Here is a 523,665-nt window from a genome sequence, read left to right as displayed (position 1 = left end):
TGGGATAAATAAAACAGACGAAATAACTCGGTAGGATTGGGGCTTAGGTCTGAATGGCTCCAGGAACGCTGTTTGCTCAGTTGTGAGTAATCCTATGCTTAAATAAACTCACAGTCCAGCAACGCCCTGTGATCCTTGACCGCTAGCCTTCTCCCACATCTGTCCACTGCATCTTAAAATAGCCCTCTTGCCATGACAGGTGCAAAGGGACTTGGCAAAGACCCCCACTGAGACAGCTCAAGTCCACTGAAAGAAATAACGCCGGCACCTCCACGGCCAGCTCAAAGACGGGCTCTGGGGCTCGTGCGGCATGGTGGACAGCTGCCGGGTGACCACGCAGGCCTGCGCCCCCCACACACACCCTTACTCCTCTACTTACCACTCTCCCACCTCATTTGTCCTTCCTGGCACTCCCATGAGCCCAGGCCAGCTCCTTACGTACCTAAGTAGTAGAGAACATCTACTGAACAGTGAAATGAGCAAGAGCCAAAGTTGGCATCAGGAGCACCAGGAGGGCAGACATCATCAGACCTGCAGCACACTCGTCCATGCAGGAGACACACCGCAGCTGTGCGTGCTTGGGACATCAGCTGCCTGCCCTTAAAAATGACTCTAGAGATCGGCAGGACCATACTCGCTGTGCGAGACAAAGGCTGAAGAAAGGCTTCAGGGAGGGATGGGAGGTGAGGTGACTTGCTCGAAGCTTCATCTCTAATCTTGGCAGAATGCAGGACTGGGAAGCGTTTCCCACTACCCGAACATAGCAACTCCTGCTACACCGCACTACAAAGGAGAGGGACAGCTCTCCTGCTGCGTCTCTGCCTCTCTAATGATAATAATAATTAATAATAAATAGGAGAGTAACATCAGTATAATGAAGGCAAGGAAATGTGGGCCACTCTGCAGGATGATGGCTAAGGCCTTGGGTGAACCCCCCCACCCCAAAGGCCCCTTTGGAAAAGGAGACGTCAGAACACCTGGGACCCCCAGGCAGCCAAGGTCACAGTCACCTGCCAGAGCAGCCTTACTCGCGGGCCAGAGAGCAATGCACAGTGCCAGCATGGGCATCCTCTGAGGCAGTCACTTCCCCACACTCCACATGAAATTCATGCCACTTCAGTGTTCTCCGGATCTGGAGCGAGGAGATCCTGCCCCCTGCTCCCAATAATCAAGATAACACCAGCTTCTCCAAGGAAACATCCCCAACTCGAAAAAAAGTAGAGGGGGAAAAATAAGTGACCCAGCTAAGTTCCAGAATCCAGGCCCTTCTGCTTTCTAAATCTGTGAGGGCAGAAGCAAACCCCCAGCAAGGGTGTCCCCCCCACCCCCCAGGGAACGTGCTTGTGACTTCAGGACGGACCCTTGTCATCATCTAGGCCTCACGAATGACAACGGCTACCACGTGACCTGGCCCATATTTCCCAAAACAATTCTGCTGCAAAAGAAGGGAAACCACACTGGGCCATGCTGCCTTCTGGAAGCCCCAGAACAAGGAAGAGAAAAAGAATGAAAACCCAGCAATACACACTGACAGCCCTTACGTAACTGGCCCCCCAGCCCTCTCTCGCTGGTGGCAGCAGCTTTATCAGACGCCATAAATAGCTCTGTCTGCTGCCACGGAGCCCGGGGACGGCCACCCCTCCTCTTCTGTCTGTGATGGAACCTCTGTGCGCCTTCCAGCATCACGTAAGTGAGTGGAAACCAGCTGGAGTATACCCAGTGTGGACACACGCCACCTGAGAGACTCCAACAGCTGGCAGGACACCATGAACTTGGTCATGACCCTCTAAAGAGACAGTACCCCCTACCCAGGCAGTGTCAGAATGAGAACCAAGTTGCCCTACTCTGCAGAGGGCCTCCCCAGAGTCCTAGGCTTATGGAGTGCTCTGCCGGGTGAAGAGTGGCCTTTGGACACTTTGTCCTACGAGCCATGGGGCACAGGGCCAGCCTGATGGGCAGCAGACCGGACACAGGAGGAGCGTCACAGTGGCCTAGCCCTTGCTCCCCAGGAGCCAGGAACTGCAGCTGGGCTTTCTTACATTCCCAGGAAGTAGAGGAGGAATGCTGGAGACAGGCCAAAGCACGAGAGGATGGCGGGAGTGGTAACCTCATCCCAAATCCCTGGTGGGTAGTTCACGGGAAAAATCCCTGGGATTGGAGGCTGGAAAGCTATTGTTTCAAGCAGACAACTTGCCCTGCTGCCCACAGTGCATGTGTGGCAGCTCTGAACGGCCACTGAGGGAGAGCAAAGCTCCACGGGAAAGCCAGCACCCCAGGCAGGCCTCACCTGCCCTCCCCACGGACAGGCCTGAATTAGTAACAAACCTCGCCCAGCCAAGAACAGTGACTGCCGAGCTGTCACGTTCTTGAATAAGGTGAATTTAATAAGTACGGTGAGAAAGAGGCCCAGGAACATGGCCGGAGGGTGGGAGAGGAAGGGAGTATTTCTCTGGTTGAGGCCCCTCCTTGGACTGCACGCCCTAGGAGGAATCTGGCTTTTAAAAACAAGCACAAGGAATCCAACCAGGACTAGGACATGGCCGGCTGTATTCACTGCCCACTGCCCAGCGCCCAACCTGACCTGGGGCCTTATCCCAATCATCACGGTTACTATGGGGTCTACATTGGCACCCTTCTAAAGTCATGAATGGGGAAACCGAGGCTGGAGTTAACCTTCCACAGCCCCAAGTACCAAGAGGCGAGGTCGGTATTGGACACAAGCCTGTTTCACTACACAGCGCAGACGAACACACCGATGGACAGAAAGGCTGAATGTCGGTGCAGCCCCTGCTTTCTTCTGCTGTCATTTCTAGAGATCTGACATTGTTCAGGAAAAAAAAAAAAGCTGAGACGTAAAAAAGAGCAACCTATGCAAAAATCTTTCCCTAATGACCATAAAATGCCAATTTCCAGACTAAATGCAACAATTCTTGCACATCTTTTCACACTGAAGATATTTTGTATTAATGCAAACTAAAAATGTTTTCAGAAAAAAAAAAGCACTAGTAATCAAAGAAATACAAACACACACAAAATATCATCATGTTCCTCCTCAAACTGGCATTTCTTTTCCCTGACTATTCCCTGTGCCGCTCATACGGGTGGAGGCGATGACCTCGCTCGTGTGCAGGAACAGGTATCAAAGGCAATTCCACCTTTCCAGTTATTTTCTAAGAAAATGAACAAAAATTTAACTTTCCTCAAAACATTTGTATAACAGCTCAAAGCTGGAAGGGGAAAGCATTTAATGATGTGGATATTTTTAAAGATTCATTTTTTTTTTCCAATGGAAAGGAGAGAGGAGCAGAGACAGAGAGGAAGATCTTCCACCTGATGATTCACTCCCCAAGCGGCTGCAACAGCCAGAGCTGAGCTGATCTGAAGCCAGGAGAAGGCGTGTGGGGTCCCAAAACTTTGGGCCATCCTGGACTGCTTTCCCAGGACAAACAGGGAGGTGGATGGGAAGTGGAACTACCGGGATTAGAACCAGTGCCTATATGGGATCCCGGCGCATTCAAGGCGAGGACTTAGCCACTGAGCCCTCGCACCAGGTTTGATTTCTTTAGACTTCAATGTAACTGTGTTGTGACTGTGACATGAGGTCCAATGTGCAATTTTCCATTTATGGCATGTGATCAGTTGTGTTCAGACAGTTTTGGATCTTGCAGTATTCGGTATTTTAATTTTTTTTTTTTTTGCTGGGGGGGGCACTCCACTCGCATGTCTAGCTGAATCACAGTGACACACAAATACGTTTACAGTAGGAAGTTCATCATCTTCAATCTGCACCCACAGCTTTCTGAGACCCTTCCTTATTAGGTCTGTGACTGTCCTCTGACACAACTCAGCTCTCACTTCTTGATGACGGAGCAAGTTCTCTGTTACTGCGCAGCCCCGCCCATCCACACCTTTGCAACAGCCTGGAGAGGGGCCACACAGGCCCAAACACACTTCCTAACGCACTTATACTATCAATCCCTTGAGGCTGAGACACAGCATTAGTCACTGTGTGAGGTGCAAGCATGAGTGAGCCAACCCTTACGACCCTGGGCTTCCTCATCCATAAAGTGCAAAGGATAGCCGTACCTAACAGCACGGGGTCGTTACAAGGATTAAGTGAGAAGGTGCACTAGACTGCATTCAAAGCTGTCGAAGCACAGGGTGAGTGCTCAGGCAGCGACAGCTCTGATACTACTGTCCCTCCTGGGGAAACAGAGACTTCAGCTCACCGTGCCCTTGCCTCCAATCAGGCTATGGACAAGCTACAAACCAGCCTGACAGTGCACGGGCAGAAAGTGCTGGAAATGAAGACCGAGTTCTGTGTGTTCGGGTCACTGTTCTGTCCTTAGTGCTTCAAACAGTAAAACTTGGTGCGCAGAACGAATTGCGGGACACGCCTTTTTACGTCTAAACCTGCTCAAGGCAATCCGGCCAGCACCTGTCTTTACAGCTCCATGATATACCAATTACAGTTGGCAGCAACCCATGAGGCGCAGTGGATGTTCACGCAGCCACATGAGGACACGACAAGGAAATGTTTGAGAAGATTCCTGAGTGACAGGAGAGAGTCAAGAACACTCGAGACAGCTTCGCGGTCAAGCTCGGGACTGAGCCTGTGAAACTTGAGAAAGTTCGAAAAAGGAAAAGAATCTTATCAAAGCAGCCTTAGGGGGAGCTGGATGTTTTGGGGTTAAAGCTTGTGTTTTTCAAGAGGCCTTCCTTTCCATTTCCATAACAAGTTTCCCCAAGTCTCCCATCTCCCCTAGCTGTGGAATGACGGTGAAAGCATAGCCCGGTGTTTTTGCAAACAGATTTCTGCAGCTATGGCAACACAAAGCTGTCCCTGAATTCTGACTGCACCACAGGACCAAGCAAGCTCACCCCGGACACAGCCCCTTAGCTACAAATACTGCTCTTCATCATCAACAAATAAACCCTTCAACTTCCTAGTGTTTCAGACCAACTGCACCGCATAAAACTTTCTTCAGTTAGCAATTCATACTTGAGGCATGTTAAGCAGAACAGCATCTTGGTCCTGATTTTATCAATTCTTAATAATCCCTGGAGACGGAAGTGGGCTTCATTCAGCTCACTTTACGACTCCGATCCTGGACTTAAAGCAGCCCGACCGCAAAGAAGGAATTCTCTACAAAGCACCAACTAACTCAAGCATTTGCAAAGAACAAAAAGAGAAGCTGGAAATCACAGCTCAATTCTTATCAGCCACTTTTGGTAAGTGATCCAGGGCAGCCTCTGGATTACTTAAGAAGTAGCACAAAGAATTAAGAATGTGTGGTATTGAAAGCAGGAGCCAAGAACCACCCCCCCCACACACACACACACACAACCCCCAACCTCCACCCTCCCTAAAAACACTCCAGCCAACAGTGAGGTCAGAGCCCCTGAGCCAAGGAGGATCTGATAGAAGCTTTTTTTTCCTGCTCTCAGACAAAAGCACCCAATTAACCTTTCTGGTTGAAATGATCAGGGCAGTTACCGGTCACAACAGCCTCATACACGGGGAGTGATAGTAGACCACTGGGCAGTCAGTCGCAGGGTATTATGGAGGTGAGGACACAGTGGAATGAACCATAACCCGAGGAGCCCACGCATACAGGCAAAGGAAAGGAAATGACAAGAGGAAAAGCGCCCATCGGGACCTGGAGGGAGGGCGGGGAGCAAGACACCCCTGAGCCTAAGAACCCATGCACTCCTCACTGTTCTTTGTCAAGGGCACAGCAGGTTCATGACCTTGCCAGGAGCACCAACAGCCCCACGCCTGGCCATCCCTTCTTCTCTCAACGATCACTGTGGCAGAACATACACCCATCTCCCCGCCTGGCTAACGGGATCATGGCTCCGCAGGCTATGTTTGGCCTGCACCATGCTTTTTCATTTTTAAACTGTCAAGTCTTTCAACAAGTTTTCACATGAAAATTCTGGGTACCCTAGGCCCTGGATAAATTGGGGGAGCTGTTAATAGCGGGGTCACATCCCTGAGAAGCTGCGTGGGAACAGGCAACTGCCCTCCAACTTGCCACAGTTCCCACCACCCCTGCACATCCCCTCTGTTACTCACCTGGCCTCGGTGTATAATGCCAGAAAGAAAACAAGACAAAGCTTAAAGCCTTCCCCAACCCACCCACCCACACAGAATCACTCCTGACTTGGTAGGAGCCTTTTCTTGTATCTGTGGCATTGGTGTAAAACTCCAGTCAAAAAGAACACCTGGGGAGGGAATGGGCTTCAAATAATGACTTTGATAGTTGGTTATCCATACTTAAAATTATGCACATGCAGCCTTACATAGAAATTTTTTAAGAAACCCTCAAAATTCATATGAGATTTTTCTCCATCAGAATTCCACTGGTCAACACTGAATTCTTTTAGACACTCTAAGACTAGGTAGTCCCAAGTACATTTAAACGGCTGCAGAACAAAGGGAATGAAACACATCAAGGGTTCATTCTAGGGGTGTAAAGGTAACTCAGATATTTAAAACCTACTAGTAAGCAGCACTGCTATGGCACAGCAGGTAAAGCCACCGCTTGAGATCCTGGCATCTCCTATTAGTGTTGGTTTGAGTGCCAGCTGCTGTTTCTGATCTAGCTTCCTGCTAATGCTCCTGGGAAAGCAGAGAACAATGGCTTGAGTCCCTGGGCCCTTGTCACCCATGTGGGAGATCAGGATGACAGTCCTTACGTCCTTGCTTTGGACTGGCCCAACTCTGGGTGTTACAGCCAATTGGGGAGGGAACTGGCAGAAAGGGGAGCTCTTCTCTCCCTGCCTCGCTCTTTAACAATCCATTCACATAATCTACCACATTAATAGGTCTAAGAAGAATATTTTAAAAAAAAAACAATGAAATTCAATGACGTATTCCTAACAAAAACATGCCATCCAACAGGAATCAGTGGATACTCCACGAGGATAAATACAGCACAGACTTAACACATTCCCCCCACGGGGAAACACCAGCAGCATCTCAGTAAAGTTAAGAGCTTTACCACTACCTAACAATGTATGGGAATGTCAGGTGACACAAGCTGGACAAAAGAAGAAAACTAGCAGCTCAAGAAAGGCAGCAGCAAAACTAATATATCTGGATATGTAACCATACATCTGGAAACCAAAAAGAAGTAGCAACTAATCCAAAACTTTAGACAAAGGGTCCCTGTAAAGTATCAGGATACGTTAGCACAAAACCAACATGGACAATGATCAGAGACTGGAATGCAACATGAAATCCCATGTACCACGGCAAACACAAAAGCAGATTCAGCAACTAATTCGTCATGGAAGTAAATGCAAGAATAAGATGCTGTCTGCCATTGTCTGTACCCGCAGTGTTAGGACACACTTAAATAGCAGAATGATGGAATTATGAGTACTTTTGAAAGACTCAGGAAAATCCCAGAGCCAGTGGAATTGGATCATAAAATTAAAAATAAAACAGAAAATTAAAAAAAGAATAAGATACCAGAAGTAAATAAGTATATAAACATTGTTGCTTGCTCAACGGACAATGGAATATTTACAAGCAATAGATTCAACAATATGTTAGAAAAGATCTTCCTAAACTGATTCTGGGAAAGTCTTAGAAGCACACCAGTAGGCAGAAAAAAAGGAGCTTGGCATTTAGCAAGGTGATTAAACACTGCTTGGAACACACATATCCGACCTGTATCAGAACATCTGGGTTCAAGTCCCGGTTCTGCTTCAGGTTCACAGCATTTAGCAAGGTGCACCCTGGGGAGCAGCAGGTGGTGGCTCAGGTGGCTGGATTTCCGCCACCCACAAGCACAACCAGGACTGAGTTCCTGGCTCCCTGACGCAGCCTGACACAGCTCTGGCTAGTGTAGGCATCTTAGGAATGAACCAATGGATGATTCCTGCTTCTCTCCCTACCCCCCAACCGTGCCCCTTTCTGTGTCTCTCTGCCTTGCAAGTAAATGTTTAAAAGATTTTCTTTTCTGGCCAAGCAAATAAACAAAACACATAGAAGTATCTGGATTTCTTGTTTGTTTTTGCCAAAAGACACACTGGATCACCCTGCAAGGTGCCAGGCAACAGGTAGAAGGAAATCTAGGTGATGAACCAGCTCTGGGACACGTAGTTCTGTACTCAGGTCTGTGTTAACGTTTTACGTAAGCTAAAATTAAATCAACAGAGAGGAACTCTAACACTTCATAGAAAACAGGAGGAAACGAACATCAACACAAAGCACATTAGTAAAAAAACACACGCTCACAGAGGACATAAAAAAAAAAAAACCTGAAAAGCAAACTGTGAATTTGAAGCTTTGCTGAGGTAGAGGTGAAGAGTACAATCAATTCTAAAATTAATCTGGGCATAATGTGTTAGTTATAGCCCAGAAAGTTTTACTTTTTTTTTTTTCCTTTGGGAGAGTGGGGTTTGTTTTGTAGCTGGAGGGGCAAGGAAGGCAATGTTGGCAGAAACATTAAGAAAAGCCTTAAAACATTCAACATGGGAGGGGTTTAAGACGAAAGCGACAGGGGTGGGCGTGTGGCCTAGTGTCTGAGACATCCAGGTCCCCTTAATAAGTACCTGAGTTCAACACCTGGTTTTGGCTTCCTGTCAACACAGACTCTGGGAAACAGTGTTGATGGCTCAAGTAACACAAGTCCAACTTCCACACTGGAGGTCCGCATTGAGTTCCTGGCTCCTGGCCTTGCCCCCGGTTCTGTGGTTGCAGGCATTCCAGTGTGAACCAGTAGGTCAAAGCCCCCTTGCTCACTCTCTCCCTGCCTCTCAAACAAGCACGGACGTAAGTGAATCAATGCCTTCATGGGTAAAGCCGGACTCTAGGCTTGGGCAGATCTGGGCTTCTGCACCACACAACGCCAAGGGCACTACTCATGCTGCAATTTATGTAATCGGACGCTAAGGTAGCCCTGGCCTGGCACCCCAGGCTTCAAAGAGCTTGCCCTTTCCCAGTGGGCAGACCATGCACCGTAGTGAACACTGTCTCAGCTGCCAGGTCCAGCCTGGGCCATGCAGTGAGCTACAGGAGCCAGGAGCTGACACTGCAAAGTTTCATGGCCAGGCAATTAGGTCTGCTACACACACACACACACACACACACACACACACACACCCCACACTCACTTCCCTGACTGACCAATGATGATGATAATCATATAATATCAAGTTCAACAGCATGTGCCAACATCATTCTGAAAAAATCCATTCGTTCTTCCTGTCTCTCCTCCAGTATGTATATCTGACTTTGCAATAAAAATAAATCAATCTTGAAAAAAAAAAAGGCCCACTGTGGTAGCCCAGTGGCTAAAGTCCTCACCTTACAACCACCAGGATCCCATATGGGCGCTGGTTCATGTCGTGGTGATCCTGCTCCCCATCCAGCTCCCTGTTGGTGGCCTGGGAAAGCAGCTGAGGATGGCCCAAAGCCTTGGGACACTGCACCCATGCATGAGACCCAGTAGAAGCTCCTCCTGGCTTCAGATCGGTTCAGCTTCGGCCATTGCGGCCACTTGGGGAGTGAATCAGCAGACAAAAGAGCTTTCTCTCTGTTTCTCCTGCTCTCTCTATATCTGCCTTTCCAATATAAACAAATAAATCTTTCCAAAAAATCCATTCATTGGGAGAGCATGTGGCACAGCAGGTAAAGTCACTGCCAACATGCATCCCATTCGGTGCTGCTTTGCATCCTGGAAGCTCCACCCGTGGGTCAGCTCCATTGCTAAGGGCAAGGAAAAAAAAATGGAAGATAGTTTCTGCCATTCACGGGGGAGACCTGGATGAAGCTCCTGGCTCCTGGTTGCAATCCGGCCCAGTCTCTGACTGTCGTCACCATCTGGGAAGTGAACCCATGGAGAGAAGGTCTCTCTCTTTCTAACTCTTTCAAATCAATAAACAAACCTTCAAAAACCCATTCATAAATCATATTCAGAAAACCTTTTCATTTCCAGGAAGCATGACGCAAACATTCTTACTTGGATATTTTAGGAAACCTTTGAAAAGCTGCTCAGTGTGCTTACTGTTCCCTTGCTTTCTCGCAATGAAGTCCATGATAAAGCAACGCTCATTCTAGGCTTGTTGGTCTAGACTCACACAGTAGTTTCCTGGAATCCAGTTATGAATGCTCTGTATTTTACAGAGCTCTTCGTTTCTACATCTGGGTAACTCTTACAACAAGTTAGGGAATTTGTCTCACCTCCAACATGGGACTGTGTGTTTCCAGAGAGTCTTAGCTCACCCTGGTCTTAAGGAATTTTTAAAACAGCTGGCTGATGAAGAATAACTGATTCTCTCTCACCATCCTACTGATGGGAAGGGTTCAGCCAGATGGTTCTTCCTCCCAGCCCACTGCGGGGCCCTCGTGAAGGTGCGGTCAGATGAGCACAAGGGCTGATGCATCTCAACTAGATTCACAGTCATGGGTCCAGGACCTAGGCTGGAGCCTCTCACGTGCCTTCTCAGACTTGTAGGAAGCAGGGCTCCCAACCAGACCCACAGATCCATTTAGACTTGATCTGGACAGTAACATGGTGTCGTTCCTGACACAATCTACTGGTTGAAATAAGTCATGCAGTCAGCCCAGCTTCAAGGGAGCAGGACATGGCCTCTGGATCAACAGAGTGACAAGAACATGTGGCCCATCGGGGGTCTGACAGCATTACTCGCCTTCGACTGGGACACCAGCTGCACTGCCCCTGCCTGCTTTCTCTGTTCTACTGTGTGGCTCCCATCTTCTTTCAAATGAGCGGGAACGCAGTCACACAAGCTTTCCCAGGAGAAAACTCTGGTAACACAACGTACCTGAATGTAGTAGCATTGGCTGTGGTCTAGGGCAGCGTTTGGCAAACCTTCTCAAAACCCTCCCCACTTTGAGCACAAGCTGGCCTTTGTAGAGTGGACTCAGCAGTTAGGGCCCGAGGGTCACGGACAGTCCGTGTCTGAGCTCCACCGTGTTCCCACACAACTTGATTCCCAACAAGTGCTGTGGGATGTGACCTCCACTCTGGGAAAATGAGCGCTGCATTTGGGTTGGAAAGAGCACGCCTGGAATGAGGACTTCACGATTCATTCCCTGTTTGACCTTCACTGAATCTCTTTTGAACTTTCTGGAATGTGCAAGACAGGGAATCTCACAGTCCGTGTCCACAAGCGGCCACTGGAAATGAGCCAGTGCAGGTGAGAGACCAACACATCTCACCCCAGCAGCGAAGCCTAAAATCCAAACACTCGGGGAAGTGCAGGGCCGGGTCGGCCAGCCAAGCTACTGCATTCTGTTTTCCCATGAAATGAAAACTTTCCTGATGAGATTTCTCATATTCTCTGTCTCTCTCTCTCTCTCTCTCTCCCTCTCTCTTTCTCTAACTCCCTTGGCAAACTGAGCACTCTTTGTTAAAGATCTGGCACTGTCTGGCTCGTTTCTCAACAGACAAATACCTTGTTTTAAGGCATCCCAGTGGCTCGGACACAACCCATATTTCACAAACAAGCGGGATATGTGGTTACTGAGAAGGCAAAAGAAGCCACCTACATCAACAAAGCTTTCAAGTGTGAGGGCTCAGAGGCACAATAGTATAATCAGTGTGTGAAAGCTGGTTTTGCGGCTTCTGAAAGAATAAACAAGCAAAAAAAAATCATTCCTTGAGACCAGCATCTTTTTTTTTTCTAATGTTGCTGAGAGCACAACTGGAATTTTTTCAACATATGGGCACAAAATCCTATTCTCTGAAATTGGCCCAAGTAGGGGGGAAAAAAAGCCTTGAAGTTAAAAAAAAAAAATCTATCCCTGGCCAAATGCAACGAAAGCACTAAAGAATTCTGTTTGCATTTCCTAGTAGGGGCAGCCCTTTTTTTAAAGCCAAGAGTCCAACAGGAGACAAGAAGAAATGGGCAGTATTCTAGTCCTGCTTTTGGAAAATTCCATGTTTACCCACAGGGAAACAGAAAAGTTGAGTGAGGTGCCCACTGCCGACCAGGAAAGCCTGTCCCAGGATTCACAGTATGCACACAAGCAGGCTCTCTCCACCGTGACTCCTTGCCATCTGAGGGCCCAGACTGCCTTGCACAGCAGCTGTCTCACAGCTTCCATCCACCAGTGACAGCTGTGTTCTTTAGGATGGGGCGTCAGCAACATCCAAGAAGGGTGTGGGTCCTCCCCGAAGCCCTGCAGGCAGTGCCAGTGGCTGTCATCCTTCGAGTTGGAAATCCCTTTCCAAAGCAACCTGGACCATCTCCAAGGCAGAGTAAGACTGAAGAAAGCAAGCCAACATGCAGACGGCTGGATGGAAAGACTGACTCACTGCTCCTGATCAGTTGTGCCTCAACTGGTATACCTCTCGTGGGCCTCCCGATTTCCCAGATCAGACGGGAAAGCAGTGAGATGACTTAGCGCGACATGAGCAAAAGTAAACATTCCTGGTTCTCTTGTCCTTGAACAGAATGGAATTCTCACATGATAGCTGGGATGTCTATATTAAGCCTGTCGGGCCAGTCTTCTACTAAATAAAGTTCAAGTGGCAGTGAGTTCACATGACACTCGGAGCTCTCGGGACAGCTGACTGTTCTCCTGGTGCCTCCTGCTCTGGGACTAGGGCTTCAGGAGTTCCCTGCCTGCTCTGGCCACGGGCAGAGCCTGTTCTTTATACCCGGGAGGTATAAATGTGATGAGCTACCAGGGGGCTGACAGATAACAGAGCTGTCTCCCTTACACTGCGTGTGCATGTCACTCTGTGTGTGTGTACAGTGACACACAACATCACTCTTACAGAACTGGGGCCAGTGCTTATGTAAGATGTTAGTATCACTGGCCCAAGGATATCTGGAAACTCTTCTGCACTCTCCCTCTGCAACTTTTCTGCAAATCAAAATTATTTAATAGGAAAAAGTTTAGTCGAATAAAATAAGCTTTAAGCCAGCATCACAGGTTCCTTCTACAAAAGTCATTTTTAATTTTTTTTATAAAATGTATTCATTTTTAATGGGTACTCAGATACAAAGAGAGGAGGAGAGACAGAGAGGAAGATCTTCCATCTGCTGATTCATTCCCCAAGTGACCACTATGGCCAGTGCTGAGCCAATCCAAAGCCAGGAGGAGCTTCTTCCAGGTCTCCTACGCGGGTGCAGGGTCCAAGTCTCTGGGCCGTCCTGCTTTCCCAGGCCACAAGCAGAGAGCTGATGGGAAGTGGGGCCACAGGACCTCGAATTGGCACCCATAAGGGATCCCCAGCCCATTCTAGGTGAGGACTTTAGCTCCTAGACTACCGTGCCAGGTCCCAAAAGTCATTTTTTTTTCAAAAGCAAAATTTTCCTATTTATTTTGAAAGGTAGAGTTACAGGAAGGAGTAGGAAAGAAGAGAAAGAGAGATCTTCCATCTGTTGGTTCACTCCACACATATGACCACAACAATTAGTGCTGGCCAGGCCAGAGCCAGGAGCTTCATCTGGTATCTCCCAAGTGTGGGTGGCAAGGACCCAAAATCTTGAACCATCCTCTGTTACTTTCCCAAGTACATAAGCAGGGAGCTGGATCAGAAATGGAGTAGCCAGGACACAAACCAAAGTCCGTGTGGGATGCTGGTTCCCAAGCGGCAGCTTTACCAGCTACACCATACATAACACCTACCCCCTCTCTGAGTCATAAAATCCCTGACAGGTCAGCTTCTGTTTAACCAAGGGAACACAGCAAGACACCTGACATACAGGTGTAACATTAATGTGTCTCAAAAGATTGCAACTGTAAATAGAGGAAGACAGCTAAGGGAGGTCACACCTGGGCAGCGAGCACTCCTCTAGGCAGGCTGCACTACCCTGCCCCACAGGTCCATGTCTGCCCTGTGTCCACCCTCCCAAGTGGCAAAATACAACCATGGCTGCAACTGCTGGGGCTGGGCCCAGCAGAAGCTGGGAGCCTGGAACTCCATTTGGGTCTCCCATAGGAGTGCTATTTGGGCCCTTCAGTTGCACCTCACATCATGTGCATTTAGTGTTTATGGAGTTGATCTTAAAGCAAACATTTCCCCAAGAAGTGATTAAACACTGGCCTCCAAACTCGGGTCCTGCACTTGTGTCCCCTCTGCCCGTGGTCTCCTTCTGCCTTCGGGTCTGAGCTGATGCATCGAGCAAGCGCTTTCCCAACCAACCTTTTAAAAACCGTAGGCCTTGCCCATCATGGTCTATGCCCTTCCTCCCTTCCTTTTGCTTCTTAAAAGCCATTCCTTCTATTATACTGCAATTTACTTCCTGTTTGTGGTCAAGCTCTGCCAAACAAAACATAAGCTCCATGCAGAGGTCAGGGGTCAGGGTGGGAGGACTCATATGATTTGTTCACTACTAATGGAATTTCTTCAAATTCCTCCAGGGACTTGTCCCCATCTGCCCTATTGACAATGCTCTCTGGCACGGATGAGTAAAGAATGGCATAGCTTAAATAAAGAAAGGCGGAACAGTACTGTGGCTTAGCAGGTAAAACTGCCCCCTGTAATTTGACATCCCTTATGAATGCCAGTTCAAGTCCTTGCTACTCCACTTCCCATCCAGCTCCCTGATAATACACTTGGCAAGGCAGGAGATGTCCATATACACACAGGTCCAGCCCCAGCTGTTACATATGCATAGCCACACACAATAGGACAGCTTTCAAATTAAGCAAGGGAGCCTGTCGGTATTTTTTTTTTTAAATCATAGCATAATCTCTGGGCATGGACCAGCTGTGGCTGGGCTGTAGCACCCAACAGTAAGAATTGGAATGGGTGTGGGCTGGTTGGGCAAGGCCACTGCTCCTCCCAGGACAGGAGGTAGACTAAGTCAGTCTGGACCAAGGACCAACCGGTACGTGCAAGATCTGCCACTGGGAAGAGACCTGACAGAGCAACTTGGGGAGCTCCTGTGATGGGAAACAGTCACTGCAGGTCAGCACAAGAACCAAGCGCTAGGAGCAGCCCAGACCAGGTCAGGTTACAGTACCTGCTGCATAAGTATGTGTAAGGTCTCCGGGAAGGCCAGGCTGGGCCAATTCATACACCCACTAGCAGATCTGAGAACCAGGACAGGGTGAAGAGAAGGCCAGTTCACACCAGGGCCAGGACTCGGGGCCGGCTGGGCTGGGTTAGGCTACAGCACCCGCCAGAGGATGCTGAGGTGAGGTGAGCCATGTCAGACTGGGACACAGCATCCACCAGCATATGTGGACTCGGGGGGTGGGAGTGACAGCCTGGTAGGTGGAGTACGGTGAGAGAGTGCTCACCTGCTGGGATACTGCTCCCACTGGCAAGCATAAGAACTGAGACTGGGGGCAGACCAGGCCAGGGAGGGTTAAAACACCTGTTGGCCTGCAGGTGAACTGGGTTAGGAGAGACAGGCTGGGCTAACCAACTGTACCCAACGGTGCATACATGAGCCAGAGTAAGTGCGGGCTGGTTGGGCTTTACCATAATATCAGCAGGTAAGTGCTGGGACTGGGGGCAAATCTTGTCAAGCTAGACTGCAGAACCTCCTGGACAGTGCAAGATCTGGGACTGGGAGTGGGCCCAGTGGGGTAACTGTGGGCAACTCTGATGGGTTGAAATTCCCACTGGTGAGCATGAAAACCAGGGCTAGGGTAAGGCCTGGCTAGACAGGTGGTGGCATCCACCGACATGAATGTGGGCTGGACAGCGGGGTTGGTTGGGTTGATCTGAGCTTCAATACCCACTGACATGTATGAGAGCTGAATGTGACATGGGTCAGACTGGACGAGTCTGCCGTACATACTGACGAGCACAGGAACCAGGGCTGGGCTGAGCCTCGTGGGGGTCACTGGGGATCACTGCAACTAGGCGGCGTCTCCCACTGGTGAATATCTGGGCCGAGTGTGTAGTGGGAAGGGTCAGGCCGGGCTGCAGCATTTATAACATAAGAGACAGGGCTAGAGACAGAACTGACGCAGCAACTGCAACTACCAGTGTGTACATAGGCTGATGAAGGGTGGGGGGACAAACAGAGCCAGATCCCGTAGTGGTAAGAATACACAATAATCAGATCTGCAATTACTTCAGACAAGGTTTGTTTAGAGATCCCCCCAAATGAACTGCTCGACTCAGAACCCCAACCATGGAGAGAACCACAGGACCTGTGATCTGACTGGAGTGCTAGTATCAGAACTGAGCCTCCTCAGTGGCTGAGACGGAGCAGTAGACAGCATACTCAGATGCACATGGAGGATATGGCAGTCCATTGGAGCCTGCTGAGGACATCTGGTATTATAACAGAGGAGGAGAGGAGAACAAGTTGGTCAACTACCCCAGCCAAGTGTTGGCAGCAAATATTCGGGTGAATGGAGACTCTAAGGTGGACTATGTCAGCCATCGGACCTTGAAAGAATTTCTTCATCCATGGACCGGCAAGATAAACAGCATTTCAGAACTACTGAACTACCAAAACCACTTGAGCAGAATCCTTGGAGTATGTTCCACATCAGGACCCTGGGATGACATCGGGTGGCCGTTCCCCATCCCTGGGCACTGAGGCGGTTGGGAGGCTGGGTGCAGCTCCTCCCTGTATCTCTCCCTTTCCCCCATCCCATGAGATAAAGGAAGAGAAAAAAAAAAGAAAGAAAATGTGGAAACAGTGGTCTCACCCATACTTCCTCTAACCCTGGACCCTTCCCACCCTAATGAACTATGTAAACATTATCCAAACGAAAAAAAAAAAAAATTCCAGTTAAAAAAAAAAAATCATAGCATAAAGGGCAGATGGTAAATAGCCCACTCCCTATGACACATCTTTTTCACATTTTGATATCTCTGAAATCACAGATTTGTCTTATCACTGACAGTACCCACAACATGCCTACATGTATGTAGCCAGTCATACAACCACAGCTCATGACTTGCGATATCTTAACTTTTGATGGCAATTCGGTCTGAATTCTTTTAAAATAACAGGCAGCATGCTATCCTCATAATGCAGTTCTGTACCTGGTTTTCCTTGTTTAGCACCAATCTTAAATTATGCTTATCATTGCTTTTAGGGATGCCTCTAGGCCCCTATCAATACACAGAAATCCACTGACTAGACAAACCATAACTTGGGCAATTGTCTAGTAGTGGGAACTGAGAGTCTTTTTTTCTTTACAGACAGATGGAGAGAGAGATCTCCTGCTAGTCGGCTTTTATCCCTGCATGTCTGCAACAGCTGGGTCTGGGCCAGGAGTCTGGAACTCTATACAGGTCTTGCATATGGCTGGCAAAAACCCAAATACTCGCACCATCTTCTCCTGCTTTGCTACTAGCACAAAGCTGGATCGAAAGAGGAAGAGGCAGGACTCAAACCGGTGCTCATTATGGGAGGCCAGTGTAGCAGCCGGTGGCTTAATCAATGTGTCCCAACACCAGCCCCTCTTTTAAGTCTCACCACTAAAGTACAAAGAGTATCCCTTGGCAAATGGCTCTGTGTGCTCCTAAAAGCAGAGGCCAGGTTCTCAGATATGGAATGACCAAATCAAAGGGAATCATTTAGCTGCATGGAACTCAGACAAATTCCCTGCAGCAGGCCAGCAAATGGAAGGTCATCCTGGAGGTCAGTGGTGAACCTTGCAGCAGCCAGGAGGCAGGGTAGGTGGCTGGCAAAGGTTCCCTTCAGACCCAGCTAGCATCATAAAGATAGGCATGATGAAACAGAACTTTAAGGGGTCAAAGGACAGTTACAAGCAAGCCTTATCTCGGTTCATTTTCTCTACTTCTGGGCACTGTGGATGCTATCTCCACTTCAAAGAGGAGAGGGGTAATGTAACTCCCCCCAAAAATGTGGAATCAGATCTAATTCTGCAAACCAATGCTCAGCACAAGGCTGCACAGTAAGAGAAACTTAAACTGAGCCAAGACAGCTCCTGATGACCCCATCCAGGGCAGGGGGAAGCTCTGGGCAGGAACAGAGAACAAAGTGAAGTTTGACATCAGCCTTAGTAGAAGCTCGCGGAATGCCACGTTCAGGTTTATGGGCATTTAAGATGAACATGTTTTGGGGTTAGTTGTATTTCCTTGTTTCTTCAAACCCGTACGAGTAAGAACACAAACAGATTAAAAGAATACAGACTGAGTGGCAGGCTAACAGAGGGCGGATTCTCAAGGTTAAGGGACACTTTGTAAGAGGAGAGACACATGGTGTGTCCAAGGCACAAATCAGAAACAGAGCCAACCTCAGAATTCAGGTCCACCCTCCCTTTCTGCTTGGCCACAGGCAGAGGGGGTCAGTATCCACATTCTGGCAAGCTCCCGCGGGTGGCAAGATGAGGGCAGCAGATACAGTGTCGCCTGCAGACGTGACAGAGTGTGTGTGTTGGGGGTGGGGGTGGAGCAGTGTCCTCACATGTCTCCTCTCCACCCTCAGGGAAAACCTCGTCACTGGGGTCACCTCACAATCTTGGGACACCTGCATCCCCCAGTAGAGCCTGGGATGGAGTCCCGCCTGCGTGTCTGAGCCAGCCAAGTCGGCCTGGGGAAGCAACAGGTGCAGGCTTATGTGTTCAGGCTCCTGCCACCCACCTGCAAGACGCAAATGATGCAAAGCGGGTCTCTAGGATGAAGCATCAGGCTCCAGGCTTGAGCCTGGCTGGCCCTGGCTGTTGCAACCATATCATAAAGAGCGAACCAGGGGGTGGAAGATTTCTCTATCTGCATCCCCACCTCCCCTGCAGTTCTTTAAATAAATTTTTAAAAAGGGGGGCAGAGGGATGAGATCCCTCTGGCCTAGATCAAAGACCACCTGTAGCCTCCTCACCCCCACTCTACTTGCAAAACAGTCTGAAATGTGGAACAAAAGCTGGATCCTGGTAAAGAACGAGGAAAACGCAGCACAAGACCCATATGCTTTGACCAACAGCTTCTGCTGGACCCACCACCACGTGCTCATGCACTCAGCCATTCAAGGCAAGAAGCAACCACTCAACCCGCTGCCAATCCCTGGGGGAAACACGTGTGCAAGGCTGGATGGCAGTCCTCCCAGTCCAGCCGGAAACACACCCCACTGCCCTTCACAGCCCCAGGAGGTCTGAACACTCAGAGGACAGTCACAGGACTGTGCTCACCGCACCTTCAAAACGCACCTCCCATCGATGTCCCTGTCCCAGCCCAGAGCGATGGCACAAGGTGCCCTTCACCTGGCCCGGCCCATTCATAGCAGCCGTGCGTGACTCCGGTTACAGGTTGGTTCAAATCCATATAAAACTGGCTCCTCCGACCAAGGCAATTTGAGTCCTGAACTCTGCTACTTCTTTCTTTCTTTTTTTTTTATTTAAAAGCCTAAAACTGGAAATAGAAATATCAAGATGAAAAGTGCGTGAAAAGCCTGCAGAGGAGTCCATTACTACGATTGGGGTCATAGACAAGGATTGAGATTTTTCAAAATTATAAAACAAGTACTTCATATGCTAATGTGGTGATCATTTAAGGCATAAGATATGAAAAAAGACACACTGTAATGTTGCATTTAGCAACAAGGATTTCTTTTTTCCTAAATGTCAGCATAAAAAAAAAAGAACTTTCAAAATTTTGTAATCTTTTTTTTAAGATGTGTTTATTTTTAAAAGGATTCATTTACTTCAGAATGAAATTCAGTTTAAAAATTACTGAGAGTGTGAACCCCCATTCACTGGTTCACTGCCCAGATGGCTGCAACGGCCAGGGCTGTGCCAGCCCCAAGTCAGGAGCCAGGAGCTTCATCCAGGTCTCCCATGTGGTGGTAGGCACCAAACATCCACACCAACAGCTGGAAACTGGGAAGCAAAGCAGACAGGACATGAACCAGGGTCCATATGGAATGCTGGTGCCACAGGCAGCAGCTTTACCTGCCATGCCACAATGTCAGTCCCAATTTTACAATTTCTATTATTCACTCGGGTGAAGTAACTGATTCCCTATCAATGAGTAAGTTTCTTCAACATAATGCTTAATTTAAAAAAAAAAAGTATATCCAATGATGTCAAAATTATGTTATGCGTATGTTAAAGGATACATGTATGTTTATATTAAAATCATTTCAATAGTCATTAAGATGGGGAAAAACTTGGCCCAGGGGCGAAGACACCAGCTGAGATGCCCACCTTCTCTCTCAGAATACCTGGGCTCAACACCTGACTCTGGCTCTGGACTCCAGCTCCCCATTAACGCAGACCCTGGCAGGAAGGCTGGTGGCTCAAGCACTGAGTCCCTTCCATCCAGACAGGAGACCTGGACTGAGTTCCTGGATCCCATACTTAGTCTCCCAGTCACTGCAGGCGATTAGGGAGTAGATCCATGGATAGATAGGATAGGTGCCCTCCTCGCCCTCCCTCTCTCTCCACCTCTTAAAAAAAAAGGAAAAAAGAAAAAAAGCCAACAGGCACAGCAAAAGATGTGCAACATCCTAGCCATCAAGGAAATGTGAATCAAATCAGAATCACAATCAGATACCACTGCACACCACAGGGACTTCCGTCATCCATAACAGACAATGACAGATATTGGTAAGGACATGCCTGAACAAGAACCCGAGACACTGTAGAACGGTTAGTCATTTTACAAAAGCAGTCTGGTTGTTGCCCCAAGAGTTTATACAGAATAGCCACAGGACTGCACAGGCATCATCCAACAGTAATGAAAATGGGGGCCGGCATTTGGTACACAAGACGCCGCCTGGGGCACCTGCATACCGTGTCACAATGTCTGGTTTGAGTCCTGGCTACTCTGCTTCCTGCTCACACGCGCCCTGGGAAGTGGCAGGTGAAGGTTCAAATACTGAGCCTCCTGCCTCCCATATGGGAGACTTAGAGTGCATTCTAAGCTCCAGGCCTTGGCCTGAACCACCTCTGGCGCTGTGGGCATTTGGGGGAGTGAATCAGTGCATGGAAGGTCTCTGTGTCTCTGCCTTTCAAATAAAGTGAAAACAAAAATTCAAAGAAGAAAAGAATAAGAAAAGGGAAACACGTTCATGCAGAAACTTGTTTCTAACTATTCACAGTTGCCTCCTTATTCATCACAACCATAGTGGAAGCAGTCCAGAAGTTCGTCAACTGATGAATGGATGAACGCAGTATTGTATGTGCGGGTAAGGAGATATCACACAGGAGTAAAAACAAGGAAGTGCCGACACCCGAGGATGCAGGAGCCTGGGGGAAGCCAGTCGCAAGGGACCATACACTCCTACTGAGTCCGTTGACAGGAAATGCACAGAAAGGGAAAGGCCATGAAAACAGAAAGCAGACAAGCGGTTGTCTGGAGCTGCAGAGGAAAGGGAAGGGGGAACGGCCGCCCAGGCTAGCGGGAGGAGGAAAGTGTTAAGATTCACAGATCTAGGGCCTGGCACAGTAGTCTAGTGGTTAAAATCTTTGCCTTGCACACGCTGGTATCCCATCCATATAGATGCCGGTTCATATCCTGGCTGCTCCACTTCCCTTCCAGCTCCATGCTTGTGCCTGGGAAAGCAGCGGAGGACGGCCCAAAGCCTTGACACCCTGCACCCACATGGGAGACCCAGAAGCTCATGGCCCCTGGCTTAGTATTGGCTCACCTCCAGCCATTGTAGTCACTTGGGGAGTAAACCAGTTAGACAGAAGATCTTTCTCTCTGTTTCTTGTCTCTGTAAATTTTTGGTCACCAGCTTGAAATGTCTGGGGCTGGGGAAGTTCATCAAGAAAAAGAAGCATAGGGGGCTCACGGTTTGAGGGCCAAAGGTCCAGCATCAGGCAGCCCCCCAGCTCAGCCTGTGATGTCGAGGAGGCCTAAGGGAGACAGCTGTGGTGAAGTTCAAGGGATAAGAAAGGACAGACAGGAAGCCAGAGAGCAAGGTGGAGCCAGACGTGCTCTCACAAAACCCCAGCTCCCTTGAGGACCTCCTCCAAGGCCCACCTCTCCTCACGTCACCACTTTGGAATATAGGCCTCCAATAGAGGGACTTTGGGGATTGGGGAGACAGGGTGCACAGCTCAAATAATATCCAAGCCATCACATAGTCACCATGACCCATAAAGGACTTCTCACCACTGCTGAAATCAAATGCCAACCTCTAATGCCAGACTTGCAAGGCGCTCACTGTGAAGCATGACCATTGTCCTTCCCCGTCTCCCGTCCCCATCTTGCCTTAGGTCTCCAAGCCAGGGCACTGGAAGACCAAGGATGGCACAGGGAGTCAGGAATCCAGCCAGGAGAAGGATGAAGACAAGTGAATGGAGGAAGCCACTCACTCTGCAAGTACTTCCTGGTCACCTTGAGGAAGTACTCAGCACAGTCCTTGGCATAAGCTGTTCCTGCTTGCACCTGCACAGTGTTGAGAAGGCACATGCACCCATTCACGTAGGCATGTCTGCTTGATGAGGTCATGTCTCGGCCTATCCTGTACCCTCGACACCCCAAGGACAACAGCAGCACGTGCTCAGCAAACACACTGATGGTGGGGTCCTGGTCTCAAGGAGCGGGGAAGACAGAGCCAGAGTATTAAGAGGAGGAATTTTCTAGTCAAATCCAAAACACACCTGTGTGCATCCCAATTTCTGTGGCTGCAGCTTAAATGTCAGGGGAGGGGAGACTGCTCACACAGGGATTTGGCTCCCAGCGTGCTGGTTAAGCTCCTCATCTACTGTCATGAGAAAAGCAAAGGAGCCCTCATGGGCTGTGGTTTGCTTTTCACTGGTGAGAGAGGAAGTGCAGTAGGATGGTTAATTTCATGACTTTCATTTCACTGCATTAAGGGAGGCCAAGAAACCTGAACAGCATGAGCCAGAGGTGTCCCCACAGGTGATCAGCATGGGAGCCAGCATGTACTGGGTGGAAGCCTCGGCCTCGATGGCAATGGTCGACAGCTGGTCCTGGATTTTGCTCAGGGAGAGCCAGAACAGGCTCAGGCCCTGGCTCCAATATCAGATGACAGTCCTTGGACTCCAGGACAACACCTTTGCCACACACCCTCACGCCACTTGCTAGCACTAAGGCTTGTCAGCTTCCAGCTGGGACTCACGTCCTCAGGTCCTCTGGCAGTCAACCTTGGACCTGGACTGAGACACGCTAAGGGCACCCTGGGTCTCCAGCCTGCAGGTGGCCTGTCACGAGACTTCTCTCAGCTGCCCCAGTCATATGAGCTAGACCCCTAATAAATGCTCCTCCCCGTACTTGCAGGTGGATCCTATCAATTCTGTATCTCTAGAGAACCCTGACTCACACACACAAGGCAGCCCTCTATGGGCTGTGAACACCTCTGATTGGACTAGTTCAGTCCTGCTCCACCTGACCAGCTGGGCCAAGCAAGGTCAGCATGGACTTGGCTCAGGGAACATCCCCAACACGGGCACCAGGCCAGCCTCTGCCAGCTCCTCTGGGCCTGGGTCCAGAGGTTAAAAAAGGGGAGGTGTGGTTCCCCTTAACAAGAACTCTTTCAGCCTTTACCTGCAATGAGGAGGCCATCCTTTGAGCTGGGTTGATTCAGCTCCCCACCCCCAGAGCAGCCAACTGTCCCCAAGATCCTTATGTATTTATTTATTTGAAAGGGAAAGAGAGAGTTTTTCATCTACTGCTTCCCTCCTGAATAGCCAGGGCTGATCCAAGCTGAAGCCAGGAGCACAGAGCTCCAGCCAGGTCACCCACACAGGTGGTAGGGGCCCAGGTATTTTAGCCGTCTTCCACTGCCTTCCCAAGTGCATTAAGCAGGGTGCTGGATTGGCAGTGCAGTAGCCGGGACTTGAACTGCCAATCCGATAGGGGATGCCAGAACTGCAGGAGGCAGGCTGGCCTGCTGGCCCACAGAGCAGGCTCCCAGGGTTCTCTATCACTGCCCTTTGATATAAATGTGACTCCAGAGTCTACAGTGTTTCTTCTCTCCCACAGTGCTTTTTAATTCCAGGGCTGGGACACAGGAAAGGCTAAGGGGCTGGGAGGAACACACTCTACCTTTCCTTTGTCTTCCCACACAGAAAAGGCAAGCTCAGCTATCCCACTCGGCTGCCCGCAGGCCTTAGATAAAAGTCCTCCAGACTCAGCCCATAAGGTCCACCCCCCGCAACCCCACCAGCTGAAACAAGAGGAAAAGAAAAGCTGGCATTGTGCAGGGGGGACGCTGTCCTGGGAGAAGCGATGACTTATAAAAACAGCCATTGTTCGGTGGGGGAGAGAATCAGACAGCTTGATTCCAGGCAGCACATAAGAAAGCCACATTGAGCTGGCTTGCTGAGTCAGGGAATCCAAATGGCAGTGGAGTGGCCCCAGTCAGTCGGCTCCCCCTGCCTTCCCGCAGTTAACAGAAGTTCAAGATGAGCCAGAAACGCCATGGGAGAGGGGTTCCCCAAGGGTTTACATGCCCAGTCCCCAACTTCCTCGGGGAGGAAATTCCCAGGATGCCAGCTGCTGTTGTCACTCACATCCTCACCCTGGGACCCAACGCCCCACCCTTCTTGCTCTGCCGCACGACGAACAGTAACACCAGCTATTTTTTCCCCCGCCATAAGTGAATGGCTCTTGTGGGTCCTGCTGGATGCTTTCCCAAATCCAGGCTGACTCTACTCTGCAAGGCAGTGGGGGAGGGGAAGAGTCTGCTACCATTTTGCAGGAGGGGCAGGTGCTCCCTCCTTCGAGGACCTCACTCACTCCCGAAGGCCTGCCTTCTCTGCCAGCCTCCAAGATCACCCAGCCCGTTTGGGGAGCATCTGAACCTCCAAGGTAACGCATACAGTCTGAGGTCTGGGGTCAGGCCGAGGAATGTGCATCTCTAACTAGCTCACAGGGGAAGCTGATGATGCCACGGGGACCATCCCGAAGGCCACTGCTCTGAGCCAGCGAGCCATTTTAGGTTAAGTTACCAACACACTCAATCGTCCCTGCCTAGGAAGGGGTTTTTGGTCTGTTTTGAATTCTCTGTGGAGTCTGGGCTTGACTCCCTGGGTCTGATGGAGTCTGCAGACTGAAGGGTCCAGTAGTCAGGCACCCGCCAGGTCTTCCCCTCCCAAGAAGACAAGTGGCAGCCAGCAAGGCCACACTTCTCCTTCGGGCTGATCGTCATTTGGGCACTTGACGGCAGCACCCACATTGAGAATGTTAGCAGTGTGGTACCCTATAGACTGGCTGCTCAACAGTCGTGTCTCGACTGACTCTGTTCTCTACCATCGATGGGTACATGCAGGTCCTGGCTTTCTCTGTGGAAACTGAGTACACCTCTCTTGCTGAAACTGCAAAGGCCTTCTCGGCTGACCCATCTGTATATGTGGTTGCTGTCCCCCACGACTGCTGGGACCCGCCCCGCCCCAGCCAAAATGAAAACCCGAGAAGGAGTTGGAGAAATCAAAGACATAAGACAACATTTCACCAAAATGCAACCCGCTCAGCCAGCTTTATTTACTAAGCCAGGAAATAATGGCTCATTTTTCAAAAAAAAAAAAAAAAATCTTAAGCAGCAACTTAAAACTTTAGTGGTTTCTAAAGCTTCCAGAGATGGTCTCCCCAAGAAACTGTTGAATTTACCTGGACAATAAGATGCTGGACTCTATGCTTGGTATACGCTTGCAATGAAAGAATCTTGACTGAATTTGAAATGTAATATAGCAACAAGGTGGAGGAATCCACCATGGGGGGAGGATACAGGGAGGGGCTGAGGCAATCCCAGAGCCTATGAAACTGTGTCACATAATGCAATGTAATTAATAAAATATATATATATATTACAAAATAAAACTTTAAAAAGCAACAAACAAAAGATGTAAAAATTGGACAGGAACCAGGATGGTAAAGAACTTAAGAGAAACACTCAGTGTTTATTAGAAACGCAGCAAGACAGAAACACACACACACACACACACACACATCTCCCATCCATGGGTTCCCTCCCTAAATGCCCACACTAGCCAGGGGCTGGGTCAGACTGAAGCAAGCAGTTAGAAACGCCATTCAAGTTTTCCACACCAGTGATAGACAGGAACTCAACGATACTTGAGCCATCAGCTCCCAAAACAAGCACTACGAATTCTAGCAGACACTGTGCCTTCCAACCTAAGTCAGGCTTACCAACTAGAAACACATGAATCTGCCCTTCCCAGCTCGCTCTAGCTCTCTCACTATCTTACGCCATCTTTCGAATAAATAAATGCTTAAGCACACACTTCATCGCAGTAACCCTTCTAAATCCTGACTTGGTCTTGATCCTGCAAGCTGAGGAAGGGGTCCACACAGCTTCCAAGTGGCCCAGCTGCCCTTCAACCTGCATAGTCTAGCTCTGGAGCCCTGCTTCTACAGACCCCATTTATTGTCTCTATTCCCTTGAAAAGTTATCCAAAAAGCAGAAGAAATGCCTACAAAATACAATATGCAATCATCTTTTAAGAAAAGAAAAAAGTTGAGGCAAACAAAAGGTGGGAAGCTAGCCTAGACACTGAAGCAAAACTGTGGAATCATTATTTAAAATTCCAATAGTAGTTTTGAGGTTCCAAATCTAAGACAACTCAGGACCCCAGGTCACCCAAAAGATGCATCAGGGCCCAGCAAGTCAAGAAAGTAGCTCCTGGCAGGGGTAGGGGGATAGCAGGTGGCACCCCAGACACCCCAAACCAATCCATTTCCAGAGCCTAGCACAAGAGGTGCACACCGCACCCCTGAGTTTCCATCTCCAGGCATTAAACTTTGACCACAGCAATCGTTGGGTTTTACTTACAATAAACCAAAACAATTCTAAAAGGTAAAAGTTGACCTCTCACCAACTAGAAGGCCTTCTAAAGAGCTGGAAAGAAGATTGTTCATCTAGTCAGGAGCTCCTAAGAGGCCAAAGCAGGAGAAGGCGGTTTGTGCAACTGACTAAGTCATAACTTGGGACACCTGCTTCCAGCGTATGAGTCCCGATTCTCCCACTTCCGATCCAGCTTCCCGTTCATGCACATGCTGGAAAGCAACATGCGGCGGCTCAAGTTCCTTGGAACTCTGCCACCACCATGGCAAACCCAGACGAGAGCTCAGGGTTCCGGGCTTCAGTCTGTCCTACTCCAGGCTACTGTCGGCATTCGGGAATGAACCATTAGATTTTTTTTCCTTCTAAATAAAATGGAAATAAACAAATAATTCCAAAAAAATAAGCTAAAGCATTGTTTCTTTTTAAAAGATTTTTCTATTTATAAGTAAGAGTTGCAGAGAGAGAAATAGATCTTGCATTCACTGGTTCACTTCCCACATGGCTGCAATGGCTGGCACTAGGCTAGGCTGAAGCCAGAAGTTTCTTACGTGTCTCCCATGTGGGTGCAGAGGCCCAAGCACTTGAGCCCTCTTCTTCCACCTTCCCAGGCCATCAGCAGGGAGCTGGATCAGATGTGGTACTGCCAGGATATGAACCAGCATCCATAGGGGATGCCAGCATTACAGCTACTTTATCTGCTACTACAGTGATCACCTTGTCTCCTTTCCAATCTTCCAACCCCACCCAAAACTATGCTCCCTTCCAAGGGGCCCAGTGGCAGAGGAGTTTGTGTAACTCTTAACAAACCACAATGAAAGCCAGTGAGCAATATCGCTCACTGCAGCCAGAGCCTATGAGACCAAGAAAGCTAGATCCCCTGCTCGCCACATCCACGGAAAAACCAAGACATGAGATCCAGAGCTGAAAACCACAGCAGCAGTCGGCCAGCAATGGCAACAGCATGTACAGCTGCAGGGTTTGCTCTCAGGGCTGGGGGCTGGGGGTGCAGGACAAAGCCAGGCAAGACAAAGGAGGGGCCAACTAGGAGGAGAAAAGGAGAAGGGGCCAGGAGAGAAGTGGGAGGATAAGGAACAAGTCAAGAGGGAGTTGGGGGAGGGACAGGAGGCCAGTCGAGGATTGGGGAAAGACAGGAGGAAGGGGAGGAGCACTGGGGAAGGAAGCAGGGCAGTGGGCCAAGGGGCCAACGAACACAGAGCCTGGGGCGGCCCCGTGCCTTGCAGTGGTTGCTAAGCTGCTGCCCTAAGCCCACAAACCACATTCTGCAGATGGTAACAGAGGCACTGACCCTCAACACAAAAGGGGGCGGGATCCAATTCCACAGGGGCCTTCCACCTAAGAACTCTGTATCACAGGAGACGGAAAAGTCCTCCCATAATAAGAAGCTGGAGTGATGCTCCCTAGAAGGCAAGACAAGGAGATGCGTATAATGAGTGATACTGTCTGACCGGGATAGGTGAGGTAGGGTCTCCTTAGACACCAGACCCAGGACTTGCAGCTGTGGCCGCACTAGCCGGTCTGCCCTGGAGAATTCAGGGGCCCGTTCGCCTGCACGCTGTCCACATGAAGAATCACACTGGGCCACGATCGATTTCATGGGCTCCTTTCCCAAAAGAAAATGAACAAAGAACCTCAGTGCAGGGAGAACCATTTGCAAGCAGGAACAACTTCTACTCAGAAGCCTCTGTTCCACTGAAGAAGAAAAAAAGAAAAAAAAATACAAAAACAAAAACTGTTTTCACTTACTGGAAGTCCTGCAAAATAATATAAGCGGGAGCGGGGAAGAGAGAGGATGACGTAATGAATGGTCCACAGAAATCACTAATGCTCCCACATTCATGAAATAAAGATCCAGAAAAACAGTACAACTCTCGCGATAGACGCAGAGGAAAGCATTTGACAAAAATTCAACGCCCTCTCGTGACAAAAACCGTCAACCATGCCGGGAAACAGCAGGCGACATTCTCAACTTAAAACGGGGCATGTCTGCACGCAGCATGGCTAACGGCAATGAACGCAATTCAGCCAAACTGGATGGAGATGTGGTCCCTGTTTCGGGACCATGACAAAGACGTCCACCTTGGCTACTCCTGTCTCGCATCGTATGGGGTGTTCAAGCCAGAGATATGAAGAACCAAAAGCCTTTTAATGCTGGGAAGAAAGAAGTACAGTTATTTCTATTTTGTAGATGCTATTATCCGAAACAGGCCATGGAAAATCCTCAAGAACCCCTGGAACCCTGTGAGATCTAAAATGCAAATGAGGTACAGAAAATGGGCATTAAATGGGCATGACATATGCATCTGTCCTACAAATGAGTGACAACTGAACCTTAGTGCCTTGAATCCCTGTATTCAAATGTGGCTTGGGGACTTGCATTTCACCCCCAACAGAGCTCGTTTCTGCTCCAAGGTGCTGGCTACTGCCCTCAGCCAGGTTAAATTCAAAGTGGATTCAAGTCCCTGGAAGGTGACCGGGCATGTCAATGCACCAAATCGGGCAGGCCTGTTGGGCCTCTGGCTCTCAGGCCTCCAAAGAGGCTCATTTCCCCCAGGAGTGACGATGAGCGGCCAGGGCTAGCTCACCACCCAGGAATTCTGTTAGGCTGTGTCCCACTGATTACAGCTTGATTTCCAAAGGCCCACAGACACGTGCAAAAGTGTTTGCCGAGGTTACACAGTGAGCTGCTGCAGCAGCAGCAGGCCAGCTCCCACCTCCACTCTCCCAGGGACGGGTTGGCAAGGCGATGTGAAACCAAGAAGTGAGCAGAACAAGCAGATAAACCTCAGCAAGCCTACAATGTTCACTTTGGCTCTTGGGTCACCTGAGCCCTACTTGCCAAGCACCTACTGCGCGCTGTCCCCAAAACAAACTTGACGAACGCATCACTTGTCTTGGGGGAATCTGCCTGTCTGTTGGGAGTCATAACCTCAAATGGCCCTGATCCCACGAACTCACAGAGCGAGTGGCCTTTTGGGTTAAGCCAGCTGCCTCTTTCCTCACCTCCCCACACACACACACCTCCTCCCAACCCCCCCGACCACATGAGGCCTCTCTGCCTTCCAGGGACCATAGGCAAAAATAGCAGGGACAAGCCACTGTGAAAGTTGCTGATACAGATGGGTCACCCGAGGCCAGGGAAGGTTTCCCAGGCCAAGCTCAGGTTGGGCCTAAAAGGTGAGCAGGGGTGAGCCAAGCCCAGGGAACAGGCTTGGGGGGCCACTCAAGCAGGTTGTATGGAGAAGAGAAAGCACGTGCGGGCGGTGGGGGAGGAGGGCAGGCTGTATGAGCAGAGGTGTGGAGAGGCAGCAGCCTCTTTGGCCCCATGGGGAACTCCTGAACTGGATGGAAGCAGGGAAATAATGGAACTCAGTGTGTGCTTTTCTATAGGTCACTACCCCGGCAGGGTAGAGAAAATATCACAGCAGGCCAGCTTGACGGGGCCGACAGGGAGACATAAGGCTTGGGGGGGGGGGGGGGGCACTGACCAGAGGGGGTAGGCACTAGGAGAAGATCATCGCTTCTATCTGAGCAGCTGAGGACAGAGGGGTCTTCCACGTGACTGGGCGCGCAGACGGTTTCCTCTGGTGAACAGGGAGTGGTGCATCCTACAGCACAGGGTAACCCAGGCGGGTAGGTGAGTAAACGCATCCAGCACTCCAGAGCCGCCTGGCAGAATACTGGGGTAAGCAGGGCAACTGAGTCCCAGGCCCAGGACGATCAATCGCCCATGGCAGTGTGCCGGGCAAGGTGCCCGGGAATACACCCTGAGGTCATCAACATTTAGAGGCTATGTGGGGGGGCAGAAGAGCCTGCCAGCAAGCAGGGTTAGAAGGGAAGGAACAGGAGAACCAGGAGGGAGCAGCTTCCCAGACCTCAGGGGAAACAAGCACTTTGACTAGTGGCAGAGCCTTGCAGATCAAGTTGACAAAGGTCAAGAGCGGCAGGGCTGAAGGTGTGCCTTGGACTCAGCCCCAGGTCGCTAAGTGCACCACTGGTGCTGTAGCAAGGAGCTCAGGGGTCTGCTGGCAGCAGGGAAAGGAGGCAGAAGATGTGTTGGCAAGACAGGCAGGAAAGAGAGGTTAAGAGCTGAGCTGGGCAAGAGGAGATCAGAGTCTAGAAAGATGGAAGAGGGCCTGGCACGATAGCCTACTGGCTAAATCCTCGCCTTGCATGTGCCAGGATTCAGTATGGGCACCAGTTCATGTCCTGGCTGCTCTACTTCCTAACCAGCTCCCTGCTTGTGGCCTGGGACTCTGCACCTGTGGGAGACCCAAAAGAAGTTCCTGGCTTCGAATCGGCTCAGCTGCAGCCACTGCAGCCACTTGCAGAATGAACCAACAGATCTTTCTGTAAATCTGCCTTTCCAGTAAAAGCAAGTAAATTAAAAACAAAAACAAAAACAAAAAAAAAACAACAAATGTGATGGAAGACAGTGAAGTACAGTTTCACAGTAAACCAGAGGCTGAAGAGACAGGGATTAATGAGACCAATGCGGCTCATGAGGAGTGGGCCAGGCCCAGCACATGGCAGCCCTGCGCAGGAAGAGAGTCCCTCCTTCATTTACAGGAGGCGGACGTGAAGAACGGCACTTGTGTGACCAGATATGAAGGGTAAGGACCACCCTTGTTCAGGCCACCATCACGGCAGATGTTTGAGAACCACGTGGAAGGTCTCCAACGGTCTCTGCGGCTAAAGGCACGGAGAGATAGAGGCCCAAGGACACACTCAAGTGTGCCTGGACACAGCCTGCACCACAGGAGGCTGGCAGGTGACTACGTGACTCCCCTGGCAGGTCTCAGCGATCCGGGGCAGAGTCCAGCCAGGTGCAGAACAGGACAATGGGTGCTCGGTGATGCCAGGAGGAGATGCAGGGCACGACGCCAGCAGCCTTGGATGGGGTGAGGAAGGTGCGTCGAGAGCTGGCAGGACTGGAGTTCAGAGAGCAAGGTGATTATGCTTAGGAGTTCAGAGGTGGGACAGGTGGCTGCAGGTGGCACCGTCCAGGGTGTGACCAGGGCAGTGGCTGAAGTGAGCTGGAGAGCAGATGACCATGGGCGTGTCATCAGCAACCAGAATGATGTAACAACAGGTCACAGAAAGTGACCTTGAGCCACGTGCCCTAGTCTTCAACGAAGGAAACAGAGTCTGGGACAAGGCAAAAGAAGAAGAGGTGCCCTCATGTCAACTGCCCCCAAAGGCCAGAACTCAGAGCTGTGTGCTAACACGAACAGAAACAGATTCCTCCTTGCCCAATCTGGCACTGAGCCAGAGTTCAGCAGGTGCAACACCTAAGGCCCACGGGCAATGCTTTTCCCAGGTCACAGAGCCTAAACACAAAGCAGAGTTCAGGGTCCGGCCTCACGATGCGCACACAGGGACAGAGTAGATTGCATTATTTATGCCCCAGCAATCACTTGGGCCCATCCAAGAGCTCTCTAATTGCGCCTGGTGGCACTTCCAAGGGGGAGGGGTCAGAGGCCACCAGCTGGGCTAGGAGGCTGTGGTAATTACCCAGAGTCCATTAAAAAGCAGCCAGAGTGGGAGGCGCTTACAGCACCAGCATCAAGATACCAGTAGATGGAAGAAACCAACCCTGCCTGCGTGTTTCTCAAAGGGCTGACTTGGTCGTGCAGGAAAAACCCCTTCCTTCCCACATTTCCAAACAAAGCAACCAGTGTCTCAACTCACACAATGTAAGCTTCATCAGAACAGAAACCTGGTACAATTGGTTGGGAGGGTAAGATGCGTCTGATGTCACAGTCTTGGGGTGCAAAAGGAGAACAACTGAGGAAGTAAAGGATACACCAGCCTGTGGCCATGTTCCTAATTGAGTTGGCCATCAGCGTTCTCCTGGATAATTTGATATTTTCTACTGGGCTGTCAGGAAGGCATGAAGGGCAGAGCTGGAGAACTGGGAGTCGGGAGGTTGTTTTTCTCAGGCTCACACACACTGGGTGCTTTGCACCCCATCTCGGAGCTTCAGGCCACACCGAGCAGGGCACAGCCAATGGGCAACCCCTCTGCCCTGCTCACAGGAGACACAGGACCTGTGGCCACTGCCCAGGAAGTCACAGCACATTCTGGAATTCCCAGGCAGACCACGCCTGCCCAGACTCATGGCAGGGCAATGCCAGGACTAACCCCTCACACCCCACCCCATTCTCTTGCCAATGATTCTTCACCGCCGTCCACCAATCTTCAAATACTCCAGATTTCAAGAGAGCTTTACCCAAGACTCTTTACTCCATTGGCCTTTCTTGACACATGAGCACCAAAGGTGCTTCCAAGCTGCAGGTGCAAGAGCTGGCTGCCCCAGCTCCCCTCTCAAAGGAAAAGTCCAGACCTTTGGCAGACCAGCAGCTCTGCAGGGAGGGAATGTAACTCAGATGGCTGAGCTGCACAGGGCCCTGGGTCAGCTGCTGAATGTCTTCAGGACCTCCCTGACCCCGGAAATGCTGATCTTCGCTGGGAGGCTGGGGTGGAAGGAAACCCTAAGCTATCAGCTGTGCTCTACGGAACTCAAAAAGACACCTCATACCTACCTAGATACAGTGAATTCCCCATAGACACTGAGCCCAAAATACAGACTAAGCAAACTCTATTAACACACATGCTGAGCAAGCGTCATGCAGTTACTTTCAGGTGCCATATTTCCATTCTAGAAAATTCTGAGAGTTGAGGTTTGGGGCTGGTGATATGGGCATAGCAAGTAAAATCACCACCTGTGGTGCCAGTGTCCCCACATGGGCACTGGTTCGTGCCCCAGCTGCTCCACTTTCAATCCAGTTCCCTGTTAATGTGTCTGGGGAAGCAGAAGATGGCCCACATGCTCAGGCCCCTGCATCCACATGGGACACACAACTGCAGTTCCCGGCTGTTGGCTTCAGATCTGCCCAGCTCTAACAGTTATGGACATTTGGGGAGTGAATCAAAGGTTGCGAGATTTTTCTTTCTGTGTCTCTGTGTTTGTCAAATAAATAAAATTGCTTCAAGATTAGAACAATGATTTTTAACACCACAACTACCCAAATACATAAATGTTTACAAACTCCTGTAGGGCCTCACCCTGGACTCTGTCACGTCCACCAGCTGCCCCGAGCCTCCACCCCTCCAGGACACGTCACATCCTTCCACTGAGCCATCGCCCTCCACAGCCAGCTCTTCCCAGTACAGCACTCCCCCACTTCCCCTCCAGCTCCACTCCGCCTCCACCCAGACTCTGTACATCACAGCTAGCTGAGCGTCCATTAAAGAGCCGATCAATCCATGTCAACTCTTCCAGCAGCTTCCACTTGCACTCAGGTTAAAACTTCAACTCCTCCCCTGCCCTGACCACCTCCCTGCCTCCCTCAAGCCCTTCTTGCTGAGGCCTCTGCACCTGCCACTGCTCCGCCTAGAAGTCGTACCTCCATACTTTCCCACGTCTCATTCTCCACTCTTATGGCTCTGTTCACCCACCTGTTGCCCTGGGACACCTAGCTGTCATCCTTGCCTCCTCTTCCCCAGTCACCACCTGCCCTCCCAGCCTGTATCCATCACTTGACTGTGTCTTCTTCACCTGCTATAGGCATGACCTGTTTCTCCTGCATTGTCATGTCTCAATGCCTGGTCCTGGAAAGTCTTCCAATTCGTGCTCAGCAGTCACTGACCCCACCCAGAGGGTCCCCAGGGTCCCACTATTTCCAGGAATCCCCCAATTCCAATCTAGGGTGCCTCCCTAGCTGCACACAGCCCAACTCCCAACCATTTCTTTTTTTTTTTTAAAGATTTATTTTTATTATTTTCTTATTGGAAAGGCGGATATACAGAGAGGAGAGACAGAGAGGAAGATCTTCCGTCCGATGATTCACTCCCCAAGTGAGCGCAACGGCCGATACTATGCCGGTCCGAAGCCAGGAGCCTCTTCCGGGTCTCCCACGCAGGTGCAGGTTCCCAAAGCTTTTGGGCCGTCCTCGACTGCCTTCCCGGGCCACAGGCAGGGAGCTGGAAGGGAAGCGGGGCTGCCGGGATTAGAACCGGCGCCCATATGGGATCCCGGGCGTGCAAGGCGAGGACTTAACCACTTGCGCCACCGCGCCGGGCCCCCAACCATTTCTTGAAGCCATCCAGCAGCAGCCTGGCACTGGGGCCCCCAAATCCACAAGGTCCTAAGGTCAGGGGCTCCTGCTGCAGGGAAGGCCTCCCAGTCCGCTCCCTCTTCTTCAGATAAAGTGAGATTATGGAAATGAGACAAGGCTGTTTTGAAGTGGTAGAGAAATGAACTGCTGAATTTAGTCAATACTTCTCACCTCATGCTGATCTCATTGTAATTTAGGATTTTAGATTCCTTTTACCCCAATACTTTCTAAAACTAAATATTTTTAATTGTAAAGTATTTTTCTTTTTTTTTAAAGATGTTTTAAAATTTTATTTGAAAGGTAGATTTACAGAGAGAAAGGAAGAGACAAAGTCACAGAGAATCTTCTATCTGTGGTTCATTCCTCAAACGGCTGCCATGGTCATGGCTGTGTCATGCAGAAGCTAGGAGCCTGGAATTTCTTCCAGGTCTCCCACATACGGGGGCTGAAGCACTTGGGCCATCCTCACACTTTTCCAGGTGCATCAGCAGGGAGCTGGACTGAAAATGGAGTAACCAAGTCTCGAACTGACACCCATATGGGATGTCGGCGTTGCGGGCAGTGGCTTCACTGGCTACGCCACAACGCAGACACCAAAAGTAATTTCCTAAAATGTATGAACTTCCTTTTGAAGAAAAACATTTCAATTTCACAAGCTTTTCTCTAAACACACTTCTGACAGCTGTGACCCTTATTAGAGTTAGAAATGTCACTCAGGTGCACGGGGGCTGTCAGCGTTTAGCCTGGTAGTTTGCACATCATGCGTCCCACATCAGAGTACCAAGGTTCAATACCCCAGTCTGGCTTCTGATTCCAGCCTCTTATCAATGAAGCCCCTGGGAGGCCACAGCAATGGCTCCAGTAATTGGGTTGTTGCCACCTGGTCTGAGTCCTCCTCCCAAGCCCACTTGGGACTTCAGTCCTCTAAGCCATCCTGGGCACCTTGACATAAACCCTTGAAACAAGCAGGAGAAGAGTTCTAGAACAAGGCGTGCATCCCTCTGAGTTTTACAAAGCGCCCACTGACTTTATATCACAGAACAGCCCATTTCCTGTAGAGAGCCAGTTTCCCAGAGCAGAAACTTAAGTGAAAGTGACAGGACCCTGCTCTTGGTGGTTCTCAACTGACACCAGAGTTTCAGTAGAAGGAAGGGACCCAGTGGAAGCTTCCAGATAAAAAAAGTTGAGTCTATAAATTTAGGACAATAGCAACAGGGAAATCGAGCGAACAATACACACACTGGAGAACCTCTCGCTGGGGTGTCAGTCTGCCAGGCCAGTGTCCCTGCACTTCAGAGGTGTATGCAAGATTGTAAGGAGGAGAGCAAGCCAACCACGGACCCCAAACGGGCTCCTGTCAAGACCCGGTACAGCACATGGTCGCCCTGAGACCTCAATGCACCCCTTCTGTTTTCTAATGAGAGGCCAACATTTGCTTTTAATTTAAAAAGGGCTGAATTCCCACCATATCTTTTTTTTTTTTTACACAACACAGAGTTAACTGCAAAGGGCCTCAAAGGAGAAAGGAAGGTCAGGGAGAGTAAGAACTCACAAGAGGGCTTTGAAGAAGAGACAGAAAAAGGGAAAAGAAAAAGAAGGAAAGGTGATGCAAAAGAACAAACAGGAGTGAAAGACAAAGACTCAGAGTAAGCAAGACACGAAGAAAGCACACAGAGAAAGCAGGCAGAGGAATACAAAAGTACCAGGAGAGAGACAGGTGAAAGATACAGAGAAACAAAGAAAGAGAAGGGGAAGTGCATGGAGCACACCAGTGTTGTGCTTCACGGAAACGCTGTCCTCTCCTCCGAGTCTTTTTTTCCAAGCACCCTATTATCCCTTATGGGGGAAGTGAAGGAGGTTGGAACCCTACCTCAGAACATCTGCTGGGGACTTGAAAGCCCTAATAATAGCATAGCTGGTGTCTGCAGCATGATGAGCTCACCACCCATGTGACAGCTCCTTCCTTCCTCCCAGCAGCAGAGCTGGGCCCGCCCCTCGGCCCTCCCCCAGGGCATCATTCTTTCCTCCGCCCTCCACTGCCCCTTCCCAGAAGCCACGCCCACCTCTTTTCCTGAGCTCTGTTCTTACTCCTGGTCCAGCGGCCCCTCTGCACACCCGCTCTCGTTCTCGGCGCAAAAGCCAAATATCGGAAAGAAAAGCTGGGAGCATCACTACAGACCTGATAGATGAGGGTAAAGGCCAATCAAGTCAACACAATGATCTGGACAGAGTCCTTGGAGAAGGACAACTTACCACACCCAACCTCAGGAGGAGAAACCCTGGACAGCCTTGTGTCTATTAATGCAATGGAATTCTTTTATTTTTTTTAATTGCATTGCATTATGTGACACAGTGTTATGGGCACTGGGATTCCCCCCACCCCTCCCCGAACCCTCTCCCCATGGTGGATTTCTCCACCTATGCAATGGAATTCTTAATGCAAGGCCTTCCCGGGAACCTGGCTGGTGGGTCCTGGACTGGGTCCTCCCTGTTGAAGACCTGCTGTCAGCCTGGGGTACCAGGGTAGAGGTGGGGAGAGGTGGGGGGAGAGAGGCAGGGAGAGGAACCCTCCCTGACAGCCTTTGCCACTGACCTGGTTGCTAAGAGGAAACCTGGCAAAGGCCACAGCACAAGGGGGCGGGCTGTGAACAAAGAAGGGAGTCTTTACAAGGTTGGAAAGTTTGTAACCCTCTTTTTGTGAAAAGCATTCCAATCACAGCAGGCTTACTCTGCAAGAGATACTGGGGTGCAGCTAGATGGAAGGAATCCCTTCTAGTGCTTACAGCACAGGATTTAACAGTGGGTAACAGTTCATCACATATGTCTACATGGCTAGTAGACAGGATTTCCAATGCTCCCAGCACAAAGGGATGAGGCATGTCAAAGGTGATGGGCCAATTGCCCCTGCTCTAAGCAGTACACCTTGCACCCCGTGTTGAAATGTTACAATGTGGCCCATATATTTATACAAGTACTATGTGTCCACTAAAAATAAAAGCCCACTCTTATTAAGAAGTCCTCCAGTAACTTGAGACACTGTACCTTGGCTCCAGGGTTTCAGCTTCTAGGGGGAAGCCCAACAGTGAGCGACAGCAAGAGACTCCTCTTTGCCCAGACGCTGTATCCATAGCAACTGGAAAAGGGAGTTGAAAACCCTGGGCTCTCTCATTCTGGGTCCTGACGGCCTGCCAGGAGGAGCCCACATGGATAAGCTCCAAGGGGCTCTCGTTCAACAGAAATACACAAAGGGGCCACATTGCAAAACCCGTGCCTGGTAACAGGCGACAGCACGGACGTGTTTCTGAGCATGCAGGCAACAGGGAGGCTGCCGATCACCAGGCCCTCTCCCTGTCCACCAGGTAATTAGAGACATGATAATCACAGAATGATTAGCTCGAAGCTGAGCAATTATTAACTTTTTCTACTGTTAAACACTGTTATACACACTACAGGATGGCATTTTATATATGTGTTCACAACATAAGCAAGTTACTGGGATCTTATCAACAGTGCCCCTCTTAACAAAAGTGGGAAAAAAATGTTCAAAATTTGTACCAAAAAATTTGAAGGCAACAGGTACAGGATGCTGAAGGACTATTACAAACGCCCAGAAAGATCGTCTCCAAGACACATCACAGCTTTTCCATTCATAAAACACTGAGCGCATTCACAGTATCACTTGCCATTTCAGTCCTCACCCTTCCAACCTGATCCTTTTACTCTCAGGTTACGCACCAGGTCACATCTCTCTTGAGTCTTTTTTGGTTTTCCCCAATTCACTTACGTTTATGGTTATTTCTGTGAACGGTGGACAGATACATAGACACATGGGCTGGTCTCTTCTCCAAATGCCCTCAACAGCCCTAACTGAACCAGGCAGAAGCCAGCAGCCTCAAACTCAAACCACATCTGTCACATAGATGACCATATCACAAGTAGTTGTGCCCTCACCCCACAGACTCCCAGGTGCGCATTAGCAGGAAGCTGGACTGGACGGGCAGAGCTGGGACTTGAACCCAGGCCCTCAGATACAGCAAGCAGGTGTCCCAACTGATGTCTCAGCCACTCTGCCGAATGCCTACCCTCCTTTCCCAAGTCTCAAAGAAGGCTCCTGGTTCCATCTCCAGCTGCACAGAAATACCTACCAAACCATGATGGAGTCTCAGGCAAAACAAGAATCGGGTAATACTAACCTCTTCATCAACTAGAATGTTGGTATTTTTCTTCTCACTTTGTATTTAGATTTTAAAAAAAAAAGATTGTATTATTATATTACTTGCTTTTGATTACTGAATTGTTGGGTATCCTCCCTGAAATTTTGTAGCTTCAGCTTAGCCTTCTCCAGGAGGAACTATAGAGTCAACTTCACAAAAACAGGCAAACTCCAAAGCTCTGCCACTTACCCAGGATCCTACGGCTCTAGGAGTTCCAACCATGAAAACCTGAGATGCATAAGACCTACTGTAGGAAAGAAGAGCCAAGTCTCTCATTTGGCACTCACTGACTCTAGGAACCCGTAAAGAATGGGTCCCCGTAGGACAAGCAGAGAGGACCTTGCCAAGGACACCTGTAGAACACCAAGAACACCATAGGCACTCCTGCAGTCCAGAAGCTGCTGTGTTGACAGGACTCTCACCAACAGGAAAACCAAGTGGTACAGTTACGCTTAAGTGCACGCCTGTTGTGTCCCAACAATCCCAAAGGCCACGTTTCCTTCTTTCACTGGCTGGTGCAAGCACAGGGAGCCCGTAAACTCTTGTCTTTTGCCATAAAACCAGCTCTATGGCCTCTCCCCAATCCCTGGTCGCCTCTCTGGGAACTCTGCTACACTTGATGTCACTCCTGGCTACATGAGGATGATCCTCACCTCAAACTCAGATCTCTCCACCCAGGGTCAGAGGCTCTACTTCTAATCCACCTCCCTATTGTGGTCTGGGAAAGCAGTAGAGAAGGGTTCAGGTCCTTGGGACCCTGAACCCACGTGGGAGACCTGGAAGAAGCTCCTGGCTTTGGATCGGCTCAACTCCAGCCGTTGTGATCATTTGGGGACTGAACCAGCAGACAGAAGATCTTTCTCTCTGTCTCTCCTTCACTCTGTAAATCTGATTTTCCGATAGAAATAAATCTTTTTAAAAAGAGGGCCGGGGGGAGAATACAAGTCAGATTACAAAACAAGCAAGCTCTCAGGAACAGGTGTCTTTGTTATTCCCTTCTAGAAGGCATCACTTCTTTTCCAAAATTAAAAAATGGAGCCCAGCTGGAAGTTTCTCAGGGTAACACCCAATAATAGCTAACATTATTTACTAAAACACCTACTAGACCAGTCAACATTTGGATCTATTTTCCCAATGATTTGCTCACCAGGCCTTTTATCCACTGTTATAATCATAAAAACCTTCTGCTCGTTTGGCCAAATAGAAAGATGTTTTCTCAAATACAGACTCCTAATGAAACTGCTTCCACAAGAGACATTTGGAATGTCTTGATATTTGCGTGTATACAAATATCAAGTCCATGGGGAATTTTTCTAATGCCTGGGGATTGTTGCAAAGTTAACCTTTTCTCTTCAACGTCAAAGCAGGGAGTTTGCATGTCAGGTAAGCAAAAACTGTAGCCCACAGGCCGGGCACAATGGTTCAATTGGCTAAACTTCCCCTCACAAGTGCCAAGGTGCTATATGGGTACTGGTTTGTGTCCCAGCTGCTCCACTTCTGACCCAGCCCTCTGCTTGTAATCTGGGAACGCAGTCAAGGACAGCCCAAAGCCTTGGGACCCTGCACCAGTGTGGGACACCTGGAAGAAGCACCTGGTTTCCAGCTTCAGATTGGCTTAGCTCTAGCCATTGTGGCCACTTGGGGGAGTGAACCAACGGACAGAAGATCTTTCTGTCTCTTCTTCTCTCTGTAGATCCACCGTTCTTATAAAAACAAATAAATCGGGCCCGGCGCGGTGGCGCAAGTGGTTAAGTCCTCGCCTTGCACGCCCGGGATCCCATATGGGCGCCGGTTCTAATCCCGGCAGCCCCGCTTCCCTTCCAGCTCCCTGCTTGTGGCCTGGGAAAGCAGTCGAGGACGGCCCAAAGCTTTGGGAACCTGCACCCGCGTGGGAGACCCGGAAGAGGCTCCTGGCTTCGGATCGGCATAGTATCGGCCCGTTGCGCTCACTTGGGGAGTGAATCATCGGATGGAAGATCTTCCTCTCTGTCTCTCCTCTCTGTATATCCGCCTTTCCAATGAAAAAATAATAAAAATAAATCTTTAAAAAAAAAAAAACAAAAAAAAAACAAATAAATCTTAAAAAAAAAAAATAGCCCACATCAATGCCTTGGACCTTGGGGGCTGTTCCGATCAGTGTCAGGAGATGAAGATGGGCACACATCCTCTGAGCGTGGCAACAGGTTCACGCTCCGCGCTAGGACCTAATGTACAGGAATGAACGGATCCCAGGCACTTCAGTGGCAACAGCTGAGCGTGTGTATTTATTCTCATCATCCTCTTAAAGACTATGTTAAGGTTAATGATTCAGGGCTCAGCCTCCTACACAGGAGTTCTGGGCTCGCTCCAACACAGCTAAGCACCAATTTCACAGGAAGCAAAGAAGTATGGCCAACCTGCAAACATATCTGCAGGGTACTGCACTGCATCCAGACTACCCTGCAATAAAATAAGGGCATTTGGCTTTTTTCTTTTCCTTTTTTTTTTTTTAAAATAACACAGGAAAACAAAGCTACACTCTGTTGAGGTACCTAGAGTATTCAGCTCTTTGGCAATTTGTTAGAAACATAATCCAGATGCAATGGTTGGAATGAAATTCCCACTGCCTTGGTGCCACTCTGTGTCTCTGATGAAAGCCACTAAAATCGACTGCCCCAGAAACACTGTACCCACGGTTAACACTCTCAGACATAGCAACAGCGAGTCATCCACACAACAAATTACTCATCTGCCCCCACCTCCCCCAACTTCCCACTAAATCATTACACTACTATCCCTGAATCACAGGTTTGGGGCTTTCTGTTTGTTTGTTTGGTGTTTTGAATTCCCTGGCACAAAGCTTACCAATTCCAACTCTATGATGTGACAAGAACCTGCCTGCCTCTTGGGTTTAAGTAAACCTCCAATTTTCTTTCCAGGTCTGAATTTCTGCAATACAGGCAGAAATTCGCTACCACGCTGGCCCTGTTCTGTTACTCCCCATGTCCACAACATGCAAGGCCTTTCCCCTTAGCCTTGCCCAACAAACAGTACGAAGGTAGTCGGGTGGGTGGACAAATGGACAGATGGATGGCTGCTCCAACCACTCAGCCAGACATTTGGGAGCACTGTCAATTCACATCCTTGAACCCCTTACTTGATTGAAAAAAAAGTATTCTTGATTTATTACTGCCTTAAGTCTCTGCAGACACCAGGCCACCAAACACCCCCAATTCAAAGTGTGAATGTCTAACCACATTTACTAAGAGGACTCTGTATTTGGACTCACGCACTCTGATTTCCAGTCCCAATTTTAAAAGGTAAGAGAAGAATGGGAAGAGCATAAACGTGCACGGACACACTAGCAGCTTCCACAAACCACATGAATCAGTCCCACCACATTGACCAGGCCAACCACATAAAACGTCCTCAAGGTAAACAATGACCAGGAACAAGGCCTGGACAGACAGATATCAGAATTCCATTTTTCAGAAATTTCCCACACTTCAAAGCAAGACAAAGACCATTGCTGGTATTCAGGAAAAATAACAGAATAGGGAAAACCTACTCAAAAAAAAAATCTACTTACAGCCATTTTTGCTATTTACAAAAACAAATACAAAGAAAAACTCAGAAAATAACAGTGTTTCATGAAGATGTAGAGAAACTGAAGCCCTTGTGCACTGCTGGTGGAAGTAAAAAGAGTGAAGCCACTAAGAAACACGTTACAACGATTTCTCTAAAAATGAAACACAGCATTACCCGATGACGCATCAGTTCCGCTTGGGATGCCCACACTCCGTATTTGAGTGCCCATTGGCGTCTCAGCTCTTCCACTTCCAATCCAGTTTCCTGCTAAGGTGCCTGAGTAGGAAGGAAATAACAGTCCAAGTGCTTGGGCCCCTCCGTCCCATATGGCAGCCCTGGCTTCTGGCTTTGGCATGTGTCAGCCCTGGCTATTGCAGACATTTGGGGAGGGAACTAATAAATGGAAGATCTCCTTGTTTCTTCACTCCAATCATTCAAATAAGTAAATAAATCTTAAAAAAAAAAAATACCCCAAACCAATGACAGCAGAGATTGGAACAAAAAGTTGCACACCCAAGTGCACAGAAGGACTATTCACAATAGGCACAAGGAGGAAACAGCCCAAGTGTCCATCAAAAGACGAAGGGATAAACAGAGCACAGAGAATAACACAGTGCAGGGTTCAATGCTCAGCCTTCAACAGAAGATCTCGACACAGGCAACTTGGGTGAGTCTTATGGCCATCACAACCTAAGAGACCAGACGAGGGCAAAAACTGTGTAATTCCACTTGGACAAGCCTCCTGGAGTAGTCAACTAAAAGTGGTTGCCAGAGCCTGGGGGGCAGGAGAAAGGAAGTCAGTGTTTGATGGACAGAGCTGCAGTTGGGGAAGATGAAAAGGTTCTGATGGATGGCGCGCACACGTGTACAACAACGAGCATGCTTCAAAACAGAAAGATACACTTTACATCACATCTGATTATCAGTATTTTCTTTACCAAGAAATATCAGGAATTTCTTTTTATCTCTCAGACTGGAGGACGAGGGGCCGTCCACACCAACAAAACAGGAATTCAACAGGAACTAATTCTGTGTTCCCATCTCTACATAGGACAGGAACCCGCCAGGCAGCGAGCTCTGCACCTGCCAGGAAAGCAGGCTTGGATGACGGAACGTGGGAGGAAGTGACACGTCCTGGGGTCAGATGCACCTACCTTCTTCCTTGTTACCATGCCAGCCTGTCATGTTACTCCCCATGTCCACAACATGCAAGACCTTTCCCCTTAGCGTTGCCCAACAAACAGTAGGAAGGTGGCTGGGCAGGTAGACAAACAAGCAGATGGATGGATGCTCCAAGCACTCAGCTAGACATTTGGGAGCATTGTCTATTCATGGCTCTGGCACACTTTTGAGAAACATCAAAGTTCTCAGGGGTCTGTTGAGGGAAGGTGGGGGTTAATGACTAGCTGCATTATGGGACCATTTTCCCCCCACTGTTTTCCCCCAGTGCTGATTTAGAGTGACCGTCTGCCCTTTCCCTCCTTGGTCCTCGCATTTTGCAGTTCACTGCACACAATTAAAGGAAAGGGAGAGATGGAACTGGGGAGAGAATGAACTCAGCAGTCTTTTCTAAGAAAGCCTAATCCCTTTCCTTTCAGCAGAGGATGAAATGAGGAATGCAACTTTGAGCACCAATGCTTTCAGGCTGCGAGCGTGTGAGCTGGCCACTTGCTCTCCCACTCTCTGTAACATCTGGCCTCATGCAGGTGCAAGCAACGTTTATCTGTGCAACCACGGGGGAGCATCTGAACAGAGATGCCACCTGGGCGATCGGCTAAAGTGCAGATTTCCACTTGGCAGGTCTGAGGTGCTGCATGTCTAACCAGGTGAAGGTGATGTTGCTGGTGATAAACAACCCTTTGAGAAGCAAGGCCCAGCACTGCTGCAGGCAGCCAGAGCCGAGACCCTGGCCAGGCAGGCACAGCCTCTAGGACCCAGCACAAGCCTGGACTCAGTCCCTTGGCATCAACAGTGAGCTGTCTGCCATAATTGTGCCTGGCCTTCTTCATTACACTGATGAATATGAATGCTCATGGAGACCAAAGGGAATCCCTCCCTTCTCCCCCTCCCCATCTTCAAGAACGCTTTCCCTGATGTTTCTCAGAGGAATGCAAATTCAAGGAGGAGGGTTTTTCTTCCTTCATTGTGCACCTGCTCCTCCAGGTTGTGATTCCTGATCAGGACCAAGGGGTAAGGGCAAGCCACAGCCAACGTTCTGGTCACATCCCAGACAGAGGCTATCTGCTAAGGGCCCATGTCCCCAGAAGGCAAGCCTGCATGAGATCATATCTGTTCCACTTTTTACAGAACTCAGAAACTAGGAAGTTGTGGCATGTCACCATGCTGTGAGAAATCCAGGCCTGCAGTACATGTTGCTGATGTTTGAGAACTGCCTGGAATGACTTCAGATTTCACCAAAAACCATCTGAGGACCAGACGGAGCACCTGGAATGCTCCAGAGCTCTCCAGGAATGCCACACTTTCTCCCTCTAACCCTGGAGAGAGAAAAGAGAAAAAAAAATCGTCCCACATCCCCATTCTTAATCGACATGTTTCACATAGCCGAAATAAACCTGTGTCTATGTGATTGGATATGGGACTTACTAATAGCTAATCTGGGTGAACACAGATCAGTAGACCATGGCGTTTTTTTAAATTATCACAATCTCTTTATGTTGTAGTTAAGTTCAGTCATTAAAGAGGAATGCAACGAGAGTGAAATGCTTGGATGAGATAGAAAAGAAATACTTTTCAGAAAATACCAAACTGCTTAATCCACAGGCTCATGGTTATTTTCAATGAACTCATAAGGGGAAAAGAAAGACTGCACAGTCCCCTAAAAACTCACAGCGAGGTTCTACTTAACATATCCTGATTGTGTATCTGCTAGTGGTGCTTTAATACACTGAGACACCTGTTTCTGCTTGATGTTGGCGCATCTGTACCAGACGTTAACACAGAAATCCATTTCCTCTCAGCAGGTTGCCTGCTGCTTTTTTTTCCCCCCTTCTATTTCCTACGTGTCCATTTAATAACTCGGCCTCAGACAGAGGATATGAAATTGATAAGAACACATCCTGTACTTGATGCTAGCCATGACGGGGTTACCTGTAGTATCTTCTGCTTCCAAATGCCAGGAACTAGAAGTATTACACGTAGCTCTAAGACATCAGACTTACACGACACGCTTGTATTAACTGTCGCTTCCATAAAACTTGGGACTTCAGACATTGAACTGTGGTCCCCATGTAGATACACCTGATAGGAAGGCAAGTCAGCGGCGGGGGAAGCAGTATTTAGTTTTGTGGTTGAAGCCGGAGTCCCTGGGATCACGCTTTGGCTCCTGACTGTGGCTTCCGGTGCACGGAGATTCCGGGAGGCAGAGGTGGTCCCCACGGAACTGGGTTTCTGCCACTCACACAGGACACCTGAACTGGGTACCTGCCTCCTGGCTGCAGGCACCTGGAGAGCATTCTAGCAGACAGGTGCTCTCTGTACCTCAGATAATTAGGTAGATACGGAGGAGAAAGAGGAAATCAGAACAGGGAACAATCATTTGGAGAGAAAGAAAAAGAGAAGAACCAGAAGACCCGACCAACAGCGTATCCCCGCCCAATAGCTACCGTAAGCGAACACACAGGTCTTCCCCTGCTTCTTTGGGAAGCAGCATCCTTTTGCCTTTCCTCAAAATCATTCAGTTTCAGCTGTAATCCTGAGACGTGAAGGCAATCAGGATCCACTCCTAAACCCAAGGACTGCAGAATCACAGCTGAGAAGAGGCTGTCTTCCTATCATTCTCCCCAAGTTCACCTGTTAGCTCACACAAAAGGCTGCAGGAGACCTCTGCGACCCACAGGGAGTTTGGATGAACCCTTCACCCTTCCAAGCATTCCTTTATTTGAGCCCTGGGTAGGAAAGAACCAGCCTCTAGAATGGGCATTTGGCCTAGAGGCTAAGATACCCTGTGGAACTGCTCGGAACTGTGATCTAGCTCAGCTCCCTGCACAGCAGCACCCTGGGAGACGGCAGGTCCTAATTCAACTAGTTGGGCCCTAGCCATGGCTACGTAGCAGGGAGTGGATGAGTTCCTGCATTGAGTTCCTGGCTGCTGGTTTCCACATGCACCCAGCCCTGGCTAGTGCAGTCATTCAGGGAATAAAGCAGCACTCTCCCTAAGTAATCAGTGTATTTATTAAAAAGAACTGTGCCTTGTAGGCAAAGCACCTCCCCACCCCTGCTTTCTCCTCCACCTCCGTCTGTCTGCCTACCTACCCTGTCCAGTTCCCTTAAGGTTCAAGAGAACAGTGACGGCTGGCTGATGGAATCGGGAAGGCAGCCACTCTCCACCCTGGGGACACAAGGTCAAGCCAGAGCGCCCAGATGGCTAATTCAGGAACTGCCTAACAATGACAGAGGCTAAGTCAGAGGTAGGGGCTCACGATGGAGGGTTGGGAACGGAGTCCACAGGGGTAGGCAAACAGTAAGACGAGGTTTGTTTACAAACTGAAAGTTTTAAGAACCCTTCAGATAGGAAGAATGTTCTGTGATTTCCAAAGCCCTTTACCACGACCCAGGTGGCCCTCATAATAACCCTGTAAAACATTACCATTACCATTATAATCCCTGCTTTATTGTCTCTATTGGGGCTCAGAGAGGTTACCAGAGTCACATTGTCAAGTTGGAAGGAGAACAGAAACCTGCCCCCTCCCTTCTTTACTCCTTCATTTTAAACTCTTCTCTTGAATCCTCAGGGCAATGCCATGTTAGGAGTCTGGGAAGGGCAGTGCCATGCTGGGGGTCCAGGGAGGGCAGTGCTAAGCTGGGGGTCCAGGGAGGACAATCCCAGAGAGGGAAGCCCCAGGGCAGACAGGCTAAGGACAAGCCCAGGCTCACAAGGCCAGGAGAAGGGAGCCGAAATTGGAACCAGATTTCCCACTCCCAGGGCACTGTCCTTCTTAGCTCACCCGAGCATCAAGGAGCCAAAGCAACACAGCGGGGGTGGGAGACATCTCAACGGGAGCGCCTGCGATGGGAAACCCAATCCTACAGGTCCCTGAGGGCATCAAACAGGAAACAGCTGTGGCGCAGGGGCCAAGTTGAAATCCAACTCTCACTGAACCTGCTGCACGCAGACTGGGGCTTCTGCAGCACCTTCAGCATCTCCAGGGTAGAACCCTCCAGCTGGCCCAGCACTTAGCAGCAAGCTGGGAGGGGGTGGGGTCGGGGTCAAAGAGCAGAAGGGCACCACCAAAGAGGAAGCTGCCATCTGTCATCCCAGATCCCAGGCTCTGAGCCAACCAGTCAAGCCCCCTGTTGGCCTGCCTGTCACCCTCTACCATACCAGGTGGGAGACCCCAGTGCAGAGCTGCCCAGGGTGACCACTTTGCTCCTTGCTATTCTGGTAGCTGAAAGTTGGAAAGCACCCAGGAACCAGTTTGTTTCCCTCCAATAGGATCTCCCCAGTTCCTCTCCTGAACAGCCCAAAGACCCTCTAGAAAAGAGGAGCCACCCTGAACTTTATCGAAGAAGCTTACACACATTGTTAGTTGCAGAGAAACATGGGGGTGCAGGAGTGGCAGAAGGAAGGCGAGGCTCAGAAGCCTAAACATTTCCATCTTGTTGGCTCCCAAAGCCGACACTGAAGGCAACATCAGAGCAAGTGCGAGGCCAAGGGCACTAACGCAGAGGGTCCCCGGCGGCACCCCCAAAGAGCAGGCTGCCTTCCGACATCCTCCCAGGACCCAACTTCACAATAGAACACGCATCTCACTTTTTCCCTCCAAGAAAGATGACCTTGGGGTCTGGAAAAGGATTTGTTTTTTCCTTAAAACTTGCATCCACAAAAAAAAAAAAAGTGACAAAGTAAAACTTCAACTCTCAGAGCTCCAAGAAAGGCCCGGTGAAAAACCCTGACGCTCCGAAGCCACGACGCGTGGAAAGTTCGGCTACTGAGCTGGAAGGAGGGCTGCTGACCCCGAGCCCAGGCTTGGCTCAGCTCGGGGCTCTTTGAAGGTCGCCTCACTGTCACCTCGGCGTGCAGGAACCCAGAATCCAGGCCACGCGACGGGAGCAGACACAATGCCCCAAGGGCTCTCCCCACCCCATCACCGGGTTCCCTAGGGTCTTCCTGCAGGTGCGGCCCGTGCTGGAGCTGGGCTGTCCCCTCCCCACCTACCCCCCCAGGGTGCGGGCGCTGGCCTCTCCCGCCGCCACTCAATCGCGCGTGACACTCTCGGAACGCCGCGTCCTTCCCCGCCCCCAGGACCGACGCGTCGGAGGCTTACCCCTCAGGAGGCGCACGGATCGCGGCCCCGCAGCAGGCGCGGTCCCGGGGGCTTCCGGTGCGCGGGCCGCCCGGGCGCTCGGCTCTCCCGGCCACCTCCTCTTGGTCGTACTCAGCCCGGCCCTGGCCGCCCGGCCGCTCCGGTTCCTTTCGCCGTAGCCGGCCGGGCGGCACCGGGCACGCACGCCGGGGTTCTGCTTGGCTCTCCTCCTTCTGTTGCCCGCCCGCCCGTCGCCCTGGCGCTCCGGGACTCGTGGGGTGGGAGGGCGGGGGTCCGAGGTGCCGGGACGTGAAGTGGGGGTCGTCGGAGTGCTCGAGACTCTCAGGGACGCTAAGGATGCGCGCGGGCTTCCCCGCGCCACCCTGCTGCGCGCGGCCCCTCTCGGAGGGGGACGCCCGGTTCGCAAGCGCGCGAACGTCACGGACTCGGGGCGCACGGGGGCGGCGGCCTGGCGGGCCCCGGGGCGGCGAGCGGGGGAGCTGCTGCAGACGCGGGGACTGAAGCGGGCGCCGCGGTGCGGCCTCTCGCCATGGCTCCCGCGGGCGGGCGGGCGCTTCGCACCTCCCCTCCGCGCTGCCGTCACCGCCGGACGCGCGCCGAGCCCTCCCCTTCCCCGGCCCCGCCCGCCGCCGGGCGCCGCCACCTGCGGGCAGCCCTCCGGGGATGCCAGCCCGCCACCGGAGGCGCGCCCCTCCTGCCTCTACAGCGGCCACCCTCTGCCCGCCCCTGCGCCTTGACGGGCGAGCCCTGGAGAAGGACTCAGGAGGTCCCGGAGGTCTGTTGGCGGGTCGGCACGGAGAGGGTCTCGGGGAGGGTCTCTCGGGCCGTCTCCGAAACAAGCAACTAATGTGGTGGTCCAAGGTGCGAGACTGAGGGGCACTTGGATTAAGATGCCACCCTGGGGTGACCGGGAGGGAGTCAGGGATCGACCCAGGAAGTGAGCGCTGGCAAGCTGCTCCATTATGCAAATCGCTGGTGGACGGTTTAACGGGGAACAACCCACATCAGCTCCTTTCCACGTGTCCACTTCTGGGGTCAGGTCTCCGCACGGAGATCACAGAGCACGTTGAGAGAACGTGGGAGAAGACTCGGCCCTGAACCTTAATTCTACAAAACCCGGGGTGGGGGAGCAGAAAACTTGAGATCATCAAGTCTAGCTAGGATGACCGTAGTTCCAGCAGGAATCACAGCTGAGTACCGACTCGCCAGGAAGGGTTGGGGGAGGAGGTTGTGGAGGGTGGGTGTGTTGCGTGAGCACGTCCACCCGCAGTTGGTTTAGATTTTAGATTTTTTGGGGGGGAAGGCATCACCTAAGCAGGGCATGTGGCAAACGTCCTGAACAGGTGATGAAAGTTAACTTAGCCAGCGAAAGTGGATGGGGATTCTGGGCTTTAAACCTCCTCACCTCTGGGGGCGCCTAGAGACGAGGGAACTTCAGACAAACACCAAATGAGGAACACCTGCGGAAAAGGGGGCAGGGGATGGGGGATGGTATTTTTAAAAAATGCACTACATGGCCCTAGACTGGGTCCCCGGGGAAGGAAGAGGACAGTGTGCGTCTCCAACAGGTCACCTTGAGGTATTCAGTCATGGTTCAGTTGGTGTTGGGAACTTGCGCTGTTTCTGTGCAAACCCACCTCTATACTTAAGAAGCCACAGTGAAACAAGAAGGACCTGAATAAAGAGTCTTAATGTGCAACTTACCTTCAAGTGAGTCTAGAAGAGGAAAAAAGGCAGCATGATGGAAGAAGAAAAAAAAAAGTGGGATGGGGCGTGGTTTCAGGCAAATGGAGAAAATGCTGCTGGGTCCAGGGGGTACTGGGACACTCTCTAAGTCTAAGTTGGTTTCCAAACAAGATTTTGAGAACACAAGTCCAGGGTGGAACAGGTGCTGGGGAAGCGATTGTGACTATCAAAGGGCAACTTCATCCTCGTGGCCTGGGAAGTATTCAGAATCTTGATTGCAGTGGTACAGGTGATAACAATATGAAGAAACTGACACACACACACACACAAATGGTTGCAAGAAAACTGGGGAAGTCTGAATAAGAGAGATGCCCTGTATCATGTCAGATCCTAGCTTCGATCTCATACTAAACTGTTGCAACATGTTATCCCTAGCAGAGACTAGGCAACCTATTTCTTAGGACTGAATGTGAATCTACACATTGTCTCAATGAACATTTCTCTTCCTGAAACAACCAAGGACATGCCAGGTTTGCACAGGAGGAAGTAAGCTGCCACGGGGAGTGGGCAGGGCTGAAGAGGCTGAAGCTGAGTGGTGGTGGGTTTATCCTCCGTATAACACTATTACCAATTAGACCCTTAGCAGTGTAACTGACAGACCAGCTTCCCTCTAGTTCTGAGAGGATCTTAAAGAATCCTAGAGATAGAGGTTATTAGAGACTCTGTAATCCAAACTTTTCACTTTCAGGAAACGGTAGGCAGAAAAGTGGTACATGACCACGGAAGCATCCAATTAGTGGTAGACCCCTAACCATAGCTGTTGTCTGCCAAGTACGTCTGGGCCGTGTGCACCTTAACCAGCTGCCCGTCCTCCCTCTGTCTTTGAGGTTCACTCAAGACTGGTAGAGAGCTGTGCAGCCATTGACTGCAGTCCCTGACTGTAGCCTTGTGGCCACGGGGACCCAACATCTGGTGTCCAGCACCAGATGACAGACATGCAGAGTCTGTCCTCCCCCGCCCCTAGGGGAGAAGGCGGAGCTGCTTTCCCTCTCCTTGAAGAAAGCAGGTGGCAAGCGGAACCCCCTGGGCCTGCCTCAGCTCCGAGCACGTTGGAGCAGCTGCTGACAGGCTCCAAGAACCTGGGAAAGAAGCAGGGCACAGAAACAAGGAAACCGCAATTGCCCTGGCAGCCCTCGCCTTATCTGATACCAGCCTGAGGCCTTTGTCCCAGAAATGGCTCTGACATCCCAGGAGCCACAGATAACCACGCCTCTTTGGTCAAATCAAATCAGAATCGATGTATGTTTATTGATATTTGATAGGCCCTAAGTTAATAACTGTAAAAAGGGAAAAAAATAATATATATATATATATATATACATAGATATAGATACCTGGTTCCTGCTTTTAGGAACCCAAAACATAGGCAGGGATGGACCCAAATGTGGAGAATGATCAGCAAAAAGAAAGTGATAGCTGTGCTAAGGTGGATCCCTCCCAACCTGTAACTACCCCCCCAAAGCAATGTTGATAAATAACTCATGGACACGGGGCATTTGTTTTGGACTCCATGGGGTAAGGGCAGGGCAAGGAGTAGGGACCAGAAAGAACGAAACAATGAGGAAGACAAAGATTAGTAAAGATGGATAAAAAGAGAGAGAGAGAGAAGAAAAAGGAAAAAAAAAGATGCATATACTGAGTAACTGGGGCCTGGGTTCAGAGTCCCTCGGAGGAACAGCATAAAATGCATAACAGACACACTGTTGGCTTGCCAGCTCCTATCTCCCACTGGCCAAGTAGATACTGAGCCAAAGTGAACGAAGAGGGCAGGCACGTCGGTAAGATTTTGTGTGACGTGCGCTCTTGGGCCAGGTATTAGAGACCCTCCAGGTGGATTGTGGACAACATCGGCAATTCTGGCCTCAGCCAACCTTTGTAGTCCAGGATTGGCATTAGGTAATATGATGCACAAATATGTGTTTGATCAGCTTGTGAGACGTGAAATGAAAAAAGGAAGCAGGAGTTTTAAGTGCAGCACTAGGGGGATTCAAGATTAGTTGGTTGGGAAGACCCATCTAAAGAAGTTATGCTTGAGACCCAGAGAAGTGGGGAGCATGGTGTTAGAGAGGACCCTGAATGGCTGGAGCTGCTGAGGGTGGGGCCCAGAGAAGAGGTGGGCCCTGACACACTGAGTAAGGCTAAGGTGTTTTAGGGAAAACAGTAATATAGTCTAATTCATATGTTGAAGTTTTTAAAATTTTATTAAGTAATTTTTTCTATTGGAAAGTCAGATTTACAGAAAGTAAGAGAGACAGAGCAGAAGATCTTCCATCTGCTGATTCACTTCCCAAATGGCCGCAACAGCCAGAGCTGAGCTGATCTGAAGCCAGGAGCCAGGACTCTCTTCTGGGTCACTCATGTGAGTGCAGGGTCCCAACACTTTGGCCTGTCCTCGACTGATTTCCCAGACCACAGGGAACTGGAAGGGATGTAGAACAGCTGGGACACAAACTGGCACATGAATGGAATCCAGGTGATTGCAAGGCCAGGATAAAGGCACTAGCCTACTGCACCCATCCCCTGATTTTATTTTTTATGATGTTTATATAGTTGATTAGGGTGTGAAGGGTCGAGGATTAGGGGAATGTGCATGAGACCATTGTTTCCACACTTCCTTTATTCTCTCTGTAGCTAGGGGAAAGGGGGAGATACAGAGAGAAGCTGCACCCAGCCTCCCAACAGCCTCAGTGCCCAGGGATGGAGAAAGGCCACCCGATGTCATCCCAGGGTCCTGATGTGGAGCATACTCCAAGGATTCTGCTCAAGCAGTTTCGATAGTTCAATAGCTGAGAAATGCTGTTTATCTTGCCGGTCCATGGATGAAGAAATCCTTCCAAGGCCCATTGGCTGACATAGTCCACCTTAGAGTCTCCTTTCACCCGAATATTTGCTGCCAACACTTGGCTGGTGTAGTTGACCAATTGTTCCTGCTCTCCTCCCTCTGTTACAGTACGAGATGTCCTCAGCAGGCTCCAATGGACTGCCATATCCTCCATGTGCATCTGAGTATGCTGTCTACTGTTCCGTCTCAGCCACTGAGGAGGCTCAGTTCTGATACTAGCACTCCACAGTCAGATCACAGGTCCTGTGGTTCTCTCCATGGTTGGGGTTCTGAGTCGAGCAGTTCAGTTGGGGGGATCTCTAAACAAACCTTGTCTGAAGTAATTGCAGATCTGACTATTGTGTATTCTTACCACTACGGGGTCTGGCTCTGTTTGTCCCTCCCATCAGTCTATGTACACACTGGTAGTTACAATTTTGGGGTCAATTATCTCTCCAGCCCTGTCTCTCATGTAATAGATGCTGCGGCCCAGTCCTACCCTGCCCACCACACACTCAGTCCTCATGTATACTAGCAGGAGCTGCAGCCTAGTCAGAGCAATACACAATAACCCCCACGAGGCTCAGCCCTGATTCCTGTGCTTGCCAGTATGTATAGCAGACTTGTCCAGTCTGTCCCATGTCACATTCAGCTCTCATACATGTCAGTGGGTATTGAAGCTCAGATCAACCCAACCAACCCCGCTGTCCAGCCCACACTCATGTCGGTGGATGCCACCACCTGTCTAGCCAGGCCTTACCCTAGCCCTGGTTTTCATGCCCACCAGTGGGAATTTCAACCCATCAGAGTTGCCCACAGTTACCCCACTGGGCCCACTCCCAGTCCCAGATCTTGCACTGTCCAGGAGGTTCTGCAGTTTAGCTTGACAGGATTTGCCCCCAGTCCCAGCACTTACCCGCTGATGCTGTGGTAAAGCCCAACCAGCCCGCACTTACTCTGGCTCATGTATGCACCATTGGGTACAGTTGGTTAGCCCAGCCTGGTTCTCCCCTAACCGAGTTCACTTGCAGGTCAACAGGTGTTGTAGCCTTGCTGAGTCTGGTTTAACCCCAGTCTCAGTTCTTATGCTTGCCAGTGGGAGCAGTGTCCCAGCAGGTGAGCACCCCCTGTACTGCTCCTACCAGTTTCACACCCCGACCCCGGATCTCATGTGTGGTATGAATGCCATGTCCCAGTCTGACACAGGCTACCTCACCTCAGCATCCGGCAGGCACTGTTGTCTAGCCCTGTCTGGTTTGCCCCCAGTTCCAGGTCATGCTGGTGGCTACTGCAGCCCAGCCCAGCCCAGCCGGCTCCAAGTCCCGTCCCTAATGTGAACTGGCTGGTGTTGCTACCCAATCCAGCCTTCCCTACACTTTGTCCTGGTTCTCAGATCTGCTAGTGGGAGTATGAATTGGCCCAGCTTGGCCTGCCCCCAGACCTGACCAACACTTTTGCTGACAGGCGTTATAACCTCACCTGGTCTGGGCTGCTCCAAGCGCTGGATCATGTGCTCGCCTGCAGGGAATGCATCTTGACAGAGGAGTTTCCCAAGCTGCTGTATCAGGTCAGGGAGGACCCAGTGCCAGCTGTTTCACATGCCAGTGGGTCCTTGGCCCAGACTGACTTAGTCTACCTCCTGTCCTGGGAGGAACAGTGGCCTTGCCCAACCAGCCCACACCCATTCCAGTTCTTACTGTTGGGTGTTACTGCCCAGCCACACCTGGTCCACACCCAGACACAGCTCTCATGTGGTTCAGCAGGGGCAGAGAACTAACCCAACCCATCCTACACCCTCATTGGGATTCTCACATGTACCGATGGATACTAGAGTCTAGCCCAGTCTGGCACACCGTAGAGGCCCAGTCTACACCCATACCAAGGGATACTGCAGTCATGTCCAGCCCAGATCACTGGCCCCATTCCAGCTCTAATGCTCACCAGTTTGAACCATACCTCAGCTGGGATATCCCCTTAGGTTCCCCAACCAGGCCTTTTCCCAGCCACAGATCTTGCATGTTCCAGTGGTTGCTCTGACCCTGCTTGGCATAGCCCATCCTTTATCTTGGCCTTTGCAATTGGATAGTGCAGTTTGGCTTGTTCTGGCCTGCCTCCATTCTCAAATCTCACTGGCACATGCTGCATCCTCACCCTGCCCAGTCTACTCCCATCCCTGGCTCATGCAAACCGGTAGGTGTTATAGCTTAGCCTGGCATGACCCACACTCCAGCCTGGCTCCTGCAAATGTGAATGAGCTAATGTTAACCTGGCCCTGTCTGGTTCACCCCATTCCAGAACAAACTCCTTCACTTGCCAATGGGTGGAGCTACCTTGCCATGCTTGACCAACACCCAAGCATGAAGCAGATGCTCACCAGCAGGAGCTATGGCCTACCCAGGGAGTTTCCCAAGTTCCCCCACCAGGCCCACTCCCATATCTAGATCTCACATATGACAGTGGGTGCTAGGGCCTTACCTGGCGTAGTCTGCCCCCTCCGTCATTGCCTTAGTATGAGCTGATGTTATTGCAGCCCAGCCCAATCCCCATCCTATTCTTGGATTCACTTGTAGGTGCTATAACCTGGACCAGCCTGGCCTTTTCCCCATCCCAGTGACCATGAGTGTCAGAGGATTCTATGGTCATGCCTAACTCTGCTTGTCACCATCCCCAGCTCTTTAGCTAACCAGTAGAAATTGCAGTTCCATAGAGGGGAGCCCATGTATTCCCCACTGAATTGTGTGCTGGTTAGTGTCATGGCCCAGCCTAACTTGACCCATCCTCTGTTCCAATATTCACTGGCTGGTACTGCTATCTATCCTTGTCAAGTGGACCCCCAGCCATAGCTTTAATGTGCACCAGTGGGTGCTGGTCAGTGAAATAAATTTTCCCCTGCTCATTTAGTAGAGATGTAGAGATTTAGAAAGTAGAGCGATTGTTAAAAATAAAATACCCACTTCAAATGAACTGAGAGTACCCCCATGGTCACAGGATACTCACCTATCACCAACCCTCAGGCCTGCACGTCGAAGAAAAATTGAGATCTGCCATCACTCCAAAACAAGAGTCAAGATCTCGTCATGTGATAGCCACCACCACATTTCCATGCAATGTCCTGTCCTAGGCTTGTATTCTGACATGTCCTGAGCATGCAGTATGTACCATGCATTGTGTGAGATGCTTGCACAGGATCAATTTCTCAGCTCCCAGGTGAGCTCACTGGGGCAGCATTTGTTATCCACAGTTAGAGATGAGCAAAGTGGACCTAGAGAGTCTCACTATCCTGCACAAAGTCAGACTTCTGGAACCACATGGCTGATCAGAGTTGCTTTTGTCTGTCTGCAAAGTTGGCTTCAGTCTTGGGAGATGAGAGGAGGCAGAGGTTAAGGGTCAGGGTGGATGAAGAATCCAAGGATGCAGACATGATGCCTTGTGCTTAAAGCCACTAATGATGGATAAATATCAAGGACTTCCTTCTTGAGAATCCATCACCTTCCTTACTGCAGTGCTCTTCCTCTTTGAATCCGTCACCCTTCCTACAAACCCAGCCCCAATGGAATCAGTCTTCTGATGTGAGCTCTTCAGTAACTTCCTAGTGGCCTGGGGGTATAACGCAGGTTCCTTCATTGGGTGTGCAGTGGTCTTTGCTGGCTCCTGTGTGCCTCTTCAGACAGGTCCCCATCATCCTGTGCTCTCTTCTCACTGACACTATGGAGTGCTGTCTGTCCCGCGGGGGTGTGGCAGGAAGAATCATCATGCAGGAAGCAAACAGAGAACAGGACTTTCTGAGGTCACCCTTCTATGTCTATAGGGTGACTATCGTTGACTTCTTGAAATCTTCTGGCTGTAAATTTTGAAACTTAAAAGAAAAAACTATTGGAGTACCTCAAAGGAAGCCAGATGGGGCTCTATGAGTCTGGGAGCTTGGAATTTCACGTGGTCCTCCCGAGCTCACTATGCCTCCTGGTAGCACTGCCTACAGAAATACCTGGTCCTATCCTCCCTGCTTCGCCTCCACCGTCCCACCCTCATTTCTGTCCATTCTTCCTTGTCCTGAGGGATTGCCATTTGGATTTTTCTTCCTCTAAGGAGCCACACACACACTTGGGCCCATAACACTTGTACTTGCTCACTGCTGAGATGTTAGAGTTTCCTGTTGACTTCTCTCTGTTTCTTCATTGTGCCATGAGCTCCTTGTTCACCACTCTTCTCCAGCATCTAACACATAATAGGTCCACCACCTACATGAATTAATGCTTTTCCCTCCGTTAACCACCTGCTTCCACAAGCAAGCCCTAGACAAGGTATGCATATGACTGAAAACTTTCCAGAATCTTAATTCCAAGCACCCACTTTATAAACTCTAACTCCTATCTTTGTAATTTGCTTTTCCTAGGTTCTAGTTCCAGCAATCACTGTCACACTTCGGGGACCTAGAATGCACTAACCTGACCTGTCTTCACAGTCCCTCACCCTCAGTATGTCCTCCTTGGTTTTCTTACTAATCGCAAATTCTGATTAATCATTATAGCTCATTTTCTTGCATACTCCTTCAACTAACATCATACTTGGCAAGACAAGACTGCCTAAATCCAACTTTCTTCCTCATCTACATTGAACCCATGCAGTTGCACACAGTCGAGGTAACACTAGATCATACCAGATAATAACAGAGCTCCAGTTTAAATTTAGGACAACACACTTCCAATTCAGTTTCTTTAATGCATTCGCTCTCCCATCTCCATGAAAGCTGCAACATATTTTCTTTTTACCTGGAAGTTCCAACAACTATTTCCCCTTATTTCTTGTCTGAGGAAACAGAAGTTCTCAAAAGAATCCGTATGAGTTCTGAGCCATCTACCCTCAACTGAGACCAAAACTTAAGCAGATAGCCCACTGTCACTGGTAATGAAATAACTTTGCCCCATTAGAAGCCAGCAAAGCCTCCCACCCACCTCCAGGGAGGGTGATGTGGCACAGTAGGATGCTTGCCTCCCATGTCAGAGTGCTGGGTTGTTCCAGCCTAGCTCCTTTGCCAGATTCCTGCTAATAACACTCCGGGCGGCAGCAAAAGCACTTGGGTTCTTGCCACCCACCAAGGGGATTGGGAGGGAGTTCCTAGCTCCTGGTTTCTGACTAGTCCAGATAGAACTGGGGAGTAAAACAGCAGTTGTATGTTTTTCTCTCCATTGTGCATGCGCTTGTGCACGCGCGCGCACACACACACACACACACACACATTCACAGATCCAAATTGACTTCCTGCCCTAGAATCTAGAATCTGTGGATGTAACCTTATATGGTAAAAGAGATGCTGCAGATGTAATTAAGTTAATAATCTTGAGATGAGATCATCCCAGATTATCTGGGGAATCCCTAAATCCAGTGACAGTGTCCTAATAGAAGAAGGACAGCGAAGCATTTGAGACAGAAGAGGAAGAAAAAACCCCCTAAGAAGAAGGGGTGCACATGCAGAACAGAGGGAGCTGCAGGTACATGTCAAGGAGTTGCAGCTGTTGCCTGAAGCCAACCAGGAATGGACTCTCCACGAGGGGAGTGAGACAGAGGGGCCTGGGGAAAGAGAAAGAATTTCTGCCCCACCTTATGTTAATATTTCTGGTTTCTACACTTGTGAATGAATACATTTATTTATTTTTTAAAGATTTGTCTTTAATAACAGATAAGCATCCCACTGAGTGTAGCTAGATCTGGAACAAGGAAACAGTGCCATAGAATGGAGCAGCTGGGGAACTTCAGGTCACTTTGGGTCGATTTCCTTGTGAGAGCTAAGGCAGAGGAGACCCCTGACCATACCTTGTGAGGCTAAGGGCCGTGAGTTTCTGAAAATGTCCTGTTTCGGGAACAGTGGCTTTGCATGGGGGTGTTTCCTGCTTCCTGAAAAGTTCGAGTGATTCTGCTTGGGCTTTGCCCAGTGGGACATAGTGTAGGAACAAAATACAAAACAATGGCCTCTTAAAAGTCGCATTTCACAGGTAGAAAACATCTTACGGATTCTTTTTGTCCCCTTTCAGCTGCTTTGAAAATTTTACAAACTAGGGTCACTGGGCTGGTTTACTTAGTAAAATCCTTCTCCTGCAAGTACTGGGATCCTATAGGGGCACTAGTTTGCGTCCCAGCTGCTCCACTTTTTTTTTTTCCAAAATTAATTTTTTTTCAAGATTTATTTATTTTTTATTAGAAAGTCAGATATACAGAGAGGAAGATCTTTCGTCTGATGATTCACTCCCCAAGTGGCTGCAACGGCCAAAGCTGAGCTAATCTGAAGCTCAGGAGCCAGGAGCTTCTTCTGGATCTGCCTTGAGGATACAGGATCCCAAGGCTTTGGGCCGTCCTCCACTGCCTTCCCAGGCCACAGGCAGGGAGCTGGATGGGGAGAGGGGCTACTAGGACACTATCTGTTGCCCATATGTGATCCTGGTGGTTGCAAGGTGAGGATTTAGCTACTAGGCTACCACACCAGGCCCCAAAGTTATTTTTTATTAGAAAGTCAGATTTACAGAGAGAAGGAAAAACAGAAAGATCTTCTGTCTGCTGTTTTATTCCTCAAGCAGTTGCAATGATTGGAGCTGAGCTTATTTAAAGCCAGGAGCTTTTTCCTGGTCTCCCATAAAGGGCAGAGTCTCAAAGCGTTGAGCCGTCCTCTACTGCTCTCCCAGGTCACAAGCAGGGGGCTGGATGGTAAGTGGAGCAGCTGGGTACCAACTGGCATCCATATGGGATCCCATTATATTCAAGGTGAGGATTTAACCACTAGGCTTTCATGCCAGGCCACATATAAAGAGGCTAAAAGATCATGATCCACAAAGCATAGTGATAACATACCAGTGAAGCCTGGAACATCTGGTAGTGCCAGAAAGAGAAGAAATGCAACAAACAAACAAAAACCAAAGGGATCTAGAAGTTTATTAAAACACACACACACACACACACACACACACACACACACAGTGGCCAAAGCTAGAAAAATTTGAGCAAAAAAATCAATAAAGTTGCATTGGATTGTATTGTAAAAAATGAATATTCATGAATCCTCATTGACATAAATAAGTCAATAAACAAATACGTGGGGAAGAAGAAAAAGATTGTTCACGCCCAAGAATTGTAAATAAAGTGTCCAGATCTCCACTTCCAAGAGTGGAACAAAATTCCTGACTCTGTAGGCATGAGTCACACACACCGAATTCCTTCCAAGGAGTGCAGTGTGGGAAGAGCCTGAAGAAAAAGAAGAGGAAGTCTGGAGTGGAGAAAGCTGACAAACCCTGCCCGGTGATCAAGGCTAACATCAATAGGGACAAGTCATGTGAATAGGATGTTGCCATCATGTAAATGTGAGGGGGAATGACTGGCACCTTCCAAACCTGTAACTCCAGTCTACTGACAGTAATCACGCCACAGTCATGGGTTCCGCATCTGTAAACTCCTGCAACCGCAACTTGAAAGCACTCAGAAAATGGAGCAGATCTTTTTCTTATCATTGCCTACATAACACAGTATAACAATGAACTACATAGCATTTACACTATTTTAGCTCTTACGTGTAATCCACAGACAATTAAAGATGTCACAGAACATGCCCAACTATTACACACACACACTATGCCATTTTATAGAGAAGTCTGGATTTTGGCATCTATGTGGAGTCCTGGAACCAATCCCCCTACGTATCATGGGATAACTGTCAGAAAAATCCCAAAGGAATACTTCCTAAAAACATCTGACCAAAATTGTCGTTTGACCAAAAGTGATCAAATGCTGGGAAAGTATGTGAAACTGTCACTGTTAAAGAGGGCCTGGCACGACAGCTCAATTGTCTAATCCTCACCTTGCATTCTCCAGGATCCCACATGGGAGCTGGTTTGTGTCCCGGCTGCTCTTCTTCCCATCCAGATCTCTGCTTATGGCCTGGAAAAGTAGTAGAGGATGGCATAGCACCTGCTTGGGAGACCCAAAAGCAGCTCCTAGCTCCTGGTTTCGGATTGGCTGAGCTCTGACCGTTGTAACCATTTGGGGAAAGAGCCAGCGGACAGGAGATATTTTTCTCTCTGTCTTTCCTCTCTGTAAATCTGCCTTTCCAATTAAAATAAATATATATTTAAAAAAAGATGAGCCTAAAGAAACTTAATGACTAGATGTAACGTCATTTCGTTTTTGAAGACTTCTTTATTTTACTTTTGAAAGATTTCTACTTATTATTTATTTGAAAGGCAGAGTTTTAGGAAAAGATAGAGAGATCTTCTACCGCGTGGTTTGCACCCCAAATGGCTGCAGTAGTTGGGGCTGGGCCAGGCTGACGTCGAGAGCCCACGACTGCAAGCTGGTCTCTCATGTGGCTGCCATTTTAGCCATTGCTCTGATTCTTGTCATCTCTTGCTCTTAGCCCTTTAAATGCCTCACTGCCAGTCTGTTGCCTCTGCATCTCTCCCCAGCCTATGTCACCTCCAGGCCCCTCACGTGCTTAGCCAAGCTCTGCTAATAGAAGGCTGTCATGTGCAATTAAGACTAAGATCTAAGAACTGTAATTGCATGTTAACAAGCTAACCAGATGGAAAGACTTGATGTTGTGATATGTCATTTATCCCCAAATTAATTATGTAATCCCAATCAAATGTCAAATAAATTTCATTTTAATGAAATGACGATGTCTTTTGAAATTTCTGCGGGAGAAAAAATACATGCAAATATTCAAGACAATTCAGAAAAAAAGATCAGGCAGTATGAATCACGACAGAAAGCAAAAGGTAACATAGCATAACAGTAATTAAGGGAGGAATCTGTCCTGAGAATTTATGGGTACATTAACTGCATGGAACTGAGAGCTGAAAAAATAGAATAACACATACATTATATAATATATTTTCAAGAGTTCATTTTATAGTTGCTAGGACATTTTTTTCCTCATGTTTTAAAATTTATTTCTTTTTATTGGAAAGACAGATTTACAGAGAGGAGAGAAAGAAGTTCTTCCAATTGTTGGTTCACTCTCCAAATGGCTGCAATGGCCAGAGCTGAGCAGATCTGAAGCCAGTACAGGGGGCCTCCCCTGGGTCTCCCAGGCAGGTGCAGGTTCCCAAGGTTTTGGGCCATTCTCCACTGCTTTCTCAGGCCAAAGTAGGAAGCTGGGTAATAAGTGGAGCAGCTGGGACACAATCTTAAAAATCTCTATGAATCATACAGTAGCCACTGTAATAGGAGTATTAGGCAAAATCCTGGGAAACATCCAAATCAGAGATAAACATCTTCCAGAAAGTGCCTCAGTTCCCCCTTCTTCTCATCACTTCCTAGTTCCACTTCCTCACTGTGAAGAGGTGATCCCGGTGTCATTGCTCCGTGGAACTCGTCTCATCCTTTGGTGTCACCTGAGTAGTGACATCACTGGATAGCCCCAACAGTTTGTTCACAGTGTTCTGTTACGAAAATTTGCAAACACAAAGACTCCTAGATTGAACCAACCTCCCAACACTTGTCATCACTTTCAACAATGTTGAGAACAAAATTGGGGCTTCTAGAACCTCACCAGGTTCTCTCATCCTTTGACTTATCTTGAAGCAAATCCCATTCCCAAGTATCATAGAAGGGACTTCAAAAGTTCATGCAAAATGAATTGAGTGCCTGACATGGTAGCCTAATGGCTAAAATCCTCACCTTGTACACGCCCGCATCCCATATGGGCACCAGTTCTAATCCAGGCAGCCCCACTTCCCTTTCAGCTTCCTGCTTGTGGCCTGGGAAAGCAATCAAGGTCAGCCCAAAACCTTGGAACCCTGCAGCGGGTGTGGGAGACCCAGAACAAGCTCCTGGCTTCAGATCAGTTCAGCTCTGGCTGTTGCAGCTACTTGGGGAGTAAATGATTGGAGTGAAGATCTTCCTCTCTGTCTCTCCTCCTCTCTATATATCTGACTTTGCAATAAAAATAAATAAATCTTTTTAAAAATGAAATTGAAAGATAAGTTTAGGACATGTTACGATGGCTTAGTCAGCTAATCCTCCCCTAGCAAGTGCTGGGATCCTACTTGGGTGCCAGTTCGTGTCTTGGCAGCTCCACTTCCCATCCAGCTCCCTGCTTGTGGCCTAGGAAAGCAGTGGAGGACGGCCCACAGCCTTGGGCCCCTGCATCCATGTGGGAGACCTAGAAGCTCCTGGATCCTGGTTTTGGATTGATTCAGCTACGGTCGTTACAGCCATTTGGGGAGAGAACTGACAGCTGGAAGAACTTTGCTTCTCCTTCTCTCTGCAAATCTGTTTTTCCAGTTAAAATAAATAAATAAACCTGTTTTTTTGAAAGATAAGTTTATAATGGTGCAAACATATAAAATACATAGTCTTTTCCATAATGCGCATTTTCTGTGAACTTTGTGGTATATACTGTCCTATACTCTTGTTCATAAATGTTATCACTTGTAATTCTATAATCGAGGAGGTTAGGATGCCCAAAGCCCACAGTCCAGGGTTGATGTCTGGTTCCAGCTCCTGCTTCTTGCTTGCCAGTGATGTAGACCCTGGGAACGGACGGTGAGAGCCAAGAATTTTATTCCTGCCACCCATTACCACCTCACTGGCCACCTCCGGGATTTGGAGAACGAATCAGAGGATGGGAGCTCTTTTTCTGTGTATCTGTCTTTCTCTAGCTCTGAAATGATTTTTCTTTTTAAGATGGAGAAAGTGAATTGATAGGAAAACTGAGCCATCTGAGAGCTGCGGGTTGTGGATCCGAAGTAGGCCGGCCCCTGTCAGCACTACTGTGTTTCACTCTCCATTCCCCACTCCCTCGTTGGTCTAGAAAGGAGCTGCATTTAACCAAATTGGGGTGTGTGTGTGTGTGTGTGTGTGTGTTTAATGAGTTTAATGAAGAAAGAAATAGGGTAGTTTTGAGATACACAGGGGAATTATTTTAGTAACTGGGTAAGTAAAAACAAGAGAATGGTGGACAAGAAAAAAAAAGCATCTGGTTATGGGGGAAAAATAGCCATGCCTTGACTGGGCTGCAGGACAAGCAGCATGTTCAGACAACGGCCAGGGGATTCGGCTCATCTAGGTGGTGAGTCTAATAGGCTGGTGGGAGGGTTGGGCTGTGAGAGACCCCCGGGTGCAGCCAGAATATGAATGTGGGAGGGGAGTGATGATGTGGGAGGTACCCCCTTCTTGGGCCCATTATGGTCTGCCTGTGAGTCTTGTTGCTCTTCAGGCCTTCTTTCCACACAGGGAACTGGAATTGCTCTTTCTTCCCAAGTTCCCCAGATAAGTTTCCTGCCCTTTTAGTCTTCATTAGCCTTCTCTCTGACTGTCACATCTGTAGTGCCCAAGCTGTCCACTTAGCTGCACAAACGAAACAAAACAAAACAAAACAAAACAAAACAAAACAAAACAAAACACAAGACCTTGCAAAACAAGTTTAAGCCTGACTTGAATTTTTCAAAAGGACTTGCCTTTGAGGACAAAGCTGTGAGTTAGGAAGCAGGCATCAAAAGTATGCATGTTGGTGGGGTGAGCAATCTGCTAATATCTTTAGCACCTGTTGTTAATGACATGCCAACCCTGGGCACACCCAAATGTATGGCTTGGTGGCTCATGCAATTTCATTCACGAAAGAAGTTTATATCCCAAGGGCACGTTGTGTGTAATGGCATGTATCGGAGCCCTCTAAGAAGGCAAGAACTGATTCACAAAGGGAGAGGTTACCTCATTCCACAACCGCGGGGCTCATTCCTGTGAGGTGCTGTCAGGGCCCCCCGCCTTGAGGGTTTGAGGTGAACTCTCACATGCCCACGGCCTCCACGAGGGCATGCACAGCACATGGCACAGCTGTTTGCTCATTCATTTGGAGAAAGGAAAACCCTGTCTCATTCAGAGATCCTCATCCTGTTCACATCCCTTAGTCAAAACAGCATGTCTGAATATACTGTAAGCTGCTTCCGGTATACAACCTGATCAAAGCGATCCACATCTTCTCTGTAGTAAGGTAGCAAGCCATGGCAATTTCTTCCCTCCATGGAAGGTATTAACCCTGTGCCTAGGGACTACTGGGGTGCCAGAAAATCCCACCAGGATGGGGCCCAGCATGGTAGCCTAGCCGCTAAAGTCCTCGCCCTTGCATGTGCTGCGATCCCAGATGAGTGCCGGTTCTAATCCCGGCAGCTCCACTTCCCATCCAGCTCCCTGCTTGTGGCCTGGGAAAGCAGTCGAGGACGGCCCAAGGCCTTGGGACCCTGCACCCGCGTGGGAGACCCAGGAGAAAGCTCTAGGCTTCTGGCTTCAGATCAGCTCAGCTTTGGCTGTTGCAGCTGCTTGGGAAGTGAATCATCGGACAAAAAAATCTTCTTCTCTGTCTCTCCTCTCTGTATATCTGATTTTACAATAAATATATATAAATCTCAAGAAATAATCCCACCTGATGAACGGCTTCTGGCTCCTTGGGGGGTGAATATGCGTGTTACCAAGGCATCCAGGAGATCACTTCCTTCCCCCTTTCCTGCTTCCGTCAGCACGGTGGCCTTGACGGAATGCAACTGCGTGATGATTGGTAGGATAATGAGATGATCAACTGTACTGTGATCTGAACTGTGGCACAGAGCCAGAGAGTGGGTCCTGGGGGCACGATTTTAAAGTGTACCCTTGACCCGTGACACAGTGAGATAAAGAGGAATGCGTTTGTTAAGGAACAAGGTACATCGCAGATGCCAGGAAGGTTGACTGGGGTAAGGGTGTCACATCTGGCAGAGCGACTGTAGGTTAATCAACAGCTGACGAATCCTGTGGTAATCCATTGTCATTTTTCAAGATGTTCTATTCAGCCTTGCTAATTAAGTAGGAATGTGATGGGAATTATTATTCATGACTCTAACCTTTGAAGTGTGTGTGGAAATCGAAGGAGAGTGGAAAATGTTTACTTGGTCCTTTGAACCATAAGCTCTCACGTTTCCCAGGATAAGGAAAATACATTCAGCAATTTCTTATGTGTGCAGGTAGTTTTAGAGTAAAGCTTCTTTTATGAAAGCCACTGAAATTCTCCGGGTTTTAATAAAACAGACAGTTCAGGAATTTAACTCTTTGTAGCCTTTCTCTAGCAGACTGCAGTCTCATTTGGCTATCACTTATTCCTCTAAAGTCTTTTTTTTCCCCCTAATCAATATTCACACTAGATAACTACAGAAAACAATCTAAACAAGTGCTTTTCCACATTCTCCTGAAGACTGTCAAATTCCCATCCCAGGAGATGAGTTAGATTTTACGGCCTTTGACCCCAGATACCTTTTCCAACTTGCCTCCAGGATCCCAGGGCCTTTTGCCAGCTTCAACATTTACTACCAATTCCTGCAGAAGTGAGGGCTCTTCACAGGAAGCAATAAAAGGGAAATTGCTTAATTTAAACAATGCAATGACAGCCTATGGACTTAACTAGAAGGACAAAATTGGGCTCTAAAAAAGAAAGAGAGAGAGAAAGGATAGAGAGAGCCACAGGGCTAGGACTAGGCTGTGCTTAGGACTCCGGTTGAGGTTAGGACTAGGATTAGAGCTATGTCTTGGAAATGACTACATTTAGGGTTATGGGAGTACTCACATTAGGTTTTTTAAATTTTAAGGTGAAGTTTATGATTGCAGAGTAGTTTCAGAGTTGCATATACCCAGGCTGAGGGCTTTCTTAATCTCAAAAGTTTCTAAGGACTGCAGCTGGTGCTCTGTCTAGGCTGTGATATTGTCATGGGGCAGAGTTGTCGTAAGTTCCCATGGTGACGGTATTGCATGCTTTGAGTTAACCTGCAGAGTACACGCTTCTCCTTTTAGCATCTCCTGAAAATTACTCTTATCTGAGTGGTAACAAATCATAGCCCAAGTAGCCTGCAGTTCAAGATGGACCAATTCAGGCATTCAAAAGTGACAACCTTACTTGAGGAGGGGACTAACTCTGGAGTCAGACTAGGGTTCGTAGCTCCCAGTGGTCTCCATTTAGATAACATCCTTGCCTAGCTTTTTCTGTCACCTGACCTGCTTTCCTCACATTCCTCCTCCTCTGAGCGCTTTCATAGTCAATCACAACAATTCCCTTCTCAGGTTCTATTATTATTATTGTTATTATTATTATTATTATTATTTTAATTTGAGAGACAGAGACCAAGACAGAAAAAGAGAGCAAAAGAAAGATCTGAGGCTGGTGTGGTCGCAAAGCAAGCCAATCCTCTGCCTGTGGCACCAGCATCCCATGCGGAACCAGCTGGAGTCCTGCTTGCTCCACTTTACATCCGTTTTGCTGCTAATGACCTGGGAAAGCATTGAAGGCTGGGTCAAGTTCTTGGGCCGCTGCATCCATGTGGAACACCCAGAAGAAGCTCCTGACTCTCAGATTTGGGTCAGCTCAGCTTTTCCTGTTGCGACCATTTGGAAAGTGAAGCAGCAGATGGGATCTTTCTCTTTCTCTCTCTCTCTCTCTCTGTAACCAACTTTGACTCTAAAGTAAGTAAATAAATCTTTAAGGGAGAGAGGTAGAGAGAGACCACTTCCACCCACTGGTTTGTACCCCAAATATACACAAGCTGGACCCCAATGTAGGTGTTCTACGTGAGTCGCAGAGACTCAACTACTTGAACTTTTACCCCTGCCAGCCAGGGTGCACTTTAGTAGTCAGCTGGAATCAGAAGTGGAAGCAAGACTCAAGCCCAGGTGCCTTGATGTAGGCTGTAGGCTATCTCAACGGCCATGTCAAACGCCCCTTAGGCAATGCAACATGACAGTGAGCAATAACCCACATAGAAGGAGTCTCATGTTCTGAGCTGTCCAGATTGGCAGATATCCACAATGCCTATTTTAATACACAAATAAGACACATGATCCCAATGGTGAACACATCCTACTGCAGGGAGTATTTCTCTCTCTCTCTCTCTGATTATAGGATGCTTCAGGAGTTAGAATCCTATCTGTGCTCATTGTTTCAGACTCAGGCTAATACAGACTTCAGAATGGGACACACAGTAGGTCATCAGCACGTATTCGTTGAATGAGGTGGCTATTGCTCCTAGATGGGCGCCTCTGCTTCTATTCCTAGGGAGTTGGGTTTCCAGAGGATTCAGATGCCAGGCTCTCTTCGTTTTCATAACAGTTTGAGGTTTTCCACCCACAGCCAAATCATTTGTGAAGCTCAGTGTCTTAGTTTCCTCTGGTCACACCTGTTTCATTGTCTCTTTCAAATACTTTCCCCAGTTTTTTTTTTTTTTTTTAAGATTTATTTATTTTATTGGAAAGGGAGATATACAGAGAGGAGGAGAGACAGAGAGGAAGATATTCCATCCGATGACTCACTCCCCAAATGACTGCAACAGCCGGTGCTGTGCCAATCTGAAGCCAGGAGCCAGCAACTTCTTTCAGGGTCTCCCACACGGGTACAGGTCCCAAGGCCCTGGGCCGTCCTCAACTGCTCTCCCAGGCCACAAGCAAGGAGCTGGATGGGTAGTGGAGCTGCTGGGATTAAAACCAGCGCCCATATGGGATCCTGGCACATTCAAAGCGAGGACCTTAACCATTACACTATCGCGCTGGGCCCTACCCTGTTGTTTTATGTCTTCATGATCATTTCGGGCTCCTTGTTCTCTGCAGGTCGTTCTTCCTTCCTTTATCATAAAAATTTAAAAAGGAGATTAAGAACTGTCTTCTAACTAGTGCAAAAATAGAGAATTCAATGGAGCAATGGAGTTAGAAATAGACGTTATATTAAAAATTTGACCTATCAGTCCTGGTGCAATAGCTACATTCTCGCCTTGTAATCACCAGGATCTCATGTGGGCACTGGTTTGTGTCCCAGCTGCTCCACATCCCATCCAGCTCCCTGCTTGTGGCCTGGGAAAGCAGTCCTTGGGACCCTGCCCTTGTATGTAGGAGATCCAGTGCAAGCTCCTGGCTCCTGGGTAAGTTCAGCTCTGGCTATTGCAGCCGCTTGGGGAGTAAACCAGTAGATGGCAGATCTTTCTGTCTCTCCTCCTCTCTGTAAATCTGACTTTCCAATAAAAATAAATAAATCTTGAAAAAAAAAATTTGACCCATCATGAGGACAACATCACACATTCCTATATATATATATATATATATATGTATATATATATCTAATTTCCAAATGGTGAATTCATTCCTAAGCTTACAAACATATGGATATGGTGAACCTTTGGTGCCACCATACTGCAAAGAAATTTATCCATAAACATAAAACTAGAAGTGCTTGCCCAGACCGGTGTCTAAGAATGTTCTTTTCACTGTTAGCTGTGTATCGAGAAAGTGAAAGAAAACTTGCTGTAATTCTGGACAATGGTAGCACACCTCTCCCTTCCCTCAGCAGAGACCATTCGGGGAGCTGCCCTGGGTTTCTAGGAGGAAACTCAGATTTCAAAGAATCTTCAGGTTTCATGTGTTACTAGAGGGGGAAGCAAGGGGGCGGGGAGCGAAGCGGGGGAGGAAGATATGTGTCCAGGAAAACTCTGACTACCTTCACACATACTGAAAAATGAGGTCAGCTCCATCTAAATAAACGGAGTGACTATTATTAGAGAGCCCAGGTGCTGCATTAGGAGGAAAAACAGAAAAACTCACAGGAAGAGGCCAAGGGAAGTGGCGAACATGGTTACCGGGCAGGGGATTAGGGAGGGATTCCGCAGGGCTCTGCGGGATGCAAAGATGCTCCTTCCCATTTAAATATTTAGTCTGTGTAATGTGTGTGTGTGGGTGTGTGTAAGATAACTTAGAAAGCTCAAGGAGAAATGGTATTAAATTTTATCTTGGCGCAAAAACTTCTTTTAAATTCACGCATACTGTTTTTCATAAAATTCCTCTTCTACAAACTTTTTGTGGCCTCTTCATGCATGTGTTTGTATGTATATACATACACCTATGATATAAACAGTTTGTGTATACATACACATGTGTGCATGTATAGTCATATATATGTATATATCTGTTTAAACTACATGATATACAGATGGTGTAGGAAATGCAACATGTGGCTCAAAATCCAAGATGCACAAACCGACTCTCTCCTACGCAGTCTCGCCCTCACCCATGTCCCCTTCTAAGCTGGTTGTTCCTTGCACTTTCCTTTTGATGTTGGAGGTTTCCTTTGCAAAAGGAAAGCATGTACCTAGAAACCTGCCTTGTCCCAGCTCCACAAGTGGCAGGATGCATAATGATTACATTAAAAAAAAACAAAAACCATGGAGTTCTTTGGTTATACCGGATACTTAACATCACACAAACAGCATTTCTAACATTTTGTCTCCTGCTGACAGACATTTCAGTTAAAATTTATTTTAAAAATGATAATAATCTAGTGCATACAAGAATCTAACTAGTGGACAAATTGCTAGAAGTAACATTGCTGGGTCAGTGGGATGTGCTTTCTCACAGACACTGCCACTCTCCTCTCCATCAGCCAGGGGCAAGGGGTGGCTGTCTCACCCCACCACCAGAAGCCGAATGCTCGGTGCCAAGCGTCCTTCAGCTGTCACTACACCATTAGTACAGTCTGTCTCACATAGGAACATGGATTTTTAAAATTTTTATTTTAAAGTGAGAGTTACAGAGAAAAGGAGAGAGAGAGAGAATTTTCCATTTGCGGGTTCACTCTCAAAGTGGCCACAATGTTCACAGCTGAGGTGATCTGAAGCCAGAAACTGGAAACCAGGAGCCAGGAGCTTCTTCCAGGTCTCCACGCAGGTGCAGACATCTGAGAACTTGAGCCAGTTTCCACTGCTTCCAGGCCATAAGGAGAGAGGTAGACTGCATGCAAGTGGAGAAGCAAGGACTTGGTGCCAGCATTGCAAAAGAAGGTAAGCGTGTTACACCCCTGTACTGGCCCCTGGGTCCGTTCTGAGTGCAAACAGATGTGTGTCTGGACCCACCTTCAGCATCGGACCTCGGAGACTTCAAGACACATAGCTTTTTAAATTATAAGTATATCTTGATCTTTCCTCGTAATTATCTGTCTGAAATAAAACCAGCTCTTCTCCCTGCCCTGTGACATCTGCGCAGTGCCCTAGGCAGGGACACTTTCAGGATCCCACGGCGAGTCAATAGGATATCTTGGAGACAAGGAAGACCAAGTGTCACGCTTTCAGGAGAGGAGGAAGTTGCCTCAGTAATTTGAGGGAATAAAATGGGAGGAGCTGGCGCTGAGGAAGCAGCTGGCTCAGCCCAGGTATTCCTTGTGGGTGCAGTGTACCCAATGGCGTGAGCTGCATCACTTGCCTCGCAGGGCGTCCACTGCAGGGTGCTGCGATGGTAGCAGGCACTGTGGTGTGGAATGCTGGCACCCAGAACGGTGTCTCAACCCCTGTGCCAAACACCCGTCCCGTGTCACATGCAACGGTCAGAACGGAAGCCTAACCTTGATGAAAGCAGAGATCATTCTTTAAGTGTGTGGGATTTTAAATATATCCAAAACATGTGTCAGCTTCCAGTCCCTCTCCAAGGAACCACGCAACACTCATTTATTTTGTTAGTTGAATGTCTATTGAACTTTCATCTTTGACCAAGTAGGGCCCACGTTTACATAAAATTATCTTTAGCACGAATTCTTCAACTTCCCTTTTTTTTTTTTTTTTTTAAACAAGCACTCCAGGTGATTTTTGATGACAACGTTTGAGAAATCAAGGCGCCAAGTGGAAACGGGTGCTCCTTCTCTCGGAGGTGAGAATCCGAGGGCGCCGGGGGCTTGGACGGCCAGAAGCCTCAAGCTCAGCGTAGCTGGCTCGAGCTCCCAGAAGACACAGAAAGAAGCTAAGGGAACCTAGCAGTGACCACCGGAACCCAGACAGGTCGGTTCTATAGGTCTCACACCCTAGGAGTTACGGGAGGCCCGTTACGTTCGTCCCACTTCCGGGCTCCACCTAGCCAATAGGAACACAAACGCTCAGCCAATCCGCACCCTGCATCTCTTCCGGCGTTCTGCTTGCTGCCATGGAAACGAGACGGGCGAATGCGGAGCGACCGCGCGGCCGTGAGTCCCGCCTCCTTCCCGCAGGTCCCACCCCCTTTTTCCGCGGACGTTGAGCGCTTCCTCTGAGGCGCGAGGCGAGGCCGTTAGGTTTAAAGGAGGCGCCCTGGCGGCCGCTCACATCCGGGCCTCCGCCAATAGAAACAGAAACGAAGCAGCCTATCAGTTCTCCGCGTACCTTCCGGCGTTCTGCGTGCTGCCTTGGCAACGGGATGGCCGACTCCGAAAGCAGAGGGCGGTTCGACGCGTGAGGTGTGTGTGTGTGTGCGGGGGTGAGTTCTGCTTTGGCGCGCCCCTTCTTCTTCGCGGCTTCTCTCTCCCCCCCCGTTGGTGGAACGGCGGGCCTGTCCCGAGGCGGAGGGCCAGACGCGCGCATTCGTGGCAGCTCCCGAGTGGACTGGCGGCCTCGCTCTCCCATTGCCCAGGTGCGTGGCGTTTGGCGGGGGCTACAACTGGCCACGAGTGCGGGGTCCGCATCTCCCTGGGCGTGTGCTCTGGCCAGCCTTTTTCAGAGGCAGGAGGGATGTGGGGCGATCACGTCCCTCGGTTCGGGGGATGCACTTTGGGGTGTCCAGAACGGATCGTGTGTCTTTACGGTCCGGCTGTGTTTTCCTGGGCTCCCAGCCGGCCTCGTTAGCTGATGTCCAGGAAGCCGCTTGGCACGAGGGGCGGATGGTCGCGTGGCACCATCACACCTGGAGTTCATCAAGGACCTAATGGATGCTTCGCAGCAGGAAAGGGATTGGGATGGGCGGTTCGCCGTGTCGGAGGCACCTGGCCATCCGGCGTGGGGCCCGCCCCAGAGGCTGGGATCCCTTGCGTCTGGACCAGGGGGCCGACCGCACCCCTGGTTTAAGCTCGCAGGTGATGCTGCTGCCCCTGGTAGCTTGAGCCTGAGGCCTGGGGGAGGTGGGAGTGCAGGAGCGCAGGGGCTCCTCCCGTTCACCGTACACCGCCTGAATCTTAAATGTTCCCTCTGTTTGCGCGGGCGCGCCTGTGTGTAATTTGCTCTGGCTTCTTAATTGCATCCTGACTTTGTAGATTAGACGCACCCGCACTTTGAGGACCCTAGACTGAACGCCTGGGTGAGAAGGTGACTGCCGAAGCCAGGGGAGTGGGTGGTCGTGTGATGCAGGTGGACCCCCAGGGGAGGAAGCCTGCATGTGCTAGGCAGGGCCTCCTACTGACCTGGCTGGCGTCGGAAGATAATTAAACCGTACAAGTATTTTGTGGTAGTGTATCCTTCATTTTACCACTGAGAGAGTTACACACTTATTTTTAAAAATACTTATTTGAACGAGTTAGAGAGACTGAGGTCTTGCATTCTCCGGTCTGGCAGAGCTTGCACGAAGTCAGGTTTCGGGACCTTCTTACAGGTGTTCCAAATGGGTGCAGGGGCCCAAACGCTTGGACCCTCCTCTGTGCTTCCAGGCTCTTAACTGGGAGCTGGATTTGAAGTGAAGCAGCCAAGTCTCCAGCCGGGGCCCATATGGAATGCCGGCTGAGATTGTAGTTTTGCACAAATGGTAGTTCATTTGAGAGAGAAATCTCTCAGCTAGTTCACTTCCTAAGTGCTGGGCCAGGCTGGGAGTTGGAAGGACAATGCAGGTCCCCCACACGTGTGGTGAGAACCCAAGTGCTTGAAGCATCGCCTGCTGCCTTCCTGGGGTGTGCATTTACAAGGGTTTGGGGACCAGGAACTCGGTCCAGGTCTTCGTGGGGGGTGACAGAGACTCGTAATACAACTGTGGCCTATCACTCTTTGGGGTACACATTAGCAAGTAGGTGGGATCGGGAGCCGAGACGCAAATTGAACACGGCACTAAGTTATAACATGCAGGTGTCTTAACTGACACAAGAAGCACCTGTCCTGCAGGTTGTGGATTTTTAAAACTGTTAGAACATCTTGAATGGGGCGTGTTTTGGAGTCAGAAAAAAAATAAAAGTTTATGTATAAAGTCATATAATGAAAGATTTGAAAGGTGGCTTAGAAAGCCATGGGATGTGGTTGAATTGAGAGGACAGCCCTTGGAAAGGGAGGGGAAGGGGTTGGAAGCACTTGGCCGTCCTCCTCGGAGTGGATTGGGAACTGGTGGGCTCTGTTGATTTCAGGCTGGCTGCCTGCTGCGCACCTGCCGCTGCTCAGCACAGATTGAGGGTTTAACTTGTCCCAAATAGAATCCAAACTTTTAAAGATTTTCCTTAATACATGTTTCTCATAAACCAAAGCCTGTTCTGAAGAAATCAATGAATGAATTTCAGGGAGCAGAGGAAGGTTAAAGGAATTTTGTTGACAAAAAGAATTGGGCCTTTTGTTCCTTTTCATTTGAATTTATAATTCTCCTGCCTCTTTTGCTTGGAGTTTTACAACTGCGACGCCAGTGAACTGCTTTCTTCTTGGGTTGCAGTAGGCTTATAACCCAAATAATTACATGTAGGTAGTGCCCTGTTATTTTTTAAAATTATCCTTAAAGTAGAGGGAGGGGGGCTGATTGACTTCCCACAGGTCTGCAGTGGCCCAGGTGAGCTGGGAGCATGGAATGAATCCGTGTCTCCTGTGTGGGTGCCTTCCCAGGAGCACCAGTCAAGGAGCCTTCAGGACCCTGACATGGAATGCCAGTGCTGTAAGCGCAGCTCAGCATGCTTGGCCATAACACCAGCTCCTCCGTAAACGTGTATGTACGTTTCTTTTTCTACTTTTGCAGTAAGCTTTAATTGCATTGGAAGGTGAGCTCGTAGAACTACCTTCGTTGCTAGATTCCTAGATCACTGGTTCCCGAAACCAGGACATGCCCAGTAAACTACTGGATGTGTTCACATCTGACCCTGGGCTTGTAGCCGAATGGCCTACAATTGAAGAATGGTGTTTAATTTTTGTAAATAATTTCAAACTCCCAAAGAATAGGGCCAAGCATGGTGGCCAGGTGGCTAAATCCTTGTGCTTCATGCTCTGGGATCCCATATGGGTACCGGTTTGTGTCCTGGCTGCTACACTTCCCATCCACCTGTTTGTGGCCTGGGAAAGCAATTAAAGATGGCCCAAAGCCTTGGGACCTTGCACTTGTGTGGCAACCCCAGAAAAAGAATCCTGGCTTTTGATTGGCTCAGCTCAGGCCACTGCAGGTATCTGGGGAGTGAACCAGCAGATGGGAGATCTTTCTTGCTGTCATTCCTTTTCTCTCTAAATATGCCTTTCCAATAAAAATAACTAATACTAGCAAAAACTTCCAAAGAATAGTATTTTGTGGTGTGAATGAGCTGGGCAAGTTAGACTTCAGCTGTCTGTGGTGGAGCACAGCCATGCCCCGTCATTTATTTGTGCCTGGCTGTGCTGTTGCCCTTTTGGCAGGTGTAAGTAGTTGGGACTGGAGCCACTGGATCAGTAAGCCTAAAATGCTTGCTGTCTGAAAGTTTACGGAGAAATAGCTTCCCGCTGTTGATCAGACTAGGATGGTTTCGTCTATAAAATGCACTTCCTTTTCTTCTTAGATTTATTTATTTCGGGCCTAGTGTGGCAGCCTAACGGCTAAAGTCCTCGCCTTGTACACACCAGGATCCCATATGGGCACCGGTTCTAATCCCTGTGGCCCTGCTTCCCATCCGGCTCCCTGCTTGTGGCCTGGAAAGCAATCAAGGATGGCTCAAGGCCTTGGGCCCCTGCACCAGCGTGGGAGACCTGGAAGAGGCTCCTGGCTCCTGGCTTTGAATCGACTCAGCTTCAGCCATTGAGGCTACTTGGGGAGTGAATCATTAGGTGGAAGATCTCCCCCCCCACCAAAAAAAAAAAGGTCCAGAGCTGAGAATGTATTAGCCAGGGGACACAGATGTCTTAACTGGCAGGCTCAACAGCTCTTCCCAAGCACCTTTGTACATTGTCTCATTTACTTCTCATATTTCATGAGGTTATCATGGGACATACATGATCCTGTCAGTGTAGTTTCCATTATAACATTATCCATCGTGACATTACATTATTGATGTGGTTTCCATTGTAACAGACAAATGAAGAAAGATACTAGGATACCGTGGGCAAAATCTTCATTCCCTAATTTTGTTGCTTGTGTTTAAAATGCTTTGCCTTTTTTTTTTTTTTTTTTTTTTTTTACTATTTTTGTGAGGATTTTGTTGATAGGAAGTTGAGTATTGGCTTGTGAATTTTAATTTCTTCCTTTAGCTTTGCTCATTCTATAAAAAGGAATGGTGTTAAAATTCAGCACTTGTAGGTGGATAGTTTTGAACTGCTAGAATTTTTAGTTACCTATGTAGACTGTAATTGTCCTCAGGTGACTGTCCTATGTTAATTAGGCCAAGAGCTTGTGTTGATGCTGTTTTTGTTTCCTCTGCAGGAGCTGGTGATGCTGTTCTGTCATCTGTGAGCAGTCAGCTGACAGATGGAAAACTTCATTCTGTATGAGGAGATCGGCAGAGGAAGCAAGACTATAGTGTATAAAGGCCGACGGAAGGGAACCATCAATTTTGTGGCTGTTCTCTGTACTGAGAAGTGCAAAAGGCCCGAGATAACCAACTGGGTAAGTCAAGTGTGTTTCCAGCTGCCTGGAGGAAGACACAGGTAGAAAAAGGGAGTGCAGAAGCAAACCGCTGAGCTCGTCAAGTGATGCCTCCTCCGTCTAGAATGGTCGGCCTTGGTCCTGAGTGAGTTGTAAATGTAGGCAAATGATCAGCTTTGATTTGTCTTCTCTGTGTTTCTTCCTTTTCTGGTCCAGGGAATCAATATTTTCTTTTGAAATTGAGTGGGTTGAACATTTGATGTGGTGGTTAAGGTGCTTGTTTTGGTAAACATGTAAAAAAAAAATAAATTTTACAGCTGCAGTGGTTTTAGCTGTGTGGTCTAGCGCTTATAACTACATTGGTACTGTCACACATTCATCACCTCTCATAGGTCTCCATAGTTCTTCACTTCTGAAATCTGAAAACTGTAGATGTTCAGAGAGACAACCCATTCTTGGCCTTCTCCACCCCGGCAACAGCCACTCTCCTTTTTGTATCGAGGATTTTGACTGTTGCAGATGCCTTGTTGTAACTGGCATCACTTTGTCTCTTTGTGAGTAATTCATCTCACTTAGCACAGTGTCCTTAAAAGTTTCTCCACAGTGTAGTCATCGTGCCAGTCGGCATCTTCCTTCGTTTTAAGGTTGACTCATCTGCCGTTGGGAGAGTATATTACATTTTGTTCCTCCACTTCTATGCCCAGCAGACACTTGAGTTACTGCTGTGTTTTAACACTGTGGCTAATACAGGTGCCGATTTACATGCACACATAGCTCCTGCTTTCATTTCTCATGGTTATATTTCCATAAGTGCTATTTTTGGATCCTACATGGAAATTTTAGTTTTTAACATTTTGAGGAAGCAACCTGCTTTTTAAAGAGATTTGTGCACTGTTTATTATGCTGATCCCACCGTGTACTCAATGAATTCTGCCAGAACAAAGTAAACTCATAAACCTGTGTAGCATGACTTCACAAACAAGTTTGTCTTGATTTCTCCCCAGAATTCATTGGCCCTAAAGAACCTCACTAACAGAGAAATCGTTTTGAAGATCCAGAATAAAGATCATAAAGAGCTTTCTAAATATGTTTAGTAATATGTTAAGCATCCAAATATTAAAAGGCCGTTAATAGTTTGAGGGATCCATCCCACACTGCATTTGAATCGCAACACATGGTCCTCCACTGAGGCCCTCGGAGACTTTTGCTTGCATTATGTGTATCTCATGTTACATTCTATACTTCGTAATTCCCAGTGCGTGAGGCTGGGTGAGATGTTACATGACGCAGGGATGTTACTTATAAAAGACCAACCTTCGAGTTCTAGTTTGTGCTTGGTGATCATGCTCAGATTGCCTGTGGTGGTCCAAAGTCACTTGCTTCCGTGGGCCTAAACATCACACTTCCATCGAACCAATCACCACATGTAATGGAATCACTAACAACCCTCCTGAGCATGGGCAAAAGGTACAAAAACAAGAGCAAGCATGAGATAGGAGAGGAAAAATCCTGTGTGCAGTACTTAGCAGGCAAAGCCCAAGTTAGGGAGGCTGCAGCTATGCTTGTGGTTTGGTGCGTGGAAGTGTCACGACACCCTACCTACACATCGTCCTGAAATATGCCCATGAGAGGTTTTCTTAGAATAACCCCCCCCCTTTTTTTTTTTACTCGCAGCTCACTTTAAAGGTGAAAAAATCCCAAGATTTCTTTTTTTCATAGAGGCGAGAAATAAAAAAAAAACTTAACATTGTGAAATATGGCTCACCGTGTACAAATGGGACCCTGGTTCTTGCATGTTGGCTTGGCTTAATTCTGTTACGCACCCAAGATTGGCCACAGGGGTTAATTTGAGTAGTCGCTGTTTATTTTCTGAGCGGATGATAAAAAGAGCGTAGAGGGCCCCTTAGTTCACTCTTGTAAGAAGCCTGTTGATCTGGTCTTCCCTGCTAGCAGCTTGCCATCCTCTAGGAAGGACTGGTCTTGACCTTTGTCCTACCCCTACCTCTGGGAGAAAATGCTCTGGAGGGCTGCGAGGAGTTCATTAGCTTCCTTGAAGTGTTTTCCAGCATTGAGAACTCATGAATCCCCCACGCAGATGGGATTGTATTTCCCAAGGGAACGAGGCAGGCAGTGGGATCTGTCAAGGCAGTTGGTTTCTTAATGATTTTGCCTTAGCCGTGCTAGTAATGGCTAATACAGCTCCCTGGCTCGGGGTTCCGGTGCACCCCTGTACAGTATGATGCTCTGCAGTCCTCAGCATGGGAATTGAAACCTTGTGGGGCTTAACGGAGTTGCCAGCAAAGATCTGACAGAAGCAAGGCAGCTGCAACGCCTTTTGGGGCTGGAGGATCACACCGCTGCTGCGTCTGATCTCAACGACAAAGGCCAGTTTTGGGTCCTGCAGGTGCATAGAATGGCAGCTCTGCTTGCCATCAGCATGCCAGTTCTGTATGTCTGCCTGTATTCCTTGTGATCATGTTTGGGTCTTTCATGGATAAGCTTCCCCCTTGTCTTGTGAGGCACCTTTTGGGCCAACTTATTTTTCAGGTGTTTAATTTTCAACTGGGAAAATTTCCTTTGCTTTTTTTTTTGTTTGTTTAAATCATTTTTTTAAAGATTTATTTTTATTGGAAAGGCAGACATACACAGAGGAGGAGAGACAGAGAGGAAAACCTACCGTCCATTGATTCACTCTCTAAGTGGCTGCAGTGGTCGAAGTGTACCAATCTGAAGCCAGGAGCCAGGAGCTTCTTCCAGGTCTCCTACACGGGTGTAGGGTCCCAAGGCTTTGGGCTGTCCTCGACTGCTTTCCCAGGCCACAAGTAGGGAGTTGGGTGGGAAGCAGGGCTGCCGGGATTAGAACCGGTGCTCATATGGGATTCTGGTGCGTTCAAGGCGAGGACTTTAGCTGCTAGGCTACCATGTCAGGCCCCTTTTGCTTTTTTAAGGGTTTCTGGCAGTGTAAGAGCCTTCTTCATGGTTCCGCTGGGAAAACAGGAATTCAGCAAATGTGCAGTTTTTTTTTTTTGAAAGCCAGTTGGATGCTGATGCCCTTCTATAAAGGAGAGTGTTTTTCTTTCTGCATGTTGCTGTTTGAGAGGCAGAGAGCAGGAGAACGATTGGGACAGACCCAGTGTGCTGCCATCTGCTGGCTCACTTCTTGGATGCCTAAGGTGGCTGGGCCGGGTTGTGGCTGGCCTGGGAATTGCTGAAGCTCAGCCCTGGTCTGTGCCTGTGGAGGAAACCCGAGGCCTTGAGCCTTCGCCGCTCCCTCCCAGGGTCTGCATTGTAGGGAAGCATCAGCAGGTGAGAAACAGAGCGAGGCATTCCCTGTGAGCCGTTGGCATCTTAGGCTATCCTCATCCCTCCGTGCAGTCCGCCACAGCATGCCGTCCTTGTCACGTCTCAGCCAGCAGTGCAGGAAGGCTCTGGTTTCTCCACATCCCCGTAGCAGCTGCCGTAGTGATTGTGCAGTGCTGTCTGCTCCTGGTGATACGTTCTCCAATGACTAGTATCGGATGGCGTCTTACTTCCTTGTTGACAACTGGGACGGTTTCTCGGGGCAGTTGTGCATTCAGGTCCTCTGCCCGTTTTCTCACATGATCACTGAGTTCTGTGATTTCTAGATATTCTGAAGCTGATGTCTTATCAGATACTTGATTGTCACATGTCTTTCCTCTTCAAGTAGCCTTTTCATTATGTGGATAGTTTCCTTTGCCATATGAGTTTTCAGTTTTTGTAAGCTCCAATTCATCTGCTTTGGTTGTATATGCCTTTACTGTGACACCCCAAAATCATTACCAAACCCAGTGCTGAAAGACTTGGCCTGTGGTTTCTCCTGGTTTTGTCTTTCATGTTTCTAGATCTTCATCCATTTTGATTTCATTTTTGTGTATTGTTTTAAGCAAGCATCCACCTTTGTATTTTTGTGCGTGTGGATGTATCCAGTTTACATGGCAGCATTTATTAAAGCGTCTACAGTGGAGTGTGTGGCTTTCAGCTAAACCCTGAAACAGTGTAAGCTCTCCAGCTTGCTCCTCTTTAACACTGTTGGGCCAGCTTGGTGTGCTTGGAGAGGACATATCAATTTCTGAATGAATTTTTCTATTTCTGCAGAAAATATTGTTGCTGTTTTGATTTGGAATTGTGTCGACTGGGTAGCTTGCTTTGGGTAGCATTGGCATCCAACAGTGGGAAGTCTTGTAACCCATAAGCATGGGATGTCCCCATCTGTGCTCTTGGCAGCTGTTTTAGCAGTGTGTTGTGATTCTCATCGTACGGTTCTTCTACAGCTTGGTTACGTTACTTCCTCTGTTTTGCTTTATGATATTATTATTGAAGTTGCTTGTTTCTACATTGTTCATTCATGCAACTGATTTTTGTCAATTTTTATTTTTCATGATATAGTTCCATAGGCTCAGAGATTTCCCCTTCTCATCATATCCTCTTGCCCCCATCTGCTGTTTCTCCTTTATTACCGGAATAGTATAGTCCTTCAGCTGCAGTCACAAGTCCATCATTCTGTTATGTAAGTGTATCCTGAAATTGTAGGAGAGAAAATAGTGGAACATAGTGTCCTGTTATCAACATATATCTAAGAGCTTCGTTGGGGGTTCATCTTTTATTCAGGAGAAGCACACTGCAGTGTGTCTTCCCTTCTCAGTAAGCTAGTCCCCCATTATACAGTAACTCTAGATGAATATAAGTACATACATGTTTGTATCTGTTGATTTTGTGTTTTGCATGAAGGCTGTGTTGTATCAGAATATATGCTATTTCTCCTTTTGGGATATTGAGCATAATGGTTTCTAGTTGGGACCATTTTTGTCATGCAGCTGATTAAAAAAAATTTATTTGAAAAGTAGATTTACAGAGAGAAGGAGAAACAGGGAGAGAGGGAGATCTTCCATCTGGTGATTCACTCCCCAAATGGCTGCAATGACCAGGCTAGTCCAGAGCCTCTTCTGGGTTTCCCACGTGGGTGCAGAGGCCCAAGGCCTTGAGCCATCCTGCTCTGCTTTTTCAGGCTATCAGCAGGGAGACGGAACATGGTATAGCATCCTGGCTAAGAAAAGGCTACTCACTGTCTTGACCTTGTCTTTGGGTTCTAGAACCGAGCAAAGCTTTTGATTTTTTTCAAAATGCACGCACTCACTTGAGTTCCAAGGCTGTGATAGGCCGAAATGCTGTGTGAGGGGCAGATCCATGCGTGTGAGTGAGCTGCAGGGGCATGGCAGGTGGTCCCAGTCTGTACCTCACTGCTTGTCCAGATCCCTGCCTTCTAGGTCTCTTGGACCTTGGACCCTCAGAGGTCTCAGATCCTGAAGAAGCATTTCAAGTTCATCTGTGGCCACTCTTTGTGGAGCATTCATTAGGTGTCAGCCACAGTGCTGGCGCCTTCACTCACCTCAGTTGTTTATGTGGTATCATCCTGAGTTATCTTGGGTCAAGGCTGTTGGATGAAACACCCAACCTCCTTGCTAATGGAGGATGCCCACAGAGCTAGACCAGGAAAAAACTGCTTAGGAAGCTTGGTTCCCTTGGCTCCCTTCTCCTTGGTCCTGTCTGGCATTCACAGTCATGCTCCCCGCTGGCTGCTCTCAGCTACCCCCAGGACAGTCCTTCTCAGTTCTTCTCAGTCCTTGGCCTTGTGTAACACATTCCCATAGCCATGCCTGCAGAGGTCTTTTACCTGCACCTTGTCCATCCTGTTCAGGACGCTGCTGTGTTACACACTGAGATACCTCATTTTAATTAATCAGTTAAAATATTTAGGATACATTTTTATTTGAAAGGCACATTTCCAAAGAAATGGAGATCTTGCATCTGATGATTTACTCCACAAGTGACTGCAACATCTAAGCTGAGCCAATAGAGCACAAGGACTTCCTCCTGGTCTCCTGTGGACTTGGGCTCTCTTCCCCCACTGCTTTCCCAGGCACACTGGCAGGGAGCTGGATCAGAAGTGGGGCAGCCAGGACATGAACTGGTGTGCACATTTGTAATGTGGGCGCTTCAGGCAGGAGCTTAGCATACACCATGGTGCCAGTCCCAGTAGGCAGGTTTTTAAAAACAGTTTTTGGAATTATACTTTGTCAGCATTTTTTTTGTGTGTGTCCCACCTTTATAATTTTTAATTTCTTGTAGAATTGTACCAGTTAGATTTCACAAATTTTCTTGTCTGTTTCTCAGTTGTTTTAAGGATTTTTTGGGGGGGGACGGTTCTGAGTAAACGCTGTATTGTTTTCCTAGGTCCGTCTCACCCATGACATTAAACACAAGAATATTGTAGCTTTTCACGAATGGTATGAAACCAGCAACCATCTCTGGCTGGTAGTGGAGCTCTGCACAGGTAAGAGTGTCCCACCTTATGTAGGACTGCAACAACCTATGCTGTGACGTTGTGTGACTTCCCCATTATTGGCTATTTGCAAAACTAAAAAGTGCTGATCTGATTCCACATATTAAGTTATAAATCTATTGCTTGGATGTAGGAAAAAGTGTAAAGAACCACCATGCTCATGTAAAAGGCAGAATGCTGGAAAGTTCCATATGGAGTTGACTTTGTTGTGTTTACTCCATTTCCTACATGAAAATCCAGAAAGGTTTTTAAAGTGGTGGTTGGTGAAGCACATTTTCTCAGTGTATGAAAACATACATTTTTAGCTCAACTAGCCATTCGCTGATAACTTTGAAAAGTGATTATCTTTTCCATTTTCTGGAAGGATACTTAGATTTCATGAAGATGTAAGCACTGGTGGAAAAGCCCAAAGACAGATGCCGTGCGCCAGCCAGAATGAGAGCTCACAGGTCACTGGGTTGCTTCGTTAGAATGTCTGCGTTTGCATACACAGAGAAAGTGTACTAACAGCACAAGAGATTATCTGGGCTTTCAGTTTCAACATCAAGAGTTTAAATAGGGAAACATGTTACAAGTACCAGCATCAGAATGTACTTCTATATAAAAACCGAATAGTAAAGGACTATTGAAATGTAGGGTGTAATTACTAGGTTTGTGAATTTGCTGTGCTAGCACTTGGAACCTATGCAGCTTAATCCTAGAAGAGGTGATTGGGGTTAGTATCTTACTTCTGTCTTTCTAAGTCAGTGGGAGGGCGTCAAGGCTGGGTGTGTGCACTGAGCAGGTGATCAGAGGATACTCGTAAGTATTACTTTTTCCTTCAACTGTTTCAGATCCCTGACTAGGTTGAGTGATGAGTCTTCTAGCTCTGAATTATGCCCATGCTGTGGATGGTCCTTCATTCAGCAAATTAGAAAAAACAAAATCCAATGTGACTCTTAACATCCATGAACAGTAATTCTGATTGGATTTACAGATGACAGCCAGGATTTCGCTTTGTCTGAACCTGCCCCTGGGTGGGATCTTGACCCTTAAAAATGGCTGTCTAAGACACTCAGGTGGTGGAGATGCGATTAGGACCACAGAGCTGGAATTTGCAGCACCGCCTGCCTCTGATCTTCCCTCTCAGTACTGGCGCAGTGCGCAGGGCTGTGGCCATCTCACTGATAGAGACCAGCATGGTCTGTTTGTGGTGCTGTACTCTATAGAATGTGATCAGACTCTGCACATGAGTCAATGAGGCAATGCTTTGCTTAACATGATGTAAAGGCAAGTGTTTGGGTATTTAGCCCTCATTGTTGCAACTGACCTTTTCCTGATGGACGTGGGTTATCCTTTCAGTTCATCTACTGGCTCACACTCGACCCGCCCTCCTGGACAGAAAAGGCGGTGTTCCGTAGCTGGCTCTGGAGCATGGGCAGTGGCACCTACCACAGGGCTGGCTAGACCACCGTGTACCTTCACATGGTGGTTCCCTTGCTGGACTGTCGCACGTGTTGATCCCATTGTGTTGCTCAGTGTCTGCCACCATGGATTCTCTTGGAGGACCTTTCTTAGCCTTGCTTAGCTTGACATGAGCAATTTTAATCTTGCAGGGGGTTCCTTGGAAACGGTGATTGCTCAGGATGAAAACCTTCCGGAAGACGTTGTGAGAGAATTTGGAATTGACTTGATCACTGGACTGCACCATCTTCATCAGCTTGGCATTCTGTTCTGTGACATTTCTCCTGGGAAGGTAATTCATGAACTTTCCTTAACGGCATGGGCCTCACTTTAGAGTAGTTTTCTTTCAACGGTGCTCTTGGTTTTAGATACAAGTTTTGTATAGATAATCTCATAATTTTAAGTTAACTTATTAATATAAACACATACGTATTTTAGCTGCCTGTTTAAGCAGCTTTTAGCACGTAAAGTCGCTCCTCCTACCAGAACTCGCTGGGTAATTGGTTACTGCTGCTGTAACATTGAGAACAGTGTGCTCAGTAGAGTCTGTAAGACAGGACCCTCTTAGGGAGTAAATCATAACACACTTCAGAACAGTTTGTTCAGCTTGATATTGGCACTCTTGGTTAGACTTGGTGTGGTTTCCGCTATTAAGGACTGAATATTTTTCTTTTGGGGAGACTTAGCAGTGACTAAGTGTGCTTCAGCATGGTGGCTGGGAGTCTTGTTTAGTGTCCAAGTTGTGGTTAACGTTGACCCTGAGAAGCTGTGTGGTCCAGAGGCGAGTTACCTTATCCCTTGATTGCCTGGTTTCTGTGTGATACAGAGGTGTAGTCAGGGTGGTTGTGAAGACCATATATTTAAGTTAAGCTTCTGTGTTGGCATTGTGCGCGCAGTCATTATTGTCTTGTAAGTATGTACATTGAGGAATTACATATAGCATTACTACTCTGAGTTTTGTTCTTTGTCCTTTTAATGTGTGTCAACAAAATAAATGATTAGTTTAAAACTTCTGATTTACTGAAGGGGTACAGGGGAGCGTGGGAAGACAGGCACAGAGAGAAAGAATTGTCACTGACTGGTTCACTCCCTAAATGTCTGGGGCTGGGCCAGGTGGAAGCTAGGAGGTGAGAATTCATTCCGGGTCTCCTACAAGGGTGGCAGGATCCCAACCACGAGGGTTGTCACAACTGCCTCCCAGGGGGTCTGTGTTGGGAGTCAGTTACAGCTCCTGTACCAAACCCCAAGACACATTAATAGGAACATGGCTGTTTCAACCACTAGTCTGACTGCCTGTCCCTTAATTATATTTTTGAGGGTCATCTGAGTGCAGATAGTTTAACGTAAAAAAGAAAACTCTGTAAAAACCCTGTATGAAGACTAGAAGTTCATGGTTGAAACATTGGCTGTGCTCAAGTTGGCAATCACTCAGGGGTCTTTGTTGTGCTAACAGCAGCTACAAACAATGTATAAATCATGGATATGACTGTATTTTAAGTTATCTACATGGATGCTGAAATTTGGGTTTCATATAAATAATCAATTTTCATTTTCCCTACAAACATTTAGAAATAGAAAGTCACCTTATTTTCAATTCACAGATGCTTCAGAACAATGAATGGGACTGAATAAGAATGTTGGGTTTCTTTAGCATCTTTAAAAAAGTAGAAAACATTTTTCCAAATTGCAATAAAGCAAGAAAGTTGTTATTCACAAGTTTCTCAGGGGAAGGGGCCGGCACTGCAGTACACTGGGTTTAAGCCACTTCTTGGGATGCCTGCAGTGCTAATTTGAGTCCTGGGTGCTCGGCTTCTGATCCAGCTTCCGGCAAGTGCATCCTGGAAGACAGCAGATGATGGCCCAAGTGCATAGACACTTGGCACTCGTCTGGTCTTCCTGGCTCTTGGCCCAGTGCAGTCCTGGGAGAGATTCAGTGAATAGGAGATGGATGCATCTCTGTCTCTGTTTCTCTCCCCCTCTCCTTATCAAATAGTTGAATGTAAAAAGTACTGATGAATGCTTAAGTTCAGTTTGCTTCTGAAAAGGTTTCTTTTCTGATCGTTCACAGATACTGTTGGAAGGACCTGGCACATTGAAGTTCAGTAATTTTGGCTTGGCCAAAGTAGAAGGCGAAAACTTGGAAGAGTTCTTTGCTCTGCTGGCAGCAGAAGAAGGAGGTGGTGACAGTGGGGACAATGTGCTGAAGAAAAGCATGAGAAGCAGAATCAAAGGTGCATGGACGCGGGTGGCTGGAAGAGCCCAAGGCTGTGGGAAGGCCGTCTGAGTTCTGTGTTGAGGAGAGGATTTCATTTGTTGTTGGGACTCAGATATTGTGTTGGAAATCATAATAACCAGAGGTTGGCATATAAACATGACTGCATCCCTGGCCTGAAGTTCTAATACTGTATCAGGCCCAAGGAACCTCTAAGGAAGCTGCCATCTTATCCCTTGCTTTATGTGTTACCACTTGTTATAAACGTATCAGAGTTTTCAGCACCTAGAACGGTGCCTGGCAGACACTGACAGCTGTTGGTTACACATCGTTGAGGGGCTGCTATTCTGCAGCTGAGGCAGGCTGCTTGGGTACATTGGTGGTTTTGACAGTGAGGTGGAACCAAGGGCGTGAGAGTTGTTGTACCTGAGGGGGGAGTCTGATGTGAACTTTTTCCTTCAGTTCTGCAGAAAAACTGGGCCAGTGAAGCTCTCAGATATGCTTGCTGTGCCTATTGATGGGAGAGGCTCGTATGAGACAGGATGGCACAGGGATGAGGGCAAAGGATGTGGAACAGTAGATGAATCATAGCCCCCCAGAACATGTCTGAAGGACATTTTAGTTTTTAAATGCCAACTTTGTGTGCAGTAAAATGTCATGCCCAAGAAGACTCTCAGGATCCCACTTAGAATTCCCTAGCATGATAGAAATGGCTTGTTGCTATGTCAGTCAAATATTAGGTTCTAAATTATGATTTTATCATAAAAAACATGGTGATATATTTCAGGAACATGTATTTGGAATATGCCCTGTGTCTGAATTAAATAGGTCAGAAGTTCTAACAGTGACACTCAGTTAGGAGTGTCATCCCGGAGTAGACCTCATGATGGGGCAAGTTCTTGCGACCAAGGTGGGAGCAGACCGTAAAAAACCCTGATCTTTGGGGATTATCCATGTCGACATCACAGACCGCTCATCCTCTCCTCCCTGGGAGAGAAGGGTAGCAGTGCAAAGTCACACTGCTTTGGGGAGCCTTTGGGAATTTACAGTTTAAATGTGGCAATGAACAATGAGGTGTCTTGCCTCTTTGGACATGTGAGAGTAGCTGGGTGTTGGGATGGAGCTGACAACTGCTGCATAGTGGGCTGGTGTGCAGAAAGGTAATATTGCAAAGAGCTCACAACCAGGACATGTGGATTTGAATCCCACCTCTGTGAAGCCTTCAGAGTGAGGTCTCAGAGCATCTTGGGAGTCTTAGTTCTCAGTTAATATGAAGGGGGTTAAACTGGATCATGGGCCCCATACCTCAGGAATGGGAAAGTTATTGATGAAGGAGTTAGGCTGTGATGTGCTGGTTGTTTGATGAAGTGGCTTGGTTCTGGCGCAGTATTGTGGGTGAACACTGGACTTCGGGACTGATTTGCAAGATGAATTTGGAGTTAGGAACATCTTACACCTGCATGTTCAGGTTTTTAGATCTGGTCCCTGATGACCTCTGCTTTGCTTTCCTTCAGCCACAGGGAACAAAATTGACCAAGCTCTTCAGCCATTTGAGGAACAAATCCATCCGTGTTTTTGCTCTAAGAACACTGAATCCAGGCACTGTCATATAGGATGTAGTTATGGCTTAACTATAGGTGAAGTGCCTGTATGTAATCTAGTTCAGTCAAAATATTACAATGAAAGTTCTTTTGGCTATTTAAGCTGTTAATTTAAAAAGGGAGTATATCTGAACATACTGTACCTCTCATCTAGGTAGATTTTCAGAATCTGTTTTTTTCATAGACTTTGCAAAAGCAGAAGCTTGCATTGAGAAAACATTTTCAAAAGTAAGTAGCTGTTGAGGCTTTAGTCATGGGTGTGTTTGCCTCCTGTCTTTCTCCATTTCACCTTCTGTTTCACAGATGGGGTTGCATTGGGAACCATATAGACACCTAACAGCACTCTTTCTTGCCTTTTTAGGATCACCGATATACACAGCACCAGAAATTGTGAGGGGTACCGACTTCTCTGTCACCAGTGACCTCTGGTCTTTGGGCTGTCTGCTTTATGAGATGTTTGCAGGTGATTCCTTTCTGGCTCAATAGGCAACCAGAACTAGACTACACCCCAAATTAAAAAGAAAGCAAAAAGACAAGTTAAATCTGTAGTTTGCAAATATTTTACCTATAAGATGTCAAAAAGCAGCTTTGACTAAATTGAAAAAAAAAATATTTGAAAGGTGGAAAGACAGATTTTGTTCCATCCTCAACAGCCAGGACTAGGCCAGGTGAGCTCAGCAGTCCAAGCAGTCCAACAGTGAGGGCGGCAGGGGCCCAGGTACTGTCACCTGCTGCCTCTCAGCGCGTCGGAGCAGGAAAGTGGAGCAGGGACTGCAACCCAGGGCACTGATGAATGGGACACAGACATGCCAAGCCGTGTCCCCACTGCTGCAGCAAATGCCTGCACCTAAATCGTTGTATATGTGAATTTTGAGTAAGCTGCCTGGCATCTAGGCGTGCTGTGCAGTCCTAGGATCTTTTTTGATCATGTAGGTAGGTTTTCATGCTGATAATCTCTAAAAACATACAGTGTGATCGTCTGTTACATACTGTGCTGCTTAGCCAACATCTTTGTAAAGGCGCACTGTGTTTGCACATTATTTGGATGCACTGAGTGGTGCAGGAAACCCCTCACTCAGTAGTGAACTAGTGTATTTGAACCATTTTGAATGAAAGAACTATAAAAATGTCAGTGCATTTGGTATATGTATTCGAGTTTGGGAATTAGTTATTCCTGTGTATTTGTCCCATGATTTGTATAATTCTGCAATATCTCTAGAGCTGTTGGTGATAGCAAATTATTTTTCAGTTGACAGTATTTCATATGATTTCAGGAAAACCTCCATTCTTCTCAGAAAGTGATTCAAAGTTGATTGAAAGGATTCTCTATGAAAATCCTTTGCCACCTATTCCAAAAGGTAAGATTTCTCGTACTAAGGTCAGATAGTTTATAACTTAATCTGGGTAAAGATAGATCTTTATCTGAAGTCTGTTTTTATTGATTCATAATCAAATTACATTTTATAAATAGTCCCATATTAATATTTTTAGAATTTACATTCCCTGTGGCATCTTAGAGAATTTGAAAATAAAGTACTACACTTGGTTTCCCTCATTTAGAAACCAATTGCCTTGTGTTGCTGTAGCATAAGTCTGGTTAAAAGATTTGGAAAATTCAGACTTTCGTGTGGTTTTATTTCTTTCTTTCTTTCTTTTTTTTTTTTACATATATCAAGTGCTTCATTAATACTGTTATCCTGTGTGCTTATATCTATCTGCTGTTTGAATGGAAATAAATCAGGCATTTCCCAGCCCATCTGTTGATTAATCTAAGTGCTATGGCAAATTTTTAGAATCTTTTAATCTTGATACAGTTGTAATATTGTAAAAGTGATAGAATTCTAGTCATAATTATAGTTTAGCTCAATAATTTGCTGTTCACAATTTTTTAAGCTTTATATTTTAGTACTTCAAAAAGAAAAAAACCCAAAGATTTATTTATTTTACTTGAAAGTCAGAATTAGAGAGGAACAGGCAGGCATAGTTCCGTCTGCTGGTTCACTCCCCAAATGGCCTCTTAGGACCAGAGCTATGCTAGTTCAAAGCTGGGAGCCAGCTTCTTTGGGGTTTCTCACATGGGTGCTATAGCCCAAGGATTTGGGTCATTCTGTGCTGCTTTCCCAGGCTATTAGCAGGGAGCTGGACTGGAAGTAGAGTAGCCAGGACTAAAACCGGCAGCTGTATGGATACCGGTGCCACTGTGCTAGCCCACTTGACCAGCCCCTTTGTTAACACAGTTCTCTGCACACCATTAAAGAAGTGAAGACACTTAAACGAAAATAGTGCTTTATAAAAAGTAATGATGTTGGGCTCTCCCGATAGCTCAACTGGCTAATCCTCCACATCCAAGTGCTGGCGTCCCATGTGGGTGCCAGTTTGTGTCCTGGCTGCTCCACTCCCCATCCAGCTCCCTGCTTGTGGCCTGGGAAAGCAGTTGAGGATGGCCCAAAGCCTTGGAACTCTGTACCCATGAGGGAGACCTAGAAGAAGCTCCTGGCTTCAGATCAGCTCAGTCCAGCTACTGTGGCCATTTGGGGAATGAATTAGCAGATGGAAGATCTTTCTGTCACTTCTCTGTAAAATCTGACTTTCCAATACAACTGCATCTTTAAAAAACACAAACAAAATGTGCTTTTAAGGCCCACATGGGTGTACATCACTGTCAATGATATAAATATTATTAAAAATGTATTTTAAAAAATGCCGTTAGCTTTTAAAGATTTATTTTTATTATTTTTTGATTGGAAAGGCGGATATACAGAGAGGAGAGACAGAGAGGAAGATCCTCCGTCCGATGATTCACTCCCCAAGTGAGCGCAACGGGCCGATACTATGCCGATCCAAAGCCAGGAGCCTCTTCCGGGTCTCCCACGCTGGTGCAGGGTCCCAAAGCTTTGGGCCGTCCTCGACTGCTTTCCCAGGCCACAAGCAGGGAGCTGGAAGGGAAGCGGGGCTGCCGGGATTAGAACCGGCGCCCATATGGGATCCCGGGCGTGCTAGGCGAGGACCTTTAACCACTTGCGCCACCGCGCCGGGCCCGCCGTTAGCTTTTTAAAACAATTTTCAGTAATGAAGGAACTGGGAATGTGAATTATTTAAATATTTAAATTCTATGTGAGAAAAGAACCTTTTATTTTGAAAGTCTATTTCTTGAAAGCTGAATTTTTTTCATTAGTTTTGTCCTAACTTTTGTAGAAATGAGTTATTCTTCTTCTTCTGATGGCTAAAAGAAAGGAAAACCAGAAAAATGGTTCTTAGAGTTTGGTCAGGCTGGGTCAGGTGACCCACTTTTTTTTTTCACAAGGGATTTTAGGCTGTGGCTGTCATGCCCACGGTGCCATCATTGTGGTGGCTTTGTCTCCAGGAAAGCCTGACTGTTGCCAATTGTGTGTTTATGGCTACTTCCTTTAACTGTAGGTGGATGAGTTGGCTCAAATGTGCCACTTTGATTTAGACAGACAAAATGTGGCAAGATGAGGGGGTGTTTATTATTTGCCTGGTAAAAATCTCCAAGATGAAAGTCTTGCAAGTGTCCTAACCCTAGGTAGACTGTCAAGTTGGTGACAAGTTCCATCTCAGAGTAAAAGATGCCGTCAGTAGCCGAGGCCCAGGCTGTGGGCTGCTCGGGATGCTGGTCCTCTGGGGGTGGTTCCCTAAAGGTGGTGGTCGTGACTGTTTCTGAGGTTGACATTTTGTAAAATGCATTTTATTTTTGATGAGATCTACATAGTTGATATGGATGCATGGCCATGTGAGGCTGACATTTACAAAAACATTTTATATGATCAGAAAAAAAAGGTTTCTATCTTTGTTTTGCACCCAGCAAATAGAGGCTGTGATTGTTCCTGGATCCTGTTCTGTTAAACCATTGATGAGCATAAAGCACCATTTCACTGTTGATGCAGGATCGTGAGATGAAGTTGATGAATCAGGTGTTCAGCTACTCAACCCTTATGATCTCTCTTTCCGGAAATTTGTTTACAGATGCTTCTTTTCCTAAAGCGTCTTCAGATTTTGTCAATTTGCTCCATGGGCTACTTCAAAAAGATCCCGAGAAAAGGTATGGTTGGTCTTTGAATGAGAATGGATCCTCTTGCCATTTTAAATTGTTGCTTAGTAGGTTGACAAGTTCTTCTGTACTTAAAAAAAAAAAAAAGATTTATTTACTTTATTTGGGAAGGCAGATTTCACAGAGAAGACAGATAGATCTTCATCTGCTGGTTCACTCCCCAAGTGGCCGCAATGGCTGGAGCTTCTTCCCAGTCTCCCTCATGGGTGCAGGGTCCCAAGGCTTTGGGCCGTCCTCGACTGCTTTCCCAGGCCACAAGCAGGGAGCTGGATGGGAAGCAGAGAAGCCAGGATATATTTGCACCAAAATGGGATTCCAGCTCTGGCAGGTGGGGGATTAACCAATTGAGCCATTGTGCCAGCATTACATCTACGTTTCTATCTCTACATTATTTATTTTCTTAAATGAGATCATTTTATAACCTATTTATTATTATAAATATTTTCTCATTAATTTAAATTAATGGAGAATATATATGCAATCATTTATAATAATAAGTGTAGAAGGCTTCTTGTATTATATGCATTGTGATAGTATCATTTTTGGGGAGGTTGTTTTTTCGGGCGAGGTGGGATAGTCCCTCGAGAAGCTGGCCATAGACTGAGTGGACAAGCCTGGTCCATTGATCCCAGTCCAGCAGCATGCGTTGATTTGCCAAATTCCTCCCTTCCTACCTTCCGCTGCCACAGGCTTTGCAGTCTTCTGCATTTTTGCTGCTCTGATGTATGGAAAACAAATTCTGAAGACTGATGGGCCATCTTTGTTTTTCTTCTAATGCATTTATGAGGTCCTTCTATGTTGAAGTCATTTACACGTGTTTCTAAAATTTTTTAACTTAGATTTATTATAGAAATTCTGAAAAATAGTTTTGTGTTTTTAAGTTTTAACCAGGCTTAACTTTCCGAGTCTGGTGAGAAAGCATGCATGCTTAGAGGTAAATTGCAGGAGTAGTGAAAATGAATGCTTTGCAGTGACTCTGGGTTTTAGCTACAGCCCAAGGTCATTGTCAGGCGAGGAAGCTAAGGAGAAAACATTGTGTTTACTCCTAAGCAGAGAAGTGACCTGAGTTCATCCCTAAGGCCGACCAGTCTTGTTTTTTTCTGAATGGAGTTGTAAAAATGAAGTTCCCAAACTGAAATATGCCCACCAGTCGGGGTGACTAAAATATCTGCCTCTCTTAGGCCATAAAGGGTGACAGAATTAGAGATTGTTAATATCCTGTCAGATATTCTTGGGGATGCAAATTCCTCATGTTTTGATCAAGATAATTTCTATTTGGTGTATTTATATGTGTATGTGTGTATATAATCTAACATGTATTTGTGTATGTTAATATCTAACACATGCACACACAAGTGTGTTTATATATAAACAACTGTAAAGCATCATATGAAACATGAAACTTGTATATGTGTGTGTGCGTATATATATACATTTATTTATAGACTCCAACCAATAGGTTGGAGAACCTAAAATATTTTCCTCATGCATTGGACTGTGAAGCCTAGCACTGCCAGTGCTTGGTTGTTGAGACTGTTGTATTTTATGCAGTTTTTAAAAAGATTTAGTTACTTGCAGTTGTTGGAAGGGGATAGACAGAGATCTTCCGTTGGCTGGTTCCCCTCCCCTGTAGCAACAATGGTCAAGGGTGGGCCATGCTAATGTCAGGAGCTTCATCTGAGTCTCCTGCATGGGTGACAGTGGTCCAGACACGTGGGCCGTCTTCTCCTTTTCCCAGACCATCAGCAGGGAGCTGGATTGAAAGTGGTGCAGCCGGGACATGAAACTGGTGCTTGTATACAATGCTGAAGTCAGAATCAGCTTTATCCACTTTGCCACAATGCCAGCCCCTGGGTTGTATAGCACTGAAGACTTATAAAAATTATTTCTTATTTTGATAAGAGGTTAACTGCATGCTGTGGTGAAATTGAAAAATATAACTCCAATATCTCCATCTCCTTTAGTGCAGATGCTTGAGACCATCTTGGACATGTTCAGTGGGCGGTAGTTGTGACACTGTTCTTGTGCGCAGGTTAACCTGGGAAGGTCTGCTGCAGCATCCATTTTGGAACAACGCTTTCACTAAGGAAGAGCAAGAATCAGCCAACAATGATGTCAGCTGCAGGTGGTGTAAACTGACCGTTGTGCCTCGTTGTCCTCCATGCACACCGTGACTATTGCAATAAAGCCGTGTCTGTAACCCGAGATTCCACATCCTCCTCGTAGGAGAAAGCCAGTTTGTATTTGGTGAAGGGTGGCTTAGAGTTGTCATAGTTCTGTATTCTTTAATGTGATCATTTCTTTCTCAGTCAGGTGTGATGTCTATTAGTCCTGTTCAAACACCTATGACTTCCTGCTTCCTGAGTGCATGGCAGGAGCTTACTGCTCCCTTTTAAACCAGATGGGACTGTAGGCCATGCTTTGACTAATGAAATAGGAGCAGATGCGGTGTTATTTCTTGGTAGACACCTAGGTACCACTGTGTCATTTCCTGCATTTCTTCCTCCTGATAATTCCATCAGATTGGGGAGTGCAGCGGTTGGAGAAAAAGCGTCAAAATGCCATTGCTCTCTGCCTGTCTTGAGTGAGGTGGTGCTAATGGCTCTGTGCGTCAGGGAGATGTTCCACTCGGAGGTGAGAAGACACTAGGATTTGGCAGTTGGATGTTACAGTCACCTTGCTTAGCTTACTCTGGCTAGTATGATTTTTTACTGTAAGATCTTAACCCAGAACACTTAGCAAGGTGATGGTGTTTGGATAAGAACAACTGCTGCCGCTGAGTAGTTGATTTGGGATAGAATCTCCATGGTTGATTTCTTCCCTGCAGCCCCAACTCATTCCACGGTCAATAACTGTTTACTCCTTAATGTTAATCTTGGTTCCAGCTGTAGACAACTGCCTGGGTTGCTTTGTGCCTTGGCATGTGTTACACTTCTGAGAGAAAAGCAGCCAATAGCTGATGGGCATTCTGGGCCTGGTTAATGCTAATTCTTTGTTCACTGTAGCAGTGTGCCAGTGTAGTTGTCTTTTTTTTTTTTTTTTCTTAAAGATATATGGGGGAAGATGGAGGGTACTGGGCTGGGATATTCAGCCTGGCCTTAGGCTTGCCACACCACTGTATAGTGCTAGGAGGCTGCAGATTGGCCAGGGAAGGGTGTCTGGGTACATATTAGAGTGGGGACTGCTAAGGGAGGGAGTGTTTTTTGATAAGTGAGGAGTGACTTCTGAGGAGTGACTTCTGGGGGCTTCTGTGGACTGAGCCACTGCATTCTCATCAGGTAGGTTAGGGAGCTGAGATGGAGGGTTTAGAGAGAGGAAAGAGGAGGGCGTGTCTAAGTGAGGCCAAAGCATCTGCCCGTGTGGGAGACCTTGGCTTGGCTGAGTAGCATTGCTAGCTGCCTGCTAGTAATCATGAAAGCTAGGACTGGGAGCATCACCTGGCTGGGCTAGATGGTACCTTCCTGCTGCCTGTGAGTGTAGGGGCAGGGAGTGGACCATGTCAGACTGGGCTGTAGCATCCACTGGAATATGAGAGAACCAGATCCGGGGACAGACTCTGTAGGGGATTTGTGGGCTCATTTTTGAGGGACTACAGCATCCATTGGTTTCTGTGAGAGCTGAGGGTGGTTTTTGGGCTGAGGCAGGCTCAACTGCAGAACTTGTCAACACTCGCAGGAGCTGGGGCTGGGAGGAGGCCAGGTTGTGTCAGGCTGCAGCACCTGCTGGCACATGCAAAGTCTGGGACTGAGGGTAGACCATGCCAAGCAGGGTGATGACACCCACTGGCACGCATGAGATCTGGGGTTGTGGGTGGGCCAGGCAAGGCTACAGCCCTTGTTGGCATGTGTATAGACTGGGTTGGGCCAGACTGCAGCATTTGCTTTCATGTGCAAGAACTGAGGCAGGGGCTAGGCTGCAACATCTGCCAATGAGAGCTGAGACTGGGGGTGTACCATGCAAGGCTGAGCCGAAGCACTTGCCAGCACATACAAGATCCGGGCAATGGGCCTGGTAGAGGTACTTAGGGGACTCCCCTGCTAGACTACAGCTCCCACCTGTGAGCTGGAGCTGGTGGTGAACCAGCTGGCAAGGTTGCAGCACCTATCAGCATGTGTGTGTGGACTGGGTCTGTGGGTGGGCCAGACTGGGCTAGGCTCTAGCACCTGCTGGTGCTTGCAAGAGCCAGAGGGGGGTATGGGAGCTGCTGAGTCACATGAAAATGTGGTTTTGGGGGGTGAGCCAGGATGGATTAGGCTGTCTCACCCACGGGTGAGAGGTGGAATGGCTGTGAGCTAGTTAGGCTGGACTGCAGCACCTTCTGGCACACTCAAGGTCTGGTGCTGGTAGCCGGCCTGATAGGAGAACGTAAGGAACTCCCCTGCTAATCTGCAGTTCCCACTGGTGAGCATGAGAGCCAGAGCAGGGCAGGCCAGGCTGCAGTGCAGCACCCGTCAACTTATGTGTGGGCTGGGTCTGGAGGTGGGCTGGCCTGGGCTAGTCTGCAATACATGCTGCCAAGAATGAGAGCCAGAATGGGGTGCTGGGCAGGCAGAATTTGGGTCAACGCTCACTAGTTAACATGAGGGCCAGGAGTAGATGTGGGTCTGGCTGGGCTAGGCGGCTGTACCTGCCAGTGAGACCTGGGAGTGGGGCAGGGTGGGCTGAGCCAGATGCAGCACTCACTGGCAAATGCAGAAACGGCGGGTAGACCATCTCAGCTTAGGCTACAGCACCTGCTGGCACGTGTGAGACCCAGAGCTGGGAGCCAACCTGGTAGGGGAATTTGGGAGACATCCCTGCTGGGCCACTGTTTCTACTCCTGAGTGGAGAGCTGAGAGGTAGGGCTGTCAGATCCAGGTAGGGCCTTAGCACCTGTCGGCAGGCATGTGGGCTCTGTTGCGGAGTGGGCTAAGCTGAGCTAGGCTGCTGCACTTGCAAGGATCAGAATGGGTACAGGCAGGCTAGGTTAAGCCGCAGCATTTAATCGAAGGCCCACATGGTGTGCATTTCTCTCAACTATGCAAATAATATGAAAAATAAAATTAAAAGCGTTTAATCTTGATAAATTCAATGTGTTAGGTAGAGAAGTCTGAATTCTATTTGAGTTGTTCCATGTGTTTCCATAGCCCAGTGAACTTCAGCCATGCTCTCATTATTGTGTTAGGTGCTGTGAGTGCTCCCACCTTCCAGGGCTGACAACCAAGCCCTGCCAAAGTGGTGCTGGTGGACTGGTCCCTGGTCCTGGATGGTCCGTGCCAACAAGTCACAAAACAATTCCGCCTCTCAGCTGGTCCTCATTGAAATAAGTGGGAGAATTCTTGCTCTGCTGTTTCTCCCACAGGATTCTTGGGGAGCATATGTCAGAAAGTGAAAATACTTTTTAAAAACAGATACTATTTACCATAATACCCCATCTTTTATTCTACAAGATGAATATTTAAATCTTCGCATGTGATTTGAAAGAGTAAATTCTAACAAGTTGTTGTTTCTTGACTATGCGTTTAGATATATAGGAATATCGTCTAATTAGCAAACTGTTTTACATTAACTGTACGTTTCTCCCGTAGACACATCACACCATCTGTGCAGACAGCAGAGTGTAATTTTTTTCTTTTTAAACATTTATTTGTTTTTATTGGAAAGGCTGATTTACAGAGAGAAGGAGAGACAGAGAAAAATTTGCCATCCACTTGTTCAATCCCCAAGGGGCCACGATGGCCTGAGCAGAGCCAGTCCAAAGCCAGGAGCTCCTGCCCCCTCTGACCCTTTTTCCACATCTTATAACAGGACCAGAGGGCTCCTTTCTGCCTGTACTTGTTGTCTTTGGGCCCAGAACAGTATGGAAGGGAAACCCAGTGCTGGTTTCAGTGGCCCTCCCGGTTCTGGTTTACTTCCCCTGTTGGCCTGCTGCCAATTGTTGTTCAGAAATAAGGTTTACAGACTCCTTAGGACAAAGCCTCATGGATAGAAACTGCACCTTTATAACTTCCTGTTGTACACATAAAACCACCAAGTGTCTGCCATAGTCACTTTGGTTGTGTTGACTTTCTCCAGGAATGTGATAGAATGTTCTGGACCACAGGATTCCTTGGAGCTGTTGCAGACCCCTCTGAGTGGACAGGCCCAAGGGCACCGGCTGAATCACTCTTTCCGTCTGGGTGAGCATTTGTTTCAACTCTTTCATGCCACTGAGAATGCTGTTCCTCTGTCTCTGGTTTCAGTGTTACCACTCTTTGTCAGTATCATACCTGGCCTGTGATATTGTGGGTCTTTGGGAGTAATATGCTATTTTCCCACCACAGAAAACCCAACTGAACTGCGGCCTAAGAGCACTCTTGGGGGCCAACCGAATGAGTCCATGTTTCTTCTCAGGTATGTCAAAAGAGAAAACAACAACAGTAAAGGGCCATGATGCAGTGGCTTAGGCTTCCACCTATAATGCTGGCATCCTGCATGGGCCCACTTCGAGTCCCAGCCATTCTGCTTCTGATCCAGCTCCCTGCTCCTGCACCTAGGAAAGCAGTGAAAGATGGCACACATGGAGACCTAGAAGAAGCTCCTGACTCCTGGCTTTGTAGTGCCCACACTCTGTGTAGTGTTGTGACCACTTGTTATTGAACCAATGGGTGGAAGATTCTCTCTCTCGTCTCTCTGTAAATCTGCCTTTCAAACAGAAATAAATGAAACTTAAAACACAAGGAAGTTAGTGGAAGAGAAATGGAAGCTGGCATCTGGATTTTGTTCTATATTTTAAAACATTTTAACAAAACCACTTAGTTTTTCTTTTTGTTCGTTAATGTAAAATACATTTTGTAAGTTCATCTTTTTTTATTTGGATAAGAACTTACAGGAAAAAGAGGTTACATTTTTAAACTTTTTTTGATATGTAAAACTTGAAGAGCTTATAGTCATTGAGGAATTTAAAAATCAGAGTTGCATCTTACTGATACGGACTGCTATATCTTAGTAATTGTAAAAAAAATTTTAATTAGTTTTGTTTCATAAATAGGGTTTGTAGTGACTAACTGTAATCTCATCTGTTTTGCCTATATTTAGATTTTAAGTTTATTAAATTTATCTGTATGCATTTTAGACATTTTGAAATTCAGTTTTGTAGACTCCTCTACAGTTTCTGCTCTATGGGGTAGTTAAAAAATGGAATTCAGATATTTTATTTAGATGACATTGTTGAAATTAGTGTATTTTTTCATAATGTGCAATCTCCAGGAACTTTTTGAAAGCCCCTGGAGTGCATGAGCTTAAATATTTTGTATTAAATTGGATTTAATTTTCAGTTCCATTTTCCATGAACCTTTTGAAATACCCTGATAAATTTTTACTGCCGAGGACATACTGAGTAGACAAAAAGTAACAGATGAGAATTCTTATTTTTGAGAACTTGAAGGAAATAATTTTAGAAGTATAATGACTTGATTAGAAAAATTTTTAAAAATCAGTTATTTACCTAAAAGGCAGAGTTATGGACCAAGGGAGAGATCATCCATCTGCTGCCTTACTCCAAGTGGCCACAGGAGCCAGGGCTGCACCAAGTTGGGCGGGAGGGTGGAACTCCATTCGGGTCTCCATGGGGGTTGCCTTGGTCTAAAGACTTCCACCGCATTCCCAGGCATGTTGGTGGGAGCTGGGTAGTAGATAGAGCAGCTAAGATTTGAATAGGTGACCAGATGGTGACTTAACCCTTTTCACCACAACAAAAGTGCCAGAAAAAATGTTTTAAGATAAGAAAAAGTCGGGCCCGGCGCAAAGGCCTAGTGGCTAAATTCCTCACCTTGAACATGCCAGGGTCCCATATGGGCGCCGATTCTAATCCTAGGGGCCCTGCTTCCCATTCAGCTCCCTGCTTGTGGCCTGGGAAAGCATTATAGGACAGCCCAAACCTTGGGACCATGCACCTGTGTGTGAGACCCAGGAGAACCTCCTATGTTTAGATCAGCTCAGCGCCAGCTGTTGCAGCTGTTTGGGGAGTGAACCAGTGGATGGAAGTTCTTTCTCTTTTTCTATTAAGTTGGATCTGCGTTTTCCACAAAAAACAAATCTTTAGAAATTGTGAGATCATGGAAGAATAATATACTATCATTTTTTTCACAGAGCATTTGGCCTTAGTTGATAGCAAATCAGACTCACAGAACCTGCTTAACGTTCTCTGGCATGTGTCTTTCAGTTCCCGTCCCACTCCAAGAACAAGCACGGCAGTGGGGGTGAGTCCGGGAGAGGTTGTGACTCAGAATTCCCCCCAAAGGACTTCTCCTTCAACCAAGGTGAGCAGAGAAGGAAAAATGGCTTTCTGGGTGGAATAGAGAGGCTCCGAAGAGCCATTGCAGTTTGTCACAGGAAGGACTTTCTTACCTGCAGTATTACGGGAAATCACCTTTTCTGATCCTTACATTTTCTAGTAAGTAACCCAAGGGAGACATCCCATTGAATTGCTTCCTGTTTGTTTTATTAGTTAGCAGCTTTGCTGAGCTGTGATGATTTACTCCTTTACAGCGCACAGTGGGCCTTTAAGCACAGTCACAGAACTGAGCAACCAACCCCATGATCTATTGGGGACCCGCCTCCCCATGGTTTCCTCCCGTTTCTTCCACCACTCACTGTTGTAGGCAACCAGTGAACACGTCATAGAAGTGGAACCATAGGACATGTGGCCCTTCTCCACTGTTCCCACTTCATGTTCAAGATTCGCCCAAGTTGCAGTGTGTGTCAGTGCGAGAGTTCTTTTTGTTGCCAAGTAACATTCTTTTGTATATGCCACATCTTTGTTGGTTTGTTTTGTTACTTGGTGGACTTTGAGGTTGCTTTCTCCTCGGCTGGAGTGAACATGCTGCTCTGAGCATGTTTTTACATAATTCTGTCCAGGCATGTTTTACTTTGTCTTTTTTTCTTTTCTTTTTTTTTTTTTTTTTAATTTGCTATTTATTTGAAAGGCAGAGTTAGAGAGAGCCATCGTTCACTCCCCAGATGATCACAGCAGCCAGGATAGGTTGCCATGATCTTCCTTTGGGGTGCCCACGAGGGTGCAGGGACCCCAAGAGCTGGACCATCCTCTGCTGATTTCCCAGGCACATTAGCAGAGCAACAGGGATAGGAACACTGCCTATATGGGATTTTGAGGTTGTAGGTGGCAGCTTTACCCACTATGCCACAGTGCTGGCCCCTTCATTTCTCTTTGAATTTCTATCTAGGAGTGGAATTGCTGTGACAAATGATACCTCCTTGTCTAACTTTCTGGGGCCACATTGTTTTTTCCAAAGCAGCCGCACCATTTTACATTCCACCAGAAATGTATGAGAGTGTAAGATTTCATACCTCGCCACCCACTCTGTTGTTTGCCTTTTTGTTTTAGTTGCGGAAACATATACATCTCGTCTGATCTAGCCATTTTAACATCTGAGTGGATAGTTGACAGACAGAAAGCACATTCTCATTTGTCCATCATCCATCTCCAGAACTGGTTCATCATCACAAATGTGTCCATCAGTCATTCTCCTTTCCCCCCTCCCCTCACCTCCTGGCAGCCAGGACTGCACTTTCTGGCTTTAACAATGTGTTTATCCTAGGTCCCAGGAATAGGTGGCATTATACAATATGTGTCCTTCTGTGTCTCACTTAGCCTGTTTAGCATAATGCTTTGAAAGTTCTTTCATGTTGTAGCATGTGCCAGGATTTCATTACTTCTTAAGGCTGAATCTTGTGTTGTGAATACTCCATAGTTTGGCTGTTCATCTGTTGATGGACACCTGAATTGCTTCTACTTCTTGGCTACCATGAGTAGTCCCGTGGTGTCTCTCTGCTTGCTTGTAACCATCTGGGTGGGTGTGAAATGCTGCCACTGTGGGTTTGATTTGCATTCACTTGATGACTGTCACGTTAAGCATCGTACGTGCTTATTGGCTATTTGTCTGTCATCTTAGGAGACTTGTGTATCCAAATCTCTTGGTCATGTTTGAGTTATTTAACTTTTAATTTTTGAGTAGGAATTCTTCACACATTAGACATACATGATTTGTAAGTATTTTTCCTATCCTATGGGCTGTCCTTTCACTTTCTTGATGGTGTCCTTTGACACAAGATGTTTTAATGTTTGGACCAAATAGAGCTTTTTTCTACCTTGAAATTTAATATTAATGACTATAATTAAGATATCACTTTTTGGTTAGATGTTTAATAGAAGATCACTGAAAATAAAGTGCATTTGAAAATATGATACATTTTTGTTACTGTGAATAAGGAAGTAAATTACTATAGCCTGCTATTTGTGTTCATGTTGTCCATAGGAATATTTTTATGTACACTGTTCACTTATCTAATTCTTACACTATTTTGAACAACTTTCCAGTTTTTGAATTTTTGGCTTTCTGGATATATCTATCTCTATAATAAAGATAATTTTGCCACTTTTCTCTCAAATCTTTTTTTAAACATTTGAATGACAGGTTTTACGGAGAGAGGAGGAAAGATAGGTTTTCCATCTGCTGGCCCACTTCTCATATGGCCATGATGGCCAGAGCTGAGCTAATCTGAAACAAGAAGCCAAGAGCTTCCTCCAGGTCTTCCATGTGGGTGTAGTGGCCTAAGGGTTTGGATTATCCTCTGCTGCTTTCCCAGGCCATATCCAGGGAGCTAGATGGGAAATGGAGCAGCTGGGGCACAAACGGGAGCCTGTATGAGATACCACTACCACAGGCGTAGGACCAGCTTGCTATGCCACACTAAACCAGCCCCATCTTTTAAATATCGATATCTTTTTCTCCTCTAAGGCCTGATGCCATTTGCTGGCAGTTTTGGCAAGTGTGAAATCAGCAGGGTTTCCAACGTTTTGCTCTATTAATGAATTTTCCCCCTTTCCAAGTGCCCCGACCTCACATGGGGCATCAGCTTCTTGCAGGGGTGGAGGACATCTGTCTGGGACAAAGGTTATGTGAGGCTAGCAAGGTTGTTTGGTGTAGCCCTGCCAAGACAGAGGTGGGACTGAAAAGATTCAATATTTTTTTTTATCACAGACCAATTTTTAGTTGGTAATTTGTATAGCTTGCAAATGGTGTCATCGATTTCCAAAGGGCTCAGAGAAGAATGGACACTCACTGCAGATGGCAACAGTCTTGCTCCTGCGCTCCTCATTTTTCTTTGGTTCCCATCCAAACCAATCTCTACTGAAGCCAGTTTTTTAAAAAAATATTTATTTTTAATTAAAGTCATATACAGAGAGGAGGAGAGACAGAGAGGAAGATCTTTCCAATGATTTACTCCCCAAGTGGCCACAATGGCTGGAACTGAGCCAATCCAAAGCCAGGAGCTAGGAGCTTCCTCTGGGTCGCCCGTGTGGGTGCAGAGTCCCAAGACTTGGCGCCATCCTCGACTGCATTCCCAGGCCACAAGCAGGGATCTGGATGGGAAGTGGGGTGGCCGGGACACAAACTGGCACCCATATAGGATCCTGGCGTGTGCAAGGTGAGGATTTTAGCCACTAGACTACCATGCTGGCCCTCCATAAGTCATTTTTTTTTTCCCTGATGTCAAATAGTGAGGGTGTAGCATTAGAATGAAGATTCTGTTTAAGGAGTATCTCACCTTGTTATTCTTACTAGCTCTAACTAGGCTTAATGAATATGAAGTTTAGGTGTATAATTTCCATAAAAGATCAGTACTACAGACCAAGAGTGTTGTGTTTTGTGTGTTTTGCAGCTGTTTTAACTTCATATTGAATCTGCTGTAAAGCTATTTGAGTCGTGTGCTCTGAGTGACAGGTGTAAGGTGTAGTGGTAACTGTAAGACCAACTAGCCTCTTTGCTGGTCAGAATTTCAACCACCGTGTGGTTTCAGGTTCTAGCCAGGCTTAGCGGCTCACTACTCTGTGAACATTGGTAAGACAGGACAAAGATGTGGACAACGAGAGGACACTGTGGGTTTTGGCAAAGACCCCGTGAGACTGCGAATGTGTTTTTTGAATATCAATGAAGTGGTCTTTTGGACCCTGATGGTTTCCCAGCAAACCACAAGCTCAGTCACTTCAAGTTCTTGCCCTGGTCACATGAACAAAGCCCACACCTCGTGCTCGTTTCAGGTTCCAAGCGGACGCCTCAGTCAGCAGGAGCTGGAGTCCCGGATGAGGGAACTGATCTACACCGACTCGGATCTCGTCGTCACCCCGATTATCGACAACCCCAAGGTATGCAGATGACAGTGGCTTTACCTGTTGTGCCAAGGTACCAGCCCTTCTTTTTTTTCATTAAGATGTATTTGAATGTCAGAGTGAGAGTGAGAAAGAACGAGTGAGTGAGCAGGTAAAAGAGACAGATCTTTCATTCCCAAATGGTCACAGTACCACGGGAGGCTCAGGTCAAAGCCAGGAGCCAGGGACTCCTGGTCTCTCATGGGCAGTGGGGACCCAAGCTATTGGCCATCTCCTGCTGACTCCTAGGTGCGTTATCCAGAAGCTGGATTGGAAGTGTAGCAGCTGGGACTTGAACCAGCACTCTCAGATGAGATGCGTGTGTCACAGGCTGTGGCTTGACCTCCTGTGCTTGCAGCTCCTGGGTGAATCTTTTCTATGATGCTTTATTTTATTGTAGATATCAGTCAAAATTATTTTATTTATTTATTCTTTTTTTTAAAGATTTATTTTTATTATTTTTTCATTGGAAAGGCGGATATACAGAGAGGAGAGACAGAGAGGAAGGTCTTCCGTCCAATGATTCACTCCCCAAGTGAGCGCAACGGGCCGATACTATGCCGATCCGAAGCCAGGAGCCTCTTCCGGGTCTCCCACGCGGGTGCAGGTTCCCAAAGCTTTTGGGCCGTCCTCGACTGCTTTCCCAGGCCACAGGCAGGGAGCTGGAAGGGAAGCGGGGCTGCCGGGACTAGAACCGGCGCCCACATGGGATCCCAGGCGTGCAAGGCGAGGACCTTTAACCACTTGCGCCACCGCGCCGGGCCCAATTTATTCTTTTTTTTAAAGATTTATTTTATTTTTATTGGAAAGGCGGATATACAGAAAGGAGAGACAGAGGAAGATCTTCTGTCCGATGATTCACTCCCCAAGTGAGCGCAACGGCTGATGCTATGCTGATCTGAAGCCAAGAGCCTCTTCTGGGTCTCCCACGCGGGTGCAGGGTCCCAAGGCTTTGGGCCGTCTTCGACTGCTTTTCTGGGCCACAAGCAGGGAGCTGGATGGGAAGCGGGGCTGCCGGGATTAGAACCAGCGCCAATATGGGATCCTGGGCGTGCAAGGCGAGAACCTTAACCACTGCGCCACCACGCTGGGCCCAATCAAAATTATTTTAACACATAGTCTTTATGTTTTAGTCTGAAAGGGCACTATTGTGTTTATTTTTGGTAGCAATTACATCTTAGTTTTTTTTTTTTTTGCCTTTATTGATTTATAATGTGCTATAGGTGACAGTTTTGTCTTCAGACATCTCTATAAAGTTTTAATTTTTTTTTTTTACAGATCATGAAACAACCACCAATTAAATTTGATCCAAAAATACTGCATCTACCAGTGCATTCAGGTAGGGTCATAAAGGCTGTAGAAACTGCTTAATGCTTAAATGCTTAATGCTTAACTGCTTAATGCAGACTGCTTAATGCAGATAATACAAATCTGTTTGCAAATGGAGTATTTATGTATTGATAACTGCGTTCCTATTTTCTTGCCAGCTGGATGGAATTCTTGAGGTAGTGTTGTGTAAGTTAAACAGGTTGTAGTCCTTCCATGCCAGCCTTTGCCATTGCTCAGCGAATCCAGGCCACTGTGCGCTCGTGTGGATAGGAAAGTTGCCATGACCCTGGAATTTTCTGGGTTAGAGAGTGCATGGTCTCGTCTTGCTTGTCCCCTTGAGAACAGTTGTATTTCCATCATTTTTGGACCTCTACTGAATGCACAGAATTGGGGACCCCAGTGAAGAGTTGACTTGTGTTCTACTAGGGGAACCTGCACAGTTGAGAACTGAGCTGGGATACTTTGCGTCTATAGGGATGATGTGGGAATAGAGGTGGTTAGATGATGATGAGATTTCCAGTCAGCTAAAGGAAGTGTGATTCAGGGGAGCAGCAGAAACTTTTATATACCTTAAAATGATTTATGTTGGGGCTGGCATGTTGGCTTAACTGGCTAATCCTCCACCTCCAAGTGCTGGCATCCAATATGGGCACCTATTTGTGTCCTGGCTGTTCCGCTTCCCATCTAGCTCCCTGATTGTGGCCTGGGAAAGAAATGGAGGATGTCTCAAGTCCTTGGGAGCCTGAACCCATGTGGGAGACCCAGAAGAAGCTCCTAGCTCCTGGCTTTGGATTGGCTCTGCTTGGGCCATTATAACCATTTAGGAAATGAACCAGTGGAAGGAAGATCTGTCTCAGCTTCTCTCTGTAAATCTGATTTTCCAATAAAAATAAATCTTAAAAATTACTCTTAATTTTATTTTGTTCACATTCAATTTTTTAAAAAGACTTACTTTTATTGGAAAATCAGAAACAGAGAGGAGAGACAGAGAGGAAACTCTTCCTTCAGATGATTCACTCCCCAAGTGGCCACAACAGCAGGAGCTGAGCCGAGCCGATCCAAAGCCAGGAGCTTTTTCCTGGTCTCTCACGCGGGTGTGGGGTCCCAAGGCTTTGGGCCGTCCTCGACTGCTTTCCCAGGCACAGGCAGGGAGCTGGCTGGGAAGCGGGGCTGCCGGGATTAGAACTGGCACCCAGTGTGTTCAAGGTGAGGAATTTAGGCTACCATGCCAGGCCCCACATTCTATATTAGACAATTTAGTTATATTTGGAGAAGAATTATTTTTTTTAACTATTTTTAGGACAGAATCTGATTTGTTTTAGATTCGAAATAAATAAAACACATTCAAGTTTAAGTGGGCCAAGAAATAGCTTACATGGATCAAGTTAGTCCCTGACAAAAGCATAAAGGAAACCATTTAAAAGAATGTTTTTTTAACTAAAGTGAACTGAAATAGGTGAGTTAGCTCTCAATGCCAAGACCATTCTTTATGAAAACCTAGAGAATGGTTATGTGGAAATAATATTCTTCCACTTTTTCTCTTAATCTTTTAGAAATTTATTTTTGCAATTTGGTATTGTTCAAGATGGAGATTAGCTAAAGAGACAGATGATATTTTAATGACGTTTCCTGGTTTTTGCTTCTTATAGGAATTTGCAGTAGGAATTCCAGACGGTTTCAGTTACTATATTAATCTGGTTAATAATCAATTCAGTGAGACTTCAAAACAAGCACACAATTTCAAGGTTTCCCCTCCCCAGCAATATTTTAGGACTGAATTGACTTATTTATACAAAGTCTGTTTTTTCTCCCAAGTTTCATTGCACTTTACATTTTGTGAGGATCTTTTTAAACATTCACAGAAAATACAAGAAAATTAGGACATAAAAGGTTTTTGAAATTCATGGGTCATTTCCTTTCTTTGAGAGGCAGAGACAAATGCAGAAAGCATGCCTGCCTGTGGGTTCATGCCCCAGGTATCTGCCATGGTTAGGTTTTGGCCAGGCTGAGTGGAGCCAGGAGCTAGGAACTCGGCTGGCATCTCTGCCATACCTGAGAGGAACCCTGCCACTTGAGTCATCGCCTGCTGCCTCCGGGAGTCACATTAGCGGGAAGCTAGAACTGGGAGTCAAAATGGAACCTAAACCCAGGCATTCAAATTTAGGTGCAGGCGTCCTAACCAGGGTCTTAACCCCTGGGCCGTGCCCCTGCCATGCCTAGTAGATTTCAGGATACACATTTCTTTTCCCCCATGAACTTTTTGCAGACTGTGGGTCTGTACAGATCTCCAAGTTTTTAACGAGAGATTTTTAATTGCATCCCTTTCCAACTGTGAAGGACTGTCACATTCTAGACCACCAGGCCACCCTGAGCCCGTCTGCTGCCTTTTGTTAAGTGTGGCTTTTCCATCAAAGTGGTTAAAAACTGCGTGAATAGAAAGAGGTGAGGTCTTTTGAAGGACCCATGAAAGGTAGTGTTTATCTTTGGAAAAATGTCGCTGTTTGCTCTGTTCTCAACTTAGTGATCAAAATTGTGTGTTGAGTTCATCTCTCATGCCATGCTTGCAGCGATCCTTTCCTTTGTGATCCTTTGACTATTTCCTTTCCAGTGGAGAAGTTAATATTCCTGAAAGACCAAGATTGGAGCGATTTTTTGCAGCAGCTGTGCTCACAGATCGATTCCAGCGAGAAGAGCGCCGGGGCCTCCCGGGCCAAACTGAATCTCCTTTGCTATTTGTGTGTGGTGGCCGGGCACAAGGAGGTGGCACCCAGGCTCCTTCATTCCCCACTGGTAGGTGGCTGCGACGTAAAACCTGAGTCCTGTGGCTTGTCTGAAGACCTCTAGCTTTTATGTTCCCCTAGAGATTTGATAAGTGCTCCAATATTAATTTGATTTCATTGCAATGAAAAAAAAAGTAGTTTATCCAGATTATAGATTCATGAAAATGCTACTATTTCATGCCAAGGCCTCAGAGTGGTCGAGGAGATGGTGGTTTTGAGCCTCTGTGACACTCGGGTTTGCATGTCATGTCATGCTGTTTTGTAGTGTTTGTGAAGTGTATTTCATATCAGAAGCCAGAAGGCGGACCTTCTTGCTGGCCAGTGGCGTGACCTACCCACTTAGACTAACGCAGATTTGCTACTGACCCTGATGTTTCTGGCATGCTGTTGAAGGGAGTTGGTCTCCTCTTCCTCCAGAAATGGGACCTCTTGGATTGCCCTGGCACATCGATGGACTGCTAGGAGTCCAGCAGAGCCCTAGGGGTCAGCCTAGGAATGAGAGCGATTTGCATGAGTTGGCTGCAGTGAGCCCTCCTTTGGGACCTGCTTGAACAAAGTCTAAGGTCATCTGCTTCTAGGCTAGTATTAGAGTTCCTTTTGTTGGGTGGGCATGTGGGGGCAGTGTGTGGCTATTTGGGGACTTTTATAACGGAAGCGAAGAAATGAAGTACTGAACTTGGTTTTTATTTCCTCACCTCAGTGCTTCTGCGCATGTGCAGGTAAACTTGGCGCTCGCTCTCCACTGCAGTCCTGCACAGGGTCTGATGCGTTCACGGACCTGTCACTTGTGCTGTGTCTTGGATTACATGTTCCCTTTCGTTTTGTGTTCTAGTTCCAATTGCTCGTCCAGCAGCTGCGAATTGCCCCCAACTGGGATATGTAAGTAACATTTGTATTTGTAAAAAGTTATTCTTGATGGTTTTATGAAGTACGCTACCAAAACGCGTATTTTTCACAAGGGCAGCCGTCTTAATCATGACAGATTATTTTGTTTTATTTTTATTATTATTATTATTATTTTTTATTGGAAAGGCGGATATACAGAGAGGAGAGACAGAGAGGAAGATCTTCCGTCTGATGATTCACTCCCTAAGTGAGCGCAACGGCCGATGCTGTGCCGATCTGAAGCCAGGAGCCTCTTCTGGGTCTCCCACGCGGGTGCAGGGTCCCAAAGTTTTGGGCCATCCTCAGCTGCTTTCCTGGGCCACAGGCAGGGAGCTGGAAGGGAAGCGGGGCTGCCGGGATAGAACCGGCGCCCATGTGGGATCCCAGGCGTGCAAGGCGAGGACCTTTAACCACTTGCGCCACCACGCCGGGCCCGACAGATTATTTTGAAGTGATGATGACTCTGGCTCTAGGCATCCTGATTGCACATTTTGGAAGATTTCAGAATTGTCCCAATATTAGTAAAGTTCTGGGATTTGCCGAGTTACTTTGGAAACCTTCTTAGCTGCTACTTTTAAGGAGTCATGGTCAAGTGCTGCTCTGATGGCCATGCGTGTTTAACTTAAATGTCCTAGGGGGTTTCCCTTGTCTCTAACTTTCCCTCGTGTCGCGCCTCGTTTACCGTGGATGCTGTTCACAACCCGCAAGGATTGTGTTCATGTGCTTGAGTTTTCTGGAAGCAAGGCAGAGTGAGAAGGATATGACTGTTACTTTCTTTCTACCATTTGCAGAAAGGCTGTCCTTTCCCCGATCAAATGATCCTGGCATCCTTGCAGAAAATTGTGTGCCCAGATAGGAGAGAAAGTGCTGCTGGGCTTCGTTTGTTTCCCTTATTACTGGTGTGCTAACCGCCAGTCTTCCGGGAGGTCTGTGCTGACTAGCCCTGGATTTGTTGCTCCTTTGAGTCTCGCTCTGTGTGGTTGTCATCCTCGGACCTGGTCCCGTACTTCGATGTTGGTGTTCCCTCCCTTGTGCTGCTTGTGGCTGGAGGACGTTGGACCAGTGTCACTAGGTCTATCCTGTGGAATTTCACTGGTGCACCACTGAGGTGTTTTTTTTTTTTTTTTTTTTTTACTATTTGGAATTCAGAGTTAGAGACAGAGAGGGACAGAGAGAGAGATATCTTGTATACACTGGTTCGCTTCCCAGATGGTTGCATCACTGGGGCTGGGTCACGTTGAAGCCTCCTGGGCCATCTGCTGCTGCCTTCCCGGAGAGAGGAACAGGGAGCTCTATGAAAGATGCATCAGCCAGGGTTCAGACTGCATTCACATGGGGTGCCAGAGGCACAGTCAGTGGCTTAACTTACTGTCATCCAGCCTGCCTGCCCTTTAGATTTGAATTATTTCTGTGGAAAATCATGCTCTTTCATTTCATCCCTTTTGCTCCTGAAGCTCTCAAGGATGAGTGTGGGATATTGTGTCTCTTGACCCTTAAATTTTACTTCGCTAGCTCTTTCATTGAATTATGATTCCCACTCCATAAAATTCACTTTTTAAAAAATGACTCATTTGAAAGGCAGAGTAACAGAGGGAGAGACAGAACTTCCATCTGCTGGTTCACTCCCCCAATGGCTAAGCCACCTGAGGCTGGACTGGTCTAAAGCCAGGAGCCTGGAGCTTCTCCCATATGGATATGGCACAGGGGTTCAAAGACTTGAGCCAGCCTCTGCTGCTCTCCCAGGCACATTAGCAGGGAGCTGCATTGGAAGTGGAGTAATTGGGTTGCAAATTGGTGTGCCCATATGGGCCATATTGCTGTAGGCAATGTTACTAGAGGTGCCACAATGCCAGTCCTTGCGTTGTTCTGTCAGTGGCTGGAGACATTGCACCGTAGTGGTCACGCCACATTTAATGGATCCATTCTTTATGGACAGTTGGGCTCTTGCCACATTTGACTGTCGTTGAGTAGTGCTGCTGTGGGCATGTTTGTGTTTCTGTAGAGTCCATCTGTGGCAGTGGAGTGGGCTGGCTCACATGCCAGCTCTTAGTTGAGCCTATTGAAGAACTGTCAGATTTGTATTTTTATTGCTGTTCTGTGACTTTATCCCAAGTTTGGCATTTATCCTTGCCGATTTTATTTTTCAGCCCCTCCAGTTAATGATTTTTAATTTGAATAATTGCCTTTGAAAGCTTTTGTTTATTTTCTTGTTCTCATACTTCTTTTTGTCCTGGTTGCCTGGACTTACTCTCTCAACTGTATTTGAATTTAAGGATAAGTATTAGAATTTCAAACATTTTCTGCTTGGGAAAAGATTTAGGGTTATGTATTACAATTATTTAAGGTTAGAAACTAGGATTGTAAAATTGTGGGCTTTTATTTATTTATTTATTTTTTTACTAAAAAAGAGTTTGATTTTTTGGTTTTTTGAAAGGCAGAGAGAGATTGTGTGCATGTATAAGGGCTTGTGTGCCGATTTACACCCCGGATGGCCGCAGCATGTGGGGCTGGTGTAGGTCAAAGCTGGAAGCCTGGAACTCGATGTTGGTCTCCCACGAGGTGGCAAGGATCCATTCTGCTGCTGCTCTCCCAGGTGCATCAGGAGGGAACTGCATACTGGGTCGGAAGTGCAGCCGCTGGGGCTGGGACCAGTGCCCTGGTCAGTGATGCTGGCCTCCCAAGTGGGGTTCCCCATCTGCACCACAGCACGAGCCGTTTGTTTAATGCTTTCAGCCTGGAATTACGTTGGCCATCTCCTGCCTTCTCCCCATTGTTTTGGGACCTTGTGTGTAGTCTTAGATTTTGTCTGCTTCTGTTCATTCTGCCAACATTTGGGAGTGGCGGGGGAAGCGCTCATGACTCCAAGCTAAAGGGGATCACAGAGGGGGCAGGGGCAAGCCTGGCCTCCTGGGATGTCCCAGGTCAGCGACGGGGAGGAGACAAATACTAAGCCAGGAAGCAGATGAATAGCTAACTACAGGATTGCAGACATGCCTGAAGCCCAAGCAATTACTTAAATATAAGTGGAAAATGAATTCAAGTCGAACATTTGCCTAAGGACCGCAGTGAGATTTGGGGTTAAGAGAGCCACACGTGCCCAGTGAATGTCACATTGAACTGTACAGATGTGGAACAGCTGTGTAACGGCACGATGGTCCGTGGGACGGTGCTACCTTAGATGCTGTGCGGCCTTTCAGGCCGGTCCTACCAAACCCAGCTTTCTGCGTGAAGTACATTTTGAAACTGCACGGAAGTGTGACTTAGTGCTTCATCAGCGTTTGATTTCTGCCAGATGACCAAGCAGTATTAAACTAGTGTTGATTAAAATAGCACGACATTGAGAAGACTGTTTCATTGGAAACGTTTCTGTTACAGTGAATGTAGACGTGTATCTTTAACTGTTTGGTATTAATTCTGTACTGCTTACACAGGAGCTCAGGGGGTTGCTAATCATTGGAGCGGAGCCTCTGTGTGGAGAGGTGGACGGCTCCTCACTGTTTTTCTCTGCTCTGTGGGGAAGCCGTTACTGTTAAGCCATGTGAGTCTTGTGCTCACTCCAAACAGGAGTGCAGAGGGCAGTGTTGCTGGCATCTCTCCGTGGACCCACAGGAGTTTGGGTCCTGTTCCCAGATGTGTGTGCCTGTCGTCCCCGGGCATCCCCATGGAGGTGCCTTTGGGGATCGGTCTTCGAGTGCCCTCTCTGAACCTGTTTTCTCTCCATCCGCAGACGGGCCAAGGTGGCTCGGGTGATCGGTTTACTGGCCTCGCACACAACTGAGCTCCAGGAAAACACACCTGTTACAGAGGTAATTTTCTTTTATGATGGATCGGGTCTAAGCAACACAGAAAGATGGTCCTTGAATTTGTAATTCATAATGTGCAGCTCTTCATCTCCTCTTAATTTTGGGGGATTGTGGTCGCTGTTGTAAAGCCACGGCCTCACTGGGCTTCAGGTGGAAGCAGACCGGCTCATTCACAGCACAGGTTGTCATCGAAGGTAGCGTGGCACTGTTACGGGGCTTGTGACCTGCGCTTGTCATTTATTTCTGGGTCAGGCTTATTTACCTGTTTTCTTACGGTTTGCCCTATATTTTATTATAACCAATGCAGCTTCTAGTTCAGACATCACTCATAATTCAAATTGAAGTTCATTTGGTATTTCTTCTTGTTGAGTGCTTTCATTGTCATTGGCTGTGAGTTATTTCTTAACAGCTAATCCCAGTATTAATGATCATGCATGCTTTAAGGATATTTTCTGTTACTTCCTTCAAATACCGGCACCAGGAAGCCCTTCTGATTCCATCAGTGATCCCAGGTCCCATGGAGTGGAATACACAGCCTGTTTGGGTGTCCTTGGATATTAGCATTGCTTCTGACCTGTCCTGTTTGTACCATGCTTCCCTGGCAATAACATTTTCATCATTTGGAGTAGGAGAGGTCCGAGGGCTAACATAAATGAGAAAAACAAAACCCTGAAACTCGGAGGAAGAAGGGAAAGAACCGGTGAAGGCAGGCAGAAAGGAAGGGAGTGAAGAAAAGGGCTCATGGTGCAGGGGAAGCCGGCTGTCCGGCCCCGACAGCTGTCAGAGTCTGTCTAGCAGGTAGTTCCCTGTGTCAAAAGACTTTGTCGCCATGCTGTGTTCTTCCGTGGCTGGTTGCTGGTTTGGTGTCCACTCTGACTTTGGGGTCTCTGGGTAGACATAGATGCAGGATTAATTTCATCTTACTAATTCCGTTGGGTCCAGTTCCATCGCATTTCCTGCAAACTTTTAGCTCTCCGAGCCACTACTAAACATGGCCCCAGGTCTAAGTGGGCTGCTCATGCAATGGACCACCAGATAGCCCTGGTGCTCAGGAGTTCCAGCGCTGGGCAGCAGGCCTGGATGACCCTCAAGACTGGGGATGCTTGTGCTAGATGAGCAGGACTGCCTGGGGCCGGCTGATGGGTGTGTGCAGACATGTCCGGGTGCTGTGGGCTCTTGCCCAGAAGTCAGCTCCTGCTTGGGGCAGATAATGTGGTGGTGAGGTCGGGGATAGGAGGTGATAGAGGTCAAAGCCAGGGCAAGGTCTGAAGTCTGGGAAGGCCAGAGGCCAGGCCTGGGGCCGAGAGGGGTCCACACCCTGGGGTCCTTGAGCTTGGAACTTCCGGTGAGGTCCTGTGTTCTGCTGTTCTCCAGGGACAGGGTGGAGGGGGCTGCATTAGCCTGGGACCTGCCAGTCCCCTGGGCCCACCTAACCCTGACTCCGGCCTGGGGCCTCATCCCACTGGTACTGGTTCCTGCCACTCGGAGCTTTGAGCTGTGCTGCCTTGGGCTGAATCCTTTGGCCAGGGCCGCCATCTTGTCACAGACTGTGGACTGTAAATTCTCAGACTAGTGGCCCCCTTTGATAAACAATGAAGAAGGTAGGGAATGCAGATTTCGAATGTCATTCTTTTATTCTGACATTGTTTCCTTTCTGAATCTTTGCTAATGCTGCAATGCAAGGACTTGGGAAACAAAATCACACTTTTTTTTTTTTTTTAAGAAAAACACCTATGGTATCGCTTAGGTCCTGAGAAAGTACTAGAATTAAGCATATTATGTTCTTTTTTTTAAAGATTTTTTTTTTTTTTTTACTGGAAAGTCAGATATACAGAGAAGAGAGACAAAGAGGAATATCTTCAGTCCTTTGATTCACTCCCCAAGTGGCCACAATGGCCAGAGCCTCGCCGATCCGAAGCCAGGAGTGTCCTCCAGGTCTCCCACACAGGTGCAGGGTCCCAAGGCTTTGGGCCGTCCCTGACTGCCTTCCCAGGCCACAAGCAGGGAGCAGGATGGGAAGTGGAGCAGCCAGGACACAAACCAGCACCCATGTGGGATCCCAACTCATGCAAGGTGAGGACTTTAGCCGCTAGGCTCCCGCATCAGTGCTACATAATTAAGTTCTAAACTACATTCTGTTGGATAATGGGGGAAATCGTGTAATAATTTGAAATTGCGTGGAGTGTCCCTTTAGGATACCATGCTGTGTTACTCATGCTTCCTTAATTTCCAGCTAAGGAGAGTTGACTGTGATAGTTGAAGCAGCCACTAGAGGACGCTCAGACACCACAAAATGCTTTTTTTTTTTTTTCCAACTTGTAAAAAAAAAGCAGGATCTGTAGAGGCTTACAGGTCTATGTCGGGGGAGGGAGGGGACAGTGTCTGGGGCAGCCCAAGCCTCGGTGTCATGGCTCTTTTGGCCAGGCGGAGGAGTTGCAGGTCCCTAGGTGTGAGCCCTGACTGAGGTGAGACTCACCTCTCCCGGCAATTCACTTTGAGTTGAGTTACCTTTGCAGTGTGACTGGGCAACAGCAATCAGAGACTTAGGGTGCCTTTTTTCTTGGATGATCCCTCCACGGCCCCAGCGTCATGAGAGTGTGGACTTCACTTCCGATTGAATCATTCAAAGGATTGTGGGATCCTCTCTGTGCTGGTGATGACCCCAAGCTCCAACCTGCGTCCTTTTTAATCTTCCAAGTTGTTGATCTTGAGGAATACATTCTTGTAGTTCCCTGTGACACCAATTTTTTTTTCCTGTCACTTTGACAGCACAATAAGCAGATTTGCTGCAAATGATACATCGAAGATGGGCCACACTGCTTTTTTACATAGCACGATGTGAAACAGGCCAAGTTTTTTTTTTTTTTCCCCTCGTATTAAGCCATGGTGCGGAAGTACATTTCATTCAGGGGAGATCACTGTATTTCAATCATTTTTGCATGCAAATTAAATCTCTTGCCTCAAAGAATTCTTAAAGCATGCTTCGTATTTTGTATAATGACAGAGTTCATTTAGTTTCTTATCTGACATCTTGTGGAACAACTTTTAGCTTCCGTGTTTTCTGCAGTGACTGAATCTGATGCTTGTTTTATCTGGGCTAGGAACATAGTTTACTGTATTTTCCAAGCAGCCATGATGACGCGTATGTGTTTGAATGCCAGGTAATTTAAGTAAGCCTTGGGAACCCAGCAAGGCATCACATTTCATTTTCTATTAGGTGAATGAGACATGCAAACTGAATTTGTGATGGAAAGAATTGCGCAAAACACAACTCATCAGAGCTGAGCCCTGAAGCAGAAAAGCACAATTTAAAATGGGCCTGCTTTGGTTTTCTGCTATCTGCAGAGTGTTGAAAGATACGACTTTTTGGACTATAGTAACAAGTAAATCATACGAGGCTCAAAATTGCAATGTGAGAATCGGTGTTCTTTTGTGCCTTAACTTTCAAATTAAGACCCAGTTTTAATAACATTCGTAACTCGGCTTAGGAAACACTGAAGAGGTGAGCCTGTGGCACGTTCTGTTCTCAAATAAAAATGTAGCTTTAACCGTTGAGAAACTTGCATCCTCTATGCACTGTGGGTATTTCCATTAGGTACAGTAGGGGGTGTGGCGTGGGACAGCCAGGCGGCACCTGGATCAGTTTGTTCTACCTGGAGTGTTTCTCGACAAAATGCTGTCCCCTCCACAGCCAGAGGGCCCAGAGTAGTCAGCGGGCCACTGGAACTGCAAATTCTTCAATGATTCTGATGTGCATCACAATATGATATCTGCTACTGACCGATGCTATGGAAATTTCAGCATTGTTCAAAAAACATTTGTTTTTATTGGCAAGGGAGAGTTACAGAGAGAAAAACAGATCTTCTATCTGCTGGTTTATTCCCTAATTGATCCCAATGGCCAGGGCTGAGCAGATTGGAAGCTAGAAACCAGGAGCTTCTTCCAGGTCTCCCACGCGGGTGCAGGGTCCCAAGGCTTTGGGCTGTCGTCGATGGCTTTGCAGGCCACAAGCAGGGAGCTGGATGAGAAGCAGGGCTGCCAGGATTAGAACTGGCTCCCGTATGGGATCCCAGCGCGTTCAAGGTGAGGAATGTGGCCGCTAGGTCACCGTGCCAATTTCCAACTGATAGCACTTTGCCCCGGCTCACTTGCTATTAACGCTCTTGCATTTCTTTCCTCCTTACCTCCCTCTCTCCGCTCGCCTCTACCTCACCTCCTCCTCTCTTCCCCCTCCCTCTTCTCATTCCTCCCTTCATTTTTAAAAAAAATTATTATTTTCATTGGAAAAACAGATTTACAGAGAGAAGGAGAGACACAGCTTCCATCCACTGGTTCACTCGCCAGATGGCCACAACTGCCGGAGCGTAGCTGGTGGTCAGGAGTCTGGAGCTTCTTCTGTATCTCTCACATGTTTTCAACAGCCCAATTTTTTTGAGGGGGGCGGGCGTCCTCCACGGCTTTCCAAGACCATAACAGGCAGCTGGATGAGAAGTGGAGCAGCCGGGACATGAGTCAGCACCCATATGCTGGTGCTTGCAGGTGGAGGATTAGCTAATTGAGCTAATTGAGCTGTTGCATTAGCTCCAAGGCTTTTTCTTTCTTGAAACACCACTTTTCGTGTCCCAGGCACAGCTACTACATGTGAAATAGGACCACGGCATGCTTTTCATAATACCCGTTTCCTCCTCTGTTCTATTTTATTTGCATTAAATTTTGAGTCCTTTGGATCTTGTCTGTCTGGTTCAGCTTTGCTAAGTACAAATCACATCTATAGATTTTAAATGTCAACCCTCATTTTCACAAGCATTATTAGTTAAAAACTCCCGGGCAGAAAGATGACAGAACTGTTGGCCAAGAATGCTGTTTGGTATTTCCTAACTCTGAAAATGTCCTTGCAAGGTTGGCTTCTTTGATGCCATCTGGACATTAAAGTTTTAACATTATCTCTACTTCTTTCCATGTTAATTAGGTAGCTGCATTCCAGTCTGTATCCACGAGTGGCATTTAACTCCTAAAACGGAGTACTCAGAAGCAGCCAGGGTTATTAGCTCGTTGCTTCCCTGTTGAGGCAAACAACCTACAGAGGGTGGATTCTCTTCCTTAAAATAATGAACTGTCAGCAAAAGCAAAGAAAACCCAGAAGACGATTGCTTGTGCAGGCTTCCCAGTCATTTAAAGAGTTTGGAAGGACTAGGTACAAAAACTTGGTCAGCTTCCTGGATGTCACTTTAATTAGATGTCAATTGAGAAAGAAACTTGTCATTTTTTGGTTGCCAGGCTTGCAGGCCCTCTGTCTTGCGTCTCTCAACTTCTTTTGGTGGGGGGAAAATGCTAAATAACCCCCCCCCCAAATCCAAACGCAGGACCTCCAATTTTCTTTTAGTTAGGGCTTTCCAAAAACAAAAAAAAAATGAATAGTGGCTCCAAATCTGAATATGTTGCTTCTATGTCTTCTAGGTCAGTGTTACAAGGATTGGAGCACTTTTAGGGACTTTCAGAAAGCATGAAAATAACAAAATACATGTATTGTTGGGATTTTTGAGTTGGAAGGATTATTTCTCCTCTTTTTCTTCTGTTTAATATTAGCATTTTCAAGTGCTGGTGTTATCTAGGTCAGAAAACATTCTGTTTGTGATTCACGTGTTGCAGGTGTTCATTCTTCCTATAGTTTATATAAATACATATTTCTTTAGATTTGTAAGAAAACAGATAGTCGATAAGCGGCTACATTGCAGATGTGGAAGCATTTTCTGTTGAGGACTGTTTCATGACATCCCAAGGTAACTTCTGCAAGAGAGACATAAGCTTGCTTTGGTATTATTGGAATCAATCGTGATGGCTGGCTGTTTACCAGATGCCAAGCTCCAGTACAATTTCTGTGAGGCTGGAGGCAGTCCAGGCTGCTGTGCGGCTTTAAGCCTCTGCAGCATTGAAATATTTTAAATTTCCGGTGATGCTTACTGACACAAGACGGCAGCACGTTACACAGTGGCGAAATGCTACAGCCTGCTACCACTGACTTTGTGAAGCAGAAAGCCAGCTCTACTTTTGCATTTAGTATGAAATTGACTTTTTTAAAAATCAACCTTTTTATTTTGAGAGAATAGCTTCACAGTTTTAGGGAGTAATATGGGAGAGGCTGTGTGACCTGCTTCCCCAGTGCTAACGCCGTACAGTTAGCGAACAGTAGCCCCTGGAGACGGTTAAGGGAAAGAACTGCTATGGTGTGACAGAGACCCCTCAAGCCACTGCTCGTTATAGAACCATATCCATCTGTCCCTACCGTGTGCATCTATGTCCCAAACACATGTCTGCTTTGCGTTTCTACGCTTCTGTCATTTTAGGTATGTTGTGTAGGTGGAGTCACATGGAATGGGCCTTTTGGAATTTTTTTTTTTAATGTAACCTGATTTTTAGGAGAGTATTGAAGTTGTTGAGATTTTTCAATATCTGTTACCTTTTATTGCTAAAGTTGTTTCCATAGTGAACCTCCATTTCTGTAACCATTTTCGTGCTGAAAGATACCTGGGTCATTTCCGGTTTTGACAATTACAAATAGAATTGGTATTGATGCCTATTTTTAAATTTTGATATGGATGAGAATCATCTTTTGCCTAAATTTAGTACTCAAGAGTATCGCTGTTGGGTGTTCAAATATATGTTTAGTTGTTGTAAAATTGCTTTTGAAAAAGGAAAATGCCTTCATTTCCCTGAGGATCTGTACGATGCTCCATTCCCACTGTGTGTGGAATTCTTTCTATCCACCTGCAGCAACTTTGGATGTTGCCACGGTTTTGTTTCCGCCATTGTTCTAGTTGAGTGGCTTGATCTTTGTTTTTAACTTGCCTTTCCCTAACTGTTAGTGTTGTTGAACATTTCTGTGCACATGTACGTGTGTGGTTATTGGCGTGCTGCAGTGACATTTCTGACATTAGTGAGTCTACGGTATCATGTCATCTTTTAGCGTGATTTTGAAGAGTTAATGCTTGATTTTTTTTTTTTCTCCTAGGAGTTCTCTAGTTTTATGTTTGCATCTGTGATCATCTCAAGCGAGTGTGTGTTTGAGTGTGTGAGTGTGTAAGTAAAGTGGCAGTCTTAGGCTCACTTTCTGGTTTCCCTCCAGCTATCCAAGCATCCCAACAGCCTACTTTAGAGGCCAAGCCTTCTCCATTGGGTTGTGGTACGCCTCCATGAGCAGTTGTTGGCTGTGCCTGTGTGGATTCTATATTGTGTTCCAGTGATCTCTCTGTGTGTCTCATCAGTCACCGAGTCTTGATTGTTATAAGTACAAAAATGATAAATCTTGAAATCAGGGAGAATGACCTCAACTATTTTTTTTTTTGTAACATTGTTTTGGAGTGTTCCAATCCTTTAGACTTTTTCATATGCATTTTACAATAATCTTGTTGTTAAATAGCACATGACTAGTATTTTCATAGTATTAGTGGGCTAATACTTACACCCACCTGGATGAATCGGAAATGCAATATGCTAAGTGAAGGAGCCAGACCAAAAATAGTGTAAAGTTCCATTTACATATGTTGTGGAAAAATGCAAAATGAAAACAAGATCAGTTGGCTGTTGAGTGAGCAAGGGAGAGCGACAGGATTCTAAGGGAGCTTGAGGAAGCACTGGAGCGTGGTGAGAGCGAGCTTGACTGTGGTGACGCTTTCTCAAGCCCGTGTGCGTTTCCAGTATATCCAGTTATACGCTGCAAGCCTATGGAGTTGAATGTATATCAGTTACAACTCAGCAGAGCTGTTTGCCCTTGCCTGCAATAGAAATCTAAGATGGGATATCTTAAAAGTGAACTGGAGAAGTGAGGAAGGAATAAGGAGCGAGGTTGCAAGAAAGGGAATCTTATGTTCTCAGAGCTGTGTCTGAACAGTGTTAAACCGGTGAAAACTGAAATAAAGACTGAATAAGCAAGTGTTGCTGGAGTTCATGAATGCTGTGTAGCTGCCCGTGCTGCGCCTTTGGTTTGTCCGTGTTCTTGTTTGCACACTGAGAACAGGCAGTGTGGACGTGGGTGTCGTAGTGTGAAAGCGCTCTATTTTTCAGAGCTTTCTTTTAGTTGGTCAATGAAATGTCTTTGTTAATGATAGATGATCTTGTCTGTGTACCACACTGTTTTGGAGACTTACCATTTGCCTTCTTAGAATGGGCCCATTCCGTAGGCGTCATTCTGAAACTGCAGCACGTCACGGTCATGCTGGGGTCTGCTCAGCCTGTGTTCCGGTGAATGAGTTCTGTACATGTGAACTGCTTCCTTAGCATGACTCCTAGGAAATGAATGAGGTCGGATGAAATATACTGCTGAATTTCAAAGTTGGTTCCTCGGAAGTATTGGTTATAGTTGAGCATTTCTAATCTGAAAATCTGAAATCCCAAACTCAAATTTATGCAGCGCTGACAGGATGCTGCAAGCGGAAAATTCCATGCCTGACTCAATGTCATGGGCTCTAATCAACGCACAGGTGCACTGACAGGACTGTATCCAGTCACTCTGAGCCTGGGCATGAGGGGCGGGCACACCTTACACGCCTTAAATGAATCTGGTGTTTTGACTTGGGTCCCATCTCCAAGAAATTTAATCCTGTGTATGTAAATAACTCAAAATTTGAATAAAGGTTTCATGGTCAACATGTCAGATAAGGAATACTCAACGTGTACCATAAACGCATGAGCATGTTTTGTTTTTTCGTTTTTGAAGAGAGCTGTAAAACCTAATGTGGTATGGAAACTACCCAGGCTATGGTGTGTGCAGCCCACGACCTGAGATCTGGCGTGGTGTAATCTGTGCTCACCCCCTGGCTGTCCACACAAACTGGGTGAACTTGGAACAAGTTACAGGAGCCTCTGTCAGCCTTGTTTGTTCTGTTAGTAGGGTAGCAGCTACCTTATAGGGTGTGTTATATTCTATCCGAGTCACGGTACCAAATATCGGGGGTCCTCCCGTCCCGCGGAAGAAATCACCCGACACTTGAGAGAGTCTCCAAGGCGCTTTTTATTCTGCTCCTCCGTCCCGTCGTGACCGTTGTCCGTTGACCGTTATCACCGTTATATCCGTTACGCTCCAGCCCCTCCCCCGCCAAGCCCCCCGCTTAACTGTCAAACTTGACCAATCAACTTAAAGAGAACCAAGGCACACCAATCAGGGCAAAGGGCCAATCACAGGGCAGGAAATGGTCAGTGCCCCCAACAGCTCCCCCTTCTTGTTTTATTAAGCAAGGGACCGTGCCTGTCTTAGGTGTTCCGAGTTCAGGCTCCCCTTACCCATCATGGGCTAACCACGTGGCTAGGAACGTGGCACCTGTCTTAGGTTGGTGAAGCCATATCGGATACTTACCCGTCTCTGGCTACCGGTCCAGCATGCCTAGCCAGACTTTTAGGGATTATCTGTTGTGAAGGGCAAGCACAGCTTGCATTAGCAGCTGCTGTTACTGCTGCTGACACTGTGCTCAAGGATGAAGCATCCACAGACCCCAAAGAATGATATAAGGCCCAGGGCTACTAAGCACACAAGAGGTCCCCATATGATGGAAATAAGTTCTGGAATGCATACCAGCACCACAATGCCAGAGCCATTCCAACACTGGTTAAGGGCTCACTTAACTACAGAGCAATTCAAAAGGGTAACATTAGCACTCATGGAAACAATAAACATAAATGGAGCTTGTACACATACACAAATAGCATTATAGATAACATAACAACTGCAATTAACTTTAACATTCTTCCCATATTCTAGAACTATTACTATTATAATTACAATTTCTTATCACTACCTTATCAATAAATGCAAAAGCTGATATATCTGAACACCCACCCCTATTAGTGCAAAGTACCCAGACATTCCAAAACTGAGCAGAAACAGATTGAACAAGGTTACCATATGTATAGTTATACCCCACAAAGGCACAATTTGAACAGGTAGGAAATAAATTGGTCACAGCAAGATCAGGTGCTACTCTTTCAGGAGTCACAGTACTTTGACAGCAGTCCATTCTGGGGGCCATTTTCAAGGCCCTAGACAGCGAGTCAATATTTGCTGCACCCCTTTTATGGTGCAGCTTTAGCTGGAGATTCTGGTTGTCTCCTCTCGGTATCTGAATGAACATCAGGCTGGTCAGCATCCACCACGTCCACAGGTTCATCTTGCTCCGGCTTTCTTATCACTTGCGTCAAATGTTCTGGCACCCACACCGGTCCATCAGAATCCTGCGGAAAAACACAAACCGCTCCTCGCGTCCGTCGTAAGACAGGATGCGGGCCCATCCATTGTTTTGTTAAAACATCCTTCCACATCACCCAATCTTTGCAGGGGCCTGCGCCAACAGTGTGGCGTTCGGCAGCAGAATGGCCATCCAAATCCAGAATCAAAAAGTTAAAAATATAAGTAACTAAAGCCAATTGATGTTTAGGACTTTTGGGATATAGGGTGGCTCCTACTCCCCCTTTTTGTTTTATTAATAATGCTTTGAGAGTTGCATGGGCACGCTCTACCACAGCCTGGCCTGTGGGATTATATGGGATGCCAGTAGAGTGTTTAATTGCAAATTCAGAACAAAATTTATCAAATGCTTTGGCTGCATAGGCAGGTCCATTATCAGTCTTATAACACTGGGGGACTCCCCAGGCTGCAAAAGCCTGAAGGCAGTGAGATATAACATCTTGAACCTTTTCCCCTGTATGAGCTGAGGCATAAAGAACTCCAGAGCAGGTATCAATAGAGACATGAACAAAAGAAAGGCAACCAAAACTGGGAACATGGGTAACATCCATCTGCCATATATGATTAGACATAAGACCACGGGGATTAACCCCAAAGCAAGGCTGGGATAAAAATGGGACACAATTTTGGCATTGTCTAATAATACAAAAATATGGATGGATCCAATTAGTATACCCCAATACTTGCTGGAAATCATTAAGGATCTTCAAACCATCCATTCTGATTTTTTTTTTTTTTTTTTTGCGTTTCCATAAGACTTTCTCACCTTCCTGTATACGTCCTCTGAATTTATCAGTGCCATCTGTCAGGCAAGACTTAATCAATGTCCAGAACCTGACCATTCCTGGAGAGAGGGGCTCCTGCCCTTCTGCCCTAGCTAAGTCTCTGCCTAAGTGTTCCCATTGTGGCAGGATCAAAAGACCCTCCTCCAGAAACCATGGAACGATCCTCTGCATAGTTTGCAAAAACAACAGTACCGTCAGCAGTTTCTGCAATAAAGGTTGCATGTGCACTGAAAAAGTTAAATTGGCCATATTTTTAACATCTCTGATTGCCGCTAACCTGCAAACTTGACCGATTGTCAAATCGCGAAATTGATCGTTAACTGCGAACTTGAATGGGTGCTAGATCGCAATCCTGAATGGCGGTAAACCACGATCGTGAATGGCGGTAAACTGCGATCGTGAATGGCGGTAAACCGCGATCCTGAATGAATCTGAATAGTCGCAAAACCCAGCTTTAATGGTCGCTACCCGCGAACTTGACTAACTTGACTCGTCGCTACCTGCGAACTTGACTAACTCAACTCGTCGCTACCCTGCGAACTTGGCTCGTCGCTAATCGGCAAACTTGACGTGCACGTCCCCGCTGCTATCAGCGGCTCCCTGAGGTAACCTGAAACCTCAGCTTAAATGGGCCCCCCCCCCCCGCTGCTGCGGCTTCCTGAGCAAAAAGCTCAGTTGTAAACTAATTCCCTGCTCTAAGGGGCTCCCTGAGCGATCTGCTCAGCTTACCTTCCTGGCGTTCACCAGCTGACTTCTATCTGATTCACAGCGCCAGTTATCTTCTATCTGATTCACGGCACCAAATATATTCTATCCGAGTCACGGTACCAAATATCGGGGGTCCTCCCGTCCCGCGGAAGAAATCACCCGACACTTGAGAGAGTCTCCAAGGCGCTTTTTATTCTGCTCCTCCGTCCCGTCGTGACCGTTGTCCGTTGACCGTTATCACCGTTATATCCGTTACGCTCCAGCCCCTCCCCCGCCAAGCCCCCCGCTTAACTGTCAAACTTGACCAATCAACTTAAAGAGAACCAAGGCACACCAATCAGGGCAAAGGGCCAATCACAGGGCAGGAAATGGTCAGTGCCCCCAACAGTGTGTGACACATAGAGCAGTGCCTTGTGAATGGACAAGTGTCCCGTGTGCACGGTCCATCCCTGTATCGGCAAAATCTGCATCAGCAGGGTCCACTGTCTGTGGGTCAGAAATATTGAAAAAGCGACTGCACCAGATCGAGCATGCGCAGGCCTTTGTCTCAGAAATGTGCCGTAAGTGCTGTGGCGTGACGATGACGTCACACGTGCATGCTATTATGTATTATAGATCATCTTAGAGAACCAGTTCTTGTGGATACCAAGGGGCGATTGTACATTGATTTCACCAGATATATCTTTTTAAAAAATACTTATTTTTATTAGAAAGGCAGATTTTACAGAGAAGAGGAGAGACAGAAAGATCCTTCATCTGCTGGTTCACTCCCTGAGTGGCCAGAGGTGAGCCAATACAAAGCAAGGAGCTAGGAGCTAGGAGCCTGGAGCTTCTTCCAGGTCTCCCACGCAGGTGCAGGATTCCAAGGCTTTGGGCCGTCCTCGACTGCTTTCCCAGGCCACAAGCAGGGAGCTGGATGGGAAGTGGAGCAACTGGGACATAACCTGGAGCCCATATAGGATTATGGCGCTTGCAAGGTGAAGACTTTAGCCACTAGACTACTGCCCCAGACCCTCACCAGCTATCTTTATCTAGATGTGGGAGAATTGTTTATTGTTTTGGGAATAAGGCCTGTGTTTTCAGAAATCACTGGTAAGCAGTTCTTAAAGGCGGAAGGGGAGTTTGCAGGGAGTCTTGCTTCTTCAATAAGTTTGCACGTACTTTTTTTTTTTTAAAATGTTTTCAGGCAATTGCTCTCCTAACTGAATTAATTCGGGAAAACTTCAGGAACAGCAAATTGAAGCAATGCCTCTTGCCGACCCTCGGAGAGCTGATCTACCTGGTAGCTACCCAGGTGAGCCCGCGTGATTCGCTCTGCCGCCGTCTGACATGTCCTGACATATCCTGGCTGACAAGCATTAATATCCTATGAAAGTTTCCTGACATCGTGCCTCAGAGCATGCCTGAGGAACTTTGCAGAAATTCCACCTCGCGGGGAGCGTGTTCTCAGGGTGTTTTGCAGCTGAGAAATGGCTTGGCTGCGAAGCACTCCCCGGGTCGCAGCGACCCGTCTTCGACTGTGGCAGGCAGGCAAGGGGAGGCTGCAGGTCCTCCCAGTAAGGTTTCAGTAGAACACTGCTTTGTACGAATGGGGCTTTCAGTGTGCCTGTGGGAGTTGGGGATGGCAGGGTTTGCCCACTAATTTCTAAGACTACAAGATGGAAGCGCTACTGAATCAAAAAAGGGAAGTCTTAATCTTTCCCCTAATTTTTTTTTAAAAAAGAATTCTGAATACTTCTGGAATCTCGAATATTCTGTCTTAGATGGAATAGTAAATATTGAAGTTTAGTGTTTAGAATATTGAAGATTTTTAGAATGTTGGTAGATGGTGGGTTAGTCCTTTGAGGTGATCCTCTGATGGCTGCAAACAGGCACTGGGAAATTTACAAGTTTTTAATGGAATTGTCTTGTTGAATTCTAAAGATTTTGGTCCTGAAACATGCTCAAATACTAAATAACCAGAATATCTTTCCTGTCTAAACTAATCCAGTTTTCTGGAATATCATCACTTTGTGGTTACCACCGTAGTCATTAAAAAACATCAGTTAAACTATGTATTTCCATCAGTAGTGTTGATGTATAGCAAATCTCTTCTGTTTTTTTAGCCAGTGCACCCAACTCCTGTATGCCTCTGAGCAAATCCCTTTTCATTTTTCTTCCTTTCTATGAGTGTTGTAGTTATTCCTTTTAGGTAAAAAAATTTTTTCAGAATCGTCAAATTATGCAGATCATCTATTTTTTTTCTTAACCAAGACTTGTGCTGAGCATGCAGATAATATCAGAACTAAGATGATTTTGAATTTTATAGTGTATGTTGGGAATTCATATCTCCATGATTCCTCTGGTGCACAAAGTTTTTCCATGTTATGTTTTAAATATAGATAACTGTTTACCTATGAATGTTTCCACTACTGTTGGTTATGTACAGAAAGCTTTTTTTTTTAATATAAGGTTTAATTATTTGAAAGAATCACAGAGGTGAGGGCAGAGAGAACTTTTGTGGGCTGTTTCACTCAGCAAATGGCATGGGAACTCCATCTGGGTCTCCCACGTGGGTGGCAGTGACCCAGGTGGTGGGCCATCCACTGCTTTCCAGGGGGCATTGCCAGGGAGCTGGACTGCAGGTGGTGCTCCAGCACGGCGTGGAAGTGTCACGAGTGCTGGCTTCACCAGCTGTGCCACAGAGACATTTTTTGTATGCCCATCTTAGATTGAGTTTATTCTTAAGGAATTTGTATTGAAGAGATGCCACATTCACAAATACAGAAAGCTAGGAAGGAATGGTTGCGAGTGTTGGGAAAATGCTTTTCCTCTGTCTCCTGCGTCCTGTCGGCCTACTCCTTCAGCAAATCACCGCTAGGATCACTCTTCCATTTACAGAGCTACCTTTGTAGATAGGAGAAAACAGAAATGTGGATTCTTACTGTGGTCATGTGACACTAAAGTAGAAAGTTTTTTTTGTTTTTTTTTTTACCAAAGAATTGTTTACCAGCAAGAAGACTTTATGAAGTTAATACATTAGAAGCTTTTTTTTTTTGGTTTTCAATTTAAATTTTAATCTTATTTTAAATGGCAGAGAAAGAGATCTTCTACAGATTCATTCTTTGAATGCCCACAACAGCCACATCTAGATCAGGCTAAAGCCCAGAGTCTGAAACTCCATCTGGCTCCCTCATGTTGGAGACAGGGAACCAAATACCAAGTCATTCCTGCCGTCCCCCAGTGTGCACACCAGCGGGAAGCTGGACTGGAACTGGACAGTCAGGAAGAGGATGCATTGTCCCAAGTGACAAGTTCGTCACTACGCCAGATGCCCACCCCTGGAGCTACTTCTTGGCAGTTAACAGGGATGTGTTTCTTAATAAGTCCTTGTGCCCGCCTCTGCCCTGTTTTCTTGTAATGGAGCATCCCCTCATGGATGTCAGTTGTGTGCTAAGTTTGGGGAAGGGTCATTTTTTTCCCCTCACCTTTTTTTAAGAGTATGGCTGGAGTTTATTTCTGCTTTACCATTGCTTTGGTCTTGACAGCCAAGACCTTGACATCAAAGCTCAAGTTCACCAACTTTTTGGACTCTCAAGCACATGAGACCTGGATGGAGCTTCTGGCTTTGGCTTCACCCAGGTGTGGCTGCTGTTGCCTCTTGGGGCGTGAACCAGTAGATGGAAGATCTCTTACTGATTTTCTCAAAAACAAGCAAGCAACTAAAAATACATCACAGATTGATTTTTTTCACCTTTCTATGTAATACCTGGTTTATTTAGTTATTTTTTTGTTGTTTTGATTTTCTTTTGTCTGATTGTAGGAGTGTTCTGATCCTATGACTGTGATTGCTTCTCTGTCAGTTACCCCCTCCCCAGTGTCATTCCAATCAGCATACTTGGTAATGACAGTTGCTGTTTTGCATTGAATGCTTTGTCCTACCAGGTGGTAGGTTTGCTTTGATTTGTGTTTATGGATTCTTCTGAGATATTACTCAGAATTTTCAATTATGCCCAATAAGGTAATACTTCTTAGCCGAGGATATCTGTTTTACCAGCTACCATCATTAGTAATTTCTCTCTTAGATGGCATTGTCTTTTCCCAATTTTTAAAATCTGGTTTCTGAGGAGATAATCTTACCAAAGTCGCAGGTAATGCCACATGAACCAGAAGAAATGACTCCCCCGTGCAATGCAAGGGAAGACTCCTGATCTGGTCATGATTGTCAGGTAGTCCGCAGTAATTGAGATACTTGTAGACTAGGAAGAAGTTTTACACAGTTTGTGTATCACAGTTGCAAATAGTGTGATTTTTCTTGAATGGATTAATATTTTTAGCGCTATTCACTTCACTGTCTTTCCTTCCACTTTGTTTTAGGATGAGAAAAGGAAGAACCCGCGAGAATGCTGGGCCGTCCCCTTGGCTGCGTACACAGTGCTAATGAGGTGCCTTCGGGAAGGGGTAAGGTGCCTTTCTTGTCCTCCGTAATAACCCTCCAGGCGCTGTGTGAAGACTGTAGCCTGCAGCAGTGCAGGAGCCTGTCAACCAGGCATTGCTCCTGAATTTAAATAATCCCGACAAGCCAGCAGGAGCCAGTGACCCTCTGCAGAGCAGGTGTAAAAATGAACCTGATCGCTCTCCTTCACAGAAGTCGAGCTCCTTCAAAGACGGTAGCACTTGTAAACAGCACAACTGGCTGATAATGACATATTGCTAATGACACGCCTACCCCTTGCATTTTCCAGGTATTAGGCAATGAGGTGTACCTAGAGAACTCCCTGCCAGCCTCATACAACTCCTGATTATCTTGTCAGGTTGCCTCTTCAGGCTTAACAACAGAGAAGCATCTAGTGGCCCCCACTGATTTTAATATTAAGCAGGATTTATGAGGTGATGTGAATTTTTTTTTGCCTGCTTCCCTCAACCTCCTCCCACCCCCCACTGTTTCACCTGCTGTTGGTAGCAGCTGAAAAGGGACCAGCTGGCCAACCAGCCACAGCACAGGGATATAGCTACAGTGATGTCTCTAGGTAAAAGATGCAGCAAGGAGCCAGAAAGCTTTGCATTTTCTGTTTCCTTTCAACCATTTGACATTGTTTCATCCAAGGCAAAGCCATAGGCTAAAAAGCATTCCTTAAGCAGTGAAAAAAGATAGGTCAGGATAAACATCTTCCTTTTGAGTTCATTTCTTCTCGAATTTTATGGAAACTGGGTTATGTTCCTGGGTAGAAAAAGCTTTCCATGCTTCCTCCCCTGGAGATCCCACTGGGAAATTTTAACTAACTTCCTGGCCTATAGGTTCGAATACTCATTTGTCATTGTGGGATATGAGGAATTGTACTTGGTCAACAATATGAGAATTAAGTCTTTTCTACCTGGAATTCAAGGTTTGAGGCCTTGAGAGAGCCACACATTGGGACGTGAGAACAAGAGCTGGGCTTTCTGTTCACATGTGTGTCTCACTGTTGTGGGAGATGTTGGGCATGTCAACTATATAGATGCAGGAAGAATAGAATGTGGGAGCTCACAGGAGAAAATCTTCTATGAATCCTTCTAACAGTATTAAGAATGCTGGGAACTTTTCATTGAGTGGTTGGTGTTCTGGGATGGCGGATTAGGTGGATCCCTGCAATACCTGCATCCCATGTGAGTGCCAGGTTGAGTCCTGGCTGCCCGCTCCACTCCACTCCAGCTCCCTGCCACTATGCCTAGGAAAGTAGCAGAAGATGGCTCAGGTGCTTGGACCCCTGTCACCACGGGAGAGACCCAGATGGAGTTCCAGGTTCCTGGCTTCGGTCTGGCGCAGGCCTGGCCTTTGAGGTCTTTTAAGGAGTGAACCTGTCTCCATGCCTCCATGTACTGCTGTCTTTCAATGGGAATCTGGCCTGGGGGCGAAGATGCCACATTCTTGGCTCCTGCCTCCAGCTTCCTGTTAGCACAGACCCTGGGAGGCAGTGGCGATGGCTGCTGTAGTGTTGGGTTCCTGACAGCCATGGGGGAGACCTGGGTTGTGTTGCCTCTGCTCCCAGCTTTGAGCTGGCTGTCCCAGATATTTGGGGAGTCATCCAGTGGATGGAGCTCTTGGTCTCTTTCTGTTTCCCCTTCTGTTTCTCAATTAAGTTAAAACAAAAACAAACGCACTGCCAGGTAAAATGTGATAAATTCTAACTTTGACAGTTCTTTTACTTAATATTTATTTCCCACCCATTCTCTGTGAATTTCTTTGTGCATCTAATATAAAGAAAAATGCTTGATAGCCATGTATATTGTTATTAAGTAATAATTGTTCAGTAGTTGCATGGTACATATTTTAGCATCACATTGGGTTTTTCTTGGCATTGATGTGTATGGGAGGTCTGTGTAGTTTCCCTGAAAAGACATTCTAGCACTCTATAATTTATGAAAATTTTACATTGTGTCTTTGAGGGCCTGTTAAGTATTGCATTAATAGTCTGCATGCTAACATTGTCTTTACAAAATAGATAAATTAGGGGTGATTATTCTCCTTAAAAGGATCTCTATCCTTACTGAAATAACTATAACAGTTCTTTTAAATAGCAGATTTGTCTAATGCATTCAGAACATGATACAAATTAAAATTTTAAGCCTTCTGTCTACAACCATCTTCAGCACTGCTGGTATTTCTGGCGGGTCATTCCTTGTGAAACATACCCCATATACAGCGGAGTGTATGGAAATGTGCATGTACAGTTGAACATGTGTGCTTAAACATCTCAGTCTTAAAGAGGCTGATAGCCCAGAGACTACGAGGGACTGCTCCGCAGAGGCTTGCTGCTGACTTAGCCGTGCGTTTGTGGCTCAGCTGCCCCGAGTCCCAGCATTTCTGTCTATTGCTTTGCCCTCGGTGTTTCTGAAAAACAGGGAGAATCAGTGTATTTCAGTAGGATCATTTCTGCCTTGACATCAGGAGTGCTGTCATGTGCTTTGAGTGACTTGTCTTCCAGGGGTCTGTGGCTGGAAGGCTGGAAGGCTGAGAAAGTTTTGTTTTTTAAATGGATGGATAGCATTTAGTTTTGTCTGGGTTGGTAGCTGATTTTTTTTTTTTTTTGCAGTGCACATAAATGCTAAAAAATAGTGGGAGAAATTTCCACATGCTTAGTGAAGATTACGTGTGTGTATCTAACCAGCTGTATGTGTGTGTGTGTGTATGTGTCTTTTTATAAAGTCTACGTAATAGGCTGTATAGTTACGGGTGCTGAGCTGACACCTGGCATGTGTTGTATTTCCAAACAGAAGGTTCAAAAAAATAAGCTACTCACTTCTGAATCATAGCTTATTTAGATAATTTTGGTGTAAAAGAATTCCTTTAAGAGGGAGTTGCACCCTCATTTGTTAATTAGAGCTTTTCTTTATTGGGGAAGGTAATAATATGTATATATTGTTGAATGATCAAATTGGCCTAGTTTACCCTTCCCATGTTAGATTTATAATGTCTAAGAGATCAGATCACTGAAATTCTTGAATCTTGAAATGTATAGTTATATATTGTTAGTTACTGTGGTCACCTTGCCGTGGTACAGGATGCCAGTCCTTTTCTCTGCTATTTAATTGTAACCTGGATGGCTAGTGGACTCCTTCTCCCCAATCAACTCCCCTCTCACCGTCAGCCTCTGACAAACCCTCCTTCCACCTTCTGCTTCTGTGACTCCAACTTCTTAGAATTTCTCATATGAGATTGTATGGTGTTATTTTTTTTCTGTGATCGACCCATTTCACTTAACATAATACCGTCAAGGTGCCTCTGTGTTGTCACCAATGAAAAGGTTTCCTGTTTTGTAAAAGCTGAGCAGTATTCTGTTGGGTATACGGGCCATACTTAAAACATCCATATATCCATCTGCGTGCCGATTGGTGTGAAGTTGTGTTGAAAGCCGTGAATCTACCTTGTCTTTTTGAGAAACCTCCGTTCTGCTCTGCAGGATAGACAGGCCGTTCCGCGCCCCCTCAGCATGTGAGTGTCCTTCTTTCTCTGCGCTCTTGCCTGAACTTACATTTTTTTTTCCCTGAGAGCCACGAGTGTAACAGCTGTGAAGTGACACCTCAGTGCGGTTTCACTTTGCATTATTTCTCTTGCTGAGTAGACATGTTGAACATTTTTCTTTTTCATTCTGTAGTTGGTCATTTTTGTCATCTTTTGAGAAATGTCTATTCAAGTCATTTGCTCATTTTTTTAGTAGGATGCTTTGTTCTCTTGTTGAGTAGTTTGGATTCCTTGTCCACGTTGGGTGTTAGCTCTTATCCAGTGCTTGATTTGCATGTACTTTTTCTCACTCCACTGAGCTTTGCTCTGTTAATTGATGCTGCCTTTGTTGTATAGGAGCTTTTCAATTTGATGCATTTCTGTTGGTTTTTAATTTTGTTGCCTGTGTGTTACAATTCCAATCCAAGAAATCTATGCCCAGAGCAAAGTACTAGAAATTTTCCAAGAGTTTTATAGTTTAAGTTCTTACAGCTAACTTTTTAACACATGTTCAATTGATTATTGTTATTATTCACGTTTATTTTCATGTATTTTCTCACACCATTTCTTGGTTGAGTGATCTTCCACATGCATCACAAATCTATTTACCGTATAGGTGTGGTTTTATTTCTGGGTTCTCCAGCCTATTCCATTGGTCATTTTGTCTGTTTTTACGACAGTGCCATGCCGTTTTAATTACTGTAGTTTTATAATAGATCTTGAAATCTGGGAGGATGATGCCTCCAGCTTTGTTTTACTTGACTGCGATTGCATTGGCTATTAAGAGTTTCTTTGTAGTTCCAAATAAATGTAAAGACTTGTTTTTTCCCATTTCTGTGAAGAATGACATTGGGATTTTGATAGGATTGGCACTGGAGGTTGCTTTGGATACTATGGATCTTTTAACAACAGCGATTCTTCTAATCCAAGAATTTAAGGATGTACCTTTGTATTGATTTTGTCTTCATTGTCTCTAATCATTGTTTATAGTTTCCAGTACTGATCTTTCACTTCCTTGGTTAAATTTACTTTTTCTTTTTAAATGCCATTGTAAATGTGAATGTCAGTTTCTTTTTCAGGCAGTTGTTTGTTGGTATATGGCAGCACCTCTGGTTTTTCTAAGTTGACATTGTATCCTGAGATTTAGCTGAATTATTGTTCACCAGGTCTACTAGTTTTGTTGTAGTCTGTGTGTTTGAACTGTGTTGTTGGTGGGTGTAGACGTGTAGGTTGATAGTTACCTTGAAACATGCTGACCCAGCGCTTTCCTTTCCTTTCCAGGAAGAGCGTACCGTGAATCACATGGCAGCCAAGATCATTGAAAATGTCTGTACTACCTTTTCCGCCCAGGCCCAGGGCTTTATCACGGGAGAAATCGGACCTGTTCTGTGGTACCTTTTCAGACATTCCACTGTGGACTCCCTCAGGATCACGGCAATATCGGTAAGATGGAGCCCCGTTGAGGGGAATCTACCTGGTTTCAACACCATGTTTATGGCAGTGTGCCAAAATGAATTCAGTTGAGTAGGTAGGAAATGGAAACTCAGAGTAGTAGTTGGTGAAAGCATTAGTTATTTTTCTCCTAGCACAGGGTATTAAAAAAATTTTAGTTCCAGAGGTGCAGAAACAAAGTGACATGGAGGGAGGTCCCATCCTCTGGTTCTCTCCCCAGAGTCCTGCAACAGCTGGGGTTGGCTCAGGGAAGAGCCAGCAGGAATTCCATCCAGGTCTCCTATGTGGGTGGCAGGAACCTAACTACCTGGACTGTTGTCACCTGTCACCTCCAGGGTCTGCACGATCAGGAATGAGGCATGGAGCTGAGAGCCAAAGCTGGGCACTTTAATATGCAACTCGATCTGCCAACTGCTACCTTAATTCCTAGGCCAAGTGCTCATCCTCTCAATCAGAATGTTAAAAACTGGGCTGGAACCTTTCAGAAACCCTTTGGAGGTAACAGTGGAAGGCCGTGGTCCTTGATAAGGGTACAGGATTTGGTTTACTAAGTTTATAGAGTGCTCTGACTTTCTGTCTGCACCCGTGTTCCCATTTTGTATTCTTTGGGTTTGTTGTGTAGCTTGGATGAGTTCGTTTTGATGTTCAGGCATCTTGTGTTATGGTTCTTGCGTGTTGCCCGCTTCGTAGCTCACGTGGTTGTAATGACATGGTGTGAAGGTTAACGCATAAAGATGTCATGATGCGATTGTATCAGTTTAATAGTCTGAGCAAATGCAAGCCTTTCCCATATGGCCTATTTCAATATTACTTTAGATAACTTTATTTTTCTAGTCTGCTCTTGTACTTTTCTCCATGAAAAACTTAATACTTCATTTAATACTCCGTGTTTTCCCCTTCAACCTCTAATCCAACGTTTTTACTCTGCATCCTCACTAAATGACGTTCCCCCTACTGCCAGGATGAGTGGACCCTAGCTTCCTTTTGCCACACTGGAAGGCTGAGGCCTCTGGACACCTGTCCTCTCTGTTCTTCCCCTCTGTCCTTTCCCCCAGAGCCAAACCTCGTCATGTGTCTCTAAATCTTCTGGATTCGTTTTTGCGAAGTTTACTCAAAGGGTTATTTTTGCCCTTATCAAAATCTTGACTCATGCTCAAGCAGATCATTCTAATCAGCATTCAGACATTTAAAGAATCTGAAAGAGTTACAGGGAGAGGGGAGGAGGAGGGTAGAGACCGAGATCTTTGACCCGCTGATTCACTCCCCAGCTGGCCACGGTGGCCATGGTTGGGCTAGGCGGAAGCCAGGAGCTTTGTCCAGTCTCCTGTGTGGAGGGCAGGGGCCTGCACGCTTTTACTGTCTTCTGCTGGCTTTTGTTTTTTTCCCAGGCTACTGGCAGAGAGCTGATTTGAAAGTGGAGCAGTTTCTGGAGCTGATGCGGTTTCTTAGTGGGTTAAGCTGCTACCTGCAGTGCCTACACCCTATTTGGTCACCATTCCAAGTCCCAGCTGCTCCACTTCTGATCCAGCTCCCTGATGTGTCTGGGAAGGCACGAAGGATGCCCCTAACCACTTGGGTCCTTGCACCCACCTGGGAGACCTGGATGAAAGGCTTGGTTTATGCCTGACCTAGGGCTGGCTGATGCTAGAAGACTGCCTTCCCATCCTCACCTCTCTCTCTCTCTCTCTCTGTCTCTCTCTCTCTCTCTCTCTCTATATATATATATATATATATACACTCTCTCTATGTATGTATATATAGTCTCTCTATATATAAACCTCTATTTGCATTTCATTGCTCGACACATTCTAAATTCTTACTGCCTCACTTTATATCTTATTATTCCAAATCTTGTCATATTACTATAATTAAATTTTACCAGCATGCTGAAGGTGAAAAAATCACTCATATTCACCATGTTTATAATATTTAAGCATTCTTTATTGATGTGTGTTGCTACTCGTGAGTTTTTCTCCCATTTTCTTGCTAGCATATATATTTACATACGTATATTTTTCTAATTATACGGACTTCTATTAGAATCTCTCACAAGACAGTTCTGGCGCTGGATACATGCTGTCAGCTTTTGTTCGGTCATGTCTTCACTCTTCACAGCTAACGGATAGCTTCGCTGGGTACAGTAGTCTTAGTTGCAAGGCCCCTCGCCCGCCCCTTTCCGTTCTAGGAGTGTTTCATCCTGCTTCATCCTGGCCCCAAAGACTGTTGTCAGCAAGTCTGCAGTCTGGTGAATCGGACCTGCTCGTGTGTTGTTTGTGTTTTTCTCAAAGCTCTGGGAATACCCCCTTTATCCTTGATCTTGGAGAGGCTGGTTATATCATGCCCTGGGTAGACTTGAACTTGTGTGGCAGCCTATGACCAGCCATGTCTGGGTAGTTACAGCTTTTTCTACAAATGGGAAGTTTTCTCTTGTGGCCTGTGTGTGCTTCGTGACCCGTAGCCTTCTGCAGTCTCTTTGAAGCCCAGTAAGTTGGATTTTTTTTTTTCCTCTAAATTCGGTTCTGAAGCTTTTTTTAAAACCGCCTTCTTATTTCTTGATTTTTTTCCCCTCCTGCCACTATGCACTGCTTTATAATTTATTTATTTTAATTGTAACTTAATTTTATTTTAAAGGCAGAGTGAGAGGGGTTGCACGTGCAAGAGCCAGGGGATTCTTCTGTCTGTCAGTCGACTCCCCACACAGCTTTAGTGGCTGTGCTGGGCCAGACCAAAGCCAGGACTCTGCAGCTCCACCTGGGTCTCCTGTGGGGTGGCAGGGTCCCAGGCGCTCTAGCCACCACGTGCTGCTTTTCTAGGAGCACTAGCAAGGAGCTTTACTTTACTCAACCCCCCTGACATTGAGTGTGATAATACTTTCTTCTGTTCGATCTTTGCTGCTATGAGAGTCCTCTGTCACATTTCACATTTTGTTTGTCTTGTTAGATTTCTTAAAATGTAGTTTTCATTTCCTAAGTCTGTCTGTCATACTTGTTTATTAGTGTTTTCTTGAAGCTGATTGAACTTTGCTAACATAGGAATTTCTGAATTCTTCATTTGAGAATTTGCAGATTTCTGTTGCTGTCTTACCAGTGTCTGGCACTTTATTTTGTTCACTGAGCAAATTTACTGTTCCTGAAGTTTTTGACGTGCGCTTGTATGCAGTTTCATCTGCCCACTGAAAGACCAGGTGTTTGTTCCAGTCTTGATAACCTGATTTTGTTAATGTTTGTCCTAAAAATGTTAAGCAGACTTGCCTATTTCTCTAAGGCTGTAAACCTTCCCACTGCTTGAAAAGATCCAGTTTGAGGTTTCTGGGAGTCTTCTGTTAGTGTCTTATCTTTATATTGACAGTAGAGGGCGCCATAAGTTCAGGCTTGGTCCTGGTCTGGCATGGAATGTCATTAGGCGTGATCTGGCCCAGTGTCTGAAAAGCCTGGATGCCTAATGTTATGGCCTCTAATGCCACAACGCTTCCTCATACCCAGAGCCCACTGCACAACATGGGCACAGGATTAGGACTCAAACTACAAAGGACTGCCCGCTGCACTAAGGCACGTGGTCCTTGGCTGCTGCAACAAGCCACAGGTAACACTGGCTGGGATTTAAGTCCCATCTGCTCTGACCTTGAGTCTCTCCTTGGGAGCAGAGCAGGTTCAGGGAGTCCATCCTTAGGCACTGTTCTGGAGATGGGGTTTGTCAGTCTGGCACTGAGTTCCCAGATGCTATCATGTGCTCCTCTCCGGTGCCAGCTCAAACCTGGGGAGGGCTTGTGTAGGTGGTTCCTTGGCCACCAGGCCAACCCTAAACTGGACTGTGTCCGATTCTCACTGTCTCCGTGCCCTGCTCGTCTCACTAACGCGTGTAAGGCTGGGGTGAGGCATGCTGAAGCTGGAGTTGGCCTTATACTAGTGCAGGTCTTCCACCCGACGCTGGACGGCTGCGTTCAGTCTGTCCTTGCTGAAGGAACTTGTCGCTTCTCCCTGCTGCTGGGTCTCACTGCAGCCGGTGCCTGAAGTGAAAATCTTGCTGGTCCACTAACCTGCCCCAGGTTGGAGGTGGTCTGGCGAGGTCAGTCCCTTGTCTGTCCACGGTGGCACTGCTCAGTGTCAGGGCTGAGTGCCAGGTGTGGTGTGAGGCTGCAGGTGGCACGTGCCCAGGAAGGTTCATCTTGCGAAGGTTACGTGGTGCAGGCACAGCTGCCCAAACAGGTGTGTCTGTGCGAAGGAGACTGGTGGCCCGTCTGCCTCAGCCATTGCCTCGCTCCACTCCCCTCTTGGCATTTTCTTTCTGTCTTGTTGTCAAGTATCCTTTAGGAACCGTTCTTTCCTGCTGCTCAGAACTGTTCACAAACAGGCCCGAGGCATTGGTTGGTATTTGGTTTATCCTTCTCTCTCATTTACGTGTCTGTGTCTGTGCGTATCAGGGTGCCCCTCTGGGTGCCTATGGGAGTTAGTGGGTAAATGTGTCCCCGCCCTCAGAACTACTAGTGGTTTAAATGCCCAGGCCACCTTAGCTTTGGCTGCCGGGGTCCCTTCCAGCTCATTGTCTGAGCGCTTTGTCACCTCTGACCCGTGCAGTGCCCTGGGCCCATGCTGCACTTTTGCTATCCCAGCCCAGGGATCCCGGGCCATTTTTCCAGGGACTGCTTCACATTCAGAAATGACCACCTGTGTGCCGCCTCTTAGCGGGTGGCGCTGTTTCCAGGCCCTCTCAGTACTCACAGCTGGTTAAGAAAATCTGTTCCCACAGACACATGTGCATCTGTCCCTCCTCCTCTCTGTGAATGTGCCTTTCCAATAAAAACATAAATGGATCTTCAAACACAGAAAAGTGTAGTTGTCCCGTAGTAGATCTGTGTGAGGAGTTAGGGGCTGGCTGCCTTCTCAGGGCACCTGCTCCGCATCCCTGGCAGGGAGGGACAGTCGCCTCTTCCCCAGGATGCTTGGTCGTGACGGTGCTCCTCAGTCAGTCCTGCTGCATTCTGCTTCCAGGGGTTGTCCTGCAGGATCAGATGTCTGCTGGCTGTTGGAGATGGCGGGGGTTTTAACGCGGCCCACAGCCTCTTGCATGACTCAGCCTCTGCCTGTGCCGTGTGGCCCGTCTCCTCCCTGTGCCCAGCTAAACTCACCTGCTGATGCTCCCTGCAGTGATGGAACATCTGTTTGCCTCCAGACCTTGGCCCGTGCTGTGCCTGGTTGCCTGGAGTGCTCTCTGCGGACTGACTGGGCGGCTCTCGGCTCTCTCATGGCCGACCCTTAGTTAGGATTTCCTTGGCACCGCCTCCTCGGCTGATACTGTTTCTCAAAGCGCTTTCCCTTCCCTTCCCTTCCCTTCCCCTTCCCCTTCCCCATCCCCTTTCCCTTCCCATTCCCTTTCCCTTCCTCTTCCTCTCTTTCTCTCTCTGTTTTTCTTTTGCACAATTTCTCTTTAAATTAATTAACCTCTGTAAAGACCGTTTCTCTGTTACTACTCTGTTCTATGGACAGTTTTTCTTATTAGTGTGTCTGACCATGTGGTAGGGGCCCAGTAGATCTGTGTTGGCTGAATGAGCGAATGAATGAATGAACGAACACACAAGCGCTGGGCACCCAGCCTGCTCCTCATTGCCTTTGTAAGTCCATGCACTTGCTGACTTGGTCGCCTGTTTTGTGACCCGGGTCTCCTAGAGGTCTCTTGGTCCCGATACCCGTCTCCAGCAGGTGCCCCCCGCCCCCAGCAGTGTCACTGTTGCCTAGGGACTCTGTTGGCAAGGTGGTTTCTGGGCCCTAACTCTGACCTGCTGAATCTGAATCTCAGCCCTGGAAGCTGCACTTGGACAAGCAGGCCTCCAGGGAACTCGGCCTGCTGAAATCTGAGAGCCAGTGCCCTTAGCCATGGCACTGCTAGAAAGCTCTGGCAAGGACTGCAGTGTTGAGCTACAATGATTCTTGGAATTCCTGGGATCGCAGAGAGTCTCAGTAGAAAATGGAACCAGGGAAACATGTGGAGTTGGACTGAGTGAAATGGTCCCTGCGAGAGAGTAACCGTGTAGTCAGTCACTCGCCGGAAGGCGAGGCGGCGTGCTGGGCGTGCTCCCTGCTGGCCTGCCAGTGGGCAGCTCTTTCCAGCCACGTGGGCCCCTTGCTCTTCCCTGTCCACCCCGGCCCCTGTTCGGACATACCCTGAGATCTTCCAGGGGCCAGGGGGGTGTGTGTCCTTTGGCAGTGCTCCTGGGGAGTCTCTGTTTTCCATTTAAAAATGTTTTCTCAAACTTTTAATCAGTAAATATTTAAATCCAAATTAAGATAAGACTTGATATGTTACTTTTTTTTTTTACTTTGGGAAATCTAAGCATTGCTGTTACTACTTTCTTTCTTTCTTCTTCTTTTTTTTTTTTTTTTTTTTTAAGATTTATGTGTTTATTTGAAAGTTATCTATAGAGAAAGGGCAAGACAGATCCTCTACCAGCTAGTTTACCTGCTAGGTGGCCACACTGGCCAGAGCTGAGCCAGGCTGAAGCCAGGAGCTTTGTTTAGGTCCCCTGTATGGATAACAGGGACCCAGAACCAGGCCATTACCAGGGAGCTGGTTTGGAAGGGGGGCAGCTGGGGAACCGGTGTTCCATATGGGATGCCAGCTTTGCCTGCTGCACCACTACTGCTGTGTTGTTCAGCCCCATGCTCGCAGCAGAGTTTGCGATCAGAGGTGACTTCTTATGGGCAAGTTTCTGTGGGCGCTTTCCCAGGTGGGAAGTGTCTGAGGCTTTGTCGCCTCTCTCTGAGCATGAGCCCTGCCAGCCGCATACTCCTGTTGCTTTGAGTGCTCCGTAGGAGCCTGGATTAGCCTCGCATCACGCAAGTCCTCATTAAAATTGGGCAGGGACTTGGCATCAACAGTCCATTTGCCTCTGACAGCTCCTCCAAGGATTGTTGCAGTGCTAACGAGACTTTCTGTTTTGCTGTGTTCCAGTCCCTGTTGGCTGAGTTTTAATCTGTTTGAAAAATTCTGAATATGTTGTGATGTGAAGGGGCATCATTTTAAGTGCTGTTTTTCAAAGTACTTGGATTTAAAAGATGAAATGGTTTTGTTTTGATTTCATGAAAAACTGTTTTCTTCCATTGATGACAAATATTCTTTTTTTAAATTGCATTTCATTTTGTGACAAATATTCTTTAAAACCTTCCACCAGTCTTCTATCAGAACCAGGTTTATTATTAGTGGATTAAGTTTTCTTACTCCCAATTAAAGTTATTATTGCTACTTTCCTACCAAAACTTACTCCATCTGCAGTTTGGATTTGAAGCAGTGTGTTTCTGCTGTTTCTAGACCACAGCATTTGACTAAACCATTGTTTATCCCCTTGAAAATGTTCGTATGTTAGTTTACTATGAAAAAGTGTAGAGTAACAGAGAAAAACGAAATGCAGCTGGTATCGCTGAAACTCCATTTTCATAAAGGTTACAAGTAAGGTTTACCAGTAAGTGAAAACATTAGCAGCTTTTTTCATTTTCGTGGGAGACTGAGGCTCATGCCAGTCAACACCAATATTCCTTGTTGTATCAATACGAACCAAGTTTAAAGGAAGTTTTGTCTTGGTGATACAAAAAAAGTTTCCTTCCCTTTTCTGTTTTGATACCATATTCCTTGTGATTTGTCCTATTTAATTTTTTGTTGTTAATAAAGGTCATTCAATGGCTCTACCCTCCTTTAAGAGATGGAGAGACAGATTTTCCATCTGCTGGTTCATTCCGCAAATTTCACAGTGGCCAGAGCTGAGCCAAAAGCTTCTTCCAGGTCTCCCATATGGGTGTAAGAACCCAAGGACTTGAGCCATCCTCCGCTGCCATCCCAGGCCATAAGCAGGGAGCTGGACTGAAAGTGAAGTAGCTGGGTCTTGAACCCACATCCATGCGGGATGCTGGTGTAGCAAGTGCTGCAGAGGGAGGCTTGCACTGCTGTGTGGTAGTACCCGTCTCTCCATACTCCTTTTCTGGGTGGATCCTTGGATTATTCGATCATGTTTATCCCACTCGTTTTTCTCCTGCATCTTAAGTCCACTCCAGTAGTGTTGGACAACTTGCCCCATCCTGAAGCCTCATCTGCATTTTCCATCTCCAAAAGGATGTTCTGTTCTCTGAAGTCTGGATTGTTCTTTTAACTTCCATTTATTTCTTAGCCTTCAAAATATGGCTTAACATCACCACAGCATTGCCCTTCTTATATGTTCTTGGGAAAATTAAATGGAACAGTCTTCATAAAGTCTCAGTGTTTCTAACATGATCAAGTATAAAGGTTAGATTTTGGCTTAGTGGCCAAAATATGGAAATTGACCAAGGTATCCATTGTCAGATCACTGGATCAAGAAAACATCGTGTAGATACACAATGGAATGTTATCCAAGTACAAAAAAGAATGAGAATTTATTATTTGCATCACAGAAAAATGGTTGGAACTGGAGGACAACATATTGACTATAGAAAGCTGGACACAGAAAGACAAATGTCACATTTTTTCCCTTACATGTGTAGGAGCCAAAAAGTTAAAAAATCAAAAACAAAGAAATCTCTGTGAGTATGTCAGTTGTGCTGCAAAATCAGTCTGTTGTCAACTTCAGTTTAAATCTTTGTCCACTTGGAGGCTGGCATTGTGGAACAGGTGGAGAAACTATCACCTGTGATGCCAGCTTGTGTGCAAGTTCGTGTCCCGGCTGCTCCACTTCTGATCCAGCTCCCTGCTGATGGCCTGGCAAAGCAGGAGAAGATGGCCCAAGTGTTTGGGCCTCTGTCACCCATGGGAGACCTGGATGAGCTTCCTGGCTTCACCCCCGTCCTGTCCTGGCTGTTCTGGCCATTAGAGAATGGATCAGTGGGTGGACGCTCTCTTGTCGTTTCTCCTTCTGTATATCTCTGGCTTTCAAATAAGTAAACAAATCTCTAAAAACAGAAATCTTTACCAAATTGTGAAGACTCATATACTATTATGGTTTTAATGACATTCTATTTTAGAATTTATACAAATGAAGTTGAGCATTTTTTCATGTGGTTATTGTTTATAACCCTTGCCTTTTTCCTGCTTTGCTGTGGTTTTTTAAATTTTTATTTGTTAAGCTCTTTATTCATTGGAGCACTACGGCTTTGACTTTAATCCAAATTTAAAAATGTTATTTTAAAAATCAAATATTCTATTTTATGAGCACTTAGTGTCTGCACAAAATTGTTAATGTTTTTTTTTCTTGTTTACAAGGAAAATTTTTATATAAACAGAATTAGCTAATCAATTTGTTACTGTTATAGTAGTTTCTAATGTCTCTTTTGTCTATATTAAATTTGAAGTGCAAGCAGAGACAGACAGTGAGAGGGAGAGATCTTCCATCTGCTGGGTCACTCCCAGCTGCTTGCACCTACCAGGGCTGGGCTTGGTCAGGCTGTAGGGAGAAGCCAGGAGCTCCATCTGGATCGCCCACATGAGTGACAGGGGCCAAGCATGGGGGCAGTCTTCCACTGGTTTCCTAGGCACATTAGCAGGGAGCTGGATTGGAAGTGGAGCAACCAGAACTCAATGGCCACAATGCCAGCTTCAGAGTCTGATGCCTTAAAAAATCATCAGCTTTTATTTGAGAGTTAGGTTATTGTGTTAACTTAAACTTGTTGAAAGCTTCCAAACAAACAAACAAAAATTATTCATTAAGGAGTAAGTTATCTGCTGTTCCTTTCCACAGAAGCAGGTGTTCTGGGGGAGTGGCTCAGGTGCTGTAGTCGTCTGACAGGTGTGCCGTCCTGTCTCTGCAGGCCTTGTGTCGGATCACACGCCATTCTCCCACCGCCTTCCAGAATGTCATCGAGAAGGTGGGGCTCAACTCCGTCATCAGCTGCCTGGCTTCAGCCATCTGCAGAGTCCAGCAGTACATGCTAACCTTGTTCACCGCCATGCTGTCCTGTGGGATCCATCTTCAAAGACTCATCCAGGAAAAGGTTTGGCTTGGAGTGCTACCTGCCACTCCACTTTAAAATTCTCTTGTTTCCTCCTCCAAGTGACGTTGCCTTGGTAGTTCACCCCAAGAGCGGCCCTCTGAACTCTACCCAGTTTTTGTTCCCCACATTTGAAGATGTTTGAAGTCCAGGGATTGGCTTCTGCCTATGTGTCCCATTTCAGTCATAAGCAATTATAAGAGGAGGGTAGACCTTCTTATGCCTCCTCAACCTTGACCCTGCTGCCTGGGTCAGCAGCACTGGTGTCACCTGGGAGTGTGTTGGGAAACCAGACTGCCAGGCCCCCTGCGGACCTCTTGAATTAGAATCTACATTCAAAACAGTTTCTTGAGGCAGAGACATAAAGAGACAGATCTGTTCACTTGTTCGCCCCTCAAATACTTGAACTGACTGGGTGGTGAAGGGCTTGGCCAGGATCCAGGACAAGAGCCAGGCGCTTGACCATGACTTCCACAAGGATGGAAACAACCCACCTGTTTGAGCCATCACCACTGCCTTCCGGGGTCTGTATTGACAGGAAGCTGGAGTCAAGAGACAAGGACAGCTGCTTTGACATGGGGTTCAGGCATCCTAACTGCTACAACCAAATACCCAGAATCTGTTATTTTTTAATTTTAACTTTTTTTTTTTCCACATTTAAAAATGTTTTATTCTATGATACGGTCCCATAGGCTGTGGGGCTACCTGTGCCCTTTCCTATGGTCCGCCCCTCCATTGACTTTTTCCCTCTAGTTTTACAATGGGTGTCCTTCATGAACAGTCATAAGTCCATCACGTGGTCATTGAAGTGTTTCCCGACAGTGTCAGAGTCCAGCATCATACCGTTAGGCTGTATTCTTTCCCTGGGAGTCCATCGCTGGTCTGTATGCACAGACATACAGCACTTTGTCTCCATATCTGAACAGATCAGTCCCCGCTATGCTTCCATTATACATCCCCTGAAATACAGAGCCAGTGAGCACAGTCCACAACAGGGTGGGAATAATACATTTTCATCAACGTGAAGTTAACAAACATGCTATAAGAAATACCAACGCATTGCAAGAGTGATGAAAATGGGAATCAAAAACCTTCTTGTAGGAATAGATGCCAGTGCATGACCCCTGTCGTGCTGCAGGAATTACAATTAAAAACCAGAACTTCATTACTCATGAGATGTAGCAAAACAGTGTTGAAAGGGACATTTACAATCTCAGATGTTTATAAGCAATCAATCTCTTATGGATGACCAATTAATGAATCACAAGAACTTATTGGGAGAGATACAAATAAATAGGAAGTGCAAAAAGATAAGATTTGCGGCAAAAATAATTAGATTTGACACCACAAAACTGCCGGTTGAAACTAAGAGCCGTTCCATAAGAAGGGCAAAACAACCCCTAGCCATATTAGCGTTGAGATTTTTGATGGAAGTTATATTAGAGCAAACATGTGGTATCTGATCTTTTGGGATTGGCTCATTTCCTTTAATATAATGGTCTCCCAAAATTCTGCCCATTTGGCTGTAAATAGTTGTATTTCATTTTTCAAAATAGCTGACTAGTATTCCAAAGAATAGTTTGTTTATCCAGTCCTGTCGATGGGCATCTTAATTTTAATTTTTCAAAGAATTATTTATTTATTAGAAAGGGAGAGTCAGAGATAAAGAGGTCTTCCATCTTCTTTTTTGTACCCCGAATGACTGCAGTGGCTGTGGCACAACCAGAGAGCCTTGAACTTCACCCAGGTCCCCTGTGTAGGTGCTAGGGGCCCAAACACCTGGCTTATGTTCCTCCACCTTCCGGGACGTGGTAGGAGGGAGCTGGATTGGAAGTGGGAGCAGGTTGATCTTGAACCTGTGCTCAGCTTAACATGCTACACCATAATGTAGGCCCTGTGATTTGTCTTATCTATAAATATATAAAATATAATATGTACAATACATACAGATTTAAAATTTTTATTTTACTTGAAAGTCGGTTACAGAGAAAGGTAGAAGGAGAGAGAAGATACTCCATCTGCTGATTCACTCCCAAAATGGCTGCGACAGCCCAAGCTGGGCCGGTCCAAAGCCGGGATCCTGGGTCCTCTTCTGAATGTCCCATGTGGATGCAGAGGTCAAGGAGTTGAACTATCTGCTGCTGCTATCCCAGGCCATTAGCAGGGAGTTGGATCGAAGTGGAGCAGCTGGGACTGACCGGGTGGCCACAGGACACACTGGCGCTGCGGGCACAGGAGTAGTCCGTGCCACCCTGACAGCCATCCTGAGTCTACATGTTAGTGAGATTCTTAGGTGATTCATTTCAACCTTGTGTTTTAAGTAGTCTTACTTGAGAATGTTAGGTTTGTACTCCGTGCATGTGAAATTGCTCAGATATTCTGAATAGATACTTGTAGATGCTTGACTAAAGTTTTTTTTTTTTTTAAGATTTATTTATTTTTTATTGGAAAAGCAGACATACAGAGAAGAGAGACACAGAGGAAGATCTTCTGTCTGATGGTTCACTCCTCAAATGGCCATAATGACTGGGTCTCCCACGTGGGTGCAGGGTCCCAAGGCTTTGGGCCGTCCTTGACTGCTCTCCCAGGCCACAAGCAGGGAGCTGGATGGGAAGTGGGGCTGCTGGAATTAGAATCGGCACCCGTGTGGGATCCTAGAGTGTTCAAGACAAGGACTTTAGCCACTAGGCTGCCATGCTGGACCCTTGACTAAAGTTCCTTAAGGAAAGCCCGATCGAAAAAATTCTACATTTATTCAATACATTAAAAAAAAAAAGTTTCTGTCAGTCTCAAGCAGAAAAATAGTGTTAGTACAGTTATTGACATTTTGATCGGTTTCCCTCGGGACTGTTAGCGACCAGTGTGTCCTCATTGATTCTCAGCTCTGACAATTGATCTATTGCTATTTTTCAGTGACCTGATACTTTGGCCTTGGCTGTTATGTCCTAGAGGGATGCTTTGCCATTTTGCTTGCTTTTGAAAAAGATGGATTTTTTTTTTTTTTAAATAAAGATTTATTTACTTTTACTGGAAAGTCAGATTTATGGAAAGAAGGAGAGAAAGAAAGATCCTCCGACAACATTTACCCCGTAAATGGCCGCAACAGTCAGAGCTGAGTCCAACTGGAGGCAGGAACCAGGAGCCTCCTTTGGGTCTCTCCCATGCAGGTGCAGTGTCCCAAGACTTTGGGCTGTCCTCGCCTGCTTTCCCAGGCCTCAAGCAGGGAGCTGGATGGGAAGTGGAGCAGTTGGGACAAAAACCAGCGCCCGCATGGAATTCCAGTGTATGCAAGGCAAGAACATTAACCACTAGACTATCACACCGGGCCCCAAACATAGATTTTTTTTTTTTTTTGGTTTATAATGGAAGTTCAGGTATTTTGGATAAATTCCTAGTGCACAGTAGGTCATGCCGCAGCATCCTTACGTTCAGCTGGCCATGCCGTTCTGAGAGCGTGGCTGAGCGCCTCTGGCTCCTCGTTGTGAATGTTTGTCACAAATCGGTTGCACTCATTGCGTGTGAGTTGTAGAACTAAATAACACCAGCCCCTCCCCCCGCATGTATTATTTAGGTATGTTGAGCCGTATGACAAGGTGAATTTAAATCAAAGCCGAATACACAGCTGCGTGCAAGCCAAAGTGACCTGAGGTCATCTTTGGTTGTCTAAAGGTAGTTTGATTCGTCATCCTCGGCACTGAGTCTTTGCCTGCAGCCCCTGTCAACTGTTGGGAGATTAATATGGCCGAGGACGTGCTGAACGCTGCTTAAGTATGAGCCCTGAGCCCTGAGCCCTGAGTTGTAGGAAGTAAAAATCATTATTGTTCGTTTTTTTTTCTAAATTGATCTAGTAAGAACTTATTTAGGACATAAGTTGTTTTTAGGCTTAGATCCAAAATTTTCTACATTGTGAGGGACTCAGATTATTGCTTTACAAATAAATCTCAGATGTTCCTTTTTTACTTTTGATTTTTATTAGTTTTTCTAATTTGTTTCACCCACTAGTCACAAGCCTCTGTAATTGTGTAGGATTGTTAGTAACGGCTGAATACCATCACACCATGGAAGAAATATAAAAATAGTCCTCGTCGGGTTTATTGTTGGATATTTCTGTATTTCAAAATTATGTTTGTTGCTGTAGGGAGCTCTCTGCATGGTTGGATGCATTGGCTTTTTGTTCATTCTTTTATACTTACATGATCTTTGTCCATTGCAGCAGTATAAAGGGCCACTCCAAAGTGGAGTGGCTCAGACAAGAACAGTAAAGGTGTTGTGCTCAAACATCTGTAATTTGTGCCAGCCTGTGTTAGAGGCTGGAGGCAAAAACTTTCCAAATGGGTCTTTCATATGCCTGGCAAACTGGTCCTGGCTGTCCACTGGGAGCTCAGCTAGAGATGTGGCCGTGAGCCGTGCTTGCCTTCCCTGTGGCCTCCGCAGGCTGCCGGGACCAGCGCAGAGGAGGGAAGATGGCTAGGTGTCCCAAGGGGACCAACAGAATATGCATGCCGTTTTTTACTTTTTTTTTTTAACAGATTGACTAATTTTTATTCGAAAGGCAGATTGACAGAGAAGGAGCGACAGAGAGAAAGATCTGTCTGCTGGTTGCTCTCCAAGTGGCTGCAACAGCCGGAGCTGAGCCAATCCCAAGCAAGGAGCCTCTTCTGGGTCTCCCATGTGGGTGCAGGGTCCCAAGGCCCTGGGCCATCCTCCACTGCTTTCCAGGCCACAAGCAGGGAGCTGGGTGGGAAGCGCAGCAGCCAGGACATGAACTTGTGCTCCTATGGAATCCCGGTGCTTTTAAGCCAAGGGTTTAGCCACTAGGCCACTGCACCAGGCAAGCCCTAATTTTCCTTTTGTAAAGAAGATGGTAATGCGAGAATGTTCTATTCTTCTATCTTATTTTCTTCTAAGATTTGTTTATTTGCAAGCCAGTCACAGAGAGGGAGACACAGAAAGAAAAACCTCTTTCATTCATTGCTTCACTCCTCCAGTGTCGACAATGGTCAGAACTGCAGTGGGCTAAAGCCATGAGCCAGGAACTCCATTTGGGTCTCCCATATGGGTAGCAGGGTTCCATGTACCTGGGTCATGTGCTGGGGCTTTCCCAGCCTGCTCTCTTTAACTGCCTTGTTAATCCTAGGATTTCATGTTTCTGGGAACATGCACATCTGTGTGTGTGTTGCAGATTTGTGTATCCATTGGGTACCCGAAATGGTGTATAGCTTGACTATTAAGGGAAAATGACCCTATTGTGTGCCAATAGTTATATCTTTATCAAGTAGTATAACTTTAATTAAAAAGCATTATAGGAATATGGACTTTTTAATGAATTGTGTATTAGGTATTATTGCATAATGAAGACTTAAGATATATAGAGCTCTCATTTTCTTTTTCAATTTTTTTAAATTGAGGTAACATATAGATCTCATTTCTTCTATGTCCAAGTTTGCTCCGAGCTTCCCATCTGCATTCAGTTGTGATCGCCAGCTGTTTATTAGGCACTGCTGGGTGCGTGATCGCATGGGCAAGAGACACGGTTGTTTATTTCGCTGAGCTGCGTTTGAATCTAGCTCTGTGAATTTGGGCATATTTCTTAACTTTTAAAGATTAATCTCCCTCATCCTCCCCCTTCAACATAGGGATATCATTGTCAATTTTTTAATGTCTAATTTTCAGGTCCCATTGCGGTAATATTTTTAAAAAAATCTTAGGGGGGATCTGGCCAAATTGAGAAACTTGGTAGAAACTTCACTCTGAGAATTGAGACTGTGTTTTTTCTTAAGTTTTTCTCAAAAATGTGTGTTTCTCCTTTTCTTCTGCAGGATTTTGTCTCCACAGTTATCCATTTGCTCGACAGCCCCTCAACTGCCATCAGGGCCAAAGCCTTCCTGGTGCTTCTGTGTGTTTTGAGTCATAACCGTGAGATGTTACTGCTCAGCTGCCAAGCGAGGTGAGGTTGCCTGTGCTTGCTTCTTCACCACCTTCGGTGTGATGAATGGTGCCTGCGCTGCTTTCCACCTGCCTCCTCCGGGGAGCGTTTCTTGGTCTCCCTTTGCTTGGTACAGGAGTTTCTCCCCACCCCTAAATTTCCCGTGGGTGTAAACCTTCACCTGCACTCTCAGCTGGGAAGCACCGGGGACCCCAAGAGTGCTGTGATGTGAAGGCATGGTGACCAGTGCCTGGTGTGTCCCAGCTGAGAAGACAATCCAAGGCATGGTGTTGGAGTTCGTGCTGGTCTATAGCTTTGGGAGTTGTTTTTGAACTAGTAACTGGCTCAGTGGTTTGAACATTCTGGGACAAGAAGCTGAAGCACTAGAAGAGACGGACTGATGAGGAAAGGAAGAAGAAATGAGGCAGGAGGCGGGTTTATGAGCTGGGCCTAAGCTGGGCATCCCTGTCTTCTTGGAGCGACTTCCACGGGTACGCCACAGTCCCCCTCATACTCCATGTCAGCAGCCTCTTCAACTGTCTGGTCCCTGCTTTTATGATCACATTTCTCCCTTTTTATCCCTAGTATTTTTCCTCCCTCTATAGTTTGGTTTATTGATGTTATTATTAATGCAGCCACTCCATCCTTTATTTTTAAGTTGCTCTTTGTATTTTGTCCCGGTTCCCATCCTTGTTGGATCATTCTAGCATCTGAACCACAGTAGTACTAGCAGCTGTTCATTTTCTTTTCCAATAGGTGGAGTGGTTTTCCTGGTCATTGCTGGTTGAGTGATGCCACCAGGACAGTTTGTCTGTGGTTTCTGGAGCTTGGAGCCCTCCCACTGCTCAGAGTCATTGAGTGGTGTTGCTGAGTCAAGGGTGTTTTGGCTGGTAGGCCTCACTGACTTGAGCGGGATCGGGCTGCTACCTGATTCTGCTGTTTGGCCGTGGGTGATATCCCCCTACTGAAGTACACGGAGCACTGCCTCAGCAGGAGAGCTGGACAGTGGCCTGCTGCTGTTGGGCATTGAATAGGGAATCAGGTACCTGCCCAGTCTCATGGTGTAATTCTTGCTGTCCGCCTCGTGCCAGCAGAGGATGGATGAGAAGCTCTGCTGGGCTTTGCCTCGCACCTTGAAGCTGGAGAATTGGAAGTGCGATGCTTGCTCTGCTTGGGTCGTGTTTGAGGTGGAAGTTTAATGTTCTGCTGACCTGCTAAAACTATGCAGAGGGTTTATGGGTTTTCTCTTGATCTGCTGCCAAAGTAGCGCCAGTATTTCCTCCATTTTTTGTTATTGTTGTTGTTTGTCCAGCTGTATTTTTGTGGGGGTTGGAGAAGAAGGTGGCAGGCTAATCTTCTGCTTGTAGCACTGGCATCCCATGTAGTTACTGGCTGGTGTCCTGGCTGCTCCACTTTTGATCCGGCTTCCTGTTCATGCCCTGGGAAGGCAGTGGAGGATGGCCCAAAGGCCTATACCCACATGAAGGACCTGGGAGAAGCTCCTGAATCCTGACTTCGAATTGGTTCAGCTCTGGCCATTGCAGCCAGCTGGGATGTGAACCAGTGGATGGAAGATTGTCCTGTCTCTCCTCTTTTCAATAAGACTGCTTTTCAAATAAAAACAAATACATTTTTGGAAAAAAATACTTGAGGCTGTAAGGATAAACATGTTTCACTCACATAATTAATTTTATGAGTATTTGTTTTTACTAGGAAGGCAGATTTACAGAGAAAGAGAGAGAGAAAGATCTTCTACCCACTTTTTCACTCCCCAAATGGCTGCAGTGGCTGCAAATGAGCTGATCTGAAGCCGGGAGCCTCCTCTGGGGCTCCTGTGTGGGTGCAGGGTCCTAAGGACTGGACACATCTTTTACTGCTTTTCCAGGTTGTAAGCAGAGAGCTTGATCAGAAGTGGAGAGTGGCTGTGACATGAATCAGTGCCCATATGGGATGCCAGAGGTTGAAGGTGGAGGATGAACTCATTGAGCCAAAGTTGTGGCCTTCATTTAAAAAGTTTAATGAGCAAAGAGAAACTAAAAGAACTGTTAGTAGTAAGCACTAATTGGCCTTACAGAATTAAAGACATTCTTCAGGCAGTGAAATTTAAAATCTCATAGATGTTTCGGCAAATAATGTGAAATACTCTCAGAAACAAAGACACATCCACTATAGACTGTGGAAAATGGTTGGTATCTGTTCTTCTGTGCCTTGTGGTTCATCTGTTGTGTGGAGAGATTTCCAAAGTTCCTGGTAAAATGTCTCTAAAAGGATGGGTTTGTTCAGGTGCAGAATCTTATCTGAAATCTGTTCAGAGTTCTTTGTCGTTGCTTTCATTTTTTCTTTTTTAACAGCACTGTTTTCCTAAGATTTTTGAGGGCTTCCTGTGCTAGTATGCCTACCAAATGTTAAGGTTGGGTATAAAAATATGCAAATAAACAGCAGCCTGCAGACTGGAGAGGAGGGAGTACCAATCCCCCTGATGAGTTTGCACGGAAAAGGGGCCTGTGCCTGGAGCTGTGAGCGAGTCTCAGAGCCGCCCATCTGCCCAAGAACTGGCGTTTCCCATCAGACGCCTGCGATAGCCTTTGCTGCGCTAGGCAGATATTTCCCTTGCCAGCTGCCAGCAGCATCTGCCTTTTATGGATTAGGTCTCAGCACATTCCCTGTGTCAGGGCTCAGATCTGTCTGGCGTGACGCAGGCAGAGCAATTGAGCTGTCAGAATCAGATAAAAATGATATGATGGCCCCCAAATGTCCACCTATTTCTCCTAATGGCCTCATCCTCATATCGAATATGACGGACAATAAAATAGGGCCTTGTGTGTTTCTGGAAGTGATAACCCTTTTAGAAGCAGAATCGCCTTGTAACTTCATTGTACAGGTTCATTGTCAGCTTGATGTCTGTCTCCTGATGGATTTTCTTAGAGTTTTTTTTTCTCCTCCTCATAGCTTTGCTAATATGTTAATCAGTGAAATTAAAAAAAAACTGCTTTGAAAATTGCTTTGATCTTTAAGGAAAGTTTTTTTTTCTTAAAAGAAATATTTACTTTGGATAATTGGTTAACTACGTGGGAAAAAATTCTTTTCCCTGTTTATACCATGCAAAAGTCAATTCCAGATGGATTAAAGAATTATATACCCCAAAGAAATCATAAACAGCTGGAAGAAAATATGTTTAAATATGGGTCAGGAAAGCTTTTCTGAGCAGAAAAGTAGTGAAAGAAACCATAAAAGGAAATCCTGATGGTTTGGCTACATATAAATCAGAAACATTTATATCCTCCTAAAATCGTAAATAGAATTTATATGCTAACACAAACGATATAATTTTGCATCCTGTGTCATAATCTGTATACCCTAAAGAGATTCATAAAGGTCTGAGGAAGGCAGATTTACAGAGACAGGGAGAGACAGAAAGATCTTCTGCCCACTGTTTCACTCCCCAAATGGCTGCAGTGGCTGCAGCTGAGCTGATCTGAAGCCGGGAGCCTTGTTTGTGACCTGGGAAAGCAGTCGGGACAGCCCAAAGCCCGGGACCCTGCTCCTGCATGGGAGACCCAGAAGAAGCTCCTGGCTTTGGATCAGCTCAGCTCTGGCTTTGTGGCTACTTGGGGAATGAACCAACGGATGGAAGATCTTTCTCTCTGTCTCTTCTCTCTCTGTAAATCTGCCTTTCCAATAAGAAAAAAGTCTTCCCAGAGGTTCTGTGTGGCCCGCATGGCCTTGCATGACGAGCAGCCACGTAAGCACACCATTGTCTGGGCTGCTTTGTGCTAGCTTCTGTATTATTGTCTTTTTCTCCAATTCTGGTCTCTGCTTAAATGACAAGTTACGTCTGATGAGTGACTAGTATTCTTTTTAGTTTAACTTTGTGTGGAGAAAATTAAATAATCTTCTACTTCTGAACTATCTTCTACTTACTTACTGACAGTTTCTTGCCGGTTAAATACACATTGCACACACCAGATCCATTTAGACAACAGAAGTGATCGGTGCAAAGCTGACAGTGTAAACATTTAGTGAACTCAGTGCTGCTGGTAGAGCTCATTTGATTACAGACTGTACTGATATAGGTACTAGAGATATAAACAGTCAAGCTTGGTCCCAGGTGCATGGCAACATTAACAGGAGACATTCGAGCAGGCAGATGAGCGAAGCACGAAGGTGGATGTGTGTTGACTGAGCAACAGGATTCCTACAGGGAAGAGGAAAAAAAGAAAATTGTGATTAGACTTGTAGCTGGAGTAACACTGGGAAGTCGGGAGGCAGGGTGGGTAGTTTGGGAAGCAGTCAAGTTCAAGGCCGAACTCGTACTGTTAAAGGCAGTGGGGGCCCAGGGAGAGGACCGGATCTGATTAATAGTGAGTTGTTTGCTGGCATCCTCAAGAGAATTGATCTTTTAACACGACGCACTTGTCGAATGAGAAGAAATACCGTGGCAGCCTTGTCGTAGAACAAGAGTAAAATGTTTATGGAGGCTCCACTCAGATGTTTCCAGCTCTTATTTCCTTCATCAAATGTGGCTTTTTAAATTTTTTAGTCTGCCACGTTCCCCTGTCAGTGAAGGCGTTCTGTTCTTCTGAAGCTTGTGGAAAAAAGGTCTTGTCATGGGGAGTTGCTGGGGAGCACGTGAAGACACGAAGCATCGTTCTAGACTGGGCTTTGTGTTGTGGCGGATGCCATCAGTCTTTTATTTCTCCCAGTGGGGTGTTGGTTGTTTTCCTATCTGTCCACAGGGTGCGCTGGTATTTGAAAACAGTGTGAGTAGTTTGCACCTTAAACAAAACATTCTTCAAGTTGTGGTAAATGAGGAGCACACTGTTCGGTTTTATAATGGAAAGCTTCAATTTTAGGGAAAAACTGATTCCTTAGATGCAAGTGTGGATTTGCAGCTGTGTACTCTGAGATTTTTGTGTGTGGTGGCGGGAGGTTGGAGGCGTGGTTTTTTTCCAATTGTTGCCGTTCTCCGCTCCTATTGGCAGTTAAGGGAGATTTCTTGGAATAGGGAGAAAAACCCCATTTTGGATCATCTCAGACTCTGTTGAAGTTGGGTAGTGCAGACTCACTGGCACCAGAGCAGGGTGGATCTTGGTGGGAGAAGTCTGGTCATATGCTCTACTTCCTGTATGTATGTATGTGTGTGTGTGTGTGTGTGTGAGAGAGAGAGAGAGAGAGAGAGACTTCTCTGTATCTCACATGGAGCATCTAGCACTGAATGGAAAGTAATCAGGCCTAAGAAGAGATAGCGGCAGCAACTGCACACCCCAAGATAAACAAGAGATTGGATCCCAATGCAGATAAAGGAAATGAACAGATGTCGCCTGTAAAATTGTTGTGTCATTAAAAATGAACAAAGTGGAAATTCCAGATCTGGGAAATATACCAACTGAAAATAAGAACACTGGAGTGGGTTTGGAGCAGATTAAACACTACACTGTAGAGAATTAATGCACTTCAGTTATCGGGAGTTACCAAAGGATGGAAAACATGGAGAAGAGCCGAAGAAACAAAGGGGAAACAGTAGGGAAGTGATAGTTTCTTCCCCATTGCCCCGCTAAATGGTCCTGTGTTATTTGGGTATCAGTGTAGAAAAAAAAAAGTAAATCTTTTCCTGGGCCGGTATTGTAGTGCTACAGGTTAAGCCTCAGCTTCCTATTAATGTGCGTGGGAAGGCAGTGGAAGATGACCCAAGCACTTGAACCCTTGCCACTCCTGTAGGCTGACGAGGCTAGAGTTCCTGCCTCCTGGCTCTGGCCAGGCTCTCACCTGGTCGCTGTGGTCATTTCATTAGTGAACGAGCAGATGAAAGATCTCACTCCCTCTCGTTCCCTCCCTCCCTCCGTCTGTCTCTTGTCCTGTCTTCCTTCTTTGCCCTCCCTTCCTTTCAAACAAGTCTTAAAAGTTTCCCTTAAGTTATATAAAAACATGGTTAGGTTGCACATTTAAATGTGAAACGCTAAAACCACAAAGTTCCCATTAGATAGCCAAAGGAGATACGTATGTGACCTTGGAAGTAGATTGAGGTTTTAAACATAGAACATGAAAGCAATGTCATAAAGGAAAATATTGATAATGAATGTCATAAATGAAGATATTGTCCATTCAAGGAGGAAAGGGCAGATAGCCCGGTAGCAAAGTTTACACGAGGCCTAAGCAGACATTTCCCAGAAGTGGTCATCTCCACATGGCCAGTTAACACAAGATACGTGTCATCATCAGAAAGATTGAATTTAATTACGAGAAGATAATGAATTTATCCCCAGACTGTAATAAAACAAAGCCTGGTAATGCAGGGTTTCAGCAAGGATATCGAGCAACTGAACTTCCCACATGTAACAGGTGGAGTATAACCTGACTTACGAACCACTTTGGGCAACCGGTCAGCTTTGTCTACTAAACCAGATCGAGGCATGCATTGAGATTGGTGGTCACTTCCATCCCAGCTGCTCCACTTCCTATCAAGCTCCCTTCTTGTAGCCTAGGAAAAGAGTGCAGGATGGCTCAAAACCTTGGGACCCTGAATACATGTGAGAGACCTAGAAGAAATTCCTGGCCTTGGATCAGCTCAGTTCTGGCCATTGTGGCCATTTGGGGAGTGAACCAATGAATGAAAGGTCTTTATCTTTCTGTAAATCTGATCCGTGTTTCTAGTTAAGATAAAGAAATCTTAAAAAGAGATAAAATCCAAATTGACTGCACAGTAAGTGTTTTAGACTTGTTGGATGGGTGGAAATTAAATCTGATGTCACTGCCTGTTGCTGAGATTGTAATTAGGGAAGCTTGTCCACTGCGTGTGGGCATCAATTGGAATGGGCAGTTTGGTGGTGCTTGCAGGTGGAACCTTTGAGTCCTGTTGCTCTGCACATGCCCTGGCCTCTGTAGGCCATGATGCAGGTGCAGCAACATTCACAGAAAAGCCGGTGTTGCAAAAGGAGAAGCAGAATTCAGTAGGAGAACGGGTTAATCAATGGTGCTGGGTGGGCACTCTGTCTCCAAACTAACTGGCCTGGCAGTTACCACTGTTACTGTTTTCCCAAAAGAAAATTCTTGTGATCTTTCTGCATGAAAGAGTGTCAAATAGTTGTAGTGGGGTGCGTTTCTCTCTAGGGATGCCCAATGCTGTGTTGTTTTAATGAGCTGAAGCAGTGTACCAGCGTGCCCCGGAAGGGAACCTACAGTCTGTGTTTTTGACCATGGTGACATGTGTGCATCAGAGTAGGGTGAACAGGAGAACTGGCAGGCTTGTGTCCTCGGGATCGTGTGGTCCCTAGTGTGGTGGCAGGTGGTAGTGATAGCAGTTACATTATTTTGGCAAGCTTCTCATTTCATCACATGTAGCAGTCCTACCTGGAAGCCCATTTTTACTTAGAGGACCAGCACTTTGAAGAGTTAAAACAGTTTGTGCAAAATGACATTGTTAGTGCTACAGCTCTTGGTTACGTCTAGGTTTGGTTGTTCTATCTCTCCCAGCATTACCAAGTTAGACAGAGCCCGGCAAAAGCATAGAATCAGATAACCACACTTGACAGGGACTGTGACAAAGCTTTGGTTTTTCTTGAAATTTAGCCTCATCCTTGACCCTCTGCTACGCACAGGTCTTACCAAGAGCAGTAGTCTGTTTAACCTGTACTTAGCATTTGGTGTTTCATTAGGTGGCCCATACAGTCAAGTGTTTTTCAACTAAAAAAAAAAAAAAGGACAAAATTGTTTAATTTTTAAAAAATACTTGCATTAAAGCATTAAGTGGATGATATGTACTAGTGGTTCAAGGACCAAAGAAATTTTAAAAAACTCAAACATCGCACCTTCTGCCCCATCGCCCCAGGTTCTGTCACACAAATGAAGTGTCACTAGTAACTGCTTATGTTTCATATGGATTGCTTTTAGTCCAACCAATATTAATCTGGGTTGTTCTCAGTTTAAAGAAAAATGTCGTTGGTCTTCAGATGTTTTAACAGCATGTCATAGTTTTTTGCCTAGCACGTAAAAAGATTTATTTATTTTTATTGGAAAGGCAGATCTTCCATCTGCTGGTTCACTCCCCAAGTTGTGGTCAGCAAGAAACAGAACAAATCTATGAATAAGTCTGTTAGGAGGCCTGTGTAAAAAAGGCTGAGAGGCAAGATTTCTGTGTGTGTGTGTTTCAAATGGAGAGAGATGGTTTTCTATCTCTCTCCATTTGAAAGTGGGAATTGATGGGAAATTCTGAGAAGCAAAAATTGAGTGGAATAAGGAAAGCAGAAATGGAGAGACGGACAGCAATGAACAGGGAAATGACCGTGAAGGGATTCCATGGGACTGTCCGCCCTGCAGACAACCAAGGGGGACAAGAGCTTCAGAGCAGGACTGATGGGATTCCGCAAAGGGAGCCCAAGCTTGGCAGCTGCACCCTAAATATCCAGGGGGGTGGGCCAGAGCTGTCCCTAGTTGTAAGTTGGAGAGGAGTGGTTGATATTTGGTGTGGTTTGAAGAAACAAGAAGTAAGTGTTAGAAAGAAAGACTCCGAAAGCTAGTGGACAAAGAGACATGTCCAGATGTTTTAATTCGCAGCTACTATCTCTATAATTCTTTGCATTTATGTCCACGGTTTACCAAGAGGGTTAGATTTTGCGTGCATTGCCTGGAGGGTCCCTAGCAAGTTTTCAGTATTAATGACTGGTAAAACATGCGGTTAGCGAGCACTTCTGCCTTGACCTGTGGGAGTGCCAGGAGCTCCCTGCAGCCCCCGATACCTCCAGCTCTCATTTTTCAGTGGTTTTCTACCATTGGGTAAAGGAAATCAGCATTGTTTTGTAATAGTCGGCAATCAAAGTTGCCTCATTTTCTTTCTGCAAAAACATTTTGAGATTTCCAATGTAAAAGGAGAGGGGGAGAAAAAAAGACTGCACCTGCCAAGCTGTAGCAATCTAAATGTCAGCATGACGGGGACCGTGCCCTCTGGAAACGCTTGCCTCGGTTGTGGCCCGGCGGGTTTTATCATGAGAGGTAATCTTTGCACTTTGCCTGTGTGTAGACTGGTGATGTACATCGAGCGAGACAGCAGGAAGACCTCTCCAGGCAAGGAGCAGCACAGCGGCAACGAGTACCTGTCCAGGTGCCTGGATCTGCTCATCTGTCACATGGTGCAGGAGCTGCCAGGCATCCTGGGTAAGTTGGCGCCTGGTCCCCGGGCCCGCTGCTGTCCCCTCCCAGCCTGTGCCGTGGGGCATGCAGGCGCTGCGTCTGTGCTCGCAGGCCAGCACAACAACGTGGTTTTTTTTTTCTTGAGTGTGAACTCCCAAATTTGGTTCCGCCCCGCCTTTGTCATTGTTCTGTGCCAGCGTTGTGCCAGCGTTGCGTCTGAAAGGTTACACTCAGGTATTAGCTGAGGAAAACCTGCTATTCAGAAGACATGGGGGGAGCATTGTCATTGCTCTGTCTTGGAGTTACACTGTCTTCTGAGCAACTTTTCTCACAGTTTCCCTTTGAAGTCAGAGTGATTGTTAGTCACAGAAAGAAAAAAGACCTTTAAATTGCATTCATTTTCATTAAAAGGCGAAGATGGCAAAATTTAATGTGAAAGTATTTTGATATTGGTTTAAATTCCAAAGTTTGGAAGTTTCTTTGGTTTCACAAATTGTCTTTTTGATGCAAGCACCTACCAAGAATATGCAAAGGATGTTACAGCTCCTGAAATCCCATACTTAATTGTTATTTGCAGAAGTTAAAATAATCCAACGCATACACACATAATCAATCCCATTCCATGCTTTTCCAGCAGATGTAGCTATAAACCAGAAATATTTAAACTGTTAAATTTGATCTAAGTCATCATAGTAAAGTATACTTGGACTCAGAAATTCAGAACATTAAATCAAAGTTATGGAAACACTTATGTCTCCATGGCTGATTGAAAGTAAGCTTTTATTCCTTTCCAACACATCAGGAAATTATTTTTTTAAATGTTTTAATGATGGACAATAAACTACTCCCCAATTCATTTCTTTAGATGTTATTTATTAGTTATTCTTACTCTGGGGTATGCTGTGATAAGTTGATACATGCATTTGATGTGTGATGAGCAAATCAGATTAATTAGCATTTCATCTCCCTAAGATTAAAAATGATTTGTTGATTAATATACTAATTGTACATGCATATTTATGGGGATGCAACGTATACTGATGGAGTTGGAGTAATTGGCATGTCCCACTTGTTGTCAGTGTGTCCCATTTGGCGCCTTCGAGCTCCTCTCCTGTAGTTGTTCATGGAGAATCGGATGTTCTGGTGTGGTCTTGTCACCCCCTGGTGCCGCAGGACACGGAACCATGCTCTCCCTCTGTCTAAGGCTGCTGTTTGGGCTGCTCTTCTCCCACCTCTCTCTAGGTCTTCCCTGTTTCCTGTGTCAAGGAATCACTTTTCTATATACAGATCTCAAAAGTTAATTCCAAACTACACTGTTCTCAAGAAAAGTCTTCAATCTGAAGCCTATTATTGTCCAATTGGTGGCTGAGCTCATTGCCAAAATCATCATACTTTAGGATAAATTCAAATAAGATCCTCACATCCATACACATGGCAAGTTTTACTTCTTAATGGATTTACCATCCGATATAAACCTTAGGATTTTTTAAAAAACTTTGATCCTGCAGCATGTTTTAAAAGTTGTCATCTCTACTTGATAAACTTTATAGTTTGACATTTTTGTCCTCAGGTTTTTTTTTTTTATATCAAAGTAGTAGGTACTCACTGTTTAAATTTGGAAAATACCAAAACCCAAAATCTAAAAGCACTGCTCAACCATGTATAAGTTGTCTTCTAACTTAGTCGATGAGAAGTTGAGTTCACTGACAGCGCATGTGCCAAGCATGCCATTCTGTCCCCAGACACATGATGGTCTGTTGATAATGTTAGTATTTGTGCCCCAAAGTGACACAGCCTCCCCTAGCGTCTTGCCTTGGTAGGAGAGTAGCTTATAGCAGCAGTGACTCATGGGATCCCGGGATTCGCCATCTAACCTCTGCCATTCTCTGAATTGCGCCTCCCAGGTGACATTCTCACGGCCTTGGCCAACGTTTCCGGCCGCAAGCACCCATCCACGGTTCAGGTGAAGCAGCTGAGGCTCTGCCTGCCCCTGATGCCCGTGGTTCTGCACCTCGTGACCTCACAGGTACTCGTCCCTGCGCTGGGGAGAGCTGACGGCTGCGCTCTGTTTCCTCCTCCCCGTGTTAGGCCTCAGACCACGTGTTTTCGTTTCTCTGTCCAACTGACATCTCTCTCTTCACCCAGGTGTTTCGACCCCAAGTTGTGACCGAAGAGTTCCTTTTCAGTTATGGCACCATTCTGGTGAGTAGCACAGCGTGCTGGTGCTAAAGATGCGGCCATTTCCCGTGTTGCTGGAATTTGGTGTCAGAACGGAGTCATTTAAAAATCCCAGTGGTATTTATTTGTCCCCAGGGAAGTGACCTTTTTACATTTTTTATCTGTTGAATGGTAATAAAATTTGACATTTGGAGTAAAACACATTCTCGCCTGATAATGTATGTTGTTTAGAAGCAGGCTTAAATAGGATAAATAAGCCCACGGAAACTCTTCCAATGACTGTAGACTTACATGCTGTAGATTAAAAAATATATAATAAAACTGGTGAAAGCAAAATACTAAGAATATATATTCTTTCTTATTTACCTGGGCTTGCGTCGTCCAATTCCACCGTGTCTCTGTGTAATAGCATTGTTCTAAGTGAATCCCAGGGTAGGCTTTAATTTTGGTGATGGAAACGAAAAGTCAGTGGGCTATCTTACGCTTCATTCTTTTTCCCCCTCACTGAAAATTGTCATCTTGTTTAGGTTACGTCTTATGAATGATGTTGTTTTTCTCCTTTGCCTGTAATAGTTGCCATTAGACCTGTCAGTGATAAGGTGAGGGGCTGCACAAAGGCCCAGCTGAGACGTTTGTCATGTAGCATCTCTGCTGTTACTGAGATATGATTAAAAAAGAAGAAGTTGGACAGATATTTTTCAAAATGCCACAAGAGATCTAGATGAAATAAAGCAGGCACCTCAATTTTATTGCTCATTTAAAATTAAGAAAAAAAAATTGCCACTCCCATCAGATAATGTGGGTTTTTAGCAAGTTCACCCTTAGATGAAGTATTTTATTTTTTAATGCTGAATAGAAGGCACTATTAGGCCACTGTTGTGTTGGATTTTTAATCCTTATCGTACTAACATTTTCAGCTCTGAATTTTAGAAGATATTTAATTTAGAAAATATATAATGTATAATAGTCATGCATTTGTAAATTTTTAGAATTTCTATTTATGCCCATCTTTAATTGTTCCTCACATTTAGCTACAGCATGGGTATACCATTTTAGCATGGCTGTAATTCTGGGTGTGCAATCCCATTGCACCGGCAGCCATGCCTGAAATCAGTAGTTTTGCTCACCTTGTAGCTCGCTTAGGAAGATTTTGACACAAGTGTGAGTTTGGGATAGGTATAATTGTGTTTTTCCTCTAAACTAATTTATTTTTTCAAGTGTGGTACTCTTCTCTAAAAATGTAACTCAGTGCATTGCAGGTTTCCAATGGATTACCAAATGTCTCCAACATGAAATTGTCAATTTGTCCTTCAGGAATCTTGCAGGTATTTTAGGGAAACTCCTCCCCTCCTTGTAGGACTGAGTGCAGAGGTGATGGGGGAGCTTGGTGATGGATGGCATAGTGGTCTAGCTTGTTCCTCCTGGGGGCGCTCTTCCCAGGGTATCTGGGTCGCAGGTGCTGCGTCTTGGGCCACGGGGTGGTGGGTGATGTGCAGATCTTCTTGTGGCTGTGGACGCCCTTCAGCACCGCCTTCTTGGCCTTCAAAGGCTTCCCTGGGCTTCAGCTCTGGGAGGGGCAGGAGCTTCCTTTTCTGCCTTGGGCGCCATCTTGGAGAAAAAATGCCAGCTTCAGGTTTTAAGCATTTACGTGTTTAGGGAAGTCTCAGGAGGAAAGTCTGGGCCTCCCGAAAGAAGACATTGAGCGGGACCAGACTCGGGAAGAAATGACACTGAGGACATGCGTGAGCGGACTCAGGGCGTATGCCTGCGTTATGTCCACCATGCTTCTTGTGTCCCTTTGACTTGTTCTGGGTTAACGAGCTGAGGAAGAGGACCTTGTTGTGTTTGCCTCTAAGTTCAGGGCTTGTTTATAAATGTATAACAGTTGGTGGTCATGGTTTCCTACAAAAGAACAAGAAAGAGATAGAGCAATACTTCCTGCCCTCAACAGCTTTTTGTTATTGGCGGATACCAGCTTGCTGAAAGATGTTGGCTCTGGCTGTAGATAAAATAGACATGGTGCACTCAAAAAATAGGGTGCCTCAGCCGTATTCATTGGCAAACGAATGTGCTTGTTAGATTCTTTTTTGAAACAGATCGTGAGTTCGTTTTCTAAGCTTGCTGTAGAAATTGGTTTCATCTTGAATGATGGTGAAGAGCCCAGGTGCACCCCTAAGGCGCAGCCGCCCTTCTGCCTATCCACTAGGTGGTGCTCTTGTCTGCCGCAAATTCCTAGACAGCCAGGTGGAGGTTCTTTACTCCCCTGATAACACTGCCAGCCTTGAAGTTGACGCCATCTGGAAGTAGTCTTCATTGTAGTCTCTGTGCATCCAGGGTCATTGGCCCCCCATTCCTCAAGGTCATTTTAGAACCCAGATCACTGTCCATGCTGTGCCTGTTTTGTTGGTGTTGAGTACCGTGCTGTCCCTGAAGGATGCTCCCACGGCTCAGCCCCTCTCGGCTTCTCCCCTGTCCCTCTGCCCTTGAGTTTGTCTTTCCTTCATCTGCCTTGTCCTGATGTCAGACTGCTTGCTGGCTCTATAGTCTCGTTGTCTGACCCTCCGTCCCCTCCCTTCCACCCCCAACCAGTTTCCACTGTCTGTCTTGCTGCCCAGCTCCAGCAGCACTTCAGGCTCTCCCCTCGCCATCCTGCCCTGCTGGGCTCTGCTGCTGCACAGTGCTCGGAGTGCAGACTGATGTGGATTCCCTGGTTCAGCACCCCTCGCTACCTCGCGGGTATCCTTAACGTCCACTCCCCTCTCTCCTTCCCTTGTTGCTTTCCAGAAAAAGCCTCATCTTGGCTAAATGTTCATTCTCTTGACCTCCGCCACCCTACTTCCATCAGTTAAGTATGGCCAGAGAAAAACACTGGAAGAGACTGCTGACCTCCAGGGACTGAGTGTGCATGGTCACATCCAGCTTTCTTTTCGAATTTGTACACTTTCATGCGCACCCACACGTTCTTGGCTCTCAGGAGTTCCTACCCTATCATCACTCTTCCTTCATCACCTCCTCTTACGCGAAGTATCAAGAAGAAATTTATCCAAAGGCATTCAAGTTAGAAAATCAAAGTATGCATTAGGGATTAAAAAAAAAAGTTAAGAGGGGAGGAAGTATAAGGAAGAACGAAAATTAAAAGAAGCTCATAATTTCATCTAGAGAACTCTGTAGACATTGACGAGAAGAGGGTAGTTGGTGGAGGTGGTTTGCAGATCCCAAGGGCAGGGAAGGGCAGAACTACCAGGCGGAAGTGGGTCTCCTGTGCCAGGGTCCCCGGCTGACTTCTGTGCTCACTGCTCTGTGCCTGCCGCTCTGGGTACCTGAGGACTTTGACCTGACATAGAGTTAAGTCTCAAGACAGCTGTTCCTCTGAAATTTTTTGGTTGAATATCAAATTCATCAGAACGTGCATGCCTGTTTTGGAATTTTGTAAGATTTTGATTTCAGTTAAGATTATAAACAGTATGTATGGATTGCAATCCTTGTGTGGGTTTAATTTTTTTTCTCCTCTTTGCTTACTTACCAATGCACTGAAAAAAATTTACAATACCCAGTCATTTTTTGTTTTCCAAGAGCTTGTAATTTCTTTTAAACCTATAGAGAAAATACAAGTCTTTTAAGATTGTTATTTTAAGGTTAATTTAGATTTATTCAACTTGTAATGCACATGCTTATTAAAGAAAATGTGAAAAATTATGTGAAGTTTGAAGTAATGAAGTCATCCATAATTTTACCCACAAACATTGTTTATGTATTGTGTCCCTAGTAATATTTTCTATTCATGTATATTGTTTATGAAAATTATATTTTTATATGACAGAAATACTTATGGTTGAGGCTATACTGTGTATATATGAGTGTATGTGGAGATTTAAATTCTGCCTTTTCAATTTCATGTTGTAGCATAGTAGTTTTTTTTTAAAAAAATTTAAAGGGTATATATTTCAATTGTATCAACTGAATACAGTTTGATATAATTTCAGTTAAAAAAAGCCCATTCAAACAATACACTATTTGGGAGCACACATATATGTGAAAGATGTTGTAATATACTAAGGAATCGATGAGTTTACGAAAGTGATTCCCTCCTGGGGAGAGAAAGGCAGGTGGAATGGGGGTGGTGGGGAGGGCATGCATCTTGATCCACTTTGAATGTATGTAGCCAAGCCTTGACCCTGCTCTGAAACGGCCTCATCTGAGCAGGTGCCATTCTTTCTGACTTCCCAGGTTGTGAGACAAGTGGGTGGGTCATGTTATTGCAAATGGTTCTACATCATTTGGATCACTTGGACTCTTGTAGGGGCTTATGTTTGTATTAAATGTATTCCAGCATGAAAGCACATTAATAGTGCGTTGTACATTTTTAAAGTATCATAATGTTTAACTTATGTACAGTATTTAATGTGTAAGAACAGATTATGGTGTTTAGGTATAAGGTTTTAATGCCCTCTATGAATTATTTTATAAAGAATGATAGCTACACTTTGGGGGTAAAACATTTTGGGTTATTTTTAAAGTTATGCTGACTGAATATTTTCTTTTTTCCCTAGAGTCATATTACATCGGTAGACTCAGGAGAAACGAATATAGATGGAGCCATTGGTAGGTAGACCATGGGGCCGTTTATCATTGCTTGAGGCACTTTGGTACTGTGCTTGATAAACACCTGCAATCTTTATTCCTAGGGCTGACAGCATCAGAAGAATTTATCAAGATCACGTTGTCGGCCTTTGAAGCAATAATACAGTATCCTCTCTTACTGAAAGACTATCGCTCCACGGTCAGTTCTGGCAGCTTTGGAGTAAAGCTTCTTGTTAATTTACTTGGGAATTGTCCATGTAAAAAGATATGACATAGGTGTGTGTGTGTATGTGTCTGTGCCAGGCTTGTATGTGTTCCTGATGTGAAGTGACCGTTCATAATTGCTGCTCCCTCTGGCAGAATGGATGTGGGAAGTCTGTGGTGTTCCTCTTTGTTGACTTTCCCAGGGTTTTTCTGTGCTCATCCTTGTCCCTCCTGGTCCACACGTGTCCCCTGACCCTCCCCAACTGGTTGCCTGGTCATTGCTTGTTTCATCAACAGTACAGAGGCAGAGCTTCTCAGCCTTGACCTTGTAGGCACCTCGAGATGGGCAGTTCTGTTCATAGGGGCATCCTGTGCTCAGCAGGACATTTATCAGACCCACCAGAGGCTGGTGGCACCTGCCCCATCTCTGCTCGGTTGAGGCCCCTGGAAATGTCTCTATGTACCGACATGTGTCCTCTGGGTGGCAAAATCGCACTGTTGAAGAACCTCTACCTTCGAGTAATCCTCAAGTGAGCTGCCGGCTGCCTTGAGAGGAGAGGAAGGAGGCTTCCTCCTCTGCTGTTGACAGAAGGCCCCTTCTGGCCTAGAGGACGGATGGGAAGAGACTAAGGATGCAGTGCAGGGAGCAGGGCCAGGTTCTGCCAGTGTGGCTGTTGTGGGTGCTGTCAGGGCACCCAGACATGGTCCCACCCTTTGCTTGTTAACTCTCCCTGCTCCCCTTCAGCCTCTTCCCTGACCCTTACATGAGGCACTAGTGATTTGGGACTGCTTGGGATGATGCATTATATGTGTATTTTTTTAAAGGATGATTTATTTATTTAGATGACTGAGAAAGAGTGAGCAGAGGTGAATGATGACATGATGTAGAGAAAGGAAGAGAATGAGTTTCCAGGTTGAAGCCAGGAGTCTGGAATGTCACCTGGGTCTCCCATGTGGGAAGCACACTTGGGTCATTCTCTGCTGCTTTCCTGGGAGCAGTGGCAGGGAGCTGGGTTGGAAGTGGAGCTGGCAGGATTTGATCTGGTGTTTCCAGGGGATGCTGGCATTATAGGCGGTAGCTGAATCCATTGGACCACAGCCCCAACCCTCAGGCAAAGGTTTTGAGCTCAAATAAATCAATTTCCAGTGATGAAACCATTAAGCCGACTTTTAGACAGGAGTCACTCCTGAGTTTGGGGAATACCTGTCATAGGAATAAATCAAAATATTGAATTTAGTAACTGTATTGAAATTTGGAGTCAGAGCCGGTGTGATGGCTCCGTCCTCTCTGTTAGGGTCATTTGAGCAGTGAACCTGTAGGTGAAGAATTTCTTTTTCTCCTTTTCCCATTCCCTCTCAGGACTCACACCGATGCTCCTATGGGATGCTGGCACTGCAGATGGCATCTTAACGCCCTGTACTGTAGCGCCGATCCTAGTGACTTTGTTTTTAACCTGCTGAATCGCAGTGCCTGCCCCTAAACTGATGTTGCACTTCGACCTTTCCATTGATTTTTTTTGAAGTACCCTAGATTTCCTTTGGCAATTCAATATGTATAACAAACTTCCTTCCTGTATTTTCTATGTTTATCATCTTTCTTTGTTCTGACTGACCTCATATGTTATGCCAGATATAATTATTGCACATTTGATTGTCATTTTTCTGTTGTGTGAGTTCAACCATCATTGGAAGTTCTGCTTGTCCTCTTAAAGTCTGTGCTGCTTTTTATCATGATTCCTTCCTGGTAGATCCTTTCTAGTTTGCAGTTCATCTATTCACATTTGTAAAATGTGGTTGTGTGCAATATGATAATTGCATTATCAAAAGACTGTAAAAGTTCTTTGTTTCTGGTGGTGTTTATATCTTGTAACCAAGCTATTTTATGTGTGGAGATGTAATTGTTCACTTTTTGCTGCCACTGACCTTGAAGTCCACTGTGGGAAATCCCTCAGACCTGGCGTGGAGGATGTTCCTTCCAGCAGAAAGAGCTTATACTTGCATGTGCCAGGTGGCCAAGGGCTCTGCCAGGTGCAGCAGTGCCCCATCCAAGATCAGCTGCACCCAATGTGCAGGTCACTGGGAATACAGATCTGAGAGTAGAACTCACTAGGACAGGTTTCTTAGTTAGTTTTGACTCATTCATCTACTTATTCAGAAGGCAGAGTGATGGGGAGAGAGGACAAGAGGGATGAAATGAGAGGGACTGAGAAAGATATTTCCATCTGCTGATTTGCTCCTCAAATACCTGCAGCAGCCAGGCTGACCCAGGCACTACCCAGGTCTGTTACACAGATGGCGCAGGCCTTACTGCCTGGGCTCTCTGCTGCTGCTTTCCAGTGTATGTTAGCATGGAGCTGGAGCCCTCTCTTTTCTAAGATTTATTTCTTTGTATTGAAAAGTCAGATTTACGGAGAGGAGTAGAGACAGGAAGATCTTCATTCACTGGCTCACTCCCCAAATGACTGCAGTAGCCGGAGCTGAGCCGATCCAACCAGGAACCTCTTCTGGTCTCCCATGTGGGTGTAGGGTCCCAGGCTACACGTAGGGAGCTAGATGGGAAGTGGAGCAACTGGAACATGAGCCATCACCCGTGTGGGATGCCAGCGCTTGGAAGTAAAGGATCAGCCAGTTGAGCCATCATACTGTTTGTATTGTATGTGGCATTTCTGGATTGTCCAGTAGAACAATAGTAGCCAATCCAGGGAACCCACGGTAGCCAAAAGCCCTGCTCCTCACAGTCCTCTTCATGGCAATGAACTCTAAATCTTCAATTGAGATATTATTTGCTTGGATGTTGCTTATTGGTTTTTTTCCCCCTAATGAACAATAACCTCATGGCTAATTTGTTAAGAATACAATGTTTATAATTATTTGTTGCATTTAAATAGAAAATTAATTAGTTTGCTTTCTCAGCCTGAAATCCAAGTATCCTGATTATTGAAACTACAGCCTCTATTATGATAAGAGAATGCATCCCTGCAGTTTACCAACTTCATAGAACTATTGTTTTCTTTCTACAACTCATGGGAAATCTTCTAATTATCTCTTCTTGAGCATGACTGGAATACATGAAGGTAAAGATTCAACCCCCAGGGTTTGAAATGTAGCACGCTCTGTTCAAGGTTCCCAATCAATACTTTATTATATGGAAGTGGCTAAATGCCTTTAATTCTTGCTAAGCACAGGCACCTTAACTTCAGTTCTTCCCAGAGTTTTTAGACCATGCAATGCTTCAGGGTTGGGAACCGCCAAGCTGGCCTACATAGCAGACAGAAAGCCACAATGATGTTAATTAGAGAGTTTGTTCCCAACTCATGTGGTTTCAAAAAGCGTTATTAATAGCAAAAGGAGACATAGAGGTGAGTTCTTTATTCCTGGCTGTAAAATAGGTGCTTTGCCTAGAATGTATTTCTGCTTCTTTAACTTTAAAAAAGATTAGCCAAACCTTAGCATTCTAAAGTAAAAATCCCTATCCTTAGGTCAGATTTACAACTAAAGCCTTGAGGCTAATACTGAGTTAATTCAGCTATAATTACACCTAATGCCTGTGTTAGTACCGAGTATTGGTGGGGATGGAGAGCACAGTGGACTGTCCAAAATGGCCAGCGAGCATGTGAAGGCAAGAACAGATCCACAAGCTGGCTGGCATGCGTGTGTACACTCACGAGCCCGACACTCACCTGCTGCATTTCTGCACATGCGTTCGATAGAGATGTGGAGGACACACATGTTCAGTGGCTTGTGGCTTCTTCCTTCTTCCGTGTTCCAAGCCAGGAGTGTCGCAGCTTCAGATTCCTCTCTGACACGGCTAGCAGGCCCCACGCTCCCTGTGGAATTGCAGTGTCAGATTTTGTTGGCGTGGTTTCTGCACTGTGACTTGGAAATGATTCAGTTCAGTTGTTAGAGGCTTCTTCCCTCCTTCATCTGTGTTGTCAGACTGTAAGGTTGCTCTGTGGGGTTGTGTGGTTGCTCAAACATGGCATTTTAATGTGACTTCTTAGAAATATGGATTGAGCTTTACTTGGACTCGGGTGATACTCTCCAGTTATTTTCAAATGAAGAAAAATCCTGCAGCATTATTAGTAAGCATAATTATCTTTAAAGGTTTTTACTTATTTCTTTGACAGGCAGCATTAGAGAATGAGTGAATGAGAAAGAATGCTCACCACAGCTTCCTTCTGCGGGCTTATTTCTCAAATGGTTTGCTTTCAAATTAAGTCCAAAGGAAGTTACTCCAGATACTTAAAAATCCAAGTTTTCCTGATGATCTCAGAGCTCCAATTGAGGCATCTAGAACTCAATTAGAGCCTCAGCTGTGTATTACTAGGCTTGAAGCTCTCAGCCCACAGTAACCTGCTCCGAAGCCCCCCACTCCATCTTCTAAGAAGCCCGCACTTGTCTCCATCCCTCTGTTTGATGTGCTCTTATTTGTTGTAGCTTTGTGTTTATTTATAAATGTGCTCATTGTTTTATGGCCTTAGTAGCTATTGAGTTTTTTAAATTATTTGAATGGACCAGTGATAGATATATGGAGAGACACCCGTCCACCCACCCTTCTATCCTTGAGGTCACTCCCCAGTTGGCCAGGGCTGAACCATTACCACTAGGCTGAAACCAGGAGACAGTGGCTTCATTCAAGTCTCCCATGGGGGGGAGGGGGAAGGAGTGGGCAGGATTTAGGATTTTAAAAATGATTCCCCCCCCCCTTGAAAACACTAATTGAATATAACAGGAATAAAATTTTCCTGGTTAGACTCATTGAGTGTACATTTTCAGGAGAATTTTATTTTTCAGTGCATATCCTACTGAGTAACTTTCACTTAGTAATCAACTGTATAGCTCAGGAAAAATATGAGCTAACGACGAATAGCCAAGCTGTCGTCTGGATTTTCTTTGCGTTTGCACGTTACAGGAAGCATTTAATTTTCTCATTGCTATTTTCCACCTGTTACGTCTTCTAGAGGGTCATTTTCACTAGGAACGATTGAAATTTTAACAACTTGAGTTAACTATTAAAATTGCCTTGAAGAATTGGCAGAAAAACTATGTTAATTGAAAAATTAAATGATATTTTTGTGAAATAGAGATCTTCAAGTGTATAAACAGTAAAGTTCTAAGGCAGAAAGACAGTGACGGCAAACAGTTTACATATATGTGTGTGCATACACACACATATTTACATTATATGTAAAGAGATACATATGCTGAGTGTACTCCAGTCTGTTGGTTCACCCTCTGAAGGTCATTCAGAGCCAGGACTAGGCCAGACACGTGCCAGCAGTACAACACAGCGTCCAGGTTTCCCACAGGAATGGCAGGAGCCCAACCATTTGAGTAATTATGCCGACATTCCAAGTCTGCCTAAGCTGGGAGCTGGAGTCAGGCGCTGCAGCTGGGAGCTGGAACTGGACACTCCAAGGTTGGACTTGGGTCTTAAACATTAGGCTGAATGTCCATTTGTGAAATACAGTTTTAATACCAGACTTGATTTGTTTAAGGTGCTATGTATCATTCAGGAGAATAATGCTTATATCCTCTTGCAAGGTTTCATTCTTTTTTTTTTTAAGATTTACTTTATTTTTATTGGCATGGTGGATATACAGAGAGGAGAGACAGAGAGGAAGATCTTCCGTCCGATGATTCACTCCCCAGGCGGCCGCAAGGGCTGGAGCTGAGCCAATCCGAAGCCAGGAGCCTCTTCCGGGCCTCCCATGCGGGTTTGGGGTCCCAAAGCTTTGGGCCGTCCTCTACTGCCTTCCCAGGCCACAGGCAGGGAGCCGGATGGGAAGCGAGGCTGCCAGGATTAGAACCTGCACCCATGTGGGATCCCGGGCGTGCAAGGCGAGGACCTTAACCACTGCACCATTGTGCCAGGCCCGGAAGGTTTCATTCTTAAATATGTTTGTGGGTCAGGTGTTTGTCATGGGGATTAAGGTGCTTGTTGGGACACACCGCCCTGCCTTGGCTCTGCTCCCAGTTCCCATTCCTGCCAGTGAGTTTCCTAGAAGATGGCAAGTGATGGCTCAAGTTATTGGGTTCCTGCCACCCAGAAAAGAGACACGTGTTGAGGTTCCTCATCCCAGCTTTTTTGCAGCTATTTAAGGGCAGACCAGTTGATGGGAGCTCGCTTGCTCTCCAACTCTTCAAGAAAAATGTTCAGTGAATATATAAATGTGTCGTGTAACATATAGATGTAGACATAATCAGTTGAAAGATGTGTTCTCTTAAACTATGGTTGATGTGGCATTGTTTGGCTTTCCAACATGTTATGCTTGATTCATCAGAGAGAATCATTCTCCCCAGAGTCTTGTGGTAAGTTTTAATAACAGGTTATATGCAAGTGGCATCCCAGTATTCTCTTTTGAAAGACTATGAAGTGTAGAGTGACAAGAAGGAGAGCTAGAAAAGAGAGGTTTGCAATCCGTTGGCTCACTTCCAGGCTGGAACCAGGAGCCAGGAGCTCCATCCAGTTCTCCCTCCTGGGCCATTGGACTCTGGACAGCTTCTCCTGCATTGTACTGATGCAGAGAGAACAAGTACATGGATGCCAGGCATTTTGTGTATTGCCACTGAAATTGGCTCTCTAAGGAGCTGTAGATTTCAGGACTAAAGTATGACAGTGATTTGTCCTATCTTATTTGGTATTTTGGAGAAAAAAAATTTTGTGATTTTTTTTTTTTTTTTTGCGGGGGGGAGGGGATGGCCAAGTTTTATGTCATATTTGATTGGGTTCTGTCTCAAGTATCTGGAAAATGAGGCATGGTTTATTAACTGAGAAATGATGGGTGGATTTATGTCATTTGAATCTATTTTAAAATATTAACTTGTCATATTTCTCTGATGCCTTTGATAAAATGTAGATTGTGTGACTTTTTTTTTTGCTCCCAACATTTTGATAGTCATTCTAGCTTAAGCATAAGCAATATTACTATCCTACACATATTAGTTTGTTGTTTTAATTCCAAGCAGGGTTTACACTCTATTCCAAAATTCCTTTCATAAACTCTAAAGATTTTGAGATATTACTTTCTTGAAAATTTTCATAATGTCATTTTGACCTGAAGCCTTTATCAAAGTTAAATGAGCTTGGTGATTTATTAAATGTCACAGAGAATTTATCCAGACTAAATTTAACGTTTGGATTTTCCCACTCCTTTGGTTAGTGGCTGTGTCTATGGACAAAAGCACAGATGATGACTGTTAGCAGTTGCGTGTTTATGGAGACTTGAGCCAAGCCTTTCACGTCCTTTCTTTCAGGTTGTTGATTATATCCTGCCGCCCTTGGTCTCGTTGGTTCAAAGCCAGAATGGTGAGTGGGATCGCACCCAGGAGAACTCTGTCCTCCGTGCAGTTTATTTTTTCACCGTGTCTCTATGGCATCACATTCTCGGCCTTCTCTCCCCTCCCCGTTACAAACAGTGGAGTGGCGGCTCTTCAGCTTGCGGCTGCTCTCAGAAACCACGTCTCTGCTGGTCATCCAGGAGGCTGGGCACGGCGCGGAGGACGCGAGCAGCGACTCTGACAGTAGTCTTCTGGCCCTCATCAGGGATGTCCTGCTTCCGCAGTAAGTGTCACACCGCTGCGCCCACGCAGGGAGGGCCTGTCCAGCCACATCCAGAGCTGGTTTGGGATCTCTGGGCCCTTACGTTTCTGCCCTCAAGATTGTCTCTGCAACATGCACAAGGTCTAGAAATGTGGATGGCTACTCGGCTCTCAAGTTATACATTCTTTAAAAAGATTTATTTTTATTGGATAGTCAGATACACAGAGAGGAGGAGAGACATAGAGGAAGAGCTTCTGCCCAATGATTCAATCCCCATGCTGCCACAATGGCCAGAGCTGTGCCTGTCCAAAGCCAGGAGCCCGGAGCCTCCTATAGGTCTCCCTAGGCTTTGGGCCATCCTCGACTGCCTTCCCAGGCCACAAGCAGGGAGCTGGGTGGGAAGCGGGGCTGCTGGGATTAGAACTGGTGTCCTTATGGGATCCTGGCTCTTGCAAAGCAAGGACCTTAGCTGCTAGTCTACTGCACCGGGTTAGCAAGTTACGCATTTTGAAAGATGTACGTCTTATAAGAAGTGAGGTGTATTAGTCAAGGTCATTAATGCAATACCTAGAAGATGAATTTGAAGCTTTTTCTAACTTTTCAGAATTGATAGAGATGGGAGGAAGTCTTACCCCCCAAATTCCTGGAATGAAAAGTCAGTTATAAACAGGATGATTATTATTATTTTTCAGTGGGGGCAGGCTAGTGGGAGAGGTGGTGGAATTGATCAAGTGTTACCAGGAAAGTTCTTTTTTCTTACAGCAGGGTTTCAAGGATGGCAGCCTTTCCTGTTGCTCCTCTCTCTGCTCCACTCTCTCAAGATTTGTTTTCATGTCCCCCAAAAATATGGATCATAATATAGAAGCCATGCCATCAGAATTCCAACTTTAGTCAGTGTTAAGAATCATAACTGTAAAATCAAGTCACATAAACGACGGCTACAGCTAGCTGCTGAGGTGTGGCCATCAGCCATCCTTTGGGTTGAAGAGGTGGATTTTTTCACGTGGGTCACTCCTGCCTGCCGACCCTTGCTCTGTGTCTGGCCTGATGCAGACTTGATCTGGCTGGGTTTGGAGTACCACGCAACCTCCTGGTCCTTTTTTCCTTCGGAAGCTTCTGGAGTTAATGTCAGGAAGACTTCTGAAAATGAGTCCGTTCAGTATGATACTTCTGATACTTACAGTAAGGAAACGGTTGTTTGTATAAACAGTGTGGAGACTGCTTGGTGATAAATTATCGAACACATTTCTTAGTTCTATTTGTTGTGTATGCGTGTGAATGTGCATGTGTACTGTATTTACATGGATGCAATAAAATATGAGAATCTGATGACATTATGAGGCCTGGTGAGATGAATGAGTGGGCTATCTCGCAGTACTCAAAGTACTCATATATATTCAGATTTCCCCTTTGAATAAGGAAATGCCCTAAAATGTAGCTAAAGCATGATTGAAAAAAAAAAAGCATGTTTTGGACATCTGCTTTCTAAACACTCCCAGAGCACTTTTTAAGGGATGTCCCTTACAATAGGGAGGGCTTGATTCTCCAGGGAATCAGAGTTTAGGCAGCGGCAATTGTCAACAACTCCACAGAACTGAAAGAAAATTTCTCCGTACAGCAGCTTTTGTCCCTTTTTTTCTTTTTGGAACAGGTTATGAAATAGCATTTATCATCTCTAATGCTCGTTGTGTTATTCATTTGAACTAAAATAAATGCATGTTTTCTTTAATATGTGCCTGTTCCAGGGGACGAGGGATTAAAGATGGTTAATTTTGATGTACACAGTGTTTCATGTCCACACATGATTTTTTCATAATATATATATTTGCCAAGTACTTTTGGAGGCATCTTTTTATAAAAGGACTGCTTAAGTGTGATGTTAAAGTTTCTTTAAATGAATTTTAACTAATATGTTCATTTAATGTTCTTTTTTAAAGTTTTTTTTTTTTTTTATTGGAAAGGCAGATTTACAGAAAGAAGGAGAGACAAAGAGAAAATTCTTCAATCTGCTGGTTCACTCCCTAAGTGGCTGTTGGACCGGTCCACGGTCAGGAGCCAGGAGTCTTTCCTGTATCTCTCACGTAGTGGCTTTGTCATTAAGAAATGTTTATTAAAAAAAGCCCTAGTGTTATATTTACCTCACTTTACATTGTTCTGAAGTATAAATATTCTTATTTTAATGTTCTAATGAAGCTGAAAATGTTCACTTCCATTTCTAAATTATTGGAGATACCTTTTCTTAAGGTCTGGTCTGACATGTAGTCTCACTTCCTTTCCGAGACTCTTGGCTGTTTCTTGTGCAATATTAAGTATTACCTTCCTTCCCATGTGATTTACTATTTGAATCTTTATCTCACTCTACACTTAATGGTTGTTTTGATTCTATAATGTAGATTAGCTTTGCAATTTAGCTGCATCTTCCTCCTTGTGTTTCCCTTTAAGATTTCCTAGATATTCCAGAATCACTTCCCACTTCCTAACCCAGCATTCCCAAGCACACTCCTTGGCAATAGGAGTTTGTGGCTTCCCCACTGAGAATGGCGCCCTCCCCGCTTGCACATTGGAGGTGCTTCTTTGTGCTGCGGGAATCCTTTGATTAGTTTCTCAGCCTTGATGGTTGGTTTCAGCATACTCCTGTTCCATCCAAGGGAGTGCTGTCCATGCCAGGCACTTGTTTTAGAATGGAGAAGGAGTGAAGACATAAGGACTGCCCATTCTTGAGCTCTTCTTTCTGGGTCACAAGTAAGTGGTTTGGGGGCGTTTTTGCCTTTTTTCGTGAGAATGTGAATTTAGTGTGGGTGGCCTGCCCTGCCTGAGCTTTTCCAGATGTTTTACCCCATGCTTAGTGAAGATCCTGGGGGCGGAAGGATGGCATCTAGGACAGGGCATTGCCACTCAGTGGTCACACCGAAGGCACCAAAATGCTCCTACCTAACTCCCTGTCCATTGAAATGGGCCAGTTCTTTGCTGGTCGTTTCCTCTGTGACTATTTCAAAAGGCAAGATTTATCCCTGACTTTGTTTTTCTGGTGGGCTGCATTTAGGGAAGTGTGGGACCCAATTACTATGTGCTTCATCTGTGCATCGTAGAAGACAAGCCTAATAAATCAAAGTGTATTTTTGGCTAGATCTTGCTGACCATGGCAAACCTATCTTTATTAAACTAAAATACAGCCACTATTTGTATGCTAAGCATTTTCATTTCATTATGAATTTTGCCTTTTTTTAAATCTCCCAGCTGGAGGTAAATAGAGCTATATACGTTGGAGAATTCTCATGCACGGGCCAAGTACATGTCTCCATTTTCCCTCCGCTTTCGAGGTTAGATAACCCGCAACAGCCTCAACACGCTCTGATGTCAGGTCTTAATGTTTTCACAAGATCTTTTTAAATGTAGAGTCTGTATGTTTCACATTAAATTTTTTGCATTTATTTTTCCTTCCCCATTATATTTATAAATACTTGTTCATATTGGTTTTTGTTGTTGTTTTATTTTGTTTTTTTGCAGGGAGATTTAGTTTCTACATAAGCACGTGAGTTAGGAAGTCACTTGAGAAACTTTAAAAATTCGTGTGGCTCCCCTCAGCGTATGTGCTGGTATGTCTGGGACTTATCCCGGGTCCATGGTTGACTGACCAGAAGTTGCTCACCCTCACTTCATTTTGAGGCAGTTTCCTGACCCTGGTGAGCCCAGAGTAGAACATTCTCTGGTTTGTGACTTAGTTGGCAGTGGCTTAGTTTCCATGTAAGGAGATGAACTGTTAGGATTCAGCCCAGCAGGTGTTCAAATGCTGCACATTCCGATGAGACAGGCCCTTGACCGCCTTTTGGGAGATGACTTCCTAAACTTTGGAATATCTTACCTGTTAACAATGTCTTGTATACCTGGGACCTTGAATGATGCTGATAATTTAGGTTGGCATTGTGAATGGTGGCAGGGGTTTTGAGTTACAGCCTATCATCTTGACCTGTGGACTGGCCGGAGATGGTGGGGATGCTCAGCCACACAGGTGCTCCGTGTTCCTGTGACTGATTCCCTGTGAATACTTCAGACACTGAGCTTCACTGGTGAACAGCCCTTCACTTGGGACACCACACGTTGTCGTTAGGAGAACTAAGCACTAGACAGTTCCACAGGGAGGGGCATCTGGAAGCTTGCACCTGGCTTCTCTTGGATTCGGCCCTGTGCTCCTTTGATCTTTGCTGATGTTCATCTCTGTGCTTTCATGTAATGAACCGTAATTGGTAGCCTGATAGCTTTTCTGAGTTCTCCAAGGCCTTCTAGCAAGTCCCTGAGCTGGAGAGCCTTCTTGAGTGCCCCCAGCTTGGCATATGAGCCTGTTCTCTTGTAAGTATATTTAGAACTAATGATCCTCATTCTGATATGCTAAGACGTTCCCTTTTTGTAACGTAAAACTCAAATTGTATGTTCAGGTTTGTGAAACACAGTTTTAGTCATCCTCTAAAAATTTACTCAGTTTGTCATTTTCCTAAGAGAAAGGATATCAGTTTAAGGTAGTAATGCTAATTTTTCTTTCTTTCTTGGTATCATTCATGCTTGGTTATGGTACTTTTAATTTTAAATACACTACTCTTACTGATTAATATCTGGTTGTAATGCTATGATGAATGCCTAGTATTTTGTCTTTTATCTTTGTCATACATGGGCAAATATTTTAATTACTATACCTTAAAAATGTAGGTGCACGTTCTAGAAATCAGTTATATCCTAGGCTCTGAACAGAATGCAGTACCTAACTAAGTACTTTCTTGACTGTCTTCATTTCAAAAGTTACGGCGTGTGCTGGGGCTTGGGTGTCACCTGATGTGTGAGCCGCTCGCTCTCTCTGCAAAATGCTCCCTGCACTACTGCCCTTCTGAGGGCTTCTCTGGTTAGCTCTCCTTGGTTTCTCCTAGGTTCAGTCAAGTCTCACGGCTTGCAATTCTCAGATTGCCTTCCTGTAATAATACCCTACCCCACTTACTGGTCTCCTCTTTAATGGCCACAGGCTTGGCAGCCACGTAATTAAGCTCGTTCTAGAACAACTTCCAAAATGAGGGTAAATAAGCTGTGAGTGAAAGCCTGGGGCCCTTTTCTGCTGCTGAAAGGCCCGTCTGTTTCACATCATGGGTTTTTTAATATCTGTTTTGGATTTTGAGAGAGCTCTTCCTCCCCAGTTGTTGGCTCTTCCAGAGAATTAAGCCCTGGGAGTCGGTGGGTTGGTGGATGTGCTCATGCCCTCCTTCCTTTGGTGCTCACTGACCACTTGGTGCTGCTCCCTAAGCTGAAGCTGTCTAATAGGAGACATGGTGTGTGAAGCAGGCTCAACCTAACTTGAGTTGGGAGAGCAGTCGAAAGTTTGCCATGTCCTACCCATGATGCTGCGTTTTTATCGCGTGGAAAACAATGAGCGAATGAGGAGACTTCCATGCAGCATCTTCCAGACTGTAGCTCAACTTCTCTTTGCTTGTGATCCAGCTGTGTGTCCTTGTGTGGCTGTGCAGTACCTTGGCTGGGAATTCAACTGTATGTTGGCTCCCGTGAGCCTTTAATGAATCCCTGTGTGTTGGTTTTAATACACCACCTGAGCCTGCTGGATGTTGGTGGACATTTTCTAAAATTTTCATCTTACTTCAAGGGCAAAGAGAAACATGTGCTGGATTACTCCCCAAATGTTTATAGTAGTCAGGGTTGGGCCATGCCCAAAGCCAAAAGTGCCCAGAAATCAATCTAAGCTTGTCCCTTGGGTGGCAAGGACGCAAGTGGTTGAGCTATCACGTGCTCTCTCCCAGGGAGCGCTCTAACTGGAAGCTGGATTCTGATGCTGGAACCCAGGCCCTCTGATGTGCAATGCAAACATCCCAAGTGGTCTTTTTTTTTTTCTTAAGACTTATTTATTTTTTATTGGAAGGTCAGGTTTATAGAGAGAAGGAGAGGCAGAAAGATCTGTCAGCTGGTTCAGTTCCCAAGTGGCCACAACAACCAGAGTTGGCTAATCCAAAGCCAGGAGCCAGGAGCTTCTGCTAGGTCTCTCATGTGAGTGCAGGGTCCTAAGGCTTTGGGATATTCTCTACTGCTTTCCCAGGCCACAAGCAAGGAGTTGGATGGGGAGTGGAGCAGCTGGGACATGACTTGGCACCCAAATGGGATCCTGGTACTTGCAAGTGAGGATTGAGCCTTTGAGCCAGAGCCATTGTGCCAGGTCCCCATGCGGTGTCTTTAAAGCTGTGCCCAACACTGATCCCAGTAGTACTTATCTTTTGTGGTAATGTTCGGCTCAGTACCCGGCTTAAAAATGTTTCACCTAGATTGTTCCTCTGAAAGATCCAAACACCACCACTGCTTAAGTCGATGCCATTATCACCTTCGGTAAATGAACAAGGTTGGTGCCTCACGAGGGTGTGCATCGTGTGCAGGTCCTACAGCTTGGAAGTGTCTATTTTTGCCGATGCTGCGCCATACAGCCTGTGTTTTGTTGTTGTTTAGAGGAGCACTGAAGTGCAGAGAACACCTGAGCATCCCGCGCTGCCCTCTGTCATTGCAGGTACGAACACATTCTCACGGAGCCTGACCCGGTGCCTGCGTACGCCCTGAAGCTGCTGGTTGCCATGACTGAACACAATCCAACGTTTACCAGGTACTGTGAGTTCAGCGCTCTCTGTTTTCTCATCTACAAAATTAATTTTATGTCTCCTGAAAATGTGGTTAGAGATGATGAAATTCTAAAAGAGCAATACTTGCACTGCCAGAGTGGTGCATTTTCAAGTTTCACACCTTGTAGGATCTGTCATTTGTGCTGCTGTGGCTTTCACTCTCATACTGTATCCCTCATTGGAGTTTGTATCCTGTGCCGTACTTGATGCTTTAAAGTGGTGTGTTCTGGGCCTGGCGTGGTAGCCTAGAAGCTAAAGTCTTCGCCTTGAACATGCCGGAATCCCATATGGGCACTGGTTCGTATCCTGGTGGCCATGTTTCCCATCCAGCTCCCTGCTTGTGGCCTGGGAAAGCAATGGAGGACAGCCCAAAGTCTTGGATCCTTGTACCGACATGAGAGACCCGGAAGAGGCTCCCGGCTTCGGGTTGGCCCAGCTTTGGCCATTGCCGTGTTCTTACGCATCACATTCACCATTGTCAGCAGGGGACTGGAAAGGTCGTTGCTATGGCGTTTCTGCTGCGAGAGAAAGGCTGAACAGAGTAACTCGTCAGCAGTATACCTGGCTTGTGGAAGTGCCTTGACTAAGTCATAGGGGTCCAGGGAGCCCTACACACATGACCAGCCTGTATTGGCTGTGCTGTGTTGCAAAAGCCTTTTATCTGGGGAACCCTGAGTTAGCGTGCTTCTTACACGGATCGACTTGAAGTTTCATGTTTCTATAACCTTGTGGAGATAGTCTGACCAATTAACCTTCCAAAGTCATGACTCAGAAAGTGCCTGTTCTCTCTTCTGAAAGAAAAACTTTTATTACAGACACTGAATCTGCTCAGGTTGACCAGGAGTTTTGAGCTTCCTTTCTGGATCTTTGGATGTCAAGTACTAATCCTATATACCATTTTGATCCTTTCAGTAGACTGAGTCAGTTGCATTTCCTTTTCTCCTGTTGACCTGAGTTCATCCATGTCGTACCTCTTGGAGATTGCTCTCCCTTCCTGCTACAGTTCAGGTCCGTGTTCTCAGCTAGAAGGGAAGGAAACAGATGCTGGATGATCTGTGTGGAAACTAAACTGCATTGAGTAGTCGCTTGACTCTAGTATTTGTTTTAAAGAGTTTATATGAATTGAATAGAATAATTTTAATAACCTTTTTGTTTTTTTTTATTGAATTGATAGTGTTTGAATATATTTGCCTTTGCTAGCACTGAAACCAGGAGATCCCCTTACTTGCCTGTCTCCCAGTCCTGATGCCTCCCACATCTCTCTGGCATGGATAATTGTTACTTGTCCACATGCCCTAGTTGTCCTGCCTCTGGCCACTGAAATTCAGTATGCATGAATACACTAAGTAAATAGGTTTGCTTTGGGGTGGGTGGCTTACAAAAGTCAGACATAGTGTTGTTAGTAGCATGCCATACATATTTCCCTGAAAAGTGTTCTTTAGCTTATAGAAATGATTCAGAGGTCTTGTCTTATCAGTACGCCAACATCTTGGGCAAACTAGTGATTGCAGATGAACTCTCATTTTTTTATTCACTTAACTGCAGCTCATATTGCATCTCTTCAACTGTTAATTCACTGTAATTAAAATGTGAAATGCATATAGCCTTCAACGGTTAGTTCTGCTTCTAAGAATTTGCTATAGAAAAAAAATTTCCATTGGAATAAATGATTTTGAATGAAATGTCATGTAACTTACATGATTTTATGCAAATAAAAATTCTACATATCATGTAGAATAGTATGTGACAATTTAAAAGGGCTTGATAAATTTTGAGTGCCCAGATGCAAAGATGACTAAATTGTTAACTAAAATTGTTTTTCATCTCTTTCACCATGTGTCACCTTTGCCTTACATGAAATCCCTTCTAGATCCTGTTCTGTTGGCTTCTTTGCAAGAAGTGAGGTGTTAAAATGAGGGTTAACATATGTCAGTGTTAGCTTAAACTCAAAAGTTTAAGCTTTCCTGCCTCTGTCCCCATTCACTTTTTAAAAGATTTATTCTGTTTTTATTTGAAAGACTGTTACAGAAAGAGGGAGGTAGGGAGAGAGAAGCGGGGGTGAGGATGGGGGGAAGCAGCAGGATGCAGAGAGAGAGTAAAAGGTGTAGATTTACTCCCCGAATGGCTGCCTCGGGCAGAGCTGGCATGGTCTGGAGCCAGAGCCAGGAGCACATTTCTGGTTTTGCACGTAAGTGCAGGGGACCAAGTATTCACACCATCTTCTGCTGCTTTCCTAGGCCATAAGCAAGGAGCTGTAGCAGAAGCAGTGCAGTCCGGACATAAACCTGAGCCTGTGTGGGATGCCTGCACCCCAGGCGCCAGCACCTCCCCACCCCCATATACTTTTTTACAAAGAGGTCCTTAGGTCAACCTGTGTGTGAGTTTGCTAAATGTATTTACCCATTTTGAAGAGGAGGGAAAGGAGTATGAAAAGTAATTAGAAATTGACTTCGGAGTTTTAATTTCCTTCATGGATTTTTCAAATAGTATTTTAAGCACAGCGTGTTAGACTGGATAATTAGTTTTTATGGAAGGGGAAGAACAGTGTAGAAAGGTAGACATGGGAAGTGTATTCCTTCCCTTGTCCACCCTCTCCTGTCTTTGTCTTACTCTCATTTGGTATCGTCAAATACCTTTATTCATTCCATAGCCAAATGCAAGCCGATGTGAATATAGATGCTGCATGTCTTTCTCCCCCTTGCACACAAGTACCACTTTGCAAGCCTATTTTTGCCCTTAGTAGGAGGCTGTAGCTCCAGGAGTTGCTCCTGTATCGGTACACACTGGACTTTCACATTGTGTTTATGGTGATAAGACCTGCCATTGTATGGCTGGACTGTAATTTACCTCGTGGGGGGTGTCTAATGGCTGGACTTGCTTCTAATCTTGTGGTATTGTAAACAGTGAGTGGTCCAATATATGCATCAAATTATTTGTATGTGCCTACATCTTATAGGATTATGCCTAGCAACGGTATTGTTAACTCAAAGGATAACTACACCTGAACATTTAAGAAATGAAATCAAATTGCCCCACCTGGAGGTTGGCCATTCTGCATCTCTCAGGGGTATGTAAAAGCATTCCCAACTCTCTACCATCTTGTTGATAAAATTTGTTGTTATGCTTGCTTGGAAATCTTGCCAGTGTGGCAACTAAAGTAGGTTGTTTCTTTTAATTTACCCTTCTTTAATCAAAAATGAGCTCAGACATGTCTGCATGTGGTCAGAACAATCTGTATATATTTTTTCCTAGTCATGTTCTTTGGTCCTGGCAATGCTGTTCTTCAGGGTAAATCAGCTCCTGCCCGGCTTGCCAGTGTACAAGCACATCATTGCCTGCTGGCCATTTTACCTGTGTCTGGGCTGTGGCAGACTTCTGTGATCATGGATACCGTGGCCCTGAGCACTCCTGTGCACACCCCCATGGGGAGTAAACACTCACTCCCCTACTGGGTATCCAACCAGGAATGGACATGCCAGGCTATCACACGTGTGCCCACCTTGGTCCAGTAGGTTCCACCCAGCACTTCCCTAATTAATTGAAGCAATTTCTATTCCTGTTGACACTGTTCAAGAAGGCTGGGTATTGTGTAATCTGTTTTTTGTTCTATTTTTAACATTAGGTTTATTAGGATATAATTTGCATTGAGTAAAAAGCATTCATTTTAGGTAGTCTGTGAATAGTCGTGTGAGGACTGCCACAATCAAGATAGAGTGTTTTCATTACTCCAGAAGTTCTTGTGTGCCTCTTTAAGTGTTAGCTGGGAAAAATTCATTTTCTCTGTGGAATGAATTAATAGGGTTGATTATATATTTTATTTTAATGTTTGATAATTGTTTTTCAAGGATTAATATGTAACATGTTCCAAACGTCAACCTTTCAAAGAGTAGAGAAAAGTCTTTTTCCAAAGTGATAGCTGCTGTTACCAGTGTGTGTGTGTGTATGTGTGAGTGTATGAGATAGATCACACAGATGGCAGCTTGATGTATGCCTGCACTATTCGGCACCTCTTTTTAAATAGCTTTATTGAAATATAGTACCCTTAGTATCTGTACCTCTTCCTAGCAGACACATAGTATTGCATTTTATGGTTATTCCCTCTTGATTTAACAAGTCCTCCTGTTGGATATTTTTTCTAATCTTCAGTATTTTAGTACATTTATAAAAAGCTACAATTAATGATATAGGTTATGTATCACTTGAGTGAATTGATGAATCGGGTAAGCGGTCCTGACTGGAACTATTTCATGCAAGGGGGTATGAGCCAGTGATTTCCAAGTCTGCCTTTCTGTTACTCTCACTCAGGGATCGTTTAAACACTGTAACCCTAAGGCCTGTGCGAGGAGAATTGAATATTGGTCTCCAGGGCTGGCAAATGCTTCGGTGATTGCTCGAGTTCCCCCCCGCCGATTAATTGTGCTCTACTGGCACTGTTTGTGATTTTGACAGTTGTTGCCAACTTGCCTCTCATCCAAGTTCCAATTTCCTCTTGACCAAGCTTCTTATGAAAATGCCTGTTAGTGCAAAAAGCTTTATCAAAACGCTGTTGCATATGTGGTCTTTGTCATTCTGATTTGAGAGAATGGAATCTTTGATTTAAATTTCTGGTTTTATTACTTCTTAATCATATGCCATTTTATTCTGTGTTCGGTTTTTAGTATTTGCTTTCATTGTGGCCTGACCTGTGAGATTTTGTGGTGCATGTTCTTCCTGTGTTTACTTCCTAGAACTGAAACCAATTAGAATGAAGGTTGATGCATATCAGCATTAATTTTGGCTGGTCTTGAGATTGACAGCTTACCGACCCCAGGGATTTGATAGCAATATTTTTTTAGACTAAATATTTGCCTGTCAATGTATAGAATGACTTTTTTTTTTTAAGCTTTATTTATTTGCGAGATAGAAAGACTGACAGAGATTTTACCCCTGCTGGTTGCCATCCTGAATGGCCCCGGTGGCCAGGGTCGGGCCAGGCCAAGGCCAAAAGTTTGATCTGGGTCTCCTACACATGTGGGAAGGGCCCAAGCACTTAGGCTATCTCTCCCTCTGCTTTCCCAGGCACATTAGTAGACTCCTAGATTGGATGTGGAGCTGGGTGTCAGAGCTGCAAGCAGTGATGTAAGCTGGTGTGCCATACTGGCCCTAGAATGCCTTTGTTGTTTCAACAGGGATTTTCTAGTCCTATAAAAGTAGCCATGAATCATCTTCTATAAATTTAACTTACTAATTGGAGCCATCAGCATCATGTTCTTCGATGGACATGTATCTTAATTTATCTTGTATCTATTAAGACCTGCGAGTACCAAGTAATCACTTTTGCAACATTAAACGTCCTTATGTCAGGCAAGGCATAATTATTTTTATGTATTCTTATTTTATAGGATTCTCAGTCAATAAAGAAGCCATTTAGCATCTTAGTCATAGTACCATTGAGTATTTACCACTCTTCTTTGTAAATTGTTTATTTCTTCTGCTTGTAAGACAGGGATGAAGGGGACAAGAGAGAGAAAGGAGGAGGAGAGGGGGAGAGAGCTTCTGTATGCTGATTCATTCCCCAGATTCCCTCAACAGTCAGGACTGGGTCAGACTGTAGAAGTCTGGAGCCCAGAATTCCATCTGAGTGTCTCCCATGTGGGTTGCAAGAATTTGGACCATCGTATGCCGCCTCCCAGGAATGCATTAGTAGGGAGCTGGGTTAAAAATGGAAATTCTGAGACTCAATTTGATACTGTGATGTGGGGTTCAGGCCTTCAGTCTGCTCCATACCTGGTGGCTTGTTTCCGTGCAGAGCTAATTAGCTTTCAGCGGATCTTCCTCAGTCAACAAAGTAAATTTGAGCTCTTTTGAATTCTTTTGGAGAAAATTTAGCTTTTTTTTTAGAGAATTGGCAGAAGATAAATTACTTTTGATCTGCATTCAAGCAGAACTGTTATCATTTTTGTTTGCTCAAAAATATTGCAATTACTTGTTTCCGGACAGGAGTTAGGGAAATTCTGCCTTTCAGCGGAGTGAAAGTTTCAAATTCTCTTAATTGGACTTGATGCTGAATCAATGGCCTTTAGTGGAAAGCCTTTCTGGCCTGAAGTTACCCATCAGCTCACTTTCCTTATTCACGCTTGATGGGAGATCTTTCTGTCCCTCCCACCGTCTCAGTAACTCTGACTTTCAAATAAGTAAATAAATTCTTAAAGTATTTAAGAGGAATTAGGAAATAAAAGTTGTCTTGATTTTATTTAGGACTTTGCTAGGGTGGTGTTTTTTGGTTTTTGGTTTTTTTGCCAGTTCTTTAATAGTTTCTGTTTTAATATTGATTGTGTAGTTAATGGGATGCATACCTCTGATGGGGATGGGTGGAAGGTGTGGTTCAGGTTTTTGGGGTTTTTTTTCTCCTCTGTCTGTGGAGGTGGTGGGAATGGTGCTTCTTGCTGCCAAACTACACCATCACCCAGGTATGGAAGGAATCATTTGATGTCGCCTTAGAGACGCTAGGTGGAGGAGAATGTTCTGAGGGTGTTGCTTGGATTGTCTTAGTTCTGAGATGTCGGTCTCATCGCACCAGCGTTGACAGAAGCCTTTCGTGAGGTCTGTTGGCTCACAGTGTCTGCTTCGGTGTAGCCACACACACTTGCTACAAAGCCTGGCCAAGCGTTGTTTAAGGTATTTTTACAATCACCCACTGAGATTATTTTAACAGTTCTGAGTGTCAGATTTTTCACTTTGCTCCTGAAAAGTTTAGCCTTTTTTTGTGGGGGGGGGTTGTGGTCTTTTTCTGTGAAAGTTATTTTCCTTGCTTTAATTGCTGGTAGCTATTAACTGCTTTCAAAAGCTGTTGGTAAAATACCACCTCCAATTCAAAAGGAAAAGTTCCTTTGTTTTATCTGGTTCTTGAGAAATGTAGAAGTTTATTTGGAACGGACAACGCATGTTCTTCACACAATGGATTTCCGGTTTTGTGGACCTGTTGAATTTGTGTGTGCTGGCCCCTAGCCAGGGTGCGAATGAGGTGCGAATTCACAGGCACTTGAATACTTAGCAGTTATTTCTGGGTCAGGAGCAGATGGCTCTGTGTGTGTGTGTGTGAAATTTATAAAGAAACCACTTAGAGTTCATTGTACACATTTACAAATAGAGACGCCTCTGTGGTACATTGTGAAGTGGTTTTAAATCTGGGTATGGATCCAATAAAGCTTTTCACGTCTTGCAAGGCGTCGGAGGCTCTACTGATTGCCCTTGTTATCTTCAACAGGGACTGACAAACCGTGACCCGTGGGGGCAGCGGCCGGCAGCCTGCTCTTGTGTGTCTTGTCAGGGATGGGAGTGGTGTTTACCTAAAACTTTTTTTTTCTTTTTATTGCTGTTCATATAGTTGGGAGGGATACACGCCCTTGTGGGCCCCCAGTTAGGGTGGGAAGGGTCAAATACGGGGGAAGGGGCATGGGACAAATGTTTCCTCTTTTTTTTTTTTTTTTTTTTAATTTCCTCCTGTATCCACAGGGAAGGAGGCTGAGAAGGCCGCTCCTTGCTGGAGACCCCTATGCCGGGAAGAGTGTTCCGACAGTGTGACCTGAATGATTTTGATAGTTCTGAGACGTTGGGGGTTCATTGCTCCAGGGTTAAGAAAAATCTTTCCAAGATCTGCTGCTTGACAGAGCCCTCCTCAGTGCAGCCACAGACCCAGGAACATGCTGCGGAGCTTGGCCAGGAGAATTGTCCAGCCTGTTGTGCCTTCCTGCCTCTCTCAAGGCAGTTGATATCTTCTGCTGGCCTAGCTAAGCTGGCTGCCATGTCCCTCATGTGCGTCTGTACATGCTGCCCACTGCACAGGCGTCAGCAACTAGGAAGGCCCAACCATGCACTTCAAGGTTGGACCACAGCCTCAGGTCTTGCACCTGCCAGAGGGGTACTGTGGTCTCGCAAGGCTTGACTTGCACCCCACCTGGCACTTGCCAGCTACTGTTGCAGGCTAGCCCGGCTGACCTGCACCCATGTGGCAGCATTGTCTGCCTGTGTACATCAGACCGGCCTACCCTCAGTCCCACCTCTTGAGTTCTCCAGTGTAAGCAGTGGCCCAGCAATGGCATTTACATTTTTAACAGGTTCTAAATTTTCAAATGAAGAGATACATGGTGAACTCCCTGTGGCATAACTGAAAATAGTTCATGAGACTCTAAAAAAAAATTATTCATGCAAAAAAAATATTTTGGAACGCTATGGAACTTTTGGAGATGATCTTACAGTGTGGAGCATGTTATGAGTTGAGTATGGGGAAAGCAGTAGAAAGCAGGTGAGTTGCCACAGGAATAGATCCCAAGGGCCAGCCTGTGCTTGGCACCGTGGCCCACAGGGAGACGTCCCAGCAGAGGTCAGGAGGTAACTGTGGGAGGACTGGGAAGGAACAGGAGACACAGGGTAGGAATGGAAGGGTTGGGCAGGTAGAGTTGCTTCAGTTGCCTTTGGTGTGTCAGGGATTCTCCAGTCATCTTGAATGTGGCTCTAGCACGATTTAGGAGAGTAGTTTCCTGATGTGTTTAGCTTCAGTAAAGGTGGTAAGGGGGTGCGAACTCTGGATTGGTTTGTTTGCATAGGGACGGCATACTTGGAGTCAAGATCTTCGTACCCGCTAGGAGTTAGCTAGCCTACTTGCTGGTCTGACCCTGCAGGGTTCGTGAGGCCCTCAGGTGTCAGAGCATCAGCAGTACAGAGGAAGAAGAAGTGCCGAGTCCGCTGAGCTGAAGTCCCTGTATGTGCGGAAATGGAGGCCCTGGGGGGATCCGTGTATCCTGAGCCCCCCAAGCATCTTGAAGGCAGGTGAGATGATGTGTCCTGATGACCTGGCTCCTGCGTGCCACACACTAGAGCCACTGTTTAGAAACACAAGTGAATATCACAATGGGATTTAATCTGTTTGAAGTGGTGTATACGTGTGTGAGAGACAGACTTGCGAATAGCAGCGATGTGGTCCTCAGGGTGTGGGTAAAAGCCACGCCACTCCTCCCCACTGTTCGCCTCTCCTGGCCTTGTCTGACTCAGCACCTGTTTCTGCTCGCTGCTTGCTGAGGCGCAGCTCCTGGTGCTGTTTGACTGGTGGTATGAGTTCACGTTCCTCATTTGCCTAAACCTTTCTTTCTCTCATCCTCCTAGATTTGGGATCTTGTTCTGGATTGTGACTTAAAAGTCACTGTCAGGTTGCCATCTGTTGTCCCTATGTTGAATATGATAAAACTCATTTTCAAGTTAGTTTTTTTTTTCTTACTGATTTGTGAGGAAGATCAAGAATAATGTAAACCTGTACCGACATTGCTTTATGTTTTCTAGATAGAACAACCTCTTAGGTGAGTTTGGCGTGCTAGGAACAGTCAATATTACTGCTTGTTTTCTTCCACTATGTGACTCACAGTCACAGGGAGGTCTCCCAAGTTTGTGGTGACTTCGCATTTCATCCCCGTCACATGGCTTCAGTGTCTTGCCGTCAGCTTTGTCATCTTGGTGATACTCCGGGTGTTGAGGGTCTGATGTCAGCTTCCTTCAGGGAACAGCATCCAGAGCCTGAAAGGAACCTTCCATTGCCCATGTCTCTGTTCTGAGGGTGACAAGGCGTGAACCCCTCACTACTGGCTTAGTCCGGAAGCCAGCATTTCATCAGTGTCTTTGTTCCTAGTGGCTGGAGCCTTGCAGGAACTGCAGTCAGTTACCATTCAGTTACAATCTTGCTTGTTTAGACAGCGGTCTAGGGATTATGGGCTTCAAAGAACAGGTGCCTAACCTTTTCCCCTTTGCTGGGAGGAGCCCGGGGATTCTTGGACTTCCTGGTAGAACTGGAAGCTGTTCTACAAACCTGTGGTCCTTGTGGGGAAGGCGTGGAAGTGTGTAAAGTAGCAGTTGCCTCACTGCAGGAGGTCTCTGAGTGCCCTCTGAGTTTCAGGCTGAGTCAGGCTTGGGGCTTAGAGCAGAAGAGAGCAGCCCTACCATGGGGTTTGTGCAGTCAACTTTGTGAGTGCACAGCACTTTGCCAGTGGAGAGCTGGGAGCAGGGAGATCCAAATGGCCTGTAGGCCGTGGAAATGGGACATAGCGCTTGCACTGTACTACGACGAGGATGTCATTGTCATGGGGAGACAATATTGATAAAGCCCAAACCTCCGTAAGTTTTTGTAGGCCATTAGCCATCCAAGCGTTGGTACGCCCCAGAGGGAGCGCTCAGTTTGCCCCGCATGTGCAGAATGGACCCGACACAAACTTACTTTCTTCAACAAAAGGTGTCATGTATCTACAAGATTTAAAAAGGATATTCTTTTTTAAAGAAGCATTTTAAAAATTTTCTTAGTAAGGGAATCTTCTTTATATTACTTGTTTGTGAATGTCAGAATGACATCTTTGATTAGTAGTTTATTGAAGGACGTGAAAGAGGACAGTAGTGCAGGATGCATTTATTTTGACTGATACACTTATTTATCTCTGCCTGATGGGAGTTTGCAGCTGTTCTTTTTTGGGGTCTTTGCTTTTGACTCATCAGTTAATACTCTTTGGTTACTTTGTACTTACAAAACAAATTTATTTTGCTCCCCATAGTGTTAAAATTAAAATGTGCAGCCTATAGTGCCCTTCTGTCTCACGTTTATGTAGTTACGGAGTCTGTAGTTAACCCTGGAACCTTTGTTTCCTTTTCACAGCTTAGGGCATCCGAACTGTAGGAATAATAGTTCAATGAGATTTCTTGAGTCCCTCAGTATGCCTTCTGAAGTCTTAAAGAATCAGTCACTTGGTACAACCTGGCAAGTTTCAGGGTTATATTCGTATGTTACTGTTTATACTTTCCTTTGGTGAATTACTAAGGTAATTTGCCACTTGAGAATTAACAAATTACTCATGCCTGGAAATTCTTTTTGTTATTTCTTTGATCTTAACGAAGACATGCATTGTTGTGAACATAATGCATACACCTGCTGCTGTCAGTCAACTTGGTAGATGAAAGCGAAACTCAAGGGGCTGGAATGTAACCTGAGCCATCACAGACTCTCCCTCCTCTGGTCCTGTCTCCAGCCCAAGTCCTCTTCCATGTCCCATGTCTTCTGATTGTATGTGATGACAGTTACTGGTCAGAATATATTACAGTGTTGCTGTACAGACAGGCTTTTGTCATATAATTAAAGAGCACCAGAGCTGCCAGACTAAACAGTGGTCTGAGTTTCAAATAATATTCCGTGACTTTCTTGGCACATTTTTATTCTGACTTGAGCATATGTTATCACTTAGCGTTCTTTCCCATGGCCTAAAGCCCTGGGTGGTGAGGTGGACTAAGCATGGCTCTTCAGTGGCTTCTCTTGGGCACCCACGCGTACCCTCCCAGTGTAACCACCTTTTGTTCTCATGTGCTTCTCTGCTCTGCTCGAAGTAATCCTGCTTAACACAGCTGTGTGTAAAATGCACCAACAGTCAGCTTTTAGATTTCCTGAGCCCTTTTGAGATTCTTACATGAAGTAAGCTCTGAAGAACAGCCAGGCGAAGGGCACAACCAAGTTGTTTCTAACAATAAACATGCCAAAGCATCAATTTTGCTTAATAATTAAGTAAGATTATATTGGAATAGTAACATAATAATATAATAATAATAATATTGATATTGATAATAATTGTTTTTTAAATCTGGTAGAATTCATTGAAAAGTAGCACTTGAGAATCTAGTGAGATGTATACTTCCCAGACACCACTGCCTGCCTTTCGGATTAGCATATCCTTTGAGTCCCAAAGCACACAGACAGAGCACAGACAGGGTGTTAGTACACAAAACTGCCCTGCACAGCCAAGCGTCAGGATGAAGTGTCAATCTACCAAGTGGGAGAAAGTATTTGTAAATCATACTTCTGAGAAGAAATCAATAACCTGACTTAGACAGGAGGGAGTACCAAAATAGACATTTCTAAAAAGAAAATGCACAAATAGTTGAGTATATGAAAAAATATTCCACATCGTAATTCATCAGAGATGCACATTGGAATCACAATGAGATCTTATCTCACACCTGTTAGTGTGGCTGTTGCCAAAAGGAGAATGAGCCCCAGAGCAGGTGTTTACGTAGTGGAGATGCGCATCCCACCTCATGTTACCTGGGTTTCATTCCCCGTTTCTGGTTCCATCTGCTTGCTAATGTATACCCGGGAGGCAGCGGAGAGTCCTCAGGTAATTCACTTCCTGCCACTTACTTGGAGACCTGGCATGAATTCCGGACTCCTGGCCTTTGGCTTGGTTTAGCCAAGGCCATTTTCATCATTTGTCATGAACCAGTAGGTAGGGTATGTCTCTCTTTTTCCCCCTCTGTCAAATAAATAATAATAAATGTTAAAAAGGAAAAGGAAAATAACAGTTGTTGGAGAAGATATGGAAATAAGAAAGCTAAGTTACGTTGTGAGTATGAATTAGTAAGCCACCATGGGTAACTCAGATTGCGACAAGTAGAATCCACCAGATACCACTGTATAACTCATCACCTCTTACACTGGGAGTTGATACCTGTGTTCCCATGCTCATTGTTCACAATAGCCAAGATATGGAAGCCACCTACATGTCTTACCCGCTGATGGATACAGAAAAGGTGGCACATATCCACTATGGGATATTATTCAACCATGAACACAGGAAGTCCTGTCATTGACACCAATCTGAATGAACCTAGAGGGTATTACATAAGGAGAAATAAGCTAGGCACAAACAAGTGCAAAATGATCTCATATTTGAATATAAAAATATAAAAGAGAGGAGAGAATGATGGTGGTTACATCAAACCTTAAATATCTTTGAATCCACTTTGAGAGCTGCATCCTAAGAAAGGATTAAAACATGTTTCTATACAAAAATGTCCATTAAATCAGTAGACATAGTAGGAAGAGAGCTTTTCCCGCATCAGTCAATGCTGGAAGTTTCGCAGGGACTGCCTTGGTTCCTGATCCCCACTGTGATGTGACATAGGCAGAAATCACCTAAGGTGAAGGGGAAACTCAGAATCTATACTTCACCCAGGCATAAAGCTAAGGAAATTGAGTGAGGGTTGGAACCCATTGATGGTGATTCCTTAACTCCAGCATGTGGGATTTTCCCCTAATGTCTGATGAGGTCCGTCAAGAGAAGACTAGTTAAAAAAATCATACGTTAGAAAGCAATATGGATAAGACAACTCATAATTTTATTTTATTTTTAAGATTTATTTTTATCACAAAGTCAGATATACAGAGAGGAGAGACAGAGAGGAAGAACTTCTGTCCAATGATTCACTCCCCAAATGAGTGCAACGGCTGGTGCTGTGCTGATCTAAAACCGGGATCCAGGAACTTCTCCCAGGTCTCCCACACTGGTGCAGGTTCCCAAGGCTTCGGCCTGTCCTCAACTGCTTTCCCAGGCCACAAGCAGAGAGCTGGATGGGAAGTGGAGCTGCCTGGATTAGAACCGGTGCCCATATGGGATCCTGACACATTCAAGGTGAGGACTTTATCCACTAGGTCATGCTTCCAGGCCCCATAATTTTATTTTTAAAGATGTGTTTTGGGCCCGGCGCGGTGGCGCAAGTGGTTAAGTCCTCGCCTTGCACGCCCGGGATCCCATATGGGCGCCGGTTCTAATCCCGGCAGCCCGGCTTCCCTTCCAGCTCCCTGCCTGTGGCCTGGGAAAGCAGTCGAGGACGGCCCAAAGCTTTAGGGCGGCCCAAAGCTTTGGGACCCTGCACCCGCGTGAGAGACCCGGAAGAGGCTCCTGGCTTCGGATCGGCGTAGTATCGACCCGTTGCGGCTCACTTGGGGAGTGAATCATCGGATGGAAGATCTTCCTCTCTGTATCTCCTCTCTGTATATCCGCCTTTCCAATAAAAAATAATAAAAATAAATCTTTTTTTAAAAAAAAAAAAAGATGTGTTTTATTTGAGACGCAGATACAGACACATACATACAGTATTTTCCATCTGTTGGTTCACTCCTCAAATGACTGCAGTGGCCAGGCTGGGCCAGACTGAAGCTAGCAGCCAGAAACTCCAAGTAGGCCTCCCATGTGGGTGACAGGGACATATTGGCAACTGGAAAGTGGAGCAACTGGGACTTGAAAGAGCGCTCATGTGGTATGTTGGTGCCGCCTGCAATGGCTAAACCCAGTGCTCCATGACATTGGCCCCATGGACTTATATTTTACATAAATATTTAGTAAGAAGGGGAAATATTTTTAATGGTGGACTCGGAAAATAGGGTATGAGCGTTTGGCCCTATACCCTCACCTGGTGTAACGGGTCAACAGGCTATTAAAGGTAGCTGATTCTAGTTTGAGTCCTGGGTCCATGACCAGCTTTGGGAGTGGCTGTGAGAAGATTGCTTTGGCAGTGTGTGCTCCAGGGGTCTTCCTCCATAGAGTGGGCTAAGCATTATCATCATCGGACCCATCCATGGAGGTATGGATGCTAAGAACATGGCATAGAAAACATGCCCAGTAAATAGTGTTACTGTAAAAATGAGGTTGATTCCATGTCCATTATGAATACAAGAAAAATAATTTATGAAAACTTGCTAATGATTTTTTGAGTGGTAGGATTTTCCTTTTTTATACTTTCCTATCCTGCTAATCTCCCCTAATGCAACCTCCAAGTGTGTATGCTCCTGTGTTTGTCTACTTTATATAGGCACATAGTCATGTTGAGTTGTAATTTTTAGATAACTTTATAATCAGGGCAAGATAGTTTGTTGAACATGCACCTGCACACACAGGCTGGTTTTCCTTAGGAAATGCTCTCCGGACTGACAGTACACAAACCATCAACAGGTAATCATAGCACGGCAGCACTCGGTCTGTGCTTTGAAGTTGGCTATCATTATTCTCTAGCTCTGTCTCTTAGTATCATAGGAAATAGCTCCTGAAATGAGCTTGAGGAAACTGTAGATGTGAATATGATGGAAGTGTAATGTGTAGGAGTTGGCACTGAATTTAAAATCTGATTTTTTTTGACACTTTCCTGTTCTACCCCCACCGCCAGTATTCTTCCTACCTGCCACATTTGATGTCACACCCATCAGCCACTAAGTGTTGGGAAGCCTCTGGATTCTAATGCTAGCCGTCGCCTTGTGCTTCTTTCCACATTAAATCCATCTTACTGTCCAAATGTGCTTCTCTCCTCTGTCCCTTGTGTTAGGACAGTAGCTTAGGACCGTGAAGGGTACAGACTCTCATATCTGTGGGCTGGGTCACCGTGGAGGAAAAGTGCTCGTCTTCTCGCTCTGAGCAGTAAGGCTGTGTATTCCTACCTCACGGTAGGGATTAAATAGGAGGCAAAGCCCCAAGCATAGTGCATCAGGAGGACCCAGAGGATTCCAACAGGAAAGGTTGTCAGGCCTGGGCTCTGGCCCGCTTTCACCCCCGCCGCCCCCACCACTTCTCTCCTGCATCTCAGGGACTGTCAGCCGTGTAGATACTTACGAATCTCATCACTTATCCATCTCACCCCCTCTTACCTTGTGAGCAGTCACAGTCGGCTAGTTAATCTTCCAGTTCCCCGTCCCTTTTGCTGCTGCTCTGTTCTCTTTGTAAAGAATCCTTGTGAAACTACCACACTGATAATGCCATCACTTTGCCTGGTCCTCCCCTGGGCTCAGCCAACATTTTTCTTCAGCCAAAGGGCAGATAGGTATTGCAGGCCTAAGGGCCCAGCTACCCTGAGGTCTGCTATTTTAGTGTAAAAGCTGCCAAAGACAATTTATAAATACAAGAGCACGGCTGTCTTCCAATGAAAGTGTATCTATGAAGAGGAATTTTGAATGTGATGCAATTTCCCTACGTGATAAAATAGTCTTTTGCTTTCCTTCAGTCTTTTAAATACCTGGTGACTATTGTCAGCTTCTGGACCATACAGGTGGTAAATGCAGGCAGGTGGCAGGGTGTGGCGTGCAGGCGGTGGTTCGCCAACCCCGACCTGAGGCGTGGTCTTACAGATCTTCAGTGTGGCTGCTAAGAGCTCCGATGTTCGGGCTGGGTATTCCTTAGACTTCTCACTGGGTAACAGGTTGGTTCTCTCTTTCCTCTAATCTGCCCCCATGAGCCATCCTGTTTTTGTCTTTCGTCGTGCAGTTCCTTTTGCCAGGACACCTCTTTTGTTCCTTTTTTTTTTTTTTTAAGATTTACATATTTTTTATTTGAAAAGGCAGAGTTACAGAAAGAGAAGGAGAGACAGAGATAGTAATTTCCCATCTGCTTGTTCACTCCTGAAATGACCACAATGCCTGAAGCTGAACTGATCTCAAGCCAGGAGCCAGAATCTTCTTCTGCATCTCCCAAGTGAGTGTAGGGACCCAAGGCCCTGAGCCTTCCTGTGCTGCTTTCCTAGGACATCAACAGGCAGCTGGATCGGAAGTGGAGCAGCCAGGACATCAAATGGTGCCTGTATGGGATGCCATTGCCGCAGACAGAGGCTTAGCTGATTATACCATGGTGTTGGTCCCACACCAGGACACTTTACAACTGACTAAGTTCCCTTGCTTCCCACTTCCTACTCTGTGTTTTGTCAATAGCCCGGGCTCCTGCTGCACCTCAGGCATCACCTGTGTGGAGGATGCAGCTCTGAACTGCTTCGGTTTATATATCAGTTCCTCTATTTGCTCTTGAACCAGTTTGCTTCTTTGTGCCCGTATTTCTCATCCGAAGTAAAAAGGGATAATGATACTGATGGCTAGCTCACAAAGTTTTGTTCTCTCTCTCTCTCTCTCTCTCTCTTTCTCTTTCTCTTTCTTACATGTGGGGGAGGAATTGTAGCCATGAATTCACTGAGTTAGCACGCAGAATGAATGTGGCCACCACATAGCTTATGCAATCTGAGGTCTGCTACTATGGTCATATGTGCTTGCTATTTGAATCCTTTACTAGGCTCCATCTATGCCCTTTCTAGATCTTTCTGTATTGCTTAGAATACGCAATGCAGTTCTCACTCAACTCTTAGCCTGGCACATAGTAGACATCAAACAAAATTTTATTGAGGAAGTGGGAGAGAAAGAGCATCAAAAACAGCTCTTGCATTTCATTAGTTAACAGGACAAAGAATGAACTACTGGAAAAGAAGCAGATTGGAGGACACTGTGGAAGCTCAGCATGTTAAGCTGCGGAGTTGCAGCCTGCAACACTAGCATCTAATGTAGGAGCACATGCTCAAGTCCCAGGCACTCTACTTCCAGCCCAGCTTCCTGCTTGTTTGTCTTGGGAGGCAGCAGAGGTCTCAGCCGCCGATGTGGGAGAGCAGGTGGGGTTCCTGGTCCTTGGCTTCAGCTTGACCCAGACTGGCTGTTGGAGCCATTTGGAGAGTAGACCAGTGGGAGATCTCTGCCTCTGGTTTCTCTCTCCCTCTCTGTCACTGTGCCTTTCAAATAAATAAATGCATCTTTAAAATGAGAAAATAATTAGTCTCGTAAATTTGGATAGAATTGAAAAACATATCCTAATCTCTGAGCAGTTGCCCTTTTTTACTGTGGGGTTCATACCTGTAGCAGGAAGGAGCTGCTGGCCAGAGGTCCCAGCTGGTGGCCCTCTCAGGGCCATGACTTTGGTCTGTGTCTGCGTCAATCCTTTAGCCTACTGGTACAGCTTCTTTCTGTTCCATTCCTTCCCCCACTCTGGTGCAAGAATGAGCATGGCCGGCACCTGTGTTGAGCGTGTATTGCCACAGCATGGACACAGAAGCACGCCTTGAAGAGAATGCCTAGGTTTGGAGGAATTGTCTGAGAGAGCTGCAGAGCTCCTGGCCTGAGTGAGTGCAGAGCACCTGGGCAGGAGAGAAAGCCCAGGCAGGCTGCTGGAGTGAGGGCTCAAAATCCCTGGTTGGGTTGCAAGTGCACCATTCCCGTATGGGGACAGACACAGAAGGGTCTGAGTGCAACAAGACTTTGAGGGACACTGCGCCGTCTGAGTTGGAAGGAGATGGAGGTGTTGTACAGAGTCCTCGCCACTGCCTGGGGCTCCACTTGACTGCAGCTCTCTCATCTCACTGCCGTGCCTTCAGAAAAGGGAGCTTCCTCCGGCTTTGTTTCATTCAACAGATGTGGGTGATTGATCAGGGCTTGTTGGGGCATCCTTCGAGGCACCAGGTCTAAAAGTGTTTTTGCACAGTTGTTTGTGGAATGGGGAGGTTGTTTGAGGCAAGGGGAGGTTGTATGTTGGAGCCGCGTTCTAGTACAGCTTCAAATTTCAAGTTAATTTTGAGACATCCATAGCAAATGAAGCAGCCAGCAGCTTTCTTACTTACAGTTATTTTATAGTTTACTTCCTCGGGGAACTAGAATGTTTGCCTAATAGGAGAACTCCATAGCTCTTTATAAAAAGATGAGATGTAAAATGCGTCTCTGCCTAAAGCCACCGGATTTTCTATCCTGCCTGTGTGTGTGTGTGTGTGTGTGTGTGTGTGTGTGTGTGTGTGAAAAATAACTCCTCAAATGTGTGTACTGTTTATTGGTGAGACTTCTGCAGTTCTCTGCGAGCAGATTAATAAGCATTACAGGCAAGGACAAGCATCTCAAGGAGAAACACCACAAATATTGCTTCCAGGGTAGGAATAATATCTCATAACAACATTATGAAACCGTCTCTTTTTGAAGCTGATCCACCAACCCCATCAGTTGAAATTCAGTTTGAGGCTTGAGAGTTTGAATTTTAAAAGACTGTCATTGGTCCACTAGAGTGGCAAATTATGTAAACAAAACAGCTTTGTAGTCGAGGTCTCAGTCAACTATGAAACAAATGTGAACTCTGAAATTCCCAATTGATGTCATTGGAAAGCTGAACGGAGTCTGGCTTTCACATAGGGCTTGTGAGTTGATCAGAAGCAGCGTAATTTGGGGAGTCAATGAGGTATTGTTCCTTAAAATGGAGGGTGGGAGAAAAGTGGACTTGAGATGGGCGACAAGTTCAAGCTTGAAGAAGGCAGAGTTTTCAAGATGGTCTTCACGATTGCTGGTCCCGGATGTGTACGTGCCTCCCTCAGTTACTCCATTAAATACCAAGTTAGTGCTGTCTGCGAAGGGATACTGCAGATGGAATTGAGGGCCCACAGCAACTGCGTGAGTCCCTTAGATCTAGAGCTTGGAGACAAGAAAGTACAAGAGATCAGGTGCTTGTGAAGGGCTTGGCAGGGCGGAGCACCTTCCTTGCTGGTTTTGGAGATGGAAGGGACCATGTGGCAAACAAGGAATGTAGTAATCTCTGTGCCTTGAGAAGGACCACAGGTGACAGCTGGCTGGCAGATACTAATTGAGTCCTGCAACTTCAAATAACTGGATTCTGCCTGCAGTGAGGAGGAGCAGTGGGTAGGAAATGGGCTCCCTGGGCCCCCAACACCGGGCTAGACCTTCTCCCATCCAACGGCCAGCTCCTTGCTGGGCTAGATTTCTAACTAAAGATGGAGCTAGTTTATGGGTTTTTCTCTGAGCCATCATATTTGTGGTCCTTTGTTACATAGCGTTAGAAAAGCAAACACAAGCTGTTAGCAGCTCTCTGATGCTCTGGATTGGTGCTGTCTGCGGCAAAGACAAAGAACATTCCCCTTTGTTGCAGACAAGTTCTGTGAAAGAGGTCACGTTTTCCCAAGGCAGCTGTAAAATTGATTGCCACCCCACATCCTTTTCTGTAGTGCAGCTATGCCCCTTGGCCATCAAGAGACGGTCTGTATGCCCCTGACTCTGTGCTGCCTCTGTGACTGGCTTGTACACACTTGGAACACAGTGGACGTGATGCTGTGTAACTGCCAAGGCAAGGCTGGACCAGGCGTATAGCATCCTCCACAGTCTATCGGAATGTTCTTTCTTGGCACCCGGATGTCATGCTGTGAATGGCCAAGCCACAGAGATGTAGGGGAAGGTCAACAGTAGGTGCTCCCCCAGTTCGGGTACCAGGCATGGGCACGAGGACGCCTTTGATCATGAAGTCTCCCCCAGTCATTGTCCCTCCTCTCTACAGGCTTTGCACATCCTGGATCCAACATCACATCATTCCCTCTGGGTCCAGCCCAAGATCATGGTCCACAGAATCCACAAGAGTCCTAAAACTGGCTTATGCCACCAAGATTGGAGGATGGAGGGAAGGGGCTGTAGTTATACAGCCAAAGATAACCAGAATAAATGTGTTGCCAGCAAATAACAGCTTGTGCCCCAGCTAGACCCTGCTGCCTGATTTGGATGAAGAAAGTTTTGTGACAGCGCAGTCCCCGTCTGCTGATGACTTTCATTGGCTGCTTTTCCATAGTGGTGATGGAGATGTGTCGTTGCTATAGAGACCATGTGGTCTGTGAAGCCCAAGTAGATAACATCACTGTCCAGCTGAACCATGGGCAAAAGGACTGATTAAAGTATTCTTCCAAATAATAGAATGATCCAGGTTTTATCACAACTATTTTCTGTTAAACTGCATGAAAAAAAGCCATAATTCTTTAAAAATTTATCACAGTTCATAACCAGATTGGATAAGGGAAAGTGCCTAGAGTCAACTGGGTGATCAGTGTCCAATTTTTTAAATATTAAAGGCCATTAAAATTCATTGTAGTCTAATTCATTAATGCTGGGAAGATAGCTAATGAGGCATGTGTAAAAAATTACAGTATGGGATGCTTATAATTTAACTGTGCACCAAGAGTTGGTTACATTACTTCATCCAGCATTACCTATTTTGATAGTCTTTGTACTAATGTGAATTTTAATTAATATTCACACTTAAAAAAAATCAATCTATTTGAGATTTCACTTGCTACAGATCAATAAGGCTAAGCCAGCAGTTGCTTGCAAAGAAGGCTCATATTTCTTGTGTCTAATAGCTGTGGTTCAGCGTATTAAAGATGAGTGTTTAATCATGCTATTTCTTGGTCCCAGCTTTTTTTTTTTTTAGCCATAAAACATGGGCGCTGCAGTGCTCTGTATCGGGGTAGCAATTTTGATAGGAATTATCTAATGCAAGCTTATCTTTTTTTTTTTTTAACAGACTTATAGAAGAAAGCAAGCTGATCCCACTCATTTTCGAAGTGATTCTGGTAAGAAAGTAAATGTACATTTGGAATCAAGGGGAAAGGACCCACACCTGGCCTCAGCACCCCTATGTGGCAAGGGGTACCCGGGAACCCTGTTTGATGATCCACCCTCCTCTGCCAGACCTCCTCTGGGTTTTCTTTCTTTGCGAATATTTATTCCCTAGCAGAGAGGATAGTTTTTTCAAAATGTGCAAGTATTGCGTGTTAATCCAAAATGTAGGAAGGAAGGAATAAACGCAAGCTTGATTGTGGCAAAAGGGCTGACTGACACTTTCTACGCTGCAGGAGGAATTTTCCAAAGTCTCAGAGAAAGTCCTCTGACCCCTAATCCTAGGGTACCAGATCAGCAGTTTTCAGCTGGCGGTCAGGAAGTTTTCTTTTCTAGAACTTTTCTTTGTTGATCCACAAAATGCAAATTACTTGAAAATCATCCGTTCAATCTTTAATCTGTGGCTTCAATGAGGATAAAATGGGAAGCAGAGTTGACTCTTCCACTCTGATGAATCCTCTCTGCAATGAACGCAGACATGAGGCTGAGATGGAGACTTGACTTGATGCTTAGAAGGATTCTCCCATATTGGCATGTTGTTAGTCTCGTCTGCTGAGGCCTTAATGCGCATAGCTCACTGCTCCCCGCTCTTCTTGACCCTCCCTGCCATCGTCCCCAGTGGAGCTTTAGCCGTGGTATCCTCCTAACCCTCCCGATGCTGCACTTGCCTTAATTGACTCAGAGTATCAGCCTGTAGAGGATCTGCCCTCAGGAGAACTGGTTGGGTTTGCCGAGTTTCTTACTCCATCTGTGCTTTCAAAGGAGAACATCATACACTGGCTAGTTTACAAAGCAAAGAGATTTCTTACAGTTGAAGAGACTGAAAAGTGCAAGATGGGAGCCCGGGTGTCTGGTGTCTGCTGGGAACGTGCTTGCTGTGACCCCGCATGGCAGAAAGCAGGCGGGAGAGCGAGGGAAGTGAATTAACAGTTGGGAGATCCTTCTCCCTCTCGCTTTAGTCTCCCACCCTCCCTTTCAATTAAATGAATGTTTAAAGGAAAGTGCTTCTTATTTTACTCAAGTTAATAAATGCTTAGTTGATTGATGGCAACCTTTAAGCCCTTGTCATGAGTTGTGGATTTGGCGGAAGGTGGTATCTGCTCCCCATTCTGGACACTAGCCCGTCCCGAGGGTCTCAGCTTGCAGGCGTGTCTGGAGTGATAGCTCGTGTCTAATGGGAATAGCTCTGTTCTCAGGTTTCTTCCAGGAGATCATGTTATAGTGGGTTTTGCTGCTAAAACACAAAGAGCATTGGAAGTACCGCTTTAAAGACAGGACTTTACTCTCCTTAGAATCATTATTGACTTCTTATTCTTTTGTTTTTCTTGAGTTGAATAATCTCAACACTTTTTCTCCATATGAATACATTTTAACATTTAACATCATGGTGGTTATCCTGTGAGCTGTTACCTTGTCCGTTTAGGCTTTTTGTCACCAAGCTAGCCGTAATACATTATTTTATTGATTCTGTGATGTGCATTACTTTTTCAGATTTTTACATTTCTGAAACTGAGATGTTTTCCAAATGTATTTTACTCTCAGCCAGTGACCTGGTTGCCATTACTATAACCAATGTATTTTTATCTTTATTTCACTTTTTAAAAAATATTTATTTTTATTGGACAGTCAGATATACAGAGAGGAAGATCGTCCTTCTACTGATTCACTCCCCATGCAGCTACAATGGCCTGAGCTGAGCCAATCCAAAGCCAGGAGCCAGGAGCCTCTTCCAGGTTTCCCACGTGGGTGCAGGGTCCCAAGGCTTTGGGCCGTCCTCGACTGCTTTCCCAGGCCACAAGCAGGGAGCTGGATGGGAAGCGGGGCCGCTGGGATTAGAACCGGCGCCCATATGGGATCCCGTCATGTGTGAGGCAAGGACTTTAGCCGCTAGTCTACTGTGCTGGGTCCTATTTCTCTTTTTAAAAATTGGCTAAGACTGATGGACTATCAAAATCTATCTGAATAAGTCTGTCAGTGAAAGGAAAATGAAAATGTTAATTCATCACAAACTTGAATTGGCCAGTGTTTTTCTTCCTCAGTGCTTGATAAAATGCTGATGAATATTAGAACTGAGGGAGTCCTGGATTCAAGGAAGCGCAACACACACTCCTGCAGATGTGGCTGCAAGTGATGTCTAGCAGCTGTGGACTGCCGTAAGAGTAGAGTGGGAGCCTGCGAGCTTGGTTAACTACTTATGCCTCCTAGCCAGCCATCAAAAAAGAAAGCAGCCTTTGAATCGTTCAGGCAGTGGGCCACCAGGACCTCTTGATGGCTGGCTTGCTTTCTTCTCATCCCAAACCTGTTTTCCAGCACATGTTGCTGTGCTTAGTGCCTGCACAGCAGCCTCTGTCTCTGCTTTGCTGGAGTTCTTCATCTGCTGTGTGTTTACCAGCAGGTGCGTCTTTTCCTGGATGCTGCTTCATTAAGAAAGTAACCCAGTGTCTCTGAAACTGCCAGGGAGTGCTGGCAGCTTGTTTTTTTTTTTTTTTTGCCTCCGTAGGCCCAGAGGCAAGTGACAGTGTGGGGACCAGAGTTCAGAACTCATTTCCTATTTGTATGATATAACTGTGCAGAAATCCTTGGAAGAACAGATGTTTCTGGGGTTACATAGTAGACCGAGAGCTCCAAGTATGAATTCAAGTTGGCTAAATAAATAGCTGACTGAAGACAGTCTTTTCAAAATCATGTTTAAAAGCAATCTCCAGTCCTAAATTTCTGCTCAGGAGACACAGTGCCCCTTCCTGGGTGGCCAGTAATGGGCCCTTCCTTGTAGTTGGCATGGCTGGGAGAGAGTGTTTAGCAAGCAGACAACAGGTTAGCAATACAGTAGGAGCTCTTACAGGTGGAGGTGTAGGAAGCTGTGGCCCCCAAATGCACTCTGCTGGGGCACCGTGAGGCAGGGTGGGGGCAGTTGGTCTTAAGTTGTCGCTCAACTTGGAGGAGGATAAGTCTGGGCCGGCCCAGGGAGTAGTGAATGCATAAGTGAGCCTAAGTACATGAAGCAGAAAACAGGGAGAAATGGTAGGTAGTGAGAGTGAAAAGGGTAGCTTGGAGCAAACTGCTGCAAGGGCTTTACACTATGGCTATTTCATTGTTTGACTGCAGATAACTGACACTTTTTCAGTATCAGAAAGTATCTTCTGGTTAAGAAAACAGTCTTTCAGCAGTGTTGGCTACAGGAGGCACTTGCAGTGTGCAAGGAAGCTGATCACCAGGGGTTTCAGGTTTTGAGTCCCAGGTGTGCACAGTCAGCTGAACAACCCATGCTGCTTCTGTCACCAGTGGACTGAAAAAAGGCTGAAGCTGGATTCTGGGGCATCCCTGAAAGCTTCCATTAACTCTAGAGGCCAGTCACGGGGCAGTGGAGGAAGGATCCTGGAAGAGCAGGGGTCAGGTCTAACCTAAGGTACAGGAGTGCTTTGGCATCGCATACAAGATAGCACCAGAATGTGGCTAACCTTGCAGAGGCGGAAGCTGGGTGGCTGGTTGCTTGTAAGAGGTGGCTGCCCCAGAAGCTTGGTTCTGTCCCCGGTGCAGGGTCTACTCCTCCTCCTTTATTCTCAGTTGGCAGCCTGGGCAACTGTGTTGGGCCAGAGCATCCATGGATGAAGCTTAACTCATGTGGAGGGAACACAGATCCACAGCACTAGGGCATCCTGGGTTTGTTTAGTAAATCCAGGATCCTGAAGGCGTGGGAGGAGTCCAGCTCATGACTGCTGCATTGCTGGCTGCACAGAAGGGAGAACATTTTGTTTGCCACTTAGAACAGAAATGCTTTGAAATAGGTCTTAAAGGCAAACATGGATGTATTGGCCTTTGAACATGGCTGTAACTCTAATCTCTCTTCATTTTATTTTAGTAGTTTATATTTTGGCCTAGTTCAGTACATCATTTTAATGCCAAGTAATACAGGCAAGCTCTGTTTCATTGGGAAAAAAAAAATCTTTATTCATGGCAGATTTTCCAATATGTGCCAAAATATCTCTGTCACGATATTTTATGAGCCTGCTGCAAAACAAACAATTGAAGAGCAATTCCAGTGGCAAATGTTAACAATAAAGAAGGGATTAGCAATACACTAGCTTGACAATTATATTGTTTTAACAAATCTTGAAGATAACAGTTGAAGCAATCTTCAGTAAATCTTTCAAGTTGACTCCAGAAAAGAGTTTTTTTATGGGTCTTTGGAACCACAAGGATTTATTCACTGGAACATCAGGGCAGTATAGACTGGTAGCCACATCTCACAGCAGGAATGTGTTCTATCCTGTGTATCCATCAGGCCTTGAAAGTCGCTTTTCTCCACTTTTGCTGCAACTCAGCTGATGTGAATGGCAAGTTGCTTATGATTGTAGGAATTTTGCCTCCTTGTGTCTAATATGCTGTTAAGATTCTGCTATGCAAAAAAAAAAAAAAACCCAAAAAACAAAAAAACATTCTGCTATGCATGTAGGCACTCATTTCTAAGGTAGAAAGCAATATTTGACTACAATTTCAAACTACTTGATGTAGGAAGTTACTTTGGAATCTACACAAAGAATACCTGTTGGGTGCAGGAGAGAGCTTGTTTACTGCAGAGTGGAGCTGTAAAGCAGTCTTGTGTACACACGTTACACGGTGCTCAGAGGCACCACCATTAAAGTATTGCTGTGAGTTGTTTTGGGAAAATGAAATCGGATTTGCACAGATCTACTTTTGGTAGATTTTTTTTTCTCCCCAAACAATTCCCTGATACTTGAGTGCGATCTGTTGATAACTGGATTGAATGAAATGAAGTTACCGATAGTGTAACTGAGCAAGTGACACTGGCACCAGATTAGCTGAGTGAATGTGCTAAACTGTAAAATCGATGTAGCGGTAAACTTGAGCTGTAGCCAAACTGGTTTCCATGTAATCAGCTGACTTGGTTTGAAAGAAGTTGGAGCTTATTAAGATTAAATGCTCCACACTGTGATCATTGGAAAAAGAGAGGCTGAGATGGAGAGAGGCTCAGTGTACCCTGGGGCCACCACGGGGCACGTGGCGGGAGTGCGTGCCATGTGGCTTCTCTTGGGGGAGTGGAAATCTAGACCTTTATCACCACTGTTCCTGTCTTGAACTGTGCTCTAAATTCTCATCTTGACTTGGAAGGAGAAGTGTGAGTAATTTTTCCTTCTCCCTAGAGCAGGATTTACAGGCACCAGGGAGAGGTAGATAGATGTGGACAGATCCTTTTTTCTGAGATTGTAGGATGGTCTAGGTTTGTTTTTCGGTGTTTACACCTCACTGATCCAAGAATTAGAAGATGCAGCAGTAGGAAGGGCCATTGTTCTTTGATGTGATGTGTTCACAAAAACCAGCTTGGCTGAATACCCGTGGTAGGTGATACCGTTTGACGTCTGGACCATCTGGAACACTCTCGACCATCTGAGAATGCCCACTTGTTGGCCTTGGGGCAACGTTAGTTTAAGGCTTGCGTTAAAAAAGTTTGCTGTGACGAGGCACTGCCCAGTCACAGTGCTCTAAAATCATGCATATTCAGAGTGCTGTGATTCATGGAGCAAAGTAAAATGATTCATGGCAAATGCAAAGATTTACGGGAAGAACCTAGTGCAAAAATCAATGATTACTCATTCTTATAGGTATGTATTGGACACGATATTTCTTTTTTTTTTTTTTCTGGGAATTCTTCAGTAACGGAGAAGCCCGAAAAGTTACTCGGAAACAAAATGACTGAGAACACTTGCATTTTCAGAAAGTAGAAATGTCAGCAGAAAGCTCCCAGCTTTGATTCTGTAAGCCAGCGAACTTCTATTAGCATTTACTTTTGATATTCTTTGCATTGTTTCCTGGATAAGCAAGAAATGGCAGAATTTATACACTTATCTGGAACCACAAAGGATTTTCAGATTGAACCAAGGAATCTGATGCGTTAAATCCGTTTACAGATTCATGGAAAAAACAGGGCTGTTTGAAAAAACTCTAGCAAGTGAAATTGCATTGCGAATTTAATAGAGGGGCCAAAATTGAGAAAAACTGTGATGTGGAACTACTGAGGATTAAGCTATTAATGCAGATTTTTTTTTTAAAGTTTTTTTTTTTTGGTAGCTGAAAGAGCAAATATTTGTTAAACAATACAAAATGTCTAATATACTACATGAAGGTCTTCTTTCATGAGAAAAAACTTGATAATATTCTCAGTGTTTCCCATGTATGTATCACGTCTGCCTCCCCTTAACAGAAAGGGGCCTTGTGCTAATGCCTTCCAGAGACACCCCTTTGTTTTCGTCTAGTAATTTGATGCATCTTATCATAGGTCGATGTCCTTGATCCATCTAAAATAGGAGTCTTGTTTTGTGCTTCTGGATGCATACCTCCTCCAGTCTTCCCAGCACTGTGTGTTAAGGAGATTTCCTTTCTCGGGGGATTGGTTTTACCTCATCTGTCAAACGCTAGTTATTTGTAGATGCGTGGATTAGTTTCTGTTCTGTTCCGTTGGTCTACATGTCTGTTTTTGTGCCACTACCAGGCTGTTCTGACGCTAACTGTCCGACAGTAAGTCTAGAACTCTGGTTCTGTGGTATCTCCAGCGTTGTTTGTGGTTTTTAAGGTTGCTTTAGCTCTTGAGACTTTCTTGTGATTCCTGGTGAATTTTAGCATCTTTTTTCCTCGATCTGTGAAGAATGCTGTTGGTATTTTGATTGGGATCACACTGAATCTGTAAATTCCTTTAGGTAGTTTGGACATTTGATGATAGTAATTTTTCCAATTCATGAACATAGAAGATATTTCCATGTCGTGGGTGGCTTCTGCTTCTTTAATGTTTTGTAATTTTCATCACAGAGATCTTTCATGTTCTTCCTTAGATTCATTCCAAGTTATTTAAATTTGATCTTTCTCAACCATGGCATTGTCTGTGTATGTAAAGGCTACTGATTTTTGTGTGTTGGTTTTTATATTCTGCAACTTTATTCTGAAATGTTGTATAGGCGTTGATTGGAGACATTTGGTCCATGGTGTAGATTAGCTCTGTTTCTTTGTGGATTTTGTTTGTTTATTGATGAAAATGGAAGTTATTGTTGTACTGGAACCTCTAGCCCCCTTTAGATCCATTAACATTTGTTTTAAATATCCAGATTGCTGGCATTAGCTGCTTATACATTTACTTGTAATCACATCTTCCTATTGGATTTTCCCCCTTAATCATTTTATAAGGACCTTCTTTGTCTATTTTAACTGTTTCTGTGGCAGAATCTATTGGATGGCTACTCCTCTTTTTCTTTTCTTATTTTGGCTTTTTGTTAACATGGAGTATGTTTTCTCATCATTTCACTTTTTTTCTGTGTTTTTGTTGGTGAGTTGTGTTTTTTAGTAGCAGTTAGAAGGGTCTTTTTTTTTTTTTTAATGCATTCAGCCAGTCTCTCCCCAGTGAATTCTTCAAATCCTAGGTTATTTATTGTTGGGGACTTTAAAAAAATTAATTATTTAATTTCTTTATTTTTAAATTATATGTACAGATTTTTATTTCCTCATATTTTAGTCTTGGTAGGTTTTACATTTCTAGAAATTTATCAGTTTTTCCAGGTTATCCAATTCATTTGTATATCATTGTTTCATTGTTTTTTGTAGTCTTTGATATTTTGTATTTCTATGCTATCAGTTATAATTTTTTTTTTCACTTACAATCCTATTTGTTTTTCTCTGCTTTTTCTCATTGTGTTTGAAGACTTGCCATTCTGATTGTGTGTTAAAAATATCAGTTCTATTGATTTTTACAATTTCTGTTCTGTATTATTATTTTCTTCTAATTTTGAATCTTAATTTTTCTAGTTCCTTAAGGTATAAACTGAGGTTACTTTACATTTTTAAAAACCATTTTAAAAATTCATTTGAGAGGGAGCAAGAGAGACAAAGAAAGAAGAAAAAAGAGCTTACATCCGTCTGCTCAGTTCCTAAGTTCCTACGGTAGGCACGATTGGGGGCAGAGCCAAAGCCTGGGCGAGGAACTCAGTTCTGGTTTCCCACTTCAGGGATGGGAACCCAGTTTCTTGAGGCCTCAGTGCTGCCTGCTAGGGACTGTCTTGGCAGAGGGCTCAGGTCCAGAACCTGGCCTGAGAATTGAACTCAGATGCTTTGATGTGAGACATGGTCAGTTTAACCACCAGGTTGATTGCCTTGTCTTTCTCCCAGCCCTCAGTGTGGGCATTCACAACTGAAAACTTGCTTACAGTTGAGCTTGCTGCATACTGTATGTTTCTGTATGTTGTATCTGTTTCAGGGACTTCAATTTTTTAGTATTTATTTAACAATTTTTTTAAATGAAAGGTAGAGGCATAGAGATACATTCAGAGATAGAGGTAGGAAGAGAGAGAGAAGGAACACAAATTTGTTGACTGGTTCAGTCCCCAAGTGCTGACATCATCTAGGGCAGGGCCAGGTCACATCCGGGAAGCCTGGGACTCACTGTCCATGTGAGTGGCTGGTACCCAGGACCTTGAACCATGTCCTTTTGCCTCCCACGGTGCCAATACATGGACCCAGGCACCCTTGGGTGGTGTCTTATTCTTTGTGCCAAATATCCATACTTGCAGGGATTTATTATTATCTTTTTAATACATTGGTTGTTCAGGAGTTTATTGCTTAATTCCCACATGTTTTAAATTGATCCATTTTCCTTCTGTTTCTGATTTCTAGTTTTGTACTATTGTGGCTGAAAGGCGTGTTAGATGCGGTTTTAATCCTCTTGAATTAAGGTCCTGTTTGTGGACTAACAGGTCATGTCAGCTAGAGACTGTTTCATGTTTGCTTAAGAAGACTTCATATTCTGTTCATGTTGGGTGCAAGCTTCTAAATATTTTCGTTAGGTATGTTTGATCTACAGTATTTTTCCAGTGCACTGTTTCTTAATTGCGTTTCTGTCTGAATGATTTATCCCTTGTTACACATGAGATATTAAAGTCCCCAGGCATTGTTGCATTGCAGTTTTCCCCTTTACTTTTCTGCTTCTCCACTCAGTATTCCATGTATTTGCTGTGCATGTTTAGGTAGTAGGACCCGGTGCATAGTAATTTATAATTGTTTCAGCCTCTCAATGAGTTGGACCCTTTATCATCGCATGATGACTTTCTTTGTCTCTTGTGACTGTTTTGGACCGAAAGTCTTTTTTTGTGTGATTGTAAGTGTAGCTGCCCTGCTCTATTTTGTTCACAATTTTCTTGAAATGACTTAAAAAAAATCTCTTCCCTTTTAACCTAGGTTTTTTTTTTTTTTACAGTTAAAGTTCCTTAAAGCGAGTCCCTCTTTTAGGCAGCGTATAGATAAACTTTAGTTCTAACTCATGGCATCATTACATGTCTTATACGTATTATCGATGCCACAATGTACAGCTTCGTGTGTGATGTATCGCTCACAAATAAGAGCTGTTGTTAACTTGAATATTTTTATTTTTAAACTTTGTACTAAAGTTAGTCATAATTTATGAACCACTGGTCGTGGAATATTCTGATTTTGATTATGTCTTTCCATTTCCAGTGACTTTTATTCTATTCTTATATCTGTTTTTTTAAAATGTCGTTTTATTTCAACTTGACCCTGGGATTAAAGTCCTTTCTGGTTATGTCTTCTTGTATTTTTTTATATATTATTTGATTTTATTTGTTCAAAACCAAATACACTCGGGGCTGTGATGTATTTGAATTAGTTTGTGTGTTTTGTGAGATGTGATAGTTGTTCCTTCAAGCAATTTTTAATTTATTTGAGTGGCAGAGCGAACATTCCCATGACAGTGTATATTTTTTCTCATGAAGTTTTTCCCAGTACCATCTGATAAAATGATTATCCTTTCTGAGTTGAATTATCTTAACATCTTTGGTGAAAATTTCTTTATGCATGCATCTATTTCCGGGCCTTCTCCTCTTTTCCACTATCTTGTTCATTTTTACATAGGTACCACGCTTTCATGCTTTACTCTAGTTGCATAACGTGCCTTGAAATTGAGTAGTGTAAACGTCCAGATGTGTCCTTGTCTTTCCAAGTTGTTTGAGCTTAGATTCTCTGCAGTTCCTTGTAAGTCATGGAAGGAAGCAGCTCGTTGGTTTCTCTGACATGATTCCTGGGGCCTCTTTACTGGCTCGGTGTAGATTCAGCATCTGAATGACACCTAGTCTTCCGTTCCATGAACTTGGATTATCTTTGTATCTCCTTTAATATCTGTGATTATTTTATAGTTTACAGGGTACAGGTCTTATGCAACATCTTGTCTAAGTGTGTAATTTTTATGATGGTACATGTGGCTTTTTTTTTTGTTTTGCTTCAGTTTCTCTCTCTTCATGGCTGGCGTCAGAACAGCGTTGTATCCTTACACTTGCTAAAGTTATTTTTTATTTTTATTATATATATATATATATTTTCATAATAGGATTCCATAGGCAAAAGGATTTGCCCTTTTAAGTTATTTTTATTTTTAATGTCCTTTATTAATTCTGCAGTGTTCATGCTTACTTCAGCAGCATATATACTAAAATTGGAACAATTCTAGAATCTTATTACAGGCGATCGTAATATTTGTGAACTGAGGAGGGTGTTAGTTTTTACAGTGTGTGTGCCTTGCATTTGCTTTTCACTGCTTTTTGCACTGGCGCGGACCTCCAGCCCAGCATTGTCTGCTGGGAGTGCACCTGGAGCTGTAGGTTCCATGCTGAATCTGTTAGTAAGTCCCAAAGTTCGCTCCGATTTGCATGTTAAGGGAGATGTCACCGTTAATGGATTTCCCTCCCCCCCATGTATTGAAATGATCAAAGTTCTTTTGTATTTTTTTTAAAGATTTATTATTATTATTATTATTTTTGGAAAGTCAGATATATAGAGAGGAGGAGAGACAGAGAGGAAGATCTTCCGTGCAGTGATTCACCCCCCAAGTGACTGCAATGATCAGAGCTGAGCCGATCCGAAGCCAGAAGCCAGAAGTTTCTTCCTGGTCTCCCATGCAAGTGCAGGGTCCCAAGGCTTTGGATTGTTCTAAACTGCTTTTCCAGTCACAGGCAAGGAGCTGGATGGGAAGCGGGGCTGCCGGGACAGCAAGCTCCCGTAAGGGATCCTGGTGCATGCAAAGCAAGGACTTTAGCCTCTAGGCTACTGTGCCAGGATCCTCCATTGTGTTTTATCCCATACAGTTTTTTTTTTCCCCCAGACTTGTGTTTGGCTTAGCATATGGCCTATTTTGGTCAATATTTGGGTGTACTGCATTTTGTTGTTGGCTGGAGAATGGTGTAAATGCCATTTGAATAAAATGGGTTGTTTGGTCAAATCAGCTCTATCTTTGCTAGGTTTCCCTTTCTTTATTGTAGATTTTTTTTTTTTTTGGTCATATACTGAGAGAAGGAAAAATGACCATTTACCCTTATGTTTACATCAATTTTTCTATTTCGAAACCGTTGTCCTAGGGAAAAACTAAATTTCTTTTTCTTTTTTTAAAACTTCTTTTATTATTATTATTATTATTATCATTTTATGATATACTTTCATAAGCCTTGGAATTTCCCTGCTGATCCCCCCAGACTCCCCACACTTACTGAGTTTTCCTGCATTATTACTGTACTATAGTTCTTCATAAACAGTCATATGTCCATCATTGTGGGCATGGACAATGGCAGAGAGCCACATCCTCTTGTCAAGATACAGTTAACAGTAGGGAAACTGCATTTTGACTTCATTTCATCTTAGTGGATGGCCCCTTCCAGTTGCTTGTCCCCGAGAGTGTTCTCTGACCGGAAATCCATCCTCTGTGACGTCAGCATCACCACTGCGGCTGTGTTTGGCTGCTGTGAGCTTGCCAGGAGAGCCACGGATTTGTTTGCGTAGCTAGGGCAAGAACACCTACGCCCCAAATCCGTATCTCTTGTCTGTCTGAATTAAAACTGTATATGTCCTGAATATTTGATGTTTCCTTCGTGCATAGTGGGACATGAATATTCAGGGCCCAGATGTTCCTTGGCTGTTTACTGACTCATGAATAATAGGTATCTTTTGTTCATTGCATCCACTCCTAGTCATATTTAAGATGGATTTGCTCACTGCTTTGGCGGTGCCTGTTACGTGTTTCATACGTTCCATTTTCTCTTTTCTTCCATATTCGAATTGAATACTGTCCGAGTAGTAGAGAGATGTTTACGTCACTCTGTCTCACAGGGGAAGCCTGCAGCCGCGTCCTTGTGGTTTTAGTGACTTACAGTGAAACCCTCATACACTTGTGGGCTGGACTGCTGTGTCATGAACACAGCTCTCTGTCCCGGCTGTGCTTTGATCCCACGGGCCTCCAGGAGACTGAACAGAATAGCAACTGGCCTCTTAGAACCACTTGCAGGCCTCTGTTGTCACTCTGCCCACTCACCTTTTTTTTTTTTTTTTTTTTTCCCTTGGGAAGCCTTACCTGCTTTCCTAATCTGAAATGGTTCTGTGAAAGTCAGGGTTAAGTCTGTCTCCATATCCTTGCCTGGTACCTGGCAGGCCCCAGTCACATATTGGCTGCTTACTGTATATCTGTTCAATGTCTGTGGAAGAGCAAATTGTTATTTCTTTTCTTTTTAAAATATTTATTCATTTATTTTTACTGGAAAGGTAGGTTCACAGAGAGGAAAGAGAAAAATCTGTCAAGTGGTTGTGAATGAACTTGGTTCACTCCCAAGTAGCTGCAACGGCCAGAGCTCAGCCAACCCAAAACCAGGAGCCAGGAGCTCCTTCTGGGTCTTCCTTGTGGGTGCAGGATCCCAAGGCCCCAGGGCATCCTCCACTGCCTTTCCAGGCACAAGCTTGGAGCTGAATGGAAAGTGAAGCAGCTGGGATATGTGAACCATATAGGATCCTGGTGCATGCAAGACAAGGATTTAGCCACTAAGCTATTGCACTGGACCCTGTCAATTAGTATTTCTAATGCCATTATTGATCTATCATGGAAAATATTATTTAGGATTTATAATAAATATTTCCAAGTGAAATTTATCTGAAGTTTTTATATCACCAATTACTTAAGGTTGTTTTGAAGTATATCCAGTTAGAATAGAGATTTCATCAAAATTCTTTCAATGGAGTTTTTATACCCTGTGTTGTAATAGCAAAACAAGAAACTGTACATCGGTGCAATGTGCAATCTTTGTTTACATTTTAGTAAATTTGTTGAGATTTGTCTTACATCCCGGGATGTGGTCTTGTTTACTCTGAATGTTTGAAAGCAGTGTGTATTCTGCTGTTAGTTGTGGCTTGTCAGATTGTTGGTAGGTGCTGTTGTTCGGAATGTTGCGGAGTTGTTCTGTGTCTTGCTGGTTTTCTTTCTATCGGCTCCATGGTAGTTCAAACAAGAGGTGTTGCGGTCTTCACATGCAGTTCCGGGTCTGCCCCTTTCTCCGTTCTTGTCTTCCAGTTTGTGCTTCACCACTGGGATACAAGAAAGTTACTTGGATCATTCATATTTAGGGTTTTTCTGTCTTGTTGGTGAGGGAAATCATTGTGCATTTTTGTTATTATTTTAGCAATCTTCACTCTCGTTTTGTCTGTTCCTGCTGATTCCCCTTCCGCTGAAGTCGGCATTGTCTGCGTATCTCTTGGTTGTCTGTGTCGTAGGCCTGCTTTGGTCCTTTCACTGTTGAGTCACGTTTATCCTTATCCCTTAAAACATTTTTCTTACAGATAGCATGCATCTGAGCAATACCTTATCTTTTTAAAAAGATTTATTTATTTTTATTGGAAAGGCAGATCAGATTTACAGAGAGAAGGAGAGACAGAGAAAGATCTTGGATTTGCCGGTTCATTCCGCAAGTGTCAGCAGCAGCTGGAACTGAGCCTCTGTCAGCCCTCAGAGAGGTGCAGGGTCCCAAGGCTTTGGGCCGTCTTCTACTGCTTTCCCAGGCCATCAGCATGGATGCGAAGTAGAGCAGCTGGGGCACAAAGCAGCGTATGGGATCCCGGTGCGTGCGAGGTGAGGATTTATACATTGAGCTGTCACACCAGGCCTGCAAGACATTTTCTGAATCCATCCTCTGAATCCGTGTTTTCAGTGGTGCTTTTACATCTTTCTTGTTTCACAGACGATTGATGTGTTAGGAGCTAACTGCACTTTTTCTGTTTTCTGTTTTCCTGACAACTGAAGCCATTTTGTAGAATTTGATTTCGATTTGTCAGAAATATCTTTCCATGTATCTCTTTGTTAGTGTTGCGCTCAGTATCATTGTAAGTATGTTACAGTATCATAGTGTCTTTTTAGCAGGTCAGGTAAAGTACACAACCCTAATCTTTCTTCACAAATTTTTTTTTGTTTAAAAAATGGCTCTGAAACTATGTTTGTGGTTCATTTGTAAGAGATTTCAAGTTCCTTTTACTTGAGGGTGGTTTTTGGTTTCGAGGACTGTGCGTTGCTGTGTGCCCTCCCTCGCTGCCCGTGTCTAGGTGCTTGAGTTGCCGTGGTGCACCTGCCGTAAGGAAGGGCACGGCCGTGGGCCACAGCTTCCCGCCGCGTTCCTCTGCAGGGTTCAGTGGTAACAGCTGTCTGCTTCCCTCAGGCCTGTGACCAATCCCGACTTGACTTGCTCCGGATGGTCTTGCAGGTGTTGGGTGGTGCTGTCCTGTAGTCCTTGTGTGTCCATTTTTCTCTTGCTCGTGATGAGGAGAAAGACACAGCAATGAGGGGTTACCGTCGTCACGTGACATGACGGCCACGGTCAGGTGACCTGCCGCTGATGTGAGCCTTGATGACATGCGTGACACCTGGCGGCCTCTCACTTCCTGGCTTGACTCTTTGGAATCGGGTCCCTAAGCGCTGCTGTGCATGGCAGATGAGGACTGAGCCTCCTGCTCTTCGAGGACAAAAGTCCCCCTGTAATTTACTTGCAAGTTTTCTGTATAGATTTGTCATATTTCCTTGATTCACTTACCAATAAGTTTTAAAACCTTTCCTAGTGACTGTCTTTTAAAGTTTTCTTTTTTTGGTTTGTAAATTGTAATGCATGTTTTTCTCGAATATCCTCCATTCCTTTATTGGAGCAGCATTGCATGAATATTTATAGTTGTGTTTCTTATTTACCCCGTCTCTTCCAGACTTGACGTGTTGGCACTTTGCGCATTCTGTCTGTGTTAAGACAACTAGTGTTCTGTTCAATTTAATGGATTTTCTTCCCCTCAAGGACTTAGCTCTTAGACATTTACCAATTCTACTGATTTCATCCTATTACATTTGTACATTCCTCTTTCTTTTGTCATTATGGTTATTTCATTCTCTTCTTTCCCTCATGATTTAGCTGCTTATCTGTTTATTGATTTTTTCCCCTCACGAGACGTCATGAGCATCAGCCACAGCTACCTGTGTTTCCTGCAAGTGTGTCAGGAAGTGCAGCTGTGGCAATTCTGAAGCCGCATTGTAAAAATGGTTCATTCTGCTTGCCATGCTAGATTTTCTTGTGAAATATGTTGCTCATATGCCCTGGGAGCTGGTTCACGTATGTCTCTCTCTGCCTGGCCTCCTGAGATGCTCTCTCTCTGCTGAAGTGCTAGATTTTTCTTTTATTTGACTAGAAGATGCTTTATAGGTTTTCCATAGCACCAGTTGAGCTATTTTTAAACAGTGAATGTTTTGCTGGGTCGAGCCCATGCAGTTAGCTGGTGGAGCGTGCTGAAGCAAGGTGAAGCATTCCTAGCCCTGCCTCCCTCCTGCTAGGGTGGGAGGTGAGAGGGGGCTGGAGGAGGAGCTGGGAGCTGGGCAGCTGGCTGCAGGGGTCTCTGCTTTGGTCAGTTGTCCATGCTGGAGGTTCTTGCTCTGTGGGGTGGCACGCTCTTCTCCCTGTTCTTCAGCGCTGAGCCCCTCACTCTGCCCTCAGATGAAGTGTTGGTGTGCTGACTGCCATCCTACAGGTACTTCTGTCTCTGAACAGCATGTTGATCTTATTTTTAAATCAAACAGTTTTTTTTTTCTTCTTCAAATGAAGTCATGGCAAGTTTATGCACAAGAGCAGTCAGCATTCCATGTATGGGATTCAGCCACCTGTGATGGGACATATTTGAAAACAAAATGTGTCTATATTAAATGTGCAGAGGTGCTCTGTCCTGTCATGATTGCTTCCACTGTATAGCAACTGTTTACATTGTATTTAGATATTGGAAGTAACATAGAGATGGCTTAAAGTATACAGGAGGGTGGGTCTTGGTTCTATGCAAACAGCATATATATATATAACTTGATTGTGGACTTGGGTATCAGCAGGAATCTTGGAACTCATCCCCCATAGATGACCGTTTGGTTTTTGATGCTAAATGTTGAATTCCGTGTATAAGGCAGTAGGCACCGAGTTAACCTCCTGTCCAACCAGGTGATCCATGTGAAATGTGTATCTCCTGCCTTCCCGACCCTGTTAGCGTCTACTCTGGTGGCTCTCTTTTCCATTGCCACCTGCTCCTTTTGTTACCAGCTCTATTGTGGTACTTGTCACGGGTGTCTTTAAACTTGGCCCAAGCAGGGTTTCAATAGCAATCTTTTGAACAAAAGAACTTTTCATTCCATTGTATCCATGGGAGATTCTAGTGAGTGCTCCTAACTTAAACTCGATTTAATGTGATCATTATTTTAATTGTTCTCTTAGCACATATGGACACATTTTGTAAAAGGAATAGGTGGGGATAATTTTTAAATTGTCTTCAGCTTTAAAACTGAAATAGTAAAGTGTTAATAAAAGTTCAGTGGTGCAAGTTAACCAGTATAAAAATAGAATTTAATTTTTAAAATATCTGGTTTTTGAACCGGAAATTTTGGAATGGAATTGTTTTCAGTTGTCAATTCATGCAATAAGCGAGGACTGCCGTTATTCAGGGACTTGGAACACCAAGATGGGTTGGGTTTAGTCTTTGCTTGCTGGTGACTTTGTATAGCAGTAATCAAATTGATACATCCTTTTGGCCAAGGAAGGTTAAATGTTAGTGGCAGACAGAGTTCGAAGATGTTCCCCATCATGTCCATCCCCATTATGTGCCCAAAGGGCTCGGCTGGCTGAACTGTAATCACAAATCTGTTGCCTGTAAGACAACGGGATTCCATGGGTGAGCCTGACTCAGGGACAGGAGCTTTGAAGAGAGGAGTTCTGATTTTGTGTGAGTGTGTGTTTATTTTTCCATTGTTTTCAGTTGGTTACAGGAGAGAGTCAGAGATATTCGAAATAAGAGGCATAATGAATGTCAGAGGACTTAGGAGCAGGACAGTCTGTGGCGAGAGAAGCCAAGAATATCCTCTGGCAAGTGGTTAGCTAGCAGTCAGTAGGCAAATGGGCACTTCATCCTTGAAGAACTAGATTGTTAGTAAAGTGGAGAAGCCCGAGGGGGAGCCCCCCACAGAGCCCCAAGGTAAGAGGGCCTGCCACCCTCTTGGATGCTGATGTTGGGCCACACCCAGGTTCCTCTGTGGAACCTATCACGAACACCAGGATAGTAAATGGGAGGTGGTGCCACGGTTCCTTGCTCTCCAAAATCAGCAGTTCATACATATTAACTAATATTCCAGGCCACGTTTGCTTTTGCAGGTGTGGCGTAAGTGACTTTTTTTGTCATGTATTAGGATATGTTGCCCACATTGATTTTAGTTTTCTCTTAAACCCTTTTAATCTGTAGGTTGTATTTTTTTTATTCATTTTTTTCTGATTTTTTTTTGAGGAATTAAATGTTGTAGTATTTTTTATAGGCTGATTTCTCATAATTTCATTCAACAAGGTCTGCAGCCACTTCCCTCCCCCCCCTTTTTGTTTTGGTTTAAAAAACCCACAACATTAAATTTGTCATCTTAACCATTTTAAAATGTATAGTACACTGCTGTCAAGTATATTGTTATTGGTGTATAAACCAATCACCAGAACTTCCTGCATTGTTAAAATAGAAACTGTGTGCCCATTAAAGGCTAACTTTCTTCTTTTCTTGCCCACTTAGCAACCATGTGTTTCCTCCTTTGCGTTTCTGTGATTTTTGATTACTTAGTTATCTTGAATGGGATCATGCACTATTGGCCCTTTGGTGATTGTTGTATAAGATGTGAGGCTCCTGCATGGTACAAACAGCACAATAGCTAGCAGAACCTCGTTATTATATGTTTGCATGGCAATCAGTGTGTGCTTCTGCCACCTTTTTATTAACCACTCATTCATGGATGGGTTCTTGAGTTGATCTATGCCTTGCTTTTGGTAATAATATTGAGTAGGGATGAATATGGCTCTAAATACTTTGTAATCCACTTTTAATTTTTTTATGTAAATCCAGAAGTGGAATACTTAAATCATGTAATTATTTTCTAAATCTTTTGAGAGACTTCTGACCAGTAAGTTTTTTTTTTTTTCTTTATGATCGTCCTGCTGAGTGTGAAATGGTATTTTACCATGGTTTTGGTTTGCATCCTTCTTACGATGAATGGTGTTGCCCATCTTCCATCTTTCATGTGCTGACTGGCAGTTTGTCTACCTTTTTTGGAGAATAATTTGTCTGTTGTTCTCATTGGGTTGTTTATTTTGTTGTTATTGTTGTGGAGATGTGGGATAGCCTAAAACTCGTACCTTCTGGATATTAATTTCCCTAAAGTTCAGCTTCTTATCAGATGGATGTTTTCTTCCATATGTTGGATTTTCATTCTGTTGATTGTGATTTTGCAATTTTTGGCCTTAGGCTTAGATCTCTACTCCATTGTTGGATTCATTTGTTTGTGTTTGCTGTGTGAAGGGGCCATCATTATCCTTTTCCATCTGCCATTTGTTGAGTTAGTGCCCTTTCCTTTGTGTAGGCTTGGCGACTTGTCACAGATTACTAAACCATATGTGTACAGGTTTGCTTCTGGGATCTTTATTTGGTTCATTAGCTTATGTGCCTACCTTTTGGCTAACACTCTGCCACACTAATATTGCTGCTTTGTGGTAGGTTTTAAAACCAGGAGGTGTGAGGATCATAAGGTTACACTAATTTTTCCAGATTATTTGCTCATGTAAGATCTTCTGGAAAGTCCACGTGAATTTATTTTTTTTGTTTTGTTTCTGTAAAAGAAGATGTCTTTGGAATTGTGGTAAGTTGGATTGTATATTGCTTTGGGTAACATGGACATTTTAGCAATATTAAGTCTTCTAGTACAGGAAAGTTGGGTGTTCTGTTTATTTTTATGGTCTGACTTCTTTTAGCAATGTTTGGTAGATCTAAGTCTTCTACCTTCTTACAGAGATTCGTCTATAGGAATTTCTTGATTCTTGTAAATAGTCATTTTCCTGATTTCCTTTTTGGATTGGTTATTGTTTTACTTACCGTTGTGAATTCTCATGAATTCTCCATGTTCCTGAAGACTGTTCCTGTTTGTTCTCTTATTTATTAGGTTCAGAATTTTACATTCATAAGATACATTTTATAGAGAATGCTGTTCAGATATTGCCCTTTTTGACTAATATCTTCGCTTTCATGTGTCTTAGATTGATACAGGTAAATAAAGTGCCATCTTACCAGTCCACAGGTCTCTCCATATCTCTTGGCTTATGAAAGTTGTTCCTGCAGTATTTGGTGCATACATACAAATTTTTAACTTGTTAAGTTTTATGATACATTGTTGGAGTTTGTTTCATTAATTGATCCTTTGTAATATTTTTCTTTGTAAGGCTTAATACAAAGTCATCAGAAAATCAAATTGGATTGTGTCTGATGATTGTACTATAATCTTCCTATCTCTTCTCCGTGACTATCACTGTTTTCCAAGGAGAGCTTTTCCTCATTAAGTCCTCTGGTTTCCAGTAGTCTTAGTCAAGGCATAAACCAGAGGCCCGTTTCATCAGTGAATGGGGACTGCCATGGGCCCCGGGGTGTTTCCTCATCCTGGTGCCTTTTGGAAGTGAATGTGCTTTGTAGGGAATCTTTGGAACACCACCTGCATGCTTGTGTGTGTGAGGCAGCTGACTCTCCCCTTCACAGAGACCGCAGCTAACAGCTGCTGCTGCCACGCTGCTCAGCTGTATCCTGTGTTTGTGAGCCCCGCAACGGACTATAAGACGGTCCTGATGTACCACACTGTGTCCTGGCATTCCCGTCTAGCTGGCTTTGCGGGAGCATCCTGCTGGAGGGCAAACAATCCCTCAGCTGTGGTCAGTGCGTTCCACCCTCAGTCCTACCTGTGACACACACACAGACACACTGTGTGTGGGGCCAACCTCCCTTCCATGGTGGTGTGGGGGGAGTTGCTTAGGTGAGGGCTGATCATTCCTCTAGCAGGCGATAGAAGATGCTCCTGTGAAATGGAGCTCCAGTCACAGTGTAATGCTTCCTTCACAAACACAAATATAACCACCAAGTACTCATCGCCCTGAATGGTGACTTCCTGATTGCAGAATAGGCACCATTTTAGATGATCCATCTCTGCTTATTAATCCCACAGGGGTTCATAGTAGAAAATAAATGAGCCTTATTTACGCTTGCAAATCAAATTGCCATAAAAGGTTATTTCAATAGACAGAGACAGAATCATAATAAAATAATTTCGTAAAAATGAGAGCTAAGAGTATGCTTAATGGAACATGATTAGATTTAATTTTCTTACTATTTCCATCATTAAAGCTCCATTATCTTTGCAGAGACCACATTTAGGCCTCCTGCCACATGGCAGCTCCGAGGCCTTTCTGGGGAGCACGGACAAGCCTGTGAGTTCCATTAAAAATAATAACAACAAAAAAAATGAAGCAGAAAAAAGCTAGTAACATTCTGTTCTGTCCTTTTTGCTGTTTTGGGATGAGGTGTATTACAACCCAGAATGTCTTATTTTCTCTCCCTCGTCCCATCTCCCAAAAGCCATCAGTATCATTATCAAAAGGCTTTCACACAAAAGAGGGTTCATTCTGGAGTCTCAAACAAAACCCTCTCCCATTGATGATGTCACTGAAGTGCAGTTTCTAAAGAGCCTTAAGGGTCCGTCCAGCTCCTCTCTGCCTTCAGAAGGGTCCAGAGCTAACTCCTACCTGCAGGCAGGCACAGAAGTGGTTATTGGTGGTCACACTAGCCTTTTACCACCTGTGGAACTCATAAGGAATTGTTAAGAATCCATGCGGTTGGAGGCAACCTCCAGAAGATGTTGCCCCTTGGTTGAGAGTAGTGGGGTTGAGGGTGCTGTCTTGCCAACTAGAGAGGAAGAGCCAAGTGGCTTTAGTTTTGTCTGAAATCAGTGTCCAGAGGCTGTGACAGGGCCACATACAAGCAGAAAGGGCTGTGCTGAGGTTGGGAGATGGCAGCATCCTTGGAGATGCCATGGGGACCTCAGGGAAGTGTCAGCACGCCACGTGGGGCTGCGTGTAAGGCTGACTCGGCTCCACATCTGCCCACGGAGCTGATGCCTCTGATTGATCATGACAGTGCATTTCTGTGTTTGATTTTAATTGCATTGAATCAGAAATAAATGAATAACTTAGGTGCAGGTTATCGACCAAGATCTACCATGGATTCCAGAAATCTCAACCTGGCGTTCCAAGCATTTGGCCTCGGTGTGCCTTTGTAACTTCACATTTCTCCCACCTACCAGTTCTTGGGTCTCATCTGGTTGATGGAAGCCATGGTCAGTGCTGCTCTTAACCATTCTCCATGTCTTTGCACCTCCCAGTCTGCCGAGTCTTCCTGCACAGCTCCATGACTGAGTGTTGTCTAAAGCCTTTCAGCTCACGTAGGCCTCATTCCCTGGTGTACTTCGATCTGTGCACTGTACCATGCCTTAGCTTGTCTCATGGACAGGACCTTCCCAAAGGGCTGGCATCTGGGTGCAGGTTTGGAGCACCTCAGGAGGATGTGGTGTGGCCTTGGGATATGTCGACTCTTCCAGTTGTCATAGAAATGACGTTCAGGTATGTACAGAGGTTATCCGGTTTTTGCTTTTTTCCAGTGTAATCTACTCTCTTTCCTATAATATCAAAGGGAACACCATCAAGATGGCGAATGATCAGTAAATTATTTCCATAAAAGAGTTTCTTCTAGGTCTGTATATATGTGTGCTTGTGTCTAAACGTTTCTAACTTCGGAGTGTTTGGCTCATGTAAATTTAAGATTGTACTCGGGAGGCTCATATCTCACATCAGACTGCCTAGGTTCAAGTCCCGATGCTGCTTCTGATTCCAGCTCCCTGCTGTGTGTCCTGTGGCAGGCTACAGGTCATGGCCAAAGTTGTTGGGTCTGTGTCACTCACATGGGCAAACTGGATTGAGTTCCTGGCTCTCGTCCAGTCCTTTCAGGACATCTGTAGAATGAACCAGCCGATGGGAGATTTGTCTGTCAGTCTTTGTGTGGTGAAGTTGGACTTGATGGAAATGTGGGTGGATTTGGGTTCGTGGTATTCTTTAAGGCTGCATGACATCAGGCTTCTGAATATTTCTTTTTCTTGCAAAATATCTCAACTTTCTGTTACTCTTGAGTTGATGTGAGTGCATTCTGGGACCAGGTGGTGCGGGACTTCCAGACTGTACTAAACATGTGAGTGGTCTTGGCTGCAATCCGTAAGAAACCACTGGCATGGCGCACAGTTATTTGCTTGCTTGTTTTTCTTTTTTTGAACTGACAGTCACGAAGCTTAGAAACTGTTAGAGTTTGGTATAGTTTAACCTCATTCATGTATCCTCCCTGTGTGTTCCTTCCTGGGAAGAATTTGAATAGACTCAGGTTTGGGTCATGGGGTCAAACAGCCTGAGAGCATGAAAGGCCCCGTAAGTCCCCTCGAGTCCCCAGAAAATCGCTTCTCCCCGGACTTGTGCATGTGCGTCTCTGAACAGCACTGCTGCCACCCCTCATGGCCTGCTGCTTTCTCAAGGTTGAATGTCCAGCTGTGCACCCAGATGTGGCAGCTGAGTCCTAAACAAAGTAGCAGAGTGCCATGGTCAGGTGCTGTTTCATGTGCACCTGACTTTCAACTTAGGCAAGTCCTGTGTACTTCCAGGGGCCAGTCTGGCGATAGTGTGGTGCCATGAAGGCAGCCCCAATGCGTATACTCAGTGAGCTGGGAAGCAGCCCAAGTGCAAGAAGGTAGAGGAAATCAACGACTTCACCTCCTACCCTGCTCCCTGGCTGAGAGGAGTGGCCTGGGCCACAGTGAGAAAACACCAGGCGGTGACATGAGCTGCCACTGTCTGTGTACCCGTTTCTGACATGAGGGTCAGTGGGTGCAGGAGCCTGTCCACTTGTTGTTAGCAAGATACGCCCATTACAGATTGGGGTGAGCAGCTGTCTTGTGATAGGATGACCTTGTGCCTTGACCCCTGCAGGTTTGAGTGGTACCTCAAGCTCCGCCTTAGCAGGCTCACTTGCCATCTCGGGGGAGTCCATCTCTTCCTCCTCCCTTCCTCCTTCGTTCATTATGTTGCTTTTTCTTTGCCTCCTCCCCAGTCCCTCAGTCCTAACTGCCATCTTTGAATGATTGTTTTGATGTGGAAACAGTGGCCGCTCCTTGGCAAGAGCCCAGATCGCCACAGAGGCAGATTGTGGCCCGAGGAGATCCTGAAGAGCAGACTGTTGTCACCAAGCTATTCAGGGCACACCCCCTGGCTCAACCTAAGTCAGTCATTCACCCGCTCTTTCCTGTGGACTTCAGAAATGTGGAGCAGTCCAAAGCTGAGTGCCTTCTCCCCGTTGATGTCAGTCCGGCTCCTGACCTCAGGAGTGTCCTCATTCCTCCTGTGCCTCCAGAACCTTCTCTGCCTGTGCACGAGGCCCTGGGAATGAATTCATCTCTTCTTGCCACCTTTTCCCAACAGACAAATGGACCCTTCTCAAGGTTGTTCAGGGTACAAACTTAGGGTGTCTTTACCAGCCTGTTAATTGAGGTCTGTTCATATCTAAGGGATCCCCTCGTTCTGAGAAGGAGAGGTGACATTCCTGGGATCGTTTTCTGTCACTACAATCGGTTTACTCTACTTGATGGTGCAGTTCCTCTCATTGAAGAATGATGTCAGTTTGCTAAGCCTTTGCTACTGTTTCTTGGTTCTTGCTCCCACTGTTTGACTTTTGTGACAGTGGCAGGGAAGTTGGAAGGCTGCGACTCACAAACGCATGCGACTTTTCTCTGTTTCTTTCCTGCTCGAGGCTGGGTGCATTGGGAGCCAAATGGGCCTAGCCTTCAACGCTCCCAGCAGGTGTCTGAAAGGGGCACCATCCATTCCCGGGGGATCCTGGTCGTGGCAGCTTCCCCTGGGCTCCTGACTCACTGTGCCAGCCTTGAGACCTGGAGCCCCTTGGGGAGATCAAAGGATAGAAGCTTCCTGCCAGTTGCCGAAATAAAATCACATGAAAGGACAGGGCTGGGGAAGCCAGGTGACAGGATGAACCTGTCACAGAGGCGTCCACTGCACCTTGCTCATCCATGTGGAGCCAGGAGAGGCCTTGTGTGAACAAGTTTCCCTGACTGATGGGGAGACTGGCTAGCTGATCCTGGCCTTCCCTCTATGCCAGCTGGACTGTTGTTAATTATAACTTGTCTGTACAGCTTTCCTGTGGCCTCAGCAGTATCTGTCAGTCACATTTAAATGTGGTCTCCAGTCCTCTTTTGTCTTTAATCAGAAAGGTGGGGTGGGAGCCTGTAGATAGTGATACTTCCTAAGAAAGGCCTGAGTCAGATCCCTCCAAACCCTGAGCATGAGAGCGCCGTGCAGTCAGGTGGGAGCAGAGCGTGCCGTCGGGCCTTCCTTAGCCTCCTCGACCCTGGTCAGAGCCTGAGCAGCCCCTGGAAGCCCCTCCCAGGCTGGCAAAAAGAGCCACTCACCTACTCACTATTGCCAGGGCAGCACTAACCTTGTCACACTCCAAACCATTCCACTTTGGGCTCTGAAAGTCTCATGAATATGTTAATGAAATTAATAGCTGAATTAAAAGGTACTCTTTTTTTTTTTTTTGAGAGACAGAGAATCTCCTCTCACCCCTTTCTAGTGGTTCACACCCTAAATGCCCACAACTGGATCTTGGCAGGGCCTCAGGTACTTGTGCTTCCAGCGTACACTTTACAGGGAAGACAAGTTGCGAGTGGAGCTGGGACTTGAACCCAAGCCCTGCAGTATGGAATGCCTGTTTCCCAAGTAGTATCCTAAGCACTGTGCCAAATGCCCAGCCCATGCCTGAATTCACTCTTAATTACTCTGGTTCTCTTTCTGTTTTATTTACCTTGCCCCCTTCCTGTTGCTCATGAGGGCTAAATATGCTGCTTTTCAAGTCATGAGACTATATCTTAAACCACCAGTTCTTCTATGGAACTGCAAGCCCCAGAACAAACAGCATCCTTGCACAAGCCATCCCTGACTCTGGTCTCTCTTCCTTTCCAGACTTTAAATCCCACCGTGGCACTGGCCACAACCTGGTCTGCAGGATCAGTGACCTCAGACCAGCTGTGACCTCTGATGTCCCTCCCCTTGGCCTGGCATCCCCTGAAAGTTAAGCCCTAGGATTGGAGATGGCATTGCTACCTGAAAAGAAAGTAGAGTGAGTAGCAGGGGAGGTAGTGAGGTTGGCAGCGGAGATGCCTAGCAGGAGAGTGTGGCATCCTGGCTAAGGAAGATCATTGCTGGAGATGAGGCAGTGCCAGTGGGGACAGAGAGCAGGCACTGGATGCACTGGGTCCGGGGGCAGCAGTCGGCAGGGGTTGTGGGAGGGCTGCTTTGTGACTGCCTAGGTAAGGGAAATAACAGAGGAGCAATGATTCCCCTGCGTCTGTGACTTTGTGGCCAAGCCGTTGGCCTTGGCTGCTCGTCCAAGGGGAAGAAGAAGCATGGAGAAGTGTGGAGGCCATGCAGAAAACACAAGCTCAGATTACACTGTGCCTGAGTTGCCAGCAGGACAGCTTATGACAGGCACACATGTCCTCCCATCAGCTGTCTGTGTGTGCTCCCCTTGAGTCCTCTGAAGCCTGACTCCTGAGCCGAGGGTTCCCCTCCAGGAACATGGCCACATTGGGAGAACCTCTGCAAAGGGGATGAGTTTGGGGCCCTGTGACCTCCCAGGGCATTGCTTTCCTGGCCCTTGTGCAGTGTATACACACTAGGCCAGGGGTTCTCCAGAGCAACACTTGTTACTCTTTTGAAATGCACTCTGAATGCTTATTGGCCAGCTGAAACTTAGTTACCTACCAGCGATCTAATACAATATCTAATTTAAGAAGAATTTTCTTGTGCACTGGGTCTCTAGTTTTGTTCATCACCGCTACTTTGTATTCTTTGCCCTACATGTTCCTGTTCCCCATTCCTCCTACACTGCCACCACCGCTGCCACTGCACCCAGTTATATTCTCTATGTGTATTTGACCTTGTTTTTTTAAAATATGCTGCACATAAATATAAAGGAGGTCATGCGATGTTTTTCCTTCTTATCTCGCTTATTTCATTTAGCGTAAAGCCCATCTATGCTGTGGCCAACAGCAGGATCTTGCTTTTTAAAGGCTGAGTCGTAGCCTACCATATGTAGGCAAGTGGACTATGCTTTCTTTATCCATTGGTTTGCCAGCAGGTACTTGGGCTGTACTCATATGGTGGCTGCTGTGAGGTCAAGCTGCGATGTCCTTTCCAAACTCTGCAGTCGGAGCGTCTGAAGTCTGGTGGTGGTGTAGGACAGTAGAGCCTCTCCAGAAAGCCTGAGCCTTTTTCTTTTTTCGCTTGCAGTGCCCTTGGTTTGTCAGAGCTGTCCTCTTTGAGCACTGAAGCAATTAGTTTAGAGAAGGCTGATTCTTCAGGGTCCGGTGCTCCTCCCGCCTTTCATTTGCTGAGGCTGTCCATTTTAATGAAGTCATTTCATCTGCGTTGCCAAACACTAGATTTTTTTTTTCTACCTCAAGTCTAATTATCTCTGCTGGCAAACACTGAGTTTTATTAGAGCTCTCAAGTGTCCTGTTTATTAAATGCCCGCACGCTATGGTGCTCGGCACAGAAATTAGGTCAGCTACGCTTACTGATGGGTTGTGGATGAAAGAGTTAAATATCTCTGTCTCCATGTTGAAGCGTAGTGGGCTTGCCTTTCATTGGGGGCATTGTCGGTGACCTCTTACGTGAGCTTCCTCATGCATCCATCAGCTGACACTAACCCAAGAGTCTGAATAATGGGGCTGTTCACATGGGCTCTGCTTGTACTTGGTCTCACTCCTTTGGGCAATGCAAGCATGCCGAGATTCTCTTGCTTTCTCTAGTTGCCTGGAAGCTACCTCGTGCTTGCTGGGCTGCGCGTCTTACAGCATGGTGACCAGTGGTGGTGGCAGGGAGAGGGACACATTTGGCCTGAGAAGGGTGGGTGCAGGGAGCAGAAATGGCGCCGCAATGGACCCGAGCCTACCATTCTCAGGTTCTTGCCACCCCTTTCTCTGAAGTCCTCTCTGGCCTTGCCAAGGTAACCCTGTGTATCCATGTGTAGTGCGCCATCCCCCCGCCCCTGGCAACACGCGGAGTGACTCGGAGTTACATCCCCGTTGGGGGTCATGGTGAAGGGGTACCAGCTTCACCTCTCTCGAGTGTGACAAGTCCCATTGCAGTCTTCCTCTGTGAAAAGCGCACTGCCGCCTGTGCCCCATACGCTGCCGTGCTGCTGGGCAAGTACCTGGCACAGACTGTTCTCAGGACAGGGTCAGCGCTGCCTCAACGAGGCCCAGGCGGCCGTGTCAGCCTTCCTGCTGCTGGCTTTGAGGCCACCTGACCCTGCTGCGAAGGCCCTGGCACAGATCATTCTTTGCTTGCCCCCTTGTGTTGTGTTAATGAATCAGGGGCTGGAAATGGTACCTAGCCTTCTCCTTCACCCTTTTCCTGACCCACTGAGTCTCAGGTGCAGGCGGGGTGGGTAGGGGTGGGAGAGAAGGGCTGGCCCTGAGGAGCAGCTGATGGTGAGAATCTGATGACACGAGCCCTCCCCCTCCGACTCTGACCCCTTGAACCACGCTTCTGCGTGCCCCTTATCTCTTGGCACCAGCCGTGCAGATGTGCCTGAGAGAACTCTGCCCTTGTATTCACTCCCACGCTCCCTTTCCTGTGTGTAATTGTCTACCTGAGTTGTAAATGCAATGTTTTTCAACACGTCATTTATCCCTTACAGCTAATAGGGTTGTGAACATGAAGAACTTAGATGAAACAGCATGGTTTGCTGAAAAGTTCATAGAACTGTGCTTAATGCGTATTAATACCTTCTCCACTGCTCCACGCGGGCACTTAACATTGCTTCTGGGTGGGGAGGAGAGAGGTGAAGATCTGGTCCGTCTCCATTGAGAAGCAAGCCATCATGCCGAGTAGGACATGGTCGCAGTGTCCAGAGTCTCGCCTCAGTGCTGTATAAGAAGCATCTGTGCCCAGCACAGGCAGAACAAGTCAACATAATTTTACTCTGCAGATTTGCTCAAGTCCTGCACTATCTATTGAACAAAATTTGCCAGCTATGAATGGTTGGAAAAATTAACGAGAAAAATTTTTAAAAGGATTTTTGAACTGTTAAAGTGTTTTAACAATGTCTTGAATAAGAAAAAGTAACCCGATCCCCTGCCCTACCCCCTAGTTTCACTACAGGATCACTTGGTCTTTGTATAGGCATCAACTTTTTTTTTTTTTGCATCTGTTGCACAGATCACGTGTGGTGTTAATGTCAATAGGGGCATATCATGATGAAGGTGAGCCTTAGCTTTGCTCACCGTGGCAGCCAGGGAGTCATGGGGCCGAGGAGGTCTTCCTTCTGCTGTTCCTCTGGCGACTCCAGATCCTGCTGAGCTGGAGTCTGCCCCAGCGATCTCAGTATGCAGGGGGTTAATAGAGATCGGAAGAACTGGCTTTCCTATCAAAGGAAATGCCCATTTCTGTGAGGGATACTCACCCGGAGAACACCCAGGAGACTGGAGTATTAGTGTCAGGGTGGGGAAGATGCTGTCAAGGGCATCATGGAAAAACATGTATTTAGTCAGGAAAAAAAATGTGTCTATCAAAGGAGCAATGCATTTCCCTCTGGGGAGGCTGATCTGTGTTTGCTGGCAGATATATCTTCGAACAAGAAGCAGTGTGTGTCACTTTACCAAATAGGAGGCCCCCCCCCCCGCAAATAAAAGATTTATTAGCTTCACTTTTACCCCCAAGAATAGGTTTCCTCTGTATCGTTAGTTACTTTATCATGAATAACGTGTCGTGTCATCTTGGTGGCTTATGAATCACCACCCTTCCCTCTCAACCAACTGAAGGAATAATTAGATGAGATTGCTGGCAGCCCCTCACGTGCACATCCATCTTCTTAAGCTTGTGTCAGCGAAACTATCCAATGGGAACATCCTCTCCAAAAGCGCAGCTTGTGTGTTTCTGAAGGTAGAAGCTTCCAAGCATGGGCATTTGGAAGGCTTGACCGTTACCTTGGATGAAACCAAGTCCTTCTGAAACCAAGTAGCCTGTCATCACTGGGAGGCAACAGATCTCTGGAAAGGGAACAAGGTCAGAGCCAGGGGACAGCACACATGTTTGCCTAGGCTCTGCAAACCTGGGGACCCTCCGAGGGCTCCTGGCCACTGCTTCCTGTTGTCACCCGGCTCACCAGGCTGAGACTCTGTGTGGTCGGTGGTCACAGTGCTGGAGGGAAAGACGGGCTGATGCCACCTAAGGCTTTCGTCCAAAGGAGCTTAATTGACCAACGCCAGTCTCATGGTCACCTCTAGTTAGGAGTGGGCAGGGAAATGCCATCCTTCTACACCCCGTGGAAAGTACATTTATCATGATTAGGTCAAAGCAAAAAGTGTGTCGATCTATAATTAAAATGGAAAGCTGAGTTTTTGAAAAGCCCAGTAGCATCAGAAAAGGGCTCGGCAGTCTGATCCATAAGGTAGCACAAAAAGTGATAGGACAACTATTCACAGAAGATTGGGAGGGCAGGCAGAGGGATGCCAGGTGTGTGGGTTTTTTTTTTTTTTAACATTTATTTATTTTTATTACAAAGTCAGATATACAGAGAGGAGGAGAGATAGAGAGGAAGATCTTCCGTCCGCTTATTCACTCCCCAAGTGAGTGCAATGGCCGGTGCTGTGCCGATCCAAAGCCAGGAGCCAGGAACTTGGTATCCCACATGGGTGCAGGATCCCAAGGCATTGGGCCACCCTCGGCTGCCCTCCCAGCCACAACCAGGGAGCTGGATGGGAAGTGGAGCAGCCGGGATTAGAACTGGCGCTCGTATGAGATCCCGATGCGCTCAAGGCAAGGACTTTAGCCACTAGGCCACGCCGCCGGGCCCGTGATTTTTGTTGTTGCTGTTGTTTTTACAGTGTGTTTGAAAGCTTGGACATTTTGGGTGATTTGCTAGGAAAATGGAAATGACCAAAGTCAGATCAAGGTGTTGGTACCTGGATAAAAAGGTTCAAAACAAAAACTTTGAAAAAGAGATGTAATGGCAAATACATACCCAATTCAATTGCTTTTATGAGTAACTTCTACCAGTGGGTGGCTAAGAAAGAGAATTAGATGACACAACAGATACCTGTGGAATAAAATATATGGGCAAAGATAGAATGAAATTGATAGTAAAATCAGTCGAGGACATCCTTCATTAATCAGTATGAACTAGGGATATGATTTTAACAGTTCTGAAACAAGTCAGCTACGGAACCCAGCAGGGTACTGAAGGGATACGTGCCTCTCCCCTCTTTCCCATCTTGGCTCCCTGGGCACTTCCGGAAGGAGCTGTGCACCGCCTTGTCGCGCTGTGCGTCCTCCCGCTGCAAGGACCACCTAGTAGATCCTAAGGTTGTTCGTTGTGTTTCTTGTGTTCCTCCCATGCCACAGGGTGAACAGCATAAGAGCAGACGTGTGTGTGTGTGTGTGTGTGTGTGTGTGTGTCCGCCTCTTCATTCTGTTCACTGATCTAAGTCAAGTGCTTAGCACAGTTGGTGCCTTGTAAATATTTGTTGTCGAAATGAATTGTTCCCCAAAGCAGTGTGGGGTCTTTGGATGCGATCCCGGAGGAATCCACTGCAGGTCTGTAGTTGTCTGTGCCGTGCCAGTGCCAGCCTCTTAGGCTGGATATTGAGATCAGGGTCAGGTCAGATGTTAACCTTAGGGAAGCTCTACTTGCTTGTGCAACTAATGTTATTTCGAAATGAAAGTTCATTTGAAAACGGATGAACTGACCCACAGAATTCTAAAATGCTTCACCATTTACAAAGTACAATGAAGTGTGTGTTCCAGGGGCTCGTTCTCCACGAGCCTCGTCCTGCCCACCTGGGGCGATGCGTGGCCCCAACACTGTTTGCTCAATCTCGCTTTTTCTGTCCCTTGCTTTTTTGGATTTTTTTTTTTTTTGCTCCCTTCTAACACATTGCACAATTTACTTACTCATCACACCATTGCTTGCTTGCTGTTTATTTCCATGAAGACAAGGAGCTTTGTTCTTGTTCATCAGTGTGTGTCCTTGTGCACAGAACAATGCCTGACAGAGAAGGGCTATTAATTATTTCCTGAGTTAATAAATGTGATATAATTGTTACAAATACAGAACAAACCATGTCACATCTCCCCTCTCCCAGAACCCCACTCGGTAGGGGCAGGGAGGAGGAGTAGCTTAAGGTCCCTATATGACGTTTTTTCAGGATGGGCGCCAGGTTAGCAAAGTGGTCAAGGGGATGTGGCCAGGACTAGACTGAGCACAACGCCCTTCTAGAAGCACATGTGTTCCCAGGCACTGGCTTGGAGCTGAGAGCAAGGACCACCACCCCTTACGCTTTGCACCCTTTGTATCTTGCTTATTTCAGTCCAGTCCCACTCTCTTAAGACCTTTTCATTTTTTCTGTGCTATGCTACTTTATAATCCCAATGATAAATCCTGTTACGTTTGAAATTTTGAAGTATTCAGGGAGAAGGAAAAAGGGAGCAAAAGGAAAATGAGTTCTCTTTGAGATCCTTTAAAACTTACCGGGAAGTTCTCTTGTCTTCAAAGTAAAAAATAATGGCAAGCATTGATCGTTTCTCATGTTCTCTTGGGAGCCTGCGTTACCCCCTGCTACCTGAGGTCAAGGGCGAGGAAAGCACAAGCCTGTCTGTCTGGTTCCCACTGGAGCTTGTTGCCCTGAATTGGCCCTATGACGACTCATGCCTGCTGTCACTGCCCCCAGCTACAAGACTGAAGTGGGACATCAGTAGCAGGGGAATCCTGAAGCTGTGGGAACACCTCCTTGTTGCATAAGTTTTCTGCTGGCTTCTCAGGCTTCCTTGCCAGTGTAGAAAGTTTCCTAAATGTCATACACTTTTTCTGGTCACGTTGCTTTATCACCCGAGTAAGCCATGGAGGGCCGTAGTGGCCGGCCCTCAGCTCATGAGCAGCAGCCAGATCGCAGCCTCAGAACCCATTTACAGTAAACCCTCCCGGTTTACTGCATTGCCAAGTTCACTTAACTCGCCCGTGGGGAAACGAACACAAAAGAGTTTGCCTGATTCAAGTGCACAAAGACAGTCATTTCACCTTTGGACGGGGAGCGGGAAAGTGAAGGGGCGCACATTATTTGCCCATCTGTCTCTGTGACCTGCTCGTGTGTCTGTGGTGATGGTGGGAATCGTGGTCTGTTGCAGGAACATCAGGAGAGCTTTCTGGGGAACACCATGCAGAGTGTGATTGCCCTACTCAACAACCTGGTCGCCTGCAAAGATTCCAACATGAAGCTGCTTTACGAACAAGGTAAACGCCTCTTAGAGTTGGCCTGTGATTCCGGGGCGTGTGGCCTCTTTATAACTTTCTTCATCTTACACAGCAAGGAAGGCAAACGCCACAATGAGAGTCAGTGACTCGAAACAGATGTTTAAAATCATGCTCTTCAGAATTTGAAAGTGGGGCCTGGTCAAGATCTCTCCCGTCCCGCCCCAGCTTGGCTTTGTTCTCTGACACAGTGCAAAGTCAGGCGCTGCTACAAGATTATTAATCAAGGAATAGAAGTATATAAGCATGTTTAGACCTGCTGCTGCCCATAAAGGTAAAACCAGAAATGTATTCAGAACCACCTTGAAGAATGAAACTGGGTGAGATGGGCCTGGCTTTACTTTCTGGCTTACGCGTATTGCTACACTTTACAGAATCATGTGCATGTTCTGCCGTCGCACTAAAATATTCCATTGACATTCAGAAGACGAAGACATGGACAGAATGTCACTGGGTCGAGTTATGAGGTCACTGTTGTTTCTTAGAGTTCTGATTCTCAGTGGTCGCTGTGCTTAAATATTGGTCTATTTTTCTCTTCCTCTAAGAACACTGCCTTTACTTCCACAACTGTCAGCTGGTAAGTGCTGACAACCACCCTCGGCCTCTGGAACAGGTCTTCACTCTCTGACACGGTTGCCTTGTTTTGTGGCTAGAGCAGCGTGGTGAGGATGACTGAGGGCCGTCCCAGTGTCTGCCGTGGAAACTCTTCTTCCATGCATCCACTTAAGTACAGGAGTGCATACAGGGTGCATTTCTGAGACTGGAATTCGGTATATGAATTTGTAATTTTTGTAGCTCCTGAAAGATTGTTGTTCCAAGTAATGTGTGCATTTATGCCTCCATGGCCACGTCAGGTTGTGTCTGTCTGTGTCTAAGAGCATTCTGTTCTTTCCCTTGTCCTTTCTGGATGTTTCCAGATGCTTCACACTTTAGATCAGCCTTGAGCATTTCTCATTAAGTTTATCTCTTTTCTTCAGTATTTTATCTTTCACTTGTTACAGATAAAGCTTTTCTTTCTTTTTTTGAAGTTTTGGATTCCACTTTTTAAGTATTTTTGATAGTTCTTGACTTCTGAATACTGAATGTGGCCTCTATTTGGGGTCAGAGTGATGGTTGGCGGTTAGAGGAGAGAAAGAGGATGTGCAGGAGGTTGAACTGAGCGGAAGTGGTGGATGATGCAACAGATCCTGCCGGTGCCCAGGAGCTTCCTAAGTCTCCGAGGGAAACGGTGGGAAGCCCGAGTACCTGCAGTGTGGCATCTGGGGAGAAGACATGTGCCGACGGGGAGGGGAAGGAGGACCACGTGGGAATCGTGACGTCCTGGCTTGCGAGCAGAGATGAAGGGTGTGGTGAGTCCCTCTCCTCTGGAGACTGAGGAGATGGGTCAGGCTGCATGTGCGACCGAGACCAGGAAGGATGGGGGATCTTCAGGCATCCAGCTGTCCTGGCCCCTGCTGGGGGATGCTGGAGGGGAGGTCCTCGGGACCTGCAGAACAGACATTCCGGTCACCAGAGCCGAAGACATTGTTCCGACTCATCGTCATACCCTGTGGCTCTCAGAACTCCCCAGTTATCCCACATATGGAGTTAGCTTCCCCGAGTTGGTAAAGACCCTGAGGGTGTAGGGAGATGCAGCAGAGGGGCCACATGGAGGGTCTCAGACACCTGCCGTGGTGCAGCCTTGGAGCCCATGGAGTGGGTGAGACCTCGTCAGTCTTTTCCTTAACTCAGTTGAACCCCAACCACTGGTTTATACATTCAGATAGTTTGATGCAGAATTACGTTTCTGTATTTCAAACATGCATGACTACTTGTAATAACTGATAGTTTACATGTTATACCAACACAAGTAAACTGTGGTATAAAGGTGTGGGAATGTCCTGCTTGGCAGCTTTTATGTCAGCCTTACCCAAGTTGAATGCCATCCTTGGGCTACACAGTGAAATCTAGCTGGAGATTGCCATAAGGGTGAATTCTAGATATGTAATTATTTGTTTGTTTGTGGGGTGATGTATAGAAAAAATTACTTATATAGGGGAAATAAGTGATCCAGAAAACACACCAGAGTGGCTCTTACAATCCCTTGCTTTGAGTATAAGGTGCGGTTCCAGGTGGTTAAGCAGAGCGTGGAGTGTGGCCAGTGTATTTTCTTTCTTTGCGGCATCTCCCATCGTGATGTTTCCCACCAAGGCATCTCAGAGCCGTCGAGGTGTTGCAGGTGACACCCGTGATAAGCTCAGTGAGCTGACTACGACCTAGCGGCCGAGTCCTCATTGGCGGTGTGATCATGGTGCCTCATAGGCGGTGATACTGCCAGCATGCAACTGCAGCTAAGGATTCAGTCTTCCTTTTTAAAAACATTTTCATTTTTAATGAAACCTTTCGGGAGAGAAGTGTGAAACAAAATAGGACTTTATGTTTATATTTGAAACATATCAGAGTTATTAACATTTGAGAGCTGGCTGCCAGCTCTTGCTTGCTCAGTGACCTTTCAATAATGGATATTAATTCCAGTTTGAGTTTTACCAGCCAAGCTGCCAGGATAGTGGATTTACATGACATGTTGCAGTTGTGGGGAAAAAAAAAGTAGCTCCTGCAAAGAAACATTTACAGAAATTATGTATGTCTCTACTGGTTTATGGCATGCCAGAAATCAAAATACTCATGTCCTGTTAGGTTTATTATTAAACTGTCTAAATCGGCGTTTACTCAGGAGACCAGAAAATCATCGTGAGAGTCGTTTGGACTTCAAGAGTTAAAGGCAGGGCATTTCATTACTCACATTAGAACCCTTTGTGTCTGAGCGTAACATTGAGAATAATGCCATACAGCGGGAGCTGAAAAAGCCTTCTGCAGAGGACCAGACAGGAAGGATTTCCAGCTGAGAAGGCAGCTGGTGTTTGTCAGTCACTGGTGCTCAAGTCTGCCAGCTTAGCATCAGCACAAGCCCCAGATAAGCCGTGAACAACTGCGCAAGCCCACATCTTCCTCAGGTTTTTATCTGTAATGTCTGATGGCTGGTCCACAGGCTGTAGCTCACCAACCTGTGTCCAGTAGACAATTCAAAACTTCCTCCAAGTGACTCTCAAATCTTCACAAGTTGTCATCATTATAACTTTTAGATGCTAAATTCTGATTCAACTCAAGAAGTACCTGGCTCTCTGTGTGAGCTAACTTAAGGATGAAGCCCCAGCCCTGATGTCAGAGTAGGGTCGAGATGCGTGAAGAAAAAGCGAGGGCTGGGGGAGAAGTCAGCCTGTAAGGGTTTCAGCTGAAAATCTGGGCTCACTCGCCTCTTCTCTGGCTTTTGACCATGGTGACAGTGTCACCCGTGGAAACCTGTGTGGGTTGAAGGAAGTCACTATGCTGGCTTGGCTCACAGAATAGTGAGAAAGATGCCATATCCAGGTGACAGCAAGAGCAAGGAGTATGTGGCCACATGTACCAGGCAGTTTTGTGTTGCGACAGCCAACCCCTGCGACAAGCACCTTAGGGAGCAAGAGGCTTATTGTTTCTTGGTTCTGGAGGGCCACAGTCCAAGACTGAGTGGGCCCCTTTGGTTGGCCTACCTGGGGATGCAGGGCGGGGTTGGCAGTGGGGGAGCAGCGGGAGGAAGGCGCATATGAGAAGGCGAGCAGAAGGGAGAGTGATGGTTAGGTCCAACTTGACTTTTATAATAAAACCCTCATACTGTAACACCCTTCCCAGGATGCAGCTGTTAATGAACTAGGACCACCTTCCAGACACTCTTCTGCCCTCTTCCAGTAGTGCCTCCTGCCTACCACACGTGTAACACATGGGCCTTGACGGAAACGCTAATATCCCAAGCATGACCCCATCTTTCCTCTATCACAGTTGTCTTAAGAATCTGGAATGAAATGTTTGGAAATTGCTATTCTAATCGATGCATCTAGCTCAGGGGCAGCAGACAGGATGCTATAAAGGAGAAGCTGGCGGATACTAAGTTCTATAGTTATAGCTGTTCAACACTGCTCCTCCAGGGAGCAGAACCAACTCCAAACAACAGGTAAGTGATTGAGACTGTACTCCAATAAAACAGCGGCCACAAAAAGTAAAGTTTGTCACTACCATACTCACTTGATTTAACCTTTGCACAATGTTTGGCTGCTAATTCTTGTGCAATATGCAGAAGATAAGGCAGTAGATAAAACATGCAACAATCTCTGCCTTCTTGCATCTGCGTTCTCATGACATTACTAAGCAAACAAGGAATAGATAAGGAGTTGATGTCAAAGAAAGCTAGATCAGATGATAGCAGCACCTAAGTACTGAGGCCTGATGGAGGGGGAAAATGAAGGTGGGAGTGGCACCGTGGTGTAGCAAGTGAAGCCACCCCCTGTCACAGGCACTCCCTCCTGTTCGGCTGGGCAAAGCTACAGAAGATGGCTTGAGTGTTTGGGCCCGTAGTACCCTCCTGTAGATCCGGATGAAACCCCTGACCGTAGCCTGGCTCCGACTGTTGCAGCCATTTTGGGGAGTGAACCAGAGGACCAGAGGATGGATGATCCATCTCCCTCTCTGGGCCTCTGTTTCTATAACTTTTCCAAATAAATCAATAAATCTCAAGAAGAGGGAGAAAAGGTAGATACGAGTGAAGAAAGAAAATGAATGAAGGAACTGTGAGTGTCCAGGTGTGGGTGGGCTTGAACTCCTCTGCTGGGCAGTCGGAGAGCGGCTGCCTGTAAGGCTGGCGGATTTTTTTTTTTTCCAAGGCAGTTGAAACCACTTAAATCCTTCAGGAATGTGTGTCTAGCCATCTACCTCTCAGTCCTCTCCGGATGAGAGCAGTGATTTGGGGAGCAGTGGAGGCTAATGATGATTCAGGACAGAGAAGCGCTGGCGTCCACTCGGCTCCTGCTGGGGGCTGGGCTCTCCTGAATGCCAGACTCTTGCCAGATGCTCTGAGTGTGTCTGGTTAGACTGGCCTTTTTCCACAGGCAGCACACTGCGCCGTGGAGGAATTCCAGTCATTCCCAAGCCTTCCTTTCTACAGAGCTGACATTGGCTTTCTGTCATTTGAGTCTTGGAACCACTGGGACAGCGTTGGTTCCTGCGGTTTACTTCTGGGCGCAATGAGATGTGCTAAGCGTGCTGGTGGAGTTTAAAGGATGCTGCTCTGACAGATGGCCAGTGAAAGACCCTTCCGTCTTGGGTGCTGGACATGCTTTCTGGGTCCTTTCAGCTAACTCTTGGGGAGGAACACCTTAACGTGGATCTCCTTACTATTCCTGCATGCCAGTTACGAGTATCCCTCGTCATCTCTGCCACAATACCTATGTCTAACCAAATTCGTTTTCTCAATAATGGAACACAATGAAGCTAAAATCAAGGAACTTTGAACATTTTGGCAGATACGTTAATGAAAATAGTCACACTAGTTTTTTCCTGACACAAGGGCCCAGTGCAGCCCCCATGCTGCCTCTGTTTAATTTCCTTGGTGGGCACAAGCATTGCATCTGCTCTCCGAACCCTGATCTTGTGGCTGGCCTGGGGTCCCTCTCAGCTCTTCTCTGTATTTTCCTGCACTAGAGTGGCAGTGTTTTTAAGGACCAATATATATATATATTTAGTTCTTCAGGACAGTGCTAGAAAATATTTCACTCTTCTGGGTTTAGAGAAATTCTGTTTATTTAATGTGTATTTTTTAAAAAAATGTGACATTTCACATATCACATAATGTACCATTTTTAAAGAACACAATTCAGTAGTTTTTCAAGGATGTTTGTAAAATTGTGCACCTGTCTTCAGTATCTAATTCCAGAACACCTCAACAAAGACAGACCAAAAAAAAAAAAATGCCCATGTGCCCTTTAGCAGTGATGTGCCGTTCACTCCTGGCAGCCACCAGTCTGTGTCTGCTGCTGTGTTTCCCCGTGTGCTGGACAGCGCAGGTGGTTTGAGGCACACACCATGTGACTTTTGTGCCTAGTATCATCCACTTGTCATTAACCAATAAATGTTAATAGAAAAGCATAAATAATCCAATTTAGAAATGTCAATATCAAAGTTTTTGGATGTTCACATAATCCACTTTGATCAAGTGTTTGTTCTTCCTGACTGCTCTCACTAAAACTTTGCATTAGCAGATTGCAAAGAAGGTTAAACCTTGCTATATAAAGGTTGCACTGTGAGAAAAAAACAAACAAAAAAACCCAGCTTGACCTTTAATTGAAGGTAGGTAGGCATTGTTTGAATGTGACACAGTTACTCATTAGGGCAGTGTTAGCAAGCACGAAGAACAGTACAAAGTGGATGCACTGGAGAGATCAGAAGTGCTTAGAGAACTCTACTCTAGGAAGCTACAGGTGAACTTGAGTCCAGATAAACTTGACAACAACAAGGATCTCAATTTCAGTCTTGGGTTGTGTCCTCTTTCTTGGGCCAGAGCACAGCAGTCTCCGTTCTCAGAGCTGCAGGTGAGGATGAGACCGAGGGGGTGGCCCTCCTTTGGAGAGTGTTACCCCTCAGGAGACTCGTTAGGTGGGGGGCAGGATTCTTCCTCAGCTGACATAGCTTCCAAGTATGTCCTCGTTTCTGGTTTTTGCATTTGTACTAACCAGCTGTTTACTCTGCTTAGTGAACCCATGGGAAAGCCAGTGTTTTCCCCCATTTGGTGGGTGTTCTGCTTGGACAGTGTCCATGATATTTTACACATGTTAGTAGTAACAGGTGAATAATATTTTTTTGTTAAGTGACTGTGGAAAACCCTCTGGAAAGATGCTGTGTTTAAACAAAACACTGTCAAACAGGTAGAATCTAAATTGAATTGCTTGTGTATAAGTGCCTGTTTCAGCAATCTTTCATTGTTAAATTGAACTATCCGTGGGCTTGGTGTTTAGCTAAGTGGCTAAGATACTGGCACTGATGCCTCCATCCCATATAGCAGAGTCCCTGGGTTCTCCCATGCGGGCGCAGGGTCCCAAGGCTTTGGACCATTCTCTACTCCTTTCCCAGACCAAAAGCAGGGAGCTGGAAGGGAAGTGGAGCAGCTGGGACACAAACCAGTGTCTGCTTGGGATCCTGCACTTACAAAGTAAGGATTTAGCCACAGAGCCATCGTTCAGTGCAGTAAGTACATTTGCACTGCTGTTCAGGCATTACCGCCTCACCCAGTATAGATGTTTTTTCATTTCCGTAACTGAAAACAGGAGCGTGTCTGTCCCTTACAGAGTGAGGTCCTCTGCACAGCATCCGGCTTGTTACAGGTGCTGAGGGAGTGTGCACTGATCTGTGAGTAACTGGCTCTGCACGTGCTCACCAGCTCAAGTCACAGAGTTCCCTCTGCCATATAGTGTTAGATTTGTGGCCGCCTCAGTAGTGGTGTAATTCAGATTTCTTTAGTTCTCTCTCCTTCATGTGTACTTATTGAGAACCTGATGTATGTAAGACATTATCTGCTGATTTGTCTTAAAGATTTATTTTGTTGGTTTGAAAAGCAGAATTGGGGCACTGGGGAGAAATAAGTTGAGGGAAAGAGAGAGAGACAGGCTCCCAGTCGTTGGTTCATTTCACAAATGGCCATAAAGGCTGTGTGGGTTGCAGTGCCTAAGCACTTGGGCCAGCTTCTGTCTTGCCAGGTCCTGTAACAGAAAGCTAGATCGGAACCAGAGAAACCACGATGCAAACTAGTGCCCCTAGGGGAAGTGTCTTAACTTGCTGTGCTAGAAAGCCAACCCAAAGTCTGTTCTCAGCCACCCTCTTTCTGGTTGACCAGATACCTCATTGGAAGGTTTTCCTAAGCAGCTCTGGTGGATAGGTTGTTGACTCGTAGGGAAGGTCCCAGGGCAGCCATGCTGTGCTCAACAGAACGATCCTTACAACAGTAGGTCTACTTTTGGAGTGTTCTGGCCTCTGAATGTCCCAGCAGTCCCGTGGGAGATTGAACAGAGAGAAGGATTCTAGCTGGAGAGGGCCGCTTGGTTAAGTCCCTTTGGCTCCGTGACTCTTAGATTCTGTCTTTGCCGGTGTTTGGGGACATCCCTGCAAGTTTTCAAGAAGAAATTCAAGGGAAAATCTAATGTGAGGAAAGAAAGCTATTAAGATGTAAGTGGCTTTCTCTGCAAGTGCTTTCCCAGTGTGCGGGAACAGACATTCATTTTCATCCCCTCTGTTTAGGCTGCTGACAACATCGGAAGTAAAGATGGAAGAAGTGGAATCCAGCAGGCTGTCCTCCTGGAAAGGGAGGCAGTTAGCATCTGGCTCTTGCTGGTTTTTTGCTTTAAAGGATAAAATCAGTGCCCCATGAAGCCTCGAGGGCTTTCTCTTTAGATCCCTGGTTTCATGGCAAACAGTAATTAGGCAGAGTATTCAGCAAACACTAAGGCATTTAAAGTGAGGACAGTTATTAATGGGATTAAAACAGTCATAAAACTTTATAGCAGCATTTAATAACTCATTTACAGATCATGAAACAAAGTTAATAGTCAACCTTCATGGGTGAAGTGTTCAATCTGTCTTGTGGTCCATGGCTTTGACTTTTAATCAAATGTCAAGGGATCACTTAGATTCCAAATGCCGCTACGTGCATCCTGTTGTTCAGGCCGGCAGACTCCTGCATGCGTAAGATGCGTCCCTCAGGAACAGTGACCCAATGCTAATATTTTTAGTAAAAAGTGAGGTATCAACTCCTTCCATGTCTGGAAGCATAATGAGTGATCAGCAAACAGGAAAATGATTGTCAGTCTGTACAGGTGTACGCAACAAACTCTCGGTTTAATCCAGTCTTCTCTGGGTGCCTCTCTGTTAATATCCGTGGCCAGTGGGACAAATCATGGGACATTTTTCTCCCATTCAGTTAATTAGTTTCATTGCAATTGAGTGTTTCTGCCCCTCTGCTTCAGCAGTATGCTTGTGCGTGCGCGCTTTCTCTCTTTTTGCCCCAAAGATTTGGTTCAATTCAGAAGATTTTTTCCCTTTCTTTCCTTCACTTTTACTCAAGAAACCTTGAATCCTAGAATGTTTAGAATTGCAGTATCCTTGGGAATCATCTCCTCACAGCTCTCATTGTAGCAATGACAGGAGTTAGCCAGGGTCCTCGAGCTGGACAGTAGCCGAGATGGCCCTGAGCTGTGGAGACCCAGCAGGTCCCCTGGACTCGGCGCTCTCTTCAGGACCACGAGTGCTTGGCCAGGGCACCAATAGGCATCGTTTTGTGCCTCAGTCAGTACCAGGATTTTGCTCTTAGGTTTGTGAAATTGATCGGAACACTGCCCTGTCTTTTAGGTCATTATTACTGATGGTTCAAGGCCTATTTGTGTTGCTCAGCCACTTCGTAGTTAATGTATTTGGTGATTGATGGTGTATGCTTTTTTTTTTTGAGACATCTAGCAAGTGATCTCCCCGCCCCCACTCCCACCCTTTATTAATATGCCCAAACCATCCCGGGCTGGGCAAAGCCAGGCTGAAACCAGGAGCCCAGAGCTATCCCCTGTGAGCAGCAGGAACAAGGACATGAGCCACCATGCAGGGCCTTCCAGGATGCACATTAGCATAAAGCTGGATGGGAAGCAACAGAGCCAGGACTTGCGTTCCCCACTCCATTAGGTATAGGAGTGTCCTCAGGGGCCTCTCGACCACTGTGCCAAGTGCCAAGTGTCCACCCCTAACTGATATTTAGCAAAGTCGGTTTTGCATGGAGAATAGAGCATTGCTAATTGGCCCTCGAGGCAATTGTGCCAGGACCCTGCATGTTGGAATCCTGGGCTTCCTCCAGCGATGTTCAGTTGCTGGGGCAGGCATTCACTGCCATGCACTAACACACAGCTGGCAGAGGGGACCCAGTGCCTGTTTGTAAGATTCATCAGTGGCCTCAAAAGAGAAGAGTCATTATGTTTGAAATAAAGAAAGACCAGTAGTTGCAGGGTGAGAATGCAGGTCTGCGACCACCTGGCGCTCAGGCCTCCTCACCCTGACTTCACAGCACCTCATCACAACGGTGTCTGTCACCTTCGGCAGGTTTTGTCACTGGAGAAAGGGATGCTCATAGGAGCTTTTCTAGAAAGCACTGCAGCTGGCATGTCATTTTGGCTCAGTAAATATTAAATGCATCCTGAATGGATATACGGAGTGAGTATAAAAACCGTGTAAATTAAAGATAATTGCCCGCAGTATGTGCAGTTGGCTCCTGTTGTGGGAGGAGCCACAGAGTGCCTGTGTGACACCAGCAGCATTTTCAGGAGCCCTCCTCTCCACAGCAGGGCGAAAACCCGACCCCTAAGGTAAACGTTGCCACTGAGTAGACCTCATGCTTTCCTGGCTCCCAGAAGCCTGATGGCAAATCTGTTCGCCTCAGCTCCAACTCTAGGTATCTTTGAGAACATGCCATGCACGTGTCTGCATATGTGTATTTGTACCAAAAAAAATGTATGGTATGCACATTTGTGAGGGGCTTCAAAGATTCACAGAAAAGTGGAACTTAAGCCAGACGTTCATTTGGGAGCATAAAGGTAAAATGCATATTTTGCAAAAAAGTGCATGAGTTAAAAAATGTTTACACCAAAATAAACTTTTCAATCCCAATTTTCCATGAACTTTTTGAAGCACCTGTTACACACACGTCTGTAATAAAAAGTAGCAATTACCATGAATTTGAAATTACAACTGTTGATTAGAATGAAATGCTCTGTCTACAAATGAAGTGTTACCCCTAAGTATGTTTACAGCTTGTATTTATAGACTTCAGTCTAACTGTCAATCGTGTGGCTATATTCAGATGTAGAGCAAAGTTCACTGACACATTTTTATGGTGAGACTATAGGTACATATTTTTTTTCTCTCCAGCAGCTATTATGTCTAATAAAACGTATGATTAGATACATTTAGGTTGCCACAAATGATAGGTTGGGATCTAATAATGATCTTTCTCCCTTTGCAGCTTGTCAGATTTAATCAGCAGGTAATCAGACATTGATGGAAAATGAAATTCCCAAATTATGCTTGACACTTCCCTATTTGCATACATCAGTCTGCAGGCCTGAGCCATTTCAGAGGCCACGCTCATGGAAGGCGTTTTTCATTGCCAGTCCCTCAGTCACTCACGTTTGTATTGAAGTGTCTGCTGGGAGTGGATCCCCTCCTCTGTTCCGGGCACGGTCCCAGCAGTGGGTAGCAGGTGCTGAGACCTCTGTGTTGGTAGCACTTGTAGTTCAGGGCAGGCGCAGTAAACCATCAGCCAGAACATGACAGGAGCAGGCGAGAGACAGCAGGTGGGAGACCGGGGATGCCGCATTGGAGGGTAACGGGGTTCCCTGTGCTTGATGATATTTGAGGAGAGATAAGGAGTAAAGTAGGAAGGGAATTAACACCAAGCTGCAGAGAACAGGCATTTCTCTACCCAGGCACCTGCATGTGCCAGTCTTAATTAGTAATCAGATAACCCAAACTACCAGTTCAGAACTTGGTGCTCTCCATTTTGTCATTATTTTAACCTAAGTAGTTGATTAGTCAAACACTTAGGTGTCCTGTGATGGCAGGAGCTTTGCTCGGAGATGGGAGAAGAGGGCACTGCCTGGAAGCTCTCTGCGCCAACTCCTGCATGCTGGTGAGGAAAATAGGGCATTACCAGCACTGGAGCTGCTGCTGCAAGCTCCAAGCTGGCGCCCAGCTCTGTGTTCTAGAACCTGTGTGCTGCTGTGATCCTGTGACACACAGGAGAAGCTGGCCTCATGCTTATTTGCTTAAATACTCTATAAGATGTTTTTACACATGTTAGACTTGTTCTTTCTCTGTTACTCATCTCTGTTACTCGTCTCTGCGTTCCTTAAAGCCCTATAACGCTGACATTGGTGACTCTTCAGGCTGCACCGTTACTCGTTTCTTTGAAAGGCAGAGCTACAGAGAGAGGAAGGGATCTTCCATTCTGTGACTCTCTTCCCAGATAGCCCCAGTGGCTGGTCCTGAGCCAGGTTGCAGCCAGGATCCCAAAATTTCACCGGAGTCTCCTATGTGGGTGGCAGGTGACCGAGTCCTTGTGATGTCTGCTGCTGCCTTCTCATGCTCATTGTCATGGAGCTGGATCAGAAATGGGACAGCTGGGACTTGAACTGGCACCCGGATGTATGAAGTGCCAGGACACTAGCTTCCAGCTGCCTTGTTACATCTTATCTGACGTCCAGGGTGGAGTAGTGGCTAGCGGTGCCTTGGCAGCAGGTTGCAGGGGGCACTGGAATGGATGGCTCACAGGGTCGGAGTGCACTTGGATGAGAGGCTTATCTTCTGATGCTGTGAAGCGCACAGCAGGGTAACTATGATTGACAGCAATAAATTGCATATTTCATAATAGTACATAGGATTTTGAAGGTTAGTGGTGCAAAGAAATAATAAGTATTTGAGATGGTGGGTATACCGCTTCAGTACGATCTGATCACCACACACAGTGTATATGTACTGAACTGCCCCACGTCACCCCCCTCAGTACGCAGCTTTTCATTTCCATTAAAGCATGAACAGGATATGATCCAGCTCCTTGAGATAGTTTGGTTGCATTGGCCTGACTTCTTGTGAGACTTTTACAATTTAATTGGGGGGGGGAGGGTTGGTTCTGGATCCAAGCTTCCTTGACTGCCTTGGAATCGACGCGGAAAATAAACCAGCCTGCAAGCCAGACATGCTTTCCTGGGGGCTTATGGCGGAGGGGCAGGAAACGCTCCCTCCGTGGTTCTCCCAGGTTGTTGCCAGCCTGGGGAGGTATGGCCAACCCTCTCAGTTGCTGGCTCCTCCACCTCTGCTTTGAATCCACCTCATGGTTCCCTTTGGGCCAATCACTGCTTTTGCTCAGACTGGCAAAGATGCTTTTCAGTCCCTCTTCAGGAAGGTCCTGTATTGGTGTTCTTGGGTTGTTGGGCCCGTATGTGAATAATGGGGAAGCACAAAAGGGGACGGCATAGGCTCTTCTGTCGAGGGGATCTGCGTGTTTCTTACTCCTGATTGGTTTGGAGCTGGGGCTGGACACTTGTCTGAAGGACTTAGTGCATTCCCTTTCTGCCCTGTCTCAGTTTGATGAGAAAAGCTTTGCTTTGTTGGAAGACCCTGGAATTTGGGTCAGTTGATACCCACCAGTAATTCTGAGTCCTTTGGAGGTGGGGGATGATTTCGCAGATTCCTCTGGAGCTGGTGTCCCCTGTCATCTTCAACAAGCTGATAGGTTGCCATCCAAATGTCATCCTCTGTGAGCTTCTGCAGCTGTGCATGAATCCATTTATTGCACAGGTTCTTTTTTCCCTAAGTTAATTTATCAGTAGTTGTATTGCTCTGTCAAAGGACATTGCATTTTATGGAAATTGATGGGCAAGTGATGTGTGTCTGTTGAAGCAGGTTTATTGGGATAACTGACAGACAATAGAATGTACCAATTAAGTGTGCAGTTTGATGGCCATGCAGCTGTGATCCTGTCATCATAGCATATTGAACGTTACTTCACCCAGTCTCCTCCTCGCAGTGAATTCCCTCACCTACATCTGGCCCCCAACAACCACTCACTTTTCACACTTCTGTAGTTTCGTGGTTTTAAGAATCTTGTGGAATCATGTCGTAGGTATTTGTTGCTGTCTGGCTTCTTTCACGTCAGAAAGTGCTTTTGAGAGTCACTGATATCATGGGAAACTTTCAAGCAATTAAAATGGGTGAATCAAAATGTTGGGTGAAAGCAAAGCAAGTTACAGAGCTGTATGTGTGGCATAATCAAATTTACAAAACACAATAACAAGGTTAAGTAATGAATTTAGGAATACATATAATGGTAAAAAAAAAAAAAAGGTGAAAGCAAGGAAAGAAAACACGCAAAATTCAGAACATTGTCTGTATCCAGGGAGGATTACCCAAGAGGATTAAATGGAGCTTGTGATAGTTTACTTCTTAAGTTGTGTATGATATTTCTGTTTGTTATTATCCATTGTGATTGCACGCTACCAAGATTCTTTTCATTGTATCAAATTATCACAAAACAAACCACAAAAGAGAATCAGAACTGTAGTTAGAGACTATTTAGGAAATAGTGGCTCAGAAAAGAATATATGGTTTACTTTCTATGTTTTCAGTAAAGCCGTTCTCAGATGAAAGTTGATAGGCTTCCGTTCTTTAGTTAACAAATCAAAGTGAGGATAAAGGAACCAGATATCCAACTCAGGAAGTTAGAGTGAGAGCGGGAACAGGAGGGAAGCATTAATGAATGCCTTATCCAGATAGTGGAAAGCTAGAAGCTTGGTTCCACTGCAGAGCTGCGTTCCGAACTTAGCCCTTTCTGCAACAATGCATGGAGCTCCACAGCTAGGTCAGACTGGCTTGTGCAGGCCTCCCCTGAGGCTGCACCCTCTCCCTGCTGCTCCCCCGACCCACTCCCAGTTCAGAATCCCCACGTGGGAACCCATGTGATAACTACAGTTGAGGAATGGTGGGCAGGGCTTGGGTGGTGGGCTTCCAGGGGTGAAGTCTAGCTCTTTACCCCCAGTGTATCATACACGTGTTATTTCTCCTTCCCTTCTGGACAAATCCCCATACTGCATATTATTCATAAAACCTCTAAGCACATCTTAAGTCTTAAATATGAAGAAATAAATTCTCAAGTCAGAAAAATTATCCAAAAGCATAACAAAAAAGGTAGGTCTGGCAGTCAAAAGATTTAGAATGACTTTATGACCAAAGAATCAACACCGTTAAGTCATATTTCCTAGCAGTCATGTCAAATGTGTTAATGTCCCCATAATACAAGGGTCTCTTGCCAATCACCAAAAGGGACAAATATTCCAGCTACCCATGAGCAAAGGCTGAGGGACAAAAACACATGAGCAATAACTGCAGAAAACATTGTCATCTCAACAATTAAAGAAGCTCTAAATTGTCTCAGGTGGTTCTCATTTGGGTGACCTTTGTTTATTTCTGATCATGATTTTTTAAAAAATCTTAATTTTTGAAATTGACTTGAATTACACAGCAGCAGCAGAGAGAGAATGTCTTCCATCTGCTGGTTCATTTCCTAAAAGCTTGGAATAGCCAGGACTGGATCAGGCCCATGATAGGTTCCTAGAACTTCTTCCCTGTCTCCCTGCATGTGTGGCCTGGGCTCAAGCACTTGAACCATCTGCTGCTGCCCTAGGATGCATTCACGGGAAGGCTGCCATCAGAGTCAAGCTGACACCCTGATATGGGACATGAGCATTCTCAATGGTGTTTTAACCAACTGTACCACTGTGCCCACCTCTGTGCACACATGCAAGTATAATGCCATTTCACAGACATTCTAATGATTTGTCATTTACACACCTTCCCTTGATCAGATTGTATTGTCGGATACTAAGCCTGTGATCCAAGGACTGTGAGCCAGGAACTGTTCAAACTTGAGGGGGGCTGCAGGACAGACCCTAGATGTGCCTCGTCCTCTAATGGACCTCATCACCTGGTAGGAAGCTGGACGTTATTGAGTAAGGGCTCACACTTGATCTGGCCACATGAGGGGAAGTTTCCAGCTCAAGGAAACTTGAGAAGTGGCCAAAGAAGAACCCCAAAAGAGTAGGCTCTCCTGCAAGCCAGGATAAGGCGTATCTGCCAAGAGCCACTGGAGGTCAAGTGGAAGCAAGTCAGGAATGAATATGAAGCTGCGTGCTTTTACCATTTCCTTCACTTATTTTCCTCCATGGTTATTTCTTTCTGCCAATTTGATCTCTCATGTTGATATTTAAGCAAGTATTTAGAAGTCCCCTTCTAACTCGAGTTGATTTCCAGTGTGACTTCAATTTTTCAGAAACCATCATGTGAAGGCTGCATATCACATTCCTCCTAATATTTATTTTCTCCCCCAGAAATCTGAAAATGGAAAGTGCTCCCTGCTGATTGTTGTCATCTGCCTGACAAGCACTGAGACTGAATGCCTAAGAGTGCTCTGCACCCTGCAGTGTGAGCTGCAGTGGGCTCGCTCTGAGTGGCACCTGTTAATTAGCCATTGCAGAAGGGTGTCACTTACGGAGAAGCCTCTCATGGGATAATAGACTTAAAGGGTACAAATACTAAAATAACTTTTGCAAAATAATGAAGCACATAGTTTTCAGATAGAATGCCATTGGTGCTCAGGAAATTTCCTATGCCTTATTTTTTGGTTTAAAAAAAAAAAAACCCGAAGGGGCTGATTGATTTGAAGGGCAGAGGGACAGAGAGAAGGGTAGAGACAAAGAGAAAGGAATCTTTCATCCACTGGTTTACTGTCCAGATGGGCACAGTGACCAGTGCCGGGCCAGGTCAAGGTCAGGAGCTTGGAACTCCAAGTCTTGCACATGAGTGGCAGATGCCCAAGGATTTAGGCCATCTGCTGCTGCTTTCCCCGGTGCTTTAGCAAGGAGCCAGGTGAGAAACAGAGCAGCTGGGACTTGAATTGACACTGATGTAGGCTGGTCAGCTTCACAGGCAGCAGCCTGACTCGCTGCATCACAGTGCGAACTGCTATCCCTTATTTTTGTCTAGTTAATTCTCATCCTTTTACAGTCCTGTGGGCAGAGAGATGTGGCCTTCCCTGGAAAGTCGTCCTCATTTCTCCAGCTGTGATTACGCCTTATAAAGCGTATCTGGGTTTTTGTTTGCTCCAGACTTTAGACTTAACAAGATAGTTTCACTTGTCTCTGTTGGATTTTTAGTCATCTTAGTTTAGGAAGATGAATCTTGCATAGTGAGTAAGATGTAGGCCATGGAGCCACATGGCTTCATGAAGATGATCCCTTTTGAACCTCGGTTTCCTCATCTGTGAAGTGGAATTGTCAGAGGGTATTGATTAGATCTGCCAACGCCCTTAGGATGATACTGACACATGGTGCACACCATTGTCATTGCTGTTTCTCTACACTGGGTACATTGAAGTGTCAACTTGATAGCATTAGCATATTGATTTGTAAAGAATAGGTATACATTTTTATCATATATCTTTATGAAAACTGTATATGTGGAGTTTCGACAGGCTTATATAGAAATAATATGATCCTGGCCTGGCGGCGTGGCCTAGCGGCTAAAGTCCTCGCCTTGAACGCCCCAGGATCCCATATGGGCGCCGGTTCTAATCCCGGTGGCTCCACTTCCCATCCAGCTCCCTGCTTGTGGCCAGGGAAAGCAGTCGAGGATGGCCCAAGGCTTTGGGACTCTGCACTCATGTGGGAGACCCAGAAGAAGTTCCTGCCTCCTGGCTTCAGATCAGCATAGCATCAGCCGTTGCAGTCACTTAGGGAGTGAATCATTGGACGAAAGATCTTCCTCTCTGTCCCTCCTCCTCTCTGAATGTCTGACTTTCCGATAAATAAATACATCTTAAAAAATTAAAAAAAAAATAATATGATCCACTTGCCACATTCTGAGTTGCAAAGTATCAGAGCTAGAAGCAAGCCCTCTCCATTTTCAAGGTTAGGGGGTGTCGAGGCTCAGTATTGTGGCCATTCAGCCAGGTCATGGGTAGTGCAGAGGCCATCACTGGTATTGCCAAGCCAGTGGGATTTCCCTGATATAATTTGTACAGTTTCGTTTTCCTCCCACTATTGGCTAACCGAAATTGAGCCAGTTGACATGTTCACCCCCCACAAAGCAAGGTCCTGAATGATGGAATGTCTCCAGTGTCACCCAAGTATGTTCTCTAAGCTGTTGACCCGATAACTCAAAAAGTGCTAACCAGGAACAATGGCCGAGAGCTTCCTGTCAAGATGACAGACTAAGCTAAGGCAGCCACTTTTTCTTCCTCCTTATATTCATTTTCTGTTGCCACAGTAGCAATGTCATAAGCTTAGTGGCTTCAAACAGCACAGTATTTGTTTTCTAACAGTTGTGTTGATCAGAAAGTCTGAGGTTATTGCCAAAACATCATTCCGTCTAGACATTTCTTATGACTTGAAGAATGAAGCTGAAATCATTGACTTACACTTCTGTTCAGTTTTCAGTTCTGGTGCCCATTCTAGATTCATGCTTATGCAGTCCTTGGAAGGCAGCAGATGATAGTGCAGTCAGTCCCTGCCACCCACATGGGAGACTTCAGTGGGGTTTCTGGTTGGTGCATGGCAGGCGTTTGGGAGTGAACCAGCAAGTAGGAGACCTGTCTGTCTCTGTTTGTCTCTCTCTCTCTCTCTCTCTCAAATAATTAAAATAAATGAAATGTAGAACCCCAGAAAGATCCTTAATCATATTTTCAAGATATCTCTTTTACTGTTTAAGGTTACTCAAGGACACTTCAAGAAGTTCTTACTGAACACATTGGGAACTTAGCTGTCAAGTGACAAGAGTAATGTCTTAATGTAGATAGGATCCATTTCTGGGCCCCAGGAGCAACTGGGCCTGGGAACCCCCCTCCCTTTCTCCCTTCCCCTTTGTGCTATTGCCCAGCTTCTGGCCCCTCGCCTCTTGGAATGAGACCTCCTCCCATTCCCAGCATTCCAGTGTCAACAGACATACCTTGGAGAAGTGCTGGCCTCCCATTCCCTGTCCAGGTCTGATGGAAAGTGAACTTCTGGCTATGGACTGGAACCAGCTCCTGTGCATAGGAGGGCCGCTGTGCAGGAGCCAGGCATTGCCTGAATCCCACAGCTTCTCCTGTTAAAGATGGTTAATAGGATTAATATATTTTATCTTTAAAGCAAAATGTGCAGTTATTGAAGAGATTGAGGTAACTATATATCTACAATACATTAAGATCTTTGATATATTGTTCAGTGAAGAAAAGTAAGCTTTAGAATATATTCTGTGCATAATGTGTATGCATATTTACATATATCTCGTACTATATTCTTATCTGCAGTAAGTTTTTGGAATCTGGGGTGTCACTGAGTTTCTTTGTCAGTATCACCCTTTTATTTATAAAGACATGCTTTTGTAGTATTTGAATTTTTGTGAAGGAAGAGAAAGTATAAACAGTGAACTTGTCTGCAATAACTTTAAATGGCTTTTATAATAATAATAAACCAGTGGAGGAAGTGTTTGCCACTTTGTATTGTCTACAGGAAAGATCTAGAATCTTCTGCATTTGGGAGTCTTAGGACTCAGACTTGCACCTGGCCCTGTTCTTTGTCCATCGCCTCTCACTGCTGCCCTTTCTGAGCCTTTTACTCCCGTCTTCCCACAGTGCCTGAGTGAAACACTCTCTCGCACCATTATCTTCCTCACTGATGGACCAAGCCTGGTGAGCCCTGTGCTCCTCCTTCCTGCCAACATGAGTCCAGAGGGTCTGTCCCATTGATGGGTGTGTCTCCTGGCCAATAATAAGACCAAGCGCTTTGCTCTGTGATCTGTTTCCACAGACCCTGAAGGGAAGTTGTTAAATTTTTGTAGCCTGCCCTTCTCGTTGCCCAGCAGGTTGTACATTGTGGCTGCTTAGAGTGTGGCAAATGGGTGTAAGAATGCTTCTCCTGAACATTTCCCATTCATCTCTGGGAGGAAAGGGCTGGGTGAGCATTTGGGGAGATGGAGGGAGACTGTCAGTTCAGGGCCAGCTCATGAAGGCCTCTTCATAAGGTGAATTTGCATCAGAATTGAATTAGAAGGCCAACAGTCAGATAAAAAATGTTCAGGGTCACTGGGCATCAGGGAAATAAAAATAAAAACCACATCAAGCATTCGCCTCACCCCAGTTTAATAGAATGGCTATATCCAGAAATCAAATCTGTGGAGTAAACCCTAATATAATTGTTTGTGGGAATGCCAATTGGCACATCCATATAGAAAACTAAAATTATGACCTAGCTATCTGATTCCTGGGAATATATTCTCAAAAGAATGAAATCAGCGAATGAGATATGTGCATTCCCATGTTTCTAATAGCTTGATTTACAATAGCAGAGAGATGGACTCACTACAGATAGTCATCAGCTGATGACTGAATAAAGAAGACATGGTGTATATGCACAGTGGAATAAAAACCAGCCATTAAAAGGAAATCCTGATTTTGCAACAAATGGATGGACCTGGAGATCAATAAGTGAAATAAGGTATACACAAAAAGAAAAATATCACATCATCCCTTGTTTGTGAAAGAGTATAAATAGGGTGGGAAAATCGTACAAAAGTCATATCATTTGGTATTTAGTTGTAAATGGTATTTGGTTGTATTTTTGGTATTTGGATTCTGCTTCGCAGAATCTTACCTTGTTTGTAAGTGGCAACACATCCTTTCCCCCATGTTATTACTGTTACGAATCCCGCACTTTGTGATATTAACATCTTGCTTGTCCAGAAAAATCATATGTATATGGTGTCTACAGTTTAAATGAATGTGGCATAGAATTTTCAAAATGTAAAGCAAAGAAAGAACTAGAATAAGCAGTTATCTGGATAGTTACCATCCACAGGTCATACAGAATGGTCAACTTAAAAATTAGCCTGCTGTAAGTTAACTGGATTTTGAATCCCGCCTGGGGTTGCCCTGGGAGGGCCAGGTAAAGTGATTGCACGAGCTTTTAGTTACCTGAAGGATGAATACCTCCTCCCCCTGAATTAAAGCTTTCAGGGTGTGAGGCGGTTGTGGCTTTTCCAAAAGGCTTCTCCTCCTTGCCTTTCCATCAACAGCTCTTCCCCTGGTCTTCTGGGCTTGCAATAAGTCATCAATCTTTCATAACTCTTCCACTGAATGGTGGAAATTGGAAAATGCATTTTATGTTCCTTATAGTTAATAGGATTTACTTCTTGAATTAGTTATAAATAAGAAGACACCTTAGGTATGAGGTGTGAATTTGCCGTCCATGTTTGCTTGTTGTGTTGTCAGAGATTGTTGCAGGCATGTTTAGCTACCTCTAAGTAGTCAATGCGTGTATCTTCAGTGTAGACAATCCTTAAATATGGGCCGTTTTGCTTCCAGGGATGTTATAATTGCATTCATTCTGTCCCAAAACCTTTAGACTCTCAAGGATGCAACTTGGGCCTCTTTTGGGCTACATGTCTTTAAGACATGCAGTTGAAGTTGGGGTTCTCTGCTTAAGCCTGAATTAAAAGCATTGCCATCTCCTTGGGCAGGTAACCAGAACAAACTGTGCATGGGTGCTTCAAAAAATTGACAGAAAATCCCAACTTATCTTTCCATTACATTCTCCCACAAGTTTTCTGAAACCCTCTCATACTTGGCATGGTTTAATAGAGTGCGTGCTAATCTAAGCAGGATCCAGGAAGCATCGAGTACTGAGAAGACTGGGCAAGTCTGTTCTCATGCTCCTCTCAGCTATGACATTTTCTTAGGACGTTAATTCCAAGTGAATGTTGCAACGACAGAGTCTCTTCAAGCTTAGGAAGAAAACACAATTAGTTAAAACCGTGAACCTCTGCCATATTTGAGAGGCCCCTGCCTACAATCCATGTTATTCATTCTAATTACAAGTTTAATAGGATCTGGTTTGAGCGGAGCAGATCCTGTGACTTAGCTAACTCAGCTCATTGAGCTATACTTAGTCAATGTCTTGTCTTTAGTGAAGAAGGGCAGAGTCCCACAGGCCCCAGCACTTGGCAGGGTGAATGAGGTGAAGGCTTCAGTTGAGGAAGCCCAAGCTGCATTCCAGAGGACCCGGGAAATGGGAGTGCAAATGCATGGAGCACATCAGAACCAAGGGGAAAGCTTTGGCATAGCTCCAAGTGCAGTGTGGAAGTTCGCTAGCCGTAGCAGATGATTTTGTAAGCCAGGTTGTCATTATGGCAAGTACCTAAGAGGAGCTTCTTGGGACAGATAAGATCTGTCTTGGTTCACAATATGGAGGTTCAGGATTTGGGGGCCCCATTCTCGCTGGAGACTGGTAACGATGGCACCAATTGGGAGGAACAGTTGCATGGTGAGGCAAGAAGCAGAACTCCGCTTAAATAGCCAACCCTCTCTCGACAAGTGCATTCCAGGGGAAGCCCCACGTGACCTCCAGATTTCCTACCAGAGCTGCTTCTCAGATGGCATAATTAGTTGAGTTTGCTACCTTTAATTAGCCATTAACACCAGACTGCAGAGTTAAAGCGACTGCCTGTGTTTGGGGAGCCACTTCCCCCATTGCTAACACTGGTCATTAACTTTTGGCCAAAAGAGGCAGATAGCACTTGGAGTCTTGCTCAGGATCCCGAAGTTCACAGACACCTCCATCCAGATCCCGTCCACTTTACCCTCCAAGTCGCCTCTCCAACTCAGCTCATTTACTGTGACCTCTGTTTTTGGTGATTAAACATCGTTCAGTTTGAGAAATAATTAATTTCCCTCATTGGATATTTCAGATGCTTTTTCACTCCTTGTCTGTCGTAGGTTAACTTTAATGAACCCTTGTGGAAATGACCACATCTCTTTGTGATATAAATGTAAAAATTATCTAGAAGGAAGCCTCTATTTAGAGGTTAGATTTGGACTTAGACTCTTGTATTGAAATCATTAATGACAGCAATATAAAGTGCTTTCAAATGCTCAGAAGTTCAAAGTGTACTCTTATATTAGCTCTCTGTGCCAACAGATTTTGAAGACATAACAATGTAAAAAGGACACAGTGACCGGAGCTGGGAACAGCTCATGCACATTAATATTGCCAGAACATTAAACACTTGGAAATAACTCATGGGGATGATTCCTTTAGGGATTTGCTTATAATTAATACAAAATAATTCTTGTGGCTTTTTTTTTGATGAGTTGGTTATAATTAATGCAAAAATAATTCTTGAGTTCTTTGACTTAATGGATTTTGGTTTATTTCAGAGATGTTGAGAGGGAGTATTAAGAAGTTATTAAGATGGCATCTGACCAGAGAACTGGGACATACAAGAGCATTGTCCCAGGTGTCTGTGCATGCCATCTCCGAGAGAGCTGGCAGTCAAGCAAGGCACAGAAGCCATTTTATTTTGCTGGTTTTCCTAGAAGGCTCCTTGTAGTTCCCCGTTCCTGTACCTCCCAGTCTGGAAAGAAAGTTGACTGCGATTGCCCTTCCTGTTTGCTTCCAGGCTTAAACGTCAGTCTTGGGTCTTAATAATTTTATGCACGAACACCCCCCCCCCCCAAGTAAATATATCAGCTGAAAGTAATGGGAAAGACACAGGAAACATACTAGGGTTTATGCCTTGGCCCAGGGTTCTGAGGTCCAGGGAACTTCATCCACAGGTAGTGGCTGCGCCTCTGCTGGGATCTGGATGAGAGAGAAAAGGAGCGGAAAAGAAAACAAGAAGTTGCTGACCTTCTCTGAGGGTGTGAGCCTCTGGCTGTGTTGTGCGGTTCTAGTGGGAAGCACAGGTAGAACACACAGTACACCCATCTCCATGGACGTTTCCATCCCTTAGAAATGGCCACTCTGCTCCTGGTACCATAACAGAGGACAGAACAAATCAATCAACCACCCAGCTAAGTGCTGGCAGTGAATACCCGGGCAAGTGGAGTCTCTAAGGTGGACTGTGTCAGCCAGTGGAGTCTGGAGACATTTCATCGTGATTGGCGTGGCAAGATTGGCAACGATACAGAATTGTTGAACTATCAAAACCACTTGAGCAGGACCCTCAGAGCCTGCCCCACACTGGGGGCCCTGGGATGGTTGGGAGGCTGGGTGTATTTTCTCCCCTTGTCTCTCCCCTTCCCCCGATACAGGAAGGAAAGAAGAGACTGTGGAAACAATCGTCTCACCCACTTTCCTCTACCCCTTGTTGACCCTTTGCACTCTAATCAAATATATAAAAAAATAAAATTTATACTACAAAAATAAAAAGGAAACGGTCACTTTGGGAAACACAGGCTTGTCAGTATCCCAGAACCTCATTCCACCTCTTTTGGGATGACCAGTCTTGTCTCTTGATCATGGCTTGTCTGTGGAGAATGAAAACAGGGAGATGGAGGCCTTTGAGTCCCCTCCGCCCCCTGCCCGGTGCCAGAGCTTGCTGCCTTGATTCCCTCTGTATCTTTTTCAGATGGGTCATTTGGTTTTAGCAACGTGCATGGTGCATGCACCTGTTCCAAGAGCTTTGCCAGCTTCGGCAGCCTGCTCCTCCTGCTCTGTGAGGCACAGAGAGGGAGTAACAGCAGCACCCCCTGCACTGCCTCAGGGGCGGTGGCTCCCTGGGGATGCCAGCCTCTACAGGGCCACAGATCATTTCTCCCACCCTCGCTGCCCCCTTCCTTCCATGGGCAGGTTGTGAAAGCAACATGGCAGCAAATGTGTTGAGAGCTGGGAAAATGGGAGGAGGAAATCCACCAGCTAGGAGTCTGATTTCAGTGCACAGCACTTCATCACAGTGCCTGTGACAGTCGCCGGTGAGCTGGAACTTGGCTAGTCTGTGAACTTTCCTTGGGTTTTTAACTGTGTGTTAGGCATGCTTTGTAGAGTTTTAATCTTTTATTGATACAGTTTAGTTGGCACTAGGATCTCCCTTCCCCCTCCTCGAGTTCCCTCTGTTCTCCCCGTGAATACAGTCCACCATGGAAAAAAAAAAAGGAAAAAAAAGACGAAAAAGGTTATTGAACCTTAATCACATGAGGTTAACGAACATATAACAAAGGTATCAGTGTGGCACTAGGGTGGTGCCAAAGACAGATTTTAATGTTTTAATGGTACAATGCCAATATACAGCTGTATTTAGTTACGGTATACAAAATGATGTGATTTATTAATCAGATGTGAAATGGTTGAATCAACCAGATTGTTGTTTCCCTAACTTCCAATACTTACCAATTTTTACGTCAAGAACATTTGAAAGTCACTCTCAGTGTTAATGAAATGTACAGTGTATTACTATTGAGTGTGCCCACCACGCTTTGCATCGGGTCTCAAGAGAAGTAACAGCAGTCCTCCTCTTGCCTTGTTGAGGCCTTGTGCCCTTGAACCTTCACCCTTCTCACCATTTTGTGTTCCTCCCTGCCTCTGCTATCCACCCTCCTGCTCTCTGCCCCTTTGACTTTGGTCATTTCAGATTCCACATGCAATGCTGCACGTCCTGTTCTTAGCTGATTTCACTCAGCAAAAGGCTTTCCAATCCTGTCCACGAGATTGCAAATGACAAAATTACTCTCTTTAAGGCTGAATAGGACTTTATTGGGTGCATCCGTGCGAATTTTCTGTTTTTAATCCATCTGATTCCATAATTGGCTTTTGTGAATAATGTTGCAGTGAGCATGGGAGCGATAGTAATTTCATCAACATACTGATTTCAGATTTCAAGTTTTGTGGCTGAATATCCAGAAACAGGACTGCTGGGTCATGTGGTAATTCTGTTTCAGAAACTCCATATGATTCCTATAATGACGTTTTCATTCCCTTTCTCATCCTAACCATCATGTATCCTTGTAACTTCATCTTTCAGGTAGTAGCCATTCTGAGAGCTGAGAGGTGATGTCTGGTTGTGCATTTTAATTTGTGTTTTCTTGATGAATGCTTTTTCCTACATTGACCATTTGTATGTCCTTTTCAAAAATAAAATCTCTTCTTTGGACAAGGATGGTTGATAAGTGCTCACAGATCACGATTACACGATAATAAGATGTTTGAAATATCGTGTGAGTTACTCAAATGTGCTAAATGTACAAAGTGAGCACATGCCATTGGCAAAGCTGCACTGGCAGATTGCTCAGTGTGGGGTTGCCACAAAGCCCGCAAGTGGTAGTACTACACCCGCCAAGCACAATGAAGGGAAACGCGACAAACCGAGAAGTGTCTGCACTTAGAGAGGCTTAGTTCAAACTGATGGCAAGTGAACGTTGATTGCATCTACTGACTTTGATCCCTAACTCTCCCCCATCTTCTGCTTCTGGCGTCAGAATGTACATCATTGTACATATATACATATATATATATACACACACACATACACACCATTTATTAGTGGCAGTTATTATTAATAGTGGACTGCCTTTTCACCTTCTCACTAAGGGCGACATTGCCAATATGGCCCTAGAGTGTTCAGGCTATGGCTGTGTATTACTTATACCATTGGGTTTTAATCTTTTCCCAAGTTTTATGTTGTCTTAGTGACCTTCTGTTTCAGTTTAGAAAGCTGCCCGTAGGACAGCCCAGTGGTGACAGATTTCTGTAGTTTCTGTTTGTCTAGCAGAGTTACTGTTTTACTCTCCTGTTTGGAAAGACAGCTTTGCTGATTCAGATACTCTGGCCTGGGAGGGCTTTCTTCTTTGGCGTTTTGAGCATGTTGTCCTGTTTCTCCTGGACCTCAGGCTCCGCTGAGAGATCTGCAGGCCACTGTGCACTGACTCGCTTGTGTGTGATGTGTTGCTTATATCTCACTGTTATCAGAAATTTCGCTTTGATTTCTGATAGTTCGATTATTAATATGTCTGGATGAACTCTTGCTTTGTTTGAATTGTATTATAGACTAATGCCGTTTCCCACGCTGGAATGATGATCTCTTTCTTCAGATGAGGGAGATTTTCCGTTACTGTGTCTTCAGTATAATTCTTGACTTTTTCTATGTGTCTGCATTCTTGAATTCCTTTTGTGCATACATCTGATGATGTCCTGTTAATTTCCAATAGATTTTGTCATTCCCCCCCCCCCCCTTTTTTTTGATTTTGGTCCTCTGATGAGATGGCTTCAGTGTTCCATCTTGAGTCTCACTGATTCTTCAGCTTGATGAGCTGCCTGCGAAGCTTCCTTTTGCATTCAGCCCTTGCCTTGTTTCACTCTAGGATTTAAAAAATTTTGTCATTGTATAAAGCCACTGCTTGGCATGTCAGCATCGCATGTGTGTGCTGGTTCTTGTCCCAGCTGCTCCATTTCCAATTCCCTGTGAATGACCTGGGAAAGCAGTAGAGACACCTGCTGTCCACATGGGAGACCTGCATGAAGCTCCTGGCTCCTGTCTTCAGCTTGACTCCGCCCTGGCATTACAGCCGTCTGAGGAGTGAACAGAGCATGAATGAGTTTTCTCCCTCTCCTTCCTTTTCCTCCTCCCCTCTCCTGCCCTCCTCCCCCACTCTCCCTGCCACTCTGCATGTCTCTGTTATTTCAAAGTCCGCATCTCTGGAAGCTGAATTCACGAGTCCTCAGAATCTCCGGCCGCTGGGTCTCACACTAAGAGTGAGGCCCCCGGCCGGGCCCCAATGAGCCCAGTGCACACTGCACACACTGCTGCATTTATCTTCCTTCAACACCGTGCTGGTCTTGCCCAACCTGTTTCAGTTTAACCTTTTGACTAATCTACAATGCTGACACATTTTTATGGCGTTCCATATTTTTAAAAAATATTTCTATTTATAGTCTACCAGCTCTTCTTTTGCCATCCTTTTTACAGTATATGGTACACTGTTGGAAACTGTAGCTTCCCTCACTGTACTAAGGTCTTAAAGCTCTTTTTTTTTTTAAATTTAAGCACAAGTTATCTAGCGTGAAATGTTCAAGTCTTACACGCACAGCTCAATCAGGATTGGAAAATTCACACGCATCCATGACCAAAACCTTAACAAAGCAAACCAAATTTCTATCACCCCAAGCGTTTCTGTCCTGCCCCTGACTTATACTCGGCTTCTGTTCTGACCTCAGTCAACAGAGACAAGCTCCCTTCAGAACTTTTTCTTTTGGGGAGGCAGAGAAATAGAGATGGATGAAAAATTCCCATCCATTGATTTTTCTCTCAGAATGTTTGCAGTGGCTAGGACTGGCTCAGACCAAAGCCAGGAGGTGGGACATCCATTCATAGAGACCAGGCTCCCTGTGGCATCACCTTTTAACCTCCCAGGTTCTACCATCGGCACAAAGCTGGAATTAGGAGCCCAATTCAGGAAGCAAATTCGGGCACCCTGATATGGGGTGTAGTTATATTAACTTAGGCTGCACACCCATCACCATAACTTTAAAAGAATGTATTTATCGGGCCCGGCGCGGTGGCGCAAGTGGTTAAAGGTCCTCACCTAGCACGCCCGGGATCCCATATGGGCGCCGGTTCTAATCCCGGCAGCCCCGCTTCCCTTCCAGTTCCCTGCCTGTGGCCTGGGAAAGCAGTCGAGGACGGCCCAAAGCTTTGGGAACCTGCACCCGCGTGGGAGACCCGGAAGAGGCTCCTGGCTTCGGATCGGCATAGTATCGGCCCGTTGCGCTCACTTGGGGAGTGAATCATCGGACGAAAGATCTTCCTCTCTGTCTCTCCTCTCTGTATATCCGCCTTTCCAATAAAAAAAAAATAAAAATAAATAAATCTTTAAAAAGAATGTATTTATCTAAGTGAATGTAGACACTTATTTCGTTTTATTTTTTGGGGGTGGTGTTTGTCTTTTCATAGTTTTTGAGACTTATCCAGGTTGTAGGATTCAGTGGTTCAATACCTTTTATTGCTGAATAGCATTCTATTACAGTTCATGGCATCAAAATTGCAGGTTGATTCTCATCTGTGGCCTCTGCCTACACGGTCATGAGACGCATAAGTATGCATGCACTTAAGTATGAATGCCCAGGCGGGTTCTGGAGATGGGTGCTTGGGGACCCACTGCCAGCGCACTGCCAGCCCACTGCCAGTTTTCTGAAAGCTGTGCCCTCCACTGCTTACGGAGCTGGTCTTCACCCCACCTCCTGCCCCACCCCACCCAGAACTCACCTGTTCCATCTTTGGCCATCCCAGGAGGTGTCTCAAAGTCATTGTGAACCCCACAAGGAAGACACCTTCCCTGGCAACATGTATGGACCAGCTACCACTTCCTACTCACACTGCAGCTCGCGGCTGCCAGGCGCTAATTCACAGCCTGTGAGTGATGCCCGGCCACCCCAGGAGAATGGCGGATGGCCCACAGCACGCCGCGGCGTAATTCCTTTTCTGCACCGCGTGTCAGGGATGATGTGTGCTTTCAGACTTCTGTCATTTGATAAGGAAATTTTGGCAAGGATGCATTTCTGCTTTCTCTTCAAGTATATTATCTTCCACCTTCAGACTCAGTTGGGATGTTTTCTTTCCCCTTTTTTCTCTCCCTCAGCATTTTGGCAGTTGTCTGTGGTTTACCTATGTTTGCCATGAGGAGTGCAGCTTTGAACCCAGCCTCTTTTTAGTGCGTTTCTGCTCCTAGTGAAAAAAAAAATTAGTTAGTTTTGTAGTCTGAAAATGATTTACATTTGCTGTGGAAGCTGGATTGGTTTGCTTAAAGTTAAACCATGTACTGTATGGAAGAGAAATGAATGCTTAGATGACTTTGCTTGGCTGATTTGTCCATCTTGTTGGTGACCTGGGGATATGGACAAATGGATTGGAGGTCCAAAAAAGTGCAAACTTCAAGGGTAGGCATTGCTGCACCAGTTAATATTGCTACAAGGGCGCTCAGCTCCCATAAGGGAGTGCCTAGGTTCAAGTTCCAGCCCCACTTGTTTCCAACTGCCTCCTCCACTCCACTCCTTCTTCCCTTCCCTCCCTTTCCTGTCTCCCCTTCCTCCCCTCCCCTTTTCTGCCTTTTAAATCAATAAGTACAAATTTTACAAATCTGACTTTTAATACTTATCATGTTCCTTAAATGCTTCCCCCCATATGTTTATATAGAATATCGTTTTGAAAGATTTGTTTATTCAAAAGACAGCAACGGAGAGATAGATCTTAAATGGCTGAGACAGACTGAAATTGGCAATCAACCTAGTGTCCCACGTGGTTGACAAGGGCCTAAGCAACTGAGCCATCTTCTGTTGTCTTCCCAGGCGTATCAGCAGGGAGCTGAATTGGAAGCAGAGCAGCCAGGGCTGGAATTGGCTTAACTCTGTGCCACAATGCTGGGTCCAAAATGTGTATTGCTGAAGATTTCCTTTTTTTTAAAAGAAACAAAAAAATCAAATCCGTGTAATCACATTCATTACTTAGATTTATGACATTATTTTATCTGGGTCATTTTTGTGAATTCAAAGGTCACTGCTAATCCCGGTATCAGTGGAAATGCCAGCTTAAGTGTGAGCGGTGCTGCCTCAAAAGTGCAAAAATCCCTTCACTGTGACAGACGCCATCACGTTAAAAGGTGGTGAAGGCCAAGCACTGTTGATGCAGCGTTTGCCGAGACGGGATAATAGAAGCCGGCAGTTTGTCACTTTTGGCTTCCTGAAAATTGTAATTGATCCCCCATTTCTGAAGTGCTTGAGCGAAGCATGGCTAAGCTGCCTTTCCTGTCGAATCCACTTGGTTACTTGTGGACCCTGTGAGAGACCAGACTGCCCCTCAGGTCCCTAGTGGCCGCCTCTGCCCAGGATTGTGGGACATGCATGTGCGTTCACACGCGACACACCTTGCCCTAACACCGGGGAGTCCTCAGACTTGGAGAACCCCACCCACGGGCGAGTGCATTTCCCAGGGTGTGGGGTTGGGGGCCCTTGACTCAGGGTCACCTAGGGAGCGTCCTCCCACAGGTACGTTCCCGTGTCCTGTCCTGTGCCAGGCTCTGACGCAGGACCTAGAGACCTGCAGCTCAGATAGCTTTGCCAAGTGCCTCTGTCCATGGCACAGTCTGAGCACCCAGGAGGTGGTGCAGCAGAGGGTCCTGTGCCCCTCTTCACAGTGCCAGAGATGTCTGGTTTCTGACAATTCTGGTGAATCAGTCTCCTTTTCCATTTTTGCACCCAGGACTTGTCACTCACGTCTGTCACCTGTTCACTGTGACCGCCACACTGTGCTTGGACACGGATGATAAAAGCAACACGGAGCTGGCGGCCGCGCTGCTCTTCTCGCTGCTGGATATTCTGCACAGCATGCTCACCTACACGTCTGGCGTCGTGCGGCTGGCCTTGCAGGTAGTGGATCTCTCCTCCTCCTCCGTCTCAGATGACCGTGCTCCGTCCACTGGGCCCCTTCTGTGTGCTTCTTGCTCTTCCTCCTCTATTGCATTTTGCTTTTGTCTTTGCTTTCGGTAAAAACAAACAAACAAAAAAGCTAACATACCATTCTTTTGGAGAAAGTTCATTGAAAAGCTGTCTCTGGGAGACCCATATCAGAAACAGCCAATCTGATCGAAAGATCTAAAGGGATTATTCAGCCGTCACCAACTGATGGAATCCTGCCACTCACAGCAAAGGGTTGAGTGAAATAGGCCAGTTACAGAAAGACAGGACAAGCACTGCAATCTGTGCTTAGAATATTGGTTACTCAAGGCTGCGGAGAGTCGAGGCGAAGCAGGAGAATGAAGGTGGATAACAAGTAACACAGCACAGGTCATTCAGAAGCGACACGTCTCAGTGTTTTCCAACGCCAGTGGGTGACTCTCAGCCATAACACAGGTGCACTGAGTGAAGACCTGCAGGAGAGGAGCTGGGTTCCAATCCCCAGAGAGAAGGACGGCGGCAGGCTCGTGGCCGGGCTTTGTTCCGTGTCTGTGAGTTGAAATGCTGCGGTGTGCCACACACAGATGTGCCAGTATCCCAGGCTCATCAGACGAGTTCAATAAGGTGGGAAAGCATTTGTCCACACTGCCTTCAGGCCAAGTTCAAGAGGCTGGTGAAGCCAAGACGTGCCAAGCACTCCGTGGGAAACTGCCGCACTCCGTGGGCACAGCACTTTGCTGTAGGTGCACACGAGGGTTGACCTTGGCAGCTGGCACCTTCCCGCCCACCTGCAGCTGGATGCCTGCACTTGCTGGAAACTGTGGACTGAACTCACACACATGTGCACACAGAGCCATGTTTATGTATGCATTGATACATGCAACATACATGCAGCATGTAAACTCACCCTTTTCCTGTATTCTCCCTACTGGAGAACTGAGACCCTTCTGGGGATTAGAGAGATCGAGCAGCTGTGAAAGCAACAAGGCAGTCTTCCCTCAGCTGCAGCCTGGGTTTTCTTAGCATCGTGCTGTTAAGTCAAGGGGAAGAGTCGGGGTATATCTGAATCCTTTCCGTGTTCCGGGCCGTGGCAGCGGATTTCATTTAGTGTTCTCACTAACTGAAGGCCATGATTCTTGCATCACCTGGAAGGCAGGAGTTCATTGCTACGTATTGTGCAGTCCTGGTGAAGTTGCAGGAAATGCATGTCACATCCTAACGTCCTAGCAGACGCTGACATTGAACTTTTTTTTTTTAATTGGGAAGTCAGATGTAGAGAGGAGAGACAGACAGGAAGATCTTCCATCTGCTGACTCACTCCCCAAGTGGCCACATCGGCTGGAGCTGTACCAATCCAAAGCCACGAGCCCAGAACCTCTTCCGGATCTCCCATGTGGGTGCAGAGTCCCAAGGCCTTGGGCCAGCCTCTGCTGCTTTCCCTGGCCACATGCAGGGAACTGGATGAGAAGCAGGGCCATCAGAATTAAAACTGGTGCCCGTTTGGGATCCTTACACATGCAAGGCGAAGACTAGCTGCTAGGCTACTGTGCTGGACCCCAGAAATTGACATTAAAAGCAAACTGTCTTGATACTTTGCCAAGAGCCGAGCCAAGAGTGGGTCCCAGGATTCTGGCATAGTCTCTGCTGTACATCATTATGATAAACAGCAGCTTTCACCCTCAGTTAAGCTGATCAGTACTTAGCTTGTCTAATAGGGTTCTATAAATAATCCCAAGATCCTTCCCACAAATAATAGTAATCGGTCACAGAGTTCTCCAGCACGAAGCCAGTTGCCCCCGAGTCACCGCCTCGTGTCATCTGCTCGCCTGTCTCCATGGGGCGGGCGGAGTGCGGCTGAGCCTTGGGAATCCTCAGGTGTCTGTTCCGACTTCTGCTCGTTGTCCCTGCATGTCTGTCTGCAGAGAACCTTGGCATTTTTTTCTGCTTCCACAAGGGTGGCTGTGTATGATTCCTGCTGCTACGGCCAGCAGTGACTGTCACCAGAGGCCTTGAAGATATTCAATCTGTGTGGTGACATGTCTTTGAAAACAGCGTGTGCCCAGTGTGATAGCCTAGTGGCTAAATATCTTGCCTTGCACACACCAGGGTCCCATATGGGTGCCAGTTTGTACCCAGCTCCCCCACTTCCAATCCAGCTCCTGGCTTGTGGCCTGGGAAAGCAGTGGAGGACAGCCCAAAGCCTTGGGACCCTGCACCCATGTGGAAGGCCCGGAAGAAACTCCTGGCTTAAGATCAGCTCAGCTCTGACTGTTTTGGCTAGTTGGGGGAGTGAACCAGTGGATGGAAGATCTTGCTTGCTGTCTCACCTCTCTATAAAAATCTGACCTTCCAAAAAAAAAAAATAAGTTTTTGAAAAAAAAATTGGAGATTTTCAAAAAGAATGAGAAGTTTCCAAATATCCCATTTCAGTTAGCTACTGAGCCAGTTAATCGTTGAATTTTCTTTATTCTGTTCATATTGTTCAATATTGCTAAATATCTTACTGATAGTCTCTTTTGGAATCCTCTCTCATTTTTAAAAAGGGTTTATTTTTATTGGAAAGAGAGAATAAGAGACAGAGAGAAGGATCTTCTATCCACTGGTTTATACCCCTCATGGCCTCAAAGGCCAAGTCTGAGGCGATCAGAAGCCAGGAGCCAGGAGCTTCTTCTAGATCTCCAGTGTCCCAAGGCTGTGGGCCTTCCTCCATTGCTTTCCCAGATTGTAAGCAGGGAACTGGCTTGGGAGTGGAGCAGGAAGGACATGAACTGGGACCCATATGGGATCCCAGTGCTTGGAAATGGAAGATTAGCCGGTTGAGCCATGGCATAGGTCCTGGATGCTCTCTCATGATATCTGCCATGTTTTGCTTTTGGCCTCAATCTTGCTGCTCCTGGTGTCAATCTAAATGAGAGAGAGAGTCCTCAAGGCTGAATTAAGGGGGAAAGCTGGGCACAGAAATGGGTCTGTGCATCCAAGACACATCTGCCTGCGACACCGAGTGACAAGTCCTCTGATAAACCCAAGGTCACCTCTCGCCTTTGTAAATGCACTGTCCTTGAGCCTTCTGCGTGCAGAAACCTGTGTCTGCTACCAAACTGCAGCCCCTTTAAGAGAGGAGGCTCGAAAGATGTGGGTATTTTTTTAAAGTAGGATACATAGAGAGGATGAGAGACAGGAAAAAGATCCTGCGTCTGCAGAATTGGAGGCTGAGAGGACGTGCAGGCCTGCGCCTCCCCGTTTCTATCAGGGTATCTGTCATTGCTGCTACGTCCCTGCATGGGTTGCTTGGCCACACAGCACTTCCCATACCAAGAGGCAAAGAGTTGGTGTGTCCCTTCCCTCTGCTGACGCACCTAGACCCATCTCCCATAGCCACGCCGCCGCCTCACCACAACCCCATTCACTTGTCTCCCCTCCAGGCCCAGAAGTCTGGCTCCAGAGGGGACACACAGGCTGCAGAAGACCTGTTGCTGCTGAGCAGGCCCCTGACCGACCTCATCAGCCTGCTCATCCCACTGGTAAGCACCGCCCCAGGGAGTATCTCCCAGTGCCCTGTGGAGGCGCCGCTGTTTGGTTTGGATCTCGCCGTCTCGCGCGTGTCTGTTATTTTATTCTCTTCCAAACTAGAACTAAAAGAGCTTTTGGAAGATTGTGTGGCCAGAAAATACCAGGCTTCTACTTTATTTTTTCTTTTCAAATCGGTTACCTCATCCTGTTTCTAAATAGATATTTCAGTAACGTTAAAAAAAATCTCAGATCCAATTACTTGGTTTTTGAAGTTTAAAAAAAAACAACAAATGAATTTTAAGAAGGTGGAAAGAAATAATTTTGAAAAGGAATTTTTCAGTTACTCGGCGTGCAAGTACTCTTAATCTGAACAGCAATGGAATGATATCAATGAAATGAAGTAAAAGCAGGTAAGGGTCCACAGGATCACTGAATACACAGTGTGAATACGCAGCTTTTTCCTTGGTTCAAAGGAAGGAAATGCAGTCTGGTTGGATGGTTCTGGAGAGTTAGCCAGCAAGTGCAGGTTCTGTTCATCTGAGGAGGAAAGAGGGAAGTGATCAGTCAGTACTTGGTTACATTAAGGCAAAGTGGATAAAGGGGAAAGCAATCCCCCAAGTCTGACTGATAGCAGTGCAGGGAGTGAGAGAGCAACCCCAGACTGCATGTCACTCAGGCATGCCTCTGACCGAATGGAAGGCCCTCTGTTGAAAGTTGCACAGGCTAGGGAGGATGGCTTCAGCTTAATTTATGCTAATTTTTGTTTTATTCAGAACATGTAAAGGAACAGACGGGCAGAGATTTTTCATCCACTGGTTCACTCCTCACTTGCCCTCAGTAGCCGGGACTGGGGACCAGCATCGTAGCAGAGCCTGTTGAACATACAGGTGCTGGTTCCCGTCCTGACTTCACCACTTATGGTATGGTCTGGGAAAAGGAGTGGAAGATGGCCATCGTGTTTGGACCCTGGCCACTGAAATCTGCTGGCTACTGTGTCTGACCTGCTCCAGCACTGGTCATTGTGGCCATCGGCAGAGTGAACCAACGGTTAAAAGATCCATCTCTCTTTCTCCCTGATTCTGCCTTTCAATAAATAGATCTTTAAAAAGAAAAAAAGAAACTAACCCAAAGCCAGGTGGGGCTCTGCCAGGTCACAGCCAGGATCCCAGAACTCCATCTGGGTCTCCCATGTGTGACAGGATTCCTAGCCGTGGCGTCATCGCCCACCTCTTCTCAGGATGCACATTAGCAAGAAGCTGGGGACAGAGCAAAGCTGAGATGCAAACCCCACCGTGCCAACCTGAAACGCAGCTGTCTTGTGTGGCCTCCCTTCTGCTACCCAGTGCCAAGTACCCTGGCGAGTCTGGAGTCTAAGGAGCAAATACAAAACTCAGGCTCTTGTGAACAAGAGAAAAAACTAGCACAGGTGACACTGTCTTTCATAATACTTGCAAGATTTTAAAATGGCCCCGTTAAGTTGAAGGAAAGCTGATGCAATGTGTGAAATGGAGGGCAGTATTTAATTTATAGGAAAAGGATTAAACGGAAGGAAAATGAGTTTAAGAAGACACAGAAGGAGCCTGTGTTAGAGAAAGCCATCTGGAGGACGTTGTGTCACATGTCTGTCCTGGTGACAAGGTTTTGATTTTTATGCCACATCTTGAGGTTTGTCTTCCTCGGCCAGGTGGATTTCTTCCAGTTGCACTTCCTGAGCCTGCCGTGACTCGTCACTGTCCTTCCAGATGCTTCCCTGTGGTGGCTCTAAGGTTTTGTGAAAGCCTCCAATGTGCTCATCACCTCCCAAAAACCTTTGGCACAGCCTGATGCTGCAGTGGTAAAGTGGGAAGTCACGGGAGAATGTAACTGCTGTGGACCCTTTTGTGCCAAATATCAGAGCATGTGACACCACGAACCAAGAAAGACCGAAAACAAACAGGAAGCATTCAGAAGCGGCGATGGCATCGCCACATGTAATGCCCCTTCTCATTGCTTACCAGATCAGGAGAACAAACTTAATGACAGAGTAAATGGCAGGCGCTCCTTGGTCTGCAGGCTAAGTCTGGCCACCCTCCTGTTTCTGAAAATCGAGTTGTATTGAAACATAGCGTAAACCTACACAGTTCATTTACTCCCTGTCTCCCCTGCTTGTGCTCTCAGTGGCAGCCTTGAGTAGCAGCAGAGATGGCACAGTCCACACACCTGTGTTATTACTCTGGTGTGTTTTTTTTGTTCCCCAGAAAATGTTTATTGACCCCTGGTATAAGAGATGCAAATATAGTAATAAAATTGATCTCCTAGAGTTGTCTTTCTGTCTGTGCTCTGAAAATAAACTGCACCTTTTCAGTTTTCTATAAATATCTTTTAAGCATTGACCATCCATTATTTTAAACAAAGATCAATAAATTCAATTAAGTATGGATGACATTGGCTGCATTTTTTTTCCAAAAAAAAAAAAGATGTATTTATTTGAAAATCAGAGTTATAAAGAGAGGGAGAGACAGAGAAATCTTCCACCCTCTGATTCACTCCCCAGATGGCTGCTATGATCAGGGCTGGGCCAAACTGAAGGTAGGACCCAGGGGTGTCAGCCGAGTCTCCCGTGTGTGACAGGGGCCCAGATGCTGTCATCGTCTGCTTTTCACAGGCCATTCGCAGGGAGTTGGATTTGGAAATGGAGCAGCTGGAACAGGAGCTGATGCCAGAACTGATGCCAGCATGGATGCCAGCATCGCTGGTGGCCAGTTTTCTGCCACACCACAATGCCAGCCCTTGACTTCTGTCTTTAATTACAATACAAAGAGGGAAAATGAAAATCAAACACTCACTGTTAGCAAATACTGTCCATGAGTATGACGAATATCATAGCGTGTTTATACTAGTCTGGGTCCCCTCAGAAAATGGGGAGCGTAACAAGTTAACCCTGTGCCTGCTGTGTTGGCATCTCATATGGGTGCTGGTTGTGTCCCAGTTGCTGCACTTCCAGTTAGTTCAGCTCCCTGCTTATGACCTGGGAAAACAGCAGAGGATGGCCCAACTTCTTGGAACCCTGCCCCCGCTTGGAAGACCCAGATGAATTCCTGGCTACCAGATTTGGAGCAGCTCAGCTCTGGCCATTGTTGCAATTTGGGGAATGAACCAGTGGATGGAAGATCTCTGTCTCTCCTCTCTGTAAATCTGCCTTTCAAATAAAAATAAAAAGAATCTTTAAAAAACAACAAGAAGGGGCTTGGCATGGTAGCCTAGTAGCTAAAGTCCTCGACTTGCATGCACCAGGATCCAGTATGAGCACTGGTTCTTGTCCTGGTTGTTCCACTTCCCTTCTAGCTCCCTGCTTGTGGCCTGGGAAAGCAGTAGAGGATTGGCCAAGCCTTGGGACCCTGCACCTGTGGGAGACCCAGAAGAATCTTCTAGCTCCTAGCTCCTTGATTTGGATTGGTTCAGCTCTGGCCATTGCAGCTACTTGGGGAGTGAACCAGCCGATGAAGGAGCTTTCTCTCTGTCTCTCCTCTCTGTAAATCTGACTTACCAATGAAAATAACTAAATCTTAAAAAAGGCGGGGGTTGGGGAAGCCACACAATGATTTAAACAGGACAATTTTAGCATGGAGAATTAATAAGTCATGATAAAAGGGTAACTAAGAATTTTAAAGAATTCTGCAAGGCATCTTAAAACTGAGAAAGAACTACCTAAGGAAGGATGAAGTTGTAAGGGGAACTGCTTCCCTAGTACTGCTCAGACCTCCCTGGGGAAGGCAGGGCCGTGCCCATGGAACAGGAAAGAAGCCAGGTCTAGAGCCAGTCTCCCGCGGAGTGGCAGCCAGCAGGCAGGCAAGCAGAGGGGCGGAGTGCCGCGGCTCTGGGGAGCACTAGAGAGCCTGGTGCCTGGAGTGTGATGGGGATGGGGAGAGGGGACACAGGAAGCACACCTGTGCAGGACGTGGGCAAGCAGGAGGAGCTGAGGGACCCAGGCCCATGGCAAGCCCGGAGCACAGAGCGGTTGTGTGGGAAGACGGCAGGAGAGTGGTCCCAGGCCAGGCTAAGGCCGAGAGTTGCTGAGGGTCCACCCAGATTGCTGGTAGCTCGCCAGAGGACCCGGAGCGCCCCCTCCTTATGCTGGTGTAACTAGTACCCCCTCTTCAGGGGAAAAAGACCGAATCAACGCAGGGGCAAGTTTTATAGGAAGGATCCGTCAAGGAATTCTTACTTGGTCCTAGAGCAGGTGTTGAAAGGTAAATTAGGAGTTGACTGGTGACTGGTAACTGGGACAGTGATCAGAATTCCTCCTGGGAGAGTGAAGATGATGCCGTGTAAGAAGTCTCTTATTTTCCAGAGTTTCCTAATTCGTACTTTACGTAGTTTACATTCAGGTGCGTCTTGCTGGCTCCTCCCGACTCCCTGGCAAGGGCTGGGCATTCTAGTTGTTCTAGACATTGCCAATTAAAAAAAATTAATTTGTTTGCCATTCTAAAAGGTGTATGGTGAGGTTTTATGGGTTTGGGTTGTATTTCTATAATGACTGGGCCATCTTTTCATGGGCTCATCTGCCAGTGCTTTTATTTTTTGCTGGATTGTTTTGAAATGCAAATTTCCTGCGTAATCTAGCTACATTAATATAAAAGTAAGTGAGTTGCTTTTAAAAAAGGGTTTGAATGTATAATTTTTAGTGCCTAGCATGTTTCCCAATATTTTAGATAGTTACTGTTGCGTGGGATAATTTTAATTAACTTTAAAGAATGAGTCTTAACTTTATTATTTTTGCCAATTGTAGTTGTAATTTTTTTCTAGTTAAGAACACTCAGCTGCCCTTTTCCAAATGGATTTTTTCCCCATTTTAATCCATGTTCCAGGACAACCTAAGTTGACAGTGACATGGAAGGTGAAGCGCCAGAAGCAGAGAATGGGCATTGGCCTGGCAGTGAGGGTGCTTGTCTGGAGTTTGATTCTCTGTTCCAGCCCTGACTCCAGCCTGCCTGAGTCCTGGCTGCTGCCTCCCTCCTTCCTACATGACATTCCTAGCCGTCATGGGCTGCTGCCCAGGTGCATGTCAAAGCTGGAGTAAGGAGCAGAGTGGGGACCAAGCCCAGATATTTCCGCATAGGATGAGCGCTTTCCAAGCAGTGTCCTAACCACTGTGTTTAAAAGCCGCCAGCTAATGCCCGCAATACACAGAAAGAAGTGACAGGAGAGGAGCATTAAGGGCTTGATAGGGCTTTTCTGGACAATTCAAGGAAATATTCTTTTGAAATACAGTATACAAACCAAGAGATGCATGTTATTGTATAGATAAGTAAGATTTTTTTTTCCAATCTGATCACACAGCCAATACCAAAATTTAGAACAAAACATTACTAGTACCCCAAGACTCCTCAGCTCATTTCCTCCGTTTCTTTTAGTGTGTGAAGTACATTGTTACACGTATGTTATGACTCAGTGGAGTACTGCGTATAGCTGTCTAGCAAATGACGTGGTGTCCACATGGTTTTATGTTTTTCCATGTAAACTACCACAGATAAGGTAAAACATGTAAGTCTTTGAGTATGGCTTATTTCGCTTATCATAATTATCTTCAAATGCGTCCATTTGGTTTGGAATGCCAGAATTTCACTCTTTTTTCATGTGTCTGTTGGCCGTTTATGTTTCATCCTTTGAAAAATGCCTCTGTGCGTCTTTGTTGGGTCTGTTGATCATTATATATTCTGGTTATCATGAAGTCTGCAAGCAGGGATGATTCCTACTTTCCAGGTTGTATCCCTTTGCTTGCTTTTTATTTTCTTATGTGATGGTTCTGATCACAGATATCGAACCTGTACTTAATAGTGTGGTGGGGGTGGGGATCCCAGTCTGGTTTTCAGTCTCAGAGGAAATGCCTTACCCCACTCGATACGATACTGGTTGTGGGTGTGTCGTACGTTGCCTTGATGGGGTTGAGGCATGCTCCTTCTGTAGCTGATTTTAAAATGGTTTTATCGTGGACCAATGTTGTGATTTTATCAAATGCTTTCTCTGCATCTATCGAGATAGTTATATTGCTTTTTAGTCTTTATATTGTTGCAGTGTATCATGTTTGTTGGCTTCTGTATGTTGAACCTGACGTGCAATCTGCAATAAATCCCGGTTGGCCTGGTGGGAGGATGAAATTGATGTGTTAAGTTCAATTTGTTAGTATTTCATTGAGGATTATTGCATCTGCGTTCATCTTTGGTTATGTCTTTGTCTGGCTTTGTAATTAAGGTACTACTGGTACCATAGAATCAGTTTAGAAAAATTGATGGCCTTTCAGTGTTTCGAGTTGTTGAAGAATTGAAGTTCCATATTCCTTAAAAGTGTGGTTGAAGTCGGCAGTGAAGCTATCCAGTCCTGTGCTCTTCTTTGTTGCTGATTCAGTCTCAGCCCTTGGCTGTTGGTCTCCTCTGGTTTTTTTATGTCATTGTGACTCAATTTTTGGTAACTTAAATGTATTCATAAATCTTTTGGTTTCTTGTAGATGATCTAACTTGTTGGTGAATAGCTTTTGTAATGATTCCCGGTTGTTCTTCATATTTCTGTGCTGTCAGTTGTACCATATTCTTTCTCCTCTCTAGTTTTATTACTTTGGGTCTTCTCCTATTTTGTGGTTTGTTGGGCCAAAGGTTTATCACACACCCCCCTCCCCGCAAAAAAAAAAAAAAAAACCCAGCTCTCCATTTCACTGAGATTTTGTGTAGTTAGTTTAGCTTTGTTTGCTCTGTAATTTTCTCATCTGTTTCCTCCTCCTAATTTAGGGTTTGGTTTTGCTCTCCTTTCTCGAGGTCTTTGAGGTGTGTTGTTACAGCTTTTATAGGTTTACAATGTTTAATGTAGGCACACGTTGCTATAAACTTTCCTCTTGTGTTTTCATTTTCATTCAAGAGGGTTCTTTTATTTCTCTTTTGATTTCTGCTATGACACAGTGTTCATTCAAGAGTGTGTGGTTTGGTGTCCGCGTTAGTGGTGAATGTTCTTTTGTTCATTCCACTGTGGGCAGGAAAGGTCTGTGATATGACGTGAGCTTGTTTGAATTTGTCGAGACTTGTTTTATGACCTGCGATCTGATCTCTTCTAGAGAATGTTCTATAGGCCAATGAAAAGAATGTGTGTGCTGCAGCTGCAGAATGAAGTGTTCTGTAAATACCTGTTAGGATCAGTTGTTCAATGATGTACGTTAGTTCTATTGTCTGCGTTTTGAATTTTTGTCTGAGGGTTCTGTCCATTGATGCAAGTGCAGCGTTGAAGTCCCATTATTATTGTCTTAGTGCTTCAGTTTCTGTTTAAATCCATTATCACTTGTGTAATAAAACCTGGTGCTTGGCAATACGAGCATATACATTTACTCTAGTCTTATGTTCACGATGAATTGATTTTATAATCATTACATAATGGCCTGGTCTGTTTTAACAGTTTTGTCTGGTATGAGTGTAATTACTTCTGCTCATTTTTTGGTTTCCATTTGCATGAAATATCCTTTCCCATCCTTTTAGTTCCCTTCTCTGTAATTGGAGAATTTAGTCTGTTTACAATCCAGTTTACTGTTGACAAATGTATGACTTGTTCCTGCCATTTTTCTTTAAATATTCCTATGGTTTGCTTTAAATATCCTTTGTTTCTGTATTTTGAAGATTTTATTTAGTTTTTATTGGAAAGGCAGATTTACAGAGAAGGAGAGACCAAGAGATAGATAGTCCATCTGCTGGTTCACTCTCTAAGTGGTTGCAATGGCCAGAGCTGAACTGATCCAAGGCCAGGAGCCAGAGGCTTCTTCTGGGTCTCCCATGTGGGTGCAGAGTGCCAAGGCTTTGAGCCATCTTCTACTACTTTCTTAGGCCACAAGAAGGGAGCTGGGTGGAAAGTAGAGCAGCCAGGACATGAACTGGTGCCTCTATGGGATCTGGCAGTTGCAAGATGAGGATTTAGCCACTAGGCCACTGCACCAGGCACTTTCTTTTGTTTTTTACTGAGAGGTTTTCTATCTTCACATTTTTTTTTCATGAAGGTGATCTTTGTGTTTAGTGTGTAAGGCTGCATTGGTATTTGGCAAATTGTTTTAATTTTGATTTGCCTTGGAAGGTTTCTATTTCACATTAATTTACGAACAAGAACCTCATTGGGTTAAGGATTCTAGGTTGGCAAGGCTTTTTGTTTTGTTTTGTTTTTTAAGCACTTGAGCTGTATGTCTATTCTCATTGGACCTGTAGGATTTCTTCGGAGAAATTTACCATTGATCCAATGAGAGTCCCTTTAAAAGTGATCTGGCATTTATCTCTTGCAAATTTTAGGACATTTTGTAAGTTTCACTTTATGAAGTTTGACTATAACGTGTCGCGGTGTTCTATGCAATGTGCTCTATGCAATCCCCGGATTTGAATGTTATCTTTCTCCAAATTATGGAAATTTTCTACTGTTGTTTCATTGAGTAGGTTTTCTAAACCATTTTTGCCCATAGCTTCAGGAAGACCATGCGTTTGGTCGGTAGTGGCAGCCCCATAAGCTTGCATAAGGGTTTTTGGCTCACCTAATTTTATCTTCTATTTTTTCTCCTTTTGTCTGAGATTTTCAAAAGCCTTCGCTTGGGTCAGATGTTCCTTCTCCTGCCTTACCAAGACTATTGTTAATGCTTCTACTGTGTTTTTATTTTGTTTTTAAAGAATATGTTTGTTTTAATTCTCCATTTCTGATTTTTCAGATTGGTTTGTTAAAATATCTGTCTCTTGCGGGATTTCTCAACCATGCCATGTACTGATTTCTTTAACTTCTTCTGTGTTTTTGAGCACCCTTACAATCATTCTCCTGGATTATTTCTCAGGTATTTCTCCCACCTCCCCTTCTTTGTATTATGTTCCTTTTAGGGAAATGCATTTTCTTCCTGCTCGTGACTATTTGTTGTATTTCTGTGTTGAGCTGCTCTCTCTCCTGGAGGGTTTTTTTTTTTTTTATCATTAGTGAAGGCTCTACTCTTTGAAATGCCACATGTGGCGTTTGGTGGAGTGTCTAAGGCTTATGGTTGCATTCCAGGGTGAGTGCCGTGTGGGGCAAGGACTCTGTCTAGAGTTCATGGGAGAAGAATCCAGAGCAACAGCCAAGGTGGATGTGGTTGAGCATCTCCGGCTGTAGTCAGCTAGGGTGGAGAGTGTTGGAGGGAGCTGCGTTGTCCACAGTCCCAGCCCTCCTCTCTGCCAAGCTGAAGCAGCAGGCTCAGTGCAGAGTGACATCATGGTAACAGCACATCTCACCCACACGCTGAGGTCTGCGCACCATACAGGGCAGGGTTGCACCTGACGGCGTATCCCCAACTCCTCCGATACATGTCCCCGAGTCGGGGTGCAGGCAACCTGGAGGGTGCACTGGAACCCAGCCACAACTTGTGGCCCTCTGCACTCACAGCCCACACCCTGAGCTGCTACGGTCCCAGGGTACAGGTGTTCTGATCTGCATCCTGCCAGCTGCCCTATTCCAAGCCTTAGCAGCCTTCAGTGGTTGCACTTTCCTGCTGGTCCCCGAGTTGGGGTAGAGCCCACCTGCAGCTCCGGCTCAGTAGGTGAATTCTGGCTCTTCAGTGAGGAGACCCGTGGGAGATAACATGACTCCTTTCATTGAGCAAAGTAGCCAAACCCTAGCAGGTCCCCAGGCTGGACTAGAAGCCAGTGGAGTTGGTGGAATATTCTCTGCATTAGAGCTAACAGTGACATGAGTTGTGGCAGCCTCCTCTCACCTTGCCCTGAGAAGGTGGCACTTGGCAGCCTGGAGTTATCCGTGTAGATGTGGGCATGGCTGCTGGTTTTGTGTCTGTCCTCTCTTCTCGCTGCTCCAGGGAGTCTCCACGTTCTGTTCCATTCTGTCTCCACTGAACATTTCTGTCGGTCAGCCCCCTGCCCCCAGGAATGTGGTCCTTTGCTTTTTCTTTGGCTGAGGTCAACGTGGCTTCTCGCTATTGAACCATCCTGGATCCTCTAGATAATTAACTTTTTAAAAACTGGACTCTGCTATCATCTCTCCCTTTTAAAATAATACAAATGAGAATGGTATTTTTTCTAGAATATACTAAAGTTATTTTCGTTTTGCAAAAGGTATGGAAATAAACCAAGGTCTTGATACCTGCCTCCGCTGAAGTGAAGCCCTGCTAGCCTCCCCTAGCCTCTCCCATCCCTTCCCCATCTCTGAGCCCCAAGTCAGGTTTCCATGTGATTATCCGTAAGCATTCTCGGTTTGGATCAGCCTTAGATGGCCTCTGCTGTGGATGCATTGACACAGCAGGTGCCTGCACATCTGGCTGGCATCCGGGTCATTCCTGTTTTAGAGTGTGGGAGATGACACTGAAATTGATTGTCCATGAGAGGCTTCAGCCCTGGAAACGCATCTGCCCCAGGGTGGCTTGTTTAGGCAAAGGTTGTATCTGCTCAGGGGAGCTGGGCGCAAAGGCGAGGCACGCCTGGCACATGTGGGCACCGTCTGGCACGTGTGGACACCGGGCAGCTTTCCAGCTTCACCCAGGGTACTGTGTTCATGGCACACCCGTGAAGTAGGATGGCCACTCACCACCAGCTCTTCTCTCGGACGTGAGGCTTTCCTCCTCAGACGGACAGAACTACATGGTGATTTTTTTTTTTTTTTTTTGCATCAGCATGGAGCATTTTTCTTAATAAACCTTACCAGCTTTGGCATACAGTTTTCCCGAACTAGAGGACTTGAAATTCCAGACTCCTATCTGCCAGGTAACTTGAAGCTTCCCAGACGACTCAGAAGTGCATGCTTCTCCCATCCCCCCTGCCGGTGGCCGGTGCAGTAGAAAAACTTCATCAATATTCACCAGCCCGACAGCCCCGAGTTGCTCACAGGGGCCGTTATCGACAGAATCCACTCTCATTCCGCCGGCAAATGTCAGCACGCTGCTGTGTCAAGACAGCGGCTTGGTCGGCTTTCCTGTGGTAAGGGATTGGTTCTGCAGTGTGATCATAAACTTCTTTTGCCTCCAAAGTAAACAGCCAGCAGAGCTTAGCAGGGCATAAAACTTGGCATTGAACTTAGGGTGAACTTGACAATATTGCTTTTCCACCTTTAGACTCAGTAAGTCTCTTAGCACCTGGGACAACATCCATTAAATAAGAATCCTAATTTCTTTTAGAAAATAAAAAAAGCAGATGAGGATTTTTTTTATATCTAGAAGAGTATACTGCCATAAGTTTTTTGGGAAATGGAGTTGAAAAATAAGCTTATCTTGGTTAAAAAAAAAGAGAGACCCATGAGATCCATATATGGTTTATTTATTAATGCACAATTTCCGTGAACTTTCTGAAAATCTCCTGTTTGACTTTGACATTTACTAGTCCCAATTAGTTCCTGATGCTCTGGCTGAGGAAGACCGATCACGTCCGTCTGTTGAAAAGAAAAAACAAAAACCACAGGGCTCTGGGCTTCTGGCAGCAGCTCTTGGCTGTGCCTTCTAAAAAACTGTCAAAAACTGGGCTGCCCAGACTGCCTTCCCAAGAGTCAGGCCATTTTGGACAAATTAGTTTGAGCTAGCCAGCGAGCCGCTGCCGCTGATTGACACCGTGCACGAAGGCGCTTTGCCATCCGGGCCATTTGATGATGCATGATGGAGTCACTGTCCCCTGTCCTCAGACCAGTGGTCAGGCTACCAGTGCTCTGCGCGCCCCTTCAAGTGCTGTCATTTTATACTTCACACAAGAGATAATGAAATTGCTGGTAGGAAGGATCCTCAGAATGCTGTTGGAGAATGTCTATTATGAAAAAAAAAATGTATCAGTCATGAGGTGGGTGCAAGGTATGAAGCCAGCCCAGGGGACTCGTGCACCCCTGTATTCGTGTGGCTGGGGTGGGGTTCTGCTTCCTTCCAGCTCCCTCCTGCACCTGGGAAGCAGCAGATGATGGCTGACATGTGGGTCACTGGCACCCAGGTGGGAGACCCAGATGAGCTTCCTGCCTTCCGTGGCTCAACTCCAGCTGCTGATGGGTGGTGTCTCCTCCCTGCCACCCCTTACCCTCTCTGCCATTCTGCCTTTAAAATGAAAAAAGAATAAATTAACAGTAAAAAGTGCAACCAGCGAATGCTGGTTCTCTCACCAAATAGCTGTCACCCATAGGCTTGGGCAAGGCGAAAGCCAGGAGACAGGAACTCCAGCCACCTCTCCCACGAGGATGGCAGGTGCACAGGTACTCGGGACATGCTCCACTGCCTTGCCAGGCATCTTAGCAGGATGCTGGATCGGAAACTGAGCCTCCCCTCTGTGAAGCCATGGTGGTTTGATCTACTGTACACCAAATACTCTTACTATGCAGCAGGCAGACATCCATTTTGCAGAGAAGCAAATTTAAGTATAAATCGTTTGGTTATGCTAATTTTGCATTTCTTTCTGTCAGTGTGACTTGGAGGGAAGATTTTTTTCAATCCATAATTTTTTTATAATTATGATTTAGCTCATAATTAAAGATTCACTTGAGGCAAAAATAGGAAACCCGCTTCTCATGTAAATGAAACCTCAAAGCTATTTAGCCTGTGGAGGCCAAGATAATTACAAAATCCATCATGCAGAAACACTGAAAATGCAGAAAATCCAATGTTTAGCCCAGTGATCAGTTTCCCTTAATTTATCACTAAGAGAAAAATAAATTATCTAAAGAACCAAACCCCCTTTTGCCCATGTGTTGCTGTTGAAAAGTCAGTTCAAACAAAAGCAGTTTAATCATTAACATTGAGCAAATATACCAAAACATAAGCCAGTAATAAAGTAAGTACTCTGATGGTTTGATTTTTTACATGCAGATGTTCTGAAGGATCATTTCATTGTAGTGAGTAACGTAGACGTGTGTGTCGTAATAAAATGGTACAGGTTTTCAAATGTGGTGCCAGGTCCCTTTTGCCATAGTTACTGAGTAAGTGGAAGTGGCACCTGCCTATCTTTTCTTTGGTAATAAACCATCGAGTCTTTAGCTGCATGCAATTTCCTGTTTATCCCTTGTACCATAATGAAATCATTGGGAGCAGCGTGTGTCTAGGAACATAATGGAAACAAAGCTGATCCCATGAAAATGTCATCTCTCTGACCCAGTTTGCTGTCATCCTAATAAAACTGAACAGGACATGAGTTTTACTGAGTCTCTTCTGCCACAGAAGTGAGGGTGAGTAGTGGCTCCAGGAGGGGAGAATTATTCCAGAGGATTCCCTGAGGATGACATGATCAGGCCTTGTCTTTATATGGTGTGGTTCTCCAGACAAAGTAGCATTTTCTGGAAGGACCCCTTTTCTCCTAGGTTCATCAGAAACAGGCTCAGGATGCACCCTGGCTTCTCCTGGGTGTGAAACAGAAAGACGCAGGTCAAGTTGAGGTACTGGTGGGTCCCAGCAGATTGGCCTTGCTTGCACTTTCTTTGCAATTTCTATTTCGTGGGCATCCTAATCGCAGTTTATCTTGTCAGTGCCACACTTTTCCATGCTAAGCTACTGAAGTGTATGTTGAGTGTTTAAACAAGCAAACTCAGTAGCAGCATGATAGCATGGCGCTGTGAATGTACAGGTAACAGTAACAGGAAGCTCCTTGATAAGCCAACGGAATACAATGTGCGGTCTAATTGGCAAGATGTGTGAGGATGCTTGGCAGAAGATGGGGCCGTTTCTGTCATTCAGTTGGATCACCCTGGCTGTGTAACTGTGGTTGAGTTGGCTTCACTGGCTTCCAGACCAATGACTGGGGTTAGTCAGTCAGGTTCTCTTTTCACATCTCTGCCTTATAGGGGTTGATAGCTGGACTAAAGGACTGAAGGAATAATGTGTCAACAGCTCTTAACATTTGTCAGGTGGTACAAGCCCCTTCCAAAGTTTGCTTTTGTCTCTGTTGCATTGTTTTCAATGGTGTGTTATCTTTACTCCTGTTACTCAGTGATACACTAACATGTAGTGTAAAGTCCATTATGGCTGCAGCCAATGAAATACAATTTCCCAGGTGTCTTTTGAAGTGGGCCGCATTTAAGATGAACAGCATACTTGCCCATGAGTTCTATATGAGCTCAGAAAGCATGCCTAGTGCGTCATTTTGTAACAGGAAAATTACATGGATATTTAATAGTGTGGCTATTTACCCATGGCTATGATGAAGTAAAGCTGGCACTTTCGGTAATGATGTTTGGCTTCTTTGAGTCTAATGTCTGCAAAATTATCCCACCTATAGCTCCCAGAGGCCCTTCCCATACCACATGTTCTGTGATCATATTACTGATCTAATAAACATCTATCTCTTACTGCAATAAACTCTCCTTCTGAATAGCCTCATTAATGAGCTAAAATAATGTACCCTGGGGGTATCTCCAACAATTTTATCCCTGCTCTAAAATTGGCTGCCCTAACAGCTCTTCTGATGCAAAAATGGTCACTTGAGCCAAGCTGATGGAGCCTCTTGCAGCACCTTGCAGCTCACCCAGGTCTACAGAGCAGAGGTCACACTAAAGACATGTTGGGGACAGCCAAGTCCATGGGATAAAACTTTAGGACAAGCAATCTTCTTTTAATTTTAATTCTAAGTCAGTCTGTTTAAATAAAAGCTAAGATTTTATCAAATTCATACTAAATGTCTGGCTATTAGAGCTTTAACTATGTTTAACCAATTTTTATCTAGAGATTTTTTTTTTGTAGTAGTAAAAAAAAAATCGCCTGGTTTGGTGAGTCTTTACTGTTAGGATGTGGTTTTGATTTTATTAGCCTTACAACTTTCTTATAAAACATCCATTCTTTTGAGGGAAATAACTCTGTGTAGGAACAAACACAGTATCTCCTCATTTGGTCTGCTTCTGTTTTTCCTTAAGGGTGTATCGACTAGGACAAATCTAACATCTTTAGATATGGGCTCTTCAGAAAGGAACCATGGTAGTAGGAAGATATTTGTCAGTCATCCTGGGTGCAGTAAACATTTAACTCACTTGCAAGCCATGTAATCCTGTAATGCAGTTGCAAATATCGTAGATCTAACAGGAACATTTCCAAAGTTTCTTTGTCCCTTGTCTGATGATTGCAGAAAGCTCTGGTGGTTCTTGTGGTTGCTCAAGGCAGTAGAGTATTTGGTGCGTGATCTTCATGCTTCTCAATGCTTACCATCACAAGCAGCTGGATTAGTGATTGCCTCTGTGTGTGTGTATGTGCGTGTGTGTGTACGCGCGTGTGTGTGGTTTTTGCTTTCACTCCCAAAATGGGTCACAGTATACATATTTTTTAACTTTGGATTCCAAGGTTCTGGACATCTTCCCATACTGATACAAGTCAGAACTGTGTATCGGTCTTACTCTTTTCCTAACTCTAGGGCTATTTCTAGATCTGTAAAACTTTTTGGTAGATAAAAATGTCATCTCATGAACTTTCAGTTTGGATTCTGTGGCTGTATTGCGTTAAGAATTTTAAAAAGTTGCTACTGTGCAAAATATATTTAAAATTTTAAAAATTATTTTTATAATTTCCCATGCTGTATTTTTGTAGGTATGGGGATATTCCCTCTTGCCCCCCTATTCTCCTCTCCACTGTCAGCTCCCACCATTTCCCCCATTTACATTTTGTCTTTGAGAATATATGTATTTACGTGTTTGTGTATATATATATGTTTACCTATGTATCTATTTGTATTTTGCATGAATGATGCCTTGTATCACAGAGATGTGTGAGATTTGTCCTTTGGGGATTGGCTTATTTCACTGAGCATAATGGCCTCTAGTTGGGACCATTTTGTTGCAAATGGTAGGATTTCATTCTTTGTAATGGCTATGGAACATTCCATTTGTAACATGGAATAAACGTAACATGGCTTCTTTATCCATAATCCATTAAGTTTGGAAATATGGAAAAGTGGATGATTTTATTTTAAAAAAAAATCTGCATTACCAAAATTGGCATCAGAATGGATAAAATATAAAGTTTCGAGAGTTGTTAATAATGGTTTATCTAATTATGTAATTCAACCACATTGTTTAAATAAGAAGTTACAGATCTGATTTGATTTTACTGCAGACAAATAGAGGAGAGAGGAGAGGGACCTGGCACAGTAACCTAGTATCAAAAGTCCTCACTTTGCACACACAGCGATCCCATATGGGCGCCAGTTCTAATCCCAGCAGCCCTGCTTCCCATCCAGCTCCCTGCTTGTGGCCTGGGAAAGCAGTAGAGGACAGCCCAAAGCCTTGGCACCCTGCACCCATGTGGGAGACCCGGAAGAAGTTCCTGCCTCATGGCTTCGGATCAGCATAGCATCGGCTGTTGTGCTCACTTGGGGAGTGAATCATTGGACGGAAGATCTTCCTCTCTGTCTCTCCTCCTCTCTGTATATCTGCCTTTCCAATAAAAATAAATAAATCTTAAAAAAAAAAACAGGGAGAGAGATATGCCAATCCAACAAAGAAATCTTTAATCTCAGCCTTAGACATTAAAAAATGTTAATGCAACTCTTATCACTAAAGCAAACATTTAGGTAAAATGACTACTCATTTTTATGTTTTAAAAGTTAAACATTAATTGCACGGGATGTCAGCAACTCTTCTTGCTAATTCTTTTTTTTTCAAAGATTTATTATTTCACGTAACATTGATTGATCATTAGATGTTACATTAATTCTGCGCGGCAGTGCATGAAATCCATCTCATAATGGTTAATAATAACCTCTGATAAGTTGCTGGATGGGTTTTCTAGAACTTTTGAGGGGGCCCGGCGCGGTGGCGCAAGTGGTTAAAGGTCCTCGCCTTGCACGCCCGGGATCCCATATGGGCGCCGGTTCTAATCCCGGCAGCCCCGCTTCCCTTCCAGCTCCCTGCCTGTGGCCCGGGAAAGCAGTCGAGGACAGCCCAAAGCTTTGGGAACCTGCACCCACGTGGGAGACCCGGAAGAGGCTCCTGGCTTCGGATCGGCATAGTATCGGCCCGTTGCGCTCACTTGGGGAGTGAATCATCGGACGGAAGATCTTCCTCTCTGTCTCTCCTCTCTGTATATCCGCCTTTCCAATGAAAAAATAATAAAAATAAATCTTTAAAAAAAAATAAATAAATAAATAAAAAAAAAAAAAAGAACTTTTGAGGACTTTTACACTTACCCATAAACTTTCTTAGTTGACTCGTAGTACTGTTTTCTGCTGATATCTTTCTGGCTTTGGTATCAGGGTGATGCTGGCCTCTTAGGATGAGCTGAGAAGTGTTCTGTTTTCTTCGGCTTTCAGGAAGAGTTTGCATAGAATCCATGTTACTTCTTCCTTAAATGTCTGATAGTTTGCCAGTAAGGGCGCATGAGGCTGGAGTTTTCTCTGTAGGAATGATTCTGGCTATACTCTCATTTTCTCTAGCGGCTTGTGGGCTCGTCAGATTATCTGGTTCTTCTTGAGTGTGAGCTCTGGCCTGCCCTCTTCTTGGCAATTGATGTTCTCAGTCTTGCTGCCTGGGTTTTTGGAGATTTTTTTTTTCTCTGCCTCTTCCACTGAAGGAATCCACTGGGATCTTCCTCTGTCACCGTCCCTTGCTGGGACACTTCTGAAGTTGCCACTGAAGGACAATTCTCAGGCTCACCATTTGTTTCCCTGCTCTCCTGGGCCACTGTCCTTCGTGGTCTGATCTCTGGCTTCTTAGAGAACCATTGTCCCACGTGGTGGCTAGTTTGTTGTTTCCGGAAGTTGAGCCTAACCTTCTCCTGGTTAATTCCAGGGATGATAGGAAAGTTTCATACTTGCACAGCTTTCTTTCTTGTCAAAAGAAAAAAGATCCAGATATTAACATCTTTACAGGAATCTTTTGAAAATATCTTCCTTCAGTTATTTGATCAGCAATGCAGAATTAACTCAAAAATTAAGAAATGTCAGAGGAGACTGAAGAAGCAGCCAGACTGTGTGTGCCTAAAATCTATGAAATCAGACAAGAATTAAATGTGTCTTATAGGTCTGGGAAACTAGAAGGAGAAGCTGTTAATGGTAAAAAAAAAAATGTGCAAATACTAGATTATAGAAAGCAGATGAGGCTGAGTTGAAATAGTTAAGCAACCCATCACCCACAATGCGCATAGGAGAAGACTCACCAGAAGTTGGGGAACAGCTGCAGAGCTATAAACCCAGAGTGAGGTGGAAAGCTGATAGAGGAACCAACTACTTCCCACCTTAATTGAAGATTAGCATTCCGAACAGTAGGGCCTATCAGGCCACTCCACTTGTCCATATTACCCTACTTTGTTCTGCCATCGTCATTCAGAAACTCCCTGTGCAGAGGGTAGGCTCGCCATCTGAGATGGTTTGTGACAGGTGACAGACTAGATGGAAACAGTGGGGCAGGAGGGAGAACAGAAGGAAAACGGGGTGGGCAGACAGGGAAAACGTCTTTAAAAAAATAGGCATTATACAAATGCGGAGGAAATACAGGCCAGCCTCCTGTAATAAACTAAAGATGACTTGAAACATAAATGAAAGAAACCCAATAATAAATGCATATGGCTGGGTACAACAGAAACGATAGTAGGAAGTGTTAAGGATTATGTCATGGCCCTCTTAATAATAATATTAGTAACAATAATAATACAGTGTCGAAGTTGTAAGCTTTACTGTCTTGGAGTGTGACTCTAGTTGGAAGCAGCGTGTTTACACATGCAACTCATTAAAATGACGTCAGCCTTGAGCAGGGTGCACACGTCATCTGTACCGCAACTGCAAGCCAAGAAGTGCTAACGAGTGCCAGTGAAGTACTGCTGTGAATCGGGGCTCTGCTGCTCGTGCACACCTTGGCATGTGGCAGGTGATGGCTCAAGCGCTTGGCTCCTGCACCCCTTGCGAAAGACCCAGATGAAGTTCCAGGCGGCCAGCTGTGGCCTGGCCCAAACCTGCCCATTGAGGGCATTTGAGGAGTGAATCAGCAGACGAAAGGGTTCTCTCGCTCTTGTCTCACTTGCAAATAGAGTGAAAATAAATTTTGAAACAGTATTTTTTAAAAAAATTAGAGTCCAAGAAGGCACAGGGAAGATCCACCTTGATTTCGGACTGTGTCATGGTGCAGTTCTGTTATTCGTGCTCCTCCGTGGCACTTTGATATGGGCACCCCAGGAAACTAACCCAGGGAGAAAATCATCATTAGCAAAATAGAATGGTTGTTCATGTAAGCCGTGGGAAAGCAAAATGAGAACAAGAGGAAACAAACACAAAATACGAAGCTGCACCTTTCACTGAGACACCACTATGTCAATATTTATCTGGAATGTTGATGGTCCAAGTGGGCCCATCCCAAGCCAAGCAATGATCAGAGTCCATTTGTGCTGCTATAACCAAACACTACAGATGAATCATTTATGGAAAACAGAAAATTGCTAGCTCAAAGGAAAATACTTAAATGCATAGACTTGAATTAAAATGAAAATACATCAAAATATGCAAACTACAGCTGGACAGTAGTGGTGAGAGAAACATGCACAGCCCCCAGAAACTTAAATTAGAATAAAAATGAATGAATATCAGTAATCCTAAACTCCTGCCTCTAGGAACTAAGGAGAAAAAAGCCCCATTAGCCCAAAGCAAGTGAAAGAGAAGAAATTAAAAATCAGAAATTCATGAACCTGAACGTAGAAAAACAGGAGAGCAAAATCAGGAAGCATAAAGCTTACTCCTTAAAATTGAGTCAATAAAATGTTTAAAACCTCCAACAGTTTGAGAGAGATGAGAGAGAAGACAGAAACCACCAGTAGAGGGAATGAAATGGGAGATACCAGTTTATGTTAAGAAGAATAACAAAGGAATATTATGAACAGCTTTAAATTCTATCACTTAGAAAAAAGTGGATCAAACGCTAAAAAAAAAAAAAAAAAAACAACCTAAAAAACTACCAAAACTCACCAAGGATAAGTTCCCAAAATAGTCACATGATTGTTTTTTAAAAATGATTTTGTAATTTAAAAACTCCCGAGCAGCAATGTCCGGGCTCAGATAATTTCACTGGAAAATCCCAGCAGCCTCTTTATCAAACAGAGCAGAGAGATTTTGCAAGTTGCTTCAAGAGCACTTGGTATATTCCAGTACTAAACTCAAAAAAGCTTTAAGAAAGCAACAGACCGACATGGCTGAGCAATTAGGTGCCAAAGTGCTTAGCTAAGTATTAGCAAGTCAAAGAGATCTGTGTATAAAGAGAATGAGCACTGTGACCAAACAAGACCCATTCCAGATACTCACCCTCCGCCACTGAAAGAATCAGTCAATGCATTCTGCCACATAAGCAAGCTAAAAATAATATTACATGGAGGTGTATTGATGTAGAAAAATCAGTTGGCATAATCAGCACTCATTCATGATTTAAAACAAAACTTCAAGCTAGAATTAGAGAATCTTCAACTAGATGGAGAACTTCAATGAAAAAACGTGCATCTCATAGCCTGTTTCTTTCACTCTGCCTCTCAAATTTCTATTTTTTAAAAAAGGTTTATTTCTACTGGCAAGTAACATATGCAGAGAGAAGGAGAGACAGAGAAAGATCTTCCATCCACTGGTTCACTCTCCAAGTGTGGCCCCAACAGCCAGAGCTGAGCCAGTCCAAAGCCAGGAGCCAGGAGCTTCTTCCAGCTCTCCCACGTAAGTGCCGGGCCACAAGGCTTTGGGCCGTCCTCCACTGCTTTCCCAGGCCACAAGCAGGAGCTGGATGGGAAGTAGAGAAGTTGGGACACAAACCAGCACCCATATGGAATCCCGGCACATATAAGGCCAGAACTTTAGCCACTAGGCTGCCATGCCATGCCCATCAAATAAACTTCTCTTTACCCTAAAAGAAAGTGCCAGATCAATTTTACTTTCAGTGGTTTAAAGAAAAAAATTTAAAAACGCCATAAACCTCATACTTTGTATAAACATTAATTCAAACTTAAATGAATTTAGCATTAACTATTAAATCATATATATGTACTTACGTGTATGTGTGCACATATGTGTATGTACATATATAAAGAGAAAGAATCTTCAAGACTAAAAGTTTGGCAAAGAGTTTCTGCACTTGACACCAAAAACACAACTCTTAGTATATAAAATCAGTTCACTATACTTTGTAAAAATTTGTTTTTTTGCAGAACGCTTAGTAATGCATTTTTTTTTTAAAAAAAGGCTCAGATTTAGGAGAGAATATCTGCAAACTATACATCTGATTAAGGAATTGTATCTAGCTTCCAGTTAACAGAGCACAAAGCGGGATGAGAATGTATCCGCTATCTGCTGCCATTAGGGAAACAGGAATTAAATCTACAATGAAATACCACCACCTGTCTCAGACTGAAATAAACAGTGATGGTACAGGTGCCCGTGAGGGCGCAGAAAGCCTGGATGCCGTATACATTCACGCTAGGAATGCAGAGTGGTCAGATGGCGCTGGTGCTGTGGAAGGGTTCAACAGTTCCTTGTGAAAATAAACATGAAATTCTCGTACCAGCCAGAAATTGTGCTCTCAGGCATTTGTCCCAAAGAAATAAAAGCTCGTGTTCACACCGAAACCTGTACAAACATTCACAGCAGTTTGATTTGGGATGGCTCCAAATTGGAAACAACTCAAGTCTCTCTTCCTACGCGAATACATTGTGGTCAATTTATAACACAAAATGCTACTCAGTAATGAAAAGAAACAGACTGTTGATACGTAACAACTTTAATGGATCACACAGAAATGCTGGGGGAAGAAAGCTGTGCCCACTCTGTGACTCCTTTATTGAAGTGGACTTGAAATGACAAAGTAGCAAGTGGGTTAGTGGTTGCCAAGATTTGGGGATGGAGAAGAGAAAGTGGCAGCTGCTATAAAAAGGATCCTAAGGGAACAGTTCCATTTCTAATGGTGAGGATTGTGATTAAGCTCAATAAATCTAGTGCGATAAAATTACATACATTTATGCCAAATATACTTTCATAAGCCCAAACAAGTAAACATAAAATTAGTAAAATCAGAGTAGGGCTTTTGGTTATAGCAAGGTTTATCTCCTGGTGATATTCGTTTATTAAAAAGATGTCTCTACTAGGGAAACTGGGCCTGCTTCTACTTTTGTGCCATTAGCCTTATCTGAGCTAACATATGCACTTGGAAGGCACTGCATTAAAAAAAAAAGTTCCAGGTAGGCATTTCTCGCTGTTAGGATCAACGTGGGATGCCCGCCTCCCATATCAGAATGTATAGGTTCATCGTTTAGTTTTCCTCCTGATTCCAGCTCATCAGGAAGGCCTGAACTACTGAGGTCTCCTGAGTCGAGCTTTGCCAGACCCTGGCTTTTGTAGACATTTGGAGAATGAAGTAACAGATTAAATCAGATAAATCAATCTCTTTGACATAAACCGATTAACTAGATACATATTTTTGAACATACTCAGTCGAACTTCAGACTCAAGCTGATATTGCTATCATTCGGTCACATTTTATCCAGTGTCCTGGGATATGTCAACATCATCCTGTTTGTTTGCTTCTAGCTTCCTAGCGAGGATCCAGAGGTTTTTGAGGTCTCGTCCAAGTGCCTGTCCATCCTGGTTCAGCTGTACGGAGGGGAGAACCCGGACAGCCTCTCTCCCGAGAACGCGGAGCGTTTCGCCTTGTTGCTGTCATCCAAAGAGGACCCAAAGGACCAGAAACTTCTGCTGAGGATCCTCAGGAGGCTGGTGAGTGCGCGCCGACCACACTGGGATGTGCTGCCAGCTGCAGTGGCCGCCACAAGGGCCGGGAGCCGACAGTAGCTCCTGGCTGCTGGTTCACGTTGCAGAACAAAATCTCAAGAGCTGTAAACCAGCCCCCAGTTCACACTGCTCAGAGCCCGTTCACCACCACAGAACCACATTTTTGTTCTGAAGCGTTTGAAGGTAAGTTGGAGACACAGTGCCTTCACACCTCTTAGCACACCAACGTGTATTTCCTTCCACACGAACCAAAACAAAACCAACACTGGGAAATCTCACATTGACATAATCCCTTTACCACTCGGTCGTCTCTATTCCAATCCTGGCCAGCTATTCCAGTAATTTTGATGGCTTTTTGTTCTCCATGGTGTGAAATGCAGCCTGGGTTGGTGTGTTTAAATTTGGAATGGTCTTGCAACCTGTCTTTGCCTTTCACAATTGAAAAACACAGGCTGGGGCTTTGTAGCCTGTCGCTCAGCTTGGGTCTGGCGTTTCTTCAGAACTTGATTCGTGAATACCCAAAAAGTCGTATTAGTCCTTCTCAATCCACTGCACATCTGGGATTTTGTGACATCGGTTTTGCCACGTTCGGTTCACGTAAAGCTTAGTCTCTCGGTTTCACGAATGTGTCGTCGTTATTTTAAGCTTTTAACGCTTGCACAGTGAAAATGTCTAGCTTCTGACACTTCACAAACTCCCTGCCTTCTGCTTAAGGCTTACCCTCCGGTCCCACGTATTGGGCTTCATTTTGTTTTAAAACTATGTGCTGCTGACTTCTGTTTAAAAGGGATGTTGAAGAACGGCCTTAAATTCTTCCCGCTAAGTATTCTGTACACTTTGAAAGCCATGAATTATGGAATCTAGTGTCAAAGTCACTTTAGGTTATGGTCCTGTCTGCTCTCTGCTGTCTCCCAGTTGTCCATCTGTGCCAACACATCTGTTGTCTTGTCAAGTGAGGGCTGAGGCGTGTTGTAGAGTTCACGTGGTGAGGACGACTCGTTGTGCTGATGTGTTGGGGAGATGGTTGTAATGAGTGACTCGGCTGAATGCATGTAACAGGTGATGGCTGGGAGGGTGAAAGAGCTTTGCCCTGCCCACTGCTGTCTAACACTGTTGTGCAGCCACATTCCTCAGCCCCTCAAACAAGCCTCACTGTCCCAGCGGAGTCCTTCCCTGAGTGACAGGATAAGGATGACACCATCTAGGCCGAGGATCTGGGGGACAGTGCGCCAGCCTGGTGCCAGACGACAGTGACCTCACAGCGAGGCAGCTGTCTCTGTGTGGTCTGACACCTGCTCTTCAACACCTCCTTTTGTGAAGGGGAGGGCCTCTCAGCTGTTGCAGTAGAGCTGAAGCGTGCACTGACAGGAAGTTAAGTGATCCTGGAGGTAACTGGCAGAATCTCATCATCACAGGTGATGCTCAAGAGGACAGGACGAGCTTGGCAGAAGTGACAGAAACTCAGGTTGACACCGGTCTGGTATCGGATGGGACCAATTTGAAGGAGAGCCTCCGTCTCGTGGAACTCATGGGCCACGGCTCCGGGTGAGCAGCTGGCCGTGGGACGTTACGCTGTCTGCCCCTCTGTGCCCCCGACCACCCTCTCCACCCTGCCCCCACCGCCTCCCCCTGCCCAGGCCGCGACAGTCACTTGTACTCTGTAAACAAAGTCAGCCATTTAACTTCCACATGTAACTAAGAATACAGAATTTGTCTGAGCCTGACTTATTTCACTTAACATAAGGTGCCCCACTGCTTGCCATCTACATTGCTACAAGCGGCAGAATCTCCTCACTTCTGTGACTGCATACTGGTCCAGTGCGTGCGTGTGTGTGTGTGTGTGTGTGTGTGTACATATCTGCACACACAGCTCGTTTTCTTTGTCCGTTCATGCATTGATGAATGCCTAGATGGATTCTGTGTCTTTGCTACTGTGACTGCTGCAGTAATAAAAGTGCGAGGGCGGTGTTTCTCACAGACTGGTTTCAGTTCCAGGGGATGTATTTCTAATAGTGGTACCCCTAGATCCCGCAGTAGTTCTGTTTCTAACTTTTTGAGAAATCGTCATTCTCTTCTCCATCATGGTTGCATGAATTTATATCCCTTCCGGTGATATCTTACATTCTCAGCAACATTTTCTTGTTTTGTATGTTTTTGATAATGTTTTTGATAAAACCGTTCTAGCCATTCTAGATGGGATGAGATGATATCTCCTTGAAACTTTGATTTGCATTTCCCTGACGGTTATGATGCTGCTAATATTTTTCATATTCTCGCTGGGCATTTGTGTACTTTGTTTTAAAAAATATCTATTCAGGTTATTTGCACAGTTTATCATATTTGCTCTTGAATTTGAGTCATTTTAGATTCTAAAAGTTAATTCGTTACTGGGTGAGTAGTCTGCAAATATTTTGTTCTGTCTAGTTTCTAGACAAGGATCTAGTTTCATTCTTCCACACATGATGATCCAGGTTTCTCATCTGTTGAACACTTTCTCCCAGTGTGTGTTCTTGTTTCAGTTATCAAAAACCAGTTGACTAGGCCTGGCACAATAGCTCAGTGGCTAAATCCTTGCCTTGTATGCACTGGAATCCCATGTGGGTGCTGGTGCGCATCCCGGCTGCTCTGCTTCCCATCCAGCTCCCTGCCTGTGACCTGGGAAAGCAGATGAGGATGGCCCAAGGCCTTGAGGTCCTGCACCTACGTGCTAGACCCAAAGGCTCGTGGCTTTGGAGCAGTTCTGACTGTTGCAGCCACTTGGAAAGTGAATCAGTGGGTGGAAGATCTTTCTCTCTGTATCTCATTCTTTCTGAAAATCTTACTTCACAATAAAATAAATAGATATTTTTAAAAAATGAGTTGACCATAAATGTGTGTATTTATTTCTGGGTTGCTGATCTGTGGTGTTTGTGTTCTGGGATACTGTTGTGTTGACCTGTACATCTGTTTTTATGTCAGTGTCATGCTGTTTTGGTTCTTGTAGCTTTGTTATATTTTCAAGTCAGATAGTATAATACATTCAGCTTTGATCTTTCTTAATAGAGATATTTTGGCCATTCCAAGTTTTTGTAGCTTATCTGAATTTCCTGGTTGCTGTAAGCGTGTTATTGATATTTTGATAGTGCATGCCCGGAATCTGTAGATCACTTCAGTTGCTGTAGACTTCAACAGCATGAATTTCTCCAGTTCATGAACATGAGATGGCTTTCTAGTCTCCATGTGTGCGCCCTTCAGTTTCTTTCATCAGTGGATTATAATTTTCACTGCAGAGGTCATTCTCTTCCTTACTTAAATTTTATTCCAAGGTATCTTTTTTTTGAGGGAGACAATAGCTGTTGTGACTTAAATTGACTTTATTGTGGCAGTTTCATTCTTGGAGTATAAGAAGGTACTAGTTTTTAGGTGCCCGATTTGTACATAGATATGTGCATACACACATGTGCAATATACAAGTTATTTTAAATGTGTAGCATTTAAACTGCTAATAAAACTGCAAAATTGCCTTTTTAAAAAAAGAAGCTATTGAATTTTGTATGTTAATTGTATATCCTGTAACTGTTTCCATTTGTTCGTTTTTCACTGTTTGTCTTTATTTAACTCATTCCTTCGGCGGGCAGATCATTCCACTTCCTCTTCTCTTGTTTGCCTGCCCTTTCTTTCTTGATCTTGCCTTTTTACTCTAAAACTAGTATTATCGATCGATCAGTAGATGGAAAGGGACAGCTTTCGGAGGTCCTTATTCTTAGAGGAAATGCCTTCAGCTTTGCCCCCATTTAGCTTGATGTAAGGTGTGGGTTTGTCATAGACCGCCTTTGTCAGGGGGAACATTTCCTTCCATGCCTAGTTTCTTCGGTGTTTTCTTCATGAAGGAGTGTTGAGTTTTGTTTAATTCTTCTCGGGCTTCTGTCAAGGGGGCTGTCAGTGTTTCTCCTTCATTCTGTTGATGCCATGTGTTCTGTGGATGGAGTATTGTATGTTTAACCAGCCTAGCACATCTAGAATAAATACCAATTATTCGTGATGAGTGCTATTTTGTGTGTGTGTGTGTGTTGTTACAATCACTAGCTTAGTGTTTGAGAATTTTTACATTCATATTTATTGTGGGGAGTGGTCTGTAATTTTCCTTCTCTTTCTCTCTCTCTACTTTTAGTGTCAGGGTGACTCTGGTCTTGAACAATATTGCAATGGCTGCCTTCCTGTCATTATCTTGGAATAATTTGTAAAAAAAAAAAAAAACAAAACAAAAAACAAAAAACAAAAAATTTGTGGTAGTTCCTATTTAAAGATTTTGTAAAATTCACCTTAAAAACATCTGGTCTCGGGATTATCTAAGGGAGATTGGTATTACGGACTCAGTTTCAGCAAGTGTGATTGACAGGTTCGGGCTTTCTGTGTCTTTATCATTCCACCTTGCTTTGTTCTGTACGTGCAGTTAGCCGTTCCTTAGGCTTCCAAGTTGTTGGTGCATACCTACCCACAGTGGTCCAGCAGGACCCTTTGTATTTCTTTGGTGTCAGTTTCAATGTCTGCTTTTTCATTCATTTCTGATGTTACTCATTCAATTCTTTTTTTCCCCCCCCAATAGTTGAGATAGCCAGAGCTTTGTCAGCAGTGCTTACCTGGCTCTTCATTTCATGGATCTTCTGTTTTTTTGTAAATCTCTACTTCAATGTTTTCTTTTTTATATATATAAAAAAAGATTGCTTAATTTTATTTGAAAGAGAGAGAGACAAAGCAAGTTGTTCCCTGAAAATAAATGAAGTCAGGAGCTTACGCGGGTGGTAGGTACTCGGGGACTGCTGGTTCCTAGGCTGCACGTCCCAGTGAAACTCAGTCGGCATTGGACTGGTCTGTTGATGTGGGCTGCAGGCGTCTTCACCCTGGCCCAAGCACTTGCCCCTCTCTCATTTATTTATGTCCTTTATCTGTGTTTCTTGCCTTCTACCAATTTTATTTAATTTGTTCCTGCTTTTCTGGTTCCTTGAGTTGTGTCATTTTATTTTTCATTTGAAGTCTTCCTATTTTTTTCTTAAAAAAAAAACAATATGTTTATTTTTATTTGAAAGGCAGAGTTAGAGAAGAAAAAAACAGCAAGGGAGATATTCCATCCATTGCTTCACTCCCCAAATGTGCCACTCTAAAGTCGGGATCCTGGAGCTTTTGTGAGGTTTACCACCTGGGTGCAGGGGCCCAAGGACTTGGGCCATCCTCTGCTGCTTTTCCAGGCCATGAGCAGGGAGTTGGCTCAAAGCAGAGCAATTGGGCCTCGGAACGATGCCCATTTGGGATGCTGACATCATAGTCACAGGCTTAGCCTTTTATACCACTGTGCTGTCCCCAGTCTTGATTCTCCTAACATAGACATTCACTGTGCTAACACTTGCCACTTGGTATTGCTTTTGCGTCCCAGTGATGTATCAGTGGTCCTGTCCACCTGTCTGTGGGGCAGCGGGAGGGTGGGTGGAGCTGTCTGGCTGCTTTCTGGGGCCAGGAGTACATTGGTGTTACCACCTGTTTGCTTTTAAAATGGCAGAACTGTATCTATCTTTTCTCTATGAATTTGAGTATTCTGCGTACCTCAAGTCAGTGGGATCATATGACGTTTGTCCTTTTGTGTCTGGCTTGTTTCATTTAACATGACATCTGCAAGGTTCACCATGTTGTAGCAAGAGTCCAATTTTAGTTTCTTTTCAAGACTGAGCTGTGTCTCATTGCAAACATCTACCAGTGTTTAAAAATCTGTTCATCTCACTGGTGGACATTCAGGCTTTTCCACATTTCTGTTTTTCCTCTTACTTCCCTCTTGGTTATCAGGATCGACTCAGGAGTTGTTCTCCCCAGTGTGTTGTAATCCCCTCATGTCCCAGCCTCAGCCACTGAGAATCCCTACTGGATGTCAGCTGCGGCTTTTGGCATGCTCTTGTCATATTTTAAAAATCGTTTTCATCATAAGATGACATCCCAAACTTATCTTTCACCATTTGCCTGTCTGACTCTGAAATTGGCTACCATTTCTCCAAGGGATTGTGGAACCTTTCTTGTGTTCTATTTAAAAACCAAGATGCAAAGTGGACCCACATTTCACCTTCCTGCTAATGTAGACATTGGGAAGAAGCGAATGATAGCCTGAGCAGTTGGGTCCCTGGCACCCATGTGGCTGCAGCCCGGCCCATCCCTGGCACCCATGTGGCTGCAGCCCGGCCCATCCCTGGCACCCATGTGGCTGCAGCCCGGCCCATCCCTGGCACCCATGTGGCTGCAGCCCGGCCCATCCCTGGCACCCATGTGGCTGCAGCTTGGCCCATCCCTGGCTCGTGCAGACATTTGGTGAATGAAGCAAGTGTGGATGGGAGATGTCTGTGTCTCTTTCTCTATTCTTTTCTCTCTCTGCCTTTCTAATCATCATCATCATCATCTCCACAAGAAACCAAAATATTCTAGGTTGAAATGACACCAACTCTTCATTTGCCTAACAACAAAAGCAGCTAGTCTGAAGAGTCTGAATATGAAGGTATTTCAAAATCTTCATGAAATAAGGATGTAAATTTATTTGGGTGCAGAAAACAATTAAATCCATGCACGAACTTTTAAAAGACCCATCTCCTAGTCACTGTGACCCCCTTGCTGGCTCTGATTTAGCTTGTTGAGGAATGCCTATGATGATTGCAGATCCACCAACCAACATCTTCTGAAAGCTCTCCTAGTTACCCCGGGTCAGTCCAAAGCAGAGATTCCAGAGGCCCCAGTGAGCTCATCTGTGACCTTGAACCTGCCTATTCCAGAAGCTCAGTTCCTCTCAATCCGAGTATTGCATTTAGTATATTTGGAAGGAGACAGCTACAAGTTACCTGGTGAGCAGTATGACACTAGCACACAGCTCCACGCTGATCCGGTCATGCTCTCCATCCTTGACACTGGGGCTCCCATTGTCTTGTCACTGTCAGCTGGTTTTCTGCTTTCACATTTGCAGTAACTGTATTCCAGGGTGGTGATGGGGTCTTGTTTTCCGTCACTTCAGTGTGTTGTTGTGTGACGTTGTGAGAGATGACCATTGAGTGTTGATTACTGCCATATGCTAGTCCTTGGGTTCAGGACTCCTGGTGTATCAGCTGTAGTGGTCAGCCACCATCAAGGCTACAGCCAGACATGGCAGAAGTGGCTGGGGGCAGGCTGGACCTGACTGTCCCTAACCCATCCTCCTTCTAAGGAACTGGCCACCTTGCTGCTGCTCTGCCTGGGACTCATCTGGATTCTGCAGGCAGGTCTCTAGCAGCATTTGACTGAACTTTGATCTAGACAGCCCCTGAGAGAGTCATTCTTTTATTCATGGGGAAAAAAATAAGTAATAGACAGAGTTGCTATTATGTGCGAAGCATTGCACTGGGGCTGCTAAAACAGTGAGGTGTGATCTCCCTGCTGCCTGCTCTCAAGAATCTCTAGCCAGAGAAATGGAAATACCCAGCTTCATTGCCAAGCAGCATGCAGCCAGGGCTCCAGTGTCCAGTGGAGGAGCCGGCCAAATCAGCCAGCAGAAATGCTCCTAATAGGAAGCCGGGGGGGACGTGACATTTCAACCACGTGTCGAGGGATGTGTTGGTATCCCATGCCCTGAGCAGGAAGGAGTCCATCCTGAGTAAAGGCCAAGAAATCCACAGAGCCACACAGGGAAGATACAGAAACAGGCCAGGAAAGGCCAGGGCTTTGCAGCGTTTTGGAGTTTGGGCATAGTTGTTGGGATCAGAGTTTTCCAGCCCCAAAGATAAAAGGGTGATGGCAGGATCTGCCCTGAATTCCACTTCTCCAGGCAATCAGCGCTTTGTGGCTGTCTCCTTATTAGATAAAATATCAGACTGTGTTACTGGAATTTGGTCAGTCTGGTCCCCACATGGTAAAGAAGGGAAGGAGGTCAGACAGGTGGTCCTGGGAGGCAGTCAGCGCATGTCTGAAGCTCCAGCCTTCTTCACAGCCCCACTGCCAAGTTGCCAAGGGACAGCTGAGGTTGGACCTGCAGCTGGATTGAGGACAGGGACGTGAGCCACGTGGGAGATGCTGGGAAGGATGTTCCATGACTTTGAGGAGACTTGCCTTTCTCCCTCTCTGATCCCTGGGCCAGGAGAACCAGATTCCACAGAGGAACAGAGCCAGGCTGGATGTCTGGATGCATTACCTCATACCAGCAGTGGATTGAGAAGGCCTGGTAACTGATGGGATCTCTTTTTTAAAGATAAACACACACACTTACACATACACACACAGGCACACCTTTACTTAATTAAAAGGCTGAGTTATGGAGACAGAGAGAATTTATTTTCCATACACTGATTTACACCCCAAGTGGGTACAACTGTCAGAATTGGGCCAAGCCAAAGCCAGAAGCTTAAAATTGCACTAGGATCTCCCACAAGGTTGGTAGGGTCCCCACATGCTTGAGACCTGTAATGCTGCTTTCCCAGGTGCATTGTCAGGGGAACTGAAGAAGAAGTGGAGTAGCTGGGACTCGAACCGGTGCTTTTATAGAATGCCATTATTGAAAGTGATAGCTTAACGTGCTGCACCACAACATTGCCAGTCCCAAATGGGTTCTCTCTGTTGTAAAAGAAGCTAAGGAGGGAAGGACAAGCCCCTCGAGGGCCCACCTCAGAGGACACTGCCTCCGTGGCCCCCTCCTTACAGGCATGCATGTCAAGCTGGTGGAGCCATACTTTTTCAGCTTTAGTGGAGGAGAGCTCTTTTGTCTCAGATTGCGTGAGTGTGTATGGATTCAGAGAAGTCTAACCCAAGCTGTGCTCAGCCCCACGGTGCGCCAGGTTGTGAGTCTGCCAGTGACTGGTAACCTGTGGTGATTGGAAAGTCGTCATGGAGGGTAGTAAGGTGGTGGGCCCCTCCCTGTCGCTCACCGAGCAAAGGGCCCTGAGTTCATAACAATGTTCTGCCAAGTCTAAGTTTTGGTACCGTGACTTGCTAGGTCCAGAATCTCCGCTGACTGATGAATTGGATTTTTAACTTCTGCCAACAGGGTTAGACTATGTCCTGCTGCTGGGACACTCAAGTCTGTATAAGTATCCGGAGAATGTTGGGGAATCCTAATGATTTAATTATCTGTTGTGATTTACCAGGAAGTTGGGGATACTTTATAATTATACCTTGTGCTTCAGCTCTAAAAATGTAATGGAAATCCTTTAAGTGTCTCCCAAGTTTGCCCAACCCTTAAACCTGTTTTCAAAGGGAGTTTTCCCATTGTGCAGATTGTAGATAAACTCCCTGTCACTCAAAATAGTGCCCAGGCATGGGCCCCTAGCAGCCTGTTCCATGCGTTAAATTGGCTTCCATGGATACCACTGACTGTGTTATGAGAACAGGAAATCAGGCCGTACAGGGGTGATTATAATATACCATCTGGCGGGGTGGGGGTGAGTATGAGTTGGGATAAATCCCAGAAGACGATCAGTATTTAAGGTGTCTTACAATAACAATGACCATTCCTTCGAGACACTTTACCCTATGACCTTGTTGTGAGTGTTTGGAATGTGACTTACCCAATTAAAGGTGTGTGTGTGTGTGTGTGTGTGTGTGTGTGTGTGTGTGTGTGTGTGTGTGTGTGTGTGTGCGTGTGTACATATGTGTGCACATACCTTTCAAATAAACAAAGATACATAAAAAATTTTAGGAGTTCCCAGGCCCAGCATGGTAGGCTAAAAAGCCTTGGGACCCTGTACCCATGTGGGAGACCCGGAAGAAGCTCCTGGCTCCTTGATTTGGATTGAGTCATCTCTGGCCATTGCAGCCACTTGGGGAGCGAGGCAGCAGTTGGAAGATCTCTCTGTAAATATGTATTTCCAATAAAATAAAATAAATAAATCATTAAAACAACAGCAACAAAAAAATAGGGTTCCCGAGAAAGTTGTTTCCTAGCACCAGGCATACCCCACTGGTTGCCACATTGGATGCAGATATGCCCCTGATTGGCACGTATGGTCTGTTGAGTTCATTTGGGAAATTGGCACAAGTTTGGCTGTAGCTTCCCAGCCCACAGAAGCAGAGTTAGTGTCTAGAGTTTGTAAGGAATATTCCCCAAGGAGACACTCCTGAGATTTTTAACAGAACAGATAAGATAAGGAAAGCCCACTGCTTCGCATCCCATTCAGACCCTCTCAAGACTCAGACCCCAGGAAATATGTGCACGTGGGGAGCCTGAGGGCATCAGTGGGTGCTTCATTTGGGGGTCCCAAGTATGTGCCTGGGACAGGGCACATCATCTCAGCCCCCCAACACTCCCGTCAGCTCTGCCTGCCCTCCCCACCTGCAGGTCACTTCCTGTCTGGGCTGGCTGCCTCCTCCCCTCCTCCTCAGCCTGATGTCTGCAAGCCCGCCTCCCTTCTCGGTGCAACCTTCTCGTTCAAGTTCCCATCACCCTTGCTGTTCTACTCACCTCCTTTTTTGTTGTTGTTATAAAAGATGTTAGAATCACAGAAGGTTGCAACAGGAGTACAGTGAACACCTGGGTCATCATGAATGTTGTCAGAATTGGGGTCACTGTATCACATTTCTGCGTGTGTGTGTGTGTGTGTGTGTGTGTGCGCGCGCGCGCGCACACGTGCCTTCCCAGTTGTGTAGAAGAGCGCCTGTCCTGACCCACTGGCCTCAAATACCAGTATCATCATCATATCTCAGAAGATGATCAGTTTTGTAATATTACTGAAATTCAGTTCATATTTGATTCTTCATAGTTGTCAAAAATAATTTCTTTATATTTGAGTCAAAGCTCATGTACTGAATTTAATTAGTTTTTGTGGGTTTTTTTTTTTTGTCAATCTGAAAGAATCTGTCACTTTTTTGCACTATGAAGTTGGCTTTTGGAAAAGGTCTGTTGGTTGTCTTTGAGAATGTTTGACGTTTTGAAGTCGTATGAGTGGCAGGGCCCTTTTGTCATGATGGTTCAGGTCAGAGTACCGCACTGGCAGTGGTTCCTCAGATTGTGCTGCCTTGGGAACCAGGTGATGCCAGCTAGCCCGTGTGGGTGATGCCAGCCTTGGTTTTCAGGTGCAGGGGTGTCTCTCCACTCTGCAGTGGAGCAGTTGCACTTTGCAGACATACGCTGGACATTGTTCCAATGTCGCTATCCCTGACAAAGAATTTAATAGCTATTAAAAAAATGAGATGGTGTTCATGGAGTAAAAGAAATGGTCAATTGTTGAACTTGAAGGGGACAGCATTTGAAATGTGGAAAAGACCAGTCTGCAAAGATTTCATCCCTCAGAAAGAGAAGATGCCAAGATTCAGCTTCCTTCCATAATGTTAACTTGCTGAGTGTCAACACAACTTAAGTTGTTAGAAATTAGGAGTCTCTGGAAGTTGCTTTATGTTCTGTAGCCTCCTCACAGCCCAGAGGGACAAGACAAAGCAAAAACAAAGGGAAAATGCTTACCATGAGGGACCTTCCATTTGTTGAACCTTTGGCTAGCCCCACTTACAGAGAGGTGTTAGCTGGCTTAGCTTACAGCATGTATAATTTACTGTGGTATTTCCTTGCGGGTTGGTAATCATTTTGACTTCTTCCATTTCATTCTGCAGCTTTTACCAAACAGAATCCTATGCATTCTCTTGCTGGCTTGGGGTTTCTTTAATGACATGGTTTTAGAAGAACAGTTCTTAAATTAGTGAGCAATCAAAGCCCGTGGAGTATTAGGATGAACATCTTTGAAAGCTACATGCTGTGGTTGCAAACAGCAGTGCCAGATGTTTCTGGGCTCTTCCCAGGTGACCGCTCAAGCCAACTTTCTAAATTATGTTGTTGAATTTTAAATATTGCTTCTTTATATGTTCTATATTCATTTTGAGAAATAAATTTCATGGGCCTGGCAAGATGGCTCAGTGGCCAAATCCTCCTTTGCCCATGCTGGGATCCCGTATGGGTGCCAATTTGTGTTCTGGCTGACTGCTCCCTGCCTGTAGCCTGGGAAAGCAGCAGAGGATGCCCCAAGCCCTCGGAACCCTGCACCCGCGTGGGAGACCTGGAAGAAGCTCCTGGCTCCTGGCTTCAGATTGGCTCAGCTCTGGTCATTGTAGCCATTTGGGGAGTGAACCTGCAGATGGAAGATCTTTCTCTCTGTCTCTCCTTCTCTCTCTCTCTAAATCTGCCTTTCCAATAAAAATAAAAAGAAGAAAGAAATGGATTTTGTGTAACTGAAAGACACACTAATTTCTGCATTGTATGGATAGATCTGTATTTCTTTCCTTGAAATAGTTGTTTCTGAATAGGCTGTGTGTAAAGCAGAGAATCAGAGCTGGCTTTGGCATTCTAGTCTTAAATAACTATGAAAAGGGCGAACATGTGGTGCAATGTTAAGATGCTGCTGTGGATGGCTGTGTGCCATGTTGGAATGCCTGGATTATAGGCAAAGATTTCAAAACTCTTTTGCACCCAATTGAATTTAACTTTTAATTCCATTTTCCATGTGCTTTTAGAATGATCTTCAGACTTTTTTTAAAAAAATAATATAATCACAAAATAGGTGGGGGAAAAAAGGTAAGAAAGATAGGAAGTAAAGGCAGACATTTCTAATTTGTAGATCATGTGACCAAGTAAAAGAGCATCAGAGCGGAGACCTGAAAAAAGTGACAGATGCAGGTGGGAACTTCAAGGGAACAACAGTTGCCAAGGTCACGAGAAACTGTGTGGCGAGTGCCAGATGTGGAAAAGAGGACCAGCTTGTGGGGGACGGAGAGAGCCAAGGAACTGAGTGTTCCTGGAAGGATCCCTTCTGTGGCTGCCGGATGCTATTACCATAACGATGAGACCAGGCAGAGATCTGGGGGACAGGGTGTGGGTGGCCCAGTGACCCAAAGATGTGAGTATGTGGCAGATGGCATTTCCCCGAGGACAATGGATTTATACCTGAGGGCAGACCGTGTTTCCAGAGGAGGGAAAGAGGCTGAGCAGTAAGGAGCTGTAAGCCCGGAATCTCCCCAGGCCTAGAGCGTCAAAGAGCACAGGAGACACCTGCAGGAGGAAGGGAAGAGCCCAGCCCCTGGCAGAGCAGCAAAGTGAGAGGGGATCCCAGTGATTGCAGTGACTGTCCAGTGGAACTAAAGAAGAGGGCTCCAGAGGAGGCGTGAATGTGGGAGTTGAGAGTCCCATGACGCGGGACACAGAGCGCTAACCACCTGGGCCTGACTGGCCAGGCAAGACAGGGTGGGTGAGGCTGAGCAAGAGAAGCAGGTGCATGCCTGCAGCCTGGCAAGAGTTCCTGGACACAGTGGTGCACGCAGAGTGCTGGTGTGCCTGTCACCCTCTGCCTGTGGGTGGCAGCAGAGGGGCAGGCATGCCCTGAGCCTGTGGGCCCGTCCTGAGCCCTGCCAGCAAGGTCTGACAGAGGCACTTTCCCTGTGTGCCTGGAAACTCTACCACTGGGTTAGGCTCTGGCCAATCATTTCCATGTGATCAAAACTGCAGGATGGCATGTTGTAACATGCTTCGTATTTAACCTTCCCAAGTCCGTGATGAACATGGATCTTTTTTTGTTTTGTTGATTCCCTGTTGTTCCTGCGAGTCACTGTTCTGTTTTTGGGTAGCCTGAGCTGTCCTGAATGTTTCTCTCCATGAGCCGTTAATGATCCTGTTTAGTCTGTCTGTCTGTCTGTCTGTCTGTCAGGCCCTTACCTCCATCATGACTGGTGCTGATTCCATGGAATCCCACATTTTTGCAATATTTTTTGTGTAACCTCATGAGAGCAAGCTAGCTACCCATCAGCTCATCAGCGACCTTCCTTGGTCTCCAAAGGGGGCTCATGCTTCCCAAGTGAGTCCCAACTTCTTGATGATGTGGGTAGGTATCGCAAGGAGAATTAAAGGTGTAATCACTGTCGAGCGTCACCGACCTGTGACCCCATGTGAGCGTAGTTTCTGGTCCAGAATTCATCATTCCCATGAGCATCAGAATATGTGGTCCTGATCTGTGTCCGTAGGCTTTTGCTTTGACTTACAAACAGATGTGTTTGACTTGCTGGTTTGCTGGGTTGGGCTGAGCACGCCATTACGCTCCCCTCCTGCTACCTCTGTGCTAGAATGTCTTGGAGTGCCAGAGACTAGGCGTGCTGCAGTGACACCCAAGCCTGTTGATGCTGTGGACAGTTGAGCCAAAACATTGGGCCACTTCCCCAGTGAGACGCAAGAAAGGGCTGTTGAGATCTACCGCAACTGTTGCCTACTCCGGGGCTTCGCTTTTTCTAATACTGTTTCTAGAGGAAGTGTGTTCAAAGTGTTCCTAAAAATTACTTCCTGTGGTATCTTGCTTTTCAGTCTCAGTCGACAGAATGGCGCTCCTTGAAGCAAATAATGATTGGGTCTCGTATTTCAAATTACCCCCGCTTTCCTTTCTGATTTACACACAGAATATATTTCTTCTTCAGAAACAAGCCTCATGGCCCGCACAGTGTGTGATGGGGAGATGAGAGAGAGAGAGAATGAGAATGAGAAGATGTCCCCTATTCTTCTTCTCTCCCCCAAGAGCCCCCTGCCAAATGCCTACAGTCTGGCTGTGCCAGGCCCGAGGTACGGGCTGAGAACTCAGGCCAGGTCTTCCGTGTGGGTGGCAGGGACCCAAGGACTTGCGCTGTCACCTTGGGATCGGGTGAAGCCAGGACCTGCATCCTGGTACTTCAGTGTGGGGTGCTTCAATATGGGGTTCTGGTGTCCCTAGCTGTAGCGTCACCGTTATCCCAGCCACTCCCTCCTCTACTGTTATTTACTATAAACCGACATTAGATGCTTTCTTTCCCTGAAACTATATAAATTTCATTTGTTAGATCTCTGTACTGTTTAAATAATACGAAAGTTTTGATGCAAAGTCACTTGATTTTTCTTTCTTCAATTCCTTCCGTATTTTGTCAAGAAACTATGGCTGCTTATAAACTCAACATGGACCTTTGTGTAATGGGTTTTAATGAAATTTGAGAGTGTCTCCAGAGATCACAGATATGGGGGTGTTTAACGTTGTGGTGTTGCTTAGCAACCTGAAAGTCATTACATTTCCGGACTCTGTAATAAGGTGATATACTTTGCTTTGCCAGTCCCTGATGAAAATGTAATGGAAATAATCCCTTTCTAAAGGTTGCACTCTATGAGTGGGCACAAAAAATGTATATACATATATATATATGTATATGTATATATATTTTTTTCTTTTCACAGCCTGGGCAGGTTTTAATTCACTTCACAAAGTATTGTTCTCTGAATGTTATCCATGACAGAATGAAATATATTCCTAGACAGTACTCTTAAAAGGAAAGCCAGCTTTTCTAAAATAAGGGTTATAAATACTACAGAAATTGTTAACACACATCAGTGTGCCCTCACGTTGAGAAGAAAATTGGATTTGTTAGTTGACCACAAACAAATGCGAGAAAGTTGGCCTCTTCCCACTTACTTTATCCTAGCTAGGCGCTTGCAGTTATGTGACAAGTTTTACACTTGCAATGAAACCATATTCTTTAGATGAGAAGGAGTCATGCCAGTCTAAATGAATGAAAAGTTTGACATAGGTACTATTTTTGGGAAGATATTCTTATAACCTTTAAAGCATTAATTTTAATTACAGAAGGAATGCACAGTTTGTGTGTAAGTAGCAACCTTGCTCATTATGGAAGTAGAAATAGCCAAAGCTTCCGTCAGTTGGTAAGAGAGTAAGTAAACTCTGATAGATCCATGCAACAGACCATGCCGCCGTGAAAAGGAGTGAGCGGTGCTTCATGCTTCAAGCAAGGGTGGCACTTGAAGTCACGCTCAAAACACTGCACACTGTTCAGTTCATTTCTGAAATACTCAGAGTGGAGGATACAGATTAGTGATACATGGCTCTGACAGAGCTGCCGGAAGGTCATGGCTGCTCTGTCACTAGGGGCTGGAGAGTGGGATGGAGGCAGCCCACCTAGAGGTTGGTGTTTCTAGAATCAGCTGTGATGGGGCTGCCCACGTGTGGGTGTCTGGGAAGCCCCCGGAGGGGCTGGAGAGTGGGATGGAGGCAGCCCACCTAGAGGTTGGTGTTTCTAGAATCAGCTGTGATGGGGTTGCCCACATGGGGGTGTCTGGGAAGCCCCCAGAATCGTGCAGACTGTGCAATGCCCTCACACAGGCATGTGCATTAGTACACGCATATACAAGTGTCAGCAGATTTTTATAATTGAGATTTTAAATCACAATGGTTTTTTAAAAAGTTTGGGTGCTTACGTAGCTCATCTCCCAAAATCTTGAAATGGTTAAAGTCAGTGATAAGTAGAAAAGCGTAGTCTCACTGAAAAGAGGAGAGGACTTGAGTGGTAGCAGCCCATTGGACAAAGTTCTGGCAGGCAGAGCTGGTTGGCTGGGAAGAGATTGAGTGTAAGGGGCTTCGGAGCACCACAGGAGGGAGCAGGTATGGGGAGACGCTCGGGGGAGGGAGCGTAGACACCCCAGCCTGCCTCCCCTGTGATGTGTGTGAGGTCGTGCTGGCCTCATACACCCATGTGTGTGCTGCAACACATGACCCTCTGCTGAGATAAACAGCGAATCTCCAGCCCGGTCCTGGGCCATCCACCTTGCCATGAGGAATGTATGATTTGAATGAACTTGGTCTATGTCCTTAGTCGAGAGGATTCGTGGTTGATTTTATGTTAGCCTGTTTGCTGCAGAATGGCCTTAGAAAGAAATTGTCTTAGAAGGGAATGAAAATATAGCCATCACACAGTGAAAGAACTCATTCGACCATGATGGTGAAGAACAGGGTCTGAGGACTAGGCAGTCCTGGTTTCAAGTCTTGCTACTTTTATATAGACAAAGGATCTACCTTTGCTGGCTCTTTGGTTTTCTATTCTAAAACAATGGAGTGATGTTTGTACTGTAAGTTCAGTGTTGCAGTGTGAGCAGTGTGTTTAGGATGTGCTGGGAGCATCGCTGCTTGAAAATGGTTCCTGCTGGTGTGGGCGTCATCATCACCCGCATCGCTGACTGTGATTCTGTTTGAAAACCTGAGTTGTCTTATCTCCCAGACTTAAGGACATTTTAAAAGGTTCATAGAGAAATGAAATTCATTGAGTTCATTCTGTTGAAAAAAAATGAAATCCATGCATGACCTTTTTTTGCAATATGCAATTTTTCATGGCTTCTTGGAAGATCTCCCTCCCATTACTTTCTGCCCACGTCACTGTGGGCCCTAGTCCCTGGAGAGTGCTGGTTGGAGATTTGAAGGCTGTTTGGAATGTGTTTGACCAGTGTTGGATCAGGGTTCAAGATCACACAGGCTGCCGTGGATTACCAGTTAGGTTTGTTGCCGCCCCCTTTCTGTGAAATGAGGCAGTGCTTCCGGTGTGCTGTGGTGTAAGGGGACGCTCATTCACGGCAAGCCCTCTCTGGTGCGTCAGCTCAGGTATTCCAGACATGACCTTGAGATGATCCAGGCAGCAGAGAGCCCTGGTTCAGAGTCCAGAAGACAGTGAAGGTGCTGGAGGAGTGGGGGAGTGGAGAGGCTCCTGTGTACAGGACATTCCTAGCCCCTGCTTCCCTGCCTGTACCCCGACTCCCCCACATCTCTGCTTGGGTGTTCCTTTGAAATGCAGACTCTCAGGCCGCACCCCATGCCTGGGAGTCAGGGTCTGCCTTTAACATATCCCGCCCCCTACCGGACCCTTCCTCTCCCAGGTTATTCACATTTCAGTCCTTAAAAAAGTACTGCTCTGGAGGTTGCCTCCAAGAGTCCCAGAATGACAGATATATTGAAGCTATTAATAGAAAAAAAAAAAGCTGAGGGTTTGAGAGATTCACTTTTCAAAATCTAGCCCTTTCCCCAGTCAGTGATTTCAGCAATATTTGCTGGAAGCAAGTGGGGGTGGGGGCCGAGACTGTAATGTATTTATTTCTAGAGCTGTCGAACAGCTCATTTATTTTAATCCTTGAGGTGAAAATGATCATGTTATTAAAGAGGGGCGTATCTGTTGACAATCTTCTGTCTCTAGTTCATTTAGTAAAGGATTTGAATATGGGAAGACTTGGAACAGGAGGAAGAGAACGATCCGGAAGCAACAAGCGATTTAGTTAAGTCCATGAAACACACAGGCCCAAAGCAGGAGACTTTTCTTAGTTGTTCAAGAGGTAATATCCACCTGTTCATGAATTATTGTGCAGCTGACATGTGCAAGGGGCCCAACATAGGGCTTGGTGGAGGTCAGCTGGACTAGCCTTGTGGCCAAAGCATCAGTTCAAAGGTCAAGGCCAGGAATGGTGTGTGAGCTGAATCAAGAGCTGAGACTCCAACATAGGCTTAAGCCTTCATTCCGTCTCCACCTGCTGTCAGCATCCTGGGAGCGGAATGCTGCTCTGCCTGTGAGAACCAGAGGAGGCGGTTTTGCAAAGTCCATCTTACATGGGGCTTGGCACAGAAGGTACCATCCACGGGGTGCTTCCAAAAGTTCACAGGAAAACAGCGTTTCAAGATAAATTTGATTTGGGTTTAAAGAACTTGAGAAATCCATGCAGTTGTTATGCCGAGCATTCCCCGGGAGCTCTTGGAGACCCTCGTTTAGGTGTGCGTGCATGCAGGTACATAGTTTGGAAATGCCGCGCATGCCCGGGTCCCAGGTGTGTACCCCTACTGGATTCCACACTGGGATGCCTGTTATTCGCTCAGCACAAGCCCTTTATCTTGTGTTCATGTACTCTGTTCCTGTGAGTGGTTTGTGCCTTCCAAGGTGGCAGGGTTCAGGCTGGGTGAAGTGGAATGCACACTGCATAAGGCATGTATTTTCACAGCTTGCCTCTGCAAGCCGGCATCACTGCAGAGAGCAGCAGGGAAGCAGGCTGGGCCTGCAGCTGGCTTCCCAGCACAGGGATGTTCCTGTGGCCTGCATCTCCTAGACCAGGCCCAGGAGAGCGCAGAGCAGCCAACAGAGCTGCTCATGACTTATGCATGGAGGCTAGGTGATCCCATCTGGCCTCCTTCAAGGTCCTGACCCTTCCTGGGCCCTTCCCGCTGCCAACACGTAATCCTTAGCCCCTGGGGACCCAGAGGCCTGTTGCCAATTACTGTGGGCATCTCTGCGGGGCCCCTGGGGAGTGCCTTGTGCCTTGTTAGGCTTAATTGTATGGCCACTGAGAGCTGGGGCTCTCTGGTGCGGTCTCATCAGTGGCTCCGGGGCATCCTGGGGATAGGGCACAGGGCTTGAGGAGCCCACTGCTGTGTTGTGCACTGGCTTGCTGCCTCCATTACCACTACAAAGGCCGGCGAGCGGCCGGGCTGAGCATGGTCGCATTGGGGCTGCTGCTGCAGCAGATGATGCGGGAGGCCGTGTCACTGCACACACGATTTCCAGGAACAGTGCAGCCGGAGCAGACTCTGCTGTCTCCACGCCTGGCTCTCCCAGGCCTCCGAGTCCATGTGAAGCCGGAGGGTTCTCTGCTGCCCAGTACAGTTCTCTCAAGATTGTCACCAGGTGCTGATCAGGTGACTCCAGGCACCAGAGAGCAGTTTTCTTCCAAATTGTTGTTTAAAGATTCCATTTTCTTTATTTGATAGGCAGATTTACCAAAAGGAAAGGCAGAAAGAAAGAGCGAGCCTCCATCCACTGGTTCACTCCCCGAAACGGCCATAACGGCCAGAGCTGAGCCAATCTGAAGCCAGGGGCTTCTTCCAGGTCCACCATGTGGATGCAGGGACACAAGAACTTGGGCCACCTTTTACTGCTATCCCAGGCCATAGCCAGGAGATTAATCAGAACCAGCACCCTTATAGGATGCCAGCACCCCAGGCAGAGGCTTAACTTACTACTCCAGGACATGAGCCTTGAAATTGTCATTTTGACCATTGACTTTAACAGAAAAGCCAGTGGTATTGGCTGCCATGTAGGGACTGGCAAATCCATCAAATCTAAATTCACAGCTTCACCACTTAAAATCTTTTGAAGTGTGTCCATCTTTGTCATCTTTCTCAGCAGACAACTTTGCTTGCTGTGCTAGGAAACAGAGGCTCGAAGATTCAATACGAGACTTCTTGATCTCCCTCCATGGTTGGCGCATCCCCCGTTGCTGTGCTCTTTACATCTAGCACGTGACTCGTGACCTTCAGCCCCTGCCCCGACCTCAGCGCAGGGCTTCTGAGCACAGGTGGAGCCTGATAGTCAGCAGCTTGCTGTTTCTTCCCCGGCGGGCTCAAGGCACACACATGGCTCCTCCTGGCCATCCACCAGCCTGTCCATCTCCGAGCAGCTTCGTGTTGCTCCGAGAACTCGGGTCAGTAGGCTAGGCCTTGTCTATGTGGCTCTTGCACTGTAGCCCATGGGGTTTGCATATTCAGCCCAGCCTGGATACGTTTGCTTTTGGTTCAGCACACCACATATTCCTGGGCCCCGGGGCCTTTGTGTGTACTCTTCTTGGCAGAGTCTCTCTCATATGATGCCCACGTGGATCTCTCCCTTCATCCCTTTAGTCTCTACTCAAATGTCACCCAGAGGAATCGTCCCCAACCCGTCTGCAGAAATGGGGTGCTCCTTTCTCTGTGCCCTCCATCTCCTGGACTGGCTTTTGTTTTCTCTGTACAATGCCTCTCCTACATAGGTGGCGGGAGCTTGCGCACTTGGCCATTTGCTGCCGCCTTTCCCAGGCCATTGGCAGGGCGCTGAATCAGAAGTAGAGCCCACTCCCATATGGGATGCTGGTGGTGCAGGCAGTGGCTTTCCTCACTATGCCACAATGGTGGCCCTGGGAGTGTTTATTTTATTAGCACAATCAAATCTTTATGTTCTGATTGTGCAGGTAGCAGAGTCTTTCGGGATGAGTATTCAAGCACTATAGAAATGACTCAGATAGCACTGATTCCCAGTGAAAGGGTCCCTGCTGTGGACACCGGCTCACACTGCCTTTTGGCATTGGCTGTATCCCATGGGGGTTATAACTGGTTCATCTGCAGTGAAGAAGAAGAACGTAGCTTTGAGATGCCACCACGTCCGCTTGCTCTGGATGATGACGTCAGAAAAGAGCAGTCAGGATGGCTGAGGCTGTAGAGACAGGACGGTGTCCAAGGCGCGGGCAGCTGAGGATGCACGCCTGACAGTGGTGTGCACTTGGGCTAGGCAGCTTCCGTTCTCTTGTGCTCGTCCACTGAGTCCCGATGACTGTCACCCGTCGGCCTCAGTGCTCGGACTCTATGTTTTGAGTGAGCTTTTCTGTAGAAATACACGTGAAGTCACAGAAGAGCCAAAGACCAGTTGGACACACAGCATACTCAGGGACAAGGCTCCTCCAGGATGTCCTCCCAACATGGGGAACAATGAATTACAAGGTCAGGGACCTACTTTCTCACACTCACTAAGGCCCATGTGATCATTTAAATTTCCTGTAAGGAAAAACAACATGACAGCTAAATGATAAATATCCAGGTTTTTACCTACACAGGGCTGGGGGAGACTCCTTGGGCCTAATACTCTATGTTTGCATAGAGTATTTGTTCTGTGTTTTGGATTGGATGGCTTTTTTTTTCCAAGTGGCTGTTTTAGCACACCCCGTAAGGGAAATAAAGTGTGAAATATGAGCTAGCACTAGTTAAACATTCATATCAGCCCTACCCTGTCATTCCTTGCAACGATTAAAATGTAATGTTTTTATATGAAATCATTATAAATTTATAACAAGTCTAATCTGTGGTGTAGCACTGCTCCGTGGACTGTGAATTATTTTCCTGAATTTCGACACTCTCTAAGCGTCGGCACCAGGACGATTCGTTCCCAGGATGTGGTGTGAGCATATACCTTCTGATTTGCATAGAACGCGAGTCCTGATGATACGGCTTGATTGGAGGCCTTCTAAAAGACCTCCCCAAGCGACAGTCTTGCCATCTCTCTTACAAATAATAAGGAAGGTGGTAATAAATCCTGCCCTGAAGACCTGATCCCCCCTCTCCCCACACAAAAAGAAAAATCTCTTTGATGAATGTACCCGTGGGGAGGGTGTGTCTAAACAGAAGTCGCTCAGTCTTACAGACGGGGGAGGAATGACAGAGCCCCTAGGCGACACCCGGAAGTCCGGCTCTGGAGGGTTTTTGTCAAGTCCAAAGGCATTCTTTATTGTGGAGGCAGAGATCCCAAGCGTCTCTCGGATCCCAGGTCCAAGGTCCTACAGTCCCCATGACTGATGCTTCTCACATCCCACAAGTTGGGGCAGTTGTCCAGCATTTCGGAGGCCCTGAAGGTTAGTCTCCACAGGGCCAGGGCCTTGTTGGTAATGACTCTGCAAAAAGACATCCGCAGGTGGCTGCCACGAACTGCCATTGGGAGGCTTTGGGATGGAGACGTGGATTTCTGCAGCCTTTCTGTGATGGCAGGCGCTGTCCAAGCAAGGGAGGGACAGTGAAGAAAGCAAGCTAGGGGGCAGCTGTTTTGGTGTAGTAGTTGAAGCTGCCACCTGTGACTCCTGGCATCCCGTATGGACTCTGATTCCTCCTGTCCCAGCTGCTCCACTTCAGATCCAGCTCCCTGCTCATCTGCCTGGAAAGCAGCAGAAAATGGTCCAGAATGTTGGGACCCTGCCACTCATATGAGAGACCTGGATGAAGCTCCTGGCTTCTGCTTGGGCCAGTGCTGGCTGTCATAACCATCTGGGAAGTGAACCAGCAGATGGAATCTTCTTTCTTTCAAATAAACAAACGAACAAACAATCAAACCCTAAAGAAAATGGGTAAATCATGATATCATTGCAGATTCCTCAAAGCAAGTAGCTTTGGATACTACTGAAGCATCCCACCCATAGGGGGCCTGTCTGTCCTACATTGGGCCTTAAGTTCAGCCTCTTGTGACGGCTCAGCCACAGGAAGCCATCAGAGTAAAGCTTATTTGTAGCACTACTTTTTGGCTTATCATACAACACATAAAATATAGATAACAAAAGATGTTATAGTTCTTTAGAAGGACTGTTTCTGAATTCTGTTTAAGCTAAAGGAAACAAATTCTCACTGAAATAAAATTAGTTACAAAAACACTCTGCTTGTATGTATTCATGCCCATTTTTGGGTGTAAAGGATCCTTAGCTTCTGTCTGACCTTAAAAAAACAGCTCATGCATGACTCAAAAAGATGAGAAAGAATGAAGCCAAGAAGGGAAGCTTCAGAAGGGGCCATCATCCCCAGGAAGACAGAAGACACAGACAGCGACATCAGGGTTTGAGAAAACTTTCACTCTTATCATCATTGGGGTGAAATCTGAGAATGCTGGAAATGATGAATAGCAGATTTGCATAAAATATGGAGGAGCTCTGTTTGTGAAGGATTGACTCTCACAGATCACATCCATCATAGTATAATATTGAATCATAAAGTAAACACCACGTGCCTGGAAAAGATACCCACAAAATAGTACCAAGTATTTATGCCCATATTAATAATGGCACAATGGACAAAATAATCCATATCTTACCTTTATTTTCAGAAAGATATGTGTGGCCTTGATGATGAGTAATATTTCCTTTAAATTACAGGGGGGAATACATAAAGAAAAATTATGTTATTTCATTGGCAGTAGGATTAGAGTGCCTTGGGCCCTATGTGGCCGATCTGTGGCCATTTTCCGCAGCAAGACCCCTCCAAGGAGAAACTTGTATGCCTCATGTGCGCACCTGAAACTCTCAAGGGGAACTAGAGCTTTCCATTTGTCTGGGACAAATGAGCGGAGGCCGAGAGGGGCATTCTGCCCTCTGGAAGCCTGGTTTTCCCTGGCCTGCAGTCCAGTTCTGCAGCAGGGCCTGGGACTTAAAAGCTGTTACCTTTTAGTGGTCCTGATGTAAAAGGCCCCTCCCGTGCTTCTGCCCATCAAACACTGGGTGTTGGTGGGTGGAACCATTCCCTGATGCCCTCAGATGTAGGAGGCGGGAAGACTGTGACATAGGGAGAGGAGTTTGACTTCATTCATTGTAAGTGGAATGCACCCAGAAATCAACTCTCAGGAACTCCCTGTAACATTCAGGTTTCCTTAAGGGTATCCTGGAGGCCTGCAATTCTGGATGCATATTACTCAGCAGGTGTCTGATCCCTCTGGCTGCATAACAGGGGTCGTATTGGCTATGGATAGATCTGTGTATACATTTAGACAGACACATGGATACTTCACTCCACAGCTGCATGCAATGACTGGGCCCAGCCCTAGGAGCTGGAAATGCAATCCAGTAGAAACCCAGCTAACTTGAACTATCTTTACCAGGGTCTGCATTCACTGCAAACCCAAGTCAGGAGCTGGATATCAAACTCATGCATGATCATGTGGGATGCAGGCCTCTCTTGACTGGCATCTCTTAGGCACCAGGATAAGTGCCCACCTCTTGGTAGGAGTATTTTGTTGTGAGAAAAGCACACTGTATGAATGATAAATGGGGAGTCGCATTGGTGTGGCCTTGAGGCCTGGGATGCTCTGATCTCCCGGGTAGACTCAGACAGAGGGGATCCTCTTGGGCAGGCTGCTGATCTGCAAGGGTGCTTTGGTCCCTTGGAGCCTTGGCTCTGGGTGACCTTACAGAAGCCGTTTCCCTCTCCGCCATCACTGGGCTCCATCTCCCAACACCTGATGACTGGCCCAGCAGGGCAGGGTGCAGCCACACCCAGTTCATTCCGTCGTATCCCATGCAGATGGAGCCAGATCTGATGGGTAGGAAGTTCCAGGGAAGTGCGGTGCTTGGAGTGGACGTTTGGTGCGGTAGCTAAGACAAGTGCTTGAGATGCCCACTTGTTATATCACACTCCCTGAATTCAAGTCCCAGTCTTGCTCCCGACCCACCTTCTGGCAAAAGTGCACCTAAGGAGGCAGCAAGTGAAGTGACGGCACCCATACCTGGATCCCTCACACTGCCATGGGAGACCTGGACGGAGTTCCAGGCCCCTGGAGGCTTAGCCTAGCTTAGCTTTGGCTGTTGTGGCCATTTGGGAAATGAACCAGAAGATGAAAGATTTCTAACCGGCCGCCACCTTCCCTGCACTATGCCTTTCAAAAAAGTATATAAAAAGTAACCAAACAATAAACAACCTAACAGAGGTCAGGGGAGTCGCACCCTGCCTTTATCCAGTTGCTGGGGTGTGCTGTGCGTGTTCAGTGACACCCCTGTTGCGGATGAAGAGGTCAGAGGGCAGTGAAAGGGGTGGGCCGCGCATACGTTGGAGGAAGGGGGTTTGTTGTCTGCTCGCTCCAACCTCCCTTTCTCCCTCGAGACGCGAGGATGACACATTCGCAAGTGGTTGGGGGACAGGAACCACGGATGGAAAGCTTGGACACCAGACGCTGGCACTTTGTAGGTGTTCTGAATGCTAGCCGGTACCTCGTTCTCTCCCAAACCTACCCATTTCTTGGCTTTTTAACGTGCTCCCTGTCTGCTGGTGTGTCGGGGCTGTGTAGATTGGCCTTTTTTGATCATGCGTACCAAACTGAAAGCGTTCAGGACCAGAATTCTTGATGACAGCTTTTGAAGAAGAGCCACTTTGCATGTGGAAGACTTGAAAGCAAGATGCGGGTGGCAGATCACTGTTGGCACAGGCGTGACTTTGAACTTTGAACTGGAACGCCGCCGCAATGTGTCTTTGAACCCGGCTAGAGCCCTGACCATGGCACATGTGGTTAGTGCCTGTTGTACTCAGGGGAAAAAAAAAAGTCCAAATCTTTCCTGGAAAACCCTTTGGGTTTAGTTTTCTAAATATTTGTTCCTCTGGCTAAAAAATAAAGGGGGGGGGGATGGCAGTGGTTACATTTGCTACTGGGAGTTCTTTGAAGAGAGATCCCGAGTAGTGACTTCACACCGAGCAAGATTATTTTTAAGTTGTTGGAGGAGTGTGTGACTGTCAGTAAGCGCACAGAGTCCGAATGTGGCCAGGCTCTCCCATCCGAGGGACTCTCATCCCCGGTCCCGTTAAATGCTGAATCCTTAAAAACAAAACCAACAAAACGGGAACAATGTCTTTGATGAATTTTATTTTAGAAAAAAAAAAATCAAGAATAGACTTGTTGTCAACTGTCATGGTTAGTTTTCCTTGGGATTTATTTTCCCTGGCTCACAGAAGCACTTCTGACTTCTCTATTGGTCAGTCCCTGAAAAAAGAAGGTAGCTCAGGATGAAAATGTACACCCTCTGATCCCTCGGTCACCTGAAACGGAGAGGACAAGATTCAGTGGCACAATTGTTCACTGCCATAGCCTCTCCCATTTCCACCTGCACCCTGGGCGTTCTGTTCACCGTTCCCTCCCTACTTCTCTTTATGTGCCCCCTCCCCAGACCTCCCTGTCGGAGGCCCCAGAAGGGGAACTGAACTGATTCTGCAGAGAAGGGAAAGCAGTACAGTGCCACAGAGGATGGCATGAATGTTAGCGAAGAGGAAATCTGGCATCTCTTGGAGAAACAAGCGAGAGGAGAGCACCCACCCCAAAAGTTGAATTTAAACATCTGTGTGTGGATTAAGGAAGAGGCAGGCAGGTGCGGGGCTGCCCACTTGGTCAGCGCTGGCTGAGCCTGGCAGGAGGACATCTCATGTCCCCGTTTAGCACCTGGGTGGTGGTCCTTGCTGCTTTGAGCATGGACAAAGCCTGGAGCCTTGGACATGGCTTGAGTGTCCTTTCCGACTGGTGTTGATCTCACTGATGCTGCCTCTCTCGCCTCCCCGCTCACCCCCTGCACCCCAGCCGTTGTGGCCCCTGCCGCTCCGCCAACGCTTTCACTGCTTATTTCGCTCTCTCCTGACCCGGACACAGCTCCCTCCTAACTTCACCTGCCAGCCTCACCTGTTCCCTTGACAAATGCCTGCTCCTCAACTTCCAGACAACCTTTCCTGGTAGGGTAGCACCACATCTTGGGCTCGCCCTGGCTGTGCCATCATGCAACATCATTATGTTTGTTTCTATAGATTGAGTGCCATTCAGGAATTGGTGGTGTTTGTATTCCGTTTGCATTGGACAAAGTACATTCCATATTCTTGCTGGGAGAACAGGAGAGGGGATAAGAAGGGAGGAGGGATGAAGGGAAGGAAAGAGAACTGAATGCTTGCAAGGGTATAAGGAGATAAATACAGGGCCCAGCATAGTAGCCTGTTGGCTTAAGTCCTCACCTTGCTTGCACCACAATCCCATATGGGTGCCGATTTGTGTCCTGGTGGCCCATTCCCGTATAACTCCCTGCTGTGGCCTGGGAAGGCAGTCGAGGACAGCCCAAGGCACTGGGACCCTGCACCCATATGGAAGACCCAGAAGAAGCTCCTGGCTCCTGGCTTTGTATTAGCTCAGCTCTGGCTGTTGTAGTCACTTGGGGAGTGAATCAGCAGACGAAAGCTCTTCCTCTTTGTCTCTTCTTCTCTCTGTATATCTGACTTTGCAATGAAAATAAATGAATCTTTTTTTAAACAAAAAGATAAATACAAACCATTCCCTTGCCCACAACAAGTTAACAGCCTATAAGGAAAAGAGGAAGGTGGGTTATCCCTGATCCGAAATGCTTGGACTTGTATGAGTTTTTGCATTTGGTAATTTCTCCAATTAGCACCAAGAGTTTCATCCAGGTCTTCCATGTAAATGACAGGGACCTTAGCAGTTAGGCCATCTTCAGCTACTTTTCCCAGGCTATCAGCAGGGAGTTGGATTAGAAGTCAAGTTGGATTAGAAGTGGCGCTTGCTCACCTACCCCTGTCACCGGTTGTTCTCTTTGTACCCAGGTCATCCCGCTGAGCTGTGATGGCCTTCAATGGGGAATGTTTGCCGCCTCCTCCCCTCTGCCCATCCCAACCTCAACTCCACCCAGTTCTATGCAAAGCCCCCCACTGCATGTATGTGGAATGTCAGAGACCTCAGCACTGAGAGCAGTTGCTGGTACAAACCTAAGGTGGTTTGTGCATCATTTTAATAAAGGCACATTCGAGACGAAGGAAGCTTAATGGACCATCTGGTGCAGTGTCATACGGCAGACTGCTGTGTAATGATGGGAGCTTCCTCTCTACTTGCCCAGTGCAGCGGACACTGGCCACATACGGCCATCAAGCACTCCACTGTACCCACTGCTTCTGAGGAACTGGATTTTATTTCTTTTTTTAGTGAAAAATCTATGTGACTAGGAACTACCATATTTAGATAGCGCCAATCTAGTATTCCCTTTTTGGCTTGGAGAGGCCATCAGTCAATAATGAATGAAGGAATGAGATAAATTCATGGAAAAACTAACATCAGACCCGAAGGACTGGAGACAGGGAGGCCGCTTCTTACTCCCTTCCTCTCCGGGCCCAGGTTTGTGTGAGCCTGGCCTCAATTTTGTGCCCATAACCTTCTGCCAATGTCTGAACAGGTCATGTCAAATAGGTTGAAGGAAGGGAAAAAAAACACAACTGTTTCTTCTGTCTTTAGTAATTTGAAGAGTAAGCATCGAAAACCCCAATCAGACATCAAATAATTTTTCATGCCTTGGAAATAATATATACTTTCAGTCCAAATTAAAACGCGCACTCCCAGCAATTTAATTATGCAAATGTGATATAAGCAGCAGCACAGCCGTGTTAAAGGGGAAGAATGAAGATCGATAAGCTACAATTTCTTGGTGACATTTTCCTCTTTAATTTCCGCCTTTTGGGCAGATATTATGCTGATTTTTCATGCGCGGCTTAGGTGGGTGCTTTGTTTCTTTGTAATAAGTGCCTGGGCAAATTTATGCAAATAATATTAATCACTGTTGAGAAAAACAGCAACCGTTGCCATCCCTACTGCCCATAAGCGTTAGGCAACGGTTATAGAGGGGTCTTTAGCTATGAATATGATTACACTGGTGAGCAAAGCCTCCCGTGTCCCGAACCGGTTGCTTTTCTTGCTTTTCTTCTAGCCTGCCCCACATTCTGCAGTGATTCCCACCTGTGCTGAAAGGGGAGCCCTAAGCCCTACGTTGAGAAGTAGTGATGGATGGATTGTATCATCTTTACCTCATCAGAGGGAGCCCACTTTCTTTCCCCTCACCCTCGGGTTTTTGTGACAAGCTAGAACTCTGTCCTGGGATGGCCCTTTAGGAGGGAAAAAGCCTGTAAGACTCAGATTTGGCTGCAGATTGCACTTAGGGAGCAGGACTGGCTAAGGGGCAGAGCCCAGCGAGAATGCGCTGTTGGGCCAAGTCCTGCAGACCTTGCCGAACCACGTTCCTGTAGCAGACCCTGAGTCAGTCCAGACTGGGGGCCTGAGCTTTCATATGGGGTGCTCAAGTCCCTCTCAGGCAGGGATCCTCTTCTGGGCCATCAGTCCCCAAGTGCTTGACGCTCCCTGGGAGCCAGGACACAGGGGCTGGTAGGTCTCCAGCAGTCCTGTGCTGGGAGCATGTGGTACAGGCTCATGGGGGATTCAGCCTCGCCCTGCTGCAGATTCACTAGGCGCTGGACTGCCCGAGCTGGGACATCGATCCTCTGCCCTTGGCAGGCTCTCGGGCTGAGACCCCAATCTGCACCACCATCACCCCCCACCCTCTGGCCTTCAAACCACTGGCTCTCACAGGTCCCCAGTTCCCAGGCAGCGCTGGGAGTTTTCAGCCTCACAATATATGCATGAAGAGGGAAACGTGCATGTTATATATGTGTGTATGTGTACATAATAATGCATGTGTTTATGAATGTATTACACATGTGCATTTGTGTGCAAAAATATGCACTTACACACAGCATCTATAACCCGGTTAGTTCTTTCTGGAGAACCCTGTCTAAACCCGGTTATGTCCTCCAGCACACCCTGCCCTCCCCACAGCCTTCCTCGATGACTTGAGGCTTCCTGGTGAGTTCTAGCCCGGGAAATGGGCTTTTCCAAATCTTGGTGAGGTTGGTTTTTTTTTTCTTTTTATCCCATCAGATCACATCAGGGTGGGTTTTAAGAGCAGGCTTCAGCATTTTAATGCAGAGGGAGGTGGTGGTGGCGGGAGTGTGTAGACTGACTCAGGGCGGGGGAAGGAAAGCATCTCTCAGGTGAGACTGGCTCCGGGGAAGTTCATGTCCCCGAGAAAGCGGCAGCTCTGCTCTCGTTCCGTGCAGCTGCTGAGGGTGCTGCAAATCCCTCTTTGCACAGCCAGACCCTTTCTTGAGGCTCAGCCAGGTGGCAGAGACGGTCCCTTCCTGCGCCGAGGTCCCAGGCAGGGGAGGGCAGCTGGAATCCCAGATACCAGGTGCCCTTATGTCCAAGCGTGGGGTACGGGGCCCAACGAGAGGGAAAGCAGAGCTTGGGGCACTTTTCTCTGCTTTTCCTCATTTCCTCCTTCCACAAGGAGGGGTCTCTGTGAAAGGCACTCTCACAATGCAGCCGTGCTCTCTGGAAGGTGAACATAAAAGCCTGCCCAGCCAGGAAATTGCTTTGTTCCATCTGAGAAGCCTGCCCGCCTTTGAGAGGAAGAGAGTGTGCGGCCGCCAGCGCCTGATTGCCTCTCATCAGCCTTCCCTTTGCCTTTCAAGAGAGGAGCCGAGGCGGCGGCCCCGAAGGCGCTGAGTGCCGTGCCACCCCATGGTCGCCAGCCCGAGCCCTCCTCACCAGACATCAGGGGCTGCTGTGTCTAGAGCTGCCCACATTGTCAGGGTTTCGGGCAGGATGAGAAAAACCACAGGGCTGAACCTGCTCCCCCAGTCCACCTCCCACAGAGTGCTGTGTCATTGTTGGTGGCTTCTGGGCCCAGGAACTCCAGATTCCGTGTGTGTGTGCACGCGTACGCGCGCATAGGTATATGTAGGTGCATATGGGTGTCCTTTTTCCCCATCCTAGCATGTGCAGTTGGTGCTGTCGGGCCCCTCAGGTTCCAGCCCTTCCTCTCCCCACTCCTGCCCCTGTCTCTAAGGGCAAGGAGGATCCGCCCTCACACAGGCATCAGCAGAAAGCCAGATCAGAAGTGGGGCAAGCAGGACTCAAACCATCATCCACATGGGATGCTGGCATTGCAACAAGAGGCATTACTCGTTAAACCACAGCACTGACCCTTCAGATAAATTTGTAGTTATATATGTCTTTTATTTCCTTGTAAAATACTGTAGAAATGCATAAGCAAGTATTAAAATAAAACTGGGAAATGCTCAATGACATTGTGCCACTTTCAGGACTGAGATTGAGAATATAGACAAGAAGGAAAGAACATAGGAATCCACTGGGTAGACATTTTGTTTCTGGTTGTTTTCACATCCTTCCAAGGACCTACGGGCAAGGACTTAAAGTTGAGCAGGCGGTATTTTATCCTGTAATCGTGCACGTTCATTATCCCAAGAGCATTCCAGTTCCCTGAGGTACTTGGGGTTGATTACCTGCCAGGAGCCACAAAGTGCCCTGTGTGAGCAGACTGCCCAGTGACTCTGCTCTCCCACTGAGCCCCTCCTGAGCATCCCTGTGGTGACATTCCCTCCCCTGTTTGCCCAAAGGACCTCCCTGCCTCCAGCTGGACAGTCCCTATCTGATGCAGCCCGGGCAGGCCAGGCCTGTGACTCAAGCAAGTACCGATAGCTAGGCAGCAAAGCTAACAGACACTCCAGCCTTTTTAGGGGTGTCCCCAATGGCTGCAGTGCCCCCCAGAGTTCACTGAAGACTTGGGGCTGCTTTAAGGCTTTCATAACACTCAGGTGTGTTAAGGGGACATGTCCTTTGGTCTCTGGACAGCCACAACCTCAAGGAGTTAAGCTACAGATCCCAAGTGGTGTGGGCGTGCCACTTCTCCTGGGCCCTTCCCAATATTGTTTCTCTTTGATCTCCGTGGCCAATGGGAGCCTTACAGCTGGGCTTGGTTAAAGCCCACACACTCAAACTACCTGCCTGGCCTTGGCTAGACTGTCTCCATGGCTTTGGCTCTGCTGCCTGGAACTGCTGGGAGGCCTGGGTGATGTGATGGCTCCAAAAGGTCTCCTAAGCCACGAGATGCAGGGGACACAGGTTCTTAGGGTGTTTCAGATGCCTTCTGGGCCTCTGCCGGCCTCACCCCTTGTCACCTGGGGGATGTTTCTCGCAGCAAAGCAGCATCCTTGCTGACTTTTGTAACTGCATTTTCCGTCCTCCCCACTCCCCGGGGGCCATTTCTCCTGGCCTGGGTTTTGTGGAAGAGGAAGGGAGTAGTTGGTATTAGTCTAATTTTGTTTTTTCTTGTAAAACCTGCCGAGATCAGCACCCTCTGAGGAGTTGAGATAGCGTAGGAGCCGTGGCCAGGCTTGGCGAATGGCCACGCGGACTCAGATTGTCAGATAATTTGTAAAACTCATTAGAAGTAGTCACCCTAGGGTCAATTACATTGGGAAAGCTGAGGCAGCCCTTGGCAGCCAGGGGGAAGAGATAGGCTGGTAGCAACTGGTTGAATGGAATAAGGAGTTCCTGGGCATGGGAGAGCGGGGGAGGGAGTTGGAGAGAGAGAGTGTGTCCTTATGCTGGCCAATTCTAATCTCCCTGGCATCGGCTGTGGTCCACAGAGTTCAGAAAGTGGCAGGAAGCAGCTCTTGGCTTCAGGGAAGAAACGAGTTTCATGCCAGCAAGGAACCACCTGCCGTGTGCGGGGTCGGGGTGGAGGACCAGTTAACATGATGCTGAAGCAGGTTCCTGCTCGGACAAGTTAGGAAGCTTCAGTTTACTTACATCTCGGCAGTCATTTTTGTTGTTGTTTTGTTTTGTTTTGTTTTGTTTTTGGCATTTTTATTTGGCAGTGCACGTACTGGATCTGCTAGGCTTTTCTTGTGAAAAACTTTGTCTTCTCCCGACAAAGATTGAAAAACCTCCAACATAGATACATAAGTGAAAGTGTCTGTTGAGACATTATAGCAGGGAAAAGCTGGGGACCGTCTGTGTGTTCAGCAACAGGGATGTCTACAGACTTCTTTGGTTCATCTGGATAATGGAATACCACAGAGTTCCGAAAAAGCAGGAGGGGGAGTTAGATGCTTTCCTAGGGAAGCTGTTGAAGGATTTGGATTACGCAGCTGTATTTACAGTAAGATCCCTGTTTTGAAAATATGTTCCGATTCTATATGACTTAACACATTTAGAAAGGAGTCTGCAAGGAACAGTCAGCAGACCCTTCAGTGTGTTTCCCTCTAGCAGGGAAAATTGTGGAGCGAAAAATTTATTTTCTTTTCCATGGGCACGTTGATTGGAAGCATTTGAGCTGTTTCAAGGAGCGTACATTATTTTTTATAGAATTATAATTCATTTAAAATTAAACCCCAGTGTAAAAAACACTCTAGAAGTAGCAAATAGTATGTTATATATTTGTTTATATATGTTTTATACAAACATATATAACATATATGCCAACACACATATAATATACATTGTAATATAATAATCATGTATATAGAGAGAGTTCACTGTTTGCCAACCTAAGCCAGGCATTTGGTTCAGGAAGACCTGAACACCCAGAGATTTCCCAGTAGCCAAGTGCAGCGTCACCTGGTCCTCTGTATTGGAAGCTGGGCCGTTGATAAGCACAGCACCGTGGCTCAGTCTGCGGGGCCGGGGGCCTGGTGCTGAGGCCAAGGCCAGTGAGAGGGGACAGGCAGAGTTCAGGTCGGTGGCTCCCAGCCCTTGGGACAAAGGCTCAGCAGCAGGGAATTTTTGTTTTCAAGGATGAAGAATCCTAGATACTGATCTAGTGAGGGTGGTGAGCATGAAATTACACATGAATGTACCCCCCAAAAATCCGTTTTACCAGATACCAGTTTCTCTAAGGAGCAGCTGAAGTAACAGGGATGCGGGGAAGGTGTTGGAAGCCCCGAGCCACGGCTGTGGGTTTCTGGTTGCTCAACGCCCCATGCACGTGTACAGCCCATTCCGTTGGACCTGCCCTTCCTGCTGGAGTCTCAAGAGCAGCCCCCCACTCCCCTCCGCTCCCAGCCTCATCTCCTCCACCCAGCCTGGAACTGTAAGCCAGGGGTCCTGTTCTGCCCAGGCAGAGCTCTTGTTGGGAAGCCCAGAGCCGGCAGGAGGTTAGATCGCACTCACATACATGCCTTCAATTCCGCTCTTTCCTTCTTTCCCTCCCTCCTTCCCTCCCTCCCTTTCTCCCTTCCATTCTCGTATCCACAAGTGCAATCTAATTTTGTTCACAACCTATATAGTAAATTTAACCCCTCATTGTTTAATGTGACTCCAGCAACAGCTGCGCATTGCACCCGTTTGTATCTACCTCCTTCAGCCATGCCCACCTTTCCTCTGGGGCCAATTTCTCATCCTGCAAATGCCTGGGTTCCTGGATGCCCCACTGGGCTGGTCTCTTGCCTACTGTCTTCTCTGTCTGCTTCCCTGTAGAGATGTGCTGGCCAGGGCTGTCCATGTCCTTCTCTGTCCATTGGGTGATAATGCCAAGTGGAGCAGCTCCACTCCCGTTCTGATCCTGACTCGTTAACGCTCTCATTGTCACTGGGAGAAGTTGCTCTGCTTGCAGATCCTGTCATAACGTTCAGCAGGAGCAGGTCCTTTGTGCGTTGGAGGCTACCTTTGTCCTGTCCAGGTTGGCAGTCTTAAGCTAGCGACGCAGATCCTGTCACATCCTGCAGGCTTCCGACACCCTGGTGTCCCCATCATTGTTCCCAGCCTCAGACACGTAGCAGTCTTGACCTAAGTCAACAGTGTGAGCCCTCTTTCTGAACAAGTGGGACAAAGAAGGGAGGTGTTTGTATTTCCCATTTGCGCTGTCATCTCTGACTCACAGCAATAGATACGAAAACAGCAGCGGCCAACTTTCCCCCAAAGATCCTTCCTTGCGTCCTGAATGCTGTCAAGCTTTATGCATGACTGTTAATTGTATGCCTTGACGCTAGCCTGGGTTCCTGGGCAGGATGGCGCCACATAAGTACAAGTTGGCGTCGTAATTAGCATCACTGCCTACTTAAGCAGGTTGGAAAGCTCCGCGGCCTCCTCTGGCACCTCACGGGTGCGTAGTTATTAAGGAACTATTATACACATGTGGATGTCTTATTTCCATAATTGCTGCACTTGAAAGGTGGGCTCCTGGCCTGTTCTAGAGTGAAAATAGCGTTCATTAGGTTAATAATGAGGGATTGTGAAGCAGATGCTGAAGGTGTGAGGGGAGTAAGCGTTCGGAGATGCAGGGAAGCCAGGGACCCGGCTGGGACCAACATAGGGGCCGGGAAGGACATGATGGGAAGCAGTGACTCTTTAGAGGGAAATCGAACTAGAAACAGCCGTGGAGGCAGTCCGCTGTGGGGATTAAAAACAGCATTTGAATATAGTAAGGCACATGAACTCAGCCAGCCACGTTGGTGCAATTTGCTCCTGAACAAAGATGCCCACAGACTCTGTCCAGAAAGACACCTTCCTTCCAATAGCTTGCTCAGGATGCAGAAGGTGCTAGAGTGCCCTTCTCTATCCCCTCCGAGAGACTCTCTGTCTTCTCCCCTTCCCCCACATTCTTCACCAAAAGAAATAAAATTACTCATCCCCAAGCAAAAAATTCTGTGCCAATTCCCCTCAGCTCGAGCTTGGAAACAGCAGGCGGAGGGCCTGGCCCAGAAACGCAGTGTGATCCTGTCTGAGCACTGCGCTGTCCCAGGCTCTTCCACCCATGTGGCCTGGTCAACCGAGTCTCCAGCTGGGAGCCTTTACATCAAACCATTGCTGCTGCCGCCGATGGGGTGGGAAGGGAAGCCAGTTTCTGGGTCAGTGGTCGTTCTGATCGTCCGTGTGGCTGATGGGGGCCCTTCCCCCGTTTCCTTAGCCCTCTCCCAGAGCTGACATGCTGTATGTGACAGGACCATTGCTAAGCGACCATTCCCATCAGTTCGGGCAAAGTGACTTAGTGAAAAAAAAAAGCGTCAAAACTTTGCAAATGTGCTTTATACGTGTCCACTAAAACGGAATCTCCCATGTGCCTGTTGTGAAATTCCCTGAACTGATACCCTGTGGACCCGCGCCAGTTTTCCCCCTGAAGTCTGCCTTTGGCTGGATGTCCTTCTTTTGACTCCTTGTTCAGGGAGAAGTGTCACATATTAATTTCTATTGGCCATTTCTTCTTGTGCATATGTAAGCATATAAATAGAACTTTCTTAAAGTTAATATATTTTCCAACAAATGTCGGGGTAATCTAGTTGCAGAGGAGAGCTGGGAATTTGTAGCAGGCAGGCATTTCAATCAAAGACTCTAAATTGCACTTTAGTGACTAATGAAATTCTGGCAGGAATTAGCTGCAAACCTGTATTCAAGAATCAAATTTGAAGAGTTGTCCGTATTGATTTGTGAGGCATCATGGTGTTGCTCGTGATCGGCATGCCGGGCATCTGCGGCCTCCCGGGAGCCTCGGGGCCTATCAGAGCCACCTGTTCTGGGGGAGCCCTAGGCTGCAGACGCACCCAGGCCCATGCTGGTGTGTCCCAGGCAGGGTGTCTGTGGGGTCAGCATCCAGGAGATGACAGAAATCTGCTTTGATCACATTGTTGAATACCTGTCGCCTTGCCTGTCGTTAGCTCCCCAGCCAGTAGCATGTATTGGAGACTTGACCAGAGAGGGTCTCTGTCAGACGTCTCTGTCAGTTGAAGTCTGGTTTCCCTCTTACGTAACTGGGGTGAACTCTTTTTCGGAAGAATTTAGGTGTGAGTTTCAAAAAGTTGGTTCTGTCTCCAATCCAACTGTAGCGCGTCTTAATTCCTCAAACTGCCACGTTGCCCACAACTGCTGGGCTTCCTTTGGCAGGTCTTACTTTTTGAGTGAGCAACCTGCCACCATCTTTTTCTCTTTAAAGAGAGCTTAGCCTCAGGAATGCCCGGGAGAATATCACCGTGATAGTCACCATAACCCTCTGGGCTGAGCGCATAATGGCAACTGTTCTTCACTGGGAAACATATCATTTCAACCATCAGAAAATTGTAGGTTGCACTATGAAGAAGTCGGGCCGTTCTCACCACAGTAACCAGCCCTGCTCGTCCCCTACTACCTCCCTGCTAGCATGGATGATCTCATCTGGCTGGGTAATTACCTCCTTTAGAAAGATAATCATTTGTTTTTACTCTTGTGGCACACATGTTTTGCCAACTTGGTGTTTTGACTTGAAACACTCAAGAGGAAAATGTGCGTGGTTTGTCAGGAGACGCTGGAGGTGTTGGGAAGCAGGACAGCCTACTGACAGGCGACAGTCCGGAGAGAGGGGGTGACCTTCCAACAACCAGCTGTGTGCTTATGAGACACTGTTCCCCATCAGACTTTTCACTCTTCCAACTCCACTTGTGCGACTAAGTCCAGCACCGTTTGCACCTGCTCACGGAAGAGCAGCCTCTTCAGCTATTTGTGCCCTGAATTCTTTGCTCCTCAGACTTGATGGGCAATCCTCTGTCCATGAGGCTAGCTCTCCGGGCCTTGCATGTCTTCTCTCCTTGACATAAGAAGGCTTGAATCCTCTGTGTGGCTCAAGTGTGGAGTCCCCAGGCCTTGGAAAGCTCTGAGCTACGGCAGTGCACTGCACTGGGTGACAGAGCTCATCAAGGCAGCAGGTGCGCTCGGTCCCACTCAGTCGGCTTAGCAGATGAATGGCAGGCAAGCCACACACTTGGTATCTCCTTGCCAAGTCCAAAGCCAGGGTGTTCATTGTGACCCCTTGGTCCCTAGTGCGGGCTGGCAGCACCAGTGGCTCTCAAACCTGATGGGTGAGCTGAAAGGAAAGAACAGGGCTGCCTGGCCAACACTCAGGCTCCAACTGAAGTAGCTGTGACCACAGAGCCCTGAGCTTGGGCCCACCTGGCTTCCTGCTGGATCCAGCCTGCAGTGAGAGCCCTACTTCCTCAGAGTGAAAGGACGGAAAATGCGGCTGCATGGCGAGACTGCTCAGATCAGCCAGAGGGCACGGCTTGCTGCCCTACCAGTTGATGAACTCATGGGAGTACCTAACCCACAGCACCGACAGCAAAGGAAAACAAAAAACATTTCAAATCAGTTTGTCAGGTTACGCAAGTCTTTCTGTTCTTGGTGCTTTTGAGGGCCACTTTGCTTGGTACTGTGCTGACTCGGTAAACACACCCTCAGTGTAACCCCATTTCCCCCATCGCTGCCTCTCTCTTGCTTCCTTCTGCAAGTGCTCTGGGCGTAGGATTTGGACGGGAAGCGGGGACCTCAGCAAATCCACAGGTGTGTTAGCAGCCAGGCCTGCCCCCCATCCCTCCCCGGAGATCAGGCAAGGCCAAGCACCTGACGGCAGAATCACCGGATGCCAACTCATTCCAGGGTCTCTGCCCACCACTCCCCATCATGCTCTGAGACGGATTTTTCAAGAACAAGAGAGGCTCCCAGTTGCCTGCCAGCAAGCAGGTGGGAGAATATGACAGACCTGCCTCGTTGACTAAAGATGTTGGGGGAATCCTGAGCGTTGGGTAGGACTACGCCGAGTATGAATGTACTCCTAGCAAAGCAGGCTTACCCAGCCAGCGTGGTAAGGGAGACTCAACTCTGGAATTTCCACATGTGAGGAGCCTCTCGTCTGAAAAAGACCCCACGATGTGCTGCTGCCCTGGCTCGTCGGTTCCTGCCATCAAACTTTCCTGCTTTTGCACACACCTGGGCTGGCTGACATGGAGTTCGTTGCTGTGGGTTCCCTCCAGATGTGCGGCCACATCCTAAAACAAATACCTGAACGTATGCTCAGGCTCACTGTTGAAAGGCAGGCTTTGTGGGAATGTCTGGGAATGCATAGGAAGGGGTGCCTGTGTTTGGGGCTTCGGGGAGAAGCCTGGTGCGGGCGCTCAGGCTCTGCCCCTGGAGCCGGAGAATTGCCTTGGTGTGTGCGGCGGTGCGGAGCTCGCCGACGGCTGTGTTCAGCAGTGCACATCCGAGTTGGCAGGAACACTCACTTCTTTGTCTGACAGCAGAATTCAGAGCTTCCCTCCCTGGTGTACGATGATGAGGTCTTTCAAATTCAGGGAAATATTCATTACTGAAAACAAGTGCATGGATTTCAAGCGGACCCAGTGGACTTCTCTCTCACTTCCATTCTACAGATTTCTTAGAGGCTCGTGTGTGTAAGGGTGTGTGTGGCAACACGAATGATGTTTAGGAGCATATATTCACCTGACTTACACACACGTGTGCCTGCAGGAGAGCTGTGTGTACATTTAATTTACACAAATGATATCCTGTAGATGTTGGTTTTTCTTCCTTGGGACTTACTCAACCTGCCGTGACCTCCAAGCTCTGCTCAGGTTGCTGTGTGCACACGCAGCTCTGTCTCTAGAATCACACGCAGTGATGTGCCCGTGGGGCCCAAGGCGTGGCCACGCCTGCTTTCAGCCCCGTATTGAACTGTGTGACTTCGCTTCATGCTGTTCCTAGAGAGTTCCTGTCCTCTGCACACACTTGCCCATGTGAATGGTTATGCATAATGCCTCATAAGTTTAAGTTGCATTTTTCTGCAAAAAAAATTTTTTTTTTAAAGTGCCTCCATGGGTTTCCTGCTCACCCCCGCTGCCCAGCCTCCTGTTGGCATCCCTGATTTTTTCCAGCTGGTCTGAGACACCAGCGTTCTGCATGGTCATGACTGTCGTGTTTGCTAGTATTGCCATTCTTCCGAAGATGAGCTGTTTGTACTTTCAGAACTTTGCTAATGATGGCCTGCCTTAATCCCGGGTCATGAAGATAACCTCGCAGCTGTCCTTGCTTCCACTTCAGGCTTAGAAATGTCATTTTGTAAAATATTCCTGGTTCTGTTTCAGTAAAGCAACAATATGATATATAAATATTATATATTATATAATAATATTCTGTATCAAATATATAATATTTTAATGTTTGAGATAGAATCTAGCCATCCATATCAAAACCCTCAGGATGTTCTCTTACAATGGGTACAACTGTGACAAAGGTGTCCCTTTTAGAATCATCAGCCACCGCAGCCCAGACAAAGGGCTTTGAGCAAGGAGCAAGCCATGGAAAAACCGGCCTGCCACCCCAACCCAGCCCCTTGCTGCAGTCGGAGTAGGGGTGGCGCTGGGCGTGGGAGCTGGGCTTCTCTGTGGTATGGCAGGAGTGGTCTGATATAAACCCCCCAACAATTCCCCCCAATGTGGATTCTCTCCTGAGAACCGGAAAAAGGCTTTGTTTCTGTGTTTAACATTGAAATGTCCAGTCTCCTTTGTCATCTCCCTTCTGTCCTCTATAATTTTTAGGAAGTAGCCAAATTAAGATATTAGTCACATTATGTCCCTTCCCTGTTTATGCATTTCAGGAGTTTTGTTTGGCACTTAAAATCTGAAGTTAGCTGTCACATCCTACAGACCCCTGCATGAAATGGTACCCACATGTCTTCTGCTATCCAGCCCAGATATCTTCTGTTGACTTTTCGCTGTTATTTCCTTCTTGTTTATTTTTATTATTATTATTATTACCTGTGATACAGTTTCGTAAGTATAGGAATTTCCCCCTCCATTTTCCCGTCCTCCCTCCCCCTTCTGCCCCTCACACACACTATATTCCCCCATATTATTATAGTAACAGTCACAAATCCAACATTCTGCTATTGAAGTGTCTCATGGCATTGTAGGAAGAGGCAATGGTAGAAAATCTGGTACCGTATTATTACAGCATATTTAGCAGTTTCATTGGAAAACTTCCTTTATTTAGGAGGTGGAGACATGTACTCTAACATTCTGCGCATGCTGATCTGCTAGTCTCTATTACATAATGTACTTTTGGGAATATACGTATGTACATTTTGACCTGTGTATCTATTTGATTTCTGTTTTGCACGAAGCCTGCCTTATATCAGAGAGAACGTATTATATCTGTCCTTTTGGGATTAGTTTATTTCACCGAACATAATGGTCTACAGTTAGGACCATTTTGTTGCAAATTGTAGAATTTCATTCTTTTTCGTGGCTGAGTAGTATTTCCCAGAGCCAAGGAGTAGATGTCCCACAGTTTCTTTACCCATTCTTCTTTCTATAGGCATCTTGGTTGTTTCCACATCTTCTCTCTTGTGGGTTGTGCTGCTGTAAATACAAGATTACAGTCATGTTATCATGTGGCTTTCACTTCCTTTGGATGTATTCCCAGAAGTGAGATAGCTGCGTCACGTGATACATCAATTTTCAGTTGTCTCAGCGCTCTGCATGCTGATGCCATAGTGGCTGTGACCGATACCCCCACCAACAGTGAAGGAGGGCACCTTTCTCCCACAGCCACGCCAGCAGGTGTCATTCGTAGATTTCTGAATGTAGGCCATTTTCTCTAGAGTTAGGTGGAACCTTAAATGTGGTTTTTATTTGTATTTCCCTAATTTCTAGGGAGCCTGAGCATTTTTTTTTTCATGTGTCTGTTAGCCGTTTGACTTCATTCTTTTGAAAAATGCCTGCTCATTTTCTTTGCCCATTTCTTCACAGGGTTGTTTGTTTTGCTGTGGTTGAATTTCTGAAGCTCTTCATAAATCCTAGATATTAATTCCATGTCAGTTGTGTCATGGACAAAGATTTTCTCCCATTCTGTTGGTTGCTTCTTCACTTTGTTCATTGTTTCCTTTGCAGTACAGAAGCTTCTTAGTTTGATATCGTCTCATTTGTTTATTTTGACTTTGCCTGTGTCAGCAAGAACCTAGAGTTTTTTCTGTTTTCCTCTGGTTCTTGCTGGTTTCTGGGTGCAGACTTAAGCCCTTTATTGATTTAGAGCTGTTTTTTTTATATAAGGTGACAGGTGGAGTCTTGCTTCTTATTTCTGCAGGCTGCTATCCAGTTGTCTCAACAGTATTTGTTGAAAAGACCAGGCTTTCCCCCTGGATTGTTTCTTGTTCAAGGATTAGTTGGCTGAATGTGTGTGAGCTCAGTTGTGGGGTTTACCTTCTGCCCCCTGGTCATCTGCTCGGTTGATCTCTGTTCCTGTACCAGTACCAGACTGTTTTGATGACCACTGCTCTGTAGTATGTCTCAAGGTCTGGAAGTGTGAAGCCTCCAGCTTGCTTTTTATTCTTCAGGATAGTTTTGGCTATAAGTGGCCTCGTGAGTTTCCAGATGATTTTTTTTGTAACTTTTCTATATCTGAGAAGAATATTGTTGGTGTTTTCATTGGGATTGCATTGAATGTGTGTATTATTCTCAGCAATGTGGACATCTCGCTGATGCTGAGTACTGATCCAGGCACAGGGACACCCCCTCTTCTGTTAAAGAAGCCATCAGTGGAAATGTGAGATCTTGGGAGGAAGTACCTACCCACAATGAGGGTTGGCTGCCCATTAAAGGGACAGACTGGCAGTTAACACGCATGGACGACTTCCAGTCTGAACAATGTGATTGCATTATGTTACTGTTCCAGAGTAGCCTTGATGGCTTAGTTAAAGGACGGGCCTTTTGGATGGGTTCAGGACCATGTTTAAAATTGAGATGGACCCAGGACAGTGGCCAGCAGAAGCCATTGCCAAGTCAGGCAAGGTTCGCGGCTCCCTTGAGCTCACAGAAACCAGAGGCATTTGAGCTAGAACAACTTGACTGCCGCAGATCCAGTCATGTTCCGTGGTTGGTTTTTTTTTTTTTTTTTTTTTGGTGGGAGGGGACATGTTCTGCACCCACGGCCGAGCTGTCTCATGTCATTCATCGCCACAGTCAGGGCAACACCAGAGGCATCCTGATGCCTGCCCTTTGCGGAGTGGCCAGAAGGAAGTGGGTCTGTCATGTGCATTATTACCCATAATCTTCCAAAGAAATTGGGGTGTTCATAGTCGTAAAATAGGGGCTCAAAGCCATCAACAGAGTTCCCTTAGTCACAAAACCAGGAAGCGGCAGGGCCAGAATCACAATGCAGGTAGCAGATTCTTTACTCATGTGTCAACTAGTGAACAAATCGAAGCAAATACATTTGTTGTTGTTCAAGCGCATAAATATGTTAAAAATATACTATACTTAATATTTGCATCAGTACCAAGCTGTGGGTTGTAAGGAATTTTCTACATGTATAGAAAAATCATGGTGAAATAGATTCTATTTTCTTAAGATTTATTTATTTTCATTAGAAAGTCAAATTTACAGAAAAGGCGAGACTGAGAGAAAGATCTTCCACCTGCTGCTTCACTCCCTAGATGGCTGCAGTGGCCAGAGCTGAGCTGATCCGGAGGTGGGAGCCAGGGGTTTCCTCAGGATCCCAAGGCTTCTTGCCCTCCTCTGCTGTTTTCCCAGGCCACATGTGGGGAGCCAGATGGGGAGTGGAGTAGCCAAGACATGAACCAGTACACATATGGGATGCTGGCACTGCAGGTAGACTCTTCATCTACTATGCCACCATGCCAGTTTTGGTAGATTCAGCTTATTAGTTCAGGAATTACATTCATGAATTGTTACCTTGGTGACACTCCATTTATTTCAGTGACTCTGGCTGCATCATTCATTCATTCAGTGATTCTGAGAGAATGATTTAACTGCTCTGACACTCCACTTCTAGAGCCCGACATTGGGCACAGCCGCAATCCCTGTTTTGTGCATTGCTTACAGGCGTTACATGACATCATGCATCTGGGATGCTTGGGAAAGGACCAGGCATACTATGATGGATGTTTGAAACTTGACCCTTCGCACCCCAATCAACTAAGTCAAAATCATCAAAACTAAAATTAATTTAAGATTTAAAAAAGGAACAGCTTGAATGTGGTGATTGACAGCCTTGCCGATGGCCAAGGCGGGGTCCATGGCCTCTGGCCCTGACAGTATGCCAAAATGTGCCTGTTCTGGTCAAAAGAATACTTGGCACAGGTGCCTTGTTACTTAAAGCAGCCTTGATTTCCAGAGAGCCACAGATCCTCTGATACACCCAGTGTTGGCGGATACACCCTGCGTCAACAGTGGAGACCTTGTTTGAGGCCTCAGGCATTAAGAATGTTAAGTGTTTTGAGACCAAATTTTGACAACTACTGATCCTTGGAGATGCAGGTGGGGTGCTGTGACATCAAAGAAGTAGGAATCCAAGAAGCTCAGCTGAAATTCTGCAAGAACAGTGTCTTGCAACGTTTCTTCCTCCGTCCTGTCCTTTCCTTTTCCTTCTTTCTCTCTTTCTTTCTTTCAGATTTATTTATTTTTATTGGAAACTCAGATTTACAGATAGAAGGAGAGACAGAGAGAAAAAGATCTTCCATCTGCTAGTTCATTCCCCAAATGGCTGCAGTGGCTGGAGCTGAACTGATCCAAAGCCAGGAGCCAAGAGCCAGGAGCTTCCTCATCTCCCAATGCAGGTGCAGGGTCCCAAAAGCTTTGGACCATCCTCCACTGCTTTCCCAGGCTATAAGCAGAGAGCTGAATGGGACGTGGAGCAGCCAAGATAGGAACCGACACCCCTATGGGATCCTGGCACATGCAAGGCAAGGACTCTAGCCGCTAGGCTCTTGCACAGGGCCATTTATTATTATTATTCTGATGATACACTTCCATTCTGTTGGCTCAGGGATCGCCCCTTCCTCCCCCTCTGCCCACCCCCGCCCATGTTTGATCCAGCGGCCGTTTGAGTCTGCACACGCATAGCTTGCAGATACAGAGAGCAGGCTGTCCACACTCCACAGTAATGCCTGGCATTGGAGGAATGCGGTGATGTCAATGCAGAAAGTATTTAGAGCGGTCTGATTATCTAATGCACTGAAACTCAGCGGCCTGAAACAACAGCGCCTGTGTTGCCAAGGAATCTGTGTCTGGGGTGAGGCTCCTGGTGGGGTGTCCCTGCCCCTGTGCTCTGCAGGGTGCAAGAGCCTGCAAGGGGTTGGAACCCCCTGAAGATCCCTGAAGACTCCTTCTCAGGAAGCCAGGGCTCCTGGTGAGTCTGATGGGAGGGGCTTAGCATGACCATCCCCAGAATCCTGCTGGCCGGATGGCTGGGTAGCCCCTACCCGATCTGGCCTGCAAAGTCTCCCAACTTCAGATCTCACACCTTCTCTCCTTCCTACACAAGTCCCGAAGTCTGTGTTCCAAAGAAGGGCCCAGCACAGTGGCCTAGCAGCTAGAGTCCTTACTTTGAATGCACCAGGATCCCATAGGGGTGCCAGTTCTACTCCCAGCAGCCCCGCTTCCCATACAGCTCCCTGCTTGTAGCCTGGGAAAGCAGTCGAGGACGGCCCAAGGCATTGGGATCCTGCACCCGCATGGGGAACCTGGAGGAAGTTTCTGGCTCCTGGCTTTGGATCGGTACAGCACCAGCTGTTGCGGTCACTTGGGGAGTGAATCATTGGATGGAAGATCTTCCTCTCTGTCTCTCCTCCTCTCTGTATATCTGACTTTGCAAGTATATATATACATATGTATAGAAGGGACACTGGAGTTCATTTGTGTGAAGTATTTATTCACAAGGCAGACAGAACTCCTGCCCACCAGTTCACTGTCCAGATGCACACAACAGCTGGAGTTGGGAGCCAGGAGCCCAGAAAGTTCTTCCGGTTGCAAGGACCCAGTGTTTGCCTTCCTCCCAGGATCTGCATTAGCAGGACGCTGGAGCCAGTGGTCCAAGACTGCTATTACACCGGACACCCCAGTTTAGGATACAGGTGTTCTAACCCGCAGCTTAACCACGAGGCCGTACACTTGCCCCAGGTTCTGCTCTTGAAGGGAGGAACATCGAAGAACTGCTGAGGGTGTTTTAAAACCACTATGAAACTGACAAAATTAGGTAACTTAACCAGCACTTCAGTGGAGAAAGACATTTTTAGCATTAAAGATGAATTTGGAAAAGTGCTACAAGGTACATGTTGAACGTTCAACTAAAGGTGTTTATGAGCGAGCCAAGTAAAGCAAAGGAAGACAAGCACTAAATCTTAAGAGCAGACAGAAATGAAACAAAGAACAGTGCAAGAAAAAACCAGCTAGCCCAAAGCTGTCCTTTGAGAATATGAAGGCAGGACGTGCAATTGTCTAAGAAAATGTGGGCAGGAAAAAAATAAGCCTGTGCAGTGTCGTTCCCACGGGGAGCCCGCGGAGTCGGGGGAGCGCAGGCGGCTATGGCACCGCTGTGGCCCCTGGGCCACGCAGCATCGGGTGCCTTGCTGCTCGCCCTTCCTGCTCTGTCTGTCTGGGCCTGTGTTCGGACCCCGTGGTGTTCGGAGTCTTCCTCTTGCTGCTCTGTGTCGCGTGACCCCCCCAGAGCTTCAGAGCTTCACCCCGCGGCCTCCCCGACTCTGCCCTGTGCCTCCCGGCCATCTTGATGGGTGACCCCTTCTTTCTCTGATTTCAGCATCCCTGCGTCCTCATGCTTGCATTGCTTAATGTCAGATCGGGGCAGATATACCTCTCTAAAATATGTAGTATTTCCTTGTGGTGAAAAAACAATTCTAGAATCTCACCTTGGAGTTTGTTTTTCAATAGAGAAATATGCAATACATGAAAATGACCTGCAGTCACTCCATTGTGCAGTGGCTCTCCAGATAGACTGCCATGAGGCTATTTCCTAGTACCCATGACTCAGGCTCTCCCCATCACTCCTGTCCCTACCCCTCTCTGTTCTCTGGGACCTTTGCACTTCTAACTTCAACCAGAACACAGTAAGATTCCGTGTGTGAGGGGGCTCATGGGATGCTTCTCTTTGTGAGTTTGCGTATTTCCACTTGATGTTAGCGGCTTCTGGTTCCATCCACGTTGTTGCAACTGACAAGAGCTCATGTCTCTTTAGGCTGAGGAGTTGCACACTCCCTCGTATATCTGGACCGCGTCAGCATCCATTCACCTGGGGACAGACGCTTAGCTTGGTTCTGTCTCCCGGCCGTTGTGAACAGCGCTACAAGAAACATGAGCGTTCAGGTGCCTGTTGAACAGAAAGACTTCTTTCCCCTGGACGGACACCCGACAGTGGGGTTACCAGACCCCAGGAGGGGTCCTGCTGTCAGTGCCTTGAGGAGTGCCGCTGCTCCGTTCGGTTCTCTGCAGTGGCTGTCTTATTGTCTTTGGAAAGTGGGCTTCAGGCTGCAGCATGGAGCAGCAATGCTAAATTGTTAATGGCCTCCCTAAAGTTTCCTTTCCCAGTAAGACACCTCCAATGATTTCATCTTAATTTAGGCAGAATCAAATATCGCAGGCTAGGCTCCTGAACTTGAAGCTCTCTCAATGTTTTTCAAAAACAGGAGAAGCTTTTGCACCAAACTCTGTGAAGGAGACAGTGTCAGGATCAGCTGAGAGGCAGATCGTAAACACGGGCCACGCTCTGACGTTTTAGGAATCTTGACAACTTAAACAGAAGATTCTTGTTTGTATTTGAAAGTTGAACATTTCATGACTTTTTCATAAGCTATTGATTTAGTTCTGATATAAATGCATAATTTTGGTCTCCCCGTCTTTTGCTGCAGGTTGTTCTAGTATATATCCATTTCTAAGAAGCATTTCACTTTTTTAGTATTCTCAAATTTCTTTCCATCTCTGCTGAATTAGTTAGCAATAGATTATTTAGACTCTTGAATATTTAAATAAACTTTTCTTACCTCAATGTGATGTGTTTGGAACCAGAGAAGGATGCTTTGCTGCCACGGATCACTTAAATATTTCACAGATGTCCGTAATCCCTCAACAGACGCACATCTTGAATTCTGTAGTTGGAATCCAAACTTTGCATTATCTCCCTTCTTAAACTCTCCTCACTTTCAAGAAGAACCATCTTACACCAGGAAGTCTGAGCTTTGGGGTGAGCTGTCAGAGGCACATGGAGCAGTGCTGGCCATGTCACCACTGCGCCGTGGATTGTGACGTCGAGGGCCCCTTCCAGGGGCTGCAGTTTCGGCAGGTCACCTCCTTAGAGCCAGACTTGATTATTCAGAGGAGTTGTCCTTGCTGCCTCCCACAGGCCATCTGTCCTCCCTCTTTGCTCGTCCAAAGGTCACCCAGACAGTTCTAGGCCCAGGTGGTAGGGGCTGGCACTGGGCATGGCATGACACTTCCTGGAGCCGTACATACCCCCCAGCAGCATGCCTGGAGGGTCCTGGCTCCCCCAAGGAGGCCGTCCCTGCTGCCAGTGGGAGACCTGGGCTGAGTGCAGGCTCCTGGCCCAGCTCTGGCTGTCACAGGTACTTAGGGGACGGACCAGAGAGTGGGAGAGGTCTTGTCCTCGCTCTCTGTCTGAAAAGAAGGAACAAACCTCACTGGCATCTCTCTTCTCTCTCATGTTTCTGGCTTCCAGAAGTACGAACAGTCCTACTTACTAACTGAAAACGATTTTGTTATGCCCTGATTCAAGCCTTATTTCATCCCCGCTCATGAACTAAGGAAAACTCCAGCCCTGAGAAATAAAACTAAACACATTCTAGAAAGATAGCCAATCTCCTTCAATAAGTCTGTCCTGGCCTCTGTTAGCCAAGCGTTTGAGCGTGCTTACACACACACACACACACACACACACACACACACACACACACACACACGATTTTGTTAGTGAAAACAAGTGGTCCATTCACTTAGGAGACCGTAGCCTCAAGCAGGAGTGGCTCTGAAGAAAGCTTCACTTATTCAGGACAAGCAAGAGGCTGAGGGAAGGTGCAGTGCCCCCACCCCTTGGCCAGGGCTTTGCTGGCCAGGGCTAGAGCAGTGTCTAGGCTGTGGCAGGCAGGGGAGCCATGCACATCTTCTCCTGCCTGTGTGCTAAAATCCCAACCCAAACTGGCTGCCACCTTCTCTCCTGAGCGGTGGTGCTGCCCCCGTTGAGCAGCCACCATGGCAAGCTCTCTTGGGACGTTCTGTAAAAAAAGTAAAAGTAAAACCAAGGTCCACCAGCTGGTCCGCAGCATCCACGCCCCCACCCTGTTCTGGGGCCAGCTTGTCCCCAAGCCCCACACCCTAGGATGCGCTTCCCTGTGAGGGTCCGTGACGTGCTCACGTGAGCAGAGTATCTCAGGCCTCTGCTCCCACTCGGGCCGTTAGGTCTCAGTCCCAGCGCCATTGCGTTAGATGTTTTAATGTCAGAAAAATACATGTATTGCTCAGGGCCCCAGGATTGTTTTATGGCCCTAAACTGAGCTTTGCTGCTGATTTTCAGCGTCAAGATGCAGCACACCCCTTCCCAAAAAGGTGTTATAGTCGCCGTGCATTCAGACTGATCCATTTCCGCTGGACGTTGGTCGTCCTTGTAAATAGCGTGTTTGTGAATGACTTCAGTGACGACACACTCGGTGACAACGCAGCGAACAGCATTCCTAACTTCCAGTTGCATGCTTGCTTCCTCACATTTCCTCGTTCAGATGAACAGATACCGGACACTAAGAAGCTCACGGGCATTGCGTTGCAATACTGTAGACAGAGGCCGCTTGCATGGAAAATAATGATCAATTATGGCACCCTGTGTCTAAACCTTTGTCTAGTTGAAAGTCAAATTAGGGCTGGTGTGAAGGCTTCTCAGCTGGCTTTTTCCTGTTAAATAAGTTAGCACTTGCATGTTCTCTCAGTCCTGGTGTGTGAGTGAGAGCTAATTAGGAGCTGTCTGGAGGCCTGGGAAGATTTAGTCTGTTCTGTTCTGTCAGTAATATTGAAATGCACATTTCCCCTGATCTTAAAAGATTGAGCAGCATTTCATTTAAAGATGAAGTGGAGTGGCAGCTGGTGCGCAGGGAGGCCGCTCGGGGCAGTGCGGTGCTCACCGCATCGCCAGCACCACCCCTGCCGTGGACTGAGGGCTCCCCATCCACTCTGCTCTCAGTCCCGGCAGGCGAAGGCAGCAGGCCACGTGGCAGGCAGCGATCAGGGAATCCACGCCTCTTCGTGGTGTAGGGAAAGACAACCAGACATCCAGACCCACGCCGGGCCCGGGTCTACCCCGCCTGTGTGGACCACAAGCTCTCGGAGCGGTCCTTGGCCAGAGGGGACTTCAGTCACATCACACCTTCCTTCTGGGTTCTGCTCTTCTCATGGGGACTTCACATCCCAGCCCTTCTAGATACAAAAGAACACGCACTCTCCCCGAAGTAGCAGAGTGATGAAGATTGCATGGAGAAATGAACTGCCTTGTGAACTTCAGTGCTGTAACTGGTCCCGAATGTGGATGTCTCTGTTGATTGTAGAGGTCCCTTTGGTGCTCTTGCTTAGCTGTGCGAACTGTGCTGTGATGGGGTACAGGAGTGTGGCACATTGTGCCCTAACAGCCCATGAAAGTTTGTCCAAGTGGAGCCACGTGTGTTTGCAGCAGCCCCAGAGTGATGTTGATACAGAGAGGGGTGAGAACGTACTGCCCAGCCGCGTCGAGTGTGTTTGTGGAAAGGATCGCGTTATTAATGTCCGTTATAAGCATACATACAGAGAGAAGGCACACAGATCCAAACGCTACATGGCAATAGTTCTTCCTCCTAAAATCTCATTCTAAGGCCCAGCACTGTAGCCTAGTGGCAAAGGCCCTTGCCTTGTCTGCACTGGGATTCCATAGGGGTGCTGGTTCGTGTCTCAGCTGCTCTATTTCCCTTCCTGCTGCCTGCTTGGCCTGGGAAAGCAGTTGAGGACGGCCCAAGGCTTTGGGACCCTGCACGCATGTGGAGGAGCCAGGGGAAGCTCCTGGCTCCTGGCTTTGGATTGGTTCAACTGCAGCCATTGCAGCCACTTGGGGAGTGAACCAGCGGATGGAAGATCTTTCTCTCTATATCTCCTTCTCTCTGTAAACCTTTCCAATTTTAAAAAAATGCATAAATCTTTAAAAAAAAAACTGATTCTAAAAAACGAAATCACCACCAGTTTTCACAGTTTGGGGCTGCTAGAAATGTTGCAGAAGCAGATTTGTGAGTAATACCGACCTCTTCCTTAGTTCTCTCCATTTTCAAAATTGTGTTGTAACCTGCTTTATCCTGTGTCAGGATGGCCCCCTGACTTTCATACAAAAGTAAGGAAGCCAAAAGCTCTTGTTTTTCAGGCTTTAATCCAGTGAATCTGCACCGCCCCCCCCCCCACCAAAAAAATAGACACAACGCTGGCAAGTATGCGATCAAAGCGATGCCTTTCCCTCGGGCACCTGACCGTCCCGGTTCAGCCCTGGGGAGAGGGCCTGTTCAAGAGCCACACCATGGCTCCTCGCCCGACTCGGCCCTCCCCTTGGGCTCCTAACGACACCGTCCAAATCATCCAGTGTGTCGTATGTGTGAAATTGACTTATAATTGTCAAAATTGGAACAATCCAGAACATGGATATGCTTAGCCAAATGATGTTACAGTCCTTCTGTGGAATATTCCATAGCCATTGGAGATCATTTCCGTCAATACAGATTTAGCAGTCTGGAAAAAAAAATCTGATAAGAGGAATAAAGCAACATAAAAATAGCCATGTTCACTAAGCATCATCGTAAGTCACTCCTCGGGGCAGAGGGTCACAGAAGGTGATAACCCATCTCCCCATCCAAATGTTTAGGACAACTTCTCTTAGCAGGGAGATTTTGGTGCACTAACTGATGGCCCCAGAACTGACTGATGAAGAATAAGAATTTACATAAAGCCCCGAGTCTGCGGGGGATGTGGATGCTCCCGTCTGTCCCTCGTGTGTCTTTCCTCGGCTTCCTGCCAGGGGATGGCCCTGTTGGGCTGTCCTGGTATCCAGAGCCTAAGTTGGAACATCTTGGCCACTTTGGTTCCACAGCATTTTTTTTTAAGACTTATTTATTTTCATTGCAAAGTCAGATATACAGAGAGGAGGAGAGATAGAGAGGAAGATCTTCCATCTGATGATTCACTCCCCAAGTGAGCGCAACAGCTGGTGCTGTGCCGATCCAAAACCAGGAGCCAGGAACTTCCTCCAGGTCTTCCACGCGGGTGCAGGGTCCCAAGGCTTTGGGCCATCCTCGACTGCTTTCCCAGACCACAAGCAGGGAACTGGATGGGAAGTGGAGCTGCCAGGATTAGAACCAGTGCCCAAATGGGATCCTAGCGCATTCAAGGCTGATTTGGAACCTGCTGCCAAGGGAGTCTGGGAATTGCTGTTCCCAGGGTTGCCGCATGCAGGTGACAGCGTGGAAGAATGGAAATGGTCTTGAGTATCAAGAGATGCTATCGAGCATGTGTGTCTCACTCCCTTCCCCGGTACCTTGCGAGCTGGAAAAGTCTGAATAAGTGGGTGGCGACTGATGTGCGCTGGAGGACGTGCCCCTAACCCCACTTAATCAGTACCCGGGGATTCCTGGAGCCCCATCCCAGCACATGCCCGCTGGTCAAAGATGTCAGGAGCCTAGAGGAGAAGCAATGTGAGAGAGAGAGAGAGTTCGAGCTGGGGCTTTGAGGCTAGACAGCCAGGAGGTAAATCCTAGCTCCTCCCCTTTCCAGTTGAATGAAAGTTACTAATCTGTCATCATTCCCCTTCTGCCAAATGGAGGGAATATTAATAATACCTTTCTCATCTACTTGTTGCATGATTGTAAATAGCCAAATGCATGCAGAGTTCCCAGAACGTAGTAAACCTTCGACAGATTTAGTGGTCATCATCGCCACTGACAGCGTCACCACCGCCCTCACCACCCTCCTCCTCGCCGCCCTCCTCCTCGCTGCCCTCCTCCTCGCCACCCTCCTCCTTGCCGCCCCTGCACTGTTTCCTGGCAGAGAGCTCACCGGGCCTTCCACTGGAATAGTCTTGATCCAGAGAGAAGCTGCAGGAGCAGGGTCCACTGTCGCAGTAAACTGACTGGCCCTCCGCTTGGGGCTTTCCCCTCCAGTCCTGAGTGCTAAGTTTCTTGTGCACCGAGGACAGGTTGAAGACATGCACCCCAAGAGGCCTCCTGCCCTGCCCACCGTGGCCTCTCTCTAGCCACCCCTGCAGTGGGAGATCCGGCAGGAGACCACAGACACTGCACAGGCTGTCACCTTTTTGGAAGGTCACCTGTGCCTCACCTTTGGTCAGCACAAAATGTTTGCATGCAGACACGAAAATCTGATTAAACCCACCTCGCGTTTTGGGAGATATTTTGGAGATACTTGGGAGATATTTTACAGATATTTCTGAAATTAGAGGGAATGATGTGTTTCTGGTCTTGAGGCGAATGTTGAGTTTGGACGGCTGCACAAATCTAATCGAGAATTCCTAGGCTGCAGAGTTGCCCTTGGGGGCTCATCATTTATTCTGGTCATCCTTGCGCCCCATGTCCTCTCTCGCTGAACCTGCGCATGGGTAAACTCAGTAACAGCTGTCATTTTTAAAGTGTCCAGGTCACTCAGACGATGCGTTATTCCAAAATTAGGAATGTTTTTAAGTCCCATAGCCTGCAATTGCTACAACAAGAGCAATAACAACCTGTGTAGGTTAGCTGAAAGACCATGACCGTGTGGGAGACGTAGCCCTGAGAGGAAAAAGGAGTTGCCAGCTGCTCTCTGCACATTGCTCTGCCAGGGGAGCTCCCCACAGCTGGGCAGGGGGGTCTGATGCCCTGGAGCACCAAGCAGGACCCTCGGGTCATCAGTGACTTTCATGGCATCGGAGGATTAGGCTGGATAGAAACGGCAGCTGTTCAAAGGGCATCTCAAGGAAGGCCTCCTTGCTGAAGGAACACAGCCCCTGTGCAGGAACTGGGTGTCCTGGATAAGCCCTTGAGTGCTGAGACGTTGGGGCTGTCAGTTCAGTCCCCCACTTAAAATATTTGCAAGGTCATGGCTTAGTTATGTTGTCAGCAAGTAACAAAAACAGCAAGGCACATTGGATTAAGGAGGGTTGTAAATACTTTTATTTGATGGCAGGGCCAAGAGATTCGGGGAGCTCTGAGATGCTCTCCTCACCTAAGTGGCTTCCTTGGCATGCAGAAGATGTCTGTAGCAGGTGCCGCTCTGACACCAAGCATCACTTCCGAAGATTCTCCACGACACAATAGGCCCCAGACAGCCAATCTCTGAGGAGGCCCTCAGCATCTCCCTGACCCACGAAGGCCAGTACTTCCTTGAGATTCATGTTGCCCAAGATTAGCTCGACCAGTGGGAAACCAGGTCTGGTGCTCCGTGGGGCAGGCCCTGCTGGAGAGCAGAGGGCACTGGAGCGATTTCAGGGAAGGGAAAAAGTGACACACAGAGGAGCCTGTGGCTGCTGTTCACACGCCCCCGCGTGCCCTGGGTCCGTCCTCCTCCTCTCCTCTCTGCTCCTCCTCTCCTCTCTGCTCCTCCTCTGCTCGCACTGGCAGTCCGTTGCTTTTCTGTCTCCCACCAGGGATGATGCAGCAAGAACGCCCCTTGCCAAGTGCAGGCTCTGCAGCCTCTTAGAGCTGTGAGAATAACTCCCTCTTGGTTGTAAATTACCCAGCATCAGCAGTCCCATTACAACAGCCCACAATGAACTGACACACCCCCGGAAGCTGGACCAGGGGAAAGGGAAGCTCCAGGAGTGCTCCCCCCATCCTGCAGGGCACAGTTGCACAACCAATTTTCCTACCCCCATGGGAACCGCCCCCTCACCTCCTGACTCACCCCCTGATGTTTGATGTTACTCTGTTCCTGAATTCTGGACCAAGAAAAATCAATAGAAAGATAAGCATCATATTCTGTTCACAGCCGAAAGCCGTGTCCTGGGGCAGGAAATGAGAAACTGGGTTCTTGTTTTTCCTTGCTTTTCTTTTCCCCTTCAGAGCCTCAGTTCCCGAGCCAGCAGGAAATTGTATCCCTCTCTCCATTACTTGGTCTGATTTTCCTCCTATGGTCCGATTTTCCTCCCATCCACCAGGTTGGGCAGAAGCGATCTCTTTCCTCCTGCTTTTTAGGAGAAAGAGACCCTCTCTCCCTTAGCCTTCGTGAACCCCAGCCTCACCTGTTCCCAACCTTCCTCATCCGGCCTCTCCGCTTGCCTTTTCCTGCCCCAACACTCGGCCTCTGGCCATTTTCCCCCAGATGGTCTTAGAGTTCTGGAGATGCAAAGCCCAACTGGAAAGGTGTGGTTTTGGTGAGGGCCCGTGGCAGCTGGTAGACTGTTCAGAGATAGGAAGAATCACATGTCAAACCAGAGTGCACAGAGAGGTTGGGCCCAAACTTGGCTTTTATGTCAACGTTCTGGCAGGAACTACCCACCCAGGGGACAGTCCTTGTGACTTAAGGACCATGCCCTATACTCACCTCCTAAAGGTTCTGTCACCTGCCATGGGTGCCTCCCTGGAGACCAAGCCTTGAAGCCATGGGTCTTAGAAGGACTTTGAGCATTCACACATCACGCAGCATACGACAAAGCCCGCATCAGTGAGGACAGCTTGTGAGCCCATTTGGCCCAGGGACTGACGACAGCAGAGCTGGTGAGTTTCTGTCAGAGGGCATGGCAGAGCTGCCCGTTGTTTGCATAGGTGACATTGTCTTGAATCCTGCGCATGTCAGGTGAAGACTCACATCAGGGGAAAACTGTGAACCCAGCCACAAGCAGGTGCGATGTCATCTGAGCATTCAGACATCTGACGGATGCGCCGGCCTGCCAGGACTAGCAGCTGAGGAGTTTGCCCCAAATGCTTTTACAGATTATGTCCCCACCCCGTGTGTCCCCACCCTTTGACCGTTCCCCTAAAGCCAGATTTCTAATCTCTCTTTGAAAAAAGGTATTTTTCAAAAGAGAATGTTTTCTCCGTCTGCTAGATACTCCTGTAGCAAGAGGAGATGAGTAAGTCTTTGATCTGGTAGGCATTCTTTTTAAGTTTAGTCTTTTGATCTAATGTTTTGTTTCTATGTACTTAATGGTTTGCCTCAAAATCACCTAAATATCAGGTCAAATAAGACAAATACTTTCCAAAGCAAAAATCAGTTCCAAGGCTGTCTCGCAACCCAGGGCAAAGTGCTATAAAATTGTTCGGCGCATCCAGCAAGCAGTTTCCCACTCGAAGACACAGGGGGAGAACCTGCAGTTTCCGTGTAGGGCACACAGAGCACTGGCCCAGGTGATCGGAAACAGCCCAGCTCGTGTTTGCAAGTCAGGAGTCGCACTTCATCACGCCCCTGATGTTCTCTGTGGCAAGTGAGAGGGAAGTTGCTTCTAAGTTGTTTTGCCAAGCAACACGAGCTATGCAGGACTGCCTGTGGGCAGGCCTAGCTCGCTACGCTTAGCAAGGTGAGGGCTGCAAGCCACCAGGGGCCGTGCCAGGCACGGACACGTCAGGCTTCCCACACATGGTTGGTAGTGGACAGAGTGCTCTGGGTCCAGGTGGCCGGGGCTGGGCAGTTACAGTGGAGACATCTCTTCTCAGGACCTTCTGTCTTTCCTGCCGCTACACTTAGTGGAAGGCATCGGCGTAGGACCCCATGAGATGCAAGACTTGAGGAAATGCAAGCAGGTTGGAGTGGCATCTTCTTGGGCCACAGCTCCATTGCCTAGAACTGGCTGGACTGGTGGTTTGGGGCATTTGAAATACAAGTGAATCAGTGAATCGAGTCCACCAGGATTTGCCTCTGGCTCACTGTACTCATTGCCAAGGCCCATAATTAACTTGGCTATCTCTGCCAGAATATCTTAGGATGAATCGAGTTTCAGAGTCTATGGTTCCCACCCATCGTTAAATCCTTGAATCAGTTCCCTAGGTCTTTTAAAACAGTTAATCAGTCGTTTGGTTATCAGGCACAGAGGAAAACATTAGCACTGCAGTGTAATGATGTGTGTTGGGTGTCTGTGGCCCTGGACCTGAAAATACACTGCGAACCAATGCCTGTGTCCACCAGTGAAAAGCTGGAGAGATCCCAGGCAGCCGAGGAAGGGTGAGGTCAACGCTGGACCTGTGAGTCTTACAGATGATTACCTGGGGACTTCAGCTTCTGGTCAGAATGACACAATAAGACCTATTTACCCTAAAGAGCCAACGAAGAGAGGAGGAGAGGCTGGAAGAGGGAGAGAGAGGGGGAAGAGAGAGATAGAGAGAGTTAATGGGAGCTGTGGTTTTAAAGACATTACCGTCGGGCAATGGCAGACAGCCCCCAGGAGATGGTACGGCGTAGCGGTGGCGAGTCGTGTGCTCGCCCAGCTCACGGCTGATTTCACGCACAGGTGCTGCTCACAGCTGCTACATTCTCAGGGGAGCCAACCTACAGGTTGCCCAAGTTCCTGTCCTCGGCATCCAGTGAACCCCAACTGCTCTGAGGGGCCGGTGTTCTCCCTGTGAGCCAACCACCTGCTAACACCCAGAGGAAGACAGGGAAAGACGGCCCCAGGACCTGGGCCCCTGCCGTGGCATAGGAGACCAGGACAGAGTTCCTCGGTGCTGACCTTCTGACCAAGCTCTGATTGTAGAGGCCGTTTGTAGAGTGAACCCAGGGAAGAGAGACTGATGGTGCAATATGTGTGTGTGTGTGTGTGTGTGCGCGCGCTTGCGCATGTGCACGTATGTTTCAAACAAATGACATATGAAAAGAATTCAGAGCAACAGTGCCCATTGCTGCTCAGTGCCCACAGTGAACCGCAGGCAGCAAAACCAGGAAGGGAACTGCGTCAGGGAATATCAAAATGAAATTGCACAAAACCAGCAATGGTGAGAAAAATCTTTAAAGCAACTATAGGGAAAAGACACATTACACTCCCAGGACCAGAGGTGCACGCGCGCGCACGCACACACACACACACACACACACACACACACACACACACACACACACATTTCCAAACTGAAGAACACAAAAGGCATTTTTGTGACACACAAAAGGGCAAAGCATGTGCTACCAGCAGCCCCGCATACAAGAAGGCCCTAGGCGGGAGGCAGGTGATTCCAGATTGAAATCAGGGTTTACTCGGAATGAAGAGCGTCAGAAACGGAGGCCGCTCCTGCACCACACTCACGTGAGCCGGGAACTCTCGCAGTCACCCTCCGGGAATTTGTTGCAATCTGCAAAGAGCCAGGAGCTCGGGCATGGAGGGACCGTGTCGGCACCCTGTGCCCGGCCGCGCCGTCGGGTCTTCCTGGAGGGCAGAGGAACGCACAGCAGCAGCTGCGGCGATACGGGCCAGCTGCCAGTTGGGTTGTGTGAAAGAAGAGTGTATTCAGGCTTTGCTCAGATAAAATTTTGGGAAATGCCATGTAGCCTGTAATGATAATAAGTCAATCAGTGGCTGTCCAGAGTGTGGGGGTCAGCCCAGCATCTCTGTTTCTAGAGTTTTCTGCAAACACTTGGAGGGATAGACTGAATTCCTATACTCTGTCCTTTGTTTATTTTTCAAATTTGTAATGAAAAAATATTTTTAAGATTTATTTTTATTGGAAAGGCAGATATGCAGAGAGGAGGAAAGACAGAGAGAGGAAGATTCTCCATCCACTGATTCACTCCCCAAGTGGCCACAACAGCCAGACCTGAGCCAAACCGAACCAAGGAGCCAGGAGCTTCTTCTGGGTCTCTCACGTGGGTGCAGGGTCCCAAGGCTTTGGGCCGTCCTTGACTGCTTTCCCAGGCTGAAAGCAGGGAGCTGGATGGGAAGCAGGGCCACCGGATTTGGACTGGCGCTCATATGGGAATCCTGACACATGCAAGGCAGGGACTTTAACCACTAGGCTACTGTGCCAGGCTCAGCGAAATCATGTTTTCAAAGATTTCATTATGAGAAAGGTAGAGCAAGAGACAGATCGTCCATTCACTGGTTCACTCCCCAAATAGCCCCAGTGACCAGGGCTGGGCCAAGCCAAGAGCAAGAGTCGGGTGCTTCTGCTAGGTTTCCGCTTGGATGCAGGGGCTCAAGCCCTTGGGCCATCTTCCACCTCTTTCCCAGGAGCATTATCAGGGAGCTTGATGGGAAGCAGAAGTAGCGGGGAGTCAGGTAGGATCTCTGCCATGCAGATGGTGGCTTAATACACTGCGCCGCAGCACCAGCCCCTGCAGTGAAATGTTCAGTGAAGGAAGTGGAGGCAGATGGCATCATCCACTTCCGGTGGACATGCCCAAGTGACTGTCCCATAAGGACAACTGTAGAGAAGGCTTCTTCATCCCACACAGTTCCCACACCCAGAACGCACGCCAGCAGTGTGCATTTGGCCCGCATCAACTTCTCACACAAGTGGATCTTCTGGGAAGAGGGAAGTAGCTGGTGCTGTGGCGTGCCAGTCGGGGCCAGGTGGTGGAATCTCTCCTGAGCTCTCCGGGTCAGTGTGAGTAACGGACACGTTGCTCTGAAGAGCAGCATGGTGTAGACAGTGTCCGACCGTCGGCCCTCAGCTGGCCCTCAGCTGGCTGGGCTGCAGCCCGTGCGTGAAGGCTCCGTCTGGGAACTAAAGCTTCACCTTCAGGAGCCACAGGTGGGGAGGGCGGGGGACAGGACTCCAAGAGGATGCTCTGCCGAGGCCAGGGCACAGCCACGTGATGGTCACTGTCCCCTGTGCCGCTGGTGGAAGGGTGCTGTGTGGTGGGAGGAGGACTCGGCCTTGCTGCTGCCCTCCCAAGTGCATTAGCTAGGATGCTAGGTTGGAAGTAGAGTCGCAGGGACTCCAGCCACTGCTTGCATAGCATGCCGACTTCACAAGCGGCATTCTAACCCAGTGTGCCATGATGCCAGCCCCATGCATTGAGTTCGGATCGAAGGCACACAGCCCGCCAGGAGGCCGTTAGGGGGAAAGTTAAGCAGTTAAAGAGAGGAGCAGTCCCACCTTCTTCCCTCTTTTGAAATCCTTTGCTCAGTCTCAACTTTAGTTTCCTGCTCTTTGAAAACCTTCTAAGAATAGTTTTTGCATTTGAAAGGCGGGGTTCAGGAAGCACCCCAGCCACCGGAAATGTTCCCATCCTGGGTCAGGTTCATACAGTCTAACCTGGGACGATGGGAAGCCCCGCCCAGCCGCTCCGCAGGCAGTCTGTGGATCTGTGCGAGAATTCCCGTGGGGCTCTGGCTGGAGCCCGCCCTCAGGCTGTACCCTAGGCTCTGAACAGAACCACGTGTGGCAGGTCCTCCACTTACCTCTTCTGGACTCCAGAACTGTGGGCGCCCACAGGCTCTTCAAAGAGGAGGGCAGGAGGGCATCAAGAGCTTACATTTCGAAGTGGGCCACTTGATCGCATCCATGGAGGACCCTCCCGCCGTGCAGAGCGGCTGAGCCCTGTGTGCACACCTTCCTCCGCCACGCAGGCAGCGAGGCTGGAGCGGGGACATTGTTCACCCCATCAGTCATCCGTTGTTACCCAGCAGCACCCCACGCCCCAGCAAAGCACACCCAGAGGCAATTGTGAGGAGGGTGCAGTCTCTTGGGGAGCATGGGCCTTGAAGTTGACATGGTCGGGGTCAAATCCTAGCGCTGCCACTCCTCTCTGTTCTGCCCAAGTGACCTGAGCCTTTGTAAGCGCCATTTGTGCAGTGAACAAACAGTTATTTAGCAAGCTGATCAAGGTGTATTTGAAAGCCACCTCTCCCTGCGTTGCCAAATGCGGCAGAGCGCTCAGCAGTGTTTCCTCTAGACGCATCCTAAGAATTTTGGCCTCGGTGAGCGAGCCCTCGAGATGCGGGGGGCTCTCAGCAGCTTCTTCCTGAAGTGTGATTCTGTCCATTTTTCCACCGGAGCACCTGCTAATAATGCGCTGTGGACACTCCTCCCCGTGCCCCCCCATTGCCTGTTAGATGTCCCAGCACTTTCCTCCTCTCTAGCTTGAGTCATCACAATATGCCACTGCTTGCCTGAGCCTCTCCATGAGTTCAAGCCCAGCTGTGTTTCGTGGAGAGCCTGGGGGAAATGCTAGCTCTGCTAGTTGGTCCGCCTGGCACAAAGACAGTGCCGTGTGTGTCTCTGCCTCCCTGGGGGGGTGGGGGCTGCGGAGCCAAAGCTAGCTACGCATCTGCCTGCCTTGGGAGCTGCCCCAGTCTGAGCGGCACACTTTGGCCACCGTTACCAATGCCTTAGCCTTCTTACAGTTCTTCCCCCTGCTTACTCACTCTGGTCAGAAAAGGGCCCCCCTCCCCTTGCTTTTGCTCAGAAAGGTCATTTCTAAATGGACTGCAGGGAAGTGCGCAGGGCGATGAGGCAGCTGCCTGCCAAGGCACGGGAGGCACTGGGTCTCAGATGTCCTGGACATGCCGCAGTGGAAGGGATGCACGCGTGGTCCTGGCTGCTGGGCTGCAGGCATTCACAGAGCCATGCTACCGTCCATGTACAAGAGGGGAGAACCCTGCAGGCAGCTGGAGGGACTTCTGGGAAGACCTGGAATGCACACTGCAGCATACCAGGTGGAAATGGGCGCCGGCTCGTCAGATTCCATCCTGGTGGCAGGATGTGGGAGGAACAACTTTAGAGGCATGTGGAAAGCCCAGCCAACGGGAAAGACAAGAGTAAATGTGCAGAGGACAATACGAATGGGTGGAGAGTCCGGTTTGGCAATTGGCACGCTCTGAAGTAGAGTTGTCATAGTTACCTGCCTGTTTTTACTTGCATTTGCAAGATCTAAAGGCCACAGAATTAAAACAACCCTCCCCCGTGTGAAGTGTGTGTCTTTAATAACAGATGCCAAGGAGCACCTGGGCTGCTCCCACGGCTGTCAGCTTTGTCTCCCAGTTGTGGGGATAATTTTTAGGGGGGTGGCGTGTTTTCCTTTCCCCCTTGCCTGCCAGGGTTGCCTGGGCCTGTTGAGAGGAACTCCTCACGCTCAGAAAGCTAACATCAACTTGGCTTCATTTTGCCACACACGTTCAGGCTCACTGAAGATGCAGGCATATGGAATTACACACTCACCCCCCAGCCTCGGCCTGCCCACACCCAACTCAGCCACAGCTGTCTCTCTCCACTCTGAAAACCATCCGTCCATGCAGAAGGCCCCCCTGGCATCTTTCTGAATTCAGGAGATCCTGGGTCATTTTCCCTAGAGGAGATCCAGGATGGGAAAGAGAAGTCCAACCTCATCCGGGCTTTTCTCAGGGATGAAAGGGGGCGAGGCTGAGCTCCACCGTGGCCACTGTGGCTTGGGCAAGCCACCAGCCTCCGTTCCCCACAGCCTAGCTTGCAGACTGCAGCAACTGGCCCCGCTTCCCAGCAGGCCGTTATCCAGGGTGCACGTTGGTCCTTTGTGCCAGTTTGTGCTTGGGGACGCCATAATCCAGAAAGGAGCCAACCTGGCCTCAGTACCACGAAGTATGGCACATAAAGCCTGCGAGTTCCTGAGCCAAGTAGGGAACACAGCGCTTGTTGCAAACGTCCACATTCCTTCTCCGTGCCCGTCATACCCAGCGATGCCAGAGGGGCTGCACTGCCACGGTGCCAAGTTACAGAAACCATAGCAGAGGTGGGAGAATATTAGATTTACCCAAAGTGCAGTAGCTGACTTATGTATGTAGAATACGCACACATGCGCAGAGGTTGAGTGTTCCCAACTCAGAAATAAACAATGCTCGGAAATCCAGCTCTGACGTGTCACGCATTAGTAGAAAAATTCCACACCTTAAGGCTTTCTCTCCAGCACAAAATCAGAAGAATACCATCTGAAATTCTCCCCAGGCTGTGTACAGCATGTATTATAAAATAGGAGTGAAGTTTATGTTTTGATAGCTCATTACCTTTCTGGAAGTGTTCCAAAGTATGAAAGAAAGAAAACCAAGCTGAAATCCCAAGCACCTCCTGGTCCAAAGCATTCTGGCCAAGCGATCCTCAACCCTGGCGTGTGTGGAAACTGCCTGTTAGCTCTGAACTCCACTTTCCTCACATCATTTCTGAAGTCCCCTTGTGTATCCGCTTCTCAGCCGAAGAAAAGTAAGGTAGTTGTCTTCCCAAGTTGAGCTTAATCCCGAACTCAAATTCCCAACTCTGTGATGATTTTGCACTTAACAATGCCTGTCTTGAACAATGCCTGCCTGCCGGGGAGACCTAGAGCACTCAGAACCATTCCTGGTTCCCTTCTGCTTTGCTGCGGGCACGCGGCTGCCAGTCAGGTGTCTGGCCTCAGTCGGGAATAGCATCCCAGGCTCGGCAGGTGCATGAGCGTCCTGAGACAGAGACACGGGAGGCGGGCACGGCTTTGTAGGAACCGGAGGTCTGCCATTTGAGGTCTTGAAATATTGAACTCCACTTGTTCAGAAGCCTCTGCTGTCGTGCAGTGCTGCAAAATGGAACTGAACTTGCCTGTGTTGACTTTTGCAAGTAGGGACCCTGAGAGAGAGGTGCTGTGTCGGTGCTCATCGCCAGTGTGACCTCAAGTTGTTCATGAGGCGCATTCCCAGCATCCTTTCTTGGTTCACGGCCATCGCAGGGGACACGGCTTGCTTCTCGTGCCACCTCATCTGGAAGGGCCAGGAGCTTTCTCACTGGGCCCTGGCAAGGCAGCTCAAAGCCAGGCAGTGATTTCTGAGCATATCCCCGACTTGGATTTTCAGAAAATCTAATATTACCAGACTGCCAGAAGCCACCCTGTTCGCGGGATTACAGCGTGGTGCTTCCGAGAGAAGGCTGCTTCCCCTCTCGCGTCTCAGCCTTCCGTGTGAGGCCAGACCCCACGGGAAACTCGTTCACTCCTGGACACCATCACTTCAGAGTCACCTGAAATCCCTAATAGCGCAAGCCAGACCAATTACAGAAAATGATCTGATATCATGAGGCAAAATAACTTCACAAGGTCAATTAAAACTCTTATCTCTAAAAACCACCAATGCCTACTTTATCAGCAGCCAGTTCAGAAAACTCCAAGCCGCCTAGTCCAGGTGACGCACCTGTGGCTCCCCGGTGTCTCCGTTTCCCTAATGAAGGGCACCCCGGCTTCCTGCACCTTCAGCAATCACCGGGGAAGTTACCATAGACTGCGGCATCCGGGTATTTGTGTGGCTGTGGATCTGGATAAAGGCCCGAGAGCGTAGTTGCTAGGCCGTGTGATAAGGTTGTGTTTAATCTGGCAAGGGATGGCTGGGCATCCTAAGTGCCATGCTACTTCCTCACCAGCAACGCCTGTGTCTTTCCTGGCGTTTCCTCCCCAGCTCCTGCTGTCTGTCTTATGAATTGTAGCCTTTCTGGGAAGGCTATGCAGTTTTAAAGCAGATCTCCCTTAAACGTCTTTTCTCATTTGGCACCATCTATCTAATTAACATCTAAACACTGTCTATTTAGATGCCCTGGCCATTTGGCAATTAGATTCTTGCCTTACTGTTAAATTTGTAAAATTCTTTGTATGTACTAGGTCTGAGTCCTTTATTGCATATCTAATTTGCAAATATCTTGTGCCAGTCTGTCTCACCTTTTCCCATTCTCTCAGCAGTATTAGCAAAGGACACGTTTGTTAGTGTGGAAAAGCCCCATTGGTCACCCCTGTCCTTCAGGAATCATGTTCGATGCCACGTGGCCTTTCCCCCCTCTACATCTTCTTCTAGAAGCTTTATAGTTTGACACTTTCCTTTCAGATGCGTGATCCATTTTGAATTATGTTTTCCATAAGGTATGCAACATGGGTCTGGGTTCACGCTTGGGCACGTGGCTGCCCCTTTATTATAGCATCTTTGGTTTGAAAGACTGTGTCTCCCGTGCATCGTCAACATTTTCATCCTGTTCCTGTGATCCGTCCTGGCTCCCTCTCCCATCGCCCCTCTCTCTGACCCCTGGATGACACCAGAGCGCGATGGGGACGGTGGCCTGACAGCCAAGCTCAAGGCTGGACGATGCGATGCTTCACCCTTTGTTCTCCTTTTTTCGCGGTTGTTTTTAAACTATTCTAATTCCTTTACCTTGCCATATAGATGTTTGAATAAGCCATGTAGCACCTACAAACCTTCCTTCTGCAGTTTTGACAGGAATTCCATTAAGCCTGTATTTGGGGAGAACTTGAGTGTTCTTGATGTTGCTGTTGACTGTTTCAGTGACGGAGAGTGGGGTACCCTTCCACTTGTCTCTTCATTTGCATGTGGTGGTTTGCATTCTACAAAATCTGACTTGATTAGGGTTCATTCCTCTCAGTTGTGCTGGTACTTACTTTATGAACCCAGTAAACATTGCGCTTTAGGAATTTTCCATGTGCACTTGAAAATAAGATTCTACAGTTAGATGAATGTTTCTATTTACGTTAGGTCAAGTGTGTTCATCTTGTTGTATAGAACTTCTATGTCCCTTCCTATTTTTCCAGGTACATTACCGATGGAGATTAAAAAGTGTCTCACCACGGCTCTGTAGATTTATCTGATTCTCATCCTGGTTCTGTCATTTTTAAAAAATGTATTTTGAGGCTAGGAATAGGAGCATAAAGATTTAGAATTGATGAATTGGGCCCAGTATGTCCGCTCAAAAGCTAAATTCTCACCTTGCAAGTGCTGGCATCCCATTTGGGCTGTTCCGTTTCCCATCCAGCTCCCTGCTTGTGGCCTGGGAAAGCAATCGAGGACGACCCTAGGCCTTGGGACCCTGCACCATGTGGGAGACCCGGAAGAGGCTCCTGGCTCCTGGTTTTGGTTCAGCTCAGCTGTGGCTGTTGCAACCACTTGAGGAGTGAACTGTATGGAAGAGCTTGGGTTCCTATCTGCATAGTCCATCTTTTTCTATTTTTTGACTTTCGGTAGTTCTGTGCCTTTACATTTAAAATGTTTCTTGTGAATAGTATGCTGCCGTGTGTTTGAATAGAGGGAGAGAGAAGAGCATTTTTTGTGTTAATGTTCAGTTTGAAACGCTTCCACTGTTACTCGGAGTACTTGGTAGATTTACATCTGCTCCAAGCGTTGATGCATCTAGACTCTTCGGCCTCCAGCACTCTGTGACTGGTGCGGCTTGGTCGGCTCCATTCTTTGCCAGCCGCTGGGGGTGGAGGCGTGGATGACTCACCGGGACCGGCATCTTTCCTGGCCTGGGAGTTTAGTGCTGTGACTTCCTAAGATGCTTTACCACATCTCCCAGATTCCGGATGCTCTGTGGCATTTTCCTTGCGCTCTCTCTGATCCTTGGCTTACTGAGGAGTGTGCAGCTCCATGTCCAAGGGGCTGGAGATACTCCTGTGGTCACTGTGGCTCCTTTCAGAGAACGCGTGTGGTTTCAACGCTGCGAAATCTGTGATGGCGTGCCTCCTGACACAGCGTTACATCACTGGGGCTTCTGGATTCTTACAGGGAAGGCCTGCGTGCCGTGGCTGCTGGGGGTCAGTGCTCTCTCATGGCCAGTCAGGTCTGGCTGGCCAGCGGGCTCACTCGCCTGGTACCTGGCCCTGGTGACCTGTTTGTCTACTCACTGTTTACCACTCTGAGTAATCTCTAGTGAGTTCCTGCGCCTTTATTATTTTTTGTTGTCTGCTTGGAGGCATCACTTTCTATGAGAAGGCTATATAGTTATTTAACCCTGGTAATTTTCTCTGCTGTAAAGTTGACTTTGTCCCATACTAATATAATCACCTTAGCTTTAATTTATCTTTGCATCAAATATTTTTTGAAAGATGTGCTTATTTTATTGGAAAGGCAGATTTACAGAGAGGGAGGGAAAGATCTTCCATCTGGTGCTCATTCCCCAGCTGGCCACAACGGCCGGAGCTGAGGCGATCTGAAGCCAGGAGCCAGGAGCTGCTTCCAGGTCTTCCAGGCAGGTGCAGGGTCCCAAGGCTTTGGGCTGTTCTCCACTGCTTTCCCAGGCCACAAGCCGGGGGTTGGATGGGAAGCAGGGCTGCCTGGATATGAACTAGCACCCATATGGGATGCCAGGCATGCCACTAGGCCATTGTGCTGGGCCCTGCATCAGAAAAAATTTTTATGTTAAACAGCCTTTTTCCTTTATACTTGAATTAAGATGATACATATTTGGATCTTTTTTATCATGCAGAAAATCTCTTACTTGCTGTATCTAGACAATTTACACTTAACGTAATTTTGGATATGTTAGGATTTATCCTACCTTTTTATTTGCTTTCTGTTTGCCCCAACTTTCATTTTTCCTTTTCATTCCTTTTAAGCTATTTGAGCATTTTTAGTGTTACATTTTATCTGTTGTGTTTTTTACCATTTTTAAAAAACTAGTTATTTGAAAGGCAGTTACAGAGAGCTCATCCATCCCGAATGTCTGCACATGGCCAGGTTGGAGCCAGGAGCCAGGAGCTTCCTCCCGGTCTTTCCCCTGGGTAGCAGGGACCCAGACACTTTTGGGCCATCTCCGGCTGCTTTCCTAAGTGCTTTAGTAGGGGGCTGGACTGGAAGTGGAGCAACGGGGACTTGAACCTGTTAATAGCCAAATGGGATGCCGGGTCGCAGATGGCTGCTCAACGCACGGTGCCACAGCAGTGCTGGACTCGACTGTACATTTTTTTGTTTAATTTTTTTCAGTAGTTGTTATGATATAAAACATTTACATTTTCACAGTGTGCACTTGGACCAGTGTTTTACCATGTTAATTGGAATGTAGAAACCTGACCCCCTTGTAGGTTCCTTTGCTGCCCCAACTCCCTCCATTCTTTTATGTTCCAGTTGTCTTACATACCTATACGGTGAAGCCTCATTAGGCAATAGTATTTTCTTTGGCATTCTGACCACCACACATCTTTCAATCAGTACCTGGGAACCAGCATTGTGGCTTAACAGATAAAGCAGCTACCTGCAGTGCCAGCATTCCATATGGTGCAGTTTCCTGTCCTGGCTGCTACACTTCTGCTCCAGCTCCCTGCTAACGTGCCTGGGAAAAGGAAGAGAAGATGGCCCATTTGGGCTCCTGGCTTTTACCTGGTCCAGTGCTGGCCACTGCAGCCTCTGGGGAGAGAACCAGCAGAGGGAAGATCTGTCTCCCACTCTGTTTAAGATATCATTATCTTGACCACTTTTAGTTGTTCTTCCTTCATTCTTGATTTTCCAAGTTTCCTTTTTAAATATCCCTTCTTCTCACTCTCAGCAGCTCTGCTTGCCTTAGCTTTCCTTCCTCTGTAAATGCTTCCATTCCATGCTCGTTTCTGAGCAGGAGCTTGACGCTGCACGGCAGGTACATGCTGCTCCTGGTCTGAAACGTCATTGCTTTTAGTGCCACTGCTGCCAACTCTAGATAATGAGCGGCCAGACAGGAAGACTGGAGCCCTCGGTGGGTCTGTGGCTTCAGTCGTCACAGGATGGGCCTGAGAAATCCTTACTGCACTTGAACGCCAGTGCGGAGTGGACAAATACACCACGAGTGCCGATGACCCTGCTCGTATTAAGGGCAGGAGACGCAACTACGTGGATTTTAGTGCCGCTAGCAGTTGGGAAACTTACTTGAAATGCCCGCTTTGTACTGTGTCTGAAATATAAAGGTAGCCTTTTAACAAGAGCATTGAAACTGAAACGTAACACCTGAACATCAGGATAGCCATGTCTATCATTTTGCAGTACCAATGGCCAAAAAATATGGTTTTGTTATAAAACCAGGCCTGTTTCATATACATATGAAAGGCAGATGATAGAGAGAAAAAACCTTCCATCTGGCTCACTGCCCAAGTGGCTGTGAACAGCCACAGCTGAGCCAACTCACAGCCAGAACTGAGCTGATTCGAAGCCAGGAGCTTCTTTCAGGTCTCCCATGCGGGTGCAGGGTCTCAAGGCTTTGGGTCACCCTCTACTGCCTTCCCAGGCCACAGCAGGAAGCTGGATGGGGAGTGGAGCAGCTGGGATGTGAAATGGTGCCCACATGGGATTGCAGTGGTTGCAAGGTGAAGATTTAGCCACTAGGCTTGAAAAAGTGTCCTCCTGGGCCCAGCGCAATAGCATAATGGTTAAAATCCTTGCCTTGCACTCGCCTAGGATCTCATATGGTCACCGGTTCTAATCCTGGCAAGCTCCACTTCCCATCCAGCTCCCTGCTTGTGGCCTGGGAAAGCAGTTGAGGATGGCCCAAGGTCTTGGGACTCTGCACCCGTGTTGAACACCTAGAAGAGGAGCTGGCTCCTGGCTTCAGATTGGCTCAGCTCCAGCCGTTGCGCTCACTTGCGGAGTGAATCATCAGACAGAGGATTTTCCTCTCTGTCTCTCCTCCTCTCTGTATATCCGCCTTTCTAATAAAAATAAATCTTTTTTAAAAAAGTGTCATCCTACAGCCCACGGGTCTCAATGGTTCCGATGTGCTGAGGTCACACTGATGGGCAGGCCTCGCTTCCTCTGCCTGCTCCCAGCATGCTTCCGTGAGCTGGTGGGCATTTCTTGGGCTCTCCCTGTGGACTCGCTCAGCTGTTCGTGTCTGTGGCTTCTTTCGCCCCCCAGACGTGTTTGAATCTGCTGCTTGGTTGGATCATTTTTGCTGATGCGTTTTGAGGTTCCTGGACCCCTGTCGTCTCCATTCTGCCACAGGGTTCGATCAACAAGGTGTGTGTGTTTGTGTAACCTTGTGGTCATTACAATTTTAGCTCAGAAATTTCCATCTGGGTTCTGTTTACTCTCCCCGCCCCCCCGATACATTCTATTTTAATACTTGTTTAGTGATGGCTTGCTTTTTAGCATTCTTTTTTAAAGTAGCACTTAAAGAGTTGGGTTATTACAACACCAATGTCATTTTATTAATTTCTCTTCCTTGTATCATTTGAGTTGTCATTTCCATGGTTACCTTATGCCGAGTCACCTAGAATTTTATCTTGGCCGTTTGAGAAGTAAAGGGACACAGACAGACCAGGTGCCAGTGCTGGGACCCGATGTCCTGAGCCGGAACCTGCTGCCTCAGGCTGGTGGTGGGGAGGCCGCGGCGCGAAGAGAGCAGGGACTGAAGCCCAGGCTCTCGGACATCCACACGTGTGGGTGTCCCCCGACATCTCAACTGCGAGGCTAGGGAAGGTGGTGGTGGGGTGTCCACCGGGAGTAGTTGTCAGGGTCTGCCATTTAGGTGCCATAGCTTACGCATCCAGAGGATGAAAGAGGGTGGCTTCTGTGTTCCCCGTCTCCCCTCCTCCTTCTATAAAGGCAGGCAGTGAATGCTGTAAGAGTTCTGTGCTCAACTGGCTGAGTTTTCAGTTGATGCCAGCTGCACACGATGCCATCTTGGCCTCTGGATCACAGGATCTTGGCCCTGAGCCGTCTCTGCTTGCCCCTCTATCCAGGGCCCAGGTTGGACGCACCTGTGGGTGAAATGTGGCCAGGACACACACGGTAATTTCCTGGGAACGCCTTGCCCCTGCTTCCCCTGGCAGGGCAGGCCGCTGCAGGGAGACGCCCCTCCCAGCTCATCTGGAGAGCAGAGTAGAGCAGCGCAGCTGGATGGCAGCAGGCTGCAGTGGGGGGTCATTCAGGTCACAGGGCCACACAGTGGGGATCCACACCATCCGGGTGGGAGTGCAGCTAGGGCAGGCAGCTAATAGGCCCCAAGTCAGAGGCTGGTTACCATCCTGTTCCCAGAGGACTAGTTAACATCGTAAGACATGTTGAACCCTTTCTTGAGTGCTAAGGCAACTGCTGACCTGTTCCTGCTTGTCTTCAAGCGGGGGGGGGGGGTCCCAGAAACTGCTCCCCGCCGCCCAGCCAGCCTGCCCCCTGGCAGGAGGCCTGGTCCAGGTGATCTGCTGTAGCCGTCCCTTAACTTACTTGGGCTCCCTGGTTTGGCCTGGGTTCCATCCCTGGCTCCAGCTCCTAACTCCAGGATCCTGCTGATGCAGACCCGATGGCTCAAGTCTCTGGAGTTCTGCATCCCATGTGGGTGACTGAGCTTGAGTTCCTGCATGTCAGCTTTCCATATCGGCAGGAACAGAGGGGTGTGAACCAAGAAATAAGGGTGGGGGTGATCTGACTTTCTTCTTCCCCCTCTCTATAATCAATTTAAAAATGAAAAAAACCTTGTTCTTTTGTTAGGGAGTTGTTAGATTTGTCTTGTGAGGCTGTTGAGAGGATATATGAGAAAACACGTAGATGATTTGAGGGAGACAAGCAGAGCGCGAGCTCCGTTAGGTAACTCCAGCCGCCAGCACGGGAGTGTGCTGGGGTTGCGAGCTGGGCCCTCTGGGTGACAGGAGCCCATCACTGGGGCAGTCAGGTCAGCTGTCTCTCCAGGGCCGTGAGCATCAGCAGGAAGCTGGAGCTAGGTGTCAATGCAGGCATGTGTTTCAACTGCTGAGCTGAACACCCACCCCAAGCAAGCACTAAAGCGGACACGGTCTGAATGGTGAATCAAGAGGATGTCTGGTAGCACCACGTGTTCATCTCACAGCTGCCGCCTCCCTGGCAGCTGGCCCGCAACGTCCCAGTTCAGAGAGTAGGATTCTGCTCACAGGTGCTATGGGCTCCAGGCTGAGCAGACCTGCTCCTTCCAGGACAGTGGAGCCCAGCCAGAGCACGCATCCTGATGCCAGTGCACCCCCATGCCTCCCTGGTGTCCTGCCTCAGCGGTCAGCAGTGCCCAGGGGGTGCAGGCCAGCTCAGGGCACACAGCTTGGAGCTCATCCAGGGGTGGGTGAATGTGGGAGGAACTGTGCTGAGTGCGTTCTGTTCCCTCCCTCCCCTGCAGGTCACCTCCAGCGAGAAGCACCTGGAAAGCCTGAAGACGACCAGCAGCCTCCTGCAGGCTCTGGAACAGCTCGCCCCGGCTGGGGGGTGAGTTGGGGGCTTCTCCCAGTGCACCCTGCTCCTCTCCCCCACCTCGTGCTCGCAGGGTGGAGATGCAGCACCCCTTCCACCCAGACACAGGGGAGGAGGGCAAGATTTCTTGACCCTGTCGGGGAAGGCAGCAACCCCAGGCAGTGAGCAGGTGGGCCACGCCTCAGGCGGGATTCCAGGACAGTTCTTGGGTGTGCTGCTGCTGTGCTGGAGGGTGGCCCTGGTCTGGATTCCCGAGGCAGTTCAAAGGCATTCCCAAGCCCCTGGGGCCTTTGATGCAGAGCTGGAATGTGGTGCCCCAGCGTGGTGAGCCCCACCCCACCCATGGCCTGACAGCTCTATTGGCGTGCAGCAAGTCTGCAAGCATCCTAAGCTAATTTTGCACATTGAGGGTCTGTGTCCTGGCAAGGGCCATTCCTTTCTTCCCTGACAGGTGTTAAGGGATAGGGTTCAGTGTCATGTCATGGTCCCTTCAAAGTTTGTTTTAAGCTCCCCATTGTCCCAATGCTGACTGGCAGGAGAGCTTTCTGCTTCCTGAGGTGAAGCGGGTGGGCAGCTTTAGCTCACCGCCCCCCGCCCCCCGGGCCCTGATGGCAGGTGCCGGCTAAGTGTGTCTACTTTGGTGTTCTTCACAGATTGTCTGCCGACAGTGCAGTTCCTTCCCTGGCCCTGGAAATCCTCCAAGCCGCCAGGTGCTAGGCAAGCTGCCGGCTCGCTCTGGCAGACCTGTGCCACGTGACCTGCCCACAGCTGTATGTGGATCTAATAAAGCCAGCTGAACCTGACCCTGCTGGCTGAAGTGCTCTTACTCCGGCTGGGCCCAGAACACTGAGCGGGTGTCTGCCGTGAGCTCTGCTAACCAAGTGGCAGAGGGGCCCTGCGTGCAGCCTGCTGGTGCTGGCAGCATCTGCTCCTGTCCTCGGAGGAATCGGCAGGCAGGATCAGATGGGGACACTCCCAGCCCCTCTGCACGCTACCCTGGCCTACTTTTATCAGCCTGGTTCCTCCCCAACTCCCCCCACCCCCGTCAGGGTCAAGGTGACCTAAGAATCTTGGGGGAGTTACCAGCACTTAAGGGAACCCTGGCATCTTTCCACGTCGAGGGGATGGTGGCGTCAAGTAGAATCCCTTCTCCAGCTCCCACGCCCTCCCATCAGCCTCTTCCTATCTCTGGCAGGTAAGAATGAAGCCCATGCACAGACAGGCTGGGTGGGCACCAGGGGAGTCGGCGCTGGGAGGCAGGCCTGGTGACTGAGCTGAAGTCACGCTTGCTCACTGGTGGCTCCCACACAGGGTGCTCCGTGCTCCCCTGTCCAGGGCAGCGCATGAAGGCAGATACCGTCCTGCCCCAGGTGCCTAACCACCACCCAAGCCAAGCCTTGCTCCTGCCGTGAGGCTGTGTCCTGCAGACCCTGGACATGCTCACAGGCTGATTGGGGAGGGCTCCCAGAGCTGGGCACTGACTCAGTCCCTCCTCTCGTCTGTCGGCTTCGGTGGTCTGCTGGATAGTTCCAGGGCACTGCTGCACCTCTCCAGGAGGCAGGAAGCAGCTTGGGGCACCTGAAGAGCTGGGTCTTTGGGCACAGCCATGGAACATGCCACTCTTTGAGGGCCCCTTTCACCTCACACCCTCGCCTAGATGGGTGTTCAGGTTAAACCTCTGCACGTGGCAGCCGTTCTCCCCAGCAACTGGGACCCTGGCAAGCAGGAACCAGATCTCTCCGCTCTCCACTTGAAGATGCCCTTTTTCTTCTCGTCCCTGAAAACAGAAATGTTCCACGTGGCAGCAGCGGGAGGCTGGGAGCAGGAGCCCAGCCAGAGAGCGGGGTGCTGTGCCCGAGCACCAGGATCCTTAGAGGCTCCATTTTGACAGGGGAGGGGGTTCCTGAGGTGCTGTTCCTTTTGTACGAGGTCCATCACTCCTGGGTCCCCAGGGGTGGCTGACTCACAGCTGCCCCTATAGGGACACCGCAGGGACAGGCTCCGCTGCTCCTCCAAGGAACCAGCACCTTCAGGAACATTTCCCTTCCAAGGGAGACTTGCCTTGCCGTGACCAGCAGTGCTGCAGCCAGGACTGAGGTGGAAATGCAGTACTCTGACACCGGGATACCCCACTGCTAATGCCAGACCTACCTCGGACAACCAAGCAGGTAGGAGCTCCGCTGTGCACTGCCGTTCTCAGATCCAAACCTTTCCCCCTGCTCGGCTGAGGGATGAGAGTGCAGGCCCCACACGGGAACCGGCCGACATGTCACCTCACAGCTGCAGACTGTCGGCGTCACTCGGCTGTCTGCGGGAGCACACTGAAGCTCCTCCGGGCGAGGGCTTGAGCAGCACATCACCAGCCCCGTGTCTCCAGCATCTGCTCCGACATGGGGAAGCATGCCTGCCAGTGCTGGTCCTGCCGTGGGCATGCTCACCTGTGACCACAGCCACCTCCGGGTCCAGCTGCCAGCAGCACAGGTAGGCAGCCTCCCCCTGCCCAGCCTCTGCGGGAGGGCACTGCCCGCATCCTCTAAGGCAGCTGCTCTTGCCATTTTTACAGTCCTCCCTTTGCTTTAGTTTACCACCCTGGAAAACTTGGGAATTTGTCCTTTCGTGTGTGACCCAATGAAGCCCTGCAGCATGCGTCGTCTTTGTTCACGACTGCGCCCCACCCCCACCAACACAGGCCGAGTGAGGCTGCTGGCCGCGCTCCTTCCTGTAGAGCCCGCACAGACGGAACCTGGACAGGAGTGAGTGATTCTGCTCTTTTCTAGCTCCCTTTCCACACCAGTGTCTGACTCACATGGCTACCTACCCCACACCTTTCCAAAAACTAGCTGTAAGCCTCAGGCTAGGTTTTTCATGCCTTCCTCTATGTGAGCAGTCCCGGGTACTTGCTAAGTGCTTTCTGGAACCGTCTCGCCGAGCCAGGTTAGCTTTCCTGTTCTGGCCAAAAGCTGAACTTGCTGTGTAGGACCTACCCCCGCGCCCCGGGGTGGCTGCCGCGCAGGAGCACTGGCGTGTGCGCAGCTGCACGGGCGCATCCTTCCACGTCCACGTCGGGAAGGGACTGCGAGCATTTGCTAGTGGAAGCTGATTTTAAAGAAAGGAACTAATTCTTCTCATTGTTACCACTTTAAAAGTGCTTTGTGCTGCGGAGAAGCTATTTCTGACTTAGTGTGCTTCTATTAAAGACACAAGTCTGCACAGGTCAGCCCCAGGCCCATCCAGCCGCTAGCGGGAGGATGGCATGTTCTGTTCTGATGCGCAGGCGCTCACAGCCCAGGCTGCTCTTACGTCACCGTTACCATCTGCCAAGGTGCCCACCGCCTTCCAGCTTTGCTCTTTTACCTCAATGCAGCCCAAAAACCAGGAACGAACGAGGCTGCTGCTCACATCGTCCTGAGCTCCCTTCCCATCAACACCATGCAGCCACATACTGAGCAACCTGGCAAATGGAGATATTGTCCTCAAGTTGAGCTGCTCTCACCACTGAATGACAAGGAAAAAAAGTGACACCATTGAATGAATTAAAAGTTTAATTCTGAACCATTTTTATAACCGCATTTTTCTCTGGAAGCATCGTATCACAGCAGGTTACATCAACTTTGGGATAAAAGGCAACTGGGAAACTGTCCAAACAAGGTTCCAATAACACCTCTTACTCATTACCCTTCCCGTACATATCCCAAATAAAGTTTTTGATCAAAAACATGAAATAGATCCACCTGCTTATTTTAAGCATATTAAAAAGGAAACTAATTGGACCGTTTCTATTTGTCTATTTTATACAAAAAGGCTACACAATGTTACACTTTTTCAGATTACAATTAGAGTGATTATGAATTAGTGTTCTACACCATTACTCAATTCTTAAAAATTAGAAATTGCTGCAGCAGTATTCACTATAACTTAACACTACGAGACTTAAAAAACTACTGCCAAAAAAAAAGAAAGGAGGAAAAAGAAAAAGAAGAAATTAAAAGAGCTACTCCAAAGCAAGCGAAGTCAGTACCATTACAGATTAAAAACAGTAACAAGCAAGGCTAGGGTTTGATAAATTCCATCTTGTGATCCATTCTTGTGCATTCTTCACTTCTTGAGTCACTCCCCAAATCCATTTGTATTGTTACTCCTCGACCAAAAAGGACCAGAACAAAAAGTTTACTTCAATTGTTCCCATAGGAAACTCAGCTTGGTTAGTGTGTCAGGCACTTTCTGAGATACCAGCCCACCCCTCGAGCCCTCTCAGCAACTCTACAGGCCAATCACAATGCAAGTTCAGACAATATAGCTGTATAAAGAGAGAAAGGCTGCTATTAATGTTTAAAACAGCAAATGGTACTCATCTGAGTATTAAGTTGCAAAAGCTGTGGCAAAAAACATTAAAGTTAATAACGTTCACACATGATCACATAACAACCAGAAATCTGAACATTCAAATGTTCCAAGACATCTCCTTCCAAAGTGTGTATCTGTGTGGTGATTTACAAATAGGCCTAAACCACTCCCACCCTACCAACCAAGTCTTTCTCAAGTTCTGTAGGCAGAGTAAAAGTATTTTACCCAAACTGGCTTTTTAAAACTTCTTACCTAAAGGATGATTTACAGGTCAGTATCAAACCAGGCCAGCTGATTGCTGTCACCTGGAGGCAGCCCGTCCATGAGGTCCTGGGCATGCCCCAGATCCGGCAGCCCATCCACCGGATAGTCAGCACCAGGGTGGTGGCCGCCCATCTCATGCTCCATCATGGGGTCCATTCCCAAGGCGTCCTGGCCGTAGCCACCAGAGTGAAAGGAACGGTAACTGGGATCTAGGAGTCAGGGACAGCAACCAGATGGCAGCGGGGGAGAAGCAAAAAAGACACATCAGGGTATCTGAACTGGAATAGCCATTACCATAAAACACTGCTGCTGTGTGTTCAGCTGTCACACTACCGTGAAACTACAAGAGACAATGCCTTTTTACCAAAAGCACAGCAACACTAACCCGTTCCCAATCTACCAAGTGTCAACCCAGGGCTGGAACAGGTTTTTTTCTGCCAAGAGTCATTTCAAACAGCATTTGCAGGCCATACAGAATTACCAACTTATATATCAGCCTGTTCTAGATTTACTGAAATGCAACTCCCACCTGCCACCAGTCAGACCAACTGATTTCACAGCTGTGCCTTGCCTGTGGCTCCAGATGTTCCCCAGTCCTGAGGCCTAGCTGTTAGCAAGTCGGGGGAAGGAGATCAAGGTAATGACAATGGGACCTGATTGGTGTAAGCTATCTGTCCAAAGTGCAAGTGACACCCACAGAAGCCCTGGCAATGAAGCACTTTGTGTTCCAGGAAGCATAGGGACTTCCCTGGTTTACTCATCAACACCAGGAAAGAGGACACCAGTAAACTCAAGATGGAGACAACGGTCAGCAGTCATCAAATCAAGCAGGCATAGCAAACTCTGACCTATACGTAGAGCCTGGATTTTCTTCACCTTCCTGGGTGAACTGAAGACAAATGTACTAAGGATGCTCTGACTGAAACGAGTGGACGCAGTAAACATTTGCTGGGTGTTCAGTCAGCTGCCTGCTCCGTGTGCACACGGTTCCCTAGGCTCCATCATAGAGACCACTGCTGCCTCTGGGGGTCAAGAACGGCCTTGAATTGCAGCCACTATTTTCCTGCCAACACTGCTTTCCCAGAGGGGCATGCCACATCGTTTGATAGTTTTGGAACTTCAGCTTGTCTGGAGTTAATTTTTAAAAATGATACACATACCATCCTGGCGATATCCAAGGGGTTCTCCCTGCGCACCAATATCAAGTCCAAGGTCAGCAGTCTAAACAGGAGACAAAATGGAAACTCAATCTCACAGTCTGATGCTTTTAAACATTCAAATTACAAAACTCAAAATATGCTGGGAAAATAGAATTCCTTCAAAATTTCACCCCTCAGATATTAGTGCTTGTTTTCTCTGCACATAATACTAACTCCTTTCCACAAACATACACTAAGCAGCTGACAGTGTTTGAGGGACTAGTGAACCAAACAGGCAAGAGTACCTGCCTCCAACAGGGGCTGCTGAAAGCCAGGGTGTGCTCAGTGAAGGAGTCGCAGCTGGAAAGACAACACTGCAACTAACCAAGACTGAGTTGTGCCTGGGCAAAGGGGTGGGTGGGCAGAGTCAAGTACCCTAACACGTTCTAACCAAACACATTACACACTGCTGGCTGGGTGTAACTGTAGGACCAGGTTCTACAGTCAGCCACTGCAGGATGGGTAGAACTTCCACAGCAGTTCTAATGTGAATGAGAAACCATGTTCCCAGGAACACTTGTACTGAAGTCAAAAGTTGTTCATCACTAAATCGACCAACTGTTTATACTCTTCTGAACTGCTCTTTTTGTCCGAGGAATTCTAATGCTAAGCAGCATAGCTTGTAATTCTTTTTTAATGCTGTTTACATCAGTTGAGAAGGATGCATGCCCGTGTCAACCACCAGGTAGGGGCGGGAGAGTAACTTGCGACTGCTGCACAGCAGGAGGAGGACAGCATGGGAGGACGGACACTGAACGCCCAGCAAGGCTGCCTCACCCAGCCGCAGACTCCAGGTGGCCGTGCCGACTGCCTACCTCATTCCAAGCCATGGGCTCTGTTCTGAAGAGGGAACTGGTCAGCTCCACCGAAAGCCTTTTCTTATAGTCTTGTGGCTTGTCCTCAGACATTCGGAACAAAACTGCAGCGGCATATGTTGCTGGGAAAGGAAAACGACCCTAAGAGAAAGCTGAGACACCACTGTCCCCCCCCCCCCGCTGGTGGCCCTGTCCCTTCCCTGCTTACCGACACCTTCATTCCTCGAGTGAAGTAACTCGGTCAGAGGAGCCGTGGCTCCCTCCGCCTCGATGGCTTCTGCAGCCTCCTTGTCCTGAGCCAGTTCACAGAGGACGCCTGCAGCCACTCTCTGGATGTTCTCAATGGGCGAATAGAGCAGCTATGGGGAAAATAAAACGGAATGAAACCCAAATGGAAGCATGCCACGCACCCCCACCGGAGCACCGCCCCCCGCGCCCGCCGCTGAGTGTGTAAGAGCTGTCACTATGCTGAAGCAGTCTCCCCATGTCATGGGAAACTAGGTTTCTAGAATACTTGCAAGTTACACTTTCACCAGAAGTAATTAAAGATTTGGGAGACTAAGTTATTGGGAGGGAGGGCTGGGAACCTGTATCGTGGGAGAGGTCAGGCCAGCCCCCCTCTCTCCAAAACTAAGCACTCTGCAAAGCAGAATGGAAAGGTTTTCCCCTTTTCTTCTGGCTGTAGTTAACATTTTAACAAAAAATATATATATTTTTTGAAATTAGATGCGAGTGTCCTTATTTTGGTTCCAAATATTGTGAAAAGCACAAACTTTACGGACATGTCAAGTCTAGGAAAACACCTCATGTAAAAACTAACCTGCACAAACAATGGAATGGTGTTTAACCCTCTGATTACAATGCGGTTGTGGACGTCCCGAGCCAGGATGTGCAGGGCTCCAGTACAACCTTCAACGATTTCTTCCATGCGGACGCCCTCCTGCCGGAAACAAACGCTGGCTGTTAACAGGCCGTTCTTTAAAGTTCACACATATAAAAGCAGTTTAAACGAGAGGGATTTCTAGACTGCAGTTATCCACATTTTATGCCCAAAGCTGCCCATATTTTTAACTAGTTCATGAAATAAAAGAAGGATTCCTGTTAACTGGACGTCAGCCCAGCGAAGCCCCAGGCAGCACTGACCCGCGCCACAGCCTCCTGGACACACGGTGCTGTGTGAGGACAACTGCCTTGTACAGTGCTTGCTGGGGCTTCAAATCTATTCAACCAACTACAGAACAAAATTATTAAAACAAAGCTTCATATACTATATAGCCACTGCTCACTGTGATTCTCCAAATGAAGTCTAACGATTATTTACACTGTATTAGATATTACAAGCAATTCTAGAGATGACTTAAAACAGAAGGATGGGCATCAGTTCCATATAAAACAAGGGACTTGGTTCCGGTATCCGAGCAGCATCCTACAGCCAGTGCCCTTCACTCCCAAGGGATAACCATGCATCTCCCAGGGACCATTGTCTCAGGCAGAAGATGCATGGATGACCTACTATGCACCAGTGTTTTCATGTGTCCTATTTCTTTAAAAATTTACACTGTTGGTAAATATTTCGTAAAGTATCATCACCCACTCTTCAGGAGAGCCTTTTAAAACTAGTCAGCCGACAGGCGATCATCTGCTCCCCAGTTACCTGAGGTAAACAGCTCGCACGCATTTCACACACACACAGAACCAAGAGCACAATGTCCCTCCCGCTGTCCTTGCTCGTGTCCCCTCTGGCCCTCCCTGCTCCCTCCGGATTAACGCTCTGTGAGAACCACTGAATATTCAACCAGCAGCAAGGAGAAAAACCACTGTTTCTCTAGCATATAGACAAAAAATTTCAAAACATCAATTCCACAAGTACACATTGTTAAAGTTATAATTCTAATGCTTTTATTAGCTTTTAAAAACAGACTTTTTTGTGTGTCTTTTTGTAAAGACATAAAATCTCCTTTTTACTCAAATTTAAAACTACAAAGAAATGCTCTTGGCATGCCACTCAGCTGCTCCACAGTAACACAGAAAGCAATCAGCAGAGAAGGTCACAGTCCTAGCGAGTTCATCTATGGAAGCCACTGGCAGTACGGGGTGGCCAGCCTCTACTCCGGTAAGGCCATCTTTCCTATTTTAAATAACCTAATTAGAAGAAATGTTTGAAAGGCCTAGCTTTTAGATAAATGAAGAACAAGCTAGTTTGAATATTCAAATTTTACAGCTCTGAACTAAAGACATTATGGCTAAAGACTGCAGAAACACTAGGATTTACTCCGAACTCAGTATTATAACCTTATGTTCATGAAACAGTTTAAGTCTCTCCCACAAGACAAAGTAGGAAAGGCCGATCAAGTAACAGATCCTGCACAGAACACGCCCCAGGACTAGTGAGGGCAGCACAGCCCCTCACCTCTGCCATTACAGAAAACTCTGGGTTTTCACTCACTCTTTGTCAGGAAAGGCGTTAGGGGATCCAGTAACCAAGGTAACTTAGAATCGCTAAGATTCACCTACCACAAACTGCTGCTGTGTTCCACCCATGGATGTGCGGCGCTGAGTATCCTGATGTGCACGAACAAGCAACTGAACTAGTCGAGGAATGGCCCCCTGCTCGCGCAAAGGTGCATGGTTGGCTGGACAAAGGGCAAGATTTCGAATCAAACCAACAGTAGCCTGCAGATAAGAATACAATTCACAAAATCATTTTCTTGGCTAAAAACTCCCACAAAAACAAAACCAATTTGTATAAGCTGAAAGTAGCACTGACCACATCAACATTTAAGAATCCTACCCGTCCCAGCCAAGCTCCGCCAGCCCCCCGGCTCAGACGCCCACCGACCAGCAGAGGCGGCTGGTGCTCAGTTCTCCAGCGCCTACTTTGTTGACAACTTACCTTTATGAGAGGCCAGTGGGATGGCGGGTGCAGGAGCTTCACCACAACTGGCAGGCCGTAGTGAAGGCGGACAGCGTTCTGGGCCATCTCTGCTTCCTGGTGTCGGCTGGTGAGATGGCGAAGAGCACAGATGGCAGGCTCCGTGATGTCTTCCCTGTCACCAGCACGCAGGACAGTACGCACAAGAGCCTCTATGCCACCCACTTGGCACACCATCATCTTATTCTTGTAATTATTGCAAGTGAGGTTGGAAAGGATTCCTGCTGCACAGGTGACCACATTTATATCATCTGAACCCAAAAGCTGAACCAGAGTCCCAAGCAGCCCCTCCATTCCTTCCTGTGGGGATAAGAATAGATGCTGAGTACTTTATTCCCCTTAACTGCATCACAAAAGCACACTTTACTTACAAGTTACCTGCTTAGTTGCTGCGTCTGAGAGATTTCTCAGAGTCCAGAGACAGTTCTGAACAAGACGCTGACTTGGATCTGTCAGGTGGAGTCCTAAGGCCTGCATACCCCCTAGACATTCAGAAGGATACGAGACAGTGGCTGTTAGCTCAGGGCCTAGTGAGGCTGGGTATCCACAATTTCCTCCCCGAGGACTCCTGTTCCATTGCTTTAGGACGCTGTTCAATTTCCCTTTCTGTTTCAGTCCATCTCCAAAGTGACAGTTTGTCAAATATTTTTTGGTTCCTCCCTATTTGCAAAAAAACTTCATGATCTCCACAGTTCTCCTGTGGCAATATTCGCATCAATCATTTCAAAACACATACTCTGTTGGAGGGACTGTATGTCGGTGGAAGCAGAAAAGAAACACAGGTAAAATTTACAAGTATATGGGCAGATGATATGAAGTGGTAACAAGACAATGGAGAGAGCCTACACTTTCAAATAGAGCAACTGGGTCACTTTGGTGCCAAGATGACACTTCAGCATAAACTTTTCAGGAAGAACAACCCAGAAAAAGGCACAGAAACACTGCCCAGGGACACTTCCCATCACGTTGGACCCTGAGGGATGCTGACCTTGGTAAAGAGTATCAGTGGAAGCCCAATCGCCAGATAGGAACTTTTAACTCTGCCCAACTTAAACCACCCCTAAATTCAATATCAGACTTCCTGTGCAAGTTGTTTTATTTCCTCAACTTAGGTGTACTTGCTGCTAATTCCCATGGGACACGGTCCCTCCCCCCATGGCATTTATGACAAATGCCTTCCATACGAGTCACAGATCATGTCTCCTGGATTCTTTCCACATACTGATCTCTCCTCCCTCAGCAACCATTCCACCGAGAGTAGATGCTCATTCACACACCTGCGGCCACCCAGCAGCTCAGGGGGACAATCGCCGCTAGACGGCTTCAAGGCTCCCCCGCTCCCATCCCAGCTACCTGACCCTGTTACACAAGGGAAACTTTACCATACGTATAAGCAGTCACTTTGACTACATTTAGCGTTTTAAATTATGTTGTATGAACGCTACCAATCCCTTTCGTCCTATTTATCATCATGACAATGTTCCCCGTCACAGATCACTTTTCGGCTGCTGCAACCAAGTGATCCTTTCAAAAGAACCTGAATTCACAGTCTCACTCTTTGATCCGCTGCTCTGTACTTCTAAAACTCAACTGTTGTATTTCCAGAAACCACAGGGCATTCAGTAATCTGGTCTTCTTGCTTCTGGTCATTCAAGTCATCTAACAATGCAAGCAGTAATTTCCCGAGTGTGACCCTGTGATGCTGTGTGGCCCTGTTCAATGCCTATCAGAAGCGTCTGTTTTTAACAGAAAGTTCCAATTCTTTCTGTAAGTCTGAGGGAGCCCTTAGGCTATGGATCCCAGTTCCAGAATAAAGCATACGCAAACTCCACGAGGAGTTCCCTGACAGGTTCCGGAGTGACATGCACAGCATGGCCCCGTCGAGCCCAGCCTCCTCCCACACATCTCCCCCATTACTAAGCTTCACTCACACAGCCTGTCGCTCTAGCACCTGCAGCTCCAACCTCTCCTTCCGACCTCTAGGCACAGGAATGTGTTTTTTCTCTCCCTGGAACTGACTTAAACCCTCACATACAGACAACAGACAGGTTTTTTTTTTCTCTTGTTCATTTTATCTTTCTCAGGGAAGCCCCTTCATAATTAGCTCCTATCCCGCTAATACTGCCAACACTAGTTCATGCCTCTTGCTCCACTGATTCAAACTTGCAATCACATTTTTGCATATAGAAAGCAAAAGGCCCAACCATATCTGCTGTTTATTTGGTGTATACTGATACATTATTGCACTGCTTTAATTAGATGCTAAGTCTTTTCAGAATAAACAAACATCAGAAGAACCTACTGGAATTTTTTACAGTTGAGTTTTTCTCCTGTGGAGTTTGTTATTGCCCGTAAGGCAGTTGCAGGGGCAGGCAGAGAGAATACACTTCCCTCCATGCACTGGTTCACTCCCCAAGTGCCGCCAATAGGCCAGGCTGGGCCAAGGCAGAGCCTCCAGTGCAGACCTGCATCTGGGTCCTGCATGGTGGCAGAGATCCACAGTCCGAGTCATCTCGGCCTGCCTCCAAGCATCGAGGCGGCATCTTAACGACTGTGCTCTAAGACCTGCTCCTAAGCTTCTAACTTCACATATTCCAACTACTCCAGCCCTCTGTCATTTCAGATACTTTAATTAACCTTGCTATATAAAAAATAAACACTCCAGGGGGTCCATGCAGTGGCACAGCACACCAATCCACCACCTATGATGCCAGCATTTCCACATCATAACTGGTTCAAGTCCTGGAACCTCCTCTTCTGATCCAGCTACCCATTTATGGTGCGGAAAAGCAGTGGAGGATGGCACAAGGGCAGGGCTCCATGCACCCCGTGGGAGACCAAAGGAAGCTCCTGCCTCCTGGCCTCAGATCAGTTTGGCTCGGGCTATCTGGGAAATGAACCAGCGAGGGAAGATCTCTGTCTCTCCCTAATTCTTGCAAGTAAAATAAATAAATCTTTAAGAAACAACACTCCCATGACTCTGATTAAATCTGCCTTAAAAGAATTTCTTCCAAGCCACACAGGTACTTTTCAGACTGCTGCCTTCTGCACGAACTGAGCCAACACTTGTCTGCTCCTAAGTCTGTGGTCCTAGTCCAACAGGTGCCCTGGGAAGTCATCCACTTAACTGCAATGTAACATTGTACTTCACTGGGACAGGCCATTAATGGCCCACATAGTCCCAAGCCAGCAAATCTTGGATCTACCCAAAACCAAAATTGACAATTTTTAATCAAGCATAGTGTCTACCAGGATATTCAAGATTAATAAACTTATGCCAAAACCAGCCCTCAACAGCACTGATCCAGGTATGCAGCTGACCTTACAGGTCGAGTGGGATCTTGGATGCAAAATAAATGAGGACACCTATTTTCAGCCCAGATCTATTGCTTTTGCCTAAATTAACTAACCACAACTGCAGATGTTGTACACGAGACCTCCAAACGCACACACACTCACCAGCTTCCACGATGGCCGGCTTATTACTAGAGCAGACAGACAGCACCTTCAGCACTCTGCTTGTGGTCCACAGAAGTTTCTCGTAAGTGTAGGTCCTCATTATATTCACTAAAGCTTGTGGTCCTCCGCTGGCCAGAATGATCAGCTAGAAAGTGTGTATATACTGTTCGTCACTGAAGCTTCATCACATGCATGAGAACAGCTCATTACCTTATAATGATTTTAGTTTGCTTCTCATTGGATTAAATACATCCCTGGACTTTTCACTCAGGTTCCCCACCTAGGGGCCCATCCACCTGCTACTCCTCCAGTGTACTCACTAACTCAGACATCCCAGGCCCAAGAACATGTCATTAGCCCTGCCCTTCTCCCACAATGCTCACAGCGAAGAGGAATTATGTTGACATGCAATAGTAATGTTCAAATATAAAAGTTATATCAAAACTTGACTTGAAAATTTGAACCACACAAACCAATCATTTCCTATTTTTCTGATCACATTCACTTTAAAAGAATACCAAAAAATATTCATTCACTACTGCCCTTTACATCCCTATATGCCCCTACCTGACACTGCCTGACACTCAGACACTGCCTGAGTTTTGAAAATCAAATATTCACTGTATGCCTCTTCCAAATGTTGCTTTCCACTAGCCATTCTCGATGTTCTACCAACTCCCACACTGTCTGCCCCATCTCAGTAACCTCAAACCCTTCCTCTTCTGAATGTCTTCTATCCCGCCCTTTTCAGGACCCTCAAAGATGCTATTTTCTTAGCTAACTCTCTTCTAATCAATTCTTTCTCACAATAAAAGGTGGGCTCAATGGTCACTTCCATTAGATCTCCGAACACTCAAGACAGTGTCAATTTCCTGTGCCATGTGCCCTCCTGGTCTACTCTTTCCCTAAAACATGAACGAAGCGCAGTTTCCTCCTTCACCGTCTTACAGCAGTTCACAGAGAACCTGCCTGCTCTCCACGCTCAGCGTGGTGCTTTAGTCTCTCAGATGTTTAGAGACGGAACTGCGTCATCTAAGTCATGGGAGCCTGAACGTCGGGCCCCGGCCTGAGAGCACACTGCAGGCTTCCCAGTGCTCCATGAAAGCCACGTGAGAACAATTCCTTTACCTTGCTTTCTTGATTGCCATAAGCTAAAATCTGAAGGCAGTCTGTTGTAATAGCCAAAAACTTAACATTTGTTTTGTTCAGCAAAGCAACCATTTTCTGCAGTCCACCAGCTAAACGCACTGCCATTTTAGCTCCTTCTTGATGCAGTAAGAGATTGTGGAGAGTTGTAATGGCATAGAACAGCACGGAGTCCACCGGCGAGCTGGAGACGAGAAGGAAGCCTTGTCAGAGGCTGTGCCGGCCCCCTGCCCCGTCCGTCCAGCACTCCCTCCCTGCTCTCTTACCCGAGCATTTTCACCAGGGCAGGGATGCCTCCAGACTTAAAGATGGCCAACAGGCCCTCACGATGATGGGAAAGGTTGTGCAAGGTGCCAGCAGTACAACGAGCTGTTTCCACATCGTTTGTATTCTGCATGGTGCGTACAATAGCAGACACCATCTGAGGAGAACGCATGATGGCGTGTCTGGAAGCTTCCTTTTTAGAAAGCTGATGGACCATAACTGCAGCCTTATTCACCACCACCTGTAATTAAGAGACATCATTACTTTTCAGTACTGATACTGGGGAACCATCAGGAAACCACTCTCTTGAATTTCCTTCAAAGCCGCTAAAAAAGCGAGCCAAAGCACTGCTCACCTGATCCTCATCATTGAGCAGTTTCGTCAGTTCTGGGATTGCGCGTGTGGCAAGTTCTGCATCATCCTGATAGTTAATCAAGTTGACAACCGCATGTTTCAGCATTTGGGAGGGCTCAGCCAGACGCTGTACGTTAGTGGGATGAGCAGCATCGAACTGTGTTGACGGGATCTGCATGCCTTCATCTAAGGTCTCAGGGAACATAGCAGCTCGCACCCTCTGAGCTCGGGTCATCGCATACTGCCCATCAATATCTAGAAGGGAAATTCAACACTCAACACCCACAGTTCAGAATTTACTGAAGAGCAGGCTAGCCTAAAGAAGAAACGTGACATTCATGACATGACACTACATATCAAATAATCTACAGGAAGGAGACCCAGAGTCAAAGAAAGCAAGAAATGCAACCAGCCTGTTCTCTTTCCCTTACAAGCTAACTTTAATAAATTCTTGCAGGTGGTGTTATGGCATAGCAAGAAAAGCTGCCATCCACAACCCTGACATGGTACATAGGTGCCAGTTTGAATACTGGCTGCTCCACTTCTGATTCAGCCCAACAGTAGCTGTCGCAGCCATCTGGGGGAGTGAACTGCCTTTCAAATAAAATCATGAGCAGCGCCCTCTGCCTTTCTGTGAGGCAGTGATATTCTTACCAGCTACTTGCTCCTGAGTGAAGGACTGCGAGAAGCCCTGCTCCCACTCGTACAGGACTTGGGAAGTGTCCACGTCCTCTTCCTCCGGGTTGCCTTTCCCACTCAGAGAAGGGGCTGTGGTGGTGGCGCCAGAATGGATCCCAGAGTCCAGGTAGGACTGCTGTTGCCAGTGACTTACAGCTGCCTTCCGGTCTGGCTCCATGGCCATGTCCAACTCCATCAAATCTGCTGTGAAAGTGAAAACATATAACAATTACTACTTTGAAATCGTTACCTTAATTTATGAAAAACTCTTGATATAATCCATTGAAGCACTTTTAGAAATAGTCATATCTGAAAGACAGCCAAGAAAGCAGAATGACAAGGCAGGATTAGCTCAGAAATGGGCACCCTTCTGGGACCACCTAACAGTTACTGACTCAATGGGAGAATGGTACCGCATCCAAGTTCCAGAAAGAGCCACCCGGACTAGATTCCTGCTGGTGGCTTGTTTGCTATTTCACCAAGCCATCAGGAGTGAGGAGAAAATGGAACAAAAGGCAGCCTGACAAGCCAGCAGGGAGCGAGCAAAGCAGGGGGATCGGAGCCAGCCTGGGTCAAGAGCCAAGAAGCAGAGCCCCAGTGCAGTAACTAAGACTTAGGACACAAACCTTGAGTAGCCATTGTCCACGGCGGATTTTCAAAACAGTTGTATAGTAAACGTCAAGATACCCTAAAAAAAGTCAATCAAAAATTATTAGGATTTTAAATTATCTGTATTTTAATACAGTCACTGGAATGCCTGCTAGATGATATGGACTGTGCCCACAAAACACCGAAACTCCTTTCACGGCCATGTCACAAACACCTCTAACACCTTGTTGCTGAGTCAAACCTCTAATGCAAAATTGCCTCCACACACACCTCTTCTCAGGAAAAAATGTTAGATGTCCAGGGTGCTGATAAGAAAGCATAAAAGCGCCAATAAGGAAAGCCAGGGGGGAAAAATTTTTTTTGTGTGTGTGAATTCCTGAAGGCCTCTTCTTTTTTAACCTCTCTAAACACTTAAGTGTCTTAACAGTAGAGGTCCAATAGGACTTTAAAAATCACCACATTTTCATTGAACAAGTCAACCAGTTTCTGATTTAACACAGAACACCTAAAATACTTTCATAAAGCAGATTCTGGTGAATAGTCCAAAACAGTGATAGAGTTTTTGCAAACAAGCAAAACTACTTTTCCCATGGAAGTCTGCAACATTAAAAAAAAATGCATTCACTAATAAAGGCTTTCCAGGTTCAAGTTTATAGCAGCATGATTACAAGTATAAATACACATATTACCAATGGGGATGTTATTTTGATCAATATGAAGTCTGATCATTTCACAGATCTCAGCATCTCACTGACATCTGTGCTCAGGCGGCCCGTGCAGCAGCCTTCCGAGGCGCGCCGTCTCCACAGGGCACTCCCTACACGGCCGGGTCACAGCTCAAGGCTGAGCTTCCTAATGGCATTACAAAGTTACCACAAATTCATGTTGCACTCCTAATTAACAGTGCTTACAAATCAATGCAATGGTATGTCGAGAAACGGAATGAGGTATCTAAATGTGACCTGTGTTTTTCAATTAATATATAAAGTCTGAATGTTTAATAAACTTGGAAACTACGCACTAATATCTTATTTCTTCAATGTAAAGTACATGCTTGTTATTGCTAACATCCACTCTTCCAATGAGACTTTTGTAATTAGAAAGACCACCTGACACCCAACCCTGACAAGGGCTGTTGTTCCAGAACCTACGGTAGAACCACACCATTTATACACTCCACAGAATAGAAATGGCAAAGCAAAGGTGATCCCTACTCAAGAATCTTCTTTACGATCACAGAGTAAGTAGGATTATGTGTTTAATATAACAGGACTGCAATATGCATAGAAACCTCCATTTATTTTAAGATTTATCTTTATTGGAAAGGGAGATTTACAGAGAGGAAAGACAAAGATCTTCCGACTTCTGGCTCACTCCGACCCAAGTGGCCACAGTGGCCGGAGCTGAGCTGAGCCAAAGCCAGTAGCCAGGAGCTTCTTCCAGGTCTCCCATGTGGGTGCAGGATCCCAAGGCTTTGGGCCGTCCTTAACTGCTTTCCCAGGCCACAGGTAGGGAGCTGGACGAGAAGTGGAACAGCTGGGATACGAATCGGCACCTATATGGGACCCTGGCACATGCAAAGTGAGTATTCAGCCACTAGGCTGTTGTGCCGGGCCCAGAAACCTCCATTTTCAATAAACATTCTTGGAGGCACCTAGCGATCTGCAACCCACTCTGAACAAACGATGCTGAAGGTACCCAGGCTCTCCGTGCACTGCCGCTACACCTGCTATCTTTCAGCACTTTCTCACGCCTCTGGAAAGGATCAATACTCCTGGCAACACCACCAGGCTCAGAAACCAACTAGCATCCACCCCTGCCGCCGTGAGCTGAAGACACACACAGATGCCACTGGCTTCAAGCGGCAAAGGACTTTAAGTCCTCATTTCCCTGGTGCTGAAAAGCTAAACATTTTAGCTGTTACCAGATAAAATCTGTTTATGTGGACAGACTTGGTAAGTTAAGCGTATTTTATGATGATTTTATGGGAAAATGCAAACTCAAGTTTCAAATATGCATCTACGTATATGTTGATGTCTCAATAATATTTTTCAGCAATGTACTGTAAAAATTTCTGAACCCAGTGCAACCCCTCCAAGGTGAGACAGGGCCGTATGTCTAAAGGTAGACAAGTTAACACAGGAGGAAGAAACCAGGTTCTGCAGAGGCAACAGCACCGCCCTGCTCCGCCCGACGGCCGAGCATCCCCCAGGACAGCGGACAGACTGCCCCGTCCAGAGGACCAGGACACAGCCTTGCAGAGGAAAGCCTTTCTCCCTGTTTTTCAGGCCTAGGACTGGCCCCCCGCCACCATGTGCCCCCATCTCCGAGTTCAATCAAGACACTTCTGGAAACCTCCAACTACAAATAAGCTCAAGAACACCAACTCCACAGAAACAAGAGATTTAAAAACGGAGCTAGATGGGCCTGGTGTGGTGGTCTAACGGCTAAAGCACCTGCTTTGCAAGTGCCAGGATCTCATAAGGGCGCCGGTTCCTGTCCCAGCAGCCTCGCTTCCCATCCAGCTCCCTGCTTGTGGCCTAGGAAGCCAGTTGGGATGACCCAAAGCCTTGGGACCCTGCACTCACGAGGGAGAACCGTAAGAGCTCCAGGCTCCTGGCTCTGGATCTGCACGATTCCGGCCGATGCAGTCACTTGGGGAGTGAATCATCGGACAGATGATCTTCCTGTCTCTCCTCCTCTCTGTATATCTGATTTTGCAATAAAAATAAATAAATCTTTTAAGAAATGGAATTAGAGCAGTAAGATAGAGCATTTCAATGTAGTGCCCCCCGAGACTGGAGAAAAAAATAAAAACTTAAAAGTTGAGAAAATCTACAGCACAAAAAGGAAAATCAAGGACATTAAAAACAAAACAAGGACTGATCCAGATGACCCAAGCACCAAGTAGCAAGCATTTCAGAGGAAATTCTGAGAAATGAAAGATGGGAAAACAACCAGCCACCAAGATGGGGAAAACCACTGAGTATCAAGCAAGATGAGGGTAGAGAGGCTAAATATTACGAAACATGGGTCCAGCGTGTCCAGTGCGGTAGCCTAATGGCCAAATCCCTGCCTGGCATGCACCAGGATCCCATGTGGGCACTGGTTTTTGTCCCAGCTGCTCCACTTCCCATCCAGCTCCCTGCCTGTGACCTGCAAAAAGCAGTCAAGGACAGTCCAAAGCCTTGGGACTACCCACATGGGAGTCCTGGAAGAAGCTCTTGCCTCCTGGCTTTGGCTCAGCTCAGCTCCGGCCACTGTGGCCACTTGGGTCGGAAGATCTTTCTCTCTCCTCCTCTCTGTCAATCTGCCTTTATAAATAAATAAATACAATTACAAAGCCTGAAATAACTATTCCAGGATGCAGGTGACCACCGATCCAGGTTGCAGCAGGCTACTGTGGTTCTGCCTGCCTTGCACCATGAGGTGATGGGATGTGCTGACAGAGGGCGGCGGTCAACCAACTTTCCATCTATTTTCTAGGTAGTCAACTGAAACACAAACGCGTCTCTCCCTTTGCTCTTGCCGATTCCTGAGCCGTGGCCTTGTCCATCCATGGCTGCTGCAGGCATCCGGGAGGCAAAGCAGCACACAGGAGAGCTATTTTGTCAGCCAGCCTCTACCTTTCAAATAAGCCAAAGAGTAGGTACACAAAAGGCTATCATGAGGTATCTGTGGCTGGGAAATACAAGAATGTCCCCCAAATAATCCCTTCCTTCACTCGGAATTCACCGTCTTCCAGGGTCAACTATTAATACTGGTACAAAACATGTTTCTGTCATTTCCACAATAAAGTTCTATCGTAACACTGACACAGTTCATGGGAAATGGCATTAAAAGGTAAATTGGGCATAAAAGTTTTCAAATCATACTGGCTCTTCAGAAAGAAGTTCTTACATAAATGCCCACTCCATCTCCAAGCAGCACAAAGGTTAACGGTTTCCAGCGTCTCGTCGAGCGGAGAGGCAGCCTCTGCCGGCACAGCGTAAACTCTAGAACACAGCTTTGAACCAATTAAAAAAAGCCTCCTAAAGTTTGTGTAACAAAATCATACAAATACACACCAACTTTCACCAGTGTGGGTGAGTGGACTGAGCGGCAGCAAGGAGAACAGGACGGGAAAATCCCCCACCATTAAAGACCGCTTCAACCCTGAGCAGATTTTCTGTTTCTAAAAACTCAATTAATACAGCAAAACTAGCCTGTGCTAATTTAGTGATGAGTATATGGACATTTCCTGACTTTATTTCCTACACCGTATTTAATACAAAACATCTACACGTGAGCATTCCAGATAATACCCACGTAAGAGCATCTCTGTACCTTAGTCTTTTGAAGCGATTAAGATGGGGCTGTGAAGGACATGAGTATTTTCAGCCTAGGTACGCTAACACAAAGCTCAAACACGAGGGAGCGAACGGCGCCCTGGCGGGCGGCTCCGCAGTCTTAGGAGCTGCAGGCCGCACAGGGCTGCGTGAGGCGGCCGCACGGGCAGCTACGTGGAGGAACACTCTGATCTCAGAGACAAACTTCTTTCAACTTCACCAAATGCCCATTATACATTTTAGGACGCTAATGTTTGGAGATACCTTTACACACATTTTAAGGACTTTATCCTCTAATAAGGAGATGAGAAAACTCAGTTGACATTTTAATAAAAGCTGGCAGCAGCAGGAAACAGAGGCAAGCCTCAAGGCACTAGGACCCAGCACGCAGGCAGCTTTTTCAAGATTTATTTTCTTCTTTTATTTGAAAGTCAGAGTTAGACAAAAGCACAGATAGGTCTTCTAACTGCAGATTCTCTCCAAATGGCACCAATGGCCGAAGCCAAGCCGATCCAAAGCCAGGAGGCAGGAGCTTCCTCCGGGTCTCCCACACAGGGGCAGGGGTGCGAGCACTTGAGCTCTCCTCCCCTGCTCTCCCAGGCCATAATAAGGGAGCTGGATCCAGAAGTAGAGCTGCCAGGACTTGAACCTGTGCCCACATGGGTTGCCAGCGCTGCAGGCAACAGCTCAGCCTACTATACTATAGCACACTACAGCCTGAAAAAGACACTCAGTATCTACTTTAACTACATTAAAATCAAACCTATGTTAAAGCCTGTAAGAATAATTCTGTGTATTCATGCGCTACTGTGCAACTTCAGGGTAACCACCATTCTCCCATTTTTGACATTACTACTGGAAGGCGGTTTTTTTCCCTATCTTTAAAATGCAGGCTAGGTTCTTGTGGACTGGTCCTCCAACCTAGTGACTTATTCCTTCAAATATTTGCATGCAGAAAATGCTTTTTTTTTTTTTTTACACCAACTACAGGTATGGAGAGAAATAAAACCATGACTAGGAAGCCCAGTTAATGTGAGCATAAGCAGAAGACACTGAGACCAATCCACAAACTAGAGTGTGCACATCTGACCGTGTACACGCAAGTGTGAGCAGTCACTTCAAAGTCTGTGCAAACAATTTATCATGGTGCAATTTCAAAATTCATGCACAACATTTTTCAAAATATACTCTGACCTTCTGAAGACCTGTGTGTGTGTGTGTGTGTGTGTACACTTCAAAAAGCTCGGGAAAACTCAGCAGCTAGGATGACAGTCAAGCTGTGGCCCTGTTCCTGGCTCCACTTCCTGCTCATGCACGCCTGGGGAGGTAGCAAGATGCTGCGGCAGCAGGTCCCTGAGCCCGCGGCCGGGTCAGCTGTGTGCAGTGGCTGAGTGCCTGACTCCCCAACCGGGCCTTGTGTGGCCGGACCAGGTCCACCACTGTGAACACCAAGGGCGTGAACCTTCCAATAGCATGCTCGGCCTCGAAAAGTCTAACATTTTCTGGAAAAATGAAATTAGAAGATGCTTACATGATACAAAATTCTGAAATCCATTCATTTTCCCCATAATATGTATTTTTATAAATTCTGACAATGCTTCATCTGCAGATTTTGAAAAACCTCTGCACCAAAAAGGTCACCTTTTAATCCCATTTCTGTGTTCTTTTTGAAGACCGTGTATGTACACACATCTTCACACGTGCGCGGAATTCTGGGCCAAGAGCACTACAGTAACTTTAAGATACGTAAACACGATTACAAGTGATCCCCATAGTACACAAGGAACTGTACAAAATGGACATTCACAAAAGCCCCAGATGCAGGGAGAGGGCAGGAATCAGCTTCTCCCCAAATAGGAGCGAACAACTGATGCCCACCAAAGAGGCTTAGATTCCATCACTTCCTGCTTCCTGGACTGCTAAAGACTGGCAGGACTGACGACACCCACTGGTGACGGATACTGTGAAACGGGCACACACTGTCTGGAAGATAAGCTGACACTATCCATTAAATCTAAGAATAAACACTGACTTAAAAATTCCATTTTTATAACATACATTCTGCAGGAATATTTACAAAAGCAGGCCATAAGGTCTGTACAGAGAAAAAGCTAGAAGTAATCCAATTGCCCATTACAGGGACTGAGTTGAAAGTAATGTAACCATTGAGTAGAATTCACCCACAAATACATTTTATTTAGAATGTGTTAATGCAGTAACAATAAATAAGTCACAGTAGCCTATGTGCTAAGAATGACAAGCACCAGAACGGGTGGGAGGACGTGACATACCACTCACCCAGGAAGGGGCACCCAGGAGGCCGCGGGCACCAGGGGCAGTGGCATGGAGGAGGAACCGGCTAGTGGGTGACGCACTCCAAGGTCAAGAGCAGCAGGGAGAGTGCAGCAGCAGGCAGGCAGACGCAGCCTCTCAGCACACTGCGTGCTCCCCACCCTGGGGGCGAGGGCAGAGGGAGACTGGCAGAGGCAGAGCAAGCGGGGACCCCGGTGAGGCGGTTACTGCAGTCACCCGAGGGGAGAGGGGGTGACAGACTACCACACAGCCATTACAAGGAAGCAGAAAGATCTACTCAGAACAACCAAAAAATATCAACTATGTGGAAGCACTCCTATGCCATTCTGCCAAATGCAGAACGAAACGCATAGTGTTTTAAATAGAAAGGCCGTTTTTCCAGGAAAATACACTCCATCCTTTAGCCCTACTTCTGTTAGCCAAATACTGAAACGCAGCACCTAGGAAATCTACATATTTTAAGCATAAAAACTAAGCTGCCAATTAAATGGGCCTTTGCAAAAGAAACATGGAAACTAGAGCCGGCATGGTGGTAACAGCGGTAAAGCTGCAGCCTGCCTTGCCAGCACCCCACATAGGCTGGTTCATGCCCCAGCTGACCGACTTCCTATCCAGAGGCATATTCTGGACCCGGCGTGGTAACCTAGCAGCTAAAGTCCTCGCCTTGAATGCGGCAGGATCCCATATGGGCACCAGTTCTAATCCCGGCAGCCTCACTTCCCATCCAGCTCCCTGCTTGTGGCCTGGGAAGGCAGTCGGGGATGGCCCAGTCTTGGGACCCTGCACCCGCCTGGGAGATCTGGAAGAGGTTCCTGGCTCCTGGCTTCGGATGGGCGCAGTTCCAGCCCATTGCGGTCACTTCGGGAGAGAATCAGATAGAAGATCTTCCTCCCTGTATATCTGACTTTGCAATAAAAATAAATATAAATCTTAAAAAGAGGCATATTCGGGCCCGGCACAATGGTGTAGTGGTTAAGGTCCTTGCCTTACACGCGACGGGATCCCATATGGGCACCAGTTCTAATCCCGGCACCCCCGCTTCCCATCTAGCTCCCTGCTTGTGGCCCGGGAAAGCAGTCTGCGACAGCCCAAAGCTTTGGGACCCTGCACCCGCGTGGGAGACCCGGAAGAAGTTCCTGGCTTCGGATTGGCTCAGCTCCAGCCACTGCAGCCGCCTGGGGAGTGAATCATCGGACGGACGATCTTCCTCTCTGTATATCCGTCTTTCCAATAAAAATAAAATAAATCTTTTTTTTTTAAAAAAGGCATATTCTTTGAGAAATAATATTTTCTAAAGCAATGAAATGGAAATTACTCTTAGTTTTAAATAGTCAAAATATTTCGTTTATTTACAAAGAAATATCCTGTTTTTAGCAATTTAATAATTACTGCTGTGTTCTTTCATGTGTTCTCCGTATTCTGTTAAACGGGAAGTCTTCCAAAAGTCAACGAAAATGACCAGGTTTCTGATTTGCTTGTCTTAAATATTTTTCACAGCATAACTTTAGGGTAAGTGACAAGCACCTGACAAGGAAGCACAACTAAATTCCTGAGCTTACTATGGTTTTCTCAATGAAATCACCAAGCAGACTCCTCCCAGCAAGCACCACTCCTCGGATCACCAGAGAGCAAATGCACTAGCAGTACTTAGAGTTCAAAACTACAGTTAAATTCAAATCCAGTTCTGTTTGAAACTCAGCTGCAGTTTGTGCCTTTTCAATCCAATCTTATTTCCCATCTACCCCAAAGTTAAATAAGACACAGCAGTCATTGCTGCACATAAAGCTAACGGGCAGAACCTCAGCTCCTGCATGATACTAACTACACTGCCAACAGTGACCATGGCTCCGTCAGACAACAGGCACAATCACCAGGAACCGGACCGCCTTGAGCTGTCATTCCGGTACGGCTTGGGGTCCAATGACAGCTCTGCTCTTCACCACCACACCAGCACACTGACCCTTATGAAAATAAAAGCAGCTCCTCACGAACACACTGTGTATCTTTAGCTTCTCTATTTCTACAGTGGTTAGCATGTATTAAGTTTCTAAATATTTGATGGACTGAATATACCAATAAAAAAATGCTGAAATAAAGTGGCCCATACACACAAAATACAATAGTTTACAAAGCCATCAATGATATATAACCCAAAATATCTGAGATGTCTTCATCCCAAAACAACAACACCACCACATTGTAACAGGTCTATCACCTAGATGCTGGCAAACATCTGTAAAGTGCTTTCACCGTGTGGCCACAAGCAGCAAGCAGCTTGCTGCCACCAGGGCAAGTGACCGCCCCCCACAGCCACACAAGCCAGAAGCTTCAACCAATTTCACAGACTCCTCCTGGGTCAGCACACATCGCCCTTTTAACTTGTTTCCAGCCATTTAAAATTGTAAAAACAATTTCTGGTTCACAGGACACACCCAAAGTCTTAGGCAATAGTTTACCAATCCCTCATGTATTTACTATGTGTTTTCACTGAGAACAAAGGCAAACAATTTTACATTTTACTTAAGTGTAAATGTGAACATGTAACAGAAAGGGTTTCTACATGAGTTTAGAGATTACTAATAGAGGTCACAAAGTTTTTTTCCAGCATCTTCAAAAACAAGCTGTGTGAAAATCATGAAACTGGACCAAATGACACATGACGGCTACAAGACCATTTATCCAGGAGACCAGCAAGTCTGGAAGTAAAGATAGGTTGCAGTAGGCACATCAACTCCTGAACAAAACGAGGACTCCTAATTAAGTGTTTAAATAATATGATATTAGGTTTTCCACAACTGCCATTATCTACAATGCATTTAATCACTGCAATAACAGAACTGCTGGTCCTGGGACTGTTGCTGAAGGACCATACATTGTAACATGGGGAGAACGGTGGTGGGGGGGAACCTCTATACCTACAAAGCTGTATCATGGAAAATAAGAAAATCCAAAGCAAATTTAAATGCCTGATTCAAAAGTTTTTTTCACGCCCCAGCTAAAGTTCTCGCTTTGAACATGCCAGGATCCCATATGGGCGCCAGTTCGAATCTCGGCAGCTCCACTTCCCATCCAGCTCCCTGCTTGTGGCCTGGGAAAGCAGTTGAGGATGGCCCAGATCCTTGGGACTCTGCACCTTGCACTGGCGTGGGAAGAGGTTCCTGGTTCCTGGCTTTAAATTGGCTAAGCTCCAGCCCTTGCAGTCACTTGGAGAGTGAATCATCGGACAGATCTTCCTGTCTCTCTCCTCCTCTCTGTATATCTTAGTAATAAAAAAAATAATAAATAAATCTTAAAAAAAAGTTTTTTTCCCCAACACACACACACACACACACACAAAAAGATCAATTATTTTCGAAACACTTGTGGTCATTAAGAGCAGAATGTGCTAAACCAAAATTTAATTTCAATACATGCAAGGCTTTTTAAAATGTTTTCCCAAAGGAAACCTACAAGCATGCTCGAAACTTCCCTCAAGTTGGCAACATTTCCTGAAGTGGTCCTTTGCCAAAAATGCCGTCAGTCACACAAAACTGGAACGTGGACCCTCCAGCTGATGGGCCGCAGCATTATACTTGTTCAAATCTCAGTGTGCTGAGGCTGCACCTGTTTTCTTTCTTTTTTATTTTTAAAGATTTATTTTTATTGGAAAGTTAGATATGCAGAAAGGAAGAGAGACAGACAGAAAGATCTTCCGTCTGATGATTCACTTCCCAAGTGACCACAACGGTGGAGCTGAGCTAACCCAAAGCCAGGAACCAGGAGCTTCCTCCAGGTCTCCTACACGGGTGCAGGGTCCCAAGACTTTGGGCTGTCTGGATTGCCTTCCCAGGCCACAAGCAAGGAGCTGGATGGGAAGTGGGATTAAAGTGGGATTAGAACCGACACCCCTATGGAGTCCCGGCGCGGTCCAGGTGAGGACTTTAGCAGCTAGACTACTGCACCAGGCTGCACTTTCTAACTAAAGGCTACAGTTACAGTTAAACTGTAAGCTGTAAACTGTAAGCTGATGAGTAAGCCTAGAGTAACCCAGCAGCACACAGCTCTGACCCCGCAGGGCAACCTGCCACCAACTCCCCCAGGAGCATCTCCTCAGTAAGACAACCAGATCCTTCATCTTTAGCAACATTCTGTCAGCAACAACCAAAGTCTGTCACTTTTCCAAAAGGACATTTTGTTTCCTTTGAGTTTTACCACTTAACAGTTCTCAAAATTATGAGGTTCTCCTATATTTAGGAAGGGAAAGTATTAAAGAAATACAAAGCAGTAGCAAGCTTTTGTTTGGGTGCTTTCTGCTCTTCCGGGTACGCACAGCACCTCAAGGCAAGCTCCTGGTCGGGCTGACTCACACCTGGACCCACCCGCGACGCTGGGCATGTGCACTTCTCACTTTCTCCAGTTATCAAACTGTCATGTTCATCAAAAGAATTTGCTGTTGTTCACAAAAAGCTTTCCCCTCAACTCCTTATTTATTCTGGTTTCAGGACACAGTAACAGCATAAATGCAATATACAAATTTCACTCATTTAATATTCATGCATCAGTAACACTCCTGAGCTCTAACAAAGTATACAGTAATAATCAAAATAGGCATGTGAGATGGAAGCAAAGTGAATAAACAATTACAAACACTAACAATGTACAAGCAACAAGTGTGAGAATGGAATGGAATAATGTAAACACAACAGTGCAGAGTCGCAGCGAAGAGACCATCACGAGGCTGTGATGCCGCAGGACAGAGGTTAGGCGGTGTCAGCACCAAGTGCTCTCACACCTGTTACTCTGCTGCCAATTCAGCTTCCCTGCACACGCCTGGAAGGTGGAAGGCAGCGCCAGTGACTGGCGCGGAGGATGGAATTCTGGGCTGCTGTCTCTGAACTGGTCCAGTGCTGAGGCCTTTTGCAGAGAAGCAGCAGACATATTCCAAATAAATAAGTAAATCTTACAAATCAGGGTAAAAGGTAACCTTGAAACTGAGACCTGAAGGATGCAAAACAGCCAGTATGCAAGAAACAAGAACATTCCAGAAACTGGAAGTAACATGCACAGAAGCCCAGAGTCACACAGACATTTAGTCATCCTTTAAGAATCTTGGGATCGAAGGAAACAATATGGAAAAAATAATAGTCTTACCCACTTTTCTGTAGCCCTTGAACCTTTTTACCCTAATTAACTATATAAAGATTGTCAAAATATTAAAAAAATAAATTAAAAAAAAAGAATCTTGGGATCAGCTGAGTAACACGATAAACCATTTAGGTCTTCAAACGCTTGTTCTAGTGGTAATTCAAAAGCTGAAAGGGCACGCGAGAAGCCAGTGGAGCGCTTACAGCCCAAAGCCTGGGTCGCTGGGGGTGGTGCCAAAGGGAGCAGCAGGGACTAGTAGTAGCTAGAATAGATACACTGCAGACAACTGGCTCTAATGAACTGCATAGAGCAGACAACAGAAATTAAGTAGCTAAAAGGAAGTGAAGTGAACTCTGAGGCATCTGGCTTAAGTGATCAGGCTGTGAAACTAAGCAGTGCCCTGTCAAAAACAAGCTTCTAAATGAGTCAAACTGCACTGGCCATGTGGCCATCGACAACTCACTCAGCGTTAAAAATTGATAGCTTTCAGTCACAGCCACCTTACCCCTGGAGAGCTTCACCACCACCACAGGATGCTGTACCTGACAGCACTCTTCTGGAAGGCAATTCACAAGCACACCAGATGCCAAGTGGTTTGGCGGGACCAGTTCTGCCAAAATGATCCACCTGATTCATCAACTGAAGGTCTGGAATGGTACTTCAAGTCTCACAGAGCAGCAAAAACCAAAGAAGAGAGGACAACACAATAAAAGGAAACACGCACGAACAGGGCTGATCTCGGCCTAGCCGTCCCAGGACATGAGCACAGGAACGCTTCAGCAGCTCAAGGAGAAGCAGCGTGAAGAGGGGAGAGCAGCAGCAGCGGATGAAGGGTGTGGTCTGGACACATGGTCGGGCTTGAACTTACACTCAATCATGTTAAGCCTCAAGACGTATTGGAACAGAACAAAGTATGGAACCTCATGTTTGAAGCAGGAGTCCCCTTGCCACTGTGCCAAGAACATGTTTACAAAAGAGAACAAAGGTTTAGGCGGAAGGGCCAGTAATAATCCCAGCAAAGCACGCAGACGGCACGGCCATGACTCGGGATCGTATTTAGAGAGGGGCAAACAGGATCTGCAGAGAAAATCTGGGGTGTAAGAGAAAAATAAGCCAAGACTGCAAAAGTTTCAAGGTCGAGTAACAGGGAAGATGGAGCCACGTTTAGGAAAAGACTAGGAGAAGCAGCTTAGGGTAAAACTGGAGTCAGCTTCAGACACACTATGCTGGAGAAGCTTCTTAGAATGCAGAATGCCCCAAGAGAGAAATCCAAGATAGGTTAAAAAATGTGGAAGGCACCTGCAAAAAGATGTATGATCTATTTAAAGCGAAACAGGAAATATCTACAACAAAAACACAGAGGTTCAAGGCCCAGCCTCCAGCACCTCCAACACAGAAGCTGCAATGATGATGGAAAAAGAAAGAAAACCTGTTAGAAGACATGGCAGCGTGAGCAAAGCAAGAGCACGGTAAGCCACTGCGGTAGCTGTGTCCAACGCTGCTAACAAGCGAGGAGGGGACCGCACGTCCCAGGTGCGGCCACTGCAGGACTGGGAAAAACAGAGACAAGAGGAGCAGAGAGCAAACGGAGAACTGGTTGGAGAGAAGAAAAGAAAAAAACCTTTTTTCACTTTTAAAACTGTCAAATGCTTATTTTAAATTTGTATTAGTTTTTACGATTCAATGTGATTTAGATAGAATTCCAAGCAAGAACATAATATTTCCTTCCTCACTCCCTCCTTCCTTTTAGTTTTTGAAGTAACATTTTAAAATTACATTACAGTAACAAGGCTTCCTAGTACTTCACCAAATACAAAGTTCAACAAGACACAAAAAGATCTTAGTTTATTAGGAATATGGATCACTTCAACAACACTGAACGGTAAAATGATCATTCCATCCATGTTTTTAAAATTATCCGTAAGTTTTGAAGTAACTGATCATTGAAACTACAATAACATTCCTAAGCATTGGTTTGACAAAGAGTATAACAAGTTTTACAAAACTATATCCACAGCAATACAGACACAGAGATTTCTTTTTTGCTTGTTTTATAAATTTGAGCTCTCACATATAAGAAAACAAGCAATATTCGTCTTTCTGGTTCCCACTTATTTCACTCAGCATGGAATCCAACTGATTTCATTTTGCTGCAAGTAACAGAATTGCATTCTTTTCTATAGCTGAAAATTTTCTTCATACATGATCTTTCTCCATTCCCCTCGTGACGGACGCCGTGGCTGAGTGTAAGTTCTGGTTACTGTGAACAGTGCTGTGGTGGCACGGATTCACTGTGCCCAGGCTTCTGCGCATACACCCAGCAGTGGACTGCGGAGTCTACACCTTTGTTAATGGAATTAAAAACAATACGCTTGCAGGCTTACAGCTAGAGCCAGTAGAAAACAAGAAAACCAACAGTGCAAACAAAAAGCAGAATGCCAGAGTAATACTGCTGACAGCAAGAAGGAACGGATCTTGGTCTATCAATGATCCAATGGTCCCATCCTGGAACATTCCAGGCTACCTACCGTGACGGACGAAGCGCTCAGTGACATACGGGACGTGTAGAAATTTCTCCAATTGCTCAATATTTTGAGTGGAAACAGAAAGCAAAGACATTACTAACAGCACAGTGAAGCAAGCACTGGAGCTTTGACAGAGAGAAAAATATCCAAGCACTCACAGAGAATGAACTGAATAGACTAGGGACTCAGCGGCCTCGACGCCAAGAGCATTTAACAGTACTTCAATACTGAAGACACTGAGAAGACGAACTACATTTCGTACAAAAGGAACAGAAATCCAAGCTGTTCTCCCCCACCCCCAATACTGTAAATTTCCCACGAAGTTTCGGAAGACATCTTTCCTCCCACCCCTGTCCAGGAAAGTGACCGTGACTCGATGTGCAATTTCAGCTGGGCAGATGTGAACTAAAGGGACAGGAATAAGATTGCAGAGGCGGCAGGACTGAGGGCCGTTACAATGTTAACTAAGTAAGAGAACTGGGCGAGTGTGCAGAGAACACATGCACCAGGAAGGGAGCGGCAGAAAGGAAGGTCAGAGAGGAAATCAAGGAAACCAGCGGTCGCGTTCTGGAAGCGTCACTAGCCCACCAAGAACACCTACATTCTGAATCAAAGCTGCTCAAAGCGCCACTACAGCACACACGCCCTGAGTTTATGCCAGACTGAAACGCATGCTGCAAAGAAGGCTTGCTATGAAGAGTAGCTATTGAACTTAAGAGACACAAATGATTTACATTTTGGCATAAATTAAACCAAATTCATACTGGTCACAAGCAGTTCATACCCAGATGACATTTTGAGCAGCCTTACTCTACACAGATTCTCACATCACCGAAAATTATAACAGGAATAAAAAGGACACGGACACTGAGTCACGGACATATCGTAAGAGTTCAAGCAAGGAGAAGACCAAGAAGGCCGGCACAGGCTGAAGGGCGCAGCGGAGGCGGCTGGCAGGATCTGATGGCAATAAGCAAAGCAGCGCCCAGAGGTGACAAGGAAAGCCAAGACGACGTGGTCTGCTCAGTGCTCAGTGCTCAGGGTGCGCACCCCGAAAACTGCAGGAGGCGGCACTGCAGTTGGAAGTGAGGGGAACTACTGCAGTTAGAGCAACAAGGAGGGGGAAGTATTTCTAGAACATCTGAGAACACAAAGGAATAGACAGGACCCATCTCTAGGCCCAAGGTAGTACTTGGTCGTAAACACTGTCCCTTGATACAGACTGGAGGGCGAGAAGGTAAAGCAGCCCCTGCTCACCTCGGGCAGGGAGGCGTGAGGCCGGGCAGGGAGGCGTGAGGCCGGGCAGGGAGAGTACCATTTTGTTTCGGTTGGGTTTTATAGTAACAGGTTTCTACAGCAGCTGGCATTGTGGCCTAACAGGTGAAAAAGTTGGTTTTTTTTTTCTTTTAAGGTTTATTTATTTATATTGAAAAGGCAGATATACAGAAGCCAGCTCTTTCGGGTCTCCCACACAGTACAGGGTTCCAAGGCTTTGGACCATCCTCAACTGCTTTCCCAGGTCACAAGCAGGGGGCTGGATGGGAAGCAGGGCCACTGAGATTAGAACTGGCGGCTATATGGGATCCCGATACGTGCAAGGCAAGGACCTTAACCACTATGTTATCGCACCAGGCCCAGCTAAAAATATTTTAATGCCAGCATGCCACAAGGGAACCAGGTCCCGGCTGCTCCACTTCTAATGCAACTTTCTACTGATGGTCTGAGCAAAGCAGTGGAGGATGGCCCAAGCGCTCGTGCAGAACCCAAGACCTGAACCAAGGATCCTCAGGCTCTCCCTCTGTGTGGCGCTTTCAAAGCAATCAATCTTTAAAAAAGAAACCCACAAAGGTTTGTTCATTTTTACTTGAAAGGCAAGGTTAGAGGAGACACAGGAGCTCTTCCTCCTGCTGGCTCACTCAGCCAAAGGCCCGGAACCAGACGGTCCAAACTGATGAGTCTTATTCCTGCCCTAATACACGAATACACCTCATACGGCATATACAAAACTGCACACACCCCACACGCACTCCAACACCAATGACTTCCACTAAAGCTCAGTGCAGCTCTGCAATCAGTTTACTCTGCACAGGAAAACGTTGAGCAGTGCACTGATCACCCTTCAGGACATCAAATCATCACATTGAAGGTCACCTTTTTCTTTGCATTTTTTCCCCAGATACTCTTACAAAAATAGCCACCAGTGTTTTTATGTACGCACATAAACAAGCATTACTCCAGCTTTCACTAAATCCAATCAATAGATACATATTAAACCCTAACCCGTAGCTTTGAAGCAGCTTTTATTTCCACCCTGAACAACTCTACCAAAATTCAGTGTCAGTCAGTGATAAGCTTTGCGGATGATAAAGACAGAGGAACTTGAAGGACCTTAGATAGGTTAAAAATCTCACCCTCACCCCACTTAAAAACGAATTAGTCACAAAGAAAACATCAGTCCAACAACGTCTGATTTATTAAGTCACAAGCTAAAAGCAGGGTAATATCCCTGAGCAAATGTACAGATGGAAACAAGCAGAGGGAAAATGGTTAGTGTCCCAGGCAGTCTCGCTGCAGCCACACCTGGCTGTGCATGCGCTTTGCTCTGTCATGGGAACAGGAGAAGGGGAAAAGCCCTTTTGCAAATTTGAAGGAAACCTGAGGTAGGAAATTGCTGGATACTACAAAAGGAATTTCTCAGCAGCTCTCTGCAGTTACACAGAGACTGAGGGCGCAGCGCTGCTCAGATGGGCGTTTTATCAAAGACTCACAGATCAGCCTGCATTTTACACTGGATCATATAAAAATACTCGCACTTGACAGCACCATGTTAGGACTATATGATTTAAAGCCACTGTTAGAATATGGTTTGCATTTTCAGTGCAGTCTTGTACACATGAAATTCAAAGATTAAATAAATTTCAAACTCTGGAAATCAGAAATTTGCTAACAATAAATATTTAACCAAAATTCATTAAACTGCTACATAAATGTATAAATAAGCACAGAGCAATGATATGAAGTATATTCAATTAATTTTTAATTAAGCTTTAAGTTCTGGAGTTGGTCCAACAGCAATAGTGCAGCAAACTTTTGCTGAAATTTGTGACATAAACTAAAGACCTCAACGCAATCTGAGATTTGGCATGAATTGTGTACACACGGGGCTTGGCTAGCACCTCAAGGGCCTTAATGGATTTAAACTTTGGGACTTCCTTTAAAATGAAAATTACTTTTAAATTCTTATTGAAAAGGCAGATTTACAAAGAAAAGGAGACAGTCTTCCATCTGCTGGTTCACTCCCTGTCTGGCCACAACAGCCAGAGCACCAGGCCCTACTTTTAATCAATTGACACAGCATGGTTATCTGCTAAATTACATAAATTCACAAAAAAAACCCCACTTCACAGATCCACAATTTTTAAAAAACCCTACACTTCCAATGACACTGCAACAGTTAATGCTGGCAGTATCCTGCTAATAGATGTATTTAATTGGTGCTGAACAGTTTTAACATGTTTTTCATTTTTCAGTATGTGCAAATTGAGACGTATGTATATATATATATAAAACACAGATACGCACACACTAAACTGGGTTGGAGGGTCATCATGATCACACACACACGCACACACATACACACACGCACGCACGCACGCACACACACACACATACACGCACGCACGCTGCAGCTCATGGATGGCTGCTTCCAAGGCACGCGTGTTTTCCCATCTGTGGTAGCCAACACGATCCCCACTACCGCCACCTGCCTGGTTCTGGAATAATAAGAGCCATTCCTCCCACAATGCAGTAAGACCAGTTTTACATGACTTGTCAAAGTCATCTTATTTTCCGCAAACTGTCATATTGTAAGGCAAGTGGCCAATTTTAAGAGATATGCTCCTAGCAGGAAATTTTTTTGAGTAAGTAGTGTGTGTGTAAGCTTTAAAAGAACTCTCAGCTCTATTCTGACTTCTCATAACACTGCCCAAATGCTAAAAGAGAAGCTTACAGAAAGTGCTGCAAATACTAAGCAGCAACTGGAATTACTAATTCCAGAAACTTCCTTTCACAGTCTATCCCGACACCAACATTTAAGGCATTCTCTACCTGGTTCTTTAAAACACAATTAGAAATTACAATAAACGTATCAAACACTAAAAAATATTATTGCTTCTACAAAATTATAGTAAATTGTAAGAACAAAGTGGCATTGTCAGTTTCCTTACAAAGTAACATTTTCATTTAATTGCAACCAGTTATTCAGGAAAACAAAAATATGTGAGAAAATTTAAATTCTCATATTTTTTCAAACAGGCCATTTTACCTCCAAAAGTTAATTTAGATTAAACTTGATTCCTGCTGCTACTTAAACTGATTCGAAACAGGAATTTTTAAAAATTGTTATTAGCAAAAATACTGTAAACATTAACACTGGCAGCCTAGAGTGAGATGTGTCCTGAGAAATTTAGACAATCCACAAAATGAAAAAATCAGACTGCACAGTCACAGGATGCTTACTGTACTTTCAGTTCACACCAAGTGACTGACCGGTCCCCACCTCGCTCTGAGTAGAACCAAGCTGGATATTTGTTTTATTGCATAATTTACTTTAGAATAACAATTCATACACTATCATTTGCTTTTTTTCTGAGGATTTCTGGTTTGTCGTGTATCAAAACGGCTAGACATGGTGATCCTCTTACTGCTCAAGTCCTGAGAGTTCTCAGTCATCCGCAACTTAAGCATGACTAAAGTAACTTCAAAAAAACTCCAAATTCAACTCTGAATTCTACCACTGCAAATATTGGGTAAGTTGACATTTTCTAATGCCAGCCTTTTCGCTAGCAGTACTCACAGGAATAAATTATTCTAGAATTTTAAAGATCCTCAATTTCTCATCAAAACAATTCATAAACATAACCCAACACAAACTCACTAGAACTTTTAAAAACACTCTCAAGCACAACGCTCTATTCCCTGGACACTCAGCACGAGCAGCAGGACATGAACGCAGGCCCGCGCTCTCCGCTGCTGCCTCCGGCTGAAGGAGACCAGAAGTGAACGACGTCTCTTAAGAGAAGATCACAACTAACAGCCCCAAGGTCAGGGAGACCCTCGGAACAGGTCTCGCTTCACTGCCTTCTCTCTGAAGAGCTGCTCCCTTAGGAAGATCCGGCACTTCCGAAGGTAACAGGCCTGGGGCCTCTGCAGGTGCAGCGTGATCTCACCGAGTCCACCTCAGCCCAGTTTACCAAACAGAAACAACTTCCTGAGGCTAAGGCAGGAAAACTGGACAAGGCCGTATCTCTGTCACCTGGTCATCTGGCACACAGAGAGCAGAACAACGCTAAGCCGGCAGAGCTTTTTCAACCAGGGCACTGCCCCTGCTGAGCACCCCCCAACGCAGAGCAGGCCACAGCCACGCACAGACCACATCAGCTCCTGGGCAGTGTTTGCTACCAGCTCTGATGCTGTAAAATGTTTCCAATCTATTTCACCAACAGATACCAAAGTTACAATAAAAAGAGACCTACAAGAAAACCACCAAGTTAATACAAGTAGTGTTTTCAAAAACAATCACAAACCAACATGTACCACTACTAATGAGCTACCATACACTTCTTTCAAACAAATTCCAACGCAGGCTCAGAGCGAAGCGCCTGCTCCTGCCCGGCCAGGCAACCCAGCACCTCTGGTACGACCGTCAATGTTTACCACCTACTCACGTATAATTATTAATAATCACCAACTAGTACATAACAGAGAAATAAAATCACCTCCTAACAGATGTATTGTTTCAAATAATTAACTACAGTGCCGTTTGGCTGAACAGACTTACACAGCCAGTTTCAATTTCACTGCTACTTCTAGCTATAAAGGAACAATATCCAAACCAACTCTCCATAACCCAGCTTTCACCAGCCCTTACCCTCCCCCTCACTCCCCAGCCTGCACAGAACTATCTGTGCCTTTCCTCCGTACCGCATTCCAGCACCGGGGGGAGGCTTGCCCTTCACCACCCTCTGCTATTGTCATAGTGGCAGTGCAAACATAAGCACACTTACCAACTCGTATGCCAGCCATGACTAGTAATGTACACTCAATTCAGTCTGATAAGTGTTAATAATGGAATTCATTTTTCTACATATTTTGGCAAAAGAATTAAGTAAAAAATAGGGCTTCCTTTAAAGTCTTGACACCTGAATATTATTAAGCGCTTTATTTTTCTATTAGTCCCCTTTTTCCTTTCAATTGGCTTGCCCTGCACACCGAGAGGACCGCTCCAGGAGACTCGAGCCCCGGAGAGCCCACGGGACTCTAAGTTCCAGGCTGCACTAAGCTTTGCAGGGCACCTTTTCAATTCCTTCTCAAGCACTGGAGACTGAACAGTCTCCGCACTCCTTTAATCCTCGAACGGACTTCTGCAAGTTTTCCCAGTCACTGTTGCAATCACTTCAGGGCCTTGTCTTTGTGCGCGGGCTTCAGAACGCAGATTAGGTCAAAGTAATGAATACTGGGTGCAGATTAATCAGATTTTGTCTTGTGCGAGAAAGCACATCCTCACTTTCTGTTTTTAACTCAGAGATTTGGGAGGATTTAAAAGTAAAATGAAAGTAGCCTCTTGTCTGATTTTAAAAACAGTAAGAGCACCATACTGTAACATTTGCTAGGAGCCCCCGGAGGTCTTGAGCGCTCACCAAGGGACAGGGACACAAGGAAATGGCTTCCTGAATTCCAGACAAAATACAACTTGGCGATCTGAGACACATCAGCCCAGACGGTGTCAAAGGAAACGCTGCCGTCTCTCCGAGCTGTCCAGACTGGGCCACCATTATTCACCATACAAAGCTCTCGTTTCACTGAAACCACTCCTCGTTTCCTTTCGCCGACCTCTGCATACCAGCGGCCCAGTCTGTCTTCATTCACCACTTACAAGCAGGGGTGGGGGTGGGAGCACAGATGTCTAAGACCCACAGGAGGAGACAATGCTCCCTCCAGCGAGGAAGGCCAAAGCCCAGCAAACTAGACCCAACTCCAGAGCCTGGCAGCCCCCGCCGGTGGGCAACTGAACTTCCCAAGTCCCGGCTCAAAGTCCTCTCCCCGGACAAAACACTCCGAGACAAGTCCACAATGCTTGCGTCCCGTTTGTCCAATTTGGGGGCGAAGCAAAAACTCACTCCGCTGAAAAGAAAACGTGCTCTTAAAAAAAAAAATCAACTTTTGCTGCCACGCAGCTCTCTGAATCAATTATTCCCACGAACGAAATTCTCCAGACGACCGGCAGCTGGAACCCGTGCTCGCCCAAGGGCCGCCCCCTCCCGCGCCCCTCCCTCCCCGCCTTCCTAGGGTCTCAGCTCCCACGGCCACAAACCCCCACAGGGCTCCTGGCGCACTCCACGCCGCTCCCACTCACCTGCACGCACGGGAAAAGCCAGGTGCACGACGCGCGCTTCGCGTGTGCACACCCTACTGACGCATCGCACGGGCTGCACCGAGTGCGATGCACTGAGTTACTCGGAGGTTTAAAGTTGTTACGATTCGAACTTAACACTCGCAGGTCGTTTTAAATACAGAGAGGACAGATAGATAGATTCTTAATCGTCCTGAAGATCCAGAGAGCAAAGCGGCAAAGTCCCCCGGCCCCCCATCCTCACCGGAGGAAAAGGACCCGGTCGGGTGGCGTCCCCCCCACACACCCCGGCCTCAGCAACCCGAACCCCAACTCGCCGCCGGCCTGGGAAGGCGGAGCCCCCCGGCCGCACCCCGCCCCCCACCCCGGCGCATCCCGAGGCGCAGGGTCCCTCCCCCAAACTCGACCGCGGTCACAGCCCGGGACGGAAACGGCGGCCTCCCACCCCCCTGCACACACACACACACACACACACACACACAACACACACACGGTCATCCGGGCTCCTGGACGCGCCCCCGCGGCGCCCCCGGCCCCGCCGCCCGTGTCCCCCGGAGCCCCCCGAGGGGCCGCGCGGGCCGGAACCTGGGCCCGGCCGCCGCCCTGGGCGCCCTGGACGTCGCTCGCGCCCGCGGATCCCACCGCTCCGGGGCTGCGCCCGGGGCCCAGCAGCTGCCCGCCCGCCGCCCGCCGCCCGCCGCCCGCCGCCCGCCGGGACCGCGCGCCCGCGACGAAGTTTTGGCTCCGAAGAGGGAGCGGGAGTAGCCCAAGGAAGGAGAAGGCAAAGGAACGTCCAAGCACCTCAGGGGAACAGGTTCCACCCGCCGCGGGCGTCCGACCGTCCTCGGCCTGCGGTGGCGGCTCGGCGGCGACCGCAGCTGCTCCTCGCACCTTCCTCCGTCTCCGCCTCCCCCTCGCTCTCAGCTCCCGGGGCCGGGCTAACGCGGCTGCCACAGACCGAGAGCCTTAAAATGGCGCCGCACAAGGAGCTCTTATAAGTCTCGCTGGCGCCGCTGTATCCTGCCGCCGCCGGCGCAGCGCGGAGCGTTCCGCCGCGCGAGGACAAGGGGCGGGGCGCGGGCGGCCGCCGAAAGTAGTCCCGCGCCGCCGGCCGCTCGCCGCTCGCCGCCGTCTGAGCCCCGGGCCGGGGCGGGGCGCGCGCGGCCCGCGGACGCTCCTCAGGCGAGCCGGCCGGGCTGAGGCGGGCCTGGGGCAGGGCGTCCCGGGGGGCCGCCGGGCTGCCAAGCGGGGTCCCCCGTGGGCCTGTGGGGGAGCTCCTACTGTGTCCCGGGCCGGACGCCCTCGCCGCCCGCCCGCTCCCCGAACCGTGGGCAGCCGAGACCTCGACGCAGGCTTCCTGACTCCCGCTTGCAAGGGAGGGATACCCCGGCGGCCGCGTGGAGCGACCGGGACGGGTCCTGGGAAGGCGGAAGTCCGGAGAGTGGCCCGCTGGGTGCCCGCTGTGGACTTCGGGGGTGTCTCTGCGTGCTTCGCGGGGCCTGGCTCGGCCCAAGCGCACGGCTTCCCCTCCCCGTCCAACCCCCAAGGCCTCCGCTGTCCCTGCCGGTGGTGGCCCGCCCTGAATCCTGCGCGAGCCGTCCTGTCCCCACTCGGGGACGGCGGTGAAGTGGCCAAGCCCCCCGCGGCTCAACAAGTCGTCCCGAAACCCCACGGAGCATAAATAACGGACAACCCACCCCCCAGCCCTTGTGCATTAGTTTGATTTTTTTTATTATAGATGACACGTTTATCTGTCCCCGTCTGTCTCTAAGGACACAGAGTGTGTGGGTGGGGATATATATAAAAAAATTTTTTTTTCCTTTAGAAGAACTGCATGGCTGCATCTCTGATTACTTGAGGTATCCAAGCATGCTGTTTACAGACGGCACAATGGGTCAGGCAGCCTCCAGAACGTTTTCAAACTAATTTTCTTCAACGTTGTGTTAATTCCCCTTAGCTAGAGTGAAGTTGGGTCTTCCAAGTCCTTGGGATTGTAATCTAGCAGAAGTGGCACCTATGGAAGCTGCACTGCCTATGCCAGAGTCACTTCCTGTGTTGTTTTCTACTCTTGTAGGTCCTTGGAAACAATGCAGAAAAAGTGCCAAACAGCAACGGTGGAAGTTACCTGGGGCCGGGGGGGGGGGGGGGGGGTAATCGATGCATATGCAAAGTGGGTCTTTATACCTAAATACTAAATCCAGGCGGGAAACCTTTTTCCCAAACTTCCTGGAGATGGCCTGGGGAGTGTTAGGGCTAGTGCTTTAGGACCGTCGTGTTGTTTAGATAACACTTCTTGCTTGTCTTAAAGATAGCGTGCCACACCGTGTGCTGGGGTGCTGCCTCCTCTCGGTTGCACGCCGGAGCCCCTGCGGTGGATAAAGTCCACGTGCTAACATGGTGCTCCGCCAGATCCATTGTCTACCAGCACATTCCGGTCCGGTGTCTTTGCAAGGAGTTCCACAGAAGGAAGTGTAGCTGATGGCTGGGGGTTAATTTCACTGGTCACAAAACAGATGGAGCAGAAAGAAAAGGTATTTCATCAGAATAAGGTTTCTGGTATAAACTCAGATGTATAAATGGCGTATCTTGGTATTGATCCTCAATTTTTAATTGTCATGTTACAGAGTCCAGGAGTATTGCAGCTCGTTTGATTCAAGTTAGACGTTTAAAACCAGATGACTGATTAGCCACAACTAGAGGATATGTTTTAAAAACAGGTTTGCCTCTTTTAGATTGTTTACTATTGCTAATAAGGCAAGCTGTTGAAACCTGTAAAAAAAAATTACCTGCACCAGTAGAAAATCGAAATAATGAGAACACTTAATTGTATTTCTCTATTCAGGTGCCAAAATAATCTAGGAATTTTTTGTATTATTTAGAGTCATGATCTTGTCATCCTTGTTGATACTTTAAATACACACATTATTAAAAGTATAAAATTTGCAACAATGCAACACATTGTGGGTTTTTTTCGTCAAATTTATGTATCCTTAAGAACCATGGGGTGACTAACATTAACACAAGTTGGATGGATTTAACAAATTGCTCAGAATTTTTATTTGCTTCTCATAAAGCAATTGTTCTAATTGTCTCATCAAAATTTGACATGAATAACTTCTGTGAAATGAAGACAAATACTGTTATCAAACTGAAGAGAAAGCACAAAAATGCCTAATGAATAGATGAAATTAGTGATTTTGTAAAAATAATTAACGAGAAATTGAGCAATGCATTTCTTTTAAAAAATGTAAAAGCCCATTGGGTTATCTTTTTATACCTTCTCCATCTAGAACCAATCTCATGAGTTTGACATAGATTAATTCATCCTGCGAAATGGCCCCAGACAAATGGTTCTACATTTAAAAGCTATGTTGTTAGAAAGCAGAAGTGTCCTGCGCTGGCTTCACAGAAGACACTGCTTGTCGCCATACCAGACCATTGGCATATCAAACAGTGATTATAAGGAAAGTGAAATCGCACACTTCTGAATTAGCTTACACACACACACACACAGTGATGAAAATAAATGCCCAGATTGGTTTTTTTTGCACATCACACAGAAATATTATGAAGACGATTCCATTCACTTTTCAGGTATGTAACGCGATCACATGCATTAATATTTCTTGGGCACCTGAGACAATGAGCTTCCTTTAGCCAGGGAAACGGGGGGAGTGGCCCCTTTGGATCAGATGGCTTAAGTTCATGTGAAATGGCTACTGTTTGTTGACTCAACCTGAAAACAGGCAAGCAGCGGTAGCAAACAGGCTGTGAGCCCAGGGTGTGGTCTCTTGGCTTCCACAGCTGAATCCCCTTGGGAAGAATTCCCTCCCAGCAGAAAGGAAACCCTAAATAGCATTCCATGCATTTACCAACAACAGTCCATCCAACTCTCCAAGACGAGCCCGATAAAAGATTCCTTTATGACAAGATGAAAACACTGGACGACAATTAAAATCAGCTTTTCCTTTAGCAGTTCACCATGGGCTATTTCTGGATTGGGACTTTGGATTTGCAATCCGTCATCTCGGGGTTCAGTGTTATCTTTTGATTTCTTTCCAGCTGAACAGGCTAAGTAGCTGTAAATACCTCTTGTCAGACGACGTGGTTGGCTATTCTTGCACACACAAGTCGTCTAGGAACCCACAGGGTCAATGCAGCAGAGAGCCACCCTGGGATGCTTGCAGCTGATGTGCGCTGCAGAGCGAGGGAGGGACAGTGAAGGTGGCGGGAGAGGACAGCCATGGTGGTGGCGGTGGCCTGGTCCCTTCGCGTACTTCCAAGTGGCGTGTTCTCCAGGCCTGTGCACAGGAAGTGCGCTGTAATGGCTACCCCGTAGAGGGTGAAGGAGAGGCAGTGGACATCACCCACACGATGGTCAAAGAACACGACGGTGCATGTTTGTCAATGTTTGTGAAAAAGAATACAAATACCGCTTGCCTGGCTAAGAAATCATGCTTGGGAGACACACCCCACACCCACACACACACTAGCGCGCACACACACGCACACACACATACAACCCCTCTATTAAAAATTTCAAAATGGTTGCAGATATTTTATTCACAAGAAGGTGAAAGGCGTTTCCCATTGCAAGAAGGATTAACTTACCGGAGGATTCTGGGACTGCAGATGAACACTGCGGCAAAATCCTAAATTCATCGAAAAAAATCATTTCTGGACTCAGGCTGCTAAAAAAAATAGAATTATAGAAAAATCATGAATCAGATTAAAACAAGCCAGTTTCACATTCCCAAGTGTTCAAAAAAAAAAAAAAAGAACCTGATTCTTTTCTTTTAACTCATCTCTTTAAACAATGCAAATTTTAAAGTAGCTTTTCTTCCCAGAGCACGCAGCGCCATGAAATCGATAATTTTTGATCTTTCGGTTAGTAGGCAACATGGTGAGCTATTGCAGGGTCTGCAGGCAGCAGACATGTTCTTGTCAGCTAAAAATTTTCATATTGTTTCTGTATCTGCTGAGATTGTGGATGGAATATCACCCGTTTTTTGTTTTAGCCTGCACGAGGCTATAGGGACGCACACCCTCAGTTTGTCGACATACACATGTCTATCGCTTTATATGTATTAAAAACAGGAGTCTTACTGGATCTTAAACAAAAAAATTATGTAAAAGGAGTGGCTAGTGTGATTATAATCCCATCATGCAGGGTCCACGGTTCCCATTTAGTGAAATTTCGCAGAGGGCAACTTCTTAAGAACATCCCTGCTGTGCAGAGTGAAAGGCATGAACAAACCAAAGACAGAATTCATCTGTGTTTATATTTTACAAACAATGAAAAACCTACTCTTTGTATGCCTTTTTTTCCCCCACCTTATTATTTCATGAAAACTGCAGCATTTCCCCGCCCCCCATCCAAACACTCACCACCCCAGCACTGCGGTACTCCGTCCCTGTCTCGCTTCTCCTTCCTCTTCTTTTTCGCTTTCACAAATTCTGCACGCGCCATCTTTGTGTGGGGTGATTCTTTGCTAATTTCAGTTACCCATTCTCTTACAAATCAGTTCAGAAACAGAAAATTATAGTGCGCTTTGGGGCTTCATTTGCCTCAATTTCTTGCAGTCTTTTCCTTCTGCCTTAGAAAAATGGAAACGACAGGGAAGAGGGAAGCCAAAAAAAAAAATAAATAGATATTTCTATTATTGCCATAACCTGTTGTATACAGTGGTGGTAAAATACATATATATATAAAATTAACATACTAGCAACAGCTGTGGCCTAAATAGAAGCTATGAGATAATTAATGTGCTACGACAAATTAATTTGCTGCAGGTGCTTCTGCTGTGAACTGAGTAACCCATGCCACGTAAAGTCTAAATACAATTATGGATCCCCTCACCCCAACACACACTAAAACAAAATACAGAGCAAAATGTCCTGTTTGGTGAAAATGCCTATTATGAGAAGGAAAAAAAAATTCTCCCCTAGTTCTTTTCCCCGCTGCCTTTTACCAACCCATCCCTTGTGGCTCAGCCATCCTTGGTTAAGTGTGGAGTTGTATCAGGCGTGTGTATGCGTAGGGCTGTGCACGTACCGGGGTAGGAAATACAGCATTTTTAAACATCGAGAGCTTATATCTTACACACGAAGTTGGAAAGCCTATGGACCAGCTATGGACTTCTTGCTACACACACACACACACACACAAAAGAAAGAAAATTAAAGATGGCTTATAGTATTTAAGAACATCACTGGTTATTTCAAGGAAAATTAGACATAGCTGTGTGTGTAACTAGAAGAAACTAGCAATGCTGAACAATTACCTATCTGGATTAGTAATTTTAAAAATTATACAAAAAGGAACTGTGCTTATAATATGGCTCTCCCCATGGATGTGTGTCAGAATCTTTTTTTTTTTTTTAACTCTGTCAAGTTGAGTGCTGGTGGAGAGTGGTGGCTGGCTGTATCACAAGTGTGAGCCAGAAATACATTGTATCAGGGTAACACAGGCAGGGCCCGAGAAGGTCACAATGCCAGAAGCAAATGTCTCTTTTCTATTTTTTGACACTCAGCAAAAAGTAACTTTGGGCCTATAGAGTAGAGAATATAGAGATTGATTATCCAAAAAAAAAAAAAAAAAACAACTACTTGTCAAAAAAAACCCTCTAAAGGGTGATCATTTCTGATTTTTCTTCTACTAATGTTATTGAAAGAAATGACATATTTGCATTGCAGGCTCAAAAAAAAATTTTTTTTTGTTTCTTGAGAAGCAAATGGATTTTATTTTGGTCAAATTCTCAAGGTTACTGGCTATTAGAATTTAATCTTGTAGGTGACCTATAATTTAATTCTAAGGTTTGCAATACAGTATATTTGTTACACAATGCCCAGATTTTTTTTTTTTTTTACTGCATTTGGATATAACATTGCAGCAATTTTAGTTCTAAGATATAAAATGATTTAAATGGAACACTATTTCAGCTCCACCCAGAAGGGATACGGAATGGATTTTTCTTTTGTGCGTGGATTTTCTAAGATGTTTTATTTCTTATATCGTTTCCAGGTGGACAAGCTGTGCGCTAACGCCTCGTCTTCTCACTTTCATCACCCCATTCCTCAGGTGGACACAGACTTGGATGTCACTCCATCTTTTTTTTTTTTTTTTTGTCTATACAAAAGCTTTCCCTGCATCATCTATTTTCAACTCGGCTCATGGTTTGAATTTACAGTTACAGGATTTGAGGGGGGGAGGGGGAGGGAAAGAGACAAAGACTTAGTGGTTTTCTTTAAAATAAGAGAGACAGAATAAAGAAATAGCCAATTCTTTGATGGAAATGAGAAAAGTTGACAAGTATGGAATGTACACACCTCCACTGGGATTTTCCAGCCATTTTCACGTCAGCCGGCTGTGTCGTTCCACTCGCGTCGTATAGTTGTATAATTACGGAAAAGAAAAAAGTGCTTTCATTTCTGTTCCTTCCGGGGGTCGTCCGTTTGGAATATTTCTCCTAGCACTCTAAATGGCGTTAGGAATCACGTTGTGGGAAATGGAGAGCGTAGGTGTCCAACGCCCCCGACCCGCCTTCCGCCCCGTGTCCCCTTTCTGTAGTAAACCCATCCCAGGTCCTTGGCCCCGGACGCGCATACGTCTGTTTCCAGAACCCTTCTCACATTGTCAGCATCAGTGACATGGTGCAGGTTTCCAGCAAGAATGACAAAACGATGGCTGCTGTGACCCAAATCGTTTTGAGTAGTTTCTTATATAGGAAAAGCTAATGGCCAGAACTAAAGTGATGCCTTTTTGCAATTGGCAAAAATTGCATAATACTGCAGGCTTATCCTCCACTTTATTGAAACAGCAATTTCTAAACATTTTTTTACTGAGAAATTTTACTCCAGCAATTTTATATGCACACGCCCAGATTTATATTGATTTCAATTACACATATGAACTGTTGTGAATACCTTATATTAAATATCAGTGAAATTGATTTCCTTTTTATTAGGAAAAAAAGGGAAATATAGGGGCTGGAAGATTTATTTATTTCCTTTTTACACTGGCTTCTCATTGTGCCTTCTTGCTTTCTCTCTCTGTTCAGGCCAACTTTTGAAAGTCTAAACTCTTTTCCATAATCCATTTTAAAGCAGTTTTTCATTGTGGATTTGTGTGTTCTGTTCTTTAAAATGAAACTCAGCGCTTTATTTATTATAGTTGCTGATTATCGCAAAACCCTTTTAGGAATTGCACCTTGATAATGTCTGCTGACTTTAAATAAACCCTTTTGATAAAACGACCCTTCGTGTCTCTGGTAAATTTATCTAGTGTGTGCATGCCTTATGAAGACTCCGGCTTCACCATTTTCTCTAATTAATTCATGTTTGGATGGATGGGTGAATCCTGTGTTTTTAAGTCTTAACAAACAGGATAAGGAGGGCTTTTTTTTTTTTTTTTAAGATTTATTTATTTGTTTGAAAGGTAGAGTTACAGAGAAAGAGGGAGAGACGGTAACAAAAAGAAATCTCCAATCTTCAGTTTCGTAAGACTGCAATAGCTGAGACTGGGCCAGGCTAAAGTCAGGAGCATGTGACCGAGCCAGGTCTCCCATGTGGGTGGCAGGGGTCCGGGTAGTTGGGCCTTCTGCTGCTTTCCCCTCACTGACTGCACTAGCACATCTCATTCTCCCTCAGCCACTCCTTCCTCTACTCACCCGACTATTCCACAACTTTACTGTATTAGTGTATCATGGCTGGAATGAAACACACCATCCAGGCTGCTTTAAGGAAGAACCCTTTGCTGGGTGAATCATCTCAGGGTGAGCCTGGGCATGACTCCTGTGTCTGTCTGGTCCCTGTCTCACTCCCTAGAGAGCCAGTAGGGTTCAATCACATTGTATTGCCCCTTAAAGATCTAATCTGATTGGACTGCTTTCCAAAGGCCTCACCATGAAACACAATTCTTGGTTTGCACTTCCACCCTCTTCAGACTGTTAACATAAAACCTTGGGCCAAAGCACCTATACTCCATGCCAGGCACCGCCTGACTGTTGGATTGTTGCCAGTGCGTTGTTGTCAGGAGCCAATGTAATGGTCATAATAGAGCTCTCTGTAAGCTACCACATTGTAGTTGTGGTTGTCATGAGACTCCACATCATGGCGAGCAAAACTTGTGTTATAGTTCTTGGGCTCCTCTCTCCTCTTCCGTTAGGCCCCCAGTCTTTAACAGGGTACAGTCCCCATCAGAAGGGAATCAGGGTGCCCCACTACAGTGTCCCAGTGTCCAGTTTTTTGTTCTTTCACCTTGTGTAATGTGACCCCTGGACACTATGGGGTCTGAGGCACCTGAGACATGGATGTGAGGCCTCAGATCAGCCAATCAGTTGCTTCTGTCTTGGGCTTGGACTGGGGCAGAGGATGCTGAGAAGCCCAAGCAGAATGAATTAGTTCAGTGACTGCAGTAAGGTCCTCCCTGTATAGAACTGCCGCTTTTCTGGAATCTTGATGGGCAATCTTGGAAGCAGTTTTAGTTCTGTGACCCTAATCAGCCATTCCCTTAAGCCTTCTCCAGAGGGTGGTCCTGAATGCTCACACCTTCCCTCATCTTTGTAACAAAGTCCTGTGCTATGAAATTCAAAAAACACAGTTTCTGTGTATTAATCCATATCCCAGTCTTCAGTGAAGGCAAAAATTCTCCTTCCTCTTCAGCTCCAGCTGCAAAGGGGTTGAGTCAAATTCCTCTCGCCATCACACCCTGCCCACTGGCTGCTATTTTCCAGCCCCTTAGAGTTGTGGCCATGAGGACATTAAGAAGAAGGCAACATGTCTTGGCTTGCTGGTTACTGTTGTACTCTAGCTCTTACTGGGGCCCACCAGTGGCTTTGTTGGGGTATTATGGGAAATGCATTGGCAGCTCCTGCCCCAAGACTCTCTTGCTGCTCCCCCCTGGGGCAGGGAGGGATTCCAGAAAAGTCCTCCGAAAGTTCTCTGCAAGGATCTCCCCTCTGCGTCACATACTAGTCTTCATCTCCAATCCCTTTGATGCCCAGTGACTTGCCTCACTTCTCACTCTGACAGCTGAGGTCAGCCATCTCTTAGTATCTCAGTTGCAACTTGTCTGCCATCCTGCTTCCCTAGAGATGGCAGAAGGAGCTGGAGCCATGGGTGCAGGGCCCTCACCAAGGTCCTCACCACTGGCCTCCTCAGGATTCTGCCAGTGTTTCAAGCCTATTGTTTCTACCTCGCTGGGGATTCCCGACCCATCCAACATCCCTCCTGTGCATGTCTTCTCTGCTGTAGTTAGCCAGACTCATCATCACGACTTCCTTGCAGCTCAACACTTGGTTTGGAAAGCTCTGCATTTTGATTATTTTCTGCTGTTGTCTTTCTCCCTAGCTTGTACCTGGGCATTCTACTGCCACTGTCTTTTTCAGATTACAACATGCACCTTGTAAAACCTTGTAAAACCTTGTAAAACACTGGAAAACCAGAAATGGGTAACTTAGAATGAAAAAGTGCCCAATAAATCCAGAGGTGTCCATTGGTACTTATACACTTAATTTTACACTAAATAATGCATTCACATCTGGACAGGTGTGTGTGTGTGTGTGTATGTCCTCTATATCTGTGGATTCCATTTTTGTGGAACTGATTGACTACTTCTTAGAAATATTCCAAGAGAAAAACTAAAACTATGTGTTTTGAACACATAGAGACTTTTTTTTAACCATCATTATTCCCTAAACTGAGCAGCACAAGAACTGTTCATAAGGCATTTACATTGTCCATTAGATAGACGGGACTCCTGTTTGCAGATTCACGCCCCCAGTGAAACCAGACACTAGGAACTCCACCAGGGTCTCCCATGGGGGTGGCAGAGATTTAACTTCTTGAGCCACCAGGGTGTACATCAGCGGGAAGCTGGCCTCACGAACAGAGCAGGGACTCTTCAGTGTGGGCCGTTGCCGTTCCGAGTGGCAACCACTGTATTAGGTACTGTAGGCATTCTAGTAATGTTTTGCAGTATATTGGAGGATGTGCATAGGTTATAAGCAGACACGATACCGCTTCCTGTAAAGGGCTTGAGCATGTACCCAGTGGGCATTCCTAGGTGCCACAGGTGTTGCAGCCATTTATGGGCTCACAGCAAATATATGAGAATGTCTGTTCTCTGGCAGTGTCCTCCGCGGAGGGTGTGTGAAGCAGAAGGCTGAGCCCAGCCCACATCCTCTAGAACATTCTCTCTCTGCTGCAGCTACAACTCTCTTTGCCTTGTGTCTTTCTTTCTGGCTTCAGGAAAGAGGCTTGGCCCGTGTGTGAGTTTGGGAGTGGAACAAACAGAAATACTCATAAGTTAATTCCACACATCAGTCATCAAGCAGTGATGGACAGAGAGGTGTAGAGAAATCTGAAGTATGTCCTGCACCACCTCCCACTGTTCCCCCACATGAGCTGCAGGTACTATTGAGAATAACTGGTTGGATGAGACCATGCTGGTGTCCCCTGAGAGGCCCTCTCACACTGCTTCCACAAGATCAGTTGGAAAAACCCAGTCTAGTAGTATGCCAGGAGAGGCTGGGAGTTCCACAAGTGATCTCTCTATACAGCTTGAGTGTATGTTGTCTCTTTTCAACAATGCTGAATGTAGCTTTATAATGGTTTTCTTTAGATGGTGATGACTCGATGGTCATACCTCTTATCTAATAGTCTCTTCAATTTTTATGAAATCTCCTTACTAGAAATATTTTGAGTTTCTGATATATTTTTCCAGTTTGCTGTCTGTGTATGTTTAATACTTTGCCTCTTCTTTCCCTGCCTCCTCCTTCTCCTCTTTCTCCCTCCCTTCAGCCTTCTCTGTTTTTCTGCCAATCAGTAGATCTAATTTAGGCAAATTAATCAAAAGGTGTGTTCTCTGCATTCTGAGTCATAATTAAAGTTCTTTCCTCTATTCCAGGTTACAGAGGGAGGATTCCATGTTTTCCAACAACATTTCTCATTTTTACATTTATATCTTTAATCTATTTGGAATTTATCCTGGAGGAGGTTCATCAAATATTAACTGATTTTGCTCTCTCCAGAATCACCCACCACTATGGAAATTGCCCTTGGATTACTTTGAGCAAGATGTTATATTTCAGTGCTCAAAATCTATTTCCTCTTGCAAATGAGTACGAGTCTCGTGGCTTTCCTCTTAGGTTGGCCTTTACTGCCCTTATTAACAGAGGAGTTTCTGGATGTGATGTCTCCCTATCTGGAACAGCCCATGCTCTTCCTTTCCTATAACTCTTGATTTTTTTCCTTCAGTACCAGTGAAAATGGTAGAGCATTTTCGTGAGCCATTTTCATATGAGGTTCAGCCCAATCTCTCTTGAAATTACAGTGTGCTTATAGATGTAGGCTCAAAAGCTAATGAAAAATACTTTTGAAGATCTATTTAAAATGTAAGTACAGGAGAGAGAGATGGAGAGTGAGGGAAAGAGAGATTTTTCTGTCTGGTGATCCATTTCCCAAATGGCTCTAACAGCCAGGTCTGGACCAGTCCAAAGGCAGAAGCCTGGAACTTCACCCTGGTCTCCCACCCAAACAGTCAAGCCTTCTTCTACTGTTTTCATCTGCACAATCCAGCAAGGGGCTGGATTTGAAGCAGAACAGTTGGGACTCCAAGCAGCACTTCAGTATGGGATGCCAATGTTGCAAGCAGCAGCTTAACTTGCTGCACCACAATACCATCCCCACTGAAGAAAAATATTGAGAAGGCCCTAATAATTTCTTCAAAAACTGACTTCTGAAACCCATCACCCTGCTGTGTACATTTTCAATCTATTTTTGTCTTGATAGTTGTTCACTCTTAGGGAGAAAAATACCAAAAATAGATAGGGAGATGGGTAAGTACGTAGGCATGAGTTGTACCCATCTCTAGAATGTCATAAACTGCCACACAAATCATAGCTGCACAAGAATGTGATTAAATTCAGTTATTTTGGCAAAGGCATACTAACTGCAAGTATTAGACATCTGCTAATTTTTTTTTGTTGTTGTTTTTGGTTTGGCCATCTCTCAGCAGTGCTTCCAAAAAATACTGCCTTTCTCACCTCTAGCCATTGCAGCCACTTGGGGAGTGAACCAGTGGATGGAAGATCTTTATCTCTGTATCTCCTTCTCTCTGTACATCTATCTTTCCAATGAAAATAAATAAATGCTTAAAAAAAGTACTGCCTTTCTTAGGGTAGATATTAAGGCTAGCAGTTGAAACGGATTAGGGATGCCTGTGTCAAAACTCCTGGGTTTGACCTCTGCTCTGGCTCCTGACTCTAGCTTAACAATGCAGATCCCAGGAGGCAGTGCTGATGGCTCAAGCAGTCACATTCCCAACGCCCGCACAGAAGAACTGGATGGGCCTCTGGTTCCCTGGTTCAGCCTTGACCCAGCCAGACATCAGAGATACTTGGGAAGTGACAGGCTCCTGTCTCCCTCTTTCCCTCTCCTTCTCTCTCCCTGTTTCTCAACAAACAAACAAACAAGCAAACAAAAAACATTACTTTTGTGCTTTTGGTACCTCTTTGATAGCCCTGGGCCAACTCTACCCACGGACGTGAGTAAAATACACTTGGTAATTTGGCTTTTAATTGAGTAGCAGTTACAAGAGCCTTGCATTCTCTTAGAATGAAAGAAGCCCAATCCATTCTACCAGTCTTGCCACTGAGTCCAAGGTCTTACTGAGCATGGGCTTCTCGGAAAGTCGCCTGGCTCTTCTGGGTGCTGTGGGTTCCTCTTGTCAACATACGTTACAAAGAGAGCACTGTGTGTGTACCACTAGGCTTGCTTTATCTAGGAGAACAACCTTACCTGTTGCACCCAGATGACCTGTAAAATCTATTCTCATAAACACTTTCAAAATTCACCCCATTTTTTCTTATGTGAGCCTAGAGAAGGAAAATGGGGAGGGCCAATGGCCCATGTCTCTCCCAATCCTCCATTCTCTCTGCAAGTTTTCAGTGTGGCTTCTGCAGAAACTTCCATCACAGACATCTCTCGGGCACCCCCTCCTTCCTCATCAGAATACTCCTCCCCTGAGCGTGGTGAGCCTTGGGATTGTAAGACTCCATTATAATAAAGGTGACAATGACAGATCTCAAGGAAGTGGAGCTCCAAAGTGAGGGAGGGAGACACATCAGAGGGAACCGGCTCCTGGAGCCTGATAATGAGCATGCCGAGGACTTTTTCTGCTTATGGGTGAAAAAGACAGGGGAGTCTCTGTTTGAAGACAAAGCACATAATAATGTGATCACAGAGCTCTCCTAATGGGGCTGGTGCAATGTTCAGAAAATGTATTCTTTTCACTGCCTTATTCTTAGATTCCAGCGGAAAAGGTCTTCAGGCGAATGTTTACTTAATGCGCCCAACTCGGTCACATGGCATCACACCCCAGCCTGAGATTTCCAAGCAGCGAAGTTAAACACTGCTGACTATGCCTCATGGACTGAATAACCTGGAGTCTAATTGATGACTTTTTCTAGAGTCCTGGCCTCACTTGGAATAATAAAAAAAAAAATAGCAAAAGTTTGATCCAATATCAATTTCTGTAATGATATTGTCAACATACTATGAAGCAATCTTCCAACAAGCTCGGTGCTTCCATGCCTGTTTCCTGTCTCACTGCTGGGGAGGCTTTTGTGGGGACTTTGAACTCCACCCTGCTAGCCTCCAGGGTAAGGAATGCCCTGTTTAACCTCAAGCCTAAATTCAGGGGTCGGGGCTGGCGTGGGATGTGGGCCTTTTGTAGAGAGGGACCTGACCGGAAGGAAATCGGGCCACGCCCCTGCCTTGCACTCCGGAAGTGGCTGAGGCTCTTGGACGGTCTGGGATGCGAGCAGTCCCACACGCCCCGGGATTGGATTCATTAGCTCAGCTCCCTTGAGTTTATATAGCCTTCTCCTTTCTTTCTGCTAATTTGTCAGTCACCAAGTCTGGCCATTAGAAACACAAAATTGAGGTCCCTGCGCGGTGGCAACTAACTTCATGCCATGTCACAGCTCACGCTGTCCTTGTCCATCTGGGGAATGTAAAGGTTAATAACATTTTTTTAAAGATGTGCTGGGGGCCCGGCGCAGTGACGCAAGTGGTTAAGTCCTCGCCTTGCTCCTGGCTTCGGACTGGCATAGCATCGACCGTTGTGCTCACTTGGGGAGTGAATCGTCGGACGGGGGATCTTCCTCTCTGTCTCTCCTCTGTGTATCCGCCTTTCCAATAAAAATAAAATAAATCTTAAAAAAAAAAAAAAGAAACACAAAATTGTGTCTTTCCTAAGCGAATGTAGGAAAATGTGGGAAGTGGAGGAAGGATATTCTGGAACTATTCTTTCCCGTAAGTCTTTCTGGATGTTTCTGAATGGAGGAGCCAGAGTAGTGCCAATGCTTGTCCCTCCTCTTCTCCCGCCATGTGCCCTATCTATTTTTCACTCCGGGCTAGGGATGCGAGCAGTCCCACGCCCCTGTTAATGGCTGTTAATGGGCACTGAAGTTTCTTTTCAGAGTGAAAGGAATATTCTCAAATTGATTGTTGTGATGGTTGCACAACTTTGTGAATATACTAAAAACCACTGAACTGCACACTCTAAATGGGAAAATTACATGGTATGTGAAGTATACCTCAATAAAGCTATTGTAACTGATTCACATGTTTTATTGTAAACAACTAATTCCATTCTTCCAGGAGGCCATCTTTAGTGAATGTCATGATATGCATCTCCCAGCAGCATGTGGACTCACCTGCGACCAAGCAGAGGTGTCAAAGCACATGGAGAGAGTCAGAGTTCAACCTTGTGATACACTCAAGTTCAGAAAGTTCTTACACATATTACCATGAAGGTTGGTCCCATGGAAATCAGGAGTCTGAGTTTTGTATTAGATCACTCCGGATTGTCTACTATTAATTTTTTAATGTTACGAAAATGAAAGCTCAGAAATACATATACCTGCCCAGCGCGTGGAGCTTCCTGACTGACTCTCTGGCTGGAGGGATCCTGTACAAGCACCCCGAGTGGAACCTTGGGGTCCCCCACTTCAGCATTTACCTTTTGGGGGGCTACTGCAGGTAGGGTCTGACCGAATCCTGGGCGTATGTGTGTGTGTTCTGCCCACATCTTAGGTTGCCTTGCACCATTCTGTGGCCCCCTCCAAGACACAGAACCTAAATTGTTTTCGACAGAATTCTGCCCAGCCTCCTGGAACCCACTGTGCCCAGAGGCACAGAGGAACAACCAGTAATACTTGGAAATTTCCATGTGCAGTCACTGGGGAGTGTGAAACGGATGTGGGCTACCTTAAGGCCTGAGTCCCGCTTGAGAGCTCCCCGTGGAATCCAGCAGAAGTTACCCTCCAATGGAGCCTGCCTAGGATCCCCTTGTGTAGTTTCCTCTGGATTCCTGGTTGCAGATACTGTTTGGGGCAAGTTAAGCAGATTGTTTGATAATTCCCAGGATCTCTCACGGGCCCACATCCTTGGTCACATTCTGCCATAGAACCTCTTTGCGAAATCTACCCCTGGGGACAGATGTATGTGCTCACTGGTTTCTGCCAGCTGCATGGAGCAATCTGCGGCTGAGCTAGTAGGACAGAGTCCCTGGCTACCTGATCTAATACAAAACTTCATGGGACTATTCTAGATTCATATGTGAAGACTGTCAGATGGGTGGATCCCAATTTGCCTGTGCCTTGGCAGCAAGAATGATTAGGGAAGGAGGGATTCCAGCTTCTAACCTGGGGAAAAACCATAAGCCAGGAAAATGTTCCCAAAGATAGGAAGAGATAGGAGGCCTCCCAAAGTCACCACTTTCCTTTCCTTACAGCCAAGGATAGATGAACTTTACTGAAGACTACGCATATGATCCTTCCTAAATATGGAATGAACGAGCCCCCATCCCCTGCCAAGCACGCACATTTTCAGCCACACTGGCAACTGTCACCCCAGGGTGTCACCCCAACCAATCCTTGGGACAGCCATGCCTTAGGGCATCTTCATGGTGCTGACCAAGGCCTACTCTCTTACTCTACTACTTTGAATATTGACTATTTTCCACTCACCAGGAATCCCAGCCAGGACAAGATGGATACACTGCTGCATAGGATAGCCCAGCCTTTATGTTATATGTACCTGGAGGGGGTGGGAAGATGCCTTCTGGAAGTTGCAAACCAAGTCCCACACACTGCCCTGCAGCAGGTGGGTAATATACCTATCTCTATGCCAAAGCATCTTGTTATGGCTGATAATATTTATGCCAGCTCCCAGACCATTCATAAGGACTGTTTTTCCTAGAATTAGGTGTTAACAAAAATCATGAACACAATAAAACGTACAGTGTCAGTAATTATCAGCTTCCTTTGATGAATCCGCCCTAGAGTTTGCTATTGCCAATCTGATGTAAAAATTAAACAGAACAAAAGAGTGCCTTTGGGAGGGGCATGAAGTCAAGCATTTAAAAAACAACTGTTTCATCCACATGGTACCTTTGCCTGGAATACAATTATTTCAAACAAGAGGCTGGGATTTAGAGGGTAGAGTTGGGCCAAGGGGCTGCCATGGACATCCCCAGCCCAACCCCAGCTGAGCTGTTTGGCAAGAGACTCTGGATGATGTTTGGGGAGTATATGTTGATCTCAGAGGTAAGCTTGGGTGATCAAGTGCAGGGCCCAGATCACCTCTAAAGGGCAGATTCTACCAGGGCCTTAGGGACCTGCAGGGCTTAGGGCCAGGAAAGAGTAGTTTATCTCCTCCCAAGTTCAATTCTTCTAAAGCTTCACTACAGACTGGGGAGTGGTTAGCATCACCCAGGCACTGCTTATACTTTAAATTAAAAACTTTCATTTATTTTCAATCTATTTGAAATCACACACACACACACACACACACACACACACACACACACACACACACAGAGTTTTCATCTGCTGATTCTTTCACTAAATACCCACGACAGCCAAGGCTGGGCCAGTCTGAAGCTCAATCCAGGTTTCCCTCGTGGGTGGCCAAGGGCCCAAGTGCTGGAGCCATCATCGTTGCATCCTAGGGTGAGCATTAGCAGAGAGCTGGGTTGGAAGTAGGGAGTTACAGGAGTTGTAACTGGTATGCAGGCACTCCAAATCGGGAAGCCAAAATCATTACATGCAGTGTCCACCAATACACCAAGCACCCACCTGCCACCTTTAAGATGCCATTTTCTGAGCCCCAGAATGACAGGCCTTTCTTTCAGAGGCCAGATATTGTTAACACCCTGAATGACATGTGCAAACAGCAATGCATCCCTAGCTCTCTTCTCTCTTGGAAACAAAGATGCACAACTGGATTGAGTTTCAACCCTCCCAGATTCATGTAAGACTTTGGGGACCAAACCGGATGACTTTGGGTTCCAAGTCTTATTCAAGCTACAATATTAAGGGAGATTCACGGGGCTTCCCTAATTATTCAGGAGAGAGACATCAACTTACACCAACACAGAGCAGTAGGGATGGAGAATGGGGGAACAAGGCAAGACATGCAAGTGAGATCAAGGCTGCAGCCAGCATTCTGTGTCGTGGGTAAAGCCACTTCCTGTAGTATCAACATCCTATATGAATACAGCGTTGAGGCCCAGCTGCTGCACTTCAATCCAGCTCCCTGCTAATGTGTCTCTGAAAGCAGCACAGATGGCCCAAGTGCTTGGGCTTCCACACCCACGTGGAAGACCTGGCATAGCACCTGCCATGACAGGCATGTGGGGAGTGAATCACCAAATGGAAGATATCTCTCTTCCTCTCTTCTCTCTCTGCAGTTCTACCTTTCAAAAAAAAAAAATGAACCTTTTAAAACAAGTGACATCAAGGGGGTAAAACTGGCTGGAGTTGGTGAAGGGCTGAATGCAGGACAGGGTCTGCACGGATTAGGATCTGCTACAGAGGAGAACCCGGTGAGAGAAAACTTGCCATAAACACAGCAATAGCTTCCATATTGACTCATTTGACAGACAAATCAAACCCTGCCTGAGCGAGCAGGTGCGATGCATCGGGTTCCCTGGGGGATTGCACCTCTGGAAACTGATGCTTTTGGAGAACTAGATGAGGAGAAACATGGGGCCAACTCATGTGTGGTCAGAGGCTGGGAAGAAGGGTGTTCTTAGCCCTACTCTGCTCTCCCCTGGCTTGGCTGATGACTGTTCAACCCCCTTCTCCTAGGGAGCAGTGGTGATGAGGCCCCAAGAGGATTTTCTGCTGCTTGGGATTCCCTGGGGCTGCCTGCCAGGGAGCAGCAGGCCTCCTGGGAGCATCACTTCCCTGGGTGCTGAGTCTCTGTGGAGCCTGGGTTGTCAGCAAGAGACAGGAGGAGGAAGCAGGTTGGCCAGGGAGATGGTGAGGTGATGGCTGTGCCTGGCAGAAGTACACGGGAGGATGATCATGGCGGCCAGGCACGGGTAAGGTGAGGTTGGGTGGAGGGGTGTCCTCTGCTGTTGGGGAAGCGGTTTACTGGTACAAGTTAGAGCTTTGTGGATGTGTCAGCCCAACCTTTACTCACTGTGTTCCTCTAGTCCCACGATATTGTCTGTCTGGGATTTGGTGTTAGTAAAAGCATTTACCTGCTTTCTAGCATGTTAGCTTAGAGAAACTAGAGCTTTTTCTGTGTTCTAGAATAGTCTCCAAGCTCTGAGAAGAGCTTGGTGTGGATGATGCATTTGAGTTTAGCTCAAGGAAATGAGGTTTGAAGTTTTCCTGCTGGTGTAGAGTTCAGGACAGGTATGTTCAAGTGGCCACATCTCTTCCTTTTGGCTTTGACCCAAGACTCCTGTTCGGAGTTGTGATTGTTTGTGCCCTAAAGGCAGAACTTCTCATCCTTGGCACTATTCATATTTGGGGCCAGATAATCTATTGGCATTTGGGACTGTCCTATGTGTTGTAGGATATGCAGCAGCAAAAGTGACATCTACTGGGCAGTCACCTTCTCCTCCTCTACAATTGTGACAGCACAAAATGTCTCTAGACATCACCACCTTTTGTGAGCAAAATCACTGCTGGTGAGAACTTCTGGTGTCAAGGAACTAGTTAGAACTGGTTAGAAACGGCTTTGTCTCAGAAGGACAGTGAGGAAGATGTGAACACTGGATTCCAACACCGATCCTAGCAACGTGACAGCCCCCCGGTCCTATCCATAGGGTGAGCCAAATTTCAAAGCCTAGTGCTTGTGATCAGCACTGTGGTGCAGTGGGTTGGATCACTGCCTATAACATCAGCTTCCCATGTGAGTGCTGGTTCGAGTCCCAGCTGCTTCACATCTGACCCAGCTCCTTGCCAAAGCACCTAGGAAAGTAGCAGCAGAGGGTCCAAGTGCTTGGGTCCCTGTATCTACATGGGAGGCCTGGATGGAATTCCAAGCTCCTGGGGTTGGCCTGGTCATTTCCCAACAGATGAAAGGTGTTTCTGTCTTTCCCTCTCTCACTCTGCCTTTAAAATGAATAAAATCAATCTTTAAAAGAAGCAAACAAAAATTCTAGTGCTCAGTTCTTGGGGGCAAACAGGGACAAATTTCAAATGGGTTATGACTGCAGCATTAGAAGCTCTGAATGTAAGGAACAAAGCTTATTTTCTTCACAAGTTTCTTTCAGATCTACCAGTCTGGGGTGTGTATTGCCATCTTCTTGTCCTTGCTAATATCTGTTGGCTAACTTCCTTTTTCCCCCTTCCCATTTTATCTTTGGTATTAGCTTTTCCATGTTCATTTAGGGGAGACGTCGGCAGTTACAAAATGAAATTCATAGCAATTGATTAACAATGAATGCTTTTACCGAGTCCCAAGCAATTCAAAACCCTCACAATACAGAAATTTGTTTATCTTCCTATATTTGTTCACTTGCCCTCGCATTTTGTATCTCTACACACAAAATGTCTCGAAAACACTGGGGAAAATGGAGTTAAATAATATGCGTATCTTGGGGTGAAAAACAGATGCAAAATCCATTGCTACAAGGCCTCTTCAAAAAGGTCATGGAATGCATATTATTTTTAAAAGATGTGTGGATTTCAAATGTTTTGGCACCAGAAACAGACTTTTCTTACCTAAGTTTTCCTCTAACTCTTGAAGAACCCAAGCTTGTGGTATGTTATGATTCTGGCTCCAGCCAGTCCGTGGTGTTAAGATTTGGCCTGCATTTCCTCCCTGCTCCCTTCTCCATGCGGGAGCCTCTTCCATGTGCATGAAGAAATTCCTAGCGCATTGTTGCTGTTTTCACTGGGACCTCAGGCTCAAATTCTCCCTCACACGTCAATATCTGGATTTAGTCAAGATGTTTTTGTTTTCATGGTGTTATTTTATACGTTCACTGTATAAGTAAAGGTGCTGAAGTTGTCTCTGTTGAACTTTTCAAGTACACTGGGTTGGTTTTATTTTCAAAGCTGCCATAAACATGCCCACTTGGTATGGAAGAAAACCTGAACCAGTGGTAGGATATTTTCGGTTTGCCGAGAGGAGCCTGTGACAGCTGACATGGAAGAAAGCTGGCCCTTTATTGAGAACCTTTTTAATCAAGGGACAGTAGCTGGGTCTTAGCATTGAATTCCAGCCAAAGGTTCTGGTGGCGTGAATGTGGCCAAGTCACTTTCCTTCTCTCGTCCCTATTGGGAGTTGGCCATCACAGCATTAGAAGGAAAGCTTACGGCTCTTGGAAAGCATAGCTGACTTTTATAATAAACCCTTTGCAGCAGGGAACATGTTCAAGGCTCTTTCCCAGGAGCAGGGCAGGTGGCTGTTATTACGTCTCTGTTTTTCGCTAATTACAAGATTTCTCACACCTGTTGACCATGTCCATTCGACTAACTCATCAACAAGATTGCTGTCAGACATGTTTTGGGACCCAGCGATCCAGGCTTAGAGGGAGAGGCCACAGAGCTGACCCAGTGCAGAGCCCATGTGCTCTCCCGGAGCTGGTGGTTGCTGTGGAGGGTAGCCGTTAACCTTGAAATCACAATGGTGAGGTATCATTGAACACAAGCTGTGCTAGCCAGCGTTTCATTCTTCTATCTAAAATACCTGACAGGAATTTTTTTTTCGGAAAGGAAAAAAGAAAAAACAGAATAAGGTTTATGGTTTGAAGACTCACAGCTGGGGGTCAGGAGATCCTGTTAATCTGATGTCAGGTGAGGGAGGGGCGAGGAAGGAGGCCGGCAGGCTGGTGGGCAGTGGAGCAGGTGCACAAGAATGACCAACCTGGTGAATCAGGAGAGGCTAGGTTATACTCAACTTAAATAACTAAGCCTTTTATGAGAAGTATCATCTGCTGGCCACTCCCCAGTGACCTAAAGACCTCCCACAAGACTACCTCTCAGAGGCCAGGAGTAGATCAAACCTCTACCCTTTATCAATTAACCATCAACTTAAGACTTTAACACCTGTGCAAGTTTGGGAGCTGAGTCGTGCTCAATTTGTAACACCAGCCGAGGGCTGGGGAGGGAAACTGCACCTATAAAGGCACTGTTGGGGGGTTCTGGCACAACCTCAGGGGCCCTGAAAACTGTGACTCTCTGACTCCACGGGGCCAGGGCCTTTCCTCCTGCCCCCGCTCTCATTGCCTGGCCACCCACTATCTTTGCTCAGGGTCTCTGCTTGCTTCATTACAGCCCTTCTCTGACCCCTGCACCAAGCTAGGTAATGGCACCTGCTGTTTGCCTCACACCAAGACTTCTGCTTTAGTAGAGCTCTGAGCTCTGCACCATGAAAACTAGAGTTCTTTGTTTATTCCTTTGTTTGGTATCTGACAGCCTCCGTGGGTTGTGTATTTCTTCCTGACAGCTTCCCTGGGTTTTGTGTTTCTTCCTTTCTTTTGCTTTCTTCTTCTTCTTTTTTTAAAGATGTATTTATTTTTATTGGAAAGGCAGATTTACAGAGAGAAGCAGAGACAGAGATCTTCCATCCACTAGTTCACTCCCCAAATGACTACAACAGCTTGAGCTGAGACAATCTGAAGCCCCTGTGGCATTTGGTCCTTCCTGGGTCTGTATTTGCCTTGTTCTGATCATTAACATGCTTTTGGTTCAGTCCATGTGTACTTTTAAGTATCTAAAACAATGTTGTCAGATAGAACTTCCTGGGATGATAGAAATATTCCATAACCCATGCTGTCTAAATAGTAGACCCTTGTCACATGACTTTTTAAGATCTTTGTCCAAGTGGGGGCTAGGGTTGAGGGAGGGGGACAAACAGTTCTTAACTTGTAGGGATAAGTTCTTTTTAGCAAGGAGGAAACTAAAATATAGACATTACAGTTACCCATTTGTTGTTCTGTTCCATAATTACTTGATTCTGTTAAAAAAAAAAAGAGCTTTAAAAAATCCCAAGTCCCGCATAATTTAAAGTATCTTTTAAAAGTATGTAGAAAAACAGGAATGTCGAGATGTTAGAAGGAGTCCAACTGTGCTTACCTGGCATGCGTGTTAGTGTCACAAGGGCTGACTCCAGCATTCCGTTTGTTCCAGCCTTCTTCACCCTGCTGGAGGAAATGCATGAGGGCAAAGAGATGTGCCAGTTACAGGACTCTAGCTACCTGCTAGTGGGCTTGGGAAAGCAGCAAAAGATGGTCCCAGTCCTTGGGTTCCTGCACCCACATGGAAGACTGGGATGAAGCTTCTGGCTCCTGGCTTCAGCTTGGCCCAGCCCTGGTTGTCATAGCCACTTGGGGAGTGAGCCACTGGATGGAACATCTTTATGGAAGGTCATGGCCTCTACCTCTCCTTGTCTGTAACTCTGCCTTTCAAACAACCAAATAAAACTGCAAAGAAAAATAAGCTCTGAGTGGCACAAAAGGATTAGGGAAAGTGGGCCCATGACGAGAATCCAGATGTGACTGAGTAGAAACACAAATACGAGGCATTTTCTCCTTCTACTGCTGTGCTCTGTGGTATCTTTCACAACTTTAAGCAGATTCTGTAACTTTCTGGCTACTTTTAGTGATGAAACCCAGCCACTCTCATCTAATCTATCGAATGCCATGATTTCTCCTTCGTGACTGCTGTCCAGACATGATGGAGAAAGGGCATGACGGCTTCAAGTTTCCTTTTCTCTGCATCCTATCCCTCTTCTGTCTCCAGTTTGTCCATACTGAGGCAGTGGTGGCAGTGGACAAGCAGGGGTCAACTCACATGACTCTCCTGTAAAAGTTGAGGTCCTTTCTGATGTGGCTGTCTGTGAGACAGCACACATGATTTCCTTGGACCAAGGGCTCATCCTCATTCCATTTGAATGCTAAAGACTTCAGGAGTGGTCCTGTTGACCAACCAGTAGTTCAAACCCTCAACCTCCTTCCAAAGAGGGCACCTCCTCTCTTGGTTTGGCCAGTCCCTAAATTCCTGTCTTCTCCTTCAACCTTCATACTCCCTCTGCCAGGGACTCATCATCAGTCTTATCCAAGCCTCCTCTAGGCAGAGCTGCAGGTGCCCGCCTTAAGGAGACCCTCATATAGTCTGCCATCACTCTCAAAGTGTGTTTCCTGTTACCAACATCACAAAGGGCCAGGGAGCAGATGGAGTCTTATGACAACACTCCTCTATCCCCAGTTTTCATCTTTGTTTTTCACACTCCTCCTTCCCACTGTTGGGAAGGGGAGAAAGCTCTCCCATTCTCTCTATCCTTCATGAGGAGAGAAGGGACTTTGTCTTGTCAGGGACCCTGTGGTTGTCACAAAGCCACAGATATGGCTGTACTTACCCTACTTCCTTTTCTTCCACTGTTCTGCTGCCTCTTGAATCAACTGTTGGGGGAGATCCGCTCTTCAGAACATGGGGGTCGTTAGCAGGTACCAGTTGTCAATTCCCTGCTGACAAGAAGGCCCCGTCAACATCCTGTTACAATCATTTGCAGTATGTTTTGCCACCTCTAGACCAAAAGGCTCAGTCTATCACCCAGTGGGATTCTGCCCATGTGTCCTGGTGGGGGTTTACATTTCAGACAGGGCATGGCTGTCTATGTCGACATCTTCAGGTGAGCAGGAGGAAAAAAACCTGAAAAATGCTGAATACATTGCTTATATCCAAGTGACTACCTTACTTCCAGTTCAGAGGGACATCGTAGGGGAGACTCCATGTACTGGAGAAATATTTTCACATGTAGAAGCGCCACTGCTGTGAACAGATTCAAGTCATCTGCCTTCCCTATTTACCACCTGTGTATGAGGCCATTACCTCTTTTCTACAAGGCAGAACACTACTGGTGTCTTTCCATGTGTGTTAGAGATACACTGTACAGAGTTCCAGAATGAGAGCACAATCAACAGTAATAATTGGTCTTGTTTTGGTTTCTATTCTCCGTAACAAAGGCCACTCCCTCTCTCCCATGAACATGAAAGGGAGACTATCCGCTTTGCATTTCTGAATGGATCCATTTAGTAGTTTCATTCCCCCCTAGAGAGAATGGAAGTTGGATTGGTGGAAGTGAAATGTTTTAGAGCTTAAGAAGTTACTGTTGTCACTGCCCAGACACCAGCAGTTCCTGTGGGGCCATGTCCTTATTAAATGCCCATTCTTTTTGGAGAATTGCATGTACTACATCTCACACCTGGAGCTCCTCAAGGTTCCAGGCAGGCCACCATTGTTAGTATCCATCATCCTGAACCCAATGGGGCTACTCATAGTATCTCACCTCTTGGCATCAATGATTGACCTGGGATGGACATATTAGGACCTTGTCTGGGATTGGCTTAGTTTTCTTTCAGCTAGATGACGTTGAGAGAATATGAATCCAGAGAGAGCTCCTAGGGACCATGGGTTCAGCTTCATGAAAAGATCCTGGACCTCTTTAAAGACAGCAAAGAGCAGAGAAGAAAAGGAAGGAGGGGCTGCTGTTGGGTCCCTGGCTCTATATGACTTTGCCTTCCTGTGGTGGTTCTTGGCATTCCTTCATTATGGATACTATACACACTAGTCTAATTGGGTTTCTGTTGCTTACAGCCACATGAACCTATCTAATGCAGAGTTTTGCCCGAGAAGTTCCATGCTGCCTTCCAGTTCTTGAGGCTAGATTCCGGGGTCATCACTGGTGGGCCTATTCTACCCTGCTGCTCTGGCTGCCTGATGGAAGCATTCCAATTGTGGGCCAGGGGTGACTTGGGTTTCACATTGACAATACTTCTAAAGGGAGCCTACTAGAACTGGCATATGCACACTCTTTAATTTGGCCCACTAGATTGTGCCCAGTAGCCTTCTGTCTAGAAGGCAAATTTTTGCCGACTTGGGACAGGTCTGACTCTGACCCCTGTTTTCCCACCTTTCTCCAGAGACTCCTGACTTTGTGGAATGGCAGTCGGTCCCCCGTGTGGCCTTTAAAGCTGATACCTTGACCTTGAGTGTCTTTCCAAGAAACTGTTGAAAGTTCCTATGGGTTCCTTAAAACCTGTTCTTGGGCAGGTGATTACAGCTGGTTCCACCTCATAGAAATGCCAAGATCCTTTTTCTTGTCTCTTGCCTGAGCTTGGGGGCCTTAGCTTACCAGACACTAAATGGCCTTAGCATTAGCCTCCATTGCTTATTTGCACCCTTCCTCCTCCCTACTCTGATGCTGCTCTGTTTGCCAACATTTTCAGTGCAGTTCCTTGGACCTGGACTCAATAGAGAACTAGGGCTGATCTCTGGCTTAGAGAATTTGGACAGATTTCATCTTGCTGAACCTCAGGCTGTTCACTCATTAAGTAGGTGTATTGATTGGATCCACCTCATATGATCACTGACACTGGAAAGCAGGAAATCTTCCCTTTCCCCAGTCATATGTTTGGAATAGGAAAGATACAATTCCTTAAAGGAAGGGTAGAGAGTGCTGTAGATAAAACACTATCGTCCTTGCAACCCCAGGTGTCCTCACACAACATACTTTTTCTGGAATGTGTTGACACCTGTTACCACCTGAAAATGCAATCACTCGGGCTCATATCTGAGTCAACCCCAAGCGACTGCTGCCTCTGCTCTAAAGCAAGACTCAGAACCATTGGTGGCTTCTAGGGGACTAAGGGATGTGTTCTTCTGTTGAGGTCATAGTGCATGATCATTTCCTAGCACTGCCTATAAAAATGTCTGGAGCTGAGTTGACACATTCAAAAGAAGAAATTTCATGTCTTAGGGTTTCAGCACTCCCCAAAGACTCCTGGTTTCACCCAAGAACAGGCCCTTCCCCAAAGAAAGCCAAAACTATTCCTTGATCTGCAGGTTCATCTTCATTGGCTGGTAGAGGCGCAATGTGCTAGGTGTGTACTTGGAAGGGACTATTTGCTATTTTCTCCGAGTTTTAGATGAAGGATAAGCAGGAATTCAGTGTGAAGAACATATTGGGCACCTACAGCAGGATGGACACTGAGTTTGACCCCAGTAACTCTAACATGATCCCAAGACACTGTCCCTACCCTTCATGACCTTGAACATTATAATGGCACATTGTGATAGGGGTAGTGGTTGAGATGTGCACAGAATGCGAGGCAGCTCAGCCAAAGCAGGAGAAATTTACAGGCAGGTCATACAGTGATAAGCCCGACACACACTCTGTGCTCCTCCCTCTGATCACACACAGCAAGTTTCCACCTCAGGCCTTTGCACAGAAGATTTTTTTTTTTTTTTTTTTTTTTTTTTTTTTTTTGCCAAGACTGCTTTTTAAAACAATTACCTCATGGGTCATCCATCACACTGAAATGCTATTTTATCAGAGGCCTTCTACTGACCATTCTTTTCAAAGGATTTCTCCACAACCTCCAGGTTCTATTCTATATCTAGCTTTACTTTTCAGATTGATTTTTCACTGACATGCCCTGATTTGTTTTCTAAGCCATGGATCAGAGCAGGATCTCAGTCGATCCAAACATGGGGAAGTACTCAGACACACAGGGCTCTCTGAATGGGTCTCCAGACTCAAAGTCAGGCAGTTGATCAACAAAAAACAGCCAGGCGAAACAGAACAAAGCACTGTTGCTGGTTTCATGGAAGCTTGTAGAGTGCTGACATGGCTCAGAGGAGGGAGCCATGGTTTCTGTTACATCAGGAGGGAGTGGGAAGAAGAGACACCATCCCAGAAGTCACATTTCACATGCATCTTACAAGACCCATAAGAATTTGAGCAGTTTCTTGTAGATAATTCTCAGTCTTTAGGGCTCAGCATCCAGGACATGGCACAGCTGCATTTGTACACAGCTGCTGCTTGTACACCTGCCAGTCTGAAGCTTTCTTTGCAAAGTGTGAAGGACCAGAAGGATAACTCCCCAGGAGTAAATCCCTTGCCAAAGTGGGTACAGTGGGAGGAACAAATGTCCCAACTCCTTCCCCCTCAAGTTAGATCACTTGCAGTTGCTAGGCTGCAAACAGTATTGAAACTCTGGTCCCAGTGCTCACCACTTGGTGACATCTGCCTCACAAACTCCCCTCCACTTCCTGTCTTATTTCCATACTTCTTTAGTGGTACTTTCTATGATCATCTCCTACAAAATTTACATCTGTTGAAGCAAGAACAACTCACTGGTCAATCTGCAGCTCGAGTGTGGGGTACATCTCAACATGAGGTTTAATTATAGTGAGTTTATGCTGACAGGTCCATGGAGGACCTGCTGGGAGCCAGCATTCCGGCCTTCCACAGATACCACATTTCCTGCCGTCTGGGCCTTTCAGTATTTCATCACTCTGCCATCAATTTGTTTTAGGATTTCCTTCTCCCTTAGTCCTTGAGAGAAAACTATATTCTTGCTACGGAAGCCAAGTGGTGTGGTGTTGGCCATGGGCAATGTCACCATGGACTGACCTCTGAGAAAGAGGGCAGAGCACAGAAATGGCACCAGGGTAGAAATGGCCTGGGTCAGGGGCAGATGCTTGCTGATGGGAGGGCATGACAGTGAGAAGCGTGGGCCAAGAGAAGGAAGAAGTATGCAGGAAATGGAGAAACAGGCATGGGACTATTGCTCCTTTAGTTTTACTTTCAAGCCAAATGTCATTGTCATTGCACTGAAGTCTCCTTGAGTGAGTGGTCAGTTGTTCCAAGAGATAATTAAACAGTACCCAGAGCATGAGCAATCAATACAAGAGTTGTCTCTGGAATGGAGGTGATGAGAGTAGCAAGTGTTTTGAGATATAGATTCACTCTCACCGGGGCTGTAAATCTTGCCAAGGGGGAGGTTTTCTGAGACCTGCTGGTGCAAGTTCTAATGGCTCCAATGTGCCTTCCCCAGATAAGTGACCGATGGCCCTTTTGTCTCGTCCAATAGGCTGAGAGGAAATTGAGCTGCCAAACCATATGAAACTCCTGCTAGAGATTTGGAGGAAGATGAATGGTACTTAAGTAACAAGAAGACCGTGAAATCAGACCATTAAAAAACAATTTCAAGACCAGTCAACTTCTCTCACCTTTCTTCAATGTGATAAAGCCCCCCAAAGCCATTGGGTGATTCCTTTGATCTCACTGAGGTTGGTGTATTGGCTTTCTCACCACTTTCCAGAGGTGCTCCTTGCCTTGGAAAATGTTCTCTGTGTAGAGGGGATGGGGAGGCTTCACCCCTTCCTCCAACTGTCTCATGATTCTCTAGCCTTGGGGGCAAACTGGGGTTCTTGGGATGACATCATCAAGGATGCCTGCAGGTGTGCCCGGCAGGGGTGGTCTTCACAGACCCACTTTCCTCTGATTTCTGGAAAATTCTTTCACCTAGTTCAAGCTCTCTGTCACTTTCTAAGACTTTAAATAAGGTGCTGGATAAAGTGGGAGGCCACTGTGACCAACAGGCTCCACCTCCTGCTTCTGTAGAGATCACTGCTTTACAGAGCAGATGTGTGTCCCTCATTTCTTTCCTACTCATGAACATCCATGTTACCTATTTAGGGCTTTAGAGAAAACAGAGAAAACATGGGTTTATGCATCCTGATTTACATACTATTGCACAGCTTGTTCGTCCACTCAGTACAGTCCTGTAGTACAGGTTGAGAGGAATGAACTCAGATCTACTGATGTGGTCATATAGCTAGGAAAGCGAAGGGAGTATAAGACTCAGCCTGGTTCCATCAGCTTCGCCTGGAAGAAGGGGTTCCTTTCTCTAATTGGTTCAGGCAAAGATGCCATCTGTTTCTCATTCAGATGAGGATGTGCACTGTGCTAGCACCTGACAGATCTTCTATGATGGACTTCCTTACTTCTATGGTGTGGATGTGATGCGTTTTGCATGTTGGTCCCCAGGAGTGGGCATTTCAGTTGTTTCTAACTTGTCATGCAACGAGCAACCTTGTCCCTGTGAGCACTGTGCAAATGTGTCCCTAGAGAAGCAATGGAGCTTCTGGGTGGTAGAGAGGGCACAGGTGAGGTTCGGCTAGGTCCTCTGCAGCGCCCTTCTGACATGCAGGTCCACAGAGCACCACCACGCCTGTCAACACCTGATATGGACAGACTCCTATTTTCCTTAATTGCCTTCTGTCTTCATCTGCTGGAACTACAAGAATTGAATACCATAAACTGACTGGTTTACAAACAACAGAAACTTAGTTATCCTGGTACTATAGACTGGGAAGTTGAAGATCAGGATGCTGGTAGAGTCCATGCCTAGTAGAGGCTGTGCCTTGGTTTGTGGATGGGATATTCTCACTGTGTTCTTACAGAATAGAAAGGACTAGCTAGCATTTGGAGGTGTCGCTTATAAGGGCACTGATTCCATTCATGAGGGTGCTCTCCTCATGACCTAATCATTGTTTAATATTCCCCCACCGCCTAAAACCTCACTTGGGTTACTAAGGCAATCAGTATATGAATGTTGAGAGTGTGCAAATTTTCAGGTCATAGTACCTTCTGCTTCTTAGTGTATACCTGCGATTTTATGGCTCTGGAATTATTTTTAGCCTACTATTTGATTTTTTTTTTTTTGAGAGAGAGAGAGAGAGAGAGAGAGAGAGAGAAAGAAAGAAAGAGAGTAAGATCCCATTTGCTAGTTCACTCCCAAGTATCTGTAACACTGTAACAGTTAAGGCTGGGCTGTGTTGAAACCAAGAACCCAGTCCAGGTCTCCCACACAGATGACAGCAGCCCAGTTACTTGTACCATCACCATTGCCTCCTAGGGTCTATATTTGAAGGAAGCTGGAATCAAGAGCTGGGGCTGGGAATCGAAGCCAGGGACTCTGATGTGGGATGCAGGTATCTTAACTGGTGGAACTTGGGTTCTTTATTAACTTGATCTCAGTCTTGGCAGTCTGGTCACCCACGCTTTCTACTCCCTGGTCTATGCCCAGACAAAGATCATTTGCTCTTATTCTAGCTTGAATTCTAGATGGCAGGTGGGCAAGAGGAAAACATTGCTTCCGTGTGGCTGTATAACCATAGGTCAGTTACAGGCATAGGCCTCGCTTTCCCCACTTGAAACACAAGGAACTGAGTAACAGGAACTCTAGAGCCTTAGCTCTCAAGCACTGGCCTGAGTCACACGATACTCTGGCCCTCACTGACGCTCACCACTCTTCTGGACTGCTTGGACTGTCTTACTGTGACTGCACATGGATGTGAGTCATTTGGAGAGCCAATGGGTAGGTATGGACTTCTATTGCTGCCATAAATTATGCCACGACTCATTTCTGTGTCTTCATGGGTGGCAGGGGTGACAGAGGAAGGACTTTCAGTTTGACCATTTTTTGGAACAGATCGGGCCTCTGGCCACCTCTGGGACTACTTCCTTCTTGCCTTCTAGGTATATCTTCCCTGTTCACTCAGCAAAGACTTACAGAACATCTGCAGTGTCCCCTACTGCATAGCCACTTTTGATGGGGATGGAAGGTGGAGAAAAGACAGAGGCTGGCAAAACACTGCCTTGATGAGCTGCTGGCTCTCGTGCCTCAGTTGCATGCTGCCTTGCAGAACTGGCTGTGATGATGGCAACGTTCTGGAAGTTCTATGCTATGCAATGCAAATATGTAATACATACGACCACTGATCTGTTGCTAGAAAGACATGGCTTGGGGATCCTCATGCTGCTGCAGAATGATGGCTATATGGGAGCAATACAGTGCATCTGGCTCTCTTAAGCTGTATCAAAGTATTGGGTACACCAAAATGTGGAGAATGTACACATTTTGGAGTAGGGCCTGGGGATCATGGATGCTCAACCAGTGGTATCCCCTATTTTGTCATGTCTTGGGTCCTGGGAATCCTTCAAGGTTAAGCCAAGTCAGCGCTTCCAGCTTGAGCAGGCAGAACTCTGGGAACAGAGCCAGGACTTCTGGGGGGGCGCAGCTGGAAGGGTCCCCTCCTCCAGCACCGGCTGCTGGGCCTTGGTCTCTGACTCATACAGGTGAGTTGCGCAACTTTATGGAGGCCACACAAATCACAGCCCTCTCCTTGCTGGGAAGTTTCAAGGGTGGGAATTTGCCTCCCCCACTGCCGCCCACCTCGGCAGGTGCTGGATCATAATAGGTGCTCAGTAAATAACTGTGGGTGGCTTCATCATCCAAGGTCATTAGAGTTGGGTGAGAGCCAGGAGTCATGCGTCTCACACTCTTCCACCAGCTCAGCTTTTCCAGGTAAAGGCAAGGATTTAGGGTGGGAAGCTAGGGTTGGAGTCCTGGTGTGGCTGCTGCTTGGCTGTGTGACCTGGGCAAGCACTGACTCAGCTTGGTTGCCTGTTTTCCCCCTGTCTGTCCAGTGGCCTCCCTGAATTCACTGGCCTGAATACATACACACAGGCTACTCTGGCTGGCAGGCCCTGAGGCTGGGCACAGGCTTTCAATACATCTTGCTCGTCGGGGATGGTCCTGGCTACTCTCTCACCCGGCCCTGCCCCGGGGGGCGGGGGCCCTTGCACACAGCGGGAGCCTTGCAGTTGGCTTCCTGAGACTCCAACAACAGGCGGCCCGTTTTCTCCTTCCCTGCCCTGACCTCACCCAGCAAGCACTGGAGAGGCGGTCAAAGCAAACAGGACTTGAGCAACCTGGCCAGGAAATCCAGAACAAAGGAAGACTTCTTTTATCAGCAGTATCCTTTTGTCAGATGATAAGTTGTGTGTGTGTGTGTGTGTGTGTGTGTGTGTGTGTAACAGCCTTAAAAAAAAAAACCCACTGGAACAGAGGAAAAAAATGAGAAGATAAGTTATATCATACTTTGATGAAATAGAGGCGTTCATTCATTTTTGATGAAAGAAGCACGTGGTTGCTGTGTGCTGGGTGCACTGAGCGGTGACTGCTGGTGAGTCAGACATGGAGCCGCACCGAGCAGTTTACTTTGTAGTACAGCTTGGCAATAAGAACCTGGACATACGTCAGTGTTGCTGCCTTGTCCAAGGGATACATCCCGAAGTCCCCACTGCATAGCTCAGATCACAGGTAATATCAAACCCCATGCATGAATACATGTTTATGGTAAGGTTTCACATAAAAATGAGGCACAGTAAGACATTCACAAAAATAGCTCACAGAGAACATTTACAATACTATGTGGTAATAAAAATATCCAAATAGCTTCAGCAGTCTTGGCACAACTTTTCCCCCTTATTAAGTAGAGAGATGCCATATTTCCAGTACAAGGCAGTGTTTTATGGCTTTCCTTTGGCTTTTCTATGATGCTGAATTGCCAGCACCACTGTTCTTGGGTTTTGGGGCCGTGAGAAGAAGTCAAGGCAGTGTTAGGCGAACACTAGTGGCGGTAACTGTGTGTGGATCTGATAAAGCTGACAGCTACTAAATTGACTGACAGGCTGGCGAACGGTGTGGGTTCCTGGGACAAAGCACTGATGCACGTCCTGGGAGGGCTGGGGTGGAAGTGGGATTTCATCACAGGTCTCCGGATGGTGTGCAATTTGAAACTGATTTCTGGAATTGGCATGTCTTAGTTTTGGGCTGCAGTAGCCCATGGATAATGGAAAGCATGGAGAGAGCGGAGGAATGGGGCCCTGATGTGTGACAGGAGACAGTCGGTGTTTTGCACTGCTGTGGCCCTGTCGTGGCCTAGATTTTGGGTAATGTGGAGTTGGTGCTTAATGATTAGTTGTTAAGTCAGTGAACAAATGAGAGGAGAGGATGTTTGGAGAGTGCTTAGCGAGGGTCCCCAATCTCACACAGCTGTGCCAGTCAAGGCTCCTTGGGAGGGACGGCGGAGACTTGAGAAAACTTGAAGAAAGAGCAAAAGCTAACCGGGGCAGCAGGTGGGGGAGAGGCGGACCGAGGAAACAGCCCTGGTTGAGGATCAGTGCTCGGTAAGCTCAGAAACCCAGACTGCCAGGACTGGCCATCTGGACCTGGAAAAAGAGCAGTGTCATATTTTTCAGCCAAATATTTAAAGTGATGATAAATAGGGGCGGGGGGGAGGGGTTTTCTGTGACTTCTGTGGGGACTGAATTTTAATCTTAGAGAAGCAAGGAAGCTTTAGCTCTTTTTTTGGTTTTTATTTTATGCCTGAAAATCCAGTTTATTTTTGTATGACTGTATAACTCACATATAGCTATAAGTATTAATTATTAAAATACACAGCCGTTGTTATTAATTATTAATATTTTTAAAAATTCATCTTGTAACAAGAGTCTAAAGAAAAAGGAGGGGCTGGAGGCCTTGTGGCACAGCTGTGAAGATACTGCTTAGAACACACGTGTTCTATGGCGACTGCCTGGGTTCGAGTCCCACTCTGCTTCCGATTCCAGCTAACAGGCACGCTGGGGGGATGGGTGATGATGGCTCAAGTCACTGGGCCCCTCCCTGCCACCCACACGGGACACACAGATTGAGGTCTAGGCACCCGGCTTTGCGCTGGCCCAGCCACAGCTCCTCTGGGCATCTGGGGAACAATCTGGCAGATGGGAGCTCTCTATAGGTCTGTACCTCTGACTTCCAAATACAATAAAGGAAGAAGGACAAGGCTGGTGGTCACTTCTCATCTCACTCCCTAGAAGACCGCAGTCAACCACTGGGAATGCCTCTGCCAGAGCCCTGCCCTGGTCTTCCACAGGAAGAAGAGCATGGTGGGAAGCTTCTGTCTGGAAGTTACAGCTAATGTTTGTTTATTACGGAGGAGGCAGCAGGTCACCATGGGAAAATCATCTTTGTCTTGTAGATGATCACAGCGAGAGAAAAATGTCACAAGACTTTGGACAGCTTACTTGTTTTATCCCTTCCTGGGGCCACAGAGCCCTTGGAGACCAGATACATTCTCTTGAACCCCAAACTCAAACACTTGGGAAATCTAAAAAATGAGAAAAGTTCATAAAAGCAAATGATGACCTCTGGTCCTATTATTTAAGAAACAACAACTGAACTGACAGCTTATGTTCCATTTCTCTTTTCTTTCTTTCTTTTTTTTTTTTTTTTCAAATAGATTTGTTTGTCACAGAGAGACCTTCCTTCTGCTGGAGCACTCCCCAGATGGCTGCACTGGGCCAGGCAGAAGCCAGGAGTTCCTTCCAGGTCTCCCACATGGGTGCCAGAAGTCCAAGCATCCAGGGCATCCGCTGCTGCCTTCCCTGGGCACGTTAGCAGGCAGCTGGATGGGAGGTGGCACCCATGCGGGATGTGGCTGCTGCAGATCAGCTATGCCGCGATGCTGGCCTCCTTCTTTCCACATCCTGGCCACATGTTCAATGATGCAGCACATGGGAGCTCAGAGCTGGCTGTGCAGGGGCAAAACTCACGTGGCCTGTGCCACTTCCCTGAGGCAGTGAGCACATTGGACCTCTGCTTCCATGTTGGGGGACGGGCCTCATTCAGGGGAGACTAGCCTAGTGCGCCTTGTTGGGGGACGGGCCTCACTCAGGGGAGACTAGCCTAGTGCGCCTTGTTGGGGGACGGGCCTCACTCAGGGGAGACTAGCCTAGTGCGCCTTGTTGGGGGACGTCTCACGTGGCCTGTGCCACTTCCCTGAGGCAGTGAGCACATTGGACCTCTGCTTCCATGTTGGGGGACGGGCCTCATTCAGGGGAGACTAGCCTAGTGCGCCTTGTTGGGGGACGGGCCTCACTCAGGGGAGACTAGCCTAGTGCGCCTTGTTGGGGGACGTCTCAAGTCCCTCTCTCCTCTCAAGCTTCCTCAGTTTTATGATTTTTCTCTAAAGGCTTTTGATTTCTGCAATTCTTCAGAGGAATCTTCTTTCTAGGCCTACTCTCTTTGTGTATGCACCTCTCTGTGAAGGCACTAAAATCCAAAAGAAAGACCTGCAGTGCCTGCCCTGCCTCCCCTTTCCTTAATCGCTTTGTCTTAAAGGGCTTGCAGTGTGCTGCCAGCTCCCCCTTTGCCAACAAGCCCCTGGGGGCTGTGGGGAGCTCTCTCTCTGTGGGGGATGGCTCACACCCCAATCACCAGTTCCCCAACACCTCATGGTATCCCAACATACCTGCTGCCCCACCGCAATCGTCCTGGGTCCCTTTCTTGCCCCTCTTCATTTATAACCTCTCATATTCACTTTGTTAACTGGAAGAAACGAACAAACTTTACAAAAGAAAGTATAGATTTGCTTTGGTCTGGCGGTTAGAACTGGCGTTGATAATGACGCCTGTTTGTTTATGGTTCTTCTCCCTACTGTTTTCTCTAATGAATTGTCCAGGCTCGTGATCAAAGACCTTTACATTCTTCATCCGAGAATGGTTATAGTCTCCCCTCCACCCTAAACGGACAGAAAGCAACAGGAACGGCCCACATTGGGTGCCACTTCATGTGATTCACATGCATCTATTATCTCCTTCAATCCTAACAACAGTCTCCACTCTACAGATAGAAACATTAGGTCTAAAACATTTAAATGATTTACACTAGAATCATATGTTTAAAGCCAATCCACTGGAGTAAGGAGCCACTGGAAGGTACTATGGCCTGGAAGACCGCACATGAATCCTACTGGCCCACTTCCGGAAGCCTGCGTGAGTGCTCTTGGGCATGTGCGACGATGATGGAATCCCTGTTTGTCTTGAGGACAGGGACCATCTCAGGTACCCTCTTGAAGGCCTTGCGAAAGTGGCCACAGAGACTCTCCTGGAGATGAGCTTCCTGGGGCCTGAGAAGTCCCCCCCCCCAGCTCAGAGCACACTCTCAGAAAAGCACTCCTGATCCATCTCAGCTGGCTGGATCAGGTTCTTCAGACTTGAACGGAGCCTGGGGGCAATGCAGTGACATGCCCTGGAGCTGGCCCAGAGGAAGGACTCTGCTCGCCTCAGCCAGGGACTGGTCTGTGTGGCAAGGCTGCATCTGTGAGGCCTGCCTGACCATCAGCTCCAAATCCCTGGGGCTGTCCTGGGGAAAGTGGCATCATTGTCACATTCCTGATCTGTCTCTCAACTCAATTCCTCTCTACACTTGCTCCTTTGAATCGACCAGCCTGGGTTTCCTGTGTAACTTCTGACCCCCAAATGATATCAGGTTGGTATTACTGACAGTAGACTTCCTATGTAGCTGTGTAATTTCACAGTCACTTTAATTGATGTAAATGGTGGCAGTAACCAAAAGTTACCCTATACACAGAATGGATTTTCAAGGTTGGTTGACTCCATTGCCAGACATGTGGGCTGTGATGGGTTTGGGTCTTTGCTAGAATCTCTACTGATCTAGGGCCCTCACCCTACCCCATCAAGCACTGCATATAAAATATGAAAGTCGCTTTCCCATTCATGGGATCACACTGCGCATGTTCTGTGTTTTCCCTTTTGGCTTCATCATGTCACTAACCTCTTCCTATGTTGCAAGGCAGTACTTTCTTTTAACCTTTCCTCCCTTGGTTGGACATTAAAGTAGTTTCTGTTTACCTGTTAGCCTAAATACTGGTTCAACACAGAATCTTGCCCTTGGGGACTGGTGCACATATTCTGGTACAAGAATTCTTGATTTCAATTTTTCTGAGTTTTCTATAATGAAACATGTGTTATTCAGATTATTTAACATATCACTAAACACGTCAAAAATCTCATTAGACTGGGAGGTGGTGCTGTGGATCTGTGGGTCAAACCCCTGCCAGTTGTGCTAGTGTCTCACGTGAGTACCAATGTGAGTCCTGGCTCTCCTATTCCCTATCCAGCTCCCTGCTAAAGTGCCTGAGAAAGCAGTGGAGATGATGCAAGGACTTGGGCCCCTACACTCATGTGGGAAACCCAGATGCAGTTCCTGGCTCCTGTTTCAGCTGGACCCAGCCCTGGTTGAGATGGCCATCTGGTTTCTCTTTGTCTCTCTTTAGCTTTGCCTTTCAAATAAACACATTAATTAAAAGGAAAAAAAAAAAAGATACCACCAGACTGTTTCTATAACCCTGGAGCCAGTCCATTGGCCCATTTTTTCACCTTTCAAAATAAATGAATTATTTACCAGTACTACCTTGTAGACACATTCTGCATACTTCTGGGCCACACATGCGATTTACAGATTCCCCCTCCCTGGGAGTTCTCTGGGTCCAGGGCAGCAGCCAGAAGCTAGAGCCTTCACCTGAAGGAACTGCTGTGGTTGCAAAGCATTGAGGGATAGGAGGAGGATAACCGAGGGATGGCTCAGGCTCACCTTCCCGAGGCAGCCTGGTGACCACAGGACTTTCCCTTGGCACTCAGTGGTCAGTGACCACTCTTGGCATGGCTCAATCACTGCTGCCAGGGATCTGTGGCCTTCCGGTGAGGAGCTTAGATCTGCTGGATTCTCTGTCCGCTGTCTCTAGACAAAGGGGAGCTCAGGTGGAGAGGGTGGGCAGGCACTGTGGTCCTTGATCTGGGGCCTAGTTTCCGGGTCTCCAAGCCCCCCAGCTTTCTTCTTTTTGTGTTTGCAAAATGCATGCCTCATGCCCTGCATTCTCAGACACATGTTTCTCTTTTTATTGTAATGTTTCTCAAATGGAAAGTAGGCATGGAGGGTGAGAGTATCCCTCCCTCTGCTCTTCTGGGAGTCTGTTATTAAGTGGATGGTGCATCATACAGTTGATGGGGTTCCAAATGCTCTTCTCTTCTTCCCTTCCCCTCAAGCTCAATCACATGGACAACCCCAACTGGCCCAGCACACCAGGGGCTGAAAATTCTACCCAGTGTGTGTGCAGTGTGAAGGACACAACTGTCAAAATTGTTCCTCAAATTCAGACTGGATTCCTGTGTAAGGCAAAACTAAGCTCATCAATCTTTTCCTGGGCTGCTCTGGGCCTTTCCCTTCCAATAATGCTGCCCTGTCCCTTCTGTGTAATTAGTGGGGGCATAATTAATACATGCAAAGAATCTTTCTAGCAGATCTAAGCAAGTGTATCCTCTTAAAATGGGAGGACAAGCAGGGCCTTACAGGCTGCTACATGTCAACCTGAGACACCCAAGCGGAGCACCAACTTCCCATTCTCAACCCTTTGTGGTAGGAACCAGTCCCGCGGAGGAAATGAAAGGACTTAGGGAGAGTTCTGAATGTCTGAAACAGGGATCAGAGAGGGTGGGCTTCAAGAGCTGGGAAATCCCGAGTGGTTTGTACTTGTTCCTTGGAAGCCAGACATCAGCTGGGTTGTAGAGCTGATCACCGAAGACACAAGTCAATGCTGTGAAGCATGTCCTGTGTTTTAGGCTCTGGGATACTGTCTTGGCTGTATCAAAATGGTCAAAATTGTCCTCATTTACAGATAGCAACAGGTCCTAGAGTGTGGATTGGGTCAGTTGAAGGCCACCCAGTTAAGGACTGGGACTTCCTTTACCAGTGTTCCCTGCCTCTCTATGTAGCACATCGTTGGTAGCAGAAACTTAGAGCTCTGGATCGGGGCACCTAGTCCACCACTGCACTCCTCCCTACCTTGTAGCCTCATTATCTGTAGAGAGAATGTGCTCCCGAGGCCTTTTCCAGATGATGCAATCAGATGGCCTGTCGACTCTCTGCTGGGCCTCCTGTCACGTTCCTGTGGTTGGAAGGGCCAGTTCCTTCATAAGCACAGTACTAGGTATTTTTACAAGCCTTTGGCTGCCAGTGGACACAAAGCTGCATGCTTGACCCCAAACAAACCTGGTTTTCTCCTTCTCTTTGCTTATCTAGGGACATAACTGATTGCCCATTCAGGTGACCCAAGTAGGACCTGTTGTTCAATTTGATGCTGCCTTCCGCAGTCCTTCTGCCTCATTCAGCCATCCATTCTGGTCATTTATATTGTCTAAATATTGAAGTTCCTCTAGCTCATCAGATTCTCCCATTCCCAAGTGTTCCAGTCCTTGTCTACTGCTTCCTTGACCCAGTTCCCATCTGTTCCTCCCATCTCCATCTCTGACTTTCATTCCTTGCAACACCCATTCTTCACATTGCAATCCAACCGTCTTTCTAGAATACAAATAGGGCTACATCACTATTTTAAGTGCCTTCGTGCGCTCCTTCATCGCCTTACAGCTTTTACAACAACTTGTAAGAACTTTGTCATCTGGCTGCCAATATCATTCCAGCTTTGTCTCACATACTTCTTCCTTTCCCACTCAGGGTGGGAACCACCTGCATGTGTGCATGGAGAGTGGGGAGAATTTATAGACAAACTGACCTCAGCTGTGGAGAAAGGCAGCTTTGTTTTTCTAGAGCTGAATTCAAATTACTGCACATGTCCCTGCCTTGCCAATTTAACTTTTTAAAAATATTATAAAATCTACACAAAATTTACCATTTTAACCATTTTCCAAAAAAGGATGATCTCTTCATATTTTTGAAAAGAGAAGAGAAGAGAGAGAGAGAGAGAGAGAGAGAGAGAGAGAGAGAATGACTTCATCGGTTGGCTCATTCCCCCAATGCTTGCAACAGTCAGTGCTGGGCCAGGCCAAGCCAAAGCCAGCAGGTTAAAATTGAATCTGCATTTCTCCATTGGATGGTGGGGACTTCGGTATTTGAACCAGCACTTGCTACCTCCCAGGGCACACATTAGCAGAAAGCTGGACTTGAGAACACAGTCAGGACTTGAAACTAGGCACTTCAATACAGGATCTGGGCAAATGCCATCTTGACTGCCACACCAAATGTTTGCCCCTCATTGTTTTGACGTAACAAGTACATCTATGCTGCTGTGCCATCATCCTAGTCATTGATTTCCAGAACTTCTTCACCTCCCTGAGCTGAAGCCCTCTACCCACTGCACACAATTTCCCTTTCTCTCCCTCCTCTGAGCTGCTAGTTGACCAGCTACTCTCCTTCTGTGCCCTTGGTCCTGGCTGGTTGATGCTGCTCTAAAACTCAGTCCCTCTGTTACCACTTGAGTGATTCAGGGTTCTCCCACCCCAATGCCCCTTCTCACTGCTATCTGAGGAGATAGCAGTCTCCAGGGGCCTAACCATGGTTGCTATGGTTTCAAGGTATCCTTTAAAGCCCATGGGTTAGCAACCCGAAGTGCAAGCCTTGGGCAACGATGTTAAGAAGTAAGACCTTTAAGGAGGGATTAGATCTTAAAGGCTGTGCCCTTGGAAATGCACCAACATGGTCACTGAAGGAGTTTGACAGAAGGATGAAATTTTCTCCTTCTCCTTGATTTTCCCTCATCACCTGTTGCCCTCCCTTCTTATCTTCTTTGCATGTTCTTTTTCCCTTCCACCCTCCACCATGGATGATGTGGCACAAAGATTCCCTACCACATGTGGTTCCCCCCCATCTTGGACTTAACCAAGCTCTAGAACTGTGAGCCAGGCACGTTTCTGTCTACTATACATTAGAGCAGGGCAAGGGAAATTCACATCATTGTTTCTTCTGTTGGGAGGGACCAGTTTCTAGCTCTTATCCTTGGCCCTGCTGTGTTATTTGGTTAACTGATGTCCCCTACCCACCCTGGCCTCTCCAGTCCACTGGGCCTCACACAGTACTTCTGCATGCCCCTAGGGAATTCAGATTCATGTCTCACTCAGCCTTGGGGTGAGGTGCCAGGCCAGGTACTAGATTCACCATGGCTTCTCTCAGGATGCTTGGGCCTTCTCCAGCGCTTCTCCAGTTACCAGAGGTTTTTATCATGGGAAGCAAGAACCAGTCCCGTATGTGCTGATTCACCACTGTTCCTCTCTGGGAACTCTGCCATCCTTCTGTTACCATCAGAATTTCAGTCAAGGACCAGGTTGTAACTGAAGCTTTTGCTATGCTCTCTCTTGTTTTCTTCCTAGTACAAGATTCTTGTTTTTCCTGCTGAGTAAGAAAGACAGGGTCTCCTTCCAACCTTTGGAATGGATTAATACCTTCCTGGTCAGGGGCTCTTGCTTTCTGCACCTCAGAATATATTTCACCTCTGGCTCTTTCAATAAAAAGTCCATCTGCCAGTACTGGGTCCCTGCGATGGCATAGGACACTAACTGTCAGGGTATTTGTTGTGGAATCTCCTGTCTCAGATCCTGTTCTAGTCACAGCAAGAAAGAGATAAACATGTCTGTCCTTTCCTGACACCCAGAGGGTGGGAAGGCAGAGAACACACAAGTTAAATGAGACATGTGTTAGGTGGTGATAAATGATCAGAAGAAAATAAAGCAAAGAAGATGAGGTTTGGGATTTCGAAGAAGGTAGAGACACTTTTGACTGGGGGAGGGATATCTGGGGGAGAGGGGAGGAGGCGGTGAGGCAGGCCAACCCTACCTTGAGAAAGAGTTTCCAGGCAGAGGCAGGTCATGTGTAGAGGCCCTGAGATTTTAGTGGAATTAATGATTTGGGGATGCATTAAGGTGGTGAGTGTGGTTGCCCTGATGTCTTTCAGAATTAAAATGTTAAGCCAGTGCCAGGTTTGATGGCTCAACTGCCTAATCCTCCCCTTGGAAGCATTGGGATCCCATTTGGGCACCAGCCTGTATCCTGATTGCTCCACTTTCCGTCTAGTTTGCTTTTGGCCTGGGAAACTAGTAGAGGATGACCCAAAGCCTTGGGCCCCTGCATCCACACGTGAAATCTGGAAGAAGCTCCTGGTTCTTGGCTCGGATTGGCTCAACTATGGCCATTGTGGCCACTTGGGGAATGAACCAGCAGAAGGAAGATCTTTCTCTCTGTTTCTCCTCTCTGTACATCTGTCTTTCCAATAAAAAAAAACCTTACAGAAAAAAAGAAAGCAAAATAAAGAATGTTAAGCCAAACTTTTAAATTGTTAGAAGTAGGCAATAGCGAAGCATTAACCCAATGTCCTGCCTCAGTCTTACTTTGTTCCCCAGTATGTGGCCCTTGACATGCGGTCCTGGGAGAGCTGCTGCCCTGCCAATGGCTTCTTCCCTTCATGATTCTAGAGAGAAGCTGTTACTCTCACTCAGTTTAATTCCCATTTAATACAGTGTTGAGATACAGACTGAGGATTCATGGTTCTGCCCTGTGAAGGTACACTACAAATGTGTGAAAATAGAACATCTCCTGACCTCACCATCAGATACACAGATTTAATTTTCTTAGGAGTGTCTGGCGAGGTGGGTTTTTTTTTGTTTTTCATTTTCCCTTTTGGTTATTGTTGCTATGGCTCAGGGGCCATTAAATTCAGGAAGCGGGTGGAACTGCTCTTGCCTGAGCAGGCAGGCTTATGAGACAATGTGACCTGGACACACAAGCCTCCTGGTTTTTGTAATAAATCCCCATACCTGTGGCTGGGGCCCCTAAGGGAAGGTTCCCACACTAGCCTGCTCCGAGCCACATCGCAGAGAGCAAGCTGAGGCCTTGTCTGAGTTTAGAACCCCCCTTAAAGCACATCTCTCAGGAAGTACACAGAAGCTTAGGGAGCCGAAGTGCTCCATGTGGATGGGGGTGTCCCTGGTGGTACCTTAGTCACTGTGTTGTCATTTTTTACCTCGTGTGGCATTAGTTATCACATTCTAACTCTGGTAATCAATACAACGTTCTGATAGATCTGTCAAATATGTATCTTTATTTCATTACTTCCATCTGCTCTGTGGTGGGCCAACATTATATTTTGTTGATTATTCAGGGAGTGGACAAACACTTTGGCTACTACAGAATCTCTGCTACAAAATAACTAACTAACTAAATAAATAAATAAAAGCTGCCAAACAGCATCCTCATGTGCATTCCTCCAGAGACCTGTTGAGCAAACCCTTCCTGGATGTGTATCGAGGAACTGTCTAGAGGGCAGGGTACAGGTACATCATGTTACTAAGTAAAGTTGGGTCACTTTCCAGTGAAGCTGCATCACATATTTTCTCCTCACCATTGGCGCATCAAGGTCCCCTGACATGCTTGCCCATTAGAATCAAGATATTTGTACCATCTGACTTTTTAACTCTGCTAATTTTATGGGTATAAAGTAGTTCATAACCATTTTTACTGGGGATTGGATTCATTGTGTCCATGTAGGAGGTGTCAGTTCTCACATTTGTTAGCCACTCTGCCTTCTCTTTGAAGTGTCTGTTCATGGTCCTTTGCACATTTCTTTTTTCCTATTGAGTTTCCAGTCTTGTTCATGAATTTTGGGCAGGAGGGAGCCCCTTTTACCATAGGAACTGTCCTCACCAATTTTGTCCTTGTTTACTTTCTTGTTCATGGGAGTGTTGGTGCCAAGCACAGCTCAAACAAGCCCATAGGAGCCCAGGAGTCCCAGTATTTTATACGCAGAAGGGAGACAGAACAAGTGAGTCACTACTGGCACAAGATAATATAGACACATGGAACTCCAACGAGCCTGTGATGGCCATGCTTGGAACCGCTGTCACAGCCATGCCCTGCTGCACAGCCCGCGTCCCTGTGCAAACGAACCTTCTGCTGTCCATTAACAGTGAGGCTATTAATAATTACGCACGGCAGAGGTTTTCATTAAATGGCGTTTGAAAATTGTCAGCACTCTATTTTGGAGTGCACCATTAAAGGGACTGGCCCATTAAAACCACCGGCCATCAATGGGTTTATTGTTAAAAAGGAAAAATAATGATACTGATACTGACAGTGGCTGAAACAATGGGCTCTCTTGCTCATAATCAAAAGAACCAGGCCATTAACATGGGAAATGTAGAACATGCAAATGAATTTCCTTCTGAGTAGGTCCCACATTGGTGATTTACTTCATATAAAACACTATCATTCACGATACTCAACAACTGTTGTTAGTTTCAATTCCATTCCTTTTAGAGTTTTGATTATGGCTAATTTGCAAATTAATGTTTACTTTTTAAAGATTTGGCAGGCAAGAGAATTTATAGCAATTTTCTATTTCTACATGTTAAAAGACAGTATAATAAAACAATTTTGGACAAGTCCTAGGAACTTGTGACTTTTTTCCCCTGAATGTTTGAGAAATGCCTGAGAGGACTGGAACATTCACCCACGGGCTCTCTCTCCAGTGGCCTCGTCTACAGGGGAGGCAGCAGGTCTCAGGGGCCCAGTTGTTCCTGAGACTTCAGGAGACAGTTCTGGAAACTGAGCCTGTTAGTTGAGTGCTTCAGTGATTCTTTGAATTGTAAATTCATTCCCACTTAGTTGATCAGCATAGGCCCTTCCTTCCTTCCTTCCTTCCTTCCTTCCTTCCTTCCTTCCTTCCTTCCTTCCTTCCTTTCCTTCTTTGTTCACTACAAAGGCAGAGCTACAGAGTGAGACAGAGGTAGAGACAGAAGGATATTTCAGCCTCTGGCTCACTCCCCAAGTGGCCATAGGAGTCAGAGCTAGGCCAAGATGGACACAGGAACTTCTTCCAGTCTCTCATGTGGGTGTAGGGGGACCAGGCCCTTGGGCCACCTCTGCTGCTCCTCCCAGGCCATCATCAGAGAGCTGGATTGGAATGGAACCTCCTAGAGACTTGAATCAGTGACCATATGGGAGGCAATGACCTGACCCACTAAGCCACAACACCTGCCATGATTAGCATAGACTGTATACTTCACAGGCATTAAGTAGAAAGAGAACATGGTAGCTTGGATGCAGGAATGAAGTGGGAAGAATGACGTGAACAGCAAGTAGAAGTGAAGAAGCAAGCTTTGGGCAGGTTCCAGTAAGCCTTGAATGCCAGGACTATTGTAAACCTTGAGTATAAGTGATACGACCTAAGTAGTAGTTTCTTTCCCCCTCCTTGCCTCTCTTCTCCTGGGGATAAAGAAAGAACACGACCAAACCTTTGGGGTAACTGAGTGAGATATTCTCATGTGGTCTGATAATTTGGACCTTCAGGGAGCAGGGCCCATGGGAGACTTCGCATTGAATAACTCCTTCCCGGCAGACATCCAAGGGCCACACCAGCCCCGGCATGGAGCTGGCCCATGCTGTCGCCATTAAAGTTCCACCAGGATAATGAAAAGATTGGAGGGGTTATTTTTGTATCATCAATTTAAGTAGCTAAGTGGGGGAGATTTGATTTCTGAATGGCACCTTCTCCGAGGCAACAAGGCGAGTCAGATGGCACTGTTGGGACTTCTGCTTTCCCAAACAGCTGTAATTTCTGTGTGGAAACTTTTTAATAGTGATATATATATGTCACCTGTCACAATAAATAAATATATAGCATAAAAATATATATGCATGGTAGATATAATAGATTATTACATAATAAATATTATTTATTATTATATAATAAAATACTATATATATATTCATTTCTTTATTTGCAAGGTAGAGCAACAGAGAAGGAAAGGAAGAGTGAGATCTCTCTGCTGGCTCACTCCCCAAAGCGCTGCATCAGGCGGGGTTGGATCAGGCCAAACCTGGACTCCAGGAACTCAATTAACTGCCTCCCATATGGTGGCCAGGGACTCAAGTACTTGGGCCATTATCGGTCACCTTCCTGCGCACAGTAGCAGGAAGCTGAATCAGAAGCAGGACAGCAAGGACTCAAACCAGCACTGTGATATGGGATGCCAGAGCCACTGTGGCAGTTTAGTCCTGAGTCACCGTGTGGGCTCCCTGGTTTACTTTTTATCTTACTGAATTTAAGCTTACTTTCTTGCATAACCTTCTCTGATGAACCAGGCTGGATGAAGTAGCTGTGATGTGGAAATTGTCATGTAGTGGACTTTGAATCTAAGCGAATGACTTTCTGGGCACTGTACAGAAAATTGGTACTGGGGTGAGATTATCTTGGGAGGCACCACAAGAATGGAGGAGGAGGTAGACTGATACTCTGCAATTTCTTCCTAAGAGATAGTCTAAATTTGACTGATAAGAGATGTACCTATTGAGACTGATGTTACTGAAACAAAAAGCTCCAGAGAGAGATGTCTAACGGGGAGAAATCACTCCTGGTATTGTCTCCCATCCACTTTCATTCCCTGCCCACGGAGCTTTGCCAGTGTTTTACTATATTAAGTGGACTGCAGAATACTGACCAGGCCACTTCTACTCAGGGCCAATCCCACTTCTGAGTCTATGAGGAATAGTTCTTTTCTAAGTTGACAACTTTCTCCAACCCTTACATTCAGAGGCCTCAGGAATAGTGGCAGTGGTTTGTTTGCCATCAGAAAGCTGGGCTGTCACCATTGCTTCAGATCTCCAACAACTCAAAGCAAAACTGTAAGGAAGATGCTGTGCTGTTCTCTGGGTTAAAAAACAACTCCCCAGGACTGGTGTGGTGCAGGTAAAGCTACCTTCTGCAAGGCTGACATTCCTTTTGGGTGCCAGTTCAGGTCCCGGCTGTTCTACGTTTGAGTCAGCTCCCTGCTAATGGCCTGGGGAATGCAGGAGACCTGGATAAAGTTTTCCCAGTTTTGGCCTGACTCTTCCTTGGCTGCAGGCATCTAGTGAGTGATCCACAGATAGAAGATCCCTCTGTCTCTTTATCTCTGTAATTCTAACTTTCAAATACGTGATTAAAAAAAAAATCACAGCTCTCACAGTGATCCTGTTGTTTGGTTGTGGGAAAAGCATCGCTCACTGCCTTTCTCACTCTGTTTGGACTCCATCAAGTGCCATCTTTGAGTCTATCTTGTCCTTATGGAAGGAACACATTATTATGTATAGGGAGACATTTTCTTTGCCAGCTATGTGCTTAGTGTCTGTGCAGTGTTTTCTCGGTGATAGCTCATGTAGCCCATTGTTTTCAAGGTTCCTATAAATAATATTCAACTTGTGTAATCAGCAATGTATGGACAGACCTTAGACTCACCATGCTTTCTTACAGGTGCACCTGAGGGCAAGAGACCTATTTTCTTCATTCATCTTGATCTTTTTGGTCCTTGTAATTTTCGCTAGATTTTTTTGTTCCACAAACATCTTTTTAAGCTGAACATACCAATGCATTTTATGCTCCCTTTTTTCTTTCTCATTCTAGTCTCTTGTCTGCCATTCGGGAGGAGGCCCACTGAGCCTGTTTCTCCCTCAGGGCCCTGCTTCCTTCTGTTTGCAGGTGGCGGGATGAGTCAGCGTACACGTTGCTCCATTCTTCAGTCCCGTGCACCTGGGCAATCCTGACTCAAGCCTTCGACACTGGGCTGTGAGAGTTCCATCGTGAGCTTGGGGAAGAAATACAACTTTCTTGTCTTTGATACTCAGCCATGCTCTCAGTTCCCTTTGCTAGAACATTCTGCACTGGGCATTTAAGTCTGCAAGTGACAATAGTGTCTTGTGTACCAATTTGCCCTTTTTATACAATGGCAAACATCTCTCCTATTCCCTTTTGACATTTCTGGGATGGTGCCCATCCAGATGTTACTCAAATTCACCTGCCTAGCACTAAGCTGCAGGTGGGTTAGGGTAAGTGGGCAGAAGTGGTGACTGGCAATGAAGAGGATCTGAGTTGAAGAAAGAATAGTGGGCTAGGAGGGAGGGAAGGAAGGAGAAGGGCCTTGAGACTGGAGGCGAAAGAGAACAGTCCGAGGAGGAAGGAGTCAGAAACAGGATGTTGTCAAGATGACTAATGAGAAGTGTACAGTGCACTCCATGCCACAGCTAAGGCCCAAAGCAAATAATAGTGGTGCCAGTGTGCAATGTGGGGATGTCGAGGGGCAGCGAGATGACCTTGTTAAGAAAAGAAATCTGGGCCCGGCGCGGTGGCGCAAGTGGTTAAGGTCCTCGCCTTGCACGCTCGGGATCCCATATGGCGCCGGTTCTATCCCGGCAGCCCCGCTTCCCATCCAGCTCCCTGCTTGTGGCCCGGGAAAGCAGTTGAGAACGGCCCAAAGCTTTGGGACCCTGCACCCGCGTGGGAGACCCGGAAGAGGCTCCTGGCTTCGGACCGGGACAGCACCGGCCGTTGTGCTCACTTGGGGAGTGAATCATTGGACGGAAGATCTTCCTCTCTGTCTCTCCTCTCTGTATATCTGCCTTTCCAATAAAAAAAATAATAAAAATAAATCTTTAAAAAAAAAAAGGAAAGAAATCTAAGCCCACAGCATCTCCTGCCCTGTCCCTCCACCATCAATCCTGAACCAAGGGATTTTTGCCTGGTGGGGAGAGGGTAGGCAGGAGACCCCTGACAGTTCCCACTCACACTACAAACACTTAAAGTATTTAAGATGGGAGAGGCCTTGTCCTCACAGGTCTCTAGCCCAGCCTGTGGAGTGCCACATTGCCTGAGGAAAAGGAACCAGCACTACTGTGCCCTCCCCAACCTAGCCTACTGCTCTAGGGAGCCATGCTGGGACTCCACCACTCCTCCTTCCCAGCCCCCAGGCCTGTGAAGCTGCCAGGCAGGTTCCCTCAGCCTCCCTGCTGACTCAGTCCTGGGAAACAGCCAGGCGGCCTTGCACAAGGCCCTCCCACAGTACTGGGAAATAGCTGGGAAGCTCTTCTGAAGCACTTTACTATGCAGCGGACCCAGGAAACAGTGGGCTGGCCCTGTCCAGTCTCTCAGTGTCCGCTAAGTGCCCTGGTGATTCTGCCCACACTCCCTTGGTCCCAGGATATAGCTAGGTGGTTCTGCAGCTCTTTCTGCTGTCACGGAAGCAGCCAGATGGCCCTGCACACCACCTTGCTGGTCCCAAAGTAACAGGATAATCCTGCTTGTCCACCCTCAGCCTTGGGAAGTAGCTGGGAAAATCCCCTAAGCAGGTTGTCATTGGAGTCCTGACAAATTTACCTGTCTGAAACTTAAACAATGACAGGTGCCCTGAATGGGACCGCTAGTGTGGCCTGGCCTTCCTGAGGCTCTTGGAAACTGACAGGTACCCCTTACTGTGACTCAGGTATATTGTGCAGCGCCCCCCTGAGCCCACCCACACAGCACCCAGAGAAGCTGATAGGTTCCCACTCATATGGCCAGATGTATCACCTAAGAGAACAATCTCCTAGGGCAGTGCAGCGCCACAGTAGCTGCAGCCTAGGTTACTGAGATATCCATTGACTTGACCAGTTGATCACAGCTGAAAGAGCTACAAGGAGACTGAAGTGCCCAACATGAAAACCAGTGTGGACTATGCAACTAACATCTCAGGCCACACCACCAAGACAAAGTCGATTATCAGGAAAACTACTCTAAAAATGGCAGAGGCAACTGGACCAGCAGAAACACAAACAGGGAGAAAGGAAATGGCAGTATGCCTCCAAAGAAGCACAGTAACTCTCCAGCAACAGATCACACAGGAAGAGAAAGAGTTTACATAAAGATTCAAAAAATAATTATTTTAACCACACCTAATGAGTTACAAGAGAATATAGTCAGAGAATTCAGTGAAATTAGGAAGACAATTCATGATATGAACAAGAAATTCAGCAAAGGGATCATAATAAATAACCAAACAGAAATCCCATTGTGGAAGAAATTAACAAATAAAGTTTAAAAATGCAATTGAGGGGCAGGTAGCTGTGGCATAGTGGGTTGAACCATCACTTGCAATTTTGGGATCGCATAGTGGAGTGCAAGCTTGAGCCCTGGCTGCTTAACTTCTGCTACAACTCCCCACTTATACGCTTGAGATATCAGCAGAAGCTGGGCCAAGTATTCTGGACTCTGCCACCCATATGGGAGTTCTAGATGGAACTATTGGCTCTTGGCTTGGATCAGGTCCTGTTGCACTATTGCTGCCATTTGGGGACTAAACCAGCAGATGGAAGATCTCTTTTTAGTTCTGTCTTCCTCTATGTCCCTCTTCTTTTCAAATAAATAAAAAAAATAAATATTTTATAAGTGCATCAAAGAGCTCTAACAGCATAGGTCAGGCAGAACAAAGAATTTCTGAGTTTGAAGGGCTTTTCCAAATCAATCAGACAGAATAAAACATAGGAGAGAATTTAAAAAGAATGTGGAAACTATTTTCAATGTTGGCAATTGAGTGGACATTTGTATTAAGCATGTTCCAGAAAGAAAAAAGGTATATAGAATCTAATGAGTGAAATAATTGCTAAAAACATTCCAAAACTTGAGAAGATATGGAATTCAGATTCAGGAAGCTCAAAAACGTCCAGTAGACTCAAATTTAAAAGATTCTCTGTTTCTGCTTGTACTGGAAAAACTGTATTTTCCCCCTATTTCTGAAAGAGACAGACAAGTATTGGAAAAAAAAAAAACTCTACATTTCTTCATGTTGAAAAATCTAGAAGGAATGAATCTCAACAACATCGACCCTATGAGAGAACCCCATGGTCAATAACAAACAAAATGTGGAAAAACTGAAATCCATTCCTGCTAAGATCAGGAACAAGACAAGATTTTCTACTTTTATCACTCTTACTCAATATAGTATTGGAAACCTTGGTCAGATCAACAAGGGATGAGAAAAAATAAAAGACATTCAAAAAAAGGAAATAAAGATGTCAAATCATCCTTGATTTCAGAGAACGTGATTTTATAGAGAAAAGCCCAAGGGTTCTGCACCCAAAACTGCTAGAACCAATCTCAAAAACAGTTCTATAGGGTTGCAGAATAGGAAAAAACTCAAAGAATTCTTTTTTAAAACACACCAATAACAAAACCATTGAGAAAAGAAGAGAAAGCAAGCCCATGCAATGTGCTTTTAAAAATACCTGGTAATAAGCTTAACCAATGAAAAGAACAACTTCTGCCAAGAATATGACAAAATATTGATAGGAAAAATTGAGGAAAATACAAAAATGAAAGATTATTCATGTCAGCATGTCGTACTACCAAAATCTATAGATTTACTGGAATTTATATCAAAGTATCAATGATATTCTTCAAAAGCTTAGAAAAAAAATTTACAAATTTCACAAAGAAGCACAAAAGATCCCAAGTGGCCAAAGCTATCTTAAGCAAACAGAGGAGGCACTATAATATCTGACTTCAAAACATTCTCTAAAACTATAGTAAGCCAAAAAGCATGTTATTGACATAAAACAACTATAGCTATCCCTATGCAGAATTAAGAAAACTAGACGTCTGTGTCTCATCTTACACCTCTTACACCAAAATCTGGCTGTGGATATGAACCTAGAAGTACAGGCAAAGAAGCACAATGAGATTACGTGAAACTAAAAATCCTCTGCGCAACAAAGGGAGCAATCGGAGTTTCCCAAATGGGAGAAAACTTTGGCAAACTTTGAAAAGAGATTACTTTCCTGAATATATGAGTCTAAGAAACTCAAAGAAATCCAATAGCAAAAAGCCTCCAAACTAATTTTAAAATTAACGAATAACCCAGAAGAAACTATACAAATGCCAACTAATTAATGCATGTAAAAATACTGAACATCATAAGCATCAGAGAAATTATGAAAATCCACCATGAGCTCTCATGTTACCGCTTGACTTGACAAAAAAGATAAGGATTTATCAGAAGGATGGGTACTACCAAATGCTGGTGAGAATGAGCAACAGAGAAACACTCATATCTTTTTTACAGAAATGTAAATTGATGCAGCTATTATGGAAAACAATGTAGAAATTTCCTTGGGGATTAAAAATAGAATTACTTTATGATCTAGTAATTCTAGTCCTGATATCTGGCCAAAGAAACTGAGATCAATCAGTATGTCAAGGAAGACATCTGTGTTTGCAATTTTTTTTTTTTTGCAATGCTATTCACAACAGCCAAGACATAGAAACAACCTAGGTTTCCATCAAAGAATGAATGCATAAAGAAAGTAGTATATATAAACACACACACAATGGCATATTACCCAAGTGTTCAAAACAAAATTTTTCGTTTGCATCAACATGTATGGAACTGGAGGACATCGTGTTAAACAGACTAAGCCAGGCACAGAAAGTAATACTGTATGTTTTAGTTACATGTGAAAAGTTACAAAATTTGCCTCAAAGAAGTAGAGCAATAGTGGTTGCTGTGCCTGGGAAGGGTGCGGAGAAGAATGAGATGGAAAGAGGATGGTTAAGGGTACAGTTGATTAACAGCGATAACTTCTAATGATCAATAGCATAGTCAATTATGGTTGACAAAAACTGACTAAAACTTCCAAATAGCTTTAGTTCCCCACACAAAGAAATGAAAGGTGTCTGAGGTAATGGATATGCCAATTGTCCTGAACATCACATACAATTAGGGCTCCATAAATATGTTCAATGACTACATTTCAACTAAAAATATTTCTTTGAAAAAGAAATAGAGGCAAAGAGAATTCAAAAGATGGATGGTCAGGATAATAAAGAAACAAAAAGATGAATTAAAGCATGTGATTAGAAGGAAAATATAAACATAGCAAAAGTCATGTCAGAAAGTTTTGCAGATAAGATGTGGAAGCTCCATTTGCATGTCCACGTTTCCTTCTCTTGGACCGTGGACAGGGCTCCCTGGAGACTGGTGAAAGGGATCAACTCTCATTCCTTTACCCTTAGGAAGTCTTTCAGAGGCCTGGGCCATGCTGTGTTTTTCAAAAGGTTCAACAAATGACCAGGCCATTTGCTCCAAGACTCTTATGGCTTGGGTCTGTGAGACCTCAGTACCCTGAACTCCCCTAAAGTAAGGACACTTGTACCTCGCCTTCCTGTGGTGCCTTCGCTGGGTTCTCCTGCCTTGGATTCCTTCAGAAGTGCAGCCTGAGATGGGGGAATCAGGAGATGATTTTTGGAAACAGGAGTGAGAGGCAGGGAGTGTCGGAGGACACAGGCAGTCTGGGGAGGTGGCTGGTATGGTGACAGGGACTAAACGGGATACTAGAAGGCCTCCCCTCTCCACCCACACACACAGGATTGGCCACTGAAGGAGAGGAGGCCATGGCGTCTCTTGGGAGCCTCTCCTACTTGCTGAACTGCTGTGGGCTGAAGGTGGAGTACTAATAGGGCTTGAGGAAGGACACTGCAGCTGGAGAGTCAGCTTGTGTAGCTGCCCACAGCAACTGGGGCTCAAAGTGCTCGTACAACAAAGTGGCAGAGCATCTACAGCTAACAACTTCCCCCACTGCACAGTACCAATATTGAGGTAGACTTAGGACACACCACCTAGTCAAACACAGAACTGAGACTCCTGCATCATCACCCATGTCCGCCCTCAGCCTCTCCATTGGATTTCTGGATGTTCCCACAATCCACTAACTGAAAGGGCAGTTTCTGGCTCAGCAGGTCCCTGCTCTAGCCTGAAGTGTGTTCTGATTGGCTGGAGACTGTATCCTATTGCTATTGAATATATCAACCCTACCTATGAGGGGTCCACATTCCCCTTTCTTTCACTAGCTTAGTATGGCTTCAGGCAAGCATTATTTTGTTGATGCTTATAGCCCCACCACCCAGTGAAGAGTGTGCTGCTTATTGTTACTTGACAGTAGAGACAGAAGTAGTTGTCAGAACAAAAATATCCATTAAATACCAAGGTTAACTAAATCATGGCTAAAGTCACACATTGGCAAATGTGGCTTAAGATGAAAGGCAACAGTGAATATTCCAAATTGGACTTTAACCTTGGGCATGACCTTTGTCCAAACTGTATCGCAAATCCATTATAAAGCTGGGTCCTGAAGATACCTATCTTGTAAACTTTGGTTCTTGGAAAGTGTATTTGACATCTAGAAGTGACTCAGGTTTGTTCAGAGATAAGTCCGGCAAATTCGAGTTGTTTCTCAAAGTGAGAAATACTTTTCTGGATCATAAATAAGGTCTACGACTCTGAGGTAATGAGTTTTTTCCTTTTGTTGTTCTGAGCTGAAGTGGAAAGCAATTCCAAGGGATGAAGTGCAAATATATCTTGAGCAGTGGAAGATTTGTTAAAATAAGTAAACATCCTCCCAAGGTAATGTCTTCAAAAGAAAACACTTGTTTGGATGTTTAAGTGCATTTCTATGATCAATCATGTGAAATTATGGCCACAATTCACCCATAAATGAACATATTTCCAAATGCTGGGACGTATCACTGTCTTCTCCCTTTTGTGTTACAGACCAGCAAGTGCTGAACACAAAACATCTTAGGAGCATATTCTGCTACTTATTTTCTGGTTTTAAAAGTTTCTCTCATGTGTCCTTTCGATAAAAGGCATGTAAGTCTATTCTTTGGCCTAAGTCAGCAGATTGTTGGAAATTTCAGAGTGTAGAACTCAGGAACTCCAATTAGTTTCTGTTACTAAAAAAAAAAAGGGCTACCTGTACATCCTGGAGACAAAAACCAACCCACTGAAACTCATGTTTTAACATCACAGAGATGTTGGGCCATGTGAAAGTAGGTAGAACAACTGCTCCGCTTCCCTTCACCCTCCTTCATGCTCAGACTGGCCAGACTCTCATTTCTTTAAATCCAGGCGGGGCAGCCATTTAGCCCAGTGGTTAGGACATCGCTTTGGATCCCCACATTGGAGTACTTGGATTTGACACTACATCTAACTCCTGACTCTAACTTCCTACTAATGTATACCCTGGCAGGCAGCAGATGAGGGGCAAATGCTTTTGTCCCTGGCACCCATGGAGGACATCACCATTGACTTCTGGGCCCCCAAATGCAGCCTGACCCACTCTCAGCTACTACAGGCACTTGTGGAGTGAACAACTGGGTAGGAGCCTGCTCTTGCCGAATCTCCAATCAATCAAAATAACTGAAAAAACACAACAAGACAAAACAAAAACTAGCCCTGTTGTTCAGTAGTATTCTTGGCCTTTCCTCACTGGATGTCAATAGCAAGCCCTGTGTCCTCTGTGACAACTCAGCCTGTTGACTTTGCTCAGTGTCCCACGGGGGCCATCTCCAAGCCCTTCCCACAATGAGAACCATGGCTTTCAGTGGAGGTCAAAGCCCTTGGCATTTCCCCTGAGAATAAAAGGACTTGAGCTTTGCCACATCTTCCATGGCAGCTTGGTGCACTCTGTCGGGTGTGGTTCTATAAAAGATTAAAAGGAAATTGAAGCCTGTGTGCCCAGGTGGTCCAAAGCACAATTTGCAGTGAGAGGTGGCCTTCTGCTGCAGTTGCTTAGTCTTACCTTGATCTAAGTGTGATTTCAGGAAGGCACACAGACTTCAGAACCTTGTAGTTGGTTCTGTACTCAGATAGTCTGCTCTTCCGCCTAGCTGCTCCCCTTATGTTGGTTTTGTTTCCTGTGTAAAACGGGGTTTCCAGGACCTGCCCTATGGAGTAGCCTTGAGTTTGAAGCACAATAATTCCCTAGGCCATGCTAGTGAACAACTGTCACTTCCTCATCCCTTCCCTAAACCACTTAAGTCAGGGGAAGCATTTTGTTCCTCACCCAAGAAGGAAGAGCCTCTTTTCCCTCCCCTGAATGTGGGCTGGCCTTGGTGACTTGCTTCACTAGCAGAATACAGCAGAGTGATGGTCTAAGACTGGGTTACCGAAGCCTAGAAACTTCCATCTGGGTCACTTGGGGCACCCCTCCTTGAAACTTAGTCTCCAGGGGGTGAGAACCCCAAGTCAAATGGAGAGAACACTTTGAGATCTCCCAGTGAGCAGCCTGACTTGAGCTCCTCAGCCACTGCCACCACTATCTACCAGCTGAGCAAGTCAAACCTCTCGGTTGTTGTTATGCACTTAAAATGTATGTCCCTGCCATATGTTTGTGTTGAAAAGACCCAAAGCATAGGTACAGGAAGAGGGTTGAATCCTTTGGAGGTCATTAGGGCTTAAGGATGGAGATCTGTGACCTTATAGAGAGATGAAATCAGTTCCCCTCTTTCCCCACCATGTGATGATATAAGACAATAGCTGTCTGCAAACCAGAAAGAGGCCGGCCTGCAATAGGAGCCAAATCAATCAGCAACTTGATCTGGGGCTTCAAGAACTATGGCAAGTTCTGTTGTTGAAATGATCCACGCTGTGGTACTTGTTACGGTAGCCCAAACCACCTTGCAGTTCTTGAATGGAAGAGAAGAACAAGCTCCCTTGAGCTTACTGTTTGAGGGCACTTGTCCTATTCATGAGGGCTACACACCATGGAACCTAATTGCCTTCCAGAAAGCCCCACCTAGTACCATTACCTTGGGGTAGGGGATTTCAACATACGAGTTTGGGGTACAGGGGAAGGGGAGACACACACATTCAGACCATGGTGATCTGTTCCACAGAAGAAACATGGAAGACTTGTTATAAGGAGATTCTCCTAGAGCTCAAGGGATTCGGTAAAGAGGTATGCACCCACCTAGATGAACTTATCTGAGAGCAGTTTTGCAGGGATGAGGTGGGGGCACCAATGTTGTCAGCTGCTATTAGGTTATGGCACTTTGAAGATATGGTGGTGCTTGGTACCCAGAAAGGGCTAAGAGAGAGAGTGACTGTGTTTTCTGCATTATTCCTCTGCTTGCTGTCCCAGCAAGATGTTCAGATGTTACTCCCTCCACAACTCAGCTGATTAGTAAGTCTGCGTGATTAGCTGCTTGCCTTCTAAAACTGGCTTTGTGAAATTCACACCTCTGCATTCAAGAGTTTCTTTAGCATTGGGTGTGAGATGCTAGCAATTTCATAGCATTCTCAGGTCCAAACCCCAACAGTATGGAGACTTACCCCAAACTCAGCTGTTGCTACATGTGCCAGGCAATCAATCTGGGCTAGCCACCTGCTCATGCTGTCATCTCTCTGGCTTGGGTCCTGGGTGGGAACAAAATGAATTCAATTTTGAGTGGCTGTTGGATATCTAGTCAAGGATGTGATCAGAAAGGGTGAGCCAACAGACGGGAATGACATGGTAGGAAATGGGTTCAAGTTGAGGTTCTTGAGAACCAGTAAAGATGAGTGTAATCCTGTGTTGGAATGTGTCTCTTTTAATCCTCACCAGTGTACAGGTTGATGACCCAGACAATAAAAAGTCAGGCAAGGAAATGATCACAGAAAGAGCTTTTCTTTGCTCTTTCACGCCTGTCATGGGCAGATTCCAAAGGCTTAGGTGTGAGGAAAATGGGGCTCACTGTTTCTCTTTTCCTTCCAAAGCCATGGCCAACTTTACCTTGCACTTTTCACTGGCAGAGGCAGTGCTTGCTCGTGTGTTTCTTTCTTGGATCCCGATACCCAGGTCTTGGAAAGAAGATGAAGAGTGAGGGATTAGTGGTTCAGAATGAACGTATTCCAAGTCTTAGGTTCCCCATCAAAGTGTAGCTCTACCCATTAACCTGCAGCTCAACCCTTTGTCTGCAAACCTAGTGGAGAATATGAGGCCATGACCTACAGAGGACTTGAAGCAGGAGCCCTTGGCTTTCCTCATGAATACCCATGAAGAGAAGAGGACCAAGTGAACCTCCAGAAGTGAAACTCACTGTAACCCACACACTCTGGCAACTCCAGGGGTGCCACTTGTACCACATGCTATAGGGACTGTACTGGGCTGTGCACAATCTGTGTAGATTGTTCTCAGCAATCCTGGTGTAAAAGCAGTCAGCACAGACCTCAATAAACAGCACTGAGTAGAAGGCTCAAAAGTGGTTTCTAATTTTCTTCAATTCCTGATCATGTCGATTTTGTGGTTAATGCTCTCCAGCTTTGTTTGTTTGTTTGTTCTTCCAGCTTATTCATTGTAATTTCCCAAGGTGAGGAGCGGGTAGGGAGAGTCAACATATGTTGTTACAAATCTGTTAGAAAATGGAAAAGGTAGTACGGAGTACAATAAAAATCAACCTTTCAATCAACACACCTCCAGTGATGGGGGTCACCAAAGCCCACAGGGGGCTTAGTGTCTTGCAGCTCAAGAGTTAGGGGAAGGGAACCTTGAAAGAATGGACACAAGCTTTCCTACCCTCCTTCTCCATAAATTCAAGATTTCATACAAAGCTTTGGTTTTAGCAGCAAACATGGAGTTACATTCATCCATCTCCTATCAAACCATCATGTGGCCACTTTGACATAAATTTATTACACCTGCATAAAAGTTCTGAGTGGCTTGGATGTACAATAGTCCCCTTCTTGGTCTCCAAACCCCACTTTCTACACAGAAAGCACAGACATTGCTTCTCTTCTTTAGGGTACAAATTAAGTTGGTTTGATCTACACAAATACTTCAGCATCTTGAGTATTTTTCTTTTCTTTTCTTTTCCTTTGTTTTCAGGAACCACTTCAAGAAGTGATCTTGACTTAGCAGGTGGGCATCAAGGGATGGAGTTTCCTATTTTCTTAAGGATTTTTTGCATGAATTCTTTAGCATTGTAGACACACCTCAAGGATTATACATTTACAGATAGGAGTGCAGATTTCCTCTTGTGTATGGCAGAATTGAGAAAGGGGTAGGGTAAAGTCAAATTTTCATGACAGGAGATCCTGACTTGGTTATGTTACACTGACCTATGATAAGACATGTCACAAAAAGTTTGCTGCCTCATGTATGAGGGTACTTCAGAAGGTTTATGGAAAAATGAGATTAACAGATAAAATTTAGCAGTAAATGTTTTACCTAGCGGTTAGGACACACTTGGACTGCCTGTGGACCATCCAGATCTGCTCCCAATTCCAGTTTCCTGCTAAGATATACTCTGGGAGTCAGTAGGAAATATTTCCAGTAATTGGGGTTCCTGCCACCACTTACAATGTTTGGATGGGGTTCCCAGCTTGAACCCTAGCTGTCCCAACCTTAGCTGTTGTGGACATGTAGGGAATGAGCCAGCAGATGAAAGAGTGCTCTCTCTAAAAGGTACTGTCTGATGCTAAAGATTTTGAAGTCCATATATGCCTCTTCCCTGAACTTTTCAAAGTACCATGTCCATTCTGTGTAACTGTTAAGATTCTTTGGTAGTTAGCAGTGGAAATTTGGACCTTTTTTTTTTTTAAAAAAGGAATTTATCAGAAGGATATTGAATAGTGGATAGAATCAGAAAGAAACAAACGACAAAAAATTGTTTTCCCCTGGGCTAGAGCTATGGGAACCGGGAATATTGTGAAAATCTCAGTTGAAATCTGGTGAGCTATCTTGTTTGAACTTTCAGATGCCTATCCATTCAAAACATTCTAATTTTGGGAGAATCTCAAATGTTTCAGTTGAGCCATATTCCCATCTTTTGTTTCATCATGAACTATCTGGCCCCTATGAACAAAGAAACGCTGGGAAGCCAGAGATGGCCTATGAGGGTTTTCCCAAACACATCTAGAGCGTCTCAACTACTTCCCCTTTGGCTTGTTGGGGGAGCTTTCATTGAAGAGCTTCCTCCTAGCAGATGGTGAGCCCAAAATTTCAGACACCAATAAGGCACATGTAGTGTCCCAAGGGGAATTCTCCATTGATCAGTAACCAAGAGAACTTAACTTTCCACACTCGTCTCAGAGACCTTGGAAGCAAATCTGTCTAGGAGGCTGTATCAAGTTCACTTTTGTGGGAGCTGCCTCTTGTGAGGCTCCTATCAGGAAATCTAGAACCTCTCCAGAACCTGGGCTGAGACAGTAACAGGACTGTGAACGTTCGGGAATCATTAGCTGGTGGTTGCGGAGTGATGCCGACTTGAACAGGACACTCCTTGGGATGAAAAAGGATCCAAGGTTTTTCTAAGCATAGTTTGACTTCAACTCGTCATCTATCATTACAAATATGTGACTTTTGTTTTGTTTTTGCTTAGATTGTCAGGGTGTTTTAAATGATAGACAATCAACAAGAATTTGTTGAGACCCACCCCTCTCCCATCCCCAGCACATGTATTCAATTGTAATTTCTACTTTTTCCTCTTTCTGTTGTGCTGCATTGTGTTATGATATGCGCTTAGTAATATGAGCTTTGTCCCCTTTCTGGGGAAAGCTGGGCAGAAATAACACAGTCTCTTCTCTAACATTTACAGGCTGGGCTGTTCCCAGGACAGGCGTTCTATTCACTCTACCTCATTTTTCTATAAAACGCCTTGCTGACTTCCTTGGGTAGTTTTTCGGGTCAAGTGAATTAATGTGCGTGGGGGTTTTGTACAGCAATATAATCTTGCAAAGTATTATTACACATTGTAGCAGCAGCCCAATTAAGAGTGATAATTGGATATGAGACATATGTAAGAATTTTACTCTCAATTCTGCAGTTCAGTCAAGCAAAAGGAAAGAAAAAAAAAAAAAACCTAGGCAGCAGAAGGCCTTTTCTCTAGGCCTCTCTGAGCCCACTTCACCCTCTGTACGCTGCTTAGCAACACGGCTACTCTCACTCTTGCCCCATGAACTGCACCTGGGATCCAAACTGGGGCGGCCCAGCCACGTGTCTGCAGGTTTGCCTAACGTGGTAGTCCTTTGTTACCCTGGCAGCCTGCGGAAGAAAGCAGCTATTCTAAGGGCCCTTTTGCTCACACCAGGACGCTACAGGCCATGAAAGAAAAATGGAATTAAAATATCAGTTTGGTGTCTATGCATGCAAAACATCTTTCGAACACGTAGGAAACAAACTATGGAAAGGTATGCACAAATTCTAATCCATTTGTACCAAAATCTTTCAATTCCAATTTCTGTCATCTTTTCCAAGCACCCTCACACAGTACCTGTCCCACTTTGTCTAAGAAAGCCCCTGCACCTGCTAAGTAACACATTCTCAGAGACGGGTGAGTTGTCTTGAGGATAAGAACAGCATGTCTGCCTTTTCAATAACTCTTGGCAAGAGCCTTCTCCTTCAGGCATCTGTGATACAAGTGTCAGTGCCTCTGTGCTTTGGAGCAGGGGCTCCCATCACCCAGTGGGAACTCTAAGCCCAAGCCCAAGGAATGTTACTTCCCCTCCCAACCTCCCCTTCCCCATACCAAAAAAAATCACACTGGAGACCTTACCTTTGCTCACGCAGGGATGGATGGCGCACAGTCAGGACACAGCCATCCGCCCTTCCTGATGGAAGCACACAGCCTGGTACAGTGCAGCCTAAACAAGCACAGTTGGTTTGTGGTCAGAACAGCTGGGCGTTGTAGTCTCCCCAACTCCCACCTCTTGGTGTTCTCTGCCAGTTGCAGCTGGGTTAGGTTACCTAGATCCTCCCCACCTGATTGTCATTATGGCGTTAACCCTGGGCCTGACCGAAAGGCTTAGACAAGTGGTCACTCCCCTCCTAACCCCCCCGCAGGGACATGGAACATTCTAGCTTGAGTGATAAACCTTCTCTACAGCTCCCACCCAAGTGGGTGCTCTTCAACACCCCCCTGGGCCCAAGACTACTTGTAAGATACATAAGAAAAAGACAATCTAAGGAGCACCAGGGAGAGCTGGGCAAGGACAGGAGTTGGGGGATAGCGGAAAGCCCGACCCACCATTGCCTATGATACACCACAGTTCTTCTGGATTCTTGTTCTACCTTGTGGTCCCCTCTCTCCAGATACAAGTAGTCTTTGCTTGCTGAAGCAGGACGCTAGTAACAGCCTTGAAGTTCAACAGTTTTTAGGATCTGCTCAATGTTTATATGGAGGGGTAGGGAGAAACTGATACTATTCCAGTAATAAGAACTTTTACTCAAAGAAAGATGTGTTTGTTTATTCATTGCTGTTAAACCAATAGTCTGAAGAAATGCAACAAAAATATTTCCTGCTTTTCATAGCTCTTCTTCATAAAGAAATAAAATTTTCTCTCAGGGTAAACTCTGCATGTTAAAAAAAAAAACAACTACAATAGATTGGGAAAAAATGAAACAGGACGATGAAGGCTTAACATTTCCCTCCAGTGCTGTCCCTGCCTTGCTCTAAAACACCCAAGATAAGTCTAACCCCCTGCTGCTTGCCTTCTCCTTAATAAACACATATTATTATTATTACATGCTATTTCTTAATGTATTAATCTGACTGCTACTTCCATTGTCCCTCTCAGTCATTTTAGTATAACCACATCATAACTGTTGGCTAGTTACTTTTATATTTCTATTATTAAGACTGAAAATATTGCTCACATTCTAAAAATATATATTTATTTTAGATGGAGGAAGGGATGGGGGTGGGCAGAGAGAGAGATCACTTCCGTCTGCTGATTCTAGAGGTGGGCTGGGGCCAAAGCCAGAATCCAGAAACTCAATTGAGGTCGCCCAGGTGGGTGGCAGGGACCCAATTTCTCTATCACTGCTGCTTCCCTGGATCTGCATTAGCAGGAAGTTGGGTCAGGAGCTGGAGTTTGGAACTGAACCCAGCCAGTCCAACGCAGACTGCAAGGTGTCCTAGGCACTGCATTAAACCCCTGTTCCGAAACGCCGTTCATGACTGAGTCAGGCAGCGCGTTGTAATTCTGCTCTTTCGAAAAGTGTTTCACTTATTCCTTTTTGTGTTTTATTTCTTTGCTTAGTTTTTCATATGTGCACAGTATTTCTCTATTTCCCAATCTGCAGGCAAGACTTTTTTGCAAGTCTACCAATCTTCTTTCAAACACTTCTTGCAGAGAACATCAAATAGCCTCTCTCCCCTTGCTCGCTGACCTCCGGGTTGTCCTGCTCGTCGTTCTCTGCCCATCTGCACTGACTTCTTTCTAGAAAAGATACAATCAGATCCATTTTCCTGGGACTGTCACTGACTCCTCTTTGTTATGCTCTTTTTCGCTTCTTCCAAATATTAAGTAGTCGCATCTTTTAGACCACAGCGATTAACACTAGTTTGTGTTTTATCAAATGATTAAAAAAAAAAAGAGCCATTTAGCAGGTTGTAATAAGCTTTCTTAAAATTTTAAACAGAATAAAATTGGTACATATTTTGTCCTTGTAGATGATGGTTAACTTTTTTTTTTTTTTTGGCAGCCATTTGAATGAGCTAAAGGTTGCTCAATAGGTGGTAAAACACTATGTCTGAGTGCATCTACATGGATGTTTCTGGAAGGTGTTGGTAGTTGAATCATTAAACTGAATAAAAGAGATCCGCCCTTACCCATGCGGCAGGCACTATGCGATCTTTTGAGGGTCTCAAGAGAATGAAGCGTGGAGAACAGGTGAATTCCCAGCTTCTCTGCTTCAGCTGGGCCCCAAGTCTTGTTCTGACGTGCAAGCCTCTGCTTCCTGGGCCTCTGGACCCCAAGTCTAGCGCTCCTTCTCCTCTCCCTCCAGTCTTCAAGCTGAGGGGTTTGGACCGGGAGCTGCCCACTGGTTCCTTTGAATCTTGGCACTTTGGCCTGAGCAGGTTGACACAGCTGGCTTTTCAGATCTCAGGTCATGGGACTGTTTAGTCCCTGTCACTGTGCGAGCTGGTGCCCGTAACAGGCACCCTCGTAGGAATGCGAGCTGGTGCCTGTCACAGGAACCCTTGTATGAATCCTTCTGTGTTCCATCGATTCTGTTTTCCTGAAGTACCCTGACTCATGCAGCAGATCACGTAACAAGTGTTAGGATTACGTGCAGGATTCTATGTACGCTGGGTTACAATGCAATAGGAGAGACATTAATTACGATGAGTCACCATAAAAAAAAATGTTTACGCAGTGCTGGTGACTGCTTAATTTTCCTCCCCTTGATATTTTATTATTTGTTTCTTGAACTTCTTGTTTTACGTTCTTCCGACCACTCCTCCTGAACTAACAATGCTGGCTATCAATTTTGTTATTCCCATGAGCTCTATTCATTCCTTATCCTTTTTCCATAGGGTTTTGTGATTTCATGGATATTATATATATATATATGAGAATACTAATTGCAGAGTTAGAAATTCTTTGTTTCTTCCATTTTTTTGCTTCATTTTATGGGTCTTTTTCTTTTTCTGTGTGGTTTGGTCTTTATCTTGCATGCTCTTTCTTCGAATGTCTGTGTTATTGCAGTCCTTTCTAATATAGAAATATGACATTAAAAAGCTGACTTGAGGCTATGTAACTGTGAGTGTGTGCACACACATATCTGGGGCCATTTAGTAATGTGAGAAAGACCAAAGGAGGAGTCAGCTTACCAAGTATGATGAAGAAACTAAGAATTCGTTGAGAAACTCCTAGAGTAATGCTAGCCAATCAAAATGTAATGTAATGCAATACACACACACATATATACCTATACTTATGAATATATACAAATTTATGTTCTGATTCATGGCTTTAAAATTAAGTAAGATGAAGAGGAATTTATTTAATTTAACCTAATATACCCAAAATGTCACTTTATCATGCAATCAATATAAACATTATTCATGAGTCATCTTACATTTTCTAAAAAAATATTTTCAAATTATTTTTAGAACATTTAAAAATTAATTTTAGATTTAGTTTTCGTGTTGTTAGGAAGCTAGAGATCTTCCATCTGCTGATTCCCTTCCCAGATGTCTAGCACAGCCAGAGTTGGGCCAAGCCAAAACCAGGAATATGGAATTCAATCCAGGTCTCCAGTTGGGTGGCAAGGAACACATGCTTTATCCAGCATTTGCTCAGCCATCTATCCATTTGTCTGGGAGGAGCCCCTGCCCCACCCCCGCCCTTGGATCACAAATACCTCCTTTTAGGCCCTACCTCCCAACAGCGCAGCACCCAGACCCGATCTTGCTAGAGTAAGCAACTCAAATCCTAGATGGACCTGTGGCAGATGCTGGGGGGGGGGGGTGTCCATCAGACCCCTGAGCATTACTCCCCGGGGGTATGCTCGCCTGACTTTCAGGCTTTCTGGTGGTTGAAACCCTCTTCATCCCTCCATGTGAAGGACTGAACTCTGCTCCCCAATGGTACTACCTCCGCCACTATGCTTACTCTTAGCCAGTCTGTGGGAATTGGCATAAAAGTACCCAGGCTAATGTGAGAATAAATACAGAGCCTGCGCTCCATGCAGCTTTCCACTTTTCCCAGGAAGCTGAGCTCCAGAACCCATGGTGGTCAGGGGTGCACAGTGCACCCATCGTTGACTGTGTTCCCTTTCTTCTTTAACTTCCTCACTCTCCCATTGTTGCTGAAACTGCTCGCACTTGACTCCCTGCCTCAGGGCCTGCTTCTTGGGTCTGCTCCTGTGCCAGAGCCCTGGTGGATGCTTCTCTGCTCCTCAGAGGACTCATGTTACAAATGCTGGTTTCGAGGAAGTCTTGTCTCCCTGCGAACGTCGGCCACAAGTGGATGTCAGGTGCAAGAGGCTACTGCCTGGGTGTTTCTGAACCCATGGGTGTTTGTGATGCGGTCTTGTGTGGGAGGTGCAGCTGGCAGCTTAGCCCATGCCCTCACGAGGCCTGTAGCCAACACAGGAGGCTCTGTTCCAAAGTATGATGATGCTTTGTCCACATGCAATTTGGCCTGAACATCTTCTGCCAGGGCTCAGACTGGGCAACCCCGACGCCCACCCCTCCACTGGCAATCCCCAAAGGCAGATGGGTCTCCCAGGGACTGCAGTCCTCAATGCTCCAGCCTTCCACCCCCTCAACACATAACCCCTCCCAGCAGCAAAAGGATCGTTTAGGTTTGGGAGAGGAAGACCATTATGAAATAAATCCATCCCAGGATTATGCTTTATTGGCTTCTTCAGGGTTAATCATGGGAAAGATCAAGGCGTGTGTGTGTGTGTGTGTGTGTGTGTGTGTGTGTGTGTGGCGGAGCCCTGCTGTTTATTAATAGCTGCTTTCTGTGTGGAAGGGAAAAACAGAAAAGAGCTGAACTGCCCTGGAACGAACCCAAGTTTAGTCTTCAGCCAAGTACAGCACGTGGCATTCTGGGGAGCATGGCTGGTGGCATGGTGGAGGCTGGCCCGAAGTTGGGGGGGTTCCCAGGTGAGGGGCGTGGGTGAGTGATTCCTCCCCTGTGATGGGCCCAGGGAAGGATTCATCTTCCTGTGTGGTCTGTTGCTCGCCTACCAGTCAGAAAGATGAGAAGTCTTCAGCAAGTATTGTGAAAAAAACTACCCACTAATTTCAAAGGGTTTTTTTTTTTTTTGGCATACAAATAAATTTACTTTGAATTCTACTTTTCCCCGTGAACTTATCAGTGTCCTTGAATTGACTACCGCATTTCTTTTGTTTTGTTCCTTCTTTCTTCTGCCTATTCTTCCTCCCTGTGAAAAATGGGAGTAAATGAGTCCTCAGATTTATTTTTTTTAAGATTTACTTATTTCTTTCAAAGGCAGAGTCACAAAGAGAGCAGGAGTGACAGATTTTCCATTCTCTGGTTCATTCCCCAAATGCTGGCAACATCAGGGGCTGTGCCAGGCTGAAACCAGAAACCTGGAACTCCATGCAGGTCTCCCATGTGGTTGGCGGACCCCATGCACGTGAGCCATCCTCTGTTGCTTTTCCAGGTGTGTAGCAGGGAGGTGCATTAGAAGTGGAGCATCTTGGACTCGAATGTGCACTCTTTGGGGAGCTCAGCATTACAAGCAGTGACTTAACCTACCGTGCCAGCCCCGAGTTGTCAGTTCTAATACTGAAGCAGCATGGCAGGTAGACTGCTAAACTAGGCACTACTCTGCACTCCACTTCTGCCAATGAGGGGAGCATTCTTTTTTTTTTTTTTTTTTTTAATGATTTGCGTAAGTTGGATTGAGTGGCTCTTAGCTCAGTGGTCAGATAACATCCAATTCCAGGAAAAAGCAGGGCCCTCCTGCCTGTGGAGCAAGCTGCCACCTTGTTGTCAGACAGGGATCAGTGCTGGAGCCTGACCGGGGAGGCAGCACAGAGGCAGTCTCCAGTTTGGCTTGGATGCTGTGCCTGAGCCTTTCATTCGAGGAGGATGTGTGCCCTGCTAGGACTCTGCACTCTAATCCCACAATGCCCCTCTGCACTGTGCTCACTGGTCCTTGGGCTTTGCCTCAGATGAGCCCCAGAACCTGAGAACAGACTTTGGGAACCTTCAGCCTGAGCAAAGCAATGCAGGCTTGGAGATACCCTGCAGTTTCTTTGCAATCCCATCTCCTGCGAGAGCTCTTCTTGTTCCCCCATCTGGCTTCTCTCTCCGGAAGGCATTTCCAGCTTAGGCTGGTGGCTGCTGAGTCTATGTCCCCTGCCCTTGTGCCTCAACCTTGCTAACCCTGGAGCTAACCACGTTTCCTGCTGGCCTGTTCTGACAGACCTTTGGGATGATCTGAGGGGTTACCCTTGACTGGCCAACCTCTGACTTCATGCAGCCCAATGAGGCGTTTTTCCTTGTAACCTGGATCTCAGAAGGCTGCTGTCCATCCCTCGGGGGCAAAGGTGGAGACGGGGTTTGTGCAGGGAGAGGGTGCAGCCGCTTCTTCCTCCCTTTCATGCAGCAGTTCCCAAAGGGCTGAGATTCCTCCCCGAGGAGTTGTCTGGTTGCCTTGCCTATGGTTGCTTCCTTGTCCACTACAAGGTTTTTCTTTCATTTGGGAGGGCAGACATCAAAATAATCTCACTAACAAGCAGAGGCTTCCTGCGGTATGATTTTGATTGTATCTTGTCACTTTATTGTTATTACTTTATATATTACTTATTTGAAAAGGAAGGAAGGAGAAAGAGAGGAAGAAGGGAAGAAAGAGAAATTGATAGAGAGAATGAGAGAAAAACTCCGTCTATTGATTCATTCTCCAAATGTCTACAATGGCCAGAGCTGGGTTTGGGCTGGGGCTGAGGCAGAGACTGGGACTCAATCCAGGTTTCTCCCATGTGGGTGGCAAGAAGCCAACTGCTTGAGTCATCATGTGCTGTTAGCCAGTGTTTACACTGGTGGGAAGCTGGATCAGCAGCTGAAGCTGGGAACTGAACCAGCTACTAAGATGTGGGATACAGGCCTACTAGTCAGTGTTTTAACTGATAGAATAGTTACCCCCTCTTGTCTTTTAAAACTCAGGGATCTGTGTCCTTCTATTACCTATTTAAGGGTAATCGTTATTGGTGCCTTATCCAGAGCAACAGGGCATACAGTTGCAGGAGCCCTGTTCCTTGTGCCACTTATTTATTGTTATGCAACAAACAGTGCCTAAGACATGGTTGCTAAAAAGCCATTTGTTTAGTTCATGGTGCTTGGAGTCCGCAATTCGGGATGGGCCCAGCTGGCTGGTTCTTTTGGTCTTGGCTGCGCTCACTCATGAATCTGTTGTCAGTTGGCGAGTCTACTCACCAAGTATTGCATCACAGGCTTTCTAGTTGTCTGGTTGCTGGGCTGCCTAAGCGCTATGTAACTGCTCATCTTCCAGCAGTCAGCTCAGGTTTCTTTGACTAGTGAGTGAACAGAGACTAGTGGGGATTTGTAGAAGCATTCAGGGCTTATTGCCTAGGCTTGAAACACGGGTACAGTGTCGCTCCTGCCTGGATAGGCAGGACAGATTCAAAAGGAAGAGGGAGAGTTTGGAAAGGTGACCTTGAAAAGGAACAAGGATGGCAGAAATGGAGTGGAGAAGGGTGCCTTGTTTTGCAGTCTGCCTGCCATGCTGCTTTTGTAGGGCTGTTTGTCATCATAAAAGGTTTGGTGGTGTTCAAGGAGAAGCTTTAAGTTCAGAATTTTCCCATAGACTCACTTAGTGCCTCCAAGCAACAGTTTCTCTAGGAAAAAGAGGTGTGTGTTGAGGTGGTTGATGATTTAGAATCCTTCATGCCCAGCATCGCAGGAACGCTAAATAGATCCAGGCTGTCCCTGGAGAGGCTTGCCGTTTTGTGGGATTAGAAATAATTTCAGACTTATGAAACAGTTAAAATTATAGAGTTTTGTGTATGGTTTGCTCAATTTCCTTTTGTGTTAACGTCTTAGGTGGCCACAGTGCAATGATAACAACACATCTTTAGAGCCCTATTAATCAATCTATAGACATTTTTATATTTTCTCAATTTCCTCATCTGCCCCTAAAGTTAATCATGCAGGATCCCACGTTGCTTTCCTGTTACCATGTCTCCCAAGCTGCCTATCCTTTGGGGAAGGTATTTTATAAAATGCACCTTTTCTTAACTCTGGTGCTTTGAAAGAGTGCTAGCCAGTTATTTTGTAGAGTGTTTCTTAACATAGGCTTGTAAGACCTGATATGAGCATGTCTTACCGTGTGAGGTTAACTTTGTTGGCTTGATTCAGTGGTGCTCATTACGTATCTGCACTACAGATCTTCTACCTCCCCGCTCGTGGGGAGATGCTTCAAAATCGACCAAGATCTTGGTCTCCGTGCTCAGGAGTTTGCTTATTTTAACATTAGCCCTGGGTTGTCAACCACAACCATCACTGATGTAGTGGTTGCCCAATGGTGATTTTTCTATTCCCACTATTGCTTGCACACTTATGAATTGCAAACTCTCTAAGGAAGAACTCTCCTTTTTCTGCCATTTATAGATTTACATGTTTACTTCCATTACTTATTTACATCGGAGTGGATTTTTGCTTATTCGTTCTGCATAATAGTTTATAATTGATTATGATCAGTATTTATTCTTTGCTAGCTCAGGCCCTTTAAAACGGTCAGCAGCCACATAGCATCTTAGAGCTGGTCACTTCCTCCAGAGGGTTTGCCCTGATGGGCAGTACCTGGGTCATCCTAGGACTTGCATGTGCTAAGAGGGGAAGCAATTCTCAGACAGGGCAGTGGGCACCCAGCCTCTTTCCTTTGCCCACTTTTGGATGCCATCACCATGCCAGATGCCATTCCCTGACCCTAGAGCGCTGACATCCTACACAGAGAGCTCAGGCGGGCTTTGCTTAACACCACGAGGACTGCTGGAAGGAAACCAGAGCTCCCCGCTTTTCAGTCATTTTCTGGTAAAATAACATTCTCTCCCTATTTTCTCTTTTATTTTTGGACAGTCTAATCACTTAGAACTCCCCTCCGGTGGGTCTTTTTTTTTTTTCTCTTAGCATAATGGAAGGTGTGATATCTTGTGAGAGGCGCGGGAGTCACTTGCAGAAGGCAGCTCTGGGATTGAGGAAGGAGGTGACAAGTTCCTGGGAATATTAAAGATTAACACCAAATACTTTGTTGCTATTTAACTCTCTGACGATTCATGTTGCTGAGGCGGAAACAGAACACTTCTTTCCCTCCCTTCTATTTATCCCTTCCCTTCTCTGTTCTGGGGATTCAGAGGCAGTGGATGTCAGATGCCAACTCCTTCAGGGCTGAAATGGTTTTATATAATAACAGAGAGAGAGAGGGAGCCTGCAAAACGAAGAAAGAACCTAATTCAGTGCTCGCTCAGGCTGAAATGGAAACTGGAAACGAGGGGGAGCGCTTGTAAAAATAGCTCACTCAGAGACGCACGCACTTGCCTCCCAGCGGCAGGCGGCAACCCGTGGGTGAATTAGAGCCGCCTTCTGTAGGCCTTGTGCGTCCTCTTTTGAAATGTTGATCGTGGCTAAAAGGGGGCGGTGGAATGAGAGCTGCTGGTGCCTGACACCCGGAGCCAGCCAGGCCTCCATCTGCTGCCTACGCAGACAACATGCCATGGGGGCACATGGGCTCTTGTTCCCTTCCACTAATGATGTTTGCAGCTTCTTCAGCTGGGAACTCCAAGCCCTGCATGGAGGAGGTGAACACAAGTCTCTGAAGGGGGTGGGGTGAGGGTGGGGAAGGAGTCTTGGGAAATCCATGAGTTGGGAGGAAGAGGTGGAGAGCAAGGAGTGAGACAGGAGCCCCCGGCCAAGGTACCTGAGAGACGGTGTGGTCCAGAAAGGAATAAAAGGAGGAGGACAGGTGATGGGGAGCCGACGGAGACAGAGAGCAGATGGAGACATGGGAGGCTTGCAGGCACATGCAGGGGAAGCCCAGATGGACACAGAGGCAGAAGGAGGGAGGAGGACCAGCCATGGGAGGGGAAGAAGGCAGCATGATTAGACATGCAGAGAGAGAGTGGGGCGCAGCGCCCACTGCAAGCTATGCAGGACCTATCCTTCCTAAACGCCAGTTCCATCCTGTGCTTACATGAAGAGTCAGATTTGATTATGCTTTTTGACCCTCCCTGCTTCCAACAGGTGAATCCCAGGAGGAGTATGCCAATGCCCCAAGGGTTGCAGGCTCAGGCTGCAGTCCTTCAGCTTGGCTGGTGGCCACTGTTGCCCTAGCAGATGGACCCAGCACAGAAAGGCTCCTTGGGGGGTCCGCCCTGTTCTTCTTTCTTCAATTACCCTGATTCCCTCTTCCCTGCATGCAGATGGACATGGTAGCTTAGAACCCTTGCTATAAGCAGCTCTCAGATTAAGCCAATGAGAAGAGAGGGCTCAGAGGGCAAGAGACTTGTCCTGTATTCTTGTTGTCCAGCGTGGCAGCCCAACCCTAATCCGCTGGTTCCACCTTCCCATTGGTTCTGACAGGGTCTGAGTCCAAGCACAGGCGTCTCTACCAGGGGCCTTAGAATACTGTGTGTTTGACTTGTTGAGGTGTATTCCCAGATGGGTGACCAGAGGAACGATGCTCCAGTGTCCTTGTCCTGTGCCCTTGGTACAGCTATGGCGCATTCTGCACAGGCTCCCCGGGAACCATCTTAGAAAGGAGCCCCGGTTGCCCACATAAGTGACATGCTCATGAACACCGTCCCTATCATCGCCATACCCTCCCTTCTCTTATTTCCTCCACTGCACTATGAGGCCTTTCTGGGATCTCCTGCCAGGTAAACTGTACCCTTGGATGCTAATCCATTGTGAGGACCCAGCCCAAGACAGGAGCGGTTGTGGCTGGAGTACTCCCATGAGAGAAGTGAACGCTAAGGGCTGTGGTCCCACGGTAGGTAGAAAGAAATATCTATGTGATGGGTTGCTCATTGTTGGGGATTGGGGTGGCAATTCTGATCTGTGAACGTGTTAGAGATCACCCAGGTGAACTTGTAGAGCCCAGATGTGACTCCACCAGGCCTGCTGGACAGGAGCTGCCTTAACTAACACAGGACAGGAAAAGAAGAGACCAGAAGGAAAAGGAATAAGCACAGCCATCGCCCTGCTCTGGTAGATGCTTTGAGAATTCACAAGCTGCATCGGGCTAGCACCTGGTGAGTATGGCGTGAGCTGACCCTGGCCTCTTTTGGCCTCTCTCAGATGCTGACTGCTGATGGTCATCCAGGAAGTGCTGAAGGCAAAATAAAGGTGGAATGTAAGTCTTACAAGGAAGGTGGTGGTATTGGAAAGCTGGGTGCAGTCCCTGCTGCACCATGTTCCAGCTGTGCTACCTTGAGCCCAAGACTTAACCTCTTGGAACTTCGGCTTCTCCACCTGTAAGACAGGGCTTGTGATACCCTGCAGAAGTCTTGTGAAGATCACGGATGACATTAATGTATCATCAGCCGCCAAGTTCAAGATTCCCTTCCTTCTCTCCTTATCATCCTCCAAGACAGTCGCATCCTGGGCCCTCACAGTAGCTGGGTCTAGGGTCAGAGAAGAGTCCTATAAGCTCTGGCCGCATGCATGGGCAGGCATGCCCCTCCACCCCTCACCCCAGCTCCCGACAGGCAGCCCGGCTGTATCTGTGGGTGTGGGAAAGAGACGTAAACGCTGACGGGCATTAAACACGAGTTAGACATGCCATTCTGTGCCACCAACACATTTCAAAAGTGCACATCACAAGGCTCTTGTTGAAGTCCTGGCGGCCTGCCAGGCTCAGACCACAAAAGGAAGTTGTCTCCTTGCTGGAGTTGCTGGGTGGCCAGGCGTGCCAGGGCGCCACGTCCCTGCAGGCTGCAGGGCTCTGTGGTGACTTACTGCCCTCCAAATCTGTTCGTTCTCTTCTGGCCCTCACTGTAAAGGCCCAGGTGACATTGACCCTGGCCAGCCAGGAAAGCCAGCTTTCACCTGGCCCCCGCCAACACACACCAGAAAACTCCAACCCAGTGGGCTGTGGCATTTGCAGGCTTCCACAATCCTTTATCTTGGCTTTCTCTCCCCTTCAGGTCCCCAAGGAGAGGATCCCTCCATCCACACGCAGATCTGCTGTGGAGGTCCAAAGGGCCTCAGGCCAAGCGGTGGCAGGAGGTCTGTGATGCAGCTGGCCAGGGTCAGGCTTCCTCATTCTGGGCAGACAATCTGTAAATATTTACCCAGGGTCTGCTCTGGGCTTGGGTCTGCGGGGTGCACAGAGACACCCTATGTGAGACAAGGAGCTTATGTTCTCACTGGGAAGACCAGAACAACACACAGGAAACTGTGGGGTCTTGTTGAGCCCCCAGGGCATGTTTTTAATACTTGGCTGTGTGGCAAGGTCCAGGCTCTAGTCTCCCTCCCCAGGGCAGGATGAACTCTGGGAATCTGGAGGAGACCGTGCAAGCATTTCTGTTTTGGTCATGGACTTTCCCTCCCGAGTAGCAGTCCATCCCCCAAGTCCTCAGATGGTCGCAGGCTCCCCCATTACCTGATTTCCCCCGCCCATCCATAGCTTCAATCCCATCTTTTTTTGTTGCTTTTGTTGTTTTTGAAAAATTATTTTATTTATTTGAAAGGCAGAGTGACAGAGAAAGGGAGAGACAGAGATCTTCCAGTTGTTGCCTCACTCTCTAAATGGCATCCAAAGCTACGGCTGAAGCTAAAATCCAGGCACTCCATCAGGCAACAGGCCTGGATATTTGGACCCTTTTCTGTAGTTTTCCCAAGCACATTAGCAAGGAGCTGGATCAGAGGGAGGGCGGCCAGGGCTCTCCTGGATTCTCTCATCTGGGATGCTGGTGTCACAGTGGCTTAATGCACTACACCATGGCACTGGCCTAGGACTTTGAACCAAGAAAGCAAACATCCACAGAATGTTTGCACTTGTCAACCAGCTTCAATACGGAACTCTCCTTTGCAGAGGAGAACACTGAGACTGGATGAGGTGAACTGCACACCCAGTCATCACCGAGAGCTTTGATCTTCCATCCTACGTGGGTCTCAGTCCCAATTCTGAAGGTCCCCACTCTTTCAGCTTGTACAAGATGCTGACAGACTCAGTTCTCTTCCTGGATATGCAAAGATGCCAGTCTAGGGAGGCAGGACCCTCTAAATACTACAGAAATAGACTCTAAAGCCTACGAAACAAAGTATTTCTACTCACACTTAATTCTTATGTAACTACAAATTGTGTCACAGGTACTTATTTGGATATTCATGTGCACTTTTGTTGGCAAAGGAATGGAGCGCTGAGCCAAGCATGGTAGCCTAGAGGCTAAAGTCCTCGCCTTGCATGAGCCAGGATCCCATATGGGCCCCAGTTCTAAATCTGGCTGCTCCACTTCCCATCCTACTCCCTGCATGTAGCCTGGGAAAGCAGTCAAGGATGGCCCAAAGCCTTGGAACCCTGCATCCTTGTGGGAGACCCAGAAGAAGCTCCGGGCTTCTGGTTCTGAATCAACTCAGCTCTTCATGGCGGCCATTTGAATCATCAGATGTAAGATCTTTCTCTCTCCCTTCCTCTTTGTATATCTGACTTTTCAATAAAATAAATAAATAAATAAATAAATCTTAAAAAAAAATAGAGTGCCTCAAACGATGAGGCAGTAGAATGCACATGTGTGTGTTTTAGGTTTTATTTGTTTATATGAAAGGCAGGGCCACACAGGGATCTTCTATCTACTGCTTTCACTCCTCAGATGCCCACAGGGCCAAGCTGAAGCCAAGAGCCAGGAAACTCTCCATTGGAAGGCCGGAGAGACAGCAGGTGCTTTTCAGTAGCTTTTTACAACCTCACCCAATCACAAAAGACTGCTAGATTCAGAGGGTGGGAGGGGGACAGGCCAGGGTTTTTATGTCGCTAAATCCCCTCTCCCGGCAATGAAACCCATGTCCCTGTCACACACAGGGCAGGCATACCCACTTCCCTGCCCATAGCACTCCTCTCGGGCTGACTTGGAGGTCTGGAGTGAGTTCAGGGGTTGAAGGCCAGCTGGGATGGGTCTCTGCTGAGGTGGGGCTGAATGAGTAGAGGAAGGGACCTAGCTGGCTTGTTTCAGTGTTTCCTCACTACACTGGCAGGCTTCGTCATGTGGTAATTAAGGGCATGGCTTCTCAAGGACATTGTGATTAAGAGCTGGGTCCAAATCCTGGCTCCTTTCCCAGTTTCCTTATCTATAAACTAGAGGTAATAATTATACTTATTGGGTTTTTGGTATGGATTAGATGAAATAATTTTTTAACAATGAGTTGAGCACAGTGGCTGGCCTGTTGTAACTGCTAGTGACTATTAGCTCTTATTATATCCGACTGATGCCCTACCACTGCAATAATCATGCTTTTATAGAGCATACTCCACTCCATTCTCTTTCTTGTCCAGTGATGTACTCAGCTCACGTCTAGCCCTAAGTGTGGTGCTGGGCAGCCAGGCGTTGTGGCTGTGCACTAATTTTACCTGTGACTTCCCTTGTGATTCAAGCTGAGTTTCTTGCCCTAAGGGCTAATGGATTAGGGACAGTGGATGGGGACCACTGGTGGGATGAGGGTTCAGTCATGGAGGCAGGGGAGCCTGGGGTCTTGGAGGAAAGAGAATTGGTTGTAGCTGTTCAGGAAGGGAGTTGGAAGCAGCTAAATACCAGCTTTTCTGCTGATCCTTTGCATACAGAGGAGGGGGGACTACGGACAACCCCCATCTGCTCCATGCATTGGTGACTCAAGAAAATAGCATCTCTCTCTCATCTATATGTTACCTATTTGTCATATCTCTTCCTCTCTCCCTCCTTTTTCGTTCTCTTTGCCCTCCAGCTCCCAATCCCCCGGCCCCTCTAATTAGATGAGACGTCAGCCTCGGATCTGGCACCTGCGTCTCAGGCAATGAAAGCAAACCCCGACTATGTTGTGATGTTCTTTTCAAAAAAACTGCCTTTTAGGTAAATACTTTTTGGGCCAATCTCACTGAATTAACTATCTGGGTCATTTGAATTTCTTCTCCAGGAAATAATTACGGCCTTTGGGAAATGTAAAGTGTGCGCCAGTCCTGGGAGGAGAGCGAGCGGACTGGCCTCTCTCCCCATGCTTCTTCCTTCTATTTCTGTGTGACCTGGGGAACTAAATTAGCGGTGACTCCCTTCTCGGGATTATGGTCATGAAACTGGGATGCTAGAAGAAGCTGTGCATCCCTTGTCTGGCTGGAGGCTGCAGGACGCCACCCTGAACATGAGAATGGCTCCCGTTTTTGTTATAAAAATGGCAGGATGAAGAGGCGAATCCTGGGGGGGCGGGGCGGGAAGGGTGTCCACTCTGGTGAACAAACCTCCCCAGGACCGCCCGAGAGGCAGGGCTGGCAGGAAGGTTATGGGAGGGTTTTGAATTTATTTTCTGGGATGACTGAGCAGCCTAAGCACCTGGGATCCATCTCCTCAGTCACTGCAGCTCCAAGGCCAAGGCCAGGAAGCTGCTGGGGTCGCTTTCTCTTTGGCTGCCTCTCTTGTCCCCATGTCTTTCCATGGTTTTCCCTCTGTGGCCGTCTGTGTTGCAATCTCTCCTTGTGGAAGCACCAATCTGACCGGATTAGAACCTACCTATGGTTTTCTTTCACCTAATATCTCCTTCAAGGTCCTGACTCTAGGCACTGTCACATTTTGCGGTCCTAGGGGGTTAGTAATTCTGCCTGTGAATTTTGGGGTGTGGGGAACAGGCTCAGCCCTTTAACAGACTTCCTGGATGGAGAGGTGAGTGAAGAATATAGAGGGGGGCATGGTTGCTTGTGCCCTAAACTGCTGGGAGCCAGAGATCAGGTTGGTTCCAAAGTGCTGGCAAGTTCATCGTGACTTTGTATCCCCACGTGGTCAGTCTGTGGCTAAGGGCCACCTGGGAAGATGTACACAGATGCCCTCACCCTTGGCTCAGGACAGCAGAGTGGCTACTTTGCCCTTAACTGTCATCAGTGTCACTAGCGAGGGGGCAGGTGTCACTGTCAGCAGCAGAGGACTGTGGCAGCTGGAGGGGTGGGGGATTTGGCCAGGAAGTAGAGCAGGCATGACCTGGGGACTGGGCAGAGTCCCCTGTGCCAAGTCACTACTGACCAGCATGTGTCTTGGGTTGGTTTTCTCCTGGATCCGCAGGAAGCAGGGCAGTTCCTGAAGACCAAGGGTGGCTCTTGTCCTTACCCAAGTTGTGGCCTTGGGTAAATGATTCCAGCCTTCACTTTGCTCAATGGCACAATGCGATGGCAGTCCCTCCCTTGCAGGGGACTATGTAGATAAAAGAGCCAGTGCCTGCTGGCTGCCTGGCTCCCTGCCTGGCACGCAGGAGAGTGTGTGGGATGCCAACTCCCCTTCATTCCTCTCAGGGCAGAACCAGTTGCCCATGGGCATCACATCTGCTGAGAATTCCTGCAACCTGCTCATCATGTTCATGTACCGTTCCAGGGAAGGTAACAATTTAGGTGGCAAATTGCACTGCCAGAGCCTGGGAGTTGCTGTTTTAATTCCTAACTATTTCCTGTGACAGGTTTAAAGCCCAGTATCTCAGGGAGTGCTGGGACTCCCACCCTGCAGAGTACAAAATGGCAAAGATGCTGCAGCTGGCTGCTTCGTGGTGGCATTGAGCAGTCTGCGGAACTTGCAAGTGTCCATCATCTGCTCTGTTCAGGGGCCCTGGGAGCAGGATCCTGGGGTGGGATGTAAGGAAGGGGGCAGGCACCAAAAGCTCTGACTCACTTCATATTGTTTGCTCTTCCAGCTGCCTGGGGTGGGCTGCCAGCTCTGGGCCAGGGGGTCAGGAAGGGGCTGTGAAGGAAGAGTACCACATGTCTCTGCAGGCCATGGGGACACACAGCCCCGGTGGGCCCCGTGAGCCAGGAGGCAACACCGAGGAAGCTCCTGTATATCCTTCAATTCAGACCTCAAGCAAAGGCCCGTGTTAGGCAGGGTTATCCCCATCCTGCAGGTGGGAAGAGCGAGGCTTGAACAAGCTCTCACAGCCACTGTGAGATAAAACCTAGGACTGAACTATAATTTCTTCCTGGGTCTCCAGTGGGGGACACCAGGCCACATCACCACCGTCTCCTCCTCCCCTCTTTCCTTGCAAGGCTGCCCTAGATCTGATTGGAGAGGAAGGGGCAGAGTCCTTCCTATATCACACGAAGCTTCTCAAAGCAACTGAGGAGCTCTGTGTGCTCCATGCCTACGTCCTCCTCACAGCGCCTTTCTTTGCTACCCTTCTGAGAAACATCATTAGGGGGCAGTTCCATGGCCATAACTTTGGAGTCTTACACTCTACCCTGGGCAGCATGGGGAAACATTCCTTCCAGTTACTGAATGGAATAAAAATTGGGGCCTAAGCCTCCACCTGTGGCACAGGCATCCCACAGGAGTGCCAGTTCAAGTCTTGGCTGTTCCATTTCTAAACCAGCTCTGATAATGGCTTGTGAAAACAGAGGAGATTGGCTCAAGTATTTGGGACCCTGCTCATGCATGGGAAGAAGCTCCTGGCTCCTGATTTCAGATGGGCTCACCTCTGCCTACTGTGATCATTTGGGGAGTTAGCCAGTGGATGGAAGATTCTCTCTCTCTCTCTGTAAATCTGCCTTTCCAATAAAAATAAAATAAATCTTTTAAAAGAATAGTCTCCAGCAGACACTCTTAATTCTTTCACATGTGAAATAGTGTCTGCATCCTGGGGGATGGGCAGCACTGCTCAGCGGAGTGCCTAGCACCTGGCACATCCTTTGGGGCTGATGGTGATTACTGTCAGCCTCCGAGGGCGGGGCGCTCCTTAAAGTCTCCTGTCTGTAGCAGGACGTACTTCATTTCAAATCTGAATTGATCGGTGAGGAGGTAATTATAAAACCACGACTCTCGGTGACAGCTGAGTCCCAGGAGTAAAGGAATGGTCTCAGTACCACTAGCCCATGGAACGCTGGGTAACTGCAGCAAAGATTTGAATCCTTGCTGTGCAACCAACGCACCACGGAGTATCTGCTGACCACTGGGAATGTGGAGGGAGCAAGGGAGAGCTGCAATGATGAAATTTGGCAGTTTTGATTTCTAAATGTGCATTAAAAAATTACTTGAAAAGCAGAGCAGCAAAGAGAGGTCTCCCGTCTGGTGGTGCACTTCCTGAAGGTCCACGTGGGTGGCGGGGACCCAGCATGCTGCACTGTGCCCTGCTGTCCCCGACGTGCCTTCGCTGGAAACTGGACTGGAGGCAAGGGCCAGGGGGTCAGGGAGGGGCTGTGAGGGGAGAGGTGGGGACTTGATTGCATGGATTAGACATGAATGCATGTGTTCTGAAGCAGCTGTCTCAGTCACAGGCCTGGCTCAAGAGATTGCATTTGAATTCACTGAACTGTAGAGTGCCGCAATGTGGCTAGTGACTGCTGATCTGCATAGCCCTCCTTTTGCAGTGACTTACAGGAGTTCCCAAAACTGCCACCATGGCGCACATGAATGTGCTAACATGACACTGCTGGGATGTGCCCCCTGAGGAAGCCAAGAAACCTGGGAAAAGAAGGACTTGCTGAGCCTTTTGGAAGTATCATGTGAAGACCCAAATGCTCTCCAGGATTTCGGATGTTCAGCGGGATTTCAGGGGACCACAGCAGGTTTCAGTTGGGCTGGGGATGCTCTGTCTCCAGGAGAAGCACAGTGAAAGCGTCTGGGCCCCTTTGAATCCAGATGCTACAAGCAAGTCCCAGTGGATGTATCTTGCAGACTCATTATAAACCAGCCTTTAAAAAATACCCAACGTGAAGCCGGTGTTTGACACAGCAATTAAATTGCTGCTTACGAGTCCCTGGTCAAGGATGCCTGTATTAGGTCCCAGTTACTCTACTTGTGATCCAGCTCTGACTGAGGAGGAAACAGGAAGGAAGCAGTTGTGATGGGTCAAGTGCTCAGATCCCTGCACCCACACGGGAACCCCAGGTGGAGTTTGGGATGGCCCAGGCCTGTGGAGGAGAGAAGCAGCACACGGAATTCCTATCCCTGCCTCTCTTCTTTTCAAAGAAAATGGAAATAAACAAATAAAACTTAAGTATATATATGTGTGTATATATGTATATATATGTATACATACAAATGTGTCATATTTTTAGCTTTCAATTATGAAACTCCAATTCTGGGAATTTATACTGAAAAATAACTTGGAAATAAAAAAAAAATAAAGTTTGATGCACAAAGATGTTAGTTACAGTATTGCCAATGACACCAGTAGGCTCTTGGGAACAAGCCACATGCTCACTCAGAGAAGGGCAAGGGGAACTTCATAGTAAGATGTTGGAAACAACTCGGGGGTTAGGAAGGAAATGATGAAGAAATTACTAGATATCAAAGTGGTAGAATATTACCATGAAGGATCACATTTACATTAGAATGCTAAATTTATAAAAAATAGAATTATATACACTGAAGATGCTCAAAGATTTTAAACACATGGGACTAGGCAAATTTAATCAAACATGTATAAAGTTTATGTGCTGAAAGCCACGAAACACTAATGAAATAAAGGAAATATAAATAAATGGAGAGACAGACTGTGTTTAGATTCAGAAACAATAAAAATGTTACTTCTCTTGCAAGTTTATATATATATACATATATGCACACACACACACACACACACACACACATATATACACATATGAAAGGTAGGGGGGAAGGCAGAGAGGAAGATAGAGATTTTCTAGGAATAATCTCCTAAGTTTGTGCAATAGCCAGGGCTCAACTGGACTGAGGCCATGAGTCTGGGGCTCCGAGTGTCCATGTGGACGGCAGAGACTCAGGTACCTGAGCCACCACCTGTTGCTCCCCAGGGTGCACATGAGCAGAAAGTTGCCACAGCAGTGGGAGTATCTAGGAAGGGAAGCAGGCACTCTGCTATTGAACGCAGGCATCCCAGGTGGCGACTTAACCTACTATACCACGATGTCTGCTCTTCTCCCCAGGTGGACATACAGGTTTAATGCACTTATTAAAAAATCTAAGAATGCTCTTCTTTTGATACATAGATTATGCTCAAATGTATATGAAAAGGTAAAGGAGTAAGAATAATTAGAATAAATATGAAAAAAAGGAACTAATTCAAGACGTTTTGCTTCCTGAACTAACTTTGGGTAGGAACCAACATCAAGGTCATTATGCAGCCATAGTGATCAGGACTTTGCACTGATGGCAGAAGAAACACAAGCATCCACGGAACAAAGCAGAGAACTAAGGAAGTGACTGCCCAACATGTACGGACAGAGGTGCAAAGGCAATTCAACGGAAGGTAGGCATCCTTTTTCACAAACGGTCCTGGACCTCTGTTGGCAATAAATAAGTAAGTAAGTAAGTAAATAAATAAATAAATAAATAATAAGAGAATCCTACTCTAAGTCTTACCTGATTTGAAAAAAAAAATTGTTAAGCAGGTCAGAAACTAGTATGAAATGTAAAACTGGGGCTGATCCTCAGCCCTATGGCGCCAGCATCCCTTATAGGTGTCTGTTTGTGTCCTGGCAGCTCCATTCCCCATCCTGCTCTCTGCTTATGGCCTGGGAAAGCAGCAGAGGATGACCCAGGTCCTTGGGACTTGGCACCTAAGTTGGGTCCTAGAGGAAGCTCCTGACTCCCAGCTTCAGATCAGCTCAGCTTTGGCTGTTGTGGCCATTTGGGGAGTGAACCAGTGGATAGACGATCTCCCTCTCTGCAAAATCTGCCTTTCAAATAAATACGAATAAATCTTTTAGAAACGTAAAACTATTAATATTTTATAAAACAAAGCACGGGAAAACCAGTTTGATTTGGATTTTGAATCATGATCCTGACTCACGGTAGAAAGAAGGTGTGCTTTTATGATGGTGATACTACACTCTGTCTTGGTGCCTTGTAAATGGTCCCCAGAGGCCTCCATGGGAGGCGTTTCAAAGCATCCCCAGCAATGGCATCATCAGGGTACAAGACATGTAATGCATCGGTGAGTGGATGAGCGGGTTGGACAGAGGTCATCTGAGTGCAGCAGCTCTGTGACCTTAAACGCCTGGAATGTTGAATAAGATATTCCTGGGGAAAGAGAAAATGGACCAAAGGCCACTGGCTAAGTTTACACCTTGGGTAGTATTCGTCCTGTAAATCTGAAAGCCTTAGAAACTTACCCTTTTGAAGACCAAAGTGGAGGGCTGGGAGCAATAGCATAGTGGCTAAATCCTCACCTTGCATCTGCCAGGATCCCAAATGGGCTCTGGTTTGTGCCCTAGCTGCTCCACCTTCCATCCATCTCCCTGCTTGTGGCCTGGGAAAAGTAGTGGAGGATGGCCCAAAGCCTTGGGACCCTGCACCGGCATGGGCGATCCAGAGGAGATATCTGGTTCCTGTCTTCAGATTGGCTCAGCTCTGGCCATTGTGGCCACTTGGGGAGTGAACAAGTGGATGGAAGATCTTTTTCTCTGTATCTCCCTCTCTCTGTAGATCTGCTTTTCCAATAAAAAATAAAATGAAGCTTTAAAACAAAACAAAACAAAATTAAAAGACCAGAGTGGGGCCTGGGATGATGATTCAATTGGCTAATTCTTCCCCTGCATCTGTCAGGATTCCATTTGGGTCCTGGTTTTTGTCCCGGCTGCTCTATTTCCCACCCAGCTCCCTGCTTGTGGCCTTGGGACCCTGCACCCACATGGGAGACCCTGAAGGAGCTCCTGGCTCCTGACCAGCTCAACTCTGGCCATTGTGGCTGCTTGGGGAGTGAACCAGTGGATGGACGATCTTTCTGTGAATCGCCTTTTCAATAAAAATAAACAAATCTAAAATAAGTAGTTAAATAAATAAAAGTCCACTGGAGCAGGAAAGGTCTCTGATGAACAGGCTCCTCTCCACAAAGGACCCAGGTCACTCAGGTACCAGAGAGTAGATAGGTATAGGGAAGCATCACTTGCTGTTCTGCTATTCCGAACAAGGGCTGGTTCCCTCCTCCAATAGGATCAGAGCAAACTCTTCTGTCTGTGATGACAGGGGGGCCTTTTTCACTTTCCTGCAGACCCCCAACTTTCTATAGAAATTCTGTTCCAGCCTATGGGAAATTCAGAAGCTTCAGGAAAGCGATGGAAGCTCCTTTACTCCCCCAGCTTGGAGGGGTCCCTGCATTGTCCCTGGACCTTACTGTGTGGCTGCACCTGCACTGGCTCCGGCCTGCCCTTTCCTGTGCTCACATGCTGCTGTCTCCCCCCATACTGACTCAGAGCCAGGGACTTAGCACTAGATGCCAGCTTCACTTCAGAGCCTGGCCTGGGACTGGGCAGTCTTGCTTCTGCTCATTTCTGCATCATGTGACTTGTCTGGCTGGTCACCACATCTTCCTCAGCCATAGCGCTGCCAGTCAGATGGCTCCAGGGTCTTCCCAGGTACACGGCTTAGAGCTAACTCTCCTTTTACACCAAACTGCTAGGTAGGCTGAAAGCCACATTCATTCCAAGGGAATTCCAAGGACGAGCAACTAGTGCTCTAGAAATGAGAGTGTATCCAGGCACAGAACTGGACATTGCCAGAGAACTGGGTGCTAAGTGACTGGGGTGCAGGGGAGTTTCCACACACTCTGCCTCTCACTGCAGGCCAGACCAGACATCACCTCAGAGCATCTACTCAAAGTCCTGATTCCTACAGGAAACCCAAGTGTTTTCCAGAAATCCTGGGAAGGTGGTCTGTTCTGGGGTCAGCAATAGTGGCTCTGGGGCTTTGGACAAAACATGCTGAAGACCCTGGGCCAAACCTGTGCATGGACCTGCTGGTGCTGTTTGTCTGAAGGAGTGGCATCCTGCAGTCAGGCTGGGCAAGGAGAGAAGGCCTGTAACTGCTCCCGCTGTGCTCTTTCTCCAGGTGGAGCTTGTGCCAGGAGGCAAAAAGGAGCTTGTGCACTGCATCCAAGTCTGCCACAGTGTTGGGGGTTCCCTGGTGCCCAGCACTAGGGTGGAGCCAAGTTTGGTCTCCCCACTCCCAGAGCAGGAATTCTAGTCCCAGGACAGGTAATCCTTGTGTTCATCCTGGAAGTCACAGGAAATGGTGGCTTGGGGTCTCCTGGTTTCTTGGACAAGAAGTCCAATCTTTTGGAATAGATGGAAAAAGTCCATTCCCATCTTGTTTCTCAAGGTGTCAGTATGAAAACCCTATTAAAATGCGGGTAGGATTTTTCAGCCACAAGGCCCAAATAATCCTGAATCTACCTTAAAATAGATCCACAAGAGGAGCCTCTTGGAAGTTGGCAATGCCAGCAGCACTTCGGGAAGCCAGGGCTCCGACTTCGGTGTGCCTAACGACACACTGACAGATGACTCAGCGGAGCGTCTGGCATCATAGAAACTGCTGCTGCCATGAACGCCGTGCTTTGTCATGTGGCCGGGAGGCTGAGACAAACAGCTTTGTAAATGAGCATGGCAGAGGGGGTGGGAACAGGCAAGGGGCCAGGGAGAGAACCAGCTGGAAACCAGCCTGGGCCAGCGTGGCTGGAGTGCTGGGAGAGAGGGAGGGCTGTGTGTGTTGATGGATGTGGAGAAGGAAGGAAGGCAGAAGGGTGGTCCGTGTGCACCAGGCAAGGATGGGGACACAGTGACACTGACATCTTGCTCACTTAATATTTCCAATTGTTTAAAAAAAAACAAATAAAAACTTTATGCTTTTATGCTGAATGGAACTTTCCCATGCGTGATTCTTGGGGGGCAATTCTGATAGTCTTTCTGGTAAGGGATATCACCAATAAACCATTTTTTCAAAAAGATGATTTATTTGAAAGGCACAGTTACTGAAAGGGGAGAGATAAGAAGATCTTCCATCTGCTGGTTCACACCCCCAGATGGCTGCAATGATCCGGACTCAGCCAGGTCAAAGGCAGGAGCCAAAAGATTCATCCAGGCCTCCTGTGTGGGCGGCAGGTGCCCAACCACTGGGCCATCTTCCTCTGCTCTTCCCAGGCCATTAGCAGGAAGCTGGATCATAAATGGAGCAGCTGGGATACAAAGTGATGCCCATATTGGATGCCAGTGTTACACGCAGCAGCTTTACCTGTTATACCACAATGCCAGCTCCAGTAAACCAATCTTGTCTATAGGACACAAGGAATTCTAGCCAATGAAAAACCAGGTTTCAGCTGGCATTCACGGACTACCCACTCAACTGCAAGTATATCATATTGGTTAGTTTCACGAGTCACCTGCATTTGGATAATGAGCACATAATATTTTGAGCCTTGTCTTCCCAAGAAATCTAGTGCTAGGTAGGTATCTAGAAGACTCCTCTGGTCGGCTGGAAATAGCATTTCCCAACTTATTGACTTAAGACTCTTCTGGCCGTGGTAGTAACATTAGACTCTGGAGCCTCAGGAAAAAGAGCAAGATGAAGGAGGTGTGGCTTTGTGCTGCCTGCTTGCCGTAGAAAAAGGCAGCTGGGTACGGCAAGCAGCAGTAATACGACCATGCAGTGAGTATTTAAACAGCACCAAATGCTGCATTTTAGAGCCCAAAGTAAATGACAACTAGCAGAGGGAACAGAGAGACAGATGGGGGAGAGGGCCTTGGGAAAGGGAAGGGCACATTCTAGAGAGGGTGCAGTGTGGACACCGGGCAGAAGAAGCAGTGTGTTTAAAGGGAGTCCTGTGCCCCAGCCTGATGCAGCAGCCCTAGGGGCTAGGGCATTGACAGGGACCCTGCATGCCCAGGGGAGGAGCTAGCGCTTTAGCCTGCAGGTTCCTGGGGGGTTGCATGGGTTTTGAGCAGGAAGCTGTGTGTTTGCTTTGCAGGGCTGGAACTGCATATTCTTCCTTCCTTCCTCACCAGCTTGTTCATGAAGTTGCACTGGTATTGAGGCCCTGATTTGTTCTGGTGACTTCGTCTGCTCCCTCCCCCCATGGGCTGAACTGCACAAAACCAGTCTTCCTTAAGGACTGCAACTCAACTAGGCCATCTCAGGGAGGCCTTGGGCTGGGTGGGGGCCTGCTGCCAGGCCATGCAGGGCTCAGCCTGCTTTCTAACCCCTTTGCCGCAGCCATTGGAAGGATGGCCAGCCCTTTTCTGTGGGATGAGAATCAGGCTGGGGCTGACAACTGTTGTTATGGGGGGTTGGGCACCTTTAAACGTTGCCTTGTTCGGAGTCGGGGGAGCAGATGAGCTCGCCTGGACAGGCTTCACCTGCAGGACTCTCGCAGCAGGAAGAGCCTGGCAAAAGGAGTTAGTCACCAAGAACAGCTTTGAAAGGAAGCAGTTATTTCCCTTCTTATGCTCACCCTCTGGAGGCTTTGGGAGGTCGATGGCTCAGACTAACGGGAAAATGGCCAGATGGCCCCAGTTCCATTACAGCCACAGAAGGTTCCTCAGCAGGGTCTTTTTCACATTGTGGTGGGAGTGCAGGGCTACCGCTCTGTGTTTAACCCTGATGGCAGGAAGTCGCCTCCCGAATTTCATTGATTCTGCTGTTTCTGTTTAAGAGGTATAGCAGGCAGCGTAGCTCCTAGAACCCGGACAGCTCCCTATATGGAAGTCCCGGTGGTTTTAGGCAGGTGGCTTTAGGGAGTATTCATGATAACCAGGCTGTCTGGGGCTAGAGAAAGGAAGCCTAGGTCCCCAAGCTCACGGCGCCTTCCTAGCTGACCAGCCACCAAGAGAAGCAGGTTGGTTCTCTTTAGCCATCAGCCCCATGTAATCATTTGAAAATAACTTTCAATGCTCAAAAGCTTGACATGAAAACTTTTGTAATTAAATCCAGTGCATTTTACAAAAGGGAGGATAAGACCGGCCTTCTTATGGACCCACTCTCATTTAACCTTAGTCATGAATATGCTTTTAAAGATTCGTAATTGAAAGTCTACAAATCGTAGGCTTGGTTTTCACTCCACATTATATCATACAGCTTCATTCGTGCTGCTGTGTGGTTTTCATGGTTATTTTTACGGATTTATGACAGCATTCTATTGAGTTACCATCCCATCATTTATTTAATCATCCCCTGTTAAAACACATTTAGATCATTTTCCACCTTTGGCTGTGATGGTGATTGCTACATGAATGCCTTGGTATTTATGGTCAGTTTCTTCTATTAAATTCCTCCCTTGCATCAAATCCAAGAGATATGTTTACTGGGTTGAAAGGAACAGATATTTTTATTCTGATTTGCAAAACCACCAGCCATGTGTGATGGGGCCATTTCTTTCCCAACTTTTCTCACATTGGTTATTGTCATTAAATTGTGTATTATTCAGTTTTATAGATGAAACAGTACCCTCACAATGCTGTAATTACATTAATTGGTTTACTGCTATCTCCTTGCTACTGTTCCCATGAAGTCAGGAACCTACAATCCACTAAACCCTGCTAGCCTTCTAAGATGGCCCCCCAAACCCTAACCTAATTCCGAAACTATTCTCTTTCTTTAAAAGATGTATTTTATGTATTTGAAAGGTGTTCAGAGAGAGAGAGAGAAGAGAGAGAGAGAGAGAGAGAAGAGAGAGAGAGAGAGAGAGAAGAGAGAGAGAGAGATTTTATCAACTGATTCACTCCCCAAATGGCTATAAGAGCCAGGGCTGTGCCAGGGCAAGGCAAGAAGCCAGGAACTGCATCCGGTTCTCCCATGCTGGTGACAGGGGCCCCGGACTTGGGCTATCTTCCAGTGCTTTCCCAGGCTCTCTAGGAGGGAGCTGCATGCAAAGCGCAGTACTAGAACCTGTGTTTACATGAGATGCCAGCATCACAGGCGAGGGCTTAACTCACTGGGCCACAACATGAGCTTCTCAAGTGACATTTTGACTGCCATGCCAAATGCCTACCCTCCACCGGAGAACGCTGAGCTGAGAAGAGATAGATTCTGATTTACGTTTTAAAAGGATCCATGCTGCTGTGTTGAGAGAAAACAGAATTGTAGGAAGCCAAGTTCCAATCATTAGAGAGTTTCTAGAGTAATTCAAGAAGACTTGATTGTTGCTGGGATTGGTGGTGGAGGTATTGAAAGATGGTCAGACTTTGACCCAGAGCAGTTTCTGATGTAGCAGATGTTCAGGGCAGGGGAAGGAAACCAGGAAGGACTCCTTTTCTAATATTCACTTTTAAAAAAACTCTTTTTCATTCAGGAAGATTTGAGACATGGTGGTACAGTCCACAGCCCAGCTGCGTGATTGGTTTATGCTTCATTCTGCCCAAGTTTTATCCTGTGGGAAAATATCCTTTTATTCATTGTTGATTCTGAGCAGTTCAGTTCTGAAGAAGTCAACCAGGTCCAACTCTGGGCCAAGCTGCTAGATTCCTCTGAGAGTCCGTTCTCCCCCCTTCCCAGACACAGTGGTGTAGTGTGGCTTGGGCGTGGGGCAGCTAGGTTATTCCATTGGACCACATGAGGGCCAAGGGCAAGTGTAAGGGTATTTCAGCTGCAGGTGATTGTTTCATGGAGGATAAGTCATTTTCCCCCTCTGGGATTCCACTCTTATCTTACTGGCTCAAGCACCAATGTCAGATGTGTCTATGACAGTTTTGACCATACAGCTGAGGACTACAGAGTAACAGCTGGAGGAACCAAAGTTTGGGATAAATATGCTTGCTTTCAGAAATGAAATGTGGGATACACAGTACAACTTTTTTTTTGAAAGACAGAGATCTAGGTGCACGCGCATGCACACACACACACACACACACACACACACACACACACACACACACACGGGGTGGGGGAGATAGTGTCCACTAGTTCACTTCACTTCTCAAATGGTTACAATGGCTGGAGTTCGGCTGGGCGGAAGCCAAGACCTTGGAACTTTATCCAGATCTCCTATGTGGATGGAACACAATCACTTGGGCCATCCCTGCTGCCTCCCAGGATCTGCATTGACAGGAAGCAGGAATTAGCAGCCAGGGCTGGAAATTGAATCAAGGTAGTTTGATAGTTCTGAACTGCCATTTTCACCTTCCTGGGGAGGTTAAATGCCCTCCTCAGGAAACAAAATATGTTTAAAGCCATTTTTTTAGGGTCTTTTTTTCATTAATGCAAGCTTAACTCTTACTCTAACACAAAAGCCAAATGATCAAACAAATCACAAGTAGAAAGTGACATGTTCCAACTAAGAAATGAAGCCTGAAGAATTGAAAACTTTCAGCTGAGTATGAAATGCAGATCAAGGACTTAGGAGCACTCACAGAAATCCTGTCTATGATTTTGAGGTGGGATTCACGGACATAGATTTATATTGGTAACAGTGAGTAGAAAGGCGTCAGGTAAAATAAAGGTTAGATTTTCCCTGTATGAGATCAACCTGTGCTGGGAAGTGAGGGAGGTGGGAAGGACCCTGGAGGGCACTTATAGGGCAAATTGTTCGATTGTGGAGAAGGCAAAACATTAAAAAATCATCTGGGATAAGACACTCTCACATTCACTGATGAGGAGGATGGGGAATAACCCAGGAAGTCATTTGAAAAATGCATCTTCTTATTGGCCTTGGGTGTGCCAGGATCCCATGTGGACACTGGTTCTGGTCCCTGCGGCCCCACTTCCCATCCAGCCCTGGCTTGGGAATGCAGTTGAGAATGGCCCAAGGCCCTGGGACCCTGTGCCTGTGTGGGATACCCGGAGGAGGCTCCTGGCTCCTGGTTTCAGATTGGCTTGGTTAAAGCTGTTGCAGCAGCTTGGGGAGTGAACTATCGGATGGAGGATCTTCCTCTTTGGCTCTCCTCCTCTCTTATATCTGCCTTTCCAATACAAATAAATAAATCTTAAAAAAAAAAGGTTCTCTAAGAAGAAAGAAAGAAAGAAAGAAAAGAAAAATTCGTCTTCTATTGGCCATGCCCTGACCTTCATCTCAGCCAAGGGCGGGGGAGAAAGGCACCTGACCACCTTCCCCATGAAAGGTAATGTGGAAATCCCCTCTAAAGTCTAAGGGCAGACTATGGCATGATGGATCTCTCTGATTATTTCATGAAGCTTTCAAAAGATAAATAAGGCTCTTAAGGGACACATTTATTGGTGAACAATTTATATTCGTGTATGTACCATCAGCTGGAAGGTAATTGCTGAGGATAAGGTGGGAAAATGCTTACCCAGTTGGACTCCAGCTGGCATGGCACCCGTGGGAATGCAGTAAATAATTGCTGAATCACAATGAATACAAATTGGCGCACCGGGTGAATACCTCCAGAGAGTCAACATGCATCTCCTTACTTCCTTTAAGGACCTGCTATCGCCTGGCAATTGGAGGAAGCAGCAGAATTTTTCCTTGAAGACTGCTTTGAAGGCTAAGAGGGCATGGCTGGCAGGAGGAAGGGAGCTATACTCCAGGGGCCTGCCCAGGTATACACGTGAAGGGTTTGGCAGTAGACTTCTGTCTTCTCTGTGGCTCTTCGGCCGAGTCTGTGCCAGTGGGATCTTTGCCTGCACCCCTTCTCTCAGCTTGCCCGCGCTTTCACTCTGTGGGAGCATTGCTAGGGCTCATTCCCTTCCCACACCCCCTTCCTGATGTGCCTTGGTCTCTTGTGCTTTGGCTTTTACGCCAACACGCTGCACAGTGTCCTGCTCCATCAATGTGCAGGCTCACGATGTCAGGGCCACTGTTCTCATTGGCAGAAGTGAAAACAAGCATTTGTGAGGAGGGTCAGGATGAGCACCTTGGTTTTATTCTGATGTTCTCCAAAAGGCCTAGTTCCAGGGTCCTGTGTGTCCTTAGGGCATTATCCACACAAGACCACTTAGCTCCCCTGCCATCCCGTGGAGGCACACGACTGTGGGGGAGCACCAGTGGTTAATGATTGTGGCCCTTGGAGTGGGCATTTGGCCCAGTGGGTTCTTGAGATGCTTGCATCCCACATTGAAGTGCTTGGGTTTGAGTACAAGTTCTGGCTCCTTGAGTCCAACTTCCTGCCAATGAAAGTACCCTGGAAAGTAGTGGGGATGGCTTAACTGAGTTCTTACCATCCATGTGGGAGAATTGAGTTGAATCTCCTCTCCCAGCTTTCAGTTTATAGGCCTTTTTGGGGGGTGAAGCAACAGAAGGGAGCTTTGTCTGACTATGTCTGCTTCTCAATAAGATAAAAAGAGTAGAAGAAAACAAAGAAAAGAAGACTGTGGCATTGACAGATCCAGGCTGGAAGTTTGACATTGAGTAGCTGTACAATTTCAGTTTTCCTGTCAGTAAAATGGGGCAGGGTGTTTGCTCCACAGGATCCTTGCTAGGATTAACTGAGAAAGTGAGTGTCAGGGCTCTCTTCATTGTAGGATTGGTGTGAAGAGGGGGCAGATTCCCAAATGGCCAAGGAGCTCAGAGAAAGCTGATTCCTACCATGTGACTGGGGAGATGGTGGCAATGACCCATTGATGGCTCTGGCCTCAGCATTGTCTCAGGGCCCTCAGAGGAGTCCCAGGACAAGCAGGCCTGCCTTCAGGAGTCATGAGCCTGGCCATAAGTCCTGTGCAGAAGGCTTAGTTGATGTCTTGCTTGAGACAGGGACATGCACTTGACACACCTCCCTGTTCCTGGTGCTGGAAATTGCAGTGCTTGGTGACCATGTCCCTGACTTTGAGACCAGAAGTGATCATTCTGGTGGCCAGGGCACGCATCTTCCTCACAGGACATGCCAGGGGAGGAGAGTTGGCTCTGTTGCACAGGGTTTCCTCCCAGCCCCCGCCCCTTGACATTGCTCTGATTCCTGTGGTCAGTTCCCCCAGCCCTGGGGCGTGGATCTGCAACCATCAGAAGCTTGATTGAGGGTTGCAGAAGCTCATGGGAGGGGGGGAACCATGATGACAATCACAGGCAGAGGCCTGGAATTGTGGCTGCTGTTGCTTTACATAGACTGTCCCCAAGAGGCCACCGCCCTCAGCAGTCGCCAGCATCTGCTGTGAAAAGTTCACATTCCCCCAAGGCTCAGGAAACCTTAAAGGGAAAGACATTTCAGCTTTGGCCATGCTTTTTCTCACCTCCCTCATCATCCCATAGTCTTCCAGAATTTCCGCACACGCACACACATTGATACATACACATGTATGTGTATATATATATATGATGGAGTCTCTGTGTATATGAAAACAGAATATATACACATCAATTGGAATCATACTATTGATTATCACAAACATCTCTTTTGATCAGTAAATTTCTAATGCAAAGTCAATGAATAAGGGATTGATCTTTCTTAAAATGTTTAAATGTTTTTAAATTTAGAATTTTTATTGATTTAAAAAGCTATAAACTTAATTTTTTTAATTTAAAATTTTTGTTTAAGTATTTGAAAGAGTAGATCTGCCATTTGCTGGTTCACCTCCACATAACTGCAACAGTCGGTGTTAGGCCAGGCTGAAGCCGGGAGCCCAGAACTCAACTTGGCCCTCACACAACTGGTAGCAGGAGCCCAGATGTTTGAGCCATCATCTTCCAGTGTGCGCATCAGCAGGAAGCTGGAACTGAAAGCTCCCCAGTCGCACATGGGGTGCGGGCATCCCAGATGGTGTCTTCACCTCTGTAGTCACCCCGACAATGTTTTTAAAGATCTACATTTAAACATCTTAAGGAGGGGCATTTATGCTGGCATATCCCTGACTGTACCTGGAGACACTGAAGCTGTCATTTCTAAGTTTTGTGTTATTGTTACAATTTCTATTATCTTACTGTATCAATACATCTCAATGGAGAAATTTTGGCCAGTCTGGGTCAAATGGTTCCTCATTTCCTGGGATGATTTTGCACATTTCAGGGATATTAGCATTTTTGAGTTGCAACACCTCAATGCCAGGAGTGCCTATAGTTCTAAGTGATAACTGGATTGACCCCATGCATGGCCCAAATGTGCCATATCTCCTTGATCTTGGATGCTGCTGTTCTAATTATCTTACGACTTTCCTTCATTGATACAGTTGTATTTAAGTCTACCTGAAACAGTCCTAGGACAGAACAGTCCCCTGGGACAGCAACTTTCATTGATTAGGTATTTTTCATAAACAGAATCTTCCTTCACTCTTAGAGGCACCCCTATTTTGGGATAAACCAGTTAATTACCTTAAGTATAAGGTCCTGTTATAGAAAAGACCAGCCTTGTAGAATTCTGCCTAGGTGAGACTAGGCATCTCTTCCCACAGTTAACCTGTTTGTCTCATGGCGAATGGTTTTCACTAGAGTTTGCCACAGATAGATCTGAGTCTCAGCTCTAGAATCAGAAAGAACCACCAGGATAGTCAATGACACAGGCATATTATAAAAACTGCAGGTATGTTGGTCTGTTTTATGTTAATGAAGTACCTGCAGTCAGGTGCCTTACAAAGGAAAGATTTTATTTAGCCCCAGTTTTGGAGGTTCAGAGGTTCTGATGAAGGTTCTCTGGCCCCATCACAGTATGGTGGCAGCATGTGTGAGAGGGAGGGAGTGTACAAGAAGGACAACAACCAGAGTGGCTGAAAAGGGACCATCCTTTTTCTTTCTAGAACAACCACCTGTATGTACTAATAGAGGGTCCCACAGGAGCGGCCTCAGTCTCTTCCAGGGACAGTGCCCCTGCAACATCTCATGAAGCTTTTTCTTTAAAGGTCCTCCACTTTCCAGCACCCTGTGACTGAGGACTGAAGCCTCCAACGTGGGAACCACATCCCAACGCAACTTGTGGCTTACGACCTTACGCTGGCTTAGGGCCAGAATTTGGCCGCAGACATAGGCTATCTGGTGACCACCTAGGATTCAAAAAGATTCAGAGTGGCATCACCCCCACCAAGAATGCATGCTCTAGAAAGGCCTGCCCAAGCACCATTTAACATTAAAAAACCAAGACCCAATAGGCCAAAATACCCATGACAGAATGTTGAGTAGCCATCAGGGAATTGCAAATAAAAACCACAAAGAGACACCGTCTCACTCCAGTTAGAATGGATATTATCAAAAAGTGAAACAAGGGGCTGGTGCTGTGGTATAATGAGCTAAGCCTCTGCCTGTGGTGCCAGCATCCCATATGGGTGCTGTTTTGTGTCCTGCCTGTTCCACTTTCAATCTAGCTCCCTGCCTATGTCCTGGACAAAGCAGTAGAGTATGGCCCAAGGCCTTGGGACCCTGAACCCATGTAGAGATTCCCTTCAGATCTGTCCAGCTCCAGTTCAGATTGGCCCTGGCTCCTGATTTCAGATTGGTCAAGCTCTGGTCATTGTGGCCATTTGGTGAGTGAATCAACAAATGGAAGCCATCTCTCTATTTCTCCTTCTCTGAGTAACTCTGCCTTTCAAATAAAGTATTTCCTAGAGAAATATTAACCTCAAAATAAAACAAAACAAACAACAATAAGGAAGCAAGGTATGGGAGCTATGGTGCATCAGGGTGACATGGTGCCTAAGTTCTGTGCCAAGCACATCAGTTTCTAGAATCCAGTCCTGCTCCTGCTTACAATCCCACTTCCTGCCGGTGCACATTCTGGGGGGTAGCATAGGATGACAAAAGTACTGGGTTCCCACCACCCATGAGGGAGACCAGGATGGTGTTTTAGGTTCCTAGCTTCAGCCTGGCTCAGCCTCGGCTGTTGAGGGTCTTTGGGGCAAGAGAGGCAGCAGCTAGCTTATGTACTCAAAAGGGTGGCAGACAGATAATGTGTGACTATATTGAAATCATTGAACTGTATACTTTAAAAGGACAAACTTCTGAATTAATGAATCATATCTCAATAAGGCTGTCATTGACAAAGGGTGGGAAGTAAAAGGCCAGGGTAGAAAGTTCAGAAGCATGTTCCTACCTGCCTCACCTTGGAGGCTAGTGTTTCCCCCAGTATGTCCACAAGTGGAGGGGTAGCCTTGCTCAGTGTCCCGAGCCAAGTTCAGTCTGGTAAGAGACAGAAGCAGAACTCAGGGCTCTCAGGCCTCAGACCAGAACTCTTCATTTGGTTCCATTCTGCATTTCCTGGGGTTTGCTCCTGATGTGCTCATGCCTCCACTCTCTTGTGTGCATCTAAAAGTTGAAACTTGGCCGGAGGACCAGATGCTCTGAGTGAGGGTGTTCCAGAAGCTGTGGGAGCAATCCCTTAAAACACACAGACACAGTGGAGTGAGATCATTCTGTGGGCTTGTTGGAGAAGTCGATTCTATTGCATGTGATCTTGGGTACTTTCTGGTTATCCCCACCAGATGTTTTGTTCAATCTGGCCTTGGGAAAGCTTCAGCAAAAGAGCCATACCTGGGCAGCAGCTGGCTCACTGAGATATGGGTCAGAATTCACCTTGGACTTGCTAACTGCAGAAGAATTAACTCACAGCATGGAAGGTGGTTTGGGCTGACCTGGCTGTGGACCCCTACTTCTGCTTGATGTTATTCCCAGTTGGGTGTTCAAGGTTTCTGAGTAGACTCCATGTGGGAGATGTGTCCTGATGAGAGCCAAGGTTCTTGCTATTGCTTATTCTTACCTTGACCTTTTATGGGACTGGAGCTGCTTCTTTAAGGAGACCTATTGGCAGTCTCTTGTGGGCAGCTCTGTTTATTAATGCAGGATTCTTCATGTTGGCTCCAATGAGTCACTGATGATCCTGACAGTCTGGAAGGCCACAAACTTAACCAGAGTGAGTGTCTTTCCTTCCATCAAGTTTCTTGAATGTCCTTTCTAAACTTGCTCATCTGACCTCACTTTTCATTCCATCTTTGCACTAGGAGTGGTGGGTTGATATGTTTCAAAAATAGGACTGTTTTAAATAGGTGTGACAGAAAAGGATCAATGTAATCTCATATACAATATTGATATAAATAATGTTACTATTTATCGGGTTTTTTTTTTTTTTGCATTAGATCTGTGCTAAGTACTTCCATGAACTACTTCCTTTGATCTTTGCAACTCCAATGTGATGCATACATTATTGATTCCATCATTTTACAGAGTATAGGAATGGTGCTCAGAGAAATTGAGTAGCTCATTAAGAAGTACACAGCTACTAAATGGAAGAGCTTCAGGTCACAGCTTGACCCTAACTGCAGTCTCATACTTGGGGTGAGGCCCCCCATGTACCCATCTTCTCTCAGCAATCTGGATCCCCAGTGCCTTTTCAGAAAAGAGTCACAGAGAAAGCTCCTGTCTCAAGTCAGAAGATCTGCATTTGAGTGGTAACAGCCATTTTGTCTGTATTAGAGTTTATTGTGAGGACCAAATGTCACGATGCCCATGAGTAAGGTCTTTATAATCATAAGTTGTAATGGTTTAGTAAAGATGACTCTCATGCATATATACATGCCTGTTTCTACTTGTCTCATGCAACCACAACCATATACACACACACAGTCAACAACAATGGGGTCCTATCAAGTTGCTGGACAAGCCATCAAGCCATTCTTGGGACTAGGATTTCCAGACCAAAAGAGATCATCTACATGCTGCAAAGGAGTGAAGATGTTGTTTAGTAGTAGGTAGGGACCAACAAAGCCACAACGTTGGAAGGGAATACTGGAATGCTGGAGTTACCCAGTGAGATGAAGCCAGTCTAGACTAGCAGGGGGAGCCGACTGAAGTCTGCGAAGTCAACCTCCAGAGGGAACAGGAAGGAAGTGCTCCAGGTGGGCGGACCATGCCTGCTTCAAGGGGTTACCCAGAATACTTTGCTATCTGAGACAACCTGGTGTCCTTTACTCACATGTTCTTATATTTCTTTCTGTGCACAATGCATTCTGACTCTTGACCTGTGAGCAGTTGGATGTTGTCATGTTTAAAAAGGCTGGCATGACAGCGTATGTTTGATGCCCCCCAAGACTCAGAAGTGGTCCAGCAGGGACATTGAACTGCTGGGATGAGAGACCCAGGTGAAGATTTGTTCCTTCAAGCTGTCAGGGGCCAGTTGGTCTCCACCAAAATGATTTGAGCAGAATTCCACACTAACAACGCACCCAGACTCCACATCCCACCAGTTCTTTCTTCAGATACCCAGCTGACTCCACACTCATCTGATCTTCCTGCAAATGCCTGGACCCAATCCAATCTGGATGAGGGAATACCGGCAAGTAATCCAAGCCCACAGCTGACAAAACAACCCACACAGCACACGTCCTGCGTCCAAATAGGACAGGGCTTAGCCATGTCATCTGTCTTTCTAGAAGAGAGTATATTATTATACTAATTACAGTGTATGGGGCTTTGCTGGGAACCAAAAATAGATGTATGTGGCTTCTATGGATAGGCCCCGACATTCCTTTGGCTTTCATCGCTATGTGATTTTTTTTTTTTTTGGAGAAATCTTTGCCTTGATAAAGGAGAGAAAAGACAACTAAAAGCTGTGCTGCCTTAGGCAGTTTTTTGGAAGGCAGTTTGCATTTGACCAATGTTACTGCACCTTTCCCCTGCGCACAGCGCTCTTTATTGTTAAGAGTGATTGCAGGAACAAACGAGAAGCCCTGCCCTATGTCCTTCTATTACTTCAACTTCCCTGATTTCTGGCTGCTCGCCTCTCTTTCTGAGGAACTGCATGCCACAGACCAGGCTGTGAGCACCACCTTTCCCTAGAGAAGACCACAGAGAGAGTTTCAGGCTGATTCAGCAGGAGGATGAGAGAAAGAATTGACGTTTATCGAGTGCCCACGGTGTTCTCCGTGCCAGATGGTTTTGCTGCTGAGTGCAGAAGCTCTGGAAGGTGCAAGAGTTGGGTGCCCTGGACCATGAAGCAAATGCAACAGCTGCAATCTGGACCCCAGTCTGCCCATTCTGAACCATGTTCTTCCTGTGTTTCATCAGGACCCGCAGCAGGAAGCATAAACGACTCTGCCCTTACTGCCCAGGGCATGCCCCCGTTGAAGGGGATTAGCATTTGTACTTTTCAAAAGACAGGGAGCTGTTACTTTGGAATAGCTGATTCAGGTGTTCCTCTGGGTGTCAAGGAGGGTGTGTTATGCCAGGTGCCCCTGTGTCCTGCACAGTGTAGTTCTCTAGGTGTCAATGTTTGGTTTCATTTATTACTTGGAAAGGAAAATGAACAGATCACTTATACAAATTCTAAAGCTACATACGCCCTTACCCTCCACCCACAGAATCACACAGGAATGCGATATATTATCCTTTGCTTTATCCTTTCACGCTTTTTTTTTACTTATTAAAAGAAATGTGCATAGGAGCAAAAGCAACCTCAGTGTTTCAATCCAATTCACCCTATAAAGGTGAAGAAATTGGAAACTGCAGAGAGAAAACGTCGAACTAGTTTTGCTGAGCTAAATAATGGGGGACTGTACTTGGGGGACCTTGATTCCTAGTCAAGCAGTCCTATCACTATAGAGCCAGCCATATAAGTCGAGGGCCAGAGCAGTGTGTGTAGAAATGCTAACAGCAGGGGTCAGTGCCTCAAGGCCAAGTGTAGGCAATGTGGCTGTGTTCAGGCACCAAAGAGGGGACTGGACAGTGTTTATCTGCACAGCCTCCTGAGTGAGAGTCCCTTTGTGACAAAGTGCAGACCTGAGCCTCCTGCTTCACCCCAAGCCTCTCTTGATGTGGCTCCTTAACCTCCCATGAGGGTGCGCTGGGTGATGCTGAGGAGGAGGCTCTTGAACTGTGCAGGGAGCAGGTGAAGTCCTCTCTGGATGGAAACAGATGGATCTGAGTGGACAAGAGAATGCAGGATTCACTTTAGCCATAATAACAGCCCCTCCCTCACATACACTTGGTAGAAATTTGTTTTATCTCTAGATGAAAGGTGCTTTGAATGCCCGGGGGGAAGAATCGGAATACCAGAGGCAGAAGGAACCATGAGGAAGAACCAGTTAGACTCTTCACTACCAGTGGGAGCATACGTAGCAGCAGAAAACCATGAGCCCCTTACAGCATGTGAGCCCTGAGAAAACACCTTTTGCATGGCCCTTGCCTATATGGAGGGTCTAATTAAGAAAGCTATTAAAAGATTCATGAATTCCTCTAAGCCATACAATGAGTAGAAAAGAAGTATTTATGTGTTTGTTTTTGTCCTATTGGTGCAACAGAAGTTTCCTCATGAGATCCAGGTTCTGTCTCTCCCTTTTCAGCTTCAAGAACCTTCTTTTCCTGTCCTTGATGTGAAATGCACTATTGTGAGGAAGTTTCTTATCTCCCTCTGTAAGAAAAAAGGGAGCTACAGTCACAACATCACAAATCTTACAAATCTTTTTGTAGTGAAATAAAATAGGTTTCCTGGCTTCTGTAGGTCCCTAATGCTGTAGGTACACTTAATGCTGGCCTTATCGTCACTCATGACGCTGTATCATGTACCCTGCCCCCTATGAGTAATGGTTTCCAGGGACTTGCTCACAGGTTGTTACTATGCTCCACTTGTGATGAGCACCGTACCAGTCAGGTCAGCTAGAGAAAACAGGGCCAATGGGACATGTACATATACAGAGACTTATTTCAAGGAATTGGCCTAAGTGACCATGGGGCAGGTCAGGGAAGCCCGAGCTGCACAGGGCAGGCTCTCGGGATGGGTGTGCTAAGACTCAGGGGTGGAGCTAAAGCTGCACAAGGAAAGTCCTGACTCTGTTCTTCACTAATCAAATTAGCAGAGCTGAGGTCGAGCTCTGCTGACAGTACATGTTGACCACGTCCACAACACCTGGTTGGTGTTTTGAGGAATAACTGAGGACTGCGGCCAGGTCAAGTTGGTACATGAAACTTCCTATCACCACTGCACATGCTAGACTTACCATAGTATGTTGAAAAAAAAACTTGAAGGAGACTTCATGTTTGAACCTTGTTAAACTCACTGTGTGGAATTCTTTGACACATTTTCAACCATGCCTTCTCTTGAACTCATTAGGCTGCAGTCACTGCATTTCTGACCTGTGATTACTTTCCAGGTTGATTGTACCCTTGCCTTCCATACCAAGAAATAGGCTGAGAACCAAGAATGGAGTGACTGGTGCTATTTCTTGTTTAGCCTGCCTTAAGACTGACCTGAGAGAACATAATGTCACCACATTGATGGAAGGGGATTCCAATAGTCTCACGGATTTATGGAGCAACAGTCTTGAAAGCCCTTGGGAGAGATAACTGCAGCCAATTCTGGAGATCTGCTGTGAAAGAGCAAAGCCTGTAGCTGGAGTATGAAGAGTACCCTGGGTGCCTGGAGGAGGGGGTAAACAGAGTAAGACATTTCTGCTGTCCCCAAGAACAGGAACATACTGGAGGTGGTTCTACAAACAGAACACGATTAGGTGAGAACCAATCTGAGGGCCCACGCTTAGAGCCAAGGCCAAGGATTGGCAGAAAACTGTTGGCTCAGAGCCTGTTCTCAGTCTGTATCTAATGTAACACAAGACACCAATATCAATATCGACACCATCTGGTAGTCCAGATGTGTGGTTTATTTAAAGAAACAGCATACTAGCAAGAAGGAATATTCTGGTCATCAGGGACGGGGACCAAGACAGCTTCCAAAGCATGAATGCCAGAGCTCCTCAGGAGGCTGGAGGGAAGAGAGCAATGCCTGCAAAGAGGAGAAATGGAGGTTGGTACCCACATGGGTCCTGCTGCATGCTCAGGATGCCCCACGCACAGAGCAAGGCTGGCCTTGGCTGGTTCCCAGCACTGAGGCATTCTTAGGAGTGCCTTGAGGGCAGACAAACATAGGGGCTGGAGGTGGTGGTGATGATGGCTCTGGGGAGGGTTGGAATGAATGTGGAGGTGGGGATAGAACAAAGCATGCGGATGAAAGCAGTGGCCCTATTGATTTGCCTGGTCTGAGTGTGCTGCTAAGGGAAGGATATTGCTTGGAATCGCATAGGTAGTTGTTGGCAAACCTGTGGTGTCAATGCGGTATAACCTGAAAGTTTATTCACAGAGATCATGAAAAACTGAAGCTTCAAAATACTTGACAAAAAAGGTGGGATGGATTTGCAACAATTCCCATGATAACCCAGCTTTTTACTCACTGGCACTGACGTGGTTTTTTTTGAGGTTGAGAAAAGGAGGGAATGATTCTGACGGGAATATTCTGGCTTCCTCCAGAGGAGTCTGTTTTCTACAAATAGGTGAGGGAGGAAGGGGTACACTGGGCTGGAATGCCAGTCTTCAGAGGCAACCAAGTAGTACCACCAAAATGTAACAAAAGAAAACAAACTTCACTTCCAAGAAGGCAAATGGAACAGACACCATTCAGAGAGGGAGGAGTACAAGTGGTGGATCTCATCAGAGAGGCTTTTTGTATTAAAGATTGACCCCCCCAAAAAAGGCAGAACACAATGTGTAGATGAGGATATAGAGCAACTGGTACTCTGAAGCACTCCTGGGAGTGTACCTTTGTAACGTCGCTTTGCAGAGCTACATGGGAGCATCTACTAATGAAAAACACATTCAATTCTCATGACCCAGCACACTGCTCTATTTCTGTCTATATCTATCTTCACCTGTGTGGCTCTCCACCAGAAACATCTACATATGCTCACCAAAGGATATTTACAGATTATTCCTAGTAGTCCTAGCCATCCTAGCAAGAGCTAGAAGCCCTTCCAGTGCCCACCAATAGCAGGATCAATAAATAGATTGTGGCATTTTTATCTCGTGTACCACAATCGGTGAAGTGTATGAATGGTCTTCCACTTCATGCAGTAGAGTGGACGGATCTCATCTGATGTCAAGCCAAAACCAACATGAGACTCAACGGGATGTATTCAAATGATATAGTCCACAAAAAAAGAACAAAAACTGATACGGCATCAAGATAGGAGTTACCCTTGGGAAGAGGCAAGAAAAGGAACAGGAGGGGCAATTCTGACATACTGGTGATGTTATTATTTAAAAACACATTGGTGCTGGTAACAACGCATGTTTAGTTTGGGAAAATTCACTGAGTACCCATAGGATGTGCCATTTTTTGTATGTTGGTTATACTTCAACAATAAGGCTAAAGGAAGAGAGGGATGCTTACTTCGTCTTCTACATACACGTTGAGCTCATATTGAAAAAGCATTTATTTGAAGATATGACAGCCCTGGCTCATCCTGAACTCCTGCATGCTTCCCTGTGATGACTGCTCCATCCACAGGTACACGAGGCCCATCCCGTGTGCTCTGGTGGAATCAGAGCTACCACTGGAGATCCTACTCCATCTCTACCAAGATGTGGAAAGCTGGACACAGCAGGTCTCATTCTTGATGATGTTTCCCCACCAACATTCAGCCCCAGAACAGTGGACAAAAAGGTGTGTGGGGGGGTTGCTTTTAAGAATCGCTTTTGATCACAGGCCCACTTTGACACCTCTACAAGAAAGGAGATCACTTGTGGGTACATGTCTTTGGTCGTTGAGGCCCAGAATGCAACTGGACTTCTCCAGGAGTGATCTGGGGTCTGCATGAGCTCACTGGCAATGAGTTTTATTTGTGGTGCCCCCAGGAGTCTCTGGATGAGGAACTGCTGCAATATTCAGAGGCCGGTATTGATTGTATTTATGATTTAAGCACTCAGAGAATAAGGAATTGATTGCTTGGATGTGGATTGATGGTTTCCTGATACTTCCTGGCAGGCATGACCCAGGGACCTCTTCCCCAAGCCTGGAAGAATCACTTACTTCTGCTAAACAGCTCTATCATTTCTCAGCCCTGACGTCTTGACCAGTTCACTGGCTCCCCTCTCTTTCCTCTTTCACTCACTGTGCTCACCCTTCCTGGGCTGCTGTCACCAATCGTGTCCTGTGTGGATCTTAGGCTCCTGGGCTGCCAGGGCCAGAAAAGGAAAGGAGAAGACAGGAGAAGGGAGGGGAGGAGAGGTGAGGAGAGGGGAGAAGAAGGGAGGAGAGGGGCGGGAGAGGAGGGGTGGGGAGGATAAATCTTTGTAGGATATCTTTAAGAGTACTAGCATCATCATCCCATTACCAACTCTGCAAAAACAAGCACTCATGGCCCCATTTTCAGTAAGCTGAAGCTGAAAGTAAGCCACCCTGGGAGGGATCTAAGACTGCCTAATCTATGCTCTCTGGAAAATATTCCCGGTCATTGCCCATAGGAGAGATCAGCATGAGAAGAGAGGAAGGGAGAGAGAAACAAAGGGAACAAAATTGGTCCTGGGATGGAATAAATCAAGATTATAGGCACAGTACTTGGGAGTATATCAGGTTATTTTTGGAATAAATAAAGGTTGGTTATTGCATTGGAATGTAATGGATAGAAAGATACCTTTGTCCACAGGTACTTGAATTCTTTTTGTAAAGATTTATTTATTTATATTGGGAAGTCATATTTACAGAGAGAAGGAGAGACAAAGATCTTGCATCCACTGGCTCACTCCCTAAGTGGCTGCAATGGCCAGAGCTGAGCCAATCTGAAGCCATTTTCAGCATCTGGCATGGGATGCAGGCACCACAGGGGGGGAAGCCTGGTAATGCCCAAATGCAAAGGGCATTCAGGTTCCGGATGGCCTTCGCTAAGAATCAGCTGGGGGTGGTGTCAGGCACAGTGTGAGTGCTTTAGCTTAAAGGGTCTCAGCCCTGTGAACAACTCTGAGGCCTTGACTAATATTCTACCCATTCTACAAGGGAGTCAACCGATTTGTGGACCATACCACCCCTCCCCGTCCCCTTTGTGCACACACCAGGCAGGTGGCTGAGCTTTCAGAGTAAGGGGTCTGCCTTCTGAGTCTGCGCTCATGTTTCCTTAGTTGAAGGCTGTGCCAGGAGCTCCAGGTGGGCTTCTCTAAGCTACAGCACTATCTCCAGACATCTCTAGGCATTGCCAACCATGGGGACAAATTGTGCCACATTGGTTGTTAGCCAAGAACTTCTGGTTTTTTGAAATCTCATCTAGAGATGTTTCTAGGAGTCTCAAGAGGAGCTTGTATGGGTTTACAGGTCTCTCAAGGTTATTAGAGGTCACTCTGCTGTCTTCTTTCTCTGCCAGGCCCAGGCTTATGGTGCAGGAGTCTGGGTATACTGCTAAATTCCTAGTGTGGACACTCTACAAGGGGAACACTTCAGAGAGGTGAGGACACTCTTTTGGCCACACCAGAACTTTCTCCCACAACCTACCTCCCAGACCTAGTCACCTTTGTGACACCATCTGCCACCTCTGCCAGCCTTACATGAGGTCCTCCAGGCCCAGCCCCCTTGGGAGAGGCCTTCTGCAGTGACTCTCTACAGCTCACTCATGTCATGGACAGTCTTGATCCCCATGCACCCTGGCTGCCCAGTGTGGCCAGAAGGTCAGCTTCCTGGCTTGCCCTTGATGAGAAAAGACCTTGTTTTAGCAAGGCCACTTGGGTACCCAGAGCCTCCTGTCTTATTGGCAGCCGAGGCCACTTCTGCCATGGGGCTTCATAGCCCTATCAGCACAGCAATGCCAAGAAGCACCCTTGAGGCCCAGGGGCGGGAAAGCACTGACCGGGAATTCTCTCTTCTGCTTCCCTTTAATTTCCTGCCTTACTTTTTGACAGTTGCCTCTGCCTAGTCCAATCTCACATTCATTAACCCACTGCATCAGCATCAAACACTCATTGTGGATGCACCTTTTGGAAAGCTAGAAGAGCAATTGTTTGACCTGTCTGGCTGGCTATCGGCTTCCCTACAGGCTGACTGGAGGCAAGGCCTCTGCTTCAGGCCTCTTGCTTAGGGAGTGAGCCCAGAAAGCAGGAACAAGGGAAAGGTAACACAAGGATGTGTCACTGGTCCTGTTGGAGGCAGTGGAACCTCCAGGCTGTGAAGAGGACTGGCCTGCTGAAGGCAAGGAGGCAAGGCATTTATCCACAGCTTGCTCAGCAGGGAGCTTCCTGGGAAGGGTCCCCAGAGGGCTGAGTTGGGGTTCCCCAGGTGGACATGGAACAATCCCTGGGCCCACACCAGGAGACCACTGTCTAGGGAGGGAACAGGCCCCATAGCAGTCAGGCTGATACTAAGGGCAGGACAAAAAGGCCATGACAAAGCACTGAAAAACGTACACCGCACTTGCTCCTGAGGCAGCTAGGATTTGCTGAGCTATGTGAAGCACCTGAAGCACCTGCTCTTAGGAAGGGTGTGTGTGTGTTTGTCAGTCCAATGCGTTGTGCCTGGTGTGTGTGTGCATGTGTGTCGGTCCAATGCGATGTGCCTGGTACCTTCAGCTCACAAAACACACCTTGTTTGTGAGTAATAACCCTGATTACTGACACTGTTGCCACATGATGGTTCTTGTCAGTATCTCCAGGACACCTGCCCAGATGTTGCCTTCCCTTCAGGACTGTGAGCCGGGTGTTCCAGAACTAAGGTGTCAATCCCATATGTGACATAATCAAAACCCCAAGTTGACCATTTTTAAAATTATACCCTGCTATGAAGCTAAAAAAAAATAGTTACAAACCAAAGTCACGGGGCTTTTAAATAATAGACGGACAGAAGACAGCAACCTGAGGGGTGGGGAAACCACCTTCCAGACATGCCAACAAGAGAGAGGATCAGGCAGCAGAAGTGGCTCTCCTGGTCCCTGAGGCTGGCCTGCTCTCAGCTAAGCTGATGAACTGATTCTTTCACATGGGGGAGAACGAGAGCCCTGAGACCAGGCCTGATGCACACCTTTGCACTGGCGACTTCTGGAGGCAAATCCAGCCTAGATATGTTCATCCTGCACAGCCAGAAGCAGGACTCAAAGCAGGACGGCCAACCCTCCTACTCCTCCACAGTACATGACATTGCTATAAAACCATGTGACTTTCCAGGTCCACAGTGCCTTACCCTTAATCTCAAAACCATGATGTGACGAAAGCCCAAAGTGAGTTCTTATAATCCAATTGGCAGTAAATCGACCAATTTCGTTAACTAGCAACATCTGCCTTATGGAAGGCTATTTATAGCGTTTATTGACCTTGGTTGGTGTGCTCATGGATTCATGCTACTTCAAAAGTGTGAATGCCACTGATCGTGAGATGATCAGAAGCTAGCTGGGTAAGACGTGGGCCACGTTACTTTTCTAACCTGGAAACACACCTGGCCACAAGGGTTGCAAATGAGGGAATGAGGCCTGCTATAAGGTCATCCCAAACATGGCTTGGGACTTGGGAGACGTGCCCTTCCTGGATGTTGCTGTGCACAGCTTGCGCCTGAGTGAAATGTTCCTGGGTTCTCCAGAACAATTGGAGCCCAGCCTTAGGGACAAACATTTTGCCATCCCTCCTACTAAAAGGAAGATTTTACTCCCAGTAATCCACATCAATGAATTAAACATCCTCTCTGGGCCCAGGCAGCTAAACTACTTCTGAAAGTTTGGGCCATTTTATAGATGTTCCTGGGTCTATTTTCCCCATTTCTTCTTTTCTTGCTTCCCCATGCCCTGTCTCAGAGCTTCTCCTTCTTCTGGGCCTGGCACCAATGGCTCAACCGACTCACACGACCACCCTTGCAAATGCCAGGATCCCATACGGTGTAGCTTCATATCCTGGCTGCTCCATTTCCCATCCAGCTCCATGCTTGTGGCCTGGGAAAGCAACAGAGGATGGCCCAGATCCTTGGAAACCCACATCCATGTGGAAGACCCAGAAGAAGCTCCTGGCTTTGGATTGGCTCAGCTTCGACCATTGTGGCCACTTGGGGAGTGAACCAGCAGAAGATGGGAGATCTTTCTGTGTCTCTCCTTCCATCTATAAATCAGCCTTTCCAATCTTAAAAAACAAAAAACAAAACCACTTCTCTTTCTTGTATGTGCGTTTTGTTTTGTTTTTTGCCATAATGCCACAGCTCTGAAATGTATAAGACTATTGGGTCCCTCAGCTAATTAAAGAGAAGTCTGCCACTTGAACCACTAAGAAGAGGTCAGCTTATTCTGCTCTCAGCTCTGTGCTCCTGGGCCTGATTCTGGGATAAAAAGGACAAAAGGAATGCTTGGAACACAGTGTCTCTGACCTAGACAGAGAGATCATTTAACAGATAAAAAGACAAGTTATCTTTCAAAAAATTTATTGATTTATTTGAAAGGCATGTGCATACATGCACACACACACACACAACCCACAGAGACACACATAGAGAGCACTGCAATCCACTGGTTCACTCCCCCAATGCCACAGTGGTTGGGGCTAAGCTGGACTGGGCTGAGACTGGGAGTCAGGAACTCAATCCAGGTCTCCCACATTGGTGACAGAAATCCAACAATTGAGTTGATTATTGCGACCTCTTAGGGTCTGCATTAACAGGAAACTGGAGTCAGGAGCTGGAACCAGGGATTAAACCTGAGAAGTCTGATATAGAGCATGGGTGTCTTAGCAAGTGTCTTAATTGCTAGGCTAGACACCAGTCCCTACACCACAGATGATTCAAGTGCCCTGTTAGATGTCCCAGATCTGAGCAGGAGTGGTGAACAGGGTTGTACAACACTGTGAACTCTGGGTTCTTCCCGGAAGCAGACCTTGAGATGAGAGACCCGAGGTGAGGGCAACAGCGGTGGAAGACAGAGCTAGAGAGTAGTTGGAGCTTGATCCTTTGGGAGGAAACTCTGGGAAAACAGCACAGCTGTCTCCTGAGGTGTGAGAGAGCTGGAGGTGCCTACACACCACCTCCTGAGAATCACCGGGGCTGGGAGGGTGATGCATGGAGCTTCTTGGGGTGACAGCCTCTAGTACAAGGATGTAGACAGTGGGCTTTAAAGTTGATTATCATCAATTACAAGAGAAAGATCCAAGATACACTGGCAGGTACTGATAGTATCTGCCATGATTCTCTTTAGAACCTTAGAGATTCAGGACCCCGCAAATGTCCTAAAAGGGGCAAGAATGGCCAAGGGGAAATTGGTGGGCACTGCAAGTAGACTCAGCTTGAGCTCCCCTAGGTTTCTAAGTAGAAGCAGAAGTGCCAGATGTGCCCTGATGGGTGGGTAGGTGGGTGACACTGCAGTTGCTTTCTGGCTCCAAGTTCCACTGAAGAAGGAGTTTTCAAACTTTTCACTTTTGAGTATCATAGGCTTTATGGGACCTGCTGTCTCTGTTGCAATTATTTAGTCCTTCTACTGAAGCAAGAAACAGTTCAAGACAACCTGGAAATGAGCTGAGTCTGGCTGTGCTCCAGTGCTATTTTATTTATGGACACTGAAATTTGAATCTCATATACTTTTCATGTGTCATAAAATATCATTCTTTTTCTGATTTTCTTTTCCAGCTAAAACTGTAAATCCCAAGTTGAGCATGTGAGACATGATCTGTGGGCAGGATCTGGCTCCCCGGCTGTCCCCACAAACTCTAGTTCTAGCGTTTCTCTCTGACTTTGGCTCAAGAGTTAAGATCAGATTTCCTAACTTCCTCCAGCTCCAAGGAGAGAGGTGACCAGGCATTGGTGGGTGGCTCAAAAGCAGGGACTCCTAGAACCTCACATATGTGAGGACATCCAACATGGCCCCAGGGAAGACCAGTTTGCCAGCCCTCTGTCCATGCTTTGTTCCTGAGAGTGCCAGCTTGCACAGCGAGTTCCCATTCTGACACTCTGGAGGAATTTTACAGGTTTTTCATAGAGTCATGAAGAGATAGTGGGTGGGGGGAAGGCAAGGAGGGGAGGGATTAATGGTCAAAGATTTGAGTGAGTGAAAAGGTAAATTTTGACTCACTTCGATGTGAGTCTAAGTTCTAGCTTTGCCACCTGCAACTGAGTGACCCCTGATCAATACATGTTATCCCTCTAGGTCCCACTTCCCTCATCTATAGAAAGGAGTAATAATAAAGGATAAAGTGAGACACAGCATCAAAAGACCTGGTACCCAGCTTAACTTCACTTTTTAAATACCAATGTCACAAAGTTAGAGTAGAAATGAGAAGAGATATGAGTGTTAAGGACTCTGAGACATTATAATTGGTTAAAAAAAATCATTGCAACTATTATAAAGTATGACAGGGAGCACAAAGGTTGGCTGTTCCCCATCTTCCCCTTCGGGAGGGGAGGAAGAGAGGAAATCAGTTCCCACATGATGGGGTCAGAGGGCATTTGCCTTCTTTGGTTTTACGAAGTCCCTGAGTAGAAAATTTATCTGACAGCCATTGATTCTGGATGCCTGTTTGGAAGCATGGCTGACAAACAGGAAACTATGCGGTGAATCCCTGTTGCCTTTGAGCACCCCACAGCCACGCACGCTTTGGTCTCATTCTCTCCTCTGACATGCTCCTCTAGCACACATTAACAAGCCCTCTTTTTGATAACAAATTCTTATTAACCATTATTAGAGAATTAGGACATCAATGTTTCACACCACACATCAGATAGAAATCTCCTGGGCCCAGTATGATGACTCAATGGCTAACTCCTCACCTTGCAAGTGCTGGGATCCCATATGTGTGTCAGTTCACGTCCTGGCTGCTCCACTTCCCACTCAGCTCACTGCTAGTGGTCTGGGAAAGCAGTTGAGGACAGCCCAAAACCTTGGGACCCTGCACCCGCGTGGAAGATCTGGCTTTGCATTGGCTGAGCTCTGGCATTGCAGCCATTTGGGGAGTGACCCAACAAATGGAAGATCTTTCTCTGCTTCTCCTTCTCTGTGTAAATCTACTTTCCTAATGAAAATAAATAAATCTAAAAAAAATTCCAATGGGGCTGCTGAATTGGTAACTATCCAAAGCAGATGTACAACATCATTGTCTCAAGGATACAGATTGCCTACTGCTCTTTCAAGAAGGCATTAGGGTGTGAGTTAACTATGAGCTCCCAAGAGAAGGAAATTGATTTCTGGCCATCTAAGTATTAGTTTCTTTGTGCAGGTGGAGCAGGTGACTTCAGCCAAAGAGTAAGGGTAGAACTTGTAAGAAGGCCATGTAAACAGCCTGGGCAAAGCCCCTGCGGGGTCTTTGATACACATTCTTTAGCAGTCATCCCACTCCATATGACCAGTCATGTAGATCATAATAATTCCATTTTCATTGCCTGAAATTAAGTAAATGGTACCTGGTTCACACCTGAACAATGAGACATGAGGAGGTGTTTGTGTGTGTCTGAGAAAGTTTTGTTTTTCTAAGAAGACACAGAGTGAGAGAGATGATTATAGAGAGGGGGAGAAAGAGGCAGGAGAGAGGAAGAGAGGAAGTGAGAGCTTTCCTCTATTAGCTCACACCCTACATGCTTAATAGCTGGGGTTGGGCCACACTGAAGCCAGCAGCCCAGAACTCAACCCCAGTCTCCTGCGTGAATTCAGGGATGTAAATACTTGAGTCATTACTTGCTGCCTCCCAGGGTACACACTGACAGGAAACAGTGGTCAACAGGGGAGCTGGACCTCTAACCCAGATATTCTGATGTGGGGCAGCAAAGTCTCAGCCAGCATCAACTGGGATCTGGGCATCTGGGCATCTGTGTATCTTTAATGGACTAGTGTGACACATGTCTTGCCCTCCAACTGGAGACCCCCAAGAATCTGTGTTAATTAGGAAACTTCACAATGGACCTATTGAGCCCCTATCACATTGGCATCATGAATTCAGATCTTCCTGGGAATAAGTTATCTAATGCATCGTTCTGGCCTTCAAGCCTCATAACATTTAGTTGGTGGAGGCAAGACTAGAGATAAAGCAAAACGGTTTAGGGAAGGGTGGAATCTGTGTGTGCTAGAGCAGCAAAGCCCTTAATGGAGCTGGTGAAGGCTGCGCTGGGCAGGATGAAGGTGAGGATGTGCAGGGACTAAACATCACACACTAGGTGACATGGCCATGGGCCAAGGGTTCAAATTCTGAATTTCTCTAACTCCCTCTGACACCTTGGCATGTAACTACCACATTGGGAAGTATTTGCTCTCTAGACAAATGGTAAGCATGGAATGCAGGTTAATGAAATTACAATGAGAAATAAAGCAACTTGGCAGTCTAAAGTGGCTACATGTGAAGCCACATATAACTGGGAGGTCCCTGAGGGAGTCTGAAATAGGTAACAGACAGGATATGCCTGGCACCAGGACAAGGGCTTGTGTCTGTCCACAAGGGCTGGTTCTTTTCTCCCTGGCTAGGAGAATGGGCAAATTTGGAGCCGTGGGGATGCAATTTAACATGCCTGCAACAGCTGGGTTGGCCAGGCCAAAGCCAGGAGCTAGGGACTCAGTTCAGCTCTTCCACACATGTCTTAGCTATCCCAAGTTCCTAAGTCATCATCTGCTGCCCCTCGGTGTGCATTAGCAGGAAGCTAGAATCCAGAATCAGGAATAGAAGATCAGATTCGAACCCAGACAGGCTAGAATGGAATGTCCCAAGAGCTAACTTAATGGTGATACCAAATGCCTGCCCCACACTATTTCCAATGTCCTTTTCCAGTCAACTCAGGCTGTCAGGCCTCTGGGTAGTAATCCTGCTTGTGTTTTAGTGGTGTACTAGTGAATGTTTAATAGATGGATGTTATGTGGTTGTGGAAGCCCTGACTTACAACATTTGTCTGATTTCAAGTCACCATGGGGAGAGGTGGACATTGTGGCTCTCTCAAGCTGGGATCCATCTGGTACATTAATTTTCCACATGGGCTGTACACGGTATATCCAGTACACATGGGTTCCATCCAGCAAATTCTTGTGAACCATTGTATCTGCCTCTCAGGAGATACTCAAGATTCTCTACTGGACATTAGTGTGTTCCTAGACTGCTTGATAGGATGTTTACAACTTGGTCAGCCATTGTGTTTGAAATTTTTCAGTTTAATTCCTAGAAAATGGCCTTGTTTTCAAATTTATCCCCATATACCATCAAACAACAATAAAGTGAGACTCTGGATGAATTTCCTTTTTCATATTGCCTAAAATCCAGAGTTTTGTGAGGGTAAAAATAGGATTTAGGGTGTACACAGCTTTGAGTGACATCATGGATATCAAAATGAAGAAACTTAAAAAGTTCCTTGAAAATGTGTATTATGGAAAAATGATACATGAATCTAAAAAAAAACAAAACCTTTTAGCACCAAAATGTCTTTTAATTCAATTTTCCACCAACTTTTTGAAGGTGCTCCACAGACAAATTAGTGAAGAATCTCCAGGAATACCTCTATTCCTTAGACCCCTGCCTTACTTTGTTGTCATGCTCAACATAAGACGAAAAGGAGAAGAAAAAAAAATCAGTGTTGCTTAGTAACAGCCTTGGATACTAGAGGATCCAGTCAATACAGTTCTGAGTTAAGGCAAGAATAATGTAAAAAATGTCCATCCTGAGGATTTATAGGAGAACCAAAGTGGAATTATAGTCTCACTAGCCAGTGGGGACGTTCCATTAGCTTCGGATATTGGATTATTTAAGATGAGATATCCTGGATATGGATGGGTTCTTTTCTTTCTTTCTTTCTTTTTTTCTGGGAAGAATAATCCACTCTGAGGCTGTTGAAATCAATAAGCTGCTTTTGAAAGCTGACTTGAGCCATTATTAGTAATGTTTTGGTTGCATCTGTGAATCAACAATTCAGCGAAAGTAGTGCCATTTAGGAATGCCCATGGAGAGTCTTCCCTGTCAATCTTGCAACAGGGGCTCTCCATCTCCTGAAAGCACCAGAAGCTCTGGGGGGCTGTTGTGAGCCCAGGGGGAAGCCTCACAGCTCCTGAATGCAGCACAGAAGAGGAGGGGAGATCTCGTCTAACCATCACCATTGCCCAGCAATGAAGACAAAGAGGAGAAATAAGATGGAACACATCCTAGGAAGTTTCTTGCGTTTACCAGATACACTTAGCTGTAAATGAAGGATTCCATTCCCCATAGTCATAGTGCAAGTTCCCTCCCCTCAGGTGTGATAGCATCAACATCCTGCCGTACAACTCTGACAGTGATGCGGTTAATGAGCATTTCAACTCCAAGGATGGTTATATAGATGGGTCACTGTGTATGAAAATCTAACCCTGAAACCTTTCAGTTTGAGAGAAGATGCTCATATTAGAATAAAATCTATATGATGTTATCACAGTGAATTGTAAAACTTATAAACACTATGGATGTTTGTTCGAGTCCTGGCTTCTCCACTCCTAATCCAGTTCCCTACCAATGTGTCTAGAGATGCAGCAGCAGATTGCCCAGGTGTTTGGGTCTCTGCATCCATGTGGGAGACTCAGAAGAAATCTCAGGCTCTTTGCTTTTGCCTCATCTGGGGAGTGAACCAGTGGATGCAAGACCTCTTTGTCTCTCTCCCTCTCAGTAATTCTGCCTTTCAAATAAATAAGGCTTTAAAAGAAAAAAAAAAACTGAGGAAAACAAGAAAACAAAGGCCATATTCTAGGTTTGTTCATGAAAGAAGCCTGGAGACAGAGTGGTGCCACAGATAATCTACGGTCAAGAGGCCAGATGATTTCAAAAGTTGAGGTCATAAGTTAGAACTCAAAGAACATTTCCAAGGAGAACTCAAAATGAAGCATTCACTGCAGAACCCTGGGGCACAAATGCAGGGAGAAAGGTTTGGGAAGGCCTGGTTAGAGGCAGCCTCCTTAGAATGAGTCCTTTGTTTTTATTGGTCTTAGCTTTAGAGTTGTATGGTTGCTAACATCATCAAAGCTGTGGTCTGCAGACCAGGCAGGGCTACAAAACCTGTGGGCCTCATGTGAGCTAGATCAGGGAAAGGCCAGGTTGGGCTGACTGTTCTGACTGGTGCAAGCAAAAATTAGAATGGGTGAGGGTTGGCTGGGCTTTGCCGCAGCATCAGCAGGCAGAGGCTGGCACTGGGGGCTTAATCTGTCAAGTTAAACTCCAGAACCACCTGGAGAGTGCATAATCTGGGAGTGGGAGTGGCTAGTAGGGAGATAGTGGGCACCTCCCTCTTGGGTTACCATTCCTACTGGAGAGCACAAAAACCAGGACAGGGGCAGGGGCAGCTAGACAAAAAGGCACCTACCAGTCAGTATGTGTGTGGACTGGATAGTAGGGTTGGTTGGGTTGAACTAGGCTTCAATATTCATTGACATGGGATGTGGAATTGACTGAACAAGTCTGCAGTACATACTGGCATGCTTGGGAAACAGGGTAGGGGGCAGGCCTGATGAGGGTTATGGGGAGTCACCCCAACTAGGCCGTAGCTCCCACTGGTTTGCGTGAGGGCCGAGTATGAAGTGGGCAGGATCGAGCTGGACAACAACACCCATCGGTTCATGTGGAAGACAGGGCTGCAAACAGAACGGACCCAGCAATTACAATGACCAGCATGTGCATAAGCTGATTGGGGTGATGGATTGTGCTGGATCCGGTACTGGCATGAACACACAAGAATCAGGTCTGGGATCACCTCAGACGAAGTTTCTTTGGAGATCCCTCCAACTGAACTGCTGATCTCAGAACCCCAACCATGAAGAGACTACATCAGCCAGTGGATTCTGAAGAGATTTCATCGCTATTGGAATGGCGAGATTGGCAACAGTTCATAACTGTTGAACTATCAAAACTATCTGAGCAGGACTCTCGGAGAGTGCCTCACATCGGGGACCTGGGATGGGTGGGAGGCTGGATGAGGCTTTTCCCTTTGTTTCTCCCCTGACCCCAGGTACAGGGGAAAATGATATTATTGTGTAAACAATGGTATTACCCTACTTTCCTGTAGCCCTTGACCCTTTGTACCCTAATCAACTAAGTAACATTATTAATAATAAAAAAAAAGCTGTGGTCTGACATGGAAGTCAAGTCAGTGCCAGTCCAAGGGGAAAAGATGGAAGCCAGTGCTGTCAGTGAGCTTCCATAACTCCTCTGCACTCCCTGTCACTTTATAGCCGTCAGTGTTTCACTGCAAGCACTTTTATACTGGTGGCTCCCACGCTATTGGAGCATTACCCTAGGATTAGCCTCAATGGAGCACATAGAAGGGAGTTGGGGGTCACTTGCCCAGCCTCCTTTCTCCTGAGTGGGACTGCTCTCTGCTCTCTGCATATTCCAGGTGGCCTCCCAGAATTCCCCCGGTGGGAATTAATCTGGTTGTTCAGAGTGATCACCTGCTCACTGACCACTTGATTGTGGTCATCTCCCCTACCTACCCTACAGGATCTGCTGAGATATCCCTTTCCTCACCAACTCCTTAATTCCAGCCTCAGGTCCAGGAGTTCCCTTCTCTGGGACGCAGTCCAACTCTGGGCCCAGTGTCCATGCTATCTGTAATAGTCGGAGACTTGTACACCAAGTCCAGGCACTTCCCACTGTATGACCTAGGGGTGTTGCACTTGGGAAAGAAGACTTTGAAGACACGACTAAGGTGTTTTCATGCACTGGGAAGGCACCTTTGTAGAAGAGGGCCACTACAGAATATAGCACCAAACTTCTGACAACCCTGTAGAGTAACAGTGAGTGTTCATACCAAGCCATCAACTTCTCCAGGCAGGAGTTACTATCATAACGGCTGTCAAGAAACAGAGAATTTCAGGAGAAATGTATGGGTCCCTTCTTGATATCCAGTCCTCCCTTCTTCCCCCAGCAGTGCTTTTGCTTTCCTTTAGAGAATGTATTCAGCTCTTAGCTCAGCTCTTTTGGTGCAGGTGGGGTAGACAGTGTCCCCCTGCCCAGGTTTGTGTCCTAGCCTTCCCACTGCAATGGTTGGTTCAGAGATGAGTACTTGGAGTCACATTTGAACTAATAAAGCTATCTCAGGACTTGTGAGAAGAACTAAGAAAAGCATTGGCTTTGGTTCCCCCTGGAGGATGAGATAAGGGGCCTGGAGCAGTGGTAGCTATTTCTCTAACCCTGAAGTTGGGCCAGGAGAGCTTAAGGGTGAGGAGGAAGGCAACATGGGAGACAGAGGAGAGGGAGCCCCATAGTTTATGAACTCTGGGACAAGTTTCCTTTGAGGTTGTTTTGGCTTCCAATCATGCCTTTCATGGGGGTAGATTTCAGTGGGCTTTCTGTCACTTATAATATTAGGTCATAATTGAGTCAGCAGACCACACAGGTTTCTTGATGGATGAATGGTATAAAAATGAAGTAGATTTTCAGGGAGGCTCAAAGAAGGGCTTCTTACAACTCAGAGTTCCGAAACATGGAACAGAATGGCCCCCTGAGGTGATAAATCTTATATATCCAAGGGTGTAAGTATAGACTGCATCACCATTCTGTCAGGGGCGCTAAAAATGGAATCTTCGTAGGTGGAGACGGATGGATACAAACGGAGAAATGGAGCTTTCTCTGGTGTTCACTGTCTATCAGTTAGAGACTCAGAGAGACTCCACAGCAGACAAAAAGGCATCTTGGAAGAACAGCCACAATTTTAGGGAGATAATACAACATAAGGCTACCACCAGAGACTGGCTTTGGAGCTTCCAAGTGTGAGCCAAGAGTGTGACCAAGAGGAGGCATCAGAGTTTGATGACAAGGGGGTCCCTGCTGCTCCCATGGCCCAGCAGGACCATATGAAGAGCAGGTAGTCAGCAGGGACAGCCTCATCTGAAGAGGCTGGCTGCAGCTCAGAGACCCAGTCAACTCCTTTGCTTTGCTTGCTGCAGGGTAGGGAGCGAGTCTTAGAGAACCTTTTTTTTTTTTTCACATCCACCTGCACATCAGGAAGGGCATCTGCCCCAGGGAATGTGATGCTCACTGATGGGCTCATGAAAGGGTAGTTATCCAACAACATCTGACACATGACTGACTTGCCTTATCTTCCCTCTGGTTTCCAACGATAGAAATTGTTGCTTCTTTTTATTGTATGAGGGTTCACTGCTGCAGCTCCTGTGTGTGTGCATCTGAAGCTAAACCTACAGCCGGGGATTGAGGAAGACTGGGAACCTACCACATGCATGTTCAAGTCCCAGCTCTGCCACTGGCTCCTGTGTGATCATGCGCAACAGATTTATCTTTCTCAGCATCACCTTTCTCCTCTGAAAACTGGGATACAGAGAGCCAAGGCCTTTCCCAGACTCCCTGCAGTCTTCCGTTCCTCCAGGGATCAGTCAAGGAGAAGCCAGAAAGATAGGTAATGTGTGTAGGGCAAGTGTGACAAGAGGGAGTGGTATGGACTGCGGCAGAATGGAGAGTGGAAGTCCTGCCAGAAGGAGCAGCTGCTCTCAGCGTCCACAAGCTGCTGCCAGGCAGGAATGGGGTTTCAGTGACATCAATTTTTTTTTTTAAATAGAAGCCAGGAAGCCAGATTTTCTTCCATAAAATTCTCCTGATGTTTAACTGTCTTCAAGTAATTAAAAATAAAATGAAAACCTGTACAGGCCAAACAAAACAGGAGACGAGGCAGAACTGGGTACAGACCACACTGGTTTGCTTGCACATGCTTTGAAGTCTGGAGGGTGGCCTGGGTGTTCCGAATGCCAAGGCCACGCTGCAGCCTCTGTCCCTGCTGGTCTCCATCCATCCTTCAGCAAAGACTGCGTAGGCAGGGACAAATCCTTCCATGTGTGATAGCTGCTGACATGCTGGGAGAATCATCAAGGGCCAGAGGAACAGAGCGGGCAGTGAGATCAAAGTCGCCGAAATCCCTCCTCCTCCACGCAGATGTTCTGTTTCCTTGGAAGCTGAAAATCAGCCTGCTTCAACTCAATTCATTTCAAGTAAATTTCCCCAAGAAGAGTTCATTTCAACCACTAAGCTAGACCTGAGAGGGTTTTGTTATTATGTTAAATGCATTATTTTGTTATTTTACAGTCCTACTGTGTTTTTGGCATAGAGCTAAATATCTTAAATACTTTATTTCGTGACAACTTTGTAAGGCAAAAATTATCCTCTTCTCCTTTCCTGTAGTGGTAAAGGCACTTACTTGCCCAAGGCTGCCTAACCGGCTGTAACACAGCCGGGTCTCAAGTCTGATATTGGGTCTTCACACTTCCTGTTGACTTCCTGGTATCCTTTTGTTAGACATAGTCATGTTAAATGAAAATTTAAAAATGCAAGTAATGTGACAGGCATGGTCCTGGTGTCGTGGGAGCAGGTGTTGAGGCTGACGGTAAAGATGCCTGTAGGATGCCTGTGTTCCACATTAGCATATCCGGGTGTGATTCTTGGCTCCAGCCCCTGGCTCTGGCTTCCTGCTTCCTAGAGAGAAGTTGGGATAGATCAGGCACTTGGGTTTCTGCCCCCCAAGTGGAGATGTGTAGTGAATTCCTGGCTCCCAGTTTTAGCTTCAGTCTAGCTCTGGGCAGTGCAGGCACCTGGAGAGTCCAACACCAAGGCATCACGGAAGTGCAGCCCTGTGCCAGCAGCGATTCTCATGCTTTGGCATGCACGGGCATCCCCTGGGGTCTCATGAGATGGCGGCTCTGAGTCAGCAGTTCTGGGTGGGCCTCTGTGTCTGCATTTCCAAGAACTGTGCTGGTGATGACCACACAGCTACTCTGCCTGCTGGCTCTTCCTCACTCTCTTGGAAGAGCAAAGCTCTGTTGTACGGACTTTGGCAGCACTCTGAGCCTTTTGAGAAGAGCCACCTGATTAGAATGACGAGGGCATGGCTACTCAGTGGGAAGCCATCACTCTGCAACCCCCTTGTGCAGCTGCTTCTGTCAAAACCAGCAGCATTGTCCCTGCACCCACAGAGCTCTGTGGTGACACAGCTGTGAGCGTGCCAGTCATTATCTTGCTATGGCACAGCTCAGGACAGAGCCAGAGTCAAAACAAGGCAGGTAGGTTCCTGTGCCAACAGAGTAAGGGGGTTAATTGCTGGGAGAAAAGTTTATTCCTCTTATCCAGGAGGGATATATCTCAAGACTCCTGATGGATGCCTAAAGGCATGAACGGCACTGAACTTGATACATTTGCTGTGTTTGTCCTCCAAGTCCATCCCCATAATACAGTCCATTTGATAAATACTGTACAGCAAAGGATGAACAATAATAGAAAAAATAATAAGATAAATAAAAGTGATGTAGATACGGTTTCTCCCTTTTATCCCTCTCTCAACATCTCATCGTACCGAGTTCACCTTTTTTTCAAAGATTAATTTTATTTATTTGAAAGGTAGAGTGATGGGGAATATGTACACATATATGCACAGAACACCGAGAGAGAGAGAGAGAGAGAATCCTTCATCTCTTGGTCCACTCCCCAAGTAACTGTAAGAGCCAGGTCTAGGCCAGGTAGAATCTAGAAGCCAGGGGCCAGAAACTCTGTCCAGGTCTCTCATATAGGTGGCAGGCACCCAAGCACATGGGCTTCTTGTGATACTTTCCAAAGCACATCAACAGAAAACTGGACCAGACGCAGGGCAACTGGAACTCTAAACAGCATCCTGAACTGGGAAGCCAGCATCACAAGTGGTCAATTAACCTGCTTGTCCCTTCTTGTGATGGTGAAGTCAGTGGTTCAGACCACAGTTAACCCCTGGTACTGGAAATGTGGGAAACAAAACAGCAGATCTCTTGCACCAAGGGGTCTCTATCACTAGTTGCCACAACGGATGCTACAAAGGGATCCTGGATGCCTCTTCCTTCAGACAGGTGCCTTCAGCCGACTGCAGTTGCTTCTTCCCCAAAGAGAAACACCTCCCCGCTTTTCTACTCTAGGACAATGATCGTCTTTGGCCTCTAAAAGGAGTCAAGTCAGTTGTGCAAGTTTCTCCTTTTCCCCTGGCCCTGTCCTTGCTCTTGCAGGTATGTTCCCAATAAGCCATATGTACTAAACTCACTGTCTTGGGCCCCGCCTCTAGGGAACTCCACCTGAGATAGAGGCAGATACACGGAGATCCCACTGGGCACCAACCTTTCTGTGAGTCAATGATGAACAAATACACACATCCATAGAGATAGTATAAATGAGTGCTTGTCATCCCATTGTACAGATGAGCAGACTGAGCCTTAAGGAGGAAAATTTGCAGGCTGCAGACAGGTGAAAAAAAAGCTTGGACCAGGTCCTCTTCTGGCTAGCCTCACTGCCTCTGCCCTTCTACCTCTGATATGGCACCCAGGCCTGGGTATGGGATGGTGGTAAGTTTCTCTATGGTCCTGTTCCTGTACAATTTTTACAATTGAAAAGCTCTTTGGACTTAAAGAAGGCCCAGGGATAGGGGGCCATGACTGTACCCAAATGAACTCCTATACTCAGAGCCAATTCCTTTCAAATGTGTATTTGTTCATCATTGATCCTAGTTCCTTTATCCACATTAAAATTTCTCCTCTCCTGTCCTTTCTGGGGTCACTGTCTAGAGTTTCATCACCTGGGAAACTAGAACATTTAGGTGGAGCAAGACCAAGACAGGGAGTCCACAGAGCTACTTGTGGTAGCCAAGAACTTAGAGGCCATTGGTCAACTTGGTGTTCAGCTATCATTATCTGCATTTTCCAGACAGTGGGCAAGGCCATTTATGGGTGTACCAAGTCCAAGGTTTCCTGGAATCCAGATGTGAATAGTGGGTTTGAGCTGGACTAGGAGTGATTCCACAGGATCCACACTGCAGGTTCCAAGCCCAATGTGAAAAGGGCTTAGCCTGAAAGAGTTTCCTAAATTTGAGCTAACTGCACGTAGAGATGAGTAATTTTGGAAGCCTGAGCACCACCATCAGACTTCCAAAAGCAGGATCTTGGCAGGACCAATGCAAATTTTCACCTGTGAGGGTCTGTCCTGGAGGCTTCTCTGGTCAGTCGGAGGAGCTGTATGTTTCTCCAATGGAACCCACCAGACTTGGAGCGCTGGCCTATGGCTACTTTACGTAGCTTCTTATACTTGCTTGCCATGACATCCTGCCTTGGGTGGCCTTCCCCCAGTGCATGAACATACATGTTCAACGTAAGACTTGCCTGTTAGTTTTGTCTCAGTCAAGCAACACTGTGGGAGTTCAATGACAAGGTATGCAGGCATTTGAGATGAGTGTGGGTATGACAGAATGCCTGGAATCACACCCTTGGCTTTACCATCATGACAGGTAGGTGCGTCCTGTGCTTCTTCTGTGTTCCCTGCAGGGAGTATTTGGAGGGATCCAGTTTCCCATAGCCCTAGTTTTCAGGACTACTTTATAAAATGGTATCTCTGCTCCATCTAAGGGAGTCAAAGGAAGCTAGCTCCCTGCCTTTTAGCTCAAGTCCATGTGAGCAGGAAAGGCCCAATTGACTCCATATCTCTGGGTTTGAAAAGACACAGGCCACTAAGAAGGTGCTGGCTGAGCCTGGGCCTGCAGGAAAGGAAGCACCTGCCACTTCTGTCAATGCCCCTTACTAGAAATGCATCCGGATGCCCTGAGAAGATGCCTAAGGTCTTACAGATTTCTTCTGGCCTAGTTAGAACCAATTCTGGAGAGGCAAAAGAGGTTCAAAATATATGCTTTATGCTTCAGGCAAGGAAAGTAACCACATAGAACCCCTGGCATCAGGAGGATCTATATTGAATTGTATCTAATATTAACATCAATGAATGCTGGTCAATGTTACAGGTCTAAAGGGCTCCTGATTCTCAAAGGGCAGCACGGTTTAGTTAGGGACCCAAGTAGATGATGTGATATTTGGAGGCCAGACCTGGCCAGGAAAACGTAACCAGGAAATGAAGAGGCCCAGCTCCCTCTTGTGAGCTTTGAAAGTAGAAACTTCAGCCCACAGAAGGCCATGAAGGAAGAGCCAACAGGCCTTCTCCAGTCAAGCCAGGGGGACAGCAGGGTGCAAAAAGGAAGACTGGGGCCACTAATGCGGTCCCAAGGTTGACCTGCCACATCAGTCTCTTCTGGGAACTCTATAGAAATGTAACTTCCTGCTCCCCACTCCAACTCCGGATGTGCACTGGTAGGAAGTTGGAACTAGAAACAGATCTGTCAAGCACCCCGGCATGGGAGGCGGTGTCCCATGTGGGGTCTTTACCACTGCACTGAACACCCAGCCCCAAATGCATTTTTGTTGATTCTTACAGTGTTTGAAATTGTTTGAAATGGTTTCCAATGTTTTAAAGCAGATTTTCTTTTCCATGAAAATCTACATTTCTAGCTTTTCTTGGGAGAAATCATAAGTCGATCCGCTCACGGGGGACTCCCATGCCTGCTTGGTAGTAACTGCCTGGAGCTGAGGAGAGGCCAAATTCACACAAAGGGCACGAGTCCTCGTGGGAGTCATGGCCTCTCATTACCTTCCTCTCTGCTTCACAAATGTCCACCTGGAGGCATCTGAGCCATTGCCCTGCGACCTGCCTAATGCCTAGCATCACCTTGAGCTGCAGCTCATTCAACACACAGTTGCCCGACAGTGGGACTTATCACTGCCCTTATAGCATTCTTCTCTCCTTGCCCCTCATGACTCTCCTCCCACCCCATCTCGACCCCTGCCACTTTATGCTAAGATGGAAGGGAAAAAAAAAAAAGACCAGACCGAAGTGCAAGGCTCAGAACCACAGCTGTGCGAGTCAGTTTGCATCTGCCACAAACAGGTTTAACCTTTAGATTGCACTCTTGAAAAAGTGAACTCATGACCACATTCAGGAAGCAAGGGGCAGTGCCTTTCAGTTAGGACTGAGCAGGCTTTTGTCTATGGTGTGTATGTGTGTATGGGGCGGAGGGTCATCAGAATAGACAAGCTCCTGTTTCAGCAACCAGTGACCCCTTAGCCTGGAATTATTTGAGGATCTTCTGGGTGCCAGGCTCTGAGGACATCAGCAGGTGATGGGGACAACCCATCTTCTTCCATAGGCAGGCAGTTAGCCTGTGCGTTGTGGACCTCAAACACTTTGTCCTCCACATTGCCTCACAGGTGCCAGACTCTTGACCTGCTATGCAGTTCCTTTAGTTTAGGCTGAGTTCCTATTTACAAACGAAAATATCATTCTGGGGAGGAAGGTATCCATTGGGTCAGTTAGTCATCAACTGAGGTGTGTATTTCTGAGTGTGCATCTTTGACCATATAGCTTGTAAGCTGGGAAATCACTGGGGTCTGACTGTTGTGCACATGGAGCCCAGAAGATACACACACACACACACACACACACACACACTCAAATAAGCCTTCGATTTCTGTTGGTTCCATATTGCAGTTAAACAACTGGATAGAAAACATTTGGACAAAAACTTATACCTGTATTGAATCTGTGCAATCTATTTTTTTTATCATTATTGCC

General features: G+C 46.4%; 3 protein-coding genes across 8 annotated transcripts; 1 reads left to right on the top strand and 2 right to left on the bottom strand.

The window, feature by feature from the left end:
• Positions 1–48,845: 48,845 nt before the first annotated feature.
• LOC121165954 (translation initiation factor IF-2-like) lies at positions 48,846–72,816 on the bottom strand. Its single transcript, XM_040994973.1, has 3 exons — positions 72,577–72,816; positions 72,330–72,463; positions 48,846–49,626 (listed from the first exon to the last, which is right to left on the bottom strand). The coding sequence occupies exons 1-3, from the start codon at positions 72,814–72,816 to the stop codon at positions 48,846–48,848; spliced, it is 1,155 nt and encodes a 384-aa protein (XP_040850907.1).
• A 3,958-nt stretch (positions 72,817–76,774) lies between these two features.
• Positions 76,775–363,621, top strand: ULK4 (unc-51 like kinase 4). Of its 2 annotated transcripts, none has more exons than XM_040994292.1 (36): positions 76,775–76,927; positions 83,159–83,258; positions 84,863–85,002; positions 86,779–86,941; positions 88,885–88,986; positions 89,798–89,881; positions 92,508–92,583; positions 94,625–94,717; positions 98,647–98,750; positions 98,895–98,964; positions 100,775–100,871; positions 104,675–104,779; positions 106,061–106,121; positions 108,720–108,901; positions 109,724–109,770; positions 113,504–113,582; positions 126,493–126,600; positions 129,663–129,746; positions 134,548–134,709; positions 144,483–144,665; positions 150,482–150,609; positions 159,602–159,735; positions 161,616–161,737; positions 161,857–161,913; positions 166,440–166,491; positions 166,575–166,669; positions 173,932–173,983; positions 174,094–174,238; positions 180,762–180,854; positions 201,840–201,888; positions 234,457–234,562; positions 265,061–265,227; positions 268,677–268,775; positions 291,207–291,392; positions 362,500–362,585; positions 363,224–363,621. In XM_040994292.1, the coding sequence occupies exons 1-36, from the start codon at positions 76,790–76,792 to the stop codon at positions 363,285–363,287; spliced, it is 3,813 nt and encodes a 1,270-aa protein (XP_040850226.1). In that variant the 5' UTR covers positions 76,775–76,789; the 3' UTR covers positions 363,288–363,621. The 2 variants fall into 2 exon arrangements, with proteins under 2 accessions (XP_040850226.1, XP_040850227.1); XM_040994293.1 differs by having other exon boundaries at positions 94,625–94,720.
• A 2,473-nt stretch (positions 363,622–366,094) lies between these two features.
• Positions 366,095–405,751, bottom strand: CTNNB1 (catenin beta 1). Of its 5 annotated transcripts, none has more exons than XM_040994289.1 (16): positions 405,724–405,751; positions 404,947–405,023; positions 378,652–378,713; positions 378,002–378,229; positions 377,349–377,602; positions 376,996–377,234; positions 376,712–376,913; positions 375,584–375,728; positions 372,503–372,606; positions 372,086–372,424; positions 371,707–371,865; positions 370,013–370,132; positions 369,401–369,551; positions 369,193–369,314; positions 368,339–368,399; positions 366,095–367,387 (listed from the first exon to the last, which is right to left on the bottom strand). In XM_040994289.1, the coding sequence occupies exons 3-16, from the start codon at positions 378,662–378,664 to the stop codon at positions 367,179–367,181; spliced, it is 2,346 nt and encodes a 781-aa protein (XP_040850223.1). In that variant the 5' UTR covers positions 378,665–378,713; positions 404,947–405,023; positions 405,724–405,751; the 3' UTR covers positions 366,095–367,178. The 5 variants fall into 5 exon arrangements, with proteins under 5 accessions (XP_040850223.1, XP_040850221.1, XP_040850222.1 ...); XM_040994287.1 differs by lacking the exons at positions 404,947–405,023; positions 405,724–405,751 and adding an exon at positions 401,137–401,316 and having other exon boundaries at positions 366,095–366,867; positions 367,167–367,387; XM_040994288.1 differs by lacking the exons at positions 404,947–405,023; positions 405,724–405,751 and adding an exon at positions 401,137–401,316 and having other exon boundaries at positions 366,095–366,708; positions 367,167–367,387.
• Positions 405,752–523,665: the final 117,914 nt, after the last annotated feature.

The sequence above is a fragment of the Ochotona curzoniae genome, unplaced genomic scaffold (genome assembly GCF_017591425.1).
Source record: "Ochotona curzoniae isolate NIBS_2020 unplaced genomic scaffold, NIBS_Ocur_1.0 contig_908, whole genome shotgun sequence".
Lineage (NCBI taxonomy): Eukaryota > Metazoa > Chordata > Mammalia > Lagomorpha > Ochotonidae > Ochotona > Ochotona curzoniae.
The sequence above is the reverse complement of the archived record's forward strand: the minus strand, read 5'-3'. Positions and strand labels throughout refer to the sequence as shown.

Excerpts from the sequence above, each read along its gene's own strand:
- ULK4 (XM_040994293.1), top strand. The coding sequence starts at position 76,790 with ATGGAAAACTTCATTCTGTATGAGGAGATCGGCAGAGGAAGCAAGACT. Across the intron at positions 83,259-84,862 it reads GGTAGTGGAGCTCTGCACAG|GGGGTTCCTTGGAAACGGTG; the intron begins GTAAGAGTGTCC and ends TTAATCTTGCAG. Across the intron at positions 109,771-113,503 it reads ATTGCCCCCAACTGGGATAT|ACGGGCCAAGGTGGCTCGGG; the intron begins GTAAGTAACATT and ends CTCCATCCGCAG.
- LOC121165954 (XM_040994973.1), bottom strand. The coding sequence starts at position 72,816 with ATGGGAGAGCGAGGCCGCCAGTCCACTCGGGAGCTGCCACGAATGCGC. Across the intron at positions 72,464-72,576 it reads AGCACGCAGAACGCCGGAAG|AGGAAGCGCTCAACGTCCGC; the intron begins GTACGCGGAGAA and ends CTCGCGCCTCAG. Across the intron at positions 49,627-72,329 it reads AACGCCGGAAGAGATGCAGG|ACCTCCGGGACCTCCTGAGT; the intron begins GTGCGGATTGGC and ends ACCCGCCAACAG.
- CTNNB1 (XM_040994289.1), bottom strand. Across the intron at positions 376,914-376,995 it reads GCCCTGGTGAAAATGCTCGG|CTCGCCGGTGGACTCCGTGC; the intron begins GTAAGAGAGCAG and ends TCTCGTCTCCAG. Across the intron at positions 372,607-375,583 it reads GCCGGCCATCGTGGAAGCTG|GGGGTATGCAGGCCTTAGGA; the intron begins GTGAGTGTGTGT and ends CTGAATGTCTAG.